A 548,681-nucleotide genomic window follows, 5' to 3' on the forward strand; every position below is an offset into this window, starting at 1 on the left:
TGAGACCCCGCATAGGGAATGTCAGCCACCGCCTTCCTAGATTTCTGGTCAGCCGACCAGCTCTTCAACCATATCAGCCAACGGTTAAGCACCGCGACACTGGACAGGCGCGCAGCCAAAAGGGGCCTTATTTAAGGCCGCATCGCACAAATACATGACCCCTTGATAAATCTGGTCCACCATCTCCACGGTAGTGGGTGAGGCAGAATCAGCCACGAGTGTGCGTCTGAGCACCTTGGTCCAGTCCGCCACAGCCTGAGCCGCCATGACAGAGGTGAAAATAGGCCTGAGCATGGAACCCGCCACCACATAGGTGTGGCGGGCAAGCTATTCCAGCCTCCTATCCATAGGATCCCTAAATACCGGAGAATCCTCAGTAGGAACCAGTGTAGCCTTGTTCAATCTGGCTACAGTGTGATCCACTTGAAGAGCCACACACCAGCGTGCAACCGTAGTAGACGCAAAAGGGTAGAGAAGTTGAAACCTCTTAGGCACCGTGAAGGTGTGTTTTAAATTGCGCCATTGTTCATTCACAGTGTGATGAAACTCAGCGGGGCAGGGAAAAACCTGCGCCGTCTTACGGGTCCTGTGTGCGCCAAAAGAGGACAATGCCCGGAGGATTGGGCTCATCCTCTAAATGTAGTGTTTATTTAATGGCAGAAATCAGTGCGTCCATAGCTGCGCGTTCCTCTGGCGTCCCGGGGGGGGGGGGATCATCCACCCCTGTAACCTCTGCCTCCCCCTCAGACTCTTGCGGGTCCTGAGAAGAGCGAGACCCTGAAAGGAGCACGCTACCCACAGCAACCATGTCACATTCAGAATCAGAAGAAAAAGAAATCCTAGGCCTTTTTCTAGCAGCACGTTCAGACATCAGCACATCCATTTTGGACACCAAAGTCACCACAACAGCAGCCAAATTTGTCAGAGGAGAGTAGAGGATTCAGTAGAGGATTCAGAAGAACTTGAATCCCCTACCAAGGCTGGAGGGAATTTGCTGTCCTGGGATTCCATTGCAAACAAAAAAGTTTTTTTTTTTTTGAGGTACTGGCCCTTTAAGAGCTCCGCGGACCCCGCAGCACACCGCTACAATGCACAGTGGGACACAGACCCCCCCGCAGGGACAAGCCGAGCCAGGAAGATTGCACAATGGAGGAAAAGAAAGGACAGCAGGACAGAGCCGTCAGAAGTGTGTTACCAGCTCCTATGGTCGCTCCTGAGAAAAAAGGAAGTGAGGTCACACAGAGACTGAATTCAGGCTGCAGGCTAAGGAAACATGGATGCCTATGCAAAGTAAACGGGAGGCTTCGGCAAAATGGCCGTCGACATGTGCTCGGAACAATCATTATCACACACAAGATGGCGTCGTAAGGCGCCAAAATACACTACACACAATGCTATACAAGCGCCCACAGTGAAGCCAGACATGCTGCCCACACCTAAAATGGTGGACCGGCGGTTTTTAACCCCGCAGCGGTCGCCACACCAGTCTGTACCTCCAAGCACCTTAGTGACACAGGAGAGGGATCCTCCAAAACCCCACACATCGCAGGCTGTGAGAGAAAACCCCCCGCAGGGAGCAGGATCAGGGAGCCCAAAAACGAACAGACATAGGGGACACCACAGACACAGAGGACTGCCGACCCCAGACAGAGGCCCCACACAGAGTGTACTTACCTGTACCCGATGGCATGGGGTGCTTCATAATACACGGAAAACCGCCAACCCTCAGATGGCAGGGGAGTGCCGCCAGCCAAAAACACAGGACACCAGGAGTGCACGGACGAACCATGCATGTGTCCGGTGAGGTAGCCACCTCACAAGGCTGCATCCCTGAGGACAGGGATGGGTCGTTTGTGAGGCCAGGGCGAAGACATAGCCTATTAAACGTTCGATGGCGGGCTGGAATTCCATCTGATCCTCTGTCCTGGATAACCAGGACGACCAGTCCGATTCCCAGCTCCGCAAACTCCATCTTCATCCGAAGATCTGACTAACAAAAAGCTGACAAAATAAACAGCTAGCAATGCAAAGAAAAAAATGACATTTTCAGAAAATAAAAGCATAAAATAGAAGAAGGCTGAGACTGTAGCCCCAGCACAGGGAAGCCTGAGTACTCCTGGACTAGGCAGAAGACAAACTGAGCTAGGATGGCTATTGCAGGAGGGGTTGGGATGGCTATTGCAGGAGGGGTATTGGACCAGCCCCCATGGGTGTGTCTATGGTAATGCTTTTGTTTTAACAAGTCTTTAGCCTAGCTACTAAGGAGAGGAAGTCAATACCCATTGGTGAAGACTGAGTGGGCGGCGACTGTCGGAGGACCCAAGAGAAAATTGAGAGCCCATAGCAGGTGGGGGGGTTGGGGGGAGTATATCCCCTGGGACTGCCCCATAGGCGTGGTAAAGTTTCTTTCCTGCCTAGTGTCCTATTTGTGTAGGGGGCAGCATAACCCATTGACGGCTGTGCCTGTCAATTAATAAAAGAGAGCTGTAGACATCTGTTACTCTATGAAGATGCAGCAGCTGTATGAACACAGCCACAGGTCGTAATTTGATAAATGTGCAGGTGTGGGTGAGTACTCCCAAATACAAACTGTCAATGTTTGGAGACCATGCACCTGCACCCACACGCCTGTCAAATTAGGACCGGAGTCTGTGTACGTACACAGTTGCTATGTCCCCATTGTGTAACACCACAATAGATATTTAAAAAAATGCAGATTCACACTGTACAGGCCTCAGCACCCATGTGAATGAGCCTCAAGACCTCATTTACACACAGAACTTGTTTTTATCTCTCTTAACATGGATGTGATGTGTGGGGAGGACCAATACTGAGGAGGTGGGATTATCATTGGCCATAAGATTTCTGCCATTCAGATGCTTGCCTAATGGCCGTACAGCAGTAACAAAGACAAGAGGCAGTGTTTGGCTTATGTGCTATATGACTTTTTTTTGTATTTTTAAGAGGGTCATATCCTTCTGGTAAGCCCTTTAGGGTAAAGCACGGTGGCTGAGGTCCATTGGGAGTAGAATGCACATGAAGATCTCTGGTCTGACTATATCACATTTCTTTTTAAAGTTTTTTTTTTTTTTTATTATATTTGCTTTGTTTCTACATGTAGATTCTGTTTATTTCTTTTGGTCAATTTAGTAACAATTTTTATGTACTTACATTTTTTTTTACTGTGGATTGTAATCTAGGATCCCAGCAAACATATACTCAGCTTCCGTATTCTTCCTTTTTTACCTTCAATTTATTCCTTCCTTTCTACTCAACATGTTCTATTTGTTCCTTGATGAATTCCTGCTTATAGTCTTTAAACCCTTACGCCGATTGTACGCAAATATGTGGCCTCGGCTTGAAGGGGTTGTACCAGGGCAATGCAGAAAGAAGTTAGGGTCACCTAAGAATAAAAGCATGTCGTCTGTGTACAAAATTATTTATTTTGTCTTGTAAGTCTGCATAGTTAAACGCAACAATCACAATATTTGAACTACAGCCTATTAATTTTGAATGGGCTATAATCGCACTGCACCAAAAGTACTGCATGCACTCTGGTGCAGGCAAGCACACTGCGTTTAGGGTGTCGTTAACTTTCTATTGAAACTGGGTGAAGATTGGGAACAGAGTGCCTTTTGCATGCAGTCTGATTCACACAGTAACGCACAGCGCATTCCTGCACGATTCAAGTGTGCGCATGGTTTTACCTGGCCCCTAGTGTGGCCAATATATTTAATCCGCATACACCACTCCTTCCGCACTACTAAATTCTGTAATACCATATTTTCCTGTATTTTGAGGGATAAAAGTTTTCCTTCTAATATTTTTTTAGCATACTGTAGTAACATCTGCCAGATAAGTGAAACCCCTTACTGTCAAAAAAAAAAAAGAGCTATATTACTTTCTTTAGAGGGATCCATTTTATTATCCAATGGGCGATTTTGCAAAGTGAGGACTTTCCTGTAAATAAATTTTTTTTGAGTATTGGCCCCTAGGTGCTTGTCCACTTTCAGTATCTAACAAATGTTTTTAAAATATATTTTTTCAACTTTTTTTCACTTTTGATTGTAATCTAGAATCACCAATCTTCTGTGTTTTTCTTTTAACTTCAATAAAATACTTCCTTTCCATTTGTTCCTTGATAAATTCGTTATAGCCTTTTTAATAAACATATCTCCTATGCTGGAAGTCTTTTCTGCATAATCCTTTTTCTCGGGTGGTTGAGCTCCAGGGAGAAGTGAAGGATTTCCTATTTTAAGGTATGACACTCTGCAATTCATCTCTATATTACTTATTGGACCCCTACTAAGAGACTCATTAGCCACTTTTATCATCCATAGGCCGTATATTCCAACTGGGTATGGATCATAGAATACCCCTATGGTCATTACGGTGAAGAATGTCAGATGAATACCTGGGAATAGGACCTTGCTTACAAACGAATATTTCTTTTAACAAGTATGAAGGTGTCTCCAATACACTTACAGGTGAACTGGTAATGGGTAAGCGCTCCTTTTTCGTTCCTATATGGAATATTTACAAATAAATGAATGTTTGCACAGATGTCCTGCTTTGATTGTCTGGGCGGATCTTATCCAAGCACACTTTGAGTATATATATATATATATATATATATATATATATATATATATATATATATATATATATATATATATATATATATATACACAGTGGGTACGGAAAGTATTCAGACCCCCTTAAATGTTTCACTCTTTGTTATATTGCAGTCATTTGCTAAAATCATTTAGGTTCATTCTTCTTCCTCATGAATGTACACAAAGCACCCCATACTGACAGAAAAACACAGAATTGTTGACATTGTTGCAGATTTATTAAAAAAGAAAAACTGAAATATCACATGGTCCTAAGTATTCAGACCCTTTGCTGTGACACTCATATTTAACTCAGGTGCTTTCCATTTCTTCTGATCATCCTTGAGATGGTTCTACACCTTCATTTGAGTCCAGCTGTGTTTGATTATACTGATTGACTTGATTAGGAAAGCCACACACCTGTCTATACAAGACCTTCCAGATCACAATGCATGTCAGAGCAAATGAGAATCATGAGGTCAAAGGAACTGCCTGAAGAGCTCAGAGACAGAATTGTGGCAAGGCACAGATCTGGCCAAGGTTACAAAAAGATTTCTGCTGCACTTAAGGTTCCTAAGAGCACAGTGGCCTCCATAATCCTCAAATGGAAGACGTTTGGGACAACCAGAACCCTTCCTAGAGCTGGCCGTCCGGCCAAACTGAGCTATCGGGGAGAAGAGCCTTGGTGAGAGAGGTAAAGAAGAACCCAAAGATCACTGTGGCTGAGCTCCAGAGATGCAGTCAGGAGATGGGAGAAAGTTGTAGAAAGTCAACCATCACTCCACCAGTCGGGGCTTTATGGCAGAGTGGCCCGACGGAAGCCTCTCCTCAGTGTAAGACACATGAAAGCCGGCATGGAGTTTGCTAAAAAACACCCGAAGGACTCCAAGATGGTGAGAAATAAGATTCTCTGGTCTGATGAGACCAAAATAGAACTTTTTGGCCTTAATTCTAAGCGGTATGTGTGGAGAAAACCAGGCACTGCTCATCACCTGTCCAATACAGTCCCAACAGTGAAGCATGGTGGTGGCAGCATCATGCTGTGGGGGTGTTTTTCAGCTGCAGGGACAGGACGACTGGTTGCAATCGAGGGAAAGATGAATGCGGCCAAGTACAGGGATATCCTGGACAAAAACCTTCTCCAGAGTGCTCTGGACCTCAGACTGGGCCGAAGGTTTACCTTCCAACAAGACAATGACCCTAAGCACACAGCTAAAATAACGAAGGAGTGGCTTCACAACAACTCCGTGACTGTTCTTGAATGGCCCAGCCAGAGCCCTGACTTAAACCCAATTGAGCATCTCTGGAGAGACCTAAAAATGGCTGTCCACCAACGTTTACCATCCAACCTGACAGAACTGGAGAGGATCTGAAAGGAGGAATGACAGAGGATCCCCAAATCCAGGTGTGAAAGACTTGTTGCATCTTTCCCAAAAAGACTCCTGGCTGTATTAGATCAAAAGGGGGCTTCTACTAAATACTGAGCAAAGGGTCTGAATACTTAGGACCATGTGATATTTCAGTTTTTCTTTTTTAATAAATCTGCAACAATGTCAACAATTCTGTGTTTTTCTGTCAGTATGGGGTGCTGTGTGTACATTCATGAGGAAGAAGAATGAACCTTAATGATTTTAGCAAATGGCTGCAATATAACAAAGAGTGAAAAATTTAAGGGGGTCTGAATACTTTCCGTACCCACTGTATATATAATAAAAAAAACTGAATTTTTGTAAAATCTTACCTGTAAAATTCCTTTCTCTGAGTCCTGCGACAGTCACCGCCACCTCCAAGTCATCACTGTTGGGTATTGACTTCCCATCCGCAGGAATACCTAGGCATATAGACTTAGTCCAAAGACAAAAGGCATTAGCATATACACACCCATGGGGGCTGTCCCATCTGGTCAATACCCCCCCTGCATCACCACTCCCAACTCAGTTTGGTAGCATAGCAGTAGGTAAGAAGAACCCCAAAAGAGGGGTGGGGGCGGTGACTGTCGGAGGACTCAGAGAAAGGAATTTTACAGGTAAGATTTTACAAAAATTCAGTTTTCTCTTACGTCCTCCGACAGTCGCCGCCACCTCTAAGTCATCACTGTTGGGATGTCCCAAAGCAGTATAGACATGAGGGGTGGGAGACGCAACCGTAGAAAAGGCAACGCAGTACCCACATCAGAGAAAGGAATCTTACATGCACTATAAGAGAACCAACTGGGCAACAGAAAAAAACAATGCTCAACAGGAGCAACAGCCCAGGAAAGCAAATGCCAACAGCCAGGGACCCAGAAAAAATTCAAGGGTCCATCATGGCACTGCCGCACTGAGAACTTTGCGGCCAAAAGAAGCATCAGCTGATGCCAGAACATCTACTTTGTAGAATTTGGAAAAAGTGTGCACCGATGACCAAGTCACAGCCTTGCACACCTGGGCCACCGAGGCCCGATGCCAATAGGCCCAGGACGCACTCAAAGACCTGGTAGAGTGCGCTTTAACAGGGAAGGGCGGAACCTGTTCCTTCAAGGCATAAGCCTGCTCAATGGTCTGTCAGATCCATTTGGCAATAGTTGCTGCAGACGCAGCAATGCCCTTCCGAGTTCCCTCAGGAAGGACAAATAGGGAATCCGTGTTCCGAAAGGATTCCGTAGACAGTTAAACCCTGATCGCCCTTACAACATCCAAGGAATGCAAGGCAATCTCCTTAGGATGCTTAGGCTTCGTACAAAGCGAAGGCAGGACAATGTCCTCATTAAGGTGGAACTCAGATCACCTTGGGAAGGAAGGATGGGGGTGGTCGTAAAACCACCTTATCCTTATGAATTATCAAGTAAGGGGAGCGGCAAGACAACGCCGCCAGCTCCGACACTCTGTGAGCCGAAGCGATCGCCACTAGAAAAGCAACCTTTTTCGACAGCAGAGGCAACGATATCTCCCTGATGTTTTCAAAGGGAGCACGCTGTAACACGGACAGAACCAAGTTCAAGTCCCAATGAGGTAAAGGCTCCTTCCTGGGAGGAGCCAAATGTCGCACACCTTGAATGAAGGTGCGCACCAAGGAATGAGACGCCACAGGGCGTTGGAAAAGGACAGCCAGTGCAGACACCTGGCCCTTTATCGTGGCCAGCGCCAGGCGCTGATCCACTCCAGACTGGAGGAAAGCCAACACTCTCGACACCGAGTAAGAACGAGGAGAGAACCCCCTGGACTCACACCTGGCGAAATAAGCTTTCCAGGTACAGTAATAGATCTTACCAGAGGAGGATTTCCTAGCCTTGATTAGGGTAGGGATAACTTCAGGGGAGAGACCCTTGTCCCTCAAGACCTGGGTCTCAACAGCCAGGCCGTTAAAGCCAGCGACTGTAAAGCAGGATGGAAGATCGGACCTTGAGACAGGAGATCTTCCCGCAGAGGCAGACGCCACGGAGGCGCCACTGCCAGGTGAACAACGTCGGCGTACCAGGACCGGCGAGGCCAGTCCGGAGCCACCAGAATCACCATGTGCGGTTCCGAGACCAATCTGCGGAGGAACCGGGATAGTAACTGAATTGGAGGAAAGGCGTACATCAGACAATACTGATGCCAAGGGGCCACCAACGCATCCGAGGCGTCCGCCAACGGATCGCGCGTTCTTGCCACGAACCTTTCCACCTTTTGATTTAGCCAGGATGCGAACAGATCCACGTCCGGGGATCCCCACCTCACACACAGCATCTGAAAGACCTCCGGGTGTAGGGACCATTCCCCCTGGTCCAGGGTCTGGCGGCTCAGATAGTCGACCTGCCAATTTTCCACACCCGGAATGTGAACAGCTGAGATCGCCGGGACATGAGTCTCGGCCCAAGACAGAATGTCGGTCACCTCCCGGGCCGCTCGAGCACTCCTGGTGCCCCCCTGGTGGTTGATGTAAGCCACCGCGGTAGCATTGTCCGTCTGTACACGGACAGGCAGGCCCCGGAGACGGACCGACCACTGGAAGACACAGAGTTTGATCGCTCGTAACTCCAGCACATTCATCAGGAGGGAGGACTCCTCCTCCGACCAAGTGCCCTGGGCAGACAGGTTGCCCAGGACTTCACCCCAGCCCCACAGGCTGGCGTCCGTGGTAACCACCGTCCACACCAACGGACGGAAGGACTTGCCTTCCGCCACCGACGGGGACCGGAGCCACCACAGAAGAGCCAATCTGGTCTGATGACTCAAGGAGACATCCAGATCCAAGGACTGAGGCAGTCTGTCCCACCTGGCCAGGATCTCCGTCTGGAGAGGCCGCATGTGGAACTGAGCAAAGGGTATCGCCTCGAAGGCCGAAACCATTAACCCCAGGCCCCGCATACAGGTCCTGAGTGACGAGGACGGGTTGTCCCTGAGGGACCTGAGCTCGTCCCGCAAAGTCCAGAGCTTGTCCTCCGGCAAGAACACCTTTGCCTGAGCAGAGTCCAGAACCATTCCCAGGTAGGGAAGGCGAAGCGATGGAGACAACGCCGATTTTTGAACGTTGATGGTCCATCCGAACTCCTGGAGCGTTTGTACCGTGATGGACAGATCGCGCAGAAGGTCCTGGCTGGCACGTGATCTCAGAAGCAGATCGTCCAGGTAATCCCTCAGCAGGCCCAGAACAGGCGCAAACACTTTGGTAAACTCCCTCGGTGCCGAAGCGAGACCGAAAGGTAACGCCACAAACTGGTAGTGGTCCTCTGCAATGGCAAACCGAAGGTACCGCTGATGACCCTCGAAAATGGGGATGTGCAGGTACGCATCCTTCAGATCTATCGAAGCCAGGAATTCTCCTGGACTCAAGGAGGCCACTACCGAACGGAGAGAGACTCCATTCGAAACTTGCGAACACGCACGAAGCGGTTCAGTGCTTTCAGGTCCAGAATAGGACGCACTTTGTCCTCCTTCCTGGGCACAGTGAACAGATTCGAATAAAACCCCCGAAACCTGTCCCGATGACACATCCTCTAAATGTAAGGTGTCCTTTACAGACACAATCAACTCATCCATGGTCGCCCGTTCTTCAGGCGACACCGGGGAGGAGGTATCAACCAAGGATGAGCGGGACCCTGAAAAGGGCACGCTCGCAGCAGCAGCCATATCCCTATCTGAATCAGAAGAGAGAGACAACCTGGGCCTCTTTCTCGCAGCCCGTTCAGACATCAGCATTTCCATATTTGCCACCAAAGTCGCCACCACAGCAGCCAGATCGGGTCGCAGCAGAGCCACAGGAGAACTGGGGCCCCCCACTAAAGCTGGAGGAAACTTGCTTTCCTGAGAATCCATTGCTCAAGTTATCAGAACAAACTACAGTGCAATACAATGTACTGTCCCCTTTAAGAACGCTGCGGTGTGCGCAGCCCACCGCTACTGCTACAGTGATAAAAGACCCCCAAAGGAGAAAAGAAACTGAGCCAGAAGCGATAGCACAGAGGGAAATTGAGAGTGATAACCTGCAGAGCCCGCAGAGCGTTGCTACCGATGTCCTGCTGCTGATGGAAAGGAAGTGCTGCTGGAGTAGGCTGGACTATATGCCAGACCCTGGGATAATGGCTGCCCCATAGGGATGCATTGGAGGCTACGCCAAAATGGCTGCCGACATGCGGCCGGACCGATCGTTCCACCGCCCACAAAATGGCGGCGGATGGCGCCAAAATAACATGCAGGATCGCCCCAGAGGAGCTACACATATTTGCCCATAGTTAAGCTGGCGGACCGCGCGAAAATGCACTGCTGCGGTCGCCGCATAACCAGAAATGTCTGCACCCCCAACAATGCACCTAAGTGACACAGGGACAGGGACCCCCGGGCAACATACAGTATCTGCACAAGCGATCCCCACAGGGATCGCACAGGGAGTCACACAGGCACAGACATGGGGAACACACAGCAACACAGACTGCCACCCCAGACAGAGGCCCCACACAGAAGTACTTACCTGCACCAGATGGCGTGGGGAGCCTCCATGCACGGAAAACCCCTGTCCTCATCTGACAGGGAGTGCCGTGAGCCAGGGACATGACGCTGCAGCACCGCAGACGAGTCCTGTGAGGTAGCCACCTAACGGCTGCATCCCTGTAGCGAACAGGGATGGGTCGTTCGTAATGCCAGGGCGAACCATAGCTGAACGCTCGATGGCGGGCTGGGGGTCCATCTGACCCTTTTGCTCTGGAGAACCAGGGCGGTCAGTCCGAATCCCAGCACCGCATGATCCATCTTCATCCGAAGAGAAGACTAACACTAGAAGCTGACAAAATAAACAGCTAGCAAAGCAAGAGAAAAAACTGACATTTTCAAAGAAAATCAAATAAAAGATTAGGAAGGCTGAGACTGAAGCCCCAGCACAAAGTAAGCCTGACTATTCCTGACGCTAGGCAGATTAAAACTGAGTTGGGAGTGGTGATGCAGGGGGGGGTATTGACCAGATGGGACAGCCCCCATGGGTGTGTATATGCTAATGCCTTTTGTCTTTGGACTAAGTCTATATGCCTTGCTATTCCTGCGGATGGGAAGTCAATACCCAACAGTGATGACTTAGAGGTGGCGGCGACTGTCAGAGGACGTAAGAGAAATAAATATATATATATATATAAAATATATATGCAAAAAATTCCTATATGTAGAGATATATATATGAAGAGCACATCTTATTGGGTCTAATGGACCGTTCATCTACACCATTACCTTTATATCATTTTTTTTTTTTTTTGATTGGAGGATTTTTATTTCCTTCTGCTCTATTTAGGTAACCATTTCTATCTCCATTAGTAAAACCTTTACACAATTCCTATATACATTCACTCCCGCACTTGTCCCAGGGGATGTTTTTCTGTGTTTGCCTCTCCTATATACCACCTATGGGTCTTGGTGCTGGTCCTTGCTCCTTGGTCAGTACGCAGGTCACTCTTGGAGTCCACACTTTGGAATATATAATGTAATATACTGGGATCTAATAGAGAGCACTAAAGTTGCCAATGGTTTTTCAATGTATACTGTAAATTTGAAAATACACTAGATTACTAAAAGTATTGGGACGTCTTGTCTTTACACATGAACGTTAATGACATCCCAGTCTTAGTCCATAGGCTTCAATTTTGAGTTGGGTCCACCCTTTGTAGCTATAACAGCTTCAACTCTTCTGGGAAGGCTGCCCACAAGGTTTAGGAGTGTGTCTATGGGAATGTTTGACCATTCTTCCAGAAGCACATTTGTGAGATCAGGCACGGATATGGATGAGAAGGCCTGGCTCGCAGTCTCCACTCTTCATTCCAAAGGTGTTTTAATCGGGTTGAGATCAGGACTCTGTGCAGGGCAGTAAAGTTCCTCCACCCAAAACCCGCTCATCCATGTCTTTATGGACCTTGCTTTATGCACTGATGCGCAGTCATGTTAGAACAGGAAGGGGTCATCCCCAAATTATTCCCACCAAGTTGGGAGCATGACATTTTCCAAAATGTCTTGGTATGCCGACACATTAAGAGTTCCCTTCACTGGAACTAAGCCAAACCCCTGAAAAACAACCCCACACCATAATCCCTCCTCCACCAAGTGATTTGAATCAGTGCACAAGCTCCGGAACTTCTTTTGGGCAACAGGTGCCCCGCAATTGTGTTTGCGCGATTTTACTGCAATTCATCAGTCAACAATCGCAGCAAAAATCACGCCGCGGTTGTGGTGCCATTAAGTGTCCTGCAATTTGCCACGATTTGGAATTGTGGCAAATCTGCCTGCGATACGGATTGCTCAGATGTGAATAGAGCCTCATTTTGTCCAGCCTTGCTTTATCAATTAAGTTTTCTCTGGCTACAATTTATACACATAACCTAGATTATAAACAAAGTTGCTGTTTATTAAAAGTTTATACTTTTATACTGTGTTCTCTCATATATGGACATCCCAAGCCTCAGCCTCTAAATGATGAAAAACAACACAATGGACACTTGATAGCATCAGCAATGAATAAAAAGAGAGATATAGAGTCCACTCTTAATTCAGAAGAACAATATCTGTTCATAAAGGTGATGCGATGTAAAGATATCCACCCTCGTGTGTGTTAGGATGACACAAAACACTCCGTGAAACCCTCCACCACATGAAGCCTCTTACCAGAGGATAGGAGGAATTAAGCAGTGAGTAGTTTGGTACACTTGGTGAAAGTCGATCCAGCCCATCCCAGTTGATTTGGAGTTCTACCTTGGTGGTCTTTTCCCTTGTGGGGGATTACATCAGAAGTCTACCGGAGCTGTTATGCTGGATATAGGTGGTAGTAGTCCTTAAACTACTCACTGCTTAATTCCTCCTATCCTCTGGTAAGAGGCTTCATGTGGTGGAGGGTTTCACGGAGTGTTTTGTGTCATCCTAACACACACCAGGGTAGATATCTTTACATCGCATCACCTTTATGAACTGATATTGTTCTTCTGAATTAAGAGTGGACTCTATATCTCTCTTTTTATTCATTGCTGATGCTATCAAGTGTCCATTGTGTTGTTTTTCATCATTTAGAGGCTTGGGAGGTCCATATATGAGAGAACACATCATTGTAATTTAGCGCGACTCTTTTTTGTATATATTGCTTTTACATTCCAGGTGTTTTGAGTTCGCTGCTCTGTAAAGGCGCGGGTTTATTTTATTATATTACCAACCAGTAAAACTATTTTTCAATAAAATATTTTGAAGAGGGTTGAATGCTGACAAAACTGTGCCTAGCTGAGACTTTAGGAAAATATGGTGATATCAGTTTATTAAACTTTTAGACCTTATACTGTACATGTTTATACTCAAGAGTGAACCTACTTACCAGTCCCAAGCGATTCACCCTTTGGACAATCGTCTATATAAAAACGGCTTATGCAAGGCTCATCTTATGACTTACAATTTACATTGTTGATAGAGCTATAAATAGGAAAATCTATATGGATTTCTTTTGTACTTGCACAATGTAATGGAAAGGAGTACACAGGCACATGCAATTTTGCAGTGGTGGACTACAGTGGTAGCTTAAGTCCAACCTGGTACAGACTTGCAAAACTACAGTCTTTACATCATATACTGTACATCCAATGTCACTCAAAAGCCTGTACCTAAAAAAATGTATATTAGTCAAGGGTTACACATGCTTTTACCATAACAGAATACTTGTGTTACATTATATTTTAATATTTCTACATACTACAGTATAAGGTGCAGGTCTTAAGCCCAAATTCACACCGGTGCGACTTGCCATGCAATTTGACAGTTTAAAGTCGCATGGCAAGTAGCACCCTATTTCTGGCTATGGAACTGTTCAAATTGGTGCGATAACACTTTGCACCGACTTTGAAAAGGTTCCTTTTTTTTTTTACAATTTCATGTGCGAATTGCATTGTTATCTGTGCATTAAGGTCACACTTGCATGATGTCGGTAAGCCTCACATGAAATCACACTGACTGGGGCTTTGAAAGCCCGCTGAAGTAGCGCGATTTCAAAGCCGCATTTAGTGTCCACCAGGGCTAAAAGGTTAGTCTTAAGCTGCCCTACAGACATTAGAAAGGAGCTGGCCATGCATTCGTGACCTGGTCACAGAAAGGTCTTTCTACAAACAAGTCTGCATTGAGCACGTGGAGGGGAAAAGCACCCACCTGCCAAAGGTCAAACCAAAGTGATTGGACAGAAAAATCCATCCAAGCCAAACAATTTTCCCCTGAGTAGGCCTGGCCACTTTCCCTGATCTGACACTAAATGACTAGATAAGGCAAATGCTCTTAAAACCTCTGTAGATCAAAAGACAAGATGAAATGCGCAGGGATAAAAAAATTTTGTAGCGATTCACTACAGTGCTGGTCTGTTGTACAACTGATTAATGAGCTCGCATGCTTTCCAACTCCTTCTATATTAATAAGTGGACCCCCACCCTGCAGAAAAAACTTTTTTTTTTATACCTTTGATTGGTCCAGCTAACACTAATGCTGGATATGTACTACATATGGAATGCTGCCGGGGCTGCTAAAAATCTTCGTTGTATTTATGCCAAATACTACGGCCAGCTTTGATCTTCCAGCTCTGCGATCCTGGCACTCACATTTCACTAAACCTTTTATTCTGCAAACAGAATACACATTGGAGGTAACTTAGCTGGACCAATCAAAAGTATATAAAAAAAGGTTTTCTTCTGGGGTTTCACTTGAAATACCTCCTCTGTTGTACCGGATGGCTGGGGAGGCTTTTGACGCTTTGCCTTAGAATGCCAGAAGTATAGAAGCACTCACTCTCATCCCCTCTGAAATATACCAAAGAGTGTTGTGTCCAGGAACTTTTATTTACAAAATACAGTCTGTATAACAGGTTTTAGGAGGATATCATCTCACAGCTTGTCATTGGGTCTAACAACCACTAATGGATAGATAAGCGATAATGCATGTGACACTTCCTCCATGCATTATTACGAAGGTGTAGATACCCAAAAACTTCTCCTTGTCATATGTAGTTAGGACTACACTGTAAAAGGCTTTAAAATATGCCATTTAAAAGGATGGAGAGGGTGTTGACTTTGGCAAACATCAATGCTATTTTGACTTCTTGGTTTTGCGTTCAGCTTTGGCAGCTTCATCATGGGCCTTTCTCTTCGTTGCCAGCTTATTAGCCTGTAAAAAAAAAAAAAAAAAAAAAAACAAGTCAGCAAAAGGTTCTAATCTTTTAAAACGGTAGGGGGAGGGTTAAAACCACAGTAGCAGAGGGTTAAAACCACAGTCTATTTTGACTCAACAGGAAGGGACAGGATATCTTTTCAATGCGAGATCCAGTCTTAGAGCTCTTTCACACATTCCGTCCGCTGGACGGAGTCCGTTTTTCTCAGCGGGGGATCGAGCCGCCGATCCCCCGCTGAGCAGCAGGAGGACAGCTGTGTCTCCGTGCTGCGTGCGGAGACATAGCTGACAGTTCCCCATGCATCTCTATGGGGGAAATCGGATGTCAACGGACCGTCAGTCCGTTCTCACCCGATCCGATGGACGGATGGAAAATAGGGTTTCCATCCGTCCAGATTGGACGGATGGGATCGGGTCGGATGTCAGCGGACATGTCTCCGCTGACATCTGATGCCCCATAGGAATGCATGGGGGGACCGTTCAGATCCGCCAAAAAAACGGACAGGCGGATCTGAACGGTCCCGCCTGTGTGAAAGGGGCCTTAGGCTACTTTCACACATTGCAGCCATGGCATATGTACAATCCCTCCCCCCAGCTGCCATGTTAGGCTTTTGATGGGCAGTAAAAAACTGGTTCTAATCCCTAGCATTCTATCCAAATCTAAAAATGAAAGAAAATCCTATAGTTGTACTAAAAACAATTACATGCAAGCCCTAACAGTATAAAGTTTTGTCACTGCATTATTACATTGCTCATATGGTTAAAGTAGGTCTTAAAGTGATTGTAAAGTCTCTTTTTTTTTTTTAATAAACACATTATACTTACCTCCTCTGTGCAGTTTGTTTTACACAGGGCAGCCTGAATCATCCTCTTCTTGGATCCCTCTTCACTGTTTCGCAAGCAGCTAGCTCCATTGGAAATTCTGAAGAATCATTTGATATACTTCCCAAATTCTACAAGCTATGTGCCAGAAAGAGAAATCAGAATCGTCGCTGTCCTCACTTTCCATACCTGATGACGAATTTTCCCACGATCGCCATCACTCAGTTCTTCAAGTAACTCAGTTTCGCTGTTTCTGTTTTCCAGTTCGTCTTAAAGCGCTTTTGCACAAAAAGAATGCTTTTTGGACTCCATGGTCGTTCAAAATTTTCAAGGCACAAAGCACTGGAAAAGCACAGGCAGAGCACTGGAAAAATCACCAGGTGAAATCCTGTGGTGAAATGGCATGATACAGCGTGATTTGTTAGGATCACAGCTTTGTATCAGGTCATTTCTGTTTTTACACTTTTGAATTTTCCGCCGGTTCCACCCCCCTGCGTCGCAACGCTTGCAGGAGGGAACTGGAAGGCAAGTGCCGGCAATCGGCCGTGCACAGAGCGGGGAGAGACTGTCAGGATGCCGGGGAGGACAGCGGGGGAGAGCAGAGAAGGCGAGTAACATTGCGGGGTAGTCCCGAGTGTGGCGCGGGATAATCCCGAGAGTGGCTCGGGGTTACCGCTTTTGGTACTAAAAGTTAACCCCGAGCCACATTCAGGAATACCGCCAGGGAGGTTAAGCAAAGTCATGAGACTGGAGCCCAAAGACTGATTTTCAATAATAAATTTATGGAAAGTCCTACTACTTACTGGTGTGTAAGTCGGAAATGTATTTTCATGCATACTTCTAAAGTTACTGAAAGGATTGCTCTTAAGGGAACAATAAATCTAAATTACAATCCAGAGATCTTAATTTTCACATCATGCATAAACCTTAATTTTTAAGAATGTTGAAGGGAAGCGCGATCTTCTCAATGTTGTACCATAGCTTCCAATAAAAAAAAAAAATGTTTCCCCCTTTGTGTGAAATGGTAAAAGATACTTGCTTGCTGTGAGTTAATGAATTAGGACAATTTACCCCCTGGAAGACGAACAATGGCTTTGTATAAAGGTCACACGCAGCAGTGGCATCAACAGATATTAGCTCACATTACATTATCACAAGATTCCAGTTCTCAAATTTTGCAAAGGTTACTAAATTTTTACAAGTTTGATCTTAAACCGACGTTCATGTATAAGCCCCATTTTTGACAAACAATTCTGATAGAGAAATCTTACCTCTCTAACTTTACGCTTCTTGCCAAACATGATTTTGTTGTACAGATACTTTTCTTTCTTTTTCATCATCATGATAGCCAGACGCTTTTCCTCATTCTTTTCTCGTTCAACTGCTCTAGCTTTGTCCTCTAGCTTTACAGTGCCTGCCGTTACCTTTACATTTAGCTTCTGTGTGTGACAGGACAAAATATGCAATCAAAATTAGGGCAGAAAGACAGCTGGTCAAAAGAGAAGGTTTAGGCACGTTGTACATTACCTTCCCCCTAAACTGTTCATCTTCTCTTTCTCTCAACTTCTTATCACTCTCTATATCCTCTTCATTCTCCTCCTCTTCTACCTCATCATCCTCTTCCTCTTCATCATCATCATCCTCCTCTTCATCTTCCTCTTCTTCATCTTCATCCTCCTCCTTGTCTGTTAGTTATTTAACAAAATAAAGACAACAATCTCAATTCAAGCAAGATATAGTTAATGCTGGATAGGAGTAGCTATGCTAATAATTTGGAAAAAATGCATTCCACATAACATACAATCGAATGAACAGTGCCTTGCAAAAGCATTCACCCCCTTGGCATTTTTCGTGTTTTGTTGCCTCACAACCTGGAATTACCATGGATTGTTTGAGGATTTGCATCATTTAATTTACAGAACATGCCCACAACTTTGAAGAGGTTTTTTTTTTTTTTTTTTTTGTGAAGCAAACAATTAGGACAAAATAACAGAAAAAAGTCAATATGCATAACTATTCACCTCCTAAAGTCAATACATTGTAGAGTCCCCTTTTGCGGCAATCACAGCTCCAGGTGGCTTTGGATAAGTCTCTATGAGCTTGTGAAATCTTACCACTGAGATTTTTGCCCATTCCTCATTGCAAAACTGCTCCAGCTCCTTCAAGTTGGATGGTTTGCGCTTGTGAACAGCAATCCTTAAGTCTGACCACAGATTTTCTATTGGATAGAGGTCTGAGCTTTGACTAGGCCATTCCAACACATTTACACGTTTCCCCTTAAACCACTAAAGTGTTGCTTTAGCAGTGTGTTTGGGGTCATTGTCCTGCTGGAAGGTGAACCTCCGTCCTAGCCTCAAATCACGCACAGAGTGGTACAAGTTTTGCTCAAGAATATGGCCCCTTTCACACGGGCGCACCGCCCGACGGAGTCTGTTCTGCTTAGCATGGAATCGATCCGCCGATCCCCGCTGAGCAGGCAGATGACAGCTCCATCTCCGCTCTGCGTGCAGAGATGGAGCTGTCAGATCCCCGCTGTCTTCTCTGGGGAGATCGGATGAGAACGGACCGCCTGTTCGCTCTCATCCGATTAGGTTTCCATCCGTCCGGATTTTACGGACAGGATCGGAATAGGATAGCAGCGGGTGTCAGCGGGTCTCCGCTGACATCCGCTGCCCCACAGGAATGCATGGAGCATCTGATCAGGTGTGCCTGAAAAACTGATAGGCGGATCGGATCGCCCGCGTGAAAGGGGCCTATCCCTGTATTTAGCACCATCCATCTTTCCCTCAACTCTGACCAGTTTCCCAGTCCCGGCTGCTGAAAAACATCCCCACAGCATGATGCTGCCACCACTGTGTGGTTTACTGTGGGGATGGTGTTCTTTGGGTGATATGTGTTGGGTTTGCACCAGACATAGCGTTTTCTTTGATGGCCGAAAAAGTTACATTTTAGTCTCATCAGACCAGAGCACCTTCCTCCATACATTTAGGGAGTCTCACACATGCCTTTTCGCAAACTCAAAACGTGCCATTTTGTTTTTTTGCTGAAAGTAATGGCTTTCTTCTGGCCACTCTATAAAGCCCAACTCTATGGAGCGTACGGCCTATTGTCGTCCTATGTACAGATACTCCAGTCTCTGCTGTGGAACTCTGCAGCTCCTCCAGTGTTACCTTAGGTCTCTGTGCTCTGATTAATGTCCTCCTTGCCCACTCCCTGAGTTTAGGTGGGCGGCCATCTCTTGGCAGGTTTGCTGTTGTGCCATGTGCTTTCCATTTGGTTATGATAGATTTGATGGTGCTCCTGGGGATCATGAAAGATTTGGATATTTTTTTTTTATAACCTAACCCTGACTTGTACTTCTCAACAACATTGTCCCTTACTTGTTTGGAGAGTTCCTTGGTCTTCATGGCAGTGTTTGGTTAGTGGTGCCTCATGCTTAGGTGTTGCAGCCTCTGAGGCCTTTCAAAAAAAGGTGTGTATATGTAATAAAAGATCATGTGACACTTAGATTGCACACAGGCCAGGGCTTGACAAATTTGCCTGAAATCTAGGAGCCAGCTAAAAAAGTTAGGAGCCAGTTTTTTTTTTTTTTAAACTAACAACCAAGCTTTATTTAATAAAATGGATAGAACCCCACTCTCCTCTATAGCGCAATTGGATGGAAACAGACTGTCTCTTTCCATCTGATGCCATCTGATCCGATCCACGGGATGGATAGAAAATAGAACCACCATTTGTCTGTTTTTGGCGGACAGGATCAGATGGTGGCAGATTACTGCTCCATAGAGGAGAATGAAGGGTCCGATCAGGTCTGCCTGAAAAACTGACAGGCGGACCTGATCAGACAGCCCGTGTGAAAGGGGCCTTCGGCTGTGGCACGGTGATGAGGAAAAAAAAAAAAAAAAGATTATATATATAATAATAATAATAGAATTAAAAAAAAAAAAAAAAAATTATTATTTTTTTTAAATTTAAAAAATAAATGAATAATAACCCCACTCCCTGTCCACTTACCTTTAAGCAAAGGTAACTGGACAGAGAGATGAAGCCTGCAAAAACTTCCCTCTCCTCTCCTGTTTGGAAGGAGATGGAAAGGCATTACTCCCGGCCACCACAAGAGGGCGCCAGTTCCCCAGCCTCTCTCATCTCACAGAAGAAGGCCGAAAAGCCAGGGCCTCAATTTTTGGACGGCGCGGAAGTCCGTGCACTCGGGGAAGGAGGTGGGGGCGCAAAAGGGACAGGACACCTCCTGCAGGGCACCCCAGGCGCCAGGTCGCTAATTCTAGTCGCAAATGCGACCTGGCGCCCGGGGATTGTCAAGCCCTGACACAGGCGGACATCATTTCACTAATTATGTGACTTCTGAAGGTAATTGGTTGCACCAGAGCTTTTTATGGGCTTCATAACAAAGGGGGTGAATACATAAGCACATGCCAATTTTCTGTTTCTAAAAAAACAGTTGTATGTATATATTTTTCTCATTTCACTTCACCAACGTAGACTATTGTGTTCTGATCCATCACATAAAATTCAGATCAACAAACATTGAACTTAAGGCTGTAATGTAACAAAATAGTTAAAAAGTCAAGGGGAGTGAATACTTTTGCAAGGCACTATATAAGATCTTTAAACTGCAGTTAGGTGGGTTGTGCAAACACCCCAAATTCCAAAAAAGTTGGGATGCTGTGTAAAATCTACATAAACAGAATTCAATCATTTGCAAATCTCATAAATCCATATTTTATTCAGGATAGAAAACATATCAAATGTTTAAATGGAAACTACAATTTTAACCACTTGAAGACTCCGCCTTTTATTACACTTTGTTCACATGTAAAAATCCTGTATTTTTTGCTAGAAAATTATTTAGAACCCCAAAACATTATATATTAAAGCAGAGGCCCTAGAGAATAAAATGTTGGTTGTTGCAATTTATGTTACACGGTATTTACGCAACAGTTTTTCAAACGTAATTTTGAGGGAAAAAAAACACCTTTTTTTTATTTTAACCCCTTCAGGTCTAAGCCTTTTTCTAACACTTCTTGTTTAGAAGTTAAAAATCAGCATTTTTTACTAGAAAATTACTTAGAACCCCCAAAGATATACATTTTCTTTAGCAGAGACCCTAGAGAATAAAATAGCAATCGTTGCAATATTTTATGTCACACTATATCTGCACAGCGGGCTTTCAAATGCAATTTTTGGAAGAAATACACTTTCACGAATTAAAATTTTTTTTTTAATGTATAATGTGAATGATGATGTTACACCGAGTAGATACCCAACATATCATGCTTTAAAGTTGCGCACACTCGTGGAATGGCGACAAACTATGGTATCTAAAAATCTCCATAGGCGACACTTTAAAAATTTCTACAGGTTACCAGTTTGTGGATACTGCTAGAATTATTGCTCTCGCGCCAACGATCGCTGGAATACTTCACGTGTGGTTTGAACACATTTACATTTGAGGGAACGACTTATGTATGTGTTCGCTTCTGCGCGCAAGCATTGTGGGATGGGGCGCTTTAAATTTTTATTTTTTTTTATTCTTACACTATCCCTTTAATTTTTTTTTTTTTTTTTTTCTGATCACTTTTATTGCTGTCAGAGGGAATGTATACATCCTTTGTGACAGTAATAGGAAGTGACAGGTACTCTTTATGGAGGGATCTGGGGCCTATAAGACCCCAAATCCCTCCTTTCCACTTAAAAGCATTCAAAACACCAAGTTTGGCTGTTTTGAATGCTGTCATTTTTTTTTTTTATTTGGCGCCTTTAAGTCTTCTGTAAACTGGAAGTGATGTCATGACATGGCTTCCGGGTTACTAGATCGGAGACCCAATTGAAGCCGATTTCGACTCCGTTCGGGTCTCCGGCCAGCTGGAGGACGTTTTCAGACATTCCCTCCCACTGCTTGTAAAATCAATCCAGTGGCTAATTAGCCACTAGGATTGCTTTAACAAAAAAGTCGACCATCGGGTCGAAAAATCATGCATCATCCCTGTATAAACACTCAAAGTCCAGTGGGTACGCTGCTGGTCGTCAAGCGGTTAAGACAAAAAAAGAAGATAAGTTTGAAATTGATGGCAGCAACACAAAATACATTTTTACACAGCGCCCTAACTTTTTTAAAACTGGGGTTGTATTAATCTGATTGTACATCATTTAGTATTGGTGCTAGGCTATTTCTATTCCATACATATCTATTTCTGGCTTAGAAATTTTCATGTACACGGCGCTGTAAATTGAAATATACCGATTTATGGGCTAGTTATATAGTTTGACAAAATGCAGCTCAGCTCTTAGAAGCACCCTGGTCATGGTGGTAATCCCCTTTATTTAGCTTTTAGTTCTTGTAACTGTATAAAGTTATCATTATTTGTTGAATAGTTACCAAGTGTCTCTCCTCTCTGCAGTGCCAAGAGACGTTGCTTTTCTGGTGGAATGTAATCGCCTTCCTTCTCCACCACAAATGGTGAAAGATGGGGAGGTAGCAACACCCCTGGAAAGTAGTCTTCCACAGGCAAAAGTAGACGGGCATTCACGGAGTCAAAAACCCACTGTGGCTGAACATAATATCTGCAGAGGAAAATGGAACCAGATTCAAAAGTGTATGGTTAGAATATTAAGTTCTCTGTCATGCTGGAATAGAAAACAGATACAGAAGGCAATTTTTGTACCAGGTTTACAAACAGATGCAGCAGATTTATGGGGTATAGGCCCTTTCTGTAGGACATAACAACCCCCCCCCCCCCCCCCCCGGATGCACCCAGGATGCAGCATGTAGGATTTTTTAAAATACACAGCAACCGCAGTGTGATGTTTTACATAGGATTTAAAGGAATACATTTTTTATGCATTATTCTTTCGCTTTTATTTACCCCAAAAACGGATCAGTGTGCTTTCAAAGGTCCATTATGCTTTGAAAGATATTTTTTAACCTACACTAAACATTGGAAGATGCAACCGTCACTAGCAATTAGAATGCAACTACACTGGTCTTGAAGATCTCATTTATGGCCTGCTTCATAAAAAATATGTCACAGGCAGCAACAAGGATTAAAATGTAACCCCAATCTCAACCATAAAACTTAAAGGGCTTTATTTACTAAGGCTGGAGAGGGCAAAATTGGTCAGAATTCTGCAGAGAAACCAATCAGCTTACAGGTTTTATTGCTAAAGCTTAAACAAGCTGAGGTTAGAAGCTGATTGGTTTCTCTGGAGAATTGTGACTAATTTTGGTCTCTTTAGCCTTAGTAAATAAACCCCACAATGGCAATGTCATTTCAAAAGTTATTTTCAATGTTTTTACAATATGAAACATAAAAAAATTAACAGTTATCCTACCAGGAAGGTCCTTGGTTAGGCACTTTGTTTTGCAATGATAAAGCTCAGTCCCTGTCTCCTAATTATGCTTCTGTGTTGTCACCCTGTTATTATGGGCTTCCAATGGAGGCTACAAATGCCAGTCCCAACACACATTACACAGGCAAAGAGTTCACTGTTGTCAGCATCAGGAAGGCCACCCCAGAGGGCATGGATGTAGACAAAGTGGTTGCAAAGAGGCATATTATGGGAGATAGAAACTTCTTTAACAAAGTAAATGTCATCCAGTTAAGTTTTGCATCTGCTTTAATATTAATTAAAAAAACGAAATTAACTTTAAATGTAGATGTTATACTAATTTTTTTTCCAGTATTCCATTAGCTTGAACTGTATTAAAACCATAAAGTTTACAAATTTAACAATTTGCTGACTAAAGCAGTGTCTAACATTTTTCTCTCATCTGTACAGAACTTTGTGTGTGCGTGCTAATATTTACCAATACCCTCTCAAAAAGCTTAAAGGCATTTATTGTGTTTTTTTTTTCACAGGAGCATTGCACCAGCAATCAGTGGGCCACAGGTGAAATGTCAGGCTCCTGCAAACTCTTCCTCTAGCTTGCTTTCTGTAAAATGAACCTTCGTGGAATACATGTTAAGATATAATAATGTCTGTCAGGAGAGCAAAGCCTACAAGGGAAGAACAGTTTCATTTGTATCCAATCACCTACAGGCAAGGTTTATACCACAGCAGACCTGAACAATAACAAAAAAATACCTTGAGAAATGGCATTTAAAGTAGAACTAAAGTTCAGTCTAAAAAATGATAGTGAACAGTCTATACTGCACATTATGACAAGAGCTCTGGGAGCCCTAAATAACTACAATCCTTTAGCATTTTTTTTAACAACCAAGTATACAATGGAGGCTAGATCTGAGATTTTAATCTGGTTACCTGTTGATGATCTGAGTCTGCACATTTGGGCGGTCCACAATATGATGAGTGATGGTAGGCTCAGAGCTGTCATATGTTGCTCCTATGTAGAGTGTGCTGTCCCATGAAACTTCACCCCCAAAACTCCTGTTGAGACGCAATGCATGCAAAACAATACGTCAAGAACAGTTTGCGCAATAATATAAAGACAAAAACAAGGACTATGAAAGTTAAACTAAAGGCAAACCGTTTGTACATACTGTAAGTGAGGTTTATACATTTTTTTTTTTTTTGCATCTGTGTCAGTCATACAAATTTTCCTGCCCCATAGCAAAAACAGGAAGTCCTGGGGTGTTGACAGAACTAGTGTCATCATTAAATGATTTCCCCTATATTACTGTTCTGGTGTCAAATTTCAATGATCACGGTAAACAGGATAAATAGACAGGGTGAATTTCCACAGACACCAAACAAAAAGAAAAAAAAAAGAAAAAAAAGAAGAAGGACAGAGGGGTGTTCTAATCCCTCTCCAATCTGTCCGAAATTTAGTTGGCAAGAATAGCTTAATAAAGTTAAGATTAACATCTAATATATATATATATATATATATATATATATATGTATGTATGTATGTATCTCTATCTATCTATATATAACTATCTATAGAATAATGATGCATATAATTTGTCTATATAGATAGAGATATATAATTTTTTTCCCCAAATAACATTTTATTGAAAAATCTGGGCACGACAATAAACCGGAAAGAAAAAAAAATAATTTGCATAATACTGCAACAGCGGTAGTACATTCAATGACCGACCAAAATTATAAAAATTAGAGCTCCTTTCTGACTCACCGAATGACAAATGCCAGGGCTTCTCTAGGTACCTCCCTGTTCAAGAAGAATTTAAGGCCCACAAACAAAGATTTGTGTTTCTCTTCTTCCTGCTGCTGCTTTCTTTGCTCCTCCTGAAGGTTGTCATTCTCCTGTACGAGAGTTCATAATGAGAAATCCTATTATGCTATATAACCTTCAAATACATCACATAAGACAGTTCAGGGAAACCTGTATTGTGAGAAAAGTGGAGGCTGCCAGAAAACGCTAGACTGCTGTCTCAATGCCTAACCTGGAACAAGTATGCAACAACCAAGTCATAACTGTGTAGGTTTTATTGGAGGTCAATGAATCAACATAGTAAAGACAGAGCATCTGCAAATCTGTAAGAGAAATAGTTCCTCCACAAAAAAAAGATAGTAAAGGCAGCCTATATATTTCTTGAATACAGGCTTCCTTTGAAGCAATACTTCTTTTTTTTGGTATAAAAATAAACATGTTATACTTACCTGCTCTGTGCAGTGGTTTTGCACAGAGCAGCCCAGATCCTCTTCTTCTCCGGTCCCTCTTTGGCGCTTCTAGCCTCTCCTTCCTGCTGATTGCCCCCACAGCAAGCAGCTTGCTATTAGGGATGTAACGATATCGAAGATATCGCGATATCGTATCGCCGTGGTCGTCTCGATATCGTTGTGGTCGTGTCTCGATATCGTCGCGGTTGGGTTACAATATTAAAAGGACAGGTGTCCGTCAAAAAGCAAGAGGAATAAACACAGTCCCGCGGAACAAATCATTGTTAACATAGACCAGAGTTTAAGGATTTTTTTTACTTTTTTTTTTTTTTTTCCTTGCAATGTAGATATTTTGATCTTTCTGATGAAAAACGTGAACATAAGCTAAATGATAGGTCAATGTTTTTTTTTAAAGGCTTTTTGACTATTTTATTTAAGTTTAAGTTATGTTCCTAAATACCAGTTTTAAAAGGCTGCCTTTATTTGCCTTGCACATTTAAACCTGACTTAACTTGATCTTTGTTTGCACTTAAAGGGAATTGCCTATTGTTTGTTTACAATTGTTCTAGCTGCTTCTTAACTTGAACATTGCACAGAAGAATCAGTTATGCAACCAAATATTACTATACAGAATATTGATGTTCCTGACTACAACTTGCACTTTAAAAGCACTATGTGATCAGTGTTTTATGTTGTCATGGATCCATAAATACAACAATAAATTGCCTGTTGACTGGCAAAAGCAGAATAAATGTTGGTATTTTTTCGCTATTATCATCACAAACACTATCATGAGCTATTTAACAATACCATGAGCTTTTCCACAATATCGCAATAAATATCGTACCGTGAGGTCAATATCGAAATTGTATCGTACCGTGAGATTTTGATATTGTTACATCCCTACTTGCTATGGGGTGACAAAGCCAAGCTGCAGCTCCATGTACCCATTCAGAAACGGAGACGTGCCTCGGCCCCTGCCCCTCTCCCCTCAATGTCTCACTGACTTTGACAGCAGCGGGAACCAATCAGGAGGAAGAGTGCCGGACAGCCGAGTCTCTCGTGCTGGATCGAGATGGGCTCAGGTAAGTATTATGGGGGCTGAAGACGACTGCTGCACATAGATGGTTTTTTATCTTAATGCATAGAATGCATTAAGATAAAAAAAACCTTCTGCCCTTACAACTACTTTAAAGAAGAATGCCAGGTTTTTACAGTGTTAAATGTAACTGCCTACATACCCATACATGGCTGACGCCCCTGGAAGCTAGGAATCGGTGAATAAGACACCGCAACTCCAGTGATCTCTACTAGCTTCCAGGTCCCATGTTAAGTGGCTGGCTTATTAAATAAAGGAGGTCCACTGCTCAGCACAGGCACCAAAGAATTTATCTGATTAGACAAGGTGGAAAGTGTTACATGCCCCACCCTATCCAATCAGAGAACACTTTACATTCATTCAGAAAATCCAAACCATACATTGAACGGCGCCTGTGCCAAGTGATTGAACTCCCGTGTTCAGAGGACACGACTGTCTTTGAGTTCAATATTTTCTGACGCACCGAGTAGGAATAAGTATGTAGCTAAAGTCAAAGTAAAACCTGAACAAGCATACTTGTTCAAGGTCATTGACAAAAACTATTTAAAGTTTACAAAAGCCCTTGTAAGAAGTCTTTTGAACTGAAAACTTCTTGTGCTTGGGCTGCACTGTTATCAGTATTACCACAGCATTGTAACTAGCTATCGCTGTGGACTACAGAACACCTCCCATCGATGTAATCAATATGAGGGAGGTAATCTAATTCCTTAACACAATTCCTGGCCTAGACTGACAATGGTGCACCTCATCCATAGATACAGTATGGTGAGTGAGAGTTGTCACCCTAGGTAAGATCCTAATCAAGAGAGAAAATACAGAAAAAAAAAAAAAGGAAAAAATGCAGCCACCACATCTATGGACTGGTAAGCTGCAATAAAAATGTATTTTTGTTCTTGGGTTTAGACAAGCTTTACGGCCTTTGGACCAGCATGACAACCCAGCCAACTAACATTTTCAGATAGGTCAGCAATTACCGACTATGGAGTTTGCCCCATACAAATTTTGTTTCCTTCTTCCTGGTGCGTTATGATTTTTGGAGGTATGGGATAATAAATTGTTTTATTTTTTTCCACAGAAAAGTTACATTTCTGGAACTGCATTATAGTTTTGTCACTTCAGATGAGAAATGTTAGATTTTGCATCCACAGGTGTGATCAGGAAGCCAATCAGTATATTTAAATACAGCAATTACATTACAATTCATATTACATTGCTGCTAGTTTACTTTACAGATGTAGTAATAGCATGTCTTCTTTTGAACCCTACTAAAAATAGATTATGTTTTTACCTTTAGATACAGTTGGAGCTTTTAAAAAAATAAATAAAAAATTGGTACAGACCTAATATACGTACAGAATGAATTTTTTTGCCAGCACCTGGCTGAGCACTCACAATGGTGAAATAACTAGCTACCACAAATTCTTACTCACTGGATCTGTGGGAAATTCATCAAGCTCCGCTTCTGGATCCTCAGGTTCAGATGGAATCACTCGAGACAGACTGGCACTGAGAGCTGTCAATTTCTGAAAGAGTAAGCAGACTCAGTGGGCTGAATGTCAGGCAAACTGAAATAGGACACTTGGCAACTTGATGCATAAGAGCCGATGAAAAAACAATGAGAAGACAAGAACGGAAGTACAAACATCAGAATGAGCACCAGTATAATACAGCAGATGTAAAACATTAGTTATATTGTCAGTTTAACTTCTGTCCCAGCAGCATACCTCCATGTAGGCTTCAGACCCCAGAGCATATTTGTCTTCATCATTCACTTTCAGGTCTGCCTCCGATTGAGAATCTAACTGATGGAACACAGGAAGCAATACAATGTTAAAACGGGCAAGAACGAATGATGAAAAGCTCTTACGTTCAACAGAAAGACATAAGTAGCCATTTACAAATAAGACAAAAATGTGTACTTGTTTTTTTAGTCACTAAAAATAAATGTACCTACATCATCAACCTCATCAATGTACCTATTTGCATCAATCAACCTACATATTTTTAAGCTGGGTTGTTTGTTCATAGTGGAAATATACGCTAATTTTAATTTATTTTTTTTTTTATCCATGCCTGCTAAGCAGTGTGGTAAATATCCCCAACTACTTAGCATGCATGGCATGTATGCAACAAACTTGTCCAATTTCACCCCCACAGTCTCTTGGTCCCATGGTGCAGCTTCTCCAACCTTTTGGGTGACAGTGGGTGCTCACCTAGGGAACAGCACAGACGCTGACAGCCAATCAGCCTGGTGGAATGAGAAGGGGAGTTGCATGCACGGGTCGGGTTTGAATAGATGCAGGTCTACTCCACCAGTCTCAGTCAAAAAGCTCGCACGAAAGGGTGTGAAAAGGAAAGGTGACACATTGAATCTAGATACTGTAGCTACTTGCTGGAGTGACCAGCTATAGCAGCAAGAAAGAAAAACCTTGAAACAAGAGACAGGTTGTCAGGTAATTCTTCATCTTAGCAAGTGAAATTTATTTTGAAAAAATGTAACCTTTAGTATCATTTTAACCACTTCAGCCCCGGAAGATTTAACCCCCTTCCTGACCAGGCCCTATTTTGGGATTTGGCACTGCGTGACTTTAACGGACAACTGCCCAGTCATGCGACGCTGTACCTAAATGAAATTGACGTCCTTTTTTTCCCCACAAACAGAGCTTTCTTTTGGTACTATTTGATCACCTGTGCGATTTTTCCTTTTTGCGCTATAAACAAAAAGAGCGAAAATTTTGAAAAAACAACATTTTTCACATTTTTTTATATGAAATTCCCCAGAAAAAAAAATGTAAAAATCTAAATTTAACATTTTAGGCCAATTTGTTTTTTTGCTACATATTTTTGGTTGGGAAAAAAAATAAAAAAAAAAAATCGCAATAAGCGTATTTTGATTGGTTTGCGCAAAAGTTATTGCGTTTACTAAAGGGAAAGATCTATGTCATTTTTATTGTTTTTTTTTTTTTTTTTAAAAGTAATAGCGGCGATCTGCGTTTTTTTTTGCGGGACTGCGACATTGCCGCGGACAGATCGGACCCTTGACTGACATTTCTGACACTTTTGGGGGTACCAGTGACATAACTACAGTAATCAGTGCTATACATATGCACTGTTACTATAAAAATGGCAGGGAAGGGGTTAACTTTATTAGAGATGCAGGGGTTAAGTGTGTCCCTAGGGGCGTGCTTCTAACTGTAAAGGGGTGTGGCTTTTCATGTAACCACAGAGACATACGATCCTACATAGCAGGATCGTATGATCTCTGCTGTTACACCAGGGAGAATGACATGCAGCTTTGTTTACATTAGCGGCCTGCCTTTCTCCCTCTCCACCGGGAGGTCACGAGTGACACTGGACCCGCGCCGGTCACACACGCGGGGATGCAAGGGAATGAGCGGAACGAAAGCGTGCCTCTGGCGGCGCGCGCTCGCCCCCTACAGGCTCCTGGGCTAGCGACGTAGTACTACGTCACTTTGCCCAGGAGGGGCTGACTGCTGCAGTAAATGTACTTACGGCGGTCGGCAAGTGGTTAAGGGTTCTTTCACATAGGCATTCAGTCTGGATCTAAAAGAGGTTTGACCTCGCTCCAGTGGATGAGCATAAAATGATCCTTTATTAAGATTAAAAATCCAACAAGACAATCGAGCCACAGACAACTGACGCGTTTCACGATTTAAGATCGCCTATCAGTTATGTGGCTCAATTATCCTGTCTTATTGGATTTATAATCTTAAGGATTATTTTATCTTCATCCACTGGAGTGCGGTCAAACCTCTGTTTGTTTACGTTGAGTGGATCCAGACCACGGACTGGACTTGCACCTAGTTGCCTGAGGGTTGGATTGTCCTCACCTGGAGCGGTGTACATTTCCTTTCAGTGAACCATTCAGTCTGGATCTGTCTCAGCGTTTCAGACAGACCCAGACTGAACCACAATGTATTTCTATGTGCAGGCGGATGTAAACGATAATCATTATTTACATCTGCCTACATTTTTTTTTTTTTTTTTTTAAAAAAGGAACAAGGTTGTGTCTTTTTCCATTTAGACTGATCTGAATGGATGTAAACAGATGTAATCAGTTTCATTTTTTAAATCCTTTTCTTAGCTGTAATTGGTTTCTGCAAAAATAAACAAAAAGCGATGCAAAAAAAATGATTTGAAATTAACTGAAGTACAAACTAATATAAACTGATGTAACCTGAATCTGTATTTATTATTTATGACACGTGTGAAAGGACCCCAACAACTGTAAGCACCCAATTCATGAAGACGCACTAATTGTAACTTTAATATCACAAATTTCCAGCAAAAAACAGAAGTGCATTTTTATTCGCTTACCTTAGGGGGATATTGCAGGTTAAGAATCTGATAGAGGCGAAAGTTGACAAATCCCAAGAGGGTGGTATAAAACTCTGTAAACGTTGCCATAACCCTATAATCCACATCTGTAGGGTGCTGCAGAGAAACAGCACAGTAATGATGTTGATAAAGAATTATAGATTCAGCAAAAAATAAATATTCATGTTATTTTACCTGTCTTAATAATATGACTATATCAGCAAGCTGCCTATACACGGCTATCAATAATGCTGGCAATTTTACGTAAACTTCAACCATACTGCCTCCAGGAGTCCGAAAGTAAGCAACTGACCAACAAAATAGGGTCGCTTTTAAAGTCTAAACTGGGCAATAAATTGACAGCTTCTATACAGTTTGTTGAAAGATCAAACTGAAAACAGAAAAAAACTGCAATGTTGTCAAGTTCAAAGGGATTCGATTTTTCTATCAGCTTATATTATGGCAATTTCAATCCCATCTTTTTTTTTTGCTTTTCAAAACAATACTACCACCTTTAATTGCTTCAATTGGACAAAATGACTGAAAAGTTTAATTGCTCTATGAAATGGCCAAGTATATAGCCAGCTTTAAGATACACACAAAAAATGGTTAGGTGCTATAGAAGCACTGCAAATGACTTCTACATTAGTATTTTGAAAGTAGCTTTCAATTTGTTTAGTGCTCAAGTGCCCTGACAACCATCTTTAATGAGCGCTTGGGATATTGAGAGTACATGTACTAGGTGTCCCAGTAGCTGTGTTGTAGCAGTCCAGAAGATAGGTCACTTGTTGGATCACTTTATGAAATTGGGAAGTATAAGAAATTCACTTTTGAATACCCACTGGCTGTACACTAGTCTGATCTTCCTCTATTTTTCACCCCATCACTTTCCTCGCTGCTTTTTCCAGGGCACTACAATCCATGCTAAAGGGACAGGTTTAACTTGCCAAAATAGATGGTTTAAATGTAAATACTGACGGTCCCACCTGTTAAGATTTTTTTTGCAAAAACTCACTTTTATTTGACAAAGATTTGTCCACATTGTGCAACAAATAGTTACAATATAAAACAAAGATATATGTTATTGTATGATCAACAGATCCCTTGTACATTAACCACTTGCCTACTGTGCACTTAAACCCCCTTCCCATCCAGGCCAATTTTCAGCTTTCAGCGCTGTCACACTTTGAATGACATTTGCGCGGTCATGCTACACTGTACCCATATGAAATTTTTATCATTTTTTTCACACAAATAGAGCTTTCTTTTGGTGGTATTTAATCATCTCTGGGTTTTTTATTTTTTACAAAAAAAAAGTATAAATACAAAATTTTGAAAAAAAAAAAATAAGTTTTTCTTATTTTCTGCGAGTAAATTTTGAAAATAAATTTTTCTCCTTCACTGATGTTCGCTGATGAGGCGGCACTGATGGGCACTGATAGGCTGCACTGATGGGCACTGATGAGGTGGCACTGATGGGTACTGATGAGGTGGCACTGATGGGCACTGATGAGGAGGTACTAATATGCCGCACTGATGAGCACTGATAGGCGGCACTGATGAGCACTGAGAGGTGGCACTGCTGGGCACTGGCGGATGGCACTAGACACTGACGGGTGGCACTGATGGGCAGCACCATCAGTGCCCACACTCAGTGCCCATAGTGCTGCCAGTCAGTGCTCATCAGTGCCTAGATGAGCAGGCACTGATGGGCACTGACTGGCAGCACTATGGGCACTGATTGTGGGCATTGATGGGGGGCACTGATGGCGGGCACTGATGGGGGTGCAATTTGTGTATGTTTTTACCTTTAGTAATCAGGGCAGTGGTGATCAGTGCCCTGATTACATTCCTGTGTGTCCCCGGCGGCTAACGGCTCCCCCTCCTTCCTCACACTGCAGGCTCCCTGTGAGGAAGGAGCGCCGGCGATGAGAGATGGATCTCATATGTTTACATATGAGATCATCGCTCATTGGACGGCCCGATCACGTGGTGAATGGCCGCTGTGATTGGCCATTGACCACGATCTGTGATCGGCCGTGTCCAAGGGACATGGCCGACACAGATTTTCCCCGCTGCGCGTTCGCGGGAGCGCGCGCGGGGGGGGGGTGTTGCTGGGAGGCCGTACAAAGACGGCCTCCCGAAAATTCAAGTCCGCGCTGCAGCCGTATATAGGCTGTAGCGCGGATGGGGGGAGGTTAAATGAATAAAACATGTAAACTGGTTAAATGAATGCTAAACAATTGCCTCCTATCCTCCAGTTTGCTTTCTTTGATACTGTATAAAGTAGATGAAATACTCACAGAAACTAAACATGCATGCAGCAGATCAGTTTATAGTAGGACTAGAAAAATTGTGCCTGCTTGACTGCATGCCTAATCTGGCCACAGCAGAGCAAACAAGATCTACATGGACAATGGAAGATATACCGAACCAGGTGAAATAGATTTGCTTGAGACTCAATATGTTGGTGCAGGCCCCAGCTCGCCTCCGTACAATATGCATTTCAAGAAGAAATGGCTGCACACCACAACTGGTCCTGAGTCCTTTAAGACTGGGTTCACACTATTGCGATGTCAGACATCGCATGTGATTCGCTGTGGAGAGCAGAGGCGGGTCAGGTGGGACCGTTGCAATAGAGCGTTTTGGACAACCCTACTGTTTTGTGACAATGTTGTAAAGTAAGCGGAAAAGGGAAACACCCTTGCTGCTTTGGAGGGCCTGTGGGTGCCAAAAGGGGGTGTCATTTCGCATATACCCATGGCATGTGTGAGCAATATATCATTTAGTGACATCTTTGTGTAAAAAAAAAAAAACAAAACAAAAAAATAATAAATTTCCCGCAACTTGTGGCAAAATATAAAATATTCCATGGACTCACCATGCCTCTCAGCTAATAGCTTGGAGTGTCTACTTTGCAAAATGGGGTCATTTAGGGGGGTTTTTGCCATCTTGAAATTTCAGGGCCTCTGAAACGGTGACAGGTAGTGCGGAGGTAAAATACGCAATTAACGCCATTAGAAAACCTGAAGGTGGGGATTCATTTTCGGGGTCCCATACACAGCTAGGCTCCCAAAAAGTCTCAGACCCGTGCTATCCCTGTACTCAGGAGAAGCAGCAGAATGTATTTTGGGGTGTCATTTTACATATACCCATGGCATGTGTGAGCAATATATCATTTAGTGACAACTTTGTGTAAAAAACAAAAAGTCACCTTCCCGAAACTTAGGGTAAAATATAAAATACTCCATGGACTCGATATGCCTCTCAGCAAATAGCTTTGGGTGTCTACTTTTAAAAAAGGGGTCATTTGGGGGGTGTTTGAACTGTCCCGGCGTTTTATGCTCAATCTTATCCACACATCACCCACTCTTTAACCACTTGAAAACCAAGCCTTTTCTGTGACTTTTTGTTTACATGAAAATATATATATTTTTTTTACTAGAAAATAACTTTGAACCCCCAAACATTATATATTTCTTTAAAGCAGAGGCCCTACAGAACAAAATGATGGCTGTTGCAAATTTTTTTGTCACACGTTATTTGCGCACAGATTTTCCAAACGCAATTTCTGCGAAAAAAATATTTTTTTTCAATTAAATGCACAAATACACTATATAATTCCAAATTGTTTGATAAAATTTAAAAGATGATCTTATGCTGAGTACATAGATACCAAACATGACATGCTTTAAAAATTGTGCACGCCTGTGCAGAGGCAAACTACGTACATTTCTAAAAGCCTTTAAAAGTCTTTACAGGTTACCACTTTAGACTTAGCCTGGCCATACACTATACAATTTTCTTGTTCAACTTTCCTTTAGATTTACCAAAACCATGTAATATAGGGTCAAACCTAAACACTTTCAATTTGTATGCAGTCAGGCAGGCCCTTGCACTACATAGTTTAAGGTAAATCTAAAGGAAATGGAATAAGAAAATTGTATAGTGTATGGCCAGCCTTACAGAGGAGGTCTACTGCAAGAATTACTGCCCTTGACCTGACGTTCGTGGCGATACCTCACATGCATGCTGCAATTGCGGTTTACATATGACACTAGACCAACACTTGCATGCGCCTTTGCGCGCAAGCACAGGGGGACATGGGGGGGCTTGATTTTTTCATTTATTTTGCTTTATGTTATTTTGAAACCTTTCCTTTCATTTTTTTAATCATTTTTATTGTTATCACAGTGAATTTAAATATCCCCTATGATAGCAATCTGTAGTGACAGGTACTCTTTTTTAAAAAAAATAAATAAAAAATTGGGGTCTTTTAGACTCTAGATTTCTTCTCTGACCTTAACGCATCTGCCAACACCAAAATTGGTGTGATGAGATGCTTTCCCAATGGCGCTGTTTATTTCTGGCAAAACAGAAGTCATGAAATGCTCGTAGCTTCCGGTATCTTAGGCTATAGAGATGATTGGAGCCATTCTCATCTCCAATAATTGAACCACCGGCTGCACTCTCGGGTGAACGGGTGGGACAGGAGAGCCAGAGAAAAACCACGGAAGGCGGCGGGAGGGGGGGGGGGGGTATAGGGAGTGTTGAGTCCCCTCCCACTGTATGTAAAAGCAGTCTAGGGGCCAAATATCTGCTAGGATTGCTTTTACATGCAAGCCGACCGCTGGCTGTAAAAAACGATACCAAGATGATGCCTAAACCTGCAGGCATCATCCTGGTATAACCACTCAAAGTCCAGCAATGTACCAGTACATTGGTGGTCCTTGTTTGGCATATAGTGTAGGTTTTTTTTTTTTTTTTTCTTCATGGAGCCTGTGGGCTGAACGAAAAAAAGAGAACCTAACAAACCAGCACAGGAAAATTGTGTAGTACACACACCATTAACCGCCCAACATCCAAACCCACTTATTTAATGGTGGGTATACATGACAATATTCCACGTATACCTAAAGGTATTTTAACTGCAGTGGTGAAATCAACCTACCACACCGCTGCCATCAGGAGGTATCCATATATGCTGAGCGCAAACGCTGTTTGTGTCAGAATATATAAAATCAGTGTGGCAACTGAAGGGTACCTGCAAGAGAAACTGTTTTTCATTCTTTTGTTAACCAAAGTACAGTAAAAGTACAGTAGGAAGAGTAGAAGAACATAACTGACACGACAACTGTTTGACTTTATTTTATATTTTTTTTTTAAACTTTTTTTTTTTTTTTTGAGAACTGCAACTTTCCAGCTTAGGGTCTCTCAAAATGTCGATAGCCATCGAACATCTTTCGAGACCCTGTGTTTGTGTGCCCTACACTAATACTCCACTAGTGTGTGGTAGCGCTCGAAACATTCCCCGATGCAGAGACCAGGTTGGTCAGAACAGCCGGGACAATAATAACGGTGTCACGCCTAAATCCGCGCCTGCTACAGACATGACATCTTCTTTGGGGGTATCTTTGGGTAGGGGTACTAGGGAGGACACGTGAAAAGTGCCAAGGGGAAGTTAGGCAGGAACACCTCCTGGGTACAGGTAGGCACTGATTATCTCTTCCTGGAATTCTCGGAAGGATCCGGTTCGTCCTGACGCCCTGTATAGGACAAAGGTGTTCAGCGTAGCCAATTGGAATAAATAGACACTTTTTTGTACCAGCGTCTGGCTTTACGGGCAACTAAATATGGCGCCAAAAGCTGGTCGTTAAGGTTCACCCCTCCCATATCAAGGTTGTAGTAGTGGACACAGAGGGGTTTCTCCAGAACGGCAGTTGCCGTAGAAATTTGGACTGTCGTGTCAGGATGAAGGGAGGACAGAAAGAAAACATCCCGTGTATCCCTTCACTTCATTGCAAGCAATTTGTCTGTTTTCAAGCAGGCTCTCTCCTCCGACAAAGACGGGAATTTACAAGTCGTTGGGGGAAGCCCCGGCGATTAGGTCGCACGGTGCCACATGCCACATTTGTAATTCAAGAAGGTGACTAAATAGTGGCACGCTTGTGTAAAAGTTGTCCATGTACAAATGGTACCCCTTTCCGGATAAGGGTGACACCAAGTCCCAAACTATCTTGCCGCTGCTCCCTATGTAGTCTGGGTAGTTGGGGGGCTCCACAGAGCTATCTTTTCCCTCGTAGACCCAGAATCTAACTGTATAGCCTGTGGCCCTGTCACACAGCTTGTACAGTTTGACCCCGTATCTGGCACGCTTGCTGGGGAGGTACTGTTTCATAGCAAGGCGGCCAGTAAACGTAATCAGGGGCTCGTCAATGCAGACAACTTGTTCGGAGGTAAACAAGGCTGCAAACCGCCGATTGAAGTGGTCTACGAGGGGCCGAATTTTGTGGAGCCGATCATATTCAGGGTCTCCCTGAAGACGACAGATTTCTTTGTCGTTGAAATGCATAAATCGCAGAATTGGCTCGGATCTCGCCCTGGACATGGAGTACACGCGCGTATGGTGAATTGGGCTAGTGGACCAATATAGCCGCAATTTGCTCTTTTTGGTTATGCCCATGTTGAGGGAAAGGCCCAGAAAGATTTTAAAAATCGGGAACCGTTAAAAGGTTTCCAGGCGAATGGTCTGGCAAGGGGCGAATTTGGGTTGGCGGCGATGAATTGTTGTGCATATAAATTTGATTGATCCACAATAGATCTGAAAAGATTTTCCGTGAGGAACAGCTCATAAAAATTCAGGGGCGTAAAACCAGCTGTTTCCACGTGGATTCCAGGTCCAGTAAATGGGGAAAGTACTGGCGCTGTAGTATCAGTGGGTTGCGAATTGGGATATGCCAGCGCATCAGGGAGGGCACTATGGGCTCTACCGGCCGGTCTTCGAATACGCAGTGGCTGAGGGCCACTACTTGTGCTAGCCACCGCACCAGCTTCAACTGCACTTATGGGACTCGCCACGTCACCAAGTGTTACTGCAGTGCTGGTTGTACTAGGTCCAGGGTGTACTAGGCCGCTGGCGCTAGCCAGGCCACCAGGATGAGCGGCACTAGTACCGACACTCTGCTCCATACGAGCACCATGCGATTCCTGCAGCTCAGCAACTCCAGAATGCGATCGGGTACGCCTGGGTCCAACAGGGACCCGTCCGTCGTCAGAGCTGTCTGTCAGGGAGCCGCTACTCTCTTCAGGTTCGTATACTGACCCCGATTCTGCCAGTGAGGCTTTCCCTTCGCTCTCATCTGACATGGTCAGTATACTGTAAGCCTGTGAACTACTGTACCACCGTTTGGTCATTTTAGTAACTAAATTTACTGGTACAGTAGTGTGACTCACAGGTAAAAAAAGCACCTGGTTGTCAAGGACTATTTCAACCGCTACCAAAAAAAAACTGCAAATCTTAGCAGGGATCAGGCCTGACTCTGCTAACACAGCGGTTTTGTGTTTTTTTGTAAGTGACAGTAATCTATTAATTACTAAACTTGCCTGGGTGGGGTGGGGTGGGCTGGGCGGAGGAGTTAAACGCAGGTGCTGGCAGGAATCAGTGTTGATCGTGCAAACACCGCGTTTTGGGAACCCTAAACTATGGGGACGCTAGTATAGTTCTGATCAGATCAGATATTGATCTGTTCAAACACTATACTAGTAATGGAAGTGTGTGTGTGGGGTAATCAAGGGGTTATTTCCTACTATGCACCAGGGATCTGCGCTATTTTAGACTGACGCTAACACCAATGTCAACTGTGTCACTAATAATGGTGATCAGAAAAAAAACTGTACACTGTAAAAGTAACACTGACAGGGCAATGAAGGGGTTAACTTGGGGTGATCAGGGGGTTAAATCTTTATTTGGGGGGGGGGGGGCAGCGGGGACTCTAAACCTACCTGGGAAAGAAAATAATTCACTAGTGCCAACTTGCCAACTCAAGTCATAATCGCACCGATACAAAAATACAGTAAACCACAATATTACCTGTGCGGGTAGAAAATGCTATATACTGTATACAGTGTGTGTTGTGACAAGGGGTGTAGAGGTGATGGGGGGGGGGGGGTCAGGGAGTTAAATCTTTATTTGGGGGGGGGGGAGGGGTGGCGGGGACCCTAAATCTCCTTGGAACAGAAACGAACTCGCTAGCGCTAACTCATGTCACAATCACACTAATACAAAATACAGTAAAACACTATATTACCTGTTTAGTGTGCAATGTAACAGGGGGGGAATGGGTTAACTGGGGATGATCAGGGGCTTAAATCTTTATTGGGGGGGTGGCGGGTATCCTAAGTGTAAAAGGAAGGGCCGCAAGCGCTAAACCTGGTCACAAGTCACACTTATACGGGTATATAGGAAAATGCTATATACAGTATACAGGGTGTGTTGTGAAAGGCGGTGTAGAGGTTAACTGGGGGGCGATCGGGTGTTAAATGTGCCTATCTAACGTGTGCGGGTGTGCTGGTGCAGTACTCACAGTTTAGATCTGCTCTCTCCTCTCAATTAATCCAAAAAGGATTTGGGGAGGAGAGAGCAGGCACAGATAAGTATCTGATTTGGCAGGACCGATCAACAGGTCCAGACCAAAAATCATTGGCCTGGACCTGATAAATGATCGGTTCTGAACCCAATCAGGCCATCAGCAGCGCCGGAGGCGTGCAGGATCGCGCCCCAGAGCGACGGGAATGAGCGACGTAGACTACGTCGGTTTGCCTGTAGGGGGCTGACTGCCGCAGTAAATAGTAGTGCGGCGGTCGGCAAGTGGTTAAAGTAAACAAAATAAAATACAAAAATTGTAAAAAGCAAGAAATTGGTTTATGGATTTAACATTAATCATGTAATATATGGTAGTATATGCAGCACATTTAGAGTACAGGCTCTCCTCACTTAACGATCAGGTTGTTAAACAAATTGGTTGTTAAACGAGGAGCCACAAGTAACCAATATTTTAAGCATTCCTAACTACTGTACTGTATTCTGAAAAAAAAGGTCTAAAACACAAAACTATAACTGAATAACATTGTTTAAATTTTGATAAGTACAGAAAACCATAAAAATCCTTTACTGTACTATACAATGATGTATAGTGCCCAAAAAGCTGGTTGTAAGTCTGAGCGGTCGTTAAACGAGGAGTGTCAGTTATACTGCTCTAAAAACAATGCCATCACCATGAAGACACTAAAGGCAGCTTTAAAAAAGTTTTTGTACTTTATAGATTATATAAAGGCAACATCAGGTGTTAACTGGAACATGACCTAAGTCCACATCTGGTAGCGATTAATAAGTGATCCTTATATCACAACCAACGCAACATATAGATAATTGTTTTATGGCATTGTGCTAGGAGCAGCCTGTTACTGCGGTTTTCCATCAGCGTACCCATCACACAGTAAAACCTTACAGTGGAATAAGCATCATGTAGGTTTTTTTCATGTAAAGTACATGCATTCATAAACAATAAGTTATTCCCGATATGTGCCTGTTGTACCATGTACTTGTATGAAAAAGTATCCTGTTCGCTTGGTACAACCAGCCTGTCATATTTTACATGCGATTACTAACAGCGGCTATAGCCGCAAGCTGTTTCTCCTCCACCAGCTCCTATGCAGCTAAGAACAGAGGGAATGTGATTACTTGCTATAGCCACAAGCAGTAATCACAGTATTCTGCCGGCCGGACTCCCTGTGCCCCCTCCTATCGGCAGAATACAAGAGCGCTAATCGGAGGCACTCCCCCATAACAGTCAAGCGATTTTCTTTCCTTCCATCCGTAATGGAAGGAAAGAAAATGTATTCCTCCATGGCTTGCCTTAGCAATCTAGGTATGCTTTCTTCTCACAAAGATCACAGTACTCCCCCTAAAAAGGTCTTGATGTTACTTTTCTTCTTAAAAGAACGGCACAATTTTGTTAACTAATTATCTAGTCATCATCTACTGCCTGAACTGAAATGCTGGCTCAGAGATGCCAAAATTTTGTAAATACTGGTGCTTGAGGTTCTTAAACTGGCCATGCAGGGGTCAATTTTATTCAACCAGTAGGTTATAGAAGAAAAAAAAAAAAAAAAAGGAAGGGTAGGGTAGCCCACCCCAGTAGTGCCCCCCAAATCAGAACACACAGATCAGTCTATAACCTGCAGCGCTGATCAAACTAGGAAATACAGATAGAGCAGTTGAACAGAAGTCAACTGCCAGTTAAACTTCTGTTCAACCGCTGTGACCATACATGGACTCCAGTTCAGCCAGTCCCTGCTGAACTGGTCCAAATTTCGATCCATGTATGCCTAGCTTTAATAATGTTTAAAAGTATCTGACACAGAGCAGCTCCCAGCTGCAGACTCTCACCTTGTGATTTGAAACAAGGTGATAGTGTTGTACTCGGGGTAATAAGTGGACGAGGGGACTGAGAAAATTAGTCCTCGCACCTGAAGCAAACTGATGAGTATAGCATAATCAAGGCACAGTCCATTTACTTGGCTCAATGACTGAATTTTTATAATAAAGACAGATTAAAAAAAAAAAAAAAAAGATTGCTTTTTATACTGAGGACACCAGAAATGTATTCATGCAGACTTGAATGTAAAATTACTGAAAGGTCCTTCCTTTTGCCTGTAAAGTAGGTCATTTTTAATGGACACTGCAACAGTCTTACAGACAGAAGTAGAAATGGGCATGGTTGTTTAAAGCAGACCCTGCGCTAAAATTCAAGATTTTCTGCTTTTAGAAAAATGAAGTTAAAAAAACCCACTGTAATTACGATGTGGCAACCAACACAAATAACACCACTTTGGATCTCTTTAAAGGGAGACTTAGCTTCCAGAATATCCATGGTCAATATTCTAAGGCTTCCGTTAAAAAAACACACACTTCAAAATTCATGCCTGATGACCAGACTCTCCTTACAGATATGAGATCACCTGAAAAATTTACATAGCCTGATGTCTTCACATACCCTTCTCATTTTGATTATTTGAGATCTGCTGCTCATGCTGAAATAAAGGAATCTGAAAGCATTTTTACCCTAGTTTTACCTAAAACATTGCTCTTTTTTTAACAGGCTCAGGCTAATACCTTTTGAGATGCTTCAAACTGAGCATCATTTTCACCCTAGATCAATTTTTAAATATTTACAAAGCAATCAAGCATCTTTCTTCTTATATAGCTCCCTAGCATGACTTTTCTTTACAAACAGCCTTTGAGAGTTTAATTTCAGGAGAACTACAGAGCTCAGGGTAGAGACACCAACTCAGACCCGGAGGAAAACCGCAGGAACCGGAGCCAAATGTCTGCTGCCGCCATTGGCCCCATCTCAGCCACCCCCCCCCCCATCCTGATGACCTATACTAGTGTGGATTCCATACATTTTTGGGAAAACTGCCAATGGTCTAGAAGAGCAGCTTCCAGTGTCAGGCTACCAACAATACAGGGGAGCGAGATCCAGGTAAAGAAAGCGCAAAAAAATTCCCAGAATAGACAAAAAAAAAAACTCTCTAAATTTTTCACACTTGTGTGGCCTAAAAGTCGAATGATTTTGACTGGACTTGAAGCAATGCCTGTGTAATCTTGAGGGCTATGGACCTCAAAACGCATTAAAGTCAGACCAAAGTAGTGCAGGGACTACTTTTAAGTTGCACAGATATGAACGGTACTCATTGGAAATCATGGAGTAGTCGCAGGACAAGTCGCACAAGTGTGAAGGGGGCCTAAGGCCATACCCACAAATAGGCAAAAAAGGGCTGAAAAGAGCAAGGCAGGTAACCACAATCACCCGCACAAGCAGAAAACAACGATGGGGGGGGGGGGGGGGGGTTTTGGTGTCCGAAACATAACTGACAAGAGGGAGGGAGGGGCTTTTTAAACTGTTTCTGTACTGTGTTTCCTGTAGAGGGCAGAGCTAGTATCTCATGTGGCCATCCAGGAAGATGCTTTGGGAAATATGCATAAACTATCACCTCCTTATTTGGTAAATGGGAACAGGATTTTCATTGATCTCTTCCGGTGAAAGAATTGGATAGATACGAACAAAAACTCAGCCAACATTTGAGCAGTTAAGGGAAATTATAAAAAAATATATTATACTGATACTGAGTCCCTCAGGAGTAGCCTTGCTAGGTCCCCACATATCCATCACATTGTTTTAGGGGGTGGCAGGCACATTGTTCTTTTACACATATGGTGGAAATGAAATGCCCTAAGTTAAGAAATCTTGGATCAGGGTAGATCAACTTCTATAAATGTTGGTGGGCACTTCCATTCGCAAGGACCTTATGAGGCCCTATTGAACAAGAAACCTGATTTGGGAAAGTAGTTGTAAACCCTGATCATACTCAACATCTAAATGACAGGGCACACCCCCAACCAGTTAAATTGGAAAGGTTTTAGGAATAAAAGTAATAAATACCTTTGTCTTTTTTTTTTCATGATTCAGAGCTAAGGCAGGCAGAGTGGGTCACATATCCTGTGATGTCACCTCAGCTTTTTGAGGACCTCTCTCAAGGTCAAGCAACGCACAGTTGAGCTCAGTAAAAGGGATGAGTGACCTAGTAGTGAGCGGTAGCCCTGCCCCCCAATCTAGACCACAGTGACATATCCAGTTAGGGGATTGATTCCAGAGTAAACCTTGTAAAGATTGGGGGCATGTGCACTTTGGTGTCAATGCTGCAGAGGCTCCATGAGCCTGCAGATCTTTGCCAACACCAACAAGAAACTATGGGTGACTGCCAGGTTGCACAAGTACCGTAATTTATGTTATGATTTTAGACAAACAAAAGGGCACATAAACATAGTAAAATATAAGGAAGGCTTTCCTTTTTTTTTAACTTTAATATACTTACCTTTTCACTTGCTTCCACCTGCAGCCCCTAGATAAAAGAGATGTTCTACTGCTGCCAACAGGATCCCAGGGAATGGAGAGTATTCCAGATCTTGCTGAGAAGACACTCACAGCGACTTCTGACTAGATCTAGAGTGCTCATCCTTCCCTGGAATCTCATCAGCAGGAGGATGGAGCACCGTAGAAGTCAGATCAGCTGCATTTCAATAAGTAGGGGAGGGGCATCTAAAAATCTAAATACTTTTACGCCTACATGCATTGCTCTCTATTCTCATGCAAATCATGTGATGCATGTGCTGTGCACAAATTCTTTTTTCATTTACTTATAAATTACATTTAAAGTTCACAGGCAAGTCAAATAAATTGGTGCCTTGGGGAAATTATTTTTTAAACACATGAGACAGCAAGGTGTCCACAGAGCGAGTGTTTGGTAACAGATCTCCAACATAACCTAGATTTGTTTATCAGAGTACAGAATGGTTTTTGTTTCTGCATACAACCCCAATTCTAAAAAAGTTGGGAGGTTGTGTAAAATCGACATAAAAACAGAATGCAATGATTTGCCAATCTCAAACTCCCATTTTATTCACAAAAGAATCCATGGTTTATAGTGGCAGCTGGTGACAGGTATGTAAGCATTCCTGTAGGTATTTTGGAAGTGGGTCTTGGTTTGTATCATATGGTCTACAATATCTATTTCCAGGTCCAAAAACTTTAGATGTTGTTTACTGATGGACCAGGTTAACTGTATATTCTGATCATTATTTTTTAATGTTGTTAGTAAACCTTCCATATCTGATGTTTCTCCTTTAGCTACAAGTACTAGATCGTCTATGAAACGCCTGTACATAATTATACTGGGTGTGTGGGTGAATGTCCGCTAATGTCCCAGCTAGTTTATATTGTCGAATGCTGTTAAAGATGGATAGATGTTTAACTCCACTACTCACCCTCTGAACATTTCAGGAAACTAACAGGTTTCTCCCATAATGCAAAATGTTGATAACAGAAGAAACAAGACGTTCATACAGCAGGGAGGGTAAATTAAACTAATAAAGGAGCAGTTCCAATATGAGAACCAGCAGCGCTTGCTCAGCCAGGACCAAAAGGGGAAAAAACCAACAAGCCACCATAACAATGCATAAAAATACCAAAAGGAAGTCATAGAGGTATATAAAACAATGTAAATTTTTGCAGTCACTCCAAGGGCCCAATACAGGCCAAATAGATACTCATCACTACCAGCGATGGGTATGGTATGAACATTTTTGAACATTCAAAAAAGGGAAAACATTTTTGGTTGAACTTTCTAAGCAGGACCAAGTGGGTAAGGGGGGGTCTCTATGTCAGGACCCAGACTCAGGACAAGAAGTAAAACACTTAACTTCAGTTAAAACTAGAGTAATATGAGACAGTTTGTAGTTTCTGCCTTGCTAGTATAAGTGACAAGTTTCCAGATTAAAAATCCATAGGATATAAAACCGCACACTGGTGATCATAGGACATTGCCTTAAAAGGAATCAGGTTGCAGCTGAACTTTTCAGGGTATGTTCCACTTGGTCCAGCCATTGCATTGCAGAAGTGGGGTTATCAAAAAATCAGGTCTCACTATTAGCAGCCAAGCATAGACTTGCAGGATACAACATTGCATAGGTGACGTTCAAGCGACAAAGCCTGTGCTTCACTCCAGTAAACATGGCCCTCCAGCACTGGAGTTCCGCAGAAAGATTTTTACATTATCCGCAATAAGAGGCACTCCTGGTTCTAACCTTGGCGAGGATGGTATCATGGTCCCAAATGTTGAGGAGTCTAAATAGAAAAGGACGAGGAGGTTCTCCAGGCTGAGGGGGCCGAGCAGGAACCCTATGGGCCTGTTCCACAAGAAACCTGGGGGAGAAGGAATCCCTACCAAAGCTGTTAATCAGTAATTTTCAATGAAGGTCACTGGATTTTTCCCCTCCGCGAGCTCATGGATTCCAACCGCCCGCACATTTTTGCGCCTCAGCCTATTCTCCAAGCCATCTAGGAGGGTTGCATGGCTAGTGGATAAAGGTATATACATAGTGGACTTCCTTTTGTAACATGCCCCAGTCATCCTCCATCGTGCTTACCCTCCCCTCCAGGGCTGCTGTACAGTCTCGCAGTTTTTGCATATCTTGCCTCATCAGAGTCAGTTTCAGTTTCCTTTCATTTCAGAGGTCAGGGTAGATATGGCTGTGTTGCAGGAATAAACAGCTGTGAATATATCCCTGAGTGTAGGCTCAGCTTTAGAAGACTCCTGATCTCCTTGTAAAGAGTCAGATTCATGCAGGGTTTGTCTACTTACTGCACCCCAGGCAGAAGGGTCTGCAGGCTCAGGTTTCAAATCCTCCAGCATGTCATCTCCTGCAGCTAAAGCTGAAGTGTTAATGGGGCCTGGAGTATTTTTAGTGGAGAGGTCTTTACCAGTGGCCTTCGAGAACAAATTCTGTGCTGCCGCTCTGGCCGAGCCTGGCGAGAGGTTATCTTGGAATGGAGGGTTCCCCGTGGATTTGATGTCCTTCCCTCTCAGGGACATCAGGTAGCCAAAGCCACAGGTACAGATAGTGGGGGGCTGCTAGCTATCCTGAGGTGATATCACCATCCGGTTTCACATCGACAGGATGGAGAAATCAGGATGTAGGAACAGAGTTTTGGTGGAGAGAGCGGTTCCTGCTGCATACTCCATGAGCTGCTAAGCCACGCCCCCAAAATGTACCATTTTACCATAAAAAAAATATTAAGGCAATTTTGAAAATAGCAGCAACATGTCTTACAAAAGTTGGGACAGGGCCATGTTTGCCATGGTGTAGCATCCCCTCTTAAAGTGATTGTAAACGATCATCATGTAAAACCTATTCAGTTTAAAACTGAAATGAAAGGCAAAACATTTGTGTATAGATATTAAATAATAATAAAAAAAAAATATATATATAAATACCCCATTTCCATGTTATAAATGATCACATTTCCTCTGTACTCAGCTGCATAAGAGCTGGGGGGTGAGGAGGAGAAGCAGCAGCACACTGATCTTCCCAGTGAATGGATATGTGGGGGAGGCGTGTCAGGACAAGTCTAATCATTGGAGGAGAGCACACCGAGTTCCCAAAATAGCTAGGGAACTGACCACGGTGTGTTCTCCTGCTTAGTGTGGTTAGTTTTTAATAGGAAAGAAGGTGGACTAGCATTACCACCAGGGATTTCACACAAAGGAAGCAATATAAAAAGAACAGGATACCTTCTGATACAAGTACATTGTACAGCAGGCACATATCAGGAATATGAAATGCTGGGATAACAAACACTTTACCAACACTCTGTAAAGTCTGGGAACTGAGCAGACTAGTTGCTGACATTCTGGGAGAGCAATGCTGTACCATGCTTTAGGAATATAAGATTCTAACTGCTCAACCGTTCTGGGTCTTTTGTCATATTTTTCGTTGTAAGACGCGCCAAATATTTTCAATTGGTGAAAGGGTCGGACTGCAAGCAGGCCAGTTATGCAACCAGACTGTTCTACTGCAGAAGCCATGCTGTTGTCATAGATGCAGTATGCAGCCTAGCATTGTGCTGCTGAAATATGCAAGGCCTTCCCTAAAAAAAAAAAAAAAAAAAAAAAAAAAAAAAAAAGACAGTCTGGATGGGACAATATGCTGTTTTAAAACCTGGATTTAACTTATTTGATCTTCGATGGTGCCTTTCCAGATGTACCATCTGCCCATTCCATATGCACTAATGCACCTCCATACCATAAAAGGTTCAGGCTTTTGAACAAAGCACTGATAAGTCAGAAGATACCTCTCCTCTTTAGTCCGGAGAATGCGGCGTCCATGGTTGCCACAGAACAGTTTGCCACTTTTTAACAGACCATTTTAAATAATCTTTGGCCCAGAGAAGATGGCAATGTTTCTGGATCATGTTCAGATATGGCTTCCTCTTTGCATGATGGAACTATACCTTGCATTTTTGGATGGCTCAGTAAATGGTTTTCACAGATAGTTATTTGGGAAGTATTCCTGAGCCCATGCAGTGATGTCCATCACAGAATTAGGCCTGTTTTTAATGCAGTGCCAAAGGAGAGCCCAAAGATCACGGGCATCTAATATTGCGTTTCGGCCTTGTCCCTTGTGCACAAAGATTTCTCCGGATTCTCTGAATCTTTTAAAATGAACTACTGTAGATCATAGTCTTTTGCAATTTTTATGCAGAGGACCATTATTCAAGTAACCTGATTAGTTGCAAAATGTTCTTCCGGCTCTTCCTTGTTAGTACCACTTACTTTGCCAGCTGTGTGTTTCCCTTTCTCGATTTTTTTGAGAAATGCTGCTGCCTTCAATTTCAAAATTACCCTATTTTTTTTCTTAAAATGGTACATTTCCCTAGTTAAACATTTGATATGTTTTCTATTGTGAATATGGGTTTGCGAGATTTGGAAATCACTGCATTCAGTTTTACGCAGCATCCCAACTTTTTTGGAATTGGGGTTGTGATTGGTTCTTGTGGTGGACCTCTTCCCCGGCATTCCTTTACTCTTCAGCCTTCTTTTATCTACTTATCTTTTCTTTTTACCCTCCATTTGTGCCCACACCCATAGGAATACTACTTAAAGCTGCAGCACTGCTAGAGAGTTTCAATATTTACACTGATACGTACCAGAAATTCCTACCCCATATGACTCTGGAGCAGACCGTATGGGAGGTGATGCCTAAGGGTATGTGATTTTCTCCGACTTTAAGCTGGGTATGCAAAGAAACTTACAGAAGTGATGTGCTGCTGCGCTATTGTATTCTGACAGCAGGGACTCATCCCCACTCATTCACCCCTTCCGTCAGAATACACAGGCTGCATGTACTGATCAAAATGCTGATTTTGCAGCAGAACCGTTTGACTGAATTTGATTTAAAGACTAGCTTCTGCTGAACAGAGACAGATACAAACACACTGAAATTTGGTTGATTGCAGCTGAACCAGCCTAATTTAGATACGTGGAATACCCTGCTTAACATAAAAGCTGGTTTATTGTTGTTTTAGAAGTAAACATCAGGTTTCTTTGAGTGGACATTTCTCAAACAAAATGTCAATAGGTTTGCAGAAGCTGTCCTCAAACAATGAGAAAATACTACTGTTGTCTACTGGGCCTATGTAAACAAGTCAACGGCATTTTTAGTTGCTTCCATCGTTTTAGGTAATTCATGTCAAACATTGACCCCAAAACTATATCAATAAGTTTAAAAAATAGCCTGCCCTTTTGTAATATTTAACCTATCATGTATGATACAAAAGTGACACCTAGAGTTTGAGTTAGGAAATGTTTTGCTCAGGAAATGCTCACAAAACGAATGTGGAAAAGGATATGCCAATAGGGGAATGGCTGCACAAACTTTCCAAACAAAAGGGCAGAGCATGGTTGCATAAAGAGATTGTCAAGTCACAATAAAACAAGCTAAGTGACTTTTAGAGTATCCCTATTGTACATGGTTCAAGCTCATTCATTAGCAATGTTAGGTAGCATGTGCATGTGTTGTATGTAAATCCTGTAATATGTTCTAAGTATAATTATCCAATGATTATAAGTAGTTTGCATGTACAGCATTCTTGTTTAGTAAAAGCACATAATACTACAGAGGTTTATGCTTCCTTGCTTTTAAGCCGGGTATACACCAAGTTTTTTCTCACTCAACCTAGCGGGCTGAACGAAAAAAAAAAACATGCACATCGCCATACGGACACGAGCTCCCCCGCCAAGCTTTGTGTTCTGATAGGGGGGACTATAGCTGCAAGTGCTGATCGGATGCTGGATTTCCAGCATGCTCATTTGACAAAAGCCAGTGGTGAGAGCGGCGTCTGTCAGAATGAGCCTTGGGTCCGCTACTGCTGCATTAATAGGCATTACACACGGAGTTACAGCTTTTTTTATTGGTGTTGCAAACATAAGCATTTTGACACCTGGATACTTTATTCTAAGACCCCAAGTAAAGTAACAATGCATTGCTGTTATACTGATAGGTATTATTCAATATAAAATTTACTGACAAGAAAAACTGAGTAGGAAGGGCTTGCAACCCATTTGCTTTGCAAAATCTAATTTGTACCTTTGACTGGAATATACCTGTGATAAAAAAACCTTTCAAATGGAAAAATGTAAAACATTCCGCACATGTAATACCATTATGAAAGCAATTACTTGCTTGCAATATTCTGCTCATAAAACTATTAACTTACATCATGTGAAAAAGCATATGGAGTGATCCACGTCACAGTCTGCCCAAGAATGTCTGCTTGATAGTAAATTCCTTTAATGGACAAGAAGACCTAAAAAAATATATTAGAGAAACTAGATGAAACATTTAAAGGAAGAATTTTTTAAAGTGTCAGCATTTTCAAGAATGATATTCCCATTATAAAGTGCTAGCCTGCAATTTATTAATACATCGAACCTTATTGGTGAAATTAGTAAATTACCCAACAGTACCATTCAAAAGAAATTATATTAAACTGTCAGTTTTTTTTTACTTAAGCTTTTACTGACTATGTAGCGTCTTTATCCTAATTCTTGCCTATGTTCCAGTTTAATCTTGAGTCATGACAGCTGCCCCAAGGTTTCCCGTTTCAGGGTGGTTCTTACCTTGCAGCACCCTATGGAGCCACCCTTGCAAGGAGGCACTAGGGTTATGCCTCCCTCTACTGTGCGATAATAGAAAAACACAGCCCTGTACCCTAGGATGGCAAGGCACCCACTGCTCCTCTCTCCCCTTCTCCAAGCTAATAGACTGGTAACAGACTGCATTGTCCACTGTTAAAGCTTTACTGTGAAGACTGAATTTCAGCACTTGGAGAACAGGAGAGAGCAGCATAGAAAATGGTAAACTGGAGTATGAATTGTTTCAGAGACAGTTTATTGGGGACTGTTTATCTTATTGTGCTTAATGAGCTAAGCTAAAAACACTGAAGGGGTAATACTACTTTATGTTGCCTTTTACTCCTACAGCTAACGTGTAATACATTTTTACACTTAATACATTTATACAGTACAAAATACACATTCACATCATTATAAAAGCACTCATAGCAGTATTCCATTACAGTATCCAAGTGTAGGCAGTCATCAGGTTACAAACAAGATAGGTTGTTTAGGTTTGTTTTTAAGGGGATATTAAATGCTATGTTTTTTTTTTTTTAAACAAACATGATATACTTACCTGCTCTGTACAGTGGTTTTTCACAGGGCAGCCCAGATGCTCCTTTGTGTCCTCAGTCAGCGCTCCTGGCCCCTCCCTCCTGCCCCCAGAGCAAGCAGCTTGCTCTGGGGGCACATAAGCAGGCTCTTGTATGAGCCGGTGCACTGTGTGTCCATGCAGACACAGAGCCACCGGTCATCCCACCCCCTCTCTCGTCTCATTGGCTCACTGACTGACAGCAGCGGGAGCCAATGGCCTCAATTGTGGTCGCAGCCAATGAGGGAGAGTCCCCAGAGCCAAGGCTCTCGTGCACATGGCTGGATCGAGATGGAGCTAAAAGGTAAGTGATAGAGGGCTTTGGGAGAGTGTTGCTGCACAGAGAAGGTTTTTTTTTTATCTTCATGCACAGAATTGCCTTTTGAACCACTTTAAGCTAAATGTGCATGCAAGTTGGAACAGGTACATATTTTAAGTGCAACTCCAGCCCAAAAAATAATGTTAATGTTTTTTTGGATAGCATAGGGAAGGGGTAACACCCTCGTAACATTTGTTTTGATGTCTGCGCCCCTGTTTAGAAGATTTCACCTGACATTCTGTCCTTGTGACAATTGGATTAAAAATATTTTGGGCTGTGGAAACAAGGATAGGTGATAAAGCGTCAGTGGAGACACCTTTTGTCTCACTTTGTAAGTATGAGCCGTATGCAAGTTGGATGTATGTAAATCAGGGACTGCCTTGTACCTGCAGGTGTAGGTTTCTTCTCAAAATCCTCCATGCTGCGTTCCCTTCACAGCTGCCAGATATTGCCTGGAATATACCTGTGATAAATTCTGAAGTGCTGCAAATATTGGGACACACAGGTATGCATCCTTGTACACAAAAGTCAAATTCTCACTGGGGCAAAGAGGTGATGAAAGATCAGGTGGATCCAAGAGGATATTAAATGACATTTTGTGCTTTAGGATCCAGGATTGGGTGAATGCCCCTTTGGGTACAGTGAACAAGTTGCTGTAAAAGCCTGGAATCCTTTCTGTCACAGGAATTGGAGTAATGACACCCAAGAGAGCTTGGTGGAGCATCATATGAATTGAAGTGCCTATACTTTTTTTCTATGAGGCAGCAAGTAAAACCTTGGACAGAGGGATGGCTGTGGACATAGTATACTTGAATTTAGCAAAAGCTTTTGACACAGTTCCCCACACATTGCTAATGTATAAGGTAAAGTCTACAGGCTTGGAAAGATCAGTTTGTAAGTAGATAGAAAACTGGCTTAAAACACTGAATTCAGACAGAGTAGTGGTTAATGATTCTTACTCTGAATGGTCTAAGGTTATCAGTGGTGTACCCCAAGGTTCAGTGTTTGGACCCTTAATTTTTAATATATTTATAAATGATATATGGTCTGGAATTAAAAGTACCATTTCAGTGTTTGCAGATGACACCAAGCTATGCACTGTTTAATTGGGCAACTATGTGGCAGATGAGGTTTAATGTTGATAAATGTAAAGTTATTCACTTAGGGGCTAGAAACATGCATGCATTATACATACTAGGAGTACAACTGGGGGAATCCACAGTGGAGAAGGATCTGGGTGTTTTGGTAGATCTTAAACTTAATAATAGCATGCAATGCCAAAGCGAGCAAAGTCCTTTCTTAGAGCGAGAGCGATTATTTTACCCCTGTACAAATCATTAGTAACAACTCATCTGGAATATGCAGTTCAGTTTTGGGCACCAGTTCTCAAAAAGGATATCGGGGAACAGGAGAAAGTGCAGAGAAGTGCAACCAAACTGATAAGAGGCATGTAGGAGCTCAGTTATGGGGAAAGATTAGAGGAACTGATTTTATTTAGGAGGAGATTAAGGGAGGAATATGATCAACATGTATAAATACATAAGTGGTCCATATAGTGAATTCGGTGTTGAGTTATTCACTTTAAAAGATATATTCTCCTTTCATAAACAGGTTACCCCCATATTCGGGGTGTAACATGTTATGAATGCACCACCCTCACACCTCCCACTCCGCCAGCTGGTGAGGGATCTTCTCCACCTGCTAGCTGTCAAAATTGAAAACTACAAGGTCGGGAGCCTTTGCGACTGTTGGCTTGCAATTTTCAATGAACTACCGAAGCGATGTCAGCGCCATGGTAGTTCATTCATTCTTCCTGTCAGCATGTATCGGCTTTCACGTACGAGCAAGCCTATACACTGACAGGTCTGCAGGAAACCTTTAAATCCAAACCATCACTCCAGTCCGGAAGAGTCTGGTATGCATTGGAAGGGGACCCACATTTTTTTTATTATTATAATTTTTTACTGCCAGCATGTTTCTTTTACATTCAGCTGCCACTGGAGAACCCACTGACAGCTGATAAGTCATCCGTTGTTTAGAACGCGTTAGCCGGCTTCCTGGCCCGCTCCATAGCAACCAGCTCAATGCGAAAAATGAACGCATTAGAAAATGAGGTAAATACCGCTCAATCGAACACCAAATTCGTTATTTAAACGCAAAATTCTTAATGAATTGCACTTTAAAAACGGATTAACTGCAAGAGCTATTTTACCGCATTTTAATTGCTGTTAAAGTGTTACTAAACCCACAACAGTAAAAGCAGTCTGTATATGCAGTAAAGCATGCTGATTATACTCTCTGTGGAACCTAAGGAGTAATCCTGTGCATTAAAGCTGCACAATCATTTAAACCCCCCCCCCCCCCCCCCTCACAATCTTAAAATGGCATGTCCTCGATTCTTACAGAGCTGTTCTCTGCTCATTTACAGCTCTCCCAAAAAAAAAAAAAAAATAAGCCTCTGGGTTAATGTTTATCAACATTGTTAAGGCTGCTAGATAACTATAAACACGTTTTACAATCATTAAGCCCCGGTTCACACTACTGCGTGTGCGGGGTTCGCATGTCATGTCGGAGCGCACTGCTCCGACATGACATGCGATCAGCTGTGCGGTGCGAGTTTAGCCATACAGTTTGTATGGCTAAATTCGCATCGCACCCGCAGCAAACACGCACAGGAGGCATTTTTGCTGCCGCATCAGGATCGGATCGCACAGCGGTTCACACTTGTGCGATCCGATCCTGTGCGAACTGCACGATCGCACTGCGATATGCAATCAAACTGGGGGTGTCGTTAAGATTACATTGACACCCCCAGCGGATCGCATATGGCAGTGTGAACTGCCGGGGGTGCGTGTGCGATGCGGGAACAGGCTGCGGATTCGCAGCCTTCCCGCATCGCATCAGTGTGAACCGAGCATTAGGCTCCGTTCACATATAGGCGTTGGTGTTTTTCAGGCGTTTGTTTATCGTTTTTCAGGCGTTTTTATAGGCGTTTTTGCAAGCGTTTTACAGGCGTTTTTAACAGGTGTTTTAGGTGACCAATGGAAAAGCAGAGTGTTTTTTTTTACAACATTTGCAAAGGAACCTCCCAGGGACCTCCTCCTCTGCATTGGACCTCCCAGGGACCTCCTCTTCTGCATGATCTTTTTTTTTATGGTTCTGGACATGCTACAGAGCTGAAACTTCACAGGTACACTTTTTAGACCCCCCAGACACTAAATCCAAAGAAATCTTTTTTTTTATTTTTTTTTTTATTTTTTCAATAATTGGCTCTCTATCAAAAACGACAATTTTTAAGAACTTTTTTTTGCCTGATTCATAGTCCCTGGGGCATGACCCAGAACCCTAGGCACTTTTTAGGGGCATTTATTGGGTTTTAGGGCTTCAAAATGGTGTTTTTTGATTCCATATATATGTCTACATTACGGTCACCTTGGCATAGCAGAGTCAATTTACCCTAAACTACATTACGGTCACCTTGGCATGGAAGAGTTTGGTCACCCTGGCATAGTAGAGTCAGTTCACTGTAAACTACATTACGGTCACCCTGGTATGGCAGCAGGCTAAGTCAGCTAAACTTCGTTACGGTCACCCTGGTATGGCAGCAGGCTAAGTCAGTAAAGTTCATTACGGTCACCTTGTCATGGAAGAGTTTGGTCACCCTGGCATAGGAGAATCAGTTCACCTAAACTTTGTTATGGTCACCTTGGCATGGAAGAGTTTGGTCACCCTGGCATAGCAGAGTCAGTTCACCTAAACTTCGTTACGGTCACCTTGGCATGGAAGAGTTTGGTCACCCTGGCATAGCAGAGTCAGTTCACCTAAACTTCGTTACGGTCACCTTGGCATGGAAGAGTTTGGTCACCCTGGCATTGCAGAGTCAGTTCACCTAAACTTTGTTACGGTCACCCTGGCATAGTAGAGTCAGTTCACAGTCACCTTGAGTTCGGTCACCCTGGCATAGCAGAGTCAGTTCACCTAAACTACATTACGGTCACCCTGGTATGGCAGCAGGCTAAGTCAGTAAAGTTCATTACGGTCACCTTGGTATGGCAGGGTCTGGTCACCTAAACTGCCTAACTGCTGTTCTCCATGTTTCAGGAAAATGTGCTCACAGCAGAGGCATGCCAAGGGGGTGGAGACCTGGGTGGAGAGCTGGGTGGAGAGTTGTGCTGTTTGAGCTGATCAGGAGCAACTAAACGCTTGTAAAACGCCTGTGAAACACCAAATATCACTTTACTTTGAGGTCTATGGGACAAAACGCCTGTGATCTGCCCAAAAAGAAGCTCAAGTACTTTTTTGAGCGTTGGGCGTTTTCTTTAGGGCGTCAAAACGCTCAGATGTGAACAGGGGTCATTGCAATGAATGGGATTTGTCTTGTTTGAGAGCTGATTAGTGAGCAGAAAAACGCTCCAAAAACGCCTACATGTGAACGGAGCCTTAGTTCTTTTAGATCAAAGGAATGAACTTCCATCTGTGAGGGCAGTTTACCTCGAAAGACTTATGCTGGCCATACACGCACAGAATTTCGGCCATTTGCAGACTGAACGATTATTCGTCGGTCGAAAGCGAGTTGGCCACTAACTTACAGAATAAACTCTTTTACATAATCGTTTTCGTGATCATAATGATCGTTCAATAACATGCACAATATGAGTCAGAATATTATTTTCGTTTCAATTTTACCATACACATAAAAACAATAAAAGTTTTCGCTATGGATCTATCGACATTAGCCGGGCACATGATCGAAATCGTCTGTAAACTTGTGTTCACTAACGGCCCGATTTTCCAACGATCTTTCCTAAAACAACCATTTTCAGCCGAAATTCTGTGCGTGTATGGCCAGCATAAGCCTTTTTTTGACACTTGTTGCTTACAAGTTAAAAATCAGTATTTTTTGCTAGAAAATTACTTGGAACCCCCAAATATTCTATATATATTTTTTTTTTTTAGCAGAGACCCTAGAGAATAAAATGGCGATCGTTGCAATCTTTTATGTCACGCTGTATTTGCGCAGAAGTCTTTCAAACACAGTTTTTTTGGGGAAAAAATACACTTTAATGAATTAAAAAAATAAACAGTAAAGTTGGCCCAATTTTTGTATAATGTAAAAGATGTTACGCCAACAATCGTGAGCTTTATCCTAAGCAAAAAAATTGTGATTCTCATTTTAACCAGAATCGTGAAGCTCTACTATGCATTGTGGATAAAGGCGGTTTGATCAAGTCTTGTCCGATCCTCTTCTTCCATGGTCTCCAAAAAATAACCTGATATTTATAGAGCCAGGGGATGGGCTGCACATGCTCAGTTTGGTGTGTATTTTTTTTTTCTTTTCTTGGGAGAGTGCATGTGATCAGCACAGGGCCATTTGGCGCTGCCCAGAAAGAGAATCAGGGGAGAATGAAAACTCCTCCTACAAGCTTTACTAGGATTTGATGCAAGTCACAAGGCTGCTATATACTGCTAATGAGAAAAGGTATTTATCTGTTTATATTTACTAAATAATTTCATTCCATGTTCTGTGTACTCTGGGAGACCAGATATAGTGAATGCAGGTTCTGGGTTTAGTAACACTTTTACTCTTAATGAATTGACCCCAATGTGCAATATATGAACATTGAAATATAACAAAGTGCTAAAACAGACACAAAATTAAATGAAAGTTGTGTAGTGTCGATATTCATATAGTAACCAAGTACTTTTGTGTGTGTGTGGTTTTTTTTTAGCCCCCTCCCCCTGCTGATGTGTATATCTGTATTGCTAAATGTATACTTTTGATGAAATGTTATGGATCGATATGAAGCTAGTTTGTTCACAGGTGCCCATAAATTCTTTATTCTCTGTATCTGGTTTATCTTTTTTTATTCTCAGTCATGTCCATGTTTATGTAGGATTTCATTAATAACGGAATTTTTGTAAAATCTTACCTGTAAAATTCCCTTCTCTGAGTCCTCCGACAGTCGCCGCCTCTTCATATTCGTCACATATGGGGTATTAGACTTTGCTCCGAAGGAGTAGCTAGGCAACAGAATGTGTTAACATTAAAGCTTTTAACATATCCCACCCTCAAGGGGTGGTCCCCTCAGTCAATACCCTCCTACTTCCTGCAACCATATCTCAGTTTCAGTGGAATAGCAGTAGAGTATACAACCAAACCCCAAAAGAGGGGCGGGGGCGGCGACTGTCGGAGGACTCAGAGAAAGGAATTTTACAGGTAAGATTTTACAAAAATTCAGTTTTCTCTTACGTCCTCCGACAGTCGCCGCCTCTTCATATTCGTCACATATGGGGACGTCCCAAAGCAGTGCAAACATGAGGGGTGGGAAACGCATCCGCGCCGAAAGGCAACGCAGTCTCCGCATCAAAGAAAGAAACCTTACCAAAGGAAGGAAACCAGCTGGGCTACAGGAAAAACAAGTGCTCAACAGGAGCAACAACCCAGGAAAAGACAAATAACCAGGGGATAAAAAACGTATCCCAACAGCCAGAGGTCCCCAACAAGGGACCCTAGGGAATTGCTGCACTAAGAACCTTGCGGCCAAAGGAAGCATCCGCCGATGCCTGAACATCTACTTTGTAGAATTTTGTAAAAGTGTGCACGGTCGACCAGGTCGCCGCCTTACACACCTGGGCTACAGAAGCCCTATGACGACAGGCCCAAGACGTACTCAGAGATCTAGTAGAGTGCGCCTTCACAGGCACAGGGGGAACCTTCCCCTGCAAAGCATAGGCCTGTTCAATGGTCTGCCTGATCCATTTGGCGATGGTAGAGGCCGACGCCGCCATGCCCTTCCGAGGACCCTCTGGAAGAACAAACAAGGAGTCCGTCTTTCGAAAAGACTCAGTCGATTTAGGGTAAACCCTTACTGCCCGAACAACATCCAAAGAATGTAATCTCACCTCCTTTGGATGTTTAGGCTTCGCGCACAGCGAAGGCAAGACAATATCCTCATTAAGATGGAATTCCGAAACTCGCTTCGGAAGAAAAGAAGGATTAGGTCGCAAGACCACCTTATCCAAATGAACAACCAGATACGGAGACTTGCAGGACAAAGCCGCCAGCTCCGATACTCTGCGAGCCGAAGTGATCGCAACCAAAAAGGTGACCTTTTTGGACAACATAGACAACGAGATCTCCCTGATCTGTTCAAAAGGAGCACGTTATAACACAGATAGAACGAGATTCAAGTCCCAAGGGGGCAGAGGATACCTCCTAGGAGGAACCAGATGCCGCACTCCCTGAACAAAAGTGCCAACCAAGGAGTTGGAAGCCACGGGACGTTGAAACAGAACGGCCATCGCAGACACCTGACCCTTTATCGTAGCCAGCGCCAAACGCTGATCGACACCCGTTTGAAGGAAGGACAGCACTCGGGAAACCGAGTACGTGCGGGGTGAAAACCCCCTGGACTCACACCAGGCAAAATAGGCCTTCCAAGTACGGTAATAAACCTTCCCCGAGAAAGACTTCCTCGCGCTGATCAAGGTATGAACGACCTCTGGGGAGAGACCCTTCTCCTTCAGGACCTCGGTCTCAACAGCCAGGCTGTCAAAGCCAGCGACTGTAAAGCAGGATGGTATATCGGTCCTTGAGACAGGAGATCGTCTCGAAGAGGCAGACGCCACGGGGCGTCGACCGCCAGATTCACGAGGTCTGCGTACCAGGACCGGCGAGGCCAGTCCGGTGCCACAAGAATCACCGTGCTGCGTTCCGAGTGTAACCTGCGAAGGAACCTGGACAGCAACTGAATCGGTGGAAACGCGTACATCAGCCCGTACTGATGCCACGGGGCCACTAACGCGTCCGACGCGTCTGCCCAAGGGTCGCGCGTCCTTGCCACGAACCTTCTCACCTTGTTGTTGAGACGAGACGCGAACAGGTCCACATCTGGAAGACCCCACTTCGCGCACAACATCTGGAAGACAGCCGGGTGGAGAGACCATTCCCCCTGATCCAGGGTCTGGCGACTCAGATAGTCCGCCTGCCAGTTCTCCACCCCCGGAATGTGAACCGCCGTTATCGCCGGGACATGAGTCTCGGCCCAAGACAGAATGTCGGCCACTTCTTGAGCCGCTCGGGCACTCCTGGTGCCCCCTTGGTGGTTGATGTAGGCCACCGCCGTGGCATTGTCTGTCTGCATCCGAACCGGGCAGCCCTGCAGCCGGTCCGTCCAGCGATGAAGACAGAGATTTATCGCACGCAATTCCAGAATGTTGATCGGAAGGGAGGACTCCCCCTCCGACCAAGTCCCCTGGGCGGACAGAACGCCCAGAACACCACCCCAGCCCGACAGGCTGGCATCCGTGGTGATTACCGTCCACGAGATAGGACGAAACGACTTGCCCCCGGACACCATCGGGGACTGGAGCCACCACAGAAGGTCTCTTCTGGTGCGATGACTCAACGAGATTTGAAGATCCAGAGATTGAGGTCGCCCGTCCCACATGGACAGGATCTCCGCTTGGAGACCCCGCGTGTGAAACTGGGCGAAGGGAATCGCCTCGAAGGCCGAGACCATCAATCCCAGACATCTCATGCACGTCCGCGGAGACGAGTGCGGAACGTCCCTGAGGGACCTGACTTCCTCCTGAAGAGTTCTGAGTTTGTCTTCCGGCAGGAAGACCTTCGCCTGCACCGAGTCCAGAATCATTCCCAGGTAGGGAAGACGAACCGACGGACTCAGTGTCGACTTTGGAAAATTTATCGTCCAACCAAACTCCTGCAGAGTTTGCATCGTGACAGACAGGTCCTTCTCCAGACCCTGGCTGGTCGCAGACCGAACCAGAATGTCGTCCAGATACCCCAGGACAGAAATGCCCTGGGCCCTCAATAATGACAGAACCGGTGCAAGCACCTTGGTGAAGACCCGCGGAGCCGAGGCGAGACCAAAAGGCAACGCCACGAACTGGTAGTGATCCTCCGCAATGGCAAATCGAAGGTACCTCTGGTGACCCTCGAAAATGGGGATGTGAAGATACACATCCTTCAAATCGATGGAGGCCATGAATTCCCCCGGAACCAGGGCAGCCACCACCGACCGCAGGGATTCCATGCGGAACTTGCGAACCCGCACAGAGCGGTTCAGAGCCTTCAAGTCCAGAATTGGACGAACCTTGCCCTCCTTTCTGGGCACGGTGAACAGATTGGAATAAAACCCCCGAAATCTGTCCCGATGAGGCACCGGAACTACCACTCCCTGAGCCCTCAGGTCCCGCACCGCCAGGTGCAGGTCCTGTAAACGCTCTGGAGACAGTTGAAGATTTGAGGGAAAAAATCTGCTCTCCGGCCGAGAGAGAAACTCGATCTTGTAACCAGATCGAACGATCTCCTGAACCCATCTGTCCCGCACGCGGGCCAACCAGGGCTGAAGAAAACCGAGCAAGCGTCCCCCCACCCCAAAACTGGGTGAGGGCGCCCCTTCAGGCCGCACTGTTATGGGCTGCGGATCCGGACTGACCGGACTTCTGTTTTCCAGACCAGGGCTTCTTCTGAGAGCCTTGACCTTTGAACGGTTTGCCCTTGTAGTGCGACCGAAAGGCACGAAAGGACCCCTGAGAGGGCCGAAAATTAGCATGCTTCTTCCCAGAAGCCCCCTTAGCCTTGGGGAAATGGGGCAAGAGAGTGCTCTTACCCCCGGTGATCCCCTTAATCAACACATCCAAGGACTCCCCAAAAAGGCGAGACCCATCATAAGGCAGATTGGCTAAGGTCTTACGTGAAGACTGGTCCACCGACCAACATTTCAACCAAACCAGGCGGCGAGACAACACCGCCACGCTGTGCACACGTGCAGCCAACGGGACTAGGTCCAAGTCCGCATCACACAGATACATGACACCCTGGTGGATTTGATCCACCATATCCAGGGTCGCCGGCGAGGCCGAATCGGCCACTAGGACGCGCCTAAGCATCTGCGTCCAACTTACGACCGCCTGGGCCGCCATGAGAGAGGCAAACAGAGCCTTAAGCATAGAACCCGTAACAGAATAAGTATGACGGGCAAGAGACTCCAATCTCCTATCCGTGGCATCACGTAACACAGGGGAATCCTCTGCAGGAATCGCAGTGGATTTGTTTAAAACCGCAATTGCGTGATCCACTGGGGGTGGCACACACCACCTCTCATCAGTGGAAGGCGAGAAAGGATAACGCAGCTTGAACCTACTTGGTACAGCAAAAGGTTTGCGCAGATTGCGCCATTGTTCCTTAACAGCGCGCTGAAAATCATCATTGCAGGGAAAAACCTGCGGCGTCCTGCGTTTTCTCTGCGTCCCATAAGCCGCCAAGGCAGCGGGGGGACACACTTCATCCTGCAAACGCAGCGTTTGTTTAATGGAAGCAATCAATTCATCCATGATTGCAAGCTCTTCAGGCGAGCCAGGGGGAGAATTATCAACCCCTTCAACTTCAGCCTCCACCTCGGACCCCACTAGATCCAGGGAGGAGCGGGACCCCGATAAAGAGGCCCCCGCCAGAACAGCCCCATCACCTTCACCCTCAGAATCAGAGGAAAGAGAAACTCTGGGTCTTTTAGTAGATTGAGCAGCCACCAGCATCTGCACCTGAGCAGCAAGGCCAGCCGCAATAGTGGCTAAATCCCCCCCTGGGGAGGGAAACAGCGGTCCCCTGGCTTTCCACCAAGGCGGTGGAAAGCCAGGAAATTTGCCCTCCTGAGAATCCATTGCCCCTATTACAAATGCCGGATAATAAAGGGTTAACCGCCCCTTTAACAAGCGCGGCGAGCACAGCCCACCGCACCACACACAAGCACAATGAGACCCCCACAGGGACAATAAAACTGACACAGGCAATGGATAGGAAGGATATAACCTGAGGAGACCCTCGCCGCTGCTGCTGCCTCGATCGGTGTTCCTGAAGAGGAAGTGATGCTGCCAGGGCGCTCTATAAAAAGCCTATGGGAGGCTACAAGAAAATGGCCGCCATGCATGTAGAACATGCGGCCGGAGCGAGTGTAGGCAAAATGGCGCTGTTTGGCGCCGAAACCGCCGCTCCACAGTACAGTAATGCACACATGTCATCCATGTATAAAAAAAACATGTCAGATCGCCGCAGCGATCGCTGTATAGTGCCCAAACATGCCCAAAACATGCCCCACAGCACACAGCTTCTCACACTGACAAGGCTGACACACACAGTGTCACACAGCTCCCCCTCCTTGCAGCCCACAGCATGCAGCCGAGTGATAGGGAGACAAACAGTGAGAACAGAGGCAGGTTACACAGTCCCAGACTGACACCCCCCCAGACAGACAGGTCCCCACATAGATACACTTACCTCACAATGGCGTGGGGGACCCGCACAGGCGAACAAGCCGCTGCACATGAGGCAGGGAGAGTCGCATACAAGACGCACAGAATGGGGGTTAAGAAACCGCACAGCGTCCAGTGAGGTAGCCACCTCACCAATCATCCCTGCACCGAACAGGGATGGGTCGTTCACTGTGCCAGGAGCGTTACCTGGCTGAACGCTCGATGGCAGGCTGGGAAGCCACTGACCCACGACCTGCGACCAGGGGGATCAGCCCAAGACCCAGCCCGCATGATCCTCTTCATCCGAAGAACTAACTAACGCTGACAAAAAGAACAGCTAAGTAAAGGTAGAGAGAAAACTCAAACAAAAAATCAAAAAAGAAGAAAGTCTGGGGCACAAAGCCCCAGCACAGAGAGAGCCAGCCACTCCTGACAAGCTAGACATTGAAACTGAGATATGGTTGCAGGAAGTAGGAGGGTATTGACTGAGGGGACCACCCCTTGAGGGTGGGATATGTTAAAAGCTTTAATGTTAACATATTCTGTTGCCTAGCTAATCCTTCGGAGCAAAGTCTAATACCCCATATGTGACGAATATGAAGAGGCGGCGACTGTCGGAGGACGTAAGAGAAATATAATTTTTACTGTTTTGAAACCTTTTTTACCTACTGTGGCTGAGATATTTGATTACTTTCCCATTATTATTGTTATTATTTTCAATACTTTGGGGGTTGCTGGATTATGCTCTTTAATTCAGATTGAATCCAGTACCCAGAGCATGCGATTGATTTCAGTGGAACCAGGATAAATATTCTGCTCGGAGTCTCTCTAATGAGCTTGTCAGCTGAATCATGGATTAGGCTACATAAACATGGTGTATGCCAGACGCTAAAGGGCCCCTAAAAACATTTTACTGGATGAAACTCATACAGTGGAGCTCTTGCGCTGTCACGCTGCTGTATCAGTTTTCTGATCTGCGGCAATTCATGAGTTTTCTATTGTATTCGGATCTTTAAACAAACCATACTGCACCATGGTCCTGTATATTTGTGCGCTCCATATGCTTGCTTGGCAGCATAACTATTTTGTGGTGGTATTGCTGAAAGCAACAATGGAAAGGATGGTGACTGGCTGTATGTGACATCCCTGCAGTCTGGACGAGTAAGGAAGCATGGCTTTGGGATTCTGCTGTGCTTTAAAAATGCACTGTAGATTTAAAGCAGAGTTCTGGGCAAAAACATTTTTTTTTTTTACCTAAAAATACCCCCGGGACAGTCAGGGCTAGTGCATTTAAGCAACAATAGCCTCTGAACAGTCCCCTGTTTCACTTACCTGTAAGAAGAAATGCTTACCTTGAAAATGTCTTGTCCAGCGCTGCCATCTCAGGTGTGGGCAGCTGAAGCCGGAGCGTCCCTCTTCGTGTCCTCTTCCGTGACGTCGGAGTCCCAGAATGCCCTGCTCGTCACTTCCCTGCACAGCTTCTGGTTCAGCAGGGAATGACGCGCCTGCCCCGGAAGTGATAAATGACTCCGGTGCATGCTCATTGACTGCTGGGATCGATGACGCTCATCTCCCAGGAGTCAATGCAAGGAGGAAGTGACAGCGTGGGCCGTAGCCGCAGAGGGAGGAAGAGGAAGGAAGGCAAGTATATTTTCATTAAAAACAAGGTAAGTGAAAAAAAAAAAATTTATAATCATCAATTCTTTTTCAGGTTTGTGTAAGCTAGCGGACAGTGAAAAGTTTTTTTTTTTAGGGTGGAACTCCGCTTTAAAGTTCTGGTGAGTGTGTAATCCACTCATTGGTGTGGGGTGTCATCGTGATGTTTTGAGGTTGTGTATTTCACTTGTGGGATTTGCGCACTTTTGGGACTATATATATTTTGATTGACTTTTGTGCAAGATCACTTTTTCTTTTGGGTTATTCATGACTGAAAAAATGCTATCCTATGAAAGCCACATGAATCACTTGCTACTTAAGAGGCAGGTTTCCAATCTCCATAGAGAAAGAGTTAGAATAGTGTGCGCAATGGGAAAGTCTTTGCATGCTTAGGGGCACTAAAGAAATCAAGACTGTAAAGAACACTGGCAGAAGCCGCAGGCTGGTCCACTAATTTCAGGGTGATGCTCACTGCATCAATTGGAGAAAAACTGTCCTCTTAGTTTATAAGAAGAGGAATGCGTCTTCCTGTAGGATAAGCTCATTGGGCAAAGACTGGAATGATTCAGAATCAGGCAGTTTCCAAGGCTCAAAAGCTGCTAATGGATAAATCAGATAGAGACTCTGTGGGGGGAGATGTGATGGTGTGCTTGTGGCAAATAACTGGTAATCTGGACCATAACGTTCTGCAGGACTGCGGTAAAAAACCTCAGCTGAAAAGGCAGAGAAACCAGTCAGAACTAACAGCGCTAAAGAGGACCGATGACAAAACAGACTCTAGGAGCAGAGGGAAACATGATTACAGGCTGCAGACGCTGGACCATCTATGAGAGTGCTACAAGCAACCCAGTGACCATGAATATGGTGTGAAAGGGGAGCACCTGTTGCAGAGGGACTTGGACCCCATCTTTTCTAGAATCAGATATGTTGTGACCCCATGGCAGTAAGGCACTGTAAGGCTCAGAGTAAGAAACAAAGGCCGCAGGCAAACAAACCCAAAAAGACAACAGCAGATGAGGGACACTGTACATGGGCAGCATGAACAGACCAAAGCTCCATGTGGGTCTTTTGCAACCAGGAGCACCAGTGGAGAGATGCTTCCTTGATCGTATAGGGCTGGAAAAGGCACGAGATTGACAGAAATCACATTTAACGCTTCCAGCTTTTATTGCTTGCACTGGGGATACATGCTCCAGGAACAAGTGTCTAAGAGGAATTCCTCTACATTCCTGTTGAGTCTGGGACAGGAAGCAAGGGGGAATTTCTCCAATATTACAGAAAAAAAAAAAAAAAACACCTAATAGGGGTTTTACCCTACTCTATCCAAAGCGAAATAGAAAGGTTCTGACTATACATACACCTTAACCACAGTACAATGGTTTTATGTGATAACGACATTCAACCCCACCCCACCACCCAACCCCCAGATTCTGCAACAGGGTTTTGGAATCCAGCGGAGCCCTGCGGCACATCTATTCACAGCGCATGTGCAATGACAGTGGGTATGGAAGACCTAAATCTCGCTGTGTCTGTGCAGATATGCTGAAGGAATCTGCTGTGACCCAAAATGTGAGTAACAAAGATGGCAACTCTGTGAAGGGTGCAAAGTTCCTCTTTAACCACTTGCCGACCAGCCACAGGTTCCCGCGAATCGCCGTACCTGTACAGCAGTTTTCTAAAGCGATCCTGGGGGGCGTGCGCGCGTCCACTCGTCAGCGGGGAAGCTGATCCATGGGGCCAGCGGCTGTGATTGCCGTCAGGCACCCGCGATCACAGCAGACCGTTGTTCTCTCAGCTATCAACACAGAGTTCCTGTGTTACTCCTATTTAGGAACACAGGTCTCTGTGTTCATTTCACAAGCCCACCCCCCCCCCCCTCCCCCCAGTTATAAAACACCCCCTAGGCTCACATTTAACACTTATCGCCCCTGAGTTATTTTTAGCACTGATTACTGTAGTAAAGTCACTGATTCCCCCAAAAGTATCAAAAATGTCAGTTAGGGGGTCCTATCTGTCCGCCACAATGTCAAAGTCCTGCTAAAAATCGCTGATCGATGCCATTACTAGTAAAAAAATAAATAAAAATGACAAATCTTTCCCCTAGTTTGTAACTTTTGCGCAAACCAATCAAATTATGATTATTGGGATTTTTTTTTTTTTTTAACAAAAATATGTAGCAGAACACAAATTGGCCTAAAATTATGAAAAAATATGATTTTTCATTTTTTTTTGTGAATTGTTATATAGCAGAAAGTGAAAAATAGTTTTTTTTCCCCAGAATTGTCGCTCTTTTTTTGTTTATAGCCCAAAAAAATAAATAAAAAATCATACAGGTGATCAAATACCACCAAAAGAAAATTCTATTTGTGGGGGAAAAAAAATAGAGTTTTTGTAAGAACTTACCGTAAAACTCTTTTCTTTGAGCCCTCCGACAGTCGCAGACCCTCATACAGCCTTCACGAGTGGGTGATGGCACCCTCTGCAGGAGCAAGCTAGGCAGTTTTAAATGTTCATAAACTTTCTACACTTAAGCACACCTCCAGGGGGCCGTCTCTCAGCCATTATCCTGATCCAGTTACCACTGTCCTTCAGTTTTGTAGCAAGCAGTCCCGGAAGGCAATAACCCCAAGATACAAAAAAAAAAAAAAACAGAGGACCAGGGGCTGCGACTGTCGGAGGATTAAGAGAAAAGAGATAGGATCTCGGCCAACTTCCTTGGCCGCCCGGGCACTCTTGGTGCCCCCTTGGTGATTGATGTAAGCCACCGCCGTGGCGTTGTCCGTCTGTACCCGAACCGGGCAACCCTGAAGCCGAGTTGACCAACGGAACAGGCAGAGTTTGATAGCTTGGAGCTCCAAGATGTTTATCGTTTACTCCACCCCAACCCGACAGGCTGGCATCCGCGGTGAGCACCGTCCACAGCAAAGACCGGGAGGACTTGCCTTGTGTCAGAGTTGGTCACGGGAGCCACCACAAAACATCCGATCTTGTGAGGTAGCTCAGAGAAATCCTCCTGTCCAATGACTGAGGCGTTCTGTCCCAAATTGCAAGGATCTCTGCTTGCAGAGTTCTCGTGTGAAATTGAGCAAATGGGATGGCTTCGAAAGCCGAAACCATCAGACCCAGGGACCGCATACAGGCCCGTAGAGAGGAGAGATCGTTGTCCCTGAGGGACCTAACCTCGCTCTGCAGGGTCCGGAAGAAAGACTTTCGCCTGCGGAGTCCAGGACCATCCCCAGGTACAGGAGGCGAACCGAAGGAGCCAGTGCCAACTTCTAAAAGTTGATGGTCCACCCGAACTCCTGGAGCGTCTGAACCGTGACCGACAGATCGCTCGTCAAAGTTGCACACAAGCTCGACCTTAACAGGAGGTCGTCCACTTAACTGAGGAGCGCAATCCCCGTTAAACGCAGTAAAGCCAGCACTGGACCCAAAACCTTGGTGAATACCCTGGGAGCCGAAGCAAGACCGAAGGGCAACGCCACAAACTGGTAATGCTCCTCTGCCACCAGGAAGCGGAGATATAATCTAATCTAATGACCCTCGTAGATAGGGATGTGCAGATACGCATCCTTCAAGTGGATGGAGGCCAGAAGTCCCTCGGACTCAATGCCACCACCGACCTGATGAATTCCATCCGGAACTTCTGTACCCTCACAAAGCGGTTCAGAGACTTTAGGTCCAGAATCGGACGCACTTTGCCCTCTTTTCTGGGCACCGTGAACAGGTTGGAATAAAAACCGCGAAACCTGTCCCGTGAAGGCACTAGCACAATGACTCCTTGGGCGAGAAGATCTTGTAACGCCCCCATGAGATCTCTGAAACGATCGGAAGTCAGATGGAAATTTGATGGAAAGAATCTGTCTGCGGGGTGGGATCGAAACTCGATCTTGTACCCTGAACGAATCAGTTTGTGAACCCACCTGTCCTGAATTCTGAACAACCAGGGTTCCTGAAAACAACGCAGACGTCCCCACACCCCTGAAACGGGGTGAGGGCGTCCCTTCAGGAAGAGGTGGACTGGGCCGCCAAACCGGCCTTTGGCTTCCCGACCACAGCTTCTTGTGACCACCAGAGGTCTTGAAGGATTTTACTTTATCCTGTACCCCGAAGGCACGAAAGGACCCACGATGAGCTTTAAAAGAAGCCACCGCCTAGCGCGGGGGGGGGGGGGATTTTCCTTTAGAGGCTTGGGGCAAAAGGGTACTCTTACCTCCCATAAGCCCCTTGATCAATTCACGGAACACCTCCCAACCTGAGCGGGGGGTGCCGTCAGCCAGGAAGGATGCTAGCAACTTACGTGCGTTCCAGAGTTGAGACATCCCAGTGAAGAAGAGGCTCCGTAGGCTCGTCCCCAGCTCAAGGGGAACTGTCGTGGCGAGGCCAGGGCGCACCAATGACCTGCGACGCTCGGTGACAGGCTGGGACTCCATAAGGATCTATATTATCCAGTGCGAGGCCCAGTACTGCTGTTGCTTGTAGTCCTCCAGGCATTCCCTGACTAACTAGCGATAGTGAGTGAAATAAAAAAAAAAAAAAAAAAAAAAGCTATTGTCAAAGAAAAAAATCACTTTTTAAAAGAAAAAAAAGATAAAGAAACAGACACTAGGTCCCAGCAGCAGCCTACTCCTGACGCTAGGCAGCATAAAACTGAAGGACAGTGGTAAATGGATCAGGATGGCCCCCTGGAGGTGTGCTTAAGTGTAGAAAGTTTTTTATTAACATTTAAAACTGCCTAGCTTGCTCCTGCAGAGGGTGCCATTACCCACTCGTGAAGGCTGTATGAGTGGCTGCGACTGTCGGAGGACGTAAGAGAAAGGACAATTTTGAGTACAACGTCGCATTACCACGCAATTGCTTGTTAAAGTAACGCAGTGCCGAATCGCAAAAAATGGCCTGGTCATTAAGGGGGAAAATCTTTCGGTCCAGAAGTGGTTAAAAGGACATATGTATATTAGTACACTGTATTTATGACAATCTGCCACATTACAGTACACCTATAAAGCTCACAATGTGATACAAGGAGCAATAATCAGATGAGCAGTAGTAGCAGTATGTCTTTAGGGACGTCTCATTGGTAACTATAACTTTAAAGTTATTACACTTAAGGATCTCAAGACTTAATTCAAACTATTTAGGGACCCTCAAATGGGCTATTGCCATAAAAGTCTATATAAATGCAAAACCCCCTAAAGCAAGTCAAATGTAGATCAGGATTTCAACTGGAGGTCAGCTTAAGAGATAAAACTGGGGCTCAACCGCCTATTTTTACTGCTCCTAACCACGAGTGTAAACGAGCTCTTAAGTAGTTGTCAGTAGTCTCAATATCAGCAAACAATATTTGGAAGAACAAATGGTAATGTTAAAACACAAGCACCAGGTAGATTCACCCGTAGTGAATGTGTGGTAAATGTTATGTTTCATTGCTTTATAAAGCTACCCCTATGTTTTTTCCTATATATTAGCATTCCAATATTCTACTAAGCAAGGCACATCTGGTTTACTGACAAAAAAAAAAAACCCCATTAAAAAAGGGTCTCCCCGGTGTGATATAGCTGATAACCTAAAATATTCATAACCCTATGATAAAACATTGTGCTAACTTTAGCACACATTACAAAAAAAAAAAAAAAAAAAAGACACTATAAATAGGAACAACCATAAAGAAGATTTTAAGTAATGAACAATCTTCAGAACGGATTTTCTTTGATAGTCATTGAACAGTTCTAGCCCTAGCCAAGTAATTAGTACTTGGTACATAAAAGCTCGAAAGATAAGGAGGCTTTAAGAGTTATTTAGGTTAATATTTTACTGAGCAATTACAAACCATGTATTTGGTTTATGCGTAACATTAACAACGATACCCAAACAAACATACATAAATAAAACTAAGTTATTACCTGTTACCTTGATTTCCAGGAATTTTCCAGGATGGCCTTATGAGGAGAGTGGCTCCTCCCAACTAGCACAGGAAACAAAATCCACATTAGTTAAAAAAAAAAAAAAAAGACAGGCACTTGGCATGGTCCCCCAGTATTAAAAAACTGAAGGCCTAACATGTATACCACCTGATAACCATTACAAAATGATAGGATGGGAACAGTGCCATTCTGGAAGATTCCTGGAAATCAAGATAACCGGTAATAACTTTGTTTTCCCAACTCATCTTCCAGGATGGCCTTATGAGAGCAACATCATAAAAATAATACCTGTTTGGGAGGGACGACTGCCTGAAGGAATTTTCTCCCAAAAGCCTGGTCAATTGATGACAGAAGGTCCAGATGGTAGTGTCTTATGAAAGTCTGGAAACTTGACCAGGTGGCTGCTTTGCAGATCTGGATTGGGTAGCCCCTGCTTTCTCTGACAAGGAGATGGCTAAGGCTCTAGTGGAATGTGCTCCAAGCTTAGGTGGAGCTGGCAGTCTTGCTATGGAAAAGGCTTCCTCAATAGTGGATTTCATCCATCTCGCGATAGTGGTTTTTGAGGCGCCAAGTTCTTTCCTGGGGCCTGAACACCGCACAAACAGATTGGGTACCTTTCTCCATTCTTTGGTTCTTTCAACGTAGCATAACAGACATTTCCTGACATCCAATTTGTAAAAATGCTCTTTTAAATTGCTTGTCTGCAGAAAAATGGAATTACGTTGTCCTGTGACCTATGGAAATCAGTGGATACCGTAGGGAGGAACCCTGGGTCCAGGGACAGAATGACATTATCTGGAAAAATGGAACTGTAAGGTTCTGCTATTGATGAAGCTTAGAATTCACTCACTCGCCTGAAAGACACCAGGGCCACTAGGAGTAAGGTATTTTAAGTTAGGAGTTTTAAAGAGAGGCTCAAACGGTTATTTCATAAAACGCTGCAGTACTGCCGATAGGTCCCAAGGAGAAACCTCTTCTGCTGAGGAGGTCTCTTCCTTGAAACAGACTTGATGAACCTCTTTATTATAGTATGAGCCGCTAATCTTAGGTCTAGTAAACTGAATAATGCCTTCAGTGTAGGGTGTTGGGTGCAAGACCTAAATCTGTACCATCCTGTAAAAAAAATCCAGTACGGCTGGCATAATAGACTCGAAAATCCTGCGTTTTTCCTTCCTCCAGACGCAGAACTTTTTCCAAATTGTGGAGTAAATAAAATGTGGACTTTTTCCTACTTTCCAATATGGAGCAGTTCACTTTCTCTGACAGACCTTTGCTATTTAACAGCTCTCTCGGTAGCCAATGCTGTCAGAGAAAGACGGCTCACATGTGGGTGGCGCAATTTTCCTTGAACCAGCAAGTCCTCCCTTACTGGAAGCCTACAAGGGTTTGAGATCGTGAGGTTCTGGAGATCAGGAAAGCAGGTTCTCTTAAGCCAAAACGGGGCAATTACGATGACCTTTGCTTTTGTAGTTTGGATCTTCTGTAAGACTTTCGGAATGATCCTGAAAGGTAGAAATGAGTGTAAGAGCTTTCCTAAACAGGGGTGGGCGAACGCATCTAACCCTAAATTGCTTGAATCCCTGTGTATCAAGAAGAATTTCCTTACTTTTGCATTTTTTGAGGAAGCAAAAAGGCCCATCTCCGGATAACCCCCTTTTGAGTGATCAAGCTTTAACACTTCTTGGTTCAGACTCCATTCTGTATGGGAGATCTGTTCTCTACTCAGAAAATCTGCTAGCAAGTTTTCATTTCCCTTTGACGTGTACTGCTTCAAGGGAAAGGAAATACTCTTCTGCCCAGCAAAATATTATCCAGGATAGTTCCCTGAGGAATCCTGAACGGATGCCTACTTATTTGAGGACATAGGAAACCGCAGCGATATTGCACGAAAGGATTAATACATTGTTTTCCCCTTATGGTGGATGCGAAAGTGTGCAGAGCTTCTCAGATCGCCTTCAGTTCTCTCACGTTGGAAGACTTCTTGGCTCAAGACTGATCCAATTTCCCTTGCGCTGCCTGGTGGCCCATGTGGGCTCCCCAACCCCACGCACTTGCATCTGTTGAGATTCTTAATGGATCCACCTGTGCACAGCAACGTCCCAGAGACAGATTCCTTTTTAGCAGCCACCACTAAGAATTCCTTCACTGGACTCAGCAGTGTCACAAGATTGTTTAGTGATTGTTGGTGACAGTCTCATACTGATAACATGAACCTCTGAAGAGCTCTCATGTGAGTCTGGGCCCAAGTCATTGCCGGAATCGCTGCTATCATCAGTCTAACAATCTCATTATCTTTCTGATGAACGTTGTGGGGTTCAGTTGTTATGTTCAAAGGCCTTTCCAATTCCGTAGCAGTTTTTGCAAACAAGAGCCGGTCGTCTAGATACGGTGTTAATATCAAGATCCCTTCTGTCCTCAGGGTCTGTAATGCTTCTGCTAACACTTTTGTGAAGATTCTTCGGTGCAGAAGCTAGCCCATTAGGTAGAGCATTGAATTGGAAATAGATTATCTGATTTGGACCTTTTACTGCAAACCTGAGAAACATTTTTGAGCTATGATGGGAATGTGTAAATAAGCATCCTTCAGGTCATTTGTGGCCATGAATGTCCCCTGCATCAGTAGTTCTTTTGTCGTAAAGATGGCTTCCCTCTTGAATTTTTTGTATTTGACTGTTCTTTTGAACATTTTTAGGTGGTGGATAAGTCTGAATTTTCCTAAAGGTTTCTTCCTTCGAAAGATGTGGGAGTACAAACCCCCTCTCCTTTCCCTTTGAGATAGGAAGGATATGACTCCTTGTCCCATCGTTTCTTGGAGCAGTTTTGTCATGGCAGCTGCCATGTTAGCATTCTTCGGAAGCTGGGTTACTAAAAAAACATTCTGGGGGGATGATTGACTTTATCTAATAGCCTTATATCTAAGATGTATGCGTTGTTTGATGTGGCCTGCCACTGGGATAGGAAGGTCCCCAGTCTCCATCCTACACGGCAATGGGAGTCATTGCCCTTTTTTTTTTTAAGACTGCAAGGGATTAAACAGAAGTCCTCCTTTTCCCTTTGGTTTTTCATATTGCCATAGCTTGCTCGCTTTCTTTAGGTACCACTTTCCTAGAAGGATGAAACACTTGCTTGCATTCCTTTTTTTTTTTTTGGGGGGGACCGGAAAACTTTGCTTCCTGTCTGATGAACGTTCCAACACTGAATCTAGATCTTTATCAAAGACTAAATTTCCTTTGACTGACAGAGAACATAACTGCCTTGGAAGAGGCATCCCCTGCCTAAGTTTTCAACCAAGCAGCCCTCCTTGCTTGGTTAATAAAGAGCAGTGCATCTAGCCAAAAACCTGATGACTTCAGCTGAAACATCAGCGACATAAGCGACCGCTTTGTTAAGTACCACGAGGGAATCCAGAAGTTCCTCTTTAGGAGTATCATTTTCCAGCAAAATTTTGAACTGCCTCAAAGGTCCTGGCAACGCAGGTAGAAGTAATGGGAGGTTGGAAGTTTGCCGCTCCCGAGTCCCATGGCTTCCTTAGGCAGCCTTCGGCCTTCCGGGTCATGGCATCTTTAGGTGAATCTGTGTCTTCAAATGACAAGTCTGAATGCTTTGCCACCCTGGACAAAGCTGCATCCAGTCTTGGACACTTTTGCCGAGTCTTCCTCTTTAAAAAGGGAAACCTCCTTTTGAGGCTTGTGGGGAGAAAAACCCTCTTCTCGGGCACTTTCCATTCCTGCAAGATTTTGTCCTTCAATGCATGTACAGTGAAAGATCGAGTCTCTTTTTTATGTAACCCAGCATAAAGTTTGTCATCGATGGATCCTCTTCTCCCCTTCCAGCTCTAATAAGCGGAGCGCCTCTAAGTGCAATACGTTTAATGGAAGTAAAACATACAACAGGTGGTAACTCACTAGATGTGGATGAAGTAAAGGCACAAAAACAAACGTCCTGGGGTCAGGCTGTCCATGTAGCTAATGCCGAGAGAAAGGATGTTAAGAAGATCTGATCCGGTAGATGAAGCAGCGGGGAGATGCCGGCTCTGTCTTCCCCGGGACCGGACTCTCAAGGCAGGCGGGGACTCAGCTTCAGCCGTAGGACGTAAGCACGGTCAGGGGTGCACACGACGCGTTTCAGAGCGTGCGCCAAGCTCGTGGAGAGCGTGCGCGCTCTTTTTTCAAGTGTAGATGAATCTACACTTGAATCTACACTTGAAAAAAGAGCGCGCACGCTCTCCACGAGCTTGGCGCACGCTCTGAAACGCGTCGTGTGCACCCCTGACCGTGCTTACGTCCTACGGCTGAAGCTGAGTCCCCGCCTGCCTTGAGAGTCCGGTCCCGGGGAAGACAGAGCCGGCATCTCCCCGCTGCTTCATCTACCGGATCAGATCTTCTTAACATCCTTTCTCTCGGCATTAGCTACATGGACAGCCTGACCCCAGGACGTTTGTTTTTGTGCCTTTACTTCATCCACATCTAGTGAGTTACCACCTGTTGTATGTTTTACTTCCATTAAACGTATTGCACTTAGAGGCGCTCCGCTTGTTTTTTTGTTTCATCCGTTTGACAGATTGACTTCCTGTGCAGCAGAGCTGGCCCTTCGTGCAGACCTTCATCTCATTTCCTCATTACATGGACTTCACCCCAGCCTATTGTCATATAGGTATCTGTGTTATATATTGTTTTCTGTTTTTATTCATTTTATGATTTTGCCTGCACACTAGCTGTTTCCCAGTGCTTCAGAGCGCCAGCTTCTTTGTTTATTTCTTCCTTCCAGCTCTAATGTATGATAAAATTAATTTTAGGAGCTCCTCTGTCTTATCGGAAGAAAAAGGGGATTTCTGAACTCGACTACCTTTCTCTTTTACTGGAGTTCCCCCTCCACAGGACTAGATTCCCTGCTGGATCGTTCTTCCATCTCCTCCAGCACCCCTAGATCTCCCTCTGCAGCTGCAGGGGTGGGAATGGGAGTTGCTAAGCTAGAACTGGAAGTACTAGGTATAGCAGTATCTAGGGGTCCTGAATCTTGGAGAGTTTCTGAAGGATTCAAACCTTTTAACATTTCAGTCTTCATGGTATCTAGAAACTTCATGAACATAGAGCTACTTTCTTTCTTGGCTAAGCCATCTATGCATTCCAGGCATAAAGTTTTTTTCCATGAGGACGACAACTTGTGTTTACACGAGGCACATCTCTATTTAGGGACCTCAGCAGGCTCTGCTCCATTCTTATATTCACTGCTCTTCCCCTGGGGAGGCACAAACGAAAAAAAGGAGCCAATTCAGGGAGAGCTGCCAGGCGTAAGGAAGAAAAAAGAAAGGAAAAAGGGACACCCATGTTTGACTCCCTGACCTCTCCAACAAATAAGTAACTAAAAACACCCCACTTAGTGCTCCACCGAGCTGCAGATAAGGATAAGATGATGCACAGTCATCACTTTCTTACCTTAGGGCTTGGATCCTCCTCTGTCCCCCGACTCTCTTCATGCAGTGGGCATTCCCCCTCCATCCTGCTGGGACATAATGGACTCCATTCCAGCTTCTGCCCCATCCAATATGGCTGCTTGGCGTACCCGCCGCATCACTTCCGCCGGAAGTACAGCACTAGCCCAGACCGGAAGTGACATCAGCACTCCATCCCCAGCCTCAAAACCACCAGGAAGCCATGCCTGGCTTCACATTAACACATGGGGGAAGCTACTGGGAAGTGCACTGCACTAAATCCACAGGGAGGAGGGTTAGCCTCCTACAATGGCTGCCCTCAGGACTTACCAAAAAACACAGGGGAGAGAGGGTCTGATAGATAATGAGAAAACAAATTAGTGATCCTGTCTTGCTGGAGGAAACGCAATAAATAAGGGACCATGCATAGTGCCTGTCTTTTTATCCTAATGTGGAATTTTGTTTCCTGTGCTAGGTGGGAGGAAGCACTCTCATAAGGCCGTCCTGGAAGATGACTTTGGAAAATATAATCAACTAAATTAAACACAGCATTCATTATTTCTGTATAATATGAGAAATGGCAGGGCAGCAAAGCTGTGCAAACAAAGCCTAACACTCCGTATTAACATTTAACTTTGTCTGCTCTCTTAGGAGAACTGCCTGGGCTAATATTATATCAACTTAAGTGCTTTCCCTAATGCAGCTCCAAGATGTGGCAAGTCCCAGAACCTTGTAGCTCCACAGATGTGCATGAGTCCACCACTGCTTAAAATAAAAACCCATTTTAATTCTTTGTTTCGTGCAATTCTATACCTGCCTAGTTTAAGTTTCCACATTTAAAGCTCAACATCTGGCTCTGCGCACAACGTGACCACAATAAAAAACACTCTGCTAATGTAAAAAGGGAGCAAGGACTTTTGCTCTACCACTCTGTTGGGGATCATGATGATTTATAGGCTTTTTCGTTAGTTATGCCTAGCATAAATTTTCCAGTGCTTTCCCACGTCTGTCAAGCTGCAGGTGCGGTATGCAGCCTGCCATGCAAGTTGATGGCTGTACGCGACTTTACTTTTGTAAATAAATACAGAGGTTTCCTTGCATCAGCATTTACCTGTAAATGCGTGTCCCATTTCCCAAACACGGAAGGTGGTACGTGGCACCTACAGTTCCCCAGGTATGAAAAAGCAACATGAATTTACCTTAAGCAATGAATTTACCTTATGTCTGTTATATGGGGAAAAAATAAAAGTTGTTGATAAAAAGGTGAGCACCTGCTGCCGAGAAACGAGGCATAAGGCAAGTAAGAGTTCTTTTTGCTAGTTTCCTAGTTACAAAACAAGCATTTAACCCTTGCAGTGTAAGTGCAAGGGTAGTTTCTTCAGTTCCTCAAAGATCAGCTTTAACATTACAGTTCAGCCACAGACTATTCAATTAGCGCCACCTAGTGCTCAAAAAAGATAACGTTCTACATAAAAAAAAAAGTCCCCCCCCCCCCCCCATTATGCTGTACTTCACTGCCCAAAGACAGCTTCAAAGGTAACATATCCGTGGCTAATGTTGCACTTGTGACTGAATGACGGAATTCCCAAACAAGACTGATTTTTCTTCTTTATACCAACTCACCTTGCGCAATGAACGGGAAGCAATGACATAATTGAGAAATTCTACAGAAAGCCTACGACAAAGCTGTATTGTCTGCACATGGCATTTGCCAGTCCGCCTGAAGGTAGAAAAAAGGAAGCACATGGAAAGAGAATCGTCTAGGTCTCTGAGGGCATCAATAAAGGTTGGATACCTAGGGGAAAAAAAAAAAAAAAAGGCTTGTGTGATCCAGGCAGGTTATTAAAGCACGTATATTACGGTTATGAGGTTATGGTATACACACATACACCTGCCAGATATATTCCACCAAACAAATAAATTGTGGGATGAGGGAACTGCTTTTTAGATCAAACAGAGGAATCTGAAGCATTGGACAAGCCTTTAGTAAATGGATCTCCAATATCAAGACAAGGAAAGGTTAAAAACAACAAAAATGGCAAGGGCAGGGGCTGGGATCTCAGCATTAAATGCTTTTGGTGTGGAAACTGAATTCCATTGATACAGAGGTTCAGATTGCCAGATGAAAGGATTATGCAGCAGTATAGGGAGTGCGAGAAACATTAAGTAACTCCAATAAGGGATTAAACGAACTACTTCAAGGCCAGGCCACTTCACAGCCTTTCTGCCCAGGCAATTTTTCAGATGTCAGCACTGTCACAATTTGAATGACAATTACTTGGTTATGCAACATAGTACCCAAATACATTTTATATAATTTTTTTTTTTCCCAAAAAATTTTATTTTATTAAGGAAAAGGCAAGTCCAAACCGGTAAAACAATCGTGCATAAACAGCAATACATCCAAAAACATAATATCAAAACATGTTGAGTCAGTAAGACATTACTGGAATTACACAAACTCAAATGAAACGTTATCCTTGTCGTTTAAATATGGATAGACAACATCTACAAACATTTTCTTGGAGGTAAACCACTCTTAAAGAGGTGTGGAGTCACCCACTCCTTTAACTATTTTATGTAGAAACAGAGAGAGTAAAGAAGAAAGTAGAGAAAGTTAGAGAGCGAGCGAAAGAGGGAAAAAAAAAAACAAAAAAGTGTGGGGGGGGGGGGAGAAGGGAAGGGAGGGGAAAGGGAAAGGGGGGAGGGGTAGGAGTTGCAGTGAGAGGTGACATCCTGGGCCATGAATCAATAAAGATCATATTCAGGGGGGAGGAAAGTCAGCAATGTGTGAGAGCTGGCAATTATATAATTTTTTAAAAACAGATAGAGTGCTCTTTCGGTAGTATTTAATTACTGTTTTTTTGCTATAAGAAATGAAAAATAGACCGAAAGTGAAAAAAGTTTATTAGTTTTGGTTATAAAACTTTGCAAAAAAATCTTTCTTCTCAAATTTAGGCCAAATGTATTCTGCTACAATGCTTTGGTTAAAAAAAATTGGTGTATATTACTTAGTGTTAAATTTGTAGAGTCTACAAACTATGATATATGTACAGATATTTCTAACACACGGTGTACACCTACGGAGCATTACATATGTGGATACCACACGTGAGACATATATAAAAAAATATATAAAAGTGATTTTTGACTTACCGTAAAATCCATGTCTCTGATGTTCATAGACGGACACAGCTCCTGATTTTTCTTAGCCATTGGGTTATACTGCCCCCTACAGGAGTAGGACACTATGCAGGAAAAAGCTTGACTATGCCTATGGGCAGTTCCAGGGGGTATACACCCACTCTCAGCTATAGGCACTCAATATTGTTACAAGCAGTGTCAGAAGAAAGCCAACTCCATAGAGGGTTGAGTGCTGTGTCCATCAATGAACATCAGAGAAATGGATTTTTACGGTAAGTAAACAATCCAATTTTCTCTTTCGTTCACTGTCGGACATAGCTCCTGATTCTTCTTAACCATTGGGACGTCCCAAAGCTGTGTTAAACATGAGGGGTGGGAAAAAGCTGAAAAAATTCCCAAGGCTAACCCTAGCCAGCCAGGTAACAGAGCTTAACTCTCAAAGAGGACCGGGTCATCTAAACAGCAGCCAGCAAAACCTTGCGGCCAAAAGAAGCATCCACAGATGCCAACACAACCACTTTACAAAAAACGTTGTAAAAGTGTGCACCGATGACCAGGTGGCCAAAATGCAAAACCTGCGTCACTGACGCTTGAAGACGGAAGCCCCGGAGACACCAAGCACCCTAGTAGATTGCAGCTATACAGGGAAAGGAGGAACCTGACCCCTGATGCAATAGGCCTGAACCACCGTCTGGCTGATCGATCTGGAAATGGTCGCAGAAGCGGACAAACCCTTTGTGAGGTCCGTCCGTGAGCGCAAATAGGAGTCCGACTTCCTAAAAAAGACTCCACAGCTGCCAGGTACACCCTAATTGCCCAAGCCACATCTAAGACATGAAAGGCAATTTCCTTCAGATGTTTAGGCCTGGGACACAGGGAAGGCAACACAATGTCTTCACATGACAGTCAGAGACCACCTTAGGAAGGAATGATGGACAGAGGCAAAGCACAACCTTATTCTTGTTAAACACCATAAGGTGAACGACAGGATAACACCGCCAGTTCCGACACCCTGCATGCAGAGGTGATAGCCACCAAAGAAGGCCACCTTCTGGGGCAACCTAAGCAGGGAAACCTCCCAAATATTTTCAAAGAGAAGCTTCAGTAGAACTGAAAACACCACATTAAGATTCCAGGGCAGCAACAGAGCCCGCACTGAAGGAACCAAATGTCGGACACCCTAAAGTAAAGGTACGCACCAGGGAGTGGGTGGCTAAGGTTGTTGGAAAAAAGACCACCAAAACCAGATACCTGGCCTTTGATGGTACTAAAGGGCAATTTTTGTTCAACCCCCTGTTGAAGGAAGGTTAAAATCCTATACCCCGAGAAGGAGCGAGGACGAACCCCAAGAGACTCACACCACGCAATGTACAGTGCCTTGCAAAAGTATTCACCCCACTTGGCATTTTACGTGTTTTGTTGCCTCACGTGGAATTGACATGGATGGTTTAAAGATGTGCATCATTTAATTTATAGAACATGCCCACAACTTAAGATTTTCTTTTTTTTTTATGGTGAAGCAAACAAAAGGACAAAATAACAGAAAAAGTCAATGTGCATAACTATTCACCCCCCTAAAGTCAATACTTTGTAGAGCCCCTTTTTGCGGCAATCACAGCTCCAAGTCGCTTTGGATAAGTCTGTATGAGCTTGCCACATCTTGTTACTAGGATTTTTGTCCATTCCTCCTCGCAAAACTGCTTCAGCTCCTTCAAGTAGGATGGTTTGTGCTTGTGAACAGCAATCTTTAAGTCTGACCACAGATTTTCTATTGGATTGAGGACTGGGCTTTGACTAGACCATTCCAACACATTTACATGTTTCCCCTTAAACCACTCAGGTGTTGCTGTAGCAGTGTGTTTGGGGTCATTGTCCTGCTGGAAGGTGAACCTCCGTCCTAGCCTCAAATCACACTCAGAGTGGTACAGGTTTTGCTCAAGAATATCCCGTATTTAGCACAATCCATCTTTCCCTCAACTTTGACCAGTTTCCCAGTCCCGGCTGCTCAAAAACATCCCCACAGCATGCAGCTGCCACCACAATGTTTCACTGTGGGGATGGTGTTCTTTGGGTGATATGATGTTTTGGGTTTGCACCAGACATAGCGTTTTCTTTGATGGCCGAAAAGTTCAATTTTAGTCTCATCAGACCAGAGCACCTTCATCCATACATTTTGGGAGTCTCCCAAATGCCTTTTTGCAAACTCAAAACTTGCCATTTTGTTTTTTGCTGAAAGTAATGGCTTTCTTCTGGCCACTCTGCCATAAAGCCCAACTCTATGGAGCGTACGGCTTATTGTCGTCCTATGTACAGATACTCCAGTCTCTGCTGTGGAACTCTGCAGCTCTTCCAGGGTTACTTTAGGTCTCTGTGCTGCCTCTCTAAATAATGCCTTCCTTGCCCACTCCGTGAGTTTTGGTGGGCGGCCGTCTCTTGGCAGGTTTGCTGTTGTGCCATGTTCTTTCCATTTGGTTATGATAGATTTGATGGTGCTCCTGGGGATCATCAAAGATTTGGATATAACCTAACCCTGACTTGTACTTCTCAACAACATTGTCCCTTACTTGTTTGGAGAGTTCCTTGGTCTTCAAGGCTGTGTTTGGTTAGTGGTGCCTCTTGCTTAGGTGTTGCAGCCTCTGGGGGCCTTTAAAAAAAAAGTGTGTATATGTAATGACAGATCATGTGACACTTAGATTGCACACAGGTGGACATCATTTCACTAATTATGTGACTTCTGAAGGTAATTGGATGCATCAGAGCTTTTTATGGGTTTCATAACAAAGGGGGTGAATACATACGCACATGCCAATTTTTTTCGATTTCTAAAAAAATAATTTTTACGTATTAGGGGTGTTGAATTTAATCGTAGCATCGATACATCGCGATTCAGCCACCTGCGATTCAACATTGATGCTGCGACCGGCTTAATCAATGTGCTAATGACGTCCTGTAGCGCCGCTCCCCCCCCTCCTCCGCACAGCGATGGCGCTTAGAAATCTGTGTGTGGTCATTAGCCGCTCCCTCTTTTCCCACTTACGTCATCCCCAGCTGCCCAGTGTCGCTGCAGCAGACACGAGGAGTGAGAGTCCCTGACTCTCGGATAGAGATGAGCTCCGGCGTGTTTGAGTTTCCATGTGCCTGATCCCGCCAGTAAGCAGACACTGCACTCCGCTAATCACAGGCAGTGAGACACTTCCCAATCAGCAGCTGCACAGATCAGGAAATGTCACTGCCTGTGATTAGCGGAGTGCAGTGTCGGCTTCCTGGCACGTAAGGACTGTCATCCCTACTCTCGGACAGTCTTCTGCGGGAGACCTGAGTGTCCGAACGAACATCCCCGGCTCCCACATGCACGCTGGTCCTCCTCCCCCCGTGAGTGTCTGTCCTGACCGTCCTCCAGCGAGTGTCCTCCGTCCTCCAGCGAGTGCCCAGTGTCCACTGTCCTCCTCTGTGAAAGAGGGAGACTCCCGAGTGAGCGTCTCGGACCCCAGCTCTCAGTCCTCCTTGGCTCAGGCGTCTGCAATCTGCAGTGACTCTGTCATCATCACTCATCACTGATCAGGTACTAGTCTAAGTCTTCAAATACTATTACAAAGGTTGTAGAACACACGACACTGTCAGAGGGAATAATGAAGATGTTCGAGAAGCAGACTTTTACTGCTTACGTTGCTCAGATGTTGCGATAATTTGCACATGCACAAATGCACAGTAGTCATCATTTGTTTAAACACTGACAGTATATTCTGCATCAGTTAATTTATGTGCAAATTATAAATCGACCTTTACAATAAAGTGATTGCGTGTGCAATGTGCATGAGTCAGTGATGAGCAAAACGATAAATAATGAAAAAAGGTAATGAACTATTCATAGTCATAAACCAAACCATAATTAAACCAAGCCATAATTAATGAAATGGCATACGTTTGGGGACATTTGTTTTGTTGTAGCGGTTTGTGTCCTTTGTATCTATAATATATTCGAATATCTATTATTATTTCATTAATTATGGTTTATGTCTTCGTGATAGATTCAAAAAATACTTAATTGATACCTTTTTTTGTATGATTTATGGTTTTGCTCATCACTGACATGCATACACAGTTGCGCACGGATTGTACGGTCACTTTATTGTGAGCCTCTGAAGCAAATTTCTCCATTAAATTAGCACAGACTGATGTTTGATGTTCAGATGTTGCAATATGCAGGGAAGTGTCCTTTTAAGAGCAGATGAAAATAAAAATAGTTTTTCAATTTCAGACTGCTTGAATTTTTTTATGAAAACCATGGGCAGTAATCGTGATGCATCGCGGAATCGAAGACATCATAATCGTAATCTAAACGAATCGTGAGATCAGTGAAGATGCGCACCCCTATTATGTATATATTTTCCAATTTCACTTTAACTTAGACTATTGTGTTCTGATCCATCACATAAAATTCAGATTAACAAAACATTGAACTTAAGGCTGGAATGTAACAAAATAGGTAAAAAGTCAAGGGTGGTGAATACGTGTAGGAATCACCGATTTAAACAAACCTCCACACCTCAGCACCTGGTGTTCAATAGCCAAGCCGTTAAAGCCGGCGACTGTAAAGCAGGAAGAAAGGTTGGTTCTTGGGACAGCAGATCCTCCCTGAGAGGAAGTCCCTAAGGAGCATCGGCAACCAGCAGTACCAGGTCGGCATACCAAGACCGGCGATATCAGTCTGGAGCCACTAGAATGACCAGAATCCTTTCTGCCTGAATCCTGCACAGGAGTCGTGGCAGAAGTTTTGGGAGGGCTGGAATGAATCAGTCAGCCTACCTTAGATTGCGGTCTACTTAATGAGCCGCCAGGACACTTCTTGTGCCTCCTTAGTGATTGATATAGACCACGACTGTGGCATTGCGTGAATTAATTAGTACCAGACACCCCTAAAGATGATTGTCCAAGGAGCCAGACAAAGTCTGATCGCTCTGGGTTCCAGTAAACTAAATCGGCAGTCTGGGCTCTGCCAGAGTCAAGACCCCCTGAGCACGTCTGTGCTGAGGACGCTTCCCCACCCAGATAGGCTGGCAGCCGTCCAGTACAGGAGGAGAAGTATTTATACTGTCGAAGTGCCATGGATCCTTGATTCATTTCATCAGAATCTCTTTAGCAGAGATCTTGTGTGGAACTGTGAAAACAGACCGCCTTGAGGGTGGACACAATCAGGCCCAGCACGTGCATGCAAGCCCGGAGGGATGACCCTCTGCTGAACAACAGAAGCTGAATTGCCTCCTGCAATGTCTGGAGTTTTTCCCCAGAGGAAGAAAAATTCTGGCTGAGGCCAAGTCCAGAGTTAGACCCAGATAGGCCATTATTTGTGAACAGAACCAAAGCAGATTTCTGAATGTTCAGGATCCCACCAAACTCCCTCCGCTTGCAGAAGATCGTCCAGGTACCCCAGTATAGCGATCCACCGCCGACTCAAAAAATGCCAGCACCGGGGCCAACACTCCTGTGAAGAGCCCGAGGTGCAGGGGGGTGAGACCAAAGTTCAGCGCCACAAATTGATTGATTATGCTCCTCATCCACAGCATAAAACAGAGGAAGCGCTGGCGACCAGCACATATTAGAATGTGCAGGTAGGAGTCCTTGATGTCAAAAGAAGCGAGAAGAAATCCCCCTGATGTAGGGACGCCACTACAATGTGAATGGACTCCATGCGGAACTTCTGTACTCGCACAAAGCAGCTTAGCGCCTTGAGGTCCAGAATTGGATGTACCTTGCCTTCCTTCCTGGGGACAGTAAAGAGGTTTGAGTAAAAAAACGCTTGAAAATGTTCTGAAGTCAGAAACCAGAACAATCACCGCTCATGGCTTGCTAGACAAGGTCCTCTTGGAACCTTTGGTAGATGCCCTGACTTTTGATCCCTAATTTTGAGATCCAGAGACCAAGAGGCCACCTGAGAGCCGAGGAGTATGGACTATGTCTTGGACGGGGCTCCTTGCCTATGGTAGCCTGCGGAAGAAGATTACTCTTCCCCCCATGAGACTCTTAACGATGCCATCCAAGGAAGCTCCAAACAGCCAACCCCCTACAGGAGGGAGATCAGATAAGGCCTTCTTAGAAGTCTAGTCCACAGACCAGCATTTCAGCCAGAGAACATGCCGAAGGACCACTGCTGATACAGACAGCCTAGAAATCAAAGGAGTCGCATTCAAAGAAGCATCAAAGAAACTGTAGCCCATTGACCAACCAGTCCACCAGCTCCGCAAAGACAGGGGGGAAGCTATTCTCCCTCCAGGTCCCGGCCTAAAAGCTTAGCCTACTCGGTCAGAGTTTGTGACACCAGGGCAATAGTAATTAGTGGTCTAATTGCCAAACCAGCCAAAGCGCACATATGGCGGGCCAGAGCATCCGCCCTCTTATTAGCTGGACCTGTAAAGGTAGACTCCTCCTCAAATTGGATGAATGTAACTCAATTTGACCTGGAAACCGGCGAGTCCACTACAGGTGGGACCTTCCACCTTTTACGCAGTAAATCCTCATAAGAATACAAGCAAAAAACGCTTAGCAACCACTGCGTTTTGGACAACCCCACTGTTTATGACAATGTTGTCAAGGTAAGCGGAAAGTGGAACACTCTCCCCACTTTGGAGGGCCTGTGGGTGCCAAAAGGAACCTGTGCCTCCGACGCGGCATCAGCCGCAATATCCATTTTTAAAGTTTCACGCACTGAAACAAACAGTGCACCCACCAGCGCCTATTTAAGCATTGCTAGAGAAGCAGAGGAACTATCCTCACTATCTGAGCACTCAGGGTGCATGGACGCAGAACCAGTAGTGTCGCTATATACTGAGCTCACCCTAAAAAAAAAAACATAACAATCAGGGGAGGCCCGCGTACTGCGTCCCACAAAGGGGACACCGGCCAATGGACCGCCTATTGGACCCTGCAAAATACAAGGGGGGGGTTGCCCTCCAGAGAGGACATAGTGTAATAGGACATAACCCCATTAAAAAAGGGGGCTGCCCGCCGTGACGCGAATGCGCAGGCAGGGTACTCTCTGTAAAACAAGGCAGGTGCCCCACACATTAATGGTGGCAAGACTGTCACTAAAAATGAAGCGCCCCCACAGTGCCACCCAGTCCAAGGGAGGTGCCAAGCAGGCCGCAAGCTGCGGCCTACATTTTTGTGCCGCAACTGCACAGGTCCTCAGCCCGGCAAATGCCCAAAGGAAGAGTGGGGGCTTCAGCTATAAGCACTCGGGCTGCCCCCCCCAATGGCAGCGCCCGACTCGGCCACATGGCCTAGCAGGCCGCAACCTGAATATTTGAGGGCGCCCGGCCGCGAGCCCCAGTGGAGCCGACCACACAGGGGCAGCGGAGGGGAAGCAGATGCCCAAACGGGAGGCAGTAGCTTCAGCCATTCTCACAGGTGCCACCTTACATGGGTTTCTACGTGTAGGCCTCATCCCTCCTCTAGTCACCAACCCCCAGGATGGCAGGGAACCCTGCTTAACCCCCGTTGCGCACCAGGAAAACCCAGTCAGCAGCAACTCCAACCAGCCCCCCTTAAGAGCATACAACTCATCCCCTCACCCGGGGGAGGGGGGGAGAAATATCTAAAATTTCAGCTACTGTGGGTCTAAAATTTCAGCTGAGTACGGGGGGAAGGGAGTAGAACCATCCCAGGGAGGGGCCTACATCCACCCCAAAACCCTCCAGGGTTAGTGGGGGAGGATAGCTACTTACCACACCAGGAACAAGGTGGCCACTGCTCCTGACAGGACACCGCTTCATCACAATGTGGGCCCTTTATATACATACAACTCATCCCCTCACCCGGGGGAGGGGGGGAGAAATATCTAAAATTTCAGCTACTGTGGGTCTAAAATTTCAGCTGAGTACGGGGGGAAGGGAGTAGAACCATCCCAGGGAGGGGCCTACATCCACCCCAAAACCCTCCAGGGTTAGTGGGGGAGGATAGCTACTTACCACACCAGGAACAAGGTGGCCACTGCTCCTGACAGGACACCGCTTCATCACAATGTGGGCCCTTTCGGCCAGAAGGAAACGCTGCAACTCTTCGGCCTGAGTCGCAGCGTTTCCTTCTGGCCGACAGAACCCACATTACGATGGAGCGGTGTCCTGTCTGGGGCAGTGCCCACCCTGTTCCTGGTGTGGCAAGTAGCCAGGTCGTATGCGTCCTCGCGAGACGTTCACTCGCAAACCAGACCCTGTCCAGTGGGGCCATTGTCGCGGCCGACCTAGCACTGGGCTGCGGTCTGCATGAGCTCGCTTGCCGGACTGGGGGGACCCTAAGGATCTATATTTTCTAGTTCGTCGCCAAGTTGGCCATTTGATCGTATTTCTTACAGGAACAAAATTAAATTTAAAATGAAAAAAAAAAAAATTGCCAGGACCAGAGATCCCAGCAAGGAACTAGGTCCTTAAGCAGGCCATAGACGATTCGAATTTCGTACGATTTATCGTTCGATAAACGAAAGCGGCACTCGTGCACATCATCGAGTGTACCATCAATGTGAGCCGAAAATCGTACGACAAAACACTTTTTTGTGCCTTTTAACCACATCTCTACCGGACACACTCCCTACTGTTCTGTGTTTTGTTAGGCGAAATCATACAACTCCCCCACTAATGATACGAAATTCGGCCGATTTTCGCAAAAAAAAAAACAACATGTTGGATATGTGAATTTTTGCTGTCGTACGAAAATCGAACGTTTTACATACCACACTAACGATACGAAAATCGTTCGATAACACTGCCATTTACGATTTTCGAACGAAATTTGAATCATCTATGGCCTGCCTTACTCCTGACTAGGCAGAAAAAAAACTGAGTGCCTAAAGCAGGGAGTGGGTGTATACCCCATGGGACTGCCCATAGGCATAGTCAAGCTTTTTCCTGCCTAGTGTCCTACTCCTGTAGGGGGCAGTATAACCCAATGGTTAAGAAGAATCAGGAGCTGTGTCCGAACGAAAGAGAAACAGTGTACTACGCTGTAATAGTTGCCACTGTACGCATGGTCAGCGAATATAGCTTAATGTAACATCACCTATAGAAGTCCCCATTCCAACAAGCCAAACAAGCCTACTCTACTGGAACCTGGCTGCCCCCAGGAATGCCATGTTCACTAGCCAGGAGGTACAGGAGGGCTGAACAAAGGGTGAGCAAGAGAGTTTCTGTGGTTCCAGTAGCGCAGTTGTCCACAGGGAATGGCTGACTGGTGTCCCTCAAGAATGCAGTCAGCGGGACTGACAAGGGTCAGTTGTAGCGGCCGGCAGAGACCTGGTCAATAAACAGGCAAAGCATTGGTTTAAACAGCAGGCACAAATGTGTTCACAAACTAGGCCAGGGTCAGTACAGGCAGCGGTAACACTGCACTGGTGTGGCAATGATTGGGAAAGCCGTTGCTGGATGCACTGGCTCTGGTGACACTGTAATGGTGCAAAAGAGATCAGGGACACGGTTAATGACGACAGTGGCACTTGTGGCTAGCAAACAAAAACATTGTTGCTGGCTGTATTGGTAAAGTGACCTTGTCACTAGTGTGGCAGCAATTAAAAACACCGTTGCTAACTGGTAATACCGCGACTAGTGTGATGGTGAATGGGGATGCTGCGATTGGATGGTCATGCCGTCTGCGTTTTGGGCTTTACACCCACATGGATGTCAGATTGGGAGCAGTGGCAGTGCCTTTGTAGCTACTGCGTACCAATAGACATTGATGGGATTGCCTGCAAGGAGTTCTGTGCATCCCCGTGCGGGTAAATGCAGCCCTCACACAGGGTAAACAATAATACACCCTGTGTGAACACGTGGCCTTATGTGGGCACTGGGATTGGGGTGGTGGTGATTGGGGGCACTGTGACTGGATATACTATTACGCCTCATTACACTTGTGGTTGAGGGGCTGTAAAAGCCTACAATTGAGCTTCATTTTTACTGCCCCTTAACCATTCCCCCTTTTGCTGGGAAATTAGCAGCCGGGGGGGGTACACTTTCAATAGCAGGAATTATACTCCCTGTCATGCTTAACGGGCACTACTGCTGGGCTGTAACTGGCTCACAACCTTGCACAACGTATGTGATTGTGACGTTATGGTTGAGCATTTTAGGAATTAAAAAAGGCAGTTCTAAGGCGATACAAAAAAAAAAAAAAAAAAGAGGGAGGAACACTGTCACCAGAGCAGCACGGTGTCTCTAAGAGGACATTGTGCTGCTCTGACCAATAATCTGAGACATTGCACGCTGCAATGACACACTGGGTCCCTGATCACTAACCAGAGCAGTACAATGTCACCATAGTGAGAACTATTCTATCAGCAGTGTTCCTTTCTTTTCCATTCTTCAGTGTATAGCACGGGTGGCGCACAAAGCAACGAGAATGAGAGGATGTACTTGCATGTTCTCCTGAATAGACACATGTTCAGATAGATTAAAAAGAAGAAAAAAAACTTGTGCTTTGAGAATATTAAGGTCTGCTATTGCTACCCTCTTACTAAAAAATGCTAGGTGCCTGGCTATCTCTGGTTTTAATATATGGAGTTGGAGACCTGGAACAATCATACAGATTGGAAAGTGAGTCTGGATCTGCACAATTGTCTGGGGGGGGGGGGGGGGGGGTCATTGATTCTCTGATGGTACTCATCATTGAATCTACACCTTGGAACTAGTACTTTCAAAAAGGACAGAGTGTGTCCTTTATCCACTACAGGTTTCCATAAAGAGGCAGAATAAACAATTGTCTATTAGGGCTTACTTAAGCTATTAGGTCAAGTTTCAGGTAAGAAAGATACAAGTTAAAAGGGTGAGGGACTGATCGCTCCAAGAAAAATAAATATTGCCAAATATGGTGCTACAATAGCATAATTGCACAGCCATCTGATAGGAAAGGGATGTATGCAGCTGCAGGCAATCAGCTCCTACAAAACCAGATAATGGATGGGTTGCATGGGTTCTCCAGTCTCTGAAATTCAAGGTCAGTAAGTACAGGGAGAAAGCTTAAAAGGTACCTGCCATTAAAGAGACATGAAGCCTGCCATTGCTGGTATTCTAAAAAATGTTAATTGCCTGGCTGTGTCTGACTTCAATAAATCCAGGTATATCTGGTGTAATTATGCAGCAAATTAAATTCATCAACTTTAGAACAAGAATGCCGCAATTTCTGATTTTCAAGACTCAAAGGGGATGATTTACTAAAACTAGAGCACTCAGAATTGGGTGTAGCTTTAACTGGTAGACAACCAGCTTCCAACTTCAGCTTGTTCAATTAAGCTTTGACTATAAAACCTGGAAGCCGATTGGTTTCTATGCAGAGCTGCACCAGATATTTCACACTACAGTAAATCTTTCCCAGAGTATAAGCATGAAAGTTAGGCAACTTGTATTTTGGAGGACAACAGATCCACCATAATCATAGCTTTTAAAGCATTGGTTTGAAAGAAAGATTATTTCTGACTAGTCACGGTCCCTGTGGATCATCGTGTTACTAAGCACACCTAGAGAACATGTATTTCCTGAGCAGCTCTACAACTGACTTCTTTTTTCTCAAATTATAAATAGAAACCTGGTTCTTTGTTTCTACATCTGTAATGTTGTAGTTTATTAACAGGGCCTCCAGGAAGAAAAAAAAATTAAAATATAGACGCAAGACCAATAGTGGGCACTAATCTGAAAATTAAGTACTACTATGCTTAATACTCTGCAATCTGCACTGAATGTACATGAAAGCCAAGTAAGTTCAGCACTTGAGTTTTCTATTTTGTAGCCACAATGCACATTATGAGAAATAGATTACCTTTCTTTAATGATATGATCCAATTTATAAGTTGGCTTGTTCTCTCTAATTCTGTCTACTGCATCCCATTCTTGTTTTCCATATGCTTTACGTAGACGACGTACAAAAACCTTGAAAATAGACAAACATATGTAATGTATATCATCTGAACATGCAACAGATTTACATGTTCTACACCTGTAAACCAATTCTTATAATTCTTTATTATAGAATTCTTATTCTGCTACATACCAGTTTGCAGTAATTAGCCCCTTTACTGGCAGAGGTAATTGAGTAAAAGCTCTTTAAACTTTAAGGCAGGTGGTACCTAATACAGTGAACTCTGCTTAAATAAATAATACATTTGAAGAGGGGCAGAAAACCTGCAAGACTTTAAAAAAGGAGTTTCGCCCCACCCCCTTCAAAAATTAAAAGTCAGCAGCTACACATACTGTAGCTGCTAACTTTTTATATTAGGACACTTACCTGTCCTGGAATCCCGTGATGTCGGCACCCCAGCCGATGTTTCTATCGGCGGCTGCCGCCACCATTGCCGGTGAGGGAACCTGGCAGTGAAGCCTTTGGGCTTCACAGTCGGTTTCCTACTGCGCATGCGTGAAGTGCGCTGCACTCTTTTACTGGCCTGGCAGCGGGGGGGGGAGGCCGAACTGGTGACGTACCTCACTGCAGCGTGGTCCAACGGAAGTGGGGACAGGGTACCTGTCAAAAACAGGTACCCGCTCCCCCCCAAAAAAAGGTGCCAAATGTGGCAACAGAGTGGGGGAGGAATCAGATAAGCGGAGGTTACACTTTTGGGCGGAACTCTGTTTTAAGTGATAATAAAGGTTTAGCTTTTTAAATTAAATTAAAAAAAAAAAAAAAAAAAACAACATACAAACATGTTATACTTACCTGCTCTGTGCAGTGGATTTGCACAGAGCAGCCCCAATCCTCCTCTTCTCCGGTCCCCTGCCCTGCTGAGTGCACTCTTTCATGCACACTTTTGAACTGTCTCTATAGGGGAGATTTACTAAAACTGGTGTAGCTGTGCATTGTAACCAATCGGTTTCTAACTTTAGCTTGTTCAATTAAGCTTTGGCTGTAAAACGTAGAATCTGGTGCAGTTGTACATAGTAACCAATCAGCTTCTGTGTGCAGCCGTTTTAGTAAATCTCCCCCTATATGTCCATAGGACACACAGAGTGCTGCTCGGCCCTATCCGCGCTCCCTCTTCACTGGCTGTGATAGACAATGGCCCCTGCTGCTGTGTCTCAGCAAATGAGGAGGGAGAGCTAATACTCTTGTGCATATCGCTGGATCGGGCTGAAGTATTAGGGGGGCGCTGCAGACTGAAGCTTTTTAAAAAACCTTCAGCCTTTATAACCACTTTCAGCGAATTGATGAAAAGTTGCCCCAAAAATGAATTTGTGCTGGAGGGTCTAGCTTCAAAAAGGAATTTATAGACTGAATTCATATGACTGCAGCAACCTGTCTAGCTGAAAACCTGAACCAAAGACAAGTTACTATGCATGGGAATAAAAATGTCACAAATAATTTGAGCATATAAATATAAAAGCGAAGTTTGAAGTGACAAACCTTCAGTTTTTTTAGAAAAAAAATAAATAAACGTGTCTAAACTTACCTGCTCTGTGCAATGCTTATGCACAGAGCAGTCCTGATTCTTCTTCCTGTGGGGTTCCCAGGCTCTTGTTCAGCGGATTCCCCCACAGAAAGACACCTTCCATGGGGGGCACCCAGGCATGCTCGCTCCCTAGCTCCACTGCGTCCATAGACAGCGGGACTTGGCCCTGCAACCCCCACTCCTGTGTCACAGCATTTGATTGACAGCGGCGGGTGCCAATGGTTCCTCCTCTGTATATTTGGCCAATAAGAAGGGACACAGCGGCGGGAGCCGCTGCTCTCGTGAAAAATCACTGGATGGGATCGAGCTCAGGTAAGAAAATGGGGGGGGGGGGGGGACTGAGCTGCAGCATAGGAGGCTTTTCACCTTAATGCATAACGTCTTATTTATTTTAAAAAAAAAATAAATAAATAAACATGTTCTACTTACCTGCCCTGTGAGGTGCTTTTGCACAGAGCAGCCCCGATCCTCCTCTTCTCTGTTCCCTCTTCAGTGTTCCTGGCCCCTCCCTCCTGTAGAGGGTCTCCACCACAAGCAGCTTGCTATGGGGGCACCCGAGCCGAGCTGCAGCTCCGTGTGTCCCTTCGGATGCGGAGCTGAAGTTCTGCCCCACCCCCTCTCCTGATTGGCTAAATTACTTTGAATGACAGCCGCGGGAGACAATGGCGCCGCTGCTGTGTCTCAGCCAATCAGGAGGATGAGTCCTGGACGGCCAGAGGGAATCATGGACATTACTGTATAGAGATTGGGCTCAGGTAAGTATTAAGGGGTGCTGGGGAGGCTGCTACACACAGAAGGCTTTTTATCTTAAAGCATAGAATGCCTTAAGATAAAAAAACCTTCTGACTTTACAACTCTTTTAAAGGTTTTAGAACCTCTTTAACATTTTGATTTTTAATTTTGCTGCAAGATCTCTAAATATATTATAAATACAATTACATGTTAAAAAAAAACACACAGGGGTGTGGCTTAAGGCAGACCCCTTGGAGCTGGACAGGGCACTCTCGGTGTGTGGTTTGGTGGATGGGTAGTCGAAGGAAACAGCCTCCGGCTGCATCACCATGCGCTCCTGCCAAGATGGCCGCCGCTCCACAGCTCCCCAGCCTTCTCTGGCGTCCACGCCCGATTGTTTGGCGAGGCACCAGGGGCCTCTCCACCGCCCTCATGGGTGCATCTGCACCTCCTGAGATACTCTTCCCAGACATCTGCGAGCGAGAATGGGCTGGAGGACGACCCGGCACTGAAACACACTTTGCTAGATGTCCTCAAGACCATCAAGGTAAACCATTCAGACCTCATGGGTAAGTTGGAGGAGTTTAAGCTGGATATTACTATAATGCAAAGAGATATGCATAAGATCAGAGACCGGGTCTCCGAGACTGAGCAATGCATTCGTTATTTGGAGGACACCGTCCTTCCAGTAGTCAAAACCTGTAGTAATAGACTTAAAACATTGGAAGATAAAGTGGATGACCTAGAGAACAGTCTGAGAAGAAATAACCTCAGGTTGGTGAGTTTGCCTGAGAGGGTAGAGGGGTCTGATCCAGTGTCATATGGAAAGAAGGCTCACACAGGAGTTTGGCCAGAACTGTCTATCAACCTGCTTTGTGATTGAAAGGGCCTATCGGGTTCATGGAAGGCCTCTTCTCGAGGGCAACCCCCCTCATACCATGGTGATTCGCCTCCTTAACTACAGGGATTCAATCCTGCGCTCGGCTGAAGGGGAGTCTCAAGATTAACAACGCGGTGGCGTCTCTTTTCCCGGATTACTCACCTGTGGTCCGCACCTTGAGAGCCAAATACCAGCATGTCAAACGGCAATTCAATATTCTGTTATTTCCAGCTACCCTTAGAGTCGTTTACCAGGGTCAAAGCCCCTTTTTTCAGACCCCTGTATCTGCTCTCTCCTGGTTCGAATCTCCGCACCAGCCTGGTTGTGCATCATCCATGCGTCCCCCTGAGACTTCACATGGGTACTCCAGCTTGAAGCCTGTTCTGTAGTCAGAATTACTGCCTATAGGAGTAGTGAGCTGGAGCGGTTTAAAGTTTGGCCCAGACAAGGGGAAAGTTCCTTTTGAGGGAAAACTTTGCTGCCTTTAAAAAGTTACCAGTGTTTTTGTTTTTACTACCTGGATCTATAATTTTTTTCTGGTGCTGCAATTCTGGCCTAGTTGGCCATGACCTCTATTGTGGTTTTTTTGTTCAGGGATAAATCCCGCTCCTTGTTTTTGGCGCCGGGCAGGCGTACAAACTTTGTGGACTTTCATTTCACTGTTCACTTTCGTTGGTTTATTTGTTGTCCTTGTCAGTATGCAAACGGTGGTGTGTATGTGTTGGTGATGCCTCCTTCCACCCTCCAGGATTTGCAGCCGTAATGGGGGCTACAGCTGGTTCAGGGGACCTTATAATCTCCCCCCCCTATTTTCCACCGCATTAAATTTCAATGCAGTCGCCCATGTCTAAGGTCACGTGCGACTCCTGGAATGTAAGGAGACTAAATTCTAAATTTAAGAGGGCCTCCGTTTGATTTTCCTAAGTACTACAAACCGCATGTTCTGTTTGCAGGATATGTATCTGACGGGGTCTAGGGTGCTGGCACTTAAACATTGCGTGTTGTGTGGTTATCATTCCACCTACTCAAATTATGCTAGGGGGGTGTCTATTTTGATCTGGAAGGGGCTCCTGTTCTCCTGTATCCGGGTGATTACTGATCCCAAGGGACAATATGTCTTTTTACTGTGTATCATTCTATGCCATGCCACTACTGTTGGTGGCGGTATACATTTATTTCCCGGTTACAGCTGCAATCTTTACGTAATTGAGTGTGCATCTGTCTGACTTACCAAATGTGGGTACCATTATCCTGGGAGACTTCAATTTGGTGCTTGACCCACATCTGGACCGATTGCGGCTGCTCCAGTCTGAATGAAAGTTATTCAGTCCGTGGTGTGCATCATTTGGTTATGTAGACTTATGGCGTTGGAAACATCCTGGGGAAAGGGTCTATTCATGTCAATCTAAGACCTATCGTGCTCTTCCCAGGCTGGACTATGCCCTGGAGGATTTAGAGCCGTGCATTCATTCAGCTAGCTATATCACTCAAACACTCTGACCATTCGGCCCTCTGGGTTGAGCTCTTGTTGGGACATAGGGCGTCCTTTCGGAGGTGGAGACTCAGCCCTCTTTGGGTCTCTGCATCTGATCTTAGGGAATCAATTGTCACGGACATTGCTCGCTATTGGGAGACAAATGACCAGTCTTCCTTGGTGGGTCGTGTGTGGGATGATTTTAAGGCTACTGTAATGGGATCATACATATTGTATATTTTGCATGCCACATTACAGACCATGAAAGACTCTTTGGAGGTGGCTAGGACCCAGTACACGGCCCACCCTACATCTGACTCTCACGGTGTAATGGTTGGGGCACATAATGCCCTCCAACTTCATATAGTAGATAATTGAAGCTTCCTTGTCATATCAGCTAGATTACATGAGAATAGTGGGAAGAATGGGAAACTGCTGGTGTACCTCTCGTACTGACTACATTGACTGCTCTATATCACAGAAACTTTACCAGACGGATCGGTCTCCTCTGATCCCTTGACTATTAATGAGACCTTTTGGTCATTTTATGAAGCCCTGTATTCTGAGCAGGGTTTGCCCTCTGAATCGGACTTTGAGGGTTTCCTGGAGTCTATCCAATTTCCAGAATTAAATGACTTCCGTAGACTGATACTGGATACCCCTCTGAAGGTTGAAGAAATTGCAGAGTCTATTCACTTTCTTCCTACAAAAAAGGACCCCGGGGTTGGACGGTATACCCGCAGAATGGTACCAAGGGTATGTAGATAACCTGGCCATGAGACTACATGCATTATTTGACTCAGCACTGGAGGTGGGTGAACTTCCCGCTTCCTTGTGCGAGGAGCCGATAGTGGTTTTGCCCAAATCTGATAGACAAACTGCAATGTGGATCTTACCGTCCCATCTCCTTGTTTAACAGTGACGAGAAGGTGTTGGCGAAACTTCTAGCTACAAGACTTAAAAAGGTTATTACCCATCTCATTCACCCAGAACAGAACGGGTTTATGCCTGGAAGGAGCAAACATGACAGTATTCATCGCCTTCATCTAAACATATATAGAGCGGCCATGGATGAAAAAAGTGGTTTAGTACTTTCTCTGGATGTGAGGAAGGCTTTTGACACGACAGAAAATCTGGCAGCCCTGGCTTGATATTGCAGATTCCTTTTGGAAAGACATTCCATTATCTCAATACACGTAAAAGGTGGAGTTTATTTGAGATGAGTGTTCCACTAATGTACTACAATCTTAGCTGTGGCTTCTCGTCTCTCCTGGTGGGAACATTGGGAGGAGTGGAGGGTGGTGTGCATGTCAGTGTTGCGTGTGTGTGTGTGTGTGTGTGTGTGTGTGTGTGTGTGTGTGTGTGTGTGTGTGTGTGTGTGGCTGGCTTTTCTTGTTGTCTTCTTATACTTAATCTTTATATACAATGGATGGTTGTGTTCTGTCATCCTATGTATTATATACGAGGACCTACGGGGAAACCAACCTGTCCCTTCAACATGTAGATTGTTTATAGGCCTTGTATGGCCCCTTGTGTTATGTATCCCCGTATGCATATGCATCTGTACGTTATGTAAAGATTCTGTTTGATTGTCATTGTGAAAAGTTTTAAAAATAAACACCTTTTTTTTTTGTTTTTAAACACACACACCTTATATTCTCTGAATTTTGCCACAATAGGCTCATGCAGCAGAAACTTGATGTCCTTCAAGAGGTAAAATGTACGAGGGGCTGTAGATCCTTTATTGACTTTTTTCTTATGCTTCGGCTCATGGGGATAGATGCCTTTTAGGATACAGAGCCGCCTAAGGAAAAAGAAAGAGCAACACGTCTCTATTTATACCAGTAATAGTGACACAGCATATACTGGATCCTAGTCATGCAGAATATGTATGTTGTAACTGTTCACCTTGAGCCTGTCTGCATTTCACTTTTACTTTACTGAGACAAGACAACAGGTATTGGCATACTATCAATCGGCACAAGATGACAGTACTCCCAAATGATCTGAATTTACATTACTCCACACTGATGGGTCTGATAAGAGTAAATGGCTACAGTATCTAGCGATCTTTCACAGGTCTGACCAGCAGTGCTGTGTGTGTGTATGCACATCACAGCACATGGACAATGTTGGCCTGCTCCTGGTTCAAACCACCTCCCCGATGGTCATCAAGCTGTCAGCAAAAGCTTTGAGTTTTAAGTACTGTACACGGAGTAAAACCAAAAGTGTAAAGATCTATCAGTGCAATAAATGTACAATATCAAAAATAAATCTGAGATAAAGCTGCAAACACTACATTGTGATCCCACTACACAAAAAAAAGCAAACAAATCCAAGGTAAATGTGTTGCACTAAATCATAAATACAAGTGATAATATGGTTCAACAATAAAAAAATGTGAAAACAGTCCATAAAATCCAAATAAGTGATAATAGTGCTAGATAAGCCCCTTAGGGTAAGTATTATAAAGTCCACGTGTAAAAACAAATAATAGTGCTGCGATCAATTCATTCCAAAAGACACTGCCATGATTAGAAGGATCCGCCACCAGATATACAAGCCTCTCACCTCAGTATCTGACCCAGGAGCCACCCAGGGTCAGAAACAGCAGTCAGCAGGGGTGGTATAAAGCCAGCAAAACGATATCTCAGGCAAGTCCAGAATCATGAAGCCCATAAATCCATAAAACCGGATGAATATGAGGACAGAAAACAAACACAATCTAGTGCTCTCTGTCTATAAATAAATCAGCAAACGTTTATTTGAAGAAAGAGGTACTCACAATACACTCAATAGAGTCAGGCAAGGCAAACAAACAAGTCTCCAAGCGAGAGAGGAAAGGGAGTGATGTCAGCAGCACAGCTTCGCCCCCCTGTACGCGTTACGTCGGCACTAAGGGCTGTGAATTCTTCAGCAAGGGGTCTTGTTTGTTTGCCTTGCCTGACTCCATTGAGTGTATTGCGAGTACCCCTTTCTTCAAATTAACGTTTGCTGATTGATTTATAGACAGAGCACTAGATTGTGTCTTCTGTCCTCATATTCATCCGGTTTAATGGATTTATGGGCTTCATGATCCTGGACTCGCCTGAGATATCGTTTTGCTGGCTTTCAATCACCCCTGCAGGTGACTGCTGTTTCTGACCCTGGGTGGCTCCTGGGTCAGATACTGAGGTGAGAGGCTTGTATATCTGGTGGCAGATCCTTATAATCACGGAGGTGTCTTTTGGAATGAATTGATCACAGCACTATTATTTGTTTTTACACGTTGACTCTAATACTTACCCTAAGGGGCTTATCTAGCACTATTATCACTCATTTGGATTTTATGGACTTTTTTCACATTTTTTTATTGTTGAACCATATTATCACTGTACACTGAGTGCCTAGCTTGATGTTCAGTTTCTTCTTCAAATCAGATCCCGATGTTGCAGTGAGTGCTCCCAGAATACCCTGATCGGGGAGAACTCACTGCAGCGTCTCTGATGTGGAGCCAGCACAATTAGGAAGTGCAAATGTAGGTGCTTGGATTTGCTTTAAATATAGTACTTGGGAAAGTTTACCTGATTGGCTAGAATGCACCAATTCAAAGAATTTGGAGCATTTATTATAACTTTAATAAGCTAGTAACCAGTTCAAATATATATACAATGGAAGAATTATATCAAACTTTCTTGCAGATAATTGGCTGTGCTTGTTAAGCAGACACACAAATATGCCATTCCAGTGCACTTGTTGAAAGTTAATACTACACTGAAGAGCCCACCTACCAAGTAGTGAGTGAGAAGTAGACAACCCTGAAGTACATCACAAGAGAAGTATACTCTTCAGGGTTGTCACCTTGAGCTAATGTCCTGAGCAAGCCTATCTGGAGTAAGGCTAGGTTCATATCTGTGCAGTTGTGCGTGCTGCATTTATGCGGACACAGCACAACATTCATTTGAATAGGCTGCTGTGCCTGTTTCCTGCAGGGAAAAAGTCACTGCAATATTTTTAAATTGCGGTCCTTAGAAACCCCATAGTGCTTTGGCACCTTGTTTTTCAGTGGGCGGGGTGCCATTAAGAGTTAACACCAAGTGCATTTTCTTAAAAGCAGCATGATTTTCGTGTGGCTGCAGGACTGTGTGTGACTTACACGCACTTCCACACAAATGTGAACCTAGCCTAAAGCCCCGTACACACGTACCGATGGTCGGCTTACAAATGTTCCTCTTTTCTCCCCGGGATGTCGGTGTCTGCTGAAAAGTGCAAAGACAGCACAAGGACAGCACAAGAATTTTGTCCGCCGACTGCAGAAGTGATGTCATGTAATGGTTAACTTTCCCTGTGTTTTCTATTTTCTGAGCATGCCCAGTCTTGCAAATCTGCGGTCTGTCGGCCGAATTGTGTACTGACAGGCGAACAATCGTCCGTTCTGGTGTCGGCATACAAATATTTTCATGTTTGCAAGAAAGACTTTTGTCCGCGGATTGTGCGCAGACATCTGTCGGAGGCACCATACTAACACGCGTACAATCGGCAGATCCTTCGTCCACCGACGTTTGTATGCCGACGATCGGTACGTGTGTACGGGCCTTAAGAGACCTAATATATTGCTTGGCCCCATAAGGGATGTGTTGGAAACCCTTCAACCCAAGGGAAGGTGTTCACAGATAATCAAAATTTAACCAATACACATTTAAATGCATGATTTGCAGTTTTAATTGGGGGTTACTTTTACATTGCAATTAAACATCCTGAAGACACAGGGCTTGTAGTAACAATAGGCCCCAGCAAATAGATTAAAGTGGAATTCCAGTCAAACTATTTAATTTATTTGGATAGATTTGAGAAGGCTTAGTGTTGCTATCAAGTTTTTAGAGCTGTGTATTCCTCCCTACCCCCCCAAGAACTGGAACAAATAACATCAAACAAAAGTGCTAAAGAGCAAAATTATTCCCACACTACAAGAAATTGGAATTACATTTTGTCTTAAGTCAGGTAAAATGTATTTTACGAACCTAAAATCTGGTAAGCTTAGCTGGAGTTTCTTTCGTGCTTTATTTCTTGTTATGTAGTTGGTGGCAGAGCCACTTTCATACTGAAAGAGAAAATGCATTGGAGTAAGCTATATTCTTAAAAGACAAAAATGCTGAAACTTAAGAGTTCACTTTCCTAAACCATTTTATCACTGAGGACTGCTCCATCAATAAGGTTTGGTTCACCTATGGTGATTTGAGGAAAATTGTACGTTCCTGCCCTGACATCTGGAGCAGCCCCCACCCCCTTTGATATTTCTAGGATAGCTTTCAGAGAAATACACAAGAGTTTGTGCTCTATCACTTCCAGGTGCGTCGTGAACTGCCACCGGTGACTCTCTGAATCCTCTACTTATCTGCTATTAATTTTGTGCTAATCCCATAACATCAACATGTCTAAGCTTGGGCCAGGGGAGCCCAAGATGGACAACAACAGTGACAAGATACACAGAGCACTTTTAATTGTGTGACTGGCCAGGGAATGGGGAAGGCACTGGCTGTGAATGAGATCATGCCTTGTCACCTGTCTCCATGAAGCCATTGGGGTTGATTTACTAAAACTGGAGAGTGCAAAACCTGGTAGAGTTGTGCATAGTAGCCAATGAGCTTCTTACTTCAGCTTGTTCAATTGAGCTTTAAAAGAAAAAAAAAAAAAAAAAACCTAAAAGCCAACTGATTTCTATGCAGAGTTGCACCCCATTTTATACTCTACAGTTTTAGTAAATTAATCCTAGTGTCGTTTGCCGAGTGTAGGTGCTGTGGTACCTCAGTGGGAGGCACATTTGCATCTCCATTGAAAAAGTAGTAGTTTGGATTTGGGGTGAAAGCATTTATTGGCTAACTAAATAGATAGTGAAAGCATTCAAAGTACCCTGACCTCCTCAGGCAGTATGAACTGCTAATAGGAAACAATAATTTCAGACATAAAAACAAAGATTTAAAGGTTATCAATCTGACAAATACAAGTAGTTTTGGGTGCTAAAAAATTTTTTTTTTGTATAACACCACCATCTCTTTAATATTTTATGATTATATCACTCTATACACAAAATTATACTTTTGTCAATTGCTAACAGTCACAACCTTTTGCCACTGTCATCGCCATCAATTAGTGTTTTATATGGGATGGATGACGCCCTGTGTGAATTGGGTACAGACTGAAAACAGTGTAGCGCTAGTACATTTTGGGGATACCTGAATAAAGCCCCACAGAACAGGCAGAAATGTGTTTTTCAGTGTAGTAGAATTGATGTTTGTGTTGGATAGCAACCCATGATATTTAAACTTCCAAGGTTTCTCAAGCAAAATAAGAGATGGGATTCCTTAAAATTTTGCACTGTTATGGGGTGAAAAAAAAAAAAAAAAAAAACACTGATCAAGAATGAAACCCCACTTGTACCTCCCATAGACTTCAAGGTACTTAACAGAACTCATGTGTGATGGTACTCACCGTCACTGGGAGTGAAAGACAGATACTTAATGGTTTGAATTGCTTCAAAAGGGTTCTGTGTTTACACTTATGATAATGTGTATTGAACTTCAATGTCAGAGACAGGCTCTCATTATTGTCTGTGTATTGAGGTGTGACGTCTATTCTGTGAAGCCTGTCTGTCCCATTGTTAAATGTTAAATGAACTCACATATTGTTTCTGTCCAGATGGCTAGATAATTAGTTGAGGTTAATTCTATTTCTGTATACAATTTCATCTGCATAGGATAATGTAATCAGGCAATCCCTGACCTGATGGGGTAATTTGATCAGGAGGGGGAGGTCCATGCTGTATATAAACTGTGTGAGAATGTTCAATAAAGGAGAAGGTTCCAAAACGTATACGAGCTAAGTTGTCGGCTAGCTTTGTATGGGGCAGCTGGAAAATCTGATATCTATGTTCACGACTGGGAGGAAACCATATACTGACGGAAGTCCACAAGTACAATGTGGGTCGCGGTTCCGTTACAACATACAATTAAGATGGAGGTGCTAATATTAGTAAAGCCAGCCATAGACTGTTTAAATCTCAGCCAGTTCAGAAGAAACCGGCAGAAATTCCAACCATGTATGGACAGGCTGAATGTTTCAGAGTTGATCGATCAACTTGGGTAGAACCAGCTCTCGGCTTTTTCATTAAATTACTGCCAGCAGTGATCACTTTATTCTGCCGGTGGGTAAATCTCCCCCCCACCGGGAGAACACAATAGCTCGGGGGGAGCACCTCCCCCACTACACTAAAACACCAGCTAGGCACACAGTTAACCCTTTGATCGCCCCTAATGTTAACCCCTTTCCAGCCAGTGTCAGTACAGTGACAGTGCATATTTTTAGCACTGATCACTGTATTAGGCTCCTTTCATAGTTGTTCAACCCAAAAGTCGCGCAACGCTGGCGTGACTTGAAGCAATGCCTGTGTAATCTTGAGGTCTATGACCTCAAAACGCATCAAAGTTAAACCAAATTAGTGCAGAGACTACTTTGAAGTCACACAGATATGAACAGTACTCATTGGAAATCATGGAGTACAACTTGTCATGTGACTTTGCAGTCCCAAGTCGCAGGACAAGTCCCACAAGTGTGAAAAGGTGCCTAAGTGTCACCTCACCAGTCCCCAAAAAGTGTCAGATGTCCAATTTGTCTGCAGTGATATCGCAGTCCCGCTATAAGTCGCTGATCGCCACCATTACTTGTAAAAAAAAAATATCCAATAGTTTGTAAACGCAATAACATTTGCGCAAACCAATCAATATACGCTTACTGGGATTTTCTTTTAACCAAAAATTTGTAGCAAAATTGGTCTAAATGGATGAAGAAATTGGATTTATATTGGATAGGTTTAACCGCTTGCCGACTCCTCACAGTATATTTACTGCGGCAGTCAGCCCCTCACAGGCAGAGCGACGTAGGTCTACGTCACTAGCCTGTGAGGCTCTGGGGAGCGAGCGCGTGCCCGTGGAGGCACGCTCCCGTTCGGTCACGGACCCCCCCCCCACACCCGATGTCCGCCGGTCACTCCGTGATCGTCGGGGGAGAGGGAGAAAGTCAGGCGGCTAGTGTAAACAAGCCACCTGTCATTCTCCCCTGTGTAGAAACAAAGATCACACGGTTCTACAATGTAGGACTGTTGATCAGTGTTCCTACAGCTCAAGCCACAGCCAATCACAGTAAGAATCACGCCCCTAGGGACACACACAGCCCCTCCCTCTCAAATAAAGTTAACCCCTTCACTACCAGTGTATTTTTACAGTAACAGTGCATATGTATAGCACTGATTACTGTAGAAATGTCACTGGTAACCCCAAAAGTGTCAAAAATGTCAGTCAAGGGTCTGATCTGTCCGCAATACCGCAAAAAAAAAAAAAATTGCAGATCGCCGCCATTACGCGTTAAAAAAAAAAAAAACAACAAAAATGACAAAAAAATTTCCGTTTGTTAGTAAACGCGATAACTTTTGCGCAAACCAATAAAAATACGCTTTTAGCGATTTTTTTACCAAACATATGTAGCATAAAACAAATTGGCCGAAAATGTTAAAAAATTTTGATTTTTACATTTTTTTGGGGGGGAATTTCATATAAAAAAATGTGAAAAAATGTTATTTTTGCAAAATTGACGCTCTTTTTTTGTTTATAGCGCGTGATCAAAAAAAAATAAAAAAATCGCACAGGTGATCAAATACCACCAAAAGAAAGCTCTGTTTTAGGGGGGAAAAAGGACGTCAAATTCGTTTAGGTACAGCGTCGCACGACCGCGCAATTGTCCGTTAAAGTCAAGCAGTGCCAAATCGCAAAATACCCCCTGGTCTTTTAGCAGCCAAATCCTCCGGGGCTTAAGTGGTTAAGAGCAGAAAGTAAAAAATATTTTTTTTTTAGTTTTTTAGTGGGAAAAAAAAAAAAAACACCACCAGGTGATAAAATACCACCAAAAGAAAGCTATATTTGCGGGAGAAAAAAAGAGATGCATTTTATTTGCAGTGTCGCACGACTGCAAATTTGTTAGTTGAGGTAACGCAGTGTCATATCGCAAAAAAAAAAAAAATGGCCTGTTATGAAGGGGGTAAATCTTCCGAAGGTGAAGTGGTAAAAGGGAGGCCGGGGTTAATTACTAACAATTTTCTACACAAGTAAAATGAAAGAAGCAGGTGAACAGAGGAAATGTCTAGTTCGAATATTGGTCTAAGAATGCTAATATACTCTGTATATATGTATCTTCAGTATGAACAGCACACACGGAGGGCCAACATGGTCTCCTCACAGCCTGTGTAGGTGTATGTGCGTGCTGGGATCACTACGACTCCTGGCCTTGTGGTGTGTACAGCGAGGAAAGAAATACTACACCGTCTATTACAGAAAACTGACTAGATAAAAGAAAAACCGTCTAAAAAGTCGTATACCTTCTTCTTCTCCAGTCCACCCATCCCGTCTCACTGAGCACGCAGACCTCACCGGAACACACGTGTAGTCCACACACTGCGCTCAGGACCCCTGCGGCCGCCCGCGACGTGCCTGATCAAAACGAAAACAGGCACGTAAAGGACGCCTGAAAGGGGCCTTCCTTGCCTTTGGCATCCTACGATCAGTTTAGTATTAGTGACTGATCTAATCTTATGCTTATACTGTACTACGTCATGGAAACGTCCCCTTATATCAGGGATTTGCAAACTCTGGCCCTCCAGCTGTTGCAAAACTACAACTCCCATCATGCCTCTGGGTGTCATGCTTTTGGCTGTCAGTCTTGCTATGCATCATAGGACTTGTAGTTCTGCAACATCTGGAGGGCCACAGTTTGCATATCCCTGCCTTATATGTAACAGAAATTGTTTAAAACGACAAAGGAAATGTTTAAACATAACTGTAACTAAACCAATCACATCACATCAGTTTTAAAACTTTGAAGTCTTTATGCCAGGTGAAAAAAAAAAAAACTAACCCTTTCTTACTCGATCCAAAATAAAAAAAAGTTTTGTCTATAGCTCTACTTTAGCCCCATTCACATCAGGCCAATTTCACTTGTAAAATCGCAGCCTATTGCCCAGTATTTGTCGACTAAAATATTTCCGTCAACGAAATTAACACTATTTTAGTCAACTAAAGTACGACTAAAACTTAAACAATTCAGATGACTAAAATATGACTAAAACGAAAATAGAATTTTAGTCACAACACTAACATAGGACTAAAACTAAAATGACATTTTAGTCAAAAGACTAGGACTAAGTGCCGGTTCACATTTGTGCGATCACAGAGATCGCACGTAATTCGGAGCGCAGTGCTCCTAAAATTACATGCAATCTCTGCGCGGTGCAAATTCAGCCATACAGTTTGTATGGCTGAATTCGCACCACAATCGCACTGAAACACGCACAGGACCCTTTTTTTGGAATCGGATGGAATGGTGGTTCACACTAGTGCAATCCGATTCTGTGCGAACTTTCAGATCGCACTGCGATATGCGCTGGGGGTGTCGTTAACTTTTAATTGACACCCCCAGCGTATCACATATGGCAGTGTGAACTGCCAGGGCTGCGGATGCGATGTGGGAACAGGCTGTATATTCGCAGCGTTCCCGCATTGCACAAATGTGAACCGGCACTAAAACAAAATGGAAAATTGATATCAAAATTAAACACTACTCTGCTGGCCATTTCTAATTCGGCAACACAATTCCATCCAGAGCCTGTAATAATAGCACATTAAAGTTTAAACATGTAATTGCACCACCGCATAAGTAAGAAGCATCTGCTAAGCTTCTGAAAGAGAAAAAAATATAAAAAAGGATTTTCTTTTTTCGTAATAAATAATGTTGGTAATATGTGCAATGACATTACAGCCAATAGAGTTTACAGTTTTTTGGCTTTTTTTTTTATTAAGGCTACGTTCACATCTTGGCATTGCTATTACAGGTGTTTTTATGGGCGTTTTTTCGGGCGTTTTTTCAGGCGTTTTTATGGGCGTTTTTGCAGGTTTTTTACAGGCGTTTTTTGTGCAGGCGTTTTTAGATTGAATAGAAACCAATAGAAAACCACTGTAATCTCCCCAAAAAGAAGCTCATGTACTTTTTTGAGCGTTGGGCGTTTTTCTCACAGCGTCAAAACGCTCAGATGTGAATAGGGGCCATTGAAATGAATAGGATTTGTCTTGTTGGGCGTTTTGAGAGCTGATCCTAGAGCAGAAAAACGCCCCCAAAATGCCCCAAAACGCCTACATGTGAACGGAGCCTTAAAGTTGCACTTCTGTTTGTCAAAAAGCAATATTTTTGTTTGTTCATGAAACTTGGTTTTATATAAAGAAAACCGTTTCATAAACAAACAAAAATATTGCTTTTTGACAAACAGAAGTGCAACTCTAAAATACAAAAAACCCTAAAATACGTCTTTATATAAAGACGTTATATACAGTGCCTTGCAAAAGTATTCGGCCCCCTTGAACTTTTCAACCTTTTGCCACATTTCAGGCTTCAAACATAAAGATATAAAACTGCAATTTTTTGTGAAGAATCAACAACAAGTGGGACACAATCATGAAGTGGAACGAAATTTATTGGATATTTCAAACTTTTTTAACAAATAAAAAACTGAAAAATTGGGCGTGCAAAATTATTCAGCCCCCTTAAGTTAATACTTTGTAGCGCCACCTTTTGCTGCAATTACAGCTGTAAGTCGCTTGGGGTATGTCTCTATCAGTTTTTCACATCGAGAGACTGAAATTTTTGCCCATTCCTCCAGCAAAACAGCTCGAGCTCAGTGAGGTTGGATGGAGAGCGTTGTGAACAGCAGTTTTCAGTTCTTTCCACAGATTCTCGATTGGGTTCAGGTCTGGACTTTGACTTGGCCATTCTAACACCTGGATATGTTTATTTGTGAACCATTCCATTGTAGATTTTGCTTTATGTTTTGGATCATTGTCTTCCAGTTAAGATCCAAAAACATTTCTTCAACTAATACCCCGGATGGATAACACATCCACAGCCTCTCGGATCTCTGGAAATACTCAATTCTTATACAATTTATCTTATGGTCGCTAAGCAGCAATAGCACCAAACCTATTATTCCCAGGCAAACATAGCTTGCGCTGTGGCACTTTCCACAGTCTCAGCAAAGCCCTGTTGATTGCCTGTTCCAAAAGCAAACATCCTTCTCCTAGCCAGTAAGGATGACTGAAGAAGAAGGAGAAAAAGATGTGGGAGACCTGGTTGGTGATGAATGGGAGACTCTTATGTCAGGCATCCACACCAGCTTCAAAGCCAAAGAACAAACGGAATCCGATATTTTGGCACTATTCAGAACACTCCAAAAACACTTGGAGAGGAAGTCGGCACTACACTGGCACATCAAGACATTTGAACGCTACATTAGCGAGAAGATCAACCCTGTAGGATTAAGAATCCAAATCTTTCCCACTATGGAAAATGTTACAACCCAACTTAAGAAAGAATGGGAAAACCAACTTAATGAATGTTCAAGGAACCTAATGATTCTTCTACAAGAAGAATATCTGAGACAAATAAAAACATTAGACCTTGACATCAAAATAACCTATGAACAACTAGCCCCTCTCAAAAAAGCCCAATTATATAGTGAACAGGAAAACAAACTCAAATCGCACCTTGAAGAATATGGAAAAGACATCCTACGAAAAAAAGAAAGAAAATACTGGCGCGACAAGAATGCTTTCGCCCAAGGCAGAGCTTATAAATGGGCAAATCAACGGACCAACCGCAGAACCCAATATGGCAGACCTCCAGATAAAACAGGACAACATTACTACTCATCGGATTCATCCTCATACAACTCTGGCCCTGATTACTATAAAAATAGAAGAGGACCACCTCCAAAACAACAAGAACCCCGACGCAGAACAGATGAGGAAAATACTCAGGAAACTGAACCTCAATTCCAAGGAACTAATATGGCAGACGAACAAGCCACGCAATCGGGGAACATGGACCAACCCCCCAAAGCCTACAACATGTTCACAAGATCGAAGGTCGATCAAAAACAACAGGGTGTTTTTTTAGGGAAAACGAACCCCAAACCCCCCAGAAAACATCAATCGGAGAAGAAACAGGAGGAAGAAAAACGGTAATAAACCTATCATCCCACACACTAACCAAGGAACAAAAAGAAGTGCTATCTTTAGGACTCTCCTTTTGTCCTAATACATGCCTAGACAAATTTGAAACTATCAAGGACGTCAACTTATTTGCCAGAAATTTGCTACTCAAAACTCTTTATCATAAACAACCCCAACCACAAGCCACACCCACACTGACAGCGGCTGAGTTCAGAGCCATCCGGGACCTCAACCTACTACTTCAAGAAAGTGACCTAGATGATTGGGATGATCCAAGTGAACCAGACCAAGACTCTGACAACGATGAGCCAGAAGCAACTTCAGACATACCTACGTTTAAAAAGAAATCAAACAAATTCCCCTCCTTCAATACCAATCCAGCAATCGCACTGTTCGTGCGACAAACCACTAAGGACATAGAAGCAATCAGAGAGAAAAAACATATGTCCAATTTGACCAACAAACAAAAACGAGCCCTCCAAGAACTCAAAAATAATGATACAATTATCATTAAGCCGTCTGATAAAGGAGGTAATGTAGTTGTTATGAGCAAAGAAAAATACAAAAATATGTGCCATACAATACTCTCCAACACCAAATGCTACAAACAGATCGCCCCAATTATGATCAAATCATACGATCAAATTTTCTATACCAAAGTGGATAACGCATTCCGGGAAGGTACCATCTCCCAGAACCTATGGGAATACATAAGGACACCACACCCTAAAACACCCACATTATATGCATTACCTAAACTGCATAAAAACATAGATGACCCACCCGGAAGACCGATCATATCCGGAAACGGAAAGCATCTCAGAGTCCATGAGTAAAGTTATTGACCGATACCTACGCCCTCATGTTAAAGAACTGCCCTCCTACACCCAAGACACCCTTCATCTTCTCAGAATACTCAATGACATCTCCATACCAGAAGAAACATATTTAATTACGATTGATGTGGAATCTCTATACAATAACATACCCCATACCAAAGGAATACAAATAATCGAAAAAACACTTCGCTGTCACAATCAACGTGACCAAAACTTCAATCATTTCATCACAGACATGCTACAATACACATACTCAATTATAATGTCTTCACATTTGGTGGCAACTACTATATCCAAACGTGTGGGGTTGCGATGGGAACCAGCTGCGCCCCCTCTTACGCCAATATCTACTTAGGCTCATGGGAGCAAGAATTCCTATCAAATGAAGAAAACACCATCTATACTGACAAGATTCTCATATGGCAAAGATATATTGACGACATATTGATTATATGGAACGGACCAGAACACATGATACTTGACTTACTAACTAAGATGAACCAAAACGAACATAACATGTTTTTTACAATGTCGTACAACAAACAACAAATATCGTTTCTTGATACCCTAATATACAAAGACCCCACAGGAAAAATCTCCACCACTCTCTACAGAAAGGAGACAGCAGGCAATTCCATTCTCCATGCCTCAAGCTTTCATCCACAACCTCTCATTCATTCTATACCCTACAGCCAATACCTCAGAATCAAGAGAAATTGCAATGACCCAGCCAACTTCCAATTGGAAGCCGATGCACTCACCTCCCGATTTCTAGAAAGAGGTTACACCAAAACCTCACTACGCAAGGCATTTAATCGGGCCAACAACAAAGACAGAGAAACGCTTCTCTTCAAAAACAAGCAACCCACCAAAACTGGAGCTGATACTCGCATTATCATCAGATTCACCAACGAACACCAGGAAATCAGAAATATCTTCACAAAGAATTGGCCCATCCTCATGGAAGAACCCAGCATCTCTAAGTTCCTACCACATCATCCACCTATTACTTTTAGGAAAGCAGGCTCCCTCCAACAACAACTAGTACGCAGTGAATTCCAGGAAGGATCTAAAAGAGACCCATGCAAAAACAAAGGCACCTTCCCATGCGGAGACTGCGCCCAATGCCCTGTCATCCGCCAAATAACTAATACTATTTTACCGAATGGAGACCCATTCCAACCAAAACACTTTTGCAACTGCAAAACCAGAGGAATAATATACATGATGACCTGCAAATGCGGGTCCTTCTATATAGGAAAGACCCGACAGGAATTTGGGAAAAGGGTCAATCAACACCTCCAGACCATGCACATTGGCAATTTCTATGTGCCACTAGGCAGACACGTGAGGGACGACCACAACTATAAAATGCCAAAAATTAACTTCATGGCCCTGGACAGGATCCATATCCCACTACGTGGCGGGGACTGGAACAAAACGTTGTTACAATTAGAAATGCGCTGGATTACACTTCTCAAGGCTACTACCCCACCAGGGCTAAATGAAGCTCAAAGTTATCGTCCATTCCTCCCAGGATTTTCTTCCGGCAAAAAAGACTAAACCCATCACCAACAGAACCCACTACCATTTGGATCAACCTCACATTTGGCCATCCAACCTCTAATACATCGCAAAACATGATGTGGGGATGCCTGACCATAATGAAAAACCCCCCCCCACCCTGACCCGATCCAGACCGTCTCACATCCCCTCTCCTCCCACTATTATTTTGCTGCACTAAGACACTATTATATACCATGTCTTGTTATTTTTATTTTATTTTTTCTTTATATGTACTTAACTGGTGTTTACACTTCTGTACAGTGTACCACCTCAAATATATTACATATATTGTCATGATACTGTTCGTCCACTTCTTTTGCTCATTTCCAGAACTCCAGGAACTCCCGGCACGGAAAGCCCCGAATCCCCTTTTGGATCGGGGCATTTTTAAGCCGACTGGTTGGTCCTGTACCCTCCACTATCCCCCTGGGGATTGCGGCTTTCATTCCGTGTCGGCGGCCGTAGGGGCACGTCCGCACGGCTACAAGGGATGCCGCATCTGCCGCACGCAGGCGCATCTCTCGTTACACCACGGACACCGCCCATAGGCGTCACACAGCGCATCACTGCGCATGTGCGACAGCCTTTAAAAGGCCGGGGAACACCTCCAAGTCCTCAGTCTCTCCCGGATCGCAGGAGGACAGGACCTGGAGGCAACATGCTGTGATACTACACCGATACTCTTCTACTAAGCGTAAGCATAGACCTGGAAAAGATGTGCAAACATCTTCCAACCAAGTCTAAATTCTTTATACATTTTCAAAAACTTTTAATTTTTGTACTTCAACCCAGGATGTTTCACTTTACTTAAAGCCACATCCTTTACTTTTACTATGTACTACACCTTATATACCCCGCACCATAGATGATCTCCATCAATGTGCAAACACCACAGATGATCTCTATCAATGTGGAAATCTGTATATCATAGCCACATTGAACCATTTGGACCAGGAAAACGTGGCCCAAGAAGTAATTATTATACTTTATATTACTTACTACAAACAACCCTCCATGTTTTTTACTTGTGGCTCAAACTACAACCAAACCACACCTTTTTCACCCAATACAGCATTGTTCCTGCAGCTCCCGGAGAAAATCTGGGAAGGCAATACTCCAGAAAGTGGACAAAAAATATGTATGTTACATTACAATCTTATATATAATCTAATCTGAACAACTATATATTATTATCACTGACAAATCCATTGTACTTATTCCTAGAATCGGTAACATCCTTGATAAAGGCCGCTACAGGCCGAAACATGTCGGAATACCGATCAGGCCCCTCTCTGCAACCATTTCCCATTCTTTGATATGAGGAACAGCAGAGCAGGACCATCTACCTTTCTTGTTTAAGTCACCGTTTTCACGTGTAAACACACCTACTACTTTCTCTTCTCCATCACAATGGGACTTTACCCATTAATTCACTCAAATTTCTGTATATAATTATACATGTGAATAAATTTTATCTATAAACTGTACAACTACTGTTTACTCGCTTTACTCCTGCCCTTAAAATCCCATACCTGACTTGAGGCACCACGAACCGACAAAACTATACTCTCGGGATGGTGGCAGAAACTATTACTTTCCCTTCCAGTTAAGATCCAAAAACATTTCTTCTGCTTTATGTTTTGGATCATTGTCTTGTTGGAAGACAAATCTCCGTAACAGTCTCAGGTCTTTTGCAGACTCCATCAGGTTTTCTTCCAGAATGGTCCTGTATTTGGCTACATCCATCTTCCCATCAATTTTAACCATCTTCCCTGTCCCTGCTGAAGAAAAGCAGGCCCAAACCATGATGCTGCCACCACCATGTTTGACAGTGGGGATCATGTGTGTAGGGTGATGAGCTGTGTTGCTTTTACGCCAAACATAACATTTTGCATTGTGATTTTGGTTTTATCTGACCAGAGCACCTTCTTCCACATGTTTATACAAAGGAAATCCTCAATGGTATGGGACTTTAAATGGCAGTAGACACTGAATGTCAAAATAAAATAGTAAACTTTATTATACAAAGAGACAAAAAACATACAAAACGAAATGTAACACAATTGTACATAGACAAGGGCTTGTTAAAAGTTGCATGCAATGACAGATCATATACCAGTCAACATTGAAGACACTCAGGTACACATGGTGGAGCGAACCGGAAAATGACCCTACGTGTTTCGGGTATCAAACCCTTCTTCAGGGGTCAACCAGAGTTCCAAACACTCAATGTGCCCTCAAAGTCTTCATAGGAGAGTGGAATGATCTGTCGTTAAAACGGTAAGAAATTACTGGTAGGAAAGGAATGCCCCATTCCAATAAAACCCATCAAGGGCAAATTGTAGAAGAAAGTGAGAAGAGTAGCTGCGCTGGAGGCTACAAGGGTGCCACAATGATCAAAATCTGCTCAGCAAGGACCACTCCAAAGAAAACCTTACTGGTTTATATAAGTAGGTATTGACAACCTGTGGAGGGTGAGTAAATATAATGGCAAAGGGTCAAGCGAGGTAGAATATAGGTGTCAAGCCATTGACTGGAGTATCATAAAGTGTAGATATCTGTCTACTCGTGCTGGAACGAGGCAGCCTCTCACAGTCAGGGAAGATGTCTGCAGCAGCTGGGACCCCACCTATGGAGCGGACAGCGGAGTCAGGTACCTCGGGACCATTGCTGGGGACTGCTGGGCAGGCCGGGGGGGTCTCCTGGAGGGGGGGATATCACAACCCCTATACTGGCTGCCATAGATGATTGTAAGACTGCCTTGATGATCAGGATAGACAACCTGGCTTCAGAATGTACCCTGATCCGGCATGATTTGGATAAGATAAGGGGGCGCCTGACTGAAACTGAGAGTCACATTTCTGAGGTGGAGGATGTCACTGCTTCTCATTCAGCACAACTTATTGCTATGCAGGCCCAGGTGAATGCTATGGCGGATAAGATGGAGGATGCTGAAAATTGGCAACGCCGCAAAAATGTCAGGGTGGTGGGCTTACCGGAGAAGGCAGAGGGATCTAATCCTACACAGTTTGCTGAAAAATTATTTTGTGATCTGCTTAACCTGACTGCTCCCCCTCCTACGTATGTGGTGGAGAGGGCCCACAGAGTGCCCACCGGAGCTCGCCCGCCGGGGGCTCCTCCACGTCCATTTCTGGTCCGCTTTCTGAACTTTCGTGACAGACACCGTATTCTATCTGAAGCCCGGAAAAGGGAGGAGTTGCAGTTTGAGAACAGCAAGATTATGTTGTTTCCTGCAGAAGAAATGCAGGTCATATACTGAAGTGCATAAAGGCCTGCGGGCTAAAGGCCTGAATATGGAATGATGTACCCGAGCCGCCTGCGTGTGGATTATAAGGGATCCGTCCTTTTCTTCAATTCAGCGGGGGAGGCTGCGGACTGGCTGGAATCTATTTGATCTTGTTCTCTGGAAGATTGAGGTCTACGGTCTGTTGTGAGGTGTCCTGTTGTGCCCCCTGGCTCTTATTCCTGCCTGGTCACTTCCTTGGTAATTATACTGTTACAGGGGGGCATTTTCTCTGTTTCACCCTCCGCTCTAGCCTGGTTTACCTGGGTTGCCCTGGATCCTGCATTGTGCCCTTTCTGCCTCATTTCCTGGGGCCGTGGTGTGGACTTCATTCCAGGTGAGCTCTGTTTTCTACACGTCGTTGAACTTGCCCTTCTGAGTACATGTTTTTTTTTTCCTTTTCTTTTTGTTTGTATTTTCTATTTTTGATTCTTGATTTTTCTTCCCCTCTTTTTTGGGGGTTGTTGCACTTTTCCTCCTAGCTGGAGGTGAACTTGGACTGACGGCCTCCTTTTAGACTCCATTCACACTGCCACGACCAGAAAGTCGCCTCATAAGGGGCAACTTGTTAGCCCGACCTCAGCGCGACCTCAGCGCGACTTAGCGCGACTTGCATGATAGACGACTTTGTATTTGGCCAATCAGAATATGCTGATTCTGGGTCATGCTCAATCACACAAAAAAAAAGTTCTTAAAAATTGTCGTTTTTGATAGAGAGCCAATTATTGAAAAAATTATTGAAAAAAAAAAGAGATTTCTTTGGATTTAGTGTCTGAGGGGTCTAAAAAGTGTACCTGTGAAGTTTCAGCTCTGTAGCATGTCCAGAACCAGAAAAAAAAAAGATAATTTTTCTTAGAATATTTAGTAGCACAGGGATGGGGCTCTGCTCCTTTCACACCTGGGCGTTTTTGTTGCAGGCGTTTATCGGGCATTTTTTGGGCGTCTTTGGAGGCAGGCATGACATCTGAACTTCTGTGTAGGGGTATATATACACACACACATATATATAGGTGTGAAAGGAGCGGAACCCCATCCCTGCGCTAATGAAAATTTTTGCAAGGATTGGGTACAGGACCCTTTTCTGAAGTCGGAGCGACTTCAGTAGTGCCAATTAAGACGGCTCTCATTGATTTACATTGCTTTTGTTATGTCAAGCGACTTGGGGCGACTTGAGGGCACACAAGTCGCCTCACAAGTCGCGGCAGTGTGAATGGACTCTTAGGGCTGTCTTTTGTGGACATGGGTATTGCCGGCTGCTGTTATATGCCGCAGTCATGCCTTTTTTTTTTCAAAACAGTGAGGTTTATTGAAATTTTTGGTACAATACAAAAATAAACCGTGCATTGAAACTGCAATCAGGTTCATAACACATTGGGGTACAAAAAATACAAATATACAAAATAATCAGCACCGAGAGACAGAACAGGCATAGTAAAAAAACAAAACAGTAGTCAGTGGCTCTCCGTCGATCCAACCCTCGAACAGAAAATATTGAATTACCAGGGGCGGCCAACATAGAATAGTTACCCACTGCATTACCGAGCCGTATCAGGGCACTGCACCCATTTGTCCCAAATCTTGTTGAACTTCTGAGGGCACCCCCTATGTTTATACAAAAGTTTATGAAATGGGATGACACCATTAACCTCCTTAATCCACAAACCTAGAGTAGGAGGAGTAGGTCTCATCCACCTCCTGGCTATCAGTTTACGTACTATAAACAAAGTTTCCTGAAGAAATATGACAGTGGATTTGGGCATCTCTCCATCTGGGTAAACCCCCAGGAGACACTCCTTAGGGGAGAGTTGCAGAGGAGACCCCATCTTGTCATGGAGGAATGTGACTACTTGTTGCCATAGAGTCTGTAATTGGGGACAGCTCCACAAGAGATGAAAGAAGGAGGCGTCAGGGTCTCCACACATAGGACAAGAAGGGACCAAGTCAGGGTGATATTTGGACAGTCTAAGTGGGGTGAGATAAGCCTGGTGTATTATAAAGGTCTGAGTTAGGCGATCCGACAGTTTTGGCGACACTCTGCGGCACGTCTCCAGGGCATCCTCCCATTCCTCATCCTCCATGGCCCCCACACTGCGCTCCCAGCGGGTCTTAAGTGCAAAAGCCAAGGTGGTCGAGGAAGGTGTGTGAAGTTCAGAGTAGAACATGGAAATAAGGTGACTGGGTGCTGTACTTTTAACAATCTCAAGGGTGGTAACCGATTCTAGCTCAGGAGGGCCATCAGGGAATTGAGATCTATAGGCATGGGAGAGCTGTAAGTATCTGTAGTGCATGGGGCCCTGGATCGCAAACTGATCCTGCAAGGCCTCGTAAGACCGCAGACCAGTGGTCGTGGAGATATGGCTAAGGAGAAGGATGCCCCTCCCGCTCCATATCGACAGGTCAGGGATGGAAAGGAACTCGTGTAGTGCGCTGTTATGCCACAGAGGGGTGAATGTGTGAAATGGAGGGCACCGAAGCCTGGACGCTACCACCTCCCAGATCCGACAATAGTGGTATAGAAGAGATCTGGGGCACAAGGGCTCCGGTGAGCCCCTGACACCCCTAAGGATAACTAGGAGGGGGTCCCCGAGGGGATGAGCCCACCCAGGGCAGAGCAGGGTCAAAAAACGTTCTCTATCCGTTTTATCAATATGAAAGAACTGGGACAACTGAGCTGCCAGATAGTACAGATTAAAATCCGGCAGGGCCAATCCCCCTAGGTTTGTAGGATTCTTGAGTTTGCGCCAGGAGATCTTGTGCCGGTCAGCACCCCAAACAAAGGTCTTGAGGAGTGATTCCATCTGCTTAAACAGCTTGAGTGGCAGGTAAATAGGAGAGTGCCATACAACATAAAGTATTTTGGGAAGGAGAATCATTTTAATTAAATTGACTCTACCCATCACTCCCAGAGGTAATTTGGACCATACTTGAATTTTAGCCTTAAGCAGAGGGAACAGGGGTTGAACGTTATCCGGGACATAATCTGCTGAGTTAGCTGTCACTTGAATCCCTAAGTATTTAATGCGGGATACACATTGTAGGGCTGGGCTTGCGGGGGTGATTGCCTGTGGGCTCTCGTCAAGCGGGAGAATTTGTGACTTATCCCAGTTTATCTGAAAACCGGAGAATCGTCCATACCGTTCAATTAAAGAAAGGGCCGTGAGTAGGGATTCCCGAGAGTCCTCCAAATATAACAAAGTGTCATCTGCATACATGCTGATCTTCTCCTCCAACGGTCCCTTACGTAGGCCTCGAATCCCGGGATGTGCTCTAATGGCCATCGCCAGAGGTTCCGCGGCCAGGGCATACAGCAGGGGGGAGAGGGGGCACCCCTGTCGAGTGCCACGGGATAAAGGGAAGGCGGTCGACTGCCAGCCATTTGCCAGGACCCTAGCTACCGGGGCGCTATATAAAAGTTTGACCCACTTAATAAAATTAGGTCCAAAGCCGTACCGGTCCAGACAGGTCCACAGAAACGGCCACTCTACCGAGTCAAATGCTTTAGCCGTGTCCAATGAGACCACCACCCTGCCACCCATTCCGTCGTGCCGTGCCTGGAGATTCATAAATAACCGGCGAAGATTAAATGAGGTGTTCCTCCCAGGCATGAACCCGGCCTGGTCCGAGTGTATGAGTGAAAGGATCACCTTGTTAAGGCGAAGGGATAAAATTTTCGCAAGGATTTTAGTGTCTACTGGGAGCAAAGAGATGGGACGGTAAGACTCTGGGGCGTGTACATCCTTGCCCGGCTTGGGAATGAGCACAATTAGCGCCTCCCGCATAGAAGGGGGTAGGGTTGCATCTTTGAATAGAGATTGAAACAAAGCCAATAATTTAGGAGAGAGGAGTTCCGAATATTGGGAGAAAAATTCAATCGGGAGGCCGTCCAGGCCGGGGGCCTTAGACCTAGGGAACTTGGACACGGCTGCTGCAATCTCTTCCACAGAGATGGGTGCCTCGAGGGTCGCCAACTGGTCGGGTGTCAAAGTGGGAAAGTCAATAGAGTCCAAAAAGTCATGCATGTCAGTGCAGTCAGCGGGAGCCCTAGAGGTGTAAAGAGTACTAAAAAATGAGCGGAAACACTGTGTCACCGCAGCAGGATCAGCGATCTCATTACCCAGGTCATCCTTCAAAGTAATAACTACCGGGGGCCTATCCTCACAATGGACTAAATATGCGAGAAGTTTCCCCGCCCGCTCACCATGTGCAAACAGATTCTGCTTCTGAAAAAACATCTTAGATTTCGCCCTCTCGTAGTCAAGTTGGGAAAGGACTTTAGAGGTCAATTTATACTGAGATTCATGTGCCGGAGTCGGGTCCCCCAGAAAGGCCTGTTCAGCTTCAATTAGATTTGTCGTTGCCCTGGAGATCTCCTCAGCAGCCCGCGCTCTAACAGCCTTGATTTTGGAAATCATAGTGGATCTGGCGAACAGTTTAAACGCCTCCCACACCGCAGCCGGGGAGGCAGTGCCCTCATTGTCAGAGAAGAATTGTGTCCAGGTCCCCTCAATGTCGTTCCCATCCGACACCAAGGGGAGCCAGGCAGGATTCAGGCGCCAGGCCGGGGGAGGTCTATTGCAGGGCAAGGACAACAGTATCCAATAAGGGCAGTGATCAGACAGAGTCCGTGGGGCGAAGCCTGCCGTCAGTAACCTGGGGAGCAGGGTTCGAGACAGCAATATCAGATCAATGCGTGACATAGAGTGGTGTGCAGCCGAAAAACAGGAGTACGCGCGCTGCGCGGGGTATTTGCTGCGCCAAGAGTCGGCCAGACCAAAGCTCTCCAACAATCGGGAGAACCTGGTCGGGGACGACCCCGGCGGCACCTGGGAGGCGCCACCGGACCTATCCAGACCCGAGTCCATCACATTGTTAAAGTCACCCAGCCAGATCACCGGGGCCCCTGGGCTCTGTGCCATAAACGCCAGTCCCTCCATAATAATCACAGCAGAGTAAGGGGGGGGCACATAGAAAGCCATCAGTAACATCAGTTCCCCATAGACTGACGTTTTGAGAAAAACATATCTACCCATTGGGTCGACCTGAGATCCTAGGAGCTGGAATTGTACCGATTTGGCCACCAGTAGCGCCACACCCCTGGAGTGTGAGCTATAAGCAGAGTGTTGCACCCAACCAACCCAGGGACGTTTGAGGGACTGTTGTACACGGCCCTCCAAATGTGTCTCCACCAGAACTATAATATCAGCCCGTACACGGCGTAGGACATTAAAAACAGCCGTTCGTTTAATCTTATCACGCATACCCCTGACATTCCACGTCAACAATTTCAATGCGGCCATGGTAGGGGTAGTACAGTGCGCGGAGCGGAGGCTCCCAGGATCTCAGGCAGTAAGGCCGCGGAACCAACAAGTCCACGGTCACACACCAGCGGCGATATACAGCAGCAAAAGAGCAAATAATTATTACTTGAGGTCAATGTGCATAAAACAGAAACAGTATAGAGATTGTACCAAATATAAATCATAAACAATGGTAACACCCCAATCCCCCCTCCCTGCCCTGCACCAACCCCAACTTGTGCGGGCATGTTCCCAAACAAGTGCCTCAACCAGAACAGGCCCACATGCGACTGGGAAAGAGCAAGATCAGGAGGCCAGGGACCCCCAAGGTATGCAGCAAAAATACAGCAAAATACAAATAGAATAAACAAGGGGGCCCGGGGGCCCAGGTCCAGCAGAAGTCGCAGGGGGCAACAGGGGAGTTGGGCACAAACACACGCCTTAGCGGGTGTAGGGGGCGAAAACCAACAGGTGTATCGCTGGGTAGCAAAGCCTATGGGCAGGTGGAAGTCCATAGGAAGAGAACAGAGAAATCAGTTCCATCTGTGGAGCTAGGGCGCTCCGCCGGTCAAACACAGGAGCAATAGTGCAGGAAAATGAGGGGGGAGGGGGGGGGGAAGGGGGATGCAAAGTCTTGAGTTCCGCAGGATCTACAAAACCCCCTCCTCCGCTCTTGCAGCAGCTTAAGGTATAGGCCATCAGGGAGAAAGTATCATGAAGTCGCCAGGGCAAGGTGGTCAGGCTCTAGCTTCCAGGCCTTCTAGCCAGGAGATGGCGGCCTCCGGATCCTCAAAGAAGTGGGCTCGGTCCTCGCCCTCCACTCTAAGACGGGCCGGATACAACATGGAGTACTTGATATTCTTGATACGCAGTCTGCGTTTGACCTCCAAAAAGCTCTTGCGGCGCCTCTGGACCTCAGCAGAGAAGTCGGGGAAAATCGCTATTTTGTGGTTTCCAAATGGAATGTTCCCCTTAACCCTGGCCAGGCGCAATATGGCATCACGGTCTCGGTAGTTCAGGAATTTAGCGATGAACGTGCGGGGGGGTGCACCCTGAGGGGGGGGGCGCCCTGAGAGGCGATGTGCACGTTCCACAACAAAAGTGGGTGAAAAGGATTCTCTGCCATAAGTCTGAGTGAGCAATTGTTCCAAATATGATGAGGGGTCAGCACCTTCAGAGCCCTCCGGGAGGCCGATGAACCGCAGGTTACAGCGGCGCAGCCTATTCTCGATGTCATCTTGTTTTTGGAGGATAAGGTGTACTTGTTGCTGCAGCCTGTCTGAGGAGTTTTGCAATGGGGGGAGGGAGTCCTCCACCTCACTAATTCTGTGTTCAGCCTCACCAACTCTGTCCCTCAGCTTCTGCATATCCTGACGCATCAAAGATATATCTACCTTCACCTCCTCGATTTTAGTAGTCAGCATGGTCTGGCAAGTAGCAATCGCCTCCAAAACCTTGGATGTAGCAGGGCTCTCAGGCTCCTCCACCACGAGCGACGGGCCGGCGCCGTCTTGGATCGGGGCCTCCTTCTCCAGCCTCCGGAATGCAGCCAGTTTTGCCGCAGCTTCAGAGCCTTTCTTCGGCGGAGACATGCGGAGGTCGGTGCCGCGGGTGTGCGGGAGGTGAAGGAAGGATTATCGTGCCCGAAGGGCTGCAGGATTAGCGGTGAAGGATATCGGTCCGGCGGAGCTCCTCTCACACACGTCCTCTCACATGCTGCGCCAGGCCACGCCGCAGTCATGCCTTTAATTACTGTTTTAGGTTTTGGTATCAGGCTGAATACCATGTTCTGTTTTTTTATTTTTCAGGTTTTGGGTATTACAGAAGGGGTGTTTTTTGCCTAGGCTCCAGGCTCCATCTAGTGGTCATTTTTTAGATTACATGCATGTATTTTTTTGCTCGCTGCATGGGTGGGGCTGGGAGATCGGGACGGTTCTTGGGCTGTTCCTGGTCTTCCGGCTCACCCATTCTATCTATCCCACTACTGTTTTATGGCTGGGTTGATTAAGATTATGTCCTGGAATGTACGGGGTCTCAATGATAAGGTGAAGCGAACAGCGGTATTTAATTATATTAAAACTGTTCAGCCTTATGTTATCCTCCTCCAGGAGACTCATTTGGATGGGGGCAGGGTGCTCGCTTTAAAGCGGCCGTGGATCCAACGGATCTTTAATGCCACGTATTCCATGGGGTATCTATTTTGCTTGGTAAGAGTGCACCCTGTTTGGTTCAGAAAGTGATTACAGATCCTGGAGGACGATATGCCATTGTTCTTTTAGATTTGCATCAACAAACGATAGTACTGGTGAGTGTCTACCTGCCTCCGCCATTTCACTCTCAGCTTCTCGTGGACCTCCTGGTGACCCTGGCTCCTTATATGCACCTTCTCCTTCTGCTGGCGGGGGATTTTAATGTTATCCTGGATGGCGAACTGGACACCTCTAACCCGGGGAGGTCGTCTGTCCCTGAATTGTTGTCCTGGGCTTCCGTGGCTCAACTTACTGAGTTGTGGCGCTGGAAAAATCCCGGGGTACGGGGCTACTCCTGCTGGTCCGGGGTGCACAGGACGGCATCCAGGATCGATCTGGCCTTTGCCAATGTATCTTGTCTGCCGTTGGTACAGGATGCCACCTACTTAGCGGGAGGGCTGTCTGATCATAATCCGCTGCTGCTGACTTTGAGGATGGCGGCTGGGGGGGGGGGGAGGGGGTGCATGGCGCCTGTCACCCGGATGGCTGCAGACGGAGAAGGTGGTGCAACTGGTTGAGCCCCATATTCCCGTGTATTGGGAGGACAATGCCTCCTCCACGGCTGGGGTTGTCTTGTGGGATGCTTTTAAGGCTGTCGTGCGGGGTCACTACATCTCAGCGATTAAGGCATCCCATAAAGAAGCTAATGCTGCTAGAGAGGCTGTTCTGTTGGAGGTCCGTAGGTTGGAAGAGAACTACTCGGCTGCGTCGGGGCCTGCTGCTTATGCGGCCCTGGAGGAGGCCAGGAGACACCTGGCCTTGCTGGATACTGAATTTGCACATGCCAACTTAAAACATAGAGTGGAGTCACTTTTTGAGAAGGGGGATAAAAATGGTAAACTTCTGGCTTTTCTGGTGGCGGATCAGAGGACTTCGGTAAGTGTCCCCTGTATTAGGTCTGGTACTGGGGAATTCGTTAGGGACCCTGGGGAGATATCTCGGGTCTTTATGGATTATTATGCAGACACCTATTCACCCTTGCCTGCTTATGACCTGGAGGAGCTGGAGCGCCTCCTGTCTGACCTGCCGGTACCGATCTTGGAGGGTGATGATAGTGCTTGGTTGGATAATGATATCACCCTGCAGGAAAAAGAGAAGGCTATCCTTTCCTTCCCCCCCAGTAAATCCCCGGACCCGGATGGATTCCCGGTGGAATGGTTTCGGCAGTACTCGGACTCCCTAGCTCCCCGGCTTCAAGCCTTATATGCTGCGTGTTTTGATGAGGGGGCACTGCCGGGCTCCATGCTTGAGGCATATGTGGTTCTCCTTCCTAAGCCGGGTAAGGACCACACCGTCTGCTCCTCATACCGCCCTATTGCTCTGCTTAATGTGGATCTTAAGATCCTCACAAAGGTCTTGGCTACTAGACTGGCTGTGGTCTTGCCATCCTTGGTGGATATTGACCAGACGGGCTTTATGCCGGGTAAGTCCACGGACACCAACCTACGTCGCCTGTTTACACATTTGCAGGTATCACACTCTACTGCGGGCACTAGAGTGGTGGTGTCACTAGACATAGCCAAGGCCTTTGATACAGTGGACTGGGGGTATATGGGGCTGGTGTTGCGGCGCATGGGGTTTGGTCCTAAGTTCTGTAAGTGGATCTCCCTCTTGTATTCCTCTCCTCGTATGGCATTTAAAATTGGGTCGTCCCTGTACCCTTTTTTTGCAGTGGGTCGGGGGACCAGGCAGGGTTGTCCTCTGTCGCCCTTCCTGTTCTCCCTAATGATAGAACCCTTGGCCATTGCGCAGCGCGGGTCTTCCGAGGTGGGCGCGTTGGAGGTCGGCTCCATTAGGGAATGTCTGGCACTCTATGCGGATGATATGCTGCTGTTCTTGAAAGACCCCAATAGCTCCCTGCGTGCAGTGTTCAATATTTTAGATACCTTTGCCAAGTTCTCCGGCCTTAGGGTTAATTAGGACAAATCTACCCTGCTACCAATTGATCCATGTGCTTTTGCTGCTGCTGATGATTCCTTGCTGTTAAGATGGGTTACTGAGTTCACTTACCTGGGAGTCAGGGTATCGGCTAGGGTGGCGGATTATCTTAGTCTTAATCTGCTGCCGCTGCTGGATGTCTTTAAGCGCAAGGCGGAGGTGTGGAGAGACCTGCCCTTATCGGTTTTGGGGCACATTAATCTAGTGAAGATGAAACTTCTCCCTGTCTTTCTGTATTTTCTCAGGAACTCCCTGGTATGGGTCCCCCGCTCGTTTTTCCGTTGGGTCCATGGCCTGATTGTTTTTTTTATCTGGGGTAGCTCCCCTCCTAGGATTGGTCTTCAAGTGTTACAGGAGCCCTGGGGTCAAGGGAGTCTTGCCTTACCTGACCTTACAAATATTTTCTGGCTGGGCAGGGACTGGTTGCGTGTCGCTGGCTTCGTGGGGACGAAGGGGATTCTGCCACGGTGTTGGAGGCGGCTGTTTTGGGTTCCTATGAGAGCCTTCGTCTTCTTTTACATCGAGGCTCAAAGGCTAACTTTCCTCTGACGGGTACGATGCGCTCCACCATCAAAGCCTGGGAACATATGCGGGCGCTGATGGAGCCTGGAGCGTCTGGTGTGTCCCCGGCCTCCCCTCTGTGGTGGAATCCTAAGTTTCCCCATTTTGCCTAGATTCCTGATCCTGCTCTTTGGGCTTCTAGGGGGGTCAAGACGCTGGGGGATGTTACCAACGGTGGAGAACTTTGCCCCTTTGATGCCCTGAAGGCACGATTTAATCTACCGAATCAATACCTATTCCGCTATCTTCAGCTCAGTCATGCCTTTCTGGCTCAGTTTGGTTCTTCCCGTGTGGAGATTAAAACATCTGCACTAAAGACTGTTGCGCAGGCTGTGGATATGCAGAAGCCCCTCTCGGAGTTGCATAAGGAGCTATTTGTTACCGCTCCGTTAGCGGTGCGCAGGTGTAGGGAACGATGGGTGGAGGAGGTACCGGACTTAGATGGCGACGATTGGGATGATATGTGGAGTTCCCCTTTCGCTCACTTGGTCTCTGCAAGGGACCGTCTGATCCATTTTAAGTTCCTACATAGGATCTATTATACGCCGACGAGACTGGCACGGATTTATCCGACATCCTCTGCGGAGTGCTGGCGATGCTCGCATTTTCCGTCAGATTTTAGCCATGTCTTCTGGCGGTGCCCGGTGGTCCGGGATTATTGGGCGTCTGTGCTGGCTTGCATTGCGGAGGTGGTAAAGATTCCGGTTCCTAACTCTGTTGAGGTCTGTCTCCTGAGGTTGGTAGACGATTTGGCCCCCGCGAGGGCACTCTGCACGCTGATCAGCTTGCTTCTCTTTTATGCCCGTAAAGCCCTGCTCCTACACTGGAAGAGCCCGTTGGCCCCCACCATCCTCTTTTGGAAGGGTCTGGTTAATAAGGTGACTCCGCTCTATAAGGCTACGTACTGTATCTCAGCAGGGGATGTCCTCGTAACATCCAGTTGCTGGTGAATGTAGTTCATTAGGCCTACGACTGTCTACTAGATTATAGCAACAAATCTGTTGCCATATACTATAGGCCAAACTGGTTTCTTGTTGTTGGGAGGCAGCCGGATGCATGCTGCAAATGTGAACTAAGTATGTAATTGTTTTGTACAATAAACTTACCTGCAGCTAAAAATTTCCTTTTGTCGAGTTTTTTTTTCTTTTCTTCTCTTCGCACTTATTCACAGGGACGCTGAGAACTGTACTTTAGAATCCCGGTTCACAGAAGAACGTGGTGCTGGAAACCGGTGATCTGTACACGTTTCCTGCACTGCGTTCAAATTGCATTGCCCTTGATATCTGCAGCAGGTGTCAGTCTAATGTTAACCACTTTACCACTAGAGCATTTTGCTGTCTTACGTCTGGGCCACTTTTTGCCATTCGGCGCTGTGCGACTTTAACTGACAATTGCGCGGTCATGCGATGCTGTACCCAAACGAAATTTACGTCCTTTTTTTCCCACAAACAGAGCTTTCTTTTGGTGGTGTTTGATCACCTGTGCGATTTTTACTTTTTGCGCTATAAACAAATAAAGAGCGTTTATTTTGAAAAAATAACAATATTTTTAACATTTTTTTATATGAAATTCCCCCCAAAAAAGATGTAAAAACCAATGTTTTTTTTAAATTTTTGGCCAATTTGTTCTCTGCTACCCATGTTTGGTAAAAAAAAATCGCAATAAGCGTATTTTGATTGGTTTGCGCAAAAGTTATTGCGTTTACTAACTAAGGGAAAAATTTCTGTCATTTTTGGTGTTTTTTTTTTTAACGCGTAATGGCGGCGATCTGCAATTTTTTTTGCGGGACTGCGACATTGCGGCGGACAGATCGGACCCTTGACATTTTTGACACTTTTGGGGGTACCAGTGACATTACTGCAGTAATCAGTGCTATAAATATGCACTGTTACTGAAAAAATTACACTGGCAGGGAAGGGGTTAATTTTATTGGAGAGGGAGGGGTTAATGTATGCCTGGTGCTTACTAACGTGTGGGGGGGGAGGTGACTGTGTGAGACAGGGACAGATCGGATGTTCAGCTATGCTGAACACTCCTATCCGTCACTCCCTGTCACTTAGGAGATCCGCCCGCTCTGTTTACACAGGCGGGCGGATCTCCAAACTGGATTCCCCGACGATCGGGGCAGAGCAGCGGCGATCGCCGCCGCTCCTCCCCTGGCCCGATTACCGCTGTGAATGAAAACAGCGGGAGCGCGCCTCCGGCGGCGCGCGCCGCCTACAGGGGAGGAGTCTAGCGACGTAGGTCTACGTCGCTAGACGATAACGAGCCACTGTGCCGCAGTAGCACCACAGTGGCTAGAGGTAAAGTAGTTAATGACACCCCAAACGCAGTGTGTATGCCTGCACTAAAACACATAGTACAAAACTACCATGCAATCCAGTTGCAGTGCATTTACAAAAGTAGTGCATGCATTGGTTTTATGGGATTTGGGCCCGTTCATAAAAAATAGGCTCAAATTGCATCACACTGAATAACATGTGAATTGCACAGGAATGCAGTGCACATTCCTGTGCGATTCAGTGTGAACCTAGGCTAAATGGGACATTTTGTTTGTTACCTGAGTATGGGGACAGAGTGGCTGCACGGACAGCACTGCTTGTCCTAGTTTGACAGGGGTGTGGGTGAGCACCCCCAAAATGTATACTGTCTGCGTTTGGGGCCGCACACCCGCAACTGCACATCTGTCAAAATTAGGATGAGTGGCTGTGTCCCCATAGACTTCAAGATAAAAAAAATATCAGGGAATGGTGTAGGCAGTGAAGCATGAGTACCCAGTAGAAATTCCATAATGGTCCTAGACAGGTACATTAGGGGGTACATCAGGGGGTTATGTTCCACTGGCTCCAAAATATCAGTGCAGCACCTCAGGAGACTGAATAAATCGCTAGAGTATCAAACAGAGCAAAATTCTTCAAAATTTGAGATGTTCTCTAATTTGTCATGATGAAAATCTCAGGAAATACCAACCCAATATACCAAATACAAAAAAGGATGACAAAACCCCAATGTTTATTATGATTGATATTATTATTACTGCATACAATATGCAACATACATTGATACAACAATGATGTCCGTCAGCCCCTTCATATTGCCCAATATGGGTTCCTGACTCCTCCCAGGGTAATTGTCCACCCTCTGAATAGGCTTGGTTTGCCAATCAGTCCAATATATCCAGCGACCTTCCTGTTAAAAATAAGATCATTGGCCCAGTAATTCAATTGGCAAATCAATTTTTCTTATACTGTACATTGTGTTGGCCAAAAGATTATCACAGTGTCCCTTCATCCAATGAGCGGTCTTTAACCTCTTTACCACCGGAGGATTTTGCGGTCTTATGTCTGGGCCACTTTTTGCGATTCGGCACTGTGCAACTTTAACTGACAATTGCGCGGTCATGCAACGCCGTACCCAAACGAAATTTACGTCCTTTTTTTCCCACAAACAGAGCTTTCTTTTGGTGGTATTTGATCATCTCTGTGATTTTTATTTTTTGCGATATTAATAAAAAAAGCGACAATTTTGAAAAAATAACAATATTTTTCTACTTTGACAGTTAAAAAATATCCAATATATTAAATTTTTGTCATATATTTAGGCCAAAATGTATTTAGCTACATGTCTTTGACAAAAAAATTCTCAATGAACGTATTTTTAACCGCTTTGAGACCGGAAGATTTTACCCCATTCCTGACCAGGCCATATTTTGCGATTCAGCACTGCGTTACTTTAACGGTCAATTGCGCGGTCGTGCGACGCTGTACCCAAATTAAATTGATGTCCTTTTTTCCCCCACAAATAGAGCTTTCTTTTGTTGGAATTTGATAACCTGTGCGATTTTTACTTTTTGCGCTATAAACAAACAAATAACGACAATTTTGAAAAAATAACAATATTTTTCACATTTTTTTATATGAAATCCCCCCCCCCCCCAAAATATGTAAAAATCTAAATTTTTTAACATTTTAGGCCAATTTGTTTTCTGCTTCATATGTTTGGTAAAAAAAAAATCACAATAAGCGTATTTTGATTGGTTTGCGCAAAAGTTATCGCAGCTACTAACTACGGGAAATGTATGTCATTTTTATTGTTTTTTTTTTTTTTAACTAGTAATGGTGGCGATCTGGTGGCAATCTGCAATTTTTTTTGCGGGACTGCGACATTGCGGCGGACAGATCGGACCCCTGACTGACATTTTTGACACTTTTGGGGGTACCAGTGACATTACTACAGTAATCAGTGCTATAAATATGCACTTTTACTGTAAAAATGACACTGGCAGGGAAGGGGTTAACTTTAATTGGAGAGGGAGGGGTTAATGTATGCCTGGTGCTTACTGACGTGTGTGGGGGGAGGGGACTATGTGACACAGGCACAGATCGCAGGTTCAGCTATGCTGAATCCTGCAATCTGACCCTGCCTGTTACTGAGGAGATCCGCCCGCTTTGTTTACACAAGCGGGCGGATCTCCACACTCGATCGCCGATGATCGGAGAAGAGCAGCGGTGATCACCACCGCTCCTCCCCTGGCCAGACTCCTCCTGTGACTGAATACAGCGGGAGCGAGCCCCCGGCGCCGCGCGAGCGCCGCCGAGGAAGGGGAATGTCTGGTGACGTAGGTCTACGTCGCCAGACGATAACGAGCCACTGTGCCGCAGTAGCAGCACAGTGAGCAGTGTTAAAGTGGTTAACTTGTAATTTGGTTCAACAATCCATTCATATATTATTTATATGTACATACAATATCTCACAAAAGTGAGTACACCCCTCACATTTTTGTAAATATTTTATTCTATCTTTTCATGTGACAATACTGAAGAAATGACACTTTGCTACAATGTAAAGTATTGAGTGTACAGCTTGTATAACAGTGTAAATTTGCTGTTCCCTCAAAATAACTCAACACACAGCCATTAATGTCTAAACCGCTGGCAACAAAAGTGAGTACACCCCTAAGTGAAAATGTCCAAATTGGGCCAATTTAGCCATTTTCCCTCCCCGGTATCATCTGACTTGTTAGGTGTGAATGTGAAACTTTATGAATTTCTCTATACCTCAGTTAACCCCTTTAGGACCAGAAGGATTTGCCCCCTTCCTGACCAGGCCCTATTTTGTTACTTTAACGGACAATTGCGCAGTCATGCGACGCTGTACCCAAATAAAATTAATGTCTTTTTTTTCCCACAAATAGAGCTTTCTTTTCGTGGTATTTGATCACCTGTGCGATTTTTATTTTTTGCGCTATAAACAAAAAAAAACAATATTTTTCACATTTTTGGTAAAAAAAAAAAAATTGCAATAAGCGTATTTTGATTGATTTGCGCAAAAGATATCGCACCTACTAACTACGGGAAAGATTTGTAATTTTTATTGTTTTTTTTTTTTACTAGTAATGGCGGCAATCTGCAATTTTTTTTTTTTATGGGACTGCGACATTGCGGCGGACAGATCGGACCCATGACTGATATTTTGACACTTTTGGGGGGACCAGTGACATTACTACAGTAATCAGTGCTAAAAATATGCACTGTTACTATAATAATGACACTGGCAGGGAAGGGGTTAACATTATGGGTGATCAAGGGGTTAAATGTGAGCCTAGTGGTGTGATTCTAACTGTGGGGGGGCGGGGCTTCTGAAATGACCATAGAGACGTAATCCTAAATAGAAGGATCACATGGGCTCTATGATCATTGCAGGGAGAAGAACGGTCAGCTGTGTTTACAGCAGCTGACTGTTCTTCTGTCTTAGCGAGAAACGATCGCGGGTGCAAGGTGCCAATCGGAGCTGCCTGACACACGCATCGGCTTCCCCGCTAACGAATGGGGGCAGGAGCGCGGCGCCGGTGGCACACGTTCGCCCCTTAGCCTCCTGAGAGCGAGTGATGTATACTTACGTCGCTTTGCCCAGGAGCGGCTGTCTGCCGCAGTAAAACTGTGGCTGGCGGGCGGGCAGTAGCTGGTTAAACAAGATTTAACCTAGTATGTACAATTTATCTTAATCACAGGTGGTGGTAAATGGAAATGTTTTTCCAATTCCATTCTCTCTGTAGAATACATTATATGATTAGTTTAGCTTAGATACAGAACAATAAGTCCTAATACAACAGAAATGGGTGTCATTTGGATTTAATGTTGTAGTTAAGTGTGGCAGAGAAAAACAGACAAGTGGATTTGAAGTATTTTGCTTGATAAACTATTTTTTTTAACCACTAGCCGACTGCTAACAGTAATCCGACTGTAGCAGTGCGGCTCTCCTGGGTCCAGTGACGTAGACCTGCGTTGCTCGCGTTCACGGCTCCAAGGCGCGCTCCCTGTTCCTGGTCTGATTCGGCTCAGAGCTGATCAGTCACCAGATGCAAATAGTGAAAGTGTACTGCGCTATGGATAAATAGTGCTAAAACCTAAATGCTGCTGCTCAAAAAATTGTAAAAACAATGGCACCTGAGCACTTTTGGATTTTTGGACACTTGCTGAGTGCACTTTATATGTATATATATATATATATGTTTATTTGGACTGTCACGTGGACTTTTCTAAAGCAATATTGTGATATTTCATATAATTAAGATTTATTCTCACAGCAATTTTTGCACATAAGTTTGCACATTGCACGTATAATTTATAAGTACCTGTTGATATAATATTGTTTTATAGTCACCAGATGCAGACCAATGATTTTTGGTCTGGATCTGGTGATCGGTTCTGGCCAATGGGATCTGGCAATGCCCCTGCCTGTGTAATGTAAACATGGGAAGCATGGGAAGTGATGTAATTTTCCCGCCTGGAACCCTTTTGGTTCCAGGAGAAGAAGAAGCATCTAAAACGGGAGTTCCACAACACTACACTGACACTACCACACATAGGTACACTTTTAACCCCTTAATCACCCCCGCAAACCCCCCAGTGTACACTATATACAGTGGTATACAGATTGTTACTGATTACTGTATTTAGTGTCACTTGTGACCCTAAATCGTGCTTGCCCTAGGCCCAAATAGGTTTAGGGCACCCGCCATCTATCCCCTAATAAAGTGTTAACCCCTTGATCACCCCTTCACTCCCTATCACACTGCGCACTAAATACAGTATATAGATAACTACTGATCACTGTATTAGCGTCACTTGTGACCCTAATTTTCGCTTGCGCTAGGCCCAAATAGGTTTAGGGCACCCGCCATCTATCCCCTAATAACGTTTTAACCCCTTGATCTCCCCCAGATAACCCCTTCATTCCCTATCACACTGTGCACTAATATACAGTATATTAGCCAACTACTGATCACTGTATTAGTGTCACTTGTGACCCCAGTTTGCGCTTGCGCTAGGCCCAGATAGGTTTAGGGCACCCGCCATACATCCCCTCTAAAGGTTTAACCCCTTGATCTCCCCCAGTTAACCCCTTCACTGCCCTGTCACAGTGGTCACTATATACAGTGATTACCGATCACTGTATTAGTGTCACGGGTGACGCTAGTTAGGCTAGTTAGCGTCAGGGTCCCACCACATTTTTTAACAGTTATTTACTGTTAGAGTCAATTACAGATTGCCAGTAACACACATACACACACACACATGCATACATACATACATACACACAATATACACCTCCATTACTAGTATAGTGTTTGAACAGATCAATATCTGATCTCACCAGAACTATACTAGCGTCCCCATAGTTTAGTGTTCCCAAAACGCGGTGTTTGCACGATCAGCACTGATTCCTGCCAGCACCCGCGTTTAGTCTCTCCGCCTAGCCCACCTCACCCCACCCAGGCAAGTGCAGTAATCAATAGATTACTCTCACTTTCGAAAAACACAACACACAAAACCGCAGCGTTAGCTGAGTCAGGCCTGATCTCTGCTAGCACTAGCAGTTTTTTTTGTAGCGACCAAATGTCCTCGACAACCAGGTGCTTTTTTTACCTGTGAGTCACACTAGTGTACCTGTAAATTTAGTGCTAAAATGACCAAACGGTGGTACACTAGTGAAGAGGCCTACAGGATACTGACCATGTAAGATTAGATCGATGGGGAAGCCTCACTGGAAGAATCAGGGTCAGTATGTGAACCTGTAGAGAGCAGTGGCTCCCTGACAGATAGCTCCAAGAATGGAAGGGTCCCTGCTAAGGTCAGGCGTACCCGACCCCATTCTGGAGTTGCTGAGATGCAAGAACCGGATTTTTCTTGTATGCAGCAGAGTGCCAGTAGTAGTGCCGCTCAACATTCTGGTGAACTGGCAAGCACCAGCGGCCTAGTACACCCTGGTCCTACACATACCAGCACTGCAGTATCACTTGGTGACGTGGCAAGTCCCATAAGTGCAGTTGAAGCTGGTGCGGTGGCTAGCACAAGTAGTGTCCCGCAGCCACCGAGAATTCGAAGACAGGCCCATAGAGCCCGTAGTGTCCTTCCTGATGCGCTTGCAAATCCCAATTGGCAGCCCCCAGATTCTGCAGCGCCCGTACTTCCCCCATTCACTGCCCAACCTGGAATTCAGGTGGGAACTGTCACGGAACCATGAACCAGACGTACAACAACAGATAAGTGAAAATAAGAAAGCTTTATTGAAAAACAAGCTGTAAAGCAAAAGTCCAAACGGATGGCGAAACTGATGCAGAGTCTTTTGCGAAGCCAGGGGTCAGGAACCAGCAGGGTAGTCAGACGAAGCCAGGATCAGGAACCAGCAGGGTAGTCAGACGAAGCCAGGATCAGGAACCAGCAGGGTAGTCAGACGAAGCCAGGAACAGGAACCAGGAGCAGCAGCAGTCTTAGAAGCATGTGAACACAGGAGGACCAAGCAGGGAACTGAAGCCACAGACCTCCTATATATATGAGCTAGGCATCCAGCTCCTCCCAGTGGGAAGGAGGAGCCGCAGGGTGGGAGGCTACAAGAAACCCAGAAACCAAGATGGCCGCCAGCACATGTCAAACGAAGGAGAACAGCAAGAAGGTAAGACCATGACAGTACCTCCCCCTCAAGGGCCCCTCCTCCGCGGAGTAAAGAACGGTTTCTGAGGGAAGCGTGCGTGGAAGGCTCGGAGCAAGGCAGGAGCATGGACATCTGCGGAGGGAACCCAGGAACGCTCCTCTGGACCATAACCACGCCAATGAACCAAAAACTGCACCCGACCGCGGACCAGGCGTGAGTCCAGGATATTGCTCACCTCATACTCCTCACGATTGCCCACTCGGACCGGACGAGGCCGAGGAACCGAGGAAGTGAAACGATTACACACCAGTGGCTTCAACAGGGAGACATGAAACACGTTGGAGATCCGCATGCCAGGAGGAAGCGCAAGGGCATAGGCTACCGGGTTTACCCTGCGAAGCACTCGAAAGGGACCAACAAAGCGAGGCGCCAGCTTGGGAGTGGGCACCCGAAGGTTGAGGTTGCGGGTGGACAACCATACACGGTCTCCGGCCTGGTAGGAAGGAGCAGGCGCTCGTCTGCGATCAGCCTGGAGTCTCTGGCGCTGCGCAGAGACCTCAAGGGACCTCTGGATCTGTACCCAAGAAGCACGTAGGACGGAAAGGTGATCCTCCACAGCCGGAATATCCTGGGGAGAGAATACCTCCGGTAACACAGCAGGTTGGAACCCATAGTTGGCCATGAAGGGAGACGTCCCAGAGGAAGAGTTCACCGCCGTGTTCCTGGCAAACTCAGCCCAAGGCAGGAGGTCAACCCAATTGTCTTGGTGATCGGAGACATAGCAACGAAGGAATTGCTCCAAGGCCTGATTGGATCGTTCTGCGGCCCCATTGGACTGAGGGTGGTAGGCCGAGGAGAAGGAGAGATTAATCCCCAACTGGGAGCAAAAGGCGCGCCAGAACCTGGACACAAACTGACTCCCCCGATCCGACACAATCTCCTTGGGCAAACCGTGCAACCGGAAGACCTCCCTGGCAAAAATCGTGGCCAACTCCTGTGCAGAGGGTAACTTCTTGAGAGGAACACAGTGGCACATTTTGGAAAACCGATCCACAATCATGAGAATGACCGTATGGCCTCGGGATGCAGGGAGGTCCACAATGAAATCCATCCCCAGGTGTGACCATGGGCGCTCCCCGGTGGCTAAGGGTTGCAGAAGGCCCAACGGAAGGTGCCGAGGAGACTTACTCTGGGCACAAACGGAGCATGGCGCTACATATGCGGCGATGTCGGAACGTAGGGAAGGCCACCAGAACAGACGTGAAACAGCCCAGGACAGCTGATTCTTTCCAGGATGCCCCGCGGTCTTGGAGTTATGGTAGGTTCGCAACAACCGAGTGCGCAACTCCTCAGGCACAAAACATCTGCCGTTGGGTCTCCCAGAGAGAGCACCAGATTGAGCCGCCAAAATCTGCTCACCCAGGGGAGAGGTCAGGCTGGTGCGAATGGCGGCCAGGATCTGATTCGGAGGTATGACCGAAGTCGGAATCGACTCCTCCCTGGACAGGTCGGAGTACTGCCGTGATAAGGCATCCGCCCTGATGTTCTTGGAACAGGGTAGGTAGGAGACCACGTAATTAAAACGTGACAAGCACAGAGCCCATCTGGCCTGACGTGGTGTCAATCTCTTGGCCTCAGAGAGGTAGGTCAGATTCTTGTGGTCCGTCAGGATGAGGACCGGAACCACCGAACCCTCGAGCAAGTGCCTCCATTCTTTAAGAGCCTGCACGATGGCCAATAACTCCCTGTCACCAATCTGGTAGTTGCACTCCGCGGAAGACAGTTTCCGGGAGTAAAACCCACAAGGAAGCAGAGGACCCTCTGGTGTTCTACGCTGAGACAGAAGGGTGCCTACTCCCGTCTCAGACGCGTCCACCTCGAGGACAAAGGGCAACCCAGGGTTGGGATGCGACAGAATCGGAGCTGACACAAAGGCGGACTTTAGAGCCTCAAAAGCTCGGATGGCCTCGGGCGGCCAGACCTGGGAATTGCTGCCCTTCCTGGTCAGATCCGTGAGAGGCTTGGCTAGCATGGAAAAGTCCCTGATGAACTTCCGATAATAATTGGCGAAGCCCAAAAAGCGCTGCAGGGAGCGAAGACCACTGGGCTGGGGCCACTGTAAGACAGCCGAAACCTTCTCAGGATCCATGGAGAACCCCTCAGCGGAAATGATGTAACCTAAGAAGGTTACCTGGGATCGGTGAAATTCGCATTTCTCAAGCTTACCGAACAGCTTGTTCTCTCGTAACCGTTGCAACACTCGTTTGACATCCAGAATGTGGGTCTCCATGGACTCAGAATATACCAAGATGTCATCCAAATAGACCACCACACACTGCTGCAACAGGTCACGGAAAACATCGTTGATGAATTCCTGAAAGACTGCGGGCGCATTGCACAGCCCAAAGGGCATAACCAAGGATTCATAATGACCGGTCCTGGTGTTAAACGCGGTCTTCCACTCATCGCCCGCCTTGATCCTTACGAGGTTATAGGCCGCCCTCAGGTCAAGTTTGGTAAAGACCGTGGCCCCTTTAAGGCGATCGAACAGCTTGGAAATCAAGGGTATCGGGTAAGCGTTCTTGATCGTGATGCGATTGAGACCCCTGTAATCGATGCAAGGCCTCAACTCACCGCCCTTCTTTTTCACAAAGAAAAATCCAGCCCCTGCCGGGGACGAGGATTTGCGAATGTGTCCGCGTGAAAGCGCCTCCCTCACGTACTCCTCCATGGCCTCATTCTCCGCTACCGACAGTGGATAGACTTTGCCACGGGGAGGAACAGCACCAGATTGTAACTCGATGGCACAATCGTATGGGCGGTGCGGAGGTAGGGCAACCGCGCGCACCTTATCGAATACATCCCGGTACTCCTCGTATTCAGGGGGCAACAGAGAGTCCGAGGAAGTACACAGCAACTTGACAGGCCCATGGATGCAACTAGCCCCACACTGCGGTGACCACGAGAGGATCTCGGCCGATCTCCAATCGAAAATCGGATTATGCTTCTGGAGCCAGGGGTACCCCAAGACCACCGAGTAGTGTGGAGACGAAATAACCTGGAAGCAGACCGACTCTCTGTGGACGGCACCAATGGCTAACCCCACTGGAAGGGTCTCATGAGTCACGTGTGGCGGCAGAAGGGGTCTGCCGTCTATCGCCTCAAGAGCCAGAGGAGAACCTCGAGCCTGCAGAGGAATGGAATTGGCGGCAGCGAACACACTATCAATGAACAAACCACCAGCACCAGAGTCCACCAACGCCTGGGTCGTCACCGAGCCCCCGACCCAGGAGAGGACAACAGTGATCAGTGGTTTGTCAACACGGGAAACCGGGGACGAGGAGACTCCACCCAAGATCTGCCCCCGACAGGATCTCAGGTGCGAGCGTTTCCCCGGACGGTTCGGACATGCCAACCGAAAATGCCCACCGAGACCACAGTACATGCATCGGCCCTCGCGTCTCCGGAGTACCCTCTCCCCCTCGGACAGGCGAGCAAACCCCAGCTGCATGGGTTCACCCCCAGACAAGTCATCCCCAGGAGGCGTGGGAGGAGAGGGAGGCACGGGTGGGACAACAAAGGTAGGCGCCAATCTGTTAGGAGGCCTCCGCAGACTCCCCTTAAAGGAAGGTCTCTCCCTGAGTCTGGTGTCAATCAAAATCAGGAAAGAAATAAGAGACTCGAGCTCCACTGGTAGGTCCTTAGCTGCAACCTCATCCTTCAAGGCATCCGAGAGACCATGAGAGAAAGCAGCGACCAGAGCCTCATTATTCCAGCCCACCTCTGCTGCCAGGGTACGAAACTCAATGGCGTATTCAGCTACGGATCGTGAACCCTGTCTGATGGACATAAGGAGCTTCGCAGCAGAGGCAGCACGAGCCGGCACATCGAATACCTTCCGAAGAGAAGCAACAAAACCGGAAAACTCGGCAACCACCGGATTGTTGTTCTCCCATAAAGGGCTGGCCCAGGCCAAGGCCTTGTCCGAGAGCAGCGAGATTAAGAAGCCCACCTTTGATCTCTCAGTAGGAAAGGCATGTGGCAGCAACTCGAAATAAATGCCCACCTGGTTAAGGAAACCTCGGCACTGAGTTGGCTCTCCCCCAAAGCGCTGTGGAAGGGGGGCAGAACTGGACATACCCCGAAACACCGCAGGCGCAACAACAGGTGTCGGGGTAGACTCTGGCGCAACAACCGGAGCGGCAGTAGGAGCGGGCCCAGGAGCGACAACCGACCCATCGGCAACGGGAGCGAAATGAGCCGTGCGTTCAAGCAGGGTTTGCAACGCCACGGCGAACTGACCCAACAGGTGATCCTGCTGATCAAGTCTGGCAACCAGCGAGGGTAGTGAGGATGGCCCTGTACCGTCAGAATTCATGGCCTGTGGTACCGTGCGTTCAAGCAGGGTTTGCAACGCCACGGCGAACCGACCCAACAGGTGATCCTGCTGATCAAGTCTGGCAACCAGCGTGGGTAGCGAGGATGGCCCTGTACCGTCAGAATTCATGGCTTGGTCCTAATGTCACGGAACCATGAACCAGACGTACAACAACAGATAAGTGAAAATAAGAAAGCTTTATTGAAAAACAAGCTGTAAAGCAAAAGTCCAAACGGATGGCGAAACTGATGCAGAGTCTTTTGCGAAGCCAGGGGTCAGGAACCAGCAGGGTAGTCAGACGAAGCCAGGATCAGGAACCAGCAGGGTAGTCAGACGAAGCCAGGATCAGGAACCAGCAGGGTAGTCAGACGAAGCCAGGAACAGGAACCAGGAGCAGCAGCAGTCTTAGAAGCATGTGAACACAGGAGGACCAAGCAGGGAACTGAAGCCACAGACCTCCTATATATATGAGCTAGGCATCCAGCTCCTCCCAGTGGGAAGGAGGAGCCGCAGGGTGGGAGGCTACAAGAAACCCAGAAACCAAGATGGCCGCCAGCACATGTCAAACGAAGGAGAACAGCAAGAAGGTAAGACCATGACGATCGGAGCTCTTTACGAGGATCCCATTGCCAAGGTGAAAGTTAACAATACTCTCTCCACACCCCTCCATCTGAGAAATGGCACTAGACAGGGATGTCCCCTCTCGCCAATACTCTTTATTTTGGCACTAGAACCACTAATAAGGCATGTCAACACAGATCCGGCGATTCATGGCTTCCAGATTGGGAACAGAGATTTTAAGATATCTGCCTACGCAGATGATTTATTATTTTACATCACCCAACCACACATCTCCATACCGAACCTAAATTTGAAATTTCAGACTTTTAGATATTTATCTAATTTTAAGATAAATCATTCAAAATCAGAAGCGCTTGATGTTTCCCTATCCCCAGGCATAAAGGATTTGACCCAACGCAATTGCCCCTATAAATGGGAAACTAAATCACTCACATACCTAGGAATACAGCTAACTCCCAAAATCGAAAATCTTTTTGAGGCGAATTTTATCCCTCTTCTAAGAAACATAAAGAAGGACCTACGTAACTGGAATAATAAGCATTTCTCCTGGTTTGGAAGAGCAGCGATCCTGAAAATGGTCATTCTACCTAGGCTTCTCTATTTGTTTCACGCACTCCCGATTAAAATACCTACTGCCTTCTTTCGCAACCTTCTCTCTGTACAGAGACAATTTGTCTGGGCTCTTAGGAAACCCAGAATTAAGCTAAAATTCTTGCAGTTACCTAAAATTAAAGGAGGAATGGGGTTGCCCGATTTCATTAAATATCACCAGGCATCACATATAACCAGGGTAATTGACTGGCATTGCCACTCCCATCACAAAGACTGGGTTGAACTCGAGATAGGCCTTTCAAGATACCCAGTGCACCATTTAATTTGGACAGATCCCTCTAATTATCCGCCCAATGTCAGGAATCACCCCCTGATTTCAGCCACATTATCGATTTTTAATAAAGTAGCATCAAAATACCAATTGATCACCAGTCCTGGTCCCATGACACCAATTACTGGCAACCCGGATTTCCCACCGGGAATGGACTTTAAACCACCCCCGGTAGACTCACAACAGAGGAATGCTCCATTGAGAGTGAAAGACTGCTTGTTAAACTCGAGATTGTTATCTATGAAAGAATTTAACGAAATTAAACCTCAGGGCTACACAATTTCCCACTGGAATTACATACAGTTGCATAACTTTGTTCGGAATCACAAGCGCAAGTTCCTTTTTTCTAGGCCAATATCTGCTTTCGAGAAAATTTGCGGGGACCGTAAATCTTGCAGTAAAACCACATCACAAGCTTATAAATGGATCTCCCAAGCCCCTAACCAAGCGATAGATGACTATAAAAAAGTTTGGGAGAGAGATTTAAATTGCTCCTTTACAGAAAAGACTTGGGAGAAAGCCTGTGTGTTCACGCACAAATGCTCTCTAAGCACTAAGATTCAAGAGACCTCGTTCAAAATTATGACACAATGGTATTTGACACCAGTCAAAATAAAGACATGGTCCCCGCAGAGTTCTGACAAATGCTGGAGGTGCCTAAAGGAAAAAGGGACTTTTGTTCATATTTGGTGGTCATGCACAAAAATACACACATTCTGGAAACAGATTGTTCATCTGATAAAAATGATAACAGACACATCTATGGTGTTAGATGCTGCAACTTGCCTGCTACACGTAAACACTCTCTCTTACAAGAATTACAAGAACTCCTTAGTTAGACACTTGTTGAATGCGGCAAAGGCCGTCATACCTCTTTTTTGGAACTCTCAATACACCCCATCAACTAAAGACTGGGCAAACAAAGTTAAAATGCTCTTTGAAATGGAAGAAATCGTTGCTATTAAGAAGGAAAACAGCTTAACCTTTCACGAACTTTGGAGACCTTGGACTATGTTCACTTTGTCCTCCAATTACACTAAATTTATCACCCGGTAATCGGCCAATCTCTAGTCAGTCAGGTATGACTAATATGTCTTGAGACCATTTTCCTAAATTTTATTTATTTTTTTTTATGTGACCTACACCCCCCCCCTTCCTCCCCCCTCTATATTTCCTACTTTATTTCTTTCCTTTCTTTCTTTTTCTGTTCACTTTTCTATGGGCCGCAGGCCCTTGGTGTGGACACTGGTCCATACCCCCTTGTTTGGAACTTGTTTTCGCTGATTTACATCTAAGTCTAATTGGTTGCACATTTGTTTGCCTGATGTATGTTCAATGACTACCAGATGTATCTCATTATTGTTACACTGCGCTTTACTTGTTAAACCAATAACTGTTTTCATTGTATTTTCAATTAACTTCAATAAAGCACTTTATTGGAAAAAAAAAAAAAAAAAAGACCATGACAGGAACAGCCAGTTTTACTCCCCTTAATTTTTTTGAGCAGTTTTCCACGGAAGATCTTTACAGATCTATTGTGGATCAAAGTAATTTGTATGCTAACCAATTTATCACCACCAATCCAAATTCGTCCCTTGCCAGACCATTTGGCTGGAAACCTATAACGGTTTCCGGATTTAAGACCTTTCTGGGCCTATCCTTCAACTTGGGCATTACTAAAAAATTGAATTGCAATTATATTGGTCCACTAACCCAATTCACCATATGCCCATGTACTCTGCTGCTATGGCCAGGGCTCAATACGAGCAAATATTTTGGTTCATGCATTTCAATGACAATGAACCCTGACGTCCTCGGGTAGACCCTGGATATTACCGGCTCCACAAAATTCTGCCCCTCGTAAACCAATTCAATCAGCGATTTGCAGCCTTGTTTATCCCCAAACAAGATGTCTGCATTGACGAGTCCCTGATTAAGTTTACTGGCAGCCTTGCTATCAAGCAGTATCTCCCTAGCAAGCATGCCAGATACGGGATTAAGCTGTATAAGCTCTGTGACAGGGCCACAGGCTATACAGTTCATTTTCATGTTTATGAGGGTAAAGATAGCACTGTAGAGCCCTCCCAATTGCCCAGACTACATAGGGAGCAGCGGAAAGATAGTTTGGGACTTGGTGTCACCACTTGTACGTGGACAATTTTTATTCCAGCGTGCCACTTTTTAGACACCTCTTTCAATTACAAATTGGCGCATGTGGTACTGTGCGATCTAATCGCCAGGGCTTCCCCCAACGGCTTGTAAATGCCCCACTTAGTCAGGGAGAGAGAGCCTGCTTGAGGTGCGATTAATTGCTCGCAGTGAAGTGGAGGGACAAACTGAACTTTTTCGTTCTGTCCTCCATTCACCCAGACACGGCAGTCAAAATTACTACGGCCAGTGGTGTTGTTGAGAAGCCCCTCTGTGTCCACGACTACAACTGTAAAATGGGAGGGGTGGACTTCAATGCCCAGATGATGGGACTGTACTTGCGTGCCCGTAAGGCCAGACGCTGGTACAAAAAAGTGTCTGTATACTTATTCCAATTGGCTATGTACAACGCTTATGTGTTATACAAAACATCTGCAGCAACATTATCCTTCCTAAATTTCAAAGAAGAGATAATCAGAGACCTTCTGTATCCAGGAGGTTCTCTTGTCCAACTGGCATGAGAGGCATTTTCCAGAATTCCTCCCGAGTACCCCTACCCAAAGATACCCCCAAAAAAGATGCCGTGTCTGCAGCAAGCGCAGATTTAGGTATGACACCCGTAATTATTGTCCCGACTGTCCTGACTGACCTGGTCTTTGCCACGGTGACTGTTTCCGTCGCTACCACACACTAGTGGATTATTAGTATAGGGTACAGCATGGCACAGTCTAGGGCACACTTACACAGGGTCTCGAAAGATGTTCGATGGCTATCGTCATTTTGAGAGACCCTAAGCTGGAACGTTAAAGTTGAAGATACAAAAAAAATGACAAAAAAAAAACATAAAATAAAAAGGCCAAAAATAGTTGTCTTTTGAGTTATTTTTCTGTTCTTACTCTGCTCTTCTACTCTTTCTACTTTTACTGTACTTTGTTCCTGTTTTTCATTGGTAACCATTTTTTACTTTTCAGGTACCAATGTAATGTTTTATTTCTATTCTATTGTTAACCAGTTTGCCTTGCAGTTACACCCATCAGCTGCCACACTGATTTATATATTCTGACATAAACAGCGTTTGCGCTCAGCCTATATAGGAAAATCTCTGATGGCAGCGCTGTAGGAGGTGATTTCACCACGCCAGTTAAAACAATAGGTATACATGGCGTTCATCGTGTATACCCATCATTAGAAAGTGGGTCGGATGTCTTGAGCGGCTAATGATGGGTATACTACATATTTTCTGGCGGAGATTTCTTCATCCACATTGATCAATGTGGATTAAGGAATCTGTTAGGTTCTCTTTTTTTTTCGTTCAGCCCACAGGCTTCATGAAAAAAACCTACAATATATGCCAAACAAGGACCAGCAATGTACTGGTACGTTGCTGGACTTTGAGTGGTTATACCAGAATGATGCCTGCAGATTTAGGCATCATCTTGGTATCGTTTTTACAGCCAGTGGTCAGATTACATGTAAAAGCGATTCTAGTGGATAATTGACCGCTAGACTGCTTTTACAAGCAGTGGGAGGGGACTCCCTCCTCCCACCGCCTTCCGCGGTTTTTATCGGGCTCTCCTGTCCCATCGGGTAACCAGAGAGTGCAGCCGGTGGTTCAATTATCTAACCATAGAGCTGATTGGAGACGGAAGCTACGAGCATTTCCTGACTTCCGTTTCGCCAGAAATAAACAGCGCCATTGGGAAATAGGGAAAGCATCTTATCACACCAATCTTGGTGTGGTCAGATGTGTTAAGGTCAGAGGAGAGATCTAGAGTCTAAAAGACAGTTCAAACACCCCCCAAATGACCCCTTTTTGGAAAATAGACACCAAAAGCTATTTGATGACAGGCATATTGAGTCCATGGAGTATTTTATATTTTGCCCTAAGTTTCGGGAAGATGACAATTTGTTTTTATTTTTACACAAAGTTGTCACTAAATCATATATTGCTCACGCATGCCATGGGTATATGTGAAATGACACCCCAAAATACACTCTGCTGTTTCTCCTGAGTACAGGTATACCTCATGTGTGAGACTTTTTGGGAGCCTAGCTGTGTACGGAACCCTGAAAACCAATCACCACCTTCAGAATTTCAAAGGGTGTAAATTTCTCATTGCACTTTCTCACTGCCTATCAGGGTTTTGGAGGCCCTGAAATGTCAAGATAGATACTGCCCTGCCATTTTAGCACTTCAGGAATTGAGATAGGCAATCAGAAAGTAAAAGCTGTGTAAATTCCAATATTTACACCATAGTTTGTAGACGCTATAACTTTTGCGCAAACCAATAAAAATACGTTTATTGAGATTTTTTTTGTCAAAGACATGTAGCTAAATACATTTTGGCCTCAATATATATCACAAAAGTTGAATATATTGGATATTTTTTAAAAGTCAAAGTAGAAAATGTAAAATTTTCGCAAAATTTTCGCTCTTTTTTTATTATTGCAAAAAATAAAAAGTACAGAGGTGATCAAATACCACCAAAAGAAAGCTCTGTTTGTGGGGAAAAAAAGGACGTCAATTTTGTTTGGGTACAGCATTGCATGACCGCACAATTGTCAGTTAAATTCTAGCAGTGCCAAGTTGAAAAAAGTGCTCTGGTCAGGAAGGGGTAAAACCTTCCGGGGCTGAAGTGGTTAAAACTCGGATTGTTATGGCCACAAAGTGATTAGGCAGTCTAAAAATTTAAACTAAAAATGTTGTTAAAATTGTATTGTGCAATTTAGTAGAAATTTAATGGCTTCTCTATGTTTACTTTATGGCACGGACCAAGGCTGCGGTGGACATTTTTCACACCTTAGCGAAGGCCCCAAGGTACATTTAAAATTAAAACCATCAAAAAACACCAGTTTAGAGCAGGGTCCCCATAAATCCTCTTTAGTGCAGGGTCCCCCATAGATCCCCCTTTATAGCAGGGTCCCCTATAGATTCCCCTTTAGAGCAGGGTCCCCTATAGATCCCCCTTTAGAGCAGGCCACAGTCCCCATATAGTCATCTTTAGAGCAGACCAGGGTCCCCATAGACCCTCCTTTAGAGCAGGGTCCTCCATAGATCCCCCTTTAGAGCAGGGTCCTCCATAGATCCCCCTTTAAAGCAGGGTCCCCCATAGAATTCCCTTTAGAGAAGGGTCCCCATAGATCCCCCTTTAGAGCAGGGTCCCTATAGATCCCCCTTTAGAGCAGGCCAGGGTCCCCATAGATCCCCCTTTAGAGCAGGGTTCCCCATAGAACCCCCTTTAGAGCAGGGTCTCCATAGATCCTCCTTTAGAGAAGGGTCCCCATATAATCTATGGGCACCCTTCTCTAAAGGGGGAATCTATGGGTACCCTGCTCTATAGGGGGATCTATGGGGACCCTGGCCTGCTCTACAGGGGATCTATGGGGATCTTGCTCTAAAGGGGATCTATGGCATAGATCCCCTTTAGAGCAGGGTCCCCATAGATCCCCCTTTAGAGCAGACCAGGGCAGATCCCCCATAGATCCTCCTTTACAGCAGGCCAGGGTGAGGTGAGGTCCCCCATATAGATCCCCCCCTTACAGCAGGTCAGGCAAGGGCAGGTTCCCCATAAAATAGATCCCTCTCTAAAAATGATGCACAAGAAAGCCCGCAGTTTGCTGAAGACAAGCAGACTAAGGACATGGATTACTGGAACCATGTCCTGTGGTCTGATGAGACGAAGATAAACTTATTTGGTTCAGATGGTGTCAAGCGTATGTGGTAGCAATCAGGTGAGGAGTACAAAGACAAGTGTGTCTTGCCTACAGTCAAGCATGATGGTGGGAGTGTCATGGTCTGAGCCTGCATGAGTGCTGCCGGCACTGGGGAGCTACAGTTCATTGAGGGACCATGAATGCCAACGTTGACTGTGACTTACTGAAGCAGAGCATGATCCCCTCCCTTCAGAGACTGGGCGGCGGTGCAGTATTCCAACATGATAACGACTCCAAACACACCTCCAAGATGACCACTGCCTTGCCAAGCATGTCTCCAGATCTAAACCCTATTGAACATCTGCGGGGCATCCTCAAACAAAAGGTGGAGGAGCGCAACGTCTCTAAAATCCACCAGCTCTGTGATGTCGTCATGGAGGAGTGGAAGAGGACTCCAGTGGCAACCTGTGAAGCTCTGGTGAACTCCATGCCCAAGGAGGTTAAGGCAGTGCTGGAAAATAATGTTGGCCACACAAAATATTGACACTTTGGGCCCAATTTGGACATTTTGACTTAGGGGTGTACTCACTTTTGTTGCCAGCGGTTTAGACATTAAGGACTGTGTGTTGAGTTATTTTGAGGGGACGGCAAATCTACACTGTTATACAAGCTGTACACTCACTACTTTACATTGTAGCAAAGTGTAATTTCTTCTGTGTTATCACATTAAAAGATATAATAAACTATGTACAAAAATGTGAGGGGTGTACTCACTTTTGTGAGATACTGTATATGGACAGAGGTGGCTCTAGGCTTTGTGAGGCAACATTTATACTTGAGGCCCCATTTACCCCCTTTGCAGGGGTTAAGGAAGGACCCCGAGGCTGAGCATCTTATTACACTGCTGCTTGTGTGGGTAGGATGTGTACTGTGGCACATGGGATGAATAGGAGATGGATGGGGTAGGGAATGAGACTGGGAAGCATGGGGTAGGGGAGAAGGAGGAGGGGAAAAATTGGGGAGTGGGTAGATGTTGAGGTATGGGTAGATGAGAACTGAAGTGAAACTGGGGGATCCTGGTCTGTATAGGTATAAAAAAAAGGAGAAGGATTTGTGCTCGCATGAGGGTAAGAAGGGGGGGGGGGGGAGGGAGCCAGAAAGAAAGAAAAGGAATGGAGAGAGAAAGAAAGAGAGAGAATCTCGTGATGCCCCAGGCAGAGAAAGAAAGAAAGAAAGAAAGAAAGAAAGAAAGAAAGAAAGAAAGAAAGAAAGAAAGAAAGAAAGAAAGAAAGAAAGAAAGAAAGAAAGAAAGAAAGAAGGGAGACAGAAAGAAAGATAGGAGGGAGAAAGAAAGAAAAAAAGAAACTGAGGAGGGAGAAAGAAAGGCCCCAGTGAAGCAAAAAAACAAATGGCTTCTTACCAGGTGATGTTGGCTGCCAAACTAATGGAAAAGCCAAATGCGCATAAAGGGGTTAAACCCATCAGGTGCAGATCATCAGAGAAGACCTTTAACCACTTGCTGACCCCCCACCAGCTTTTTACTGCGGCATGTGGTTTCGACACAGCGGGAGGCGGGCCGCGGGAGGAACGGCGGCGATTGCCGCTGTCCTCCTGCAATTGTCCGGGAAACCGAAAGAAGACCCGCCTGCTTTGTTTAGACCGGCAGGGACAGAGCTAAGCTGAAACTGCGATCTGTCTGTGCCTGTCACAGACCCCCCCAACACACACAGTCAGTAAGCAAATTAGGCATACATCAACCCCTTTAATCAACCGCAGTATTAACACCTTCCCTGCCAGTGTCATATGCAGGTAACAGTGCATATTATATAACAATGATTACTGTATTAGTGTCACTGGTCCCCAAAAAATGTAAAAAATGTCAGTTAGGGGTCCGATCTGTCTGCCGCAATACCGCTAAAAATCGCATATCGCCACCATTACTAATAAAAATAAATAAAAAGTCCAAAAATCTATCCTATAGTTTGTAAACGCTATAGCGTTTGCGCAAACCAATTAAAATACGCTTTTTGGAATTTTTTTTTTACCAAAAATATGTAGCAGAATACAAATTGGCCTAAACTGATAAAAAAATTCGATTTTTAAAATTTTTTTTTATTGGGAATGGAAAAACAATAGGAGTATAAAATACTCACGTGATCCCGCCAAGGTATTAATAAATAATTTTATATTATAAAGTAAAGGTGAAATAAATTTCAAATTTGAGCTGCTAGTCAAACAACAGTGAGTTGTGATAAATGTGATACAAAAAGGACAGCGCTCAAATAATAAGTGATAAATATTAATGAATTATATACATCTTTAACTGGACATTCAGTGATATAAATCCAAAAGTGCTTAAAGTTATTATAAAGTGACTGTGCCTTTAATAAAGAATGGGATATTTAACCACTTTAATACAGGGCACTTCCCTCCCTTCCCGCCCAGGTCAATTTTCCCCTTTTAGCGCTGTTGCATTTTGAATGACAATTGCGCGGTCATGCAACACTGTACTTACACCAAATTTATATCATTTTCCCCCCACAAACAGAGCTTTCTTTTGGTGGTATTTGATCACCTGTGCCATTTTTACTTTTTGCTAAACAAATAAAAAAAGACAGAAAAGTTTGAAAAAAAAAAAAGTTTTTTTGTTTATGTTATACAATTTTGTAAATAAATAAGTTTTTTCCTGCACTGATGAGCACTGATGAGACTGCACTGACAGGCACTGATGAGGAGGCAATGATGGGGTGGCACTGATGGGGTGGCACTGATGGGGTGGCACTGATAGGTGGCACTGATAGGCAGCACTGATAGGCGGCACTGATAGGCACTGATATGTGGCACTGATAGGTAGCACTGATATGCAGCATTGGTGGGCACTGATAGGCTACACTGCTGGGCACTGATAGGTGGCACTGACGGGCACTAATGGGCACTGATAGGCAGCACTGGTGGGCACTGATGGGCACTGATGGGCGGCACTGATCGGCACTGACGGGCGGCACTGATGGGCACTAATGGGCACTGATAGGCGGCACTGGTGGGCAATAATGGGCACTTGTGGGCGACACTAAAGGATGGCAATGATGGGCACTTGTGGGCAGCACTGATAGGGAGGACACTAGTGGGCATCACTGATGGGGAGGGCAATGGGGGGCTCCCTGAGCCCTGATCGCCATCCCTGGTGGCCATAGTGGGCATCCCTGGGGTCATAGTGGGCATCCCTGGGGTCATAGTGGGCATCCCTGGTGGATCTAGTGGCATCCCCCCCCCCGAGGGTCTGCACTGGTAATCAATGATCTGATTACCAGTGCCGACCCCCCCCCCCCTGTCAGGGGAGCCGCCGATCGGCGCTCCTTTACTCGTGCCTGTCAGGCACGAACTAAGGAAAGCCGATCAACGGCTGTTCCTGTTTTACTATGTGACCAGCCGTGATTGGACACGGCTGATCACATGGTAAAGAGCCTCCGTCAGAGGCTCTTTACCGAGATCGGAGATGCAGGGTGTCAGACTGACACCTCGCATCACCGATCGCCGCTCTGCGCGCCCCCGGGGGGCGCCCAGAGCGGTGTTATCCTGCCGCCGTCATATGACGTCCGGTCAGGATAACTCAACCACATTCCCGCCCTCAATTTGTAATAGGGCGGGCGGGAAGTGGTTAAATGGTGTTTTTATCCCTTTAACCACTTTACCACCGGAGGATTTTCCTGCTAAAAGACCAGGGGTTTTTTTGCGATTTTTTACTGCGTGACTTTAACGGACAATTGCGCGGTCGTGCGACGCTGTACCTAAACGAATTTCACGTCCTTTTTTTCCCACAAACAGAGCTTTCTTTTGGTGGTATTTGATCACCTGTGCGATTTTTTGATCATGCGCTATAAACAAAAAAAGAGCGTAATTTTTGCAAAAATAACAATATTTTTCACTTTTTTTTATATGAAATTCCCCCCAAAAAAATGTAAAAATCAAAATTTTTTAACATTTTCGGCCAAATTGTTTTACGCTACATATGTTTGGTAAAAAAAATCACAAAAAGCGTATTTTGATTGGTTTGCGCAAAAGTTATCGCGTTTACTAACAAAGGGAAAGATTTTTGTCATTTTTGGTGTTTTTTTTTTTAACAAGTAATGGCGGCGATCTGCGATTTTTTTTGCGGGACTGCGACATTGCGGCAGACAGATCGGACCCTAGACTGACATTTTTGACACTTTTTGGGGTACCAGTGACATTACTGCAGTAATCAGTGCTATATATATGCACTATTACTGCAAAAATGACACTGGCAGGGAAGGGGTTAACTGTATTGGAGAGGGAGGGGTTAAGTGTGTCCTAGGGGCGTGATTCTAACTGTGCAGGGACAGGTCTCCTAGTGTAAAAACAAAGATCAACGGTTCTACATAGTAGAACTGTCTGATCTTCATTTTTACACAGGGGAGAATGACAGGCGGCTTGTTTACATAAGCCGCTCTGTCTTTTCTCCCGCTGTACCGGCGATCGTAGTGTGACCGGCGGACATCGGGTCCGCCAGTCACACTCCCGCACTCCTCCGTGAACGAGCCGAGGCGGGCGCGCGCTATTGGCTCTAAAAGGAGTGACAGGCGAGTGACGTTAATTAACGTCACTCTGCCTGGCCGGGGCTGACCGCCGCAGTAAATTTACTTGCGGCGGTCGGCAAGGAGTTAAGTGCCCAGTGCAAAAAAACACAATAATGATAGTCACACAGTCCTTGGTGATAAAATATATTAAAGTGCTGGTGCTCAGTGAGATCCAATTCCACATGCAGACAAAGGAGGCAAATCTGTCACCAGGAATTCAGCCCACTTACCAGACGCCCCTTGGGGTCTAGCGTAGGTAAATGGATCCCTGATGACGTCATACATTTGATGATGAAACGCGTGGGTTCCCATGCTACGCCCTATGTCACTTCTGCCTTTTGGAGCGCAGCTGGAACGCAAACCGGCTCCAACACTGTTTCCTATGTACCGGCTTAAAATATAGTTCTGAACTTGTGACTACTTTATTTTTTATGAAAAAGTCTATGCATATTACGCTATGAGCCTCCCTATTGTATTTCATGCGGCTTGTTGAGACCACCACAATTCCAAAGGAGACATAGAGGATATCCATACAGCCCCTCCCAAACAGCGGGTCGGATCCCTGAATCAACATCCCTAAGCCCACAGAGGAATAGTGATCAACACAAAGGGACCATTTACCTACGCTAGACCCCAAGGGGTCGTCTGGTAAGTGGGCTGAATTCCTGGTGACGGATTCCCCTCCTTTGTCTGCATGTGGATTTGGATCTCACTGAGCACCAGCACTTTAATATATTTTATCACCAAGGACTGTGTGACTATCATTATTTTTTTTTTTTGCACTGGGCACTTAAAGGGATAAAAACACCATTTATATATCCCATTCTTTATTAAAGGCACAGTCACTTTATAATAACTTTAAACACTTATATAATTAATTAATATTTATCACTTATTATTTGAGCGCTGTCCTTTTCGTATCACATTTTTATTGGGAATGTTTTATAGCAGAAAGTAAAAAATATGGCGTTTTTTTTTCAAAATTGTCGCTCTTCCTTTGTTTATAGCGCAAAATATAAAAAACACAGAGGTAATGAAATACCACCAAAAGAAAGCTCTATTTGTGGGAAAAAAATGACATCAATTGTATTTGGGTACAGCGTTGCACGACCACGCAATTTTCCGTTAAAGTAACGCAGTGCCGAATCGCAAAAAATGGCCTCGTCATTAAGGGGGTAAAACCTTCTCGGGCTGAAGTGGTTAAAATGTACTCGCAGGAAGACACATGGGAGCCATATAGATGTAATAAAGGGAACACAAGGCACATAGCGTGATACCGTTTAAAACAAAGGTTATTTATTAACGGCTATTGCACTCACATGTTTGTAGAGACAAGCAGGCATATCTTAAAATACACGGTGGAGAAAACAGGCCGCAGCATTCAATCGTATAAAATCCGGCTTGGGGGCGTGGTCACGACACGTCTGTTACTGCCCGACGTGGCGTTTCGTCATAGGGTTGACGTCGTCAGGAGCTGTCATGACCACGCCCCCAAGCCGGCTTTTATAGGATTGTGCTGCACAGGGACCTTTTTTATACTGGATGTGGGTAGGGAAGGTGCTGGGACATTCTCCCACTGTCATATATACCTGGACAATGCTCATGTCTTGGGGTGGTGAGAAGCAGGACATATCATGATGTCCTAACCACACTGCTGGTTTAGAATAACCAAATGGATTCCCTGCCTGACCGGCACAAAGACTTGCAGAATACCTCTTCTATTCAATCATATTAGCATTCCTTGGACCTAATCTGAAAGATGTCAGTGTATTGCACAGGATACTCTTCATTTGGATCAATCAGCCTATCTATTGAACAATCTGTCCATCTACCTGTCCCGATCAGGACACCATCTGCATGGAGTTCGCACGTTCCCTGTGCTTCTGTGGGTTTCCTGCAGGCAGGACCATAGATCATTTTTCGTTCTGGGGGGGGGGGGGGTTCAGCAGCAGGTACCAAGTAAAAGACTTTTTAATTAAAATAAATTGCGCCAAATGCATCAAGACCCAGCAAGTACAAGAGAAGTGGCACTGTGTAGTGTCCATATATACAAAATAAGAAAAAATACTGAGAATTACACCCAGCATACAGGACAAGGGAAGTGGTACTGTGCAGTGTCTATACGTACAGAATAGCAACAGATAATGAGAATTATCCCTGGCATACAGAACAAGAGAAGTGGTACTGTGCTGCGTCCACACATACAGAATAGGAACATTTAAAAAGCAAATGGTATGGCCGTACAGTAGACATACCGCTGATTTAAAAAAAAAAAAAATGCAAATCTATTGCTTCACAGATGTGGATTGCGCTCCGCTGGCTTCAGGAGCTCAAAGCTGGCGGGGTGGAATCCAAATGAATGGCGTTTTGAAAAGAAAAAAAAAGTCAGGAGCAGAGTCTGGTTAAAGTCACATGACCAGCACTCCACTAATCAAAAACACTAATTTGAATGGGCTGCTTAATGCGCCAAAAAGTGCATGTACTATTTGTTGTAACACACTGAGGTGGATTTACTAAAGGCAAACAGACTGTGCATTCTGTAAGTGCATTTGTCCTCATTTTCCTCAGAGCTTAGTAAATGTGATAAAGCTTCACTTTGTAAAGAGTACCCAATCAGCTGCAAGGAAAATGTAAAAACTGTATTTTGATTGCGCATGATTGAATGATGCAAATCAGCAGATTGGATGTTGCAAATCAGCAGAACTTTACCTAACTTTACCTTTTAACTAATGAGTGCAACTGCAATTTCAATATGCACAGCCTATTTGCCTTTAGTACAGTGCCTTGCAAAGGTATTCAGCCCCCTTAAACTTTGCAACCTTTTGCCACATTTCAGGCTTCAAACATATAGATATAAAACTGTAATTTTTTTGTAAAGAATCAACAACAAGTGGGACACAATCATGAAGTGGAACGAAATTTATTGGATATTTCAAACTTTTTTAACAAATAAAAAACTGAAAAATTGGGCGTGCAAAATTATTCAGCCCCCTTAAGTTAATACTTTGTAGCGCCACCTTTTGCTGCGATTACAGCTGTAAGTTGCTTGGGTTATGTCTCTATCAGTTTTGCACATCGAGAGACTGAAATTTTTGCCCATTCCTCCTTGCAAAACAGCTCGAGCTCAGTGAGGTTGGATGGAGAGCGTTTGTGAACAGCAGTTTTCAGTTCTTTCCACAGATTCTCGATTGGATTCAGGTCTGGACTTTGACTTGGCCATTCTAACACCTGGATATGTTTATTTGTGAACCATTCAATTGTAGATTTTGCTTTATGTTTTGGATCATTGTCTTGTTGGAAGACAAATCATCCGTCCCAGTCTCAGGTCTTTTGCAGACTCCATCAGGTTTTCTTCCAGAATGGTCCTGTATTTGGCTCCATCCATCTTCCCATCAATTTTAACCATCTTCCCTGTCCCTGCTGAAGAAAAGCAGGCCCAAACCATGATGCTGCCACCACCATGTTTGACAGTAGGGATGGTGTGTTCAGGGTGATGAGCTGTGTTGCTTTTACACCAAATATAACGTTTTGCATTGTTGCCAAAAAGTTCGATTTTGGTTTCATCTGACCAGAGCACCTTCTTCCACCTGTTTGGTGTGTCTCCCAGGTGGCTTGTGGCCAGGGGCGGACTGAGCGGCCGGGCACTTCGGACGTGGTCCGAGGGCCCGGCCGGGAAGTGGGGCCCGGTCGGGAAGGCGACCCGCCGCCCACTACAGCATTATATCACCCGATGTTGTCTCAGAAACAACATCGGGTTATCGGGGCCCGGCAGCCAGCGCTCTGGAAGTGGGAGGAGAGGAGGGGCCCGGTGGCCATCGCTATGGAGGTGAGAGGAGGGGAGGGGCCCGGTGTTATGGAAGTGGGAGGCCCTGCAGCCTTTGCTGTGGAAGTGAGGGGAGGGGCCCTGCAGCCTTCGCTGTGGAAGTGAGAGGAGGGGAGGGGCCCGGCATCAGGCATACACCGGCGCTTTGGAAGTGGGAGGAAGGGAGTGGCCCTGCAGCCTTTGCTGTGGAAGTGAGGGGAGGGGCCCTGCAGCCTTCGCTGTGGAAGTGAGAGGAGGGGAGGGGCCCGGCATCAGGCATACACTGGCGCTTTGGAAGTGGGAGGAGGGGAGGGGCCCTGCGGACGGCGCTGCTTCCATGGAAGGAGGGGCCCGGCTGGGGTTTCCATGGTGTCCTCAGTGAGCTGGGGCGTGTCGGCGTCAATGTCACAATGTCCACAAGTAGGTGATTTCTCTAATTAGCAAGCCCAACTAAATGCCAGATCCACTGACACCCTTACCAATATGTGATCTCCCCCAAATTCACCATGGTACAGCAGTGGTGAATTTGGGGGAGATCACATATTGGTGGGGGTATCAGTTGTGAATTGTGTGGTTGGGGGGGGGGAGGTATGACACAGCGGTGGGGAATTTGGGGGCAATCACATATTGGTGGGGGTATCAGTGGTGAATTGTGTGGTTGGGGGGGGGGGGGGAGGTATGACACAGCAGTGAATTTGGGGGGAAACCACATATTGGTGGGGATGTCAGTGGTTGTGTGTGTGTGTGTGTGTGGGGGGGGGTTGACACACCACTGACACCCCCACCAATATGTAATCTCACCAAATTCCCCACTGCTGTGTCATCCCCCACCACCCCCACCCCAACATGTGATCTCCCCACCAAATTCACCACCTTCACCACCACTGTATCAACCCCCCCCCCACACACACACACACACACACAATTCACCACTGATCTCCTCACCAAATTCACCACTGCTGTGTCATTCGTGGGAAATGACACAGCAGTGGTGAATTTGGTGAGGAGATCAGTGGTGAATTGTGTGTGTGTGTGGGGGGGGGGGGGGGGGGGTTATGATACAGTGGTGGTGTAGGCCCCCTCCTGCCAAACCACACAATCCACCACTGACACCCCCCACTCTAATATGTGATCTCCCCACCAAATTCACCACTGCTGTGGCACCCTCCCCCCCTTTACACCACACAATTCACTACCGACACCCCACCAATATGTGATCTCCCCCAAATTCACCACCGCTCTCATTCCCCACCACACAATTCACCATTGACACTCAGGGCTGTTGATTCAGCACTGCCCCCCACACCAATATATGATCTCCCCCCAAATTCAGCACCACACTGTGATCCTCCCCCAGACCTGATCATTCACTACTACCCCCGCCCCCAATATGTGATCCCCTTCAGACCTGATCATTCACTACTACCTATCCCCCCCCTTTCCCTGACAATTCACTGTCACCCCATTCCCAACCTCCACTGATACTACCTGACTTTATATTGGTGTATCCATAACATCCTATTCCATCAGTCCCTTTAAATGCAACACCATCTGTCATGCTGCAAATACCACTTATAGGTGTCTGCAGAAAACTGCATATGTGACCCCCCCCCACCCCCAGACATGGTAATTCTCCACTGCCCAACCCCCCCCCCCCCCCCCCCACTGCTACAATGTGATTCTCCCCCTGACTTAACAATTCACTATTGCACCTCACCCCCATTGCCACTATTTAATTCCTCCCCTCCCTTTAGGGTTGCCACCTCATCCCTTTAACCACTTCAGCACCGTTAGATTTTGCCCCCTTCCTGACCAGGCTCTATTTGCAATTCGGCACTGCGTTACTTTTACGGACAATTGCGCAGTCGTGCGACGCTGTACCAAAAAAAATTGACGTCCTTTTTTTCCACAAATAGAGCTTTCTTTTGGTGGTAATTGATCACCTGTGCGATTTTTATTTTTTGAGCTATAAACAAAAACGATTCTGAAAAAAAAAAAAAAACACAATATTTTTCACATTCTGCTATATGACATTCTCAAAAAAAATGAAAAATCTAAATTTTTTAACATTTTACGCCAATTTGTTTTTTGCTACATATTTTTGGTAAAAATAAAAAATCGCAATAAACGTATTTTAATTTGGTTTGCGCAAAAGTTATCCCATCTACTAACTACGGGAAAGATTTATGTAATTTTTATTGTTTTTTTTTCTTTTTTACTAGTAATGGAGGCGATCTGCGATTTTTTGCCGGACTGCGACATTGCGACAAACAGATCGGACCCCTAACTGACATTTTTGGGGGGACCAGTGACATCACTACAGTAATCAGTGCTAAAAATATGCACTGTTACTGTAATAATGCCACTGGCAGGGAAGGGGTTAATACTGTTGGTGATCAAGGGCTTAAATGTAAGCCTAGAGGAGTGATTCTAACTGTGGGGGGGGGGGGGGGGGTTGGGCTTGTGAAATGATCAGAGACATGCAATCCTATACAGTGCTTTAAGTGGCCCAAAAGAGGTGCCGGTACTCTATTTTATAGCCTATAATTTTTTTTTTTTTTTGCGAGTGCGGCGATCACATGTAATTCGGAGCGCACTGCTCCTTCATTACATGCGAATGTGATCTCATGTGCGGATGCGAGTTCAGCCATACACTTTGTATGGCTGAAATTCGCACTGTATCCGCAGCAAACTCGCACATGACCCTTTTTTCCAGCCGCATCAGGATCGGATCGCACAGTGGTTCACACTTGTGCAATCCGATCCTGTGCGAACTGTCAGATCGCACTGCGATATCCTATCAAACTGGGGGTGTCGTTAACATTTAATTGACACCCCCTGCGTATCGCATATGGCAGTGTGAACTGCCAGAGGTGCGTTTGCGATGCGGGAACAGGCTGCGAATTCGCAGCCTTCCCGCATCGCACAAGTGTGAACCGGGACTTAGACGAATTTGCAGCCTGTTCCCGCATCGCATCCACACAAGAGGCAGTTCACACTGCCATATGCGATACGCAGGGGGTGTCAATTAAATGTTAACGACACCCCCAGTTTGATCGCATATCGCAATGCGATCTGACAGTTCGCACAGGATCGGATCGCACAAGTGTGAACCACTGTGCGATCTGATCCTGATGTGGCTGGAAAAAAGGGTCCTGTGCGTCTTTTGTGCGGGTGCAGTGCGAATTTTAGCCATACAAAGTGTATGGCTGAACTCGCATCCGCACAGGAGATCGTATGTAATGAAGGAGCAGTGCGCTCCGAATTACATGCGATCTCCGCAGCCGCACTAGTGTGAACTGGCACGAAGCCAGGATATTTTGGGCCTGGTAATGGTAACTCACCTGATGTGTTGTGCTGGTGGCAGGAAGGATGGCACGGCAGGGCACTGACTGTGGTGGCACTGGCAGGCCAGGCAGGTGCTGTGGTGGCAGGCAGCAGGCAGCTAGGACACTGTGAGGTGACAACTTGTCCTTCAAGGAGCAGCAGCCAGGCTTTATTCTCCAGAGTCGGCAGATGCAGGCAGGACTCAGGAGTCAGGACACCACACCGCGCACTGCTGGAGGGGGATGGAGCACTGTTTAGGCGCGCGCGGAGGAATAAGTTCCTCCTCCGCTGTGAATGCTGGGGCGGCGGGCCGGGCATATGACGTCACGGTCAGTGTTTGTGATACAGAGGGAGGGACACAGCAGAGGCTCTGGTCAGCGCTCGGCATTGATGGATTATTGTTGTGTCTGCAGAGCGGCGCCCCCCCCCCTTTTCGTCAGTGGATCGGCCCTGCGTACCGGTACGCTAAAATGACGTTCTGGGCGCAGGGAGAGGTGGCGGTACTCTCTACAGCTTTCTGCAGAAGTGGCGGTACTGAGTACCGGCCCACTTAAAGCACTGATCCTATATAGAAAGATCACATGGGCTCTGTGATCATTCCAGGGAGAAGGACGGTCGGCTGTGTTTACAACATCCGACCGTTCTTCTCTCTCAGCGGGGAGAGATTGCAGGTGCTGGCTTCTCCGCTGACGAGCAGGGGCGGGAGTGCGCCGGCAGCGGGGCGTGCTTGCCCCCTAGACTCCCCAGAGCGACCGCCGTACATGTACGGCGATTTGCCTGGGAGCGGCTGCCTGCCACAGTACATCTGCGGCTGCCAGTCAGCAAGCGTTTAAACCAGGACACACATTAATTACACAGGTTCTGTGACTGATTAAGGTGGTAATTAAACTCATTTGGTGCCTTATATCAGCCTCAGAACCTGTGTAATTCATATGTGTCCCTGGATTAAAGGGATTAGGTGGCAACCTTAGTCCAGCAAGACCTAGCAATTTACCATTGTAATGCTCTGGTTTTGTCTATTTATGATTTTGTAATGCACAGGTCTTGGTTTGTCTGTTTATTATTGGTAATGTACTTGTCTTGGTTTGTGATTTATTTTGCACAGTTTGTTTTTTTCATTCGTTATTTATATTGCACTTGTTTATAAATGATTGCACTTTTGTTCCTTGTGTCTAAAGATTGTGTAGGGTGTGGCTGGAGGCGGGATGTGGGTGTCGCTGGAGGCGGGACAAGGGTGTGGCTGGAGGTGGGGCATGGGTGGGGCCTGAAAGGGGGCTCTTGATTAATTTCCCCGGGGGCACTGAGGGTTCTCAGTCCGCCCCTGCTTGTAGCAAACTTGAAACTACACTTTTTATGGATATCTTTAAGAAATGGCTTTCTTCTTGCCACTCTTCCATAAAGGCCAGATTTGTGCAGTATACGACTGATTGTTGTCCTATGGACAGAGTCTCCCACCTCAGCTGTAGATCCCTGCAGTTCATCCAGAGTGATCATGGGCCTCTTGGCTGCATCTCTGATCAGTCTTCTCCTTGTATGAGCTGAAAGTTTAGAGGGACGGCCAGGTCTTCGTAGATTTGCAGTGGTCTGATACTCCTTCCATTTCAATATTATCGCTTGCACAGTGCTCCTTGGGATGTTTAAAGCTTGGGAAATCTTTTTGTATCCAAATCCGGCTTTAAACTTCTCCACAACAGTATCTCGGACCTGCCTGGTGTGTTCCTTGTTCTTCATGATGTTCTCTGCGCTTTAAATGGACCTCTGAGACTATCACAGTGCAGGTGCATTTATACGGAGACTTGTTTACACACAGGTGGATTCTATTTATCATCATTAGTCATTTAGGTCATCATTGGATCATTCAGAGATCCTCACTGAACTTCTGGAGAGAGTTTGCTGCACTGAAAGTAAAGGGGCTGAATAATTTTGCACGCCCAATTTTTCAGTTTTTTATTTGTTAAAAAAGTTTGAAATATCCAATAAATTTAATTCCACTTCATGATTGTGTCCCACTTGTTGATTCTTCACAAAAAATTACAGTTTTATATTTTTATATACTACTACAGCTTAAAAACGTTTGACGTGGCCTAACGCTGTATGCAGCCTTTAGCAGCGTCAGGCGTTTTTACAACCGAACGCTGCTGCTCCAGAACGCACTGGCCCTGAGTATTTTTTACTTCTTGAAAACGCTTATGCCACTTACAACTCCTAAAAGCATATGTGTGCACGAGGCCATAGAATAACATGGAGGGGAGTTTTTAAGCTGAAAAAAAAAAAAAAAAAAACGTCTGACGCTCCTAAAAGCAGCTGTAAAAACGCCCTGTGTGCAAGATGCCTTATAGTTTAAACAAACAAAAAATAAACATAGTAACTCCCTAGCCTCACCCTAAAAAATAGGTCCCTTGATCTTCCTCCCCCCTCCTCTTCCACTTTTGGAATTTTCTTTCTGGGGAGCAGGTACCTAGTTTTCTCAGGTACCTGCTCCCATTTCTGCTGAAATCATCTAGGCCCCCTTCCCTGCCCACAAACTCCTGGGACATGTCACAGGATCAAGGAGGCTGCGGGACCATTCACATGCGCAGTGAAGAGGCGGCTGTGAAGCTGCAAGGAGTCACAGCTGGCTTCCCAAAATGAAGATGGAGGCACTTGGGACCCAAAGACTGGTGAAGAACAAGCCCAGGTAAGGACAGCGCTGGATCCCTGGACAGGTAAGTGTCTCTTTGTTACAAGTCAGCAGCTACAGTATTTGAAGCTGCTGAGTTTTAAAAAAAAAAAAAAAACAACTGAAGATCCTCTTTAGCATACATTGTGGGGAAAGCTAGGTATGATTTTTAGGCACATAAAGATCCAGCAAAGAGGTAAGCAGCAATTTTTGACATTTTTCCAAGTTATCCTATGTGAATGGGAACATGCAACAAATATAAAGCAGGCGTTTTCCCCTATTTGGCTGCAAAAACTGGATTTTTGTAAGAACGTACCGTAAAATCCTTTTCTCTGAAGTTCATCGACAGACGCAGCTCCATCATTTTTAGACCAATGTGTTATGCTCCTCCTATCAGGAATAGGCACTAGGCAGGAAAAAAAGCTTAACCACACCTATGGGGTGGTCCCTGCAGGCATAACCCCACACATTCTGCTATCAGCAATCAGTTTGGTTACAAGCAGTGTTTAGAAGACAAAAAAAACCCCATTCACTCAGAAGTAGAGGGGCGGGTGCTGCGTCTGTCGAACTTCAGAGAAAAGGATTTTACAGTAAGTGCTTGCAAAAATCCAGTTTTCTCTATCGTTCATCGACAGACGCAGTTCCAACACCTTTAGACCAATGGGACGTCTCAAAGCAGTATAATCATGAGGTGTTGGAAGACAACGCAAAAAGACGTAAATCCCCAAAGGCTAAACCTAGCCAACCAGGTAACATGGAACTCAACCAGAAACACCTTAAAAAACATACACCCTCAAAGAGAAACGAAAAAGATTGTCTTTAAACAGCAGCCTGAAAAACCTTGCGGCCAAAGGAAGCATCCAAAGATGCCAACAAGTCTGCTTTATAGAATTTTGTGAACGTATGCACAGACGGCCAAGTTGCCGCCTTGCAAACTTGCATCACTGACGTCTGATGGTGAAAAGTCCAAGAAGCAATCAGTGCTCTAGTAGAAAGGGCCTTCACTGGGAAAGGAGGAACCTGACCCTTTGGTGAATAAGCCTGAACCACCGTCTGCCTGATCCATCTGGATGTGATTGCAGCAGACGCAGCCAATCCTTTACGAGTTTCTTGGGTAAGGACACAAAGAGCGTCTGACTTTCTAAAAGACTCAGTAGTCTCCAGGTAAACCCTGATCGCCAAAACCACATCCAAAAGAATGCAAGGCAATTTCCTTGGAATGCTTGAGCATAGGACAGAGTGAAGGCAGCACAATGTCTTCATTCAGATGAAAGTCAGAAACCACCTTAGGAAGAAATGAATGATTAGGTCGAAGTACCACTTTATCTCTGTGTACCACCAGATAAGGCAAGCGGTAATGACAACACCGCCAATTCAGATACTCTGTGAGCAGATATGATAGCCACCAAAAAGGCAACCTTCTGGGAACAATGAAAGCAAAGAAATCTCTCAAATGTTCTCAAAGGAAGGCTTTTGAAGAACAGACAATACCAGATTGAGGACCAACAGCGGTAGTGGAGACCATCTCGGAAGAGCCATGTGGCGCACTCCCTGTATGTAGGCATGAATTAAGGCATGCCTAGCTACCGGGCATTGGAAATATATAGCCAAAGCCGACACTTGGCCTTTGATAGTGACCAAAGCCAACCGCTGTTCAACTCCTTTCTGCAGAAAGGCCAAAACCCTAGCGATCGAAAACAAGCGAGGGTCCTTTAATGATTCACACCATGAAATGTACGATTTCCACGTACGATCATAAATCTTCCTGGAAGTCGACTTCCTGGCCTTCAATAGCATAGGAATCACAGAGTCAGAAAGACCTCCATCCCTCAACACCTGGCTTTCAACAGCCATGCCGTTAAAGCCAGTGACTGTAAAGCAGGATGCAAGATCGGACCTTGAGACAGTAGATCTTCCCAGAGAGGAAGTCTTCAAGGAGCATCTGCGACCAACCTTACCAGGTCTGCATACCAAGACCGGTGAGGCCAGTCTGGAGCCACCAGAATGACCGGAATGCCTTTCACCTCTATCCTATGTAGAAGCCTCGGCAGGAGTTTCAACAGAGGGAAAGCATAAATCAGCCAGTACCGACCCCAAGGAGCCACCAGTGCGCCTGTGGTGTCGGCCAGAGGATCCAGAGACCTGGCTACAAACCACTGAACCTTCTTGTTGAGGCGAGAAGCAAACAGATCGACCTCAGGTGTTCCCCACCGAACACACAAGAGATGAAACACCTCCGGGTGTAGGGGCCACTCCCCTTGATCCAACTCCTGATGACTCAGGTAATTCGCCTAGCAGGTTTCCACACCTGGAATGTGTACAGCAGAGAGAGCTGGAACAAACCTTTCTGCCCAGGCCAGAATCTCGCCCACTCGCACTCTTGGTGACCCCCTGGTGATGGTCCTTCAGGAACTAGTCTGAGAAAATTAATACAAACTAAACACAAATTTCTCTATTAAAAGCGAAGACCGAAGTCCCAGCAGGGAGCTAGGTCCTTTTCCTAAAACTAGTCAAAAACAAACTGATTGCTCATAGCAGAGTGTGTGGGGTTATGCCTGCAGGGACAGCCCCAAAGGTATGGTTAAGCTTTTTTCCTGCCCAGTGCCTATTCCTGATAGGAGGAGCATAACCCATTGGTCTAAAGATGATGGAGCTGCATCTGTTGATGAACGATAGAGAAGAAAAGATGAATCACATCTAACTGACACTTTTTGGGGAGCAGTGACATTATTACAGTCATCAACGCTAAAAAAAATGCACTGTCACTGCACTAATGGCACTGGCAAGGAAAGGGTTAACATCAGGGGTGATCAAAGGGTTAAGCGTGTCTCTAGGGGGTGCTCACTAACTGTGTGGGGGGGTTACACTAATTGGAGGAAGACAGAGATCCTGGTTCCTGCTCAGCAGGAACACAAGATGTCCATCCTTTCCCCTTGCAGAAGGACGATCAGCCTTTTTTTACATAGACAGATCCCTGTTCTTCCTCTCCCAGGGATGATCGGGGGTGGCCAGCGGACATCAGGTCCGCTGGACCTGTTGATTGACATCTCCGCTAGCCAATCGCGGCACAATGGCACCATCTAGTGACTACTGGACGAAACTACGTACAGGTACGTCGTTTTGCGCAAAAGCACCACTTTACAGCGGCTGGGCGGCCAGTGGTTAAAGAGGAGTTCCAGCCTGTAAAAAAAAAAAAAAAAAACATTGGTCTAAAGATGATGGAGTTGCGTCTGTCGATAAAAGATAGAAAGTTGAAATACAGTTTAATACCTAGTTAACCACTTGTGGACCAGGCCATTTTTTGCGATACGGCACTGCGTTAATTTACCTGACAATTGCGCGGTCGTGCGACACTGTACCCAAATAAAAACAATGTCTTTTTTTTTATTTTTTACTAATAAGGGTGACCAGCGATTTTTAGCGCGAATGGGATATTGCGGCAGACAAATCAGGGCTTACTAACTGGGGGGGGGGGGTTACACTGATTTGGGGAAGACAGATATCCTGGTTCCTGGAAAATAGAGAACGACCATGGCATCAAAATAGCGTTCTTTTTGCGTAAAGAGCTTTTTAGACAAGCTGGAAAACCGACAGCGAAACTGAGTTACTTGAAGAACTGAGCGATAGCGATTCATGGTAAAATTCGTCATCAGGTATGGAAAGGGACGACAGCGACGATTCTGATGTCTCTTTCTGCCACATAGCTTGTGGAATTTGGGAAGTATATCAAATGATTCTTCAGAATTTCCAACGGAGCTATGTGCCAGAAAGAGACATCAGAATTGGCACTTTCCATACCGGATGATGAATTTTCCCACAAATCGCTATCGCTCAGTTCTTCAAGTAACTGTTTTGCTGTCACTGTTTTCCAGTACATCTAAAAGCGCTGTTGTGCAAAAAGAACGCTTTTTGGGCGCCATGTTCGTTCTCTATTTTCCAGGCACAAAGAACTGGAAAAGCACAGGCAGGGCTCTGGAAAAGCCACCAGGTGAAATCCTGTGTTGAAATGGCTTGATACAGTGTAATCCGTTAGGATCACAACTTTGTATCATGTCACTTGGTTTATTTACATTTTTGAAATTGCCACCGGTTCCACCCCCCTGCGTCGCAACGATCGCAGGGAAGGGAACAGGAAGGCAGGTGCCGGCATCCGCCGAGCACACAGCGGGAGGACAGCGGGAGGACGGCGGGGGAGGATGGCGGAGGATCGCAGGGGAAGGGGAATTTTAAAATATAAAAAAACAAATTTCCATGCAAAACAATGTGCCGTTTTTAGCACAGAAATCCTGACATAATCAGACCGCCAGGGAGGTTAAAGTTGAACAAAAATGAAAAATTCCTTTATTCCTTTAAATATCGTGCCTGGGGGATGCCCTTAGTGTGCCTGTAAAGTGGCGCATTTGTGCGATGTATGTAGCCTGAAATACTGACATTTCTAAAGGAAAAAATGTTATTTAAACTTGCTCGCAGCTGTAATGTATTGTCGGCTCCTGGCAATACAGAAAAAAAAAACATGAATAAAACGGCGTGGGGTCCCCCCCCCCCCCCAGTCCATACCAGACCACGCCAAAATTCAAAAAAAAAATTGAATTTTTGTAAGAACTTACCGTAAAATTATTTTTTTCTCTGAGTCCTCTGACAGACGCAGCTCTACAATGTTTCTTTACCAATGGGTTATGCGCCCTCTACAGGAGTAAACTAGGCAGTGAAAGCTTTCACTTGGCACGCCTAAAGGGGCTGTCCTACACACATAACCCCCGACACACTGTGCTCATAGATACGTTTCGTAGCAAGCAGTGAAAGAAAAAACACAACCAACCCCAAATTAGAGGGGCGGGAGCTGCGTCTGTCAGAGGACTCCGAGAAAATAATTTTATGGAAAGTTCTTACAAAAATTCAATTTTCTCTTACGTCCTCTGACAGACGCAGCTCTACAATGTTTCTTCACCAATCGAACGTCCCATAGAAGTGTAGGCATGAGGGGTGGGAAGAACGCAACCAACAACTGTTAACGTATCATCGAGGCTAGAAAATGTAGCCAACAGGGCAACAGAAAGCTCAACCAACACCAACAGGCGCTTACCCCATAACAACAATTCACCCCTGAAAGAGAACATAAATCTCATTAGCAAACAGTGGCCTGCAAAACTGTGCGGCCAAAGGAAGCATCCAAGGATGCCATCACATCAATCTTGTAGAATTTTGTAAAAGTGTACAGACGACCAGGTCGCCACTTTACACACTTGAGCCACAGAAGCCTGATGGCGAAAAGCCCAAGTGGCACTCGGCGCTCTAGTAAAATGGGCCCTCAAAGGGAAAGGAGGAACCTGACCCTTCAATGAATAGTCCTGAACAATTGTCTGTCTGATCCATTTTGATATGGTTGCAGCAGACGCAGCCGAACCCTTACGAGATCCCTCAGGAAGGACAAACAGGGAATCAGACGATTGAAAGGACTCCGTGGCCGACAGGTAAACCCTGATCGCCCGAACCACATCCAACGAATGCAAGGCAAATTCTTTGGGATGCTTGGGCTTCGCACAAAGCGAGAGCAAAACAATATCTTCATTGAGGTGGAAAGCCGACACCACCTTAGGGAGAAAAGATTGGTTAGGTCGCAGAACAACCTTATCCCTATGAACGACAATATAAGGCGAACGGCAAGATAGAGCCGCCAACTCAGACACCCTGCGAGCAGAGGTGATAGCCACCAGAAAAGGCAACTTTCTGAGACAACAAAAGGCAGAGAGATTTCTCCGATATTTTCAAAAGGAGGTCGTTGTAAAACGGACAAAACCAAATTCAGATCCCACAGAGGTAAAGGGGATCTCCTCGGAGGAGCCAGATGACGCACCCCTTGAATAAAGGTGCGAATCGAGGAGTTAGTCGCCAAGGGACGCTGGCAGTAAATGGCTAAGGCAGACACCGGACCTTTAATCGTGCCCAAAGCCAACCATGCTCCACACCTTTCTGCATGAAGGCCAAGACTCTCGCCACCGAGAAAGAGCGAGGATGCAACCATTGAGACTCACACCAGGCAATATACATCTTCCAAGTACGATGATAAACCTTTCTGGAAGTAGCCTTCCCAGCTCTCAACAAGTTAGGAATCACAACATCAGAGAGACCTCTGTCTCTTAACACCTGGCCTTCAACAGCCAAGCCGTTAAAGCCAGAAACCTTAAAGCCGGATGGAGAATCGGCCCTTGAGACAGTAGATCTTCTCTCAGAAGCAGCCGCCAGGGAGGCTCGACGACCATCTTTACTAGGTCTGCGTACCAAGACCGGCGAGGCCAGTCTGGGGCCATCAGATCACCTGCACCTTCTCCACCACCAATCTGCGGAGGAACCTGGACAACAGTTGGATCGGAGGAAAGGCATAAAGCAGCCCATATTGGCTTCAAGGCACCACCAACGCATCTGTGGCATCTGCCAGAGGATCTCGAGCCCTGGCCACAAACCTCTCCACCTTTTGTTTAGACGCAATGCGAACAGATCCACCTTCGGAGTTCCCCACCGGGCACACAGGAGACAAAACACCTCAAGATGCAGGGACCATTCCCCCTGATCCAGGGACTGACGACTCAGGTAGTCCGCCTGCCATTTCTCCACTCCTGGAATGTGAACAGCGAAGAGAGCTGAAACATGCACCTCTGCCCAAGTTAAAATCTCGGCCACTTCCTTGTTTGCCCGGGCACTCCTGACCAGACTTCTGGGCTTTGCGGGAGTCGAAGACAACCCGCTTTCCTGACTGTGTGGGCTCATCATCTTTATGCAAAATCTTCTTTACTGATCGAATCAGTGCTTCCACCAATATACGTTCCCACGCCGCAGCTGAGGAGGACTCATCCTCCTCGCCTTCTGACTGAGGACAGGGATCCCTCAGGGAGGGCAGTGTCCGTGGCAACCACATCAGGCTCTGAATCAGAGGACTGAGAGGGCATAAACCGTTTTTGGGTGGCAACTTGTTTCATCACAAGATCTACTTTGGATGCCAGAGTTTCTATGGCTGCAGACAGAGACACCAGAGAAGGTGATCCGGATGGGTCGGATGCACAAATAAAATCAGAGGGGAAATTTTCACTTTGGGACTCCATTTAAAAAATGAGTACACTGGCCCTTTAAATTGCGACTGCGGTCCGCACCGCTATACTGCGCTACAACCGGAGTCCCCCTTTAAGGCTAGCAGGTGTCCTGACTGGAGCTAAGTGTGTCCGAGGAATGCCCAAAGGACTAAAAACCCCTTACTGTGCCAGAAATCTGGAGAAGCAACCGCTCTGCAATCTGTCTTCAGCATGTAAAACTTCTGAGAAGAAGTGACCAATTACTAGAGGCCGAGCCCGCCACAAAATTGTGCCAATAGAAAAGTATAAGAAGCAGAGGGAAAATGGCTGCCGCCCATACAGCGCGGACTATGCCCACACTTAAGACGGCGCCCGAAAACGGCGCCAAACACTGAGGAAGGCAAGGAAAATGGCTGCTGCCCTTACACAGATGCAGCCTGATGCCCACACCTAAAATGCCACCAAGCGTTCATGAGCCCAGGGAATGAGGCCACCGTGGGAATCCATCTAAGGCGACCCCCCAGGACAAGGTAACAGCGGTACACTGGCCCAGGCGATAGACGCCGCTTTAGTGCTCCCAGCGGGAGCAGGGAGGGTAGGACCTGTCCTGGTAGGCCAGGGGGATCTTTCAGAGAACACAGCCCTGTTATCCCCAGGAGTGGGCCCACATCTCCCCCACAGACATCTGTCCCGAGGACACAGGGGGCGTTGCATCACTCACTATACTATGGACCGTGGGGCTCTGCTCTGAGACAGCTTGCCTCCCACCCAGAGTGGGGGTGCTGCAACTCAGGGCGTTCCAGGTTGATGCGTCATGGCCAAGCATCCGTTCACTGGCTCGTCCCCATCCACGGGGCTCTGTCGTGGCGAGGTCTGGGTGGACCACAACCTGCTCATGCTCGTTGGCCAGGCTGGGAGACCGTAAGGATCTAGATTATCCAGTGCGAAACCTCAGCCCGGCTGCTGCTTGTAGTTCACCAGGAGGATCCCCCTGACACTAGCTAGCAATAGTGAGTAAAGAAAAATAAACATAAACATTTTTTAAAGGAAAATAAAAACTGAGACCAGAGTCCCAGCCGGGAACCTAGGTCCTACTCCTAAACTAGGCAGCAAGAAACTGATCTATGAGCAGTGCTTTAAGTGGGCCGGTACGCCCCGGTACTCAGTACCGCCACTTCTGCAGAAAGCTGTAGTGAGTACCGCCACCTCTCCCTGCGCCCAGAACGTCATTTTAGCGTACCGGTACGCAGGGCCGATCCACTGACGAAAAGGGGGGGGGGGCGCTGCTCTGCAGACACAACAATAATCCATCGATGCCGACCGCTGACCAGAGCCTCTGCTGTGTCCCTCCCTCTGTATCACAAACACTGACCGTGACGTCATATGCCCAGCCCGCCGCCCCAGCATTCACAGCGGAGGAGGAACTTATTCCTCCGCGCGCGCCTAAACAGTGCTCCATCCCCCACCCCCTCCAGCAGTGCGCGGTGTGGTGTCCTGACTCCTGCCTGCGTCTGCCGACTCCGGAGAATAAAGCCTGGCTGCTGCTCCTTGAAGGACAAGTTGTCACCTCACAGTGCCCTAGCTGCCTGCCGCCTGCCACCACAGCACCTGCCTGGCCTGCCAGTGCCACCACAATCAGTGCCCTGCCGTACCATCCTTCCTGCCACCAGCACAACACATCAGGTGAGTTACCATTACCAGGCCCAAAATATCCTGGCTTCGTGCCGGTTCACACTAGTGCGGCTGCGGAGATCGCATGTAATTCGGAGCACACTGCTCCTTCATTACATGCGATCTCCTGTGCGGATGCGAGTTCAGCCATACACTTTGTATGGCTGAAATTCGCACTGCACCCGCACAAAAGACGCACACGATCCGATCCTGTGCGAACTGTCAGATCGCATTGCGATATGTGATCAAACTGGGGGTGTCGTTAACATTTAATTGACACCCCCTGCGTATCGCATATGGCAGTGTGAACTGCCTCTTGTGTAGATGCAATGCGGGAACAGGCTGCGAATTCGCAGCCTTCCCGCATCGCACAAGTGTGACCCGGCCCTAAGCCCCGGTTCACACTTGTGCGATGCGGGAAGGCTGCGAATTCGCAGCCTGTTCCCGCATCGCAAACGCACCTCTGGCAGTTCACACTGCCATATGCGATATGCAGGGGGTGTCAATTAAATGTTAACGACACCCCCAGTTTGATCGCATATCGCAGTGCGATCTGACAGTTCGCACAGGATCGGATCGCACAAGTGTGAACCACTGTGCGATCCGATCCTGATGCGGCTGGAAAAAAGGGTCATGTGCGAGTTTGCTGCGGATACAGTGCGAATTTCAGCCATACAAAGTGTATGGCTGAATTCGCATCCGAACATGAGATCGCATTCGCATGTAATGAAGGAGCAGTGCGCTCCAAATTACATGGGATCGCCGCACTCGCAAAAAAAAAATTTATAGGCTATAAAATAGAGTACCGGCACCTCTTTTGGGCCACTTAAAGCACTGTCTATGAGCACAGTGTGTCTGGGGTTATGTGTGTAGGACAGCCCCTATAGGCGTGCCAAGTGAAAGCTTTCATTGCCTAGTCTACTCCTGTAGAGGGTGCATAACCCATTGGTAAAGAAACATTGTAGAGCTGCATCTGTCAGAGGACTCAAGAGAAAAATAGAATTAAAAAAATAGAAAAAAAAAAGAAGAAGAAGCTCTTGCCTCTTAAGATGCTTCCCACGTAAGGGAGTTGTTTGGTTTTGACAACTCTTTTGTAGCAATCTGACGTCACGAGCGCCCCATAATGCACTGCTCAGGTGCAGTGAATAAATTACTGACGTTACATCAGAAGGGGCGGTGCCACCGGGTGGGGGTGGTGTCCCAGTCCCTTTCCTATAAAAGAGCTGTCACAGCTCCAGCAGCTTATTACGCCAAAGGCGTGTTTTTTTTTTTCCATTTTTCGAGTGCGGCGGCAGGGCGAATTTCCCGGAAACGGCCCCATTTGTTCATGTGTTCAGCGAACACACGAACGCCCAATGTTCGAGTCAAACTTACGTTCGACTCAAACTTGAAGTTCATTCCTAGTAATAGATAAAAAAAAGAAAAGCTCCCAACAGTGTAAAACTGTTACACAATTTTATTGTAATAAAAAAACAGCTGGGACACTCACATTTCAAATGGTAACAGAGTACATAAGCCACGAGCTCGTCATCTGCAGAACATTTCCGGTATGCCTATCGCTCGGTCCCAAATGTGGCTCATCGCTCGGTCCCAAGCATGATCCACACTTCACGTTTGTTTTGGCTAGATTCATGTTCATTCATACAGGGAAGGGCAGGAGTAGGATAAATCTTCAGCAGTGAATTATCACTGGGAGAACAGCGATCAGGCAAGGTTGCCCAATTGATTGTTCATCCTACATAATAGTTGGCAAGCAGTGAATGTTCCTTAGCAATTAGATTGTTGTAGCCCAACAACGGCTGACATTCAGTTCATATCTAAGGTCTATTTTAATTTGGCAAATAAATCAAGAAGAGGAAAAAAAAATAGAAAGTGCTAAATGTTTATTGTTAGAAACATTCAAAAAGACTTCCCTTTTTAATTTAATCAGATCGATGAAAATATCTGGTAGTTTATTCAGTGCAAAAACAAGTGCAAACACTCACCACTATATATCAGTCACGTTGCAGAATGTATTTTTTGTTTTTAAATTTAGTCAGTTTTCCCCTGATCTTTAAAAATGGAAGAAAAAAAAAAATCTTCATTCTATTATTTACAGTACTGTAACTAATGTGAACCATGTAAGCAAGTAATTAAAAAAAAACAAAAACAGCAACATTGCAAGAGTCCTAGCCATTTCCATAGGACCCCTTGGACACCCCACCAGGGTGAACATTCTAAACGTAAAGACTTCCTTTTCCATTTTATTTTCTAATTCATTTCTGTACACGGTATAGAGAAACACAATCTCCCTGCCAGGCCTTGTCTGGCTTTTAGTATGAAAGAATCACCTACTACACTTTTTTTGCCCAAAACTAAGTATAAACAGCACACAAGCAAGTCTGTTACTCAGAAAGACATTTTCTCCTTTTGCAACCAAACTTTCTTATGCCCCATACACACGTGCAGATTATCTGCAGACTTTTGTCTGCAGACTTACCAAAACCATATAATATGAGGTCAAACCTAAACACTTTCAATTTGTATGCAATCCGGCAGGCCCTTGCACTACATAGAAAAGGTAAGTCTGCAGACAAAAGTCTGCAGATAATCTGCACGTGTGTATGGGGCTTTAGTCACAGGGAATTACATAGTTTGTGAGGTTGAAAAAAAGACATCAGTCCATCCAGTTCAACCTATGATGTGTGTGTGTTTGCTGTTAACCGTACATTGTATACCCCTGTATTTTGTGGTCTTTAAGGTGCCCATCTAATAGTTTTTTGAAACTATCGATGCTCCCTGCTGATACTACTGCTTGTGGAAGAGAATTCCACATCCTTACCGCTCTAACAGTGAAGACCCCTTACGTATTTTAAGGTTAAACCGTTTTTCCTCTAGTTTTAGTGAGTGGCCACGTGTCTTATTGTATTCCCTTTCTCTGAAAGGTTTGTTCCTTATGCTAGGGTCATCACCAGTACAGTATTTGTACATTGATATCATGTCCAGAGAGAATAAGTTCAATGCTTGTAGTTTTTCCTCATAGCTGATGTCCTCCATTCCCCTAATTATTTTTGTTGCCCTTCTCTGAACTCTCTCCAGTTCCAGCACGTCCTTCCTGAGGACCGGTGCCCAGAACTGGACAGCATACTCCAGATGTGGCTGGACCAGAGTCTTGTAGAGTGGGAGAATAATTCCTTTATTTCTGGAGTGAATCCCCTTTCTCTTTTGTCCACCGATGGACGTAGCTGCTGCTTATTCATAGACGGTTGGGTAATAAGCCCCTCCCACTAGGAGTGACAAGGCAGAGCAAAAGGTTTTGACACGCCCAGGAGGCGGTACCCCCAGGATATTACCCTCGGCCTCATGGCTGCATTTCCTGTTTTAGCTGCCTGGTCTTAGGAGTGGCCAAACAGCTCCCTGTTGGGACATTTGTCCTGGCTTCCTTTTTTTTTTAAGCTTCTTAAAGGGAACCTTTTTTTTCTCTTGGATCTCTGCATCCGCAAGGGTTTCACCAGTTGAGTCTCCGGTGGGAAACCCCGGATGTGGATTGGTTTGCCTCCAGGCGACTTGGTCATCCGTACACACATTCACCAAGTTTTACAGAGTGGATGTGCTGGCGTCTGCAGATGCGTCCTTTGGTTGCACGGTTTTGCAGGCCGCCGTGTAAGGAGCGATTTATTTTTAGCTCCTCCTTTGTGGTTTTGTTACTTTTGAGCCGCAGTTGTTACTTGTTGGACTCCATGTTTTATTGTTGGCCATGTTAGCCGTGGGAATTGCATTCCTTTGGGTTTGTTTTTTCCTTTCCCACCCCTCAGTGGTTACTGCTTTTGGACGCCCCAACCGTCTTTGAATAAGCAGAAGCTACGTCCGTTGGTGGACGAAAGAGAAAAATTTGATTTTTGTACTTACCGTAAAATCCATTTCTCTGAGTCCACCGACGAACGTAGCTCCCACCCCTCTGTTTTTTCTAAGGGGTTTTTGGTTGTTCTCCACTGCTTGCAACTAAACTGGAAATGCAGCTGTGAGGCCGAGGGTAATAGCCTGGGGGTACCGCCTCCTGGGCGTGTCAAAACCTTTTGCTCTGCCTGGTCACTCCTAGTGGGAGGGGCTTATTACCCAACCGTCTATGAAAAAGCAGCAGCTACGTCCGTCGGTGGACTCAGAGAAATGGATTTTACGGTAAGTACAATAATCTCATTTTTTTTAATACATGCTAGTATTTTGTTGGCTTTGCTTGCAGCTGCTTGGCATTGCATACCACTGTCAAGCCTGTTGTCCACTAGTACCCCCAGGTCCTTTTCCATCTTAGATTCACCCAGAGGTTTCCTCCCTAGTGAGTAGCTTGCTTTCGTGTTTCTGACGCCCAAGTGCATTACTTTACATTTTTCAACATTAAACCTCATCTGCCATGTAGTTGCCCACCCCATTATTTTGTTCAGGTCCGCTTGTAAGGTTTCCACATCCTGCATAGAAGATATTGGCATGCTCAGTTTAGTATTATCTGCAAATACCGAGATTGTGCTAGATATCCCCTCCTCTAGATCATTTATGAATAAATTAAACAGGATTGGTCCCAGGACAGAACCTTGGGGGACCCCACTTTCAACACCCGCCCAATCCGAGTACTCCCCATTTATCACCACCCATTGGACTCTCCCCTGGAGCCAGTTCTCTATCCAGGTACTCACCCTATGGTCCATACCTACGTACCTTAGTTTGTATAGTAAGAGTTTGTGGGGAACTGTGTCAAATGCCTTTGCAAAGTCCAGATACACCACATCCACAGGCTTTCCTTTATCTAGATGGCAGCTCACTTCATCGTAGAAGGTTAATAGATTGGTCTGGCAAGAACGATTTTTTAATCAAACCATGCTGATTACTACTAAGAATATAGTTTTCATTACTCAAGTCTTGTATGTAGTCCCTTAACATCTCCTCCAAAATCTTGCAGACTACAGATGTTAGGCTGACCGGCCTATAGTTACCCGGGATATATCTCAGCCCTTTTTTAAATATTGGTACCACGTTGGCTTTTTTCCAATCAGCTGGCACCATACCCGTCTGTAGACTATCCTTAAAGATCAAGAATAATGGTCTGGCTATCACCTGGCTGAGCTATTTAAGAACCCTCGGGTGCAAGCCATCCGGTCCCAGTGATTTATTTATGTTAAGTTTCTCTAGTTTAGTTCTAGGTCTATCCTCTGTTAGTCATGGGGGTACTTCCTGAGGTTGATTATTTAGTTAAGCATTAGAAGCTGGGTTAGTGTAGCCCCCCAATTCTTTTGTGAAGACTGAAGAGAAGAAATTATTTAACACTTTCGCCTTCTCTCTGTCCTCTGTGGCCAGATTTCCTTTGCCGTCTTTTATGGGGCCAATGTGTTCTGGCCTCGCTTTCTTACTATTTATATACTTAAAGAATTTCTTGGGGTTTTTTTTTACTCTCTCGTGTTCTATTTTAGCCGCCTTGATTTCGCCTTTACATTTCTTATTGCACTCTTTGTAGTGCTTGAATGCTGCCAATGACCCCTCAGCCTTGTATTTTTTTAAGGCCTTTTCTTTAGTATTAATATGCATTTTAATGTTGGAGTTTAGCCACCCAGGGTTTCGTTTTGCTCTTTTAAATTTATTATCCTTTGGAATGCACTGGCCAATCCCTTGGTTTAGTATGCTCTTGAAGCACTCCCATTTTTCCTCCGTGTTCTTTGTTCCCAGGGTTCTATCCCATTTGATATTTTCTAGCAAAGAGCGCAGTTTTGGGAAATTGGCTCTTTTGAAAATCAGTGTTCTTATATTACCCTTGTGTTTCCTATTACTATGATTAATACTGAAACTAATTGACCTATGGTCACTGTTTCCTAAGTTGCCCCGTATTTCTATATCCGTGAGCAGGTCTGTATTGTTGGCAATCAGTAGATCTAGTAGCGCATTGTTCCTCGTCGGTGCGTTCACCATCTGACCCATGAAATTGTCCTGCAAAACGCTTAGGAACTGCCGAGCCTTGGCTGAATGCGCGGTTCCTAATATACAGACATACCCCTCCCCCTTTTTTTACCTTCTCTATCTCTGCGATAAAGGGAATACCCCTGAATGGTCGCCATCCAAGCATGAGAGCTGTTGAACCAAGTTTCTGTAATCCCCACAAAATCGAAGTCCTCCTCATACATCAGCAGCTCCAGCTCTCCCATCTTAAAATGGTAGCAAACACATAAGAAAAATGTATTATATTGCAGCTTTCCAATCATTAGATGTGGTGGTTTCCTTTTCTTTGGCCGTTTCCCTCTGCCTTCACCTGGGGTTCTGGCCATAACACACCTCCTGTATTAGTAAGACACAACTCTGGATGAAGGATCACAGGAGGCACTTTAGACAGCAGCATTGTCAGTCTGGTGGGGGTTAGCATTAAATGTATTAGCAGATTTAGATAGCAAGCTGAAGCTCACTCTTTACAGCAAACAGCTTTTTCTCCTTTTGGGATAAAGGTTTTGCATGAATAAATAGAAATATTAAAAACCCATTGAAGGTGCCAACCCAGTGTAAGTGAAAAAAAATTACCAAATAACTGCCACCCCATTAAATGTGAAACACACTTATAACATGAAATCTTTCCCCGTTATGCTGGAGGGGTTGTGGGGAAGTTGCTTCACATGCTCCCATCTGGTGGACTTGCCCCTTAAAACTGCTATTCTGGCAGGATATTCCACACCTCATATCTTCGATTACTGGAGACGCTGTTACCCTGGACCCCTGGATTGCTCTACTACACTGTATCCCCAAACCTCTGAGACGTTACAAACGTTCCATCATTCCTCACCTACTAAATTCAGCTAAAGCCCTCATCTCTGTCTTCTGGGGTACGACCACCATTCCCACGACTAAGCTTTGGCTGCAGAAAGTAGAGGAAATATGCCAACTCGAGGAGCTCTCCTATTTATCCAAAGACAATTTGGACCGACACACTGCAGTATGGACTCCCTGGTATACATTCAAAAATAGTCCACAGTACATCCACATCCTCTCCAACACCCTCTCGGTCGGCCCTACTCCATCCAGCCCCCACAGTGCCCCCGACATATATACAACATCTTGAGTCTTCTGTGATTACTTATGTTACTGCTCAGTAACTGCTTATTTTGCTTACCCCTTACCACCCCCCACTTTGATATGCGTGCTTGCTCTACATCCAGTTACACCTGTGGCCTGCTACCCTCCCCATCCTCTGCCTCTTTTTCCTTCTTCTTGTCTCTCTCTTCTGCCCCTCTGCCTTTATGTCCCTTTACTTTTACCTCAATTTTGATTAGTCCTTTACATATTTGGTCCTTACCTCTATATGAAGGTTTTCAACGTTACTTGTTATACATTTTGTGGTAAACACCCCGTTTGCTAGTCTCCTTTGTTTGCAATGTAACACTGATTGAAACGTGTTTACCTCATTGAGCCTATGCTTCTCGCTTTATGCCATGTTTGTTTTCAATGCTTGTATTTTTTGTTTCTGTTTTTGTTTCAATAAATATATTTTGCCCCGTTCACATGCAGGCGACGCTACTTCGCACCGCGACCTCGGAGGTCGCGGTGCGAGCAGCGCGCCGCGACCTCGGAGCGGCCGCCACGGACTTCATAACATTGAAGTCTATGGCAGTCGCCTCCTGGTCGCCCCAAAGAAGCTCCGGACCCTTTTTCTAGGTCGGAGCGACTTGTGTCGCTCCTATTAGAACGGGTCCGCAGCTTCCCTATGGGAGGCGACCTGCGGCGACCTGTGAGGCGACCAGGTCGCCTCACAGGTCGCCCTAGTGTGAACCGAGCCTAAAACAAAAAAAAACAAAAAAAAAAAAAAACATCAAATCTTTACTAAAGTAAGGCGCTGTTCAAACATAACTTGCATTATCCAGTGTGTACATATACTGACAGGTGAGTGTACACCAACTCCCCGTAAACAACTTGAAGTGCAAGTGAAAAACTGAATAATGAATGCAAAAGGTTATCACTTATATAACCAAAAATATATTCATAATGGCGACAGTCCACTATAAAATAAAGTGCCAATAATCTGTAATGATCTCCAATCACTGTGACCACAACCAGTAAATAAATGTGTTCCTTGAATAAAGTGCTCCACCTCGTGAAAGGCAAAATATATGCGCTCAACAGAGTCCCCCGCTCCCAGGGATAACTAAGCTTTAGGGGGTAGGGAGGCCAAGAAATCCAGAAATCCTTCCACAACAAACACTCTTAGCCTTGGTGCACAACCTCCTCTCAGACTGCAAATTGCATAATTCATAAAGCCAGGAAAACAAGATGATTGTGCAACACCGTTTATTAAAAGTATCCCCTCAATAACATCTCTAGGTGTTCAGCTTACATGAAAAGTGCCTAGCCCGGCACCAGCTTGAATCACCTCTACTGCACCCCACACACTTTGGCATCAATGCATTTTGCCATTCATAGGCATCATCAGGGATTTTCTGATGATGCCTATGAATGGTGAAATGCATTGAGATCTGGTTGCTGTTTGAAGTACATGTTTACCACTGACGTCATATCCGGAACCTCCATGGAACACACGCCGGCCGCGGGTCGGAGCGAGGGGTGAGATGTTACTGATGCCAAAGGTGTATGTGGTGCAGTAGAGGCGATTTAAGCTAGGCACTTTTCATGCAAGCTGAATACGTAAAGATGTTATTGAGGGGATACTTTTAATAAACAATGCTGCACGATCATCTGTTTCTTTGCCTTTATGTTGTATGCAATCTGCTGTCTGAGAGGAGGTTGTGTACCAGGGCTAAGAGTGTTCATTGTGAAAGGATTCCTGCATGTCTCGGCCTCCCTTCCCCTATAAAGCTTAGTGGTCCCTGGGCCCAGGGGGCTTTGTTGAGTGCATATAGTTTGCCTTTCACAAGGTGGAGCACTTTATTCAAGGAAGAAGAGCACATTTATTTACTGGTTGTGGTCACAGTGTTTGGAGATCATCACAGATTATTGACACTTTATTTTATAGTGGACTGTCCCCATTCTGAATATATTTTTGGTGCTCAAGTGATAACCTTTTGTATTTATTATTCAGTTTTTCACTTGCACTTCAAGTTATGTAAGGGGAGTTGGTGTATACTCACCTGTTTGTTATATATGTACACTGGAAAATGCAAGTTCCAGTCAGGTCCATAAATATTGGGACATCTACACAATTCTAATCTTTTTGGCTCTATGCACCACCACAATGAATTTGAAATGAAACATACAAGATGTGCTTTAACTGCAGACTTCCAGCTTTAATTTGAGGGTATTTACATCCAGATCAGGAGAACGGTGTAGGAATTAACAACAGTTTGTATATGTGCCTCACACTTTTTAAGAGACTAAAAGTAACGGGACAATTTGCTACTCAGCTGTTCCATAGCCAGGTGTGTGTTATTCCCTCATTATCCCATTTTCAAGGATCAGATAAAAGGTCCAGAGTTAATTTCAAGTGTGCTATTTGCATTTGGAATCTGTTGCTGTCAACTCTCAATATGAGATCCAAAGAGCTGTCACTATCAGTGAAGCAAGCCATCATTAGGCTGAAAAAACAAAGCAAACCCATCAGAGAGATACATTAGGTGTGGCCAAATCAACTGTTTGGAACATCCTTAAAAAAAAAGAACGCACGGGTGAGCTCAGCAACACCAAAAGACCCGGAAGACCATGGAAAACAACTGTGGTGGATGACCGAAGAATTCTTTCCCTGGTGAAGAAAACACCCTTCACAACAGTTGGCCAGATCAAGGACACTCTCCAGGAGGTAGGTGTATGTGTGTCAAAGTCAACAATCAAGAGAAGACTTCACCAGAATGAATACAGAGGGTTCACCACAAGATGTAAACCATTGGTAAACCTCAAAAACAGGAAGGCCAGATTAGAGTTTGCCAAACAACATCTAAAAAAGCCTTCACAGTTCTGGAACAACATCCTATGGACAGATGAGACCAAGATCAACTTGTACCAGAGTGATGGGAAGAGAAGAGTATTGAGAAGGAAAGGAACTGCTCATGATCCAAAGCATACCACCTCATCAGTGAAGCATGGTGGTGGTAGTGTCATGGCGTGGGCATGTATGGCTGCCAATGGAACTGGTTCTCTTGTATTGATGGATGATGTGACTGCTGACAAAAGCAGCAGGATGAATTCTGAAGTTTCGGGCAATATTATCTGCTCATATTCAGCCAAATGATTCAGAACTCATTGGACAGTGCTTCACAGTGCAGATGGACAATGACCCGAAGCATACTGCGAAAGCAACCAAAGAGTTTAAGGGAAAGAAGTGGAATGTTATGCAATGGCCAAGTCAATCACCTGACCTGAATCCGATTGAACATGCATTTCACATGCTGAAGACAAACCTGAAGGGAAAATGCCCCAAGAACAAGCAGGAACTGAAGACAGTTGCAGTAGAGGCCTGTTTCAGACTTCAATTGACTGCAAAGGATTTGCAAACAAGTATTAAAAAGTGAAAGTTTGATTTATGATTGTTAATCTGTCACATTACTTTTAAAAAGTGGGAGGCACATATACAAACTGTTGTAATTCCTACACGTTCACCTGATTTGGATGTAAATACCCTCAAAATTAAAGCACATCTTGATTGTTTCGTTTCAAATTGATTGTGGTGGTTAATAGAGCCAAAAATATTAGAATTGTGTCTATGTCCCAATATTTATGGTCCTGACTGTATGTCATAACAACGCTTTACTTTAGTAGAGATTTCATGAATAAATAAAAGCGGATCATCTTAATTACCCCTGCCAGTGTTAACTGTTTTTTTCTCTTCCATATAAACTGGTGCTTTCTGCTGGACAGCTTGTGCTTTTGAAAAACAGACTTGATGGCTGGATCACCAGCAGAAAATGAAGAAAGCCTAAAAAGGGAAACTAACACAGCCATTACATCTAAGAGATGATAGGCTACAATATAATAAATGTTTGCTTTTGAGTTTAATAAGGCTTTAACATTCTGACCATGGGAGGTAGTAGCTTCACACTCAATATCTCAGGAACTTGCTTGTAGAACTGAGGTCAGAGCCTAGTCATGCCCCTGGTAGGAAAACCTTGCATAAACAAACAATTGTCCTGAGATAAAGTTCTGGATGAAAAAAAAAAGGACATATACATATATACAAACATACAACCAAGTACACAAAAGTCACATGTACAAACTGCGATCCTGAAAAAACATTAAATTATCAATATTATCCATTGTTCCCATCGTAAATGTGTAAAAATTAGCAAATTGGGTTCCATTCATTTATTATGTACTGCGTAGTTAAATTAGTCCAAATGCCTACCTACAGCTGTGAAGCAGAGTTATTATGTTGGGCTTTTCTGCTTAATTTATTATAGTATGCAATTATAGCACATGAGGTTTCAGTGTGATGCAATTTTGTAACATGTCCAAATCAAAACTAGAACACTTTGTAATTTGGCACCTAGCTCCTATATGCAAGAAAGAATTTCCATGCCAATAATATAAGGGTCAGTCTGAACCACTAATTCAAGTGCCATCCAATTAGATATGTCCTTAGTTATTGGTAAATGCTGCTGATCGAACATCAAATTGTAACTAATGTGCGCCATCTTCAGGCATTTCTGAGATATTATGAGAGGTAAAAAGTCCCCAGACAGATAAGCAGATCTTACTGCAATATGCAGTAATGACATTTCCTACCATTATGACATTGCGGACTGTGTTACTGAGGAATATGCTGAGGAAAAAATTATAGGCCAACTCCAGCCAGGTATTTAGTTCCACTTGGTTTCCAGGACAGATGAATCACTTGCTGAATTCTCATATCTTCCGAGGCCTCCAGAGGTGAGCATCAAGTTCTCTCACAGCAGTCATTACGAAGCCAAATAAAGGGGTCACACTCACCTTGTAGGTTTCCATACCATGGAAAAAAATAATAATTGGAGTATCCACCTGGGATGGGGTGGCAACCCAACTGACTGCAGGAAAATCTTTCCCTAAAGACCCTTGATAAAAGATTTAAGGAGCTGGCAGATGATTCTACTGATCAAAGTGTCCAAACTGAATTATCAGTTTTCAGTGGAGGAAAGCTTTTTAAACTGGTGAAGAAGTTTAGCAATTTCTGTTGTGGCCTCTAGACTTCTCAAATTCGATCAATGCAAAAAAAAAAAAAAAAAAAAAAAAAAAAACACCACAGTATTTCCAGATCATTTCCTGGTTGTTGACAGATATGTATACCAGAAGAAGGCCACCATATTGGCAAACAGCACTCGAAACTAAAAAAAAAAAATACAAAGAAGGATGAGAGATTACTTAATTATCTATCCAAATAAAGCACAAGTTGTTTTCCCAATTAGAGAATTCAATTAGGCACTCATTTAGAGATATAGGGGTTTATTTGTAACATTTGTCAAATAAATATCTGGCATAATGAGCTGTAACATATGATGTAAAGGCCTGATTTTCTTATATGTTTTCCCATACACCTTTAGAAGTTAAATTATTGGCTTTTTATATAGCAAGGCTACATTTGCATACTTTGTGTGCGTCCCCACCATGATCACTACAGGTACAGTACATCCGGAAAGCATGCACAGCGCTTCAATTTTTCCAGTTTGTTTTGTTACAGCCTTATTTCAAAACTGATTAAATCCATTATTTTTCCTCAAAATTCTACAAACAGTACCCCATACTGACAATGTGAAAGAAGTTTGTATGAAATCTTTGAAAATTTATTAAAAAAAAAAAAAAAAAGTATTCACAGCTTTTGCTCAATACTTTGTTGAAGCACCTTTGGCACCATTTACAGCCTTAAGTCTTTCTTGAGTATGATACTACAAGCATGGCACACCTACTTTTGGGCAGTTTTTTTCCATTCTTCTTTGCAGGACCTCTCAAGCTCTATTAGGTTGGATGGGGAGCGTTGGTGCACAGCCATTTTCAGATCTCTCCAGAGATGCTCAATTGGGTTCAGGTCTGGGCCACTAAATGACAGTCACAGAATTGTCCCATAGCCACTCCTTTGTTATCTTGGCTGTGTGCTTAGGGTCATTGTCCTGTTGGAAGATGAACGTTTACCCCAGTTTGAGGTCCAGAGTGCTCTGGAGCAGGTTTTTATCAAGGATGCCTCTGTATGTTACTGCCTTCATCTTTCCTTCAATCCTGACTAGTCTCCCAGTTCCTACCACTGAAAAACATCCTCACAGCATGATGCTGAAACCACCATGCTTCACTGTAGGGATGGTATTGGCCAGTTGATGAGCAGTGCCTGGTTTCCTCCAGACATGAGGCTTGCCATTTAGGCCAAAAAGAGTTCAATCTTTGTTTCATCAGATCAGAGAATTTTGTTTCTCATGGTCTGAGAGTCCTTCAGGTGCCTTTTGGCAAACTCCACGTGGACTGTCATGTGCCTTTTACTGAGGAGTGGCTTCCATCTGGCCACTCTACCATACAGGCCCGATTGGTGCAGTGCTGCAGAGATCGTTGTTCTTCTGAAAGGTTCTCCTCTCTCCACAGAGAAATGCTGGAGCTCTGTCAGAGTGACCATTGGGTTCTTGGTCACCTTCCTGACTAAGGCCCATTGCCTCTGGTTGCTCAGTTTGGCAGGGCGCTCTAGGAAGAATCCTTGTGGTTGCAAACTTCCTCTATTCACGGATAATGGAGGCCACTGCACTCATTGGGACCGTTATTGTTGCAGACATTTTTTTGTATCCTTCCCCAGATCTGCGACTCTATACAATCCTGTCTCGGAGCTCTACAGACAATTCCTTGGACTTCATGGCTTGGTTTGTGCTCGGACATGCACTGTTAACTGGGGGACCTTATATAGAGAGGTGTGTGCCTTTCCAAATCATGTCCATCCAATTGAATTTACCACAGGTGGACTCCAATCAAGTTGTAGAAACATCTCAAATATAATCAGTGGAAACAAGATGCACCTGAGCTCAATTTTGAGTGTTATGGCAAAGGCTGTGAATACTTATGTACATAGGATTTTTATTTATTTATTTATTTTTTATTAATGCATTTGCAAAGATTTCAAACAAACCTCTTTCACGTTGTCATTATGTGGTATTGTTTGTAGAATTTTGAGGTAAATAATACATTTATTCAGTTTTGGAATAAGGCTGTAACATAACTAAATATGGAAAAAGTGAAGCGCACTGTAATTGCTGGCTGCACGAACAGTCATGAATAGCTGCGGCTGCCAATACCTTTTCAATGTACTGCACAGGCACAGTGGCCACAGCTATCCACACACCTCTGTCAATCCCACCCACAGGAGTCAGTAGATTCTTACTGCTGGGATTCACTAAGTGGCTAAATGCCCAAACTTAGATAGCCCGTGTTAAAAAACAAACAAAAAAAACAAAACACACAGTTCTGTAGGCATAACTGACCACATAATGAAATGATGTGTCAATCTGGCCAGAAGTTTCAAAAAATATTTCTTACCTTTTTAGATGTTTCTTTGGAGTGGGAGTCTACATAGGACTATAAGCTATTACGAACAATTCCAAAGGACAACGTGTACAATAGGAGGGGCAGACTGGGGAAAAGTGGATAAACCACTTCAGCTCTGAGAGGTTTACCCCCCTTCATGACCAGGCCATTTTGTTTGCAATACAGCACTGCGTTATTTTAACTGACAACTGGGTGAACGTGCAATGTTGTACTCATAAAATGTATGTCCTATTTCTCACACAAATAGAGCTTTCTTTTGGTGGTATTTCATCACCTCTGCAATTTTGATTTTTTTTGCACTATAAGCAAAAAAAGGCCGAAAATTTTGAAAAAAAAATAAAAAATTATTTTTGTAAGATCTTACCGTACTTTTTCTCTGATGTCCATTGACAGACGTAGCCTCATCTTCATGAGCTGTATGGGTTATGCTGCCACCTGCAGGAGTAATCTAGGCAGTACTTTAGTAAAAAGTTTTTACATATAGACGCCCACGGGGCTGTCCCTCCAGACATAACCCTCACAGACACAGCCCAGCACATCAGTTTGGTTGCAAGCAGTGAAGACAAAAACAAAAAACAAAAAAAAACCCATCGCCATTAGAGGGGCGGGTGCTGCATCTGTCAATGGACATCAGAGAAAAAGATTTTTACGGTAAGATCTTACAAAAATCGTATTTTCTCTATCGTCCACTGACAGACGCAGACTCATCTTCATGAGCTGTGTGGGACGTCCCAAAGCAGTATAGGCATGAGGGGTGGGAAAAAAAAAACTCAACCAGAAAGTAGCATAAACTCCAAAGACTAAACCTAGCCAACTGGGTAACATGAAGCTCAACCAAAAGAACATGAGCTCACCCAAGTAAAAGACCCCTAAGAGAATATGAAAAAAAAAACATTCCCTTATGAAAACAGCAGCCTGCAAAACCTTGCGGCCAAAAGAGGCATCCGAAGAAGCCAACAAATCCACCTTGTAAAATTTGGTAAAGGTGTACACAGACGACCAAGTCGCTGCCTTACAAACCTGTATGACCGAGGCCTGATGGCGAAAAGACCAAGAGGCACTCAGCGCTCAAGTAGAATGAGCCTTCACAGGGAAAGGAGGAACCCGACCCTTGAGTGAATAAGCCTGAACAATCGTCTGCCTGATCCATCTTGAAATGGTCACAGCGGACGCAGCCAAACCTTTGCAAGGACTGTCCGTAAGGACAAAGAGAGAGTCCAATTTCCTAAAGGACTCAGTAACCGTCAGATAAACCCTTAAAGCCCGAACCACATCCAGAGAGTGCAAGGCAATTTCCTTGAGATGTTTAGGCTTAGGACATAAGGAAGGCAACACAATGTCTTCATTAAGGTGAAAATCCGACACCACCTTAGGGAGAAAAGACGGTTTTGGCCGGAGGACCACTTTATCCATGTGGATCACCAAATAAGGCGAACGACAGGATAGCGCCGCCAACTCAGACACTCTGCGAGCAGAAGTAATAGCCACTAGGAAAGCAACCTTCTGTGACAAGGAAAGCAGAGAAATCTCCCTGATATTCTCAAAGGGAGGCTTTTAAAGAACAGACAAAACCAGATTGAGATCCCACAGTGATAACGGGGATCTCCTCGGAGGAGCCCGATGATGCACCCCCTGGATGAAAGTGCGAAACAAGCTATTAGTGACCAATGGACGTTGGAAGTAAACAGCCAAGGCCGACACCTGGCCCCTTGATAGTATCCAACGCCAAGCACTGCTCCATCCCTTTTTGTAAAAAGGCCAAAACCCTAGCTATAGAAAACAAGCGAGGGTGCAGGTGCAGCGATTCACACCATGAAACGTACGATTTCCACGTGCGATAAAAGATCTTCCTGAAAGTCGACTTCTTGGCCTTCAAAAGGGTAGGAATCACAGAGTCAGACAAACCTCTATCTCTCAACACCTTGCTTTCTACAGTCAAGCTGTTAAAGCCAGCGACCGTAAAGCAGGATGGAAGATCGGTCCTTGAGACAGTAAACCTTCCCGCAGAGGAAGTCTCCATAGAGGGTCTACGACCATTTTTACCAGGTCTGTGTACCAAGACCACCGAGGCCAGTCTTGTGCCACCAGAATGACTGGAATGCCTTCCATCGCCACCCGGCGAAGAAACCTCGGCAGGAGTACAAGCGGAGGGAAGGCATAAATCAGGCGATACCGGCTCCAAAGGAGCAACCAGAGCATCTGTGGCGTCAGCCAGAGGATTCCGAGACCTGGCCACAAACCACTGAACTTTCCTGTTGAGGCGAGATGCAAAACAGTGCACCGTGCACACAGGAGATGAAACACCTCCGGATAAAGGGACCATTCCCCTTGATCCAACAGCTGACAACTCAGGTAATTCGCTTGCCAAATTCTTCACCCCCGGAACGTGGACTGCGGAAAGAGCTGGGGCATTTTGTTCCGCCCAAAACAGAATCTCGGCCACCTCCTTGGCCGCCAAGACACTCTTGGTGCCCCCTTGATGATTGATGTAAGCCACGGCCGTGGCATCGTCCGACTGTATCCGAACCGGAGAGCCGCGTAGCCAACCCGTCCAGTGAAGCAGGTAGAGCTTGATCGCTCTCAGCTCCAGAATATTGATCAGCAAGGAAGACTCTTCCGTTGCCCAAGTCCCCTGGGCACAGAGCTACCCCAGGCCGACAGGCTGGCGTCCATGGTGACCACCGTTCAAAACACCGGCAGGAAGGTCTTGCCCTGGCACAGGGCATGCGAACAGAGCCACCAAGAGCTGACTTTGTAAGATAGCTCAAGCAAATCTTCTGGTCCAATGACTACGGATCTCTGTTCCATTTTGCCAGAATCTCCTTTTGCAAAGGTCTCAAGTGAGATTTAGCAACCGGGACTGCTTCGAAGGTCGAAACCATCAGACCCAGGGCCCTCACGCAAGCCCGCAAGGAGGACTGATCGGTCGCCATCAGCAAACTGACTGCTTTTTGCAGCTTCTGAAGTTTGTCCAGGGGGAGAAAGACCCTCGCCAGAGCAAAGTCGAGAGTCAGATAAGTGACCCGCACTGATGGCATCAGGGCAGATTTTTTTAAATTGATCGTCCACCCGAATTCTAGAAGGTCTGAATCATGATAGTGATGTTGCCCAACAGATCTGAGTGGAAGACTGCTCGCAACAGGAGATCGTCCAGATACCCCACAATGGAGATACCATACCTCTCTGACGTAACAAAGCCAGCACAGGGACCAGGACCTTGGTAAATACTCTGGGAGCCGAGGCGAGACCAAAGGGTAACACCACAAATTGAAAGTGCTCCTCTGCCACCACAAAGCGGATGAATCGCTGGTGTCCCTCGAAAACGGAGACGTGGAGATATGCATCCTTAAGATCGATGGAAGCCATAAAATCCCTCTGATTCAAAGATGCCACCGAATGGACTCCATTCGAAACTTCAGCACCCGCACAAGGCGGTTCAGAGCCTTGAGGTCCGGGATTGGAAGCACTTTGCCCTCCTTTCTGGGCACTGTGAACAGGTATGAATAGAAACCTTGAGAGCGTTCCTGCGGAGGAACCAGCACAATCACCCCTTGAGCCAGGAGATCTTGCACAGCCTCCCGCAGATCCTTCAAATGCTCCGGAAACAGGTGAAGATTCGACTGAAAGAACCTGTCCCCTGGCCGGGACCAGAATTCGATCTTGTACCCGGAGCAAATTAGTTTGCGAACCCAATCGTCCTGAATGAAGGAAGTCCAGGGTTCCTGAAAGAAGCGCAGACGTCCACCCACCCCTGAGACGGGTGAGGGCGCCCCTTCATGCTGAAGAGGACTTGTATGCAGCACTAGACTGACCGGCCTTGGGCTTGCCCCAAGGCTTCTTAATTCCTCCAAAAGTTCTGAATGGCTTACCTTTTTCTTGCGCCCCGGAGGCACGAAAAAAAAAAAAAAGTTTATGAGCAGAAAAGGAGGGACTGCTTAGTACAGGGTGTTTTACCCTTGGAGGATTCCTGAAAGAAGCGCAGACGTCCCCCCACCCCTGAGACGGGTGAGGGCGCCCCTTCATGCTGAAGAGGACTTGTATGCAGCACTAGACTGACCGGCCTTGGGCTTGCCCCAAGGCTTCTTAATTCCTCCAAAAGTTCTGAATGGCTTACCTTTTTCTTGCGCCCCGGAGGCACGAAAAAAAAAAAAAAAAAGTTTATGAGCAGAAAAGGAGGGACTGCTTAGTACAGGGTGTTTTACCTTTGGAGGATTGAGGAAGAAGAGTACTCTTCCCACCAGTCAGGCCCTTGATTAACTCATCCAATGAGTCCCCAAAAAAAACTGTTCTCCCAGAAAGGGGAGATCAGCCAGGGCTTTCTTAGAAGCTTGGTCAGCCGACCAGCTCTTCAACCAAACCATGCGTCTTAAATCAATGCCCATGGCCGAAACCCTGGCCACCAGGGGAGCCGCATTCATAGACGCATCACACAGGAACACCAGAGCCTGGTTCACTTGGTCCAACAGTTCCAGCTGTTCCGGAGGGGTCCAAAGACTACCGCAAACATCTAATCCATTCCGTCACCGTCTGTGAGACTAACACAGACACAAAAACCGGTTTCAAAATAGAACCCACCAGCACGTGAAGATGGCAGGAAAGGAATTCCACCCGCCTGTCCACTGGATCCTAAAAACTGGGGTATTCTCCACAGGCACAAGGGCAGATTTGTTTAATCTGGAAACAGGACTGTCCAACGGTTGGAGACCTATTTCAGCAAAAGGGTACCAGCGTTTAAAGCGTTTTGGCACCACTAACACGTGCTTAACGCGCGCGCCGCCATTGGCCATTCACAATATCGCGAAAAGTGTCGGGACAAGGGAAAACCCTGTCAGCTTTTGGAGATTTCTGAGAGCCAAAAGCCACCCACGTCCCTCCCGGCGTGGGCTCCTCAGCCAATTTTTAAGTATCCCGTACTGAAATAATCAGGGCTTCCACTAATGCGCGTTCCCGCGATGCAGCTGAAGACAACAGGTCCTCTTCACCATCTGACTGCGAGGACAGCGACCCCTCAGGTAGGAGGGTGTCCAGGGTGACCCCATCAGGCTTTCCAGGCTGCTGAAATCATGGCCAGCGACTGCGATCCAGACTGTCTGGGAGTCGCACAGAGTGGGTCTGAGGGTGATTGCACAGTTTGGGACTCCATATTGCAATTTGCGGTATTCACCACCGTTCGCAGCGGTCTACAGGGAACCCCTTTAAACTAAACTGACAGCAGAAAGTGCAAGAATATGCCCGCAGGGACCTGCTCGCAGGCTCCTCCCCATCCAGAAAAGGGGCGCCGCCATGGCTAGGCCTAGGTTGGGACTAAAACCTCCTCACGCTCATTGGCCAGGCTGGGGGGGGGGACCATAAGGATCTAGATTATCCAGTGAGAAGCCCCAGCCGGCATTGTTGCTTGTAGATTACCAGGAAAATTCTTCCCTGAACACTGTAATGTTCTGGTACCTTTGGGTACCCTAATTACTCTTTCATAAGTGTATGCGCCCCACCATTCTCTTTTGGTAAGGTGCGCATACACCTTTAAGACTGATGCTGTCATCACTGAGCGCCGGACTGGATGGCTATTTAGATAGCCGGCTCTCACTCACATGTGTTCGTTCAAACTGCTTTGTGCCTTGATGCTAACCTGTCTTGAAGCTCTCGTGCTTGCAAGCATACCTCGCTGTCGGAACCACGCTGCGCTGATCCCTGTATCCCGCTACCGGATCATCCGCTCTTGCCGAACCTCTCCTCTGCTACATTGCTATTAGTGATAAGTACCCCACAGGGGAAACCTCTATAACCTTCATAGTAAAGCTTACACTATCTAGCTCTGCATACTAAGGACTATTACTACATCTGCATTATCTAAGATTGCTAGCTCTTGAGCCTACTACCACCTGTTCTTGCACTGGGTTGATCTCTCTTGTATGTCCACCTGCTACTCTGTCATCTGCTACCATACATGATTGCTAAACCTATCTGCATCCCATCTGCTACTATCTTACTTTCAAGAACATTTCCTTTCAAGTGTCTGTCATCTACCATCTCTACCCAACCTGTCTCTTCAGCCTATCATCACCGTGTTACTATATACATAAGTCACTCTAGGAAACATCTTATTGAGTGTGTGTATTTACTTGCTGAATTGAGATCATCCACACATGATGAGTCATTGGGAGTTGGGATTGATGTCTCAGCGTTTCTCTACATGACTTCTGAAGTGGAATATTTCTGCAGCTGAAAATCCACATCATACATAAAACGCAGGAGCGTTACAAACACTAGCTAGCAAGTGAGTAAAGAGAAATAAAAATAAAATATTCTGAAAAGAATAAAAAAAAACTGAGACCGGAGTCCCAGCAGGAAACCTAGGTCCTACTCCTTCTCTAGGCAGAAACAAACTGCGCTGTGTCAGTGAGGGTTATGCCTGGAGGGACAGCCCCGTGGGCGTGTACATGTTAAATGTTTTGTACTAACGTACTGCCTAGACTACTTCTGCAGGTGGCAGCATAACCCACTCAGCTCATGGAGATGAGGCTGCTTCTGTCGATGGATGATAGAGAAATTACAATATTCAAAATGATCAAAAGATGATACTTTAAATTTTTTTTACAGCTCACCAGTTTAGTGTTAATCATAAATGAGGGATCTAGAAATGATTCTCTCACTCTGGCATGTGCGGCAATACCCAATATGTGGTGTGCAATTCTTTTAAATACACATGTATTTTTTGTCTGTGTGCAAAAAATGACAGAGGTGCATTTGAATTTTTTTTCTCATTACTTTTGTTGCAATTTAGCATACATGAAACACTTATTTTTTTAATTTAAATGTACTGCTATTACAAAGGGCTGAAAAATACTTGATCAGGGTCCCCTAATAGATGTTGCTTACCTGTACAGGAATGTAGTTCACATTGATAAACTGAAAAGGTGTCCAGACTTTCCAGTTCATTTTCAGAGCTGACCAGTAACTGTCCTTCAGTTTCTTGTTAAGAGAGTTCAGGTCTTTGCCCTAAAGGACAGAATGGAAACGGTACATATGGTCATGACTTTAGTCATGATTAAATAGATTTGGCAATGGAGTGATTTCACATTCTAACAAACACAACCAGCATTTAAAAGATAAGACTAGTCTGGAATTGCTTATTTATTAATTCCTATCGGATATCTTAAAACCTTTAAATTGCTGAAAAAGTAGAACAAAAAACATTTTTGTTTTTTTATGTAAAAAGCAAAAGCAATGTTTCTGGCTATTCAAATGAAAGAAACCCCTAACTATATACCTGTTCTTAAAAAATAGTCCCTCCCCCCTCTTCCTACCCATTATGCCTAACCTGTATAAAAAAAGATCTGTATACTTAACCCACTTTTCATTCGCTCTAGTCACGTGATCCTGCAACTCTGTGTAAGGGAGCACTTGACACTAGTTGAAATTTCAAGAGCTGTGACATCAACCATAGTCTCTCATGGCTCAACCGTGGTGTGTGCTCCCTCCTCTCCCCTGCAGCAGCAGCTCACTGAGACATGAAAATTGGAGCTGCAGTATAACACGACTGTACTGGAGCAGATTAAAAATAGAGAAGTACACAGATGTCTTTTATACTGGGTATGCAGGATAGCAGGAGGGGGGAGGGAATATTTTTAGGATTTGCTACAGTTAGGGCTCTTTCACACGGGCGTTCCGATCAGATCCGCCTGACATGTCCGCTGACACCTGCTGCCATCCGCATCCGATCCTGTCCGTGAAATCCGGAGGATGGAAACCCAATTTTCCATCCGTCCAGGGGATCGGATCGGATGAGAGCTCTCATCCGATTCCCCATAGAGAGCAGCGGGAGCTGTGACACCTCCCTCTCCGCACTGCAAGCAGAGATGGAGCTGTCATCCGCCGGCTCAGCGGGGATCGGCGGATCGATCCCCGCTGAGCAGCACGGATCCGCCTACGGAGGCGGACCGTGTGAAAGAGCCCTTAGGCTTTTCTTCCACTTTAAATAAAGTATGTGTGTGTATAGCTGAAAAATCAAACTGGATGCCTACTGCATATAGTAGATATATGGTGGACTATGGATCTATACTTTTTATGGTTTTTATTTGTTGTATATCTGGTTACCCTGAGTATTCACTCCTTTTCATAAGCTGTTCCTATCAATGATAAATTACTTTGTTTGATATTTTTGGATTTACATTCCATCCATGCATTAGGCCTACTCTGTATATTGTTGGCTTAGGCCCTCTGGGTCATTTTTCCTTCTTTCATGTACCTGTTAAATTACAATTAAAAAAAATTGGTAAAAAATAAACAAATAAAACACAAAGACCTATACGACCAATGAGATCTTGTAGATAGTGTTCCTTCTTTATATTATATTACCTTTACCTCCTTTCTCTACTTTTTTCACTTTACATCTCTTTTCCTCTTTATTTTGAAATTACTAAAGTTGTCGAAACAGGTTTATTTGATACTTTAACTCAGGCATGTCCAACCTGCGGCCCGGGGGCCGCATGCGGCCCAAAACTGCAAGCAATGCGGCCCACTGCCCCATGACAATTTTTTTTTTTTTTTTTGCTTGGGAGGAAGGAAGTCAAGTCAGGGGCACGGCCACAGAGGCTGCCTCGGAGGGGACCATCCACTAGTTGTGTTAAATTAGTGCTGGGGGGGGGGGGGGCTTTAGTACAGGAAGGGCGAAGCGGCGTTTTAATACTTATATACCTTAAAGAGATTGTAAACTCAATTTTTTTTTTTTTTTATTGCATCGCATACTAGCTCATTATGCAATACTTACCTTAGAACGAGCCCCCGCAGTGCCACTCACTCACCTCTATGACGGGCGACATGTCCAGTCGCCCGTCTTCCGGGATCGCGGCATCCGGCCATCTGATTGGCCGGAGCCGCGGTGACGCCACTCCCGCGCACGCGCGCGAGAGCCGACAGTCACGGCACGGGGCTCTGAAGGAACGGCACCAGCGGCCGTTCCTTCAGAGCGCATGCGCCAGTGACGTCACTAGCTGCATGTAAGGTAAATATCTCCTAAACGGTACATGTTTAGGAGATATTTACAGTACCTCTAGGTAAGCCTTATTATAGGCTTACCTATAGGTACAAGTTGTAGAGGAGGGTTTACTTCCTCTTTAACGATAGTATATATTTTATATGCGGCCCGAGAAAATTTCTCTACACTCAATGTGGCCCAGAGAAGCCAAAAAGGTTGAACACCCATGCTTTAATTGTTTATCTGCAAGTAGAGCAGGCAGGAATTAGCATAAAAGGGATTGGAATTATAGAATTGATGAGATAATGTGTTAACGGCCTTCCTAAGATAGCACAGTACAATGTTATACCGTTTTTGTTACTTGCATAAAAGACAGTTTCTTGGAAATCTTTATTGCAATGTACACATCTACAAACATTGTACCATCTTTCCTTGTACCCAGATGGGAGTTTTGTATTTGAAAAAAAATCTATACAAAATATTGAAATAAAAATAAATGAAGTCTAGATATGTCCAAACAAAACATATTTTTAATTTATTTCACAAAATCAGAGGTTTATAAAAGCTTAAAAAAGAATCAAGGAGGCACTTACTTCCAGGAAGTTCATCACAATGAAAAAGAGAAATAGAAAGGCTGGAGCGATTATTATACGTTCCAATAGAAGGCGACGAAGACCTGCCATTGGTGTTGACGAAGGGATCGCTTTTTCCAGGAACAGGTAGAAGTAGTGAGATAGAGGACCTGTGAAAAACAATCTAGAAAAAACACATGTAGATTTGTTATAATCCTTAAAGCCCAATTGAAGCTTCAGCCCAGACTGTTTAAATGAAATCTGGATTCAGCAAATTGTATGTCCCACATTTCCTTTTATTTCCTTCAATAAACCCCCACCCAGGCCTAGCAAACAAGTGCTTCCTGGCAGCACACTGCAGAGCTGGACCGCTGCGCTATGTGAAAGCAAAGGTCCGACATGTCCCCTGATGTCACATCTACGCTTCTCCAATCAGCAACACTTTCTCTCCTCAACTCTTAACATCTGTAACTACTTACTGCTGCACACAGATTTCTTTTGTACAGTTTGGGCTGAAGCTTTACTTGGGCTTTAACCTACAGTCATTGTCACACTGTGCAATTTAGATGGTGCATTTTGTAAAAATATCAGACAGACAATCAAAAACCTAAGAAAACTGGAGTGTAAGAAATTAGGACAACATTGGCCAGCTAAGGCTACCTGTTTGATTTTAATGGCTTGTTATCAAGATATTGTGGACAGCTACCTTAGATAAATTATGTAAACCTTTATTTCAAAAGGGAAAAAAAACGGTTTGCTGTAGCTGCTTATAAAACATTAGCTGGAGGTTGCCTTCACTTTGTTAATGTATTTAAATCTGCTAGTACATCCAACACTCCACCCCCCCTTCCTTCCCAGACTGACACCAATGCTGCTGTCCAAAGATGCCCCTTTATCTAGAGTGGGGGCATTTTATTACAGGAGGTGTGTTACTGGCCAGATCACCAGGTAAAAAGAGAAAGGTGAAAAACAAAAAAAAACAAATGGAGCCACCACTTCTAGAGATTGGTAAGCTGCAATACATTACATTTTTGGGTTAAATACTTTAACCACTTGCCGACCGCTCACTGAGCTGGTACTGCGGCAAAGTGGCTCGTTATCGTCCAGCGACGTAGACCTAAGTCGCTGGATCCCGCCCCCTCTCGGCGGCGCGCACGCGCCGCCGGAGGCTCGCTCCCGCTGTATTCAGACACAGCGGGAGTTGGGCGAGGGGAGGAGAGGCGGTGATCACCGCAGCTCTTCCCCGATCGTCGGGGATCGAGTAAGGAAATCCGCCCACTTGTGTAAACAAAGCTGGCGGATCTCCTATGTGACAGATTACAGGATTCAGCATAGCTGAACCTGCGATCTGTGTCTGTGTCACACAATCCCCTCCCCCCACACACGTCAGTAAGCATGAGGCATACATTTAACCCCTTGATTTTTTTTTTTTACCAAAAATACGTAGCAGAAAACAAATTGGCCAAAAATGTTAAAAAATTTTGATTTTTAAATTTTTTTTTGGGAATGTTATATATCAGAATGTAAAAAATATTGTTTTTTTTTCAAAATTGTCGCTCTTTTTTTATTAATATCGCAAAAAATGAAAAGCGCAAATACCACCAAAAGGAAGCTCTGTTTGTGGGGAAAAAGGACGTAAATTTTGTTTGTGGGAAAAAAGGACGTAAATTTTGTTTGGGTACGGCGTTGCATGACCGCGCAATTGTCAGTTAAAGTTGAGCAGTGCCAAGTTGCAAAAAGTGGCCTGGACGTAAAGCAGGAAAATCCTCCGGTGGTAAAGTGGTTAATTGCTACTTATAGCCTAGCAGTAAGCCAGCCATACATGGATTGAAATTCAGCCAGTGCAGCAGAGACCAGCCAAGTTTTGATTCATGTATGGATGGGCACTGAAGTTGTACCGATCAACTTCTGTACATCTGCCATGTTGGGTTTACCCAACTCGATCATCACTGCAGGCTTTATCCTGCAATGCTGCTCACTGTATTCTGACAATGGGGAAGTCTCCCCGCTGTCAGAATACAATAGCTCAGTAGGGGAGGATTCCCCCATCCACTTCCCATCATCTATGGGCTGCCTAAAGCCTGGTACACTCTACATTTTTTTTTCTGCTCAACCAAGCGGGTTGAAGGAAAAAGGAAAAAAAAAAGAAAAAAACTGTCATCAGTTCCAGTTGGAGCCGCTGTATTAACGAGCAGTACAGTGATCTCCTCTGCTGAGCTGTTGTATTGTGACAGGGGGATGGCCCCCCCACCAGAACACTCCGAGCAGTGCTCTCTGCCATTGGCTAAAAGCATTGATCCGGAGTTGGTCGTCTGTTGATTTTCCAGCATGCTCGTCTGAGAGAAGCCAGGTAAACGGCTGGCTTTTGTCAGACCGGCTGGCATACACATGAGCCGAATGTCGGCTGGTTTTCATTGAACTGGTCGATGTCGTCCGGCATTCGGCCCATGTGTACGGGGCATAAGGCCATATTCACATTAATAATTAGGGCCAGACAGTGGAATCCTGTGGCAGGAATCACAGGTGCATGCAAACAGCTGCGGCTATGGAACCTGTACGAAGTATTGGCAGACTGACAAGAGCCATGGATGTCTACATGTATTAACTGCTGTTAAAGTGGTTGTAAAGCCTAAACATTTTTTACCTTAAAGTGTAAGTCACCCTAAAACTAAAATCCCTGCATCTATAGACATCAGCGATGTAACAGTAACCTATCTAGTCCTGTAATGAAGAAATCAATATGCATACATTTTTTAAAGCCAAACCGATCCGGTCTCCAGAGGCGGAAGCGCTGCAGAGGACATGGGCGACAACGGCTGTGAAATTAATGGGGAGTGACGTCACCCATAGACTTACTGTGGGGCTTTCGTTCTCGGCTGGGTCCTCTGCACCTGCCTCCACAGCGAATCCGTGGCTGACAGCTCAGCGTGTGTTTGGGTCAGATCAGCTTCAAAAAAAGGTAAGTATACAGATTTCTTCTTTACAGGGCTGGATAGGTTAGCGTTGGATCGTGGATGTCTGTAGATGCAGAAATTTTAGTGTTAGGGTGGCCTTACACTTTAATGCGTTCCTTGCATTAAAGGAGTTGTAAAGTCCCAGGGCTGTTCACCTTAATTAATTCTATGCATTAAGGTGAAAGACTTTTGGTGCTGCAGCTAACCCCCAGACCCCCCTTATTCTTACCTAAAACCGATCGTTCCCGCAAGGAGCTCCAGCCGCTGTCTCGGGTCCTCATTGGATAGATTGATAGCAGCAGGAGCAATCGGCTCTCTCTGCTGTCAATCAAATTCATTGACACAGGAGTCGGGGGGCAGGGCCGAGTCCTGCTGTCTGTGTGAATGGACACAGCAGCGCGACTCGTGAGCGCGCCTGCACAGTGGCCTCCATAAAAAGGGGCTCTATGTGGGGGCACCCGATAAAGAGGAGGAGCCAGGAGCGACGTCAGGGCACCCCAGAAGAGGAGGATTGGGGCAGCTCTACACAAAACCCTTGCACAGAGCAGGCAAGTATAACATGTTCACTATTTTGCACAAAAATCACAAACACGTGTGCGCATGCGCGCGGGCACGAGTGAGGACATGTCCTAGCTGCGCTCCGCACACCACCGGCCACAACCTAGCTATAATTAGCGGCGGGAGACGGCGAGTTCGCCCCACCTGACGACCGGAGCGGCGGTGGAACTGCCATGAAGCGGGGGAGCGCGGGGCCGCCCAGGAAAAGGCAGAACAAGCAGCTTAACAAGCGGGACGGATTGCGGCCTACTTCAGCCAGTAAGTCCTCCTTGCCAAATATGGCGCCAGGCAAGCAGAGCGCGCGGAGCGGCCGGGATGCAGCCCAGGAGAGGTCTCCGGCACCAGCTTCTCCCCACCTGCCGGCTTCTTCCCCCTTTGGGGAGGATTTGGGGGACCCCTTTTCTTCCCAACAGTCCGGACGATCGGGAGGGAGCCCGGGCACGGCGGCGGGGTACGGAGTCCCATCCCCCGCAGCCTCATACAGCGAACCTGCACCATCTGGTTCCCCGGGATCCTCCTTGGACAGGAACATGGCTGAACTGGCGGACTCCATGTTCAGTCAACATAGCCCCTCGGGTGCAGACCAAGCGCCCCCCCAGGTCACCTATTCGGGGGACGCAGTTTTGCTGGCACGGTTCTCTGCCTTGCTGCAACAGGAACTGTCTAAGGCCTGCACAAAAATCACTACAGACATCAAGCAGGACTTTCAAGCTTTTGGGGTTCGGCTGGAAGCCATTGAAAGCAAGGTGGACGGTTCCCTACAAAGGGTTAATCAGAATACCAAATTGGTGACCCAGTTGCACGACAGGCTAGAAGAGGCCTATTCCAAGATCGAGGACCTTGAAAACAGGTCGCGCCGTTACAATGTGCGCATTAGGGGTCTCCCGGAAAAACATCAGGACCTGGAGGCAGCGGTACAAGACCTCATGAGAGACCTGATCCCTGATATTTCCCCCCATCAGCTTGAGGTGGATCGGGTTCATAGGGCCCTTACAGCGCCCCGGCAGGATGGTCTCCCTCGGGATATCATACTGAAACCACATTACTACAAAATCAAGGAGAAAATGATGTCCACAGCCAGGAATCGCCCGGATCTCTCCTTGTTCGGCTCTCCCATACAGCTTTTTACAGATCTAGCTCCTTCCACGGTTCAGAAACGTCGGACCCTCAAGCCTTTATTGCAACAACTGATGAATCACCAAATTAAGTACAGATGGTCCTTTCCTTTTAGACTCTCCTTTTCCTACGGAGGCAAGAATTATTCGTTCAATAATTTCCATGATGGTGAGGACCTTCTGCTGGAACTGGGCATATTATCTAGGGAACCTCGCTCTTCAACTTCAGCTGCAGGGCCGGATCGTCCTCTGTCTCCGTTGTGGTCTCGTCGGGATCCTCCGTCCTCTCGGAAGAACGACAACCGCAAGACTTGAAGAGTGTTTGGGAACTGGTCTCACCTTTTTTATGGTTTTTCCTTTTTGTGGTTCGTATTCTTTTTTGTTTTTCTTAGATGGGCTTCCCTTCCCTGTCAATCCCGGCCAATGCCAAGTTTGTGGCGGCGGCTGGGTGAGGGAGGGGAAGAGAGTTTTCACGGCCGCCTCCGGTCGGTGAGCACATACTTATATTTTTCTTGTACCTGCTGGACTGAACTTTGCGGCCGCTACCTGTTTAGATTTTGTTTAACTTTGGGGCTTTTTGTTTGGTTCCCTTTCTGTATAGGGACTCCTATCTGGGTTTTTTGATTTTTTTTTTTTTTTTTTCATGCTCTGGATGCCCTGTGGGGGTGAACTCTCCAGGGGAAGTTTGGAGTTCGGTCGCCGGGAGACCCGGCTTGCTTCCTGCAGCCCAGGCTTTGGGAGCGGGGTGGGTGGGGGCTTCTGGCTCCTCACATCTCACAGGGGATGGGGCGACTCCGGGGAGCGGGGTTCTTCTGCTCCTCAGCCGCAACTTACTTTTGTGCATTTTTCAGGTTGTGGCCCGGGGTGTTCCCGCATGCCACTTTGGTGAATTTGCCCTTATCTTGGGATGGGGGCAACCTCACATCAATCACCCCAGGTTTGGGAACTGGGGGAATACCATTCCCAGGTACTGTTTTTTGTGTTTATATTGATAGTTTGTACGGAGTGGGGGGTAACTCCCCCTGCCGCTTCTTATGCTCTTCCTAATCCTTTTCTTTTTCTTCTCTGTTCTTGGACCCTGACTCTGCGTGCCAAACCCACTGTGAGGCCCCGGGGCAGCCGGACGGCTTGGACTCCGCTCGGAGAACGGTTGAGACCTGTTGAGATGCGACCAGGTGAGTGCAGTCTACCGGACCACCATGACACCCTCTAGTTCCACTAAGTTCTCCATTATCTCTCATAACGTGCAGGGTTTTAATTCCCCAGTGAAGCGTACCAAGGCTTTCCTGCACTACAAGCGCCAGAAAGCTGACATATTATTATTACAGGAAACGCACTTTTCTAAAAATTCGGCCCCGCGTTACCTCTCGTCCCACTTCCCACAGTTTTATCTGTCTTCGGGTCAGGAAAAGAAGAGGGGGGTAGCTATATGCTTCTCGCGCAAGGTTCCGTTTACCCCGGTCACTGTGGTTCGGGATAAGGAGGGCAGGTATTTAATGGTGGTGGGGTCGATTGCCGACCAGCTGGTCTCGTTCGTTTCCTATTATGCACCTAACTCGGGACAGGTGGCCTTTTTTCATGATATGCTACGCACTTTGCTCCCCAAGGCTCAGGGTAGGGTGGTCCTGGGGGGGGATAGCAATCTTCCCCTAGAGCACACTCTTGATAAATCGGTCCCGGGCAAGCCTAGATATAGACATCTACCCAGGAATGGGCATAAACTGGCTCGTCTCCTACATGACTGGGACTTGCTGGACCTCTGGAGGGAATTTAACCCGTCCCAGAGGGACTATACACATTTTTCCCATGTGCATGGCACTTACTCTAGGATTGACCACGTGTTCGCCAGCTCTGCTCTGGCCCCGTTTGTGTGCTCGGCGCGGATCTTGGCGACCCCGTGGTCGGACCATTCGCCGGTTCAGATTCAGCTTACGGCCCTGTGGTCCCGGCCGGGACCCTCCCCATGGCGGCTCAATGCAACTTTACTGTCTGATCCGGGGGTTCTGGAAGAGGTGGAGCGAGACATTAAACTATTTTTCCAGGAAAATGATACGGGGGATACTTCTCCGACCATTACTTGGGCGGCTCACAAGGCCACGATTCGCGGAAAATTAATTCAAATTGCGGCACGTTTGAAGCGCAACCGCGAGAGCACCATAAAATCGCAAGAACAGACCCTGACGGCTTTGCTCCAGGAGCAGAGGACGCATCCCCAGGTGGACCTCAGGGATAAAATAGATGCGGCTAGACTGGCCCTGAACTTGAGCCTCACGACCCAGGCCGAGAAGTGTCTTCGCTGGTCCCGCCATAGATATTACACCATGGGAGACAAGCCGACCACGCTTTTGGCGCGGAAATTGGTCCCTCGTCCCTTTACTTCTGCCCTTCCTGGGTTGCGGTTACGGACTGGGGCGCTATCTCGTAACCCGGAATTGCTCACGTCCGAATTCACGAGGTTCTATACTAAGCTCTATCGAGAGCCGACAGCTTACGATCGGGGGCAGGCAGACGCCTTTTTTGCGGAACTCGATTTGCCGTCGCTATCACAATCTCATGCAACACTTATGGACGAGGCGATCACGACGGCGGAGGTGGCACAGGCCATTAAGGGCTTGCATCCCTCCAAGGCCCCGGGGCCCGATGGTTTTTCGGGCATGTACTATCGCAAGTTCCAGGAAACCCTGACCCCTCACCTATGTGCCCTTTTCAATGCACTTCGGTCGGGTGAACCCCTTCCGCCTCAGGAAAACGTAGCATATATACACGTCCTTCCTAAACCGGGTAAGGATCATAGCATTTGCGATAATTATCGCCCGATTTCCTTAATCAATTCTGACCTAAAAATTTTGGCTAAGGTTATGGCGGCCAGACTTTGCTCTTTCTTGCCTACGTATATACACCCTGACCAGGCCGGGTTTGTCCCGGGTCGTCAGACCTCGGATCAGACCAGGCGGGTCTTGGACATTATCTCGGCGGTTCAGTCGAACTGGGACGGGGGAGGGCCTCGTAGGGGTATGCTTCTTTCGTTGGATATACACAAAGCCTTCGATTCCCTTTCTTGGGATTACCTGTTCGATGTTCTGGCTCGCTTCGGCTTCGGCCCCACCTTTCTCACTTTGCTCCGGACCCTATATAGCACACCTAAGGCGACCCTTAGGCTGAGGGGTTGCTCCTCGGGACCTATCCCCATAAGAAGGGGCACCCGCCAGGGTTGCCCCCTGTCCCCTCTCCTCTTTGTTCTAGCGTTAGAACCACTCGCGATCAAGATCCGGGCCTCGCCTGATGTCCGAGGCTTGGTATGTGGGGGAACAGTGCATAAATGCGTCCTCTTTGCGGACGATCTTTTGGCAGTGGTTTCCTCTCCTCTTACGACCTTGCCCAATCTGTTTGCATTACTAGACTCTTTCTCGGGAATCTCGGGGTTGCGTGTTAATCAGAATAAGTCACAGGCTATGAATCTTTCTCTGGAAGTTGGGACGGTGGTGTCGCTACGAAACTCCTTCAAATTTACCTGGTGCTCAGACTCTCTCCCTTATTTGGGAATTAATCTAACCCCAACCCTGCACACTTTGTACGCTAAAAATTATCCACCCTTGTTTGCCCGGTTGAGGGAGGACATGGGAAGGTGGTCATTACATCCCCCTTCATGGTTTGGTAGACTGCATTCGATCAAAATGAACGTCCTTCCGAGGGTACTATATTTATTTCGTACACTGCCGGTAGCTCTGCGCAGGACAGATGTGCTTAAGTTTCAGAGCCAAATCCTCTCATTTATCTGGGGGAACAAGAGACCTAGGGTGAATAAGAAGACGCTATATACCCCCAAAACCAGGGGAGGTCTTGGGGTACCGGACCTGATGAAATATTATCACGCAGCCCAAATGGCCCAATTAATACAGTACCACTCCCATCAGTCCCCTACGGCCTGGATGAGCATGGAAGCAAGTTGTATACCGGATGGGGTGGTCTCCCATGTTATGTGGTTGCCACCTAGAGATCGCCCCCCCATTCTATGTCCAGCTTTATCCCACTCTTTAGCCATCTGGGATCGTTTGTCTAGAACACATGCCTTTCGATCCCCCCACACCCCCATGGCCCCCATTCTCAATAATAGCGGGTTCCCCCCGGGTCTCTCCCCCAGGTCCTTTCAATGGTGGACGAATAAGGGTCTCATCCGCATAGCAGATCTATGCGACCATAGAGGTTTCCTTAAACGACAGCAGCTGGTTGACAAATACGCTTTGCCTCGGTCCGAATATTTTAGGTACACTCAGATTGACCACTATGTACGTACACTGTCTCGCCTCTCAGACCTGACCACAATGACGCCTGTAGAGTATTTATGCCGCAACTTTGATAAATTACGGGGCTACATTTCCATGGTTTATAACGTGTTAACTGACTCACCTATAAAACTTCCTTATATGCTCCGTTGGGAAACCGACATCCAGGACACCTTTGAGCTGGCGGACTGGCATGTTATGGCTCAGGAGGCCTCCAGGTCACTGATCAACACCTCCATCGTAGAAGCGAATTATAAAGTGTTGCTCCGCTGGTACATGGTGCCGGCCAGAATAGCAACTTTCGTCCAGGGCGCATCATCTCTGTGCTTTCGGGGTTGCGGCCAGGAGGGTACCATGTTTCACGTTTGGTGGCAGTGCCCCAAAGTGCGGCGTTTTTGGATCAGGGTGTACAATTTTATTTACACCTTGACCCAGGTTAACCTAATCAAATCTCCACAGCAGGCCCTGTTGGGTCAGAAGGTGGGTGCGGCCACGAGAGCGCAGAGGCGGCTTATCACTTTTATCTTTACAGCAGCAAAAATTACCATAGCCAGGTCCTGGAGGTCTCCTGTTATACCATTTGAGCAGTTGAGGCACAAGCTGTCCTGGATTATGCTGAATGAGCGGCTGTCGGCACAATTGGACGACAAGCTGCGCGGATTTGATAAAGTGTGGGAGCCCTGGCTCAGTTATCTGACGGGGCCGGCTTAAGGGAGGTCCAGGGGGCGGGGTGCGGAGTTGGGTCCATTCTTTTTCTCATCTTCCTTTATTCTATCGCTTCTTCTTCCCTTTCTTTTCTCGCGTTTCTTTTTTTCTTTACCTTTCTTCTTTGCCTTTTCAGTACTTTTCGCTTAGCATGGGGCTGCCTTGAAGAGGGCACGTAGCTATGTACCCTAGCACTTTTTACCTACTCAGGGGAATACGCTTTTGTAGCCTATCTCAAAGGCCTCTGTTGGATTTTTATGCGGGGTAAATACTGTGGGTTTACTGTTTGCCTCTGGGCTTGTTACAGTTTGTTGCAGCACGGGCCTAGCCCCTAAATGATGCCAAATGTTGTTGTTCTGAAGTATATGTTAAAATTCTCAATAAAAATTATTGAAAAGAAAAAATCACAAACACACACCCACACCCTTTACAATAACTTTAAGGTAAAAAAATGTTTAGGTGTCAGCATCGCCCCTCACTCCCCCCCCCCCCTTTTACTTCCCTGAGCCCTCATTTGATCCAGCGCCATACATATCTGGAGCTCTTCTCTCCTCTCACTTCCAGGTCTCTCTGGCTTTGCTGGGTAACTGGGAGTCATTGGCTTCCAATGCCGTCAATCAAAGCCAGTGACAAGAGAGCGGTGGGCAGGGCTAAGTCCCCCTGTCTATGTCAATGGTCGCAGCAGCGGGGCTTGGGTGCAAGCACACACGAGTGCCCCAATGGGCTGCACTGATAGGCACTAACTGGCAGCACTGATGTGTTAAATTTGATGTTAATCGCCCTCACTCTCTCATACTGATCACTGGAAGTTCAACATGGCACCTCATGGCAAAGAACTCCCTGAGGATCTGAAAAAAGAATTGTTACTCTACAAAAAGATGGCATAGGCCAGTGATGGCGAACCTTGGCACCCCAGATGTTTTAGAACTACATTTCCCATGATGCTCATGCACTCTGTAGTATAGTTGAGCATCATGGGAAATGTAGTTCCAAAACAACTGGAGTGCCAAGGTTTGCCATCACTGGTCTAGGCTTATAAGAAGATTGCCAAGACCATGAAACTGAGCTGCAGCACGGTGACCAAGACCATACAGCGGTTTAACAGGACAGGTTCCACTCAGAACAGGCCTTACCATGGTCGACCAAAGAAGTTGAGTGCACGTGCTCCGTGTCAAATCAAGAGGTTGTCTTTGGGAAATAGACGTATGAGTCATGCCAGCACTGCTGCAGAGGTTGAAGGGGTGGGGGGGCCAGCCTGTCAGTGCTCAGACCATATGCTGCACACCGTATCAAATTGGTCTGCATGGCTGTCGTCCCAGAAGGAAGCCTCTTCTAAAGACGATGCACAAGAAAGCCCGCAAACAATTTGCTGATCACAAGCAGACTAAGGACATGGATTAATGGAACCATGTCTTGTGGTCCAATGAGACAAAGGTAAACCTATTTGGTTCAGATTGTGTCAAGCGTGTGTGGCGGCAACCAGGTGAGGAGTACAAAAGACAAGTGTATCTTTAATATGTGACGATTGGTATTGGCGCTACCTTGCAGTGTATGAAAGTGAAAAACCGAAAATGTGGGTGAAAAGAATAAGTTATTACCTGATAACTCCCTTTCCAGGAATCCTCCAGGACGGTCACATGAGATGGCTCCTCCTCCTACAGGAAACACAAGCACAATCAAGTTTAAAAGGCCGCCCCACAGGCTGCCCCACAGTTGTTAAAAGATGAACTGGCCTGCTTAAGCGACTAGCTCAAATTATAATTCTAAGTATACGATTTATTGATAGGGTGGGGGGTCCACCGTCCTGGAGGATTCCTGGAAAGGGAGTTATCAGGTAATAACTTATTCTTTCCCAAGTCATCCTCCAGGACGGTCACATGAGACCCCAACGATGCATACCTAGGGTGGGACCACTGCCTGGAGCACTTTGCGACCGAAGGATAGATCCTGGGCGGAGACCAGGTCGACCCTGTAATGTCTGACGAACGTCAGATCACTTGACCAGGTAGCTGCTTTGCAGATTTGCTCTGCTGAGGCCCCAGCCTTTTCTGCCCAAGATGTAGATATTGCCCGGGTAGAGTGTGCTTTGATGCCGGCTGGTAAACTCTGGTCCTGTGCTGTATAAGCTGCACCGATGGCCATTCTGATCCACCTGGCTATGGATGATTTTGAGGCTGCTTGCCCTTTCTGAGTGCCTCCGAAAAGGATGAATAAGTTGGCGGATTTTCTGATTTCTCTGGTGACCTTTATGTAGTGTAGGATACACCTTTTGACATCCAGAGTAGCGAATACTTCCTCCCCTGGGGAGGTTGGATTTTGGCAAAAAGATGGGAGGACCACTTCCTGAGTCCGATGAAAATCTGATGAGACTTTCGGGAGAAAGAGGGTCTGTTTTGAGGATTAATTTATCCAGAAAAATCCTTAAGAAAGGTTCCTTGATGGAAAGAGCCTGTAAATCGCTCACCCTCCTGGCAGATGTGATTGCCACTAAAAATGCCGCTTTTAGAGTAATGTTCTTTAGGTTGCAATCTTCTAGAGGCTCAAACGGAGCCTTGGTGAGGGCCTGTAGAACTAATGTTGGATCCCATGGGGCCAGACTAAGATCTTTGCTTGGCCTGGATCTTTTGATGGATTTAAAGAATCTCTTTACTAAAGGATCTTCTCCTATGGGTTTTTCCAGAAAAATCGATAGAGCTGCCGCCTGCACTTTGAGAGTGCTTACGGCTAGACCTTTGTCTGCTCCATCTAGAAAAAAATCAAGCACAGTACTAATGTCCTTTAGATTCCTGTTGCTTTGCTCCATTTTTAGTTTATATGTTTTCCAGATTTTATTGTAAATTTTCCTGGTCACTGGTTTCCTGCTTTGCAGTAGTACCTCCGTGACCCTTTTGGATAGCCCTTTATTCAATAGTATGCACCGTTCAGGATCCATGCTGCCAATTGTAGTGTCCGGCTGGAAGGGTGATGTGCGCCTTTTTGAGCCAGGAGATCCTCCTGGGCTGGTAGCATCCATGGTTCCTCTTCCGCCATCTTCTGGAGTGGAGTGAACCATGCTCGTTTCGGCCAAAATGGTGCCACTAAAATTACCCTTGTCCCTTCCAGGTGGATTTTTCTGACTATTCTTGGAATCAGCTGGATCGGGGGAAATGCATACGCCAGACCGAATCTCCAAGGGAAAGCTAGGGCGTCTATTCCCAGTGCATTCATTTCTTTGTGTAAGGAGTAGAACTTCTTCACTTTTCTGTTGTTCTCTGTGGCGAAAAGGTCCACCTCTGGTGTTCTCCATATCTGGACCAGTTGGTTGAAAACCAGATGGTTTAGTTCCCACTCCGCTGGGTCCAGGTGCCTCCGGCTTAGGAGATCTGCCAGTACATTTGCCGACCCCTTTATGTGCACTGCCGAAAGGGATAAAAGCTTTGCTTCCGCCTCTGAGAGAATGTCCTGTGCTATTCTCATCAGGTGCTTTGAGCGTGTGCCACCTTGGTGGTTTATGTAAGAGACTGTCGTAATATTGTCCGACTGGATTTGAACATGTTTCCCTTTTATTTCTTGTTGGAAACCCATCAGTGCTTCTCTTACCGCCGCTAGCTGCCTCATGTTTGAGGATACTTCCTCCCTAGACTGGCACCACGTTCCCTGTCTCACTTGATGACCTATGTGGGCTCCCCAACCGACAAGACTTGCATCCGTTATTCTGACCTGAACCGTTGGCATCCAGAGTCTCCCTTGAGAGAGGGAGTCTTCCTTTAGCCACCATGTTATCGATCTTTTTACGGTTGGAGGAATTGATATTAGGGCGTCCAACTCCGAGGTCTTTCCGTTCCAGTGGCTCAGGAGGTATCCCTGCAGCGGTCTCATGTGTAACTGGGCCCACTGTACTGCTGGGATGGCCGCTGACATGAGGCCCAGAACCACCATAATGTCCCTTCTTGAAATTTGGTGCGTTTCTATCAGGCGTCTTGTAGCCTCTCTGAGCTTCGTAATCTTGTCTTCCGGTAGTAAGATTTTCTGCAAGACTGTGTTTATCAGATAACCCAGGAACAGCATCTCCTGTGAAGGTGTTTTGTGGGATTTTTGGATGTTGATCACCCATCCCAGAGAGGTGAGGAAGTCCTCCGTTATTTGTAGGTTTTCCAGCACTTCTGACTCTGATTTGCCGTATATCAGGAAATCGTCTAAGTAGGGGATTATTTGGACCCCTCTTACCCTGAGATCCTGGACTACCTCCGCCATAATTTTGGTAAATATCCTGGGTGCTGATGAGATTCCGAATGGGAGTGCCTGGAATTGGAATAGGCGCGTTTGTGACTCCCGTTTGGTTGCAAACCTCAGGAACTTCTGATGCCCTGGATGGATTGGCACGTGTAAGTAGGCGTCTTGAAGATCCAGAGTCACTAGGAATGCGCCTTCTGGGAGTAGAGTTCTCACTGAGAAGATGGATTCCATCTTGAACCTCCTGTACTTTACTCTGCGGTTGAGGTCCTTGAGATTTAGAGTCAGGCGGTGTTTGCCTGATGGTTTTAGCCTTAAGAAGATTCTGGAAAAGAAACCTTCCCTTTGATGTGATAGGGGTATTTCCTTTATTACCTCCTCTTGCAATAGGTTCGAGATGGATTCCTCCCAGGCTTCCCTCGCTGGTGATGTTCTCGGTTGAGATGTTACTCGGAATTTGTGAGGGGGGGTTGTCACGAATTCTATTTTGTAGCCTTGTTTGACGATATGTACTATGAACTGATTCGTACAGAACCTTTCGCATTGGGGGGAAGAAGAATCTTAGTTTTCCCCCTACTGGTCGTCTGGCGTCACTGGGGCTTGTTGACATTGCTACTGTTGGTCGGAAAGGAGTTGTTTGACCTGCCCTTGTTTTTGTTATATACCCACTTCCTCTGGGTATTAGGCTTTCCTCCCTTGGTTTGTGTGTCGCCTCTTGGGCGGCGAAAAAATCTCTTCTGTTTCTCCCTTTTCTTAGAGGGGAAACCTTTGGACTTGTCCGCCGATCTTTCCAGAACTTTGTCTAGTTCCTGGCCAAAAAGTAGCTTCCCATCAAAGGGGATACTGCACAGCTTATTCCTGGAGGCATAGTCTCCTTCCCATGTTTTGAGCCAGAGGGCTCTTCGGGCTGAATTTACTAGCCCGGAGGTTCGGGCTGCAATTCGTACGCCCTCCGCCGCCGCGTCAGCCATGTAGGCCACCCCTTTCTCTATCAAGAGGAGGGAGTCTTGTGCCTCCTCGCTGCCTGGGACTTTTTCCAGCTGTTCCCTCAGCTGTTCCAGCCAAAAAGATACGTTTCTAGCGACACATGTGTTAGCCATGTTTGGCTGAAAAGATGCCGCCCCTGCCTCGTAAGCCCTCCGAAGTGTCACGTCGATCTTCTTATCCATGGGATCTTTTAGGTGTCCCATGTCTTCGAACGATAGGTCCGATTTTTTCGATACCCTGGCTAGAGGCGCGTCAATTTTCGGGCATTTGGACCATATGTCTACTGATTCCTCGAACGGGAATCTCTTCTTCATCGCTTTTGGGAAGAAGAGTTTGTTTTCAGGGCATTCCCATTCTTTCTTTATAATCCCTTTCAGGGATTGGTGGACTGGGAAGGTGCGTGTTTTCGGGACCTGTAGGCCCCTATAGAGTCGGTCTCTCACCGTTCTTGGCTCTTCCTCTTCTTGTAAGCCTTCGGTTACATATATTGCCTTCAGGAGTTCTTCCGTTTCTTCCGTTGGAAATAAGTGTCTAGTCACCTTTTCCTGGACTTCGCTATCTTGCTCTTCTGAGTCTGAGCTGTCCTCCGGCAGGAGTTCTCCTTCCTCGTCCTGGGAATCTGATTCCGAGGATTCCTCCATCCGTCTGGCGACTTTTTGGATCCTTGCTGTTTTTAAGCGGTATCCAGACGTGGAGGGTTGGTCCGCCTTTTTCATCCCTTCTATGGAGGATTGTAGCGATTTCAGGGTGGACGTAACCTCTTTTTTGAAATCAAGAAAATCCTTTCCTATTGGTTTGGATTCTTCAGTAATTACTTTCCTGATGCACTTCTGGCATAATAGCTTGTCTGAGTCCGTTGGCATTTTTGTCCCGCAAGTACAGCAGTGCTTTTTCTTTGGTTTAGCAGCAGTGTCCGTAGCTTCTATGTGTTTGGGCTGTAACGGCAAGAAAGAGACAGAGATACATAGCTAGTTATCCGTCTTCTAGGGGTGCATGTACCTCCAACCCCCGGCTAGCCCCCCCTTTTTTCCCTCTCCCCCCGGGATCAGTAATAAGGAAGAAAGGAAAAAAAATTTTTTTTTTTGGGGGGGGGCCTCCCGGGTATGGAGTGGGGTATCCCCCTCTTCTTCCCTCCACTTACCATACTCGGGCTGGGGCCACACGCCACAGCCTCTGGCAATAGGGACTGGTCCTCCGCCTTTAGGACTGCCTGGAGGGAAGGAATCCTGCAGCCGATGAGCGTAGCCAAGCCGATCCGTCTGTGAGCTGGCGCCATTTATGTTTAAATTTCCCGCCGGAGCCCTCTGACGCGATTCCGGCGCTTTTGCCCACATTCAATATGGCCGCCGCCCACTTCCGGTAGCGGCGCCATATTAGCTGCGTCACTTCCGCCGCGCCAGCGGCGACGCTGGCTGACACAACACACGCTGGAAACTCCACCGGGAGCCCAGCGTGGGGATGACACTTCTGAGGGGAGATGGCGAGCGGCTCAGCACGGCCTCCGGCTGGCCGCCATGGTCCCCTCTAGGTCGGCTGTCCTCATTCCCACACGGAGCAAGGTAAGCTGTCTTTGGGCAGTATGCTGGATACTACCGCTCCGGTCTCCAGCCCATTTGCCCAAAGAACCAGGGGAAGAGGGTGTCTTCCGGCCATTCTGTCCCCTCCTCTCCCTTAGGATGTCCTCCTCTCTTGCCCCCATTGCTGGTACCGGCCCCCCTGATACTCTTATCAGCCCGGACCGGTAAAGAGAGGAGGTATCCCGGGACGCCTGCCCAGGATAGGGAAATAAAATAACAAACGGGGGATGTTTGGAATCATGCTTGTGCAAGCAGGACAGGAAACACAAGAACTGTGGGGCAGCCTGTGGGGCGGCCTTTTAAACTTGATTGTGCTTGTGTTTCCTGTAGGAGGAGGAGCCATCTCATGTGACCGTCCTGGAGGATGACTTGGGAAATAGTATTAGAGTGTCACCAAATTATTTTGTGAGTGAACTCCTTGAGAAATAAATAAATAAATAAAAGAATAAATAAACAACCAGTGTGTTTATTAAATATAACAAATATCAAATTAATAACTAATATAGTGATGCGTGTGCATAATACATTGTATACAAAGTAATAAACGTGAAAGAAAGGGGGGTTTCCACAACCACAAGTGTTTTATCAGGTATACACTTTCCTGATATATGTGCCACACATGTGATATAGAAGTAAATATGTGCTGCTGTATAGAGTCCAAGTTGGCCACTAGGTGGCGTTTACAATACAACCTGTGCAGCGGTATGGGGGGGGGTCTCTTCTCCGTGGTGGGGGAGCAATTTTGAGCCGATGGTCTGGCGCCTGTTTGGTTACGATGATCAGGATCAGAGTAAAAGTCAGTCCGCGCCGGGATGCTTCCGCGTTCCACGGCCGACAACCGGAAGTGACGTTGAACGTACGAGACTCCGCCCTACGCGTTTCGTCAGAGGGACGTCAACTGGGCTCCAGCAAAAACCCTAGGTGTGGATGTAGAATCACCCTATCTTGATGCAAGATCAAAAATGGCTCCTTACAAGAAAGGGCCGCCAACTCCGATACTCTTCTAGCTGAAGTTACTGCAACCAAAAAGATAAACTTTCTGATCAAAAGAACCAAAGGAATATGCCGAATGGGCTCAAAAGGCTGTTTCTGTAGAACCGCCAGGACCAAAATTTAAATCCTAGGGACACAACAATGGCCTAACTGGCGGAAGCATACGTAGCACCCCTTGTATAAAGGCTCGGACCAAGGAATGCAAAGCAATCCGTCTTTGAAAAAAAAGGACTGACAAGGCTGAAATTTGACCTTTAATAGTGCCTAAGGCTAGCTTCATATCTACCCCTACTTGCAAGAAGGCTAAAATTCTCCCGATTATATATTTATGGGGATGCCACTTCCTGGCTTCACACCAAGAAATGTAAGACTTCCATACTCTGTAATAAATGCCCCTAGACTAGAGACTGGTTTCCTAGCGTTTATAATGGTAGAGACTGCAGGACCAGATATACCCCGCTCCCACAAAACCTAGGCTTCAATAGCCAAACCGTCAAATTTAGAGATTGTAAAGAAGGGTGGAATATCGGACCCTGAGAGAGCAGGTCCAGACGCAGTGGGAGCATCCATGGCCTTCCCGCCGGCAACCATAGATTTTGCGAGTACCAAATCCTCCTGGACCAAGCTGGAGCCACGAGAATTGCTTGTTTCCCCACACATTCTGGATGGACCCTCTGCACACTGCTACAGCAAACTATGCAATGAAAAAAAAGGGGATATTTAGTTCACATATATTCCAATATATGCTTAAGCTGACTAACTGCATCAAAGTAATCGTTCTTCTGGCCAGTCCGACACTGCCTTGCCACTGCAAATGCTATGGGACACCATGCCAACACGGGGCATAAAGACCCAAGGTGGGGGAGAGCAACTAGGTTACAGATCTGATCACTGACCTGCGTTGCAACAGACAAAGATATACCTGTGCTCAAATCCCAATAGCTTGTTCATGTATTTGAGCTATCAGGTTTGACCACATAGTAACACTACACATTCTGGATGGACCCTCTGCACACTGCTACACTCTTTCCAGCAAACCAAGCAATGGAAAAAAAAAAAAAAAAAAGCTTAAGCATGTATTGCAATATACTGTATGTGAACTAAATATCCCCTGGTTTTTTCATTGCATAGTTTGCTGGAAAGGGTGTAGCAGTGTGCAGATGGTTTATCAAGAATGTGTAGTGTTACTATGTGGTCAAACCTGATAGTTCAAATACATGAACAAGCTATTGGGATTTGAGCACAGGTTTATCTTTGTCTGTTGCATGTTTCCCCTTCTTCCTGAATCCTGCATAGAAGTTGTGGCAGCAGCTGAATCGGGGGAAAAGGCATAGATCAGGGAAAACTACTTCCAGGCAGTCACCAAGGCATCCACTGACAGAGAGCAGATCCCTGGTCTTGGACACAATTTTGTCCAATTTGTAGAACCTGGATGCCGACACCATCTACGTCCGGGACCCCCCCCCCCCCAGTGTTGACAAATTTATGCAAAGATCTCGGGATGTAAGGACCATTCCCCTGGAAACATCTGCTGGTGACTCAGAAAGTCTGCAAGCCTGTTCTTTATTCCTGGAATGAAAACCGCCGACCGGCATGGAACAGATTTATCCAGGATAGAATATGACCCACCTACTTCTGGGCTGACTGACTCTAGGCGCCCCCCTGATGGTTGATATAGGCCACAGCTCTGGCATTGTCAGATTGTACCCTGACGGGGCAACCCCAAAGTCTGGGAGTCCAGTACCTTAATTCCCCGACACACCATTCGGATTTCAAGGATATTGATGGGGAAGCTCCTTTCTAGCCAGGACCATTTACCTTGGACAGTGGCTTCCTCCAGAACTGCTCCCCAGCCGGGGAGACTGCCATCTGTAGTCACTACCCTCCATACTGCTGGAATAAAGGATTTCCCGCTCTCCAAATTCATGGCTACCAACCTTGACTCGGACGTACCCTCGGTACTTGAGACATGCAACAATCTAGGGCCTGGATCTTTTTGTTCCAGGCTGACCGAACGTTGTACTGTAAAGGTCTGGCATGGAATGGACACAGTCTTCTCTAGCAACCTCATACAAAGACATACAGAAGGATACTTTTTCTCCTCTTACGATCCAAAACCAGATCCTTCAGGGCTATGACCTTTCTTGGCGGCAAAAACACCTTTGCCTGTACTGTGTCAACAAAAAAACCCAGATACTCTAGACTCTGAACCGGCTGCACCGCTGACTTTGCCAAATTCAGAATCAAACCCAGATGTTTTAAGAACTGAACTGCCCGGAACACATTCTGGCTTAGGAGTAGAAGGCGACAGGTCTATAATTAATAGATCATCCAGGTATCCTACCACTGATATCCCTAGAGACCTTTTAATAGCCAATACTGGAGGTAGGTTTTTTTTTGTGAACACTCAGAGCCGTGGGTAGCCTGAAGGGCAAGGCCACGAACTGAAAATTACGATCTTCCACTGCAAAGCGCAAAAACCTTTGCTGGGCCAGAAAAATTGGCACGTGAAGGTATGCATCCTTGATGTGTATGGATGCTAGAAATTTTCCTCCTTGCAGAGAGGCCATGACTGAGCGAATTGACTCCATTCAGAATGTTTAGGGAACTGGTTTAGAGCTTTAAGATCCAGAATAGGTCTCACATCTCCGCTTGGCTTGGGGACTACGAAAAGGTTTGAGTAAAAACCCCTGAATTTCTCCTCGTCCCGAACTTCTGTAAATCACTGCTTGAGACCTCAGATGGTCCAGAGCCAGAAATAAGGATCTTCTTTTTAGAGGATCTGTAGGTATGTTTGACCTTACAAACCGAGGATGAGGAAACACCCGAAATTCTAGTTTGTACCCCTGTGAGACTGTGGAAATAATCCAGTTGTCCTGAATCATTTCCACCTTGCCCTCTGAGAACTGTAGCAGGCTTCCCGCTACACGAGTGATTAGGGGCGTTCTTCACAAGGTAAATTTAGAGCTAGGCTTGGTAGGCCTCTGAGCCCAGGGGTCCTTCTGCCCATGACCTGAAGGCTTGGATCTAGAGCCAGACGACTGAGGCCATCAAAACTGCCTGGGATTAGAAGTACTGGGAATCTGAGTGTTAGACACCTTAAAAGAAGGAAGTTTACTTCTCCTCTTAACTAGAAGAAGCGCACCCCCCCCCCCAATCTTTTGGATAAATTTGTCCAGATCGTCACCAAATAGGCACTCCCCATGAAAGGGAAAGCCAACTAGCACTTTTTTTACATGCCAATTTCGCAGACTTTTAGCCACAGGATTCTGCGCATATGAACTGACAGAAGAGCAAACTGTGACATTTGCTATATGGAGTTCTTAAGAGCATCTACTGCACAACACAAAGCCTGAGGTAAATCTGCTAAATCTTCAGCAGACTCCCCCCTGAGAAGGAACACTCCTGAACACCCGTTTAATACGGTCTTTCAAAGATTGACAATCTCCCATAGCCGCCACTGCCAGTTGTATTGCAGACCCTGCAATAGCAAAGAAAGTTTTTAGTAAAGATTCCAATTTCTTATCAGCTGGATCTTTAAAAATCTGGGCATTATCTACAAAACAGGTTACATTTCTGTTTACAGAAGAAATAGCGGCATCCACTGTAGGCATACTTCAATTTCTTGTGAATTTTCCTCCATAGGATACAACAAAGCAAACCCTTTGGGTGGAATAAAAATCCTGTCAGGATGATCAGCATATACTATCTGCTCTAAGAGTGGATGTAAGGGAAAAGCCTGACAATTTTGAGGAGGGGATAACAAGCCTAATGGAGAAAAAGACTTCAGAAATCTCTAAGGGAGGAAATTTAAATCCAGACTGGACCATTTCAGTGAGAGACTGAATTAACAATCTCTGGGAGAGGCCGAGAATGGCTTCTGAGACCCTGACCCCCCAGAAGTGGAATCTGCTGAATGGCCTTCTTCTAAGCCATTTACAGCTACTTCTTTCACATGCTCTGCCCGATCCTGAACTAAAAGGGGGAGGGCACAATTGAGGGGGGTCTATCACGTTTTCTTCCATCCTTGTGACACTGAAGCAATCATACCAGCAATTTTTCCCTCAAGGCTGACTAAAGCTGATGCCAAATCGTCCTTAGTGACGTAAGCACTGGATGTGGCTACTATGCCGGACAACCGTAATGGCTCAGATTGGCCAGTTGCCTCTGGCCTCTCAGGGGAGGTTAACACAGAGGATGCACAGCTAGGATCTTCAAATCCTGAAGGCAGCACACTTGAGTACCCCCCCCCCCACTCCTTTTCCGGGAGGACATTGCTCCAAAGAAAACTTGAGGTACTTACTTTAGTGTACTCAAAGCTTGTGCCAAGCTGTATCAGCTTATCACAGAGAAAAAGATTTACACCGCTCAGGCAGTTGGAACGTCACAGCCAGCTATGGGTGCAGGACCTTGGATCACCACCACAAACAAGATATAAGAGAAATGGCCACACACCAAGCGATGGCTCACGATGAAATGCTTTATTGAACAAGGATGCAAGGTACAGCAAAATCACACACAGCACAGTTATCCCAAAGTAAACATCCACCCACAGTGACTCATGCACCCAGCTGCAGCTGCTCTGTGTCCCATCCAGCTTCTGACAGAAGCTTATGCCACCGGGAACACTCCTCAAATGCCGCGCTGTCTCCGCCCCTTACTGCGCATGTGCGACGTGCACATCCGCATGCCACGTGCACACCAACACGTCACAAACACTCCCACTCCCGGCTCTACGTGCATGTAAATAGGCTGAATTTGTGTGATCTTCCACCGCAGGGATAGCCACCGAAGGTGCTCCCTTAACCTAGAGCCACAGAGGGTAAGCAGATGCGCGGGCGGGATGTACAAAGTCCCGCTCCCAGCCAAGCATCAGGGGGGTTAGAAGCAGAAAAAATTAAGGTATCCAAGGTATGCTTGCCACAGCCGAAAACACATACTGCCTCTAATGGAGACATAAAACATGGCATCCGGTATCTGTTGAATTAGAAGGTAACAGTGCATCATAATTAAAGTGAACTTACCATTCCCGCCGCAGGATTCTGCCTACAACTAGAATCCAATCTTCACCCATTCCAGCGGGTTCTGTCACTTGTCGACCTTCAAGGACCAGGTCCCCTTAATTTTTGGGGCCACTCTTATAGAGCACCCTGCCCACTCTTATAGAGCACCTGGATTCCAGGGTTCAGTGCCCAAGAGGGTCGCATTACAGGCAATACCTGGTTTCCCTTTACAGAGGCTCAGGTACAATCCTTTTAGTCTTCCACATTTGGATGGATCTGATTCTCCAACCATGACCATCACTTCTAAGACACTGGTGAAAAAAAACTGAAGTACTTCCTGTATGGGATTGGTTATATAGAGGGGGACTTCCTGTCTTTTTGGTTGCCAGTGTCCATTCAATTATAGGTGGCTTGTAACCAGATAGTAATTATTATGGCTGCTCGTTGTCCCATGATGTACGATAAAGAAATATATACATGGAATTTAGCTTTGAATGTACTTCTGTTTAAAGTAAAACTGTTGCAAGAACAATGAGAAGTTTAGAGCTGCTTTTGCAAACCCTAACCCCTTTTTTCCCCTAGGCTAACCCCTAACCCCTTATTTGTATTTCTTCCCCCTAGGCTTTGACAGAATAAAAGAGTTAAAATTTCTCTAAGGGTTAGATTTCTCTCTATGACCCCATTACAGAGATTTTCTCTCACTTCCTGTCCCCATAATGTTCATAAGTGAAAAGGAGAGGGGGGGGGGGGGGTGCAGGCTTTACAATGATAGGAAAAAATGGATAGCAATAAAAACCTTGTGAGAATTTTAACCCTTCTTCACTTTAATATTTTTTTTTTTTATTTGTATCACTGTCAGAGACATTTCCTATCAGGTGATTAGGTGTCCAACAGGGTACATACCTAAATAAATCTCTCTTACTTTGGTCACAAAAGAGGTTGAGCAGGAGTTGGATTTTAAAATGTGTTACAGTTGCCTGGGCAGGATTGTAGTTGCAGGGCTAACAAACACACAACCATCCAAAATACTTTGATAAGGGAGATCTATACATAGGTGCATCTCATAAAACTAGAATATCATCAAAAAATTAATTTATTTCAGTAATTAAACTCAAAAAGTGAAACTCATATTTTATATAGATGGGCTACACACAGAGTGATATATTTCAAGCATTTCTTTATTTTAAATTTTGAGGATCATGGCTTACAGCTAGTGAAAACCTGAAAATCAGTATATCAAAAAATTAGACTTCATAAAAAAAAAAAAAAAGAAGGATTTTTATTACAGAAATGTTGACTTACTGAAAAGTCAGTATATGTACAGTATAGTATGCACTCAATACTTGGTCGGGTCTCCTTTTGTATGAAATACTGCATCAATGCGGCGTAACATGGAGGCGATCAGCCTGTGGCACTGCTGAGGCGTTATGGAAGCCCAGGTTGCTTTGATAGCAGTCTTCATCTGCATTGTTGGGTCTGGTGTCTCTCATCTTCCTCTTGTCAATACCCCACAGATTCTCTATGGGGTTTAGGTCACGCAAGTTTGTTGGCCAATCAAGCACAGTGATACCATGATCATTAAACCAGGAAGATTAGACACCAGACCCAACAATGCAGAAGAACTGAAAGCCCCCATCAAAGAAACCTGGGCTTCCATAACACCACAGCAGTGCCAGAGGCTGATGGCCTCCATGCCACGTGGCATTGATGCAGTAATTCATGCAAAAGGAGCCCCGACCAAGTATTGAGTGCATACTATACTGTACATACCTTTTCTTTTTTTTTTTTTTATTGGTCATATGTAATATTTTAATTTTATGAGATACTACATTTTGGGTTTCACTTGCTTTGAGCACTGGTCAAAATCATTTGGTGTAGGGGGAATTATGGTGCGGGATTGTTTTTCAGGGGTTGGGCGTGGCCCTTTAGTTCCAGTGAAGGAAACTCTTATGGCGTCAGCATACCAAGACGTTTTGGACAATTTCATGCTCCCAACTTTGTGAGAACAGTTTTGGGATGGCCCCTTCCTGTTCCAATATGACTGTGCACCAGTGCACAAAGCAAGGTCCATAAAGACATGGATGAGCGAGTTTGGGATGGGGGAACTTGACTGGACTGCACAGAGTCCTGACCTCAACCCAATAGAACACCTTTGGGAAGAATTAGAAAGGAGATTGGGAGCCAGGCCTTCTTGTCCACATCAGCGCCTGATCTCACAAATTAAGGGAATAATGGTCAAACATTCCATAGACAGAATCCTAAACCTTGTGGACAGCCTTCCCAGAAGAGTTGAAGCTGTTATAGCTGCAAAGGGTGGGCCAACTCAATATTGAACCCTATGGACTAAAACACACCACAAATGGGTCTGGTTTTGCAGGAGGCAGGTTCTACTGCAACCAAGTCAGGAAGTCACAGCTTGTACCCCTGTGTAGCAGTCCATTATTAAGTTTTTCATGAATCTATAATGCTGTAATTAGATATGGTCAACTACAAAATCAGGAACAGTAGGGTTTTTGACGATTCAATGTAATTAAACGAGTGAAAGCTAGCTTGAATTGCAGCAATGGATTACATTTATTAAGAAAACCAAAAATTGTATTACTTCCTAATACACCAGTCTGGTAAGCTCACCCATAGGCAGCAAAACGAAGAAGTGCGACCAAGTCCACATTTCTGGCTGAAGATTTACTTTTGCGCCTCTGCTCTATGTTCTGTGAAAGCAGGTTCCCCAAAGCAGACAGAATTCCGCTGTAGAGACAAGTTATTTCACTGTCAATCATTAAATACAATTCCACAGAAGTATAACAATGTCACAAATAAGACATTTTCCTTGAAAAAGAAAAAAAAAAAAAAAAAAAAAAAAAAGTAGATCCGTTACTTATTTGATATGTTGGTTAATGAAACTAGAAACAGGCCTCACAAGGCCAGCAGTCTCTGCCACCACTCTGAAAAGCAATCTAGAGTGGATAGCTTTTCAGAGTCTGTAGGCATTCAAGAGGTGATACTGCTGCCTCTTGGATGCCCGTTTTTCCCGGGCATCCAAGAGGAGAGTTTGAAACAAAATACTACAATACAATCAGGAGCCAATCATTTGGCTCATGGATGTGGCGCGGCCCTCTTGATTTCAATGGGCGAGTTGACAAGCGATGCCAAGGCAATGTTAACATGTCGATGTGGAAACAAGGCAAATAAGAGCAAAACATGTAAAAGTATATGTAGAAGAGGAATTTCACATGGCTTTGAGACTCAGGCACAGATGTCTATCCAGGCCGCAACCAAAATTGCCAAAAGTAGTGCAGGAAACACTTTTTAAAATGGAAGTCGGCTTCATACCGATTTGAACAGAGTGATTGCTGGCAATAGGCTGCGCCTTGTCATGCGATTTAACCTGTCAAATCGCATGACAAGTCACTCCAATGTGAACAGGGGCTTAGTGCCCTGGATTGAGACAAGTACACACTATAGAGGGATAGGCTTTGTCATATATTATGTATGAGGTTTACAACCACTTTAACTATTGATCAAAATCCTCTTCCCTGTGTGTGTCATATTGATGGAATTAGCGGTCGATTAAAAAATGATTAATCCTATGAAGAGAGATTGGCCAGAAAATAAAGGGATCATTTATGGAGGTGTTGGGACGTGGCTGTATGGCAATTGGAAGTGACTTTCCAGCGGAGTCAACATTAGTCGGGTGAGAAAACGCTGGGTCTGCCGCGACTGCGATATGCCAGTTTACTGCCGCTATAATATATGCAATTTTACACTGCGCATATTGTGAGTGCAATATTTGTAGGCTATTTATTTCATTTCTAATAAATATATGTTAAACGTCATTGCACTATTGTATTGGAGGTTCCTTTTGTTTCACATGTATGGATTGTCTATGAGTCACTATTGAAGATTGGAGATCGTTGCTGCATATCATTTAACCCTAGAGGAGTTGATGCCAATTTTGCCAAACATTTTTGGTGAGTTGATACTCAATGGGGGAGTGTTGTCACGATCTTCACGCGGTGTGGTGGAGAGATCTCAAGAAAGACCAATTCATCACAGACACACTTTTTTTCGTTTTGATAGTTTGAGGACTTATTTTCACTGGACTTTATTCACTTATTAGGTCACTGGGTGATATATCACTAATAATTTGCTTTGGCACATGCCTATATTGGTTTGGTATAATGCCACCATTTACCCTGTGTATATATATATATATATATGTGTGTGTGTGTTCATATTGTTAGTAGATGTGTTGATACCTATTCTATTTAAAGTGGCAGCTACAGTGCCTTGCAAAAGTATTCGGCCCCCTTGAACCTTGTGACCTTTTGCCACATTTCAGGCTTCAAACATAAAGATATAAAACTGTAATTTTTTGTTTAGAATCAACAACAAGTGGGACACAATCATGAAGTGGAACGAAATTTATTGGATATTTCAAACTTTTTTAACAAATAAAAAACTGAAAAATTGGGCGTGCAAAATTATTCAGCCCCTTTACTTTCAGTGCAGCAAACTCTCTCCAGAAGTTCAGTGAGGATCTCTGAATGATCCAATGTTGACCTAAATGACTAATGATGATAAATAGAATCCACCTGTGTGTAATTAAGTCTCTGTATAAATGCACCTGAACTGTGATAGTCTCAGAGGTCCGTTTAAAGCGCAGTGAGCATAATAAAGAACAAGGAACACACCAGGCAGGTCCGAGGTACTGTTGTGGAGAAGTTTAAAGCCGGATTTGGATACAAAAAGATTTCCCAAGCTTTAAACATCCCAAGGAGCACTGTGCAAGCGATAATATTGAAATGGAAGGAGTATCAGACCACTGCAAATCTACAAAGACCTGGCCATCCCTCTAAACTTTCAGCTCATACAAGGAGAAGACTGATCAGAGATGCAGCCAAGAGGCCCATGATCACTCTGGATGAACTGCAGAGATCTACAGCTGAGGTGGGAGACTCTGTCCATAGGACAACAATCAGTCGTATACTGCACAAATCTGGCCTTTATGGAAGAGTGGCAAGAAGAAAGCCATTTCTTAAAGATATCCATAAAAATTGTCATTTAAAGTTTGCCACAAGCCACCTGGGAGACACACCAAACATGTGGAAGAAGGTGCTCTGGTCAGATGAAACCAAAATCAAACTTTTTGGCAACAATGCAAAACGTTATGTTTGGTGTAAAAGCAACACAGCTCATCACCCTGAACACACCATCCCCACTGTCAAACATGGTGGTGGCAGCATCATGGTTTGGGCCTGCTTTTCTTCAGCAGGGACAGGGAAGATGGTTAAAATTTGATGGGAAGATGGATGGAGCCAAATACAGGACCATTCTGGAAGAAAACCTGATGGAGTCTGCAAAAGACCTGAGACTGGGACGGAGATTTGTCTTCCAACAAGACAATGATCCAAAACATAAAGCAAAATCTACAATGGAATGGTTCACAAATAAACATATCCAGGTGTGAGAATGGCCAAGTCAAAGTCCAGACCTGAATCCAATCGAGAATCTGTGGAAAGAACTGAAAACTGCTGTTCACAAACGCTCTCCATCCAACCTCACTGAGCTCGAGCCGTTTTGCAAGGAGAAATTGGCAAAAATTTCAGTCTCTCGATGTGCAAAACTGATAGAGACATACCCCAAGCGACTAATGCTCCATACACACGTGCAGATTATCTGCAGACTTTTGTCTGCAGACTTACCTTTTCTATGTAGTGCAAGGGCCTGCCGGATTGCATACAAATTGAAAGTGTTTAGGTTTGACCTCATATTATATGGTTTTGGTAAGTCTGCAGACAAAAGTCTGCAGATAATCTGCACGTGTGTATGGGGCATTACAGCTGTAATTGCAGCAAAAGGTGGCGCTACAAAGTATTAACTTAAGGGGCTGAATAATTTTGCACGCCCAATTTTTCAGTTTTTTATTTTTTAAAAAAGTTTGAAATATCCAATAAATTTTGTTCCACTTCATGATTGTGTCCCACTTGTTGTTGATTCTTCACAAAAAAATCAGTTTTATATCTTTATGTTTGAAGCCTGAAATGTGGCAAAAAGTCGCAAAGTTCAAGGGGGCCGAATACTTTCGCAAGGCACTGTACATGGACAAACAGTAAAACCTTGGATTGTGAGCATAATTCGTTCCGGAATCATGCTTGTAATCCAAAGCACTCGTATATCAAAGTGAATTTCCCCATAAGAAATAATGGAAACTCAGATGATTTGTTCCACAACCATTCATTTATTAATCCTTCCGTTTATAGTCCATATAAAAAGATTATAGCAATGTGATAGGTTGTGTAACCATAAAATGTCCATCCACAAATGTTGCCTTCACAAGGGGATTAGAATCAAAATCCAGCAGGATCTACTGAGTATAAAAGAGAAGAGAGGTGCCTCTAAGTGTAGCAATATGGTTACATTTAATGAAGGTACAACATTTAGCCACTCACATGGTTGATGATTAAAAGAGGCACATCTAAGGGCTCTTTCACACTATGTGTCCGTCAAACGGACTCCGTTTATCTCAGCGGGGGATCGATCCGCAGATCCCCCGCTGAGCAGGAGGATGACAGCTGTTCTCCACGCTGTGTGCGGAGACACAGCTGTCAGTTCCCCCATACATCTCTATGGGGGAATCGGATGGGAACGGACCGTCGGTCCGTTCTCATCCGATCCCCTGGACGGATGAAAAATAGGGTTTCCATCTGTACAGATTTGACGGATCGGATTGGATGTCAGTGGACATGTCTCGGCTGACATCCGATGCCCCATAGGGATGCATGGGGGGACCATTCAGATCTGCCTGAAAAACTGACAGGCGGATCTGAACGGTCCGCCTGTGTGAAAGAGCCCTAAGTATGCAGCCATCTGGGGTTAAGCTGTCCACATAGACCAGTGATGGCAAACCTTGGCACCCCAGATGTTTTGGAACTACATTTCCCATAATGCTAATGCACTCTGCAGTGTAGTGGAGCATTATGGGAAATGTAGTTCCAAAACATCTGGGGTGCCATGGTTCACCATCACTGACATAGACCATCCTCCTCACCGCCGACTCTCACCGCTGTCAGTCTGCAATGGTGACCGGGAAGACTACCCTGCAGTAGAGCGATCTGAAAACGGGGCTTGAAGCTTTCGTGGAGTGCAGCGTGGAAGGGATGAAGTTGATGGCAGAGCAAGAGGGTGGTCTATGTGGACAGCTTTACCCCAGATACCTGCATACTTAGATGTGCAGGTTTTAATCATCAACCATGTGAGTTAAAGAGGAAGTAAACCCTCCTCTGCAAGTTGTACCTATAGGTAAGCCTATGATAAGGCTTACCTATAGGTACTGTAAATATCTCCTAAACATGTACCGTTTAGGAGATATTTACCTTACATGCAGCCAGTGACATCACCGGCGCATGCGCTCTGAAGGAATGGCCGCTGGTGCCGTTTCTTCAGAGCCCCGTGCCGTGACTGTCGCGCCTGCGCGGGAGTGACGTCACCACGGCTCCGGCCAATCAGATGGCCGGATGCCGCGATCCCGGAAGACGGGCGACTGGACATGTCGCCCGTCATACAGGTAAGCGGGCGGGACGGCGGGGGCTCGTTCTAAGGTAAGTATTTCATAATGAGCTAGTATGCGATGCATACTAGCTCATTATGGGTTTGTCTTTTAGGCTGCAAATAAAAAAATGGGTTTACAACCTCTTTAAATGTTGTACCTTCATTAAAGTGTAGTTCAAGCCGTTTCTGTGTTTAATAAAAGTCAGAAGCTACAAAAATTGTATCTCCTGATTTTTATTGAACACAAACTCAGCTGTCCCACGATCCAGCGATGCGCCTCGTTTTCTCCGTCTTCTCCCTGTGCTGCGGGCATCATTAGTGTGGGCTACGGGCTGGACTGGCCATCTTCTGGGCCTTGTGTTGTGTCCCAGAGGATTGCAGGGAGGGAGAGAGGAGAACACCTGCTCAAGCCGCCTAGGCGGCCCGAGTAAAACTGGGAGTGGACCCCTTTCAAATCTAGGTACCCGCTCCCCCCCCCAAAACAAATGACATGCCAAATGTGGCATGTCATGGGGTCAGGAGTGCTTAAAGCGGAAGTTCCACTTCTGGGTAGAACTCCGCTTTAAATGTAACCACATTGCTACACTTAGAGGCGCCTCTCTTCTCATTTATACTCAGTTGTGACATGACGCTACTTATATATCAAGACATCGCTTGTTTATCAAGTCCAAGTTTATAAAAAATTTTGCTTGTCTTGCAAAATGCTCTTAAACCAAGTTACTCTCCATCCAAGGTTTTACTGCACTTATTTTTATTACATATACTTTGGCGCAGTGGTGGTATCAACAGAATAGGTGGGCTTTGATCTTAGATCCTGGGGTTTGGCATTTATTGAGGTGTGTATGGCCACCATAGCACTGCTGTAGAGCAGGCTAGTTCCATGCCATCTATGTAAGCAGTGGAACCAGCAGTCCCAGCATGCCATATTGGGAGTGTGTTTACCTGGTGATCGCCTTGGTGAGGACGGGTCGGCTGTGCAGGAGCTGTAGGTAGGTCCTCAGTAGCAGTGTGTGTAGGGGCACATCGCCCAGCTCCCGGATCGGCTTAGAAGCGGCTGGCATTCTTCTCACCTGCAGATGTTCTAGTAAAAGGAAAGATGCCAGACAGACCTAAGCTCCTCCCATAAATGCCGTGCCCCCTGACATCTCCCCGCCCACCTGTACTCCGGGCTGTGTATTTCTGTACGGACCCGTAAATTACATATCCAGAGGCTCATTCATTCACCGCACTCATGTGCACAAGTGGGATTTGTAACTCTTATGGACAATAAAAAAAATATACTTTTCCACTTTCTCTTAGTCCTGCGCTTTGATGACGATCCCTAGGTAGGGTGCAGCTGATTGGTTAGAGTCCCGTTGTATGGTAAAGAGAGGGCTATACAGAAAACATCGCGACAGGCGAGTTAGGGGCGGTGACTATCCACTACGATTGGCTGTTTGTGAATGGAAGTGATTGGTAGTCAGCAGTGGGCGGGATAGGAAGAAGTGCTGGCGGGAGTTTAGCGGCGCGGGAAGAGGATTGTGTTCGGGATGGTGCTGCAGAACAGCGGGAAACTCCGTGCGGAGTCCCGGGGGGACGGGGACCATCAGCAGTACGTACACTTATCCTATTATGTACATGGAGGGATGATAGTGTGAGGTATGGTGGGGTTCTGTCACCTTCCCATCTCTCTTCCACAATGACCAGGGAGGACAGAGTAGTCGGTGTTCTATGGCTCACCACACAGCGTGCAATCTAATTCTACAATCTACCTAAAGTATAACGAAAGGAAAAGTGCTGTTTTTTCTTTTGGAGAAGGATTAGACCCTCTGTAAGGCTTTTTCTGTCTGATCAGGAAGTGTGGGAACATTTCCCTAATGGGGCACAGGTGGCAAAAAAGAGCGATTGTAAACCTCCATTACTGTTTAAATATAAATAAATAAAAAAGTTTTCTCTTTGGTTCTACTTAAAGCAGAGTTCCACTGGCTTTTGTGTTTATTAACCACTTAAGCCCCGGAAGATTTTACCCCCTTCCTGACCAGGGTCTATTTTGCGATTCGGTACTGCGTGACTTTAACGGACAATTGCGCGGTCGTGCGACGTTAAACCTAAACGAATTTGACGTCCTTTTTTTCCCACAAACAGAGCTTTCTTTTGGTGGTATTTGATCACCTGTGCGAATTTTTGATCATGCGCTATAAACAAAAAAAGAGCGTCAATTTTGCAAAAATAACAATATTTTTCACATTTTTATATGAAATTCCCCCAAAAAAATGTAAAAATCAAAATTTTTTAACCTTTTCGGCCAATTTGTTTTATGCTACATATGTTTGGTAAGCGTATTTTGATTGGTTTGCACAAAAGTTATCACGTTTACTAACAAAAGGAAATATTTTTGTCTTTTTTTTTTTTTAACGAGTAATGGCAGCGATCTGCGATTTTTTTTTTTCTTTTTTTTTTTTTTTGCGGTACTGCGACATTGCGGCGGACAGATCAGACCCTTGACTGACATTTTTAACACTTTTGGGGTTACCAGTGACATTACTACAGTAATCAGTGCTATACATATGCACTGTTACTGTAAAAATGACACTGGCAGTGAAGGAGTTATGTATAGAGAGAAATAGCCGCACTCCAACTTGAAGGTGAAAAATATATAAAATCTGTTTTATTCGTATCCAAAAGATAAAATCAATTCAAAGTGTATCCATAATACAGTCAGAGACAAGAGATGAACGCATAGTAGTTGACGCGTTTCACGGATAAACGTCCGCTTAGTCGTAACCATGGTTGGTAAACACTTTGAATTGATTTTATCTTTTGGATACAAATAAAACAGATTTTATACATTACAGTTGCCTGGACTGCGGATCCTTGCTGCACCTTATTTTGATGGTTGGGATTACCTTATCACTGGAGCTGTTCTTTTGCCCTTTCTGCTGATCTGTGACAGCGAAGGAGTTAATTGTATTGGAGAGGGAGGGGTTAAGTGTGTCCTAGGGGCGTGTTTCTAACGGTGGCTGTGGCTACTAGTGTAAGAACAGAGATCAACGGTCCTACATAGTAGAACCGTGTGATCTCCATTCTTACACAGGGAAGAATGACAGGCGGCTTTGTTTACATCAGCCGCCTGCCTTTCTTCCGGTGTAACGGACGATCGCGAGTGCCCGGCAGCGCGCGCTCGCTCCCTAGAGCCTCACAGGCTAGCGACGTAGCCCTACGTCGCTTTGCCTGTGAGGGGCTGACCGCCGCAGTAAATAGTCATGCGGTGGTCGGCAAGTGGTTAAAAGTGAGCAGATAAAAAGGAGAGGAAGGGAAATGTCAATCACCCTGTTTTCCTCGCTCCTTCCCTCACGGGCATGCATGCATGGGTCTCGCATGACTGACTGCGGGGGGTTGGACCCGCCGGGGTTGTCTTTTCTCCGCCTCCGTAGTCCGGCCATGTGACAGATGTCGGTGGAGGGGGAGGCCTCTCTGGGGATCTATTCCCCTGTAGCAGTTGGATACGACGTCTGATACCACTGCCCTCTGAGTGAGAGGCGGCTTTTGCTGTTATTTTATGCTTTAGACTCTGAGATGTTTGTGTCTGTATTTGATGTGTATAGACTTGCACTGTTGATCTTGCCTGTATTGTGTGCCTTTTCCTCTCCTAATAAACTTTGAATTTATATAAAAAAAAAAAAAAAAAGTGAGCAGATACAAAAAGTGTAGCTTGTGACTTGTATAAAAACATACACTCACCTGTCCAGCGATGCGGCCGGTGGGAGCCTCAGTTCTCTCCCTCTTCTCCCTGCGGCGCCGCCATCACAAGTGTAGGCACCCGGGTGTGACAGCTTGCCGCTTCACAGCCGGGTGTGCACTGCGCATGCGCGAGTCGTGCTGCACGTCCTGAGTAGAAGGGCATTCTTCTGGGACTTGTGTCCCAGAAGATTGCAGGGAGAGAAGAATTTCCACCCGAGCCGCCTAGGCGGCCCGAGCAGAAGTGGGAGCGGATACCTGTCAAAACTAGGTCCCCCCCCCCCCCCCCCCAAAAAAAAAGACATAACAAATGTGGCTTGTCAGGGGGTTGGGACCACTTAAAGCAGAAGTTCCACTTTTGAGTGGAACTCCGCTTTAGCCACTTTCAGACCCCCTTCCACATATATACTGCGGCAGGGCAGCCCAGCTGCCCAAAATCACGTGCATGTACGTGATTTTGTGCACCAGATGTGGGGGGCGCGCTGCCGGAGCCCCACTCCCATTGTGATTAGATTTAGGGGTAGCCTATCAGTGGGTCCGGCAGCTGCAATGGCCATCGGGACCCACTGATAATTCCAAGGACAGGCAGAACGGCTTCTGTCACAGAGGAGCATGGATCTCTGTTTTCTTCTTGTGCATCCATTCCCCCCACAGTTAGAAATTGCTTCTTAGGAGCACACCTAACCCTTTGCTCGTCCCTGATGTTAACCCCTTCCTGCCAGTGTCATTTATACAGTGACACTTCATTTTTTTTTCTTAGTACTGATCACTGTGTTAATGTCACTGGTCGACAAGAAGGAGAGTGATGGGGTGCTGCGCCAGATGACCTGGCCTCCACAGTCACCGGACCTGAACCCAATCGAGATGGTTTGTGGTGAGCTGGACCGCAGAGTGAAGGCAAAAGGGCCAACAAGCGCTAAGCATCTCTGGGAACTCCTTCAAGACTGTTGGAAGACCATTTCAGATGACTACCTCTGGAAGTGTGACTCTACAATTTTCATAGTCCTGAAAATAAAGAAAACTCTTTGAATGAGAAGGTGTGTCCAAACTTTTGGACTGTACTGTATAAATCCTCTATATACACAAAGTTAAAAGAAACCCTTTGTTAACCTTTCCTCAGGACCGGTTCACATTTGTGCGAGTGCGGCGATCGCATGTAATTCGGAGCGCACTGCTCCTTCATTACATGCGATCTGATGTGCGGATGCAAATTCAGCCATACACTTTGTATGGCTGAAATTCGCACTGTATCCGCACCAAACACGCACAGGACCCTTTTTTCCAGCCGCATCAGGATCGGATCGCACAGTGGTTCACACTTGTGCGATCCGATCCTGTGGGAACTGTCAGATCGCACTGCGATATGCGATCAAACTGGGGGTGTCGTTAACATTTAATTGACACCCCCTGCGTATCGCATATGGCAGTGTGAACTGCCAGGGGTGCGTTTGCGATGCGGGAACAGGCTGCGAATTTGCAGCCTTCCCGCGTCGCATAAGTGTGAACCGGGACTAGTGGCAGAAGCTGGGATGTTATATCTGATATGGAGCAGTAGCAAAAAAAATATTAACTGCAACAAAGCGAAGACAAAGTAACAGTTTCATCATATCCAGTGGAATGGCATTACCAGCAGTCTGTTGAGAGGGTATCCAATCTCTGCTATAGTGTGTGTGAAATAGGTAATGGGAAGTTTTTTGTGATGCTAGAAGATAAAGATTTCCATGTAAGACTGGCAGCATCTGAGCTGAGTGGTTTGTCTTATTCTAACATTTGAGAATATTTTGTTATTCTTGTGCCTTAGTGAAGATGCTTCAGCAAACTCCGCTGCCAAGAGATTGGAACGCAGTCAGTGGACAGATAAAATTGATGCTCAGTATGGCTTTGAGAGGATTCGAGAGCCTGGAGAAAAAACAGGCTGGTTACTCAACATGCATCCAGTAAGTGAACTGTCAGGTGTTAGTGACATACAGTATAGTGCTTGTTTTTCATCATGTTATCAACAATTTTATATTGCGCTGGCACCCAGTTTATGCACACTCTAGTGCCACCTTGCCAGCCTTCAAAATTTATAATAATAATAGTAACATTTTACTATTTTTGGGAGGGAAATGTTTTTCTTTTTCATTACCCATAGAGAATTCTAATGGCAAGCTGATTAAAGAATTCTAAAAGGGCGTAGCTGCTGACTATTATTTGTGCAAATCCCTGGTGCTGGTGGGTTTACTGTTACTCAAATTAAATTGCTTGTAAAGTCGGAAGGTTTTTTTATCTTAATTCATTAACCACTTAAGCCCCGGAAGATTTTACCCCCTTCCTAACCAGGGGGTATTTTGCGATTCGGCACTGCGTGACTTTAACGGACAATTGCGCGGTCGTGCGACGCTGTACCTAAACGAATTTGACGTACTTTTTTTCCCACAAACAGAGCTTTCTTTTGGTGGTATTTGATCACCTGTGCGATTTTTTTTTTTTTTTTATTTTTTTTTTATTTTTTTTTTTTTGATCACGCGCTATAAACAAAAAAAGAGCGTCAATTTTGCAAAAATAACAATATTTTTCACTTTTTTTATATAAAATTCCCCAAAAAAAAAAAGTAAAAATTTAACATTTTTGGCCAATTTGTTTTATGCTACATATGTTTGGTAAAAAAAATCGCAAAAAGCGTAATTTGATTGGTTTGCGCAAAAGTTATTGCGTTTACTAACAAAGGGAAAGATTTTAGTCTTTTTTTTTTTTTTTTTTTTTTAACGCGTAATGGCGGCGATCTGTGTGTTTTTTTTTTTTTTTGCGGTACTGCGACATTGGGGCAGACAGATCGGACCCTTGACTGACATTTTTGACACTTTTGGGGTTACCAGTGACATTTCTACAGTAATCAGTGCTATATATATGCACTGTTACTGTAAAAATACACTGGCAGTGAAGGGGTTAACTTTATTTGAGAGGGAGGGGCTGTGTGTGTCCCTAGGGGTGTGATTCTAACTGTGATTGGCTGTCTGTTGAGCTGTAGTTACACTGATCAACGGTCCTACATAGTAGAACCGTATGATCAGGGTTTCTACACAGGGGAGAATGACAGGCAGCTTGTTTACACAAGCTGCCTGCCTTTCTCCCTCTCCCCCGACGATCGCATAGTGAGCGGCGGACATCGGGTCCGCCGGTCACACGCGCGGGGGGGTCCGTGACCGCACTGGAGCGCGCTGCCGGTGGCGCTCGCTCCCCAGAGCCTCACAGGCTAGTGACGTATATTTACGTCACTTTGCCTGTGAGGGGCTGACCGCCGCAGTAAATCTACTAGCGGCGGTCGGCAAGTGGTTAAGTAAACAAAAAACTTCTGTGTGCAGCAGCCCCCCTAATACTTACCTGAGCATATCTCTATCCAGTGATGTTGTAGAAATGTCTCGGCTGCCAAGGAGTCCCCTCCTCATTGGCTGAGACAGCAGCGCGGTGCCATTGGCTCCTGCTGCCGTCAATCAGTCAGTCAGCCAATGAGGAGAGAAAGGGGGTGGGGCACTGCTCTGTGTCTGAATGGCTCAGCTAGGATGCCCCATAGCAAGGTGCTTGCTGTGGGGGCACTCAACAGGAGGGAGGGGCCAGGAGCACCAAAGAGGAACCTGAGAAGAGGAAGATCTGGGCCACTGTGCAAGACGAGCTGTACAGAGCAGGTAAGTATAACATGTTTGTTATTTTTAACAAAAAAAAAAACACTTTAATTTCTTTATCATGTTCTTGAGGGACAAAGGAAATCTTTTAACCTTCAGGTTTTACTGCTGTCTTTAGGAGGATTGGACACTGGCAATAAAATTATAACCTGTGTAACAGCCCAGAATGAACCATTGCACTACCAATATTCCTCAGTTTTTTTTTTTTTGCTTCGGAGGATGGTCAACTTTTTTTTTTTTTTTAGCTCTGCTTTGTTAAAGACTACCCTCCTTTTTATAATCAAGGTTTTTCTCTACATCAGTGATGGAACTTTATCTCTTCAGTTGCAACTATCTGTCCTCAGCCTGGACTTTGGAATGCTGTGCTGGGTCCTGCTGTACTGACCGTTGCGTGTATTACCTGAAAATCGTCTTTAGGTGCTGGCTTTCACTTGGTGCACTTTCCAGGCTCCATGCTGGTAACCACTAGATGCAGAGCACTTTTCACTAAGAGACCATCTTAGCGAGTAGACTAGTTGGGCTAAGCATCAAGAGCTACCTCAATTACATTGGTTGCCAGGGGGGCCTTTATTTCCCATATCTGCTTGCCTTAACTGCAGAATGAGTGAACGCTAGAAATAATTGCTGACATCTGACCTAAAATCTGGCTAAGCTCTGTATAGTGCCATCATCCCTGGTATAGACAGAACAAAATAGACCCTCTAGGGTTGGGACTATATAAGCACTCACCAATGGTCAGAAATGATTATTAAAGAAATTTTATATTTATTGATACAAAAATTTTAAATTGACAAACATGATCAAAAATAGTACAATGCGACCATACATAATGATGTAACAATAATAGCATAGAGGAGCTGTGCACACATAAAGACACATTTTAGGTGTGCACAGCTCCTCTATCCTATTATGTATGGTTGCATTGTACTATTTTTGAATGGCTGTGCAGGGGTGGGGGTGCATGTCATCAGGAAAAGTCTGATCATTGGAGGAGAGCATACGCAGTCCCCAGCATAGCTAGAGAACTCACCATAGTGTGCGCTCCTGCTTAGTGTGGTCAGTTTTTAATAGGAAAGCAGAGGGACTGGCAGGAAGACCATGGATTTCGCACAAAGCAAAGAGAACAGGATGCTTTTTTTATACAAGTACATGGTGTGTATTTTTCATCCCGGATAATTCCCTGATTAAGAGGGCATCAGGTTCCAGTTCCTCTATCTCTCTAGGCGTCTCAGGCAGAACATAATTTAAGCTTATGATCTTAAGAATCAGGTTCCTCCCTTTTCTCTCAAGGTGCACTCTACTGGAACTGTGCGTGCTTCTTTTGGCATAAACCAACAGTTTGCCAGACTGCCACCTGGTCTTATGTTAATACATACCTTTTCTAAGTTCTACCAGGTGGACCTTTCTACCTCATTTGATGCCGGCTTTTAGCAGTCTATCAGGCAGTTCCTAGTTTGTTTTTCTGCAGTATTCTAATGTCCTTTAATGAACCAAAAATAAAATTTCTCTTCCGTTTATTGACACACAGTTCCATATTCTGTACCATAGGGTTATGCTGCCCTCTGCAGGAGTAGGCAGACAACACAAAAGCTTTGCTATGCCCTGTGGGCTGTCCTCAGCTAGCTGGCATAATCCCCCTGTCTTAGAAATACTCAGTTTTTTGTTTGCCTAGTTCAGGAGTAGGACCTAGTTACCTGCCATGCCCTAGGTCCTGGCATTTTTGTCTATTTTTTGCTGGCTCTTTTTGGATTTTTTCCTGTGGGGATCTTCTAGCAACTGCTGGGCTGAGCAATTGAAGTTACACTGGCCCCTCCACCCGGGCAGGGAGCGCATGCAGACCATAGCTCTGCGCTCGGTCGGGTGCGACATAGCCCCACTAAATGGAGGCTGACCCGCCAGTTAAACATCTTGCAACCGAGACCGGGTCTCGGCCTTAGTCACAGTGTTCCTTCTGGTCGACAGACCCCCCCCCCACTTCAGTGGCACAGAGTTCCTGTCTAGGGAATGTTACCCACATACTTGGCTAGATAGGTAAGTAAGGGCCCCCTCCTCCCCTGCCCTGGATGCGGTGTGGGGTGCGGCTACTACCTCGGGGGGGGGGGGGTCAGTTCCTCCGGGGTTCTCCCCCCTCCCTCCCTGGGTGGCATTGAGCTGGCTTGTCTGCCCGTTCTTGTGGGGGCGTGGCTGGTGCCCAGGCTGTCGGTGCCCCTGGCCTTTTTACCCGTGGGCGCGCTGTCACCCTCGGTGGGCCTGCTATGGGTTTGGTGGACTTTTTTGGGTCTCCTTGAGACAGCTAAGGGGTGGGTGGCCTGGTATCTGTGGGTGTGAGTACTATGCAGTCGGGCAGGCTGAAAATTTAGGCCGTAACTGGACCTTGTATGGGGCGGCCCCAGTTGGCAGCGGCTAAAGCCTTCGTACCGCCGGACATCAGTCTGCTCCTCTGGCTGGTCGCGGGTTCCTGGGGGATTGTGCTGTGGGAGTAGCCAGTCTGTAAGTCTCCCTGCATCAGCGGCAGGCAGCCCCCACTAGGGGGGTCTGTTTGCAGCCTCCTTGAGAGGGTGGCTGCGGGGGACCCCCTTGCGGGGTCCGGTCGGTGGCTTCCTCCTTTGCGGGCCTCAGTCCGCACCCCCTGTGGAGGGCTTGAGTGTCCCGACTCCCTCTGCTCTCTGCCCCCCCTCCTGTCTTATCAGAACCTGCATCTGAGTCTGAGTCCACAGTTCCCTGACCTGTTAGACAGTGAGGATGTATCCTCCATGGGGAGGATGCAGTCGAGGCTGCTGCGGACATATCTGTTCCGTTTATCACCCACCAGCCTTTCCATGCGGTTATGGTGTTCTCTTATCCAGCTTATTTTGACAATTGTGTCTATAAGCCTTGATGGTCCCAAGATGCTTTGCTGTCCAGTGTTCCTTTTTGAGGAGTCACTTTTGAGGAAGTGGACGGTCCCACCGGCGATGGATTCCCCTATTTCCAGGTTGACTAAGGCAACCATGTTTCCGGTGGTAGAATCTCTGGCTTTTAGGAATCCGGCTGACAGGTGGGTAGAATCTCTAGGGCCCATTACATGTTTACTATAGCTGGTGCCGTATTGCATCCTGTTTTGGACTCCGCTCTGGTGTCTCAGACACTGGGTGTGTGGACGACGCTTTTGCGTCTGGCCATGGGGGAAGGCCAGTCCCCCACTTTTGGCGAACTGGTTGATCGGTTGATCCGTGGTCTGCGATCCATCTTTGGATGTAGAGTTCCCGTAAGTCTCTAAGCTTATGGTCTTGGCAGTAGTGCTTAGGCGTATTTTGTGGCTGAAGTGCTGGCCTGCAGATCAAATCTCCAAGAAGGCCCTGACTGAATTGCCTTTTCAGGACAAGCGCCTGTTCTGGGCTACCCTGGATGACATCATTAGGAGTCTTAACGGAGGGGGGGGGGGGGTAAGAATACCATCCTTCCACAGTATGGGAAGGGGAAGATGCCTCGCCGGCGTTGTGGGACTTCCTTTTCAGCCCACAAGAAGTTTTTACCTCCTTCAGGGACTTAAGAGAGAGGTTCCAAGCCCCTCTTTGGGAGGTTACTGGCGGCCTTGGTCTGGCAATCAGAGAGAAGGCTTCTCCTGAACTTCTGACAAGGCTTGTCCCCATCCATGTCTGGGGTGGGTGGGCGTCTTCGCTTGTTCCGGGGCCGCGTGCCTCCCGGGTCAGCGACCAGTCAGTCCACGAGGTTAATGTATCTGGTTCCAAAATAGAATACCGTTCTTGTTCTCCGGAAAGGTTCTTCCTTCCAGTGTGCACCTGTCCCCGGTCTGGCTGCAAGCTCTGTTGTGGGCATGGCAGGACTTGTTGTCCCAGGGTGTGATTGTCCCTGTTCCGGTGTCAGAATGTTTTCTGGCGTTTTATTCATACCCTTTCATGGCTCCCAGGAGGGAGGGCAAGTTCGTCTGATTCTGGACCTCAAGGCCCTGAACCATTGTGTGGGTGCAAGAATTCAGAATGGAGTCCTTTTCGGACAGTGGGGACGTCCCTGCATCAAGTGGGTTCCCTGGCTTCTTTAGCCATCAAATACTCCTACCTGCACTTTCCAATTTGCACCCGGCATCAGCGTTTTTCTCCACTTCGCTGTGAGAAAGAAGCACTATCATTTTTTGGCGTTACCCTTTGGTCTAGCCTCTGTTCTTCATGAAAGTGTTGGCCCCGGTCTTAGCGCTGCTGCGTCAGTGGGGGATAGCTGTGCTGGGGTACCTGGACGTCCTCCTCTGGCGAGCAGGGTCTTGTTTGGCTCTGCCAGCCGATGTGGAAATTACTCTCCAGACTTCGTGGGAGATCAGGGGGCTTCTGAATTTTATGGAAGTCTGCCCTGGTTCAAAAAGGAGATTCGATTATCTGGGGCTGACTCTGGATTCAGCTGTAGCCGAAGTGTTCTTTCCTCTGAAAAAGTTGCACTCTGCGATTCAACTGTTGCAACCCACAAGTGGTCGTTTCTTCAGGCGTATGTGCGAATGTTAGGCCTGATGGTGTCCACCTTCGCGGCGGTTCCTTTTCTACATGAGACTCCTTCAAGAGGAGATTCTTGTCACATAGGATTAGTATCTCAAGTCACTGGACAATGTTATTTTTCGGGCGACAGAGTTCTCTGGTCTAGTGGTTGCGCTCCCCGACCTTGCTACAGGGCAAATTCTTTCTCCCCTTATACTGGACAGTGGTCATGACAGATGCCAGTCTGTCCAGGTGGGGAGGGGTCCTGGGGCTGAACTCGGCCCTGGAGGTGTCCGACATTCTCCAGTGGGCAGAGCGGTTCGTTCTGGCCCTCTCCGCTGTACACATTTCTGGTGTGGAAAATTGGCAGGCAGATTACCTCAGTCGTCAGACGTTGGGAATAGGCTTTTTATCCAGACGTGTTTCATCAGATTTGTCTGTGGTGGGATACCCCCGAGGCTCAACAAAAAGGTGCCCAGGTTCATGGCCAGGTCACAAGATCCTCTGGCAGACGCCATGGAACACTGGTGGCTCCATGGAGCCAGTACCACCTTGTTTACACCTTTCCTTCGCTCCAGCTTCTTCCATGACTTCTACACAGGATTGAGGCGGAAGGGATTCCGGTCATTCTGGTGGCTCCAGGCTGGCCTCGCTGGTAATGGTGCGCCGACCTGGTGCGACTGGTCGCCTACGTCCCCAGGAGGCTTCCTCTAGGGCAGTGGTTCTCAAATCCGGTCCTCGGGACCCACCAACAGGCCAGGTTTGCAAGATAACTAAATTACATCACAGGTGATCTCATTTGCTTCTCAGTGATTGCAGTATTCTAGTCTGCATCCCCCAAGGTAATACTTAAAATCTGGCCTGTTAGTGGGTCCCGAGGACCGGAGTTGAGAACCACTGCTCTAGGGGATGATCTGTTGTCTCAAGGGCTGATCTTCCTTCCTGTTTTACGGTCGCTGGCTTTGACGGCCTGGCTGTTGAGAGCCAGGCACTGAAGAGCGGGCTTGTCTGGCTCAGTGATTCCAGCCATGTTAAAGGCGAGGAAATCTACATCTCGAAAGCTTTATCATCAGAGTTGGAAGGCATATATTTCCTTGGGGTGAGGTTCGAGGAGTTCATCCCTGTTCCTTTTGAGTGGCTCAGATTCTGGCCTTTCTTTAATGGGGTTTTTATCAGAAACTGGCTTTGAGGACTGTGAAAGGTTAAGTGTCTGCCTTGGCAGTTTTTTTTTTTTCAAAGACCTTTGGCTTACTATTCATTGGTGCGTACATACTTTCAAGGGGTTTGCCCTTTTACTCCACCTGTATGTTCTCCTCTGCCACCGTGGCATTTGAACCTGGTTCTGTCGGTTTTTCAAATACCTCCCTTTGAAAACAGACGGGAGATCCCTTTACCTACTCTCACAAAAGGAGGCTTTTTTTGGTGGCTATCGCCTCTGCTTGCAGAGTGTCTGAGTTGGTGGCTTTGTCTTGTTCTCCCTATCTGGTGGTTCACAGGTGTGTCTGAGTTGGTGGCTTTGTCTTGTTCTCCCTATCTGGTGGGTCACAGGAATATGGTGGTCCTGCGACCATGGCAGTTGTTCCTCCCAAAGGTTGTCTCTGATATTCTTTTGAATGAGGACATTGTGCTGCCATTCTTGTCTCCCAGGCCAGCTCATCCCAAGGAATTTGCCTTGCATACTCTGGATGTTTTTTTTGAGCTATTCAGGTCTATTTGGCAGCCCCTGAGTCCTTTCGGAGGTCAGACTCACTCTGTGATTAAAGACGGGCTGCGGAAGGGGCTTCCTGCTTTCTCTGCTACCATTTCAAGATGGATCAGACAGACGGTGATCCAGGCTTATTCGCTTAGGGGTTAGGTTCCCCCCTTCCTTGTGACAGCACATTCTTCTTAGTGCTTCTTGGACCTTCCATCATCAGGCGTCAGTGGCACAAGTGTGCACGGCGACCACTTTGGTCGCCAGTGCGTACTTTTTCAAAGTTTTAAAAAGTAGATGTTTTGGCATCTGCGGGTGCCTCCTTTGGCCGCAAAGTTTTGCAGGCTGTAATTTTATAGGGTCTGTTCCTCTTGAGGATGTATTTCAGGCTGGGCTCCTGTTTTTAGTTCAGCAAAAATTACATGGATTGGTTTGTGTTTAGCCTTTGGTTTGTTATTCCCACCCCTCATGTTTAGCACTGCTTTGGGACGTCCCTATGGTACAGAATATGGAGCGGTGTCTGTCAAATGAACGGAAAAGAAAAAAGGATTTTTGTATTCACTCTAAAATCCTTTTCTCTGATTTTATTGATAGACACCGCACCCGCCCCTCTAAGAAGTTTTTATGCTTCTGTTACTGCTTGTTACAAAACTGAGGGTGGCCCACGGACGTAGCCAAGCTTTTGTGTTGTCTACCTAGTCCTACTCCTTCAGAGGGCAGCATAACCCCATGGTAAAGCATATGGAGCTGTGTCTGTCAATGAACTCGGAGAAAAGGATTTCACGGTGAGTACAAAAATCCTATTTTTTGGATTCCATTGTGGGACTTGGTCACACACCAGTGTTTGATTATGCACTGGATATTGCTTTGCTTCAAAACTGAGGCATGCTGACGGTAGGAAAAGTTATCCTGAGCTGGCCCACAGTTTTTTGATGGTGTCTAATCCTATTTTATCTTTAAACGTATAAAATACTATTCTGCATTGATATTATTCGTAAGTTAAAAACACAATAGATTGTGTGAAAATTTTCTTTGACTGTCCAATCGTGTAAAACGAAAATCTGTTTGCCCATTTTATCGTCACACAATTAAAGTGAATATTCACAAAATTCAATGCAGCTTTGTTTGGGTCCTCGGCTAGCCTGCGGATATGCTGGTTGGTTGCTCGGGTCTTCCAGTGGGATGGGAGACCCGGGCAAGCCGCAGAAGTCATTACAAAAAAAGCCAACTGTCGGCTCTAAAAAAAGCTGCAGGCATCACTCCTGTACAACCAATTAAAGCAATATCATTCATATCGGCAAGTTTGTGGCCGATGCTTCACAAAAAGTAAATATCGGCCCCACAGATAATCGGTCTAATCCTAATTTAAATGTCAGACCTGTGTGTGTGCCATGTGGGCAAACTGTCGATTTTTACTTTAATCTTGTTGCAGTTCATGGAGGTTCTAGTTTTCGTGTAGGATTTTATTTTTTTTCCTTAACACTCTATTTTCCCTGTCTAAAACCTGGTGTGCTGGTTTGTTCCTTTCAGACAGAAATTCTAGATGAGGATAAACGCCTAGTTAGTGCTGTGGACTACTACTTCATACAGGAAGATGGAAGCAGATTCAAGGTGAGCTTTAAAATGTTAATTATCTCAGACTTTTAAAGGGAATATTGACTTTTTTTCCTAGTTTATATGGATCGGGTTTTACCTGTGTCTTTTTGCGTGCCTGACCTAAACAGCTGCCAAGGCATTGCCCGGCTGGGTGCAGTGCTCCTTTTTTTTTTCCCTAGGCATACAAATGAGTGGCCTGGTAAGTCATTAGTTTTCCACTCTGTATAGCTAAGTTCCTAAGGGCTCTTTCACACGGGCGTTCCGATCAGATCCGCCTGTCAGTTTTTTAGGCGGATCTGATCGGATGCCCCATTCAGCCCTATGGAGCAGCGGATGTCAGAGGTGACATGTCCGCTGACACCCGCTGCCATCCGCATCCGATCCTGTCCATGAAATCTGGACGGATGGAAACCCTATTTTCCATCCGTCCTGGGGATGGGATCGGATGAGAGCAGACAGGCGGTCCGCTCTCATCTGATTCCCCATAGAGAGCAGCGGGGCTCTGACACCTCCCTCTCCGCACACAGTGCGGAGACAGAGCTGTCATCCGCCGGCTCAGCGGGGATTGGCGGATCGATCCCCGCTGAGCAGAGCACGGTCCGCAACGGAATGTGGACCGTGTGAAAGGGGCCTAAGTCCTTCTTGTCAGAGGAGACAGTGCCACAATCCAAAAAAATACATTGCTCTGGCAAATGAATGCCTGTGTTTGACAGTAAACTCATGCCCCTGTTTAACTGGAAAAGATATTAACTCTATGATCAGAATATCACTGGAAACACTTTCAGATGATTTGATTGTATTGCATTTAACAACTGCCAAAGCCTTGGAATCTCAAAAATCTTTCTATTCCTGTAGGTTGCATTACCATACAAACCTTATTTCTATGTGGCCACAAAGAAGGTAAGCTCACATCTGTGCTAACATTCTATGTAATAAGAATATTTACCATTTTTTGTGTTATAAAGTACCAGGAAGAGACTACCCCCTGACCTGTCACCTCACCAATGAGGAGATAGAGTAGTTTATTACCCTATTGTCTTCAGGTGGAAGACATTTCAGTCTGTGTGATTTGTGTGTTGGTTTTTTTTTTTTTTGTTTACATACAAGTACATACATACAAGTAAAAAAAAAAAACAACCCATAACTAAAGTCCAAATGGCATTTTGATAAAATGGCAAATATGACATTCACTGCAGTTGGAACTTCCTGCTAAATGTGTATATAATATACAGTAAGTTTACCACTAGTTAATGTTTAAAAGTCCTGCTTTGAAGGGTAATTTTCACTCCAAAATATAGCAAATGGAAAAAAAATAAAGCGTATGAAATCTCTACACAAGCCAGAATGTAATGTTGTTAAAAATTACCTATCTATTTCAATCTGCAGCACTGTAAAATTCAATGAAACATGGCAACACCTACAAAATATAATTTTATTTTTGAGTAATATATGCTCCCTAAGGGTTAAAAACTGCTAAAGGATTGCAGACACTGCAGCTTTCCTCAATAGAACACTGTAAGTGCACCAGCTGATTATAATAAACACAGACCCTCCCATTCATAATCAGTATCCAAAGGACATGTTGAGGTAAACAGCTACAGTTGTGCTCAAAAGTTTGCCTACCCTGAAAGAAATCATGACATTTTGGCATTGAAAATCATAACAGACCTCACCCAAACGGCCCTGATCAAACATTTACATACCTTGGAATGTTTGGCCTTGGTACAAACACACAAGGTGACACACACTTGCTAAAAAGGCAATTAAAGGTTAATTTCCCACATCAGTGGCATTTTAAAGTGCAGTTAGTGTCTGTGTATAAATAGTTAATGAGTTTGTTAGCTCTCACGTGGATGCACTGAGCAGGCTAAATATTGAGCCATGAGGAGCAGAAAAGAACCATCAAAAGGCCTGTGCAACGAGGTAATGGAACTTTATAAAGATGGAAAAGAATATATAAAAAAAAAAAAAAAAAGATATCCCAATTGAATAAGCCAGTCAGTATTGTTAAATCATTTATTGGGAAGTGGGACATTCAGGGATCTCTTGATACCAAGCCCAAGGTCAGGTAGACCAAGAAAGATTTCAGCCACAACTGCCAGAAGAATTGTTTGGATACAAAGAAGAACTCAAAGGAGAAATACATGGAAAGGACTGTTTGGTTATTTCAAGGAGCACAATATGATGATACTTGGGGAAAAAAAAAACCTTATAGGTGACCTCAGGAAAAATATAGGGAGGTTGTTTCAAAGAACACATTACCTCTTGATTGAAAAAAAACAACAACCCACAGGTATCAAGAGATCCCTGAATTTTCCACTTAGTATGTGATTGAATGGTACTGACTGGCGTGTTCAAGGATTTGGATATCTTTTTATTTGCTTTTCCATCTTTATGAAGTTCCATTACATTTTTATGCAGGTCTTTTGATAGTTCTTTTCTGCTCCCTAAGGCCCCTTTCACACATGCGGACTGTTCAGATCCGTCTGTCAGTTTTTCAGGCGGATCTGAATGGATGCCCCATGCATCTATGGGGCAGCGGAGGCATGTCCACTAAAAACCTCTGCCTTCCGATCCTGTCCGTCAAACCCTATTTTCCATCTGTCCAGTGGAGCGTATTGGATGGGATCGGATGAGAAGGGACAGGCGGTCCTTTATCCGATTCCCCCTACAGAGAACAGCGGGGATCTGACACCTCGTGACGGAGCTGTCATCTGCCTGCTCAGCGAGGATTAGTGGATCGATCCCCCGCTGAGCAGAACAGAGTCCGCTGACGGAGCGGACAGGTGTGAAAGGGGCCTATGGCTCAGTATCTAGCCGGACCAGTGCATCCACATGAGTGCTAACAAACTTATTGACTATTTATACACAGACACTAATTGCAATTTAAAAAGCCACAGATGTGGGAAGTTAACCTTTAATTGCCATTTTAAATTGTGTGTGTGTGTGTGTGTGTGTGTCACCTTGTTTGTACCAAGGCCAAACATTCCAGGTTATGTAAACTTTAGATCAAGGCTGTTTGGGTGATTTCTGTTATGATTTTAAAAAGAGCCAAATAACTATGTGATAATGGCTTCATATGACCACTATTCGTAAATAAAATACAATTTCTTGGCATGATCAATCATTTATTCAATATAAATGCAAAAGTTTCATGATTTCTGCTAGGGTAATCTTTTTTGCACAACTGTATATCTTAGGGCAGATACTGGTAGGAATTTGCAGCAAAAGTTGTTAAAATACTTGCAATGTACATAGATCACCCAGACGGAATTGTGTTTTTTTTTTTTTTTTTTTCTCCTACAAAAGTTACTTTAAAAAAATTGTGTTCATATTTTTGGCAGGCATATGAGAGGGAAGTCTTATCCTTTCTATCCAAGAAGTTCCAGGGAAAATTGGCTAAACTGGAGTCTGTTGCCAAGGAAGATTTGGATTTGGTCAGTAATTTTCAGCTGCTTAACAGGTTTTTAGATGGAATATACCAAGCATATGATTTATATAGCTATACATTTGTCTATAAAACTTTAAAGCACATATAACCTTGTGTACAACACATGATTTTGTGATGTATATTATTTTAACCTAAAACCTGCATTGATAACTCTTAAGTAAATAGTTTGAAATTATACATCTAAAATTGCTTCATAAGTAGTTGTATCTACACAAAGTATTTTTTATTGTAGCTAATTGCTTTGTAATTAAATTTTTGAAGATGAGCATTAGTTACACACCTGCATGTCCTGCTATACTCATAGCATTTTTTAAAATCCAAAATCTGGTTTAGAGGCACTCAGTGGTCTTGCCCCCCCCCCCAAACCATGCCTGGAGCCAGCGATAAATACCTAATTTTCACAAAGAGAAGCTGACCCAAGGATGCCAGGAAGCTGCAATGCAGGTATGTCCACCAACCTGCATGGGGGCAGCTGGGGGCGGGGCTGGAGCAGGGCAGGAGGCAGGTAAAGGTCCCTATGCTGCGGTTCCCTTTCTGAGATTGACCATGTCAGGATGACTCCCCACCCTTCCCTGTTGATCCTGCTTGGCAGAACCGCTCCAAGGTAAGCCAGAGCATGATGAGGCCACCTCTGTACTTAGCAAACCACTATGCACATAATGCTAATTAGTGGTTGCAGCGATTTTAGCTAAGACCAGCAGCGTGCATTCCCTCTCTAAGCATGTGCTTCCTATGAGGGCAAATGACAGCCAGCTGGACCAGAAATCTTTGCCTAAAGTGCATAAGCAAACCTGTGGCAAAAGAATCACTAGGAGTCCTAAAAATGATTAGTCTTCTCTGTAAAAGAAGTCACACACCTTCCTCTCCCTACAGTCTGGATGCAATCACTTCTTGGTATTTGATTTTGGTGTGGATTCTGCTACATATAATTGACTGGATCCTTAATAAGCCCTCTATGTAAAGCCTCGTACACACGCAACGAATTTCCGCCGACCGGTCATCCGTCTTTTGTCCAGACCAGAGTGGTGTTTTGTTGGTTGGAATGTGCTCTAGACTGCACACGAATTTTCCCACACTACAGAATTCTACTTCAGAAGTGATGTCATGTGTTGGATTGCTTTCTATGTGTTCTTTTATCTCTGAGCATGCCTAGTCTTGCTCATAAGATTTTTCCCCATCGAAATCTGTACTGAGACGAAAATCGGACGTGTTTTGATGGTCGACAAAAATTATATAGCCTGCTCACCAGGATTTTTTCGGCCGAAAAGTCGGAGTCGGTTGTCGGAAGCATCATACTAACAAGCCGAAAACCGGCAGATCGGTCGTCGGACGAAAAATTCCCCGCCGAATTTCCACTCGTGTGTACGGGCCTTAAGGGCTGCATAGACCAAGCCTGTGCCTAACGACTGCTCGTTATCACAGTCAGGTGGTGCACTTCTGACTGCTCTAGCCACATTGTCAGGCTCAGGATGTCGGCAGCTTTTAAGTTACTACCAGGCATGACCTGGAGGCTGGGCATGCATGTTCACTTATCTTGTGCAATTTTTTGGATTTGCCAAGGACTGTGTGAAGTGAGATCAAGGATAAACGACACTCTCCATTGTATCCAATTAGGGGTTGTATAATGTATGGCCAGCCTAAGACCTCAGGAATTGAGAGACTTTGGGTGCTTCTCACCTGAGTGAGATGTTAAAGTTACTTAAGTGTACTTCTCTCTGAGTGACTCATTCCAACTAAACATTTGGCCATGGTCAGGGGAGGAGTGGAAGCTGTACCTATCATGGGCTACTAGTATCCACTATACACACCACTTGGTACGCTCACTTTCACGCTTTTTACCTGAAGTCCCCCAATACTTCCACTGGATGATATATAATGCATGGTAGCCACAGAGCAAGTTTTCACCTAGGTCCTGGATTCTGCTAACTACTTGATGGCATATTGTGTATGCATTGCAATTGTGTATGCATTACAGACCAGGGGGATAGTAGTTTATCTATCTGGAACATACACTTAAAGTGGATATATTGGGGGCAGGATCACTGGTGGTGGTAGTTGAGCTAGATTTCCTTTGTTTTGCAAAGTAACATTTCATTTAAAATTTGCATCTGTGACTGTTTCATAAACTATTGCTCCATCTAGGCTGTGTTTCTAATAAGCCTTCTTTTAGAAGCAGTTTTTTTTTTCCAAAAAGTTTCCATATGATGGTGCACTATACAGATTACAGAATGCTTTATCCTTATGTGTTTTATATAATTAAGGGGGTTCAGTTGTTTCCCTTTTTGAATATATTCAGATGGCAATTACACATCAAAGGTCCAAGAGTCTTGGCTGCTAAAGGTTCTCTGCCAGTTCTACAATATGTTATTTTGTCTACATTTACAATATTGTTTGAACATGGACATGAAGTAGACTATTGAATTTTCACAACCAGTTGTTCAGTTGTCGCAGATCAATGCTTTTGCCAATTATCTGAGACTGCTTTTACCTGATATTACTGATAGTCTACTTTGTGCATGGGCCCCAGCCGTGTATGGGCTATGATTTGAGAAGCTTTTATTATACGCATACTGCTTTAACTCTGACTATATGCAGTTGGCAATATGGTTGTCTTTATACATAGACAACGTATGTGTGTGTCTGGTTTGGGGGATCAGGCCCCTGGGCAGGAACCTGACTGGTTCTATCTGTCCATGTATATGGATTTCCCAGGATACCGAGCTCCTGAGGCTTGTTCCAGCAGACAATCATATCCCATGTGTTCTGGCATTACCAGACACTGGTAGCTTATAGGACATGATTCCGGGCCTATAGCTTCAGGGGAATATTGTAGATCACTTATCTCCTCAAAAGCAATTGTGTTTATGCAGACATCCCTACATCCTCAGGTTATGGCACTACATAAGAGGGTGTGCAATAAGGGGACATGGGGGCTACTACGTTCTATCGTAGTGTCTGTGTTCTATACAATAGTAAATTCCAGGCTAGGGTGCAGAGGCAGCCAGGTCAAATACTTGATAATCTGCAGCATATTGTATGTGCAGTGTTTTATGGGTGTTTCAGCCTATCATTAGTTGCCATCACTCCCTTATACCTGGTTTGGGTTGTTATGGCGCTATATTCAAATATAGTCAATATGTTTCTTGTTATATGATCCCTGAGCAGAAGTGAATCAATGGGCCCTTTTCACACTTGCGTGGCTTGTACTGCGACGTGGCACTGCAAGTCGCATGAAGGGTCGTACTAGATTTCCAATGAGTACTGTTCATATCTGTGCGACTTCAAGTCAGTCCCTGCACTACTTTGTCCCAACTTTGATGCTTTGAGGTCCATAGACGTCAAGATCACACAGGACTTTTAGGTCTCACAAGTGAGGGACCTAAAGCGGAACAGATGCCATTGATTTAGGTCTCTAAAGGGTTAACATTCTTGAAATGCCTGGGTTGCTGGCTGTCAAATGTGCTTGTTGCATTGGCTGGGCTGTTGAGCCATCAAGTGGTGGGCGTTGTGGATCGCATGTTATGTGCGTGTAACCGTCGCCATCGTCTGATCTGTAACCTCCCGACACCATGGTTCAGTCACTTAAAAAAAAAAAAAAACACTCAGCCTCATCTAACACTTCTAGTCATGCCAAACCTCCTGTCACAAGGGGCAATCAACCACCCAAACTGCAAGGTCAGGAAGCTCTTGGGCGGGTTCCTGAAAGGGTGAGGTTACAGAGCAAGGTCTGTCTAGCAGAGTGATTGACACCATCCTAGCCAGCAGAAAACCTGTGACTAGAGCAAACTACAAAAAAGTGAGGAAAAAATTTGTCTTCTGGTATAAAGGAAAACGAGGGAAACCCTGACAAGGGATCCTGGATTTCCTACAGGAAGGAGCGGATAAGGGGATTTCCCACAACACATTGAAGGTTCAAGTGGCAGCCCTATCTTCCCAGCTGGACGTTGGGCTGGCAGAAGACATGCTCCTTAAGATTCTTTCTCGCTTTGACAAAAGCCAGACTCCTAAAGATCAGCAGAACTCCGACATGGGACCTCTCCACGGTACTGAAAGGATTTCTCTCTGCACCCTTCGAACCATTAGATGAATGTTCAGATAAGTACCTTAAAATCAGTGCTCTTGGTGACACTCGTGTCAGCAAGAACAGCCAGCAAAATACAAGCTCTATCCATGATAGAACCACACTGTTCAATTCTGACAGATAGTTATCCTTACTCTGGACCTAGTCTTCCTACCAAAAGTCTGTTTGACTTTTCACAGAACTCGAGATGGGGTTATTTCCTCCCTTCCAAACTCAATGGATAGCAGAGAAAAAATCACTTACAACAAGCTGGATGTAAGGAAGATCCTGATAACATACCTTGACAGAACTAAAGGTTGTTGAAAAACAACCACACTATTCATTCTCCATGCAGGAGTCAACAAGGGGAGCCAGCCTTGAATAGTAAGATACCCAGATGAATAAAACTTGTTATCCAGACAGCCTATCAGGCTCTAAACCTTGCTCTCTGAGCAGAGCCATGGCCCACTCAACCAGGGCTGGGGCGTCATCAACCACTGAAAGAGCCGGGGCATCACCGGAGCAGACATGGTTGAGCTTCAAAGCCTTTGCAAGGCATGACCGCATTGACCAGCTCTCAAGTCAGGACCAGATGGTTGGTTGCAAGGTGCTCCAGACTTTATCCCCCCCTAGTAGTGTTGCTTGCAACATCATCTCAGATGCTTCCCTGGAAGACAATTGGAGAGAACAGAGATGGGTACTTGCTAACTCTTTTTTTTAAGAAGTCTTCCAGGGCAGCACTTGTTCCCACCCTAAACAACAATATGGAAAGGGTTTTGCGGATTCATTAGCTACTGAGGATTTCTTTGGTGCTTTGATATTACTGAGGCAGAAGGTATGGCTGAAGTTTTTATAATGGTGGACTATTGTGTTTCCTGTTTCAGGTGGGAGGAGCCTAGCTCTCAGATGCTGCCCTGGAAGACTTCTTAGAAAAAGAATTCCTACGTACCTAACTCTGTTTTCATCACTTGCTTACCGGGACAATTTTATTTTTTGCACACATGTTAAAATCTACATTTTTGTTTCTAGAAATGACCCGCCCCCCCCCCCCACAAAAAAATATTTTCTGAATGCAGAGACCCTGGAGAATAAAATGGTGGTGGTTGCAATTTTTTTATATGTTGCACGATATTTGCGCAACTATTTATCAAATACTTTTCTGGAAAAAAAACACTAAAATAAATTTTAATGGTAACAAACACAATATTATACCCAATTTTTGTTCAAATCTATAAGATTGAGTTGCATCGAGTAAATAGATACCAAACATGTCAAGTCCTATTATTGCTTGAGTTAACCAGGAATTATGGCTCTAGAATCATTGCGCTCACGCCCACCTTCACGGATATACCTTACATGTGTGGCACAGTTGTTACATACGCTATATTACCGAAAGTATTGGGACACCTGCCTTTACATTCACATGAACTTTAATGTATCCCAGTCTTAGTCCGTAGGGTTCAGTGTTGAGTTGGCCCACCCATTGCAGCTATAACAGCTTCAACTCTTCTGGGAATGCTGTCCACAAGGTTTAGGAGTGTGTCTGTGGGAATGTTTGAACATTCTTTTAGAAGCGTATTTGTGAGGTCAGGCACTAATGTTTAAGAGCAGGCCTGGCTCGCAGTCTGTGCTCTAATTTATCCCAAAGGTGTACTGTCGGGTTGAGCTCAGGACTCTGTGCAGGCCAGTCAGGTTCCTCTACACCAAACTCACTCATCCATGTTTTTTGGACCTTGCTTTGTGCACGCTTGTCGAATGTGACTGTTGGCCTTACAAATGTGTAGCACGCTCTGCCTGCGCTAATATGTATTGAACATCTGACTTAGTTGCTCTTTGAGAGATGTGGTTTTGTTTAGACCTGATCTCTACCCTGCCATTGCTAACGCCAATGGTTGCCAGGGTACACCTTTGCTTTAATACAGGAGCTCTGTTGGAAGGTCGGCGGAACCCCCACCTTTTGAGAGCTTTCCTGACCTACAAGGTGAACAAATTGGTTTGTGCTCCAGTTCTGTCCAATTAGCATGTCCTAGAAACCCCCTCTGTAAGCAGTGAACCTTACGTTCACCTTAGTAGTTTATTCCTGGCATCCCTATCGTAGACGACTCGGGGGTACACAGCAACCTCCCAATCTCCCTCCTTGAAGAGGGACAGTTTTGTGGACTTTCACTGCCCAAATTCTTCTGCTGTTCCCTACTCCTTCAGGCCTCACTTGGAGATGGCTGCTCCTGATTTGAATGCTAGCAATTTGGTTTATCAGGCAAAAGGGTTTGAATTAGATCCTCAATGAGGAGGCCCCAGTGGACCTTTTGCTCTCTTCCCTATTTTTTGGGATGAGTGGATTGCCCTGCTACCATGGTTTCACCCTTTTACTTGTGGTCATCTTCAACCTCCTTTTTGGTTTTAGTGTCTGTGCTTAAGGAGACGCACCAAAATTATTCTTTTGGATCAAGAAGTCCCAGACTGGGGCAGTTGATCTATTCCCATCACCCCTTAGTATGCTCCTGTCTCTCCACACCAGGGTTTACTTCTGGTTCACCAGAACAGTGTGTCCTGCCCTAGACTGCCATCAGGCGGAACAAGCTAGGATTCTGCTGAGTACCACTTTTGGGGGATGGTGTAAGTGTGGAGGTCTACATGAAACCCGATAATCAGGAGTTGGGTTTGCTGTCTGTGGTTATTTTGGCAGCTCTGTGGAAGTTCCTTGTGACTGAAGATGGCATAGGTTTGGGATAACGTGATTGGTTTCCTAAGATCATGTGTTGTGGAACCAGTTTAAGTATGTGTGCAGTGTTATCGGACAATCCTCGGGTAAACTATAAATGTTAGGTGAAGGGATTCTGTGTTTATCCTTCAGGCAAGGCATTTTTGTTTCTTCTCTCCACTTGTGCTTTTGCTGATTTCTGGTTGGCTCTGGAGTTTCCCCTGGTTTTAGTTTTCATGTCCCCACCTGGAACATCAGTTTTGATCCTGTCCTTCCCTTGGTAGTAGCCGTTCTTCTTCTGCCTTGCTGATGGCTTTTCCCAATACCTCCCTGATTAGGGAGTAAGATACTTCTGCCTTGACTAAGTCTTCTCAATCGTGTGGTCCTATTAGTGTAATCAACAGTAAAGAAAGTAAGATTTTGTGTTTTTTCTTGGCATTCATTGAGAGGCACAGGTCCCACTTATCTGTTTCCTGGCCCTGTGTGCTGCTTTCTCACAAAACTGGGGCATGCTGTGTAAAGCAGTGGCTTACAACTTTTTCTGTTTGCCATTGTACCAACCTCCTTTAGGCTGCAGTATAACCTGACTAATAGTATTCCTGGGTCCCCCCATGGACTACAAAAAAAAAAAAAAGATTTTACTGTAAACTTAAAAAGTTTTTTTTTTTTTTTTTTTTTTTTAAATGCAACTGCTACAAAGCTACATTTTAGTTATAGTACATAGCTTTAGTATTTCTGTTGCCACATTGTTTTTTATATGTTTCTTCTGATCCAAGATGTGCATTAATGTGATTTTGTTTTTTCAGCCAAATCATCTGGTAGGTCTAAAAAGAAACTATATCAAGCTGTCGTTCCATTCGGTGGATGACCTGATAAAAGTGAGGAAAGATATCTCGCCGGCTGTGCGGAAGAATAAAGAAAGGGATAATGCCAGTGATGCATACACAACCATGCTGTCTAGGTACATATATTATGTTTATCTGTTTAATGCATATTCATCTGGTGTGCCTCTCTAAAGACTTCAGAAAAAACAGACTGTCTTGGCAGAAAAGCTTTTTAATACCAGTTGTACACCAGCATGAGCAAATTTTCCAGCTGCTACAGTTAGGCCTCATGCCCACTGGACTTAAGGGTAACTCCACTTTCATGGGGGAAAAAAATCAGCAAATAAAGAAAAAACAATATAGCGTATACAATTGTGACACAAATCATTTTACTTTACTGTACACAGAATGTGTACTGACCACATCCCAGAAACATACATTTCTGCTTGTGTGATTGGCTCAGCAATTTTCCCAGAAGTCTGCACTAAGATACAAGTCAGATTTCTGGCATCCCCTGCAACAAAAATGTTATTTTTGGTGAGATACTCCCAATAGGAACACGTCTAAAGGGATGCAGGCCCAGCAGCTTCCCTTATTAGAGCCCTGCAGCTGCCACAGCTGATAATTATGAAACCACTCCCATTTGACCCATTCAGCACAGAGGAACAAATAATGATTTCTTCAGAATAACATAAGGTAGGAATCTGCAACAAAGTTTGGTAAAATCCCTGCAATGTACAGAGATCACCCAAAGGGAAATGTTTTTTTCTCAACAAAAGTGCGCTTTAAATGCAGCTTTTACAGGCGTTTGGCTGCTTTTTTTTTTGTTTGTTTTTTTTTCTGCCTGTAAATGCACTTCTGTTGAGTGTTTACAAGCAGAAAAAGAAAATCTGATGAAGCGCTTGTTTTGGTTTAAAATTTGGTATACCTTGTATTTACCATATTGGCATAGAACACGCACTTTTTCCTCCTAAAAATGGAGGGCAAATTAGCAGTGTGTGTGATACGCATCGCACATATATATATAAGGCCAGGCAACGCTGAGAGGCATAGGGGGCGGGCTGGGCCGAGCAGAAGGAAGGAGGAGCGGTTGATGTCATAGGAAGTCCCACCTCCTATGATATACAGCACAGTGGCCCAATGCCGGGACGTGTGACGTCTATCATAGGCGCCGGGACTTCAGATGACAGCGGCTGCTCATCCTCCCTTCTCCTCAGCCTGGCCCGCCCCTGCTCTGTGCAATGGCGCTGGCGAGGCAATACAGGACGCTGCGCTGGCGAGGCTGCATTGCTGAACACTGCACTGGTGAAGCTGCATTGCTGGACACTGCGCTGGCGAGGCTGCATTCATGGGCAATGGTGAGGCTACATTTGATTAAAAATAAAGTTCTGAGTTCAAAGCTGTTTTATTTCCAATTTAAGCTTTTTTCCTAAAATTTCCCTTCTAACATTGAGGTGCGTGTTATACGCCGATAAATATGGTAAGTATTGTGTTAGCTGCTTATTTTAGATTTATTTAAGGCCTAGCATGAAGTTTCTAAATTTTGAGCAGAAAAACTGCAAAATGCATAAACACTAGGCATGTTTGCACGTTAATGCATCCTAATGGCCAGAATTGATTAATATTCTGGCCAATAGAATGCACTGATGCACATAAATGCCTGTACAATACGTAGCTTTTACTGCATTTTTAAGCAGGTTTTCTCCTGCCAGAAAAAAAGGATTTCAGAGGAGCTGAGCAAACACTCGGTGTGCATGAGGCTTAAGATTTTCAAAGTGTTCTTTGTGTCCCGATGCAGACATTTTTTTAACATGAGTTCCTATAGAACACGCTCGCATCAATGCATTTTTGTGCCTCTGTGTTTTTGGAAAGGCTCAGGGACTTTTTTAAACGCAAAACAGTGTTTTTTTTTTCCCTTTTTTGGTTCAATAGACTTTGAGAGAAGCTGCAGAAAAGCATGACTTGCGTTTTTACAGCGATTTCCCGTAAATTTGCATTTTTAAATCTGACCAACAAAAAAAAAAAGCATAAAAACCGCAATTCGCGGTAAAATCGCAGTTAAATGTGGAAAGAACAGCAAAAAGCAGTACAGAAACTCTCAAAAGCAACAGGCATAGGTGTGCATCGATCCTAAGAGGTAGACACGCCTGGGTTGGTGTGTGTGTTTGTGTGGGTTGCCTAGTTTGTCCAAGCACAAAATTAGTTGGTCAGTGGGGAGTGATACAGCATTCTGCTCTAAACCTATACAGTAAGTGGAACTAGAGGGAGTGTGAGGCGGGGCAGGGGCAGAAGGTATTCGCCAGACAATACATTTTAGGAAAATCCTGATATATTAGAATAGAGAGCTGCATTGATGTAATGTATACATCCACTTTTCATATATGTATAAGCGTTTTTAAATTATGCTCAGGAAATTTATATTTTGGATTATTATGATTTTTTCTTAATATGTTGGCTTGCACTTTTCTGCTATCTAAGCCAGAGAATTTTTTTTAAAATTGTGTTGGATGTGGGTGCCTCAAACCCAGGTAAGGGGGACTTAAAGGGCATTGCCCTTAAAGTCCCCTTACTTGGGTTTGAGGCACCCACATCCACCACAATTTTAGAATCTTCTGGGACGGTGGCAAAAACCTACTACAGGGTCCAACTGAGACATAAACTGCCCTCCAAGAGAAATTTTTTTAAACTGTTGGCCATTGGCATTTCTTTATATGGCTTTGCTGGCAATTCTTTTGGTCCCTATATGATCCAAATTTTCTGATTTGGGGTGAAAGATGTAACAGCCTAAAGAATTTGAGTTATTGGGGTTCTTTCTTTCACCTCCTCCATGCTTCAGACAGAATACTTTTCTCACGTAATGCAACACTAGAGAATTCAATGGGGCCATACACACAGCTTCATCAACAAATGAGAATGTGTGGCACATTTATCAGAGTTTAAAAAAGTTGGACCCCGCTGCCTTTGGGGCTGTACATTTCTGAGTATTTTCAGTGTACAAATGCTTGTGTAAATGCATACACCTGTAAAGTAATTAGACGAATTGTATGCATCTAAAGCTGAGTACTTTAGGTGTATAATTTACACATTAACTTCTGCTAGAACTGTCGGCAAGAACTTGTGTTCTGTGCAGAAAATATTTAATTTGCCTGTGTACATGATCCCTAAATGTTCGTTACGACAACTGTATCACTGTATTTGTTTTTGGCATTTATACAGTGCTTTGACTGGAAACAGCTTTGCTCCTGAAGAGGAAGGTCCATCTAAAAAGATATCTGATCAGATGGAGAACTTAATTGATATGCGAGAATATGATGTCCCCTACCATGTACGCCTTTCTATAGATCTTAAAATACATGTGGTAAGTAAAAGCCAACAAATAGATTTCCATTTCAATGTTTATAAAGAATTATGTGGTTAACAAAAAAACAACCATACATCACTTAGTTCTATGCTGAAGAATCTGTGTGACACTGCAGCTGTCCCACTCCGGCCCCAAGACAAAAAGCGGAGATGACCAGGTTTTACCTATTCTGGTCTCCCCTAATTAATCTTAAGAGTGTTCAAACATCAAATTATCAACTTCATAGGGCCCAGCACCAGGCCTCGACTTAATAAGGACACCCTCATACACAGCAAATACTCTGGTGGCCTCAGCCTGCCACATTTCTCTACTTCTATGCTGCCTAAATGCCTAAGTACCACACTAAGTATGAGACCCTATTGTGAGTAGCGATTTGAGATTGTTGATTGTGATCACTTAAGGATACACAACAAGTTACCCTGTAGATAGATGTTACCTCCCCAACCCTATCACTAAATGTACCTTGCAGACATGGGATGCAGTCTATTATTCGTTGAGCATCCAATGAGAAAATTAAAAGCCAAGCTGACAGACAAACATTCTTGCCCATTTGGCAACGCTGGAGCTCCAAGTTTCTCCCAACTGGTTTCAACCAAAGCCTTCTAGAACCCTTAACAGCAGATATATTTCCTCCTCAACAACCACCCCCCCCCCCATTTTTATTTTCTTTCTTTCCCTTTCTCTTTTCTTCAGTTCGCCCTGGCATGCTTTTGGGCCACATCCTGACTGATGACAGACCATTCTTGCATGATCAATGCTTGGAGTTTGTCAGAATTTGTGGGGGTTTTTTTTGTTCACCTACCTCTTGAGGATTGACCAGAAGTTCTCAATGGGATTAAGGTTTTGGGAGTTTCCTGGCCATGGACCCAAAATTTCAATGTTTAGTTTTCCAAGCCACTTATCACTTTTTGCCTTATGGCAAGCTGCTCCATCATGCTGTAAAAAGGCATTGCTTGTCACCAAACTGTTGTTGGGTGTTTGGGAGAAGTTGCCTTTGGAGAATTTTTTTTTTTTTTTTGTACCATTATTTATTCATGGCAAAATTGTGAGTGAGCCCATTTCCTTGGCTGAGAAGCAACCCCACACATGAATGGTCTCAGGATGCTTTACCTGGTGGCCTGACACAGAACTGATGGTAGCGCTCACCTTTTCTTCTAACAAGGTTTTTTTCGAGTGCCCCAAACAATCAGGGGATTCATTAGAGAAAACAACTTTACCCCAGTCCTCAGCAGTCTAATCCCTGTACCTTTTTGCAGAATATCAGTCTGTCCCTGATGTTTTTCCTGGAGAAAAGTGGCTTCTTTGCTGCCCTTCTTGACACCAGGCTATCCTCCTCCAAAAGTCTTTGCCTCACTGTGTGTGCAGATGCAATCACACCTGCCTGCTGCCATTCCAGAGTAAGCTCTGCACTGGCGGTGCCCCGATCCTGCAGCTGAATCAACTGTAGGAGACAGTCCTGACGCTTGCTGGACTTTATTGGGCGCCTTGAAGCCTTCTTCACAACAATTAAACCTCTCTCCTTGAAGTTCTTGATGATCCTATAAGCCCCCGTTCACACTAAGGCGACCTGTGAGGCGACCTGGTCGCCTCACAGGTCGCCTCCCATAGGGAAGCTGCGGACCCGTTCTAATAGGAGGGACACAAGTCGCTCCAACTTAGAAAAAGGGTCCAGAGCTTCTTTGGGGCGACCAGGAGGCGACCGCCATAGACTTCAATGTTATGAAGTCCGTGGTGGCCGCTCCGAGGTCGCGCCGCGCTGCTCGCACCGCGACCTCGGAGGTCGCGGTGCGAAGTAGCGTCGCTTGCATGTGAACGGGGGCTAAATGGTTTGATTGAGGTGCAATCTTAGTAGCAGATTTATCCTTGCCTGTGAATTCCTTTTTGTGCAAAGCAATGATAACTGCACGTGTTTTCTTGCAGATTACAATGGTTGACAGAAGAAAAACCATGATTTCAAGCACCACCCTCCTTTTAAAGCTTCCAGTCTGTTATTCTAATTCAATCAGCATTACAGAGTGATTTCCAGCCCTGTCCTCGTCAACATTGACCCCTGTTTTTTATAGAGAAAATCACTGTCATGTCAGCTGGTCCTTTTGTGGCAGGACTGAAATGCAGTGGGAATGTTTTTTTTTTGGGATTAGGGTTCATTTTCATGTCAAAGAGAGACTTTGCAAATATTGAAATTCATCTGATTACTCTTCATAACATTCTGGAGTATATGCAAATTGCCATCATATAAACTGTGACAGCAGACTTTGTGAAAATGAATGTGTCTTTTGCAAAACTTTTGGCCAGGGCTGTAGGTAATCACTATTTCATTTTTTTGCTTTATTATTCTTCCTGTTTAATTGCTACTATCTTTTTTTTTTCTTATTTTGTTTCTCTACTCTTGATCTTTGAAATATGTACATTACTCTTGACCTCTGATTTGTTGTCCCTTGTTATTAATTTGTAAAATTAAAAAAAAAAATAAACAAGAAAAAAAAAATGTGCTTAAACATTCTCTTGTTAATATTCCAGTCCAATTGACTCTTGCCGCCTGTCTAACCCTTTTAGCTTGCTTTTTTACTCTCTATTTCTTTACACCAATTCTCTTATTCTCTTCTATTTCAGGCTCACTGGTACAATGTGCGATATCGTGGAAGCTCAACACCTCCAGAGATCACAAGGCGGGATGATCTTGTTGAAAGACCGGTATGAATGTTGGCTGTTTCTCTGTTGTCCTAAATATTTAGAGAAAGCTCTAAGTCCTAATAGTGTGTTGCTTTATTTTTGTGTGGGTTTTTTTTTAGGATCCTGTGGTCTTGGCATTTGACATTGAAACCACAAAACTGCCTCTGAAGTTTCCAGATGCTGAATCTGACCAAATTATGATGATCTCCTATATGATCGATGGGCAGGTGTGTCTTTATTTGGATTATCAACTAGTCTGGCATGGCAAGTAAGAATAGTTGATTTACTTACCTGCATTTTGTTTTGTTTTTTTTCAAGGGGTATTTAATTACAAACCGGGAGATTGTATCTGAAGATATTGAAGACTTTGAGTTCACCCCAAAACCAGAATATGAGGGACCATTCTGTATCTTCAATGAGCCAGATGAGGTAACACATAGGGCATAAGATTATTATTGTTATATAGTGCCAACAGCTAATGTAGCGCTTTACAACATAGGGGCAGACAGTACAATTACTATTCAATTTAAAACAGTAGGAATCATAGTAAAATTGTTTTTTGTAAGAAAAGCGCAGGATAGGTGTATAAAAAGAGATTAAATACCATCCTTTCTGTATTGTTAGTCATTCTCTAGCAATTTTATTTGTATTCGAGTGTCTGTTAAAACCTCTAAGTGTGGACAAATGTATAGAATTTTATGTAAAAGCAAGTCCTTTTTACATAAAAACATGAGAAAAAAATATAAAGAGTGGTTGATAAAGTTCTTCTTTGGGTTCAGTCTTTAGCTTCATGGTTTTTGCACTAATGGCAATTTATTTATAAAAAAATTTCCCTACCCAGGCGCACCTTATACAGCGTTGGTTTGAGCACGTTCAGGAAACAAAGCCAAATATAATCGTAACTTATAACGGGGACTTTTTTGACTGGTAAGTGTGGTCCTTCTCTACAGCCCTAAGAGTATAGCAGGTTTATTTATTTGCTTGTGGATAAAACCATGTTGTTCATTCCAGGCCGTTTGTAGAGACTCGGGCTGCAGTTCATGGGATGAGCATGGTTCAAGAGATTGGATTCCAGAAAGATAATCAAGGGGAGTACAAATCACCATCCTGTCTTCACATGGATTGTCTCAGGTACATCAAACCAAAATTAAATATTATCTTGATGTCATTTTACTGTGTTTGAAAAAAAAAAAAAAGTTACAACTCCGAGGTTGTCCCTGTTACCTCCATGGGATCTACATCTGGTATTATCTGTTCTTCAAAAGCCTCCTTTTGAGAACTTTCGGGAGATTCCTCTGCTTTCATCATCTCAGAAGGTTGCCTTTTTTGTGGCTATCACTTCTGCCTGCAGAGTATCTGAATTGGCGGCGTTGTCTTGCCGCTCGCCTTGGAGGTTTCTGATTTTCATTTGAATGAAGACATTGTGCTGCCTTCACTGTGTCCCAAGCCCAAGCATCCCAAGGATTTTGCCTTGCATTCTTTGGATGTGGTTCGGGCGATCAGGGTTTACCTGGGGGCCACTGAGTCTTTTAGAAAATCAGATGCTCTTTTTGTCCTTACTGAGGGACTTAGTAAAGGATTGCCTGCATCTGCTGCGACCATTTCCAGATGGATCAGGCAGACGGTTGTTCAGGCTTATTCGCTGAAGGGTCAGGTTCCTCCTTTCCCAGTGACTGCACATTCTACTAGAGCGCTGAGTGCCTCTTGGGCTTTTCGCCATCAGGCATCAATGATGCAAGTTTGCAAGGCGGCAGCTTGGTCGTCTGTGCAAGTTGATGTGTTGGCATCCTCGGATGCCTCTTTTTGCCTCAAGGTTTTGCAGGCTGCTGTTTAAGGAGAATCTTCTTTTTTTTTTTTTTGTTCTCTTTGAGGGTTTTTCTAGGTTAGCTCCAGTTGTTCTGGTTGAGCTCCATATTACCTGGTTGGCTGCGTTTAGCCTTTGGGGAGTTATGTTCTTCTTTGCGTTGCTTTCCTACCCCTCATGAAAATACTGCTTTGGGACATCCCAATGGTCTAAAGAAGATATGGAGCTGCGTCTGTCAATGAACCATAGAGAAAACTGGATTTTTGTACTTACCGTAAAATCCTTTTCTCTGAAGTTCGACAGACGCAGCACCCGCCCCTCTGCTTATGAGTGAATTGTTTTTTTTTGTCTTCTAAACCCTGCTTGCAACGAAACTGGAAGCTGTAGCAGAGTTTGTGGGGTTTTGCCTACAGGGACAGCCCCCATAGGCGTGGTCAAGCTTTTTCCTGCTTAATGTCCTATTCCTGATTGGAGGAGCATAACCCAATGGTCTAAAGAAGATATGGAGCTGCGTCCTTCGATTAACTTCAGAGAAAAGGATTTTACGGTAAGTACAAAAATCCAGTTTCCCTATCGCTCATCTACAGACGCAGCTCCTTATCTTCATGACTCATAGGGTTATGCTCCTCCTTCTAGGAATAGGCACTAGACAGGAAAAAACATAACCACGCCTATGGGGGCTGTCCTTGCAGGCATAACCCCTGAGACTCTGCTATCATCAAACAGTTTGTTCTGCCTAGTGTTAGGAATAGAACCCAGCTCCCTGCTGGGACTTCGGTCTATAACAGGGAAAGTTTGTGATATTTTTATTTTTTAACTAGTTCCTGAGGACCAAGATCCAGAGGAACTACAAGCAACAGCCGGCTGCGGTTTCCCACTGGATAAACTAGATCCTTAAAGTCTCCCAGCCTGGCCAGCGAGCGTGAGCAGGTTATAGTCCAGAACTAGGCCTCGCCACGACATTCCACTGATGGATAGGGAGGAGCCTGCGAGTGGACAGTCTCACTGGGACGCATCCACCTAGAACGCCCTGAGTCGCAGCTTCACCTTGGCTGACAGCACCCCCATCCCGGTCGGGAGGTGATCTGTTTCAGAGTGACGCCCACCTGGTACCGTGGTATGGTGAGTAAAATTGTCCCCCCCAAACACCATTGGCGGCCGTGGGGCGGGCATGGGCCCCTCCCTGCAGTGGTCGGACCTTAGGGGCTCCCTCGGTTCCCTTGCACCCTGGAGGACTAATCTGGTGTACCCTCTGGCATTCCCCTACCGGTTTTACCTGATCTTCACCTGTCTCCAGAGCATTTGAAGGCTCTGCGGGAGGCTGTGCAAGATCTCCTGACTCAAAGGGTGATTATGCCCGTTTCCCAGCAGGAACACTCAAGGTTTGTATTCAAACCTGTTCACGGTGCCCAGAAAGGAGCGCAAGGTACATCCAATTCTGGATCTCAAGGCTCTGAACCGCTTTGTGTGGGTGCAGAAATTTTGAATGGAGTCCATTCGGTCAGTGGTGGTATCCTTGAATCAGGGGGATTTTTGGGTTTTCATCGATCTCAAGGATGCGTATGTCCACGTCCCCATTTTCAAAGGTGCACCAGCGATTCCTCCGCTTTGCGGTGGCGAAGGAGCCCTTTCAATTTGTGGCGTTACCCTTTGGTCTCGTCTCGGCTCCCAGAGAATTTACCAAGGTCTTGGCCCCTGTGCTGGCTCGGCGAGGTATCTCATTTGTGGGATATCTGGACGATCTGTTACGAGCAGTCTCCCACTCAGATCTGTTGGGCAACATCTCTTATCACGATTCAGACCCTTCAAGAATTCGACTGGGCAATCAATTTAATAAAAAATCTGTACGCCATCAGTACGGGTCACTTATCTGGGACTGACTCTCGACTCTGCACTGGTGAGGGTCTTTCTCCCCCTGGACATACTTCAGAAGCTGCAAAAAGCAGTCAGGTTGCTGATGGCGACTCATCAGTCCTTTCTGCGTGCTTGCATGAGGGCCCTGGGTCTGATGGTTTCGACCTTCGAAGCATTCCCGTTTGCTCAGTCTCTCTCGAGACCTTTGCAAAAGGAGATTCTGGCGAAATGGAACAAAAAGGCGTTAAGCAGCGCTTGGCGTTGGGTACTATCAAGGGCCAGGTGTCAGCCTTGGCTGTTTACTTCCAGCATCCGTTGGCAACTAATAGCTTGATTCGCACTTTCATCCAGGGGGTGTGTCATCTGGCTCCTCCGAGGAGATCTCCGTTAACTCCGTGTGATCACAGTCTGGTTTTGTCTGTTCTTCAAAAGCCTCCCCTTGAGAATATCAGGGAGATTTCTCTGCTTTCCTTGTCACAGAAGGGCCTTTCTAGTGGGTATTAGTTCTGCTCGCAGAGTCTCTGAGTAGGCGGCGCTGTCCTGTCGTTCGCCTTATGTAGTGGTCCACAGGGATAAAGTGGTCCTCCGGCCAAAACCGTCTTTTCTCCCTAAGGTAATGTCGGATTTTCTCCTTAATGAAGACATTGTGTTGCCTTCCTTATGTCCTAAGCCTAAACATCCCAAGAAAATTGCCTTGCACTCTCTGGATGTGGTTAGAGCAATAAGGGTTTATCTGACGGTTACCGATTCCTTTTGAAAATCGAACTCTTTGTCCTTAAGGGCGGTCCTCACAAGGGTTTGGCTGCATCTGCTACGAACATTTCGAGAGGGATCAGGCAGATGGTTGTTCAGGCTTATTCACTCAAGGGTAAGATCGCTCCTTTCCCTGTGAAGGTTCATTCTTCTAGAGCCCTGAGTGCCTATTGGTATTTTCGCCATCAGGCCTCGGTCGTACAGGTTTGTAGGGCAGTGACTTGGTTGTCTGTGCACACCTTTACCAAATTTTACAGGGTGGATTGGTTAGCTTCTTCGGATGCCTCTTTTGGCCGCAAATTTTTGCAGGCTGCCATTTCATAAGAGAATGTTTTTTTCTTATTCTCCTAGGAGTCTTTTCCCTGGGTGAGCTCATGTTGTTTTGGTTGAGCATCATGTTACCTAATTGGCTAGGTTTAGCCTTTGGAGTTTACGTTACTTTCTGGTTGCGTTTTTCCCACCCCTCATGCCTATGCGGCTTTGGGGTGTCCCACACAGATCATGAAGATGAGGCGGCGTCTAGAGAAAATAAGATTTTTGTAAGATCTTACCGTAAAATCTTTTTCTCTGATGTCCATTGACAGATGCAGCACCTGCCCCTCTGATGGGGATGTTTTTTTGTCTTCACTGCTTGCAACTAAACTGATGTGCTGGGCTGTGTCTGTGAGGGTTATGTCTAGAGGGACAGCCCCGTGGGCGTGTATATGTAAAAACGTTGTACTAATGTACAGCCTAGATTACTCCTGCAGGTGGCAGCATAACCCACACAGCTCATGAAGATGAGGCTGCGTCTGTCAATGGACATCAGATTTTACGGTAAGATCTTACAAAAATCTTATTTTTTGTGGTTTGAATATTTTGTGCTGTGAGCCTTTCATTAATTGTTTGCTCTTTTTGTAGGTGGGTGAAGAGAGATAGTTACCTGCCTGTTGGAAGCCATAATCTTAAGGCAGCTGCAAAAGCAAAATTGGGGTATGACCCAGTTGAGCTGGACCCAGAGGAAATGTGTCGCATGGCGACTGAGGAGCCACAGGTACAATTTTACCACTGTATGAAGCTGTGTCTAAGTAAAAATTGTCAGTTGTGTGAGTGTTTGTGTGTTTTTTTTTTTTCTTTTCGGAAACTCTGATTATATTCTTTCGTTTAAATTAGACTTCGTTTTTTAATTTTCTTTTTGCAGGTACTAGCCACATACTCTGTGTCCGATGCTGTTGCCACATATTACATGTACATGAAGTATGTCCATCCATTCATCTTTGCTCTTTGCACAATCATCCCTATGGAGCCTGATGAGGTTAGAAACTTATTACAAAATCTAAATGCTTTTAGGAAGTAGATTGTAATTTTTGCCTCTAACCTAAGATTATATTTTCTGTTAGCTGATTTGAGAATTGTAATGCATCTGTGCTAATATTTTCCTCCAGGTGCTTAGGAAGGGTTCTGGAACTCTCTGTGAGGCATTGCTGATGGTCCAGGCTTACCATGCTAACATTATCTTTCCCAACAAACAAGAGACTGTATTCAATAAGTTGACTAGTGATGGCCATGTGCTGGACTCTGAAACTTACGTTGGTGGGCATGTTGAGGCTCTTGAGTCTGGAGTATTTCGCAGCGACATTCCCTGCCGCTTCAAAATGGTAAATACCTTAAAGCTGAATGTATTTTTTTTTTGTAAAAGAAAAAAACAGCAAATTGAACATAATATAGGCGGCCCACGTGGCCATAAGTAATATGATATACCGAAGCACATATCAGGGTGGCAATAAATATGAAAACATTCATGAGGAAGGCATAGCCAAAATGGTAAATATCTTAATATAAACTCTGCTTAGTTGTGAGTTTTGCAGAATATTCACAGTAGTCTTTTAGTAAAACCTTAATTATGCATTTAGTTGCTCATTTATGTTCAATGTGTTCAACCTTAAAGTGGTTGTAAAGGCAGAATGTTTTTTATCCTAATACACGCTTATGTATTAAGATAAAACCTGTGTGCAGTAGCCTGCCTAAATACTAACCTGAGCCCATCTTGATCGAACAATGTTGTATGAGAGACCCCAAAGTCTGGAACTCTCCCTCCTGATTGTTTGAGACACAGCAGCGGGCGCCATTGGCTAGCAGAAAACAAATTGGCCTAAAATGTTAAAAAATTTAGATTTTTACATTTTTTTTTTTGGGAATGTCATATAGCAGAATGTGAAAATAATTTTTTTTTTTTTCAAAATTGTCGCTCTTTTTTTGTTTATAGCGCAAAAATTAAAAATCGCACAGGTGATCAAATACCACCAAAAGAAAGCTCTATTTGTGGGATAAAAAGGACGTAAATTTTGTTTGGGTACAGCGTCGCACGACTGCGCAGTTGTCCATTAAAGTAACACAGTACCGAATCGCAAAATAGGGCCTGCTCAGGAAGAGGGTAAAATCTGCCGGGGCTGAAGTGGTTAAATAACCAACTATATGGTTAGGGAGCAAAATCTCGAATCCAGAAGAGAAGAGATATACTGTTAGAGGTTGAATCCGGAAAATATCATCACACCCAGAGATCCCCCCCCCCACCGATTTTTAGACAGAAGTGTCTGCTGTCACTTATGGTGGCCATACCAAAGCAATGTCTTCCTTCTTAAAATTACATTTTTTTTTGAACATTTGTTTGATTTTCAAATCGTCAGTGGGGTCAAACTGACGTTTGTTTTCGACCCACAGTGATGGGAAGATTCGAAAGGAAAGAATATGTGGTTTTCGTTCAAAAATTGCATTAATTTTAAAACCATGTTAAAAGCAGATGAAATTTTCAAACGACCTTCTTTCATTCAGCGAATGTACGAAGATTTGTCGTATGAATATTCTTGTCCGAAAATTGATGTGTATGGCCAGCATAAGGCTAGGTTCACACCTATGCAGTTTGCTTTTCATGCATTTTGCTGTGTGTTTTGCGCACGCGATTTTGCTGCCATTAGCATTTTGCATTCTTAATGCTTTTTTTTTTTGGGCCAATTTGTTGTTGGGCAGATTAAAAAAACACAACAAACATGTTAAACTTTCCTGCTCTTTGCAATGGTTTTGTACTGAGCACTCCTGATTCTCCTCTTCTGGGGTTCCTCTGATGCTTCTGGCTCCTCCTGTCTTCAGAGTGCCCCAACAGCAAGCTGCATAGTATAGTATTGAGTGCTCCAATAGCAAGATAAAAAAACTTCTGCCTTTACAACCACTAACTTCCTGCCCAGGACTACATGTCCCATGAGGCATTGCTCACACGTTCACAAGTTCTAAGGCACTTACTGACGTCTGGATGGTGTACTGAGTTGTATGTGTGCTTCGCTGTCTTCGGATATGTAAACAAATAATGCATTCTGTATGCAAGCCAACTAATCGGCTGCCCAATTAATCGATTATGAAAATAGTTGAACTATTCTCATAATTGGTTAGTTATCGATTTGTTTTTTCGGCCCTAGAAGGCACCCTTCTAGCCTGAGAAATATAACCTATATTTTCAAACAGCAGACATAATGTTAACATTATACAGTAATACTGAGTTTGTAGATTACCACATCCCTCGGGGATAGATAGGCACATATGGAGCACCATCTAGTGTCCTGATGTAAAACAGTCAGCAATGTATGAAAACATTTCAGTCTCGCCTGTATAAAAAAAAAATAAATAAATAACCGGAAAAATAAGATCCAAGTAATGTAACTGTACATAAAGTGCCGCGTCAACAGGACCCAACAAAACAAGAAATGCTCCTTAACATAAGGGGAGTAGAGTCCTCTCAGGACCATTTTGTAGGGGTTAAAGTGCAGCCCTGAGGAAAAATGCTCCATGTAACTTAGAGCAATCTTGTGAACCTGCAGAACACTCAGGCAATTCAATGCTAACCAAACAGGTTAGGTGAACAGATTATGCAAGGGAAAAAAAAAAACAGAACAGTCAGTCCTTTCAGCCATATAGCCTATTTTGGACAAAAAAGCACAGATATTAGAAAGAAAAAAGGGCAGCTCATCCTCGTTATGGCGGGCGTTGCGCCAGATTTCGCTCCTCTCTGTCAAGCCAGTGCATAGCAGAGGTAGGGTTATCAAAAAAATGTGAGGAGCCATCAGCTATGATCTTTAGCTTTTCCGGGTACAGCATATAGTTTTGCACGTTAAGCGCACGTAGCCTTTTTTTGATATCCAGAAATTTCGCCCTTTGCCTCTGGACTTCGGCTGAACAACCAGGAAACAATTAAGTTTTTTGCATTATCCACTTTTAAGAGATTCAGTTCTGGCCTTTGACAGGATGGCATCTCTATAGTTGAGAAGGCAAAATAGAAAAAGACGTGGTGGGGCTCCCTGCGGTGGCGGACACGCCGGAACCCTATGAGCTCTCTACTGCAAACCTAGATGAAAAAGCGCCACGTCCAAAGGTATTGGTTAGCCATGCTTTTATGAATGTCACAGGGTTCTTGCCCTCTGCCCTCTCAGGAAAACCGACTGCACGCACATTATTTTTACGAAGGCGGTTTTCCATATCTTCTAACCGAAATGCGTTAATGGAAGCCACCGATTGAGTATATCTTAGATCTTTTTGTAAAAGTGGTCAATCATCCTCTAATGTACTGATGAGCCCCTCCAATGCGAAGCTTCGCTCCCTTTATTTTTGCACGTCTTGTCTCACTAGTGAAATTTCCATCTTCATGCCTCTTACCTCTCCTGTAAGATCTGTAATGGATGTATTACATATGTTAGCAGGCTAGGATGTCTCTAAGAGTGGGGTCAGGATCTGTGCTGGTCTGCAGGCCAGCCGCTGCCATATTGTAAGCATGGTGTTGTGCAGATTGTGTACTCACATGTGAGCAAACTCAGGTGTCCGTGACCAGCAGGGGGTAGCATCCATGTCCCCTGAATCGTCCTCATACTCATTGACTCCAGGAGCAGCCAGTGGGAGTGGTGGAGGATCCTTGCCAGCCTTTGAGAAGAGGTGCTGTGCAGCTTCCTTTGCTGAGCGGGGTGGGAGGCCACCATCTTGGCCGGGGGGTGTCGGGCGGAACACGAGGGCCCTGTCCTTTCTTAGCCATGGGAGGACACAAATATAGCCAGCCAGAGGAAGCAGAGCCACAGCGGCAGCCGATGATGATAGTCCCAGAGTGGTGTGAGGCAGGATGGCGGTTCTAGACGAAGGATTCTGCAGGATTGCCGGCAGAGCTTTGAGACATGTCTCCCTGCATGCCTCGCTTGGCCATGCCCACTTCAATATGTTTGCTGGTCGTTGGCCCCAAGAGAACATTCCTCCCATTTTGGGCCTCAAAGTTTTTCCTTGTGCCCAACTTTACAGCCCTTTGTGTACTTTGTGGTGGGGCTCCCACACATCCAATTTTTGGCTTGTCCTCTGCAGTTTGGATGTTCACCAAGATGCAGACTCCAGTGTTGACCCTCTTTCAATATTGCAGTATTCTGATAGTAGGTATATGGACCTCTTTCTCTGGGAGCTGTCGGTGAGGGTTCTGGAGAACAAAGTGTCCCTGACTGTCTTATCTGTTACAGAAAATAAAATAAAAGTGCAGCGCTAATGGGTGAGAAACTGCAACAGTTCTCAATATAAACAAATAAAATGACATATGTGATCAGTAAATGTGAAAATCTGTAACTGAATACAATCAAAAAAGTCCATATAGAGTTCACAATGGTAAGTGCAAGTGGAGTAATCCAAAACAGAGAGGTGAATCTTAAAACTGATATCCCATCACCAACACCAAATAAAATTGCGCTCACCAGATGCTGTTGACCCTGAATACCATAAAGCATGAGGGTCAAAAAGGCTGTTAGGGATGGTATAGGATTCCTGAAACGATCTGCAACCACGGATGTCTCCCAGGTGTATATCCAGGAGGGTAGGTAGAAAGGATCACTCACAGAAATCCAGACCCATGTGGAAATAAACCAAAGGAAACAGACATAGTGTAAAACCCAAATAAAAAGTTTATTAAAAAAGGGGAATAACACTCACAAAATTTCCAATGGTAAAGGCAGAAACAAATGCAAGTCTGGCTAAACAGGCACGATCCTGTAGGTGGGTCCAATACATTCGGCTACCCTATTTTTGAGATAGGGTCCACCTCTAAAAGTGACCAAAGGTCTGTTTGCAAGAACAGGACCTAAAATACGGTCATTTTTGAACATGTCCCAATGTCTGGAAAAAAATGATTTAATTTGTTTGTGCTGAACAGAGTATTCTGTAAATGGTGACCATTTGGTAAAGTTTGGATTATCGTGATTATGATGGGTGGAGTTTTGTAGCAATGGGGCTCTGTCCTTGCAGGCAACTTCCCTAATTAAATTTTCCAAGATATTGGATTCATAGCCCCCCCCTTTTTTCCACTTATCTGTTACAGAAGTTTGGCTAGATCTTGAGCTTTTTAAAGTCTTACTAAAGTGTTGACTAGGACTCTTTACCCTAAATATCTGGGTCTGTTCCTGAACACTTTACCAGACAAGGGTGTTTCTTTCCCAGGAAAAACTGTACTCTCCAGTCTCCCAGTGTTGTCCTACTCTTCACTTCTGTATTAGCATTTTGGGATTGATAGTGGAGTCTTACAAGGCAGTTCCCATCTGCTCAATTCCATTCAAGTAATCTGCAGCGCCACGTTCTTGTCATCTTGGTACATATTGACCCTGACTCTGGACCATTGTTTCTCAGCTCCGGTCCCCAGGGCACACTAACAGGCCAGGTTTGCAAGAAAACTGAAATATATCACAGGTGCTATAATTTGCAGCTCAGTGATTGCAGTACTCTAGTCTGCATCTCCCCAAGGTAATACTTAAATCTGGCCTGTTAGTGTGCCCTGAGGACCGAAGTTGAGAAACACTGGTCTGGACAGACCACATTTTTGAAAATCAAATACTAGGCTTTCTCTATTCTGGTGGCATCTAAAATGCGTTACTGACAGCAGAGAAGTTATTCCTCCCTGTGTTTTGGAAAATTCTGGGGACTTGAAATCTCACCCTTTAGTCGGATATTAGGTGATTTTTCAGTGTCAGGCTCCATGTACACGGGACATTGTTAAAAGTCCCTTTGAATGCTGGAATTTTTAGGACGTTTGAAACGTCCGTTTGGTCGCGTTTGCACCCGCGTTTAGCGGGCATTTGCGTTTAGAACCGTTCCTAGAGGTCAAAAAAATTATTCCCCTTTAAAATGGAAAAACGTGAACGCTAAATGCGGGTCATCGCGTTCGGACGCGTTCAGACGCGTTTGTGCGTTTGAAACGCCGGGAAACACACGTTCGAACTCAAATAATTGCGTTCTAAAAAAAGTCCCTGAACGCAACTGCCTGCAAATGACTGTAAACGACCCTGTGTACATGGACAGATAAGATAACATGTAGATGGGTTCAGGGGCTTCTGAAAAAAACGCCCAACTGCTCCTAAACGGCCATTTCCAGCGTCCCTTGTACATGGAGCCTTAGACTGGACTGTTGTGTCATCTGCTTCAGATGCTGTCCAAAATGTCACTTTGGTGCCGTACAAAAGTTGTTGGGAAGGAACAAGAAGTCTTGCAGCAGTAAGAGGTAGAACATCCTGTCTTGGACAGAACTTTGTTTAATTTTCTGTCAGCCTTGTACATGCCTAGTGCAGACAACTGGCCGGTGGATTTTCTTAGCTGCCACAGTCTGGAACCAGGTGAATGATCTCTATACCTAGAGGTGCTCCAAGACCTGTGTCACAAGTGGAGGATGCTGGCTGTAGATCTCCTAGTCTCCACCGTCAACAACAAACAAGATGGGTTTGTATCCAGGTCCAGGGGTCTGCTGCTGGAGGCAGTGGATGCACTAGTGACTCTGGAATCAGTACAAATTGGTTCTTTGTCTTCACTGAAGCATCTTCTTGACTGCTTCACTGGATGGAGATGGAGAGCATTTCTCAGTTTAGTTTGAGTCAGGCTGGGCTATGCTGCCATTCACAGGAAGCATTGCATATTAGTTAATCCAGGGCTTCCTCTGATTGGCTGAGGTGGAGATTCTGATGTCCTCCACCCACCTCAGCCAATCAGAGGTAGCCTTGTATTTATTCATAAAAATACAAGGCTGGTTGTGAATGGCTGAGCAGTGCTCAGTTCAACTTGATTTTGTTCTGGGAATGGGACAGGGAATTCCTCATACCATTGCCAGAACGCAGCGCTGTATAATCTATATCGCTGATGCTACATAAAGTATTTACAGCACTGACAGCAGCCGTATTTCTTAGTAATGGAAATATTTAAAGTTATACAAAACCTAGAGTTAGGCTTAAATTACATGGCTGCTGAAGCTTAGATTCTCAGACAGGGGCGTTGCTGAGGGTATTCTCTCTATAACGCCACGGCTAGAAAGTCCAGTTCTCACAAGATGCATTGTTGGATGTGGAGTGTATTCTTTGCTTTTTGTGAATCCAGATGTTTTTACCACAGAAGTTTCTTTCCTGCAGTTGGGTCTAAACCACCGTTTGGCCCTTGTCACCATTATTTTCCAGGGACTATGTTGGCTTCCCTCTCTCCAAATAAGACCTTTTGTGCAATGTCTCCCATGTGGTTCCCTTAGTGAAATCCCCTTTACCTCCGTACACTATCCGCACTCACAAGGTAGTTTTCCATGTTGCTGTCACCTCGGCAAGACGAGTGTCTGAATTGGCAGCTTTTCCTGCAAGGAACCCTTTTTAGTCCTGCATAGGGACAAGGTTGCTTTAAGGTCTAGATTTTCCTTCCTGCCTTTCACCTTTTTCAGGACTTATTTTTTTTAATTATTATTATTCTGGATTGGTTTTGGAAGCACGCTTTAGCTTCTAGTGCCATCATTTCTAGTTGGGTCAGACCGAACATCATTGGAGTTTATGGTCTTGAGGATTGAGTTTCACCCTTTACAAACAAGGCACCTGCCAACAGAAAGGCATAAGATCCCTTGGGCATTCATGTGAGCTGTAGACTGTTCTTTAAAGGCCAGTTATCTGTTTTTTGACTGTGTCCCAGGGCTGGCCTACAGTTGTGTTTTTTTGCCAGTGTCCATTCCTCCTGTAGGTGGCAGGATTACCTCAAGATTTAAGGGTTTTTTTTTGCCCGTGGTGAATTTCATTAAAAGGTTTTTACTGTGAGTAAGAAATTCCTGTTTTATCTAATTTGCCATTGTGGCAGCTGTACTTATGCAAACCATTTTGATTTTATCTCCTGAAGAATCCAGCTGCCTTTGATTTTCTGCTTCAGCGTGTGGAGCTAACACTGCGTCATGCCATTGAAGAGGAAGAGAAAATCCCTCTTGAGCAAGTCACTAACTTTCAGGAGGTACATAAGAACTATGGTGCTGCTTTTGTTCTCTTGTGCAGTTTTTTTTTTTTTCCTCCTTTAAAATGAATGCTGTCTTTTTTTGTCCATGTTAAGGTTTGTGATGAAATAAAAAAGAAGCTGACTTCTCTAAAGGAGGTTCCAAACAGAATTGAATGCCCTCTTATTTACCATCTTGATGTGGGAGCTATGTATCCCAACATCATCCTCACCAATCGTCTACAGGTTGGTGGAAAGACAGACTTTTTGTTTGTTCTCTACTAGGTAAACTGATTAAAACTCTTCTGTTATTAGTCTCTGATCAACAATTCTCTAATTACAGCCTTCTGCTATGGTTGATGAAGCGATATGTGCTGCTTGTGACTTCAACAAGCCAGGAGCTACCTGTCAGCGGAGAATGACCTGGCAGTGGAGAGGGGAATTTAGTAAGTGATGTGTGTGTTCATGGGCTTAAATGTATGGTATCAAAATGTTTCATTAAGCTGCCTTTTTGATTTAGACCCCACCAACCTCTTGGTTTAGCTGCAGGACACCATTATGCAAAGTCTGAGCTCATTCTTTTCCAGTAGTTTTCATTGTCACAAGAAAAAGTAAAAAAGCCAGTGTTGGAACAAATAGCAGAAAATGTACTCCAAATGCATACAATAATTCAAGATGGCAGAGGAAACTTATTTGCTATATGATATATGTGAGTTTTCATATTGCGTAGAGCGAGTAGCATGCCTCAACAGGTAATTGTTTCCCACTGTGTATAATCCCAAACGTATCCATGACTACGTTGTATGCTATAATTGTCGGCCTAGGACCATAGAACAAGTTATTAAAGCGGAGTTCCACCCTAATTTTAAACTTCACATCATGCATATCTATATCCCTATCTAAACTCGATTTGGCTATTTTTTTTTTTTATGTTCCCTTACCTTATTTTTAGTCCCTTCCTCCCACTTCCTCCTTATGCGTCCTCGGCCGCCGATGTCATTTCCTGCTTTGCATTGACTCCTGGGAGATGAGTGTTATCAATCCCAGGAGTCAATGTGCCTGCACCGGTGTCCCTCATTACTTCCGGTGCAGGCACGAGAACAGCTTCTGGGCATGCGCAGTGACGCGGAACCAGCTGTCTGACGAGCCTGCACTGGAAGTGATGAGGTATAGCATTCTGGGACTCACGAAATCCAGGAAGAGGGACACTGCGGCTTCAGCTGCCCACACTGCAGATGGCCGCGCTGGACAAGTACTTCACAAGGTAAGTAATTTATCCTGCAGGTACACTAAACGGGACAGTTTAGAGGATATCATTGTTTAAATGCACTAGCCCTGACTATTCTATGGGTATTTTTAGGTAAAAAAAAAAAAAATGTCCGGAACACCGCTTTAAAGAAAGGAACAAAAGAAGCAGAAAGGAAAAGTAGTAGTAGCGAGAATAGGAGAAAAGGGTGCACCACTGTCGGTCAAAGTATAAGCTATCTGGTCTGTCTCAAGTAGAACTTGAAGGATATTTAGTGCAGGGATCCCAGGTTTTGTCAAAGAGGGCCAACTTGTCATTCAAAAGTGCTGCCAGGCATTCATTAATCATAATCCATGACAGTTGTTTAGCCTTTAACAATTCAAATGGAATTGTAGGGGATTTCGAAGACCAAATGATGGATTTTCTAGCCCCTATAAAGATGCAATTAGTCACCTCATGTGATCCGATGACCCCTCCACTGGGCTTCCCGATATAGCTTGTTGTGATTTTGATGAGGTTTGCTTGAGTAAGGAAATAAATAAAAATGTATGTACGAATCCAGAACCTCTTCACTTTCGGACATGACCACCACGTGCTATTCTAACCAGTACCAAGTACCACCTAAGGAGTACTTTATAATTGGCCTCAATTAGAGAGGTATTCATGTATGTTTTAGATGCGCACTGTGCCAACTTACTCCACTTCTCCACCGAGTCATCTAGGTCTTCTTCCCATTTTTCCATATGGAATAGTTTAGCTGAGCTCGAAGTCGGTATAGAGTAGAGTTGGGATGAACTGGAATGTCATGTCATATGGCATGAATTTTCATCAGGCACAAACCAAAATCTTGTGAAAGGCTTCCCAGAAGTATGGAGGCTGTTATAGCTGAAAAGGAAGGTGAAACCCTATGTAAGTGCTCATGTATTTGAAATGGGAGGCCCAACAAGATATGAAGATCAGCTGTCCACAAACTTTTGATCACATAGTATAGAAGTCAGACATACCAAGAAATCATTTCATATAGTTTATTACCTGTGACATTTATTTCTGCGGTGTTTGTGAGCAGTCATCCCAGGTCTTGACCAGTGTTGTATACACTATATTGTCAAAAGTTTTGGGACACCTGCCTTTACACGCACATGAACTTTAATGGTATTCCAGTCTTAGTCCAAAGGGTTCAATATTGAGTCGGCCCACCCTTTGCATCTATAACAGCTTCAACTCTTCTGGGAAGGCTGTCCACAAGGTTTAGGGGTGTGTCTCTTTGGGAAAGTTTGACCATTCTTCCAGAAGAGCATTTGTGAGGTCAGGCACTGATGTTGGATGGGAAGCCCTGGCTCGCAGTCTCCGCTCTAATCCAGAGGTGTTCTATCAGTTTGAGGTCAGGACTTTGTGCACACCAGTCAAGTTCCTCCACCCCAAACTCTCTCATCCATTTCTTTATGGAGCTTGCTTTGTTCACTGGTGTGCAGTAATGTTGGAACAGGACGGGGCCATCCCCAAACTTTTCCCACAAAGTTGGGAGCATAAAATTGTCCAAAATGTCTTGTTATGCTGGCGCCTTAAAAGTTCCCTTCACTGGAACTAATGGGCCAGGCCCAACCCCTGAAAAACAACCCCACACCATAATTCCCTCTCCACCAAATGATTTGGACCAGTACACAAAGCAAGGTCCATAAAGACATGGATGAGCAAATTTGGGATTTTGCAGCCACAGGGACTCTACTTTTTGGTGACACTGATTGCAGAGGCTCTAAGTGCAATCCAGCGATACCCCCTGCAAAGTTCATCAATGACCCTTCTGAGCCCTTAGGTCATACCGGGCCAATAATGTGTAAACACCTGAATCCCAATAGTCTGTATTTTTGAAGCACTGCAATCTACCGTCATCACATCAGAATTACAGGCTGTCATTTAAGGCCTTATTGATGTAGTATGTACTACCTGTGTTTTTAGAATCAGTCCGTTGTCTCCAGCCTTGGGTCTTTTAGAGCTCCTACAGCTGCAAAGACCTTTTTCCCTACATCAGCTAATCCAGGTATTCCTCTATGTGGATGGGAAGCACTCTGAAGTGTCCTGGACCCCACCTAAGAGCATTAAAATTGTTCCCTTTTGAGAGGGAATTGTTTAAACAGTGATCTCTTCCCACTGTTGATCCACCAGTGACCCATCCTAAAAGGAATGTGATTGAACAGTTAGATGGCTTGCTTAACTTTTGAGGATTCTGCTAACAAGCAGAATTGCTGCAGAAGTCCCATTCTAAACTGTCTGTCAAACCTGGCAAGACTTTGTTCATTCCCTCAAAAAGGATCTCCGAGCCCGATTCTCAATCGGCACGTAGGGCTTGAATGTAGAGATCCATTGATCTCTGGTGGTCCTTAAGTAGTTTACCTTATGGGCAGAGACCTCCCCCAGACCACAGGCTAATCGCTTGCCTCTGGGGGCCTCTTTAATTCGCCCCTATGGAAGTGCCCATAGATGTACATACCATACTACATAGAGGGGCCTTGATGAGCCAGTATGCTTCCACATATACTGTATTTGCGAATATGTACAGAAAGGTGAAGTTTGCACACCTAGGTGTATTTCAGATCCTATGTAGTGGAAATCAATTTTGGAGAGCCATGGGACTCCTTTGATTGTCAGCAGGTGGAACTCGCTACCTTCCTGCTGAGGATAGTAGATGTCCAGAGAACCTTGTGGGATCTGTTCACCTGGCAGTAGGTCCTTTTGGGATTGACCTGGAGCATCTTGAGGAAGGTCCTTCAGATGCCTTTCCTGGTTCTGCTCCTAATCAGTTGCATGTTCTTTAGAGGTTCTGCTAAGGTGCCTGCTTCTCCCTTTGTGGCTTTTGATTGTTTGTGGTACCAGGGGATTCAGGAACTTTGTATTCCCATGGAATGTGCATCGCAGAATTCCTCTGCTAGGCCCCAGCAATACTTCCGGGCATTGGAAGAGGATGTTTTTTTTCATTCTTGGTTTCTACAGGCTGTTCTTATTTTGCCAGTCTGTGACTGAATTCTAAATTCCCCTCATGTATACTCTACTGGGAATGCCCCCATGCACCTTGCCTCTTAAGTCAGGTTTGCTTCATAAGATCAACCCCTTGAGTTTTCTGACAGTGCTGAGAACAATATCTGGTAAACCTTGCTTCTTAAGAGTGAATGGCTGTCTGGCTAGGCAGCCCCTTTTCGGTCATCCTCTTAATCTTAAGGGTATGGTGTGGACGGCCTTGGCTTTTTAGTGTAGACTGGCTTTTTAATGTAGACTGGCTGGTCTTTTTTTGTTCAGGCCTGTTTTTGTTCTAGGTTCCACCTTGAGACCTGTTCTTTCTGGGGGTTGTTCAGTGCTTTCTTCTGTTGACCCCATCACACTATGGGTCTTTTCTTCCCCACTTGGGAATTTGTTGTTTTTATTCCATCAGCTGTTTGCTGATTTAGGTCAGTATTTTTCAACCTTTTTGTAGTCAAGGCACCCTTTAGAATTGCACACAACCCCAGGGCTCACTAGTTTGAGGGCTCTGAGCGTTTTTTTGCGTGTTCTGTTTTTTATTTTTTAAGCTGCTCCGTGCTCATGAAACATGCCAAGAAGGTGCTGGCGTGATTTTAGAAATTGAGCCGCACCAAAATATATGGTACTGCAATTGGTGTATGCGTAGGGGTGCCATTATGAATTATTGATACCCGTGCGCAACTGCAAAAGGCAATGAATTTTTGTGTGGTGCGAGAAAATGTGCCATTCCACACGTTTTTACCACACTTCACCTAGTGTTAAAAAAGCCCTAAAATGTAGTTTGTAAGACAGTTAAGTGGTCATCAGATTATAAATTCCTTGTCTAGCAAAAATCCTCCATGACGCAAACCCCCTTCCTAGCACAAATCCTTCCCTTTCTTAACCCCCCCCCCCCCAATTCCAGGACAACTTTGTCCTTGCTACAGCTAAATGACACGAAGCTCTGTGCAGTCTGACCATCAAAGAGTTAGTTTTCTCTGTGTACAGAGAGGAGGGAGAGTACAATCCTCTTCCTCCTCTGGGCTCTCTCCTGCTCTATGTTGCAGTTTGTACTTTTGCCAGTAAAACTGAAAGCTATGCGGGCTGCCTGACCTGCCCTTAGCAATGACTTCATTGGTTGGTAGGACGCAGGCAGGCGGCTTACATAGCTCTCACTTTTGCTGGCAAAATTACAGATAACAGCATCGAGGAGGAGAGAGCCCGAAAGAGGAAAGGATGTGCTCTCCCTCCTCTCTGGACACAGAACTTAACCATAGCGATGGGCTTGGGCGTTTGAATCAAGCTCCCCAGGAAGCCGTAACTGTACACCACCAATCATAGGCAGCGTGTGTATGTGCAGCTGCTGGTTGGGAAATGCCTGACTGCCTATGATTGGCGGTGAGCAGTGACGACTTCCTGATGGGCTCGATCCGAACACACCCGGCCCATCAATATTTAACAGTAACCTTTTCATAGTCAGACGATACATAGGGTTTTGAAATGAACATATACACAGCGCTGCGCACATCCTTCTAATACACAAAAACATAGATTAACTAAAGTCTATACAGTAAATAACCAAATGTCCATCAAATCAACTTGTGTAGGTTAAAAGTTTAAAAAATCTAGAAAAACTCAGAAAAAAAAACAAAATTAAATGAATAAGAGTTCTTCCACTCTTCATGAATTAAATCGTGAAATGTGCTCCCTCATATGGTCCCACGCTAACCAAGGGCTGTTAACCCCAACAAATGCACGTTAGACGTCTGTTGTGCTTTAGATTGCAGACATTCTGAGCTTGGTGGGACTTCTAATCCTCCTCTATGATGTTTCCTCAGTTTACTTCTCCAGGCATATAGGATTAAAGCAGTGTTTCTCAACTCCGGTCCTCAGGACCCACTAATAGGTTAGATTTTAAGTATCACCTTGGGGAGATGCAGGCTAGAATACTGCAATCACCGAGCAGCAAAATATATCACCTGTGATGTATTTGTTATCTTGCAAACCTGGCCTGTTAGTGGGTCCCGAGGCCCGGAGTTGAGAACCACCAGATTAATGGAAACACTGGCGCTTGCGTCCTCCACTTTGAAAACGAACTTCTGGGCTATGTAGTTCTCCACCACTTGGTCTCATGTACTCATGGTTATTGCTCAAATTTAAAACAAAAAGGCAAGAAGGGCAGACCTAGCGTGACTCCATTTACTAAAGGCTTTCAAAATTGGTTTACACTCACTCAAAATATTTCATAAGAAAAAGTTTTTCCACTCTTCAAACTGTGATCAGATATGTTCCCCTCATATGGTCCCACACTCACCTATTGATTTACCCTAACAAATTAGTGTTAGAAGTTAGATAAGTTTTAGATTGCAGATATCCTTGGCTTGCTGGGACTAGTAATCCTCCTTTCTATGATGTATCCTCAGCTTGCTCCTCCAGGCATATACGATTATTAAAACGCTAGTGCTAGTATCCTCTACAGTGAAAACGAATTGGAACTGCTGAGCTTTGTAGTACACTACTTGATTTCATGTCCTCATGATTGATGTTCACGTATAAGAACAAACAGTAAAGACATACAGACATAGCGTGACTCAGTTTATTAAAAACTTGCAAAATTGCTTTGCACTCACTCAAAAAGACAGATATTCAAAGGAATGTGTGCCAAACCAGAAGTAATGCTGCAGTGTGCTCTCCACTGGCTGGAAGTGACATCAGCAATGGTCTCGGCCATATAGGGCTTTGTGTCCCTTTGCTGCGGCACCCTGGTTGAAAAACCCTGGTTTAGGTTATTGCTCCCTTCCATATGGAGGCTCTGCCCTCTGGTGATGATCTTTTTCATGATCTTGGTCATCAGGTTGATTTTCTGTGTCTTCCTCTATGGTCGCATTGACAAGATCCCCTATCTAGTAGGGGGCTCTATCTCATCTTGGTCCAGATTTAGATGACTGCAACAATCCTCAGGTCCACTTCACTGGACTTTTTAGAGGTTATTGTGATTTGCCCACTCCTCACTTGGATTGATTTTGGACATCCCAACAGTATCTGAATTCCTGTGCCCCTCAATAGCGGATTTAGCTGATTAGGAAACTACGTTTTGTTTTGTACCGTAAGATCCTTTTTTTTTTTTTTTTTTTTTTTTTTTTTTTGGAGTCCATTGAGGGGAACAGGCCCATCCCTATTTTTATGCTCATGTTCTTGGTACCACATACTATAAACTGAGGTTTGCTGGGTGGATGAGTGCTTATCCTGGGGCTGGCCTGTAATTTTTTTTTGTTTGGCAGTGTCAAATCCTCCTGTAGCCTGCAGTTTAACCCAAACCTTATCTGTATTCCTGTGCCCCTCAATGGGACTGCAAGAAAATAAATTTACAGAGGAGTACAAAAAACTATTACTTTCCATCTCTGTTCTGATTAAACATTTCAAGTCTTTGTTTTGTTGCAAAATTTACACACAATAACCAATCCCATTTCTAAAACTTACATTTTTTTCCCTTCCTATTTGATATTGTCAGTCAGTTACAGGCACCTTTTCTTTGTTATGCACAGAGATCGTACTTATCTAATTAGATTTATTTTGTTTTAGTACTATGATACAGTTTCATTGGATCAGTTTGATCTTGGGACTGCTTTATGTAGATGAAAAAAGCAATGGGTAATTTTATTAATGTCTAACCACTGCCTACAGTATTGTCCTCCTGCTAATGAAAATTTAGATCAGGCTTTACTGATTTCCTTAATAGATAGTGTCTGGAGGCTGGTGACGGAAATATTTATCAAATAAACTGCCCATTAGAGACTTGAATTTCAGCAGATTATCACATTAATATGATAAAGTAGTTTCCGTGCTCTGCCTTTTCCATGTGAAACTAGTTTCATTGTATGGTGCCACTTAAAAATTCTAATAGCATTTATTTTTATTTTTATTTTTTTTTACAATTTGTAAAATTTTGTGCATTTCAGAGTTGCTTTTCATTTAGCTCTCTTGTGGTGAAAAATCTTTGTTTTCAGTGTAGAAGCTTTTCTGCAGACTAGTTCTTCAGAATCCAGTGACTAAGTAGCCTCTCGCCTGTTCTGCTCTAGTGGCAAGTCATTGCTTTCCATATATATATATATATATATATATATATATATATATATATATATATATATATATATATATATATATATATATATATATATATATATATATATATATATTTTTTAATCTAAATAAAAACATGAACTAGCTTTGCCTCCCTGTTCTTTTTATTCATGAAAATTCACTTAAATTTATTATCAGCATAGAAATTTCATCACTTTTAGTGGGCATTATTTAGTATTGCCAATTTAGAGTGATAAAAAAATCTAGTGAGACTCCAACTTATACTTGCAGTGCCAGCCGGTCGCAGTGAGTATCATCGGATACAGCAGCAGCTAGAATCTGAAAAATTTCCTCCACTCTTCCCTGGAAAGCCACCTAGAGCTTTTCATGAACTAAACCGAGAAGAGCAGGCAAAATATGAGAAGAAACGGCTTGCTGGTGAGTAGACTACAGACAACATAATTACAACCTGTAACACAATTCTGTATATATAATAAATGAATCAGGTTTATGTTACCAAGTCTTCATTTTTTTTTTTAATCAGATTATTGCAGAAAAGCCTACAAGAAGATCCATGTCACAAGACTAGAAGATCGTGTAACCACCATTTGCCAACGAGAGAACTCATTCTATGTAGATACTGTGCGAGCTTTTAGAGATCGCAGATATGAGTTCAAGGGACTACACAAGGTAAGAATGGAATGTGGTATTTGTCCTGTAATAAGTGATATTGTGCTGCTGTTTACTGTGTAAGAAGGTAAATCTTGCAAGCTCATACACTTCTGTACAAAGGTGTGGAAGAAAAAATTGTCTGCTGCCTTTGAGATTGGAGATGCTGCTGAAGTAAAGAGATGCAAGAACATGGAGATCCTTTATGAATCACTACAGTTGGCTCACAAGTGCATTTTAAACTCCTTCTATGGATATGTCATGCGCAAAGGGTATGTTTTCAAGACAACAATCAGCAGAAGGTTGTTTTTTTTTTTTTTTTTTATTTGCAGCAGTAAATGACTAAAATATTTATTTGTGTTTTTTTTTTTTTTACAGGGCTCGGTGGTACTCTATGGAAATGGCCGGTATTGTGTGCTATACAGGTGCTAATATTATCACACAAGCTCGAGAGTTGGTTGAACAGATTGGGTAAGTCCCATCCCCTCCCCCGCCCTGCCCTGCCCTCTTCATCCCCCCACCCTCTTGAGTTTGTATGTATTTGCCTTTGCTTTTTGTTAAAGAATGCTGCACTATGGGGTATAAATATCTTGCCTGCCTAGTTTAATCGACACTTCTAGAGTTGGGAGCTCAGGCCTGGGTTATAGCAACCAGATAATCTGTTTTAGCTTAGTGCCTAAATCTGTGGCAGATTGGAGTGCAGTTATTTGCAGAATCCTATATAAGCCATATTACATAAAAGCACGTTAGAAATGAATATTATCTTTTAGGCAACATTTAAAGTTAAGTAGGCTTAAAATAGTATTAAACCTCAAAACAAAAGTTTACTATTGCAGCCTACCAATTCTTAGATGTGGTGGCTGCGTTCATTTTTTTTTTTCTTCCAGACTTTTTTTTTTCTTTTATTTTTACCTGGTGATATGGCCAGTTTATTTTTCAACTTACTTTAACAGACCAAGCTGTCCAGACAAAAGAGCCGTTAGAGGATTTAGACAAACCATTTATATCCCATAAATTCCCAGCATTCCTCTGTTATTTGCTTGTGTCCTAACAGGATGGACAGATTCTATACTGGCAGCTCCTCAGCACTAGCTTTGGAAGTTATAACAAAGCAGGGTAAAAAATAGGACTTTAAATATCTCTTCAGTGATCACAAAAAGTACCTAAAACTCCCTATCTCTACTAATAGCCATGCATGTTTGCAGAGGATTATGATTGTTGGTACTTATATGCAAGCTGTAACACACAATGTGGTGTTATACATTTTCTATTATTTATATATATATATATATATATATATAAACACTATCTTTGTGATCACTTGAGGGGTACTTATCCCCCCTTATACACTCATATTATTTACCCTGCTTTGTTATATATTTGAAACAAGGATGATACCCTCCACTGGCACATATTACTAGTTGGAATCTCCCCATACACATCCAACAAATAATTTTTGAAAGTATGGAAGCTGGACCCTGCTGGAATGGAATATTGCATGGCTAGCCTGAAATGTGCCTTCAAGTGCTACAGTAGGCTCTGCATTGTGACCTCTTCCAGACTTGCATGTTTTCTGTGCTAACCATGAAGTACTTTCTGGGTCCAGAGCCAAGACACCGCCCATGGTGTGTGACCCTGTCTCAGAAGACTCACTTTGTTAATAGACAGGTGTGGGCTGAGCACCACATACTACCTTGTTACCGAGGTCGCTGGGCACTGTTTGAAAATCCCAGATTCTGCTGGGTTACTGGAGGAGGGGTAATGCTTAGCGCTGAAGTCACCTGTGAGTGGAATGTCTTGCGTGCTTAGCACTCTGTGTTCCTTCCTGTTATTTCACTTAGCAGACCCACTGCTTCGTGCTGCTGCTCCCCAACTGCAAGTGACACACAGATTTATCCTTGATTTATCTCTGCTGCCCACTTACAGTGACTTAGTCACCTTCAATCGCCTGGCCTTGTACCCTGGACTATGCTGCCCCTGCTTTGCCGCGCAACAAATCAAGTTTTGGGCTGCAGAATCGGCTTTCAAAAAGTACCTGCTTTGCGTGCCTTTTTCAGGTAGATCATCCCTTTTGAAGCTTTCCAGGACTCCTTATCAAGGATAGCACCGGGACAAGCATACCCATCTGCCCCAACCAAGAAAATCTAGGTCTTAACCCAGGAAGGCTCATTTCTCCTTGGAGACTATAGAGAGTTCCTTTCATTATGCCTAAGCCTAGTACTTAGATTAGTCTTCCTCAGCATGAAGGCGCTCCCCCCACTTTTTAAAAGTAGGGTGTCATCTGTTATGCTGGCTCTCTAAATGTCTGCAAAGGCTATCCAGATGCTGGGGTGAAGGTGGTTTCCAGGGGCTACAAGCTGGAATTCACTCTCTGCCCCTCTCCATGGTTCATGTCTTCGTACCTGCCAGTGTCACCGCACAAGTTATCAGATCTGCATACAGCCTTTGCAGGCCTTCTCAAACAAAGGGTTATCCCTCATTTACCTGAAGCTGAGTGGTTTCAGGGTTTCTACTCCAACCTGTTTATAGGTCCCAAACCCAAAGGAGGTATTTGTCCTTTCTTGGATCTTAAGGCCCTATATGTCCTCATTCAGGTCCAGAAATTCTGCCAGGTCTGCCATAGCCTCTTTCCATTGGGGGGAAATTTCTGGCCTTTGTGGACATCAAAGATGCATACTTGCATGTCCCTATTTATTTATTTATTTTTTTTAAATTCGTCAGCAGTTCCTTTGGGTCCCCAGCATTTCCATTTTGTGGCTTTTGCCATACATCCTCTTGTCTGGACTTTGAGTGTTTGCCCCCAGTACTCGCTTGCTATTGTAGCGGGGTTAAACATGCCTAAAGACACTGTTTGATATGTGGGAAGGAACTAGGCTCCCTCTAGTGGTAGCTGCATGGAATTTCCCGGGCTGTGACTTCCTTTTCACAAGATGAAGAAACTACATCTCCCAGGCTGCTTTGCAAGATCCAGGAACTAGGCTCCCTCTAGTGGTAGCTGCATGGAATTTCCCGGGCTGTGACTTCCTTTTCACAAGATGAAGAAACTACATCTCCCAGGCTGCTTTGCAAGATCCAGGGTGCACGGCTGCACCGCACGGCACTATGGGGGAGGTTATTTAAAGGAAGAGAGAAGCGCGCGAAGGGGGGGGGGCCTTTCTGCGCTGGACTCTGAGGAACCAGCGAGCGAGAGTGAAGGACTGACACTGGATATTGGGCCAGAGCCTTTTAGCCTGGAGGGACGACGTGGAACCGTCCCATCTCAAGCACGAGGCACATTCCTGGAGGTCATACTGCTGTTTGCCGAGACCGGAAGTCATCCGCCAGAAGGACCCCGCGCGGCTGGCATATAGCCAAAGGACTGAGACCGCAGTGGAAGCGCGCGAAGGAGAAACTTCTGTTGGTGAGAGGGCACATGCCCAATACCTGACTTTATCTGCTGAAGAGACAGTTTTATCTACAGATAGCGGTAGCGCAGCAGGAGGTGATAAAACCCCGGGGTTTATCACCATACTCTCTCAGGAGACTCATAGACAAACAATAAGGTCTGTAAAGGAGTCGCCAGAGGCTTATCTCTCTCGCAGAAGTTATTGCTCAGTTACGCAGACACCCTGCGGTGACAACTAACAGCTCGTTGTTTTTTCTTTCTTGATCTTTATTCCTAATCTGGATTACAAATGAGCTCTATTCAATAACCTTGCTAGCGAAGATCAACAAGAAAGAAGAGAACTCTGGGGGAGGGACTCAGATAGGCCCACCTACCTGGTACTGTGTCTAGCCTTAATGCAGGAGGAGTGTGGGGGTATTCTTTTACCTTTTTTAAAGCTGTTTTAAATAACCTTTTATGGACTTGTATTGTATTGTATTGTATCTCCCCTATTCAATTTGATACATAGTAAACTAAGTTTGGTTAATTACAATCTTGTGCGTTGTTCCATTGTGTCACCCAGAAGGACTACTATTCAAGAAGGTAACAAGGTATTGTTGCATAGTGAAGTATTGTATTCCAACCTGTGTATCTATTTGATAGTCCAGTCCCATTCTGGGTCAGTTGTGCCTGAGGAGGGATCGAGCCAATTTGATTGGGTTGTTAGGCAGGGTGTAGACCCAATAATATAATCAGCAGCTCCTGCGGGGGTGGTGCTACACGTGGGGGCTCGTCCGGGATTTCTACAGTCCTGCAATACAACCCTCTCAGCCATAGAATTCCCTCCCACGCAGAAATGGATCCTGTCGCTGCTGCTGAGTGGTGCAAGGAAGAGAATGTCATAGTGGAAAATGGCCTGGTGGTTGAAATCAAGGGAGAAGCCTGGACTGAAGAAAAGCTCCTCCCTGTTTTGAGGGCACTATCCACAGACAGGAAATTTTGGGTGATTGACATGAAAACTGACACCACTGTCCCACACACGTATGCACTGTGTGAGTGGAGGAAGGGGGTCCCTGATTATTTCAACGGAAACAGTGTAAAAACTACTGACCAAACAGAACTTTTCCTGATACATCCAGGAGTTCCTATTGCGGGTCCCTCATCCACCACCCCTGGGGTATCCAGCCAAGAAAAAGGTGTCCAAGAAGGGCATCCTGAGTCATCACCTTTGTCGACTTTTAGCTCAGAACTGTGTGCTGTTCTTGGGGAGATTGTGGCAAAATGTAGTAGGGACTCCTCAAGCTATTTGATGACTGGATATAGGAAGCTCCGGACATTCTCTGGGAAACAGCCTGTGCCTTCAGTAGAAGATGGGTTCGAAGAGTGGTTAGATACCGCCACTCAGGCTTTGGAGGAATGGGAGGTACCAGAACAGCACAAGAAGCAGAGAATCACAGAGAGTTTAAGGGGACCTGCATTAGAGGCTGTACGTAATCTAAAGCTTAGCAAGAAGAACTGCACTGCACAGGATTATTTGGACATTCTGCAAGATGTGTTTGGTCGGACGGAGAACGCGGCTGAACTTCTCTACCAGTTGGACCACTGTTATCAAGAAGAGGGGGAGAAGTTGTCCGAATTCATTAAACGTCTGGATAGGATTATCCACCAGATTCTGTTAAAGAAAGGAATAGACCACCGGAAAATAGATGAGACTCGTGCACGACAGGTTCTGAAAGGGGCTCAACCTTTAGATCCCATTGCCATACTGTTACGAACTCGTCGAGATGGCGGCATTCTAGAATACCCCGATCTGATTCGAATGGTCAGAGAGGAAGAGGTTATGTTGGACAACAAGAAGAAAAGTCGGCAGTTTGACTCAACTGCCCGGGTTGGAGTGATAAGTGTGGAAGAGGGTGACTCTCAAGTTGAACTCCTAAAGACCCAAGTGTCTCAGTTGATAGAAATGGTGTCCATCCTGACTGGTCAGGTATCCACTCTACCCAAGGGGAGTATATCGGAGAGGCCAGATGAACCTGTTAGTCTCAGCACAGATCCAGAGCCACGGCCTGCAAGATTGTTAACTTGTTTCAACTGCGGGGGAGTTGGGCATGTTAGAAGGGTATGTCCCAGCTCAGGAAATGCTGCCGCGAAACCTCGCGAGCCAGCGGGAAACTTCAGAGGACACCGGTGAAGGAGTCAACCGGGTGTCCGCCAGTCTTAAGGGACTCCAGAAGTGGTGCAGGATCAGGGAAACTGAGTCAGGGGGTCAGACCCAAATATAATACCCCCAGTTCTAGACTCCGGGTTACTGAGGGAAGGAAAGTCAATGCACACCGGGTTCAGCGGGGGCCCAGATCAAGGAAGAAAAAGGAGAAGAGGGCCAGGGTACAGAGAACTGAATCAGACAACCAGGCTACATCAAGAGAATTCCCAACTAACTTGGTCGGGCCCTCCCCAGTGGTCTCGGTTCAGGTGGAAGGAATTTACACAAGAGCCCTCCTTGACACAGGGGCCCAGGTGACTCTTTTGTATAGAGACTTCTATGATAAATATCTTACCCATCTACCTTTGCAGAAGTTGGAAGATCTGGAGATATGGGGTATTGGGACCCAAAGTTTTCCCTATGACGGGTATCTGCCAATCAAGTTGACCTTTGATCCATCAGTGGCTGGTGAAGCGGAAACCTTCGACACCTTAGCGGTGGTCTGTCCTCGTCCACCAGGGGCCAACAAAAGCTCTCTCATCGTAGGAACAAACACTGACCTGGTAAGGCGCCTTCTGATACAACTGGTCCAGGGACAAGATGCTCAGGCGCCAAGGATCCATCCCATGCTACGGCAGGCCTACCAACGATTAGTGTTGGAGCAAGAGACCCCCGCAGAAGGAGTTGGACGACTCTGGAAGCTGGATAGAGCAGAAAAGGTCTTACAGCCAGGAGAGGTGGCCTGTTTTAAGGCTTTTGTTAAACTCACATGGCAACAGCCGGGTCCCTTCATTATCTTTGAATCAGGTCAAAAGGAGAGACAGAGAGGGATAGAAGTGATCCCTGAGGTGATCCCTTTGAAGGTGTTACAGGAAAACCGTGGAAGGGTTTTAGTGAGTGTCAGAAACACCTCTATTACACCAGTGAAGGTACCGGCCAGAGTGCTCCTGGGCCAAGTCAACCCGGCTACCCCAGTTGCCCCCATTGATTTCAAAGAAAAGGAACAGGGTGAAGCGGTTATAGAGGAGCTTTGCTCTGGAAACGCTGCCCTCCCGCCGGAATGGGTGAAGAGGGCCAAGGCACAACTTGCTCGATGTAGGGAAATATTCTCTAAGGACGAGTTTGACGTGGGATGTGCCAGGAGCGCCACTCATAAGATCCGCCTGAGTGAGGACAAGCCTTTCAGGGAGAGAGTCCGGCGAGTCCCCTTAGGTGACTTAGAAGATCTACGTCAACAGCTGGCAGAGCTCAAAAAGATCGGGATTATCCGAGAATCCAGGAGCCCGTATGCTTCCCCGATAGTGGTAGTCCGGAAGAAAAATGGATCTTTGAGGCTTTGTATCGACTACCGAACGCTGAACAGAAGAACCATCCCAGACCAGTATACCACTCCTCGAATCGAAGATGCCCTACAGAGTCTGTCAGGGGCGAAGTGGTTCAGTGTGATGGACTTAAAGAGTGGGTATTATCAGATCCCCATGCACCCTGAAGATCGGGAGAAAACAGCCTTCATCACCCCTGTGGGGTTCTTTGAGTTCAATCGCATGCCTCAGGGGTTGTCCGGGGCCCCTGCTACCTTCCAAAGGCTGATGGAGAGGACCGTTGGAGATATGAATTTGATAGAGGTACTGGTATACTTGGATGATGTTATCGTGTTTGGCAGAACTTTAGAAGAACATGAGGAGAGGTTGGAAAAGGTCTTGAAGAGGCTACATGAAGAAGGTCTGAAACTTTCTCCTGAGAAGTGCCAATTCTATCAGTCCTCGGTCCATTACCTGGGCCATATCGTGTCTGAAGAAGGGGTGGCCACTGACCCGGACAAGCTGGATGCTGTTGCTTCCTGGCCGAGACCCACAAATGTGACCGAACTCCGGTCATTCTTGGGCTTTTGCTCCTATTACAGGAGGTTTGTGGAGGGGTTCGCCCAGATTGCCCGACCCCTAAATGAGCTCCTGAAGAATGAAGAAGATGATGTCCCTGAGTTGGTAAAGCCGGCGAAGTCCACCATAGGCCCCCGGAAGGCTAAGGAATCCATCCAGGATCAGTGGACCCCGGAATGCGAAGGGGCCTTTGTCCAGCTGAAGGAAACCCTAACCACTGCCCCTGTGTTGGCCTATGCGGACCCCACAAAACCATATGAACTGCATGTTGATGCCAGCCGAGATGGGCTGGGGGGGGTACTTTATCAGGAGCATGAGGGTCATCTGCGACCTGTTGCCTATGTGAGCAGAAGCCTACTGCCTGCTGAAAGGAATTATCCTACTCACAAACTTGAATTCTTGGCCTTGAAGTGGGCAGTGGTTGACAAATTGAAAGACTACCTGTACGGAGCTGAATTCATTGTCAAGACAGATAATAATCCCCTCACCTATCTGTTGACTACGGCCAAGCTGGATGCAACAGGACATCGATGGTTGGCTGCCCTCTCTAGCTTCAATTTTAGCCTGAAGTATCGGCCAGGAATCGGAAATAGGGATGCAGATGCCCTATCCAGAAGGTTGCATGTTCCACAGGAACCTGCGGAAGAATGGACTCATTTGGCTCCAGAAGGGGTGCGTGCCCTATATCAGGGAACTGAATTTCGATCCCGAGGAGGGTCAAGAGCAGAAGAGATTGGGGTTTCGGCTATCGGAGTACCCAAATGCTACTGCCAGGTGACCCAAGTTGAAGGGGAGGGTTTGCCCCGGCTGTCCAAAAGGGACTTGCGGAAGGAGCAGTTGGAAGACCCTTTGGGAAAACTTCTCTTGGAAGCCCTGGAGATCCAGAGCCCTGAGTTGCTTCTAACTGACTCCCCTCAGGGGGCCCGTCTGTTGCATAGAGAGTGGACCCGGTTACAGATCAGAGAAGGAGTGGCCTACCGGAGAGGTCCATCTGAAGATCTGGAGGAGAAGTGGCAACTGTTCTTACCAGCTAAGTACAGAGAGGGAGTTCTGGCCGCTCTTCATGATAATCATGGCCATCTGGGGCCCGAAAGAACCTTTCAGCTTGTCAGGGACAGGTTCTACTGGCCTTGTATGAGGGCCGAAGTTGAAGGATACTGTCATTCTTGTGTCCGGTGTATACAGAGGAAGACTCTGCCACGTCAAGCAGCCCCAATGGGCCATCTACAAAGTCAGGGACCCATGGAGCTGGTGTGCATTGATTTCCTTTGCTTAGAGCCTGATCTGAGTGGCCAGGGGAATGTCCTTGTGGTAACAGACCATTTTACCAGATATGCTCAAGCATTCCCAACAAGGGATCAGAAGGCCTCAACGGTAGCCAAAGTTCTTGTAGAGAAGTTCTTTGTACATTATGGGTTACCACAACGCCTCCATTCTGATCAGGGAAGGGACTTTGAAAGCAGACTGATCAAGAGACTGTTAGATATGTTAGGCATTCAAAAGACTAGAACCACTCCCTACCATCCACAGGGGGATGCCCAGCCTGAACGATTTAACAGGACTCTTTTGGATATGTTGGGGACTTTGAGCTCAGAGAAGAAACAGCATTGGGGCAAGCACGTAGCTGCCATTGTGCATGCCTACAACAGCACTGTCAGTGATGCTACTGGATATTCCCCTTATCGGCTGATGTTTGGAAGGGAGGCTCGGTTGCCAGTGGATTTGGTCTTTGGCATTTCGCCTGATCATACCTCTTCAGCATCGCATAGAGGATATGTGGACCGACTGCGGAAGAGTCTGAAAGCGGCCTATGACAAGGCTCAGGCCACATCTGATCAACGTGGACTGCGGAATAAAAAAAATTTCGACCTAAAAGTTCGGATCCATGACCTGCAACCAGGGGACAGGGTTTTGTTGAGAAACTTGGGTGTCCCGGGAAAACACAAGTTGGCAGACCGCTGGAAGTCCCAACCTTATGTTATCTGCAAGCAACTGCCAAACCTTCCTGTGTACCAAATTCGGCCTGAAGGAAGTGTGGGTCCATTGAAGGCTTGGCATCGGAACCATTTGCTGCCTCTCTCTGAAGCGGTTCGTATGCCCCCTGTGGAAGACTTGTCAGAGGCCCCTTCGACTTCTCGCCGGTCCAGACCAGTTACCAGATCTCAGACGACGCTCCCAGATGAGGGAGAGGGAAGTTCTCCATCTGAAGATTTGGAAGATGAAGAGGAGGTACCCGACTGGTTGTGGTCATCTCAGTTGCCAGAACCCACACCTGCCTCCCTGTCTTCATCTGACTTGGCTGATAGAGGAGCCCTTCGGGCAGAAGCCCCTGAATTCATACCCTTTCATATGCTTCCAGAAGAAGCAGCTGAGGATGAAGGTTCTGAGGAGGAGGTTGCACCCTTCTCTGAAGAAGAACTGACCTCTCTTGAACCATCAGGTTCCTCTGTGTTGGAACATGAGGAGGGGGACATTGAAGAATCCTCAGAAGTGCCTGATCCTAGCACCTCTGAGAGCATGCCTCCACGGGAACAGAGGGAAAGGAGAGTCATTCACCCACCTAAGAGACTGACCTATGATCAATTGGGTGAATGTTCGGAAGAAGCTGTTTTTACCTCCAAAAGATCTCCTGACCAGCCTAGTTCCTCCACTGTAGATTTGGTGGGGGACAACCCTAGCTCACCCCCAGGCACAACTGTGCAAGCCACCCAAGTTTTGGGGGGTCTGTGAGAGATCATGAGAACAAAGTATTGAAGTAGAAAACGTTTGCATTTAAGTTTGTACATAAGGATATTGGGTTTGGCCATTATAATAAGCACAGTTTTTGATGTTCACAATTTGGTTTACTTTGTGAGTTAATGTTTGCGCACATTTTGTTGCTCTGACCTCACTATATGTTTTTTTCTCTTTCTCACCTTTTGATGTTTTTTTTTTCAACACAAACTTTAAGATGTAAGTGTTTAAGAAATTGCAAAGGCACATGTGCTTTTTTAAGGAGCACTATATAAAAGCACTAGAAATCAGCACTATATTAACACTGTAGAAATCACTTATTTGTTTATTAATTGCACTTTATCGTTTTACTGTTGCACTGCTATTAGAATACAAAATTGGATGTATTCAGATTGACTTATTTCAGCAAAATGTTAATGTTTTTGTTGTATAATGCCAACCTATGCACTAGGGTACATACTGTTGACCTCTTTGGGGACCAAAGTTTCTCAAGTGGGGGGAGTGTGTAGCGGGGTTAAACATGCCTAAAGACACTGTTTGATATGTGGGAAGGAACTAGGCTCCCTCTAGTGGTAGCTGCATGGAATTTCCCGGGCTGTGACTTCCTTTTCACAAGATGAAGAAACTACATCTCCCAGGCTGCTTTGCAAGATCCAGGAACTAGGCTCCCTCTAGTGGTAGCTGCATGGAATTTCCCGGGCTGTGACTTCCTTTTCACAAGATGAAGAAACTACATCTCCCAGGCTGCTTTGCAAGATCCAGGGTGCACGGCTGCACCGCACGGCACTATGGGGGAGGTTATTTAAAGGAAGAGAGAAGCGCGCGAAGGGGGGGGGGCCTTTCTGCGCTGGACTCTGAGGAACCAGCGAGCGAGAGTGAAGGACTGACACTGGATATTGGGCCAGAGCCTTTTAGCCTGGAGGGACGACGTGGAACCGTCCCATCTCAAGCACGAGGCACATTCCTGGAGGTCATACTGCTGTTTGCCGAGACCGGAAGTCATCCGCCAGAAGGACCCCGCGCGGCTGGCATATAGCCAAAGGACTGAGACCGCAGTGGAAGCGCGCGAAGGAGAAACTTCTGTTGGTGAGAGGGCACATGCCCAATACCTGACTTTATCTGCTGAAGAGACAGTTTTATCTACAGATAGCGGTAGCGCAGCAGGAGGTGATAAAACCCCGGGGTTTATCACCATACTCTCTCAGGAGACTCATAGACAAACAATAAGGTCTGTAAAGGAGTCGCCAGAGGCTTATCTCTCTCGCAGAAGTTATTGCTCAGTTACGCAGACACCCTGCGGTGACAACTAACAGCTCGTTGTTTTTTCTTTCTTGATCTTTATTCCTAATCTGGATTACAAATGAGCTCTATTCAATAACCTTGCTAGCGAAGATCAACAAGAAAGAAGAGAACTCTGGGGGAGGGACTCAGATAGGCCCACCTACCTGGTACTGTGTCTAGCCTTAATGCAGGAGGAGTGTGGGGGTATTCTTTTACCTTTTTTAAAGCTGTTTTAAATAACCTTTTATGGACTTGTATTGTATTGTATTGTATCTCCCCTATTCAATTTGATACATAGTAAACTAAGTTTGGTTAATTACAATCTTGTGCGTTGTTCCATTGTGTCACCCAGAAGGACTACTATTCAAGAAGGTAACAAGGTATTGTTGCATAGTGAAGTATTGTATTCCAACCTGTGTATCTATTTGATAGTCCAGTCCCATTCTGGGTCAGTTGTGCCTGAGGAGGGATCGAGCCAATTTGATTGGGTTGTTAGGCAGGGTGTAGACCCAATAATATAATCAGCAGCTCCTGCGGGGGTGGTGCTACACTATGTTTAAAGGAAATCCCCATTGTGGAATATCTAGACAGCTTCCTACTGAGGGAATAGCCTGGCTGACAATATGGGCTGACAGCTCAGCTCAGACCCTGCAAAGGCTTGGCTGGGTCCCTAACCTTTAGAAGTCAGATCTGGAACTGACTAATTGCTTAGAGTATCTGGGTCTCATCCTAGAAACCACTCAAGCCATCGTTTTTCCTTAACAAGAGAAACTAAACTCTCGGCTCCCAGACTTTGTCACTTCAGTCCTGGAATCACCTGACTTGCTTCCTCATGAGTTCTGAGACTGACGATAGCCTCCTTCAAAGTAGTCTTATTTTAGTCTTCTATAACTCAACATCCTGTCATTGTGGGACAAGCCGGCTCAGTCCTTGGACAGACCCATTTGTCAGGCACAGAATACCGGGTTTTCCCGGGCTTTTTGGCTCAAAAATCCTGCTCTGGCATTGGGCAAGTTCATTCTTCCAGTTTCTTGATAGGCCCCCCTCGCCGTGGATGTCGCACTGGGAATGAATAGTGAACAGCTTGTGTTGGTGCAGAGAATTTGAACATCAGAGGAATCTGGTCTCCTGATAAACATTCTGTAATTTTAGGCAATTTGATTTTCCCTGCAATGCTGGTTCCCCGACTGAAGGGTCATCTGATCAAGATTCAGTTGGGTCAGCATAATAGCAATGGCTTACATCAACCATCAGGGTGGAACCAAAATGTTTCCACAGTAAGAGAGAGGATTTTGATCTGGGCTGATCTACACATTTAAACTTTGTCCACCTTTTACATTCCAGGTGGGGATATTTTGCTCAGCCAGGGGCCCCTGAACCTGGGGCAATGGTCCTTACACTTGAATGAGTTCCAAGACCTGTGTTACATGTAGGGAATGCCTGATGTGGATCACCTGACCTCTAGGTTAAAAAAAAAAAAAAAAAATAACTGCACAGGTTTTTCCCCAGGTACTGAGATTCTCTGGCGGAAGCAATAAATGCTCTGGTGGCTCTGTGGGATTAGTGCACCCTGATCTATGTCTTTTCTCTCCTAACCCCCCCTAAAAAATAATCATCTGCTTTTCAGGATGGAGATGGAGGGCATTTTGGTAAACCACAGCTCTAGACTGGCCCAGGCAGGTGTATTCCAACCTCATAGGTCTCGTGGCACATGCTTTTCCAGATCTTCTAACCCAGAGACTAGTTTACCACCCTGCTTCACAGTTACCGGCTTTAATGGCATGCCTGTTAAAGCCCAGGTCTTATGGGACCAAGGCATCTCTAATCTGGTATGTGAACACACAGAATAGAAATTTCTCAGCTAGGAAAAAAAACCTGCACCCCACAAACATAAAACAGGAAATCTACATTTACATCGGCGATCACCCCTCTATTCACATATCAATTATTGTTTGTCACAATTCCAAATCCAACACTTAAAGGATACACAGAAAAGATCTGGCGCTGAGGGCTAACTGATCTAGAGACCCAAAGAGCTGATTGATAAAAACAATAAAAAATGTTGATGATGAGGCTATCCATATATATCGTCAGGGGTGCAGCGGTCTCATACTCAGTCCCACTGAGAAAAGCAACATAAACAACAACTATGGGGATAATAAGCGCTCCCCAGGACATAGAAAACTAGGCTGGTAAAAAAGGGATAAAATCTCTGTTTATTGAGGATATTTTGACAAGGAACTCCAATCAATAGATGGTAAAAACACACACTGGTCACCATGAAGGCATGAGTGGTTAGGCAGTACCTGGAGTGAGCCAATGCTGCAATCAATGTGCTGAGGAGATGTCACCCCAATGGGGGATGGGAGGGGGGACCACCCGGGGAGATGCCTCAAGGAGGGGGAGAGAATCCGCAGCATCTACCTACACCGGAAGATGAAATCACCGCTGTGAGAATGGGGTGGCCGGCCACATCCTTGGAACACACTGGCGTCTCCTGCACTCGTGAGTCCTCAGCCGCGCCGGGAGATGACGTCACCGGAAGTCAGCCACCAAGCTGGGGAATGACAACACCGGCAGCCGGAATCAATAGAGAGACAGCAGTGTCCACACTATAAAGTACCGGAGAAGAAAAGGCCAAGTGTGTAAAAGAACAAAAGCGGCAAAAAGAGATTACATGTTTTGGGGAAATCCCCTTCATCAGATCTAAATTTGGCGTTGGACATGTGGAATTAAAAGAGGGAGAGGGAGGAAGGAGAGGAGAAACCTCATCACCCACATTGGCTCCCGCTACCGAGAACTGTTGGCAACAAATAAACTGTGATCACAAAATAACAACATGAAGACCATAAGGACACAAAAAACATATATAAAAACATGTACAGATCATATAACATATGAAAAAAAAAAAGGGGGGGGGAATGGGGTACAATATATTCAGATACATAACATGAGGCCTTTACATCACAGAATGCATATCCAACTCTTCATTCAACCCATGGGGGGGATAAAGTATTGAGTCTATAAATACAAAATATTTCCCTTTTGCATATTAAGGAAAAACGCCCCTAGGTATAGATTCAATTGCCAGAACCGTCAGATCCTGTACACTCCCATTATGGTGGGTAGAGAAATGGCGAGGAACACTGTGATAAACCTTCCCATTAGTAGTGGCCCTGTGGTGTTCATCAATCCGCGTACGAAGATGGCGGATGGTGCGGCCCACATAAAGTAGGTTACAAGGACAACGCAGGACATATACAACAAATTGTGTAGAACAAGTAATGAACTACTTAATGGAGAAGCAGTTGCCTGAGGTGTCACAGAGGGAGCTCTGGCCATGGGGGATAAACTGACAGGTCAGACAACTCCTCTTCCTACATTGGAATACACCCACCCTGTCATCAAAGTAGGACCTGATGTCCATCACCCTCTCATGTGTGGGCCTAGTCAGTTTACTTAGGGCAATACGGTTCTTGACGGTGCGAGCCCTCCTGTATACCACCTGAGGGAGTGATGGAAGATGGGGACCCAATCTGGGATCGGAGCACAAGATGGGCCAGTGTTTCTTGATGATGTGGGTAATTTTTTTGAAATTATTATTGAAGCTGGTAATGAACTGAACCTGAGGGACAATTGGCCCCTGTGTGAACTATCAATACCAAGAGTGGGCCGCAGGTCCATACAAGAATTAAATGCTTGTTGTTGGAGGCCCTCAGGATAGCCCTTCTGTCGGAACTTGGCCAACATTAATTGCCCATGGACAGCATAGTCATCCTTCCGAGTGCAGTTCCTGCGGAGTCTCAGGAACTGCCCCTTGGGAATGTTTTTCTTCCAAGATGGGTGGTGACAACTCCTAAAATGTAAATAGGAGTTGCCAGCCACCGGCTTGGAGTGGTTGAGGGTGACAATGGCACCGTCAGCATGAGTAAGCTCCAAATCCAAGAACACCAAATGAACCGGGTTGATGACATGAGTGAATGTCAGGCCCAGGTCATTGGCGTTACAGTGGGAGACAAATGCCTGAAAGGTGTCAATGTCACTGTCCCAAATGACGAGCACGTCATCGATGTACCTCCCATAGTAAATGATGTGTTGTGAGAAGGGATTGTTTTGCCAGATATGGAACTCTTCCCAAAAACCCATAGTGAGGTTAGCGTAACAGGGTGTGAAACTAGCTCCCATGGCCATGCCCTTGGTTTGTAAATAAAATTTGTTGAGGAAAGACTTGGGCCACGTGTTGGACATACTGCAATAATACCCATGGGATAACCGCTATCTGGGCTTCTTTGGATGTGTGCTCGCAGTACACATCGATCCTGCATGATGTGGGAATCCGAGCCCTCAATCATTTTCGAACTAAGGATTCACAGTTGAATTCATGACAAGCATCCTTTTTGTTAGATGGGACGAGATTTTGCCTTGAACATAACTATTTTTCTTTCCTCCAACAAGTTTTATTTACAAACCAAGGGCACAGCCATGGGAACTAGTTTCGCACCCTGTTACGCTAACCTCACTATGGGTTTTTGGGAAGAGTTCCATATCTGGCAAAACAATCCCTTCTCACAACACATCATTTACTATGGGAAGTACATCGACGACGTGCTTGTCATTTTGGACAGTGACGACACCTTTCAGGCATTTGTCTCCCACTGGAACGCCAACGACCTGGGCCTGACATTCACTCATGCCATCGACCCGGTTCATTTGGTGGTGTTGGATTTGGAGCTTACTCATGCCGACGGTGCCATTGTCGCCCTTAACCACTCCAAGCGGTGGCTGGAGTGGTTAAGGGTGACAATGGTTAAGGGTTTACATTTTAGGAGTTGTCACCACCCATCTTGGAAGAAAAACATTCCAAAGGGGCAGTTCCTGAGACTCCGCAGGAACTGCACTCGGAAGGATGACTATGCTGTCCAAGGGCAATTAATGTTGCCAAGTTCCGAGAGAAGGGCTTTCCTGAGGGCCTCCTACAACAAGCATTTAATTCTTGTATGGACCTGCGGCCCACTCTTGGTATTGAGGATAGTTGACACAGGGGTCCAATTGTCCCTCAGGTTCGGTTCATTACCAGCTTCAATAATAATTTAAAAAAAATGACCTACATCATCAAGAAACACTGGCCCATCTTGTGCTCCGATCCGATATTGGGTCCCCATCTTACATCACTCCCTCAGGTGGTATACAGGGGGGCTTGCACCGTCAAGAACCGTATTGCCCTATGTAAACTGACTAGGCCCACACATGAGAGGGTGATGGACCTCAGGTCCTACTTTGACAACAGGGTGGGTGTATTCCAATGTAGAAAGGGGAGTTTTGACAACAGGGTGGGTGTATTCCAATGTAGAAAGGGGAGTTTTCTGAACTGTCAGTTTATACCCCATGGCCAGAGCTCCCTTTGTGACACCTCAGGCAACTGCTTCTCCATTAAGCAGTTCATTACTTGTTCTACACAATTTGTTGTATATGTCCTGCGTTGTCCTTGTAACCTACTTTATGTGGGCCGCACCATCCGCCATCTTCGTACGCGGATTGATGAACACCACAGGGCCATTGCCAAAGGGGTGTCTATTACTAATGGGAAGGTTCCTCACTGTCCCTTGCCATTTCTCTACCCACGATAATGGAAATGTACAGAATCTGAAGGTTCTGGCAATTGAATCTATACCTAGGGTACCCTTACAGATAATGAGCGTTTTTCCTTATTATGCAAAAGGGAAAACTTTTGGATTTTTAGATTCAATACTTTATCCCCCCTTGGGTTGAATGAAGCGTTGGATATGCATTCTGTGATGTAAAGGCTTCATGTTATGTATCTGAATATATTGTACCCCATTCCCTCCTTTCCCCCCCTATTTTTTTTCGTATGTTATATGATCTGTACATGTTTTTATATATGTTTTTGTGTCCTTATGGTCTTCATGTTGATATTTTGTGATCACTTTTTGTTGCCAGCAGTTCCCGGTAGGGGGAGCCAATGTGGGTGATGAGGTTTCTCCTCCCTCTCCCTCTTTTATTTAATTCCACATGTCCCAACGCCAAATTTAGATCTGTTGAAGGGGATTTCCCCGAAACATGTCATCTCTTTTTGGTGCTTTTGTTCTTTTACACACTTGGCCTTTTCTACTCCGGTACTTTATAGTGTGGACATTGCTGTCTCTCTATTAACTCCGGCTGCCCGGTGTTGTCATTCCCCGACTCAGCGGCTGACTTCCGGTGACGTCATCCCCTGGAGCGGCTGAGGACTCACAAGTGCAGGAGACGCCGTGTGTTCCAAGGATGTGGCCAGCCACCCCATGCTCACAGCGGTGATTTAATTTTTTGGTGTAGTTAGATGCTGCGGATTCTCCCCCCCTCCTTGAGGCATCTCTCTGGGTTGTCCTCCCTCCCATCTCCACTAGGCTCAGCTCGATCTTACTATCCCTCATTGGGGTGACATCTCCTCAGCACATTGATTGCAGCATTGGCTCCCACTCCAGGTACTGCCTAAACACTCATGCCTTCATGGTGACCAGTGTATGTTTTTTACCATCCATTGATTGGAGTCCCTTGTCAAGATATGCTCAGTAATCTGATATTTTATCCCTTATTTGCCAGCCTAGTTTTCTTTGTCCTGAGGAGCACTTATTATCCCATTATTTATGTTTTTATAACGCTTAAAGGGTAAGTTCACGCTTGTAAAAAAAAAAATAAATACACATCTTCAGGGTTCGACAAACCCCAGGCGCCAGGTTGCCATGCCGACCAGAAACCGCGTCCTGGCACCTGATTTGCCGCCAGCCCACTCTGCAGCTCTTGACTGACTGCCCAGACACGCAGCTCAGAGTGCCGGGCAGCTGATCCTGTTATGTCCTCTGATAAAGCCCTGTGTATTATCAACAATCACCACAGGGTGACGCACATGTAGGCAGGAAGTAGCTGCAAAGAGGCAACAGAAGACCAGCAGTGCTGGGATACTTCTTTCATCCTTTTCTGTATTTTAAAGTGTCACAAAGGTTTTCTTTAGATGTGCAGTTGGGTGGTAAAAATGTGCAGTAGAGAATGTTTTTGCCACTCACCAACAGCCACCCTAAAGCTACAATAGGCAGCAGATGAGGGTATTTTACATGCCGCAGTCACGATGCATTCGCATAAAAAGGAGTTTCCCCTATAACAGGTTTTTAGTGTCATTCTTTCTGGTCAGGCTATAACCTTGACGTAAGGCGTTACATTGGAGTTATTGACTGGCCGCTCTGCTGTGAGATAGGGGGTGCAAATTACTTGAACTTCCCTGGGGAGCTGACAACCCACGCTACAAAAAAAATAAATAAAAACAGGCTCCTAACTTTTTTAGCTTGCTCCTAGATTCATAGCAAATTTTTCAAGCCCTGCACATCTTTTTGCAGGTAAAAAAAAAAAAAAAAAAAAGCATTTTTTTTTTTTTTCTAGGAGCCTATAAGGAAGTGCATCAAATCAGCAGATTGGGGGTGCAATGCAGGACTTTTGCAGACTTGCTGTGTAAGCTGTCTGATGGAATGAGCATGCAGTTACACAATGAGCGGAAGAATTGATGAACTACCGAAAGCGCTAAACAGCGCCCTGGTAGTTCATTGATAACTACAAGCCGACAGCCGCAAAGGCTGTCGGTACTTGTAGTACTCACATTCTCGCTTTCACAATCTAAAAAATACACAGCTGTGTGGGGATAGCTGTATCTTTTGGCAAGAAGGTAAAATGCTTTTCTTCAGTATGTTTAATTTGTAAGGGTGTCTTTTTAAATGTGATTTTTTTCCTTGTGCGGCTCATTCAGGAGGCCACTTGAATTGGACACAGATGGAATATGGTGTGTTTTGCCAAATAGCTTTCCTGAGAACTTTGTTATCAAATCCACAAATGCCAAAAAGCCAAAAGTGACAATATCCTACCCTGGAGCTATGCTTAATATCTTGGTGAAGGTGAGGTACTTGTTGATGCCAGGTACATTTCATTAGAGAAGGAAACTGGAATGCTACATGATTTGATTGTCTCTTCTTTCAGGAAGGATTTACAAACCATCAGTACCAGGAACTGGTTGACCCGGCTAATCTGACATATGAAACACGTTCTGAGAATAGCATTTTCTTTGAGGTTGATGGCCCATATCTGGCCATGATCCTTCCAGCATCCAAAGAGGAGGGGAAGAAGCTAAAGAAGAGGCAAGTTAATTTAATGATCTCCATTTAGTACCAGGTTAAAATTTTTGTTTTGGTTCATGCTTGTAACAAAACCCACAATCTACACATGCAACATAGTCCCTTATTTTCTTTTACTTCTTCAGCATCATTTAGCAAGAATCATTTGTATGCATATAGATGACCATTAACTATTAAAGGTGGTTACTTTTATTTAGATATGCTGTATTTAATGAGGATGGCTCGCTTGCTGAGCTTAAAGGTTTTGAAGTGAAACGTCGAGGTGAGCTGCAGCTAATCAAGATCTTCCAGTCATCTGTGTTTGAGGCTTTCCTGAAGGGCAGTACACTAGAAGAAGTTTATGCATCGGTAGCTAAAGTTGCAGATTACTGGTTGGATGTGTTGTATAGCAAGGTGGGTGACACAGATTCCACTGTTATTAACAATGCTGAAATTTTAACATTGTAAAAATTAATATAACTTAACCACTTCAATCCCTTAGGATGTATATGTATGTCCTCTGGTTAAAGTGGCTGTGTGAAGATCATGGCCGCAGCTGTGATCCGAGCGGTTCTACAATATAACTTTTAAAGGACACAGAAGGGGGCCACCCCACCACTGCCTTTATGGGGCTCTCCTGTGTGATTGGGGACCCTGGGACCACTGCTGCTTTGGTTGTAATGTGAGCGGGGAGGAAGGTACATCTTTACCTGTCTCCCCCTTGATGTAAGAAACCAAAAGCAATGAGGAATTTGTCACTTCCAGTTTCAGTTTGCTGTTTAAAAATCGTTACTTGCTTGTAAAGCATCTGATCAAACCAATCTCTGTTAGATTAGAGGACATGAAGAGGGCAATAGAGATATATGGGGTCTTTCAGTAAAGCGTACCTGTCACTACCCATGCTATCACCAGGGATGTTCTACATCCCTAGTGATAGCAATAACGTTAAATGACAGTGTAAAAAGAGAAAGTTTTCAGTAAAAAAAAAAAAAAAAATTACAGTGCCTGTCCCCTCATGCTCACCAGCAAATGCAGGTCCTGTACACATATGTAAACAGGTGATCGCACGAAACGTGAGGTATTGCCGCGAATGTCAGAGTGCGAGCAAAAATTCTGGTGCTAGATCTCTTTTTTAACTCATAACTGTAAACTAGTAACCTGTAAAGGCTTTTACAGCATCCCCTATGGAGGTTTTTAGGTACTGTAGTGTCGCCATTCCATGAGCGACTGCAATTTTTAAAGCGTGACCTGTTAGGCATCTAGTTACTTGGCATAACATCGTCTTTTATATTATACAAAACGATTAGGTATTATATTTTGAATGTGTGCACTAAAATTCAATAAAGTGTATTTTTTCCTGAAAAATTGCATTTTTAAAAATGACTGCACAAATATCGCACGACTTAAAAAATTGACACAAAACCACCATTTTATTCTCTAGGGTCTCTGCTTTCTAAAAGACATAATGTTTGGGGGCTCTGAATAATTTTCGAGAAAGAATGCTGATTTTTACTTGTATATGGGAAGTGTTAGAATTTGCCCAGTGATTAAAGTTAATCTGTCAGAAAAAAAGAGCATCTGATTTCAGCCACTGAAACCAGGCACCATAAGCAGTCTGATTTGTGATAAAATTTCTACCTGGCCAAGAAGCTTCTGAGTTCACTTTCAATCAGGAGCCAGACTTCTATTGGATCCAAGCTCTGAGACTTATCCAGCATCCAACAGTGAAATGTATGCGTCACAATCATAGGTGTGCGCAGTCTATTGCATTAGGGCGTGCACCCCAAAACTCAAACATGTATGCCTTTCTCTGTAGCCTCCGCTGCACTGGACAGTGAATGAATGGGTTCACTCTGTGCTGAGCTGCTTCCTGGTCATTCACAGACTGAACCATACTAAACACAGTTTACTATTCTTCAGTTATGAATGGACACAATGAGCGAGTGTGTTCACTGTGTTCATTTAGAAAAGGAAGGGGCCAGTAAATCGCATTTCTCTTTCGTTCATTGACGGGGACAGCTCTTCATCTTCATGACCGGCAGAGAAAGAAACGTAAGCACGCCAATGGGGCAGTCCCTGGGGGTATAATCCCACTTTCGGCTATAGGTAGTCAGTTTTTTTCTGCCTAGTCAGGAGTAAGGACCTAGTTCCTTGCTGGGATCTCTAGTCCTGGCATTTTTTTTTCTTTTTAAATTAAAATTTTTCCTCCTTTTATTATTTTGTTCCTGTGGGAATCTACAATCAAGTGCCGGGCGGACATACCTTTTCAGGTTAAATGGGGTGCTGTACTGGCAATGGCGGGGGGGGGGCAGAGACCCAACGATTGCTCTTCAGGTGGGGGATGGGCCTGGTGGGGGGCACCTGCCAGGGCCCCCCTTCCTGTCAGGACCCCCGGCAGCCGTGTGGCACTGCCATTTTCTTGTAGCCTTGTGTGCTACGGATCTGCGGCCATGTTTGTGTAGCCTCAGCCTTGGCCATTTCCTTTTAACGTCCATTGGAACACACACTCCTTGGTGCGCACCTTTCTTCAGGGAGTGAGACACTTGGTTCTCCGGGTGCTGTCTCCATTGCTGCCTTGGGAACTCAAATCGGTGTTGTCATTTCTCCAGAAACCTCCCTTTGAAACCATTCAGGCGAGTCACCTGCTTACGTTGTCCCAGAAGGTGGCCTTTTTGGTGGGGCTTACTTCTGTGCCCAGGGTGTCTTGAGCTGGCGGCGATGTCTTTTTGTTCACCTTATTTTGTGGTTTACAGTGATAATGTAGTTCTTCGGCCATGTCCGTCGTTCCTTCCAAAGTTTGTCTCCGATTTTCATCTGAATGAAGACGTGCTGCCCTCCCAAGCCTAAGCATCCTAAGGAAGTTGCTTTGCATTCCCTGGATGTGGTTTGGGCAATAAGGAAGTACCTGGCAGCTACAAAGTCATTTAGGAAGACAGGCTCACTATTTGTCCCCATGGATGGACCTCGCAAGGGACTGGCTGCTACTGCTGGGACCATTTCCAGATGGATCAGACAGACTGTGGTTCAGGCTTATTCTATTAAAGCTCAGGTTCCTTCTTTCCCTGTCAGGGCACACTCTACTCGGACTCTTAGTGCCTCCTGGGCCTTCTGTCATCAGGCGTCAGTGGTGCAGGTTTGCAAGGCGGCCATCTGGTCGTCTGTGCACACATTCAAAAAGTTTTATAAAGTGGATATACAAAAATAAAACGGTGGTCATGGGACTTTAAATGAGTCAGGTCACTTACTAAATTACAGAATTGGATAAAATCAAAAGTTCTAATTGATTGCATATTCCACAATTGACATAAGTACATCAAATCCATTTCCAGATATGATACAGACATATATAAAGAGAACTTACATTAAAAAAAAAAAACACCTTTCATGTAGTAATACAATTCATGTTATAATGATTAAAAAATATATCAAAAAAATGAAAATAGTACATAGTCAATCTCTAAATAATATATCTTCGCATCTATGGGCTCTACGCATTTCGTGGATCCCTGTCCACTCTTTAGAAGCTTGATGTAAAAAAAATATCTGTAAATGTAGGCTTGTATTAGAATATAGAAATCTCATATATATAATCAGGAGTATAACAAATTACTCCCCACAAAAAAAAAATTAAAGAAAGAGAAAAATTTTATATATATATATATATATATATATATATATATATATATATATATATATATATATATATATATATATATATATATATATATATATATATATAACTGATCTTGTTACTTGCTTACATGTGAGCACCAAAGGAACACCCAGTATCTGGGAGGGAAAGAGCGCCAAAAACAACCGTCTATCCTCCCGGGGCGGAGGCGGGTATAGGTCACCTAGTCCAAATAGGGGGGGGCAGCTAGAGGGCAAACCAGGACAACAAGGGCAGTTCCAAGGAATGTGAACACTCATAATGATCAATTGATCTGGAGAAGATATTGTGTAATAAAATGTATTCTATATAAATGTTATCGGATTGAAAAAATATCTAGTGATGTGCCCTGCAGACCCGATGAAAATTCAAAGGTATTAGAAAAAAATGGTGGAATAGGCACCAAAAAGGTGCAGGGTGATCATAAGGTGAAAAAGGAGTGACAAAAATGGAAACGTGAACAATTGGAGAAAAAAACAAACAAACAAAAAGGGGAAGAGAAACAGCAATAAACCATGTGCCAAATCAAGAATTGAAAATGGTGATCAAGGTAAAAAAGGTATAAAAATGCAATGGGGGTAGCCATAACACCCAAAAGCATCTTACCTACAATGTGTAGTGTTGGGAAAAAATGATTACAGTATCCCCACTCTGTGAGAAAAGCTAGGCAGAATGAGGTCCAGGCTATCCTCAGCTAAATAGCCCTATGGTCCGGGGCGGATCACCACCAGCGCCATGTGGAGGCCAGAGCAGGGGAACGGAAAAGAATGACCTCGCATTCCGGCGCATGCACCAGAAACGGGTCATATCAAATGTCCCTGCGTTAGAGAAAAAAGTTGTCCTGACAGCACAATGCCAAATGGGACCACGGGCCAGGCAAAGGACGTGACGCTGATGCGCCGTGTGACCACCCCCCCACCGAACAGAGGCGGAAATAAAGTGGATGTGTTGGCATCTGCGGATGCTTCTTTTGGCCGCAAAGTTTTGCAGGCTGCTGTTTAGAGGACTTGTCCTCTTTGACGTGTTTTTTTTCAGGTGAGCTCCAGTTGTTACCAGTTGAGCTACAAGTTACCTGGGTGGCTATGTTTAGCCTTTAGGAAGTTTGTTTTCTGCTGTTCCCACATTTTTGACATTTTGGGACGACCCAATGGTTAAAAAGAATCAGGAGCTGTGTCCGGCAATGAATGATAGAGAAAATGGGATTTTTGACTTACTGTAAAAGCCATTTCTCTGATGTTCATTGACGGACGCAGCACCCGCCCCTCTTTGGAGTTGAGTTTTTTTTCTCTTCTGACACTGCTTGTTACAAAACTGAATACCTATTGCAGGAAGTGGGAGTATACCCCCTGGGACTGTCCTATAGGCGTGCTCAAGTTTTTTTCTCTGCCTAATGTCCTACTCCTGTAGGGGGCAATATAACCATACGGAAGATGAAGAGCTGTGTTCATCAATGAACATCAGAGAAATGGATTTTGCGGTAAGTCAAAAATCCCATTATTTACTAGCCCTTTCCCCCCACTCTCTGTCCTGAAACATCCCCCGTAGCCAGTGCTGAAACAAGGTCATCTAGAGCCTAGGGAGAACATGGCAAACTGCACCCCCCCCCCCCCTTACTTAAGCACTAATCTGCATTCTTACCCCCTAAGCATAAATACCCTGCTAAAATCCCCCCTCCCAGCGCAAATCTTTGTCTCCCCTCAATTCCCCAGAACAATTGCTGCCCCCTCCAAATAAAAAAACACACCACCTAGCACAAATCCTCTACCCTCAAATTTACATTCCTAGCACAAATATCCCCCCCCACTACCATATCACCTCTTTTAGCACAGACCCCCTCTGATCACAAATTCTCTTCCCCCATCCCCCTTCCGACACAAATTCCTCTAAATCAGCACTCCTAGCAACTCCAGCAGGAACTGGGCAAATTTTGATCCATGTATGTGCAGGCTGGTTGTACACAAATCGGTCCAACCAGCCTTGTTGGAAAATTTTCTCTGTTATAGCCGGCTGTGCTAATCAGTGTAAATTTTTTTTTCCTCTATCGTTCATTGACAGATGCAGCTCCATATTCTTCTTAACCATTGGGTTATGCAGCCCCCTACAGGAGTAGGACACTAGGCATGAAAAAACTTTACCATGCCTATGGGGCAGTCCCTGAGGGCATACACCCACTCACTCTGCTATAGGATTCAGTTTTTCTGCCTAGTTTAGGAGTAGGACCTAGTTCCCTGCTGGGACTTGGTCTTAGCATGCTTTTTATTTGAAAGGGAACCTTTTGTTAAAATTTTTATTTTTTTTTAGCTAGTTTTGTTCCTGAGAGAACGACAATAAACAGCCGGACTGGGCGTCGGACTGGATAATCTAGATCCTTAAGGTCTCCCAGTCTGGCCAGGGAGCATGTGCAGGTCACAGCTCCGCGCTAGGCCTCGCCATGACAGAGCCCCAATGGACTACCTTTGGCCTGAGTTGCAGTGTACCCCTTGGCCGTCAGCACCCCCTATTCCAACATGGGGAGGTGGTCTGCTTGGAGTGGTGCCCATCCGGTCCTTGGTGTGGTAAGTAGTGTCCCCCCCCCCCCCCCCTTGGTGAGCCTCTCCTTGGGATGGTTGGACCCCCAGGTTCCTTTCCATCCCCCCCCCCCCCCCCAGCCCCCCTCTCACTGTCACAGTGGTCCTTTGGGCCCAACCTACCCCCACATCCCCCCCCCCCTCCCAGGGTGAGGTTGGAGCTGGCTTTGCCACTTGCTCCAGTAAGGGGGGGGGGGGTGGATGTGGTTGTTGCTGACCTGGCTGTCTAGATCGCACATCGGGGTCTTTGAGAAAGGTCCCGGCCCCCTGGGGCATTAGTGACTGGCGCAGGGATTCCCTTTAGGCTACCTGCGGTGGTTATAGGCTGGGGGTGAGTGAATGTCTCTTCATCCGCAGGTCTGCGCCCCACGTTGCTGAGTCGGGCCGAAAAATAAGTCTTTGCGGCCTACTCGCCGCTGTCCAGGTACTTGACCAAGCTGACCGACCTGAACGGACGGTACTGCCGACAGATGTGTGCCACACGTAGCTGGATCGGGCCGAAAATTGAGGCCGCGGCTTTGCGGGAACGCTTTCAAGGGTTTTATGCAAACCTGTTTTCTGTTCCCAGGAAAGAAGGGAAAGTGCCTCCAATTCTGGACCTCAAGGCTCTGAATCGCTTTGTGCGCATACAGAGGTTTCGAATGGAGTTCATTCGCACGGTAGTGGCGTTCCTACACCAAGGGAACTTTTTGGCCTCGATCAATATCGAGGACGCGTATCTGCACATCCCTATTTACGCTGGACGCCAGCTTTTCCTTCACTTTGCTGTAGGAGAGGAACATTATCAATTTGTGGCGTTACCCTTTTGGTCTCACCTCTGCCCCCAGGGTCTTCACCAACGTGTTGGCTCTGGTATTGGCATTACTGTGACAGCGGGGGATTGCGGTACTAGGGTACCTAGACGGTATCCTCTTAAGAGCAGACTCCCTCTCAGTTCTGGTGGGCGATCTGTCAGTCTCTGTACGGACTCTGCAAGAGTTTGGTTGGACCATCAATTTCAGAAAATCTGCTCTGGTCCCAGCCTCCAAATTGGTTTATCTGGGACTGACACTGGACTCAGCCTCTGCAAGGGTTTTTCTTTTCCCGGAAAAGCTGCAAAAGTTACACAGGGCGATTTGTTTGCTGTTATCCAGCACTCTGTTTTCAGTGCGGCCTTGCATGCGAGCTTTAGGCCTAATGGTGTCTACCTTCAGGGCGGTTCCGTTTGCTCAGTTCCACATGAGACGTCTGCAAAGGGGTATTCTTCTGTGCTGGCTCCGTTCCTTGGCTTGCGTCAGGACAAGTCCTTCCTTCCATTGTATTGGACTGTGGTAACCACGGATGCCAGCCTATCTGGCTTGGGGGGGGGGGGGGGGGTGGTGGTACTTGGAAAGCTGTGTGCCAGGGGACCTGGACTCTGAAAGAGTCCAGACTTCCGATCAATATTCTGGAACTCGGAGAGCTAAAGCTTTGCTTGAGTCACTGGACAAATCGTCTGAAGGGTTGTCCAGTTTGGATTCAGTCAGACAATGCCACAGCGGTGGTTTACGTCAATCCTCAAGGGGGCACCAAGAGTGTCCAGACGGCCCGGGAGGTGGCCGAGATCCTAAAATGGGCAGAAAATGTTGTTCCAGCCCTCTCCGCCGTGGATCTACATGGAGTGGAGAACTGGCAGGCGGATTACTTGAGGAATCAGGTGTTGGATAAGGGGGAATGGTCCCTGCACCCGGAGGTGTTTTATCTGCTGTGTGTCTCTTGGGGGATGCCTGAAGTAGACCTGTTCTCGTCTCAACAGGAAGGTACAGAGGTTTGTAGCCAGGTCTCGGGATCCTCTGGCCGACGCCACAGACGCACTGGTGGATCCTTGGGGTTAGTATCGTCTGATCTATGCTATTCCTTGCTGTAACTTTTGCAGAGACTACTGCGCAGTGTAGAGGTGGAAGGGATTCCGTTCATTCTGGTGGCCCCATACCGGCCTCGCCGGTCTTGGTACGCAGATATAAGTTTGGTCGCCGATGCTCCTTGGAGACTTCCTCTCGGGGAAGATCTGCTGTCTCAAGGGCCGATCTTCCATCCTGTCGTTTCATCCTAAGGTGGTTTCTGAAGACATTGTGCTGCCTTCACTCTGTCCTGAGCCCAAGCATCTCAAGGAAATTGCCTTGCATTCTTTGGATGTGGTTCGGGCAATTAGCGTTTACCTGGTGGTTACTGAGTCTTTCCGGAAGATCTTAGCCTGTTGTTGAAATAGGCTGTCTGATTAAGGGTGAGTGGGTGGCAGTAGGGGCAGACCATAGCAAGCAAATGCAGTTGCTGATTGCCATTTTATATAAAGTAAGTCCCCTATGTGCGAACGAGTTCCGTTTCCAGGAACTTGTTCATCAGTTTAACAAAGATCAGTGCTTGCAGACAAAGGCTGTGAGCACTGATCAGTGTTCTGGCAGGGGGAATCCCCCTGTCAGAACACAATAGCACAGCTGGGAAGATCGCTGCACCAGCATTGCTTGTGTTGGTACAGAGATCTGTCGGGTTTTTTTTTTTTTTTCATTCAGCCCGCTGGATTGAACAAAAAGAAACTGCAAACACATGTTTGCATCTTTGAAAGTTTGTATGTAGGGGGACTGTATCCGAATGCATTGGTAATCAAAGGAATCAACATGTTTCCAAAAAGAAAAAAATGCATGGATGAATCTGAAGTTTTTGTTCACATTATGTAAATGGTAACTACAGTTTTACATTAAACGGATTCTGAAATTTTAACAAGACAACACGCTGCTCAAGTATATATAAAGGGTAACACAAACGTACAACCGCTTTCATTGCTTCTCCCTTGTGCCTTTTTGCTAGCTGATTGTGTATCTCTTCCCCCCTATATCCCTATTAGCCCATTACTAGGTCTGGTTGTGCAACTACCAAGCAGTATGTGAGATGGGACAGACAAGCTTCGGCAATACTAGAAAGTGCAGAGGCTTTGACCAGTTAGAATGGCCCGAGTAGAAGTAGAATTGGAGGTACTAAAAGCTGCTGCAGATTTGTACTTTATACTTGTCAGCAGATTTGGTTTTTGTCAGTGACTGAGTCACTTTTAGAACCTTTCAGTATTTGCTTGGCTTCAGCAGTAGAGGAAGTTTTTTCTGTATTATTACCTTTTCCATAATAAACTTGATATTTTATTTTTTCTCAATCAAATTTACCAATATTGCAAGTATCGATTTAGTATAGTGGTTTAGATGACCTGCCAATTTAGAATGGAATTTTTTAATATATTAATTTTTATCTTCTATCTTTAGGCTGCCAACATGCCAGACACTGAGTTGTTTGAGTTGATTTCTGAGAATCGCTCCATGTCCAGGCGGCTAGAGGATTATGGAGAACAAAAATCCACTTCGATCAGTACTGCCAAACGTCTAGCTGAGTTCTTAGGAGACCAAATGGTGAAGGATGCTGGACTTAGTTGTCGTTTTGTTATATCTCGCAAACCTGAAGGGTCTCCTGTCACAGACAGGTGAGCTCTAACTTTTTGTTTGGTGGGTAACAGAAGTGTATTGGATGGATGGTTTAACCACATTAAAAAGGCAAATGCCCATCCTAACCTTTTCCCAACTACAGTAGATCTTTAATCCTGTGCGGATATATGGGATCTGTATGAAAATAGCGAGCATAAAATATTGTGCAGTAAATACTGCCCATATCACTTTATTTACACAAATACAAAGTATGGCACTTAAATTGTGTCTTCAAGAGGAGCCTACCCCGTGCATCCTGTTGTAACTGTTTCTTATTAAGACACATGTAAGTGCCATACTTATTTTTGTACATAATAAAGCATCTTGGATAGTGTCTGTGCTGTGTGCTCTGAATTAGCATACTAAGGCATAACTTTATTAATAAGTTCTATATTTTTGATTTTAGAGAGTTACTATAGATGAAGTTAACAGGGTGCTGACAAAGTGATAAACTAGTCAGAAAAGGGGTCAGGCTTCCTGATTAATGGTACATAGTCATACAGCATACTACCATAGAGGTAACATCCTACATCGGCTTCTGAAGTTTCCAATTATCCCTGCTAGATTATGGAGCATTATCTCAGAGCCAATAGTAAATCATTGGTAGAATGACAAACTTACAGTATGTTGACGAGGTCAATCTAACAAAATATATAAAAGAAAATTCAAGGCTTCAAAAATTCTTCAAATATATTAAGTGTAAAAAGGTCAAGTCTACACATGTAGACCCTTTACTAGATACTTTATTTACCGAGAACATAAGGCAAAATTAAATGGCAGCCCAGATCCTTCTCTTCTCGAGTCCCCCTGGCTTTTCCCTCCTGCCAAGTACCCCTAGAGCAAGCAGCTTGCAATGGGGGCACCTAAGCAGGCTCGCTCTTGAGCTGCTGCTCTGAGTGTCCATTCACACACAGATCTGCGGCTTGGCCCCACCCTCGCACTCTCCTCATTGGCTCACTGGCTGTGATTGACAGCAGATGGAGCCAATGGCTCCCGCTGCTGCTCAGCCAGTAAGGCATGAAAGTCTCTCTCGTGCACATCGCTGGATGGTGATCGGTTTCAGGTAAGTATTAGGAGGGGGCTGGGGGGGGGGGGACTGCTGCACTGAGAAGGGTTTTTACATTCATGCATAGAATACATAAAGGTAAACAAAAAAAAAAAAAAACCTTGACCCTTTAGAACCACTTTTAAAGGTAATAATCTTGACATTGCCACAAATGATCCACAATGGTTTAAAATCAACATGGTCCATAAACAGACAAAAAAAAGGTGAATAAAGAGCTGCTTTCTGTTATATCTAAGCCATTGGTTTTCATTTTTAGAGACGGGCCCTCACCAAGACACAGTTCCTCAAAGGCATGCAGTGTCTGCTGGAAGAGTGCATGTTTCGGTAATGATCACAGGAAGTGGGAAAGTTGAAGAGATCGCCATTGGTTAATGAAAGAGGGGGGCTGACCGGGGGTAGAATGCGGTCTTTAGGCCAGCCATGTGGTCTCAGGAATTGCGAAGCACGTATGAGCCCGCTGGTGGATAAAAGGCTAAAGTTGGAATCTGTAAACCCGGGCTGAAAGCCCAGATGTCCGATAATTGGCGTCCTAGGAGAGGGAAAACCCCCCAGGGAAGCAATCCTAAAAAAATCTATCCACCTCAGCCAGAGTGGCACCTATCAATGGATGCCCCGTGATAGATGTCAAATACTGTCTACCCGTCCAAGGCAGTCCCGCCAGCGGTACGCCACTGGCATCCTGTTCCAGCTGGACCCACAGTTTAAGAGGCCGGTGCCTACACCAGTTTAGGACTCTAGTCATATGGACAGCAGTAAAGTACAATGCAGGGTCTGGAAAGCCTATGCCCCCCCTTGACTTAGGACAGAGCAGTGGGCCACCTCCAAGACGAGGGTGACTTCCATGCCAGACAAATTTTAATAAATGTGGAGCGAACGGAATGCAAGAAGATGCGAGGTAGTCTAATCGGTAGCGACCGTAAGAGGTAAAGCAATCTGGGCATTGCATTCATTTTTAAGACATTGCAACGGCCAAACCACGACAGGCCCAAGGAGTCCCATTTCTTCAGGTCACTGTACAGAGTTCCAAGGAAGGGCTGAAAGATCAAAGGGAAGATCTCAGACAGGTTCGCTGAAACTTTCGTGCCCAGGTATTGAATGTGACGCGTGTCCCATCTGATTGCAAAGTGTGGACGCAGGGTTTTCATAGTCGCTGCAGGAAGGGACCCGTTCAATGCCTCAGATTTCTGGAGATTAATCTGAAGTTAGACAGGGATGTGTAGCGTTTCATCTCAGCCAGCAAGGAAGGTAGAGAATGAGAGGCCTGGTGATGTAAAACAGTAGATTGTCAGCATAAGCAGCCACTTTATGATGATATTCCTTTATACGCACTCAATGAATTGAGGGGTTGTCCCGAACATGTTGGAGCAAAGGTTCCAATGTCTGCACATATAATAACGGGGACAGGGAACAGCCCTGCCGGGTGCAATTGGCTATAGTGAAAGGTTCCGAACTATAACCATTAACGTGAACCGACGCAGTGGGGGGTAGAGTACAAAGCGGCTATCCAAGATAACATCGGGTGCGGTAATTGCACTTGTTTCAGCATCTCATGGAGAAAGGACCAGCTCAGCCGATCAAACGCCTTCTCGGCATCTGTAGACGAAATTAAAAGTGGTGTGTGAGACCTCTGTGCCCCCTCGATGATGTTAAGAGTTCGTATGGTGTTGTCACGGGCCTCACGCGTTTGAATAAAACTAACCTGATTTAAGGAAACCATGCGGGGCATCAATGCAGCCAGTCTCGTCGCTAGGATCTTGGAAAAGAGCTTGATGTCATAATTGAGCAGAGAGATTGGTCTAGAACTCCCACATAAAAGGGGATCATTGTCAGGTTTGGGAAAAACAGCTATATTGGCTCTCAGCATGTCTAGTGGGACCAGTTTGTCGTCAGTGATGGCGTTAAAGGCCTTAGTGAAATTAGGAGCGAGGATATCCTGAAATGTCTTATAATAAACCCCCGGGAGGCCATCAGGTCCAGGATCTTTGCGTTGCGGGGTGGACGCAATTGCGGCACCGAACTCCTCCACCGAGATGGGCTGAGAAAGGGCCTCGATCTCATCCTCGGTGAGAGTAGGGAGGTTAGCATCTCAAAGGTAAGAGACCAAGTCTGGAGAGAGTGGGGGGTCCGAGGACGAGGCCCAGTGAGCTGCCAATGTTGTAAAGTCAGGAATAGAAATCATGAAAAGCTTTCACTAAATCCGGTGTAGAATGAATCTTCGAACCAGATTGAGTAGACAAGGCAGACACGAAGGTCGAGGACCTCCCAGCTCGTAAGGCATTGGCGAGCAGGCGGCTGCACTTGTCACCGTAGTCATAAAAGGACTGCCGAGCCCTCACCAAGACATGTTTCGCTTCATAGAGGGATTGTTCTCGGATAGCTTCCCGCACCTTCAGCAGCTCCACGGCTGTGGCCACGTGCGAACCAGCCTTTTTTCTACCCTCCAGCACATGGAGTTGTGACAGTAGCTCTGAGAGATCTTTCTGCCTCTTCTGCTTAACAAAATGGCCATGTTTAATCAGGATCCCCCTGATAACATATTTGTGAGACGCACAGACCGAGAGGGAGTTATCTACCAAATCCGAATTGGTGGCAAAGAATGCCTGCAATTCCACAAGGACATCCGAGGCTATGGCAGGGTCCTGCAGGAGAGCTTCATTCAGCCTCCAGGTAGGAGTTTTAGGTTGGGGATTTTGTAGATTGAAAATAAGAGAACCTACGTGCTGACCATAGAAGAGGATGTAGTTAAGAGAGACAATGAACGATAAATGAGTGTGATAAAATCTGATTGGCAGCCAATTTTTAGTAGTGTCCCCACATACATAAAAACATAAATATAATAAATCAGATTTTGTAGATTGAGTTCCAACACATTCGGGGCATGGTCTGACAGGGCGATGTGTCCTATCTACTTTCTGGGGTCAACGAAATGGACTAGTGTTTAAGCAGGAAAAAATTGATCTTGGAGTTAGTCATGCACCGCAGAGTAAAAGATATAGTCCCGCTCGCGGGGTGGAGAATCCTCAAAATGTCCACCAATTGGCGAGAGTGGAGTAAGTCTTGAAGACGGTGTCGCACACCCCCAGTTACGGAAGAGGCACCACGGGAGGAATCAACCCGAGGGTCCAGGCATAGCTTAAAGTCCCCCCTAAGATCAAGGTTCCCTCGAGGAAGGAATCCAAGACGGTAAGGAACTTCTCCAAGGCAGGAAGTTGGTTACTATTGGGTAGGTAAACAGTAGCTAAAGTGATCACATGTTTGTATATCTTACCCTTAAGCAAGAGGAAAGGGCCCTCTTGATCTGAAAGGATGTCCATGAATTGCCAGGGGAGAGAACTCCACAAGAGGATACTAGTCCCCTTGGATTTGGAGGATGGCGAAGGACTATGATAGACAGTAGGAAACCGTTTGTTGCAATATTTCGGGATCTTACCACCCCTAAAATGAGTCTCCTGTATAAAGACGATTTGCGCCCTCTGGTGCCATAGTTCAGACAGGCAACTGGTCTGCTTCTCAGGAGAGTTCAGACCCTTAACATTCCAAGAAATGACCTTCATGGCTATGATCCCCTTCACTGCAGGGGACAGGCACTAGCTCTATGTGAAGGAAAAAAAGAGGGGGGAGAGAGCCGAGGGGGAAGACTAGACGGAAAGAACATGGAAAGGGAAGGCAAGAGCAAGAAAAGGGTAGAGGAGACAAGAAATAAATATAGGAAGGTTTAGACTACAAGGGAATCTCTATGGAGATAGTTGTCTTCCACCATGGCAGAGATGGCCTAATGGGGGGACGCGGCAAAGCACGAGTAGGCTCAGAACCCCAGACACTCGGCTTCCCTGCGGTAAAATGCATTGCCCAGGAGCCAAATTTTCCCTGGACTCCGCCCAACAGTGGGCAATAGTGCCAAGCAAAGTGAAGTAACTGCCAAAACGCAGGGAAGAGACCAAGTCAACTGGACAAAAGCAGAAAAGGACAAACCAACATGTGAATTGGAACTCAAGGCAGCAAGAAATTTTTCTGACTGGGTCCGCAGTCATGGAAGGTAAGACGACGTACCTGACCCATATTAAAACCAAGGAAAGGTCAGCTCAGCTGGAAATAAGGACGCGTGTGCTCGCAGGCCCATGACTGCACATGGTAATGGAGGCCCCATGGGATCGGACTGTTCCCTCCCCCGAGGCCAGACTCTCGCATTGGGAGGGAACTCCAGTACCGAAATATTTTATATGCCCCAATGGGAGGCGCAACTCCAGCACCAGCCGAGCCGAAACTCCACTCAAAAACCAATCACATAGGGCAGCCTTCATAAGTCTGCAGGCATAATAAACAGTACAAGGATAAGGAGCTATGGTTTGTTATGATGAAAAAAAAAAAAGGGGGGGGGGGCGTCACTCTCAGACCGTTGGTGCTAGCACCCAATCCCAGACAGCAGTCAGCATGGCTGTAAAAAAAAAAAAAAAAAATGTTTTTTACTTTTGGAGGACCACCCACACCCCCACTTCGGTTTACGTTGGTAGTTCAAAAACACCCTCTGAGTCAAATACGATGAGTGGAGATACCGGCCAAGACCAGCATCATACTGTGGTAGGCACAAACATTGCTTCGGAAAGATCTTAAGGACTCTCATCCAAGCGCAGAGAGAATAGCCATGTGCGACTTCAGCATGCGCGGGCAAGGACAGGTTCTCTATGTTGCGTTCCTCCTAGAGTTTTCACTATCACATGAAATGGGTGACCCCATTTATAAGTGAGGCCCTGTTCACTGAGCTGCTAAAGCAGGGGTCTAAGGGTTCTGCACATTTGCAGTGTTATGCGGGAGACGTCAGGCAGCAGGTGGACCGTGGCCCTATCGAATTCCAGGATGCCCACCCTCCACGCCTGTTGTAAGATCTCTTCCTTAAGGTTTTAGGAATGAAGGCGGCATAAGACCTCTCTGGGTCTGTCAGCGGCTATGAATTAGGGACCTAGGGTCCTGTGAACCCCATCAATGACAATGTCCATCTCAGGGCGTCAGTCCAGGTACCTGTTAAAGATAGATGTCACCTTTGAGCGGAGTGCACCCTGGCCAAACGATTCCGGGATCCCCCTGAATCTGACGTTCTGTCGCCGGCTGCGATTCTCCAGATCATCTAGGACCCGGGTCCTCAATAGGCGGACTCCGGGCCGCGTCCGGACCCAGACATGCTTAGATCTGGACCGCGGCGGTCTGTGCTGAAGCTGCCTATTCCTTTTATCACTGGTTACTAGATCACCGGCCGCCCAGCGTCTAGCAACCAGTGATGTCACACACCCGCCGCCCAGCATTCACAGCGGAGGAGGAACTTATTCCTCCTCGCGCCTAAGCATCCCAGCCGCACTGCATTCTGGGAGTTGTAGTCCCCCATAGAAGTCTGTGGACACATGGAGCTGAGGGAAGCCGGGCTTCGGCAGCAGGCGGTGAAGAGACATCTACTCAGGGCACTGTGCAGCCACAACGAGAGACTGCGTCTGTCAAATTCAAGCTGTGATGTCGGGAATGGGCAAGACTGCTACCCAGACCCGCCCCCTGTGTCAAGCAACACGTGCATAGGGAAGAAGAAGGAAGATATGGCAGCCAGCAACAGAAAGGTATTTTAGAAAGGTAATCATGTGGAAGATGGGAGACCTTTTGGGAAGATGAGGGCAGAGGAGTGTGCAGAGGTTGTAGCAGCTGGGAAGAGGTGCAGTACAGAGGCATTTATGTACATTCGCTACTATGGACAGCTTGGTATGGCAGTACTCCCGATTTTTAACATTGGCCTCAATGAGAAATCTTGGTCAGCTTGGTATATCACTACTCCCAGTTTTTAACATTGGCCTCTATGGGAAATCTTGGTCAGCTTGGTATGGCACTGTCTAACAAAGGTGTCACCTTTCACACTAAAGGTCTACCACATTTTTTTGTGTATAGTTCAAAAGTTTTGGGGAATGCCTTTTTTTGTTGTTGGCGCTCTGTATTTGGAATTTGACGGTCATTTTTCTGGACCTCGGACTGAATGGAGAATTGGTAAGTGGACCTTTCAATTTTATATTTGAGGATCCCTGATCTAGGAGTAGTTGCAAGTTGGTAACCTGGTCAGACAGCTCAGTATGGGAGGATTGCAGAGCCTGGACAGCTTGGGACGTGGCCCCACTGTCCTGAGTCACAGCAGCTACTCTGACATCCAGCTCTGTATTGTCCTGTTTGAGGCCCAACAACCCCACCCTTGTGGAAAGTTGTTGCAGAAATGCCCATATGGCCTGATTCGACTGTAGGGCTGTGGAGGGTAGACAGGGCTGACTAGCGGCTGGAGCTGTCATTGGGAGCACACAGGCAGGAGCAGAGGCCTCAGCGCTTCTCATGGAGGTGAAGACTGCCGGGGAGCCTGAGGATTCCTGAGATCCAAGGAGACCATGGGTCCGGTCCAGACTGCGGAAAGGGCTGTGTAAACTGCCGTGGTATGCTGAAAGGAAGCCGCAGACCGGGAACTCCGATAGAGCACGTCTTCATACGGCCATGCTTAAACCACTTCCCAATGGGAAAGATTTTTTAAAAATTTAGTGTGCCTTTATGGTTTATAAACACAAGCCTAAAAAATAAAAAAAAGTATATATGAATAATTACCATATATCCTGGATTGGTTCCAGCAATTCACTAATAACGTCAGGATAGAAGATCAGCCTATGCCTAAACCAACGGAGGGAAATTACAGAAATTCCACTCCAGGAGGAAACCCAAAAGGAATTATCCACCTAATCCGAAGAGGTAGATAAAACTAGTTACATATTATAGGGCCAGCAGTCAACAGACTGACAAAAAAACAAAGGATATAGTTTCCATACAAAATGAAGAGACTTACCTAAGGTGTCTTATTTGGTAATGAGGATCTGTCCCATAGGATGGCAGAGCTGCTTATTCAGCTAATCTGGACTTTTTTGTAGGCCTCTCACCGCCGGCGTCAAGCCGGATGCCAATTAGAGCCACTGCGAATGCGCAAGATGGCGTGGATGGATAACATCACTGCGACGTGACTCTGACCACGCCATCTTGGAAACTCCCGGATGCCCGTAGTGGTATTAACCAACCACGCTAGTCAAAGGAGGGGCAGCAGCTGAATTAAGAGACCCGGGGCTCCCCGAATCAGCGGCTCTGCACTTGAGCCACCAAAATCGGGAAGCACAGGGCCCCCCAGGCATCCATACGGTCACCCATCTAGTTCCTGGCCTGGGCACAGTAATTTTAATTAAATTGAATTAAATATTGTTTAGACTATTGGAGGCCATCTAGTGACCAAATAAGGTATGGCATCATGAGTAGCATGACATTTGGAGCCAGCAATTAAAGCAGACACTATGTCTTCCGTCCAATTACACGTTGTACATATATTAATAAATCATACAAATCATATAACCAATTACAAAAGCATTAGAATTAGCCCTTATGCATTACAACAATCACTATATGCAATTCTTTTTACACTCATACAGTGAAATCATATCAAAATATTTACCTTGAAAATTGATCATAAATGACAACCATTTGTTGCTTTAAGAATGGCTTAAAGCTCATGGATTTGTTTATCCTGGGAAATTTGGTGGCTGATAGTGTAAATCCACCTAGATTCCCACTGCAATAATAGTTGATCAATATCACCACCCCTTTCATGTTTAGGAACATGGTCCAATACAAAAAACTTCATTTTTGATATATTGAAATTGTGGTACAGCCCGATATGCCTACTAATCAGGGTTTCCAACTTTTTCTTAGAAATTGACACATGGTCTCGTAGTCTATGGAAAAAAGGCCTTTTGGTTTTACCAATGTAGAATACTTGAGAATCACATACCATAAGATAAACCACCCCTATTGTCTGACAATTTGCAAAAAAATGGGAACTATACATTTGTCCATTAGGCAATCTGATTTCCTGGGCATTCATGACCAAATGACAGAAATTACATCTGCCACAGGGTTTGGTACCTTCGACTGATTGATTAGAACCAGTCGTTTTAGTTTGCTAATGACTTCTAACCAAGGGATCCTTTAAAGATAATGATTGTCTGAAGGTTATTTGGGGTTTGGCCCCAACGTATTTGGAAACAGTGTCATCTGCCGTAAGTAGATGCCAGTAATTCCGCATTATCTGTTGCACCTGGTTATGCTGGCCTGTGTATTTTGTAATCAACCTTATTTTTTTCTTCAGATTTCAGCTTGGACTTAGTAGAATGTATTAACCTAGTTCTTTCTTGGTCATAGGCTCTGTGATGGGCTTTCTTCAAACAGGATCTACTATATCCTCAGGCCAATAGTCTGATTTTTTTTAAAGCATTAGCTTCCACTGCAAAATCTGATTGATTTACTGCAGTTATGTTTTAATCTTAGATACTGACTGTATGGTATACTTTGTATTAAAGATAATGGATGGGAGGGGGCGTGGCCGGGATGTGAGCCTGAGCGGACGTGTGGCTGCAGAGCTCCGTGACCATCCGTGCAAATTCCTCCGTTTTAGGGCCATTCTGTTTACAGTACCTGGCTTGCCGGCTTGTCCTGCTCCTCTGGATCGTCCTGGTCCTGCTGCCATGTCGACCAAGCCGAAGGGTAAGCTGCCCAAGGATCCGAAGCCTCAGCGCCCGGGGAAGAGCCGGGCCACGTGTCCTCCCGGCGCCATCTTGCCAGTCTCCGACAGCCCCCAGGCAAGTCGCTGCTCCAAGGCCTCGGCGGGGATGTCTTCCTCCCCTGACTCGCAGCCATCGGGCTCACGGACACCGGAGCGGAGCTCCCCTGCGCCCGCGGAAGTGGCGGTGGAGGCGGCGGCGATCACTGGACCCATCCTCGCGGCCATTGAAGGCTGCAAAGCTTCCCTCATGCTCCGCATAGACAGCGTGGCCTCCGAATGCACCCTGATACGCCACGATCTGGACAAGATCAGGGGCAGGATGACGGAGGCTGAGGATCGGATTGGAGAGGTAGAAGACCGGCAGGGATCCCATTCGGCTCAGCTAGCGGACTTACAGGCGTTGGTCGCCGCGCTCACTAGCAAGGTGGATGATGCCGAGAACAGGCAACGCCGAAATAACCGTGTGGTGGGCTTGCCGGAGGGCGCGGAAGGTGATCGCCCTGAGGCCTTTGCTGAGGACTTCTTCAAATCCCTTCTGCACCTGCGTGACCTTCCTGCTACCTATGTGGTTGAGCGGGCTCACCGGGTGCCCACGGGCAAGCGACCTTCGGGGGCCCCCCCCAGACCGTTCCTGGTCCGGATGCTGAATTACCGGGACCGGGATATGATCCTTGCTGCGGCTAGGAAGCAAGAGGAGTTGCCCTATGAGAATACCAGGGTGATGTTATTCCCAGACTTCTCGGCTGAAGTACAGAGGCGCCGCAGATCCTTTAACGAGGTGAGACGTCGCCTGCGGGAGAGGAATATTAAATACAGTATGCTGTATCCCAGTCGGCTGAGGGTGGCCCATCAGGGCACAGTGCGATTCTTCGAGACCCCCCCAGATGCCAGTGAATGGATTGACACCTTGGGTGCTGCGGCCTGATTGTTGATGACCCCCTGTGTTCCCCTCGGCTGTGTGATGACCTGGACTCTGTAAGTGAACTCCTGTGCTGACTTCTGCCCTGTTTGCCCCTTTTGTTCCCGCTCCTGCTCTCCTACATGCTTCTATTCTGCCTCGGATGTGTTTCTCGGGACTCCTGGACACTTGCACCTCCGTCCTCACGGCAGATGCTTGCCCTGCATCCTCCTTTGGCCCTTATGTCCCTTTTGTTCACCACGGAGCTCGGGTGAACTGCACTGTTTTTTTTCTTTTTTTTTCTTCCCTTTTGCTTGACTTTTTGCCTTCTTTTTTGTTTTTTGACAGGCTCCCTGAACTGTGCTTTCCGCTGGCCCTGTTGGCGGTGGGCGGACTATTTTTGGACAGACTGTGGCGGTAGGCCCAGGCGGCCTGTTGGCCGGTGCCTAACCGTTTTTTTTTTTTTTTTCTCAGTTTTGGGTTCAAACTGTCCCTGGGCTCTCCCCCTTGGTTTTTGGGGTAACGGGGTACAGTAGGGTAAACGTTATGTGTTTGGGGTGTTGTGCTCTCCCTCCAGGGGGGCTTACTTTGTTTGTTCGTGTTTTTGTTTGGTGCATGGGTTTACTCGATCTTGCTGCTCCCCAGGAGGAAGTACCTATGGGTGATACTTCTGGGGTGTTCATTTATGTAACCTTCCAGGATGGCATCACGTAAACCATCTACCTTCTCTGTGCTATCCTGGAACGTACGGGGTCTCAATTCCAAGTTTAAGCGGGCATTGCTCTTTCAGTATGTGCAGCGTTACAACCCCTCCATACTGGTTTTGCAAGAAACCCACCTGGTGGGCAGCAAGCTCCTGTCTCTTAAAAAACCGTGGGTACAGAGGTCGTTCCATGCCTCCTACTCTACTTATGCAAGGGGTGTTTCTGTGTTGATTCATAAATCTTTGCCCTGTGTGGTGGAGGCGGTGCACACCGACCCCTCCGGACGCTATGTGGTGCTGGTGCTCACTATGTGGCAGCAGAGGTATGTGGTGGCGGGCATTTATGTGCCCCCACCGTTCAAAGCTGAGGTCCTATATGCCGTCCTGGAGAGGGTCTCCGGCTACTGTCCAGCCAAACTGCTTCTCCTGGGGGACTTCAACGCCATCCTCTCCCCGGACCTTGACAGGCCCTTGCCTCCCAAGGCCTTTTCCGGGGACCTTCTCCATTGGTCTTCGGCCGCCGGGTTACAGGAGGTTTGGCGCTGGAAACACCCCCAGGAGAAGGTTTACTCCTGCTTCTCTGCTACCCACAAAACATCCTCCAGGATAGACTATGGCTTCGCCAACCCGCACATGTTGTCTGATGTGGAGGAGGTCTCTTATCTCCCCAGCGGCTTGTCGGACCATAGTCCCTTGCAGGTTGTTATTCGCTCGGGCTGTGACCGCAGTAGTGCTCTGTGGCGCCTCGGTGCCCAGTGGGTGGACCAGCCCGAGATTGTAGCCCAGACCCCGTCTATGATAAACGACTATTGGCAGACTAATGCAGGTACGTCCTCTCCCGGACTGGTATGGGACGCCTTTAAGGCGGTTACTAGGGGCCACTATATTTCAGCAATCAAAGCCGTTCGAGTTCAGCAGCTGGCTGCGGTGTCCGACTTGGAGGCGGCGGCCGAGGCGGCTTCTGGCCGCTATGTCCGGGACCCCTCGGCCGCCAACTTTGAGGAGCTGCAGGCGAGTAAGAGAGACTTGCATCTACACCTGACTGAGGTCACCCGGTTGTCTATGTACCACTCTAAACAGAGGTTTTTTGAATACGGGGATCGGAACGGGAAACTGCTGGCTGTTATGTCTCATCATGATGCCCCCCTCACCCTGGTTCCGGAGCTCACTTCTCCTTCTGGGGAGGCGGTCACCTCACCGGAGGGAATTTTGGGGCTTTTTGGGGACTTCTACTCCCAATTATATGCTACTACCTTGCCCGCGGACCTCCGGCCGGAGGATCTGCAACAGCTCCTGGATCCGGTTGCCCTGGGTTGGTTGTCGGACGCTGAGCGCTCCGATTTGGTTCGGCCGGTCACGGCAGAGGAGGTGGAGATAGTGATACGTTCTATCCCTGGAGGCAAGGCCCCTGGCCCCGATGGGCTGCCCATTGAATTCTACAAAACTCATGCAGGAGTGCTGGCCCCCCTGCTGGCGGCATTGTACAACGACTGCCTGGAGATGGGCTCCTTGCCGCCCTCTATGGCAGAGGCACACATTATCCTGATCCCTAAGCCCCCGAAGGACCCAAAGCTGTGCGCTTCCTACCGCCCAATTGCCCTACTTAATAATGACCTCAAGGTTCTCACTAAAATTCTTGCCTCCAGACTTCGCCCCATCCTCCCCTCCGTGATTGACCAGGATCAAACGGGGTTTATGGCCACCAGATCTACAGATGTCAATCTGCGTAGGCTTTATACTAATTTGCAAACTCAACATTTGAACTCCGGTGCAAGGGTGGTCGCCTCCTTGGATATAGAGAAGGCTTTTGATTCAGTGGAGTGGCTGTTCCTGTGGGAGGTCCTCAGGAGAATGGGGTTCCCCCTGTTGTTTATACGATGGTTGCAGACAATCTATAGATCTCCAAGGGCGGCCATTCGGTTGGGAGGAAGGCTGTCCCCTTCGTTCCTGTTGTCCAGAGGTACGCGGCAGGGCTGTCCTCTTTCTCCGGCCCTTTTCGCCATCGCCATGGAACCCTTGGCTGAGGCGCTCCGAACCTCGCCGGAGGTTCGGGGGCTTCGGGTGGCGTGGCTGGAGGAGAGGGTGGCGCTGTACGCGGACGACCTCCTGTTGTTTTTGCAGGATGCGGGTCCCTCCCTTCGGGGGGCTCTGGACATCCTGGACGGCTTCTCCAGGGTGACGGGCCTAAAGGTGAATTGGTCAAAGTCCCAGCTGCTTGCGATCGACGAGGCGGCCAGGAGTGCTGCCCCGCCGGATCTCTCGCTACAGTGGGTCGACAGTTTCATGTATCTGGGGGTGAGGGTGTCTAAGGACCCCTCGAAATTTATTTCCCTTAATCTAGACCCGGTGATGCGGGATGTTCGGGCCAGGCTGAAGGCATGGGAGAACCTTCCCCTCTCCCTGTTGGGCAGGGTGAATCTGATAAAAATGAAGATCCTCCCTAAATTGACCTACCTCTTTCGCCACTCACCCCAATGGATCCCCAAAACCTTCTTCACCAATTTGAATAGGCTCTTCTCCTCCTTTTTGTGGGGCCCTCGCCCCCCCCGCTACAAGTTTTCAACGCTGATGAGACCCCAGTCACAGGGGGGTCTAGCCTTCCCAGACTGTCATAAATATTTTTTGGCCTCCCAGTTGGTTTCCGCGGTGTGGTGGCTGTCTCCTGATGCCTCCAACTCCGCGGTGGTGCTGGAGGCGGCGGTGCTGGGGTCAATGGAGGCGCTGTCGCATCTGTTGTTCCGGGGCCCCAAGGCTCCGTATCCTTTGACCTCATCCATGCTAACGACGCTCAGAGCCTGGCGTCAGGGCCTGGCGCTGGAGGCTTACCCGAGCACCGCGGTCTCCCCTAGGGCGCCGCTGTGGATCAACCCTACTCTGCCCCACTTGTACTCCCTCCCCGACCCGGCGGCCTGGACCAGATACGGCATTAAGGTGATTTCAGATCTGTCCTCGGACTTCTCCCTCCCTTCATTTGACCAACTTTGTGAGTCTCACGGGGTGCCCCCGTCTCACCTCTTCCGTTATCTCCAGTTGTCCCATGCCTTCGGGGCTCAGTTCCCGCGGGGGGGGGGCGGGGGTGGTGCAGTCGGATCTGGAGCGGGTTCTTCGGTTTGACTGCTCCGCCCGCGCCGCCTCGGTCCTGCACGCCCATCTCCTTCGGGTGTTCTCTCCGGAGCTCTCGGGTCTCCGAGATCGGTGGACTCGGGATGTCCCGGACATGGACGCCGAGGACTGGCAACAGGTGTGGGACTCCCCCTTTAAGATCCTGGTCTCCCTGAGGGACCGCATGGTGCAGTATAAGATCGCCCACCGGGCGTACTTCACTCCCCATCGCCTACATAAAATGCATGAGTCCCACTCCCCGGAGTGCTGGCGGTGCGGCCACGCGCCCGGGGACTTTATCCACATTTTCTGGACCTGCCCAGATCTGTCTGATTACTGGTCTCGGGTCTACGCGGCTGCAAACGGAGTGTTGCAGGTTTCGATAGACCCCTCGCCCAAGACGGCCCTGTTAGGCCTACTAGACGATCTGTTCCCTAGGGTGGCGGATCGCACCCTCATGGGTCTCCTCCTGTTTTTCGCCAGGAAGAACATAGTACTTCATTGGAGGCAGCGGTCCCCTCCCCCGCTCCGGCGGTGGAGGGCGCTGGTGGATTCGGTGATACCGTTGTACAAGGACACGTATGCTCACAGGGGATGCCCCAAAAAGCATGACAGGGTTTGGGCCAAGTGGCTGGCGGACTCCTCCGTGCCGCTGCTTGCCGCCTGTCTGGGCGGGGGCGGCTTGGGGGCTCCGTAGACCGCTATCCGGGGCCGGCCGAGAGGCGGCCCGGACTATACTACTTATCCTATGCTGTACACTGATTAACGTTGTATTCTTGCTGCCAGTGTAATTATGCCCCTGCGTGGGCCCACTTTTCCCCCTTTCTTTTTATTATTTTTTTCATGTTTGATTGCCTTGCCGTTGACAATGCGCTGCAAGACTGTTATGTGAACCTTTTGCACCTATTGTTTTTGTGTTGTTATGTTTTTCTGTTGAAACAATAAAAAGATTTTCAAAAAAAAAAAAAAGATAATGGATGGGAACTTTTTGCGTGAAGAATGGTATTACCAGCAGATGGCTTCCTATATAAGGAAGAGCCTATACTGTGATCAGGATTCACAAAAATTTGAACATGCAGAAATTCAATGCTTTGTTGACTATAGGGCATGGTAAATTTCAAATTGAAATTGTTTCCTAAATACATCATCTATAAATCTTTGCCAAGTAAGAATCTTATTTGTATATAGCAGCAGGTTGTCATTAGAGAAAAGTTCACGCTCCCATCCCCCCAGGTACAGGTTCGCATAGGATGGGGCACACTTGGTCCCCATAGCGACACCCTGCACTTGGAGGTAGTGGGAGCAGCCGAACATAAAGACCTTGTTAGATAAAACAAAACCCAACAAGTCAAGCACAAAAAGGTTGTATTGACTGGCAACCTGACCCCGCTCAGATAAGGTCTCTACAACACGAACCCCCAAGGAGTGGGGGATGGAGTTGTAGAGAGCCTTTACATCTAAAGCAACTAGCCAAGCCCCTTCTGAAATTAAAATTCCATCTAGGGCTTGTAACAAATCTACAGTATCTTGGACGTACAAACTCAAAGATTGTAGATTGGTGCACTCAAGCACCTTCTAAATGTGAGTAGCACACTGCGGTTTTATTAAATACATTTTTTCAAAAGATTTCAGCACTATCCAGTTCCATTCCTTTTACATTGGACACCACCTTTGCATACCAGAAGGAACAATACTCTATAGGATCCCCACCTGGGGGGATTGAACAGATTTAATCCAGCCTAGGAAGTCCTTAAACACTTTATGACTGAGCTTAATTGCACGGTCACATATATTAAGGTGAGCACCCAATCACAAGGGGGTGCAAAGTTTGGGAGATATTTTCACTGTGGCACCTATTGAAGCACATTGTCCCTTTTTTGTGGCTTTTTCCTGCATGTTTACAGCACTACTGGCACCTTTTGAAGAATTGATTATTAAAGTGGAAACACTTCATATATATTGGAACTTTTTTTATTGCACAATATGGAGTTTTGAGCAAAATCGTTTAACACCATTAATTTTATATATTTATCTATATAGTCTATTTTGAATAATTATTCGCTATTTGTTATCACTGTCACTATTTTGATATATACACGCGTGATTTATATATATTTTTATATTGGCTGATTTACCATTAATTGCGCAGCATTTTTTGGATATACAATCTTATTATTTTTCAAAGCAAACATTGCTGTTTTTAAAGATCGACTTAAATTAGAAGTGGATTTCCATTTTATTTTGTCAATTTTTTTAGTGATTTGCTGGGTAAAGGCCCAGATATTTGGATTTGCCTGGAGAATTGGAAATGCTCTGGATTTTGGGTTTGTATAGGTGTGGAAGGGGGAAAACTGTCGCAACTATGGAATCCTCCAAAAGGGAGAAATCATGAGGGGCATCGTCTGAGGAGGATGGTGATACAAATGGCTCACCATCATCCCATAGATCCATAAGATTTTAAGACCTTGGATTTATTGATGGTAAAATCAGGCCAGGATTCGAGGATTGTAAATTCAAAGGTTGACTATTTTTATCATATACAACTTTGTACATCAATCGTCTTGCAAACAGATGTATATCCTTTATAAGTTTTAAATTATCAGTTCCTTGTGTGGGCCTTTACAGGCTCTCTACAACTCCATCCCTCACTCCTTGGGGGTTCAGGTTGTAGAGACCTTCTTATCTGAGTGGGGTCAGGTTGCCAGTCAATACAACCTTTTTGTGCTTGTCTTGGGTTTTGTTTTATCTAACAGGGTCTTTATGTTCGGCCGCTCCCACTACCTCCAGGTTCAGGGTGTCGATATGGGGACCAAATGTGCCCCATCCTATGCGAACCTGTACCTGGGGGTGGTGGGAGCGTGAACTTTTCTGCAATGACAACCTGCTGCTATATACAAATAAGATTCTTCTCCTGAAGAAGTCACGTGACCTGGGACATAACATGTAGGGTGTATACGAGAAACGGAATCTGGACACGAACAGAGTCCCTGTCTGACATTTTTGCTGGATTGCTGTTTTATATGTGAGTGGATACATTTTATTTCAATAAAGAGTTGTTAAATGCTACACTATGATAGCCTTTTCTTCACCCATTGCCTGGAGATACTAGATCACCTAAAGGTGAAAGGATTAAACACAGGAGGATTACAAGCCATCATACCTCAAATAGCAGTTAGTGTGCACATAAGTTCGATCAGTGGAAGAGCACCCCAATCACTGTATTGTATGGTGAAGGATTTTCAATACATCATTGAACAGTCACTTTAGTGTGTTTGTTTGGATATTTGGCCAAATATAGATTTAGTTGCACAGATTTTTGCACAACTTATGTGTTTTTTTTTTTTTGCCATGAGAAGTGTTTTATTAAATGGATTTTTATGATTTATTTCATTATTTCATTATTGATGTAGCACCCTACAGGTAGGTGCTAGGTAAAGTATAGTGGGCCTTGGCTGCTTAAACAGTAGGGCCATGATTTCAGCTGGACTTTCATGCCTTCCAGGTGAGGTTACTGAGAGGGGAGTCTCCCCACTGGCTCTGTGAGAGGATTCTCATAGGGCAGTGGAGGAAACCCAATCAGTGGCTCAGTCAGGCTTGTATCGACCCCAGAAGGCAGATTCTGCCGCAGAGGATTCTGGGAGTGGGTATAAGTTTGAAGGGAACGCATGACGCAGCGTCTTTGGCGGGAAGCAGAGTCCCAGGAGGGAGAGTACGGCTGTCTCTCCTCCTGTCAGAGGAAGCGGATGTCTCTGGATGCTGCCTGAGAATCCAGAGGGTGCTGAGTTGAGCTGAAAGGATCCGGTGTGCCGAGAACCAGCGGAGAGAGAGAGGGGTCCAGTTCCAGGAAAGCCTACAAAGGTTGGGAGTACTGTGGATTGTCCCTGGGGGTCTACCTAGTGTCAGAGGGGACCACTCCGGAGAAAGGTCTGGCATCCAAGAGTCAGCTAGCTGTAAAGGGGATGCCCAGTCGGAGGACCCTGAAGTGTTAGAGGGGGTACCTAGGTGGAGGACCCAGAATATGTTAAAGGGGCTCCTACAGTTTGGGCACTGAAGAGTCGGTGTACAGTGTGGAGTGTACAGGTTGAGAGTTGCAGCAGCACAGGAAGTTACAAAGAGCTACCTCAAGCTAGTACAGGGCTGGAGGGAGCTGTTCAGTGACTTTTGAGAAAAGCAGTGTCAGAAGTCAAGTATTCTACAGTCCTGGATCTTCTGAATTTAAGTCGAGGTTCCAGCACAGTTTTCAGTGATACAGTATATTCAAGCGCCAGGAAGTGTTGGCTGGCATCAAGACAGCGCTAACGGGCATTGTTCTAGAAGAGTCCCAAAATTGTACCTAGTTGAGCCAGAGGAGTATCCCTCTCATTCCCTTCTCCCATCCCCTAAATACAAAAAAACAAACTAAAGATGCCGGACTGGTCTTTGTCTCAGTTCTAACACCTGGGTTGACAGCTCAAATGTGCTGAGAGTGTTACCGGTAACAATGCCAGACCCACCTTAGGCTCAAGGCCTAGAAAACCTGTTACATTTATAAATATATTTTTTTGTACTCACTATTACCTATGCACTTTATTTAGATTTTATATCTCCTTACATTCTGTGATTCATTGAGCACTATATGCACTTTTATATTGTAGATATCAAAATTTTTATTGGAGTGCCTGTATTGACTCATAGCACATTCAATTCTGCCTTATAGGGGATATTATAAATATTGGAACACCTGTATTTATTTACGAATTATCTACCCCTACCATATCCTAGGAGCGCAGTACAATATTTTGCACTTTATTTAGATATATTGTATCTCCTTGTATTCTGTTATTTATTCAGCACTTATGCACTTATAGATTGTAGATAATATAATTTATTTTGGAACACGTCATTTTATTTTTATTTTTTATTTATCTGCTTTATTGGAGATACTAGAAATATTGGCGCACCTTTATTTACAAACTATCTACCCCTACCATATCCTAGGAGCACAGTACTATACTTTAATTAATTTGCTTTCCTTTTACTGTTTAGGTGATTAGTTCAGTATTAGCAGCACCTGGGGAAAAAAGTATATCAGTCTTTGCTTGTTAACCAGTTAGCGTGAGAGTCCTCACACTCTACCTTCAATTCATACAGGGGTTGCAGTATATCTGTGATGCTTCCCTGGATACGGCCCTTTTGACCTGCAGGGTGTCTGTGACTGCAGTGACCCTCCGTCGCCTGCTTTGGCTAAAGTGTTGGTCTGTGAACCAAGCTTCCAAGAAGGTGCTGACTGATCTCCCGTTTGTGGGGGATCGTCTGTTCGGAGCTTCAGTGGAAGAGATTAAAGGTCTCACTGGTGGTAAGAGCACACTGCTTCTGCAGAGCACAAAGGGCAGAGCGCCTTGGCGCAAACATGGTCCGGTATTCTCAGCCCACAACGGGTCCTTTCGTTCCACCCAGGACAAGGGTTCACAACCCTCCCAAGTATTCTCGGGGGGGGGGGGGGGGTGGGTTCCAAGAGACCCTGGGTTGGTAAGTCAAAAGCGGGCCCCTTTGGCTTCGCAGACAAGTCCTCTTCGGCCTGAAGGGACGCCATCACTCATTCAGGGGGGGGGGGGGGAACACGTCTTCGCTTCTTTCCGGATCCTTGGACCTCCGTCATTCAAGACAAATGGGTTCACAAATTCACCTGATCCGGTTACAAGATTGAGTTTTGGTTCCTTGCCTCCGTTCTTTCCTTCCAACCTACACTTGTCCCCAGATCGGTTGCAGTGCCTCATGGGAGAGGTGCAAGATTTGCTCTTGCAGGGGGTCATCATGCCAGTTCCAGAAATGGAACGCATTCAGGGGTTTTATTCAAATCTTTTCACTGTTCCCAGAAAAGAGGGCAAGGTTCGTCCAATTTTGGACCTCAAGGCTTTGATCGGCTTTGTGAAGGTTCAAAAATTCAAGATAGAGTCCATTCGTACAGTAGCGGCTTCCCTTATGCAGGAGGATTTTTTGGCCTCCATCGACATCAAGGACGCCTATCTCTATATTCCAATATATGGCGGACATCAACGCGTCCTTCGCTTTACGGTGGGAGAAGGGCATTATCAATTCGTCAATTGGTCTCGCATCAGCTTCTCGGGTATTCTTGAAGGTGTTGGCCCCGGTACTTGCCTTACTCAGACAGAGAGGTATTGTGGTACTGGGGTACGTGGACGACGTCCTTCTGCGAGCAGGTTTGTGTTCCGTCTTACAGAATGATCTGGAAATCACTGGGCAAACCTTACAAGAGTTCGGCTGGATGCTGAATTTTCAGAAATCAGCTCTGACTCCTTCCAACAGGTTGGATTATCTGGGATTGACTCTGGATTCGGTCTCAGCTCGAGTGTTTCTCCCAGAGGAGAAACTGCAAAAGCTGCAGCATGCGATTCAGCTGCTGTTGTCCAACCCCTGGTCATCTCTCAGGACTTGCATGCAAGTGCTGTTGATGATTTCCACTTTCGAGGCGGTTCAGTTTCACACAAGACCTCTGCAGAGAGAGATCCTGGCAAAATGGGACAGGAATCCTGGATCCCTGGACAATCTGATCAGGTTGACCGTGGTGGTTCCGCTCTCTGGCGCTTCGTCAGGGAAAAGCCTTCCTTCCCTTATACTGGACGGTGATCAACATGGATGCCAGTTTGTCTGGGTGGGGAGGTACCCTGGGCCAAATTGGCCCAGGGGGTTTGGCGTCCGCTCTGCTGATCAACATCCTGGAAATCTGGGCGATCAGACATTGTCTGTCCCAGTGGACGGATCGTCTACAAGGGTGTCCGTTAAGGATTCAATTGGACAACGCCACGGCTGTGGCATATGTCAATCATCAAGGGGGCACAAGAAGTGCCCTTGCGGCCAAAGAAGTGGCTGGTATTCTGAGATGGGTAGAACGACATGTTCCAGCCCTCTACTGTGCATATGCCAGGGGTTGAAAATTGGCAGGCAGACTATCTCAGCCGGCAGGCTCGGAGTCCGGGCGAATGGTCTCTCCATCTGGAGGTGTTTCAACAATTGTGCCTCTGGTGAGGGACTCCCGATGTGGATCTACTGGCTTCTCGTCTCAACAGGAAGGTTCAGCGGTTCATAGCAAGATCTCGAGACCCCTTGGCAGACGCAGTAGATACTCTGGTGGCCCCCTGTGGTCAGTATCTTCTAATTTATGCCTTCCCTCCGTTACAGCTCCTGCCAAGACTTCTGCGCAGGATCGAGGCAGAGGGGATTCCAGTGATCGTGGTGGCTCCGGACTGGCCTCGCCGATCTTGATACGTGGGGTTAAGACTGGTCGCCGATGCTCCTTGGTCCGATCTTCAATCATGCTTTACAGTCGCTGGCTTTAACGGCCTGGCTATTGCAAGCCAGGTACTGAAGGATAGAGGATTGTCGGATTCGGTGATTCTTACTCTGTTAAGAGCAAGAAAATGTACTTCCCGCAAGATCTATCATCGGGTTTGGAAGGCGTATATTACTTGGTGCCTTCTCGATATCGCGTCTGCTAGAACTTTTACAAGAGGGTGTAGAAAAGCGTTTAGCTCTGGGCACCATAAAGGGCCAGATTTCTGCGTTGGCTATTTTCTTCCAACTCCCGTTAGCCTCGAATTCCTTGGTTCACACTTTTGTGCAAGGTGTTCGCCATGTGGCTCCTCCTGTGAGGTCTCCGGTGCCCCCCTGGGATCTTAATTTGGTGTTATCTGTTCTTTAAAAAGATCCTTTTGACAGTAGTTGCGAGATTCCTTTATTGTCTCTCACAGAAGGTGGCCTTGGCGGCCAGCACTTCGGCATGCAGGGTTTCTGAATTGGCTACATTGTCCTGTCGGTCACCTTATCTGGTGATTCACATGGTCAAGGTAGTTCTTCGTCCCTGTCAGTCATTTCTTCCTAAGGTTGTCTTTGGCTTCCATTTGAATGAGGATTTTGTGTTGCCTTCGCTGTGTCCTAAGCCAAAACATCAAAAAAGAGGTTGCCTTACATTCCTTGGATGTGGTTCTTGCCATCAGGGTGTACCTGGCGGTGACTAAAACAATTTGTAAATCGGATTCCCTATTCGTACTTACGGATGGACCCCGTAAGGGGCAGGCTGCGTCTGCTGCGACTATTTCCAAGTGGATCAGGCCTATTACATTAAGGATCAGGTCCCTCCTTTCCCTGTCAAGGCGCATTCTACAAAGTGGCCTCCTGTTACCAAGGGTCTGTGGTCCAGGTTTGCAAGGCGACCACCTAGTTGTCTGTGCATATGTTCATCAAGTTTTACTAGGTGGACATCCTGGCATCTGCGGATGCTGCTTTTGGCCGCAAAGTTTTGCAGGCCGCTGTTGTGGAGGCTGTGGCCTTTTGAGGGTGTGTTTTTTTTTTTCCCCAGTTGGTGAGCCCCAGTTGTTCCTGGTTGGGCTCTTTATTGCCTGGTTGGCTATTTTTTTCCTGTTAGCCATTTTTTTGTTAACAGTTTTCTGTGTGCCCACCCCTCATGATGACCTTCTTTGGGACATCCCAACGGTCAATGAAGATATGAAGCTGTGTCCGTCAATGAATGAAAGAGAAAACTGGATTTTTGTCTTACCTTAAAATCCTTTTCTCTGATGTTCATTGACAAACACAGAACCCTCCCCTGTGGAGTTGGGTTATGTATTCTTCTTACACTGCTTGTTACAAAACTGACATCCTAGAGCAGGAAGTGGGAGTATACCCCCCTGGGACCGCCCAAAGGCATAGTCAGTCTTGTTAACTTTTGTTAACCCTTTTCCACCTAGTGTCCCATTCTCTTTTACATTATAGAAAAAAATTGGGCTAACTTTACTGGTTTCTTGTTTTTAAATTCAAAAAGGTGCATTTTAAAAACAAAAAAAATTGCATTTGTAAGACTGCCTCGCAAATAGAGTGGGACATAAAGTATTGCAACGATCTCCATTTTATTCTCTAGGGTCTCTGCTAAAAAAAAAATAAATATATATATATATATATATATATATATATATATATATATATATATATATATATATATAGTTGTGTTCAAAATTATTCAACCCCCAATGCTCTAAAGGGTTTTAGGGAATTTAGTGTACATTTGTAATTGTATTCAGAATGAAATCCTACAAGGACTTCTTAAAGAACCATATGCAACTAAAATGACATCAATTGGTTTTGTAATACAGTAGTAAATGTTTCTTTTGTGAATTCTTCATTGACACAATTATTCAACCCCTTAAAGACTACCACTCTGAAGAACAGAGGTTCATTGAAGTGTTTTCAGTCAGGTATTGAAAACACTTGTGGATGTCAGGGAGCAGCAATAAAGCCTAATAAGCACCAATTAGGCAGCTTTAAAATGACTGTGATACTCAGCTCCTTCTAGGCATTTACTGGTGTGGTTACAAACCTGGTGAAGTCAAGAAAGAGAATGGTCCAGGAAGACAAGAGAGGAGGTGATTACTCTTCACAGGAAGGGCAATGGCTAGAAGAAGATTGCAAAGATGTTAAACATACCAAGAGACACCATAGGAAGCATCATTCGCAAATTCAAGGCAAAGGGCACTGTTGAAACGCTACCTGGTCGTGGCAGAAAGATGTTGACTTCGACTGCTGTGTGCTACCTGAAGCGTAGAGTGGAGAAAAGTCCCTGTGTGACTGCTGAGGAACTGAGAAAAGATTTGTCAGATGTGGGTACTGAAGTTTCTGCTCAGACAATACGGCGCACACTGCGTAATGAAGGCCTCCATGCCAGAACTCCCAGGCGCACCCCCTTGCTGTCTCCAAAGAATAAGAGTCGACTGCAGTATGCCAAAAGTCATGTGGACAAACCACAGAAGTTTTGGGATAGTGTTCTGTGGACTGATGAAACAAAATTACAACTGTTTGGGCCCATGGATCAACGCTATGTTTGGAGGAGGAAGAACAAGGCCTATGAAGAAAAGAACACCTTGCCTACTGTGAAGCATGGCAGGGGGTCAATCATGCTTTGGGGCTGTTTTGCTTCTGCAGGTACAGGGAAGCTTCAGCGTGTGCAAGGTACCATGAATTCTCTTCAGTACCAGGAGATATTGGATGACAATGTGATGCAGTCCATCACAAACCTGATGCTTGGGAGACGTTGGACCTTTCAACAGGACAATGATCCCAAGCATACCTCCAAGTCCACTAGAGCATGGTTGCAGATTAAAGGCTGGAACATTTTGGAGTGGCCATCACAGTCACCAGACTTGAATCCGATTGAGAACCTCTGCTGGGACTTAAAGAATGCAGTTGCAGTGCACAAGCCTAAGAATGTGACTGAACTGGAGGCTTTTGCCCATGACGAATGGGGGCGAAGATACCCGTAGATCGCTGCAAGACACTTGTGTCAAGCTATGCTTCACGTTTAAAAGCTGTTATAACTGTAAAAGGATGTTGTACTAAGTACTAAGATTGAATGTTACTTGGGGGTTGAATAAAACTGATAATGATGTGAGCACAGAAAAGACATTTGTGGTTATTTCATTATAAATGTTATGTTATATTTGTCTGACCTACACGTGCCTCTTTGATTTAATTGTAAGCAGGATGACTGAATGATCAAAATCAATGTCAAACTGGCCAAAACAATTTCAGTGGGGGTTGAATAATTTTGAACACAACTGTATGTGTGTGTGTATATGTATGTATGTATGTATGTATGTGTGTGTGTATATATATATATATATATATATATATATATATATATATATATATATATATATATATATATATATATATGTTTGGGGGTTCTATGTTATTTTCGAGCAAAAAATACAGATTTTATCTTGTAAACAAGTGTCAACAGAAAAAGGCCTGGTTCTTAAGTGGTTCTTAAAGTAGATTGAAAAACAGACTTACTGGCTGGATAATCAGGTGAAAAATAAAGAAAACCCTAAAATAGAATACTAATGCAGCAACAGCCCCAGAGTTGGTGAGCTGCAATTTATTAAATATTTGTTTTTAATACAGCCTTAAAGTGAATCTGCGATCATATAATTATGAGGCTTTTATTATAAACTTGGCTTAATCTTATAGCCTGATGCTGAAATGAAACAAGGATGTAACCAGTAATAATTTTGCAAACCTGCATGGTTATTCCAGGCCCCTGACTTACTAGGCAGTTAAATTGAAAATGTCAAAGTGGAGGAAATAAAAAAAAAGAAAACTAATATCCAATGGCTCTACACTGCTGCCACCCCCAGTTCCCTGCTTGCAAGGTCAGTTTTTCGATTTCAGTGCCTGGGGTACCAGGTTACCCTTTCAGTAGAATGCCAGCTTCCCTGGTCTAAAGCCTGGCCCTACATTTAGCCTATCACTGTGATGAGTGGTCTCAGTGGCTATAAGGGAGGATGGGAAATCCAGAAAATGTATTCTTGTTTGTATCCTATAGTCACTGAACAGATAAAGCAACTTTGAGGTGCCTGATTTGTGCTACCTTTACTGCTATAATTATTTCCTTTTTAATACTTCAGATTCCATTTATCCGCAATGGCATCTCACATCCATCCTCACATGCACACTTTAGAGGAAACATGAACAGTGCTTAATAAACTCCTGATTAATGTTCTTATTTTTCATTTTCACTTTTAGCAGTCTATCATCTCTTGAGGGAGACCGTAATTAACAAACGGTCTGGTTATACTGCCACTTACAGGACACTGGCAAACAGACAAAACATAAACCAGCTCCTATATAATCCTTCCTTTACCCAGTATGCTTTAGCTTTTTGATTGTCCTAAGTGATAAGATGACTTTTCTAACTCATTTTTGCTAGCCTTCTAACGTGTGGTATTTTTCCTTGACTTCAGTCCGGACTGGTAGTGTTTCAGCAATAGATTTTGAGGTTGTACCCTGCTCCTCTGGATCTGCAGGGCTAGTCTGGAATGTGACTTTTAGGCACTAGGCTTTGCATTGTCTCTTCCCAGGCTCGCGTGTTAGCCACAGAGCATGTTAGCCACAGAGCATTTTAGCCACAGAGCATTTTCTGAGTAAAGCGCTTTTGCTACAGCCCCAAGTGTGGCCCTGTCTCTGAAAATTCGATGAGTAACACCTGGTGGACTGAAGCACCAAGAGCTACCTCCCTACTGTATCCATGGTAACTATTTGACATTCCTGCTACTGTTGGTTTTACTGTGGTTTATGACTGAAGGATTGATGTGAATGTCACAATTGAAGGATCGGTGTTGCATATGTGCACTCAATGCTCTTTCCTGCCATTCTGCCTGGAGAAGCATGATCCTGCTACTGCTCTCGATCTTAAAGCACATCGATCTCCAGTCTTTTCCACTGTCCACCTACAGTGACCTGGTAACCTCCTCCGGTTGCCCAAAATCCTTATTGACACTAACTGCCTAGGTTTGTGAGTATTTTAGCCATTGCAAGACACGCAGTGGATTGTCCGCTGCTGGGGATTACCTCATCCCATACTAATGGTTCAGGGGGCATTTAACCAATCTCTTTGGAAGGAACAGATACCTGGGACTCCTATCATCATAAGTACATCCTCCTCAGAGCATAACTCGCCAGTTGCCACTACCAAGTGCAGCTACAGGTCCACAAGAACTGCCTTGTCCATGTTGGAGTTCGTATCAGATTGTTTTTAGACATCGGGGTACAGAATTCTGCCCAGAGAGGTTCTAAACTCATTCTGGTGCCAATCTCTCCTGAGCCTAGCTACTGAAATTCCTATAGTCCTTGTTTCCAATTCTGGAACCAATTTGAATCTAATGGCAAGTGACGATCCACATCAGGTGGCAGGGAACATGGCAAGTGACCAGCTGCATCTGAAGGCAGGTGACGTGACCAGCTGCATCTGAAGGCAGGTGACGTGAAAAATTCTTTGTTCTGAGTGTTGTCCATTTTTTAGGTTTGACTGATTTTGAAAATCCTGGCTGTTTCTAAATGTCTGTCCCTCAATGGCTGATAAAGAAAATATTTTTGTGCTTGCTGTAAAGGAGTCCTTTGAAGGACACAGGCTCCTCCCCTTTCTTTGTGTTCTGCAGTTCCCTCAATGGAATCCAAGAAAAAGATTTTACAGGAAGTACAGCAATATTATCTTAGTAAACACAAGGCACGCACTGAATGATACATAAGCTGAACATGCTACACTTTCAGTGTTAGGTTTTTCATGCTGAGCTCCAAAGCTTAGAGAGATGCTCTGCCCTAAATCAACCACTCTATGCCTCCCATGAACACTATAATCCTCCCTAATTTAAAACCTAAACTCTTCTTTGATATGTCTCCTGCACTAAAATGTACCCATGCCAGAATTTTAGCAATTTAATATGTTTTACTATTCAAAGTAGTTTATTTGGCAAGGTCAGGTATTAATGGGGATTTTTTTGTAACTAACCTGAGCAGGAGTCTTTAACCAATTTGAGAAAGTCTGTTTGCTATGTTTATTTTTCTCATTCCAAGATGTGAGTGCTGATGTCTTCAGCTGTGCACAACTCACATTTGTAGGATATTTTGCACTGTGCTTGGTTTTTGGTTGTCATTTTTGTCTTTGTCTTGCTGTCTAGAGCCATTCCACTTGCAATTTTCCAAGCTGAGTTGGGAGTGAAAAGACATTACCTGCGAAAATGGCTGAAGAATCCATCCCTTCAAGACTTGGACATCCGTTCGGTCAGTGAACCTAAACTCAGCTTTTCTTTTTGTTCTCCCTTCGTAAAAACCTACACTGAGCACTACAGAGAGTGCCATTGCAAAATACTTTATAGGCTAAGTTCCAGTTTTTGATGTTTCATACTTTTACACCAGTTATTATGGTGTAACATGACCTGGTCACTTTCACATTGACCTTCTCCCTGCGGCATTCTGTATTCTTTTGAATTTGTCACAGCTGTGCATTGTTCCACCCGCACAGCCATATCATTCTTTAACATAGATCTTAGAGTGGAAGAGTACAAGTACCACCTGCCACTGCAGCAGCTGATCTTAAAGAAGCACAACTGTAGTGAAGTCGCTGCTCTTGTAGTCCATTGTCTACTTCCTTCAGCCCCTTAACAGTAGTTCCATACCTCTGTATGTGGCCTTGGTTCTAGGGCTAGAGTCTGCAGGTGCCTGTGCATTGCACTCCTCATGGTTATAATGAGCTGCAAGCACCAATGCAAAAATGATTAAATACACATTTTTTTCTTTTCTGTGGGTGCATTTCTTAAAGGTGGACTATGTCTTGAAATTAAGAATAAAAATTGCCTGGTGGTGTCTGGATTGAATACTTTCTAAGTCACTGACTTGAAACAAGTTTTCAGATTTAAACAATGTTGAATTCCTTATCTCCATACTTCTGAATCAGTCACTCAGTAACAAAAGTATTTGATCCATGTTTTCAGTACAGGTTCCTTTAAACGCCCTTCATGTCACCTTCATTTTTTTTTTCCCTCCTTGTAGATTCTAGACTGGGATTATTACATTGAACGACTGGGCAGTGCTATCCAGAAGATCATTACTATTCCTGCAGCATTACAACAGGTACAACCAACTCTTTTTCATTCTCTGGATATTCTGTATTTGTTAAACGCTAAGAACTTTTTGCAACTGTTGTAGTTTTTCAGATCATTCCTGCATGTGTGTATATACATATTTATTTTATGTGCACTTAATTGTACTTGGAATTCTCTTCCTTGGGTTAGGTGAAGAATCCGGTTCCCCGTGTAAGACACCCAGACTGGCTACATAAAAAGTTGCTTGAGAAGAATGACATCTACAAGCAAAAGAGGATAAATGAATTGTTCACTGTTGAGGGCAAAAAACAGGTTGATTATTGTTTCTGTATCTCACAAAACCTATTATTCTACCTCCCTAATTTCTTAAGTGCCTGGTTATCTCGCTACCACTCCTAAGTCTACATGCATCTTAAAGTAGAACTAAAGTCAAAACTTTTTTTTTTTTTTTTTCCATTTTAAATAAAATAACTGGGTTTAAACCAGTCAAACGTTTTTTTATTTTGAGCATCTGTGTCCCATTTCAGAGATTCCTCTTTTAGAGCTGTCCATTAGACATAACAGGAAGTGAGAGGAAATCCTTCCAAAGTGAGGGGATTCTTGGTTGTCACCAGGGTCACCAGAACTAGTGTCCCCATTGGACCCTCTATTGCTGCTGTGGGGTCCATTATGTTGTGTAACAGGGAACTTAATTTTCTTGGACAGCATTATAAAAGTGCTAACTAAAAGATACCAAACAACCCTGATTACATTCTATTAAAGTGCTATGTTTGCAAGTATTGCTTGCATTAGGAAAAATTAACTGCACTTGGTTAAAGGGATTAGTTATCAAAAGAATACAATTTCTATTTTCTTACTCATTTATATTACAGCCCCTCTCCCCGATAAAAATAGTTTCTGCCTTGAGTAGATATGATTAGATGATTTGATAAGATATAAGATATGATAGGATGAAATTATATGATAAGTAGACATAAGATGGATTGTTCCAATTCGGTCATATACATTATTCTTGTTACCCAGTACCTGTTTATGTTGTACTGTACTTTGTTTTTAAAATGTCCATAAGGTGGAGCTGTTCTCTAAAACTGTTTTGTTAATGCATGTTTTTGCTTTGCTATCTTTACAAATTGTGTTAGTAAGCAGATAAATCTGGTCATCTCTGTTGCATAGTCTTTGCCTTTACTAAGAATGAAAGTAATCTGTATTCTAGGGTTTTGAGTAGGCCTGTATACATGAATATTTAGTAATTTCCCAGCAATGCTTGTTTTTACCCTAGTTTCTGTTTGGGAATGATTCCATTAAGTCTTAATTACTGGTTGTGTGGTATTTAGGTTGCAGTTGTAAAAATATTCCTGCTTCCATTGACAATTCTCATGAAACCATTGTGGTTTGGTAATTAGATCAGACAGAATATGCACACTGTTTCCATATTACATCCAGAAATTAAGCATTTGCGAACAGGATTTTTTATCCAGAGCAATGATGACGTTTTAACCCACAGAGAGCTGGAAATTAGATTTATTCAGAGCTTTCAGAGCACAGAAACATTACAATTGCTTTTGATAATTTTTTTTTTTTTTTGCTAATGACTTTTCTTTTCTTTTTTTTTTTCTTCCCCTGAGGTCATACTTGAGATGCACACACACACTGTATTGTACAGTACAAAGTTATTTTTGATGCTGAATTATGCATCTAGGTTGTGTTGGAAGGTCAGATTTTTTTTCCTGTTACCTTGGTCATTGGAATGTAGCCATTGTAATTTTTTCATACTATGGCATATGGCATAAATATTATGAATAACAGTAGCATCAGTGACTGGTAAAGGAACAAATCAAAAGGACTAGATTTCATCAGTGATGCTGCTCAGTAGTTACTATGGTAATGGACAGGTCTCCAATGTTTCTTAAAAGCAGCCTGAACCTGTGTGTTCAGTTTCATTCTATATTCACAGTAAAATTTTTGCTAATCACAAGAAATTTTTCTTAAGGTCACAGCTCACCTCCAGGAGCAGGATCCTTCTTCGACTCAAGATATCGAGGATTTTGGTGTAGGTAAACGCCTCCAGCCTGCTGTTCCTATAAGTACAAAAAGAAAGCGTATACCAACAGCCGAGGAGAGTCAGGGTGACTCCCAGGATGTGGCGCTTACACAGTCTTGGAGAGAGGTCCTGGGTCCTCCTCCTCCTCTGGGCTCCACAAAAGTAAGTAAATTGTGTTTAACTGTCTATTCTGTATATAGTTTGTTTGCTGGTTTCTGGGAATTGACTATATATATATATATATAGTAGTTTTGTAAACCATGTCTTCTGTAGGAGGAGAGACTTCTCTGGTTGCGTTACCACAAGAAAAAGTGGGAGCTTCAGGCACGTCAGCGCAAAGAGCGTCAAAAGAAGCGTCGTTTAGAGGATGGAGATGCAGCTCCTGGAGCAGGAGGTGTAGTTCGAGAAACCCATGCTGCTGGGTTAGGCCACTTCCTGCGTAAAACAGCTCGTAGCATCCTCGACATGCCCTGGCAGATCGTGCAGGTTTCTAATATTTTGTTTATTTTTACAAGTGATGTAAAACACAGTGAATGCAACACACTAAAAATATACATGTAACTTTCTTTTAATAAAGATCGGAGAAAGTAGTCAACCAGGTATTTTCCGTTTATGGGCTGTGATTGGCAGTGATTTGCACTGCATCAAGATCAACATACCACGCATTTTCTATGTAAATCAGCGTGTGCCCAAAACCGAGGAGGGGGCAGTGTACAGAAAGGTGAGTAACAAACATGCTTTGCTTTTTTTTTTTTTTTTTAAATCAGTTCGCTTTTATTGAAAGAAAAAAACTTTTTCCAAGCTAGAAACATACATAAAAAAGAACACCAAAAACAGAGACAATATAAACAGAAAGCAAACCAGCCATAACTTAGTATTGCATGTAATCATCAATTTACAGGAGTAGGACACTAGGCAGGAAAAAGCTTGATTACGCCTATGGGGCAGTCCCAGGGGATATACTCCCACTCTCAGCCAAATTGGAATTTTTTCCTATCTTTATTTTGTTCCTGTGAGAATCTACTATCGGCTGCATTTTCTTGTGGTTTTCCTCATTGAAAATAGCGACGACCATGTTTTTGAAGCTGTAGGGCGGTGATTTCGGTGGTGGGTGCCCGTCCTCATCCCCTAGTGCTGACTCCTGGGTTTTTTCTCTTCCTGATTGCCGCATAGGTGCAGTTTGCTGGTGCTGTAGGTGCCTGATCGGTGGTGGTGAGTCTTTGTGGGGTTTTCTCTCCCTCTCTCTGCTGTAGCAGTGGTAGTGATCTGTGCTGGACCCTGTGGTGCCACCAGCGGGGTGGGGGTGTCCGTAGTGGTGTTATACACTTTTTTTGTGTGGATTCTCCTCTTCGCTAATGGGGTCCCTGAAGAATTTTTCCCCACCTGATCCCCTCTGAGGCTGCGGGTCCCAACCATCCATCCATGTACTGACGGCAGTCCTGGAGTCCCTTGTGCCCCGAGTGGAGGTGGCTTCGGGCGACGGGCTAGCAAAAAGCGCCCCTCGCCTTCTCCTGCTTCATCTGTCTCATCAGATCCTGAATCTGATTCGGCGGCTGCGGACGTGAGTCACCATGCGCCTGGAATCCTCTGATAGTGTGATTCCTCCACGTCTGTGACCACACACAAAAAGGCGCTGGTGGATGCACTGATTGTATCTGTGCGTGAGACCCTAAAGATGGAGGACACAGCTCAATCTGCGACTGAGGTACAGGTACCCTTTGGTACTCACAAGCCATCAAGAGTGGCAAAGGTGTTTTCTTTCCCTGCCTATTTTGACATAATTGTCGCTAAAGAGTGGGGACGACTACAGCGTCCCTGTGGGGTTCCTATGCGCTTTACTAGGCCTTATCACTATGAGGAGACCCTTCTTAATATGTAGACTGTGCCACCTGTTGTGGACCCTCCAGATTAAACAAGGCAACTGTGGTTCCAGTTGAATAGTCCCCCGGCCTTTAAGAAACCGGCTGACCGGAAGGCGGAGGCTGTGGCCTGCAATATGTACGCTCTGGCTGGTTCGGCAGTGTGGCCAGGAATTAACCATTGCCCTAGTGTCGCAAACTCTGACTGAGTGTGCTAAGCTCTTACGCTTTGACCTGGAGGGGGAACAGCTCCTCTCTGCCTTTTCAGAGGTGGCAGGCCAGCTGGTCCAGGGGCTGCAGTTTATCTGTGATGCCTCTTTGGCTGCGGCTCCCCTGATGGGCCGCCTCTCTGTTTTGACAGTGGTTCTTCGGCGTGTTTTTGCCTCAAGGCTGGTCTGCGGATCAGACTTCAAAAAAGATCTTGACTGATCTTCCTTTCCAAGGAGATTGCCTGTTTGGAGCTACCCTGGATGACATCATTAAAGGTCTCACAGGGTCGATAGTACTTTTTCTTCCGCCGGATACTAAGGGCAAGGAACTTAGTCGCAGATGTGGGCCTACCTTCTCGTTTGTCCTTCAGGGTCGACTGACAAGGGCTCAAAACCTTTCAGGGCCTCTTCAAGGGGATCCAAACGAACCTGGTCTGGCAAATCACCTGCATTTTCTCACTTTGCTGTGGGAGAGACACTTTATCAGTTTGTGGTGTTACCCTTTGGTCTTGCCTGGGGTCTTCACAAAGGTGTTAGCCCCGGTGCTAGCTTTGCTATGCCAATGGGGGATCGTGTTACTGGGCTACTTGGACGATCTCCTCCTGCGAGCGGAGTCTCCCTCTGCTCTGGTGGAAAACCTGGAGATCTCAATACAAACTCTGCGATTTCAGTTGGATTCTGAATTTTGAAAGTCTGCTCTGGCTCCATCAACGAAGCTGAACTATCTGGGCCTGACTCTGGACTCGGCCTTAGCCAGAGTGCTCCTACCTCTGGACAAACTCCAGAAATTGCAGGCTGCAATTTGCATCCTGCTGTCCAATAGGTGGTCCTCTCTCCAGACTGGCATGCGGGTGCTGGGCCTGATGGTACTTACCTTCGAGGCGGTTTTGTTTGCACAGTTTCATACGAGGTTCCTTCAAGAGATATTCTGACCAAATCAAACAAGACTCCGCAGTCTCTGGACAGCCAGACCAGCTGAGTCGGGGAACGAGGGAGTTCCTCATATGGTGGCTTCCATCTCCGCTGCTTTGGCTGGGAAAAATCCTTCCTCCCCTTGTATTGGACTGTGGTCAGCACGGATGTCAGCCTGTCCAGCTGGCGAGGCGTCCTCAGCCCCCATTCTGTTCAGGGCATCTGGATGCTGGAAGAGTCCAGACTACTGATCAGACTGTGTCTGGATCGTTGGACGGATTGTCTTCAGGGTTGTCCAGTGCGCATGCAATCGGACAATGCCATGGCCGTGGCTTATGTTATTCACCAAGGGGGCACAAGAATTGTTCTAGCGGCTCTGGAGGTAGCCGGCATTCTAAGGTGGGCGGAACGGTTTGTTACAGCCCTCTCCATTGTACGCATTCCCCGGGTGGAAAATTGACAGGCGGATTACCTCAGTTGGTAGCTGTTGAACCAAGGGGAGTGGTCCCTTCATCCGGTGTTCCATCAGCTGTGTGTCCGGTGGGGCACACCCAAGCTGAATTGGTTGGTGTCTCGGCTCGACAGAAAGGTGCAGAGGTTTATGGCTTGTTAAAGAATTCCCTAGCAGAAGCCACAGACGTGCTGGTGGCCCCGTGGGGTCAGTATCCGCTGATTTACGCCTTCCCTTCTCTCGAACTTCTGCCTAGACTTCTATGTAAGTTCGAGACCGAAGGGATTCTGGTCGCCTTAGTGGCTCTGGACTGGCATTGTGTGGCTTAGTACGCCGCTCTGGTGCAACTTGTCGCCGATGTTCCTTGGAAGCTTCCTCCCAGGGAGGATCTGCTGTCCCAAGGAATGATCTTCCATCCTGCTTTACAGTCGCTGGCTTTGACAGCTTGGTGGTGGAACACCAGGTGCTGAAGGATTGGGGTTTATCTGAATCGGTGATTCCTACACTGTTGAAAGCTAGGAAATCTACTTCTAGGAAGATCTACTATTGTATGTTGAAGACGTACATTGCTTGTTTTTAGTCACTTGGGGTTCATCCTCGCTCCTTCTCGTGGCTCAAATCTTAACCTTCCTTCAACAGGGGGGTTGAACAGAAGTTGGCCTTGAGTACCATCAAGGGCCAGGTGTCAACTTTGGCGGTCTTCTTCCAACGACCTTTGGCCACACACTCCTTGGTGCGTTCCTTTCTTTAGGGTGTGCAACATATGGTCCCTGCAGGGCGGGCTCTGTTGCCGCCTTGGGACCTCAATTTGGTGCTTTCAGCTCTAGCAGAAGCTTCTATTTGAAAACATTCAGGAGAATCCCTGCTTATGCTGTCCCGGTAGGTGGCCTTTTTCGTTGACTATAACCTCTGCACGCAAGGTGTCGGAACTGGCGGCGTTATCCTGTCCACCTTATCTGGGGATTCACAGGGATAAAGTGGTTCTTCACCCTTGTCCATCGTTCCTTTTAAAGGTTGTGTCTGTTTTTCATTTGAATGAAGACGATGTGTTGCCTTCCCTGTGTCCTAGGCCTAAACATCCAAAGGATGTTTCCTTGCATGCTCTGGATGTGGTCCGGGCAATCAGGGAGTACCTGGCAGCTATGGAGTCTTTCAGAAAGTCACTCTCCATTTGTGCTCACGGACGAACCTCAAAGGGTTGCCTGCTTCCTCTGCGACCATTTCCAGAATGATCAGACAGGACTTATTCCATCAGGGGTCAGGTGCCTCCTTTCCCCATCAAGGGGCACTCTACTAGGGCTTCCTGGGCCTCCCATCATCAGGCGTCAGTGACGCAGGTTTGCAAGGCGGACACTTGGTCATCTGTGCACACTTTCACAAAGTTTTTATGAGGTGGATGTATTGGCATCTGCGAATGTTTCTTTTGGCCGCAGTGTTTTGCAGGCTGCGGTTTAGAGGACCTGGTCCTCTTTGAGGTTGTATTGTTTTTTTCAGGTTAGCTACAGTTGTTTATGGTTGAGCTCCATGTTGCCTGGTTGGCTACAGTTTAGCCTTGGGAATTTTTTGCTTGCTGTTCCCACCCCTCATGTTTGACACTGCTTTGGGATGTCCCAACTGTCAAGAAGATAGGGAGCTGTGTACGTCAGTGAACGAAAGAAAAAATGGGATTTTTAACTTACCATAAAATCCATTTCTCTGTTGTTCATTGACAGACAAAGCACCCACCCCTCTGTGGAGTTGGCTTTCTTCTGACACTGCTTATAACAAAACTGAGTGCCTATGACTGAGAGTGGGTGTATACCCTATGGGACTGCCCCATAGGCATAGTCAAGCTTTTTCCTGCCTTGTGTCCTACTCTTGTAGGGGGCAGCATAACCCAACTGTCAAGAAGAGAAGGAGCTGTGTCCGTCTAACATCAGAGAAATTGTTTTTACGGTAAGTCAAAAATCCCATTATTTGCAAGGTTTGCCAGTTTATTTTTGGGGTGTTATTTTTTTTTTTTAAATGTTGCAGAGCATTTTGCTAGGCAAAATGTAAAATTTTAATATTTTTGCAAGCAGGTACCGTGATGCTTTTTGATATTATGCAGTATCCTCTATCTATACTGTGAAATTGCATTTATTCTATCTTCTGCAGGTGAACAGAATCCTACCTCGCTCCAATCCCGTGTACCACCTGTATGAATATTCAGTGCCTGAAGACATGTACCAGGAGCACATCAATGAAATCAATGCAGACTTGTCTGCTCCCGATATTGAAGGAGTGTATGAGACTCAGGTAGTGGCTCAGTATGTTTTTCTGAGGGTGCAGCAAACTTTTAGCATCAGTTGCATGTCGCATGTTTTTATGAAAATATAGATATTGGGCCAAGAAGAGGTTAGGTTTGAGATTTTCCTATTTTTGATTAACAAACTACATATTACAAGAAAAAACAAACCTCTCAACGGAACATTACACTTTCATGAAGTATTTGTTTAATAAATCTTGCTTGTTAATCTGCATACTTAGGTCCCTTTGCTCTTACGGGCTGTGGTCCAGCTTGGATGTGTGTGCATGGTGAATAAGCAGATGGTTCGGCACTATTCTGGAAGAGAAACGGATATCTTTGAGCTGGATTGCTTGGAAATGAAGTCTCTAGCTCAGTATAGCTACCTAGAGCCAGGTATTCAACAACCACAAAAGAAACCAGCTTTATCTCATAACTTTATTTTCTATGGGTAGTTTTACCACGTGATGCTTTAGTTTGCACTCTAGCCTTGTTTTTACCAGTGTCCAGAGTCTTTAGGCTATACCTTTGTTTATGTTGGCTCTATGTTTAAGTGCTTAGATTACTTGTCACCATAAAAGCACATGATGATCTATTTGTGGTAAAGACATTAAACCTTCTCTTTTTGGAGACCAATACCATTCTGATTTGCTCAGGGTTTTCTGTAAAGCATAGTTTGCCAAATCATGTAGAAACGTTTTTGCTTGTGCAGCTTTTTGGTGGCTGAAGCATACACTTAATGGATTGGTTCACAAATTTCCTTTACCGCAACTTCTTAATCCTATCTTAATAATGTTTACATTCTAATGCATGTTGTGTTTTTAATTTTTTTTTTCCCAGGAAGTATCCGGCATATTTATTTATACCACAATTCTCAAGGGCACAAAGCACTGTTTGGACTGTTTATACCATCTCAGAGAAAAGCTGCTGTGTTTGTAGTGGACACGGTGAGACCTTTCTATACTATATCTTTATTAATATACTTAGACTGAAACGCTAAGCAATCTTTTTCCCTTTTTTTTTTTTTCCTTTTCTAATTTCTGAGTAAAGTGCATAATGCTTTGGTTCATCTGATGTTTTTTTTCTTTGTGTTCCTTTTTGAGATTTTTTCCTCCCTTTCTGTTTTTGTGACTATATGCGCACTATTGTAAACTGAATTTGTTTTACTCTGTGTGCATGAAGGGAGACACTGCCACTGATCGAGGATGTAGAGAATGTAATGCAGTGAGGGGAAACATCCTTGCTTGTGTGGATTAAGGAATCCTGTTTCTTTTTTTCCTTGTGCTCACTGGCTGAATGAAAATAGCAAACCTACGACCAAGGCCGGATTATCGTAGGGGCAATTGGTGCCTCAGCACCAGGCTCCTACGATAATATAGGCCCTGGCTGGCCAGATTCACCGTCACCTCTGTTTTCTGTCACTTGTCAACACAGAAGCCTGGCTCCTGTGCTACAAGTGACAGCGCGCTGCTCCCTCCGAACCTCCCTGCACAGCACTCAGGACACAGAGAGACAGCTGTCCGGGCACAGATGTGTTATGGGCATCAAAGAGGGCTTGCTGGCTGAGAAACAGCCTGGTGCTCGAAATGCTGAGGCACCCTGCTCGACGATCTGACTGCCGCTGCCCAGTGAAGGAGAGACAGAGCCACAAATGGACTGTGGGAGGCTGAGACTGGCTGCTTCTGAGGTAAGGTTAGGGGGGAGATCTGTTTGTGCAAAGGTGAGGGCAGTGGGAAAGCAGGGCTCAAAGCTGAAGCAGCTGAATGCAGAGCTTAGCTGTCGAGGCAGGGTTAGGAAGTGGCTGCAGAATGCAGAGATGTGTGAGAGAAGAGTGCAGAGGTGAGCTTTGGATGTGGGGGCAGAAGTCCTCTCTCTGCATAGCAAACTTCTGAACCAGTGGCGGCTGGTCAATAGGGGGCACAGGGGCACCGCCCCCCCCCTCCCCCCAAGGCTAGTCACTGTGTAAAATCAGCATTAAAAAAAAAAAGTGTACCTTTAATATGGCAGCGGGGCGCCGGACACATCGCTGGCTATGAGTGGGGTGGGGGCTTTAGCATCATGTCCCTCTTTACTTGTAAGGTGATTGGCGGCCTTTTAGTGTCCTCGGGGTGCAGAGCGACAGTGGGAGTCAGTGGGAGTGACGACAGTGGGAGTAATCGGGGCGCATCGTTCTGCGCCCCGAACACTCCCACTCTCCGTCTGCTGTCTTGTGATTGGTCCAGCATGGCAGCATAGCACCAGGCTGGACCGTGAAATGCTGCATCCAAGTAGTGTGTAGCCTGCAGGTAGGTTCACATTCAGCAGATAGTGAGGCTTGCCAGAGCCACTCAGTGTGTTTGACACGGTCAGGTAATGTTACTGCTTGCAGGGAGAAAGACCAGCTGTCAAAACTCAGCGGTGGTGGGCGGGGCCAAACAGCTATCAAACACCAGCCAATGGGATGGGGTCTGGGCGGGTGCTTCGTTTGTGGTTCGCCCCTTTCTTAAGCAGCCCACTCATTGGCTGGTGTTTGACAGCTGCTCGATCTCGCTCACCCCCGACGTCACCGCTGAGTTTTGACAGCTGGTCTTCCTCCCTGCAAGCAGTTACATTACATGACGGTGTCATACACACTGAGCGGCTCTTGCAAGCCTCACTATCTGCTGAATTTGAAACTCCCCCCCTCTCCCCTGTTAGTGTCCATAAGTGGTGCCTATCAGTCCCACCTATCAGTGCCCATCAGTACCACCTATAAGTGCCCACCAGTGCCGCCTCATCAGTGCCCATCACTACCACCTTATCAGTGCCCACCAGTGCCGCCTCATCAGTGCCCATCAGTGACCCCTGTCAGTGCCCTCCAATGCTGCCTAATAGATCCCAGGAGGGCTGCCAATCAGTGCCCAGCAGTGCTGCCAATAAGTGCCCATCAGTGCTGCCAATCAGTGCCACCTATAGTGCTGCCACTCAGTGCCCGACAGTGCTGCCTATCAATGCCCATGAGTGCACTGAGTGCAGGGATGGGGAGATGAACTCAGTAACCAGGCACATTGGCCATGGGGGGCTGGCCTGGTTTGGCACAACTGATATCTGTTGATGTTTATTAATGCCACATGCCGATCTTTAGTATAAAAGGTAATCGCCACACTACTATTTACAATTAACTACTGGTAAAATAAAAAGTGTCAGTAAAAGGCTTTCTGCTAAGCACTGTTGGGTGTTCCCACACTGCAAAAAAAAAAATGTGCAGCGCTAACTCACTAATGGTGGAACCCTCTAGTGTATGAAAATCTAATAAAGTTAAATATTACCACAATACCTGTTTCTGTAATATGTAACTGCACTGAAAACAAACAAAACTGAAAACAAGACATAAACATGAAGGTAGAAACTCCTCATATAGATATTTGCCATACAGATTAACTTCAAGTGCAATAATACCAGAGATATGTGATTTCACATGTAATACACATCAAAAGGAAAATAAGGCATATATCTTTTTCAAAACTTAGCAGGGATGGTGCAACCCCTCCACAGATATTTGTCATACAATTTAAGTGCAAAAACTTTTTAGTTGGAAGGTTCACACCAGTAGAGAACTTTAGAATTTTTATTTTTTAGATTGTTACACTTAATTTTATATGTTTAAGTTACTATTTTAATGTAAATTATTGCACTTGAAGTTAATTTTCCACCACCCATGCTAAGTCCATGTCTTTATGGACCTTGCTTTATGCACTGGTGTGCAGTCATTTGGAACAGGAAGGGGCCATCCCAAAACTGTTCCCACAAAGTTGGGAGCATGAAATTGGCCAAAATGTCTTGATATGCTGACGCTCTAAGAGTTCCCTTCACTGGAACTAAGGGGCCAAGCCCAACCCCTGAAAAACACCCCACACTATAATTCCCCCTCCACCAAATGATTTGGAACAGTGCCCAAAGCAAGGACCATAAAGACATGGATGAGCGAGTTTGAGGTGTAGGAACTTGACTGGCCTGCACAGAGTCCTGACCTCAACCCCCATAGAACCCCTTTGGGATGAATTAGAGCGAAGACTGCGAGCCAGGCCTTCTTGTCCAACATCAAGTGCCTGACCTCACTAATACGCTTCAGGAAGAATGGTCAATCATTCCCATAGACACACTCCGAAACCTTGTGGACAGCCTTCCCAGAAGAGTTGATGCTGGTGTAGCAGCAAAGGGTGGGCCAACTTAATATTGAACCCTACGGACCAAGACTGGGATGCCATTAAAGTTCATGTGCATGTAAAGGCAGGTGTCCCAATACTTCTGACAATATAGTGTGTGTGTATATGTATGTATGTATGTATATGTGTGTATATGTATGTATATGTGTGTGTGTGTGTGTATATATATATATATATATATATATATATATATATATATATATATATATATATATATATATATATACATATATATATACACACAAGCATGTGTCTTTGAGCTTTGGGATGCACATCCTAATGCAATAGGCTGTGCACGCCTATGAGGTTAACCCAATACTGCACCCCCTTCTATGCATTAACCCATTACTCACACCCCATATCAATGAGTTACCACATATTGCACCTCCTCCATCTGTGTACAACATTAACCCTTTGCACCTCTAAACATTAACCCCTTACTCACCTCCATCTCCATGAATTAACACATATTGCACCCCCCTCCATGTACATCATTAAACCCTGCTCTTTCCCCCACCTATTGTCATACATGCATCTTACTTTGTCATACATACATCTTACTGCTCTCTCCATGCATTTCCCCTCACTGCACCCCCTCTTTGCAATAGATAACTCCTTAACCTCTTAGTGATATAGAGATATATATCTATTTTCCTTCCAATCTCCATACTTCCCTTACTGCACTCCCTTATATTCATATAAATCACAACCCCTAATATCTATACATCCCTCATCTCCATATGCATTATCTCCCTTACTACTGTACCCTCAATGGGGGGGGGGGGGGGGGGGGTACACTGGGGACTGACCAGGATCAGTATTGGTGGAAGGAGGGGGGCGGAAGATACTGCCCAGAATCACCCATTTATCATTTTCCTTCCACTTCACAATTATGTGCCGGTCTATCACATAAAATACATTTTACGTTTTTGGTTGTAAGTTAACATGACAAAATGTGGATTATTTCAAGGGGTGACTATGAATACTTTTTCAAGGCACTGTACCTTGATTACTGAAGGCCCCTTTCACACTTGTCTGACCTCAAAGTCACGCAATTTTTTACCGCGTTTTTTGCCCCAAAGCAATGCCTATTACATTTTTCTGTTTGCGCCCCCCCAAAAATTTTGAGCACCAGCCGACACTGATCTGAACCCTGTACTCTGTGCCCAACATCCTCCTGTATCTAATGTGGTCCTGTGCCCAGCACTCTGTGTGTTATGCTGTCCTGTGCCCAGAGCTCTGTGTATTATGCTGTCCTGTGCCCAGCGCTCTGTATTATGCTGTCCTGTGCCCAGCGCTCTGTATTATGCTGTCCTGTGCCCAGCGCTCTGTATTATGCTGTCCTGTGCCCAGCGCTCTGTATTATGCTGTCCTGTGCCCAGCGCTCTGTATTATGCTGTCCTGTGCCCAGCGCTCTGTATTATGCTGTCCTGTGCCCAGCGCTCTGTATTATGCTGTCCTGTGCCCAGCGCTCTGTATTATGCTGTCCTGTGCCCAGCGCTCTGTATTATGCTGTCCTGTGCCCAGCGCTCTGTATTATGCTGTCCTGTGCCCAGCACTCTGTGTATTTTGCTGTCCTGTGCCCATCGTTTTGTGTATTATGCTGTCCTGTGCCCAGAGCTCTGTGTATTATGCTATCCTGAGCCCAGCGCTCTGTGTAATACGCTGTTTTGTGCCCAGCGCTCTGTGTATTATGCTGTCCTGAACCCAGTGCTCTGTGTATTATGCTGTCCTGAACCAAGCTCTCTGTGTGTTACGCTGTCCTTAACCCAGCAATCTGGGTATTGCGCGCTCCTGAACCCAGCAAGCTGTATTACTCTCTCCTGAACCCTGTGCTTGTGTGTTATGCATTCTTAGTTTTATTTAACAATATTTCTTTAGGACCCTCCCACTGTACAATTTGGCCACAAACACCCTATGATGTGGCCCGGGGCCCAGCTGCCCAAAAAGAACAGGCCATGCATGGAAAGCAATAGGCCAACAGGGAGAGATCTCCCCTGGCCTGACCGGTCCTGCATTCCGCATTCACCACCTGAGCTGGGTGGTGGGATTAACAGGCACTGCGGGCAGTCCTAATGGAAGCCAGGTATTCAGCTTCTGTAGTGTTGTTAGGTATGCACAGCTGTGTCCTTCAACCTCACCTCAAGGTGCGCCACGCTCGCTGCTGCAGGGCTGTTATGGAAGCCTGGGACTTCCATAGCATTTGGCCTGTACACCTGCACCCTTTCACCTCAGGGCGCAGGCCGACGCACAGCTCTTAAGGCCCACCAAAATCTTCAGCACCAAGCCCATAATGTTCCTAATCCGGCCCTGCCTATGGCCAGCATAACGCAAAACCACTTTAAAGTATACCTGTTGAGGATCACTTATCTGTGTGTGTGTGTGGGCGTGCAGAGTAAGAGAGGGGGCGTGGGGTTAACGGGGGAGATTGGAGATTTCAGTGATAAAGTAACTACCGTATTTTTCGCCGTATAAGACACACTTTTTCTTCCCCAAAACTGGGGGGGGGGGAAAGTTGGTGCGTCTTATACGGCAAATACACATTTGCCTGCCAGTTCCGGAGCCAGAAGTGGAGTCCTTGCCACGCCCCCCGCTCGCGCCTCACGCTCTGCCCTGCAGCGACTACTGGTAGTTATCCTCACTCAGACTGACTGTCTGAGCTGAGCGACCCCCCCCCCCCCCCCCGTGCCGCTGTGTCAGAAGGAGCCGATGGCTCCTTTCTAACACTGTGAATCTCCTAAAAGGGTGGACCCAAGGCGCAGAGCAGCGCGCATCGAGCTCGTCCATTTGTGTGACAGTAGCGAATGAAAATTTGCTACTGTCTCACGGATCCTCCTCCTCCTCGGCCAATGCCATTGGCCGAGGAGGAGGCGGGACTCAGAGGACTCGAAGAGATGCGGGGACTAAAGAGGAAGCCGCCGCTAAAACAGGTAAGTCACTGTGGCTTGGTATGCTGTTCACTCTGCATTCTAGGCACTAAGGGGGCACTCCACATTGAAAGGGGGCACTCCACATTGAAAGGGGGTAGGCTGTGGGCACTCCGCATTGAAAGGGGGCACTCCACATTGAAAGGGGGCAGGCTGTGGGCACTCCACAATGAAAGGGGGCAGGCTGTGGGCACTCCACATTGAAAGGGGGCACTCCACATTGAAAGGGGGCAGGCTGTGGGCACTCCACAATGAAAGGGGGCAGGCTGTGGGCACTCCACAATGAAAGGGGGCAGGCTGTGGGCACTCCACTTTGAAAGGGGGCACTCCACATTGAAAGGGGGCAGGCTGTGGGCACTCCGCATTGAAAGGGGGCACTCCACATTGAAAGGAGGCAGGCTGTGGGCACTCTGCATTGAAAGGGGGCAGGCTGTGGGCACTCTGCATTGAAAGGGGGCAGGCTGTGGGCACTCTGCATTGAAAGGGGGCAGGCTGTGGGCACTCTGCATTGAAAGGGGGCACTCCACATTGAAAGGGGGCAGGCTGTGGGCACTCTGCATTGAAAGGGGGCAGGCTGTGGGCACTCCGCATTGAAAGGGGGCAGGCTGTGGGCACTCCGCATTGAAAGGGGGCAGGCTGTGGGCACTCCGCATTGAAAGTACTTGGTTCAGAATCTTTTTTTTCTAGATTTTCCTCCTTTAAAATTGGGTGCGTCTTATACGGCGAAAAATACGGTAATTGCAGCTGAAGTCCATATCTTATTCCTCTGTGTTTCGTGGATGTGCAAACCTACTGCTGATAAAGGTCTTTACAGGCACTGCAAGGCCTGTCTTCTACTGCCTACTACTGTATAATGTTAGGGGTACTTTTTGAAAAAAAAGGTCACTGCAATTCATTCAATAATACAACCTAAAATTCTGTTCTGTTATATAGGTCCGTAGTAACCAGATGCCAAACCTTGGCAATCTGTATACCAGTGAACACAGTTCAATGCAGGAAAAAGTTGATCCAGAGCTTTTACCTCCAGAGAAACACGTGTTTGAGGTTCGAGCAGAGACTGACTTGAAAACAGTCTACAGGGCTATCCAGAGATTGCTTTTGAGCTACAAAGTAAGTAGAATGTCCTCTAACTGATAACTGACCTGACAAAAAAAAAAACTGCAAGCAATAAAGCAGAGTTGTTATATTTATTAGGATGAGAGGCGTGGCCCAACCTTGATTGCAGTACAGTCTAATTGGCCGTTAAAGAGGCTAACAAGTGGAATGCCTGTTCTGGAGGAGTTCCCTCTTGTTCCAGTGCGAGTGACAGATGACATAAACTATAATGTTCTGGATTGGCAGCGGCATGGTGCTCGACGAATGATCCGCCATTATCTTAATTTGGACAGCTGTCTGTCACAGGCTTTTGAGATGGCCAGGTAAGTGTTGACACATGTATAATCTTTTAAATTTGTGTAGTATGACCAAATGGCTAAACTGAAGAGGAAGTCTCTGCATGAATCAATGTGGTATATGCAAGCAAGGACAACAACATTGCTAGAGGTAACCTGAAAAAAAAGAAGTCTTAATGACACACTGCAGACATCCAATAGAGTATTTACTGATAAGCCATAACATTATGACCACCCATCATAACCTGTTGGGGCATGGACTCCACTAGACCTCTGAAGGTATGCTTTGGTATCTGGCACCAAACCAACCATAGCAGATCCTTTAAGCCCTGTAAGTTGCAAGGTAGGGCCTCCATTGATCAGACTTCTCTCTTCAGGATATTTCCTAGTTGCTCGATTAGGATTGAGATTAAACACTTAAAGACCAAGCCTATTTTTGTGTTGTTTACAAGTTAAAATAAGTATTTTTCGCGAGAAAATTACTTAGAACCCTCAAACATTATATATATATATATATATATATATATAATTTTTTAGCAAAGACTCTGGAGAATAAAATGGCGGTCATTGCAATATTTTTTTGTCTTGCGGTATTTGTGCAGCGGTCTTTTACATTTTTGGGGAAAAAATACTTTTCTCTTTCGTTCATTGACGGACACAGCTCTTAATCTTCTTGACCGTAGGGTTTTACTGCCCCCTACAGGAGTAGTACACTAGGCAGAGAAACGCTTGAACTTGCCTATGGAGCAGTCCCTGGGGGTATCCTCCTACTTCCTGCTATAGGTATTAAGTATTTTTGTGCCTAGTCAGGAGTAAGGACCTAGTTCCTTGCTGGTTTTTCTGGTCGTGGCAATTTTTTCTTTTTACATGGAATTGTTTCCTCTTTTATTTTGTTCCTGTGAGAGCTACAATCAAGTGCTGGACTGGGCGACAAAGTGGGTAATATAGATCCTTAGGGTCCCCCTGGTCCAGCCAGTGAGCAAATGCAGACTGCAGCTCCACTATATGTCAGCCGTGATATAGCCCCACTGAACGGGGGCTGGCCTCGGCCTGAGTCGCAGAGTTTCCTCCTGGCCGACAGCACCCACATTACGATGGAGCGGTGTTCTGTCCGGGGCGGTGTCAACCCTGTTCCTGGTGTGGTAAGTAGCTGTCCCACTACCCCTGGAGGGTTTTGGGGTGGACATGGGCCCCACCCTGGGATGGTCAGACCCCCAGGTTCCCATGCTTCAACCCCCCAGCAATGGGGGGTTGAGCAGAGCTCCCTGCCACCCTAGGGGTTGATGACTAGGGCAGGGGGCTCCCTGCAGCGGATGTTTTAACATCCGCGGGTACACGCCTCACGCGGCCGAATCTGGCCAGAAATTTAGGCCACGGCTTTGCGGCCTACTCGCTGGAAATTATGTGAGGCGGCCCCTGTGAGGGTGGCTGATGCCACTGCCTCCCGTTTCCCCTCTGCTGCCCCTCGGTGGTTGGCTTCGCTGGGGCTTGCGTCCTGGTGGCTGGGTGCCTTCAAAAATTTAGGCCACGGCTTGCAGCCTACTAGGCCATTTGGTCAGCTTGGCCCCTCCCTTGGAAGGGGTAGTGCTGTGTGGGTGCTTGATTTTTTAATGACCGCCTTGCCGCCATTATTGTGTGGGACCCACAGGTTCCTTTTGGCACCACAGGCCCTCCAAAGCGGCAAGGTTGTTCCTCTTTCCGCTTACCTGGACAACATTGTCACAAAACAGTGGATTGTCCAAAACGCAGTGTTTGCTAAGCGTTTTTGCTTGTGATTTTCTTATTAGGATTAACTGTGTTATAGGTGAATGGTTCCATCTGTTGTGGACTCGCCGTTTTCCAGGTCAAATTGAGCTACAAAAAAAATATATTAAATATAGTCCCTGTGTCGTCACGCGTAGGAGAGGGGCAAAGTCCACATCGGTGAAACTGGTTATTCGGCAGTGATAGGAACACTGAGACTGACCGGGATCATCTGTCACTGCACCAATTGTACATCACATTGCCTGGTTAGTCTGGTGCGTTTCAAGCACCTGACCTATGTGAATGAAATAGATTTTTAATAAAAACGTGCTTTTATTCAAACAATATTTGCATGGACATATGTTTCTTTCCTATGTATGAGAGCTGTTGAGTCCAACACAAACAGGATGGGAGCCAGCATATTGGATCAAAGAACCCATCTATCATCTACAGGGATCTACTGAGGCTTTATTTGACCAAGCTTGGTTGTGAGGTCACCCTCCTTAGGGTACCTTAACTAACCCCGTGAGTTAAACGTCTCGCCAGGACGCGCACGACAGGATCTAGGCTTATGTCGCACCGTTCCTATTTGGCCAACAGCCCCCCTACTCCGGTGGCGTGGTGTCCTGTCATGAGATGGCACCCGCCTGTGTTCCCGGTATGGTGAGTAAATGTCCCCCCCCCCCCCCCCCCCCCCTTCCCTGGCAAATTTTGGGGTGGACGCGGGCCCTCTCTCTGGGATGGTTGGACCCTCACACTCCTGGGTTCCCCTCTGTCCTGTTGTTACACCCCCCCCGCGCGTGGGGGACTGCTTTGGGCCTTCCTCCTAAGGCTGGGGCCTTGTGTGCAGGCCGCATGGGAGGGGGGGGGGGCGGCGGCGCTCGGTCGATGGGGGGGAGCCTAGTAGGGATGGATGATGTAGTAGGGCTGGCAGGGGGGGTCTCCCTGGGGGATCCTATTGCCGTGCTTGCCACCATTTTGTTGTAGCCTTGCATGCAGTTATGGCGGCGGCCATCTAGAGGGGTCGTTTCCTACCATTTTGCGGTAGATTTTTTGCTGGGAAGGCCCGTGGGTGTGCCTGGAGGCGTTTTTCGGTGGGAGGGGCCCCTCTCTTTATCCCGGGAAGTTCCTGGCTCACTTTCTTTTTCTAAGCCGCCGCTGACACGCGCAGACCTACCTAATCAGATTGCTGCATTTCAAGGACAGTGAGTCGCTGGGGGCTTATTCTGTCTCTCTGCGGGGGTCCTTAGTGCGTGTCTGACCTCCGGGGGGCGCTGTAGCCCTGTGGGGACGTTCCTTTTTCATACAGAAAATTTTTTTGTCATTTTTCTTAAAGTTTCCTGGCGGGTTCTATTAGTGCAACATGGACTCCTCAGGCCATGTGTCCCCACCTGAACCCCTCACGGAGGCCGCAGAGCCCTCCAGATCTCAACTGTTGTCCACTGATGCAATTTCAGCGGTCCTGGAAGGTTTTGTGAACCAGGTGGAGGTGGCCTTTAGAGGGCGGGGTGCGCAGAAACGACCCCCGCCTACCCCTGCCAGCTCTGATGTCTTGGTCTCGGAGTCTGACCCAGCTAGACATGCAGACATGGTTACCCGGCCGGGTCTGGTACCCTGCGCCATGCTTCCTCTGATAGTGAGGATGAGATTTCTGCCTCTGCTGCTGCGCAGGATAAGGCGCTGGTGGACGCACTGATTGTTTCGGTGTGTGAAACCCTAAAATTGGAGGATGGGGCTGTCGTTGCTCCTGGGGCGCGGGTTGCCTTCGGCACCCATAAGCCTCCAAGGGTGGAAAAGTATTTTCCCTACCCCACTTATTTTGCTGGCCTACTCGCCAAAGCAGGTTTTATGGCGGGACCTGGAGGAGAAGCAGCTCCCCCCTGCCTTGGTGGAGCTGGCAGATCAGTTGGTCCAAGGGCTACAGTTTGTCTGTGATGCTTCTTTGGATGCCGCTTACCTGCTTTCTTGACTGTCTCAGCAGTGGTACTGCGGTACATTATCTGGCTGAAATGCTGGTCTACGGACCAGGCTTCTAAGAAGGCCTTGTCTTATGTTCCATTCGTGGAGGATCGCCTGTTTGGAGCTTCCTTGGATGACATCATCAAGGGCCTCACAGGGGGAAGAAGTACTCTTCTTCTGCAGGCTTCCAGGGGTAAAGAGTCCCGTCGCAGACGGTGACCCTCCTTTTTCGTCCCTCAGGGTCTCAAGACAAGGGATCCAAGCTCTTTTGGGCCTCCACTGGGTGTTCCAAAAAGTCTTGGTCGGGCAAACCATGAGCAGGTGCTGCCAGACCTGCGGATAACAATTCCTCCGCATGAAGGGGCTCCCTCACCCGTATCTGGGGTGGGGGGATGTCTTTGCTGCTTTCCGGATCTGTGGACCTCCCTGATCCAGGACAAGTGAGTGCAAAGTCATTCACTCCGGCTACAAGATCGAATTTCAATCATATCCTCCTGAAAGATTTTTCCCTTCCAACTTGCACTTATCCACAGATCCCCTAAAGCAGTGGTCCTCAACCCTGGCCTACAGGGCCCACTAACAGGCCAGATTTGCAAGATAACTGAAATACATCCCAGGTGAAATCATTTGCTGCTCAGTAATTGCAGTACTCTAGTCTGCATCTCCTCAAGGTAATACTTAAAATCTGGCCTGTTAGTGGGCCCTGAGGACCGGAGTTGAGGACCACTGCCCTAAAGAATATCTATGGGGCGGTGCAAGATTTGTTACTTCAAGGGGTGATCTGGTTCCAAAGTCAGAACATTTTCAAGGTTTTTACTCAAACCTGTTTACAGTTCCCAAGAAGGAGGGCTAGGTGTGCCCAATACTGGACCTCGAGGCGCTAAACCGCTTTGTGCGGGTACAGAAGTTCTGCATGGAGTCCATGTGCACGGTAGTGGCGTCCGTACATCAGGGGGATTTCCTCGCCTCCATCGACCTCAAGGATGCCTACTTTCACATCCCAATATGTGTTGCCCATCAGCGTTCCCCCTGCTTTGCCATGGGCGAGGAGCATTATCAATTAGTGGCTTTACACTTGGTCTCGCTTCCGCTCCTCGGGTCTTCACGAAAGTGTCGTCCCTGGTTCTAGCATTACTGCATCAGCGGGGGATTGCGGTACTTAGTTTTCGTCTGCCTTGTTGGACAACTTGGAGATTACTCTGCAAACGCTGAGGGAGTTTGGTTGGCTTCTGAATCTTCAGAAGTCTGCCCTGGTTCCATCCACAAGCCTAGTCTATATGGGTTTGACTCTGGACTCGTCCTCAGCCAGGGTGTTTCTTCCTCAGGAGAATCTTCAAATGTTGCAGGAGGCAATTGGGGTTTTGCTGACCAGCAGACGGTCGTCTCTTCAGACTTGAATGCACATGTACATTGCGTGGTGTGAATCCCTCTGGGTTCACCCTCGTTCCTTTTCGGTGGTTTGGATCTTGGCTTTCCTCCCATGGGTTGAGCCGCGCCTGGCCTTGAGTACTATCAAGGGCCAGGTCTTGGCCTTGGCAGGTTTTTTGTCAACGCCCGTTGGCCCCACACTCTTTCGTGCACACTTTTCTCCAGGGCGTGGTACACTTAGTTCCTCCAGTGCAGTCTCCATTGCCACTGTGGGACTTCAATTTGGTGTTGTCGGTTCTCCAGAAACCTCCCTTTAAAAATATTCGGCAGATTACTATGCTTACCTCGTCTCAGAAGGTGGTCTTTTTGGTGGCCATTACTTCGGCGCGCAGGGTGTCTGAACTGGCAGCGTTGTCTTGTCGTCCACCTTACCTGGTGGTTCACAGGGATAAGGTGGTTCTGCATCCATGTCCGTCGTCCTTTCCGAAGGTCATCTGCATAAAGACATTGTGTTGCCCTCCCTGTGTCCCAAGCCTAAGTATCCTAAGGAAGTTGCCTTGCATTCCCTGGATGTGATTCGGGCAATGAGGGTGTATCTGGCAGCTACGGAGTCTTAGGAAATCAGACTCACTAATTGTCCTGGCTGCTTCTGCTGCGGCTATTTCCAGATAGATCAGACAGACTGTGGTTCAGGCTTATTCTATTAAGGATCAGGTTCCTCCTTTTCCTGTCAAGACGCACTCTACTCGGGCGCTTAGTGCCTCCTGGGATGCAGGTTTGCAGGCAGCTACCGTCTGTACACACATTTACGTTTTTTTTTTGTTTTTTTGTTTTTTCAGGTGAGCTCCAATTGTTGACAGTTGAGCTCCAAGTTATCTGGTTGGCTATGTTTAGCCTTGGGTAAGTTTGTTTGTTTTTTCTTCTGTTCCCACACCTCATGCTTGACACTGCTTTGGGACTTCCCTACGGTCAAGTAGATGAGGAGCTGTGTCCGTGAATGAACGGAAGAGAAAATTGGATTTTTGGCTTACCGTAAAATCCATTTCTCTGATGTTTACTGACGAACACCGCACCGGCCCCTCCATGGATTTTTTCCTTCTGACACTGCTTGTTACAAAACTGAAGACCTATAGCAGGAAGTGGGAGTATACCCCCCAGGGACTGCCCCATAGGTGTGCTCAAGCTTTTTCTCTGCCTAGTGCCCTATTCCTGTAGGGGGCAGTATAACCCTACGGTCATGAAGATGAAGAGCTTTGTCTGTCAATGAACCTCAGAGAAATGGATTTTATGGTAAGATCAAAATCCTATTCTCACTGAATTTAAAAAAAAAAAACTAAACGGTTAAGTTAGCCCAATTTTTTTGTATATTGTGAAAGATGATGTCACGCCAAGTAAATATACCTAACATGTTACGGTTTAAAATTGCGCACGCTCGTGTAATGGAGACAAACTTCGGTACTCCATGGGGATGCTTTAAACATTTTTTAACGGTTACCAGTTTAGAGTGACAGAGGAGGTCTATAATAATTATAGAATTATTGCTCTCATTCTGACAATCTCAACGATACCTCACTTGTGATTTTAACAGTTTTCATTTGAGGGGCGCAACTTACGTATGCATTTTCGTTGGTGTGCAAGCTCATGGAGACGGGGGCGCTTTTAATTTTTTTTTTTTTTTTAAATCTGATCACATTGCTGTCGCAAGGAATGTAAACATCCCTTGTGACTGTAGTAGGTAGTGATAGGTAAAGTGATAAGTAATCTTTATGGGGGGATTGGGTGTCTAAAACCCTAGACCCCTTCACTGTACTTCAAAGTATTCAAAACACCGAAATCGTAATTTTTGAATACTGACATTTTTTTTAAATCTGCGTCATTGGCAGGCGTGTAAATCGGAAGTGACATCGCTTCTGGATTACATGATCAGAGACCTGATCAACGCCGAATCTGGCTTTGTTCAGGACTCCAACCAGCCAGTGGACGTGCCGGCTGGTTGCTTGGGTCTCCCTATGGGACAGGAGACCCGGGAAGAGCTGCGGTGGGGGGGGGGGGGATGTGCTGGGATAATGGCCGAGCAGCTGCTGAGTCGCCGCGGTTATCTCCTGAAAGCCAACTCTTGGCTCTAAAAAACACTTCAAGCCGACGGTACAGGTATGTCTGTCTGCAGAAAGTGGTTAAGAAAATTTGGAGACCATGTCAATACCCACAACTTGTGTTCCTCCAAACCATTCTAAAATTCATCAGCCCAGGCCCCCTTCTCCCATTGCTCTTTACTCTAGTTCTGATGCTTATGTGACCATTGTAGGTGCTGGTGGCTGTGGACATGGGTCAGCATGGGCACTTTTAACTGGTCTGCAGCTACGCGGCCCCATACACAACAAACTGCCAATATGTTCTGCTAATGTTTCATTGGAACCAGCATTAATTTTTCCAACAATTTGAATTTTAAGGTACAGTAGCTCTTCTGTTGGTTCAAACTATACAGACGAGACTTTGCTCCCCGCGTGCATCAGTGAGCCTTGTCCGCCCACGCCCCTGTTGCTGGTTTGCCAGTTTTCCTTCCTTGGACCTTTTTTAATAGGTTTTGAGCACCGTAGACAGGGAACATACCACAAGATCTGCCATTTAGGACCTGCTCCTGACCCAGTCATCAAGCCATTACAATTTGTCCCTTGTCAAAGTCGCTCAGATCCTTATGCTTGCCCATTTTGTTCTGTTTTCAAGACATCAACTTCAAGGATAAGCTGTTCACTTGCTGTCTGATATATCCCACCCACTTTGATCACATTGTAACTAGATAAAAAATGTAATTCACTTTGCCTGTCAGTAGTCATAATGTTATGTCTGATCGGCGTATCAAACTATGTGAATTATTTATTTTAATCATACAATACTTTACACAAGCGGGTGCTGATTGAAAGAATGTACCTGTGTGCATGATGTATGTGGTGTGATGACAGTGTGGTAAATGGTAGGGGATTTTTTATTTTCTGTGAACTTGTTTTTCTTTTGTCCAGGGATATGGATGTTTGTAATTTATATTTGTAATTTGTAGTTTATGTATGGTATTCAGGGTTTTGGCATTACAGGGGGGTTGGCTTGCCCCAAGATGTGATGTTAGATGATTGGCCTGAAAGGGTGGAATGTGATACGGGTGGAGTAATATGAAGACACATGAAGGGAGGGGCGGGGGGGAGTTTTGGATAGAGGAAAGAGGGTTGTACGTTTCTATGAGAAGACTGCATTCCGATTATAATCGTTTAGGTCTCAATGGAATTTCTCTAATTTATTATGAATCAGAAAGTTCTTTCTTTTTGTTTTTACTTTTGAGGGTTTTTAACCTGCTGGTAATTGGGATGTGATATCCTAAGTAAGCATTTGGATGTGATGCACTACCTGTTTGTTTTTGGATTGCCTTTGTGTAATAATGATCTGTATCCATTTTCTGGTACAGAATTCAGATACAGAGTACCACTCCTTGGTAAGGGTAGTATCCAGGGGAGAGCACTCTTTGAGTATCCTAAGTCCCCTAGACTGTGACGTCACCACGTTCCTGCGGTCCACGAGCGAGGCGTGCGTTTCACCCTGACCTCGGCTCGGGACCTTCCTCCATAGTGCTCCACACCTCTCCTTTTCATCCCCCCTACGCTACTGGACAGCTTCAGGGAAAGGGAGCCATTAGGGAGTCCATGGAACGATCCCCTGTGATATCTTTACATGCCTGCTCTTCACGAAAGATTGTGTAAGTGTTTATTTGTGTTTATTAAATTGGTTTTACACTGCACTTAGAGGTGCCTTCCTTTTTCCTTTTATCATTAAACTTTGGGAGCCGTACCTTGACCCCCCAATGTCTTGATTCAGGCACTGGATCCTGCATGGGGGCTTAGCCTTAACACCCTATGGAACACAGTTCCTGAAGACCCCTTAAGGAGTATGCTCAGCCCACTGTGACAGATGAAGCCTAGACATTTTATACAGTTTGGCATTGTGAAAAAGGGTAGGAAAGGGTCAATCTGTATCTGACTGTTACTATAAATTAGCAGGGTTATATTTTAATAGTTTTCCCTTCCGTGAAAACTTTTGAAGTTTAGGACTAAAATGCAACGAATTAGAGCTTAGTCTCATGTGGATGACCAGGTGTGCCATCACACCACAAGTCACACATTTTGCCACCACTTCCACCTAGAGCCCTTGTAAGGTACTCAGGCAAAGAACCATGGCAAAACCACAAGTGAGCAATTCACTCTACCCACACAACATTCAAATTCAGAGTTATGATGTGCGCCTTCATTTAAGATGTATTTTGCATCAGGCCCTCATTTCAGCACCCTGTGCTTCCTAAGGATCTCAACCTGGTTCTCTCTGTCCTGCACAAACCATCATTTGAATCCATCCGGGATATCCCCGTTAATTACTTGTCCTTTCGTGTAGTGTGGTTTTTTGGTAGTGATCTTGTGTGAAACGCATCCGAGTTGGCAGCTCTTTTGTGGAGAGACTTTCCTCATTTTTCAAAATAAGGTAATTTTACATCCAAGACCATCCTTTCTTCCCAAGGTGGTTTCACGCTTAAACCTCATTAAAACTATAGTTCTGCCATACTCTAAAGCATTAAAAGGAATTCTCTATTCGGTAGTCTAACTCAAAGAAACAGCTTTCGTCAGGAAGATCTTACAATTTAATATGATAAATTTTTATCCCCTATTAATCACAGATATTACCATCTTCCTGTGGGTAACTTACCTGATGATGTATCTACATTTGGCTCAGACCTGTTCTTTGCAAGGCACCTTAAACGTCACAACCACCTCCTGTGGCTTTCCCCAGGCTCCCGACCTGACCTTGGGGGCAAAGAGGCAGATGACAACCGGCTAGTTATGGAGTTCGATGAGAGGGCATCTGTGGAAATCAACAACCCAGCGTGCTACAATACTGGTACAGATTTTATATCCATTACAGTAACATCTAGTACCTATAACTATCTTATATTTTATAGGAAATTGAAATGCACGTTCCTTTTTCAATCTGCACTGTAATGTTTTTTTGTCATTGCTGCAGTCTGTGTGGAGCTGGATATTCAGAGCCTGGCTGTAAACAGTATCTTGCAGTCGCATCATATTAATGACCTGGAAGGTGCTGGCAGTATAGGTATCAGCTTTGATGTGCTGCAGCAGGCATCCCTTGAAGATATGGTTACTGGGAACCAGGCCACTGCTGTTGCTAGTTACGATGAGACAGCCCTTTGCTCAAACACTTTCAGGTACTGTGTTTTTTAGAAGTTTCAGTAAAATGTAATGCGTAAATTTGCAGGTTTTCTAAAGTGCTTAAAATGTTAAAGCACAGTGACAAAGTAAACATTGAAAGCCAAACTGATTTTATAACTTGTGTAGCCATGCCAAAATGGCAAGAAATGTAGTTATTTTGCTTTCTTCCCTTCTAGGATTTTGAAGAGCATGGTGGTGGGTTGGGTAAAGGAAATTACTCAGTACCACAATGTCTACGCAGACAATCAAGTTATGCATTTTTATCGCTGGCTACGAACTCCATCCTCGCTTCTTTATGACCCTGCTCTTCACCGAACTCTCCACAACATGATGAAGAAATTGTTCCTGCAGTAAGCAAATGTGATACCATACTGATTTTAACTCCTCCTCTGGCAGTTCCAGAGAACAACTAGACCATGTAAAAAATGCTGTTATTGTTTTAGGACTTGAAAAAAAAAAATAGCTTTTTGTATTAAATGTCATTAAAACTGGCAATACAGAGGAAGAAGTTACATTATAATGATGTTTTGAGCCACTCCATGCTATTTCACATGCCAGAAGCAATAGCTTGTTTAATTAGGTTTAACTGCTTCCCGCCCACGTCATTGTAAAATGACGGACGGGCGGGAACCCTAATGTTCTGCGAGGACGTCATGTGACAGGGCTGCAACTAACAATTATTTTCATAATTGATTAGTTGGCCGATTGTTTCGGTGAATCGATTAATCGGATAATAACCTTGAAAAAAAGTGTGGTGTATAATTTAGTTAATATGTAAAGCTTAAAAAAAGACAATTTATTCCTATATATCTATATGCAGTGGTAAATCAAAATAACCAACTATATGGTTAGGGAGCAAAATCGCTAATCCACTCTGAGAATAACGGAAGAGATAAACTGTATATATAATAAAAGCTACCAGTGCCTGCTTTCACTTATGCTGGCCATACAAAAACAATGTCTTCCTTCAAAAAAATTCTCATTTTATCATTCGATTTTCTAATCGTTAGTGGGGGTCAAATAAAATATATATTATATCCTATACAGTAGCTCACAAAAGTTAATCCCCCCCCCCCCCCACATTTTTGTAAATATTTTATTATATCATTTCATGTGACAACACTGAAGAAATGACTCTTTGCTACAATGTAATGTAGTGAGTGTACAGCTTGTATAACAGTGTAAATTTGCTGTCCCCTCAAAATAACTCCACACACAACCTTTAATGTCTGAACCGCTGGCAACAAAAGTGAGTACACCCCTAAGTGAATATGTCCAAATTGGGCCCAAAGTGTCAATATTTTGTGTGGCCACCATTTTTTTCCAGTACTACATGGAGAATCAAGTTCACCAGAGCTTCATAGGTTGCCACTGGAGTCCTCTTCCACTCCTTCATGACGAGATCATGGAGCTGGTGGATGTTAGAGACTTTGCGCTCCTCCACCTTCCGTTTGAGGATGCCCCACAGATGGTCAATAGGGTTTAGATCTGGAGACATGCTTGGCCAGTCCATCTTTACCCTCAGCTTCTTTAGCAAGGCAGTGGTTGTCTTGGAGGTGTGTTTGGGGTAGTTATCCTGTTCGAATACTGCCCTGCGGCCCAGTCTCTGAAGGGAGGGGATCATGCTCTACTTCAGTATGTCACAGTACATGTTGGCATTCATGGTTCCCTCAATGAACTTGTGCTGAACGAATATAACGAGTTCTTTTTAATCAAATTTCTTTTTAACAGCATATACCAATCTTAGTGAATACAGACTACAGTAGGGAATGTATAAGTATATTTATTCACAATAAATGGTTAGACTTGAGGTGACGCAAAGAGATAACTTTTACATAAAATACAAATTTAAAATGATAAATGCAATGTGATATGTAGCTCAATGATCAAATTAAAAAGAAAGCAAGATTACGTTTTCCCCAGGTATAGTAGAAACCATAGATAAGTATTTTATATAATCGGACCACAATTGTCTGCGAATTGCGCAGCCAACAGTCACTCCGCTGCAGTTGAAGTGAGAATAGGCTATGCAAAATGGGAGACTAAATCGCTAACATTGTGCTAAAATTGATACTTATAAAAACGTAGAAAAACAAAAATCAGTCTTTAGAGAAAAATCTAATATGGTTACTACGGCTGGGACTGTAATCTTGTTACCCTTTTTGCATGAAATTTAAAACCTAAGGAAGGAAGCCGAATCCAGAAGGACAAACTTTATCCCCATTGGTTGGTATTACTTATCCATTAACTGGTGAGGTCATTTGGCGACACCTCTACTGGTCATCCAGTATATTGGATATTAGAATTATATGATAAGTTCTTCATTTAAGAATAATCATAAAAACAATATGAGAATCTGTCCATACTCTCATGGTATATACGTGTCCATCTAATATTTCCATCATGTATCTAGGTAAGGATTGGACCTGGTAACGCCGTTTTAATAAGGATATATTATTAATACGCTATATATATAGATTGGAAATGGCTGATTTACCCAGATACTATATATTTACATTTAGTAGCAGTCACCAGAGGGCAGTGTTGTATTACTATTAGATTCGGTAAACAGAATATAATTGCATTATTTTCCCACAAATAACCCTTTGACCCTAGGCTGGGTAAAAGCCTTAAATTACCAAAATCCTGTCAAACACTTCAGACTTTTTGGCGAGGATGGAAAATCTATGGTGGTCATAAAACTTTACAAGACCTTACATAAACATTTCTAAAATGAAGTAATTAGCTCAAGACACATAAGTCCTTACACATAAGAGACGTATTCTAGTATATATATCTACCCAACATTATGTATATTCCAAGTTCACACTACTATATCAATAATAAAACACTACATTGTTCTTAATATACATCTTACACATGATGATGCTTTGTAAAAATGTATTTTTAAATGAACCTTTAAAAAGAAATATGCTGAACTTATTGTTCATTGTGAAATACAGACAGACTAAAACCTGGACTGGCACTACCATTATCTCTTATCTGATGAGATGTAAATAGGGCCTCATTATTTACGACATAAAGAAATACAAAGATCTTCTGTTGAACTTCAAGACTCTGTAAAGACATCTTGCAAATGAACATGAACTTTTAGTCACCCCTAACAAAATGGATGCTGTACTGTTCAGAATCTCTATATAGAACTGAATATACATGGCCTTTTTATGATTCCATTTTTCTTTTATATAATCTCCTCAATAATCCTGACAAACTGTAGTTTCCCAGTGCTGGCAGCACTCATGCAGCCCCAAACCATGACACTCCCACCACCATGCTTGACTGTAGGCAAGACATACCTGTCTTTGTATTCCTCACCTGGTTGCTGCCACACAGGCTTGACACCATCTGAACCAAATAAGTTTATCTTGGTCTCCTCAGACCACAGGACATGGTTCCAGTAATCCATGTCCTTAGTCTGCTTGTCTTCAGCTAACTGTTTGCTGGCTTTCTTGTGCATTATCTTTAGAAGAGGCTTCCTCCTAGGACGACAGCCATGCAGACCAATTTGATGCTGTGCGGCGTATGGTCTGAGCACTGACAGGCTGACTCCCCTGCCTCCATCCCTTCAACCTCTGCAGCAGTGCTGGCAGCACTAATGCGTCTATTTCCCAAAGACAACCCCTGGATATGACGCTGAGCACGTGCACTCAACTTCTTTGGTCGACCATGACGAGGCCTGTTCTGAGTGGAACCTGTCCTGTTAAACCGCTGTATGGTCTTGGCCACAGTGTTGCAGCTCAGTTTCAGGGTCTTGGTGATCTTTCTTATAGCCTAGGCCATCTTTATGTAGAGCAACAAATTTTTTTTTTTCTTCAGATCCTCAGAGTTCTTTAATATGAGAAAATGCAAAGTGTTCTTTGACATCCATCTCGCGTGAGCGACCTCCTGTATTCACTAAGCAGCAAGGCAGCTGCTCAACACCGGACCCAGGAGCCAACGGCAATCACTGTAATATTAGTGTCTACTACAGTGATTCCTGGTTTCCACTGGGATTGTTCCAGGTATTTCACACGCATATTTACATTGGTGCCAGCTATACCGATGTACTATGCAAACATATGCATATCTGGAATTGGGCTTTAATGTTGTTTGATTTTTGGAAACTTATGGTAGGAGTAACTAGCTACTTTGTCTTTTGTACCCCCTCAAGGCTGGTTGCTGAATTTAAACGTCTGGGTTCCTCTGTAGTTTACGCCAACTTCAACCGCATTATTCTAAGCACCAAGAAACGCAGAGTAGAAGATGCTGTAGCATATGTTGAATACATTACCCAAAGGTAAAATTCATGGCTTCATTTTGTGAATCTTGTCATCTTGTGATCTTGATTTCCAGCATCATTTGTTATTTAACCCTATGTTTGTTGCAGCATTCACTCAAGGGAGATCTTTCACTCCCTAACTATCTCATTTTCTCGCTGCTGGGAGTTTCTGCTGTGGATGGACCCTGCTAATTATGGTGGAATTAAAGGCAAACTTCCTTCTAGTGTGCATTATGGAGAGGTCAGTTCCAAAAAATTTGTTTAGGTTGAGTGAAAGTCGATGTTTTGGCTGTGTCATGATGCTTAGTCTGATTTTAATAATTCAGAGTGATAAGAAATCTCAGGGTAATGAAGAGGAGGGCAGTGAAGGGGAGGAGGACGAAGAAGAAACAGATGGTCATTCAGATAATGAACAGCCAGAGGACCAGGTTGAAGAGTGCTTGGAGAACAGTTGGAATATTGTGCAATATCTGCCTCAAGCAGCCTCATGTCAGAGTTATTTCCTAATGATAATTTCAGGTAAGTGGTACCTTCCCTTTATGCAATCTAGAACATATATATATAAATTAGTACAAATCTGTCTGAATTCTCCAGAGCTTGGTTTTTATAACACAGATTTTTTTTATTGCAGCTTACATTGTGGCTGCCTACCATAGCATGCGGGAGGAGATGAGAAGAAATGCTCCTGGTAGTACTCCAATCAAGCGCAGACAGAATAGCCAAGTGTCTCAAGAGGCAGGAGGTGAAACTGGGGCCATGCCAGGTGAGAGGACCTGAATAGAATAATTTGCATTGTCATGTGCAATATTTGTCTATGAAAAACTTTGCAAAAAGTTCTTCATTACATACTCCTAAACTTTACACTCTGCTGTACTTGCTACTAGCCCCTGCACTTTGCGTTACATACTACACACATCTGCACTCTGCATTACATGTTCCTGACCCCTATACTCTTCTATACTTAATGTTGACCCCTACCCTCTTTTACATACTACTAAACTCTGTGTTACTAACGGACCCAGCACTTTGTGTTACATACTTCTGAACTCTGCTTAGCTACTGACCCCCACAACTTATGTTGCTCCTGACCCCTGCACTGTGTATTACATACTACTGACCTCTGATCTCTGCTAGATTATCCCTAAAAAAAAAAAAAAGAGTAAAACATGCTGCACCCTGGTGATCTTTGATCTCTTCTATTTTGGTTAGGTACAGTGGATATAGTAAAGAATTTCCCCCCTCCCCTTTAAAATCACACTTTGTTGCTGCAGCAGTCTGACATGAAGACAGGCACAGTTTTTATTTTATTCAGCTGTATTTATTCAGTGCAACTTATAACCTCCAAGTGAAATCTAACACCAACATGTCAGAAAAAAAAATCAATTCAAAAACAGAATTACTGGGTTGGAAAAAGGATCAACCCTTATTTCAGTATTTTGTTGAACCACCTTTTGCTTTAATTTAGTCTTTAGTGTTTTGGGAGAGGTCTCTACCAACTTTGCAAATCAAGACTTTACAATGTTTCCCAACTCTTCTTTGCAGAATTGCTTAAGTTCAATTAACTTTGATGGTGACCATTTGTGGACTGCAATTCAAGTAATTCCACAGATTTTCAATGGGATTTAAGTCTGGGCTCTGATTAGGTTATACAACAGTGGTTCTCAACTCCTGTCCTCAGGGCCCACTAACAGGCCCGATTTTAATTATTACCTTGGGAAGATGCAGACTAGAATACTGCAATCACTGAGCAGCAAATTATATCACCTGTGGTGTATTTCAGTTATCTTGCAAACCTGACCTGTTAGTGGGTCCTGAGGACAAGAGTTGAGAACCACTGCCATACAAGGACATTCACCTTTTTGTCCTTCAACCACTGTGTGGTCATTTTTGCTTTGTGCCTTGGGGCATTGTCATGTTGGAAGGTAAACCTTCTTCCCTTTGAAAAATTTCTGGCAGAGGGCAGCAGATTTTCCTCAAGAATTTGACAGTATTTTGTCCCATTCAATTTTTTTTCTTCTATCCTGTCAAGTGCTCCAGTCCGTGTTGCAGAGAAACACCCCCATAACAGGATTTTACCACCTCCATGCTTTACTGTAGGAATATAGTTATTTGGATGGTGATCTGTATTGAATTTCCGCCAGACATATAGATTGGTGTTGAGGCTACATGATTCCATTTTAGTCTCATCTGACCATACCCCTTTTTCCATGTGGCCTCAATCTTCAAGGTGCACTTTGGCAAAGCTCAGCTGTGACTGCATGTGGTCCTTCTTGAGGAGTGTCTTTTTTTTATCCCTCATGCAAGCCACATTTGTGGAGTATTTGAGATATTGTTGTCACATGCACACAATGACCACTCTTTGTCATAATTTGTGCAACTGCTTCAGAGTGCCTCTTGGTAGCCTCTCTGACCAGTTGCCTTCTGGCTCTTTAATCCAGTTTGGAGCGACGTTCTGATCCAGGGAGGATCTGTGTTGTACTAAATACTTTCCACTACTTTAACAATATACTTCACTGTGCTTCAAGGCATTGCTAAAGCCTTTTACTTTTTTAATCCATTTTCTGACTTTTGCCAGTCTACAACTTTATCCAGGAGATCTTTTGACTGTGCCTTGCCACCCATAGTGTATTGTTTGCTTCAGTTGCACTAACCAGGACTGAAATGCTCCAGGAAAGCTCTCTTCATGCTGAGCTAATCAAAATCAGATCACATCTGATCACAGTTTAAAGTCAAATGGCATTGTGTGCCATTGAGAAGGTGATTAGCTACACTTGATTGAGTTTGCAAGTCATTTTTCCAAGTCCGTGATTCCGTTTTTTTTTTCTTTCTTGTTTTATTTTACATGTTGGTGTTCTATCTTTCACTTGGATGTTATAAGTTGCAAAACTGTCTGTCCTAATTTCAGGCTGCAAAGCAACAACATATGATTATTTTAACCACTTAAGCCCCGGAAGATTTTACCCCCTTCTTGACCAGGCCCTATTTTGCGATTCGGCACTGTGTGACTTTAACGGACAATTGCGCGGTCGTGCGACGCTGTACCAAAATGAAATCGACGTCCTTTTTTTTTTCCACAAACAGAGCTTTCATTTGGTGGTATTTGATCACCTGTGCGATTTTTACTTTTTATAAACAAAAAAAAGCGACAATTTTGAAAAAATTATATTTTTCACATTTTTTTATATGAAATTCCCCCAAAAAAATGTAAAAATCTAAATTTTTTAACATTTTTGGCCAATTTGTTTTCTGCTTCATATGTTTGGTAAAAAAAAATCGCAATAAGCGTATTTTGATTGGTTTGCGCAAAAGTTATTGCGTTTACTAACTAAGGGAAAGATTTCTGTCATTTTTGGTGTTTTTTTTTTAACGAGTAATGGCGGTGATTTTTCTTTTTTGCGGGACTGCGACATTGCGGCGGACAGATCGGACCCTTGACTGACATTTTTGACACTTTTGGGGGTACCAGTGACATTACTACAGTAATCAGTGCTATACATATGCACTGTTACTGTAAAAATGACACTGGCAGGGAAGGGGTTAACTTTATTGGAGAGGCAGGGGTTAAATGTGTCCCTAGGGGCGTGTTTCTAACTGTAAAGGGGTGTGGATTTTCGTGTAACCACAGAGATATACGATCCTACATAGCAGGACCGTATGATCTCTGCAGTTAAACAAGGGAGAATGACAGGCAGTTTTGTTTACATTAGCCGCCTGCCTTTCTTCCTCTGCACTGGACGATCGCGAGTGACCGGCGGACATCGGGTCCGCCGGTCACACGCGCGGACTTGTTAGGGAAAGAGCGGGGGCGGGAGCGCGCCTCCGGCGGTGCGCGCTCGCCCCCTAGAGGCTCAGAGGCTAGTGACGTAGTCCTACGTCACTTTCCATGTACGGGGCTGACCGCCACAGTAAATAGTCGTGCGGCAGTCGGCAAGCAGTTAAAGTGAGGTCATTCTTTTCTATATCCACTGTAGATCTTCACCTCTTTATGGTTGCCTACCCTCCATTTAGCAGCTTGTAAACAAACAGCAGGAGCTGTTAGCTATTCAGAAAAGGATCACAACCCAGCTTCAGAATCTCTATTATGATTTTTATTTTCTTTGTTTTTTAGTTTGAATTGCCCAGCAGTACCCGTAGTTTGTTTTAAAACAAATGTACTGCTTGTTAAGAATATGTAATATTTGTATAGCCATAACTTGAGCACAAGTTCACTTTTATTAAACTTTCTGTCTACTAAAAAGAGAGAAGTCACTGGCCTCTTATACTTGCATCTGACAAGCTATCCTTTTTTGATAGCAGAAGTGTTATCAATCCTGTTTAATTTTTCAGGCAAAATTTTAAATCCAGCTGAGAAAGAGGGATTTCCTCATTGACTGTGGAAAACCTGCAGCTGCGGGAACACTGATCAACAGAGATGTTTTCAGAGTGACCACTCAGGAGCAGAGGGGGAAAAAAAGGGCGTCAATTTCATTTCAATGACGGGTAGTGCACACACAGCTCCCCCCTTTCCTAAATTGCCTGCCAGAACATCGCTTTGCTGCACAAGCCTTGTCCAAGACAGCCGTATGTAGTACCTGGCTAGTGCTATTTTCTGGGTTTCTGTGAATAAAAGACTTTTTCTCTATCGTTCATCAACAGACGCAGCTCCTTCTAGTCAGAGACTATAGGGTTATGCTCCTCCTATAAGGAATAGGCACTAGGCAGGAACAAAGATTAACCACACCTATGGGGGCTGCCCCTGCAGGCATAACCCCACACACCCTGCTATCCTCAAGCAGTTTGTTTCTGCCTAGTTTAAGGAACAGGACCTTGCTTCCTGCTGGTACTTCGGTCTTAGCTATTATGGGAACGTTTTTGTTAATTTGTAATTTTTTTTTTTATTTTCACTAGTTAGTTCCTGAGGACCAAGATCCAGAGGAACTACAATCAACAGCCGGCTGAGGTTTCGCACTGGATAATCTAGATCCTTAAGCTCTCCCAGCCTGGCCAGTGAGCGTGAGCAGGTTATAGTCCAGAACTAAACTAGGCCTTGCCACAACAGTACCCCGTCGGATGGGGACAAGCCTGCGAGCGGACCGTCTCGCTGGGACGCACACGACCTGGAACACGCTGAGTCACAGCTTCCCCTTGGCTGACAGCACCCCCATCCCAGGCGGGAGGTGATCTGTTTCAGAATGGCGCCCACCTGGTACCGTAGTATGGTGAGTAAATTGTCCCCCGAAAAAACTCCTGTCAGTCTGGGGGCAGACATGGGTCTTTCCCTGGAATAGTCAGACCTTAGGGGCTCCCTCGGTTCCCCTGGCACCTCGGAGGACTTGTCCTGTGTACCCATCAGCATTCTTCTACCCCCTAGCAGGTTTTTTGGATGGTGTTGACCACGGACACCAGCTTATCGGGCTGGGGGGTGCTGGGGAAGATCCGTTTCCAGGGTACTTCGACAATGGAAGAGTCAAAACTACCGATTAAATGTTTTAGTGCTCAGAGCAATAAAGCTTTGTCTGAGCCATTGGGCGACTTGTCTGCAAGATTGTCCGGTTCAGATTCAATCAGACAATGGCACAGCTGTGGCTTACATCAATCACCAGGCGGGCACCAAGAGTGTCTTGGCAGCCAAGGAGGTGGCTGAGATTCTGACCTGGGCGGAAACATTTATTCCAGCCCTCTCTGCTGTACACATTCCAGGTGTGGAGAACTGGCAAGCAGATTACCTGAGTCGTCAGGTGATGGCTCAAGGGGAGTGGTCCCTGACACCGGAGGTGTTTCATCTCCTGTGTGTTCGGTGGGGGACTCCCGAGGTCGATCTGTTTGCTTCTCGGCTCAACAAGAAGGTTCAGAGATTCGTAGCCAGATCTCGAGATTCTCTGGCCGACGCCACAGACGCTCTGTAGGCCCCTTGGGGTCAGTATCGGCTAATTTATGCCTTTCCTCCCTTGAAACTCCAGCCGAGGCTTCAGCGCAGGATAGAGGTGGAAGAGATTCCGGTCATTCTGGTGGCCCTGGACTGGCCTCGCTGTTCTTGGTTTGCAGACCTAGTAAGGTTGGTCGCCGATGCTCCTTGGAGACTTTCTATCAGAGCAGATCTGCCTGTCTCAAGGTCCGATCTTCCATCCTGGTTTACAGTCGCTGGCTTTAATGGGATGGCTGCTGAAAGACAGGTGTTGAGAGATAGAGGACATTCTGACTGTGATTCTTAAGCTATTGAAGGCTAGGCTAAGTCGACTTCCAGGAAGATATATCATTTTACGTGGAAATTGTATATTTCATGGTTTGACTCACTGAAGGTGTACCCTCGCTTGTTTTCGATAGCTAGGGTCTTGGCCTTTCTGTAGAAAGGAGTTGAACAGTGGTTGGCTTTGGGTACTATCAAAGGCCAAGTGTCTGCTTTGGCTATATATTTCCAACACCTATAGCTACGCATGCCTTGATTCGTACCTTTATACTGGGAGTGCACCGTATGGCTCTTCTGAGAAGGTCCCCGCTACTGCTGTGGGATCTCAGTTTGGCATAATCTGTTCTTCAAAAGCCTCCTTTTGAGAACATTTGGGAGATTTCTCTGCTTTTGTTGTCCCAGAAGGTTTCCTCTGTTGGTGGCTATCACTTCCGCTAGCAGAGTATCTGAATTGGCGGCGTTGTCCTGCCGCTCACCTTATCTGGTGATACATAGAGATAAAGTGGTACTTCGACCTAATCAGTCGTTTCTTTCTAAGGTTGTTTCTGATTTTCATCTGAATGAAGACATTGTGTTGCCTTCACTCTGCCCTAAGCCCAAACATTCTAAGGAATTTGCGTTGCACTCTTTTTGGATTTGGTTCGGGCGATCAGGGTCTATCTGGAGACCACTGAGTCTTTTAGAAAATCAGACGCTCTTTTTATCTTTACTGAAGGATCTCGTAAGGGATTGGCTGCGTCTACAGCGACCATATCCAGATGGATCAGGCAGACGGTAGTTCAGGCTTATTAACTGAAGGGCCAGGTTCCTCGTTTTCCGGTGAAGGCGCATTCTACAAGAGCACTGAGTGCCTCTTGGGCTTTTCGCCATCAGGCGTGGGTGCTGCAAGTTTGCAAGGTGGCAAATTGGTCGTCTGTGCATAAGTTTACAAAATTCTACAAAGTAGATGTGCTGGCATTTTCGGAGCTCCAGTTGTTCCTGTTGAGCTTCATGTTACCTGGTTGGCTAAGTTTAGCCTTTGGGGAGTTACATTTCTGTTTGCGTTGTCTTCTCATCCCTCATGAATATACTGCTTTGGGACATCCCTTTAGTCTCTGACTAGATGGAGCTGCGTCTGTCGATGAACAATAGAGAAAACTTGATTTTTGTAAGAACTTACCGTAAAATTGGGGATTTTTCTATTCTAAACACTGCTTGCAACTAAACTGTTCGATGATGGGGTGTGTGGGGTTATGCCTGCAGGGACAGCCCCCATAGGTGTGGTTAGGCTTTTTTTCCTGCCTAATGCCTATTCCTGATAAAAGGAGCTTAACCCTATAGTTTCTGACTAGAAGGAGCTGCGTCTGTCGATGAACTTCAGAGAAAATGATTTTACGGTAAGTTCTTACAAAAATCCAGTTTTCAGCATCCCCCCCCCCCCCCCCCCCAAAGACAATGTAAATATATTTAAGGGTTCAGGGTGGGTATTGGCTACAGCTATCAATTACCGAAAAAGATTTTGTTTACCTTGTATTGCTCAAATTAGAATGGGGACAAGTGCGTCAGGGCCCACCCACCCCCCCCCCCTCTAGTGGTTGTTGCTGCTACTGTATATATTCTGCCAACTCTATATCACAGTAAACACTGTGCAATTTTGCTTGTTTTATCAAAGAACCCCTTTTCATAAATCGTTACCTTCTGACCTTCATAGACTTTATCATTTTTAGAAACCTGAAATTTTAGTAAAATCTCTACTTGTTTGTATTTACTGTAAATCTTCTTTTCTGTGTTTCATTTAATATCTGTCTTTCATAGGTCTAATCACCTTTTCACAGGACTATGTAGCAAATGAGTTGACACAAAACTTCTTCACAATCACACAAAAGATACAGAAAAAAGTAACAGGGACCCGCCATGTCACTGAGCCCTCTGAAATGTTCCCAGTCTTGCCCGGGTCCCATTTGCTCCTGAACAACCCCGCATTGGAGTTTATAAAATATGTTTGTGAGGTGAGTCAATGTAATTTGGGTATACAGTTACAACTGCTATAGTTACTTCTCCTGGATGGCAAGGCGTTAATCATGATACATTAACTGTGGCTAAGAAGCATGTTCTGCATTTATCTTTTAAAATGTTGCATTCATTTGATCAATGTATTTATTTCCTGCACATCTGTACATATTTTAATGATCATTTAGACATTTTATAGAAAATTTGTGCTTACATGGCAAAATACCACAATTAAATAAGCAAACACAATAGTTTATTCATAGTACACAATAAATCTGCTAATAAACTAACCCTAGGTTTATGACATTTTTTACAGGTTCTTTCTTTGGATTCGAATATAACCAACCAGGTCAACAAGCTGAAGAGAGATCTCTTGCGGTTAATTGACGTAGGGGAGTTCTCTGAAGATGCACAATTTAGGGATCCTTGTCGCTCTTACATCCTTCCTGAAATCATTTGCCGGAACTGTAATTTTTGCCGTGACCTTGACTTGTGCAAAGATCCTTTACTCAGTCAGGTTTGTCCAAGGATTGGAAATTTGATTTCTTTTTATATTGCACTGCCAGTAAGCTTTTAAATATTGGTTATCCTTCCTCAACACAGGATGGGTCTGTGCTGCCACAGTGGGTCTGTTCAAACTGCCAGGCTGAGTATGACTCTGACAACATTGAGATGTCACTGGTGGAGGCTCTGCAAAAGAAGATGATGGCTTTCATGTTGCAGGATTTGGTAAGCTATACACATTTATTTGGTTCGTCAGTGTCACCAATTCTTAGTTCTAAACGGAAACAATGCTAAAGGGCTTAGTAGGGTGAGTTGATGTAATATGTCAATGCACTATTCCCAACGCACACGTTCCTCTAGAAATGGCTGTGCGTATAAGTGGGTGCTGAAGCAACCACCAGCTGGAACCGTGTCTAGTCCAAGCAAGAAAATCTTAACAGCACACCAAGGATTTCCAAAACGAGTCCAAAGCTTTATTCAGCAATCACATCCTTACAGCAACGTTTCGAAGCCACGCAGGACCACTTCATCAGGTATGTGACGTCACATGCCTGATGGAGTCCTGCTTGGCTCTGAAATGTTGCTATGTGCTGTAACGATTGCTGAATAAAGCTTTGGACTCATTCTGGAGAAACTTGGTGTGCTGGTGACATTCTTTCTTTGATGTAATATGTAACACATCCATGTCCCAGTTACATTGATATGTGGAATTTAAAGTCTCAACTTGTGCGCTTGTTTTACTCGTTGTCCAGTGCTTTCCCTGGATGTGTGATATTGCACAAACTATTTTACAGGCCCAACATCAGAGAGAGGTGCAAGCCAAAATGCTTAAGTCTATGAACTAGCATTTTGTGGCTGACTGTGCTATATACAAAATATACACAATTTTGTAAAATTCCATATTTAAAATGATTTCATACTATCCTGCATGCCCAGACCAAACAGAGCTGTAGAATGCACACAGTATTAGGGATTGACCGATTATCGGTAAATATCAAGGTCCGATATGCACTTTTCCCGATGTATCTGAATCGGCCCCAGAGGTTACCGATACCGCCGATATTTCAGGAAAGTGCTTGTACCGTAGTGATGCCTGCAGCTAGAGGCATCACCCCGGTACCAGCGCCCATAGCCGACGGCCAGCTGTCTTGTAATGACAACCGAAGCTGCTCGGCTGTCATTACAAGGAGCGGTAGGGGACATCCCCCCCCCCCTCCCGCCACCGGGAGACCCGGGCAACCAGCCTGCATGGCCCCCGAAGACCCGATCAAAGCCGCATTTGGCTCTGATCGGGTCTCCATGCAAAAACCCAGAAGTGATGTCATGAGTGACAGCATTCAGACATGCCAAACTTGGCGTTTGAATGCTTTTAAGTGCAGAGGAGGGGTTTGGGGTCTTTTAGACCCCCAGATCCCTCCACAAGAGTACCTGTCAAGAAAAAAAATATATATATTTTTTTAAATGTATGTAGCAGGTTTTCCAGGCATTGGGCCTGATGTGGGTCTGCCATTGTTACCGGTTACGTCTCCAGCCCATGTGAGCTGCGACCCTGGGTGTGAGAACTGAGACATTGACAACTCCGGCATCTTTGTTTTGTGGTTTTATTGTAGATAAAGGGGATAGGAGAAGGGGAATGAGTGGGATACTCCTTTAGGCTTAACTAGATACAATTTGGGACTTTATCTGGAAAATGTCTGTTAGCACTGCCTTGACGCCAGCTGACGCTTAGAACACACTGTAACTTGACAGAAGTGCTGAATCCTCGACTCTAGGTCCAGAAGTCTCAGGACTGTGGAGCATAGAAATACTGACACTGCTGCAATGCAAAGTCTCTGACCACTCTCTCCAGCCTGGCACTGGCTGAAGGTAGCTTGCTGTGAATTACTGTATAGCTGCAACTCTCAACTGATACTCTGTACAATTCAGGGCCCAAACCGCAGGCGCCCCTTTACACTTTAAGCTCTTCAGGGTCCACTGACTATGTACTTCAGGGTCCTCAACCTAGGTACCCCCTTTACAGCTAGCTGACACTGGATCCCAGAACCTCCTCCGGAGTGGTCTCCCCTAACTCTTCAGGCAGACCCCCAGGGGCAATCCTCAGTACTCACGACCTGTGTAGGCTTTCCTGAGACTGGACCTCTCTTGCTCTCCGCTGGTTCTCGGCACACCGGATCCCCTCAGCTCAACTCAGCTCTCTCTCTGGATTCTCAGGCAACACCCTGTTACATCTACTTCCTAAGACAGGAGGAGAGACAGCCGTTCTCTCCCTCCAGGGACTCTGCTCCCACCAAAGACACCGTGTCACGCACTTCCCCCTAACTTATATCCACTCCCAGAATCCTTTGCAGCATATTCTGCCTTCTGGGGTAGTTACAAGCTTGGATGTGCCCCCTGATTGGGTTTCCTCCACTGCCCTATCAGAAGCCTCTAATAAAGCTGGTGGGGAGACTCCCCTCTCAGGAGACACACTTGGAATCCATGACAACCTACCTAGCAAAAAGAAACACGGCCCTGCTGTTTGGCAGACAAGGCCACTATGCATTTACCTAGCACCTACCTATAGGGTGCTACATGTACATAAATATCGGCGCATATCGGCCAATACCGATATGCATTGGCCAAAGTATCGGTATTGGCAACAAAAAAACGATATCGGTCGATCACTACACTGTAGGCTGCACCCACCTTCTCCACTGGTCATTTAGCAGTTCCTTCAGTCACTAGGGGTAGTAAAAGTAGTACTACAGAAGATCTGGCAGAGAGGCATTTTAGGCTACATTCACACCTGAGCGTAGCATTTTTGCGCGTTTTTAATCGCAATTTTGCTGCGATTTTTACCACGATTTTTATCGCGATTTTACAGGCGTTTTTTGTGCAGGCGTTTTTAGATTGAATAGAAACCAATGGAAAAAGCCTGTAATCTGCCCAAAAAGAAGCTCATGTACTTTTTTGAGCGTTGGGCGTTTTGCTTACAGCGTCAAAACGCTCAGATGTGAACAGGGGCCATTGAAATGAATAGGATTTGTCTTGTTGGGCGTTTTGAGAGCTGATCCTAGAGCAGAAAAACTCCCCAAAAATGCCCCAAAACGCCTACATGTGAACGGAGCCTAAATGTATCCAGAAGAGAGTGTAATAAATGTAATTAAAACCTGAACACACACTGATTCTTTAGGTGCATTGGTGCTACAGTTCCCAGCAAGTTCTGCTAAATCAAAACAGCAAGGTTCCAACCCTCCAAATGCTTTCCTCGTATGCTGGAATCAGTGCGGACTTGTTTCATCTCCACATATAGCTCAGCATAATCCAAAGGAAAAGCCACAAATGGTTGTTGTCTTCACAGGCAGAACTTTAATCAGCCGACAAGCATCAGCACATGGTCCCTCCCTCACATCTTAAAACATGCTCTGTGGTGAACATTTGTTTTGAATGGCATTCTGACATACTATAACGCATGTAAACATTCATGCAGCAGTGCACCATGAATGTGTTCATCCAGCAGAAGTTTTTTATAGAGAGGAAGATCTGGACCAGGGATGACAAGGAGTGGGAAGAACAGTTAGGAACACTACTGGTCAACCTATTGTGTCTATAATTTTGTCTGCAGGAGAGTATTTTATTCTATTGTCATTTACAAGAGATCTACTGAAGATGGAATTTTAAAACACTGCCATCTGCCCGTTCAGCACCTCCCTAGCAAGGAATACTCACTGATTTATGCTCCCTTGCTATCTGCTTGCAGTCACCAGCTCTAAGAAAGTTCCAGTGCTGAAGTTTAAAGCCCATCTTCAGGATAATGTTAACTCCCCTATTTCTTGTACAATGTTCCTTTAGATTTACCAAAACCATATAATATGAGCTCAAACCTAAACACTTTCAGTTTGTATGCAGCCCACTATAGCTGAGGACACACTGCAGATCAGAGCTCAGACATATAAATGGTAATCTATTGTGCATTGCTATTGGTAGTCACATTGAACCAGATTTGTTCTATAATGTTGAAGTTTCAATTCTTATCCAAGCTAGTTTAGCTCTCCATATTTAGAGCTTCAAAGAATTTGTCAAGGTACGTGGATTGATTTTAGAGAGAGATAGCGGTGTCTTATGATCCCTTTTCTTTTGTATGCCAAAGAGGCTACGGAGTCTGTAAGCGAACTTCTGAAGCAAGATAACTAACCAAATAAGTTCCTTGCTGGACCTTTCTCTCGACATCTATTTTAACCAATTGCTAACAGCACTATAGCCAAAAGATGGCTACAGCGGGGGGGCACCCAGATCTGGGAAAGTGTCCGAAGATGTCCTCCCAGAACCCTGCCCCTCCCCGTGCTCCTTCTACGGCACGCATCGGGTGCAGACTGTAACCGATGTTTCCTTCGGACACAGCTGATCACAGGTCGGGCAAAGGGCCAAAAACAGCTATGTGATCGGCTGTATCCAATCACATCTTATCACATGTAAACAGACTTGCTGGTTATCAGTATTACTTTCCTCCGACGCTGTGTCTGTGGGAGGAAAGGAGAGCCCTTAACCGCCAAGCCTGCCAGGATATTTTTACTGATAATCAGTAAAAACTTTATTTTGTTTATTTTCACAATTTTTGGTCTTTTTTTTGTATAGCAAAAAATGAAAAACAGTGCTAAATAAATACCACCAAAAGGAAGCTCTATCTGTCTCTAAAAAAATAAACATTTCATATGGGTACTGTGTTGCATGATTATTTGTGTTTTAAAGTGTGAGAGCACTGAAAGCTGGAAATTGGCCTGGTCAGGAAGGGGGTAAAAGTGCCTGATAGGTAAGTGGTTAAGTACACGGGTAACTCCTACAGTCAGAATCATGGCAGTGCCATGGTACCACCTGTATCCCACTTAGTAGCTAACCTGTACATGGGGCAGTTGAAAATGAGCCTTTGTTTTCTGCTACATATGTTTGGTAAAAAAAAAAATCGCAAAAAGCGTATTTTGAGTAATGGCGGCGATCTGCGATTTTTTATTTTTTATTTTTTTTTTTTATTTTTTTTTTTTGCGGGACTGCGACATTGCGGCGGACAGATCGGACCCTTGACTGACAATTTTGACACTTTTGGGGGTACCAGTGACATTACTACAGTAATCAGTGCTATACATATGCACTGTTACTGTAAAAATGACACTGGCAATGAAGGGGTTAACTTTATTTGAGAAGGAGGGGTTAAGTGTGTCCCTAGGGGCGTGCTTCTAACTGTGATTGGATGTGGCTTTTCATGTAACAGCAGAGATCTACGGTCCTACATAGTAGGACCGTATGATCTTTGCTGTTACACAAGGGAGAATGACAGGCGGCTTTGTTTACATTAGCCGCCTGCCTTTCTCCCAGTGTAACCGACGATCGCGAGTGAGCTGTGGACATCGGGTCCGCTGCTCACGCGCGGGGGGGGGGGGGGGGTCCGTGAGCGAGTGGGAGCTCGCATCAGGCGGCACTCGCTCACTCCCTAGAGCCTCACAGGCTAGCGACGTAGTACTCGTCGATTTGCCTGTGAGGGGCTGACTGCCGCAGTAAATATACTGTGGGCGGTCGGCAAGTGGTTAATCCACTGCTGTTGTCCCATTGAGATGTACTCCACATGATACTATAATTGGTTGGATGACAGCACTGTGAGGTCCCTCAAATACTTTAAAAAAACTCTAATGTGTATAATTATTCCCACATTAAAAAAGTGCTCAAGTACTGTGTTCCAAAAATTAAAAAAATAGTGTTTCAGTCGCAAAAAAGTGCTAACATATTGTATACATGAAAATTGAAAATTCAACAATTTAAATGCTTATAGTTTTATATATACAGTTGTGCTCATACTGTAAGTTTACATACCCTGGCAGAATTTACGATTTCTTGGCCATTTTTCAGAGAATATGAATGATAACACAAAAACTTTTCTTTCACTTATGGTTAGTGTTTGGTTAAAGCCATTCATAATCAACCAACTGTATTTACTCTTGATAAATCATATTGACTACAGAAACTACCCAAATGACCCTGATCAAAAGTTTACAATACCGTGTATTGCCCCCTTTAATATCAATGACAGCTTTTAAATCTTTTGTGGCATTTGTGGATGGGGCTTTTTATCTTCGCAGATGGTAAAGCTGCCCATTCTTCCTGGCAAAAAGCCTCCAGTTCCTGTATATTCTTGGGCTGTCTTGCATGAACTGCACATTTGGGATCTCCCCAGAGTGGCTCAATGATATTGAGGTCAGGAGTCTGAGATGGCCACTCCAGAACCTTCACTTTATTCTGCTGTAGCCAATGACAGGTCGACTTGGCCTTGTGTTTAAGATCATTGTCATGTTGGAATGTCCAAGTACCTCCCATGCGTAGCTTCCGGTCTGATGAATGCAAATTTCTATATCGCTCATTGACAGACGTAGTCTTCTTGATTCTCAAGAGCTGGGTTATGTTGTCTCCGCAGGAGTAGGACTAGGCAGAAAGACAAAACGTTCTGGCTCCACCTTAGGGGCAGTCCCTGAGGGTATATCCTCCCTCTCTCTGCTACAGGGAATCAGTTTTTTTCTGTCTAGTCAGGAGTAAGGACCTAAGTTCCTTGCTGGGATCTTTTGGTCCTGGCAAGATTTTTTTCTTTAGAAAAAGACATTTTTTAGGTAGTTTTTCTCCAGTGTTTTTTTCCTGTGAGATCTTCAAGCAAAAACGCCGGACTGGGCGACACTTGTGGTCACCCCAGCCGGCCTACGAGCGCGCGCAGACCATTGCATTGCGCTTGGTCGGCCGCGACACATTCAAGTAAGTATGCGGGGCCGGGCGACGGGCTGGATGTTGAGATCCAGTGGTCACCCCGGTTTCTGCCTACGAGCGCGTGCAGACCAGAGCTCCGCGCTGGGTCGGCCGCGACGGAGTCCCAGTGGAGGGACTGACCTTGCGAGTTAAAAGTCTCGCTCGGACGCCAGGAACCAGAGAGTCGAGGCGTCCGGAGTGGTCCACAACCCCCCACCCCGGTGGAGAGGGTATTGTGAAGAGAGGGTGCCTGTCGGTTTGGTATGGTGAGTAAAACGTTCCCTTTTTTCTTTCCTCGTTATGAGGCAGTATGAATTATGGGCCCCTCCATACATGGTCAGTATATATCTGACACTAAAAAGTCCCCCTTGTAAATACAGTATGTGTTTGTGGGAAGTGGACTTGGTTTGAGAGCTAACACTCTACCCAGCAGACTGTAACATTACAGCAGACATAGGAGGTATAATCCTACCTTATTTGTAGTGTATCTCCTGTAGATCCATATATCGCCACTTAGCAGAGATGCAGGTGGATGTGCTGGGAAAACTATTTCGGCGGTCCGCCGCCATTTTGCCGTAGACCAAGTGCATGTATGTCCTCAGGTCACGTCGGCCGCCATGTTTTTGGAGTCTTATGTCTCTTGTATGGGGGCGGCCATGTTTCATGAGCCCAGCTACCTCGTGGAGAGCTGGGAACGCCGGAAGGCGTACACAGGGGGCGGAGCCACGTCCTTCTACCCGGGAAAAAGCAACAGCTCCTTCCAGTCTGTAAAAGACAGACGCTGACTGCAGTTGGTTGGAAACTTCACTGCATCGGTTGGTGAGCCTTGGGGGTCCCTCTCTCTCTCTGTGGGGATCGAGAAGCAGGTACTCTGAGGGGCGCTATTGCGCTAGGGGGAGACACATAAAAAAAAAAAAAAAAAAAGTTTTTTTGTGTTTTCTGGCAAAGGTGTCCTGAATTAACATGGACCCTGCCACTCGTGTATCTCCTCCGGATCCCCTCGAGGGGTCTGCAGGATCCTCCAGCACCCCACTGACGATTGAATCATTGTCAGCTATTATGGAAACTTTTGTGTCCCGGGTGGAAGTGGCTTGTCAGGGACAGGGCGCAAGAAAGCGACCCCCGCCTAACCCCTTATTATCTGAAACCTCGGATTCAGACTCTGAGCCTATTTCTGCAGTTGCAGGTACTTCATCTGGGATTGGTGTCTCGGGTACTGTCTCTTCAGACAGCGAGGAGGATGTTTCGGCATCAGCCATAGCCAGAGAGGAAGCGTTGGTAAACGCACTCATTGTATCTGTTCAAGAAACCTTAAGATTACAGGGTATTCCGTCGGAAATAGCTGAAACTGAAATCCCTTTTGGGACTAAAAAAACGCATCAAAGTGGCGAAGGTTTTTCCATTGCCCAAATGTTTTGGCAATCCAATCGAAGAAGAATGGCGTCTGCCAAAACGCACTTTTACTATTTCTAAACGCATTAACAGGCGTTATCCGTTTGAGGAAACCCTCATTAAGAAATGGACAGAACCACCTGTGGTGGATTCACCAATTGCTAGATTGAATAAAGCCACGGTTATTCCTTTAGAAGACGCTCCGTCTTTTAAAGATCCAGTGGATCGCAAGATAGAAGCTATGTCTCGCACCATGTTTTCCTTGATTGGATCAGCTTTCAGACCTATAATAGCTATTGGTCTGGTTTCGCAGGCTGTAACTGAATGGACCAAGTGGTTACGCCGGGACTTAGAAGAGGTCCCTCAGGCGGTATCAGATTTGTTGGAACAAATGATACAGGGGTTACAGTTTGTGTGTGATGCGGCGTTAGACGCCACTCCATTATTGGCGCGAGCATCAGTCTCAGCAGTGGTTCTCAGGCGTACACTGTGGCTAAAAGGTTGGTTAGCCGACCAAGGTTCCAAAAAAGCATTGGCTAATATCCCCTTTTTAGGAGAGCGTCTATTTGGAGCCAACTTAGATGAGATCATTAAGGATCTCACGGGTGGAAAGAGCACCTTTTTACCGCAAAATTTTAAAGGTAAAGGAACTCGTCAAAGACGAGGGCCTTCTTTTTCTGCTCACAAGAGGTTTTTTCGTCCCGCGGGTGAAAAAATTAAGTCCTCCAAAGCTCCTTCAGGAGGCGTCAGGGGTCGTTGGTCGGGCAAGCAAAAGCCCGCCCCCTCCAGACCTGAAGATAAACCGTCCAAAGCCTGAAGGTGCGCCCCCACCCATAACTGGGGTGGGGGGACGTCTTCGCCGGTTCCCGGATCCATGGCTTTCCAGAATCCCGGAAAAGTGGGTTTGCGAAGTCATAAGGTCAGGGTACAAGATCCAGTTTCGATCTCTCCCACCGGCGCGATTCTTCCCTTCCAATATTCGACTATCCCCGGATCGTTTAGAAGATCTGCGGAGAGCAGTCACAGATTTACTACAACAAGGAGTGGTAGTCCACGTTCCTTGGACAGAACGGTTTCAAGGGTTTTATTCAAACCTATTTACAATACCCAGGAAAGAGGGCAAAGTGCGTCCAATTCTGGACTTAAGGGCACTCAATTCTTTTGTCAACATAAGAAGATTCAGAATGGAGTCCATTCGCACAGTAGCAGCCTTCCTGCATCCAGGGGATGTCCTAGCGTCCATAGACATCAAGGACGCATATCTTCACATTCCCATTTTCGCAGGACATCAGCGGTTTCTACGCTTTTCCGTAGAAGAGAACCACTATCAATTTGTGGCGTTACCTTTCGGTCTCGCCACGGCTCCTCGGGTCTTCACGAAGGTGTTGGCCCCAATGTTGGCACTACTGCGCCAAAGAGGCATATCGATTCTTGGTTACCTAGACGATCTTCTGCTTCATGCAGAGTCTCCTCAGACCTTGCTACAAAACATAGAAATTACTATGATTTCTTTACAGGAATTCGGGTGGCTGGTGAACCAGCAAAAATCATTTCTGGTTCCCACCCAGAGGCTCGAATATCTGGGTCTAATTCTAGACACAGTCAAGTCAAGAGTTTTCCTTCCGGTAGGGAAACTCCGAAAGATTCAATCAGCAGTCCAGTTGTTACTGTCCAACAGCTGGTCTTCCCTTCGGACTTGCATGAGGGTTCTGGGGTTGATGGTGGCTTCCTTCGAAGCAGTCCCATTTGCCCAGTCCCATACCCGAATTCTTCAGCAAGAGATTCTTCTCAGATGGAATCGGAATCGGGAATCCCTGGACAATCAGATCCGATTGAGCAAACAGACCAGAGAGTCTCTGGTCTGGTGGCTTCGGTCTCCGATGCTCAGCCAGGGAAAGTCATTTCTGCCAATATATTGGACGATAGTGACCACGGATGCCAGTCTATCCGGATGGGGAGGAATTCTCGGTCAGTTATCTGTCCAGGGACTTTGGTCCCCGGAAGAATCCAGGTTACCGATAAATGTATTGGAACTGAGAGCGATCAGACTTTGTCTGATTCACTGGACCGAGCAGCTCCAGGGCAGCCCGGTTCGGATCCAGTCGGACAATGCCACGGCCGTGGCTTATGTCAATCACCAGGGGGGCACCAAGAGTGTCCGAGCGGCCAAAGAAGTGGCTTGCATTCTTCGCTGGGCGGAACGATTTGTTCCAGCTATCTCTGCGGTGTTCATTCCGGGGGTGGAGAATTGGCAGGCAGATTATCTCAGCCGTCAGACTCTGGATCAGGGGGAATGGTCCCTCCATCCAGACGTTTTCCACCAGTTGTGCCTACGGTGGGGCACCCCGGATGTGGATCTGTTGGCATCACGATTCAACAGGAAAGTACAGAGATTCGTGGCTCGCTCCCGCGATCCTCTAGCAGAGACCGCAGACGCACTGATCGCCCCGTGGGGGCAATACCAGCTAATGTATGCCTTCTCTCCTCTCGCGTTACTGCCAAGACTTCTTCGCAGGATAGAGGAGGAAGGAATTCCAGTAATTCTGGTAGCTCCGGACTGGCCTCGTCGAGCTTGGTACGCCGACGTGGTCAGACTGGTGGCGGACGTCCCGTGGAGACTTCCTCTCAGGGAGGACCTACTGTCTCAGGGACCGATCTTCCATCCTGCTTTACGATCGCTGGCTTTAACGGCCTGGCTATTGAGACCCAGGTGCTGAAGGACAAGGGATTGTCAGCTTCAGTTATTCCTACTCTAGTTGAAGCAAGGAAAGCGACTTCCAGAAAGATTTATCATCGTACATGGAAGTCCTACATTGCATGGTGTGAACCTCTGGGGTTCCGTCCACGGTCTTATTCGATTAGTCGAATATTAGCTTTTCTGCAACAAGGGGTTGAGCAGAAACTGGCCTTGAGTACTATCAAGGGTCAGGTCTCAGCATTAGCTATCTTCTTTCAGAAGCCTTTGGCTACTCATTCCTTGGTGCGGAATTTCATCCAGGGGGTGCAACATCTGGCTCCGCCAGTGCGCGCGCCATTACCACCCTGGGATCTTAATTTAGTGTTGTCGGTTCTTCAGAAACCTCCCTTTGAAGATATTAGGGAGATTCCTCTACCTACGTTGTCCCAGAAGGTGGCCTTCTTGGTGGCTATTACTTCTGCACGCAGGGTGTCAGAACTGGCCGCATTATCTTGTCGTTCACCATATCTGGTGGTTCATAGAGATAAGGTGGTTCTTCGTCCGAATCCATCCTTCCTACCAAAAGTGGTTTCAGAATTTCATCTGAATGAAGAAATTGTATTACCTTCCCTGTGTCCTAAGCCCAGTCATCCTCGGGAGTTTACTTTACACTCCTTGGATGTGGTCCGGGCGATCAGGGTATACTTGAAAACGACAGACTCGTTTCGCAAGACGGATTCACTTTTTGTGATCCCGGATGGACCCAAAAAGGGGTTGCCTGCATCTGCCGCGACCATTTCCAGATGGATCAGACAGACGGTGGTACAGGCTTATTCTATTAAGGGTCGGGAGCCCCCGTTCCCTGTTAAGGCGCACTCCACTCGGGCGCTTAGTGCGTCATGGGCCTTTCGCCATCAGGCGTCAGTGGTCCAGGTGTGCAAGGCGGCTACCTGGTCGTCGGTGCATACCTTTACAAAACATTATAAAGTTGATGTAATGGCATCATCTGATGCCGTGTTTGTCCGCAAGGTTTTGCAGGCCGCCATTTGAGGAGACCAGTGGTCTGCCTCGAGGGTTTTTTCCGTTGGAAAATTTTCTTTTGAGTCTCATTCTTTGTTTATCATGAGCCTTTAAAACTTCTAGTTTGGCACCGGTTGGGCCTTCTAGATTGGATTTGATTTTTGTCAATCCCACCCCTCATTTGTGGCACTGCTTCTGGATGTCCCAGCTCTTGAGAATCAAGAAGACTACGTCTGTCAATGAGCGATAGAGAAAAATGGATTTTTGTAAGATCTTACCGTAAAATCCTTTTCTCTTAAGCTCATTGACAGACGTAGTACCCGCCCCTCTATCATTGAGTTGGGTTGGGTTAAATTCTCTGTTACTGCTTTAGAACAGAACTGATTCCCTGTAGCAGAGAGAGGGAGGATATACCCTCAGGGACTGCCCCTAAGGTGGAGCCAGAACGTTTTGTCTTTCTGCCTAGTCCTACTCCTGCGGAGACAACATAACCCAGCTCTTGAGAATCAAGAAGACTACGTCTGTCAATGAGCTTAAGAGAAAAGGATTTTACGGTAAGATCTTACAAAAATCCATTTTTTCCTCCAGTAAAACCTACTGCATTCATCTTGCCATCAATTCTGACCAAATTTCCTGTGCCTTTGTAGCTCACACATCCCCCAAAACATCAGCGATCCACCTCCATGTTTTACTGTAGGAATGGTGTACCTTTCATCATAGGCCTTGTTGACTCCTTTATAGTTGTGGCCAAAAAAAGCTACATTTTGGTCTCATCATCCCAAATGACTTTGTGCCAGAAGGTGTGAGGCTTGTCTCTGTGCTGTTTGGCATATTGTAAGCGGGCTACTTTGTGGCATTTGCATAGTAATGGCTTTCTTATCGCAACTCGACCATGCAGCCCATCTTTCCTGTATTTCACCAGAAGTTATTTGTGGGGTTTTTTTGTTTTTTTTTTGCATCCCGGACACTTTTCCTGGCAGTTGTGGCTGAAATTGTAGTTGGTCTTCCTGATCGTGGTTTGGTTTCAACAGAACCCCTCATTTTACACTTCTTGATTAGAGTTTGAACACTAATTGGGATTCTCAATTCCTTGGATATCTTTTTATAACCCGTTCTTGTTTTATACAGTTCAACTACCTTTTCCTGCAGATCCTTTGACAATTATTTTGCTTTTTCCATGACTCAGAATCCAGAAACGTCAGTGCAGCTCTGGATGAAAGATGCAAGGGTCTGTCAGGAGTTCAGAAACTCATTGATCTTTTATACACACAATAATTACAAGCAGACAGATCACAGGTGTGGATGGTTACCTTTAATAGCCATTCAAACCCCTTTGTGTCAACTTGTGTGCATGTTATCAGGCCAAAATCACCAGGGTATGTAAACTTTTGATCATGGTAATTTGGGTAGTTTCTATTGTCATTATGATCAAAAAAGAGTAAACACAGTTGGTTGATAATAAAGGGCTTCAGCCAAACACTAACCATGAGTGAAAGAGAAGTTTTTGTGTTATCATTCATATTCTCAGACAATGGCCAAGAAATCCTAATGTCTGCCAGGGTATGTAAACTTATGAGCTCAACTGTGTGTGTGTGCGTCTGTGTGTGTGTGTATATGTATGTTTATATATACAGTACAGACCAAAAGTTTGGACACACCTTCTCATTAAGCGTTTTCTTTATTTTCATGACTATAAAAATTGTAGATTCACACTGAAGGCATCAAAACTATGAATTAACACGTGGAATTATATACATAACAAAAAAGTGTGAAACAACTGAAAATATGTCATATTCTAGGTTCTTCAAAGTAGCCACCTTTTGCTTTGATTACTGCTTTGCACACTCTTGGCATTCTCTTGATGAGCTTCAAGAGGTAGTCACCTGAAATGGTCTTCCAACAGACCAAAAGTTTGGACACACCTTCTCATTCAAAGAGTTTTCTGTATTTTCATGACTATAAAAATTGTAGAGTCACACTTCCAGAGGTAATCACCTGAAATGGTTTTCACTTTACAGGTGGGCCCTGTCAGGTTTAATAAGTGTGATTTCTTGCCTTATAAATGGGATTGGGACCATCAGTTGTGTTGTGCAGAAGTCAGGTGGATACACAGCTGATAGTCCTACTGAATAGACTGTTAGAATTTGTATTATGGCAAGAAAAAAGCAGCTAAGTACAGGAAAACGAGTGCCCATCATTACATTAAGAAATTAAGGTCAGTCAGTCCGAAAAATTGGGAAAACTTTGAAAGTGTCCCCAAGTGCAGTCACAAAAACCATCAAGCGCTACAAAGAAACTGGCTCACATGCGGACCGCCCCAGGAAAGGAAGACCAAGAGTCACCTCTGCTGCGGAGGATAAGTTCATCCGAGTCACCAGCCTCAGAAATCACAGGTTAACAGCAGCTCAGATTAGAGACCAGGTCAATGGCACACGGAGTTCTAGCAGCAGACACATCTCTAGAACAACTGTTAAGAAGAGACCGTGTGAATCAGGCGTTCATGGTTCAATATCTGCTAGGAAACCACTGCTAAAGAAAGGCAACAAGCAGAAGAGACTTGTTTGGGCTAAAGAACACAAGGAGTGGACATTAGACCAGTGGAAATATATGCTTTGGTCTGATGAGTCCAAATTTGAGATCTTTGGTTCCAACCACCGTGTCTTTGTGCGACGCAGAAAAGGTGAACGGATGGACTCTACATGCCTGGTTTCCACCGTGAAGCATGGAAAAGGAGGTGTGATGGTGTGGGAGTGCTTTGCTGGTGACACTGTTGGGGATTTATTCAAAATTGAAGGCATACTGAACCAGCATGGCTACCACAGCATCTTGCAGCGGCATGCTATTCCATCCGGTTTGCGTTTAGTTGGACCATCATTTATTTTTCAACAGGACAATGACCCCAAACACACCTCCGGGCTGTGTAAGGGCTATTTGATCAAGAAGGAGAGTGATGGGGTGCTGCGCCAGATGACCTGGCCTCCACAGTCACCGGACCTGAACCCAATCAAGATGGTTTGGGGTGAGCTGGACCGCAGAGTAAAGGCAAAAGGGCCAACAAGTGCTAAGCATCTCTGGGAACTCCTTTAAGACTGTTGGAAGACCATTTCAGGTGACTACCTCTTGAAGTGTGACTCTACAATTTTCATAGTCCTGAAAATAAAGAAAACTCTTTGAATGAGAAGGTGTGTCCAAACTTTTGGTCTGTACTATATATATATATATATATATATATATATATATATATATATATATATATATATATATATATATATATATATATATATATATATATATATATTTATAGTTTTTTAAATAAGTATTTGAGGGACCTCAGCGCTGTCATTCAACCAATTATATCTAGTCTCTGCATTAAGGTTAACAACATTCCTCTGTTAACCCCTCAACCCCCCCCCCCAACCACTCACCTGACTTCTGTATTAAACCAGTGTGCTTGACTGCTGGTCGTCTTTCCCTTTCGTCTTGGTCTCCTAGGCTTTGTTTATAGCAGTGGGAGACTTGACTTGACTTCTGCTGTCAATCAGATCCAGATTACGGGATGGGGCTAAGCCTCGCTTGTGACGAACACGGATATCAGATCCCTGCCCTCCTCACCAACTTGTGACAAAGGACTGGCCAGTCTTATCGCGCTGTCACTTACGGAACAATGCCACTCTCAGCTGCACCTGGCACAAAGATTTTCCAGATTGTGGCACCCAATCTAGGTGTCAGCCGCCTGAGAGTGATTGTCACTGGGTTAAATTAATTAAGCAATTAACCCGTTAAGCTACCACCACTGCCTTATGACAGAGGGTGAGTAAACTCATAATCTTAGCAATACCAACTATAATTTTAGAATAAATGTCTGTAACGCACACTGTCACTACAGACAGGTATGTTCAGTGAATTTATACTGTTCAGTAGCACTCTTTAAGAGACTGATTCTTTTTAGTTTGCTTAACGCAGTTCAAGACAAGGTTAACTCTTTTCAGAATAAGGTTTAATAATAAAAAGGTCAATTGGTGCAAATAAAATATTTACAGAAAAAGGGTGTTACAAGCAATAAAGAGAAAATAAAACCACAGGAAAAAAAAAAGGTTATAAAAGGAAGAATACTTAGTGTCCTTTTGGGTTTAGCAAGGGTTCAGTCAAAGAGCAAAAGTTATTGTTTCCTAAATTTGACGGTACATGAGAACTGTCCAAATGTGGATGCATGGATGCTTTCGACTTTTCTTGTAAAGTCCACGTTCAGCGCTGAAATATGGTTAGGTGTATAAATTCCAATTATCACTAGAAAGATGAATATCCTCCACCAACTTCAGTGTAGAAGAGAGGCACACCACCATGAGATACTTATATCCCCTTACCAGAAATCAGGAGGAGATGGGCAGTATATCGTAGATTTCTCATTCATCACCCCAGAGGGACATCCAACACTCTAGCCAGCCAGTGAATAAACCACACTGGATCAGAAATCAGGAGAGCGCAAATCCAGGATGGATAGCTGTAAACAATCCTCCACTCGATAGACTCCACCGATCACACGGAACATAACCACAAAACAATTAAAAGGCCCATAGTGAAGTATGTTAAACCATGTATGGCATTTATTAAAATTGTACTTACAAAAGCAAAGTAAAAATTTAGCAAAATTATATATCCAATACCGCGGCTCTAGCGTACACACCTCTGACGATGGCCCATTGGCTGAAACACGTCAAACGGTTCCTATGAAGACACAAGCACGCTATACCCACTAGTGCTAATGGTTCCCCATATGATCTGACATAGGGGTGTCTGGACTTGAAACCTTACAAATTAACTGAGGAAAGTGATTATGTATATTCTGGCTGTGATATTGTTTTAGAAGTTATATAATATACTGGGATTGATGGATTCTACCAAGAGACAGATATGCGTATTCTAGGGTTTCTAACTAAGGTATTCATAACCCAATGTCTGTTAACTTTCTAGTCACTGAAGCGGCTAAGTCATACATGTTTTTGGGCCTTTAGATGTTTGAGAGATTGATAAGGGGTGTCTGGCATTAAGCATTTGTGGATTGTAAGGAGAAATGGGGGGGGGAAGGTGACTGCAGCTGTGTGTTCTTATGACAAGATGGCATGAACACTTGTGACCTGAACAAAATGGCTACTACACACACAGCTAGTTGTGTGCCCGGTACTCACGTCCATTACATTGCTATGTGCATCTATGGACACACACAGCCTGGCTCAGAAGACACTGAAAAGGAGGAGCCCAGGGCGTTGATGGGGGACCCCAGAAGAGGAGGTTCAGGGCTGCTCTGTGCATTACTATTGCACAAAGTCGGAAAGCATAAACCTGTTTATTATTTTAATCAAGAATAAAAAACACTTTACAACCACTTTAAGGAAAAGGGACATTCTTTCAAGTACAACGAGCCAATTCAGTTCTCTCTCTCCAAAATGTGCACAAGAGGCCATTTCCAACAGGAGTAGGGGCCTCTGACATCATCTCTTTCACATATAATGCCATTTTCACATTTCTATCCCAGCGATCTGACAACCACCTTTAGCCATGTGAATCAAATAATCAACTTCTATACAGACTTGACAGCAAGGGATGGGATTATGTAACTAGAATAGAGAGGTTACACGACTTTTACACCTCCCCATCTTGTTTTTGGGCAATACAAATCTGTCTTGACACATTCCACAGTGATTCAATTAAGATGGCTGTGCTGCCTGTGTGAATATAAACGTGAGGGTATGTTCCTGACACTCTTTAGACTGTAAATGGGTTAGATAAGTTTTAAAAAAATCTTCAGCAATGCTGGCTAAAGTCAAGTCCAGTTGTAACTCCCTATTAGCTATATTTTGATCTGGCTAAATGAGAACCTTCACAGAGATGCATTGTAGTCCTCTTCAAGAACCTGGACAGGTAAGACATTTACTGTAAACCTTTTTAGAGAGAGAGAAATGGGGCTGCCATTGCTTACTCCAAAAAATGCTACTTTCCTCACTATCATGCTGAATTCTGGCTTCAGTATTTTGCATCACTCACCCAGAACAAGTATGCAGATCAGAAAAGTTATTCATATTCCATTTAGCGAGCTAGGGATTTCAAGTAAAACAACAATACCACCCACCTTTGACTTTATCCATTTGCGTTTTATATATTGTGGCTGAAATTTGGCAGTGAAGAAGGTCAAACTCTAGGTTTTAGGTAGCTACTAGTATATACATTATGCTTTTTTCTTTTTTCATCCATGAAACCTATGCATGATTTTTACTTCCGATCATTCTTTCCCAGGTGTGTTTGAAATGTAAAGGAGTGAAAGAAGCAAACATGCCTGTGTACTGCAGCTGTGCTGGTGACTTCAGCCTCACCATTTCAGTAAAGGTTTGTTGATTGGTGCATGAAAGGCATTTATTGTATTGTTTTATGTATTGTGGGTTTCTCTGACCATAACCTTTTCTGTTTCAGACTCTCATGGAACAGGTTAATGCTTTCCGGAATATTGCTCAGCATTACCAAATGCAACATCTTCTAGAGACAATTAACTGGCTGATGCAACAAAATTCACACCTTTCTAAATGATTCCATACAAAGCTATGGTTTTACAAGGCCCTCAACTCTTTGTGCTGGGGGACTGGTCAGTATCTGACCCTTTTCTGTTATTGTTTGTAAATTATAACTTCATAATAAATAATGTTTAAATTGACTAATTGTGTATTGTTTTTACCAGCACTGTAATAGTAGGCCATTTAGTCCCGGTTCACACTTGTGCGATGCGGGAAGGCTGCGAATTCGCAGCCTGTTCCCGCATCGCAAACGCACATCTGGCAGCTCACACTGCCATATGCGATACGCAGGGGGTGTCAAGTAAATGTTAATGACCCCCCCAGTTTGATCGCATATCGCAGTGCGATCTGACAGTTCGCACAGGATCGGATCGCACAAGTGTGAACCACTGTGCGATCCGATCCTGATGCGGCTGGAAAAAAGGGTCCTGTGCGTCTTTTGTGCGGGTGCAGTGCGAATTTCAGCCATACAAAGTGTATGGCTGAATTCGCATCCGCACATCCGATCGCATGTAATGAAGGAGCAGTGCGCTCCGATATTGCATGCGATCGCCGCACTCGCAAGAGTGTGAACCGGCCCTTAGGGTATAACTCCAAGGAGCTGTAAGAGTGCATTACATATTCAGCCATTTTATGATCAGCATTAACATGGTAATGTTTTAAATAAGATCTTTTTGGCAGAATAGCAAATCTCAATGTCTGATTTCTTTGTTAAAATGGCAAGGTACAATTGCAATTACAAAAAATAAAAATTCTTATAGTAAATTTGTATTGTACAGAACACTGACTCCTTTATTCATAGACTCTGGCTTTACGCAGCCTCCTTCAGCTAATTGGACACTTGCAAAAATTGAGACACCGCTTCCGTCATGAGACACAGGTCAACTGTGCACCTTCTGCTCCACAGCACAGGTAGTGAATACCCTTATGGGGATCCCCTATCCATATGGCAGACATCAGGCACAAGTGAAAAGGAAATGACGATGTGATTCAGGTGAGGTCCCTCGGATAACGCTGCTTAAATGTACTTGAGTCTCCCCTTAACCGCTCAGTTACTCCCCATTCCTCCTTTTTAAACAGAGAGGCATCTGTGTCAGGGCTCATTAGGAAGGTACTGCAAAAAAAACACAGGAGGGCGCAACCATCTTGTGCATTACCATAAATCATTTTTGTTTAATCCAAATTAGCTACTCACATGTGAACAAAAGTTAGTAAGCCAAACAGATATGCTCCAGCCAGATGCAATGGCGGTAAGTGCTGGAGACAAATGGTTTGACTGCTGATTCGTTTCAGGGGTCATGCCCCTTTCTCTATCGTCCATCTACAGATGTAACCTAAAAAGATAGAAATTCCTGCGAGCAACCTTTTAATAACAGATTTCTCTAGCGCTCATTGACAGACGTAGTCCTCGGTGATACACCACCTTCGGGTTATGTTGCCTCCACAGGAGCAGGACTAGACCGGAAATTAAAAAGCTCTGGCCACACCCCAGGGGCAGTCCCAGAGGGTATATCCTCTCTCTCTCTGCCTCAGCAAATCAGTTATTTTCTGTCTAGTTAGGAGTAAGGACCTAGATACCTTGCTGGGATCTTAGGTCCTGGCAAGAATTTTTTCTTAAAGGATTTTTTTAGACAGCTTTTTTTCTCCAGTGTTCCTGTGAGATCTTCAAGCAAGAAAGCTGAACTGGGCGACGGGCTGGATGTTGAGATCCGGTGGTCACCCCAGTTCAGCCTACGAGCGCGTGCAGGCCATAGCTCCGCGCTGGGTCGGCCGCGACAAAGTCCCATTAAAGGACTGTCCACGCGAGTTAAACGTCTCGCTGAAACGCCAAAGACCATGAGTCACGGCGTCCGTATCGGTCGACAGCCCTCCCGCCCCGGTGGAGAGGGGTAATGTCAGGAGTTGGTGCCCGCCTGGTTCCGGTATGGTGAGTAGTATGTTCCCCCTTTCCCCCTGACGGGTTTTGTGGTGAACGCGGGCCCCTCTCTGTATGGTAAGATAGAGTCCCTTTCTATCCTACAACATGACACAGATCCTCCTACTTTGAGTGTGATTTTATGTGTGCAAAAAGCCAGGAGGCTTGGTTTGGGAGCTAACAATCTAATTGTATACATGTTTTAAAGATGTAATCTGTGGCATTCTGGGAATCTTATGGGTTAAGAATAAGCTACCTACCAGTCAGAAGCCACGGACATGTAGACTGCCTTCCTAATCAGATCTCCAGCTATTAGCAGGCCTCCCGAACGGCCATGCGGTCCGCCAGGGCCGGTACCGCCAACCACGCCATATCTCCATGCAGTGAGAGTGTTGTGTGCCCTGCAGCACACCGCTATTCAGTACAGGCCGCCGCCATTTTTTTTTGCTGGATCGCACGAGCCGCCATTTTGGCGTAGCCTCGTGTCTCCAGCATGGGGGCGGCCATGTTTGAGGTGATCCAAACACCTCGTGGAGCTTGGGGGAGGCGCCGGAAGGCGTACAGAGGGGCGGAGCCGCCTCCTTTCTTCCTGGGCAGCCAGCCAAAAGACTTCCTGTTTGTTAAGACAGCGCTGTAACCTGTTGCAGTTAAACTCTGAGCATCAAGTGGTGAGCCTGGGGGTCTATCTCTCTCTCTCTCTCTCGATCGATAGGGATCCCTAGCAGGTAACACTAAGGGGCTTTTGTGGCGCTGGGGGTCGGAAAAAAAAAAAAAAAAAGTTTTATTTTTGAATTATATTTTCCAGGAAGTAACTGGAGTTATCATGGACCCTGCCACACATATTCCCCCACCTGTTTCCCTCGAGGGGGCCACGGGACCCGCCGGTGCACAGAGTATAGAGTCATTTACAGCAATTTTGGAGTCTATGGTGGCTCGGGTGGAGGCGGCCTGTCAGGGACGGGGGTCAAGGAAAAGACCCCCGCCTACCCCTATACCATCTGACACCTCTGACTCAGATTCAGAGGTGGTCACGGCAGTTGCAGGTTCCTCTGCAAGGGCTGTTATCCCAGGTAAAGCCCCCTCAGACAGTGAGGAAGACGCTTCTTCTCCTGCTATTATTCAGGAAGAAGCATTGGTGGATGCACTAGTTGTGGCAGTGCAGGAAACCTTAAAACTTGAGGCTTTACCGGCAGAGGCAACTGAAACAGAGATTCCCTTTGGTACTAATAAGCCCATCAAGACGATGAAGGCTTTTCCTGTACCTAAATGTTTCGGTAATCAGATTAAAGGAGAATGGGAGCATTCTAAACGTACCTTTTACTATTTCCAAGCGTATTGCTAGACGCTATCCGTTTGAGGAATCCATCATTAAGAAATGGACGGTACCACCAGTCGTGGATCCGCCTAATTCCAGGCTGAATAAAGCCACGGTTATCCCAGTGGAGGACACTTCGTCCTTTAAGGATCCGGTGGATCGAAAGATGGAAGCAGAGTCCCGCACCATCTTCTCTCTGATAGGGTCAGCTTTTAGACCAGTAATTGTTATTGGTCTAGTTTCCCAGACACTTACGGAATGGGCGAAAATGGTACGCCAAGATCTTAGGGGAAAAGATATTCCCCAGGAGACATCTGATTTGATGGAACAGATTATACAAGGGCTACAGTTTATCTGTGACGCAGCCTTGGACACTACTCCCTTATTAGGGCATGCATCTAAGACAGCGGTGATCCTCAGACGTGTGCTGTGGTTAAAATGCTGGTCAGCTGACCTAGGTTCCAAGAAGACCTTGACAAATCTCCCCTTTCAGGGGAATCGTCTATTTGGGGCCAACCTAGATGAAATCATTAAGGATGCCACTGGGGGCAAGAGCACTTTTTTGCCACAGGCTGCTAAAGCTAAGGGACCTCGCAACAAGCGAGGACCTTTCTTTACCGCCCATAAAGGGCGCCCGGCTGGTACTAGCGGGAAAGGCAAGACTCCTCCAGGAGGGTTCAAGAAGGGCTGGTCGGACAAGCAAAGGACCAACCCAGCCAAACCCGAAGCAAAGGAGTACACAGCCTGAAGGTGCGCCCCCACCCGGTTTCAGGGTGGGGGGACGTTTTCACCGGTATTCAGGACATTAGATCGAGCATCAACCACTACTACCGGTGCGATTCTTCCCTTCCAACATTTAAGCACAGGAAGCGGTAGTTACCGTTCCCTCTATAGATCTTTTCCTTTACCTTTTCCTAAGATTAGTCCCGATACCTCACAGGAATCGGATCTGATTGACCAGATAGGCCAAGTAGCCTCTAGTCGGGTGACTTCGGTCCCTGAGGTTCAACCAGAAAAGATCACCTTTCCTGATAACTATCAGGTATCTGATAAATGTGTGGGAACAGAAAACGACCAGACTTTCTCGGATGGTCGGGGCCAGATACCTCTAGGGACGCCTGGTTCAGACCTAATCAGCGCCAGTGGTCCTAGAAATTCTAGGCTGGCCTCCTCAAGCCGGCCTGGCCGACTTGGACATATTAGTCGTAGACGTTCCGTGGGAACTTCGTCTCAGGGAGTGTCTGTGGTCTCAAGGACCAATTTACCATCATGCTTTACAGTCGCTGGGTTTAATGGCCTGGCCATTGAGACCCAAGTACTGAAGGACAGAGGTTTGTCAGCTTCAGTCATTCCTACCCTTATTAAAGCAAGGAAAGCGACTTCCAGCAAAGTTTATTATCACACATGGAAAACTTATATTGCGTGGTGCGAATCTTTAGGATTTCCTCCACGTACCTATTCGGTGTCTCGAATATTGGCCTTTTTGCAACAAGGGGTTGAGCAGAAGCTAGCCTTGAGCACCATCAAGGGTCAAGTTTCAGCATTAGCAATCTTCTTTCAGAAGCCTTTAGCTACCAAATCCTTGGTGCGGAATTTCATCCAGGGGGTGCGGCACCTGGCTCCTCCAGTCCGCGCGCCCTTACCGCCTTGGGATCTTAATTTGGTTTTGTCGGTTCTACAGAAACCTCCTTTTGAAAACATCAGGGAAATTCCCTTGCTTACTTTATCCCAGAAAGTGGCCTTCTTGGTGGCTATTACTTCTGCTCGCAGGGTGTCAGAACTGGCTGCATTATCATGCCAGTCCCCATACCTAGTGATTCATAGGGATAAGGTAGTACTTCATCCTAAGCCATCTTTTCTTCCCAAGGTGGTTTCAGATTTTCATCTGAATGAAGATATTGTACTACCTTCCTTGTGTCCTCAGCCCAAGCATCATCGGGAACATGCGTTGCATTCCTTAGATGTGGTTCGGGCAATCAGGGTATACCTGAAAGCTACGGAATCATTCCGTAAGACGGATTCACTTTTTGTGATCACGGATGGCCCCAGAAAGGGTTTGCCTGCATCTGCCGCGACCATTGCCAAATGGATTAGACAAACGGTGGTACAGGCTTATTCTATTAAGGGTCAGAGTCCTCCGTTCCCTGTTAGGGCGCACTCCACTCGAGCGCTCAGTACTTCCTGGGCCTTTCGCCATCAGGCGTCAGTGGTCCAGGTATGTAAGGCGGCCACCTGGTCGTCAGTACATACCTTTACAAAATTCTATAAAATTGATGTGACGGCATCGGCGGATGCCTCATTTGGCCGCAAGGTTTTGCAGGCCGCAATTTGAGGAGACCGGTGGTCTACCTCGAGGGTTTTTTTTTTTCTGTTTGAAAAAAAAAAAAAATTGTTTTCTCTTTTTTTGTTGAGTCTCATCATTAAGGATGAGCATTGTAAACTTCTAGTTGGCACCGGTTGGGCCTTCTAGATTGGGATTTGATTTCCATTTTCCCACCCCTCAGTTGTGATACTGCTCTGGGACGTCCCGAAGGTGGTGTATCACCGAGGACTACGTCTGTCAATGAGCGCTAGAGAAAAATGGATTTTTGTAAAATCTTACCGTAAAATCCTTTTCTCTTAGCTCATTGACAGACGTAGTCCCCGCCCCTCTGTTTTTTTGAGTTGGGTTAAAATCTCTAAAGACTGCTTTTTCACATAACTGATTTGCTGAGGCAGAGAGAGAGAGGATATACCCTCTGGGACTGCCCCTGGGGTGTGGCCAGAGCTTTTTAATTTCCTGTCTAGTCCTGCTCCTGTGGAGGCAACATAACCCGAAGGTGGTGTATCACCGAGGACTACGTCTGTCAATGAGCTAAGAGAAAAGGATTTTACGGTAAGATTTTACAAAAATCCATTTTTTTAAAATGCCGCAAACACTTCACTTCTCATAAAAAGTGTAATTGAGCTAAAATATATAAAATAGTGTTGCGCAGAATAAAAATCCTATTAGCTGAGAATATGTAAATGATGTAATTTGAACGTGATTAAAATATTATATATTCTTAAAAAGGTATTTCTCTTACGTCCTCCGACAGTCGCCGCCTCTTCATATTCGTCACTAATGGGGTTATTGACCTTTGCTCCGTAGGAGTGCTAGGCAACAGAATATATTAATATCAAAGCTTTTAGCATATCCCACCCCCAGGGGGTGGTCCCCTCAGTCAATACCTCCTTGCTTCCTGCATAACAACTCAGTTTCATATGCCTAGCTCAGGAGTGCAGGCTGTTCCTGTGCTGGGGCTCTTAGTCTCAGCCACTTTTCTCTTTTTTTGATTTTATTTGAAGTTTTTTCTCTTTCTTTTACTTAGCTGTTTATTTCCAGCATTAGTTAGTTCTTCTGATGAAGATGATCGTGCGGAGCTGGGTCTCAGTCTGGCCACCCTGGATCTCAGGGCCAGGGGCTTCCCAGCCTGCCATCGAGCGTTCAGCTTAGGTTTCACCCTGGCACATTGAACGACCCATCCCTGTTCGCTGTAGGGATGCTATCGGTGAGGTGGCTACCTCACTGGACGCCATTGCGGTTTCGCACCGCAACTCCACTGCGTCATGCTTGCGACACTCCCTGTCCTCAGTACTGCGGTTTGGTCGCTGGAGCAGGCTCCCCACACCATCCGGACTGGTAAGTGTATCTCTATGTGGGGACCTGTCTTTTTTGGGTGTCAGTCTGGGACTGTGTGACCCTGCATGTCTGTGTGGCTGCTGTGCTCCCTGTCAGCTCCTGTGTGCACTTGCTGCCTGTGTGTGGGCTGTGAGGGGGGGGCTCTCCCGCTCTGCTGGGTGTCATATGAAGCTGCAAGATTTTAGACATGCTGTGCGGCGATTGCTGCGGCGATCCGCCATTTTTCTGGGGCAAAAATTATGGTGGCAGGTCCTGTGAGGTACTGCACACGTTTTTGGCACCAAACGCTGCCATTTTGAGCGGCGATCGATCCCACGTCAGCGCCATGTTCTCTTTGCCCAGGGTTTTGTCCTCAGCCGAGCGGCCATGTTTGTGTAGCCTTGCAGAGGCTTCATAGGGGCAGTCAGTCTTGCATCACTTCCTTTTCCTCTGGGACAGCGATCGGTGCAGCAGCCTGTGTGAGCTCTCCAGGTTTTATATCTCCTTTTTTCCTGTATTCCTTGCCCAGTTTTCTTATCCCTGTGGGGGTCAGTGTGTTCAGTGGGTGCGGTGGGCAGCGCTCGCCGTGATCTTAAAGGGGCAGTACTCTTTATTAATTATTTTGCTGGGGCATGGATTCTCAGGATTGCAAGTTTCCTCCCAACCTGGTGGGGGGCCAAGGGGCTGCTGCTTCCCCCGAGGGGGCTGATCTGGCCACTATTGTGGCAAACTTAGCTGCTCAGGTGCAGATGCTGGTGGCTGATCGATCCACTAAACGGCCCAGGGTGTCTATTTCCTCTGATTCAGAGGGCGATGGGGCTGCTATGGCTGGAGTGCCCTTCTCAGGGTCTCACTCATCCCTGGACCTTGTGGGGTCTGACAGGGAGGCTGAGGTGGAAGGGGTTGATAATTCTCCCCCTGGCTCGTCTGAAGAGCTTGCACTCATGGATGAGTTGGTTGCTTCTATCAAGCAAACGCTGCGTTTGCACGATGAACCATGTCCTCCTGCTTTGATGTCCTCTTATGGGACGCAGAGAAAACGCAAAACATCGAAGGTTTTTCCTTGCTCTACGGAATTTCAGCGCGCGGTTGATGAGCAATGGCGCAATTTAAAAAAGCCTTTTGCTGTGCCAAGTAGGTTCAAGCTGCGTTATCCCTTTACACCGGCTACTGATGAGCGTTGGTGTGTACCGCCTCAGGTGGATCACGCGGTGGCGATTTTGAATAAATCAACTGCGATCCCTGCTGAGGATACCCCGGTGTTCCGGGACCCGACGGACAGGAGATTGGAATCTCTGGCCCGTCATGCTTATACGTTGCTGGCTCTATGCTGAAGCCTATTTTTGCTTCCATTATGGCAGCCCAGGCTATTGCGGATTGGACGCAGGTGCTCAAGCGCACTCTGGTGGCTGACTCTGCCCCGCCGACAACTTTGGCTATGGTGGATCAGATTCATCAGGGTGTCATGTATTTGTGTTATGCGGACTTGGATTTAGTCCCTTTGGCGGCGCGCCTTTCTAGTGTGGCGGTCTTGAACCGTCGCCTGATATGGTTGAAATGTTGGTCGGTTGACCAATCTTCTCGCAAGACTCTGGCAAATTTGCCCTACGCGGGATCCCGCCTTTTTGGCGAATCTTTGGATACTCTGGTAAAGGGTATTTCTGGGGTAAGAGCACTCTCTTGCCCCAATCTCACAAGAATAAGTTTGTTCGTGGTAAGAAGAATGCTTTGTTTAGGCCCTCTCAGGGGTCCTTTCGTACCTTTCGGTCGAACTATAAGGGCAAGCCCTTCAAAGGCCAAGGCTCCCAGAAGAAGCCGTGGGCGGGTAAGCAGAAGTCCGGCCAGTCCAGATCCGCTGCCCATAACAATGCGGCCTGAAGGGGCGCCCTCACCAGTTTCTGGGGTGGGGGGACGTTTGCTCGGTTTTCTTCAACCCTGGCTGGACCGCATTCGGGACAGGTGGGTTCAGGAAATTGTTCGATCTGGATACAAGATCGAGTTTCTCTCTCGGCCGGCGGGCAGATTTTTCCCCTCAAACCTTCAGCTGACTCCGCAGCGCTTGCAGGATCTACACCTGGCGGTGCGGGACCTGCGGGCCCAGGGAGTGGTGGTTCCGGTGCCTCATCAGGACAGATTTCGGGGGTTCTATTCCAATCTGTTCACTGTGCCCAGAAAGGAGGGCAAAGTACGTCCGATTCTGGACTTAAAAGCTCTGAACCGCTTTGTGCGGGTTCGCAAGTTTCGCATGGAATCCCTGCACTCGGTGGTGGCTGCCCTGGTTTCGGGGGAATTCATGGCCTCCATTGACTTGAAGGATGCGTACCTACACATCCCCATTTTCGAGGGTCACCAGAGGTACCTTCGATTTGCCATTGCGGAGGATCATTATCAATTCGTGGCGTTACCCTTCGGTCTCGCTTCGGCTCCGCGGGTTTTCACCAAGGTGCTCGCGCCGGTTCTGGCTTTACTGAGAGCCCAGGGCATCTCTGTCTTGGGGTATCTGGACGATATCCTGATTCGGTCCGCGACCTATCAGGGTCTGGTGAACGACCTGTCCATCACGATGCAGACTCTGCAGGAATTCGGCTGGACGATAAATTTTCCAAAATCGACGTTGTCCATCGGTTCGTCTTCCCTACCTGGGGATGATTCTGGACTCTGTTCAGGCGAAGGTCTTCCTGCCGGAAGACAAGCTTCGGACGCTTCAGTGCGAAGTCAGGTCCCTCAGGGACAATCAGTGCTCGTCCCTCCGGACGTGTATGAGGTGTCTGGGATTGATGGTTTCGGCCTTCGAGGCGATTCCCTTCGCCCAGTTTCACACGCGGGAGCTTCAGGCAGAGGTTCTGGCCGTGTGGGACGGGCGTCCGCAATCTCTGGATCTGCGGATTTCGTTGAGCCGCCACACCCGAAGGGGTCTTTTGTGGTGGCTCCAGTCTCCGGCGGTGTCGGGGGGCAAGTCCTTTCCTCCCTTGTCGTGGACGGTGATCACCACGGATGCCAGCCTTTCGGGCTGGGGTGGTGTTCTGGGCGTTTTGTCCGCCCAGGGCACTTGGTCGGAGGAGGAATCCTCCCTTCCTATCAACATTCTGGAATTACGAGCGATAAATCTCTGTCTTCTGCGTTGGACGGGCAGGCTTCAGGGCCGTCCTGTTCGGGTGCAGACGGACAATGCCACATCGGTGGCCTACATCAACCACCAAGGGGGCACCAGGAGTGCCCGGGCGGCTCGGGAAGTAGCCGACATTCTGTCTTGGGCCGAGACGCACGTCCCGGCGATCTCTGCAGTTCACATTCCGGGGGTGGAAAACTGGCAGGCGGATTATCTGAGCCGCCAGACCCTGGACCAGGGGGAATGGTCCCTTCACCCGGATGTCTTCCAGATGTTGTGCGCGAAGTGGGGGTCCCCAGATGTGGACCTGTTCGCGTCTCGTCTAAATCACAAGGTGGAAAGGTTCGTGGCAAGGACGCGCGATCCTCGGGCAGATGCCTCGGACGCGTTAGTGACGCCCTGGCATCCGTATCGTCTGATGTATGCCTTTCCACCGATTCAGCTGCTGTCCAGGTTCCTTCGCAGGTTGGCCTCGGAACCGAAAACGGTGATTCTGGTGGCACCAGACTGGCCTCGCCGGTCTTGGTACGCAGACCTCGTGAATCTGGCGGTCGACGCTCCGTGGCGTCTGCCTCTTCGAGCAGACCTTTTGTCTCAAGGACCGATATTCCATCCTGCTTTACAGTCGCTGGCTTTAACGGCCTGGCTGTTGAAAGCCAGGTCTTGAAGGATAGGGGTCTCTCCCCTGAGGTCATTCCCACTTTGATCAAGGCCAGGAAGGCCTCTTCAGGGAAGATTTACTACCGTACTTGGAAGGTGTATTTTGCCTGGTGTGAGTCCAGGGGGTATTCCCCTCGCTCATACTCGGTGTCGAGAGTGTTGGCTTTCCTTCAAACGGGCGTGGACCAGCGTTTGGCGTTGGCCACGATTAAGGGTCAGATTTCTGCGCTGGCCGCTCTTTTTCAACGTCCTGTGGCGTCTAACTCTTTGGTTAGCACCTTTGTTCAAGGGGTGCGTCATTTGGTCCCTCCTAGGAGGGAGCCTTTGCCTCCATGGGATTTGAACCTTGTTCTATCCGTGTTGCAACATGCTCCTTTTGAAAAGATCAGGGAGATCTCGTTGTCTTTGTTGTCCAAGAAGGTTGCCTTCTTAGTGGCGATTACTTCGGCTCGCAGGGTGTCGGAGCTGGCGGCCTTGTCCTGCAAATCTCCGTATTTGGTGATTCACTTGGATAAGGTGGTCTTGCGACCTAACCCTTCTTTTCTTCCGAAGAGAATTTCTGAATTTCACCTCAATGAGGACATTGTCTTGCCTTCGCTTTGCGCGAAACCTAAGCATCCGAAGGAGGTGGCTTTACATTCCTTGTATTTTGTTAGGGCGATCAGGGTTTACCTGTCGTCGACAAAATCCTTTCGCAAGTCGGATTCTCTTTGTCCTTCCTGAGGGCCCTCGGAAGGGCATGGCGGCGTCGGCTTCTACCATCGCCAAGTGGATCAGACAGACCATTGAGCAGGCCTATGCTTTGAGGGGGAAGGTTCCTCCCGTGCCTGTGAAGGCGCACTCTACCAGGTCTCTGAGTACGTCTTGGGCCTGTCATCATCGGGCTTCTGTGGCCCAGGTGTGTAAGGCGGCGACTTGGTCGTCCGTTCACACCTTCTCCAAATTTTACAAAAAGGATGTTCAGGCATCGGCAGATGCTTCTTTTGGCCGTAAAGTCCTTAGTGCGGCGGTGCCTTAGGGTCCCTTATTTGGGCCCTTGGCTGTTGGGGTGTTTTTACCCCTGAGTTGCTTGTTTTTTCCTGGGTTGTTGCTCCTGTTGAGCACGTTTTCCTGTTGCCCAGTTGGTTCTCTTACTTTGGTAAGGTTCCTTTCTCTGATGTGGGTATTGCGTTGCTTTAGGCGCGGCTGCTGTTTTCCCACCCCTCATGTCTACACTGCTTTGGGACGTCCCCATTAGTGACGAATGTGAAGAGGCGGCGACTGTCGGAGGACGTAAGAGAAAACTGAATTTTTGTAAAATCTTACCTGTAAAATTCCTTTCTCTGAGTCCTCCGACAGTCGCCGCCCCCGCCCCTCTTTTGGGGTTTGTTTGTATACTCTACTGCTATTCTACTGAAACTGAGTTGGTATGCAGGAAGCAAGGAGGTATTGACTGAGGGGACCACCCCCTGGGCGTGGGATATGCTAAAAGCTTTGATATTAATATATTCTGTTGCCTAGCACTCCTACGGAGCAAAGGTCAATAACCCCATTAGTGACGAATATGAAGAGGCGGCAACTGTCGGAGGACTCAGAGAAAGGAATTTTACAGGTAAGATTTTACAAAAATTCAGTTTTTTTTATATAAGGTTAACTGTGTTCATGTGGTAAAATATAGCTCTAGATTACCTCACCAGTGTTCAATATTTTTGCATAAAAACAAATAAAAGATATATAAATATGTGACAAGTGAATAATAATAATATAATATAAAATGCAATATTAACTCAATAAACCAATCTATATAATCATAAAAGTGCGTAGTGCAAAGCAATTATCCAAAGAGAGCTCCAATGTGCAATTCTTAGTGATAAAGAATCAATATACAGTGCAACGTAGTTCAGAGATGATTGATAAAAAATACAGTGTCAAAGTAGGTAAATCAGTCTTTGTGAATCCGTGCAAATAGCAAATAAAATCCTCAATGAAGTGCTCAAACCACCTAAGGGTGGTAGGTGTTCCCCAAGAAAGTGAGTGACTAGAGTTTCACAGATCACACGACTACTGTGCACCCCCTTGTGAGTGGGTGCTCACCTTATATACAATATAAACCTGCACATATGCAGGAAATCCTTCTTAAAGATGTCCCATCCGGATCATAACACTCCAGCAGCCCGCAGCTTAATTACGGTATAAATAGACTCATATGCAGGCAATCCTTATTAGAAGTGACTCATCCGAATCATAACCCTCCAGCAGCACGTAGCAGCATAATATGAAAAGACAAGAAGCCTCCAATAGTGCTTATACCATTTTAAGATTTTATTTAATAAAAGAAAGATCAATAAAACTCACATTCTTCAGTGCATCCATGCACCTTTTCAAAACGCCATATACAATAGTATTGTCCGAATATCCAGCAACACCGTGGTGGTAAAGTGGGAGACACCTCGGCCGAATGTGTCCTCTTATACTCACACAGCCTGACAGTCTCACAAAAAGTGAAGCGCTCCGTCCGTCCTTGCCCCTCCCCTACGCGTGACGACACAGGGACCACGTGTCTTTCTCAGGGGGATATGTAACCTCATCTCCATGAGCTGAGTGAGTTATGCTGCCACCTGCAGGAGTAGTCTAGACAGTACGTTAGTACAAACTTTTTAACATATACACGCCCACGGGGCTGTCCCTCCAGGCATAACCGCCACAGCCCAGCACATCAGTTTGTTTCTGCTTAGAGAAGGAGTAGGACCTAAGTTTCCTGCTGAGACTCCGGTCTGTTTTTTTTTTTTTTTTTTTTATTCTTTTCAGAATATTTTCTTTTTCTCTTTACTCACTTGCTAGCTAGTGTTCAGGGAAGAATTTTTTTGGTGATCTACAAGCAATGATGCCGGCTGGAGCTTCACACTGGATAATCTAGATCCTTATGGTCCCTCCCCCAGTCTGGCCTACGAGCCTGAGCAGGTTATAGTCCCAACCTAGGCCTAGCCATGACGGTTCCCCTTTTCCGGATGGGGACTAGCCTGCGAGCAGATGCCTCGCCGGGAGGCGTCGACCTGGAACGCCCTGAGTCGCAGCATACCCCTTTGGCTGGCTGCACCCCCAACTTCGGGTAGGAGGCAGTCAGAGTGGAGCCCACCCGGTCCATGGTATGGTGAGTAAATGTGCCCCCCTTGCCCCTGCTGGCCTTGGGGGGGATGTGGGCCCTCTCCTGGGGATAATGGGATTTGTGCCTCCCAAAAGATCCCCCTGGCCTGCCCGGTGCTGGTCTGCATGTCCTTCCCTCCCACCTTCCCTGTCCCCTATGGTGGCTGTGTTTCTGGAGCGCCTGGGGGGGGGTGACATGGTACCTTGGGCCTGCTGGTTCCTGTTGTGGTTCCTGAGGCCTTCATGTGTCGGTCCCTAGCCGCATGGTTCGCTGTGGGTGCCGCCATCTTATGTGTTGGCAATGTAAATTTTTCCCCATAAACTTGTATGGGGCAGCCATTTTCCCTATCTTTGTGTAGCCCTTGTGCTATGTGTGACCTTCTCTGAAAATCTGAACAAAAGAATTGTTGCTCTTCATGACGATGACCTAGGCCAGCGATGGCGAATCTTTTTGAGCCTGAGTGCCCAAACTGCGACAAAAACAAACTTCTTTTCTCTTACGTCCTCCCGACAGTCGCCGCCACCTCTAAGTCATCACTGTTGGATATTGACTTCCTATACGCAGGAATAGCTAGGCATATAGACTTAGTCAAAAGGCATTAGCATATACACACCCATGGGGGCTGTCCCATCTGGTCAATACCCCCCCTGCATCACCACTCCCAACTCAGTTTTAATCTGCCTAGCGTCAGGAATAAGTCAGGCTTACCTTGTGCTGGGGCTTCAGTCTCAGCCTTCCTAATCTTTTATTTGATTTTCTTTGAAAATGTCAGTTTTTTTCTCTTACTTTACTAGCTGTTTATTTTGTCAGCTTCTAGTGTTAGTCTTCTCTTCGCATGAAGATGGATCATGCGGTGCTGGGATTTGGACTGGCCGCCCTGGTTCTCCAGAGCAAAAGGGTCAGATGGACCCCCAGCCCGCCATCGAGCGTTCAGCTATGGTTCGCCATGGCATTACGAACGACCCATCCCTGTTCGCTACAGGGATGCAGCCGTGAGGTGGCTACCTCACAGGACTCGTCTGCGGTTCTGCAGCGTCATGTCCCTGGCTCACGGCACTCCCTGTCAGATGAGGACAGAGGCTTTCCGTGCATAGAGGCTCCCCACGCCATCTGGTACAGGTAAGTACTTCTGTGTGGGGCCTCTGTCTGGGGTGGCAGTCTGTGTTGCTGTGTGTCCCCCATGTCTGTGCCTGTGTGACTCCCTGTGCGATCCCTGTGGGGATCGCTTGTGCAGATACTGTGTGTGCCCGGGGGTCCCTGTCCCTGTGTCACCTTAGGTGCATTGTAGGGGGTGCAGACGTTTCTGATGGTGCGGCGACCGCAGCGGCAAATTTTCGCGCGGTCCGCCATCTTTGCTATGGGCTTACATGTGTAGCTCCTCTGGGGCGATCCTGCATGTTATTTTGGCGCCATTCGCCGCCATTTTGTGGGCAGTGGAACGATCGGTCTGGCCGCATGTCGGAGGCCATTTTGGCATAGCCTCCAGTGCATCCCTATGGGGCAGCCATTTTCCCAGGGTCTGGCATATGGTCCAGCCTACTCCAGCAGCGCTTCCTTTCCATCAGCAGCAGGACATCGGTAGCAACGCTCTGCGAGCTCTGCAGGTTATCACTCTGTTTCCCTCTGTGCTATCGCTTCTAGCTCAGTTTTCTTTTCCCCTTTGGGGGTCTTTTATCACTGTTGCAGTAGCGGTGGGCTGCTTTCTTAAAGGGGACAGTACTTGTATTGCACTGTAGTTTGTTCTGATAACTTGAGCAATGGATTCTCAGGAAAGCAAGTTTTCCTCCAGCTTTAGTGGGGGGCCCCAGTTCTCCTGTGGCTCCGCTGCGACCCGATCTGGCTGCTGTGGTGGCGACTTTAGTGGCAAATATGGAAATACTGATGTCTGAACGCGCTGCGAGAAAGAGGCTCAGGTTGTCTCTCTCTCTTCTGCTCAGATGGGGATATGGCTGCTGCTGCGAGCGTGCCCTTTTCAGGGTCCCGCTCATCCTTGGACCCCCCGGGGTCTGAGGGGGAGGCTGAGATGGAGGGGGTTAATACCTCCTCCCCGGGGTCGCCTAAAGAACGGGCGACCATGGATGAGCTGATTGTGTCTGTAAAGGACACCTTACATTTAGAGGATGAGCCCTGTCCTCCGGGCGTTGTGTCCTCATTTGGGACGCACAGGACCTGCAAGTCTGTGCAGGTTTTCCGCTACCCAGCGGAATTCCATTACACTGTTAATGAAATGTGGCGCACGTTGAAACGTCCATTCCTGGTACCTAGTCGGTTCGAATTGCTTTATCTTTTTGCGCCGGCTACGGAATCACGATGATGTGTGCCTCCACAGGTAGATCACACTGTGGCTGTGTTGAACGAGGCTTCCTTGGCTCCTACTGAGGATACCCCGGTTTTCCGGGATCCCACGGACCGGCGGTTGGAGTCTCTAGCTCGCCATTCCTATGCGGTGGCGGGTTCGTTGCTCAAACCCATTTTTGCGTCCGTTCTGGTGGCTCAGGCGGTGGCTGATTGGACTAAGATGCTTAGGAGCAATCTCGTGTCTGATGGTGTTCCGCCTGCCCGGCTGGAAATGGTGGATCAGATCCACCAAGGAGTCATGTACTTGTGTGATGCAGCCTTGAATGAGGCCCCCTTGGTGGCTCGTCTCTCTAGTGTCGCGGTGCTTCACCGGCGACTGATATGGCGGAAGAGCTGGTCGGCCGACCAGTCCTCAAGGAAAACTGTTGCTGATTTTCCCTATGGTGGCTCTCGCCTTTTTTGGCGAGGCGTTGGACACCCTGGTGAAAGGCGTCACGGGGGCAAGAGCACTATGTTGCCCCAGAACCCGAAGAACAAGTCTATTTGAGACAAGCGGGGTTCTGCGCCTAGATCCAATCAGGGATCTTTTTCGTGCCTTCCGGAACCAATCCGAGGGCAAGGCCCAGGGCAACCAGAAGAAGCCCTGGGCGGGTAAGCAAAAGTCCGGCAATGCCGGCTCAGCGGGTCAATCCACCTCTGCCTGAAGGGGCGCCCTCACCCATTTCAGGAGTGGGGGGACGTTGGCGCGGTTTCCTCCAACCTTGGCTGCTCCGGATATCGGACAGGTGGGTTCAGGAAATCGTTTGATCGGGTTACAAGATCGAACTCCTTTCCCGGCCGGCGGACGGATTCTTTCCCTCCAATCTTCCTCTGCTTCCGGGGCGTCTGCAGGACTTACATCAAGCGGTGCAGGACCTGCTTGCTCAGGGAGTGATTGTCCCGGTGCCTCATCGGGACGGGTTTCGGGGGTTTTATTAGAATCTGTTCGCTGTGCCCAGGAAGGAGGGCAAAGTGCGTCCTATTCTGGACCTGAAACGCTGAACCGCTTCGTGCGTGTTCGGAAGTTTCGAATGGAGTCTCTCCGTTCGGTGGTGGCCTCCTTGAGTCCAGGTGAATTCCTGGCTTCGATAGATCTGAAGGATGCATACCTGCACATCCCCGCTTTTCGAGGGTCATCAGCGGTACCTTCGGTTTGCTATCGCAGAGGACCACTACCAGTTTGTGGCGTTACCTTTCGGTCTCGCTTCGGCACCAAGGGTGTTTACCAGAGTGTTGGCGCCAGTTCTGGGCCTGCTGAGGGCCCAGGGCATTGCGGTCCTGGGTCACCTGGACGATCTGCTTCTGAGATCACGTGCCAGCCAGGGCCTTGTGCGTGATCTGTCCATCACGGTACAGACGCTCCAGGAGTTCGGATAGACCATCAACGTTCAAAAATCGGCGTTGTCTCCATCGCTTCACCTTCCCTACCTGGGAATAGTTCTGGGCTCTGCTCAGGCAAAGGTGTTCTTGCCGGAGGACAAACTCCGTACTTTGCGGGACGAGCTCAGGTCCCTCAGGGACAACCCGTCCTCTTCACTCAGGACCTGTATGCGGGGCCTGGGGTTGGTTTCGGCCTTCGAGGCGATACCCTTTGCTCAGTTCCACGCGCGGGCTCTCCAGACGGAGATCCTGGCCAGGTGGGACAGACTGCCTCAGTCCTTGGGTCTGGATGTCTCCTTGAGTCATCAGATCAGATTGGCTCTTCTGTGGTGGCTCCAGTCCCCGTCGGTGGCGGAAGGCAAGTCCTTCCTTCCGTCCGTTGGTGTGGACGGTGGTTACCACGGACGCCGGCCCATCGGGCTGGGGTGGAGCCCTGGGCAGACAAATTCTCCCTCCCGATAAATGCGCTGGAAGTTACGAGCGATCGAACTCTGTCTCTTCCAGTGGTCGGACCGTCTCCGGGGCCTGCCTGTCCACGTACAGACGGACAATGCTACCGCGGTGGCTTACATCAACCACCAGGGGGGCACCAGGAGTGCTCGAGCGGCCCGGGAGGTGACCGACATTCTGTCTTATGGGACTTGACCTTTGTTCTGTCCATGTTACAGCGTGCGCCCTTTGAAAACATCAGGGAGATATCGTTGCCTCTGCTGTCGAAAAAGGTTGCTTTTCTGGTGGCTATCACTTCGGCTTGCAGGGTGTCGGAGCTGGCGGCGTTGTCTTGCCGCTCCCCTTACTTGATGATTCACAAGGATAAGGTGGTTTTGTGACCACCCCCATCCTTCCTTCCCAAGGTGATCTCTGAGTTCCATCTTAATAGGGATGCACCGAAATGAAAATTTTGGGCCGAAACCGAAAATGCAGGATGCCATTGGCCGGAAACCGAAACCAAAAATTACTTTCCCCAAAAAATAATTAAAATGGATAGAACAGGGGCATACACCAAAAAACAGGCAGCAACGTACACCTGTCGCTGCCACCCTGTCACAGTATATGTACTGTGACGGGTTGGCAAGAGGTTAATTTAATTACCAATGGTATTTGTATTATGCAGCATGAGGGGGTTAATGTATTGTCACTGATGCATTAGTGACCGACCAGTGGCAGGTAATTAACCCTTTTGTGCTGCATTAGTGCAACCAGTATCAGTGTTAATTAACACTGGTTGCACTGATACTGGTTGCACTAATGCAGCACAAAGGGGTTAATTAACTGCCACTGGTCGGTCACTAATGCATCAGTGACAATACATTAACCCCTTCATGCTGCATAATTAATACAAATACCAATGGTAAGCTGCCTCGGCTATCACCCCCCCTCCCCCCTCCTCCCTCCCCCCTCCTCTCTCAGCCTCAGCGTCCCTCTCCAACTCACTCAGCTCCTCCGGTCACTGTGTCCATTATTCAAAAGTCCCGCCTCTGGCCGGCCGCCTGCCTCCCGGTGATGTCACTACTACTAGGATCTGTCCATGAATGAACTGACACACCGGGCGGGCGAGCGGCCTCTAATAGCTGTCACTATGAGCCGTTCACTTCTCTTCAATTCCCTGACAGTCCGGGCGGCCGCTAATACATAGTACTATGTGATCCTTCCTGTCAGCTCAGCGGGACTATGACTATGTGTGAATGAGATCTGATCTGACCTGACACCGGGCGGGGGGGCGGGTTGGAGCGGCCGCTATTAGCTGTAACTATGCAAGCGCTTCACTTCCTTGTCAGGCATGTATCTCCGCTGACAAGGAAGTGAAAGGCTCACATAGTTACAGCTAATAGCGGCTGCTCTAACCCGCCCCCCCGCCCGGTGTCAGGTCAGATCAGATCTCATTCACACATAGTCATAGTCCCGATGAGCTGACAGGAAGGATCACATAGTACTATGTATTAGCGGCCGCTCACCCCGCCCTCCTGCCTGGTATGTCCATTCACTAATGCAGAGATCATAGTAACAGGGACGTCATTGAGAGGCGGGACTTTTAAAACCTGCCCTGCGCTGCGCCCTCCTCCTTCCTCACGGCGGCCATATTAATTTCGGCACCATTAACCCATTATCGGCCGAAATGAGAGAGGCTCATTTTCGGCCGATAATTTCGGTGGCCGAAATTTCGGTGCATCCCTACATCTTAATGTGGACGTTGTCCTGCTTTCGCTTTGTACGAAGCCTAAGCATCCTAAGGAGATTGCCTTGCATTCCTTGGATGTTGTAAGGGCGATCAGAGTTTACCTGTCGCATACAGAATCCTTTCCGAAGACGGATTCCCTATTTGTCCTTCCTGAGAGATCTCGGAAGGGCATGGCTGCGTCTGCAGCAACTATTGCCTAATGGATCTGACAGACCATTGAGCAGGCGTATGCCTTGAAGGAACGGGTTCCGCCCTTCCCTGTTACAGCGCACTCTACCAGGTTTTTGAGTGCGTCCTGGGCCTATTGGCATCGGGCCTCGATGGCCCTGGTGTGCAAGGCTTGGTCGTCGGTGCACACTTTTTCCAAATTCTACAAAGTAGATGTTCTGGCATTGGCTGATGCTTCTTTTGGCCGCTCAGTTCTCAGTGCGGCAGTGCCATGATGGACCCTTGAATTTTTTTCTGGGTCCCTGGCTGTTGGCATTTGCTTTCCTGGGCTGTTGCTTCTGTTGAGCAGTGTTTTTTTCTGTTGCCCAGTTGGTTCTCTTACAGTGCATGTAAGGTTCCTTTCTCTGATGTGGGTACTGCGTTGCCTTTTCTACGGTTGCGTCTCCCACCCCTCATGTCTATACTGCTTTGGGACATCCCAACAGTGATGACGTAGAGGTGGCGGCGACTGTCGGAGGACGTAAGAGAAAACTGAATTTTTGTAAAATCTTACCTGTAAAATTCCTTTCTCTGAGTCCTCCGACAGTCGCTGCCCCCGCCCCTCTTTTGGGGTTCTTATTACCTACTGCTATGCTACCAAACTGAGTTGGGAGTGGTGATGCAGGGGGGGTATTGACCAGATGGGACAGTCCCCATGGGTGTGTATATGCTAATTATGCTAATGCCTTTTGTCTTTGGACTAAGTCTATATGCCTAGCTATTCCTGCGGATAGGAAGTCAATACCCAACAGTGATGACTTAGAGGTGGCGGCGACTGTCGGAGGACTCAGAGAAAGGAATTTTACAGGTAAGATTTTACAAAAATTCCGTTTTTTTTTTTCAAAGTGCCAACACTGCAATTAATAACAGCCACAGATAATGGCCGCAAGGGCCTCTCACCAATCCCAGCGACACAGCAACACTTCCTCCGAACAGATGTCCACTCACACTCGGTTGCCTGTGGCAAGGACCGCAACTGGCATAGCAGGGGGGTATCCTCGCAGCCTCTCTGTCCCCTGGCTCACAGTGTGCTGCTTCAGTCTTTCTCACGATCTCTTTCTCTCCCCATAGTCTTCTGGGACTAAATGTCCCATGGTGCACTTGTCAACCTCATTGGTGCTTGGCTGCAGCCAATGGGGAGGCAGGAGGAATCAGAGCGAGCAGCGATCTCTGCAAGCGCTGCTCTGTCCCTGTCCAGCGCTGCTTGACAGAAGGGGGGGGGGAGCAGGGAAATACATTGACAGTCCATGCTCGCTTCCCCTCCTTGTCACAGCTCCGCTGCCGTGCGAGGGGAGGGAAGATTAGAGTGCCTAGGCATCAGCGGCGGCAGCTTCCCAGTATAGCTGGCGTGCCCACAGAGATGGCTCTGCGTGCCAGCTGTGGCACGTGTGCCATAGGTTTGCCATCACTGACCTAGGCTATAGGAAGATTGCAGAGACCCCGAAACTGAGCTGCACCGCAGTGGCCAAGACCATACAGAGGTTTAACAGGACAGGTTCCACTCAGAACAGGCCTTGCCATGGTCGACCAAAGGAGTTGAGTGCACGTGCTCAGCATCATATACAGAGGTTGTCTTTGGAAAACAGACATGAGTGCTGACAGCAGTTCTGCAGTGGTTGAAGGGGTGGGGGGTCAGCCTGCCAGTGCTAAGACTATGCGCCGCACACGGCATCAAATTGGTCTGCATGACTGTCGTCCCAGAAGGAAGCCTCTTCTAAAGATAGTGCACAAGAAAGCAAATAGTTTGTTGAAGACAAGCAGACTAAGGACATGGATTACTAGAACCGTGTCCTGTGGTCTGATGAGACCCAGGTGAGGAGTACAAAGACAAGTGTGTCTTGCTTAAAGTCAAGCATGGTGGTGGGAGCATCGTGGTCTGGAGCTACATGGGTGCTGCTGGCACTGGGGAGCTACAGTTCATTGAGGGAACCATGAATGCCAACATGTACTGTGACATACTAAAGCAAAGCATGATCCCTCCCCTTCGGAGACAGGGCAGCATTCCAACATAACCCCAAAACACACCTTAAAGATGACCACTGCCTTGCTAAAGAAGCTGAGGATAAAGGTGATGGACTGGCTAAGCATGTCTCCAGACCTAAACCCTATTGAGAATCTGCGGGGAATCCTCAAACAGAAGCTGGAGGAGCGCAAGGTCTCTAACATCCACCAGCACCGTGATGTCGCCATGGAGGAGTGGAAGAGGACTCCAGTGGCAAGCTGCGAAGCTCTAATGAACTCCATGCCCAAGAGAGTTGAAGCAGTGCTGGAAAATAATGGTGGCCATACATAATATTGACACTTTGGGCCCAATTTGGACATTTTTACTTAGGGGTGTACTCACTTTTGTTGCCAGCGGTTTAGACATTAATGGCTGTGTGCTGAGTTATTTTGAGGGGACAGCAATTTTACAGTTATACAAGCTGTACACTCACTACTTTACATTGTAGTAAAGTGTCATTTCTTCAGTGTTGTCACATGAAAAGATATAATAAAATATTTACAAAAATGGGAGGGGTGTACTCACTTTTGTGAGATACTGTATGCTGCCATGGATAGGCACCAGGAAAATTACGGAAAGGTGTAAGTATCCAATTTTCCGTTTTATGACTACTCTGGATCTCAGGGAAGCCTAATTGCATGTTCCAATTCATCCAGAACATCAGGCAATTCCTGAGATTTGCGGTAGTAACCCAGAATGGGGTCTCTCATTGGCAATTCAGGGCACTCCCCTTTGGTCTAACGGTCAGTCCAAAGATCTTCACAAAGATCCTGTCAGAGGCTGTAGAATACCTTCATCTCCAGGGAAAAGCTTTAATTCCTTACCTGTACGATCTACTGTTCTTCGGCCCTTCAGCAATCCAGGTGAGATCAGACACCCTGAAGGTAATAACAGTCCTGCAGACGCTGGGCTGGTTGGTCAGCATGGAAAAGTCGTCCCTGGAGCCAGCTCAGGTTCAGACCTATCTAGGCTACTGGATAGACTCACGGGTACAAAAACTTTCTTCCAAGGGAGAAGATGGAGAAAGTAGTCTCATCAGTAAGACGGCTGATAGAGGAGCCACCTCGTGCTCCAGGAGAGAGATCCTGAAAGCTCTGGAACTTGTCACACAGCATCCCAGTAGTAGTTTGGGCACAACTACACTTGAGACCCTCAATCCTTCCACCTTTCCTCCTGGAACAAAAAGGTTGAGTCCCTGGATGAAAGCCAGTGGGATTCTCTGAAAGTCACCACACACCACAGACACAAGTCCTGGGGGGGGCCTAGAGAAAGCTAAATTCCAGGGCACCTGGAACAAGGGCTGGTGGGCGAAGCTCTAAAAGCCTTCAAGAGATTCGGGTCAGCCCCGACAACGCTACGGCAGTAGCCTACCTAAATCACCATGGAGGAACGAGGTCCAGACCCCTCCTAGACCTAGGCAAGGAAATTCTAGGCCAAAATAAGGGTGGTCTCGTTGTTGGCAATCCACATAAAATTGGAAAGCGGACTTCCTCAGCCGTCAACCAATAAGACGGGGAATGGGAGCTGAATCAGAAGGGGTTTCAGTCTCTAGTTAAGAAATTTGGCTGCCCAGAAATGGATCTCTTTGCCAACTTCAAGAACAGGAAGGCAAGGAGGTTCTTCTCCCTCTTAGGGGAAAGAGAGTGGGAGGGCCTGTATGCTCTAGCCCAGATCTGGCAGTTCAAGTTGGGGTTATGCCTTTTCCTCTAACTCTAATCCCTCGAGTCATACAAAAACTCAGTCGGTCCTCAAGCTGCCTCCTGATTGCGCCATGGTGGCCAAGGAAGGCATGGTTTGTGATCTTGAAGGCGTTATCAGTGGCGCCTCCTTGGAAGCTTCCAAAACTTCCAGACCTACTCTCTCAGGGTCCAGTGGTGCACCCCAGGCCGGAGTTCTTCCAGCTGATGGCTTGGGTAGTGAGCGCCAGATCTTTAGAATAAAGGGCTGCTCAGACAGAGTGATAGGCACACTCCTCCTGAGCAGGAAACCGGTAACAAGGAAGATATACTCTATGGTTTGGAAAACATTTTGTACTTGGCATAGGCAGAAGCAGATTTCTTCCACCTCTGTCCCGGTAATACTAGATTTTCTACATGATGGAGTAGAGAAGGTCAACACTCTTCGGATACAAATAGCAGCTCTCTTAGTTTTTTTTTTAGATGCGAGACTAGCAAAAGAACCTTTAGTTAAAAGATTTTTGACGGCCAGGGATTGAGCTCCCGTGGTCACAAAAGATAGGATCCCACCTTGGGACCGGACTAGGGTACTTAGAGGCATTATCTAGAAACCCTTTTGATACTATTGAAGAGGTTCCCTTTAAGGCCCCTTTCACACAGTCCATCTGTCGGACGGACTGCGTTTATCTCAGCGGGGGATCGAGCCGCTGATCCCCCGATGATCAGGCTAATGACAGCTGTGTCTCCGCGCTGTGTGCGGAGACACAGCTGTCAGTTCCCCATACATCCATATGGGGGAATCAGATGGGAACGGACCGTTCTCATCCGATCCAATCCGCTGGACGGATGGAAAATAGGGTTTCCATCCGTCCAGATTTGACGGATCGGATGTCAGCGGACATGTCTCCTCTGACATCCGATGCCCCATAGGGATACATGGGGGGACCGTTCAGATCCGCCAAAAAAACGGACAGGCGGATCTGAACGGTCCGCCTGTGTGAAAGGGGCCTAAGTTTTTGACTCTAAAGTTAGCCTTCCTATTACCGTAGCTATCACAACAGCTAGAAGGGTAGGAGACTTATAAGGTCTTTCCTTTAACCACTTTAGAACCGCTCACAGTAATACTACTGCGGCAGAGTGGTTCGTTATCGTCCAGCGACGTAGTATTAACGTCGTTGGACACTCCCCCTTCTGGGCGGCGCTTGCGCGCCGCCGGAGGCTCGCTCCCGCTGTTTTCATTCACAGCGGGAGTCGGGCCAGGGGAGGAGCAGCGGCGATCGCCGCTGCTCTTACCCGATCGTCGGGGATCGAGTCTGGAGATCCGCCCGCTGTGTGTAAACACAGCGGGCGGATCTCCATAGTGACAGGGAGTGACAGATCGGACTGTTCAGCATAGCTGGACATCCGATCTGTCCATGACTCACACAGTCACCTCCCCCCCTACACGTCAGTAAGCACCAGGCATACATTAACCCCTCCCTCTCCAATAAAATTAACCCCTTCCCTGCCAGTGTCATTTTTACAGTAACAGTGCATATATATAGCACTGATTACTGCAGTAATGTCACTGGTACCCCCAAAAGTGTCAAAAATGTCAGTCAAGGGTCCGATCTGTCCGCCGCAATGTCGCAGTCCCGCAAAAAAAATCGCAGATCGCCGCCATTACGCGTTAAAAAAAAAACACCAAAAATGACAGAAATCTTTCCCTTTGTTAGTAAACGCAATAACTTTTGCGCAAACCAATCAAAATACGCTTATTGCGATTTTTTTTACCAAACATATGTAGCATAAAACAAATTGGCCAAAAATTTTTAAAAAAATTGGTTTTTACATCTTTTTTGGGGGGAATTTCATATAAAAAAATGTTAAAAATATTGTTATTTTTTCAAAATAAACGCTCTTTTTTTGTTTATAGCGCAAAAAGTAAAAATCGCACAGGTGATCAAATACCACCAAAAGAAAGCTCTGTTTGTGGGAAAAAAAGGACGTAAATTTCGTTTGGGTACGGCGTCGCACGACCGCGCAATTGTCAGTTGAAGTCGCACAGCGCCGAATCGCAAAAAGTGGCCTGGACGGAAGACAGCAAAATCCTCCGGTGGTAAAGTGGTTAAAGAACCGTTTATCCTCCCAGATAGAATTATCCTCAGGCTAGATCCTTTATATCTGCCCAAAGTAGCATCATCCTTTCATAGGACACAAGAGATAACCTTACCATCCTTTTGTGATAACCCTAAGAACGAGATGGAAAATAAGTTTCATTGTTTAGATGTAAGGAGATGCCTCCTCACTTATTTACAGAGGACCAAAGAGGTCTAATCATCTTTTGATCCTCTACTCTGGACCAAGGAAGTGACTTCAAATCATCTAATGCCCCGTACACACGTGCAGATTATCTGCAGACTTTTGTCTGCAGACTTACCTTTTCTATGTAGTGCAAGGGCCTGCCGGATTGCATACAAATTGAAAGTGTTTAGGTTTGACCTCATATTATATGGTTTTGGTAAGTCTGCAGACAAAAGTCTGCAGATAATCTGCACGTGTGTATGGGGCATAAGCCTTCAGTCTCTATGTGGATCAGACAGGCCAATGCTGTGTCATTCGAGAATTTAGGTATTCCTTCACCAGCAAAGCTGAAAGCTTACACACAAATTAACTTTAATGGCATCCCAGTCTTAGTTGATAGGGTTCAATATTGAGTTGGCCCACCATTTGCAGCTATAACAGCTTTAGCTCTTCTGGGAAGGCTGTCCACAAGGTTTAGGAGTGTGTCTATGAGAATGTTTGACTATTCTTTCAGAAGCCCATTTGTGAGGTCAGGCACTGATGTTGGACGAGAAGGCCTGGCTCACAGTCTGCAAAGGGTGGGCAGACTCTATATTGAACCCTACGGACAAGACTGAGATGCCATTAAAGTTCATGTGTGTAAAGGCAGGTGTCCCAATACTTTTAGTAATATAGTGTATATCTTGGGAACTGTACCCAGACCACAATAGTATTGTTACTTCCTATTTTTTTTTTTTTTAAGAACCAGATCCTGCATTTACCTTTTTACCTTGGTATATTGTTCCACATGTGAATGTGTCCCAGGGTTGTATACAGGTTCAGGGTCCAGGTCCATTCCTATGGCATCCTGACCCTGAAAACCCTTTTGGGGGTAAGTCCACCTTAATGGGCAAAGCCTGGACCCTGGATGGGACCAGTGAAGGGAATAAGGTAAGGCAGGGGTTCCCTTTACCTTTCCATACTGGTTCCTGGCTACACATTTTTGTAGGATTTATTACCTGCATGTGTAGTAGATAATGCACTATCCTTTTAGCCTACAAGAGACAATGCAGTGCTGAGCACACAAGCGGTTTTGAGGTAATCTACACTTGACAATGTTTATATGCTGTTTATTCAGCTTTTTAGGTAATGTTATTTTGTTTAAAATTTATAATTGGTGGTCTGTTCTTCCACATCATTACCTTGCTTTTCTGCTGACAATGCAAGCTGACCGTTTGTTGTCTCACCTGTTAGCTGCTACCTTAGGCAAACAGCCATAGGAACGCTGTTAGCCCCTGAGGTGTTGTAATTCCTTCATAACAGACACATTAAACCCCCTCAGTCCATGTTTATTGAATGTGTACCCTGTAGGGAAGGTCCTCATTTATCAATGATGGATTACAGGTGTGCAGAAGCACATGGGAGATTTCCCTGCACGAAATTTCTCTCAGGTTAATAGCTGTTCCAGAGTGAGGTCTTGTACTGGCACTGCTCCAACCCCCCTAAACTGGGCTACCTCCCAGACACAAAGTCTCTGCCACAATGTTTATTCTAAGACTATAGCCACTTCTAAACTCTCTTCTGCCTCTCCATCCAAAATTATATTCAGATGTTACAACCTAAACTGCCTGGTGTGCTTCCATTTGCAGAGTGCTGCTTTTTAGAGGAGGCTGCAGATGATTTTTCACCGCCAGAATATCGTGAAGTTGCTACTTCTGCTTCCTGCCACAAGCTGGCAATTGTGCACTCATTAGTTGAAGCAGTGGGGTTTATTTACTAAAACTGGATAGTGCAAAATCAGGTTCACTTCTGCATTGAATTCAATCAGCTTCAAACTTGTTCAATTAAGCTTTGTCAATAAAACCTGGAAGCTGATTGGTTTCTGTGCAGAAGTGAGCCTTATTTTGCACTCTAGCTTTAGTAACTTAACCCCAGTGTGTTCTATATAAATGCGCTGCTCAATCCTCACATATTCTTTTGAGCACAAAAATAGCCTTTCCCTGGGGAATACATTGAGGCGCTACTGAGGGAAGGGGGTTCCTACCCTACTATTCATTCATGCTTTTCCTATTGAATGGGCTGCCTCTACCAGACAAATATGATCTGTTCATCTACTGCAGGTCCACTACTGCTAAGGCCACCTGACCTACTCAAAAGCCTTCACACCAGTGTGGTGAGTTCAGAAAACCCTTAATCAAGTCAGATCTTTGAACCATGGATCTAAACACTGATGCTCTCACTCTGCTGTTGACACTGCACCTTTCTTGGGCTTCTCCCATGACCTTGTACTGCTTGAGATGTTGAAGAACATGTTGCCATCAGCACCCTTCAGTTACATTCACCAGTAGAATTTCTTTCAGTGTCTGACCATGGAGACATGACCATTCACTGTTTTTGATAACAGAAGCCAATCCTGGCCATCTGAATAGATCATCAGGGCTAAAGATTTTGGACCAGGTTTGTACTTAAGAGTGAATTGATAATTGGATAGGGCAGCAAACCAGTGATGCCCTGTAGCATCCAGTTTTGGCTTTGGTTAGGACATTCATCACAGGATTATTATTCATTCTTACCTTAAATGTAGCTCTATCCATCATCAATGATGGCCCATTTAACCGCCAGGTGCCCTAACTTGTAAACTTTATAGTTGCATGCACTAGGAGTTAGGGTTTGGCTAATGAAGGCTATTGGTGCAACACTCCACCCAGGTAGTATCCATGTGGAACACATATGGTTTCTGGGCATCAGCATATGCTGTTAATGCTCTGTGAGCCTCTTTAATTGAGTGAAAGCCTCCTCATATGCTGAGGTGAGGTCCTGTGGTCCCCAAAATGACTTTTGGAAGTCCTCTTTTGAATGCACATATCAGTCTTCAACAGGCCATGAAGAGCTTTGGCTACTTTTATGTACACAGCTACAAGTTCAGAGAGAACGTAACTCTGTAAAATTTGTAGGCTGAGGTCAGTTTACCATGGCTTTGGCTGAATCAGTGGCCACTCCTTGAGCAGAGATGATGTGGCCTACATAGGTGACTGCAGATCTGCACAACTTGTACTTGTTTGCCGACAATTTCAGTTCCTCTTCTTTTAGAGTTGTTCTTCGTGCTCTTCTAGTGTAGCTCCAAACACAATATCATTGAGGTACACAAGACATTCCCTGAGTACTAGATCACCCAAAACTCTTTCCATTTACCTTTGAATTTTGCTGGTGTATCTCTTATGTCTTGTGGAATGCAAGTAAATTGATAGACGCCCAAAGGGCACATCAAGCCTGTCTTGTCCTAATCTTCAGGTGCCATTGAAACTTAGTAAATACTATCCTCACTGTGGGTCTAGCATAGTGAAGATAGCATTTTGAAGATAGCTGTGTAAGAGGAAGATGAGGTAACAAGCCTCTTACTGACTGGTCCTCATATAGTCTACTGCAGAAGCAGGTATTGCAGTGTGATACAAGTAACTGTAAGGCTGTATTCACATGTCAGCGTTTGGATCGCGGGCAGAACCGCCGCGGTTCCGCCCGCGATCCGGAGATTATTGCAAATCGCGGGACATCTAGCGTTGCCCGTTGATTTGCAATAGCCCCCCAAGCGCCGAGCGATGTTGCCGCGATTTCCGCCTGCCGAATCGCGGCAACATCGCGCAAACAAAATCGCGGGACGCAATACGCTCCAAAGAAGCTCTTGTACTTCTTTGGAGCGTATTGCGTCCCGCGATTTTGTTTGTGCGATGTTGCCGCGATTCGGCAGGCGGAAATCGTGGCAACATCGCTCGGCGTTTGGGGGGCTATTGCAAATCAACGGGCAACGCTAGGCGTCCCGCGATTTGCAATAAATCTCCGGATCGCGGGCCGAACTGCGGCGGTTCTGCCCGCGATCCATACGCTCACATGTGAACGGAGCCTAATTGAATAATAAAAGCGTATCTTCCCCTTCCTTCTGACAAGACACAGTAGTCTGCAACCATCTACTCGTGATCATAGTATGGATCAATATGATCAAACAGTACTTGTATGTGGTCCATTGTACTTACTCCCTAATGGGTGTTTTGATATGGGTGTATTAATTCTGCAGCTGGGGCCTGCAGATGTCCAATGACAGCCTGTCACTTGACTTCTTCTAAAACGAGCCACTCCCTTAGACATTGCAGAGTGTGCTCTTTCCAAACTTCCTTCTCCTTGTGGTACAGTGACATTAGCAGAAAACAATTTTAACTTCCTGTAATGAGCTGCCTGTAAACCTTGTGCTAACATTTCAGTCAGTTTGGCTGAAGTATCACTTGTGTTAGCACTAGGTGGGTGTTCACCATCATAAATCAACCCGTGAGCTAGCTGATGTGGGTTCTTCTCATAAACCAGTAGGAAAATACAGGGTAAGTCTACCATTTCATCATGAAGCGGGTTATGCCATTAAAAAAAGTTTAGTTTTTTAGGGGATATTTATTTTTTGGAAATCATACTTACCTAGGTGCATGCAGCATTGGTCCCCTGCCGGCTCTAAGACTGAGAACCGATTGATCAAACACCGCTGATTGCTCCGTGCTCACTGTGGTCTGTTCTGCACCCCAGTCAGCTTAAAATGGGTAAGAACGAACTGCACTCCAGCGATCCACAGGAGCAGTACAGCCAAACGCTCTTTGGCTGTACTTTTTTAGGTAGCAGGTTGAGGATTGTGCTCTGGAATATATTGCTCCTCCATACTACTGTTAATCCCACTTTGATCTCAGCAGGGCCTCCAAATGTATCCCTCTTTGCGCAGGTTTATGACAAATGGCCCTCCCTAAACAGGGTATTTACTGGTAGGTAAATAGGAGAACTAAAACCTTCGCTAAGTGGAAGAGTGGATCTGATAAAGTTGGCAATTCCTCCACTCAGGACAGGGCCTGTGTAAATGGAGGGGATTCCCATCCTGGGAAATTAACCAATATTCTATTCAAAGTGATTGTCAGCAAAGGAACTACTTTAACCAGTATGTAACATTAACTATAAGTATAGAGATCCACACCAGTATGGAAATATCAAGGTTTTATATGTGAAAAGATCTCAATAATAGTACATACATTCAACGTAAAACAGGTATTATCAGCAAAGGGCCCAATGAAAAGCCCTGGTGGAATTGTGCATAACCGGGTATATATAGTAAATAATAGAAAAATAATAGATTCAAATGAATGTTGCAGGCCTGCAGGGACCCCTGAGGATGGTCACGATGCAGCCTTTGTCTTGGTATCAGAGATCTGAAGATGAGATCTGCGGAGATGAGGAGACCCTTCAGCTGTTGTCCAAACAGCCTGGAACACAGCTTTTTAGCAGCAGAAACTGTGGCGTGATACTGGAACTAAAAGTCAGCCTATCTACTCTGCACTTGGTCTAGAGTAGCACCTAATCTATCAGGCAACTGGACCTCTAACTACACAAAGTGGCCATTGAATGCCAAATACCTCACAATATAATTTCTTCCTCCTAACTCAGAATATTGCAAACGTCTTGGATTTTCTGCAGACAGCGCTGAATGTGGGCTGGGCATATAATTCAATTAAGGCTCAGGTGTCAGCTCTGTCTTTCTTCACCGGACATAAGTGGGAAAATAAGCCTCTAAAAAAATTGTTCCTTAAGGCAGCAATAAGGATGCGGCCTCCAAGAAAGAACTTTTTTTTTTTTCCAACCTGGGACTTATGCACGTCCGGTACTAAAAGCTCTATTGCAGCCCCCATTTGGACCCTCTGAGTCATGGCCACTCTGGTTTTTGACAATCAAAGTAGTCTTTCTTATAGCCATAACAGCAAGAAGGGTGTCAGAGTTAGCGGCCCTATCCTGCAGAGATTTATGCATCGCTTATCCAGATAGGGTTATACTGCATCCGTCATCGACCTTGGCCACTAAAGTAATCTCAAAATGCTACGTAGACTGGGAGGTAATGCTCCCTGTTTCACACAGCCACCAGAACAGAGGAACCATCTAGATCTTAAACCACTGAACATGGTCAGCCTAATGTCAACATATCTACAGTGGTCTCAGCAGATACATAAGTCCGAGAACCTGTTTATCCTTCCTGGCAGGCCTAGGAAAGGGGAGGCGGCGTCATCAAGAATCCTGGCTACCTGGATCATGAAGGTTGTTTCTTAGCTTACAAACAACAGAGCCTTGCTCCTCTGCAATATATAAGAGCTCACTCAACTAGAGGGATGGCAGCTTGATTGGCAAAAGTACCGGTTGAAGACCTATGCAAGACCGCTAGCTGGAGTTCTTGCAAGACTTTTGCTCATCGCTATAAATTACATGTACTCTCCGCATGTTCTGCTTTGTTTGGGATGGCAGTGGTATCCGCTTCTTTGTTAGGTAATTAAAGTGTGGTAAAGCATGGAATCTGGCTAATTTTTCTTTTTCTTTCTTACCCCATATTGGCTAGGGTATATCCTATAGTGTGCTGACAGGAGGATGGCCAGGTAAACGGAAATTTGTTATCATTACTCACCATCATTTTTCCATCCTTACCTTACATTAGCACAATTTGCCTTCCTTCCCTAAGTGGCCTGTTGCTGCTACACAAAGAACAAGAGGGGAAGGGGAGGGCCTAACTTTTTTAAGCTGAAAGAAGGCGGCCCTGGGGGTTAAAAGGAAGAGTTAACCCATAGTGTGCTGACATGAGGACAGATCAGGAAAGGAAAATTACAGTGAAATTTCCGTTATCTTACTAGGGCTTTCCCCTAACCTCAGTGTTGCTGCTGTTTCTGGCTGCTGCCAGTAAATTACACTGATGCCTTTGGCAATAAATAAGGGAGCTGCAGTAATACTGAGTTTTGCATATTTATGCCCCCCAGCCAACTGCTAGCAGGTTTATTGCCAGTGGTGAATGGTGGGTAAGATATCAATATTTGGGGAGTGGCTTGGTACATTCTCTTTCTATCCGGGCTGTAACCTGGGGAGGTGTATGCAGTGTATGTGCCAAGACTGTTTGGGCCTAGCAGAATCATTCTGTAGCTGTCCGGCCTAGCTGAGAAGGTTACAGCACCCAAAGTAGAGAGCTGGGGAAAAAAAGGTCCTGCCACTGCATTACAGCGCAATGGCTGCTGTGCAGTGCGGCTGGACAAGTGCAGTGTGGATACCAGCGCATCCCAATGTGTTTTTTTTTTTTTTCTAAACAAACTTTATTGAAATGTCACACAGTCGGCTGGTGTGCAATGACCCACGCTGCAATACAAAAAGTACTATCACAGTTTTTGATCTTGTATTGTTAGTGACACATTTCTATATCAGCACATCACCACTGAGTGACTTATGGATTTATACTCATCACATTATTTAATTTTTAATGGATTGATTTATGCTTATCACGTTATTGAATTTTTTTATTCTTTTTCTTGATACGGCACTCATTTCTGTTTAAAGCACTAAAGATTAGGGATGATCGAACGGTTCGGGTCCACCATCGGTTCGACCCGAACATTGGGTGTTCGAGGTTCGGCCGAATTTAGAACTTTTTGCCCAAAAAGTTCGGAATTCGGCAACCAGAACCGCCCAAAATGCAATGCTTCAGGAAATGGGCTTTAAAAGCCCGTGATTGGACCAGAACCATTAGCAAAAGCCAATTGAGGAGGCAGGAGAATGCTAGGAATGTGATTGGAGTGACTAGGGGGTCCCTAGACCAATCATTAGTGAATACACCCCCCAGTATATAAGATCGCCCCCGCCATATTCCTAGCATTGTTATACTGGACATGGAAGAGAGTGGAAGCAGTTCTGTTAATTTTACTTTAAAAGTGTCATTTAGCTATTTTTAGTGTGAGGAAAGGGATATCTAGTGTAGTTAGAGTGCTCCTTTACACTTAAGTTAGCTTCAAAAATTGAGTTTCTGTAGGGAAAGTGTTAAGTGTAAGGGGACCATAGTGTAGTGTAGGGTTAACTGGCAGTGACTGCTATGGCAGGGTGACAAAACCCTTCCATAGCAGGGTGACCGCTATAGAGAAAAGATCATTTTTCTGAATAGCTTCGGCACACCCATATGGCTTCTCACCAGCCAAGCATTTTTTATGCTGCAGGGGCTGCCACTGCCAGTGCTTTTTTGAGGACATGTTTGATGTCAGACATGACATCTGAACATGTGTATAGGGGGTATATATAGACATATATGTCTAAATATATACCCCTAGACATATATAGGTGTGATAGTAGCAGAAATAAATGCTTGCGCTAATGAAATCATTTACAGTAATATATTTCTGCTACTATCATACCTATATATGTCTAGGGGTATATATTCAGACATATATGTGTATATATACCCCCTATACACATGTTCAGATGTTTTGCCTGCCTCAAAATAACCCAAAAAAATGCCAAAAAAACGCTAGCGTCAAAAAAAAAAAATGCCCAGGTGTGTTTTTTGCTGGCATTTTTTGGGGGGTTTTGGAGGCAGGCAAAACATCTGAACATGTGTATAGGGGGTATATATACACATATATGTCTGAATATATACCCCTAGACATATATAGGTGTGATAGTAGCAGAAATAAATGCTTGCGCTAATGAAATCATTTACAGTAATATATTTCTGCTACTATCACACCTATATATGTCTAGGGGTATATATTCAGACATATATGTGTATATATACCCCCTATACACATGTTCAGATGTTTTGCCTGCCTCAAAAGAACCCAAAAAAATGCCAAAAAAAACGCTAGCGTCAAAAAAAATGCCCAGGTGTGTTTTTGCTGGCATTTTTTGGGGGGTTTTGGAGGCAGGCAAAACATCTGAACTTGTGTACAGTACCACTATACACAAGTTCAGATGTTTTTCCTGACTGCAAAGATCCCAAAAAAATGCCTTCTATTAAACCGGCAAGGTGTTACAGGAGCGGAGCCAACCCCCTGTCAGAAAGTTTTCTAATACAAACAATCCTTTTTTTTCTGGTTCTGGACATGCTACAGAGCTGAAACTTCACAGGTACACCTTTTAGACCCCCCAGACACAAAATCACACAAAAAAAAGTTCTTAAAAATTGTCATTTTTGATAAAAAAGCCAATTATTGAAAAAATTTAAAAAAAAAAAGAGATTTTTTGATTTTTACTTTGGATTTCAGATCTGGGGGGTCTAAAAAGTGTACATGTGAAGTTTCAGCTCTGTAGCATGTCCAGAACCAGAAAAAAAGATCGTTTGTTTTAGAAAACTTTCTGACAGGGGGTTTGCTTCGCTCTTGTAACACCTTGCCGGTTTAATAGAAGGCATTTTTTTGGGATCTTTGCAGTCAGGAAAAATATCTGAACTTGTGTATAGTGGTACTGTGCACAAGTTCTGATGTTTTGCCTGCCTCCAAAAAACCCCAAAAAATGCCAGCAAAAACACACCTGGGCATTTTTTTTTTTTTGACGCTAGCGTTTTTTTTTGCATTTTTTGGGGTTCTTTTGAGGCAGGCAAAACATCTGAACTTGTGTATAGTGGTATATATACACACATAGATATATTTATATACACACCTAGACATATATAGGTGTGATAGTAGCAGAAATATATTACTGTAAATGATTTCATTAGCGCAAGCATATGTCTGGGGGGTCTAAAAGGTGTACCTGTGAAGTTTCAGCTCTGTAGCATGTCCAGAACCAGAAAAAAAGATCATATATGTGTTAAAGTTAAAGGAGGGTCCCGACCCACATCCCTGTTCTACTGAAAAATTATATATATTTTTTTCATGGTTCTGGACATGCTACAGAGCTGAAAGTTCACATGCACACCTTTTAGACCCCCCAGATACTAAATCCAAAGTAAAAATCAAAAAATCTCTCTTTTTTTTTTTTTTTCCAATAATTGGCTTTTTTATCAAAAATGACAATTTTTAAGAACTTTTTTTTGTGTGATTAATAGTTAATGGGGCATGACCCAGAACCCTAGGCACTTTTTAGGGGCATTTATTGGGTTTTAGGGCTTAAAAATTGTGTTTTTTGATTACCGAAGTTCGGGTCCCATTGATTTCAATGGGGTTCTGAAATCCGAACCGAACTTTTGGAAAATTCGGGTGTTCTGGTCGAACCGAACTTTTCAAAAGTTCGATCATCCTTACTAAAGATCAGTTACTGATTGTACTCACTGTTACACTATTTTGTTGAGTAATTTTGCATATTATCTGATCATTGGGACATTCAGAACCAGCGCCTACTTTCTTTGTTTTATTTGGTTGTATTTGTGTTACACATTTAAAGGGGCAGCAGGTCGTTTCCAGCTTTTACCTATATTTACAAACCAGGGGCCTTTACATTGTTCCAGAAAAAGTACTGCTCGCGGTAGTTTTTTTTTTTTTCAGCACACACTGCCCGCACACCACTTAGTGAAGTGGTGTGAACCGGCTGCAGCGGACACCAGGCGTGTTGCCTTGTCTTGCGGCAGAGGTGGGACTGCGCTGGAATAGCCACACAATGCAGTTCCACTGAACCTGGTGAGAATAGACCCTGAGAGGATCCTGGGGCTCCCTTGGAGAGGATGCATGGAGGGACCCACTGCCTGGCTGAAAACAATGCTGCTAGGTATTTTGCCTGATGGTCCTTATTTTTGCAATACAACATGGTCTATGTTCTCTTAATGCACTGTGACAGCAGGAATGTGGTCAGTCTGGAAAACATGTTGTTGGAGGTATCTGAAGCCCTAACCCTCTCTCCCTTTGAGCCTGGAGCAAATAAAACATCTGAGGATAACAAAAAGTGACTGGTGCCCAATGTTATTTAAGTCATCCACTTCAGCCATGGATCCTCCCTGGGCTAATGTCAGCCTGCCCTGGTGCAGTGAAGTTTCTTTCCTGATGGGGGTTGCTACACTTTTAAAGAAAAAAAAAAATAGACAGATGGGCAGTTTTAACCCAATGCCTTTTTTGAGAATATTTCATGTTAGTATTATTATTATTATTCAGGATTTCTACATGTTAGTACAAAATGTTCTTTTCTACAAATGGGAGGGACCACCAGGAGGCGGTTGACCACAGAGCTAAAGCGATGGTAATTAAAAAGGCCCAGGGGCTACTAGAGCATTAACACAGTCTGTGGGAGGGTGTTTGGATCGAGCCTTAAATGTACGTTCACCTTTTCATTTAAAAAAAAAAGAAAATTGAATAGGTTAACTAACTCAGAAAACCCTACTTACCTGCCTGATCCCCGCTGTACTTAGCTGGTCCTATGCCATTCTCCTGCAAATCTCTGTTGAACCTTCTTTGTTTCAGGACCTTGTCCCTGACGAATGAAGAGATTCTCATTGGTCATTGCAGTCACATGCCTGTATTGATCAGTCACTAATCGCCATTTCCTACATTCTAATGTTAAACAGCAACCAGAGCTGTACAGTAAAGATTCTGAGTGTGTGACCTGTTCTAGTGACTCGAGGGAGAGTGGCATGGGACCAGGTGAGTGGGGAGGGTTTACAAAGTTTCACAATACTCCGCAATCACACAGCACACACTATACCCAACATTGCCCTTTAAACAAAAAAGCTGTTACCAGGTGTAAATATATTATTGCTTCATTTATACCTGCTAGCAGTTTTGTTTATGCAAATATATATGCTCCTGGGCTTGTGCTCCTGCACATTACCAGTAGAGCTAAAGGCAACTTTTTTTCCTTTCTGGTAGCGTAAGGAAGAGTTATGAATCCGGTTGGTTTCTTTTTTTCCATCTGTGTCCCATTGTGGAGCTTTAGCCTAATTTCCTGTCCATTAGCCACAACATGCAGTAAGCAGAAATCCTTACATAGTGAGGAAATCCCTGGTTGCCGTCAGAACTTGTGTCCCCATTGGAATATTTCTCCTCTAATACTGCTCTGTTGTCAACCCAAAATTTGGGATTTTCTTTCACTTTCACTCTCCGTGATTATGATAAACAGAACAAAAAGAGAGGGTGAATCTCCCTAAAGGGGGCAAATGCAGCAAATAAAAACCTGACAGTTGTTCTAATCCCTCTCCACTCTAAAATCGAAAAAAAAAGTTTTGCCATCATAGTCCATGATAGCAAGCTGGCTGCTTGCTGTCATGTGACAGATTCTTCTAGCTCAGTGGTCTTCACATTTGGCCCTTTCCTAGCCTTTATCTGACCCTTGGAGCACTATTTGTCTAATTGACACCAACAGTGGGGCATAATTCCTGCCACTGACAATAATTATTCCTCCCACTAATATCAATGATGAGGCACTATTCTACCCACTGATACCAACAATGGGTCATTATTTCTTCCACTGATACCAATGACGGGGTAATATTCCTTTCGCTAAAACCAATGATGGGGCACTACTCATCCTTCTACTGAACACCAACTCTGAGGCAATGTTTATTCTCGCTGATGATGGGCCCCGGGCATTTTCTACCTCTCCTGGCTACAATCCAGCCGTCTTAAAATCTGAAGGACAGTAAACTGGCCCTTTGTTTGAAATCTTTGGAGACCCCTGCAAAAAATTTCAGCCAGGAGCCTAGGTGTGTGTGGACAGCCAGGAAGCCAAGCAGTGACAGACTGACAGTGGCCACAGCTGTCCACCAGTGTTCGGAAGTATTTACACAGGGGAATTTTTACTTGTAGTTAGGAACGGATGATCATCTCTGGAAACCAGCAGCTTGCATCCATGGGCAATGATCTGTCCCTGTACAAACCTGGGCTCCCAGCTGCAGTTTTTCTTTCCTAAAATGCCAGATGACACTGAAAAAACACTTTGATGGCAACTAAAATCAGCTTTATGTAGCACCCTCCTAGGTAGGTGCTAGAGAGAGAGTGTAGTTTTTGGTTCTGTCTGCTTACCAGAGGAGTAGCAGGCAAGTTCTATATTGCTTTCTGCTTAACAGAGAGCAGGATCTGTGATTTAGGTCTGCTCATGGTGCTCAGTGTGTGATTAATCTGGTCTGGGGAATGTTTTACACTGGTCCAAAAGGGAGGCATATTGGACAGTGGAGGAAACCAGACCAATGGGTACACAGGCTTTGATACAGCCCCAGTGATTGACACAGACTGCTGTCTCGTGCATTGTGGGGTGTGGTATAAAAGCCAGGAGCACATGTGCTTGGGGTCTGTTAACTCAATTCTCGTCAGGAGGCAATCATGATGATATTACAGCCCTTCAGTTACTACCCTCCCAATAGATGGATTTCCCCTCCAACCAGCTGGGAGTTATGACGACACATCGTACTCAAACTTCGTGCAGTCACAACTAACTTTATTGAATGTGAAGCTCATATTTAAAGCATATTTGTTGAGCAGGAAAAGACTGCTCCAAACCGGTTTTACAGTTCATCAGTCGAATTACATATCAGACAGAACAATACATGAAAGGGCCTTTGCTTTTGCCATGCATCTGTATGTCAATCTAAGGCGTTCCCGAATCTGAATGTGTGTCCTATGACAGTCGCCCTGTCTGCATTTCGTTGTCATGTGTTAATGTAAGCAATTGTCAATTGTTTATGGGTTTGTCCGTAATTTCCATGCGCAGACTTAACTTTGTCAAGTGTCCCAATGAATGAATGAACAGGTGTTTACATGTTGTCTAAATGCAAAACATAGCTGTCTGCTGACCAAGGTGGATGAATGGCTGTCAGTGCCAGCTCGTTAATATGTAAATGCAAGGGCCTACACTTCATCACAGAATGGGCACAAACCGAAATATATCTAAGAAATCATAAGGCATATTAATACAACCTTTCAACCCAACCTTTGATCCCAGCTTATTTATAACGGTGGGATCACTTAGAGTCTCTGAATAGCACAAAACAGGTGACATTATATTCCAAGGTGTATGTAGGCTGGCGACTTGGTTGTGTGCACATAGGGATATAGCTTCTATTGCAGGTCATGTTGTAACATACCTCAGCGGAGGTTACATATCCTGTATCTATCTCTACCATTGTCTCTGTGAGTGAATATGAGGATCTGTCACTACGATAAGCATATAGATTTGGATGAGTGTATACATCAGTGTCTTCTATACTTGAGTCAGCCCACACCCCACTATAATAGACTTTTAAAACATTAACTGGGGTAGGAACAGCTAGCAGGCAGGTAGAGAACAAATCATTAGAATTGTAGTGATCAGAAAGGCAAAAGTCAGAAGAGTTCAGTATGTTGGTAGCAATAAACATCCATATGTTGTCCTTTGTGTCCAATAAACTTGACTTTAACTGTAAAGTGGAGACATGAATGTCTCGTGTCTCTCTCCTTTCCTGGGGTGAGGAAGGGCAAAATGAGGAGAGGTTCTCAGGGTGGTGAGCACATGTTGCCAGTAACCAAACAGTGGCTACTAGTGTTGAGCTTGCTGTAAACAGTACCACTGCTGCAAAAATGGGAAGTTTTACAGGAGTAGGGGTGTCCGTTGGCATTGTACCAATGCATCTGTCTGGATCCAACTGGAATTCGTCTGGTGCGCGTCACAATCTCCGGTCTGTCGTCGTGGGGTCCAGGGGTGGGGCTTCCGTCTGTCTGGATCCAACTGGAATTCGTCTGGTGCGCGTCACAATCTCCGGTCTGTCGTCGTGGGGTCCAGGGGTGGGGCTTCCTTCAGTCGCGATGCTTGGATCCAAACCGGGGAGTCGTCTGTCAGTACCGCTGTTCTGGTCACTGCTTGAACTATTGCAGGGGGTCCGTAGGATCGGTCTAGCGACGTCAGCTTATGGAGGGGCCTTCACCAGAATTCTGTCACCAGGCTTGAATGGGTGGGTTGGTGCACCTGTTGGCAAAGGAAACAAGAGCGAGAGATCACCATAATCACTGTTTAATTTTCCAATTAATTAATTCTGCCACATTTTCCTCTTGCAAAATCTCTAGATATGAGAATAAATGGACTCATGGGGTTGAGACGGGTCTGAAGTCATTCTGACTTTAGCAAGAATAGCAGGTAAGTACAGAGACAAAAATACAAGTTTTACAAGAATGGCAGGAGTATTTTGCGCCACTTGGCGTCTGGCCTATAGACAGGCAGCAAAAAATAAATGCTAGTGAAGCTACTCGCAGCACTGAGGTTTAGGGCCTACAGGAAGGCAGGTAACAGGAAGGATACTTAATGGCACTGTTTTGGGAGAACACAACATGTCTACACATGCAACAATGGTGGGGGCCCTTGGAGGGGTTGAACTGCCTTGTATTCCTCCAAAGGTGGAAATGGGTTAAATTGCAGTCCTCTGACTCACCCAAGCAGGCAGCTACCTAGAACTGAGTATCCCTTGCATGGCTAAGATGCTGTGATCACTGAACAACAGGGAGTGAAATTCAAGCTGTCTTGTGTACATGGACAAATAGAGACACACAAAACAGCTAGAAGTCAGTACTCATGCAGACATAAATCTATAAGTGATTGCTCAGTTTGCTTGGTGACACCTGAACAGGAAATTGAAACCCAAATGGCCTTGGAGACACAAAATCTGACTTCAAGAACCATTCATATGCAAAACCTGGGCAGTGAGTCACTTTCAGGATGAAAAGAGATCAACTAATTGAATTCACCGCAGGAGGTTTACCTTTCAAAGTAGTAACGCTGGCATAAATTCATTTTAATTCTTAGCATACTATCAACAAGCCAACCCCTTCCATCCTATTTTTTTTTTTTTTGAATGACAGCTTTCTATTCTACTATTTAACAATACAGATTTCACATACTGCACATCTGATAACGTGCTGTGACAATCAGCTCACTAGTTTTCCAGAGTTACATATGGTATATGCACACAAATCTGTAAAATTTCATTTGTATCCAAGATCATAATATAAGAGTAGTACTACAGTATCTGCCTGAGCACATTATCCCATACCAATAATCTTGTCAAGAGAAAAGGTAGTAAAAGCATAAGTGCATAAATTCAAAAATTAGTGTCTAGCACCAGAATACAAAAGTATGTACCAATATACCAAAGGAAAACTCTAAAAAAAGACCAGAGATGCTTAATTATCTAAAGCATAGCACCTCATTTATGCCAGAGCTCATATATGTCAAATTAGAACACATCAAATATCTGACACCCAATAAATAAAAACTTTCTAACACCCATAAAAACAGTCTAATCAATCAGGAAAAAATCTATTTGGAAACAATACTCCCATATGATTGGTTGTTGTTGAAGGCTGTGCTTGGTCGTTCTGAAAATCTCAAATTTCACTTATCTGAGGAATAAGCATCAGAAAGGTTTAGTAACAAAACATTTTACTTTTCCTCCTAAAAATAAACCAACGGTTAGAGGAATTGAGCATACAGTAAGCATGTCAAACATTTTTCTTCCTAACAGTGCACTTCTCTAATACCAAAAATTGTTGACGTCAAATTAATTATTACCACGTGGATTTCTATATTTTTTTTGTTATTATTATGGTATACCATAAACTTAAAGAGAAAAAAAAATTATTATTGTTCACCATGGTTGAAAAAAAATGAGCAGCTCAAAATATTAGTAATTTCACATTTGAAATACAAGAACCCATACGTCACCCATTCTTCAGCAATTCGGAACATTCCTTAAAACTTGTTTTCTCTACAAGGCAAAACTGATCGTTAATTTGTATGACAATACAGCTGTTTACAGTCCCTTTGCAGTTACCTGTGTCACAGACCGAAAGAGGTGGGGGGGGGGAGGGGGGGTTTGTTTGCTAAAAAGGCACTTAGAAAATATATATTTTTTTAAAAAGGCCAGTGAAGAAAGAAAAATTGGTGACACAAAACCTTAATGATGAAAGTTCAAAATTGCTTACGATTTTTTTAAGGATAGAGATACAATTTTTAGTCCTTAAGGTCACACTTTACACACCAAATATATATTTCCTTGCTTCTAAAAGCTGCCATGACCAGCATAGTATGGCAAAATCACATCACTTTTAAAACATAAGTAATAACCACAAAACAAATTATTATGCAACCAATATTCATTTAGTGTTATGAAATGCTTTGTTGATACAGCAGCACCTATAGGAACAAATGTTAAAACAAACACAACATAACGATTTATGGATCTAAGGTTGCCCATACATGATACAATTTTCATACAATCTTCCTAAACGTAAATTTCATAATTTTCCCGGAATTCTCCTTACCTTGAAAATTTCCCATTATCTTAAGCTCAGAATACAACGTGAGATCAGCTGAGTTTGAAAGTTTATATATCTATGGGTAGTGACATCAGTGTTTATACTTTATTGGAAAAACCTAGTTCCCAACTTATGTGGTTTCCTGCGTCTAAATAATCAGATTTATACATATATCCAATTTATGGTCTGCTGATTAACTATCCTTGGTGGGCAAGACTATACCTTCAAGCTCAGCTTAATATCACATACAATTTCCACATACATCTATACAATGGCATGCAATCTTATATAACAACTAAATACACTTAAGTGTCTATACAAATATATACAAGGTTTTTGGAGGGGGAATCCACCATCACACACAGTACTGCTTTGTAACCGGGTTCCAAACCCCTTTTTATCTTTGGCGCTCCAAGCGCTGGAGTATCAGACCCCATCTTTGGGAATTTCAGATTCCCGGGAGTTGCTAAAATTAGCGGTTAACTGGGTACCGTTTATCTGCTCTGACAGTATAGGGTAGTAATAATAATAATAGAAAATATGATTACTTACCCCATACTGTTTTTGGCAGATCCAACTTTCTGACACCAAAACTGTTAACTCAATTCTCGTCAGGAGGCAATCATGATGATATTACAGCCCTTCAGTTACTACCCTCCCAATAGATGGATTTCCCCTCCAACCAGCTGGGAGTTATGACGACACATCGTACTCAAACTTCGTGCAGTCACAACTAACTTTATTGAATGTGAAGCTCATATTTAAAGCATATTTGTTGAGCAGGAAAAGACTGCTCCAAACCGGTTTTACAGTTCATCAGTCGAATTACATATCAGACAGAACAATACATGAAAGGGCCTTTGCTTTTGCCATGCATCTGTATGTCAATCTAAGGCGTTCCCGAATCTGAATGTGTGTCCTATGACAGTCGCCCTGTCTGCATTTCGTTGTCATGTGTTAATGTAAGCAATTGTCAATTGTTTATGGGTTTGTCCGTAATTTCCATGCGCAGACTTAACTTTGTCAAGTGTCCCAATGAATGAATGAACAGGTGTTTACATGTCGTCTAAATGCAAAACATAGCTGTCTGCTGACCAAGGTGGATGAATGGCTGTCAGTGCCAGCTCGTTAATATGTAAATGCAAGGGCCTACACTTCATCACAGAATGGGAACAAACCGAAATATATCTAAGAAATCATAAGGCATATTAATACAACCTTTCAGGGTCCTTGGCTGGTGAGTCCCAGAGGGAGGGTGACAGCTGTCTCCTCCTCTGAATTGGTGGCACGTGGTGACAGGCAGTCGGCCTGGTGAACCAGAAGGAAGGAGCTGAACCCAGAGGTCCAGGAGTGCTGACTAGAGGGGTTGAGACTAAAAAAAAACAGTATTTTGAGTACAGGGAATCGTGTCTGAGGGCCTGACCTGTGATTCCACCCTGGAGTAGAGTAGTCAGAGGACGGTTGTCAGCTGGTGGAATGAAAGGGGTGCTAGATGAGTACCCTGAAGACAGTTGCTCAATCAAGTCCTCACTTCAGAGACTTTACCTTAAATTCATCTAGTGGCAAGGTGAATCTGCAGCTTGGCTGCATCTTCAGATAGGAGTCCTCATCAACTGTGAATAGTTCAATTCTGGAGTATCCCACTCTATCCCTTCTCCCATCCCTATTTAAAATAAAACAACAAAAACAACTACATCCCCCTAGACCAGTGGTTCTCAACCTTCCCAATACTGCAACCCTTTAATACAGTTCCTCATGTTGTGGTAACCCCCAACCATAAAATTAAAATTGCTGCTTCATAACTGTAATTTTGCTACTGTTATGAATCGTAAATGTAAATATCTGATATGCAGGATGTATTTACATTGTTACAAATTGATTCAGGGTCTGCGGGCATGGTACAGGAGGTGCAGGGGCTGCGGGCATGATGCAGGGGCTTCGGGCATGGTGCGGGAGATGCAGGGGCTGTGGGCATGGTACGGGAGATGCAGGGGCTGTGGGCATGGTGCAGGAGATGCAGGGGCTGCGGGCATGGTGGGGGAGATTCAGGGGCTCTGGGCATGGTACAGGAGATGCAGGGGTTGCGGGCATGGTGCAGGAGATACAGAGGCTGCGGGCATGGTGCAGGAGATGCAGGGACTACAAACATGGTACAGGAGATGCAGGAGCTTCGGGCATGGTGCAGGAAATGAAGAGACTGTGGGCATCATGCACAGGCTGTGGGCATGGTGCAGGAGATGAAGGGGCTGCGGGCATTTTGCAGCAGATGCAGGGGCCGCGGGCATGGTGCAGGAGATTCAGGGGCTGCGGGCATGGTGTAGGAGATGCAGGACTGCGGGCATGGTACATGCAGAGCTGTGGGCATGGTACAGGAGAGGCAGTGCCACGGGCATAGTACAGGAGATGCAGTGCTGCGGGCAAGGTTCAGGAGAGGGGTCTCACTTACCGTTTGGTGAGGCGGCTTGCATTTAAGAATTGTGCCACCCGGTGCCAACAGGTCACTGTGCATACGCCGTCTGCCAAAGAATAGCCATGGGTGTACAGGCTTTCCTGAGCGGTGGCGCGACGCATGTTCAGTGTACCTGGCGGGCCTGCCGCTGCCATTTTTTTTCTCAGGTGCCGGTGCTGCGGTGCGTTCCCTGCCTAAGACCATCGGAAATATGTGTTTTCCGATGGTCTTAGGCGACCCCTATGAAAGGCTCATTCGACCCCCAAAGGGATCGTGACCCACAGGTTGAGAACCACTGCCCTAGACTGATTATTGACAGACCCGGAAATGAAAGTGTTAAGTTGTGCATGCAGTTGCTAACAGTAACCCAGAGGGATCCTAAAAGGTGAAGAATTCAGCAGTCCTCAACGGGGCAGTGCTACATTTATAAAATATGTTTTTCCTTAATCACCAAAAAAGTACAAAATTGTAACAGCATTTTATAGTCTGTTTTTCATACAGCATAGTACAATTATAGATTGATCATTGTTACTGTATGGTAGTAAGGTTATGTTTCAAGTGATTATAAACAATTACCTTGTAAAGCAACCCATTCAGTTTAGAATTGAAATGAAAGGTAAAACATTTGTGCATAGATTTAAAAAAAAAAAAAACATTATAAATACCTTTTTTTATTTTTTTTTTTTTTTTTAGAAGTGATCACATTCCCTCTGTTCCCTCTGTTCTCAGCTGCATAGGAGCTGGGGGGGGGGGGGGGGAGGAGAAGCAAAGGCACACTGAACTTTCCAGTGAATGGCTGTGCAGGGGGTGGGGTGTCAGCACAATTCTGATCATTGGAGGAGAGCAGCATGGCTAGAGAACTGACCACGCTGTGTTCCTAGGTGTCATGGTTATCAGCTAACTGAGCTGTGACATGGGGATCGTGGTGATTAGAATGACTAGGAAGGAGGAGAAGGGTCATGAAAGTGAATAGCTGTACAGGGGGGGGGGGGGGGGGTTGTCAGGACAAGTCTGATCATTGGAGAAGAGCAGGCTGAGTTCCCAGCACAGCTAGGGAACTCACCATGATGTGTTCTCCTGCTTAGTGTGGTCTTTTTTTTAAAAGGAAAGCAGAGGGACTGGCAGGAACCCCAGGGATTTCACACAAAAGAGGCAAAGCAAAGAGAACAGGATACTTTTTTTTATACAAGTACATGGTACAGCAGACACATATCAGGAATATGAAATGCTGCGGTAACAAACACTTTAAGTATGAATTTGGTCCAGCTTGGAGCAATGTAAGGCGCTATATGAAATAAAGTTTTTTATTATTATTTTTATGTATGTCTTATACCTGGGCATTCCCTGTGGAAACTGCAAATTAGTGTAGTAGTCACCATTACTACATTAGAGCAGCAGTCTTCCAGATCCAGTGCCAGACATCACTGCCTACCTTTCCACTTCGTCCAATCAAAGAATGCCTTATATAAATTGCTCTGTGAATGGTGGCATTGCTGGGCGAGCAAACCCCTGTGATTACTATGCAGAAAGGCAGTTGCCCGACATGGGGCCCAGAAGACTGTTGCCATCATTGTAGGAGTGGTGACTACTACAATGACTGTCAGCTTCGACAGAGATTGGTCAGGTATGAGATATGCAGCCTTATATTGGTCCTAGCTAGAGCAATGTAACTATTCAATAAAACAAATGCTAAACTTCAGCTTTAAAATAAATGCTAGCTTGTGGTACTAGTAATGTTTCTTCTGCGTTCCCCAGGAATCCAAAGCATTCTAGTAATAATACATCTATTTGTTTTCCGGTGTGTACACAGAAAGGTGCCGATGGCTGTGTTTCCAGGTGTCATGGTGACCAGCTAACTGAGCTGTGACATGGGGATCGTGGTGACTAGAATGACTGGGAAGAAGGAGGAGAAGGTTCATGAAAAAAACACTCAGGTAAACATAAAAAAATGTTAAACGTCTGCCCTTGTATTTTGTGGGGAGCATCAGAATGGGAAGAAGGGGAGGGGATGTCAGCCTGTGTAAGGTATTAGAGAGAAATTACAGCAAAAGGCTTATAATGCCACTATAGACACAGTTCAGGTGTCCTGAAAGTATTACATTTCTAATGCTATCAGAGCAGAGACAAAATGAACCACTGCAGCTATGAGCACATACATATGGTGTTGTGGTATCAGAACCTAGACTTCTGCAGAAAGCACCTAGACCTCTGCAGCAAGCACCTAGACTTTTGCAGCAAGCACCTAGACTTCTGCAGCAAGCACCTAGACTTCTGCAGCAAGCACCTAGACTTCTGCAGCAAGCACCTAGACTTCTACAGCAAGCACCTAGACTTCTGCAGCAAGCACCTAGACTTCTACAGCAAGCACCTAGACCTCTGCAGGAAGCACCTAGACTTCTGCAGCAAGCACCTAGACCTCTGCAGCAAGCACCTAGACTTCTGCAGCAAGCACCTAGACCTCTGCAGCAAGCACCTAGACTTCTGCAGCAAGCACCTAGACCTCTGCAGCAAGCACCTAGACTTCTGCAGCAAGCACCTAGACCTCTGTAGCAAGCACCTAGACCTCTGCAGCAAGCACCTAGACTTCTGCAGCAAGCACCTAGACTTCTGCAGCAAGCACCTAGATTTCTGCAGCAAGAACCTAGACTTCTGCAGCAAGCACCTAGATTTCTGCAGCAAGAACCTAGACCTCTGCAGCAAGCACCTAGACCTCTGCAGCAAGCACCTAAACTTCTGCAGCAAGCACCTAGACTTCTGCAGCAAGCACCTAGATTTCTGCAGCAAGAACCTAGACTTCTACAGCAAGCACCTAGACCTCTGCAGCAAGCACCTAGACTTCTGCAGCAAGCCCCTAGACTTCTGCAGCAAGCACCTAGACTTCTGCAAGCACCTAGACTTCTGCAGGAAGCACCTAGACTTCTGCAGGAAGCACCTAGACTTCTGCAGCAAGCACCTAGACTTCTGCAGCAAGCACCTAAACTTCTGCAGCAAGCAACTAGAGCTCTGCAGCAGGCACCTAGACTTCTGCAGCAAGCACCTAGACTTCTCCAAGCACCAAGACTTCTGCAGCAAGCACCTAGACTTCTGCAGCAAGCACCTAAACTTCTGCAGCAGGCACCTAGACTTCTGCAGCAAGCACCTAGACCTCTGCAGCAAGCACCTAGACCTCTGCAGCAAGCACCTAAACTTCTGCAGCAAGCACCTAGACTTCTGCAGCAAGCACCTAGATTTCTTCAGCAAGCACCTAGACTTCTGCAGCAAGCACCTAGACTTCTGCAGCAAGCACCTAGACTTCTGCAGCAAGCACCTAGATTCCTGCAGCAAGAACCTAGACTTCTACAGCAAGCACCTAGACTTCTGCAGCAAGCACCTAGACTTCTGCAGCAAGCACCTAGATTTCTGCAGCAAGAACCTAGACCTCTGCAGCAAGCACCTAGACCTCTGCAGCAAGCACCTAAACTTCTGCAGCAAGCACCTAGACTTCTGCAGCAAGCACCTAGACTTCTGCAGCAAGAACCTAGACTTCTACAGCAAGCACCTAGACCTCTGCAGCAAGCACCTAGACTTCTGCAGCAAGCACCTAGACTTCTGCAGCAAGCACCTAGACTTCTGCAGCAAGCACCTAGACTTCTTCAAGCACCTAGACTTCTGCAGCAAGCACCTAGACTTCTGCAGCAAGCACCTAGACTTCTGCAGGAAGCACCTAAACTTCTGCAGCAAGCACCTAGACTTCTACAGCAAGCACCTAGACTTCTGCAGCAAGCACCTAGACTTCTGCAGCAAGCACCTAGACTTCTACAGCAAGCACCTAGACCTCTGCAGCAAGCACCTAAACTTCTGCAGCAAGCACCTAAACTTCTGCAGCAAGCACTTAGACTTCTGTAGCAAGCACCTAGACTTCTGCAGCAAGCACCTAGACTTCTGCAGCAAGCACCTAGACTTCTACAGCAAGCACCTAGACTTCTACAGCAAGCACCTAGACTTCTGCAGCAAGCACCTAGACTTCTGCAGCAAGCACCTAGACTTCTGCAGCAAGCACCTAGATTTCTGCAGCAAGAACCTAGACTTCTACAGCAAGCACCTAGACCTCTGCAGCAAGCACCTAGACTTCTGCAGCAAGCACCTAGACTTCTTCAAGCACCTAGACTTCTGCAGCAAGCACCTAGACTTCTGCAGGAAGCACCTAAACTTCTGCAGCAAGCACCTAGACTTCTACAGCAAGCACCTAGACTTCTGCAGCAAGCACCTAGACTTCTGCAGCAAGCACCTAGACTTCTGCAGCAAGCACCTAGACTTCTGCAGCAAGCACCTAGACTTCTACAGCAAGCACCTAGACCTCTGCAGCAAGCACCTAAACTTCTGCAGCAAGCACCTAAACTTCTGCAGCAAGCACCTAGACTTCTACAGCAAGCACCTAGACTCCTGCAGCAAGCACCTAGACTTCTGCAGCAAGCACCTAGACTTCTGCAGCAAGCACCTAGACTTCTGCAGCAAGCACCTAGACTTCTACAGCAAGCACCTAGACATCTGCAGCAAGCACCTAAACTTCTGCAGCAAGCACCTAAACTTCTGCAGCAAGCACTTAGACTTCTGTAGCAAGCACCTAGACTTCTGCAGCAAGCACCTAGACTTCTGCAGCAAGCACCTAGACTTCTACAGCAAGCACCTAGACTTCTGCAGCAAGCACCTAGACTTCTACAGCAAGCACCTAGACTTCTGTAGCAAGCACCTAGACTTCTACAGCAAGCACCTAGACTTCTACAGCAAGCACCTAGACTTCTGCAGCAAGCACCTAAACTTCTGCAGCAAGCAGGACTTTTAAAAACGAGCAGATTAACAATCAGTTAATTCTTGTAAAGCAGGGCAGTCCTGCGGCAAGGAAGCGTTTTCTTTTTCCTGCTATTCAGCCTTAATAATTCATGCCTACCCTTTTATTAGCTTAAAGGATTAGATCACCTCTACAGAAAACAAATGTAAAGGTGAACACCTGACACCCTCTCCACTCCCCTCTGTACTTATCTCTGGGGTTTCTGAATTGTCAGCACCCCCACAGCTGCTTTAGCGGTTCAGATTGAAATCCCCGCTTTTCTCCGTCAGTGCTTCTAGGGTAGACCAGATGGATTCTGAATGGCCACAATTTCCAGACTGCTGGAGTGGCTGCGGAGGTGCTGAAAGGCCAGCAACCCTGGAGAAAAGACCGGGGGGGGGGGGGGTGTTAGGGGGGGTCTAGTTTCGTCTAACTTTTTAATTTTTTTCTGTAAGGGGGAACACACTTTAAACTCTACCTTGCTTTCCGCTTCTAATGTTATGGAGGGAGCTGTGGATCTGTGTTTGCTATAATTAATCCTGACTGTACTGTGCTGGCAGATCTCATTAGCAGTTGTGAAATAGATGTACACCGTGTCTGTCCTAACAAACAGTTAGGCCCCTTTCACACAGGTGCCTCTGTTTGGCAGACTCTGCTTGCTCATCGGGGGATCGCTCTGCTGAGCTGGCCGATGACAGGTCCATCTCTGCTCACTGTGCAGAGTGGAGATGGACACAGTCCTGCCCTCCTCTATGGGCAAATCAGGTGAAAACAGACCGTCAGTCCATTTTCATCTGATCCTATCTGATCCGCCAGACAAATGGAAAATAGGACCACCATCCATCTGGATTTTGCGGGCAGGATCGGATCGGATAGTGGCAGATGTCCGCAGACATGTCCCCACTGACATCTGCCGATTCATAGGGGAGAGTGCAAGGTCCGATCAGGTCCGCCTGAAAAGCTGACAGATGGACCTGCTAGGACAGCCTGTGTGAAAGGGACCTTAAAGATTCCAAGGCTTAGATGAGTCATTGTATGTTCAAGTACTTTCTCTCCTCATTTTGTCCCTCTGCACTTAGAAAATGATTATGGTAAAGGCAGTCCTGTATATAGACCTGCTCCAAAGAAACAACCAGAGAGAATATGTGTTGCATCCCCTGTAGAAGCCGCTGGTGTATGGGATCCCCTATCCTCTACAGCTAGGCACACTGAATTCCACAGGTACACTAGAGTCAGGAAACAGTCCAGCAGCTTTGTTCCGTATTTTATTAGGGGTATTGAACTTGTATGGGAAAGCAATGATTATGGGGTGCCCACTTGACTGGAACAGAGTTTCTTCAGGGGCACTAAACTAGATACACTTTTTTTGTACACTCCTCTTCATCCAGCAGATTACTTGTTTGCAGAAACACATAGACCCAGCTAGAACACTGTTTAAGACACTGTTAAGCCAGATCCAGCAAAAGCCCTTTACAGGCAGGGACCTCAGGCCCCTTTGGTGTGTAGAAAAAGTCCCAGTGTCCAGATACATTCCTCGTGTGGCTACTGATCCCAGCACCACCTCTTCAGGCATTGCCCCCCCCCCCCCCCCACATGGCTGCACCTGCCCCTTTCCACTAGCCCTCCTGGATAATCTCCTCACAGTCCTCCCAGGCTGTCTCACTAACCAGCCACCCAGCTGTCTTCTCCCTGGAGATCTCCCGGACATGCTCGCTGGCTCCTGCTGTCCTCAAAACTGCTCCCGAGCCTCTGGATTGGACTCCTACATGTGTTTTGAGAGGATCCCTCAGCACCCGACCCCCGGGTCTGAGGTCCCCCCCCCCCTCTCAACTGGGGCAGTTACCCTCAAGGGCCACCGACAGCCTCCTCAGCACTCCAGCTTCCACCTGAACTCCACATTTTGTCTGCTGGGCTGACCCAGAGAATTTATTTGTGCCTGCCCCCTGCCAGCCCATTTGGCTGGGGATTTGTTGGGGCCCTCATTAATACTCCAGGCAGCTCCTCCTTACCTTCCTCCTATTCTTCTGTGAACTTCTCCAAGGTTCCAGCAAGTAGGGGTAAGTACCAGAGGTGCTGCCTGATAAGTCACCCAGCCTCCCTGAGTTACTCACCCTTACCCAGATTCAAACACAGGCTTGGCTGCCACCCAAGCCAAACAATTTACCACTACAGAAAAAAAAAAAACCTACATGTACACTAGCACACAAAGCTAGAGAATGCTACATGTATATACAGTATATGTAGGTATGCAATGTGAATATGAACACATAAATAACAAACATATAGCGGGGGATTCTAACATTTGTCTGCAAAAGTGGCAATGGACTTTAAATCCAGAATTCTTCTGGCTGGTCATGTGACATCCAGTATCTTGTCTCAGTGGTGGTCTTCAGTACTCAGATAGCAGCGCTACCATTATTGAAATGTGAGCCTAAGCCTACCTAGTGCTTCACCCCAGTCCATGACAGCCTGGTCTCACTGTAAGTGGAATAAATTATGCCAGTCATCATTTTTACTGGAAAACAACACTGGAAAGGAGATTGAGTATAGCAGCTAAAGTTTTTCTTTATTTTTTATTTTTCCTATGCCAGGATACATAAAAAAAAGAAGCAAAAACAATCTTTCACCATGGCTACCAATCGCTGTTGTACAACAATATACTTTTTGTGGTGCACTTTCTTTAGCCTACAGGAGACTTTCCATGTTATGAAAGGGCCAACCGGTTTAAAGTCATGTGATTTTTGACGATTTTTGGTGAAAACACTGACTGGACCTATCTGTGCATGTTGCTAAGTGGCGTTCTATATTGGGACTGCATTACTAACAGCTCTGTATTGATGTGCAACAACATATAGTGCACAATTATATGCGAGTGTTCATTTTAATAAAATACAGTTCACAATTATCCTACACTTTGGGCGTCTCCTATATTTCTGAGGAGATGATTGCCTAAAAGGAGCTTACATCAGGAGAGCCCTATATAGAGGAAAAAGGCATATCTGTGATCATTCCCCTATAAAGGGAAAGGCCCTTCTGACCTATATCCAAGTCCATTTAACCAGGTAAGAAGGTCACTACACAAGTGGTGGAGCACAATTGTATAAGTTTGATAGGAGCATTTGGGATTGTCAAGTTTTTTTGTTACTATACACAGATTAATATACCTATATATTTATAGTTTTAGGTGGAGCATTATTATTATTATTATTTCAGGTACTTATATAGCGCTGTGAATTTACGCAGCACTTTACATATACATTGTACATTCATATCAGTCCCTGCCCTCAAGGAGCTTACAATCTAAGGTCCCTACTCCCTAACTCACATACATACACAGTAGGGCCTATTTTTTTTTTTTTTTTATACATGATCCAATTAACCTACCAGCATGTCTTTGGAGTGTGGGAGGAAACCGGAGTACCCGGAGGAAACCCACGCAGGCACAGGGAGAACATGCAAACTCCAGGCAGGTAGTGCCGTGGTTGGGATTCGAACCAGCAACCCACTTGCTGCTAGGTGAAAGTGCTAACCACTACACCACTGTTCTTCCTTGAAGCCAGTTCTGAACTGGGGAGTTCCTGCACGATTTCCGGTATGCTTCGGCCAAAGAGATAACCTTAGGTAAAGTTTATTTCTGGTTTTTTATTCCCTTTTATTTTCATAGCAAATTGCCAATTGTGTGTCTTTTTATCTTTTGTGTATTTTTGGAACTGTTTTTGTTTTGTATATATATTTTTTATGCACTGCCCACTTTTGGGATATTAAATTATACAATTAATAAGTAACTTCTGTGTACTAAGCTAGGACTCGTACCTCTAGAAAGATTTTATTTGCATTTTAGTGCCTAAATCGCTTGATATATACGCTACATGCCAATCTGTATGCAATTGCACTGTGTGTTGGCAAATTGCATGCAGATTGTACACCAGACGGAGATCTGCGTGTGTGTGGTGTCCCAGCAGACCAGTCTGCGGACAAACTGTTGGGTGGTGGCAGGCTATCGTTTGTGGTGTGTGGGTGTGGGGACAGTGGGAAGAGTGATTAACATAGGGGTTCTGGCTTGTAGGATAGCTGGAGGAATCCTAGTAGTATGTGATAATTGCTAGACTGCTCCCCAACCCTTAGAGTGCACCAGATTGTATGTAAGATTTGTATCTGCCTGTGTGTGGTCAGCCAGCTGGATTGGAGTGGAGTCTCCCTCTAGTGGTAACCGAAGGCAGTGCAGGCTGTGAAAGTATTGCAGCCAATCTAATTACTCAGTAGGAATTTTCTTTAATCTGTTATCCCCTATACTTCCCCAAGTCACGATTCACCGCGTCTCGGTTAGCTAGTCGCCGTGGGCGTGGTCGAATCGTGACAGATTATTTGAATCACCAATTTTGGGTGGAGCTCTTTTAATACTGAATATATTTATATATATATAATTGCTGTTACATTTGATTTTATGGGTGGCACCATGTTTGCTTGAATATTCCGATTGTAGAAGTATTGCTTAAATTATTACTTTTAGGTGTAGCACTTTTTGAGTATAGATTAGCAATTAACCATACAGGTTTCTTTTGAACATTTTGTTGAATTTTGATTTGGTGATGAATTTTTGCTTTGTTGTCACTAACAGTGCAGTACCATATAAACTACTTTTTACAGATTGATTTATGTAGGAACACATACGGGTGATTGCTAGCAACTCCTAAGGGAAACATTCACGGGAAGCACATGAGTTAATCATTGGTCGCACTTTAATTCATGCCACTATTTGAGCTACATTTCTGCCAATATTTTGGCTGCTGTTTCACTGCTGATAATAAGCAAGTAAAACAAGTTTATTTTTCTACTCTGAAGCCTCAGTGTAAATGATTAGAGAAGTGTTTATTACAGCCAATGCCAGGGGAGAAAGTGAGACATGCGTCTACTGGTGCCATCCTAGCCACTCAGAGTCCCGGAATGATACTATAAACAGACAATTAGCACTGCGCCACAATTTTTCTAATGAACAATTAATGGTGCAACTGCTATTCTATTGATGCAAACATCAAAAAGAATTCATATAAAGTGTATAGCACTGCTACCTCCTGTTTGAAGCTCAATTTACCTATAGTGCAAAACAATTTTTTCTCTATCGTAAAGTGCAAATTTGCACAATATAACAAACAATAAAGTGTATATACATTAAAAACACTATATCATATATGTGTCACCTTTGCTAGTGAAAAGCAATATTTTAACTGTAATATTACTAAAAAACGATATACTGTATTAAACAATTCAATAAAAAGTGTTTAATTATCATCTACTGTATATGCATAAAGTGTGCGATATAGAGAAAAGTCCCCTGCAAAAGAAAGAAAGTTCTCAAAACAGTTCAGTTCTTCAGTTCCTCTTCCATATTCCATCTTTCTGTGCTCTCTTCACCACCAAATGCACCAAATGAACTCACCAGAGATAAACCAGAATACAGTGTATGAAAATCAAGGGTCAGGAGCTGCAGCTTCTCTAGGCTCAGCAAGTCTCTTTCAAGAACACTTAATACTGGCACTACATATTTTTCAACCATATACACATAACCCGATGGAGTAGAGAAAAAATAGTTCTCATAGTGTAAAATCATTAATGACTTTATTCAATAAAACCCAGCGCATTCTCAGGCCACGAGTATGAACCCAGCATGTGTGGTGACGTCGCGTTCAAAGCCCCACCAAAGGCGAAAAAGGAAGAGGAACCGAAGAAGTTGTTTTTGAGAAGTTTTTCTTTTTTTTTGCATGGGACTTTTCTCTATATGGGACACTTTATGCATATATGATAATTAAACACTTTTTTATTATATTTAAAGTTTTTTTTTTTTTTTTTATATCACAGCTTTTTATATCATTGCTTTTTGCTAGCAAAGGTGACACATATATGAGATTGTGTTTGATGTATATGCACTTTATTGTTTGTTGTATTATGCACATTTGCATTTTATGATAGAAAACAACTGTTTTGCACTATAGGTACATTGAGCTTTGATTAGAAGATACTACGGTGCACTTTACATTATTCCTGGAATTGTACAGTTGGACCAAGTGTGTTAGTACTTCCTGGAAAGAGGGGGGGTTAACGGACAGAGGTTAGGAGGATGAGAAGCTTTGACCTCCAGGCACATGACAGTAACAGGTTGGACTAAGAAGCTCAGAGAGCCCTGGAACCTGAATGATAGGTTGTGACCCAGCTGCTCACAATGGCTACATGCCAGGCAGCTTGGGTACCACCCACAAGGATAATGTATCTCAAGCAAGAACATGCAGTGCCTGCACAGTGGGGAAACAGGGAGAAGATGGCATTAATGGTAGATGGAGTAACATCCGTGAACACTGATCTGTCAGCTCTGTAGAAAGGTAGAGTCAGATGTAAGTTTTCCATAATGTGCAAGTATATTGTGAGAACTTGCAATGCATGTATTCGGTCATGAGTGAATTGTTTTTTTTTAACTTTATGATCTTTTGTTTTTTATATTGCTAGAGCTCATCCAATCAAATATCCCACCTGTGGAATGCAATTAATAATTTACCTCCCACTGAGAGGCCATTTGAACTGCCAGTGTCTTCTGGATGGGTTACAGTTCGAGTGTTTGTATCATCCACATTTGATGATTTTCATTCAGAGAGAGAGGTGCTAGTAAAACAGGTAAATAATAAGATATTCCGCTAAAAAAAAAAAAAAAAAAAAAATTCTGAGAAATTGGTTTTTCACTCTTACCTTAAAGGAGAAATCTTAGTGTTTGCATCCAAATTACCCCTCCGATCTGCCTCATTTCCCAATTTGTGGACCTGTTGAAAATTATCCACAGGAAAATAGAAATTTGGCTTTTTAGAGGTATTCTAACTAAAATGTGGTCCTCTCTTCCTCCTGGTGAGAAAATAGAATCTTGTTTACTCTTTTAATAACCTTTTCTGATAGCTTTCTGTATGTAATCCTCAATGTACTTACAAATTGTCAAGTGCATTTTGCTATATATGCTTATATTGCAAAGTGCATTTTTTATGCACAAAGTGGTTTTCATCTTATTTCTCAGTTGAATACATTAAAGTGAAGTATTGCTGATCAGTTCATTACTGCATTTTTTCACTTCCTTTCAAATGTACCCAATACTGTAAAATGTGAATTAATCATTCTGCACTCCATTTACTTATTATGATCACAGATTTTCTTCCTTTGCTAATAACCCTGCAGGTATTCCCAGAGCTCAGGGAATGGTGTGAGGCCCGCAGTATGTGCCTTGTAGAATGTGACTTAAGATGGGGGATCCCTAAAGACACTCCCTCAGGAAACATTTTGGCTACTTGCCTGGGTGAACTGGATCGATGTCACCAGGACACATTTGGAACTCCACTAATGGTGGTACTTTTAGGTGAACGGTAAATACCATTTTTTTCATCCAAGTTATATTTTCAGTTTGAAAATCCTCAAACTTTATTAGTTGTCTTTTTAAACTATTTCCTAACTTGGATATTATGATATATATTATCAATATAATAATTTTATATGATCAACTGACAGCCCTCCATGCCTTTTGATCTCTTGGTCTGATTTGCAGCTGAGGATGCCAGCACAACTCTTATAGAAAACAATGTTGAATTCAGAGCTGGGACAAGGAAGGGGATAGGGCAGAAGATGCACATGCCCTGGGTGCACTGGAATCTTTGGCTGCTCTGTTCACCGATGAATCACTGCAACATAACTTCTCTCAGAAAGGAGCAGGGGCTTCCATGGCTGCTGGATGGTGGATTCTGCTCTCTGCAGCTGCTATGAACACACCCAGGAGTGAGGGCAGACTGCTTTTCTTCCCATCTCCTCTTATCATGTGACATATTTAATAACCCAAGATAGTAAGAAGGAGAAGATGCCTTCACTCCCAGTGGGCCCGCGCTGAGAAGAAGGTTTGAACTAAGTGAATACACAGAGAGTGGGGTGACAATTCTGGACCTCCCCACTCATCCTCCTCAGAACTACCAAAAGCCCCTTAACCTCCCTAGCCTTAAAGCACCCCTTCCTCCCTCAGAGCACCCCAAAATCCCATTAGTTCCATGCACTCCACAGAGCTCACCTCCCAGCTCCTTCCCCCTTCTTCATCATCCCACTGACATACAGTACTGTGCAAATGTTTTAGGCAGGTGTGAAGAAATTCTGTTAAGTAAGAATGCGTATAAAAAATGTATATTTTATTTGTTTATTTTTATAAATTTACAAAACTAAAAGTGAGCGAACAGAAGAAAACAAGGTAGTTATACTGCATCAGCAAGGTCTCTCCCAGGCAAAGATTTCAAAGCAGACTGAGGGTTTCAAGATGTGCTGTTCAAGCTCTTTTGAAGATTCACAAAGAAACGGGCAACCTTGAGGACCATAGAGGCAGAGCTTGGCCAAGGAAATCTATTGCAGCAGATGCTTACTTGCTTACTTCACTTTAGCATCGGAAGATGTCCATCAGTGCCATTGCCACAGAACTGGCGAAAACCAGTGGACCCAGGTACAGCCATCTACTGTCCAGGAAGTCTCGCCAGAAGTGGTCTTCATGGAGGAATTGCAGCCAAAAAGCCATACCTCCAACGTAGAAGCAAATCTAAGAGACTCAGCTATGCACAAAAAAAAAAACATAGGAACTGGGGTGTAGAAAAATGGCAGCAGATGCTCTGGATTAATGTCAAAATTTGAAATATTTGGTTGTATTAGGAGGCAGTTTGTTTGCTCAAGGGCTGTAGAGTGGTTCAATAATGAGTGTCTGCAGGCAACAGTGAAACATGGTGGAGGTTTCTTGCAATTTTTGGGCTGAATTTCTGCAAATGGAGTTGGAGATTTGGTCAGGATCAAGGGTGTATTCAATGCTGAGAAAGACAGGCAGATACCTAATTTATTCTGCAGCAGGACATTGACCCCTAAACATACATCCAATGTCATTAAGAACTATTTTCAAATGTCATGCCATGACTAATCTATTTACTCCAAACCTTACCAATAAAACTTCCCCCGAGATTCAGGCAAGGCCTGCATACCAAATTCTTACATATCATGTGGCAAGCCAGCATGGCTCAGGAGACAGATTCTTTCCTCACCTAAAGCACAAGGGTATTTCCTGAGCCAGTGAAGTACCATGAGGCCACCCACTTGGCATGGGTGGTTGATTGGTGCACATTACAAGGCAAGAAGCTATGGGAATATTTGGAAAGGGGGACCATTGACCTTCCTCTCACTAGTGAGACTGCCTTGACACCCGGAAAAGGCACTGGCTCTCGCCAATAAATGCCACACACTAGTGGGAGTCACTCTGTGGACTGTCAGGCAGGTGTTTAAAAGCACTAATATATCCCCCATCCAAGTTTGATGACCCCTATTTTGGGTTTGTATGAATTTCACCAGGGCACCTGTGACTTTTCAGTATTGCAACAGCGGGGTCTTCGCGAATCCTTCACTTTTCCTTCAATCAACACCTCATGACAGCTCAAGAACTGGATCTTACTTTCATACTAGACCTGGATTTTTTCTGACCAGCTCAGTTAAGTGCCCCCTTGCGCTCACTACCTGTTGAGTTCCGCTCTATGCAGGAACCCTAATCCTTCGAGCAAGCTTGCTGAACTGGTAAACCTTTCGACACTCGTTGTCATACTTTATCCACCTCCCTTTTTTTTTTCCTTCCCTTCTCACTTTCCTCTTCTTATTCCTTTGACTTGGGGTTCGATATTTACCCCCCTCCCCCCATACAATAAGTAAATAAAAAAAGGGAGGATTGGTTTGACATAGTGGGTAGGCAGATTACGCTGCATGGCCACCTAACTCATGTCTGCATTCTCTAGGTCCATAGACCCTTGACATATTTATGCATATAAGCTGTGTCACATAGGGATTGATTTACTAAAGGCAATTCGTCTGTGCACTGCCAGTGCAGTTGATCTAGAACACAGATCTGTCACTTCTAGTACACAGTATATTTGCCTTCCACTAAATCAACCTCATTAGTGTCTCACTTATTGCATTCTAAGTTGTAATGTGTATGTTGAACTTTAAACTGTCATGCTGATTCTTTAAAATAAAGAACTGAAAAAAAAAAATATTTTCAGTGTAAATAAAGACAAGGAGTCCTGGAAGTGATGGTTTGGCCCCCACAAAACCCCCTGCTCTCAACGTCATCAAGTCTGTAATGGATTACATGAAGAAACAGAAGGATTTGAGGCAGTCCACAGCCACAGAAGATCTGTGGTTAATTCTCCAAGATGTTTGAAAAAACCTACCTGTCAAGTTTCTTCAAAAACTGTGTGCGAGTGTTCCTGTGAAGACTTGGTGGTCTTTTGAAGGCAAAAGGGTGGTCACACCAAATATTGATTTGGATTTCTCTTCTGTTCATTTATTTTTTATTTTGTTCCTTTATAAAAATAAACTGTTAACACTTTTATTTGTGAAAGCATTCTTAAAACAAACTATGTTGCAGATTCCTACCTTTTGCTATTCTGAAGAAATCATTGTTTGTTCCTCTGTGCCTCTGAGCTGAGTGGGTCTAATGGGAATGGTTTCCTAATTATCTGTCAGCTGTGGCAGTTGCAGAGCTCTAATGAGGAAAGCTGCTGGGCCTGCATCCCTTTAGACGTGTTCCTATTGGAAATATCTCACCAAAAATGAAATTCTTGGTGCAGGGGATGCCAGAAATCTGACTTGTATCTTAGTGCAGACTTCTGGGAAAATTGGTTAGCCAATCACACAAGCAGGAAATGATGTTTCTAGGGTGTGGTCAGTACACATTCTGTGTACAGAACAGCTCCAGGTAGCCATATGCATTGCGTTTCCAGAAAATTACAACAGCTGCAGATTGAAATGGAAGGGTAATTTTTAATAACATTCAATTACAATATGATTTGTGTCGCAATTGTATACGCTATATTGTTTTTTTCTTCATTTGCTATTTTTTTCCCCATGAAAGTGGAGTTACCCTTTAAATTTACAGCATTTTTTCACACCTGCCTAAAACATTTGCCCAGTAGGGTAGATGCGAAAGCAGACCTTCTCAGACTGACACCACAGATGCAGGAACATTTTTTCCCCACTGACACTGATACAGACTAATTTTTCCAATTTTCCTCTTAGCAATACCACTGATGCAGGGTCAGGGATACATTTTCCTTCCAGTGACACCACCAACACATGGACATTTGTCCTTACAGTGACATCATCAATACGGGGACAATTATATTCTAGTTTTCTTCCTTCTTCCCAAGTTTCTGGAGTGGCATGAACCATTTTGTTTGTTCTACAAATGTCATTAATGGTCATTTCTACTTCTTCTTCTCTCTATTTTCAGGATATTATTAATACTGACTGCATTTTAATGAACATCAGGACTATTTTTACACATATTACTGAGTTAACATTTTTGATATGTAACATCCGTTCTTCTTTACCATTTTCCAACCAAAATAAACTTTCTAAAAAATCCAGTTGCATATCAGTTTATCCACAGACTGATACAATTGTAACCAATCATCTACAGTTCTCTAATGCAGCCTTTTTCAACCAAGGTGCCTTGAGATTTCTTTAGGGGTGCCTTGGCAAAATGCCTAAAAATTGCCCCAAAATTGTATAAAAGCTGATGGATGAAACCTGCCTTTTACAGTAGTTACACAAAGTCGCAGGATTTCATTGTACACCATTACAACCTTCTAGCTGCCAACTTCCTAATGACATCGCCAGTTGATAAGAAGGATGTCAGTTTCCTGCATATCATCCTTGTTTGACCCTCCCTTGCCTCTCTTCATCTGCTTTGGCATCTCATTAGCTAAGTGATGGAGAAAAACTGAGGGAGAAGAGAAACATTGGAGTACTAGTCAGTACCAGTTTGGAAAAGTGTATTTGCTTTGAAAGAATAAATCATCTTTAACGTTGGGTGCCCTACATGTATTGATGTTGCTGCATTATGTAAAACTATCAGAATCGTTTTAACATTTTAGAATGGGGTGCCCTGAGATTGTCCATAGATTTAAAGGGTGCCTTGACTGAATAAAGAGAAAACACTGCTCTAATGAATAGGTGGCCACAGGCAAGCTCTTAAATTGTAATTCATACTATTTCATAATCTACACTTTCGTTAAAAAACAAAAATAGGATTGCTATGTTTCTACTGTGGATATTTCCTGCCTATTTGACAGGTGTGAGACACAACAGGAAGTAGGATGAAATCTCCCTGATGATGACACAAACAAAACAATTCTTGTTTAGCAGAAGGGGTAGAAGGGGAAGGGTTAGAATCTCTTTTAGGTCATCATTGCTGTTTGTGTCTCCATTGGAAAGTTACCCTCACTTCAATGTCAGGTGTCAGAAAAGAAAAAAATCCCCAGAGGGAATATGAAAACTAACCGCACAGTAGATCTAACCATTTTCTAGCCTACCCAAAGAAAAATTCTAAAAAAAGGTTTTGTCTGGAGTTGAAAAAAAATGTGACCCATTTTGTAGACTTTTTTCCCTTAGCAACTAATGCCTTTTTAGCTTTAGGTTCACTGTTGCTCATCTTCTCCACTTTCAGAGCTGGCTGGATACCACAAGCAGCTGAAGTTCCCCAAGAGATTGTTGAAGAATACAACTGGGTCAACGGTGTGTCTGTAACAGGAACAGAGATTCTATATGGTGCTTACAGGAACTGTAATCCGAATACTGCTTTTTGCCTGAGAGATCCATCTTTTCTGTCCCAGCTATCATTACAGGATCTTCCACGATATCAGGACAAGGGTCATCATGCTTTATTCATACAGTCACTCAAGGAACAAGTGTGTCATCGCTTTCCTAAAGAACAGATTCTGAAGTACAAGTGCCAAGTGCTGGGCACTGATTGCACTACTGGAATAGAGAAGGTAAAAAAAAACAGTATATAAGTCAAAGATATACCCAAAAAGAAGGAACATATAAAGGCATACATGGGACTATTCTTTATTATTCATCAGTATTAACACCATACAAAAGCTGTTTAGATGATGTGAAGGCATAGGGAGTATACATGTATTATACAGTTTAATCTAACTAATACAACTATCTAAATAAAAGAAAGGAGAGAAGAGGTGAACATGAATCCCTTAAAGAGGCAAAGTGCGTACGTTTATATAGATATGCAGTAATTTGCTTTTACTCAAAAAAAGGTCTTGGTAAAACATTAGTTACATGGGTAAAAAATCTAGTAACTTGGCTTTTGAAGGATGTTCCACTCACGGTTTAAGCTGCATGATCTAGCTACATTATTGTAATGTACTTATCATGTAACTGAGACAGGCTTTAAATGTTTTGATGCACTTCAGCAGTCTTTCTCAACCAGGAATATATGGAACCCTAGGGAAGTTGATAAGGTTTCCTTGAGCAGTGGTGAATTGATCTTCTGCCTGCACTGACCACTAGTTTACGGGGACAATTCTTAATTACCCGCCTGAAGAGGCACTTCTCTAATAATTGCCAAGGTACAAGTGACATACACTGATAACCAATGTAAGGGACATTTTTCCACTGACCACTAGAATAAGAGGATACAACAATTTTCCCTCTGCATTACTTTCTGGTTGCAACTTTCACAGCCATAGGATACTACGGGCTTTGACTATGCGGCACTTTGTCATACATAAATTTACCCTGTAGATTAATTGTTTAGCAGGGGTTCCCTGAGACCTGACCGGTATTTCAAGGGTTCCTTCGGGGTGAAACCATTAGGAAAGGCTGCATTTCAGGCCCTTGTTTTGCTCAGCAGTGCACTACAGTGGTCTGTTATGATTTATAACAAACGCATGACAAAGTTGTTGGTTCTAGCTACATTGTCGCCACCTGAGACAGACACTATAGGGGGGAAATTTACTAAAACCGGTGCACACAGAATCTGGTGCAGCTGTACTTAGTGACCAATCAGAGTTTAGGAGCTGCTGCAGTTAGGATAGGAACATTTTTACCACCGGCTGAGGGAAACTCCACAACTGTGGCAAAGCAATAGTGAAATGGTGCTTTGATTTTGCTGCATGTTGCCATGGTCGCCGTAAATCACGCCCAAGTTTATATAAAGTCTTAAAGAAAGCCTGTTATCCTCCTTTTGTGCTGTGCAAAATATCACAAACACTAACCCAATAAAAATATGGTATTTTGAGGCCCAATCAACACATTGCTCTAAAGAGAGGAACAGGCACCTTGGAGTGTGCTACAGGTAAAAAGGAAATTACAGATTCCTTTTAATTTGATATGTTTTTATATGCAGGTGAGGCTGGGCATTTCTGATGAATTCTCATCCTGGATATTGCAGTTTCTAAAGACAAGAATTCTTCAAACTTTCTCAGAACATATTAACACACAGGAAAAGCAGCTTTCTTGGTAAGTAGACCCATAACAACACAATCTGTTGCCAAGTATTTGGTGAAGTGTGTATTTCTGTTCAATGGACAGTCATTCCTATGGATTTTACCTCAACATCTTGTCTGTGTACGATGCCTGGGGTAAAAGGGTGGTATTAGCTCTCGGTCTGCTGGAACAGTTTGGTGAGGTGCCAAGGCATTCTGTCACAGACCATTATTATTGAAATTATTATTATTGAACTTTCACAGAATAGTATAATGTAATTATTGGAGTTGGGTTTTCGGGTTCATGTTCATGTTTCTGATTTCTTCTGGCTCATGATTCGTCTCCCCTTTGGTATTGTCTTTCTCCCCTTTTCTGTTTTGGTTCACAAAGTATGCCTTCTTGGGAGATAATCCATAATTTTGGTGGTGATTTACTAACAGCAAATAGACGGTGCACTTTGCAAAGTATATTGAATGACATGCAAGAAAAAAAAAAAAGCATTTTTGCTTGCACGTGATTGGATGATGGAAGTCAGCCAAGCTTCCCGTCATTTACTAAGCTCTGGAGGAGCTGCACTTGCAAAGTGCACAGGCTTTCATTATGGTGTAAAGTTGAATATCTGCTTAACCTTTTCTCATGACTCTTTTTTTTAATGGATATGTTTACTGCACTTCATTATACAATTCTTGCATTAAAATAAAATATAAAAAAATAAATAAAAAAACAATACCGATGTTTACTAAACAATCCCAAAAGAAACAATATTTGCACATGACCTTGGAACGTTTAATAAACGCATAATTTACAAAATAAGGTCTTTTTGCATTGATATTATATGTACGTGGAAAGGAAACTGGTTGCAGAGCATGTCCAAAGAGTAGTGATTATTGGCATATTTTCTGACTGGTCTAGATTAGTGGGCTGTGTGCCTCCGGGCTTTGTTCTGGAACCAATTCTGTTTAGCTTTTTTATAAACGATATAGAGGTTGGAAAAAATAGTTAAATCTCAGTGTTTAATGATGATAAAAAGATAAGCAGGGAAATAAGTTTACCACAAGATATAACAATTTTACAACAAGACCTACTAAAAATAGTAGGGGTGGGTAACTGTATGGAAGATGAGATTTAATATTGAATAATGTAAAGTAATGTGCTTCGGAGCTTAAAATATGAATGCAAGTTGCATGCTAGGGTGAGAACCTCTGGGGGGAATCAAGGATGGAAAAGAATCTGGGGGTTCTGGTAGATCACTGACTCAGCAATAGCATGCAATGCCAAGCTATAGCAAGTGAGGCCAGCAGACTATTTTCATGCATTAAAAAGGGTATTTACTCAAGAGATGAAACTAAAATTCTGCCACTTTACAAAACTATGCCCCAACTTGAGTATGCCAGCCAATTTGGCTACCGATCTTCAGTTAAGATGTACTTGAACTGGAGAGAGTCTAAAGGGGGCTGGATGACCTCATGGAAAGACCAAAAGCATTCAGTAAAATAAAGCAAAGTTATTCTCCCTGGAGAAGAGATAATCAAGAGGGGATATTATTGCAAAATACAAATCTTTAACCACTTACCCACTGGGCACTTAAACCCCCTTCCTAACCAGACCAATTTTCAGCTTTCAGTGCTCTCACATTTTGAATGACAATTACTGTACCCATATGAAATTTTCGTCCTTTTTTTCACACAAACAGAACTTTCTTTTGGTGGTATTTATTCATAATTGGTGTAGCAAGGTTTCCAGGCCTTTGGCCTGATGTGGGTCTGCCATTAGTACCGCTACTCTCTCCAGCCCATATGAGCTGTGACCATGGGTGTGACAACAGAAGCAGCGACAACTCCGGCATCTTTGTGTTTTTTTTTTTTATTTAAAGGGGATGGGAGAAGGGAATTGGTGGGATACTCCTTGAGGCTTGAACATGTGGGACTTTACTCCTGAAAAATGCCCGTTGGCGCTTCCTTGACACCAGCCGACACCAGCCGGCACCAGCCAACGCTCACTAACACTGTAAATATCCTGTAGAACACAGAAGTGCTGAATCCTTGACTATTAGTCCAGAAGATCCAGGACTGAGAACTGTAGAACTCCTGACACTGTTGTGCTGTAGAAGCCACTGAATACTGTCCCCCCTCTTTGACTAGCTTGAAGTAGAACTCTGTATAGCTGTACTTGCAACTGACACACTCTGTACAATTCAGGTCCCAACCGCAGGTGCCCCATTTAACTTGAACTCTTCAGGGTCCACTGACTATGTACCCCCTCTGTAGCTTCAGGGTCCTCAACCTAAGTACCCCCTTTACAACTAGATGGCACTGGATCCCAGAACCTCCTCCGGAGTGGTCCCCTCTAACTTCAGGCAAACCCCCAGGGGCAATCCTCAGTACTCACGACCTGTGTAGACTTTCCTGGGACTGGACCCCTCTCTCTCTCTCCGCAGGCTCTCGGCACACCGGATCCCCTCGGCTCACTCAGCATGCTCTGGACACTCAGGCGACACCCTGAGACATCCACCTTCCTCAGACAGGAGGAGAGACAGCCACACTCTCCTTCCTGGGACTCTGCTCCCGCCAAAGATATTGTGTCATGTGCCACCCCCAAACTTATACCCACTCCCAGAATCCTTTGCAGCACAATCTGCCTCCTGGGGTAGTTACAAGCCTGGATGCGTCCCCTGATTGGGTTTCCTGAACCGCCCTATGAGAAGCCTCTCACAGGAGCCAGTGGGGAGACTTCCCCATCAGCAGGCACACCTGGAAACCATGACACCCTGACTATTGAATCACAGCCCTGCTGTTAGGCAGACAAGGCCCACTATATCTTTACCTAGCACCTACCTGTAGGGTGCTACATTGGGTTTTTTATTTTTTGCGCTATAAATGAAAAAAGACCGAAAATATTGTAAAAAAAAATGCATTTTTCTTCATTTCGGTTTTAAAATTTTGCAAATGTAGTCATTTTTCTTCATAAATTTTGGGCAAAAGTTATACTGCTACATATCTGTAGTAAAAATAACCCAAATAAGTATAATCATTTTGGTCTTTGTGAAGGTTATTGCGTCTACAAGCTATGGTGCCAATCATTGAAAATTGATCACACCTGATGTACTGTCAAATGGAAAGCTGCGCTAAAAAGGTGATACACTGGAGAATAAATAAACAATGATTCAAATATTCATAAAGTCATATAAATAGTCCAGGCAGATAACACAAATTAAGCCTATAAATTCAGGTAGGATAGTCCAAGAATAGAAGATTCCAAAGTGCAGATGCAGAGTTGATAAATCCGCCACCAAAGATCACTTCTATCAGCCGCAGTGAAGCATGCTAGGGGTATGCGCTTACCAGATGGAATAAGGTTAATCGCATTGTACACACTCTAGATAGCCTAGACGCCAACTGCAATGGAAAACTCCTCGCCTGGCCGGGTCCTGTTGGATACAGGGATCCGCAACATCCAGCAAGCACAAAGCACCAGCCACCTCGTCCAAACCAATGGTTAAGCATATATATGCAAAGAAAGAAAGGGCCACAATAGTGTAGATGGTCTAGGCAATTTAATAGGTTAATAGAAAGAAATACACTCACAGTTGCTCGGTGAATAAAAGCGCTTGTCATACAACAATCAAAGCCGCCGCCGCCCGACTTCCGGATACACAGTGGTGACGTCAGCACGCCTTCCCTATGCACGTTTCGTCACAACTGACGTCTTCCTGGGGATGCGGGCGGCGTCACCACTTAAGTATCGTAAGAGGCATCTGCCCCTTCCGGAAGCTACGGAGGCGATCGGCACCATATTGGACCCTGGAAGGCCCTGACATCAAATAAAAGAAACATACACATAGCGGCCGCAGCGTCTAAATCAAAAGAAGCCGCGGGCGCCATCCTTAATCAAGGAGATAGCCAATCAACTGAGAACCATTTAATATGTACAATGAAAATAAAGTAAAATAAATTAAAAACCCAGCCAGAGTTGCCTCCAAAAGGGATCCGCTTATATAAACAAAACATGCCCACTGAATATCAGCCGAATTTAAGAGCTATGTTATATGTCGACATGTAATAGATGTTATCCACCCATGTTGATTAATCTATCGTACAGACTAAAAAATTGAAGAATGAATTATTCAAAAATGGATTCCTACAATATAAAGTTGCAAATAGTATCAAAAAGATATAAAATAAAAAATATTTTATAAAAGCGACATAACCATCAAAAATGGCTCTAAAATAGCAAATTAATCGCAGAGCCTATATGGATGCAACTCACTCTGGATTGGAGTGTAAAACACTAGCTAATACAGTTTTATTACAAATTTAAGAATATGGATATAAAATATAAAAAATATAATAACAGCAAATGCACAAATTAGGAGTTATCTATAAAGGCATTTACATCCGTGTCTATATTCAGACCAAATGGGCTAAAACATTTGTTCCTGTAGATCCAGGACATTTCCAACTTGGAGAGTCCCCTAACAAAGGGTTCTCCCCTCCAATGTGGAACGAACTTGTCGATCCCCATAAATATAGTATTATGGGGGTCCTTATTGTGTTTTATCCGATAATGGTTAGACACGGAATGTTTTCTAAACCCTTTTTTGATGTTAGCTATGTGCTCGTTACACCTAACATATAAGGGTCTCTTAGTCCTCCCTATGTATTGCAAGCCACAGGGGCATTGCAAAAGGTAAACGACACCAGTCGTGGAGCAGGAAATAAAGGGTTTGATTGCAAATGTAATGCCTGTACTCGTGGACAAAAATTCCTTGATATTCCTCTTTTTACATTTATTAACCGAACAGGTCTGGCAGCGGTTGCATCTGTAATAACCTGTGAGTTGATTGAAAAAAGTAGGTTTAGGCCCAGGAGGGTTCAGGGCATTAGGAGCTAGTCTATCCCTTAAAGTAGGAGCCCCTCTAAATATTACTCGGGGTTGTTCAGGTAGCACATCAGATAAATGACGGTCACTCTTGAGGATGTCCCAATGCCTGCGAATAATATTTTTTATGCTCTTATGCTGCATTGAAAAGGTAGTAATAAAAGGGGCATTGTAAGGGGCATTCGTGATTTTAGGACGAACTGCGGTGTATGCCGGCCTATCTCATTTCTTGAGACCCTAACAAGCCAGGAAAACCAGGAAAGTCCAAATACCCCTCAAATTACCCCTTTTTGGAAAGTAGACATTCCAAGGTATTTAGTAAGTGGCATATATAATATATATTCTGCTACTCCTCCTGAGTTTAGCGATGCCACATGTGTGGGACTTTTCCACAGCCTGACCACATACAGAGGCCCAACATCCAAGCAGCACCGTCAGGTGTTCTAGGAGCAAAAATTACACATATAATTTCCTGACAGCCTATCACACTTTTGAAGGTCCTGGAGCAACAGGACAATGGAAACACTCACAAAATTACCCCATTTTGGAAAGAAAACACCCCAACACATAATCTACGAGGCATAATGAATGAGTCTTTTGAACATGTCATTTTTTTTCCACAAGTTTTTGGAAAATGTGGAAAGAAAATGAAAACGCATTTTTTTTTTTTTTTTTTTTTTTTTACACAAAGTTGTCCATTTATAAGATATTTCTAACACATAGCATGTACATAGCAAAAATTACACCCCAAAATACATTCTGCTACTCCTCCTGATTATGGCGATACCACATGTGTGACACTTTTCTACAGCCTAGCCACATACAGAGGCCCAACATGCAAACTGAAGATTTTGTAATCTAAGTTATAGTAATAAAATTGTCAAAATTTTGGAAATTGTCCTGGTGTTTATTGAAATATTAATTAAAAATCTTACTTTTCAAAAGTGCTGAGCACTGTACTTAATCATAAAGGCACATCATTATCTGGGTTCATATGAATAAGGTACATCAACCAATTGATCAAAAACGAAGGGATTTCCAGTCACTACTTACCAACCAGCCAGCAACCAGCCAAATTAACCTGTCTAACAGTATGCGTTAAAAACAGGGGTTTAGTTGCACACATTTGCAAATACATGCGTAAGCTGCAGGCCGCGCCAAGGCACCCTGATATCTGCAGTCCCTAACTCTACCTTTTGAAGAGTCTCCACAATGGGAGCACATGCATCAACCAATTGGCAAATATTATTATTATTATTATTATTATACAGTATTTATACAATGCCAACAGTTTACTATTGCATCTTTAAATACTGATCTTAAAGACAGTAAGCTATAGTGACTTTGCGGTCTGTTATTATAAGGCCTGATAAGTGGGAAATATTATGTATAAATGACTTTTAATATGTATTTGTAGGCAGCAGATAGAGTTGGCACAGCACCAACTATTTCTTCAGCAGAAGCATCAGTTCTTCTTGGGCCGGGAGTTGGAGCTACAGAACATCCTGGACTTCCTTTACATGGATCCAGCTAGTGCTCCGAATCTAAGCATAAGTGAAACTTCTAGCACCACTGTCTACTGGGTAATATCACAGCCTGGCATGGGCAAATCTTCTCTTCTAGCTGCCAGTATTAGTAAAATACTGCAGGTAAGCTGCTGTGAAACTTTCTATGTCATATGTATACTATGTAATATGTAAACTATGTTCAAAATTCAGTATGCTTCCTTAATACCATAGATTATTCATGTGCTACATTGTGCTTGTTCACACAGAGACCCAACAGCAATGTGTTTTACCATTTTGTTGGCTGCTGTCCTTCTTCCGTTCAACTTTCCAACCTAGTGAGGCGTCTCTGTTGTTACCTTTTGCCAAATGGACCAGGTACGTTGTGTCAGTACAATTCAGTAAGTGTTTCATTTCAGAAGATGCACAGTACAAAAATGTAAAGGGAAAATGCTGTCATTGTTAAAGTTGGCTAAATGCTTCCATGCTTCACAATCTACAGTATAACGTGTAGCTCTAAATGTGTTTAAAGCATTTGTTTGAACCTCATTAATTCTTAAAAACATTAAAACCTAACTAAACTTTTAAATTAAATGTGCTAAATAAATTCCAGGTACATCAAAACAAAAGGTGTGCAAAGTTTCTATCTGCATGGAGCTTGCATTTCGTCTCTATGCATGAGTAGGTTTCCTCCAGGTACTCTGGTTTCCTCCTACACTCTAAAGAGACTCTGGTAGGTTAATTGGCTCCTGTGACGGGAGTCACTTTAGGCAGGGGGCTTATGGAACCCAGATTACCTTAGAGAGGTTGGTAAACTTCTTGTCCAGCTCCCCCGGCCCCTACTATGTGTAAGTCACCCTGTGTCTATTAGGGGCATAGGGTGACCGAGAACCCCAGTCAGGTCTGAACTAACCAGACTCACTGTACAACCACACCGAACTCAGCATTTTGTGTTACCCCAGTTCTCCTGGGTTCCCTATGTGTGGTTTGTGTTAAAAGAATGAAGGGGCCTTTTCACTTAGGACAGTAATATTTATGAACAATATCCCTCAGGAAATATATGAAGATAAATTGGTTTGACCCTTTCAGACTTCTTGTAGGAGTTTATCTCATAGACCATTGCTAGATAGTTAGAGATGGGGTGGGGTTTGTTATTGTTAAGTGCCTGTATCCCATTGTTCTATTGTTTCTGTCTGCCTTGGGATCAACCTATTATGGGATGTATATGTGTATGTGGATTAGCTTCTAGATGGGAGGGGGTATTTCTCCAGCAGCCCTTCCTCCTAAGACTGTCTACTGTTGCGAAGTTGAAGATACCTGTGTGTCATGTTACTGAATGTAGTTTACCCCGCCCTGTGTCATTATGCAAAGAAGGGGGGATTGTACCCTGAGTGTATATCTTTTTGTGCCTGTGTTTGAATAAACAGTCTTATGCTTCTTACCACCCTACTCTGATGTCTTGACAAGTGACTGGGTGGGCTAAGGAATCTTGGATCGTGCTGGTATCAGGCAAGGGAAGCTTATACGGCGGACAAACTCTTCATGAGTAAGGGGGTCCATCACAGCACCTATATATATAAAATCGGCCCTAGTATGATATTCTACTGAGTATGCCCAAGATGGCTGCTTGATAAGCGCCTTGATTCCCCAGGAGGAAAAGTGAAAATAGAAATTAGAAAAGCCCCTCACTTGCCAGCATGCTGCAAAGAAGGACCCATGCTCTCTGTGTGGAAAAAGGTCTCTCTGCAGAGGTTCAGCATACCCTCGGCTGATTCAAATAAAAAAAACTTTCAATCAGAATTAAGTGTGAGCTTTGTTGATTGCAGAACATTAGGTCTGCCTCAGAGAGGGACATGACAGACCTTTGCAGAGGACTCACTACTTCCCCACAGAGAGCAAAATATCTATTTTGCAGCTCGCTGGCAGGGGACAGGCTCTTCTATTCAGGATGAGGCTGCTTTAGAAAGAAAATGAAGACTTTGTACACTTTTTTATGCACCTAGGATGTTTTTAAACTGAAAGTTTAGTTGGGCTTTTTTATGTTTACTTAAGAAAAACATCCTAGTATGTGTTTTATGCAAAAATGCAGCCTCTCAACCTGTATAACATGAAGGAACCTTTACAATAACGTTTAGGTCTCAAGGAATCCTTGCTAATATTTACAGTAGCTACAGCTCGCAGTACATTGCTCTATATACCCAAATTATTTTTAGTAACTATAATGAAAGGAAACAAATAATAATAATGTCCAGTAAAATAAAGTAGCGTCCCATCACAGTTGTAGTCTGTGGAAAAGTGTCCACTTACATTGGCGGTCAGTCAAGAGCTCCCTTACTTTGGTGATCATTGGAGAAGGGCCCCCCTAGACTGGTGGTCAGAGGGAAAATTACTAACTTACATTGGTGATCTATGGAACGGGATCCCAGTACACTGATTGTCATCTGATATAATGTTCCTTGCATTGGTGGTCAGAAGAAAGACTGCCTCCCCCTTAAAGTGGAGCTCCTCACAAAAGGGGAAGCTCTGGTTGTTTGCCCCCTCCACTGCCACATTTGACACTTTTTGGGGGGGAGGGGGTGCAGGTATCTGGTTTTGACAGGTATGTGCACCCACTTCCTGCTTAGAGCGCAATGAGACGGAAGTTCTGCCCCCTCCTTCCCCCACAGTCTTTTTAGACACATCACAGGTCCCAGAAGACAAGGGGCCATTCACAAGGCACAGCGCGATTCGCGCATTGAAGAATCGACTCAGGTGAGGACATCACTGGATCCAGGGGCAGGCAAGTGTCCATATACTAAAGTCAGCAGTTACAGTATTTGCAGGGGGAGCCTGGAGCTCTGTTTTAAGGATAACTTAAAAAGGTATTACCGTTGGTGTCAGTGGATACTTATTCGAAAGACAAATATTACTTATTTCTCAAGGAACGCCTAGCAACCTCTAGAGCAGGGATCCTCAAACTATGGCCCTCCAGCTGTTGCTGAACAACACATCCCATGATGCATTGTAGAACTCTGACATTCACAGCCATGACTGGGCATGCTGGGAATTGTAGTTTCTGAACAACTGGAGGGCCATAGTTTGAAGACCCCTGCTCTAGAGGAATCCTAGAGTTCCACAGAACCCTGGTTGAGAAAGGCTGTAATAATGAATAATATAGTAGCTCAGTGCCTTTTAATCTGGACTTTTTCAGAGCTCGAGGATGTTCTTCTGAAGCTTAAAGACTGCTGGAGAAATGAAGAAATTAAAGAAATCCTTGAACAGGCTCTGCAGTCTACTGCCAGACTGGCCAACTCCAATTTATATTTATTCATTGATGCTGTAAACCAGGTGATATCAATGTTTGGCTTTTTATTCTTACGCTATCCAAAAATGATAATATGCTGGTTAGGGGAATCAGATGCTGTCGTCTTTTATGCGCTGTGCATATTTCATCGTGGGGACTTTCCCACTATCTCACCCTTTGATAGATATCACAAAATCAAAGTTTCTTATTGCAATCCCCATAATAGGCTCAATGCACATATGGTAGTTTGATTACCTTTTGTTATTTGCGTCGTCTTTTATTATTTTTTTACAATGCAATATAGGATATATTATATTATTTAGGCTTTATTATATATAGGGCTGAGAAACAACCAGGAAATCCCACTTTGGGAGTCTGCAAAATATAAGAAAGCAACTTGTGAAATTAACTATCCCTGTCTGGTATTATCACCAGAAAAAAAACAGCTGTAAATTTGATAACACCTTTGACTGACTAAATGATTTCTCCTCTAGATCCCATGTTTACAGACCCCCCCCCCCCCTCGGTTGGCACTAAGATAGCTGAATTTAGGATTTATATACTATTCTACAACATACATCATCTTGGATCATCTTAATAATGTGTGTCGTTGAATACATGCAATAGAATCAACATCTGTGTCAGTGATATCCATTCTAATGCTGCATTAACTTTGCTTTCAAGTTTTCGCACCCTTCTGATGTATCTGACCTCCTGTCCTGGCTGAGTACTGCAGGATTTTTACCTCAGCATTGCAAGTGTATCATCAGCTGCATACCAACAGCCGCTGTCCACAGTGACCCCCCACCTTACTGTCTTCACCTGGACCTTCTTCCTATGGACACAGCTAAACTCCTGGCTATGATGTACCTGTCTCGCTATAGCAAGGTAAAGGAAGAGCTTTTTAGAAATAATTTATTTCAACACTAATCCTTGTAGCAAAGCAAGAGAAACTTACTATGTAGATATACCCTTAAAATACATTTATTAGTGGTTTTGCATAGATTTTCTTTATTATGATCAGGACTAAACACTACAATTTTTTTTGTGTTTTCAACATACATACCCAACCAACAAGTGGATCTTTCATCCCTCTTTCACATGCTTACCTGTCCTTCCTTATCAGCAGAAGCTGCTTACACTACAGAATGCAGTAACTATAGTCAGAACTTGTCCTCTTCACCCCTCCCATCCTTTCGCTGCTTTCATGTCCAGCTAAAGACAGACAGATAAATAGGCAAATGGCTTGTGCGTGCACTAAACCATAGTGATATGGGAATCCTATGTTATAAGTGTAAACTGTATTAAAGCGGACCTTCACCAATGAAAGCATCTTTTTGATTGTGCTGTACCCCCATACTTCCTCCCTCCTCGCCAAGGTGAGAATGATGTCAGACCCAACTACCTTATGGAATGTTCTCGTCACACATCTCTGAAAGCAGTGTTTTGCTAAAGAGCACATGCACAGCACGAGATTCTGCTCATTCACACGTGCTGGGTTATTTAAGCACATATGCACACGTCATACAGGTCTGTACAAGGTCTGATATCAGAAACCAGCAGTGTGTGTGTGTGTTTGCACATGTGTGTCAGTACCCCGTATGCATGTGCAGATGTCCCATAGCTCTCTGCCAGTTCTTCGGCACTTCTGTGCACCTACAGGATATCCAAAGATGGTGGTGCAGAAGGAGAGCTGGGGTGGACAATATTCCCTAGTTGACATTCCACTTTTGGAAGAAAAAGATTTTATAGAAGTAGAAAAAACATATAAAACATCAGTTAAAAAAATTGTAATGTAGAAGAAATATAAAATAAAAACCTAAACCCATTGTAGTTCTTCTTCAATAGGACAGGATTAGTGGAGTAACGCAGTATAGTCATTGCTCAAATTTGAGAGGGGTCCAGTTCTAAAGCTTTCTGTATTATGTAGATTCTGTAACTAATTACACTCACAAATACACATAATAAAGCAAACATAACTAGTGCAGAAGGATATTTCAATATTTATAGAAGTTTTATTTCTTCTGCCGCATTCAGACATTAAGCTCGGATCAGCTTTATCAACTTCTTCAGAAATCCTCCTCAGCGAATCCTCTGTGGTTGTCGCTTGCCTGTGAAGAGCTGCGTGTGTTTGGTGTGTTTGAGATGCTCACCAAGAAAATTATTGGATTTCCTGACTCACTGAAAGGGCTTTTGGAGAGCATCATTCAGAGACTGGTACAGGAAGACCAAAGTAATCATGTTAAAAAGGTGTGTTGTTTACAAATTCCTTTTTTTAATTCTCAGTTGCACAAAAGCACCCATTTCTTAGGTTTTCTTCTTGGATGTGAAGTAAGAGATTCTAGATAATTGAGACAATGCAAAAAAGGTTGGGACTTTGAATGAGAGACATGACTGATTAAAAAATGTTATATCATATTTATTGATACATAAAAAAGGGGGTAATAATAATGTATTGCACGTATGGGCTAGCATGGTATAATAACAGTAAAGTGATAAAGTACATATGTACACCCCGACAATAACAATCTCAAAAGAACCAACATGGCAATGAAACAGTAGTACAGAGTATTAGCATGACTTCATAACATCCATTGACTGACGCGTTTCGTGGACTAACGCCACTTCTTCAGAGTCGGTGTATGATCATATCTATAAGTAAATGAGTATAAGCGTATAAGTACATTGCATTAGATGGTAGTCTGAAGACATCAGGGGTTGCTGCCCCCACCCCCAGAACCAGTCACTGTTGGAACCACTGTGTAAGTGTTGGGGCTATGGGGACCTTGTTTCCCATTCCCCCCCCCTTTTTTCTCCCCTTCTCCCCCAATTTCCAGACTACCATCTAATGCAATGTACTTATACGCTTATACTCATTTACTTATAGATATGATCATACACCGACTCTGAAGAAGTGGCGTTAGTCCACGAAACGCGTCAGTCAATGGATGTTATGAAGTCATGCTAATACTCTGTACTACTGTTTCATTGCCATGTTGGTTCTTTTGAGATTGTTATTGTCGGGGTGTACATATGTACTTTATCACTTTACTGTTATTATACCATGCTAGCCCATACGTGCAATACATTATTATTACCCCCTTTTTTATGTATCAATAAATATGATATAACATTTTTTAATCAGTCATGTCTCTCATTCAAAGTCCCAACCTTTTTTGCATTGTCTCAATTGATATTAGGGATGGAGGCGCACGGCTAATCCCACCGTGCGTTTCATTTAAAGTCCCGCCTTCCCCCCTCCTTGTCTTCTAGATAATTGGGATACCTTTTAGCTATTTTACACTTTAGGCAAGGCAGACTGTAAATTTAACCCTGTGCAGTGTAGGGTGTCAATACTGACTTCCTTTTGAAGATCTACTTGCCTGGATTTGTGTGGTTTCAATACATTCAGAGTCACTGACCAAGAACCAACAGCAAGTAGAGACAGAATTCCTGATCTGCATGTGGGTGGGTGCAGCGTGGTGCGGTGGCAATAACTCACATAGTCAAGGTGCAATCAGGAGAACTTGTTTTGTGGCAAAGGTAGAACGTGTATTGTAGAAAAGGCAGAACCGTTCACAACGAACACTGTGGGAGAGGGCCCAACCAGGAGCACTCACGACTTCCAACAGCGTGTAGTAGGGCAAGTATCAGCCAAACTGACAGTGTCTGTCTGGAGGCAACCAGAATGCTGCCCCAATGAACCAGGAAAATGCAGAGAAACTGAGTTCCACCTGCCTCTCTCTCCAAGCTGTGATGCCGCTTCGGTCAGATGCCACCTACAGTGGAGGAAGCAGACTGCACCTGCCTATATGCATGCTTGTTCCAGGTCAGTAACTCCCAAAATACTGTAGCTCTTGGACCAAAATGACAGCCAAGGAATTGGCTTTTTTTTTTTATAAAGGTAAGCAGTGGCAGCCTATGTGTGATAATTTGGTTTTGATAGAATTTAGAAGGACATGTCCATAACGTCACTCTGACAGGACATAGATGCTGTTAATGCTGGCCTTTTTGTTAATGATTTAGGCAGAGTCACCCAAGTGTTGTCACATTTGATTATGGCATATCAATACCCCCACCTTCTCCCAACTTTCATAGGTCAATTTCTCAGGCAGAAAACACTATAAAATTAATTTAGTACTTACCTTCTTACACTATTTTTCTAATCCTCGATCTGTGAGTGGCATCCGCTCCTGGTAGAATAAACTCTCTGTCTTGCCCAGACAACTTTAATGATGTATGGACTATTGTGATTAAGTAGAAGAGCTGATTATCTGGTGTAAGGGGGGGAGGGGGGTATTGAATTGTTGCTGCACCCTCTGTATCAGCTACTTTAATCTCTGTTTTCTCTCTGTCCATTTACTTTGTTTCCAAAAAAAAGTTGATCATTAAGAGCCGGTTCACACTGGGGCGACTTGTCAGGCGACCTGGTCGCCTGACAAGTCGCCGTGGGTCGCCTGCCATAGATTAGCACAGGACCCGTTCTAATAGGAGCGACACAAGTCGCTCCGACTTAGAAAAAGGGTCCTGAGCTACTTTGGGGCAACCTGGAGCGACCTGCATTGACTTCACAGGTCGCCCGGCAAAGTCGGGTTGCGCCTATGTGAACCGGCTCTTAAGAAGTAAACAACACACATTGTAGAGGTAAATTACACAAAAGTTTCAATCTGATGTTTTTTGTCAAGCAGACTTATTAGGAGCTCTATGATCACAACATGCACTTTCATTTTATAGCATTAGCATTGTAATTATAATACAAACAATAGTTATATTTGATAATACGATATACAGGTGCGTCTCATAAAATTAGAATATCATCAAAAAGTTAATTTATTTCAGTAATTCAATTCAAAAAGTGAAACTAATATATTTTATATAGATATGTTACACACAGAGTGATATATTTAAAGCATTACTTTCTATTAATTTTGATGATTATGGCTTACAGCTTGTGAAAACCCAAAATTGAGTATCTCAGGAAATTAGAATATTACATAAGACCAATAAAAAATGGGATTTATGACTTACCGTAAAAATTCATTCATCCCATTTTCTCTTTTGTTTATTGACTGACACAGCTCCTGATCTTCTCAACCATCGGACGTCCCAGAGCAGTGTTAAAAATGAGGGGTTTGAATAGTGAAAAGAAATTCCCAAGGCTAAACTATGGCCAAACAGGTAAACAGGAACTCAACCAAAACAACTGGAGCTCACTTGAAAAACAATACACCCTCAAAGAGGACCAGGCCCTCTAAACAGCAGTCTGCAAAACTTTGCGGCCAAAGGAAGCATCCACAGATGCCAACACATCCACTTAATAGAACTTTGTGAAAGTGTGTACCGACGACAAAGTGGCTGCCTTGCAAACCTGTGTCACTGACGCCTGATGACGGAAGACCTAGGAGGCAATGAGCGCCGGAGTAGAATGCACCTTAACACAGAAAGAAGGACCTGGCCCTTGATGGAATAAGCCTGAATTAACGTAGTCTGATCCATCTGGAAATAGTTGCAGAGGAAGTGGACAACCCTTTCTGAGGCCCATCCGTGAGCACAAAATAGTGAGTCTGACTGCCAGGTATACCTAATCGCCCTGACCACATCCAAGGCATGTAAAGCAAATTCCTTTGGATGTTTTGGCTTGGGACACAGGGAAGGCAACACAATGTTTTCATTCAATTAAAAATCAGAGACACCTTTGGAAGGAACGACGGACAGGGGTGAAGAACCACCTTATCTCTGTGAACTACTAAGTAAGGTGAATGACAGGATAACGCCATCAATTCCAATACCCTGTATGCAGAGGTGATGGCCACCAAAAAGGCGACCTTCTGGGACAGCGTAAGCAGAAGAATCTCCCAAAGATTCTCAAAGGGAGGCTTCTGGAGGACTGAGAGCACCAAAATGAGGTCCCAAGGCGGTAACGGAGACCGCACTGGAGGGGCCAAGTGGCAAACTCCCTGAAGGAAAGTATGCAGGAAGGAGTGTATGGCTTGGGCCATTGAAAGAAGACTGCCTAGTCCGACACCTGGTTCTTGATAGTACTCAAGGCCAGTTTCTGCTCAACCACCCGTTGAAGGAATGTCAAGATACGAGCCATCGAAAAAGAATGAGGGTGAACCCCAAGAGACTCACACCATGCAATGTACATCTTCCACGTACTATGGTAGACCTTCCTAGAAGTAGATTTTCTAGCTTTTAACAGTGTAGGAACCACCGACTCCGATAAACCTCTATCCATCAGCACCTGGCGTTCAACAGCCAAGCCACCAAAGCCAGCGACTGTAAAGCAGGATGGAAGATTAGTCCTTGGGACAGCAGATCCTCCCTGAGAGGAAGCTTCCAAGGAACGTCGGCGACCAGCCGCACCAGATCGCTTTAGAGGAGGAAAGGCATAAATCAGATGACACTGACCCCACGGGGCCACCAGTGCATCTGTGGCATCCACCAGAGGATCCCGTGACTGAGCCACAAACCTCTGCACCTTTCTGTTAAACCGGGGAACCAACAAATCCACCTTGGGAATGCCCCACCAGAGACATAGAAACATAGAAACATAGAATGTGTCGGCAGATAAGAACCATTTGGCCCATCTAGTCTGCCCAATATATCTGAATCCTATGAATAGTCCCTGGCCCTATCTTATATGAAGGATAGCCTTATGCCTATCCCATGCATGCTTAAACTCCTTCACTGTATTTGCAGCTACCACTTCTGCAGGAAGGTTATTCCATGCATCCACTACTCTCTCAGTAAAGTAATACTTCCTCATATTACTTTTAAACCTTTGCCCCTCTAATTTAAAACTGTGTCCTCTTGTGGTAGTTTTTCTTCTTTTAAATATGCTCTCCTCCTTTACCGAGTTGATTCCCTTTATGTATTTAAAAGTTTCTATCATATCCCCTCTGTCTCTTCTTTCTTCCAAGCTATACATGTTAAGGTCCTTTAACCTTTCCTGGTAAGTTTTTTCCTGCAATCCATGTACTAGTTTAGTAGCTCTTCTCTGAACTCTCTCTAGAGCATCTATATCCTTCTGTAGATATGGCCCCCAGTACTGCGCACAATACTCCAAGTGAGGTCTCTCCAGTGTTCTGTACAGCGGCATTAGCACTTCTCTCTTTCTGCTGCTTATACCTCTCCCTATACATCCAAGCATTCTGCTGGCATTTCGTGCTGCTCTATTACATTGTCTTCCCACCTTTAAGTCTTCTGAACTAAATTATGCCTGTGGCATCCGCCAGAGGATCTCGTGACTGAGCCACAAACCTCTGCACCTTTCTGTTAAACCGGGGAACCAACAAATCCACCTTGGGAATGCCCCACCAGAGACACAACTGATGAAACACCTCCGGATGAAGGGACCATTCCCCTTGGTCCAACAGCTGCCGACTGAGGTAATCCAGTACAGCGGATAGGGCTGAAATGAAAAGTTCTGCCCACCTTAGAATGCCAGGTACCTCCAGAGCCACCAGGACACTTCTTGTGCCCCCCTGGTGATTGACATAAGCCACGGCCGTGGCATTGTCCAATTGAATGTGAACTGGACATCCTTGAAGACATTCCGTCCAATGTTTCAAGCACAGTCTGATCGCTCACTATTCCAAGGCATTGATCGGTAGTCTGGACTCTTCCAGTGTCCAGATTCCTTGAGCAGAGGACGCCTCCCCAGCCAGACAGGCTGGCATCCGTGACCACTGTCCAATACAAGGGGAGGAAGGATTTTCTCAGCCGAAGCACCGTAAGAATGAAGCCACCATACCAGGGATTTTGGTTCCCCAGCTCAGCCAGATCTGATTGTCCAGAGACTGTGGAATCTTGTCCCTTTGCAGGGACCTAATATGGAACTGTGCAAACGGAACCGCCTTGAAGGTAGACACCTTCAGGCACAGCACCCACATGCAAGTCCGGAGGGATGGCCATCTGCTGGACAGCAGGAGACAAATTTCAGCCTGTCCAGAGGAAGGAGCACTCTGGCTAAGGCCGAGTCCAGAGTCAGACCCAGATAGTCCAGCTTTGTGGAAGGACCCAGAGCAGACTTCTGAAAATTCAGAATCCAGCCAAATTCCTTCAGAGTTCATATGGTGACCTCCAGGTTTTCCACCAGAGCAGTAGGAGACTCCGCTCGCAGAAGAAGGTCATCCAAGTAGCCCAGTACCGTGATCCTCCATTGGTGTAACAATGCCAGCCTTGGGGCTAACACTTTTTTGAAGACCCAAGGAGCAGAGACAAAACCAAAGGGTAATGCAACAAACTGACAATGCTCCTCTCCCACGGCAAAGCGGACGAAGCGCTGATGACCAGCACAATTGGAATGTGAAGATAAGCATCCTTGATGTCGATAGAGGCAAGAAAATCCCCCAATGCAGGGATGCCACAACCGTACGAATGGACTCCATTCTCAACTTCTGCACCCTCACAAAGCAGTTCAGCGCCTTGAAGTCCATGATTGGACACACCTTGCCTTCCTTCCTGGGAACTGTAAACAGTAAAACCCTTGAAAATGTTCCGATGTCGGAACTGGGACAATCACCCCTTGAAGTAACAGGTCTTGTACCGCCCCAAACAGACCCTGTAAGCGGTCCGGGGACAGGTACAAGTTGCAAGGAAAGAACTTTACCGGGGGGGGGGGGGTTAAGAGCGAAACTCAGTCTTGTAGCCGGACCGTATGACTTGGTGGACCCACTTGTCTTGTACCAGGGAAGTCCACGGCTCCGGAAACCAGTGAAGATGTCCCCCCAGCCCGGATACGGGTGAGGGTGTACCTTCATGCTGAGGAGCCTTCTCGGCGGGTCTGGATGAGCCTGCTCTCGACTTGCCAGACCAAGTTCACTTGGATCCTCCAGAGGAGGCCCTAAAAAGCTCCTATCCTTTGTCAGTTGATCCTGAGGAACGAAAAATCTTCTTATGAGCCGAAAAAGATGGTCCATACCTATGGCGAGGGTCCTTGCCCTTAGTAGCCTGCGGAAGAAAGGTACTTCCCCCCCACCCCCCTGAAACCCTTAATTATGTCATCCAGGGTAATTCCAAACAGGCGATCTCCTTGAAAAAGAAGATCAGTCAATACCTTTTTAGAAGTCTGGTCCGCAGACCAGCATTTAAGCCAAAAAATACATGAAGGACCACTGTTGAAACAGAGAGCCTAGCGACTAGGGGAGCCGCCTCCAAAGAGGCATCACAGATAATCTGCAGCCCCTGGACCAACTGGTCCACCAGCTCAGCAAAGACAGGGGAAGCTGCTCCCCTTCCAGGTCACGGTGTACAAGTTTAGCCCACTCTGTCAGAGTTTGCGACACCAGTGAAATGGTAAATACCAGCCTCATTGCCGAACCAGCCAGGGTGTCCATATTGCCGACCACAGCTTCCGCCTTCCTTAAAGGACGGGAACTCTTCAACCAGAATCATGGTTGCTTTGTTCAACCTGGAGATCGGAGGGTCCACCACCGGTGGAACAGTCCACTTTTTGAAAAGGGACTCCTCATAGGGGTACTGCATAGCAAATCACTTAGGGACCACAAGGGGACCTTTTGGTCGTTTACACTCTTTAGCGACAATTCTGTCAAAATAGGCAGGGAAAGGATACACCTTTGCCGCTCTGGATGGCTTGTGAGTGCCAAAGCGAACCAACGCCTCTGTCACAGCTTTAGTTGCATCCTCCATTTTTCAGGTCTCATGCACAGATACAATCAGTGCTTCCACCAGCGCCTTTTCGTGCTCGGTTGCAGAAGTGGAGTAATCATCCTCACTACCTGAGAATACAGCGCGTGTAGTCGCAGACCCAGCAGAGTGACCCACGTCCGCGGTGGCCGAATCAGATTTAGGATCTGTGGAGACAGATGAGGCTGGGGAAGGTGGGGGGCACTTTTTGCTAGCCCATCGCCCAAAAACCACCTCCACTCAACACACAAACGCCTCCAGGACCACCGTCAGTGCATCAATGGATGGTTGGGACCGAGGGGGCCCCGCAGCCTCTGAGAGGGGATTAGGTGGGGAAATGTGCGCCGAAGATTCCATGAGTCAATCTGGGGACCCCACAGAAAAAGGTGTAAAAACACTGCTAAGGGACACCCCCACCAATGCAGCAGCACCACTCAGTCGCCAGTAACAGAGCACCTAATTGATCTTCAGCAGAGGACCCCACCAGACTCACCACCCAGCAGAAACAGGCACCTGCAGCCAGCAGAATAATCTGCACTCCACGTGTGGCGATCAGGAAGTGAAAAGATCCAAAAGTCAGCACCAGGGGATGAGGAGGGGCTCCCACTGCCTAAATCGCCACCCAAAGGGCTCCACTGTCATGGCCGCCACTATTTTCAATGGCAAACCACCGCAAAATGGCCGCCAGACTACACAAATATGGCCGTTTTGCATTGAGCACACAGGCTACAGCAAAATGGCAGCCCCGCGTGACACCACAAGGCTCCCAGTGACCCAGGAGGTCACAGAAAACAGGACAAGCAGGAAGGGGGGCCCCTGACAGGAGCCCCAACCAGGTACAGCCCCACCCACACAGCCGATTGCCTAGTCACCGGCGGCACACCTCCCCTGCCACCATCACTAGCACAGCACCCTGCCCCCACCCCAGGCGGTGGACCAGGCCACCTCACAGCCCCAGCATCAGTAAAGGATTGGAGGAGGGGGGATGGGGGGCAATAAGGCCCACAGGGACCACCAGACCAATGAAGGGGTTGCCTAACAGAAAGGAGGGGAACCCAGGGGCCCATGTCCACCCCAAAACCCTCCAGGGGGAGAGGGGGTATAGTCACTTCCCATACTGGGAATCAGGCGGGCACCACTCCAGAAAGAACCTCCTCTCCATCGAAATGGGGGGGCTGTTGGCAAAGAGGAACACTGCGACTCAGGCCCAGACCCGGTCGTTTGTGACCTCGCGAGGCATTTAACTCGCATGCCAGCCCTCATCTGGTGGGGCTATGTCACGGCCGACCTAGCGCAGAGTTGAGAGCTCTAGATCCTGAGAGGATCTAGATTATCCAGCCCATCGCTCAGTCCGGCAGTTGATTGTAGATCTCACAGGAAAAAAAACAGGGGAAAAAATCTAAAAAGGAAAAATGACCAGGACCAGAGATCCCAGCAAGGAACTAGGTCCTTACTTCTGACTAGGCAGAAAAAAACTGAGTACTTATAGCAGAGAGAGGGAGTATACCCCCTGGGACTGCCCATAGGCATAGCCAGACTTTTTTTCCGCCTAGTGTCCTACTCCTGTATGGGGCAGTATAACCCAATGGTTAAGAAGATCAGGTGCTGTGTCCATCAATGAACGAAAGAGAAAAAGGATTTTGCTGGCTTACTGAAAAGTATGTCCATGTACAGTATAGTGTGCACTCAATACTTGGTTGGGGCTCCTGTCACATGAATTACTGCATCAATGCAACGTGGCCTGAAGGCGATCAGCCTATGGCACTGCTGAGGTGTTATGGATGCCCAGGTTGCTTTGATAGCGGCTTTCAGCATTGCATTTGCATTGCTGAAATTTGCATTGTTGGGTCTGGTTTGATTGCATTTCAGCATTGTTGCATTTCAGCATTTGCATTGTTGGGTCTGGTTTCTCTCATCTTTCTCTTGACAATACCCCACTGATTCTCTATGGGGTTTAGGTCAGGCGATTGATACCATAATCATTAAACCAGGTATTGGTACTTTTGGCAGTGTGGGCAGGTGCCAAGCCCTGCTGAAAAATGAAATCAGCATCTCCATAAAGCTAGTCAGCCGAGAGAAGCATGAAGTGCTCTAGAATTTCCTGGTAGAGGGCTGCGCTGACTTTGGACTTAATAAAACACAGTGGACCTAAACCAGCAGATGACATGGCTACCCAAATCATCAATGTCTGTGGAAACTTTACACTGGACCTCATGCAACTTGGATACTGTGCCTCTCTACTCTTCCTCCAGACTCTGGGACCTTGATTTTCAAATGAAATGCAAACGTTTCCACAGCCCATGATGATTTAGGGAACCATGTCATCTGTTGGTGTTGGTCCACTGTGTTTTATCAAGTCCAAAGTCAGCGCAGCCCTCTAGCAGGAAATTCTTGAGCACTTCATGCTTCCCTCTGCTGACCAGCTTTATGGAGATCCTGATTTAATTTTCCAGCAGGACTTGGCACCTGCCCACACTGCCAAAAGTACCAATACCTGGTTTAATAATCACGTTACATGTTGATAGGCCACTTTTAAAGAAACCAAGGCTTCCATAACACCTCAGTAGGGCCACAGGCTGATGGCCTCTATGCCATGCCGTGTTGATGCAGTAATTTATGTAAAAGGAGCCCCAACCAAGTATTGAGTGAATACTATACTGTACATGGACATACTTTTCAAGCAAACATTTAGGTATTAAAAGTCCTTTTTTTTTTTTTTGGCTATGTAATGTAATATTCTAATTTTCTGAGATACTCAGTTGTGGGTTTTCACTAGCTGTAAGCCATAATCATCAAAATAAAAGAAAGAAATGCTTGAAACATATCACTCTGTGTGTAACACATCTACTGTATGTAAAATATATAAGTTTCTCTTTTTGAATTGAATTACTGAATTAAATTACCTTTTTGATGATATTCAAATTTTATGAGATGCAATGTATAATTTAATATAATTATTTTACATTTTGATCACAGATACATTTTAATATTTATATACTTTTGACAGTTTTATATTTTGTGTTTTCTTTTTAATAGCTACTTTGTCTGCTGCACTGTTGCCAGCAGGGTGTAACGGAAAGAGACCTGCAAGGAGCCGTGTCTTTACTAGATGGTGCAGAAATACCTACAATGCACTGGGCTTCACTTCGCAGAACATTGAGTAGTCTTCTTCGTGTAGGACGGGATTATCAAGGGAGGGATACCCTAAATTTCTTCCATGGCAGCGTAGAACAGGTAACATTAGAGAATGAGTCAAAATACACGGGAGATGTTTTATTCAAATACTTTATTTAGTAACGTAATAGGCAAATTTGTTCTTCATTATCAAAAAAAGATGTGCAATTCTTCACCTCATTAAACCATGCACAGCTAGAACCAATTGCTATTTTTCTTACCTAACTTGGACAATGTACATATATGGCATATGCTTGGTAAAGGAACTGGTTTCTCCATATCTCCACATGCTTGCACTCTATTGCTCAGAAGCTAATCATTACATGGTCTAATTGCTTTAGTGATTGCAAAGTCTCATTTTGTTTTCTTTTAAAATAACAAACATACAGTATTATACTTACCGCCGATGTGCAGTGTTTTTGCAGAGGCAGCCCAGGTCCGCCTCTTCTCGGATCCCTGGCTGGAGCTCTTGGCTCCTCCCCCTGTTGAGTGCCCCCACAGCAAGCAGCTTGCTATGGGGGCACCCGAGCCGAGCTGCAGCTCCATGTATCCATTCAGACATGGAGTTGTCATTCGGCCCGCCCCTCTCTCTCCTGATTGGCTAACTGAGTTTGATTGACCGCAGTGGGAGCCAATGGCACCGCTGCTGTGTCTCAGCCAATCAGAAGAGACAGTCCTGGACGGCTTAGATACTCATGGACATTGCTGGATAGAGAGGGGGCTCAGGTAAGTATTAGGGGGGCTGAGGGGGACTGGTGCACACAGAAGGTTTTTTTTATCTTAATGCATAGAATGTATTAAGATAAAAAACCTTATGACTTTACAACTCCTTTAATTCCTGCTCAAGTTTGTCTTTTGACTTGCAGTATGTAGCCATCCGTCATGTACTGTTGTGGGCTGTCTTTTGGATAACCGTATTTGTAGATTTAATTAAAGGCAGAATAATGTATATTCATCATTTAGCTGCGTATTAGTTAAATCTAATTATGGCACTAACCGATATATGCTCAGATTGTTAAATGGACAGAATGAAACATATAGCCAAGATTGCATTGCTTCATGTGTAAAATGTGTCAGATTTGGCCAAACCTGTAAAACTCTACAACTGATGGGCACTGGCCTCTTAGGTCATAATTAGCAGAGTACCCTCTTATACAAAAATATTAGATATACCCAAAAAAAAAAAAAAAAAAAAACCTTAATAAAATCAAGATAAATCTATACTTTAAAGAGACTCTTTCAGTCTGTTAAAATGTGGGCTTCAGTGGAAGCAGACATTCAGCAAAAGATGTTCAAGGACAGTGGCTCAGTGAATAAGTGTAGTTGGGCAATGGCTGCTTCAGTCATAATCTGAACTCCTTATCCTTCCAGAACAGAATAACAATTTGCAAGTCCATACTCCAAATTTTTTTGTAGTAAAAAATGTAGTGCTTACGAAGATTGTGTGTGGTATCTCCTGGCAAACCCAATAATCAAAATAATTAGTTTCTGTTTTTAAGTCAAAATTTCTATCTGGGGATATAAAGGACATGATAAATTGTTTTAATTTCAACATTCCAGAATTTCTAAGATTTGTTTTTTTCCTGTGGGTATTGACCATCAAATAATGTAAATAATATAGCTCTCTTGAGACGTAAGGGATGCCCCTTTTCATCAATTTTGGTATGAGACAGAGCTGCCTACAGTGATGTGCGGAAGAGGGGTAGGAGACACACAAGCATGTTGCATGTTTGACTTCTTTGCAGCTCTGTTAGAGCTATAACAGTCCTCAAAATGGTAAGTGCTTTTGCAAGTAATGCAGTGGTATTTTATTAATTAGCAAATCATGAAAAAAACATGGGGGCAGCAATCATATCTTCCTTTTGAAAAAAAAATACTATTTCCCTGTCTGCTATTCATTTCCACTGGATTTTTTTATTTGTTTAAGCCGCCATTCCATGTCAAGTGAGCACATCAGCAGAAGTCACTGTTATTTGATCATGTTTTAAGTCAGATACTGAAAAGCCCCAAAACCCTGTCACATTGTTGCCTTTGACTACATGCACATGGGTGGTTTGGCCTGTAAGTAGCAAATTCCAACATTTTCCGTAAGCATAGGTGCAGGGTCCAAACCTGTTGCCAGCAGCCTGTTACAATCTACTACAGGGTAAAATACTCAGTGGCATACAATTACCCGAGTACAGAATTCCTGAATTTCAGGCATATGTCCCTGAGTGCATATGGCTCTAAACATGAGTACCACTTGCTACAGCATCCAGCCTCATGCATTTTCAGCCTGTTCTAGATTTTTACAGACTTTTTTTCAGCAGGGCTGGATGCTGCACCTGTGCCATCTGGTTGCCCAAAAACCCCTAGATTTAGTGCTCATGAGCCAAACCACCCATGTGCATGAGGCCTTAGGGTAACATGCGATAAAAAGATCTTCTCAGAATGTCAGCAATGGCAGCTTACATATTTATTCTAACAAAGGTTTCCTTTTAAACTTTCATAGACCAACATCACAACGATTGAAGTGCTTGTATACTACAGGCTGTATGTGATTTACCACAATTCAGAGGCAGGTGTATATCTTGGACAACGATAAAGAATTTTTATAGACCATTTTTATGGAAATGTGAAAAAGAATTATATAAATATTTATATATATACACAGTATATATATGGATATCTGTATATAAATAACCCAGCAGGGGGGGAAGGGTCAGTAAAATGTTCATTGCACATCTGTATCATTAGGGAGATTTTCACTTACTTCTTGTCCTGCTGTCTCGGGGTCAGAGGAGCCAGAAGTGATGGAAAATCTGTGCAGTAAAAGATAAGAGAGCAGCAAAAGCAACTTGGGGTTAGGAAGCATTAGAACCACTGTTAGGTTTTTGTCAATGTCTGTGGCCCCTAATATGTTGAGCTTCGGTCCCCTTGTTTCTTCTCCTGGTGTCACACTTATAAAGAGTAAGGGAAAATCTCCAAAATGGAGCCACAGACGTTAATAAAACAAAACCTGAGATAGGCTATAACTCATCTTCACTCTGTTGAGAACAAATAAAGCAGGAGTTGAAATTCCAGTAAAGGTTTGGTATATATTGTAAAACAAGGCTACTGTTACATTTTTCAGCTATTTGTCTTCTGTCCCTTTTTAAATGTCATTTTTTTCTTGGGTGTAGGCAGTGGAGCAGTGTTTGCTTAGTCCTGACAACTCCCGTGGCCAGTACCTTCTTAGTTTGGCTGATTACTATGATCACAAGTGCACAGATGATGCCATAGTGGCGTACCAATTGCCACGTCTCCTGCAGGAAGCTGGACTTAATGGTCGGTTGGTTAAGTTCCTAAGGGAAGACCCACGTGCACACTCCATCCAAGCTCACACTCGAGCTCAGTACTTAAAGGTAACCATACTTTACAGATTGTTCCCCTTTCCAATGCATCTAAATATAAAGTTTACGATTATCAGTTGTCATATACTGTAATATGATGTATATTTGTATGGTAGGCTCTTCGCTGCTCCCACATTTGCAGGAATGGTTTCCCCAGGTCTGCTGCTATGATATGTGGCATGTGCACATTCAAGATCAGAGCATTTGGGCAGGTAAGGAAAATCTTACATTTCAGGCACTGCTTTAGTCTAAAGGCAGCCTTCTTTTCACCAACTCCCAAGGTTAGTTTCACTTTAAAATATTGAAAACCAAGTATTTTTTCAGTTCCTTATATTGGTGTTTCCTCTCCCTTCCTCAGAGCATTTCAGGGTATTCCATTGTGCAAGTGAATGGAAAGTGAATGAAGCATATCTGAAAACTTCACTTACCTCTCTTGTTCTTACCTCTTACCTGTATTTATTGCATCTATTTGTCTAACATGCATATTGTCCTCCATGCAGTTATTCCCTAATAAACAGAGCTGTGTATTGTGTGGAACACATGTTGCCATGATGGGAAAAGAGGCCTTCCTATGTCCTAAGCATAACAGGTAACTTTGCGGCTTTAAAATTTACTGCTGTGCCTTTCCAGAAAAGCCAAGACGAAATAGCTAAAGCAAAGTAATGGTTGACAAAGCCATATTTTTTGTTGCAGGACTGGCCGAAGTGAATGCCTGGTCTGTAAATTAATCATCGTCGGGGTACCTCCACCATCTCCAGCCTTACTGTGTCACATGTGTGGATTTTCTGAAACATGCATATCCTTGAACATATAATAATTTTTGTTTCATTGGTTTATTTATTTAGAGAGCTCATATATGTTGTTAAAATGCACAGCAATCCACTGATCAATGAGTACAACTCATCAATAAGTACATAACGGGCTATGTTTGGTATTTGGTTTATATATCAAAATAGTAAATGGATGAAAAAAAGCCTTTTTACGTATGATTTTGCATTGGTGGTCCATAAAACTTTGTAATAAATTGTACACATATACATTTTTTTATATTTTAATATGTATTTAAATTAATAAATATTGTGTTTATTTTATTGGGCCTCAGTGTTTAGTGTCGGGTGTGGTTTCTTTTTTTTTTACTAATAGCTTTTACACTATATGCATTTTTTTTTCTTCTGACCATATAATCACAAGGAGAGTAAAGTGAGCAGTCCACATGAAATAGCTTTAGGTTTTGTTATAGCTTTTATAAATTTTTTTCCCACCTTCACCACTAGTTGGCATCAAGATTCTTACATGCTTGAATTCAACTGCATAGCCTGATTGTTTTGCATTAAAGAGTCCATAATGATTTCCTGTAGGTCAACACAGAGGCTCGAAGGTTTAGAAGCAAAAGTCCACGCGTGTTAAGCCGTTGCAACTTCCCTTGTCCCAGTGAGAGGATAGGTCATGAAGGTAATTTGTAGTGCTGTGGTGCTGCCGTTATGGTGGGGGCTATCTGTGCTAGATTGTGTTATGTTAGCGGGTATACACTTGCCTTCTCCTGTGTTCCTGAAGTGTGGAGGGATGGTCCGAGATGTCGCCATCTTCTTGCGGTAGTAGGCCCAGTCTTTGGCGAGGTCCAGTCCTTCCTCTAGTGTGGAAATAAGAAATTGTTTGTTATTCCGTTCATTAAAGATTTTGGTTGAAAACTTCCATTTATATGGAGTATTATTATTTCTCAGGATTTTAGTAATAGTGACCAAGTTTTTCCTGGTTTTTCATTGCCTGGGACAAGTTGGTAAAGAGCAGTATGTTTGCATACGGTTCCGGCAAGCTGTTGGGCTGCCTGAAGAATGCCATGATAACATGAAAAAAGTGTATTTTAGCAATTATGTCTTCTGGGGTGCGTTCTGGAAGGAACAACGGTTTAGGAAGTCTGTGAGCTCTATCTATCACCAGTTCTTGCGGTTTGACTGAGTGTTGGAGCTCGACTATCATTTTCTGTAGATAAGGGCGCAGTTCAGTGGAGGGGACAGTTTCCGGAATCCCCCGGAATTTCACGTTATTCCGACAGGATCTATCCTCCGCTATCTTTAGTTTCATATTGCTAATGTCTTCTGTTAAGTCTTCATGAGCATCTATTACTTTACTATGTGCTTGTGCTTAGTCCCCTAACTTATGCTCGATATGATTCACCCTTTCTCCTATGACTTCCAATTCTCTGGTAGTTTGTGTCATAAAGCATGCCATTTCCATTTATAATGCCCCCTAAGAGTTATGACCTCATCCTTTAATGTGGAATCTAATATTGGCTGACCCACTGTAGGAAATGCATCCAGGCACTCACCATTTTTAAAAACACATTTTTATTATTCCTCCTTTTGTGGCCTTTAAGGTCAAATTTTTTCTTCTCTTTTTTTCTATTTACAATTATGGATGATGGCCATATGGATCACTGTTATTTTTCTGGAGCTCTAGACTACTGCTCTTTCTTTAGCACAACGCAGCCTGGACTCAGGATTTCCATTGCTTTTCAGTGGATTACCAGGGAACATCTGACCCGTCAACAATGAAGACATTTGGTTGTTCTGGCCATGCATTACAGAGAAAGCCTTACCACCTTAAAGAACGTAACAAGTGGATCCATTATATGGAATTCTTTTTATATATTTTATCAGCTTTATTTCTGTAGGTGTCAGGGACCAATAACAGTTCAGGCAAGGATAGGATGGTGGAGGATATTTAAAGCAACCTGCAAAATAGGAATAGGCTTAGGAACTGGCTTTACAGGCTCCAAGGTGCAGACTTTGAATGTACCTTCAAAAAAGGGTAAGAGTACCCAAAAGGAAAGAAGGTATTAAGTGACCACAGGCGGTATACAGAACTATAAAAATATAAATTTTATTGGACTTGTAATTTAATATCAACATTTAATGAAACATCAAAACCCAACATTGTTATTTAAAATCACACCAGCAACACAGAGCCCGGTCTTGCATCAAAGCCACATCATTTTGGGAGAGGTAAATGGTCACCTTTCAATACTGAGTATCCCTCATGTCATTAGCTCAGCAGAGCATGTAATATTTATTCAAAATCATGACATGTGACATGCAGGTGCTCATTTGAATGGTGGTATTGGCCTCTATCGGTGGTCAAGCAGTGAGCAGGATATCCCTGTTTGTAATCAGTCCTGAATGGATTAGGATGTTTCTCATTTGCTAATACTGAGGTGTTCCCCTTAGAAATATTAGGGATAAAAAATAGTCAGTATAAGACCTGGATGTACCTTCACTAAAGTTCCTGGTGGTAGGTTTGTGCAGAATTCCCAGAGCATTTAGGATGACCCTGATGGTGGTAAATGAAAATAATACAGGCCAAGGTATAGTATGAGTCATTAGTCAGATTTGTAATCAAGAACCAATTAAGCCATAAGCAGGGCCAGAGGGTGGCATAGTTGGAATTGTAATTAAAGGCTGTTACTTTGGATAACCAGAGCCAAGCATCAAAGACTCAGGAAGCACAGCAAGGTCAAGGTTAGAGGATTTTAGGTGTGGTCAGGACTATTTGGATAAAATTTAGGGACACCCTACTGACCATGCCCACTTTTAGCCACACCCACAAAACCACATACCTTAATTTGTATCCACACCCACAAAATAACACTCCCATTTTCAAAATGTCTTTATATTTAATTTCTTGAACACAATAAGCATACAGGACATGGTCATGCAACACATGTGCAGTAATAGTAAGCAGAGTAACATTTAACAGGTGATCCACTAAGTGAAGCAACTCCATGGGACAGAGTAGGATGTTAACAAAACAAAACATGACCAGTTTTTAAATGGCAAACCGTATGCTACACATCACTGTATGTTGTACAGTTGTCGGATAGGTAAAAATGGATTTAAAAAGCCATGTATATTTCATCTTATGCATATAAGATTCTGAATGGTGCAGCGTCCATCTTGTTTTAAGGTGAAAGTAAGTTAATATGTACTTGTTAAACAAAATGTCTCTTACAAGCTTACAAGAGAGAATAGAGTTTCAACAGAGGTCTTTGTATTTCTTTTAAGATCGTAAATAAGGTAATACATTGACATCTCATCAGATAAGGGACAATTAGCGAGACAGCATACTAGTCTAGCTTGTAATCTTATCTGTATACAACAATGGACAATACCTCAGTATACTCTAGCAGACATTTAAAATGAACTATATAAGTTTTTATAGATACATTATTATGCGTGAGAAGATATGAGCCCTAATTATGTCATTATATTATGTAAGGCATATACATATATATTTAGGAATGTTATATCACATTTTGGGTTTATATTCTTACAGTAGTAATCTTACTTAGACTTAGACTTAAGAGTGAATACTAATTACCTCATTTTAAGGCATGTGGTAGGAGTGTTTATATAAGAATTGCTTTAGACTAGTCTAAGTGTTCAAGGTATCATAGATCTTCCAGTCTTAGACGCTATGTCTGACTGTTATGTCAGAATTCAAATAAGTAATGGACTTTCACTGGCCATAGGTCAATAAGGTCACCTTTACTAGTAGGCCATTGTATGTTGTGACGTATGTTAAATACAAAATCTAATGAACAGTGCAATACTGCCTCCTGTGGAGATAATACCAGGTGCAGTCTTGGGATAGTTGAGATATTTCCAATGTAGGAATATTATATTGTATTAAAAATATAATTATTGAAATGGCATTACTTGCCAAGGTGAATGATGGAGATGCAGATGGACATTTATGTATGTACTGAGAGTATGGACAAAGTTTTATGTTGTGCTTTTATAGTTAATCTTGAACATAGAGAAATCATCCTTTAACTTTATTATACAAAGAATTGAATTATCAGGAGAGGTGTGTCTATGACCTCACCAGTTAAGGTATAGAATATACCAACCAACGGGGATAATGTTTCATCCCTCTGGGTTTAACTTATGGTAATTTTAATAGCCCTTTGTTCATACCATATAAAAGAACAACCCAGATGAGACACATTACATTACACTACTGACAACACACCTTACACTTACATTACACACGCTACTACGTCCATCTATAGACTCATCCAGACATATTTCATCTTGCTCCATCATTCATCTGAAACTTTGAGGGACGCCAAACAAAACTCCTCCCTCACTGGCATCCATCTTAAGACTCTGGTAACGACCATTTGAAGCTAGCTGCCATCTTAAGTGTGGTAAATATAATCTTGCTATGTTATTTGATTTTATTCAACAATTGTTTATTTCCTTCCTTATATGTTTTATATTGCATATTTAAGGGTAATAAGATTACAGTCCCACCCGTATAAACCATAGTAGATTTTTCTCTAAAAAGCTGATTTTTGTTTTTATAAATCCTTATTAATATCAGATTTAGCGCATTATTGCGAATTTAGTCTTCCATTTTGCAAAGCCTATTCTCGCTCCATCTGCAGTGGAGTGACTATCAGGCTGTGCATTGCGCAGACAATTGTGGTCTGATTATATAGAACATTCATTTATGGTTTATGCTATATCTGGAGAAATGGTAATCTTCCTTTCGTTTTGCTTTCACCTTGTTTCAGTTTCACTTTCATTATTGAGCTAAACATCACATTGCATTGATTGTTTGAAGTTAGTAGAGTTAGTAGTTTATGTAAGAGTTATTTTTGTTGTGTCACTTCCTGTTTGATCATATATTGTGATTACATGTCTTGAGAATAAATATTTTATATATATTCCATACTGTAGACTGTACTCACTGAGATTGGTATATGCTTTTAAAAAGAAATTAATCAATTAAAAAGAATTCACTACATATTGATTTGTGGAATAAGTGGAGATTCTCCTTTCTCACAGATCTTTGCTTATTAACCATAAATAGACACTGCTATATTCAGAGAAGTATAAATATTCTGATATAATGAAGTACGAGCGCGATATATTATTATTAAATATTCTTACAAGTTCATGCTGCCATTTTTAACACACCCTCAAGTAATTTGTCACAGACTTTTGGAGCAAGAGGCACACGTTCAGGCTGGGTCCACATATATGCGAATTGGATTTATTTGAGGCTAAATACTGGGTTATGGCAGCAGATAGCTGCCATAGCCCCGGTATTTTTCAAAATGGCGGACGGTCCTCTTTAAGATAAGAGTGGTCCCAGCAGCAGATTCACCGCTGAATCACCCTTACGGTGCATGCCCCCCCCCTCCCAACGCGTCCTGGTCGTTTTCCCCGCTTACCGGACCCACCGGCAGCAGGGAAAACGATCCGGTCCTCTCTCCTCACAGACAGGAAGACTGGAGCGACATCAAACGTCATCTCCTAGCAACGGCTTTAAAGAGCCAATTTTTTGTCAGCAATTTTTGAATTTCTTTTTTCTTTTTTAGTGTAGTTGTGAGGCCTGACCCCAGATCTCACAATAAAGAGGTTCCATCATGCTTATTTATATTACAAGGGATGTTTACATTCCTTGTAATAGGAATAAAAATGATCAAAATGTTTTTGTTTTTTTCAAAAACTGTGTAAAAATAAAAAAATTATAAATAAAATAAATAGTAAAAAGTGCCCTGTTCCCGTTAGCTCGCGAGCAGAAGCGAACGCATACGCAAGTCCCACCCTAAAGGGTCCTGTACTACTTTGGGGCGACCTGGGAGCGACTTGCATAGACTTCCATTATGTGAAGTCTCTGCAAGTCGCGCCGAAGTCGCGGTGCACAGCGGTGCACGCGACTTCACAGGTTGCCCCCCAAAGTCGGATCGCCTCAGGCTCTCAGAAATAGAAGCTAAAATAGGAAATGTGATATACTGCGCTAATCCAAAACAAACAAAGCAGCTGACACTCAACTGACATAAGTTGAAATAAACTGATCAATAAAAAACAAACATGCAGCGCTACACAGGTGATAGATAAAAATTGTAATTTAAGTAGAAAATGAATAGAAATAATGAAAGTCCATATATGAGAATCCCAGGTGAAAAGCATGAAGATTTCCAAGGTAGGTGTATGCAATCCGAATGGACACCAAATCCCAACACCGACAGAGGAAGAAATGCTAAATTAAAACTAATTTCTCTATCGCTCATTGACAGACGTAGTCTTCTTGATTCTCAAGAGCTGGGTTATGTTGTCTCCGCAGGAGTAGGACTAGGCAGAAAGACAAAACGTTCTGGCTCCACCTTAGGGGCAGTCCCTGAGGGTATATCCTCCCTCTCTCTGCTACAGGGAATCAGTTTTTTTCTGTCTAGTCAGGAGTAAGGACCTAAGTTCCTTGCTGGGATCTTTTTGGTCCTGGCAAGATTTTTTTTCTTGAGAAAAAATATTTTTTAGGTAGTTTTTCTCCAGTGTTTTTTTCCTGTGAGATCTTCAAGCAAAAACGCCGGACTGGGCGACACTAGTGGTCACCCCAGCCGGCCTACGAGCGCGTGCAGACCATTGCATTGCGCTTGGTCGGCCGCGACACATTCAAGTAAGTATGCGGGGCCGGGCGACGGGCTGAATGTTGAGATCCAGTGGTCACCCCGGTTTCTGCCTACGAGCGCGTGCAGACCAGAGCTCCGCGCTGGGTCGGCCGCGACGGAGTCCCAGTGGAGGGACTGACCTTGCGAGTTAAAAGTCTCGCTTGGACGCCAGGAACCAGAGAGTCGAGGCGTCCGGAGTGGTCCAAAACCCCCCACCCCGGTGGAGAGGGTATTGTGAAGAGAGGGTGCCTGTCGGTTCGGTATGGTGAGTAAACGTTCCCTTTTTTCTTTCCTCGTTATGAGGCAGTATGAATTATGGGCCCCTCCATACATGGTCAATATATATCTGACATTAAAAGTCCCCCTTGTAAATACAGTATGTGTTTGTGGGAAGTGGACTTGGTTTGAGAGCTAACACTCTACCCAGCAGACTGTAGCATTACAGCAGACATAGGAGGTATAATCCTACCTTATTTGTAGTGTATCTCCTGTAGATCAATAAATCGCCACCTAGCAGAGATGCAGGTGGATGTGCTGGGAAAAACGATTTCGGCGGTCCGCCGCCATTTTGCCGTAGACCAGGTGCATGTATGTCCTCAGGTCACGCCGGCCGCCATGTTTTTGGAGTCTAATGTCTCTTGTATGGGGGCGGCCATGTTTCATGAGCCCAGCTACCTCGTGGAGAGCTGGGAACGCCGGAAGGTGTACACAGGGGGCGGAGCCACGTCCTTCTACCCGGGAAAAAGCAACAGCTCCTTCCAGTCTGTAAAAGACAGACGCTGACTGCAGTTGGTTGGAAACTTCACTGCATCGGTTGGTGAGCCTTGGGGGTCCCTCTCTCTCTCTGTGGGGATCGAGAAGCAGGTACTCTGAGGGGCGCTATTGCGCTAGGGGGAGACACATAAAAAAAAAAAAAAAAAGTTTTTTTGTTTTTTCTGGCAAAGGTGTCCTGAATTAACATGGACCCTGCCACTCATGTATCTCCTCCGGATCCCCTCGAGGGGTCTGCAGGATCCTCCAGCACCCCACTGACGATTGAATCATTGTCAGCTATTATGGAAACTTTTGTGTCCCGGGTGGAAGTGGCTTGTCAGGGACAGGGCGCAAGAAAGCGACCCCCGCCTAACCCCTTATTATCTGAAACCTCGGATTCAGACTCTGAGCCTATTTCTGCAGTTGCAGGCACCTCATCTGGGATTGGTGTCTCGTGTACTGTCTCTTCAGACAGTGAGGAGGATGTTTCGGCATCAGCCATAGCCAAAGAGGAAGCGTTGGTAAACGCACTCATTGTATCTGTTCAAGAAACCTTAAGATTACAGGGTATTCCGTCGGAAATAGCTGAAACTGAAATCCCTTTTGGGACTAAAAAACGCATCAAAGTGGCGAAGGTTTTTCCATTGCCCAAATGTTTTGGCAATCCAATCAAAGAAGAATGGAGTCTGCCAAAACGCACTTTTACTATTTCTAAACGCATTAACAGGCGTTATCCGTTTGAGGAAACCCTCATTAAGAAATGGACAGAACCACCTGTGGTGGATTCACCAATTGCTAGATTGAATAAAGCCACGGTTATTCCTTTAGAAGACGCTCCGTCTTTTAAAGATCCAGTGGATCGCAAGATAGAAGCTATGTCTCGCACCATGTTTACCTTGATTGGATCAGCTTTTAGACCAATAATTGCTATTGGTCTGGTTTCGCAGGCTGTAACTGAATGGACCAAGTGGTTATGCCGGGACTTAGAAGAGGTCCCTCAGGCGGTATCAGATTTGTTGGAACAAATGATACAGGGGTTACAGTTTGTGTGTGATGCGGCGTTAGACGCCACTCCATTATTGGCGCGAGCATCAGTCTCAGCAGTGGTTCTCAGGCGTACACTGTGGCTAAAAGGTTGGTTAGCCGACCAAGGTTCCAAAAAAGCATTGGCTAATATCCCCTTTTTAGGAGAGCGTCTATTTGGAGCCAACTTAGATGAGATCATTAAGGCTCTCACGGGTGGAAAGAGCACCTTTTTACCGCAAAATGTTAAAGGTAAAGGAACTCGTCAAAAACGAGGGCCTTCTTTTTCTGCTCAGAAGAGGTTTTTTCGTCCCGCGGGTGAAAAAATTAAGTCCTCCAAAGCTCCTTCAGGAGGCTTCAGGGGACGTTGGTCGGGCAAGCAAAAGCCCGCCCCCTCCAGACCTGAAGATAAATCGTCCAAAGCCTGAAGGTGCGCCCCCACCCATAACTGGGGTGGGGGGACGTCTTAGCCGGTTCCCGGATTCATGGCTTTCCAGAATCCCGGACAAGTGGGTTTGCGAAGTCATAAGGTCAGGGTACAAGATCGAGTTTCAATCTCTCCCACCGGCGCGATTCTTCCCTTCCAATATTCGACTATCCCCGGATCGTTTAGAAGATCTGCGGAGAGCAGTCACGGATTTACTACAACAAGGAGTGGTAGTCCACGTTCCTCGGACAGAACGTTTTCAGGGGTTTTATTCAAACCTATTTACAATACCCAGGAAAGAGGGCAAAGTGCGTCCAATTCTGGACTTAAGGGCACTCAATTCTTTTGTCAACATAAGAAAATTCAGAATGGAGTCCATTCGCACAGTAGCAACCTTCCTGCATCCAGGGGATGTCCTAGCGTCCATAGACATCAAGGACGCATATCTTCACATTCCCATTTTCGCAGGACATCAGCGGTTTCTACGCTTTTCCGTAGAAGAGAACCACTATCAGTTTGTGGCGTTACCTTTCGGTCTCGCCACGGCTCCTCGGGTCTTCACGAAGGTGTTGGCCCCAATGTTGGCACTACTGCGCCAAAGAGGCATATCGATTCTTGGTTACCTAGACGATCTTCTGCTTCATGCAGAGTCTCCTCAGACCTTGCTACAAAACATAGAAAATACTATGATTTCTTTACAGGAATTCGGGTGGCTGGTGAACCAGCAAAAGTCATTTCTGGTTCCCACCCAGAGGCTCGAATATCTGGGTCAAATTCTAGACACAGTCAGGACAAGAGTTTTTCTTCCGGTAGGGAAACTCCGGAAGATTCAATTAGCAGTCCAGTTGTTACTATCCAACAGCTGGTCTTCTCTTCGAACTTGCATGAGGGTTCTGGGGTTGATGGTGGCTTCCTTCGAAGCAGTCCCATTGGCCCAGTCCCATACCCGAATTCTTCAGCAAGAGATTCTTCTCAGATGGAATCGGAATCCGGAATCCCTGGACAATCAGATCCGATTGAGCAAACAGACCAGAGAGTCTCTGGTCTGGTGGCTTCGGTCTCCGATGCTCAGCCAGGGAAAGTCATTTCTGCCAATATATTGGACGATAGTGACCACGGATGCCAGTCTATCCGGATGGGGAGGAATTCTCGGTCAGTTATCTGTCCAGGGACTTTGGTCCCCGGAAGAATCCAGGTTGCCGATAAATGTATTGGAACTGAGAGCGATCAGACTTTGTCTGATTCACTGGACCGAGCAGCTCCAGGGCAGCCCGGTTCGGATCCAGTCGGACAATGCCACGGCCGTGGCTTATGTCAATCACCAGGGGGGCACCAAGAGTGTCCGAGCGGCCAAAGAAGTGGCTTGCATTCTTCGCTGGGCGGAACGATTTGTTCCAGCTATCTCTGCGGTGTTCATTCCGGGGGTGGAGAATTGGCAGGCAGATTATCTCAGCCGTCAGACTCTGGATCAGGGGGAATGGTCCCTCCATCCAGACGTTTTCCACCAGTTGTGCCTACGGTGGGGCACCCCGGATGTGGATCTGTTGGCATCACGATTCAACAGGAAAGTACAGAGATTCGTGGCTCGCTCCCGCGATCCTCTAGCAGAGACCGCAGACGCACTGATCGCCCCGTGGGGGCAATACCAGCTAATGTATGCCTTCCCTCCTCTCGCGTTACTGCCAAGACTTCTTCGCAGGATAGAGGAGGAAGGAATTCCAGTAATTCTGGTAGCTCCGGACTGGCCTCGTCGAGCTTGGTACGCCGACGTGCTCAGACTGGTGGCGAACGTCCCGTGGAGACTTCCTCTCAGGGAGGACCTACTGTCTCAGGGACCGATCTTCCATCCTGCTTTACGATCGCTGGCTTTAACGGCCTGGCTATTGAGACCCAGGTGCTGAAGGACAAGGGATTGTCAGCTTCAGTTATTCCTACTCTAGTTGAAGCAAGGAAAGCGACTTCCAGAAAGATTTATCATCGCACATGGAAGTCCTACATTGCTTGGTGTGAACCTTTGGGGTTCTGTCCACGGTCTTATTCGGTTAGTCGAATATTAGCTTTTCTGCAACAAGGGGTTGAGCAGAAACTGGCCTTGAGCACTATCAAGGGTCAGGTCTCAGCATTAGCTATCTTCTTTCAGAAGCCTTTGGCTACTCATTCCTTGGTGCGGAATTTCATCCAGGGGGTGCGACATCTGGCTCCGCCAGTGCGCGCGCCGTTACCACCCTGGGATCTTAATTTAGTATTGTCGGTTCTTCAGAAACCTCCCTTTGAAGATATTAGGGAGATTCCTCTACCTACGTTGTCCCAGAAGGTGGCCTTCTTGGTGGCTATTACTTCTGCACGCAGGGTGTCAGAACTGGCCGCTTTATCTTGTCGTTCCCCATATCTGGTGGTTCATAGAGATAAGGTGGTTCTTCGTCCGAATCCATCCTTCCTACCAAAAGTGGTCTCAGAATTTCATCTGAATGAAGAAATTGTATTACCTTCCCTGTGTCCTAAGCCCAGTCATCCTCGGGAGTTTGCTTTACACTCCTTGGATGTGGTCCGGGCGATCAGGGTATACTTAAAGACGACAGACTCGTTTCGCAAGACGGATTCACTTTTTGTGATCCCGGATGGACCCAAAAAGGGGTTGCCTGCATCTGCTGCGACCATTTCCAAATGGATCAGACAGACGGTGGTACAGGCTTATTCTATTAAGGGTCGGGAGCCCCCGTTCCCTGTTAAGGCGCACTCCACTCGGGCGCTTAGTGCGTCATGGGCCTTTCGCCATCAGGCGTCAGTGGTCCAGGTGTGCAAGGCGGCTACCTGGTCGTCGGTGCATACCTTTACAAAACATTATAAAGTTGATGTAATGGCATCATCTGATGCCGTGTTTGGCCGCAAGGTTTTGCAGGCCGCCATTTGAGGAGACCAGTGGTCTGCCTCGAGGGTTTTTTTCCGTTGGAAAATTTTCTTTTGAGTCTCATTCTTTGTTTATAATGAGCCTTTTAAACTTCTAGTTTGGCACCGGTTGGGCCTTCTAGATTGGATTTTGAGTTTTGTCAATCCCACCCCTCATTTGTGGCACTGCTTCTGGATGTCCCAGCTCTTGAGAATCAAGAAGACTACGTCTGTCAATGAGCGATAGAGAAAAATGGATTTTTGTAAGATCTTACCGTAAAATCCTTTTCTCTTAAGCTCATTGACAGACGTAGTACCCGCCCCTCTATCATTGAGTTGGGTTGGGTTAAATTCTCTGTTACTGCTTTAGAACAGAACTGATTCCCTGTAGCAGAGAGAGGGAGGATATACCCTCAGGGACTGCCCCTAAGGTGGAGCCAGAACGTTTTGTCTTTCTGCCTAGTCCTACTCCTGCGGAGACAACATAACCCAGCTCTTGAGAATCAAGAAGACTACGTCTGTCAATGAGCTTAAGAGAAAAGGATTTTACGGTAAGATCTTACAAAAATCCATTTTTTATTTAAAAAACAAAAAGGGCGGCTGGCATTTACCTTTGAGAAAATCATATGTGATGAAACGCGGATTTTGCCCCAGACAGCTAGGACCATGCCAAAGACTGCCTGCTTTGTTTGTCTTGTACATGCTGCCTAAGTTCCTGGTCGTTTGTAAGGGTACCCCTTTTTGTTTTTTAATACATTTTAAAGCGGTTTTACACTGTTTTCTCTGTTTTGGACTATTCCTTACATGTCACTTGGGGAATGAGTTTATTTCCATCTTGCTACACTCATCTGGTGATTGTAAACTTGAACAACTGGAACTTCAGCATCTAGTGGAAGATCCATCTGTTACTGTATGAGCCCATCTGACCCATTTGTCGTATGATATTTTGGGTCCACCTTTTCCGGTGAGCGCATATTAGCATTTCTTCCTCGGTTTTTGGATTTGGTGTCCATTCGGATTGCATACACCTACCTTGGAAATCTTAATGCTTTTCATCTGGGACTCTCAAATATGGACTTCAAATTATTTCTATTCATTTTCTACTTGAATGACTATTTTTATTTATCACCTGTATAGCGCTGCATGTTTGTTTTTTATTGATAAATGTCAGAAATAGGCCCGGTCCTTAAGTGGTTAAAGTGGTTGTAAACCCTCACATATACCCAGTGAAGTGACTAACCTCAGATGATACACAGAAATGAAACAAATCCTTCTACATACGTTTTACTTGTATATCTGCTGCCTTCAGCTTTCTACACACTTTGGAAAGTACAGATTGTGTTAAAAATCTTTCTTCTTCTTTTAGCAGCACATAGGGGTGGGTGGGGAGAATGCACCTACACTGTGTGAGAGCTGATTGGAGGTAAGGGACCCCCCCTACACATAGGCAGAGGCAGGAAGAAACATGCTCCCTCCTAAGCTCCCTCTTTGACACTTTGGAAAGAGATAAGTAAACACTACAGATATATGTACTTATTTCAGATTTCATGAATGGGGTTTACAGCCACTTTAATTAATAAAAACAGATCATTATAAGCACCCCATGTCAGTGGTAAATGGTTTATCTCAACACTCTTTAATGATACATTTCTGGAGAACTTGTTTTGTTGAAAAACAACAGAATTACTAGGCAGATCTCCAATTGAAAATAAGCCTAAAAAAAAGAAAACTTGAGCAACCATCACATCTAAGAATTGGTAAGCTGCAATATAATAGGTGTTTGCTTTTGGGTTTAATACCACTTTAACTACCAAAAGTGTTATTTCATACTAAACCTACAATCCAATCCCCAAACTAGTATATTTTTAAAAAACCCAGTTTAACTGAACTTTTTTTGCCTAATAATTATGGGGGTGTGACAGGGCTGTTTTCTTTACTTATATACTTCATACTAAAAGGTATCCCTCTTTTCATCTCAGAAAATAGGAACACATGCTTCAAGTATTAAAATGTAAAACTAATTCAATGTAAAATGTCTTTCTACAGCAATAATGAGACAGACCAGTGCTGCTTTGGTGATACTTTTATTAATAGCACATACCAGAAAAAGCATACTTCTTTTCCCTTACATTTTGCTGTAAAATACATTTGATTTTTTTTTCCAGGATCTATTATTATTAGCAATATTTACCCTAGACCTATAACTGCAATGAATGGTCTCATCAGCTCTTGCCAGTCATTTTTTTAGGTTTTGCCAGGATGGGAGGACACATGGGATTTATATCTTAAGAGATCTTTCTGTAAACGAGTGCTGCAAACCTCCTGAGTCATAATGAAAAGTAGCAGCACTGGAAAGACAAATGATTATCAATTGTAACTAAATTACCATATTCAGTGCCTTTCCAGTATATCGTCACTTTCACTGATCTCAACCAGTTACTGAGAATTAAAATTGGATTTAAAAGTCTCATGGCCTGATTTTCTAAAGCTTTTCCCATATTCTAAGGAAACCGAAGGGAATGCTGCTCCAGGTGAGCACATCAATCAAATTGCTTGCTCTGCGTGTGGGTGCTAGCTAGAAAATATTAATAAAGGAAGTGGCTTCACACCAATAGGAGTCAGAAACCCTTTTATTTGCAAATTCCAAATGACATGTACCAGACAACAGAGGGGACAGCAGGTTGATGCGTTTCACACAAAGATAATGTGTTTAATCATAACCAAGAAGCATTACAGTGGGACTCCCTAAAAATTCCCCCACGCACCTGTCACAGGTATAATAATAATATATTGTTTGAATATAAGCAGTTCAGACAGAGAGGAGTTAACACTGGCACCACCAGTGGGGGATTATTTAAGGAGTGCCACTGTAATTTTTCTTCAGATATTTATTTGTAAAGTATTTTGAAAACCATTTATCATTTTCCTTCCCCCTCACAATTATGTACCACTTTGTGTTTGTCTATCACCAGTGCTGTATCTTGGCCTAGGCCAACAAGGCCCAGGCCTAGGGCGGCACTTTGCAGGGGGGCAGCAAAAAAGCTGCACCCTGCACAAAAAAAAATAGCCTCCTCCAGGGTTCGGCAGGAAAAGGGTCCCGCCGGGCTTATGGGAAAAATTGGGCCAGAGGGCAGAGTCCAGGTGGCAAATCAGTCTGGCACCCCCATAAAGCGGTCACACTGCTACCTGGCAGTATCATACTGGCAGGTGAGGACATTCAGACAGACCACAGATCGCTGACCACACTTAATACAACTGGCCCGATGGCCGCCAATGCTAATAAGAGTGCCACTGCAGCCTAATGCTCCGCCTACCCTCCTCCGCCCCCAGGTATGGCAGGCATCATGTCAATTATATAATTTCATCTCTTTAAACATCCTTGTCCTTGAGCGAGCATATTGAATTGCATCATATACAATTAAGACTTTTAATTATATATGATGGCAATAATATTTTGGACCTGCTCACCTCATATGTGCGATCGCAATATATCACTGGGTTAGTAAGATCACTCCAATCTTATAAGATATTTGGACTTGTGTTTGCTGCCACTTATTATTCCACGTATTTGTATAATGATTCTGGACTTCCTATTTATTATACAAATAAGTGAAATAATCCAATGATTACAATCACTGGCAGCAAACACAAGTCCAAATATCTTAAAAGAAATGAGTAATCTTACTTATCCAGTGACATAAGGTGGTACTAATGAGCACTGATTAGCTGGCACTGATAAGCTGCACTGATGGGCACTAATATGCTGCTCTGGTAGCCACTGATGAGGCAGCAATATGCGGTACTGATAAACTGCACTGATGGGCACTATTGAGACTTCACTAATAAGGCAGCACTGATATGCTGCACTAATGGGCACTAATGAGGCTGCACTGATGGGCACAAGGTGCACTGATAAGCTTCACTGATGGGACTGCACTGATATGCTGCCCTGATGGGCACGTATATGCTGCTCTGGTAGCCACTGATGAGGCAGCAATATGCAGTACTGATAAACTGCACTGATGGGCACTATTGAGACTTCACTAATAAGGCAGCACTGATATGCTGCACTAATGGGCACTAATGAGGCTGCACTGATGGGCACAAGGTGCACTGATAAGCTTCACTGATGGGACTGCACTGATATGCTGCCCTGATGGGCACGTATATGTTGCACTTATGGGCACTAATAGGCTGCGCTGATGGCCACTGATTAGGCTGCGCTGATAGCCACTGATGAGGCTGTGCTGATGGCCACTGATGAGGCTGCACTGATGGCCACTGATGAGGTGGCACTGATACACTGCACTGATAGGCACTGATATAATGCACTGATAGGCTACACTTATGGGCACTAATGAGGCTGCACTGATTGGCATGAGGCACACTGATAGGGCTGCACTGATGGGGCTGCACTGATATGCTGCCCTGATGGGCACAGATATGTTGCACTGATGACCACTAATGAGGCTTCACTGATGGCCACTGATGAGGCTGCGCTGATGGCCACTGATGAGGCGGCGCTAATACACTGCACTGATGGGGCTGCACTGTGTAACGCTCATGCGTTTTTGTTAGTGGATGGATTTGGAGCTGCAGAATTGTCACACTCAGTAGTCGTGTAGAGATTCTGTTGAACAAACATATCCAACTCTCAGGACTTCATCACTGTGCACAGCCTGTTTATGCAATATACATACACTCAATCTGATGTTAATGGAGGGATAGAATATGTGAGAGTATATAGGTGAGAGACAGGCTATAGTATGGTGAGCACCTAGGAGTAGTATTAGGAGATGGTAGTAAGCAGATAGGTTCTAATGTCAAGTATAGTGCAGATGGTAGGGGACAGCAGATGGAGTATACAAGACAGAGTAACCTAGTGCAAGGATAGTTGATGGTAGTCCCAAGAGCTAACAGTCTATGCAGATGATAGGAAATAGCTTAGATAGAGATAGTCCTGGTATATGCAGTAGATGACAGTAGAAGTGCAGGTTAGTAAGGAATCCCCTGTGGGGTACTTATCACTAGATAGGTAGTAGTAACAAAGTTCAGTAGTGAGAGGTGATCCAGTAGCGAGATACAGATCGGCAGCGAGGTTCCGGTTCAGTTCAGGCAAAGGGAATAGCCAGCAGCTCCAGCTTCACAAGAGAAGGTGCGGTGAACATGCGGTTTGAACGAGCAATGAGTGAGAGAAAGCCGGCGATTGAAATAGCCGCTCATAGCGGCGCTCGGCGATGATGTCATTGCCCTTAAAGGTGTATGCGTCCCATTTGGATAGCAAGATGGGACGCAATATTAAGAGAGAAATGTGGAAATAAGGGTACCAGAGGTACCAGAACATTACACACTGATAAGGCAGCACTGATGGGCACTGCTATGATGCACTGATAGGCTGCATTGGTGGCCATGGATGGGGCTGTACTGATAGCCATTGATGAGGCTGCACTGATGGGCAGTAATGAGGTGGCACTGATAAGGCTGCACAGATGGGCACCGATGAGGCTGAACGTATGGGAACTGATGAGGCTATGCTGATGGGCACTGATAGACTTGTGGTCTGTGGTTCACAGATGACAGGGCGGGTCATAAACAGTAAGGGGTGTGGCCTTTTACAGGAAGGGGTGGGTCATATGTAAATTAGGGGGTGCACACGTTTAGTCAGGCCTAGGGCAGCACAAAACCTAAATACACCACTGTCTATCACATAAAATTAAAATAAAATACATTTATGTGGCGATTGCCCACAGGCCAGCCCTGCCTCCAGACGTGTACAGCTTGGCTGGTCCAATTACAGAAGCACTTGTCCGCTGCCTGCATATGACCCTTTTCAGCCAATCACAGGGCGTCTGCCGCCCATTCCTGAGCTTGGACAGCTGGGCCAGCTCAGAGAGCGGCAGACAGATTCGGAGCACACCGGCAGGTGCAGTGAGAGTGTGAGACAGTGTAACATTGCAGGAGTCGGGCACAGGGTGCGCCCCTGACTGTGGTCCGCATTTGTGAGGTCAGGCACTGATGTTGGAGAGAAGACCTGGCTCGCAGTCTGTACTCTAATTCATCCCAAAGGTGTTCTTTGGGATTGAGGTCCGGACTGTGCAGTCCAGTCAAGTTCCTTTACCCCAAACTTGCTCATCCATATCTTGCTTTTTGCACTGGTCCAAATCATTTTGTGGAGGGGGCTTATGGTGTGGGTTGTTTTCAGGGGTTGGGCTTGGCCCTTTAGTTCCAGTGAAGGGAACTCTTAAGGCGTCTGCATACAAAGACATTTTGGACAATTTCATGCTCCCAACTTTGTGGGAACAATTTGGGGTTGGCCCCTTCCTGTTCCAACATGACTGCGCACCAGTTACACTGTTGTGCAAAATGTCCACACCTAGCATTTGCTTTGGCACTGTACACATGCCACAGTGCTCTGTTCTGTGGTGAACAGCCTTTTTGCCTTTTGCATCATTTTCTGCGTGTACTTAGTACTTGGGCAAGTATGGGGTTTTATACATGGCCCTTGACTTTATTAAAAGGCCATGTGTTCCTTTTTAATTTTACATTTAAGCTTCATGTACACTACATTTACCACTGCCGCGGAAAACGCAAAATACAGCAAAATCGTGCTACGGTCAAATTGCTCCTATCCTGAATGCGATTCTTTCATGTTCAGGAGAGGGAGGTTGAAGCTATCCTAACAGCAGCAGCTCCTAAACGCTGCTAAAAGTCTATGTGTATATTGACACATAGGCTTTTATGGAGTTGAGTTTAGGAGCTTTGGCAAAAAAAAAAAAAAAATGCGAAAAGCTCCTAAACTCAAGTTTAGGAGCTGATAGTGTATACCAAACCTAACACATTTATGTTATCATGGCATTTGCATACTCCCTATTTGTTACTGCAAAAATATTCTATAATGTGGTGTATTCTATGCATAAATATGTGTAGTAAATAAATATTTAGGAAAGACTATTTATGCAAAAAGAAGAGGGAGAGTTTAGAAATGGCAGTCACCCCAGGTGCCCTTTATTGGTAAAACTTTTAGAGAAAGTCTAGTGCAAAACTGAAATAAAACCTATGAAATGAAAGAGCAAAGTATAACTTCTTGTGCATCAATTACAAAGTTTACAAAGAATCACAGCTTTTAATTCATTAGGAAAATCAATGGCACTGCAACATACCACACATAAAGGCATGTGTTCACATGCATTGTGTGTATTAACACATGTTATTATAATGCACTTGTCAAACTGTGGGCCCTTAGAATAACTCGTACAGCTTAGTGAAGTGTCCCTCATGCCTGTAAAGACTCATAAAATAGCCTTTGTGGAAAATGTTGTGCTTCTCATTTGCTGTTATACATTTTTGAAAAGTAAGTACAGGTGTAATATAACAAGCTAGGTATTGAATACTGTTTACATTGTTAAAACGCCAAAAGACTCCCCAATGGGGAAAGGACCAGCGCTCAAGATTCAGGTGTGACACATGACCAAGGCAATTTGTCTCGAGCTGGATAAGTCTAAGGAGACAAGACTTTATATACCATAAAAAACAAACGAATTTCCAGCGCAAAAAACCCTCACTGATGGTATCAACCAATGATGACAACCAAAAATGTGATTGAAAATGTTAAAAATTTGTAAGAAAATTGTAAAAGATTGTTATTGGATAGATCCAGGGAAGTGGCGTGCGCTGTCAACTAACAGGCGCTGGACCAGGACCGAGCAGGGCTGGTTGTTGACCACTAACCCAGGGAGCGCGGGGAACTAATAATGACCGACCTCCTCTGGTGCTGTGGACTGTGCGTTGTGACCAGGGTAACACAACGCGTTTCAGGGCCATGCCCCTTTTTCAAGTTTTCTTAGTGGTTTTAAGACACATTGATTTTAGCAATTACTTGTTTTTTCATGTGCTGCTTGAATAAACTTTTTACCCACAGACTAGGTCTCCAAAGCTTTACTATTCTCCCCAAGTCAGGACTGGGTTCTGTTTAAATTGTACACAAGATTCACAACAACTATTGCATTGACGGATCAATTATATTGTGTATTTTCTATGTTGGCATTGTTACCATCTCATTATTTAAATAGTTTGAAATTAGAGTTACACTGTAACAGAAAGGCAATTTCCTGGACTTAGTTTGGGCTCCTTTTGCATGATTTACTGCATCCATGCGGCGTGGCATGGAAGCGATCACCCTGTGGCACTGCTAAGGTGTTATGAAAGGCCAGGTTGCTTTGACTGCTTTGATAGTGACCTTCAGTTCATCTGCATTGTTGGGTCTGCTGTCTCTCATCTTCCTCTTGACAATACCCCACAGATTCTCTATGGGGTTTAGAGCTCAGGCAAGTTTGCTGGCCAATCAAGCACAGTGATATCATGATTATTAATCCAGGTATTGGTACTTTTGGCAGTGTGGGAAGGTACCAAGTCCTGCTGGAAAATGAAATCAGCATCTCCATAAAGCTGGTCAGCAAAGGGAAGCATGAAGTGCTCTAGAATTTCCTGGTAGAGAGCTGCACTGACTTTGGACTTGATAAAAAACAGTGGACCATCGCCAGCAGATGACATGGCTCCCCTTATCATCACTGACTGTTCTTAGCTGACAGAAGTGGCCCCCAGTGTGGTCTTCTGCTGCTGTAGCCCATCTGCTTCAAGTTTTGAAGAGTTATGCATTCAAAGATGGTATTCTGCATACCTTGGTTGTAACGAGTGGTTATTTGAGTTACTGTTGCCTTTCTATCATCTCAAACCAGTCTGCCCATTCTCATCTGACCTCTAACATCAACAAGGCATTTTTGTCCACACAACTGCTGCTCACTGGATATTTTCTCTTTTTCAAACCATTCTCTGTAAACACTAGAGATGGTTGTGTGTGAAAATTCCAGTATATCAGCAGTTTTTGAAATACTCAGACCAGCCCACCTGGCACAAACAACCATGCCACGTTCAAAGTCATTTAAATCCCCTTTCTTCCCCATTCTGATGCTCAGTTTGAACTTCAGTAAGTCATCTTCACCACGTCTAGATACCTAAATGCATTGAGTTGCTGCCATGTGATTGGCTGATTAGCAATTTTGTTACAAAGCAATTGAACAGATTTACCTAATAAATTGGGCGGTGAGTGTATATCCCCTTAGACTGTATACACAATTAGAATAAATGTCTTATCCCTGCATGTACATATCAGTTCCAGGTCTTGGCTCCATTACATGTGCACTAATCAGAGGTGAGCTGTAAGAGTGCCTGATTTGGAATATTACATCAAAAGCCTGTGTAACAGGAGTGTAATTAGTTTATGGGATCTTACGGTTATCAGAAGGAAATAAGACACAGGACACAGTGAAATGGAGAAAATATCTGCTTAAATGAAATTAAAGAGAACCTCAGAATTATCATGCCAGAGCAAGAAGCATCAGCAGAAGTTACTGGAGACTGGAAAGCTGATCTAGATCATGTCAGTTTTATCTTCTACATAGCTATACAGTAACTGCATTTCACATTAAGAAAAAATAATAATAAAAAAATATCAAATAGAATAATAATAAATTATATCTATCTATCTGTCTATAATATTATATAGGATATCCGCGCTAAAACATATAAATTACAAATAGGCAGCTGCCTAAAGTGGTTGTAAAGTCTTGTTTTTTCAAAAAACAAACAAACATGTTATACTTAACCTCCTCTGTGCAGTTGGTTTTGCACAGTGCAGCCCTGATCCTCCTCTTCTCAGGTCCCTCATTTCTGCTCTGGCCCCTCCCTCCTGCCGAGTGCTCCCACAGCATGCAGCTTGCTATGGGGGCACCCGAGCCGAGCTGCAGCTCCATGTGTTCATTCAGACATGGAGCTGTGATTCGGCCCCACCTCTTCTCTCTCATGATTGGCTAACTGATTTTGATTGACAGCCGTGGGGTCCAATGGTGCAGCAACTGTATATCAGCCAATCAGGAGGGAGAGTCCCAGGAAGGCAGAGGGACTCGTGGACATTGCTGGATAGAGAGGGGGCTCGGGTAAGTATTAGGGGTGCTGGGGGGCTGCTACACACAGAAGGCTTTTTTACCTAATGCATAGAATGCATTAAGATGAAAAACCTTCCTGCTTTTCCAACTAATTTAAGCTATCTGTGACACTAGATGCAAGAATTGTGATAAATATATAAAAAAAAAATTAACTCAATGTTGTGAAAACACCAAAATGAATCAAATTAATGAATGAAAAGATACATAAATACTTATGCCACATGGAGCAGTAATATTACAATATCAGTAGCGCATGGATACCAATAATAATGTTTGTATCCCAAACTACGTGAAAGCGACAAATCATATCATCACCTCAGACAACAAAATGCTATGTGCACATAAAATAGTCTGTTTAAAAGTCCATCAAAATAACTTGTGTAATAGAGGCTCCAACTTCTTGCAAACAGGGTATAGGAGTGATGAGTGGTCTTATGAGGGTCACCACTAATGTTCCATCACCACCGTGTCAAATCAGGAGAAATGGCCACTCACCAGATAACCATGCCAGTCCACTTGCATGGAACAGGTTAACCCAGCTTAACGGTATAATCAAACCGCATAAGGTGTCATATGAAGTAGCGATGCAGTCTCCACTGTTTAGATATCCTCATAGAGGAAAATAAAAGAAGCCTCCAATAGCGTAATAACGTCTCAAAATAATTTAGTAAAGAGTATAAAAGTATGCACTCACATGTTAAATGTAATGTAAAAGTGTTGTTACATGCGCTCGGTGCGTCCAGTAATCCGATAGGTAGCTCCACGCTGACCCCTCGGATGACCCGGGACAGACTTCTTGGCTGCGTGTAGTATGTAGGATGCTGTCTAGCCACGCTCGACGCGTTTTGTCGCTTCCTGATTTCTTCACTGGGGGCGTGGCTATACAGCACCGCATTTTCACTGATATACCGCCCTACCACCCCGTCCTCCAATCATGGGCGGAAGTAGGACGGCAATCTGTACACGTACAAAAAACATGTACTAACTAAAAAGGAGAATAAATATCCTATCCCCAGTGTGTGTCGTATCCCCATCATATATACGCTCCCAAAGATACATAAAAGTACCACCTGTCCCCCGGCCTGACCCATTGTAAATGGGATCGGGTCTGTAAGTGCTAGATTGGGCCAATTTTTGGATACTTTTCTCCAGCCGAGCGTGGCCTCAACTAAAGCTTTTTTGAAGGATACCAAAGACCTTCTATGTTCACTGGATGATGTGTTGCTGGGGGACGACTCGTCCGTCTTAGTGACGGCGGACGTGTCGTCCCTGTATACCATCATCCAGCATGACAATGCCCTTCTATCTTTGAATTGGGCCTTAAGTAGAAGGGAGAATATACCACATGATCAAAAGGTTTTCATCCAGAAGGCCCTAGATTTCTGCTTAGGCCACAACTACTTCTGGTACCGTAACACCTTTTACAGCCAGAAGACAGGCGTGGTCATGGGTGCCAAATTTGCCCCCAGTCTTGCCAATATTTTTATGGCAGAGTAGGAGGACAAATTTGTGTTTAACATCAATAGACCTGAGTTAAGATATTACCGCAGGTTTATAGATGACATTATATTCATTTGGAAGGACCTGAATCTTCTTTGTTCTCCTTCATGTCCCATTTAAATATTAAATCCAAATAACATCAAACTTGAGCTTGTATGGAGTGAAAGTGAGGTGCACTTTTTGGATGTTCTCATCCAGCGTGAGGGTATGGGGTTCACTACCAAAGTGTACTTCAAGCCGACTGACAGGAATAGTTTTTTATCCATCCAGAGTGGGCATCATCCTGTTTGGCTGAAGAACATTCCTCAGGGTCAACTGATGCGCATCAGACAGAATTGATTCCATGACCAGGATTACCTCTCCCAGTGCCTTGTTGTTAAACAGAAGTTTGAGGACAGGGGCTATAGAGAGGACGTGCTGGACTGTGAAATCCAAAGGGACTTTGCTACCACAAGGGCAGACCTTTTGAAGGATAAAAGAACTAATATTGGTATAGATGCACCGACCAATACCAAGGAGTTTAGTTTCCTTTTCCGACTACTCTCAGGATTATCGGAAAGTGGAAGAAACTTTTAGGAGACACTGGCAAGTCCTGGGGATGCATAAGGTTTTGGGCCCTGTCTTACCAAAAGAACCATCCTTTTTTTATAGGAGAGCTCCTAATTTTGGAGACAGGATCGTACGTAAGATTTTGGATCCCCCTGATTCCTCCTTTTTCCCAGGGAGAAAAGGATTTCATGCTTGTGGGAGGTGCAGGGCTTGTTTTTTTACTCCGACTAATCCTAGAAAGAGAAATTATTTTTTTGTTTCTGCGATTGACAAATCTTTTGCCATTAAGAATTTGATTACTTGCGATACCACCCATGTGGTCTGTGGGTTTATTTGCCCATGTAATAAGGTGTATATTGGCCGGACCAAAAGGACAGTCAAGAAGATGGTAGGTGAGCATATATCAAATATTCTAAAAGGCAAAAAGGAGCACAGTGTGTCTGCTCCTTTATTGGCGGCATCACCAGAGAGACCCTAGGGGTCTTCATTTTTGGGGGATTGAGAGGGTCACCCCAGCATGGAGAGGTGCTAATTGGGTCAGGGAGTTATCCAAGCAAGAGACCAAGTGGATATTCCTGACCCAATCTTTGGATCCATTGGGGTTGAATATAGAACTGGACCTGAACTGTTTTATTAGTGACGCTTAGGTTTTTGTTTGGTTTTATCATGTAGTTTCACTGTTTAACCTCATTGATTTTAAATTGTCTTTATATATATATATATATATATATATATATATATATATATATATATATATATATTTTATTTTTTTTGCCTTATATATATTTTTTTTAATTCACTAGTTAATATACAGTGGGTACGGAAAGTATTCAGACCCCCTTAAATTTTTCTTTTTTTTTTTTTTTCAAATACTTTATTTTATTGAGAATATATCCAGTTATACATAACATTTATGATATCTTAGATAATTCTAACTTAACTCATGATGTATTATCTCAACTTTTCTTCTTACTGTTTCTACCAATTCTCTTTTTTCTATTTTCCCTCTCCCTCCTCCCTCCACCCCCCCAAAAAAAACAAAAAAACAAAAAAAACAAAAAATTCATAATTCCCCCCCCCCCTCCCCCCTCTCCCCTCCTCTCTCTCTCCCATCTCAAGTCTTTTGAAATTGTAAGAGATGGTTAACCCCTCTCTTCCTCCATTCTTCTCCTCTTACTTTATTTCATTTTGCCATGTATTGTCTCCCTTCCTCAGAATTTATGAATTGATTCCACAATTCCCAAGTTTTCTTATGTCTATCTTGCCTACTCTGTGCTGTGGCAACCAATTCTTCCAGCCTCCTATTATCCTCCACCCTGTGTATCCAGTCGGACACAGAGGGTGGTTGTGTTTTTTTCCAGAATCCTGGGATACATGTTTTTGCCACGTTTAATAGGAAAGGAATTATCGATCTCGCATATTTATTTACTGGTATATCAGATAAATTTAACAGGAAGAGGCCTGGATTCTCTTCTATTTCATATTCCGTAAACTTCTGAGTTATATTTCTCACCCCTGTCCAGTATGTTTTTATCTTAGGACAGCTCCAGAAGATATGGTACAATGTACCTTCTTCTCTTCCGCATCTCCAACATAAATTAGTTTCATTTGGAAACCAATTATGGAGCTTCCTAGGTGTAACATACCACCTCGTTATAAGCTTATAGTTCATCTCTTGTATTCTGGTGCATCTAACTGGCTCAAGAGCCAGCCTCAGTATCCGCTGGACGTGGCCCTCCGACAACTCACAGTTCAAGTCTATCTCCCACTTTCTTACCCAGGGTAATTCTGGCTGTTCATCTGGGTTTGTCAGTAGACCATAAGTGACTGACAGGGTCCGTTGTAAATTTCCTGGTTTTACGCACACTTGTTCAAATTTTGTTAATGCTCTATCAAAGTCATTTGAGGTTGGTAATGATACCAAAAAGTGGTGTAGTTGAATTGCCTGCCAAAATGGTATATTAAATGGTCCTTCCCTGTCAGTCAATCTGGCCACCGAAGGCCACTTTTTATTTATTAAAAAAGATGAGGCCTGTTCCTGCCTTTTTTCCCTTAATACTGTGAACTGTCTGTTGTCCATTCCCGGCGGAAACCGAGGATTACCTAATATTGGGAATAAGGGAGATCTGTCTGTTGTCAGCTTAGAGTATATATTTGATCTTGTACAAATACGTAATGTATTCCCAATTATTGAGTGTTGTTTCAATTTCTTAGGTATGTCTTGATAGCACCACATAGCCCTCTTCAAATTTACCTCTGTTTGGGCCTGTTCCAATTCTATCCACAGTTTAGAACCCGAGTGGTGCCACCAATCCAGGACTCTACTCACATGGGTAGCCTGATAATATGCTTTCATATCTGGGATAGCTAGGCCTCCTATTTTTTTTGGCAGAGTCAGCGTTTTCCTGGCTATACGCGTTTTTTTGTTGGACCATATATATTTTACGAATAAAGAGTGTATTATCTTAAAAAGACCCCCTTAAATTTTTCACTCTTTGTTATATTGCAGCCATTTGCTAAAATCATTTAAGTTCATTCTTCTTCCTCATGAATGTACACATAGCACCCCATACTGACAGAAAAACACAGAATTGTTGATATTGTTGCAGATTTATTAAAAAAGAAAAACTGAAATATCACATGGTCCTAAGTATTCAGACCCTTTGCTCAGTATTTAGTAGAAGCCCCCTTTTGATCTAATACAGCCAGGAGTCTTTTTGGGAAAGATGCAACAAGTCTTTCACACCTGGATTTGGGGATCCTCTGCCATTCCTCCTTGCAGATCCTCTCCAGTTCTGTCAGGTTGGATGGTAAACGTTGGTGGACAGCCATTTTTAGGTCTCTCCAGAGATGCTCAATTGGGTTTAAGTCAGGGCTCTGGCTGGGCCATTCAAGAACAGTCACGGAGTTGTTGTGAAGCCACTCCTTCGTTATTTTAGCTGTGTGCTTAGGGTCATTGTCTTGTTGGAAGGTAAACCTTCGGCCCAGTCTGAGGTCCAGAGCACTCTGGAGAAGGTTTTTGTCCAGGATATCCCTGTACTTGGCCGCATTCATCTTTCCCTCGATTGCAACCAGTCGTCCTGTCCCTGCAGCTGAAAAACACCCCCACAGCATGATGCTGCCACCACCATGCTTCACTGTTGGGACTGTATTGGACAGGTGATGAGCAGTGCCTGGTTTTCTCCACACATACCGCTTAGAATTAAGGCCAAAAAGTTCTATTTTGGTCTCATCAGACCAGAGAATCTTATTTCTCACCATCTTGGAGTCCTTCAGGTGTTTTTTAGCAAACTCCATGCGGGCTTTCATGTGTCTTACACTGAGGAGAGGCTTCCGTCGGGCCACTCTGCCATAAAGCCCCGACTGGTGGAGGGCTGCAGTGATGGTTGACTTTCTACAACTTTCTCCCATCTCCTGACTGCATCTCTGGAGCTCAGCCACAGTGATCTTTGGGTTCTTCTTTACCTCTCTCACCAAGGCTCTTCTCCCCCGATAGCTCAGTTTTGCCGAACGGCCCGCTCTAGGAAGGGTTCTGGTCGTCCCAAACGTCTTCCATTTGAGGATTATGGAGGCCACTGTGCTCTTAGGAACCTTAAGTGCAGCAGAAATCTTTTTGTAACCTTGGCCAGATCTGTGCTTTGCCACAATTCTGTCTCTGAGCTTTTCAGGCAGTTCCTTTGACCTCATGATTCTCATTTGCTCTGACATGCATTGTGATCTGGAAGGTCTTGTATAGACAGGTGTGTGGCTTTCCTAATCAAGTCCAATCAGTATAATCAAACACAGCTGGACTCAAATGAAGGTGTAGAACCATCTCAAGGATGATCAGAAGAAATGGAAAGCACCTGAGTTAAATATATGAGTGTCACAGCAAAGGGTCTGAATACTTAGGACCATGTGATATTTCAGTTTTTCTTTTTTAATAAATCTGCAACAATGTCAACAATTCTGTGTTTTTCTGTCAGTATGGGGTCCTATGTGTACATTCATGAGGAAGAAGAATGAACCTAAATGATTTTAGCAAATGGCTGCAATATAACAAAGAGTGAAAAATTTAAGGGGGTCTGAATACTTTCCGTACCCACTGTACATATTGTTATGTGTAACACAAATCTATGTATAATTATTTCCTTGATATTTCCTTGACTCGCAATTTTTTATGTTCGGTCAGGTATTTCTATGTTAATTTATGTATACACGGTTTCTAGGGCACACGAGTAGATTATCCAGTATACATCCTTTGGAATATCCTATTAGTAGGATAAGAATGCTGATTTTCCATCATTAAACTAACCGCAATATTCTAAATGTCCTGTAGGGGGCTATTTGTGCGTAACCACCACCTTGTGTTGTAATGCAACATCAAAGGGGTTAACGGCACAGGTGGATAGTTTTTTATTTTTATTTTTGGGTTATTTTGGCTGTTTAGGTTGATAGACCAATCCTTTTATAGCTTTACTATGGGCTATGATTGTGCCGGCATGGGCGCTCCCTATGCTTGTAAATTGCCTTACATGCCTATGATAGCAGTAGGGTTAATTGTACTGACGGATATCTGCATTTGTGCCATGGGTGTTTATGATAGCTGTCCTAGAGGCCGTGTACAGATTGCCCTCCTACTTCCGTCCATGATTGGAGGACGGGGTGGTAGGGCGGTATATCAGTGGAAATGCCGTGCCGTCTAGCCACGCCCCCGGTGAAGAAGGCAGAAAGTGACGAAACGCGTCGGACGTGGCTAGACGGCGTCCACATACATACTACACACAGCGAGGAGTCTGCCCCGGGTCATCCGAGGGGTCGGCGTGGAGCTACCTATCAGATTACTGGACGCACCGAGCGCATGTAACAACGCTTTTACATTACATTTAACATGTGAGTGCATACTTTTATACTCTTTAATAAATTATTATTATTATTTGAGATGTTATTATGCTATTGGAGGCTTTTTTTCTTTTCCTCTATGAGGATATCTAAACAGTGGAGACTGCATTGCTGTTTGATAATACCGTTAAGCTGGGTTAGCCTGTTCCATGAAAGTGCACTGGCATGGTTATCTGGTGAGTGAGGTCATTTCTCCTGATTTGACACGCTGGTGGTGGAACATTAGTGGTGACCCTCATAAGACCACTCATCACTCCTATACCCTGTTTGCAAGAAGTTGGAGCCTCTATTACACATGTTATTTTGATAGACTTTTAAACAGACTATTTTATGTGCACATAGCATTTTATTGTCTGAGGTGATGATATGATTTGTCGCTTTCACGTAGTTCGGGATAAAAACATTATTATTGGTATCCATGCGCTACTGATATTGTAATATTACTGCTCCATGTGGCATAAGTATTTATGTATCTTTTCATTTATTCATTTCTATTAGGTAGCAGCATATTGTTAGTTTAGGTTATTCCTAAGCGCATAGGTTTACTTGGTAACCTGATTACTAAAAACAAGATAAAAAGATAAATAGTATATCAGCGCTCAGAAACCTAACAATAAGCAGCTATACACTCAGGTTCAAAAACAAAACTAGCACATCGAACATAAAACAAATAGTGTAGCGCTAGACGAAGTCAAGCATAATAGCATAACATGAAAAAGTCCATGCAAGTAGCCCACAAGTGCAGACTGTAGTGGAAAAATCCTGATGGGAGATGCAGGTATTACAGGTGCTCTTCAGTGTGCAAACACAGCCCACCACCATACAGATTGGCCTCTCACATTAACCTAATATAATCAGGCAACCAGATCTCCACTCTCCTCAGGCAAAACAGGGGGTACCGCTATTCATATGGAACCATGGAACAGTATAATCCAGGACTCTCTCCAACATAAACGTTACAAAGGAGACAAAAGCAGGCAGCCCATAGCGTAAACCTGATACGAACTTTATTTATTCTTTAAACATAAAATGGCCTCTTACTCTGAGATGATCAATTCACAGCAGTACAACAGCAGCAGTACAGGTGTGTGGCAACGGCGGGAGCTACGAGACCAGCTTGGTCCTCGCCGGTTTCCAAAGTGTCAGCAGGTGACGTCAGACGCTCCTCCTAACCCCCCGCACGTGTATCGCCTCCCGTGGGCGGAGGCTTCTTCAGCGTGATGACTGCTGAATTATAGCTGCACTGAAGGTTCCCAAGAGCACAGTGACCTCCATAATTCTCAAATAGAAGAAATTTGGCACAACCAGGACTCTTCCAAGACCTGGAGGCCCAGCCAAATTGAATAACCAGGGAAGAAGGGCCTTAGTAAGAGAGGTGTCCAAGAACCCGATGGTCATTCTGACTGAGCTCCATAGATCCTGTGTGAAGATGGGACAAAATTTCAGTAGGACAACCATCACTGCAGCCCTCCACCGATCGGAGCTTTATGGCAGAGTGGCTAGACGGAAACCTCTCAGTGCAAAACACATGAAAGCCTGCTTGGAATTTGCAAATAAGCCCTCAAAGGACTCTCAGACTGTGAGGAATAGGGTTTTCTGGTCTTATAAAACCAAGATTGAACAGTTTGGCCTTAATTCTAAACATTATGTCTGGAGGAAACCAGGCACTGCTCATCACCTGCCCAATACAATCCCAACAGTGAAGCATGGTGGTGGCAGCATCATGTTGTGGGGGTGTTTTTTAGAAGCAGGGACTGATGGACTGGTCGGGGTTGAGGGAAAGCTGAGTGGAACGAAGTACAGAGATAACCTCAATTAAAACCTGTTCCACAGCGCTCAGGGCCTCAGATTGGGCCGAAGGTTCACCTTCCAACCTGACAAAGTTTCCTAAGCACATAGCCAAGACAACACAGGAGTGGCTTATGGACAACTCTGTAAATGCCCTAGAGTGGCCCCACCAGAGCGCTGACTTGAACCCTATTGAACATCTCTGGAGAGACTTAAAAATGGCTATCCATCGATGGTCCCCATCCAATCTGATTGAGCTTGAGGGGATTTCCAAAGAAGAATGCCAGAAAATCCTGCAATCCAAGTGCGCAAAGCTTGTCGTGTCATACCCAAAAAGACTAGAGATAGAAATTGCTGCCAAAGGTGCTTCAACAAAGTACAGGTAAAGTACAGTAAAGGGTCTGGATACTTAAAGCATATGTAAACCCAACATTTCATATTTCTGATATGTGCCTGCTGTACCGTGTAATTGTATGAGAAAGTCCCCTGTTCTCTTTGTTATGCTTCACTTGTGTAAAATCCCTGGTGTTCCTGCCAGTCCCTCTGCTTTCCTATTAAAAACTGACCACACTAGGCATATGAGAGCACATAGCTCTCTAGCTATGCTGGGAACTCAGCCTGCTCTCCTCTAATTATCAGACTTGTCCTGACAACCCCCCTGTGCAGCCATTCCCAGGGAAGCTCAGTGTGCAGCTGCCTCTCCTCCCCCCCCCCCCCCAGCTCTTATGCAGCTGTGAGCAGAGATTATGTAATCACCTATGAAAAAGAGGAGACAAATTTATTTATTTATTGATTTATATCTACAGTATACATAAATATTTTGCCTTTGATTTCTATTTTAAACTGAATGGGGTTTTTTTTCTAGGTGATTGTTCACAATCACATTAAGAACATGTGATGTTTCAATTTTTGTTTTTAATAAATTGACAGACATTTCTAAAATTCTGTTTTCACACTGTCATTATTGGGTACTGTGCAATTATTTTAAATTTTTAATTCTAGCAAAAAAAAATACAGATTTTTACATGTAGGAGAAAAATGTCTGAATTGGCCTGGGTGGGAACTGGTTAAACCCTAATTGAACTACACCCTTCAGATCAGGCTCCAAACTCCTAGTTCTGATCTGAATTTTGAGAATACACCCCACAACATATATTGTATCAGTCTTCATATTGCGATGAGGGGGCTTATTATTTGCTTCACACCTTGCATCTTTGATCTCACTAAATTACGCAAAACTCATTAACCTACTTAAGTTGAACACCTGCTTAGTGTCTTAATGGTGGGATTGTACACACGTTCAGCTTTGACCACTTCTAGTTGCTGCCTCCTGAGCTGTGGGAATTGGATGTGGGTTTCCCCTGCATTCAATTTGCATGACATGCGAGGCAATTGCCAACTAATACACAACCTCAAATGTACATTCTGCATCATCTGAAAATCCATATAATGGATCCATGTACACTAAGTCTGATAAAATGGTTTCATATCTGTCTTGTATTTTTGCCGTTAGGCTATCCATCCCGATTAAGTGGCAAATTTCCTTAGCCTACTCGGCAACAGATGGTGGTATACTAGATTTCATAAGGAGTGGAATAACTGATCTGGCTGCTAAGAGGTAAAAATGGAGAAGCCCTTTCCTGGAGTTGGATTCTTATAGGACAGAGAAATTTGGAATGGAACATGTCATTTTTTGTAATAAAGGTATTCATACCACCTACTGCATATGCTGGTGTAAAGGACGTTTTTTAACCTTAAAAACATCCCCCAAAAATGGGGGGTCGTCTTATACGCTAAGTATAAAATGTGAACCTTAAATCCTGCAATGTACGGGACAATGATTGACAATAGTTTTACGTCACCATCAGTGCTGTATCTTGGCCTAGGCCAACAAGGCCCAGGCCTAGGGCGGCACTTTGCAGGGGGGCAGCAAAAAAGCTGCACCCTGCACAAAAAAAAAATAGCCTCCTCCAGGGTGCGGCAGGAAAAGGGTCCCGCCGGGCTTATGGGAAAAATTGGGCCAGAGGGCAGAGTCCAGGTGGCAAATCAGTCTGGCACCCCCATAAAGCGGTCACACTGCTACCTGGCAGTATTATACTGGCAAGTGAGGACATTCAGACAGACCACAGATCGCTGACCACACTTAATACAACTGGCCCGATGGCCGCCAATGCTAATAAGAGTGCAACTGCAGCCTAATGCTCCGCCTACCCTCCTCCGCCCCCAGGTATGGCAGGCATCATGTCAATTTTATAATTTCATCTCTTTAAACATCCTTGTCCTTGAGCAAGCATATTGAATTGCATCATATACAATTAAGACTTTTAATTATATATGATGGCAATAATATTTTAGACCTGCTCACCTCATATGTGCGATCGCAATATATCACTGGGTTTGTAAGATCACTCCTATCTTATAAGATATTTGGACTTGTGTTTGCTGCCACTTATTATTCCACATATTTGTATAATGATTCTGGACTTCCTATTTATTATACAAATAAGTGAAATAATCCGATGATTACAATCACTGGCAGCAAACACAAGTCCAAATATCTTAAAAGAAATGAGTAATCTTACTTATCCAGTGATATAAGGCGGTACTAATGAGCACTGATTATCTGGCACTGATAAGCTGCACTGATGGGCACTAATATGCTGCTCTGGTAGCCACTGATGAGGCAGCAATATGCAGTACTGATAAACTGCACTGATGGGCACTATTGAGACTTCACTAATAAGGCAGCACTGATATGCTGCACTAATGGGCACTAATGAGGCTGCACTGATGGGCACAAGGTGCACTGATAAGCTTCACTGATGGGACTGCACTGATATGCTGCCCTGATGGGCACGTATATGTTGCACTGATGGGCACTAATAGGCTGCGCTGATGGCCACTGATTAGGCTGCGCTGATGGCCACTGATTAGGCTGCGCTGATGGCCACTGATGAGGCTGTGCTGTTGGCCACTGATGGCCACTGATGAGGTGGCACTGATACACTGCACTGATAGGCACTGATATAATGCACTGATAGGCTACACTTATGGGCACTAATGAGGCTGCACTGATTGGCATGAGGCACACTGATAGGGCTGCACTGATATGCTGCCCTGATGGGCACAGATATGTTGCACTGATGGCCACTGATGAGGCTGCGCTGATGGCCACTGATGAGGCGGCGCTAATATGCTGCACTGATGGGGCTGCACTGATAAGGCAGCACTGATGGGCACTGCTATGATGCACTGATAGGCTGCACTGGTGGCCATGGATGGGGCTGTACTGATAGCCACTGATGAGGCTGCACTGATGGGCAGTAATGAGGTGGCACTGATAAGGCTGCACAGATGGGCACTGATGAGGGTGAACGTATGGGAACTGATAGACTTGTGGTCTGTGGTTCACAGATGACAGGGCGGGTCATAAACAGTAAGGGGTGTGGCCTTTTACAGGAAGGGGTGGGTCATATGTAAATTAGGGGGTGCACACGTTTAGTCAGGCCTAGGGCAGCACAAAACCTAAATACACCACTGGTCACCATGTGGGTGTAAACAAAACGGCTGCTAGACAAGACCCTGTCATGGCTCGACCAGCAAAAAGAAGGAAATATGAAGCAAGTTTCAAGCTGAAAGTCGTACACTTTGCCAAGGAACATAATAACTGTGCTGCTGCAAGACATTATGGAGTAACAGAAAAGATGGTCTGAGACTGGAAAGCAAATGAAGATGCATTAAAAAGTATGCCTATGCCAAGGAGTAAGTGTGCATTAAGGAGAGGCACATTGGCCAAAACTCTGAAATCATGTAGCATAACATGGTGCATGAGTATCATTAAATGGTTATGTAGTGACACAAAACAACATACGTATGTTTGTACTTCAGTGGGCCAAATCTAAGAAAAATAATGCTGAAAATCAAGTTCTCTGTTGGAGTTGTTGTACATGTGAATAAAAAAGGCTGGATGGATGAAGAAGGGATAAAGCTATGGCTTGATAATGTATGGAGTAGGCGAACAGGTGGACTTCATCGACAACGTAGCCTACTGGTGTGGGATATGTTCATGGCTCATTTAACTACCAGCACAAAGAAAAGGCTGGCAAGAATAAACACAGATGCAGTTATTCCTGCAGGATTGACATTGTTGGTACAGCCACTGGATGTGTGCCTAAACAAGCCATTTAAAGATCGCATTAGAGAACAGTGCAATGAGTGATTGATTAGTGGCAAAAAGTAATTCACAAAAGAAGAAAACATGCGTGCTCCACAGTTGGATGTTTTGTGTAACTTTGTCATTAATGCCTGGAATGATACTGATGCAGAAACAGTAATCAAGTCTTTCAAAAAGTGTGGCATATCAAATTTATTGGATGGTATGGAGGATGACTGCTTGTGGCAAGATGAAGGGGAAGCTGAAGCCACACCATGTCATTTGGAATTATATCCATATTACTGTCTTACAAATGTATCACAAGATGTAATCGATGAATTTATGATGTCATATGATGAACATCATAAATTAAGCTGGTGCTTAAAATTTTTTTTTTTTGGGGGGGGGGGGCGCAAACAGAAAAAATCGAATAGGCATTGCTTTGCGGCAAAAAATTGCATGACTTTGAGGTCACAAAAGTGTGAAAGGGGCCTTTAGTAATCAAAGTATAGTGTGCCCCCATTCAATGCAGAGTTACTACAGCGTGCCCCCATTCAATGTAGAGCTACTACAGCGTGCCCCCATTCAATGAAGAGTTACTACAGCGTGCTCCCATTAAATGCAGAGTTACTACAGCGTGCCCCCATTCAATGAAGAGTTAGCAAAGCGTGCCCCCATTCAATGCAGAGTTAGCACAGCGTGCCCCCATTCAATGCAGAGTTAGAACAGCGTGCCCCCATTCAATGCAGAGTTACTACAGCGTGCCCCCCATTCAATGGAGAGTTACCACAGCATGCCCCCATTCAATTGCAGAGTTACCACAGCATGCTCCCATTCAATGCAGAGTTACCACAGCATGCCCCCATTCAATGCAGTGACCAGCATGCCCCCTTCAATGCAGTGACCAGCGTGCTGTGCCCCCATCAATGCAGTGACCAGCTTGCTGTGCCCCCTTCAATGCAGTGACCAGCGTGCCGTGCCCCCTTCAATGCAGTAACCAGCGGGCCGTGCCCCCTTCAATGCAGTGACCAGCTTGCCGTTCCCCCTTCAATGCAGTGACCAGAGTGTCGTGCCCCCCTTCAATGCAGTGACCAGCATGCTGTGCCCCCATCAATGCAGTGACCAGCGTGCCATGCCCCCTTCAATGCACTGACTAGCGTGCCATGCCCCCATCAATGCAGTGACCAGCGTGCTGTGCCCCCATCAATGCAGTGACCAGCGTGCCATGAACCCTTCAATGCAGTGACCAGTGTGCCGTGCCCCCGTCAATGCAGAAACCAGCAGGCTGGGTGAAGCAATCCTGGAGCCTGCTGACAAAGCACACACAGCTCCCCTCCTCCCCATGATAAAACACAGAGGACTGACTCCACACCGTCATACTGATCCCCTGAGGGCTGTGTGTGAGAGGAGTCACCTGGGGGCACACATAGAGACAAGCGGCACATGCAGAGGATGAGGGAAAGGGAAGATAGCAGGAAAAGTGCCTGGGTACTCACTGGCATGTGTGTAGTTTGCAGCCAGCAGGTTGAGGAGCAGGGCGGCTGTGCCTGGCATGTTGGGCGAGGGAGAGCCAGGCAGAGGCTGAGTTGTATGGTTCCTCTTGTATAGGGACCAGCGGCGGCTCACGGCTTCTCCGGCGTGGCGGCGAGTCCTCAGTCCTCCCGGCTCCCGCCTCCTCCCCAGCCAATGGCATGGGGTTTGCCTTTCGGGCAATCAGGAAGCGTGTATCGGATGCGCTTCCTGATTGGCCAGGAGGAGGATCCGTGTGACAATAGTGAAATTTCATTCGCTATTGTCACACAATGGGTGGGCTCGGGGCGCACTGCTCTGCCCCCCGGGTCCACCCTCTTCTGAAGCCTATTAGAGCCTCTGGCTCTAATCAGGTGACAAAAAAAATAAAAATCCCATTGAACTCCATGCGTCCGGCGCCCCGCATGCAGATTAGGGGGCCGGACGCATGGATGGGGGGGGCCGCCACTGATGATGAACATGATGAGGATAGGTGAAGGATTTAAGTACCGGTAAGTCATAACCATTTTAGTTAAAATTATTTAATTCAAATCTGATGTTTTTATATGGTGTGCCTCGGACGGGGGGTAGTCTTATACGGCAAGTATAGCCCAAAACCTATGTTTTACCTGGAAAATTAGAGGGTTGTCTTATACGCTGAGTCGCCCGGCTTATACAATAGTTATTATTTCAAAGTTCCTTTCCTGTGTTGAGGAAGCTATAGTACATTCTTTGAAAGCGTAGCCTAGAAATACAAGTTTAAGGCTCCATGCACAACAGCTTAAAGCGGTAGTATACTCCGCTTTTTTAACTTTTACCTACAGCTAATCCTATAATAAGGCTTACCTGTAGGTAAAATTAATATCTCCTAAACCTGCATGGTTTAGGAGATATTCACCCTGCATGCAGCCGCTGACACCAGCGGTGCATGCGCTCTGTAGGTCTGACTTATCTTGCCTGACCTTCAGAGCTCCTTGCCAGAAAGTGAACTCCCACGCGCATGCGTAATCCCGGCTCTGGCCACTCACAGCACCGGAGCTGCCAAACCCGGAAGAGACGCAGAGGGAACATTTCAGCTGCCTCAGCAGTGTCTGGGCGATTGTGTCGAGGTTTCCTTCTAAGGTAAGTATTTCATAATGCGCTAGTATGTGATGCATACTAGCACATTATGCCATTGTCCTGCAGGGTTTGTTTGTTTGTTTTTTTTTTGTTTTTTTTGGGGGGATACAACCACTCCTAATGCTCCTAGCAGCAGCTCCTTAGGTCTGGTATGGATTTTGCAGGGAACCCCACGCCAGAATTTTTTAAAAATAGTGTGGGGGGGTCTCCCCCAAAATTCATACTAGACCCTTACCCGAGCATGCAGTCTGGCGGGCCAGGAAAAGAGGGGGGGGTGAGCGAGCTCCCCCTTCCTGAACCATACAATGTCCTCCACATGGGGGGGGTGCTCTGGGGTAGGGAGGGTTCCCCCCCACAAAGTACCTTGTTCCCATGTTGATGAGGACAAGGGCCTCTTCCCCCAACCTTGGTTGTGGGGGTCTGTGGGCAGGGGGCTTATCAAAATGTCGAAGCCCCCTTTAACAAGCAGGCCACCAGGTCCTGGCTGCCCCCCGATGCTTCGGTACACAGGCAGAATAGTGGTCTGCTTATGTAAATAAGGCAGATCGCCGTTCCATCACTACAGAAGACATGGATCCTGTGTTTCTGTTAAGCAGGGGCACTGATCCATGCCTTCCCCTAGTACAAGCCCCTCCACCACAGTAGTAAAGCATTTGTCAGGCATACATTTAACCCTTTGATCACCCCTGATGTTAACCCTGTTCCTGCCAGCGTCATTAGTACAGTGACAGTGCATATTTTTTTTAGCACTGATCACTGTATTAGTTTCACTGGTCCCCAAAAAGTGTCAAAAGTGTCAGTTAGTGTTCTGAATGTCTGCTGCAATATCACAGTCCTGCTATAAGTCGCTGATCGCCACCATACTAGTAAAAATAAATAAATAAACATATCTCCTAGTTTGTAGACAAACCGAAGAGCATCAGGGAATTTTTTAAATATGTAGCTATATACATATTGGCCTAAATTGATGAAGAAATTTGATTTTTTTACATTTTTTCATAGTTTTTTTTTGTTGGATATGTTTTATAGCAAAAAGTAAAAAATAATGTTTTTTTTTTAAATTGGCATTCTTTTTTTGTTTATAGCGCAAAAAATAAAACTGCAGAGGCGAACAAATACCATGAAAAGAAAGCTCTATTAATGGGAACAAAATTTTGTTTAGGTACAGCATTGCACAAGCGCTCAATTATCAGTTAAAGCAATGCAGTGTCGTATCGCAAAAAATGGCCTGGTCATGAGGGGGGGGGGGGGGGTTATGCCTTCCGGAGCTGAAGTGGTTAAAAAAAAAAAATTTGGCCCCCGGAAAAGATCCAACGTCAATGCTGCCAACCCAGGAAAACTAGATAAAAAAAGGGGCAGGACTACCTGATGACGTCACCAGGTGACCCCGCCATTTGAGATGTCGTTTACAGATGCATGCTGGGTTGATGACACCACAAGGGGGCAGGAAGCAGGTGACTGGTGTTCATTGTGATTGACATTGGATCTACACCGAGGAACAATTTTTTTTAATAAAGGGCTTGTCAAAAACTGCCTCCTGTCTGTATTTACATTACTCTTTTTTTTTGGGTGAATGAGCCAGTGGGCAACGTTCATCATGATTGATATTGGATATACACCCGGGAGACATTTTTTTTTTGTTTTTATTATAAAAGTGTTTTTATTTACCTTTACAATTTTTTAGTGAATAAATAGGGGTACTATGTACCCCATACTCATTCACATAGGGGGCTGCGATCTGGCGATTTTGATAAGTGGCCTGGCATGGTTCGGCAGGGGGGGGGGCACTCGCTCGTCCCCTCCCCGCTTTCCTGGCCATGCCAGGCTGTGGGCACTTGGGGACTGTGGATATTAAAGGGCCGCCCACATCGTTTCTTTTTATTTTGGCGTGTGGCTCCCCTCAAAATCTATACCAGACCGAAGGTCTTCTGCTTCCCCCTCCCTCTTCTAACAGTGGATCTAGCCAATCTGTGGGAGGGAGGGGGGCCCTGTAGAGGATACAATAGCTGCTGAGGACATTTGGTATTGTAGTCCACATGGATTGATGCACAATACAAATGAATAGAGACTATGGGCTGCAGAACTGCAATACCCAGGATTCCCTGTGTCAGATGAGGAGAGCTTCAGCATTTTCTCTGGCAAATTGAGAGGGATCAAGGTAGCCTAAGGCTGGGAGCAAGTGACCGAAGATCAGCTACCTGGAGTGTCTGTCTCCACATACCCCAGAAAGCCGAGAGCCGGAGCTGTTGTGGGTTTTTTTTTGTGTGTGGGGACCTGGAGTGCCGGGGTGTCTGTGCCCATACCAGGACCCAGGGCCAGACTGGGAACAAAAACTAGCCCTGGAAATAATTTCATACCAGCCTCATAGCATTATTATACCAGCCCAACAGCATAATGTCATTATTTTCTTGTTCATTATAAGAAAATCCATGCATTTTAAAGCACATTTGAAGAGTGTATTATATATATAGATAAGACCGATATGAAAGCACATAGGGCTTTATATTTATAAGAACAAACTCCTTTCCAGACTTCCCCTCAGAGACTGCAGACATGATAAAAGACAAGAGATGGTCAGAGGCTGTGGGTATGTTACAGGAGATGGTCAGAGGCTGTGGACAGGATACAGGAGAGAGTTATAGGTTGTGGACATGGTACAAGAGATGTCAGAGGCTGCGGACATGATACAGGAGACGTCAGAGGCCTCGGACAGGATACAGGATAGGGTCAGAAGCTGCAGACATTGTACAGGAGATGTCAGAGGCTGTGGACATAGTACAGGAGATGGTCAGAGGTTGCAGACAGAGTACAGTAGATGGTCAGAGGTTGCAGTCATAGTACAGGAGATGGTCTGAGGTTGCGGACATTGTACAGGAGATGTCAGAGGCTGCGGACATAGTACAGGAGATGGTCAGAGGTTGCAGGTATGTTACAGGAGCTGGTCAGAGGCTGCGGACATGATACAGGAGATGTCAGAGGCCACGGAAAGGATACAGGAGAGGGTTATAAGCTGCAGACATTGTACAGGAGATGTTAGAGGCTGCAAACATAGTACAGGAGATGGTCAGAGATTGCAGACATAGTACAGGAGATGGTGAGAGGTTGCAGTCATAGTACAGGCGATGGTCTGAGGTTGCGGACATTGTATAGGAGATGGTCAGAGGTTGCAGAGATGGTACAGGAGAGGGTCAGAGGCTGCGGACATAGTACAGGAGATGTCAGAGGCTGCGGACATAGTACAGGAGATGGTCAGAGGTTGCAGAGATGGTACAGGAGAGGGTCAAAGTCTGCGGACATGGTACAGGAGATGTCAGAGGCTGCGGACATTGCACAGGAGATTTAATGGGCTGTGGACATGGTACAGGAAATGTCATGGGCTGCGGACATGGTACAGGAAATGTCATGGGCTGCGGACATGGTACAGGAAATATCATGGGCTGCGGACATGGTACAGGAGATGTCATGGGCTGCGGACATGGTACAGGAGATGTCATGGGCTGCGGACATGGTACAGGAGATCTCAGGGGCTGCGGACATGGTATAGGAAATGTCATGGGCTGTGGAAATGGTACAAGAGATGTCATGGGCTGCAGACATGGTACAGGAGATGTCATGGGCTGCGGACATGGTACAGGAGATGTCATGGGCTGCAGACATGGTACAGGAGATGTCATGGGCTGCGGACAGGGTACAGAAGATTTCATGGGCTGTGGACATGGTACTGGAGATGTCATGGGCTATGGAGAGAGAAGCATGCCTTGTTTCTCTTACTAGCTAGCAGGTGCCTACTTACTGTAGCAGGTGAAGCACAGTGTGTCTTTGTAAGGCTCGGCAGTGGCTGCAGGCCAGGGATTAGTTTACTTCTTCAGCCTTCAGTTTGCCCGCGCTGCATAGCCCTGCCTGCTGAGTGCGGGCCCTGCACTCCAAAGCATATCGTACAGGAGATGTCAGAGGCTGCGGACATAGTACAGGAGATGGTCAGAGGTTGCAGGTATGTTACAGGAGCTGGTCAGAGGCTGCGGACATGATACAGGAGATGTCAGAGGCCACAGAAAGGATACAGGAGAGGGTTAGAAGCTGCAGACATTGTACAGGAGATGTTAGAGGCTGCGAACATAGTACAGGAGATGGTCAGAGGTTGCAGACATAGTACAGGAGATGGTCAGAGGTTGCAGTCATAGTACAGGCGATGGTCTGAGGTTGCGGACATTGTACAGGAGATTTCAGAGGCTGCGGACATAGTATAGGAGATGGTCAGAGGTTGCAGAGATGGTACAGAAGAGGGTCAGAGGTTGCGGACATTGTACAGGAGATGTCAGAGGTTGCGGACATAGTACAGGAGATGGTCAGAGGTTGCAGAGATGGTACAGGAGAGGGTCAGAGTCTGCGGACATGGTACAGGAGATAGAGGCTGCGGACATGGTACAGGAGATGTCATGGGCTGTGGAGAGAGAAGCGTACCTTGTTTCTCTTACTAGCTAGCAGGTGCCTACTTATTGTAGCAGGTGAAGCACAGTGTGTCTTTGTAAGGCTCGGCAGCGGCTGCAGGCCAGGGATTAGTTTACTTCTTCAGCCTTCACTTTGCCCGCGCTGTATAGCCCTGCCTGCTGAGTGTGGGCCCTGCACTCCAAAGCAGATCACTCTGCCAGTATAACAATGATAATAAAAGATTCAGCGCTGAATGAATATAAAACTGGACCAGCAGCTAACACTCAAGTGTAATCCAACACCCTCAATAAATAAATAAATACTAGTGTAGCGCAGTCCAGTATCTGAAAATTATGACAATTAAATAAATTCTTAAAACGTCACAAACATTTTTAAAATGTATAGTAGTAAAAAAAGTTCATAAAGGTAAAATTCAAAGATGATAGGGAGAAAAAACACACAGTCCACTGGTGATCCGGTGAAATAATTAATATGTGTGACTTGAGTGCTCATAAGATCCCTTCACCCGGCATTCTCTGCCTCTCACCTCCAGAACTTGACCCCACAGGGTCTAAAAGCATAGATCAATCTCCACGAAGATCAGCCAAAACGATATTTAACAGGACCAGATCGATACCTCCAGCATACCGATGTCTCAAAACCACAGAGGATAATCTTTCCCAAAATGCTCCACAACATAAGGGTAAAAAGAAACAATCTAGTGCTCTCTGTTGCGGTAATCACATATTTATTGCTCATAGTATGATATTGCACTTACATTGTGTCCCGGTTTGTTTAGCAAAATAATAGCAGAGCATGCAGCGTGCTGTGAGGTGTCTGGCTTCCGCGTTGTATGACCGACAGACCGAGTGACCAATCCCCCGTACGCGTTACGTCTGTTGGGCGTAGACTTCTTCAGCGGGGATGCTGATAGGTCAGTGGTCCGGCTCTTTAAGCTTGACTTGGGCGGCGCCTATTTTCGTCATGTCCGGCGTTTCACCATCGCCATGGAGACCAAATGGTCTCTCAGGACAGGAAACGGAAAGGCGGGCACGGTCATAATGTAAACAATAGCAAAGCCACAAGTATGTGTATTGCTATGGGAACAAGCGCTCTCCGAAAAAAACGATCTAAAATAAAAACGGCAGCAATCTATATAATGGGAAAAAAGGTTTAAACCACTTCCTCATGTAATTTACTGGCCAATTAAGGATTCACCTTATACTATCAATCTCTGATAATAATAATGGTCCATCGGACCTGGCGGCCATACTATTGACCAGGCACTAGATGGCAGCATACTGCATATTCTGAGGACAGCCTATATCAAATACAGTGATTTATGTGAAAAACCAATTAACATGGCTATTAAAAATACATATAAATACAATCAAAATTTATTATAGGATAAAACTATATGCAAAAAAATAAATAACATACATATAACAGTTAATTGAATAAAATGACCATAAAACTCATCTGTCAGAAATAAAACAATTAAGATCAAAATCAACATTTAAGCCCCAAGGAGTTAAAACCTTCGTCTCATAGATCCAAAAGGATTCGCGGCGACTGAGTTGTCTGATAAAATTACCACCCCGCCAATGATAGCTGACTTTTTCGATGCCCCAAAATTTTAAGGTGCTAGGGTTCTTATGATGGTAATTTTTAAAATGTCTGGATACACTGTGGGTAGTGAGTCCCTTACGTATATTATTTACGTGTTCTCCAACTCTTACATGTAAGGCTCTAGACGTGCGACCTATGTACTGTAGCCCACAGTCACACTCTAGCATGTAGACTACGCCAAGTGTAGCGCATGTTATCAAATTTTTTTAGTAATTTTTTTGTGTGACCGTGGATGTAAAACTTTTTCGTTTTTTAATGTTTTTTCTACAGCTTTTACAAGTTGCGCACTTTCCACAGGCATAAAAACCTGCCAGAAACGGAAAAATGCCATTGTTTTTTACCCGGGGTGGATTAATTACTCCTGGAGCCACTTTATCTCTTAACGAGGGGGCTTTTCTGTAAATAAACTTAGGCTGCTCAGACAAGACAGGACCCAAGATCCTGTCTTCTCTGAGAATAGCCCAATGCCTACGTACAATTTGTTCCACTTTTTTGTGTTGAATATTGAAATCTAAAACAAGTCGAGACTGTATATCAATTTCCTTAGATCCGGAATTCTCAAGGAGGCGGTCTCGATCTGTGTTCTTAACCCATTCAAGTTCTTTCTTTATATCATTTTTATCGTATCCCTTTTCTAAAAACCTTCCGGTTAAAGTGTCTGATTGTGCAATAAAATCCTCCTCTGAGGTGCAGTTACGCCTTAGGCGTGTAAACTGTCCACGAGGTATGTTGCACAACCATTGTCTATGGTGACAACTATCCAAGGGGATAAAAGAGTTTCTGTCAGTGGGTTTAAAATAATTCTTAGTTTTAAAACCACCATCAACTTTAAAAATTTCCAAGTCTAAAAACACAATATTTTCCTGTTGTATGTTCCACGTTAAAACAATGTTTTTTTCATTACTATTTAATCTGTTCATGAAGGCCTCCAAACTAATCATATCTCCTTGCCAAACCATGAACAGATCATCGATGTAGCGACGATAACAAACCAGTTGGGGGGGTAAGTCAGCAAAAACAGCTTGTTCCTCCCAGTGGGCCATAAAAAGATTGGCCACACTGGGAGCAAACTTAGCCCCCATCGCAACACCTTTGACTTGTAAGTAAAAACTGTGGTCATACCAAAAGTAGTTTTTATTCAAACAAAACTTTAGACTTCTTTGAAGGAACCTAATTTGTTTCCTGGATAACTGTGTTTGTAATAAACCCCACTTCACTGCACAAAGAGCATCAGAGTGGTCTATTATTGTCAGGGCAGCCATCAGAAGTTTTGGGGCCCCTTACACAGGTTTAGGCCTGGGCCCCACCTGGCCTGACCACCAACATTTCACAGGGCTGGCCCTCTCGCCGTCCCACCGAATCTGCCCACTGGCCATCCCACCGAGTCCTTTAGTGCACCCACTTCTATTTTAACATTCTTACAACTTAGTATATGAAAATTAATCCAAGCCAGCAAAGGGACAGCCTTATATATTTAGCAAAGACACATCCCGATCCAGTAAAGAGACGGCCTTATATATTCAGCAAAGACACATCCCGATCCAGTAAAGAGACAGCCTCATATTTTCAGCAAAGAGACAGTGCAATCCAACAAAGACACATCCCTTCAGCTGCATCAACTTACTCTGCAGCCACCCTGCTTTAGCAATTGCTAGTTACTTCAGCAGCAACAACTCAGTCTCGTTGGTTTTGGCCTGGGTGGCCAGGCCTCTCAGAACACCTGGGCCCCCTACATGTGTATGGGCTGTCCCCCCCTGATGGCTGCCCTGATTATTGTGTATAAGGATCCAACATCTGCTGTGATCAATATACATTCAGATGTGCTGGGCAACACGTTGAGTATTTGAATAATGTGTTTAGTGTCTTTAAGGAAGGACTTAGTCTTGCGTACAACAGGCTGAAGGAAAAAATCTATGTATTGTCCCAATCTGGCCGTGATGGAATCAATTCCATTAACTATAGGACGGCCAGGTGGGTTTTCCAATTGCTTGTGTATTTTGGGTAAAAAATATATTATAGGCCTCCTGCAAAATAAAGGGTCCAAAAATTGGGCTTCCTTGTGAGTAAGGACTCCACTTAGTTCACCTCTGGTCGTTAAATTGTGTAGTTCCTCTTTGTACTCTAACATAGGGTCCTTTGATAGGATTTGATAGGTGGAGCGGTCACTCAGGAGTCTTAACATCTCTTTTTTATAATAACTACCACTGAGTACCACTAACCCACCCCCTTTGTCTGCTGGGCGGATGACAATATCACTCCGGTTTTCTAAGGAGGCTATACCCCGTTTAACACATAATGGATCATAGGCTTTTTTGTATCTCAATTTCTCAAGGTCACTGCACACCATATGTTTAAAGACCTCAAGGTGCTTTGTGTCCTGACCTGGTGGATTGAAAGTAGATTTATTACGCAGAGTGGAATGATGGAATGAGGAGGAGGATGAGTTTCGAGTAACAGGATTAGATAAAAAATATTTTTTAATGCTCAACTGTCTCGTGAATTTCTGTATATTTACGTAGGTCTGGAATTTATTTAAATTCCTAATGGGTGCAAATTTTAACCCCTTATCCAGGACTTTCAATTCATCATCTGTAAGGGGAATCCCACTCAGGTTGTGACCCATTATGTGTTAAACGGGGTATAGCCTCCTTAGAAAACCGGAGTGATATTGTCATCCGCCCGGCAGACAAAGGGGGTGGGTTAGTGGTACTCAGTGGTAGTTATTATAAAAAAGAGATGTTAAGACTCCTGAGTGACCGCTCCACCTATCAAATCCTATCAAAGGACCCTATGTTAGAGTACAAAGAGGAACTACACAATTTAACGACCAGAGGTGAACTAAGTGGAGTCCTTACTCACAAGGAAGCCCAATTTTTGGACCCTTTATTTTGCAGGAGGCCTATAATATATTTTTTACCCAAAATACACAAGCAATTGGAAAACCCACCTGGCCGTCCTATAGTTAATGGAATTGATTCCATCACGGCCAGATTGGGACAATACATAGATTTTTTCCTTCAGCCTGTTGTACGCAAGACTAAGTCCTTCCTTAAAGACACTAAACACATTATTCAAATACTCAACGTGTTGCCCAGCACATCTGAATGTATATTGATCACAGCAGATGTTGGATCCTTATACACAATAATAGACCACTCTGATGCTCTTTGTGCAGTGAAGTGGGGTTTATTACAAACACAGTTATCCAGGAAACAAATTAGGTTCCTTCAAAGAAGTCTAAAGTTTTGTTTGAATAAAAACTACTTTTGGTATGACCACAGTTTTTACTTACAAGTCAAAGGTGTTGCGATGGGGGCTAAGTTTGCTCCCAGTGTGGCCAATCTTTTTATGGCCCACTGGGAGGAACAAGCTGTTTTTGCTGACTTACCCCCCCAACTGGTTTGTTATCGTCGCTACATCGATGATCTGTTCATGGTTTGGCAAGGAGATATGATTAGTTTGGAGGCCTTCATGAACAGATTAAATAGTAATGAAAAAAACATTGTTTTAACGTGGAACATACAACAGGAAAATATTGTGTTTTTAGACTTGGAAATTTTTAAAGTTGATGGTGGTTTTAAAACTAAGAATTATTTTAAACCCACTGACAGAAACTCTTTTATCCCCTTGGATAGTTGTCACCATAGACAATGGTTGTGCAACATACCTCGTGGACAGTTTACACGCCTAAGGCGTAACTGCACCTCAGAGGAGGATTTTATTGCACAATCAGACACTTTAACCGGAAGGTTTTTAGAAAAGGGATACGATAAAAATGATATAAAGAAAGAACTTGAATGGGTTAAGAACACAGATCGAGACCGCCTCCTTGAGAATTCCGGATCTAAGGAAATTGATATACAGTCTCGACTTGTTTTAGATTTCAATATTCAACACAAAAAAGTGGAACAAATTGTACGTAGGCATTGGGCTATTCTCAGAGAAGACAGGATCTTGGGTCCTGTCTTGTCTGAGCAGCCTAAGTTTATTTACAGAAAAGCCCCCTCGTTAAGAGATAAAGTGGCTCCAGGAGTAATTAATCCACCCCGGGTAAAAAACAATGGCATTTTTCCGTTTCTGGCAGGTTTTTATGCCTGTGGAAAGTGCGCAACTTGTAAAAGCTGTAGAAAAAACATTAAAAAACGAAAAAGTTTTACATCCACGGTCACACAAAAAAATTACAATATTAAAAATTTGATAACATGCGCTACACTTGGCGTAGTCTACATGCTAGAGTGTGACTGTGGGCTACAGTACATAGGTCGCACGTCTAGAGCCTTACATGTAAGAGTTGGAGAACACGTAAATAATATACGTAAGGGACTCACTACCCACAGTGTATCCAGACATTTTAAAAATTACCATCATAAGAACCCTAGCACCTTAAAATTTTGGGGCATCGAAAAAGTCAGCTATCATTGGCGGGGTGGTAATTTTATCAGACAACTCAGTCGCCGCGAATCCTTTTGGATCTATGAGACGAAGGTTTTAACTCCTTGGGGCTTAAATGTTGATTTTGATCTTAATTGTTTTATTTCTGACAGATGAGTTTTATGGTCATTTTATTCAATTAACTGTTATATGTATGTTATTTAATTTTTTAGCATATAGTTTTATCCTATAATAAATTTTGATTGTATTTATATGTATTTTTAATAGCCATGTTAATTGGTTTTTCACATAAATCACTGTATTTGATATAGGCTGTCCTCAGAATATGCAGTATGCTGCCATCTAGTGCCTGGTCAATAGTATGGCCGCCAGGTCCGATGGACCATTATTATTATCAGAGATTGATAGTATAAGGTGAATCCTTAATTGGCCAGTAAATTACATGAGGAAGTGGTTTAAACCTTTTTTCCCATTATATAGATTGCTGCCGTTTTTATTTTAGATCGTTTTTTTCGGAGAACGCTTGTTCCCATAGCAATACACATACTTGTGGCTTTGCTATTGTTTACATTATGACCGTGCCCGCCTTTCCGTTTCCTGTCCTGAGAGACCATTTGGTCTCCATGGCGATGGTGAAACGCCGGACATGACGAAAATAGGCGCCGCCCAAGTCAAGCTTAAAGAGCCGGACCACTGACTTATCAGCATCCCCGCTGAAGAAGTCTACGCCCAACAGACGTAACGCGTACGGGGGATTGGTCACTCGGTCTGTCGGTCATACAACGCGGAAGCCAGACACCTCACAGCACGCTGCATGCTCTGCTATTATTTTGCTAAACAAACCGGGACACAATGTAAGTGCAATATCATACTATGAGCAATAAATATGTGATTACCGCAACAGAGAGCACTAGATTGTTTCTTTTTACCCTTATGTTGTGGAGCATTTTGGGAAAGATTATCCTCTGTGGTTTTGAGACATCGGTATGCTGGAGGTATCGATCTGGTCCTGTTAAATATCGTTTTGGCTGATCTTCGTGGAGATTGATCTATGCTTTTAGACCCTGTGGGGTCAAGTTCTGGAGGTGAGAGGCAGAGAATGCCGGGTGAAGGGATCTTATGAGCACTCAAGTCACACATATTAATTATTTCACCGGATCACCAGTGGACTGTGTGTTTTTTCTCCCTATCATCTTTGAATTTTACCTTTATGAACTTTTTTTACTACTATACATTTTAAAAATGTTTGTGACGTTTTAAGATCACTCTGCCAGGCACCAGTTCTAATAGAGTGGGCAGCACCAGCCGCTGCTCTTCTTGTAAAAAAAAATAAAATCCCAGAGCTCATAGCCGACAGCGGCCCCAGGGCAGCGGGCCTACCGGGAAATTTCCCGCTGTCCTGGCAGGCCAGTCCAGCCCTGCCAGGGACCATGGGATTGAGTCACCGAGAGTTATTCAACCACGCTAAAACCTAAAGCTGGAGGGACCCACGGTTTGGGATAACTAGTGAGGAACGGATCATGAGGACTGGGACTTTTGATTCAGCTAACTGCCAATTGCCTGGAACCAGGCCCCCTGCAAGCCAGGAGTGATGAGCTGAACTACACATCCAAAACTCTTGCCACATATATTTTAAGCAAAAGAGACTGCTCTCACCTAGCAGCTCATGTGCCACTCATCACCTACACTCTTAAAGGGACAGTGCACCACTTACAGAAGTGCCACAACGTAAGCCAGCCAATTAGGCACTGGTAATTTCATACACCTTCAAAGGTACCCCAAGTCAGGAATGCATATGCCCATCCACTGTTGTATGTGTAATGTGCACACAAGGACCCTTTATTTTCCTAAGTTGGTTTATGCCCTTGCCTAAACCCTAAACTATGGGTCAATAACCATCTACCTAGTTCAAATCTGTTTATCAGCCTGTTGTATTATTTATGCATTGTTTAACTGCATTGCTTCAATACATTAATTTAATCTACCACCAGTTGCTTCTCTTATTTCATGTGTATAATGTATATAATGTATCATACTAACACTTAAGTTCCACAGGTGCTAGCGGCCTTCTACCTATAACCAGGTGTGTCAGTGGAGACTGAGCAGCTTTAAAAGTCATGGCAGAACAGAGAACCCATCATCACCAGCAACTTCTGGGGGGGAGAGGGGGGGGGGGGTAAGTGCTACAAATGGTTTGTAAAAATACTGACAGCTGGCAACACTGATCCTATTCATCTCTGAGTAGACCTTTTATCACATGCCTTTTGCTTATATAAAGATCTCAAGTTGATATATTTGACAGTTTGTATTTAGAATACTAAATTCTGTTGAAAAAGCTTTTTAGATTTAATAACCAATACTATGCTGAAGGTTAGGATATCCTCAAAGGTCTCGTGTGGAATATGGAAAAAATACACTGCTCAAAAAAATTAAAGGAACACCTTAAAAACACATCAGATCTCATGCTGGATATCTATACTGCTATGGACTGGGTAATGTGTTAGGAATGAAAGGACGCCATATTGTTTAAAGGAAATTAAAATTCTCAACCCACAGAGGGCTGAATTCAAAAACTCCCTGAAAATGAAAGTGAAAAAATGATGCAGCAGCCTAGTCCATTTTGCTGAAATTTCATTGCAACGACTCCCCCATGTGCTTGTATGCATGCCTGACAACATTGGGGCATGCTCCTAATGAGACGACGGATGGTGTCCTGGGGTATTTTCTCCCAGATCTGGACCAGGGCATCACTGAACTCCTGAACAGACTGAGGTGCAACCTGGCGGCGTTGGATGGACCGAAACATAAGGTTCTATTGAATTAGGTCAGACTATGGGGCCATTCAATGGTATAAATTCCTTCATCCTCCACAAACTGTCTGCATACTCTCGCCACATGAGACTGGGCATTGTCGTGCACCAGGAGGAACCCAGTACCCGCTGCACCAGCGTAGGGTCTGACAATGGGTCCAAGGATTTCATCCCGATACCTAAGGGCAGTCAGGGTTCCATTGTCTAGCCTGTAGAGGTCTGTGCATCCCTCCATGGATATGCCTTCCCAGACCATCACTGACCCACCACGAAACCGGTAATGCTGAACCATTGCTGAATGTTCTCCAGACCCTTTCATGTCTATCAAATGTGCTTAAGGTAAACCTGCTTTCATCTGAAAAGCACAGGGCGCCAGTGGCAGACCTGCCAATTCTAGTGTTCAATGGCATATGTCGGGCAGTGAGCACAGGGCCCACTAAAGGACGTCGGGCTCTCTGGCCACCCTCATGAAGTCTGTCTCGGATTGTTTAGTCAGAGCCATTCACACCAGTGGCCTGCTGGAGGTCATTTTGTAGGGTTCTGACAATGCTCATCCTGTTCCTTCTTGCACAAAGGAGCCGATACCGGTGATGCTGATGGGTTAAGGACCTTTTATGGCCCTGTCCAGCTCTCCTAGAGTAACTGTCTCCTGGAATCTCCTCCATGCTCTTAAGATTGTGTTTGGTGACACCGTAAACCTTCTGGCAATGGCACATATTAATGTGCCACCCTGGAGGAGTTGAACTGCCTGTGCAACTTCTATTGGCTCCAGGTATTGCCTCATGCTACCAGTAGTGACACTGACCCTAGCCAAATGCAAAACTAGTGAAAAACAGTCAGAAAAGATGAGTAGGAAAAAATAAATGTGGCCTCCACCTGTAAAACCATTCCTGTTTTGGAGATCGTCTCATTGTTGCCCATCTAGTGCCCCTGTTGTTAATTGCCTTAACACCAAAAACAGGTGAAACTGAAAAACAACCCCCTCTGCTACTTAACTGACCAGATCAATATCCCAGGAGTTTCATTGACTTGATGCTATACTCTAATTAAAAAGTGTTCCTTTAATTTTTTTGAGCAGTGTGGTTTGACATCATTCCTGACCTCACAATTTTCAAAATGCCAGGATTCTTTGTTCTTGTCCAGAATGATCTTTTCCAAGGTATTCCTTATGTTCCCCTATGTTCAGTTGTCACATATCTTTGCTGTTATTCTCAGTTCACTGTATTTTAGGTGCTCTTTAGTACAATATTTCTGTTTTTTAACCAATAATTGGACCATTCATTAGACATCGGATGCACACTGACGAAGCGCGTAGGGTGAGACCAAACATAACACGTCCCTTCCTCTTCTTGTAGCGCAGGTGGAACATGTTGAGACGCTGCTTTACAATTATGCTTGGAAACTTTTCATTTATTGTAGGTGTGTTTTTAACTTTTTTATAAATAAAAATGCTAGAACATACTGCACTATGAGAGGCTTCTCTCTTTTTACCCCTACGTGGGTACCATGAGTATTTAGACCGACAGGATTACCATCACTGACAGGCTCTCCCGGACTCATCGTTTCAATTTCATGCTGGTTTTGACTACCTGTAATGGGCGTCAATACCGTTTGGTGAGTGGGATGCACTTATGAATGTTGGTGGAGAGGAGACACACCAGGTCACAGGTGAGTAGTCCGTTCGGTTGTTTGGGGGATATTATTCACTTATGGGACTGTGTTTTTGATTAATTGGTTTAATTTGGGACTTTATGCACTTTTTTTCACTTATCACTATATTTGTTTGTATTGAAAGCACGGTCGATTTTTGTTTGTTCCAATTTGATAAGCTTTGCTTTATGATGGTTTGCTTTCAATATATATATAGTTTGGTTTTGATATTTGTATTTGGGTATTTGCGCAGGTGTAGGGGTATTCATTTATATATGTATCAAAAACTGCGTGTATATTTAAAAGCGAAAATATAGCTGAACATACAGATATATATATATATATATATATATATATATATATATATATATATATATATACTGTATATATGTAAAGTAGTCAGTGTACAGCTTGTATAACAGTGTAAATTTGCTGTCCCCTCAAACTAACTCAACACACACCCACTAATGTCTAATCCGCTGGCAACAAAAGTGAGTACACCCCTAAGTGAAAATGTCCAAATTGGGCCTAATTAGCCATTTTCCCTCCCCGGTGTCATGTGACTCGTTAGTGTTACAAGGTCTCACGTGTGAATTGGGAGTAGGTGTGTTAAATTTGGTGTTATCGCTCTCACTCTCTCATACTGGTCACTGGAAGTTCAACATGGCACCTCATGGTAAAGAACTCTCTGAGGATCTGAAAAAAAGAATTGTTGCTCTAGGTAAAGATGGCCTAGGCTATAAAAAGATTGCCAAGACCATACAGCGGATTAACAGGACAGGTTCCACTCAGAACAGGCCTCGTCATTGTCGACCAAAGAAGTTGAGTGCACGTGCTCAGAGATAAAGACACTCACGCATGCGCGGTGTGTGAAGGCGCCACACGAGAATGGCCTGGGAGGCCAATTTTGGACAGGGCTATGTTGACCTCCCCCATCGCACCCAGCTGTAGCCCATTTAGATGGGTGGTGTGATGAGGGGGAGAACAGCAATAAAACACAGTAGTACTAGCCAGCATATTGGCCTGCCACATGCCCCAGGAAGGATACCCCGTTTATATTATACTGCCACCAACCTGGTAAGTCCTATGTTAAAGATACTATGATTCTCTCAGATTGCTATAGACTAAGTGATGTTTGTCAATGAATATATATTGTAGGCAGTGAAATGACTCCTGGTTTAGACAAAGCTTTTTTATATATACTTAGATACGTTTGATTTTCTAGCCTTCAGTCAAATACTGTGGCCATTGGCCATAAAATAAAATGTAGGATTTAGCTGGATATACATCTGCAGCTTATATCTGTTGACAGAAACCATGCTGGGAAAACACAGGTACAGTACCTTAATAACCCATTAAAAATTGTATTGAATACTGGCCATTATGGGAATGCACATATACTTTTATTACTAATAAAACACTACACTAGTCTTTGGCAAAATATGTGATATATCTATGCATACGCCACTATTGGCGTATGCATGTATATATATATACACAGTCAAGTCCATAAATATTGGGACATCAACACAATTCTAATCTTTTTGGCTCTATACACCACCATAATGGTTTTGAAATGAAACAAACAAGATGTGCTTTAATTTGAGGGTATTTACATCTAAATCAAGTTAAAGGTGTAGGAATTACAACAGTTTGTATATGTGCCTCCCGCTTTTTAAGGGACCAAAAGTAATGGGACAATTGGCTGCTCGGCTGTTCCATGGCTAAGTGTGTGTTTTTTCCTCATTATCCCATTTACAAGGAGCAGATAACAGGTCCAGAGTTCATTTCAAGTGTGCTATTTTCATTTGGAATTTGTTGCTGTCAACTCTCAATATGAGATCCAAAGAGCTGTCACTATCAGTTAAGCAAGCCTATTAGGCTGAAAAAACAAAGCAAACCCATCAAAGAGATAGCAAAAACATTAGGTGTGGTCAAATCATCTGTTTGGAACATCCTTAAAAAGAAAGAATGCACTGGTGAGCTCAGCAACACCAAAAGACCTGGAAGACCACAGAAAACAACTGTGGTAAATGACCGAAGAATTATTTCCCTGGTGAAGAAAACACCCTTCACAACAGTTGGCCAGATTAAGAACACTCTCCAGGAGGTAGGTGTATGTGTGTCAAAGTCAACAATCAAGAGAAGACTTCACCAGAGTGAATACAGAGTGTTCACCACAAGATGTAAACCATTGGTGAGCCTCAAAAACAGGAAGGCCAGATTAGAGTTTGCCAAACAACATCTTAAAAAAACCTTCACAGTTCTGGAACAACATCCTATGGACAGATGAGGCCAAGATCAACTCGTACCAGAGTGATGGGAAGAGAAGAGTATGGAGAAGGAAAGAAACTGCTCATGATCCAAAGCATACCACCTCATCAGTGAAGCATGGTGGTGGTAGTGTCATGGTGTTGGCATGTGTAGCGGAGTAGCCGTACGATCCACGATATCTCCACTGGTAGTCAGGCAGAGCATACAATAATCCTGGTAGCGTATAATATTAACAACCCTATAATAACCAGCAGACACATGGCTTGAAGGTCAACACTAGACTGCCTTGTTTATTGAAAAAACACAGGGATTACACTCAGCCAAAACCCCTCCCTCTTCGAGACATTCCACACACAAAACTGAACATCCCATAATACCTTACTCTGCCAGACAAACAATAGGACAATATCCAGTGGCTGTGTTTGCCACACGGGGTCTCCACAGAGGGACAGCAGGGGGTTCCAATACACATTCATGAGCCAGCAGCTAACACAATACAAAATCCTACAGGTGCTGCACAGGTTACGTTTGCACATACAATACACACATAATACAGTTGGACAATCATTCCTGACAGAATACTCTGTAAGTGGCGATGTTTGCCACAGCATGTATGGCTGCCAATGGAACTGGTTCTCTTGTATTTATTGATGATGTGACTGCTGACAAAAGCAGCAGGATGACTTCTGAAGTGTTTCGGGCAATATTATCTGCTCATATTCAGCCAAATGCTTCAGAACTCATTGGACGGCGCTTCACAGTGCAAATGGACAATAACACAAAGCATTCTTCAAAAGCAACCAAAGAGTTTTTTAAGGGAAAGAAGTGGAATGTTATGCAATGGCCAAGTCAATCACCTGACCTGAATCCGATTGAGCATGCATTTCACTTGCTGAAGACAAAACTGAAGGGAAAATGCCCCAAGAGCAAGCAGGAACTGAAGACAGTTGCAGTAGAGGCCTGGCAGAGCATCACCAGGGATGAAACCCAGCGTCTGGTGATGTCTATGCGTTCCAGACTTCAGGCTGTAATTGACTGCAAAGGATTTACAACCAAGTATTAAAAAGTGAAAGTTTGATTTATGATTGTTAATCTGTCCCATTACTTTTGGTCCCTTTAAAAAGTGGGAGGCACATATACAAACTGTTGTAATTCCTACACCGTTCACCTGATTTGGATGTAAATACCCTCAAATTAAAGCTGAAAGTATGCAGTTAAAACGCATCTTGTTTGTTTCATTTCAAATCCATTGTGGTGGTGTATAGAGCCAAAAAGATTAGAATTGTGTCGCTGTCCCAATATTTATGGACCTGACTGTATATATATATATATATATATATATATATATATATATATATATATATATAAACATACACAGTGCCTTGCGAAAGTATTCGGCCCCCTTGAACTTTTCGAACTTTTGCCACATTTCAGGCTTCAAACATAAAGATATAAAACTGTAATTTTTTGTGAAGAATCAACAACAAGTGGGACACAATCATGAAGTGGAACGAAATTTATTGGATATTTCAAACTTTGTTAACAAATAAAAAATTGAAAAATTGGGCGTGCAAAATTATTCAACCTCTTTACTTTCAGTGCAGCAAACTCTCTCCAGAAGTTCAGTGAGGATCTCTGAATGATCCAATGTTGACCTAAATGACTAATGATGATAAATAGAATCCACCTGTGTGTAATCAAGTCTCCGTATAAATGCACCTGCACTGTGATAGTCTCAGAGGTCCGTTTAAAGTGCAGAGAGCATCATGAAGAACAAGGAACGCACCAGGCAGGTCCGAAATACTGTTGTGGAGAAGTTTAAAGCCGGATTTGGATACAAAAAGTTTTTCCAAGCTTTAAACATCCCAAGGAGCACTGTGCAAGCGATAATATTGAAATGGAAGGAGTATCAGACCACTGCAAATCTACGAACACCTGGCCGTCCCTCTAAACTTTCAGCTCATACAAGGAGAAGACTCATCAGAGATGCAGTCAAGAGGCCCATGATAACTCTGAGGTCTACAGCTGAGGGGGGAGACTCTGTCCATAGGACAACAATCAGTCGTATACTGCACAAATCTGGCCTTTATGGAAGAGTGGCAAGAAGAAAGCCATTTCTTAAAGATATCTATAAAAAGTGTTGTTTAAAGTTTTCCACAAGCCACCTGGGAGACACACCAAACATGTGGAATAATTTGCTCTGGTCAGATGACACCAAAATCAAACTTTTTGGCAACAATGCAAAACGTTATGTTTGGCGTAAAAGCAACACAGCTCATCACCCTGAACACACCATCCCCACTGTCAAACATGGTGGTGGCAGCATCATAATTTGGGCCTGCTTTTCTTCAGCAGGGACAGGGAAGATGGTTAAATTTGATGGGAAGATGGATGGAGCCAAATACAGGACCATTCTGGAAGAAAACCGGATGGAGTCTGCAAAAGACCTGAGACTGGGACGGAGATTTGTCTTCCAACAAGACAATGATCCAAAACATAAAGCAAAATCTACAATGGAATGGTTCACAAATAAACATATCCAGGTGTTAGAATGGCCAAGTCAAAGTCCAGAACTGAATCCAATCGAGAATCTGTGGAAAGAACTGAAAACTGCTGTTCACAAACGCTCTCCATCCAACCTCACTGAGCTCGAGCTGTTTTGCAAGGAGGAATGGGCAAAAATTTCAGTCTCTCGATGTGCAAAACTGATAGAGACATACCCCAAGCGACGTACAGCTGTAATCGCAGCAAAAGGTGGCGCTACAAAGTATTAACTTAAGGGGGCTGAATAATTTTGCACGCCCAATTTTTGAGTTTTTTATTTATTAAAAAAGTTTGAAATATCCAATAAATTTCTTTCCACTTGATGATTGTGTCCCACTTGTTATTGATTCTTCACAAAGAATTACAGTTTTATATCTTTATGTTTGAAGCCTGAAATGTGGCAAAAGGTCGAAAAGTTCATGGGGCTGAATACTTTCGCAAGGCACTGTAGATATATATATATATATATATACTGGTCCCTCTCAAAAAATTAGCATATTGTGATAAAGTTCATTATTTTCTGTAATGTACTGATAAACATTAAACTTTCATATATTTTAGATTCATTACACACAACTGAAGTAGTGCAAGCCTTTTATTGTTTTAATATTGATGATTTTGGCATACAAGTCATGAAAACCCAAAATTCCAATCTCAAAAAATTAGCATATCATGAAAAGGTTCTCTAAACGAGCTATTGACCTAATCATCTGAATCAACTAATTAACTCTAAACACCTGCAAAAGATTCCTAAAGGCTTTTAAAAACTCCCAGCCTGGTTCATTACTCAAAACCGCAATCATGGGTAAGACTGCCGACCTGACTGCTGTCCAGAAGGCCATCATTGACACCCTCAAGCAAGAGGGTAAGACACAGAAAGAAATTTCTGAACGAATAGGCTGTTCCCAGAGTGCTGTATCAAGGCACCTCAGTGGGAAGTCTGTGGGAAGGAAAAAGTGTGTCAGAAAACGCTGCACAACGAGAAGAGGTGACCGGACCCTGAGGAAGACTGGGGAGAGGGAAATGCCAAAATGCCTGAAGTCCAGTGTCAAGTACCCACAGTCAGTGATGGTCTGGGGTGCCATGTCAGCTGCTGGTGTTGGTCCACTGTGTTTTATCAAGGGCAGGGTCAATGCAGCTAGCTATCAGGAGATTTTGGAGCACTTCATGCTTCCATCTGCTGAAAAGCTTTATGGAGATGAAGATTTCATTTTTCAACACGACCTGGCACCTGCTCACAGTGCCAAAACCACTGGTAAATGGTTTACTGACCATGGTATTACTGTACTCAATTGGCCTGCCAACTCTCCTGACCTGAACCCCATAGAGAATCTGTGGGATGTTGTGAAGAGAAAGTTGAGAGACGCAAGACCCAACACTCTGGATGAGCTCATGGCCGCTATCGAAGCATCCTGGGCCTCCATAACACCTCAGCAGTGCCACAGGCTGATTGCCTCCATGCCACGCCGCATTGAAGCAGTCATTTCTGCAAAAGGATTCCCGACCAAGTATTGAGTGCATAACTGAACATAATTTTTTGAAGGTTGACTTTTTTTGTATTAAAAACACTTTTCTTTTATTGGTCGGATTAAATATGCTAATTTTTTGAGATAGGAATTTTGGGTTTTCATGAGCTGTATGCCAAAATCATCAATATTAAAACAATAAAAGGCTTGCACTACTTCAGTTGTGTGTAATGAATCTAAAATATATGAAAGTCTAATGTTTATCAGTACATTACAGAAAATAATGAACTTTATCAAATATGCTAATTTTTTGAGAGGGACCTGTGTATATATATATATATATATACAGTGCCTTGCGAAAGTATTCGGCCCCCTTGAACTTTTCAACCTTTTGCCACATTTTAGGCTTCAAACATAAAGATAAAGATATAAAACTGTAATATTTTGTGAAGAATCGACAACAAGTGGGACACAATCATGAAGTGGAACGAAATTTATTGGATATTTCAAACTTTTTTAACAAATAAAAAACTGAAAAATTGGGTGGAGGATCTCTGAATGATCCAATGTTGATCTAAATGACTAATGATGATAAATAGAATCCACCTGTGTGTACCGTATTTTTCAGACTATAAGGCGCACTGAAAATCCTAAAATTTGATCAAAAACCGACAGTGCGCCTTATAATCCGGTGCGCGTTATATATGAAAATAGTTTGAAAACTTACCGTTTACTGGATGGTTTGACCAAAGGGGTAAAACCACTGGACATATGTGTCAATCGTTCCTTCAAGGCCAAACTGTGAATCACGTGGGAAAACTGGATGAAGGAAGGAGAGCATTCCTTCACGAAGACCGGGAGGCAACGCCGGGCCAGTTATGCCACTGTGTGCCAGTGGATAGTGGATGCCTGGCATAAAGTATCAGCCAGAACTGTCATCCAGAGGTTCGCAATGAGCACCTGCTAGTAAACCTCGCGCGGATCAACGTTCCAAAAAAAAAAAAGTGCGCCTTATATATGAAAATAGTTTGAAAATTTACCGTTCACTGATACTGCGCCTTATAGTCGCGAAAATACGGTAATCAAGTCTCCGTATAAATGTACCTGCACTGTGATAGTCTCAGAGGTCCGTTTAAAGCGCAGAGAGCATCATGAAGAACAAGGAACACACCAGGCAGGTTCAAGATACTGTTGTGGAGACGTTTAAAGCTCGATTTGGATACAAAAAGTTTTCCCAAGCTTTCAACATCCCAAGGAGCACTGTGCAAGCGATAATATTGAAATGAAAGGAGTATCAGACCACTGAAAATCTACAAAGACCTGGCCGTCCCTCTAAACTTTCAGCTCTTACAAGGAGAAGACTGGTCAGAGATGCAGCCAAGAGGCCCATGATCACTCTGGATGAACTGCAGAGATCTACAGCTGAGGTGGGAGACTCTGTCCATAGGACAACAATCAGTCGTATACTGCACAAATCTGGCCTTTATGGAAGAGTGGCAAGAAGAAAGCCATTTCTTAAAGATATCCATAAAAAGTGTTGTTTAAAGTTTGCCACAAGCCACCTAGGAGACACACCAAACATGTGGAAGAAGGTGCTCTGGTCAGATGAAACCAAAATCAAACTTTTTGGCAACGATGCAAAACATTATGTTTGGCGTAAAAGCAACACAGCTCATCACCCTGAACACACCATCCCCACTGTCCAACATGGTGGTGACAGCATCATGGTTTGGGCCTGCTTTTCTTCAGCAGGGACAGGGAAGATGGTTAAAATTGATGGGAAGATGGATGGAGCCAAATACAGGACCATTCTGGAAGAAAACCTGATGGAGTCTACAAAAGACCTGAGACTGGGGCGGAGATTTGTCTTCCAACAAGACAATGATCCAAAACATAAAGCAAAATCTACAATGGAATGGTTCACAAATAAACATATCCAGGTGTTAGAATGGCCAAGTCAAAGTCCAGACCTTATTCCAATCGAGAATCTGTGGAAAGAACTGAAAACTGCTGTTCACAAACGCTCTCCATCCAACCTCACTGAGCTCGAGCTGTTTTGTAAGGAGGAATGGGCAAAAATTTCTGTTTCTCGATGTGCTAAACTGATAGAGACATACCCCAAGCGACTTACAGCTGTAATCGCAGCAAAAGGTGGCGCTACAAAGTATTAACTTAAGGGGGCTGAATAATTTTGCATGCCCAATTTTTCAGTTTTTCTTCACAAAAAATTACAGTTTTATATCTTTGTTTGAAGCCTGAAATGTGGCAAAAGGTCAAAGTTCAAGGGGGCCGAATACTTTCGCAAGGCACTGTGTGTGTGTGTGTATATATATATATAGATATATATATATATCTATATCTATATATATATGTATCAAAGAATAGGGATGCGGGCTCGGTAGTAAGGTCTATGATCAACTGTATATTTCTGTTTTCCCAAATTGATATATATATATATATATATACAGTATATATATATATATATATATTTATATTCATCTATATTCCCTCTTTTATATATACAGGCAGTTTTTGATACATGCCTATACATATATTTTGCCTTTCAGTTTATTCATGCATCTTTAAACATCCACTGTGGGGTCTTTCCCTAGCACAGCGGGTCCACCATTGCAGGTAGGCTGGACCACTATAACAAGATATTCTTGATATATCTATATATTTCACATACATATTATAGAATTTTTAGGACAAATTCAACATTTTGTATCTGTTTAACTTTCAGGACCTTGTTTGCTAGGCCTCAGTGACTCTGGTAGTTCGGGCTTGGTACAGTATCCTCACCATTATTGTCAATAAGGATTTGCAGTTATAACAACATATATTGTCTGCATGGTTGGGCAAAATAGGCAGAATTTATGAGTGTTTTCTTTAATACATGGAACCCCCAGTTCTTACACCATATGAATGCTTGTAGGTTTGATACTAGGTTATGAATATTTATACACATTGTGAATCTTTGTATGTTTTTGACCTATGCATTTATATTGTAGAAAATTGATACCTCCCGCACCCCTTAGGAAGGAGTTGTATAACTTCTGAAAGGCGTCGGGTGGAGGACATCAATTTCAAGTATCTTTATATATTGGCGTAACCCTATTTGTGTATTCCATGTATTATATATATATATATATATATATATATATATATATATATATATATATATATATATATATATATATATATATATATCATTTTTAATATTGATGAAATATTAATAAAATTGATTTTACAAGATACATTTGTGATATATGCTAAGTGCCTAAAAAGTCCCCCTACAGGGGAATTTCCAATTTTTTGTTCAAATAAGGGATGTGGCACATTATGGGGATCAATCTCCGATACCCCTAGAAAGTTAAAAATCCTGCCCTGATCGCTAATAGAAGCTACTTATGAACTCATACAAAAACGTTGTACTGCTCTGGGCAGAGCTTGCCCTGTGGGTAACTACATTCAGCCTGCATAATCAACCATACTCCTAAGTCTTTGGGCAGCTTGTGTTAGAAAGACCTTTACGTAGATCCCCATGATGAACATATTAAAAATGAAGTTGAATGAATTTACAAAACTCATTACTCTCTCAAGAAAGGGAACTATAAATATATATATATAGCTTACTGCTACATATTGCAAAATATAAAATAAAACGCTACAAGTAAATAATTAATATTACTGTTTTTATTTAATAAATATTCAGATGCAGTTTTAGTAACAATTGCATTAATCCAGATAAATATCTTCCCACAGACAGCACAGTTATTCACAATTAGTTCTTAATGTTCACAAATGTCAACGTACAATGCAGTTTTTGCCTAAAACTCTACCAACAGCAATACCTCAATCTTAATGTTAACAAGATATCAAAGGTTTAGAATTACACAATTGATACTGTAGCATTTATAGAAAAAGTTCATTTTATAACTTTAGATACCATTTGCCCATATGCCCAACAAAAACGTATGGTTCACAGATGTTTATCTGCTACTAACAAACCAATGACATTGGTAGTGATATCCTAATATGTGCAGTGTAAACTGATTTCCAAATCAAATATCAAAATGAAAAAAAATAATATATAACCCCATTGTGCAATATTAAAGGCATTTCCCAATATGGAAAGCTTTACTAAGGCTGGGAGCTGCAGCTTACCCTTGCAGAATAAATGTTTCACACCCAATAACTCCTCACGAGTGACACTGAGCTGATTTACAAACACAGGAAAAAGAAAGCTAGAGCAAAAGTGAAGCAGTTGCATTTAGCAACCAGTTATAATTCTTGTTTCATTTTCCAGCAGGATGAAAGGTAAATCCTGATTGGTTGCTCTACTTGCCTTTGCTGTGGTTTAAGTAAATCAGCCCCACTGAAAGTCAGCAGATGGATTTCTAAAATTTTTGACAAATGACAGAAGTGTCACCCTCCATTTTTGTCCAGGTGTATAAGAAATCCATTACTCCAGAATAGCATATATATTTAAATACTGTTCTGATTATCAAAAGTTTTATATATCTTGAATCAAACAACCCAGTGATGAAAAATACAGCCTAAATAACTGCCTTTTAATACAGTGCATACGGAAAGTATTCACAGTGCTTCACATTTTCCACATTTTGTTATGTTACAGCCTTATTCCAAAATGGATTAAATTCATTATTTTCCTCAAAATTCCACAAACAATACCCCATAATGACAATGTGAAAGAAGTTTATTTGAAATCTTTGCAAATTTATTAAAAATAAAAATTCTATGTACATAAGTATTCACAGCCTTTGAAGTACCTTTGGCACCAATTACAGCCTCAAGTCTTTTTGAGTATGATGCTACAAGCTTGGCACACCTATTTTTGGGCAGTTTCTCCCATTCTTTTTTTCTGGACCTCTCAAGGTCCATCAGGTTGTATGGGGAGCGTCAGTGCACAGCAATTTTCAGATCTCTCCAGAGATGTTCAGTCAGGTTCAAGTCTGGGCTCTGGCTAGGAGACTCAAGGACATTCACAGAGTAGTCCTGTAGCCACTTCTTTGTTATCTTGGCTGTATGCTTAGGGTCGTTGTCCTGTTGGAACATGAACCTTCGCCCCAGTCTGAAGTCCACAGCACTCTGGAGCAGGTTTTCATCAAGGATGTTTCTGTACATTACTGCGTTCATCTTTCCCTTAATTCTAACTAGTCTCCCAGTTTCTGCCGCTAAAAAACATCCCCACGGCATGATGTTGCCACCACCATGCTTCACTGTAGGGATGCTATTGGCCAGTTGATGAGCAGTGCCTGGTTTTCTCCAGACATGATGATTACCATTCAGGCCAAAGAGTTCAATCTTTCTTAAAATCAGACCAGAGAATTTTGTTTCTCATGGTCTGAGAGTCCTTCAGGTGCCTTTTGGCAAACTTCAGGCAGGCTGACATGTGTCTTTTACTGAGGAGTGGCTTCCGTCTGGCCACTCTACCATACAGGCCAGATTGGTGGAGTGCTGCAGAGATAGATGTTCTTCTGGAAGGTTCTCTATTCTCCCCAGAGAAAGGCTGGAGTTCTGTCAGAGTGACCATCGGGTTCTTGGTCACTTCCCTGGCTAAGGCCTTCTCCCCTGATTGTTCAGTTTGACTGGGCGGCCCGCTCTAGGAAGAGTCCTATTGGTTCCAAACTTCTTCCATTTACAGATGATGGAGGCCACTGTGCTCATTTGGACCTTGCTGCAGACATTTTTCTGTACCCTTCCCCAGATCTGTGCCTCGATACAATCCTGTCTCAAAGGTCTACAGACAATTCCTTGGACTTCATGGCTTGGTTTGTGCTCTGACATGCACTGTTAACTGTGGGACCTTATATAGGCAGGTGTGTGCCTTTCCAAATCATGTCCAATCAACTGACTTTACCACAGGTGGACTCCAGTCAAGTTGTAGAAACAGGATGCACCTGAGCTTAATTTTGAGTGTCATGGCAAAGGCTGTGAATACTTGTGTACATGTGATTTTTTTTATTTTTTTACTTTTAATACCTTTTTAAAAATTTCAAAGAAACTTATTTTTTTGTAGAATTTTGAGGAACATAATGAATTTAACCCATTTTGGAATAAGTCCGTAACAACAAACCGTGGAAAAAATGAATGCTGTGAATACTTTCCAGGTGCACTGTATAGACCCTTAACCTCTCTATATGGTAGATGCATTTGAAGCTCTTTCAATGACATGACTATTTATTCTACCAATTAGAAGATTTCAAATTCTCCATAGGCTGATCACTTCAGCATGTCTCTGTTTTATGCTATACCTAGCTCCGTCCAAAACTGCATTTTGTAGAATTTTACTTTTGGTCAATGTTTGCAATCCAAACGTCATGTTCAATGTAAGGAAACATAGCATGTATTCACACTGTAATGACATCTATAATTTATTACTTTGCATTGAAGTTTATTATAGGCACTCTAATACCACAAGGAATCTTATAATTGATTTAAGTACACATCTCGGCACTTACAGACAAGAAGAAAGAAGGAAGGGGAGGGCAGTGAGCAAATAAGGAGGTAAT

At 44.9% G+C, this 548,681-nt stretch overlaps 3 protein-coding genes across 3 annotated transcripts; 2 read left to right on the plus strand and 1 right to left on the minus strand.

Annotated features, from left to right (window-relative positions):
* Positions 1-14,882: 14,882 nt before the first annotated feature.
* PES1 (pescadillo ribosomal biogenesis factor 1) lies at positions 14,883-222,863 on the minus strand. Its single transcript, XM_082256075.1, has 18 exons — positions 222,680-222,863; positions 216,818-216,934; positions 191,821-191,983; positions 189,130-189,249; positions 100,288-100,367; positions 96,938-97,091; positions 90,581-90,690; positions 77,267-77,438; positions 50,051-50,140; positions 31,095-31,211; positions 28,481-28,558; positions 28,187-28,279; positions 25,170-25,300; positions 24,332-24,457; positions 22,449-22,633; positions 17,579-17,718; positions 17,323-17,490; positions 14,883-15,226 (listed from the first exon to the last, which is right to left on the minus strand). The coding sequence occupies exons 1-18, from the start codon at positions 222,796-222,798 to the stop codon at positions 15,149-15,151; spliced, it is 2,241 nt and encodes a 746-aa protein (XP_082112201.1). The 5' UTR covers positions 222,799-222,863; the 3' UTR covers positions 14,883-15,148.
* A 361-nt stretch (positions 222,864-223,224) lies between these two features.
* On the plus strand, positions 223,225-392,790 carry POLE (DNA polymerase epsilon, catalytic subunit). The gene is made up of 49 exons (XM_082243081.1): positions 223,225-223,328; positions 227,256-227,391; positions 236,803-236,883; positions 237,724-237,768; positions 240,213-240,305; positions 247,887-248,041; positions 251,121-251,262; positions 253,879-253,959; positions 254,058-254,165; positions 254,257-254,367; positions 254,780-254,865; positions 254,950-255,069; positions 259,250-259,382; positions 259,530-259,643; positions 259,774-259,986; positions 267,521-267,628; positions 267,725-267,853; positions 267,951-268,053; positions 276,216-276,362; positions 276,469-276,614; positions 276,717-276,865; positions 276,972-277,064; positions 295,847-295,991; positions 296,074-296,231; positions 296,426-296,621; positions 305,711-305,925; positions 333,809-333,911; positions 334,680-334,760; positions 334,922-335,044; positions 336,723-336,935; positions 337,047-337,259; positions 337,351-337,494; positions 342,341-342,481; positions 342,713-342,866; positions 343,311-343,417; positions 350,515-350,691; positions 350,776-350,999; positions 360,754-360,974; positions 361,098-361,299; positions 361,480-361,653; positions 365,475-365,600; positions 365,691-365,838; positions 365,909-366,101; positions 366,214-366,345; positions 373,543-373,736; positions 374,054-374,254; positions 374,341-374,466; positions 392,381-392,470; positions 392,555-392,790. Exons 1-49 carry the CDS (start codon positions 223,267-223,269, stop codon positions 392,666-392,668), a joined length of 6,870 nt encoding a protein of 2,289 aa, XP_082099207.1. The 5' UTR covers positions 223,225-223,266; the 3' UTR covers positions 392,669-392,790.
* Positions 392,791-439,790: 47,000 nt separating this feature from the next.
* Positions 439,791-483,795, plus strand: LOC309546569 (telomerase protein component 1-like; the record flags this gene model as incomplete). The annotated part of the gene is made up of 15 exons (XM_082246319.1): positions 439,791-439,856; positions 449,228-449,392; positions 449,939-450,123; positions 455,268-455,592; positions 456,966-457,078; positions 463,341-463,572; positions 463,698-463,806; positions 466,619-466,755; positions 467,396-467,599; positions 468,749-468,961; positions 479,399-479,596; positions 482,698-482,919; positions 483,024-483,119; positions 483,408-483,496; positions 483,601-483,795. 15 exons carry the CDS (start codon positions 439,791-439,793, stop codon positions 483,719-483,721), a joined length of 2,475 nt encoding a protein of 824 aa, XP_082102445.1. The 3' UTR covers positions 483,722-483,795.
* Positions 483,796-548,681: the final 64,886 nt, after the last annotated feature.

This window comes from Pelophylax lessonae (genome assembly GCF_965119305.1).
Source record: "Pelophylax lessonae genome assembly, chromosome: 1".
In the NCBI taxonomy this organism is placed as follows: domain Eukaryota; kingdom Metazoa; phylum Chordata; class Amphibia; order Anura; family Ranidae; genus Pelophylax; species Pelophylax lessonae.

Coding starts and splice junctions, on each gene's coding strand:
- PES1 (XM_082256075.1), bottom strand. CDS start 222,798: ATGCCAGCCGCTTCTAAGCCGATCCGGGAGCTGGGCGATGTGCCCCTA. Junction 100,368..189,129: donor TGAACTACATTCCTGTACAG/GTAAGCAACATC, acceptor TTTCTCTTTCAG/TATGAAAGTGGCTCTGCCAC. Junction 17,719..22,448: donor GCAGAGAGGAGAGACACTTG/GTAACTATTCAA, acceptor AGGAGGATGAAG/ATGAAGAAGAGGAAGATGAA.
- POLE (XM_082243081.1), top strand. CDS start 223,267: ATGGTGCTGCAGAACAGCGGGAAACTCCGTGCGGAGTCCCGGGGGGAC. Junction 240,306..247,886: donor CCAAGGAAGATTTGGATTTG/GTCAGTAATTTT, acceptor TTGTTTTTTCAG/CCAAATCATCTGGTAGGTCT. Junction 254,368..254,779: donor TCTTCAATGAGCCAGATGAG/GTAACACATAGG, acceptor TTCCCTACCCAG/GCGCACCTTATACAGCGTTG.